We start from the raw sequence: 576,716 nt of genomic DNA, 5'->3' as shown, positions 1-576,716 counted from the left end.
ATCTTCCTTAGGCACTTGGAAAAACAGGCCTAGTGCTTCAGCGTGGCCATCTTTCCTAAATGAGGGCACATTTGCCTGTATCCGTCTTAGATACTGAGCTGTCAGAAGACAATGCTCATGACTTACCTTTCCTTCATGTTCGACCCAAACAGAGGGAAAAATCTAGGCTTTTTTTGGATATCTTTTTCAGAATATGCATTTTCAAGAAGACCATGCCTAGCGTACCTTGGGACTGGATTTACCATCACATGATTTATACTTGTTCCACTGCCACCCAGGGAGAGTGAGCCACCCTTGAGTACAGGAGATCTCTTGAGGAATACGGATCCAGCAGAACTCCGGGCAAGCCATTGCGTGATCCATGTTCATTATACCATCATAGATCTGGTGTCTGCAAACTTTTTATGGTATTTTGATTTAAGTTGGCCTCAGTGTAGGACTGGGTGACTGGCTGCTTGTACTTAAACAGTTTGTTAATCTCACACCACAGGGGAGGAGTTTTCTCACAATCCTCGGATTCTGTAAAGAAGTGTTTATTATCTGTAGTAGTCAAAATTAGATTCTTCCTCCAGAGCTTCTTATGCAGATACTTCATTTAATAATTCAACCTGGGTGAACATTTCCTATGGTTTAAGTTTACCTTCCTCAGTGCTATCCATATTTAATCGAATATGCCTTTCGTGCTAAGCATCTGTGAGTTTCCTGTCCTCAAGAATCTTCCACCTTGACGTAAGATGGTATACCCAGGCCATCTTCATCTTGGCAAAATCATGTGATACATCTAGTAATCACTCTTAGTCTGCTTGGACTGCTATAACAAAATAGCACAGACTGGATGGCTTAAACAACAGAAATTCATTCCTCTCGGTTCTGGAGGCAAGAAGTCCAGGGTGGAGGTGCTGACTGATTTGGTTCCTAGTAAGGACCCAATCCCTGGCTTGTAGATGGCCACGTTCTCAATGTCAGCTCACATGGCCTTTCCTTGGTACATGTGCATGGAGAAAGAGCTCTCTCTGTCTTCCTCTTGTAAGAGCACTCATCCCATCATGACGCCCCACCCTCGTGACCTCATCTAAACCTAGTCACCTCCCAAAGGCCTCACCTCCAGATACCATCATACTGGGGGTTAGGGCTTCACAAATGAATTTGGGAGACATACAAACATTCAGCCTACAATACCTGCCTTTATCAATTCAGTAGGTTTTACCCTACACAGAAACTTGTTTAGTGGAGCTGAGGGTCTTTTCCAGATTTCAGATGGAAGAAAGAAAAAGGTACAGATGGATCATTGTGACGGCACTTTTTTCTTGTTGTGATAACATTATAGCCTTTTATTTATTCATTCAGTCCTTAAACATTGATGACACAGTTATGTACCAGGCAGTGAGCTAGGTGCTAAGGATGCAGAGACTTTTCAGACATGGTCAATACCCTCAGATAGCTTGCAATTAAAAATAAAGTCAACCTTTACACAAATATGCCTGGCAAAGTACTGTGATAGGAGCTAGTGTAGGGCATGATGGGGACCCAACAAAAGAAGTGGTTCTTTCTGCCTGAAGATATAGGGATAGCGGAGGGGATCCTGTCAGAGGAGCTTGTGAGCAACGGTGGGTTGGTATTCGGAAGTCGGACATAGAGGACACGGGCATTCGACTGAGGGATCGGCGTTGCCAATTTATGTAGCTCTGAAATGACCTGGTGTGTGTGGAAAAGCACACAGTTCAGCATGGGTTTTAGGCGAGGACTTAGCTAGAGACGAAGCAGGTGCCCTATGCAGGAGGACCCCACCCCATGTAAGGATTTTATACCTTATTTTTTGGGTATTGGGGAACCATTGAAGGGTATCAAGCTTGGGAATGACATTGACTTCTGCATTTTAGAGAGATCACTGTGGCAGATTATAAAGAACAAATATAGAAAGTCATGTTATGTTTTACTTTATCAGTAAATTGGACCTTGAAAGTTGGGACATTTCTTTCCATGGGTGTTAACTATTATCAGACATCTTTTGAGGATCACTGTGACAGAGGTCTAGAAGTCCATTTATGAGAAAGTGTGGGAGAGACATGAATTCTGTTGCTCAGCAGCTCTGCCTTGAACTTTGACCTAAAGAAGATTGAGCTCATTCCATCCTGGGGCACTTACACCACCTAGAAAGGGTCATTGCCCTCAGATTCTACTGCTTTACCTCATACTGTCAAGCAACTTACCGTAGATGAGAAAATATGCTGGCCCAAGAGAGGTCGCCGGCTTTTTTTTTTTTTTTTTTAAGATAAGTTTCAGCAAAATGTTTAATCTTTCTGAGTCAGTTTCCTCATCTGTAAAATTGGAGTTCATACTATCTGGCCTGCAGAATATAATCAGTTCTGTTATAATTATTTTGAAAACGTTTATTTATTTTGAAACCATTAATTTGTTCTAATATGCCCAATAAGGGGAAAATTTCATCATAACATGGATTTTATATTTGCTTATTCAAGATTTTGTCTGCAAGAAACATTAGGTGAACAAAGAAAACTGTGGCCAGCTGACCCAGGTCACATAGGAGTACACAGATCACAAATCCACACCTCAGAAATCTACCAGCTGCCTCAGTTCTCTGCAAGGGTTGTAAGCCACAGCCATCCAATCTGGTATTACAACTGTCCCTCTGGTTTCAGTAACCCTCCTCCATCACAGTAACTCCTGAGCTGCCCATTTCCACAAACAAACTTTGGGCCTTTTTCAAGGTGAAGTTCCATAAAATTCCATACATAATTATTGTAGTATTTATGTATTTCTTAATCATTCAGTATGTATAAAACTATGCTACTCTTTTTATTAGGTTTCTCTGTGTCACTGACAAAATTTTGTGAGTGTTGTATCCCTAGCCTCAATTTTCCCCGTGAGCCCTGTGGTTTTTATTGTGCGATTTTGCGTAGCATAGTGATTTTTAAGAATGCCTGTGTTGAGTTCTAGCAGAACTGACTATTCTGTAAAGATTAAATGTTAGGATGCCTATGATAACATTCTTGGTACAATATTTACACGTTGTGGGCATCCACGCAGGCTGATTTTCCTCCATTCAGGAAGCCATTCGATCAAATAGGAAGTATCTTTCCAGTCAGCATTAATATGGGTCACACTTCATCATCAGGTGAGGGGACGGGATCATTGGTGGTGGGCTCCTGGGGGCTGCTCTGTCTATTCCATTTACCAGTGCACCCCGATGGGGTGTGTGCTGCTTAGTACCCAAGCTTTGTCTCCGACTCCCAACTCGCACTCTATACTCGACTTGGGGTTTGGACTGGGAGTCAGTCCTTGAAGCCAGCTCCCACTTAGATCCCGCCCACAGGGGCACTGGAGGGAGACTGGGAGGCTGGAAGAGGGGAGGAGGGGTTGCTCCTTCCTGTATGTTTGTTGTTCTGCTTTTCATCCTGGCAGTGGTCCTTTGGTTCAGCCTCCAGTTTGTTTGTTGTTTTGCCACAGCCAGCACCAGCTGGGCAGCCCCGACTCCTCAGAAGTCCGCACCCAGCTCACAGAGCCCCTTCTCTAAGCTTCTAGAGCTCTACCCTTTCTTCCCTAAGGGTGGTGGTTGCTTCCTTTGGTTTTTTAATTATTTTTATTTTTATTTATTTTTGGCTGTGTTGGGTCTTCGTTGCTGTGCGCGGGCTTCCTCTAGTTGCAGCGAGCGGGGGCTACTCTTCGTTGCCATGTGCGGGCTTCTCATTGTGGTGGCCTCTTTGTTGTGGAGCACGGGCTCTAGGTGCGTGGGCTTCAGTAGTTGTGGCACGCGGGCTCAGTACTTGTGGCTCGCGGGCTCTAGAGCGCAGGCACAGTAGTTGTGGCACACAGGCTTAGTTGCTCTGCGGCATGTGGGATCTTTCCGGACCAGGGCTCAAACCCGTGTGCCCTGCATTGGCAGGTGGATTCTTAACCACTGCGCCACCAGGGAAGCCGCTTCCTTTGGTTTTTATTTCTGCATTAACTCACTGTTCCCTGTTCACTTTTTCGATTCCACAATACCTATTTAACTAATTCCTTATATCAAAGTCTCGCTGGTAAGATACTTGGTATGGTTTCTGTTTTCCTCCCGGGATCCAGGATGGAAGATATGGTAATTACAGTGTCAGTAGAAGTGGTACAAGAGCAGAAGGTAGGATGACTGGTTGATAACCAGAATTTGAGAGGCTCAACTGAGAAGCAGTAGCTCAGAGATCCTCTGACTAGGATGCTGGATTAGTGCCATTGGGGTGAAGAACTTGGGCCCTGGAGCCTCAGCTCTGCCATTTAACTAGTTGTTTCTTCAACAGTTTATTTAATCCCTTTAAATATGAATTTCTGTATCTGAAGAAAGAGGGATAATAATATCAGTGAGTTATGGTCAGGACTAAATGAGATAATACTTACAACGTGTTTAGGGCAATGGCTGGCACATGAATAAGCTCTGAATTAAGGATTTTCCATTTCCATGCTGCTGCTGCTTGCGTAGTCACCCTGGGGAGTGCCTTTTGACGTCTGTGGCTGTAGTTACTCATGTTCTTTTGTTTTGAATGGCATCGAAGGAGGCATTTCATAGCCCACGTTTTCAGTATTGAAGTTATCTTTTTACCCACAGATAACTTGCTAACTGTGATAAAGAGTGACTCACCTTTTTGAAGCTCATTTTAAGCAGAAAGCTTTGTTCGATGAGCTGAATTTAGAATGGTTAGTTGCTTTGCAGGGGAATTGCCGCTCATCTGTTGAGGAAGCTGGTGACCCTGTCCCAGTGCTTTGTCATGCAGATTGGATGTTGGAATGTACTATGGGCTTGAAGGCGTGATGCAACAGTGCTGCAGATGCCATGATATCACTCTAATAAAACGATCTTAACTGTCTTAACACTCAAGAGAAAATCCCTGCGTAGAGTTAATATAGTATGGGTCCCACATTTAAGTGCTGGGTATGAATTTGATCTATTCTAATTGAATGCATGAATGTTACATTTCCTCCTTGCTCAAAATTCAAATTAGATCTGAGACTAAGCCCTTTCTTGCCAAAGTGGAGAGATGCCCAACACAAGTTATTGGGATGGGAATCTTCCTAAGGTTTCCCATGAGTTCCTGAGACCTTACACAGTTCTGATGTTCTGTGAAAGTATCCTTGTTCTTACCTGTATCGGTTGACACTGATTAATTTTTTAAGTCAACATGATCCGTTTTAAAGGCAAGCTGGGCACAGCAATCATTTGTCAGGGCACTAAGCTGCAGGATTTGGTTTACACTTTCCAGGTACCACATAGTCTTATTTAGAAGATGCACTCGGGCATCCTATTTGTCATCTCACTCGAAGGAAAGCTAACCCATCCCTCTTTCCTTGCCACCTGCTGCCCCTTTCAGCCCTCACATAAAGCCCCAGAACTCAGATCACAAAGACGTAGCTATGTTTTTATAACAGGGAAAATACTACTTAGGATTTTGCTTCTTAGAGTTGTGAGTAAAATTCAAACGATCACCTCAATAGATACTATGCCACAGTCCTGCTTGTCAGAAACCATGCTCAAAACTTTGCGTTCCGTACCCCTAAACCTTGATAATTCTGCACGGTATTGACCCTGTTTAACAAACGCGGAAGCTGAGGCTCCAAGAAAGTAAATGATATGCCCGAGGACATACAGCTGTTAAATGATAGAGCTTGGATTAGAGGGTTGAATTTTTAATATATGAGACTTTCATACATTTCTTTATGGATGATTTGATGATTGGCTCAAAATGAGAGAGAAAAGGCACTCGGCTAGCCATTTGAAAGAGAACGTTATACCTTAGAATGTATTTGTACTTTAGAGTATTCACAACTTAAGTGTTCTGCAGTTTGCCTTGAAAGAGAAAAACAAGGTGAACATCAATATAGATGAAATTGTGATTGTGGCTGAGTGGCTACTCTGGCATGATGGGTGGTCTTCTGCAGGAAGCCTGCTTGTTACACGAATGTCTCAAGGCATGCTTTTTTTTTTTTTTTTTTAAGCTTAAAATTTTTTTAAGTAATTTTTTTTTAACATCTTTATTGGAGTATAATTGCTTTACAGTGGTGTGTTAGTTTCTGCTTTATAACAAAGTGAATCAGTTATACATATACATATGTCCCCATATCTCTTCCCTCTTGCATCTCCCTCCCTCCCACCCTCCCTATCCCACCCCTCTAGGTGGTCACAAAGCACCGAACTGATCTCCCTGTGCTATACGGCTGCTTCCCACTAGCTATCTGTTTTACATCTGGTAGTGTATATATGTCCAAAGGCATGCTTTTGATTTCTGAGCCCTAGGCCATGTTTGTATGGGGACAGGTATTTTGGTACATTGGCATTTTTATGTTGTTGGCCTGGAGAGCTGTTAAATAAGAGTATCTATCGCTGGTTATGAGGCTGTGAGCTGCATTGCCACGGCCTCCTCCGTTCTCTTGTTCCTTCATGGTGGTTTTGTGACCTCTTCTTTTTTTTCCTCTTGATAGATAAACTGCAGTTAATCCTTGTTTTAAGAGCACCTGGCAGACACAAATATGGGCTCATGGTTAAGAAATGAATATACATTTTTTAAATGGAAGAATTTATCTTATCAAAAAAAAAATTTCCACCTTCATATATTTTAAGTGCTTGGGTCATGTCACTGAACAAAATTAAGATTTCTACTTAATTTTGTGGATTGCGGTGGATCATATAGTCTTCTGAGGGGAAATAGGCCACAAATATTATGCATAATGTATACATATATTTACATGGACATAGAAGAAATTAAGACAATTGTGGATAAAAAAGAAAGTAAGGGACATCAGGAGTCAAGCTGAGGAGTGTTGAATCATTAAATACAGTGGTCAAAAGGATTAGATATACATGAACTTATAATGGCTATTGCTAAAAGTTTGCAAAGAACTCAGCAAGGGTTTGCAAAAATGTATTTAGTGCTAGGTCTAGTTATTTGACCTGTCATTTCTGTGTGGGGTAGTGCAAGCTGATAATGGCAGTGCAGATTCATTGTTTCCAGTCAAAGATAGAGCAGTCTTGGTTTCTTTCTGTCTGTGACAATGCATGAAAATTAACTGTCATGGTTGCTCCACAGATATGTTAGGTCTAGAAATACACATTAATTCTTATAATATATTGTGCTTTATGGAGCTTCTGATTTAATACATTTAATTACTTTGAAAGATTTGGAATAAATTTACAAATATGCTAGATAAAATGCTGTATAGCAATCTACAAATTAATTGGTCTTCATAAAATAATGGTTGTTTATTTTTATTATTTCTCAAATAGATTTCCTAAGGGCAATTTTTCAAGAGACTAACACACATTCTTTTCAATGGTAAGTGAGAAAAATCTATTAAATTCATATTTGGCCAAATATAAGTAAGCCAGCTGTTCGATTAAGTGTGCAAATTTAATTTGAAATCAGTTTCACTACTTTTCTCTCACCTGAATTGCTAAAGGGACCATTTTCAACAACCTTTGTAAAAATCTGGCAGTCAGTATTCAACTAGTGTTAGAATTTATTCATCACATATATTTGGAGCATTTTATCCATTTCACAGGAGTTATTATTTTTGCATTGGAAAATTTTATCATTCAACTTTTTGGCAGTCATCAACCCATATAAATCAAAGTCAAGTCCCATTAGAGCAATACCATTTCAAAGGATTCTGTTTAACAGGATTCTATTTAATAGGATTCTATTCTGTTAATTTTTTCTTAGTTTTTTCTTTAACGGAAATAGGAGGTTTTTGTCTTGACCACAAAGAAATCCTCTGTAGGAAATAGTACAGTCCAACAAGTGCCTTTGAAAGTTGCTTTCTAATTCTTCATTAGTGTGTAAATTTTTTTAAAAATTTTATTTATTTATTTATTTATTTATTTATTTTTGGCTGTGTTGGGTCTTCCTTTCTGTGCGAGGGCTTTTTCTAGTTGCGGTGAGCGGGGGCCACTCTTCATCGCGGTGTGCGGGCCTCTCACTGTCGCGGCCTCTCTTGTTGCGGAGCACAGGCTCCAGACGCGCAGGCTCAGTAGTTGTGGCTCACGGGCCCAGTTGTTCCGCGGCATGTGGGATCTTCCCAGACCAGGGCTCGAACCTGTGTCCCCTGCATTGGCAGGCAGATTCTCAACCACTGCGCCACCAGGGAAGCCCCGTAAATTTTAACCGTATGTGTGGAAACAAAGAAGAGAGCTAACTTTGCTCTTTACTTTGGTTCAAAAAGAATTCTTTAGCTTCCCTCAACTCTAGCATGTCTCCAATATAACACCCTCCTACAGAAGAGACGGCTGGGAACACAGACGTGCATGCTCCCAGCCACTCTGTGCCGTGAATCTGAGGGAGACAAAAAAGGGAGAGGAGCTGATTTCAACTAAGGGATTGCTTGGAGGCGGTGGACGCTGTGCTGGGGACAGTGATGAAAATGATTTCAGCTGATGCGGTGCTAACTCTGTCCATAGCTCTCTTTACAGCACGTCACATCATTGTCACGTGTAAACCACATTTAACCGTCGTGGCGGGTGGCTAATATTATCCCCGTTGTACAGATGAGGAAACTGAAGCCCAGGGAGTCTAAGTCTGCCTAAGAACATGAGTTTCAACTAGTTTAGCTGGGTTTCAAACAGTGCTTTTTCCCTCCAGGGTGAAGGGGGATGTGAAGGCCGGGTTGCAACAGTGTTTCTTGCTCCTTCCCATAACCAGGAAATGCTCTCTGTGACCTTAGAGAAAACTTGCTGAAGCAGCCTATTATCTAATCATGACTCATTTATTCTTCTGTCCTTTCTCTCATGTGGCACTTGGTACTGTCTGACGTTACAGTATACATTTATTTGTTGAGAATGGTTTTTTCAGTGGTGCCAGAAACTGTGTTTAACTTGCTGCTGTTCCCCAGCACGTAGAACAACTCCTGGCTTTGCAGTAGGCATTAAATAAATTTTTACTGGATGAACATATGAATCCACTCGACTACAGTACTTCACTCTTCTCAAGCCTGTGCCCTGCATTGCTGCAGATTCTCAGAATGAAAGGCTCAACCCCTGCCTGTCCGGAATAAAGCACTTTCTATCCGTCACCCATTGACTGCCCGCTTCGCAGAGCCAGGCCCAGTGGCTATGAAGCCCCTAAATATGATTTTTAGCCCTGAACAACTTTTGACCCCATGCAGTTCAGCTGGGGTATCCTTGTGTGGGGAAATTATTCTTACAGTCCCTGAAATGCTGAAGAAAGCCAGGTTAAAAAACCCTTATTTTGTCGATAAAACTAATCGGGAGACTCAGATCCTTCAGCCCTAATATCTCTGAGAGTAAGTCATCTTGAGAAGCAAAGAAAACTCAACCAGCAAATTTATTTCAATAAGGAAGACTGAGTGTAGATATTCAGTGCAAACGATTTGATAGTGCCACATGCCCCAGAAATCCTTAAAAAATATCAAAACGAGGTCCCTTTTTATTTCTCTTCCTTGGAAATATTGAACCCAATATTAAGTTTGCTTTGAGAAAAGAAGAGGAAGCATAAAAGGCATTTATATCCAAGGCTAGCTGGTAATCTTCTGCAGGCCCTTCTGGGTTAGAGTAGCATTTCAGGTGCCTAAGTTCTAGCGGGCCCTCTACTTTGTCGTACTTTCTGCTGCTGAGATGATCTCCAAACCCTTGCCTTAAAACTTTGATCACATGGTACGAACCATTGGTCTCTCAGCTGCATCTGGCACCAGGTCTATTTTGTTTGACCTGGATGTGTTTTATGTTTGTTGCCAACATTTCAAAGTTGGGGAAGTTTACATTAAAATTTATATTTCTACTTCTCTTGAAATATCAGAAGATTTGTCCATCCTGGACCTCCATGCTGTTATGACAAAACGTTGGGCTGAGGTTGAACAGTGGCTGCCCTTTCAGTAGAGCCTGAACTCTCCAGTTTGCCACAGTCCTCTCCACTCTCTAGTAGTGTCCATACTTGCTTCCCTCAATTACTTGTCTGGTTCCTGCAGAATTTAAGCACTAACTGATTCAAGGTGGGCTTAGAAAGACTACACTCTTGGTCATCATTTCATGCCTTTATGCTCTCCTCCTGAAAGTGCTGTGAATCTGTGCTTCCTGTAGAAATGCCTAAGTTTCACTAGGATGGCAAAGCCCTTGGGAAAGTCTCAAAGAACTGATTTGGAGACTGGCCTGTTTCTGTTTCCACTGAGATAGGAATATCCGATTCAAAGCCTGTGAGATTAGAGAAGATAGACTGTAGCCTTCTCCTCCTTCCTGAGCTTTTTCCCATCAGGAGGAGGCTCAGTGGAAACTCTCAGTAGACCTTGAACAAGCTGTGCTAATAACTGGAGTCAGCACCCACTACCCTGTGTGTGCAGCGGGCTAAGCACGTTGACAGTCTTTCTTCTGCCCTCCCACTCCTTTTGATTTTCAACACTCTTCTCCTTTTGCAGCCCATTTTAGTTGACTTTTATGTGACCCAGTGGATAGAAAGCTTAATGTCAGTGGCATTAAATCAGTACCTACAGAAATAATCTGGAAATGCTAAACTCTGGCAGGAAGTATGTTCTAATTAATATTAATAAAAGTACAGTGAGCTGAAAACAAAAGTGACTTCGGCAAGTACGAAAGACAAAGTACAGCTCCTCTGGCTTACTCGCAATATGCAAAGAGTCTCAAGAATTAATCTTCCTTGTTCAGTATTTCAATTATTTCTAAAAGAAAGTTTCCCTTGTTTTTTAATTTACTTCACTGGTTGAAGGGGATGTGAATGTTCCTTTGCAAGGATGGGGTTTTAGGATTCTGGGACTCTTATTAGTGTCTGTGTGGTTGTGTGCATGCACGCTGCCCAAGAGAGATGGGATTTTAATTGCTGTCTTTTCCTAGCCAAATTTCTTTGAGATGCCATAGAGTTAGTTTGTCCTGTATGTCAGCTGGGCCATCAGAGGAATCACTGGGGCCTGTGTTAGGAAAAATCATGCCAACTTCCCATGATCTTCAGAGAGATAATTTGATTGGCTGTGCTCAGATCAGATCTGAATCTCACAGGGTTATATTAGACTTGGAAAAGTTTTATGTACTAGAAATGTGTTCTGTTGTTATCTATGAAAAAACTGTTAACTTTAAAATGCTGTTTTCCTTTTACCCAAGTAATTCCTGCTTATCCTTTAAAACTCTTTATCCAAGAAGACTGTAGAGCTCCCACCCCCTCCCCATCTGAGCTAGGTATGCCTTTCCATTGCTCCCAGAGCATCATCTGTAATCTTCTAACATACAATCTTATGATCAGTGTTTTGTCTCTGCCGGATTCCAGGCAGTGTCTCCTTGAAAGAGTGTCTTTTTCTTTCATCTTTTTACACTCAGTGCCTATCACATAATAGGAGCTTAGTATATGATGACTGAATAAATGAATGAGTGAATGAATACTAACTGGATGAGTGGACAGATGAATAAATGCATTTTTTGCTGAGTTAGCATTGTTTCTAGATTTTATATATGATTGGACTAAAATACATTTTCCAGTGTATCTTCACTTGTCATTTTGCTTTCATTTTATGGGTTTGCATATCCTGATTTTAGGTTCTAACATATGACATGTTTAACATAAACATGAAGCATTGTTTTTTCAAATTGTTAATCAGAATGTTCTATGAAAAATGTGCAACGCTGAAAAAAGGACTTGGTCCTAGAGGAAGCGAGGGTAAAAAGGAAACGTTTACTGAAATATTGACAGGTTTGGCTTCAACAGTTCAGAGGAGGCTGATAGAAGTTGTTTTTACCTCTAGGCCCCTTTTCCTGCAGGGAGAAGATGCAAGGAGATTTGCCACCTTCTTCCCTGATGAGGAATGTCTCTGCAGGAAGGGACAAAAGCATCTCAGACTCTGAATCCTTGGGTTTAGCCCATCTCATGGACATCTCTTTAATTGCATTACAAAAAGAAAAATCAAATTCTAATGCTTTTAGAGGAGGTACGAACCCTCCTTCCCGAGCCAGTCTTATGGTAGCTGTCCAAATGCTGAAGACATTTACTCCATCTACTCCTGCTTTCTCTCTGTCCTAGGTTTTACTCTCACTATTTCTGCCATAGAGGTTTAAGGACTTGCCCAAGGTTGCAGAGTTCAAGCCTCCTGCCTTTCATTTCGCTACAACCCCATTGTTTCGTAGGCACCTTGGTGATTCCCTTCTCAACCAATGACAATAAAGATTTTTTAAAAAAACGTGATTTAAAATGAGAGCTTTTGAGTGAAAAAGTCTCAGAAAGCAAAGACCTTTTCTGTACGGCAAACCTTTATTGAACTGAAACTTTAAAGAAAGCATGTTGCTTTTGTTGACGGCCTCATGCATCAGAGCTTTGTTTTCTGTGTTACTCTAAAAGCCAGGCAGCTTAAACCTAAGACTTAAATGTGTTCAATGCAGGAGTCCTAGCTCTGGGGGCTCTATAGATAAAATAGTTTCAAAAACACACCACACCTCTAAAAATACTCCAGAAAGTAAAACCAGGTTAGAAGTTTGCCTTGAGCTTTTAGCACAGAGGGGACACAGAAAGCCTAAGGTAGCTGTAAATCTTTCTTTAAACTTGTGCTATCAATGTGGAATTTTAACTCAACAGAATTGACATTATTAGATAAAATATAGATGCTAAAAGCATAATAATGTGCAGAATTATTTCTATTTAAAAATATTAATAAATATTTAATATAAATATTTATATTTAATATAAATATTTAAATAAATATTTAATATTTAAAATATTAAATATTATGGTATAGTGTGTATAGATGAAACAGCTGCTAAAGCTCATGGAAAACTACAAGATATATGTCAAATTATGGGTTTGAAAGGACTATTAAGACGTCATTCATTCATTCATTCATTCACAAAACATGTAGTTCTTCCTCATGCTATTCAGTAATCCTTAATTATCCCAGACAGATGAGGAATATTGGAGGTTGTGACTTGCAGAGAAGTTGTTTCTGTTTTGTCTTCAGTAACTCATTCAAAAAAACCAACCAACCAAAAACACAACCAACCAAAAACTTCCTATATCTTAAAATTTTAGGAAAGACGGCAGCCAAACTTACTATCTTCCATTGCATAAAAGCCCTTCACCTACTTGGAAGACACGTCATAAAAATTTTCCTCACTGCTGCTTCTGAATGCTGAGTAAAATAAAAATTTTTTTTTACCTTATAGGTTAATTTTTTCACTACACCCTACCTCTGACATACATGTTTAATGAAAATTAGAACAGACTATGAACTTTTATAAGAAAATTACTCCATCCAGTCTCCATTGAACTCTATTCTGTTGTGACTCAGTGAGCTCTCTAGATTAGTCATTTTGAAAATCAATCCTCTGAAGCAAATTTCTGACCTCTCCTCTGTAATATGTCACTTTGATAGATTATGTTTTCAGAACCATGTTGGGAAAGGGCTTTAAAGATCCATCTAGTCCAAGGGTTTTTGTTTCTGTTTTTTTTAACTTGGTATCCATTTATGAATGTCAAGGGAAACATGAAATCTTGGACATTATTAATTAAAGGGCTTGGGTGTTTTTCTGTACAGAGGGTCTAAAACTTCTTTCAGATTCTCTAGAGGGTTGGGGACTCCTAAAAAAATTAAGAATAATTAAATCATACATCTCTCTTTCCCCACCATTTTAACTTGAGCACTTTTACAGCTTGCCTGAGGTCCATTGTTAACAGTCTTTGGATTTCCTGTCTCGTAGGTGTAGCTCATAGTTGGCCAAAGTGAATTCCTACCAGTAACGGATGAGTAGGGGGCCTGGCGTCATCTTTCCACATAGCACTGTCAGTACAACTGTCTTCGACATCGTGACTAAATAGACAGAAGTGGGTCTGGAATGTCCAAAATCCATTTGGATATCATTTTAATGTCCATAAGAGTATTGGGGCAGAGGTAGGAAATACAGGAAAAGAATGTGTATTCTGCTGTTAAGACATAGGTCTTCAGACTTAAAAGTGGAGATATGGATATCCGAAGAAATATGTAATTCAGTCAAAGTGGTATAACCATCTGAGTGGCAGTTACAGACTCTAATCTGATTTAAAATTTAGAAATGATGTGACTAAAATCTTAGGAACCAGGTATGTGACCACCAACTTTAGTTTGAAGTCCCTCATGTAGAGTATAAATAGGACTCAGGATGTCCTATGAGTTTTACCAACAAGAATCCAATGAGTGTCCTGGTCAAAATCAATAGTTGTGTTTATTAGCTGGAAAAGTTGTAATCTTTTTTTAGCCAGAAAGGTTTTAAATTAAATATAGAAATATTTAAGAGAATCAAAACTTACCACAAGGAGCTTTTGTGTTAAAAAAGGAATCTGTGTGTGTTTGGTATTTAAAGTTTTTATAATATTTAAGAGAATTTGATCTGGTAGAGTAACAGATCAGTTTCGTAATTCCAATTTAAAAGGTATAATTGAGTAATTGATTTAGACTTGTGGTTTTAGGTTGAAATATTACTAAATTAATCTACACTGTTGGAATATTTAGAAGAACTTGATTCACTATGTTTATAAGTTTATTTGATTTCAGAGGTTTATTTAATTACTCAGGAAAGTTTTAAGTCAGACAATTGAAATACTTAAAGGAAATCAAATACATTAAATTTATAAATGAATTTTTAAATGTTTGAAGAGCTTTAATTAGCTGTTTATAAATGAAGCTAAATGTTCCTCTAGGTCCTCTTAAAAGCAATTGCTAAAATTTACTAGATTATAAATAGAATTAAATTTCTAAGCTGAAATGAGAAGCTTAAGGAAAAACTAGGCTTTTAAATTTGTAACTTGAATAAATCCAACGTTAATATTTAAAACCAAAGCACCATCAGACTAATCTTTTCTGAGCACAGAGGTCACCCTCAAGGACTTTAGAAACCTCACGTTTAATGCACACTTTTTGTTTTAAACAAGGATTGTTCTTCACTTCCATGGAGAAGCATGCATTCCTTTTTTCCCTAGAATTATGAAGTACTTTTGGTAGTTTTCCTTTTTCCATTTTTGATAGTCCCATTTTTGCTGGGAAAGGAAAAATCAGTGCAAATGTGATGTGTGGGGAACAATTAAGAGTGGTAGGGATTGTGACAATCTAAATAATGCATACTAGTTGGCTAATTATTGCTTGGTGATTATCCCAGTGGATGCTAACATCTTTTGTTTTGTGTTCCATGAGAAGTTGGAAATTTAATGTGAAATCCCTTATATGAAAAATGTTGGTACCAAGTTTTAAAAATAGCTGGAAGTTGCGGGTAGGGTGGGAGCAAAAATCTACATCTGAGACTAAATTAGCTTGCAGGTCACTTATTTTAGGACTTTGGTATATAAGAAAGTGCTCTGAACAGTGATGTAACCTGATGTCAGCTGTCCCCTTGTCATTCTGTGCCCCAGAGAGATTAGAACTCTGTGACTTTCTGAGCGTACCTAGAATCAACTCAGACCAAAGCATTGGTAAATAATGTAGTTTCTACTGAAGATTTTGAAGAATAGGAGAGGGAGTTTAATGTATGGCCATACACTCATGTCACATTAAAACACAAGAAAAACTGTATTACAGATCCCCCATTACATATTTCTTTCCTCCAGTCTTTTCTGCACAGCTGCTGTGCTTGGGGTGGGGAGAAGAATGATTTTTTTCTCCTCCTCAAGCTTCACACAATACCCAGTAACTTAGGCTTCTGTTTCCTTCCCTGATTCTCTTAGGGGTCTTCAAATTCCACCCCCTTTTATTAAGCAGAGCAATCCAGTTTTGTCCCACACTTAAGCATCCTGGGCACTCAGCCGTACTGCTGCTGCTGCTGAAATGGATAGAAGTCCAGTGACCATTCTGGTTGTGGTTGAAACCAACAGATATCAGTATCTGAATGTTGATCACTCATAGCTCGCCCTGTGGTCCACCTCCAGGTGCTGGCACTTGTCTGCTTTCTGACTCTTGTTCTTGTAGCAGCAGCTGTAACTGCTGCCCTTCCTACATCCCCTCGGCCTGTGCCATTTCCGTGGACACTGCACCTGACTTTCAGTGTTAGCGCCGGCTTCTCTTCTCTGCGCTTTCTCTGCCCTCCCACTGCAGCCGTGCAGGCTGGAGGTGCCTGGCAAGTAAGGCCCTCCCTCGGCCCCCAGCAGCAGGCGTGATGGCAGTTGGTGTTTGAAAACACCAGCACCTCCTTCCTCAGGTGGGGGAAATATGAGGCTGCTTCTCAGAATTCCTCAGTGGTGGGTGAGCTCCAGTTGCCCCTGCTGGTAACCAATTGATGATGATGGCCCCTTGATTAACTTTCTTCCTTTTCCCTGTCTCATGTTTTTACTGATGTTTCCCCGAATCACTTGCCGGTTACATTCTTATCTCCACCTCTAGATCTACTTCTGGGGGAACCTAAACTATAAAATAACCTGAAACCAAATGCCACTTTAATGAAATAAGTTAGGCATGGAATTTAGTTAGCCCTGAGCAATCTCAAGGGAAGGCATATGCATTTCCTACAGAACTCTACAGAGTTTGGCACTTAGGCCCAGCACTTCTCTTACTCACTAGAAAGAAAAACGTGCTCTGATAGTAGCCTGGCCTTAATAATGGGGCCTGGGTATTAGAAAAGGACGTTCTTCTCTCTGGAAATTTTGATTCAACAATTTGAATTTTAATAAATGGTGCCAACCCCTGTTTTCTAGACAAAATGAATTCCCAGGAATCCCATCCCAACTTGAGGTAGAAGATAATGATGGTCTGGGCGAGGAGAGGGTTTCCTCTTTAAGCCCTTCCACAGTTGTCTTCACACAGCTTCAGAATGGGGCTGCACTAATGGTTTTCTGCTCAACTCTATTTGGGGGCCAAGTATACTCATGGGCCTAAAGGATGCTTACGAAGTAGTTCATTATTCCTCCGATAAAGGTTTTCTGTCTGCCTCTAAACCACCTTGTTGGTGACTCAACCGCCCCCGGGAAGTTTGCTTCAGGGAAGACATTTAAAATTTCTAACCACTGACCAGGGAGTGGCTTACTCACGCAAAGGATGCAGTCTATTCATGTTGACTAGGCTCTAATGCACAGATTGTAAAGTATTCATAAGCTTCCCCTTTGCCTCAAAACAGAACCCATTTCTCCATTTGGATAAGGTATGAGAGCTTTAAATGCCTCCACAATGAATCTGCTCACTTCTGGGTTCCAATTGTTTCTCTCTCCTCCTTGGAGGGTGACTCTGGTATGCTCTGCTTTTCTTAGCCATCTGTCCTTTTGCATTTGCTCTCGCCTCATCTCCCTGTCTCACTTTTCCCTTCAGCCTTGTTTACAGTTCTTTTTCTGGAGGGGTGGTTGCGGAGTTGACTTCCCAGGAAAAAAAATTAAATATTCATGAGAAAGATAGTGTGGGCTTATGGGATCTGGAAGAAGGCAAACTGAATATATAGTAAATGAAAAAATTTAAGCATGTTAATTTTAATACTTGAACAGGCACTGGTATGTCTGTAGCCCCTCACGAGATGCAGTCTTCTGGATAGCCTGTGTTGTAGTTATTTTAGTCATGCATGATTTTTTTCCCCCTCTGTCATTAAATTAGAAAAAGATTACCTCTTACAGCCAAAATAGCTCCCTTGGGTGCTAAGTAATATAATTTATATCATAAATAGAATCAAAACACCTTTATTAGATGGTAGTGACTGGGGAAAAACAGCATTTTATTAACATTTTAGTATTGACTCTATTTTATTACATTTAAGCAGAGTGGGATTTTGACAGCTACTGAGAGATGTACTCTCAACTTTTAATCCGTGCTTCAGCTACCTTGCTTGAAAGATACTTGTTTTTTCTTTTAATGTAGAAACCAAACTGTTGGTGACAGATTCTTTTCAAAACCACAAGGGCTACATGTTGAGTTTGTCTGAGATCTGGGTTCCTAGGGCTTTCTTCCTCTTGGTAGGTTCAAGTGAACAGGGCCACAGAGCGTAATGTGCAGAGCCCAGGGTAGAGGACCCATGAAGATACTTTTCTTCCTCCTTCCCTTCTTTCCTTTCTTTTCTATTTTCCACAAATGTCTATTTAACACCTGAGGATCCAGCAGTCAACAAAAGAAATCCCTTCCCTTGTGGGTCTGGAATATAGGAGGAGATAGACAATAAAAAATAAAGACACATGGGCTATGCCATAGGGCGAGTCCCTCATTCAGCACAGGTGTTCTGGGCACGTGCTGTGTTAGGTGCCACCTACAGCCTTTACCGCGTGGTGGCTGGCAGTCATACTTAGACGCTCTGTCATGTTTTGCCCAGGAGGTGACAAAAATAGGATATCAACTCACTTCTAGTTGATAGAGGGCATAAAAAGAATACTGGAGACATTAAAGGTCTTTTTTTTTTTCTTTTAAGTGCCACTTACGAGAAAGGTGATCTTGGTCAAGTTATCGGACTTCCGCATCTCAGTTTGTTCTACTGTAAAATGATAACGGCACCTGACCCTACGGATTGTTGTAAGGGTTAAATGAGGTATTTTTGGTGTACCTCCAGTAGTGCTGCTGGCATGCAGTAAGTGACATACACATGTTAGCTTTTTGGTCTGCTCTCCTGCCTGAGGCTTGAGCTTTTCGTCTCTGTTGGGTTGGTTGGCTGGCTAGCTTCTGCTAAACAACTCCACTGATGGAAGTCGGAACCTTCTGAACTTTGCCTGCCACTTTGCCTGTTAGTGCCCTTTCTTGTGTAGAGCTGACATCTCTCTTTCTCTCATGTGGCTTCTACCCCCGTGGTCTTTCCCCTTGGGGATCAGTTCAGAGGAATTCCAGTTCTTCTTCCACATGATGCCCTCCTGATATTTGAAAAGAGTATGCACCATTTGAGAGTACTTTTCACTGGGCTAAATATCCCACGTCCTATAATTTTCTCTCAAAAGACCTGGTTTCCGAGTTAGTTCTAGTCTCATCCCAGGCTACTAGAAGGACACACACCAGTTCTTCCTTCATATCCTGTGGCTCGGGGTGCCCTAATTATCCTAGGTGCTCTCCTCTGATCTATTTTCTCCTCGTCTATTATCTGTTATAGGATGGGATGTCCAGGTGTGTATGAATAGCCTACTGACTACTAGCTCTGCAATATATACAAGTAATGAGATGGAAGAGCCCCTGTGCTCATAGAACTACATTCTAGTGATGGAGACAGATGATGCTGTTTCATATTGGATGGGCAGGGAGGGCCTCTTTGAGGAGGAGATCTCAAGTGGAGAAGGAACCAGCTGTGTGACTATCTAGGAAGGAGTGTTTCAGGCAAAGGGAAGAGCATGTGCAGTTACCCTGAGGTGGGAACGAGCTTGGCCATCAGATCAAGCAGCAGAAAGAAAGGCCATGTTGCTGGAGCGGAGTGGATGGGCAGAAGGAGGAGAATACGCTAGATGACGGTCTAGGTCTCTGTTCATCATATGGGATCCTGGCCACAACTCTCCTCTTGCATCTGGAAAGTTTAAAGATTCTCAGGGTTGGAAGGGACATTTCCCAAATGCCCCAGTCTCTCTTCTCCACAGTACTCATACTCAGCCTTCACTCAAGCTGTACTTAGGTTCTTACGGCGCCCTCTGTAGCGGCACTATAAACACTGGAAGTGCTTAAAAAAATATGCAGGTGCCCATATGTAACTCTTGCAAAAAAAATTTTAATGAATTGCCTTCCTAGAATGCTAGTGGTTCCCTCACACTTCTGTTCCTTTACACATACTGTTTTCTGCACCTGAAACTCCTTCATCCAACTTGTGAGCTCCTGTGCATATTCTATAAAACCCAACTAGAAGGCACTGCCACCTCTGAGAGGCCTTTCCCACCCTTTGTATAACCCAGCCACACTCCAGTAGTTAGAGGAGCACTCTGTTCTTTCAGCACCTGTTCACATTTCTAGATTAGCCATGTATGACTCTCTTGAAACTGGTTACTTATTTCCTTATCTCCCTCTGCTAGTCTCAAGCCTCTTGCAAGAGAAAGCTTCATCTTGTGCAGTTAACCCTAGAGTGCCTGAAACTTAACTTGCTCAACCAAATGATTGATTATTGAACATTAACTGAAACATGCCCTCCAGGATTTGTCTAGCCTGCTGTTTCTCAGTGGGAGCATGATTTGCGTGTTGGGTAGTAGAGTTACTTGCTGTGTGGAGACATCCCTTGCCTTGCATCCCACCACCTTCACTAAGTGCCTCAGTGAATTTCCAGACACCCCTAGGGGGCAGTCGTGGCCCCAGTGGAGAACCATTGCTGGCCCATTAACTTATTTATTCATCCAAGCTCTGTGACCAGTGTACATGTTTTAAGTAACACTGAGGCAGGAATTCATTGCTTCTCATTCTGCCCATCTTCAGTCATCTCTGTAGGACTCTTCTTCCTCATTATATCAAAATGTGCCTCTCCTTATTACAGAACCAGACTTGGGTCTGCTTGCCCACGCAGTCAAGCCAATCTCCTGACACCGGGTTGTGGTGAAGGAAAGTGCAGCGTTTATTGTAAGGCGCCATACAAGGAGTCCGTGACAGGTAGTACTCAAAAAGCCCAAACTTCCTGATGGGTTTCAGCAAAGCATCTTTAAAGGCAAGGTAAGAGAGGGGCATTCCAGGGTATGTGATCTGCTAGTGCGCAGTTCTCTGATTGGGTGATGGTGAGGTAACAGGACGGTGTCACAGGGGTTAACATTGTCAGTCGTTAGATGCCGGTAGGTCTTGGGGGTTCATGGTCATCAAGTAGTTAATTCCTTTCATTTGGTAGGGATTTTAGCACCTGTGAAACAACTCACGAAATGTGCATCAGATACTATTACCTAGGTACTTCAGAGAGGAGCTACAGCAGAGGATATGGGGAAAGGGTCTGTTCCGGGAAGCCCCACAGGGTCCAGCTTAGTTATATCCTAACATCTAAACGTTGATTCTGGTATGACTGTCTAGTGTAATACAGAACATATTCAATCTTCTCCTTTTGTGATAGCCTTTCAACTATTTGAAGACATTTTTACTGCCCTCTGTGCATCTACAATTTTTCCTTTCTCTAAGTGAAAAAATACTGATTTTTTTTTTTTGACCATTCCCTATGACATGAATTTGAGTGATCTCAGCTCTTTGTGTCAGTATGCATCCACTTTGACTGTCAGGCTATACTCTTTTTACTCTACTTTCACGGTTGGCATTTTCTCCATTGTTTACAACTCAAGCAGTGATAGACCTGCAAGGTGTTTGTGTGGGCAGTATTTTTAAATGCATCAGGTCACATAGATGTAGCCATAGCCAGCTCTTCTTTGTGAAACGATTGCCTCTTTCTAGGCTTCTAGCACGTGGCAAAATGTTTAGCACCTACTGTGTATGCAGTGCTATGTTGAACAACACAGAGGACAAAGAGAAATGTGAAACACCACTATTGTCAAAGAGCTAATGAACTCATTAGAGCAGTTTACAAACGTGAAGAAGTTAAAAGCAGTGGTATGCCAGTGAACATTTAACAATGGCTCTGTGGGTTGGGAGTGGAGGGAGAGCCCGGATTTGTGTTTGCTGATTTTGGTGGTGTAAACTCTCCTGTCATGACTGATTGCAAGCTGCCAACGTGATGTCACAGCATGTGACGTTGGAAAGAGAGGATGGTAACCCTCCATTTTATACTATTTCCTCCATACACATATAACAGACAAAAAAAACCTAAAGGGCATCAGTCATAGTAAAATATAATACAAATAGCTAGGAAGTGTTATATTTTGAGTGTTTGCTGCCTTTGCTTTTAATATAATTTATTTAATTATAATTTTATGTAATTTAAATTTTAATAATGGCTGTTTAATAACCACCTCTCAAAATTCCTGAAAATTTAACAGTTGGCTCTCACAAGCTGTTGTGAGCTGACTCCAGCTCACTACTGGAAATTCAATTTATGACACAATATGATGGGGCATTAGACACATGTACAGACTAAAGGGCTTGGAAATTCAGATAAGAAAATAGTCACTACATTTTGCGTTGAAGTAATCAGGAAGATTTTCCTGGAGGAGGTGGTAAGACTTGAAGAACACACAGGATTTGGATTAAGGAGGAGAAGGGAGAAACATTATGGCTTTGCAGTATAGATGAAGACGGATAGCATCTTAGTAACACAACAGCTAATATTTCTTGAGGGCCTACTCTGTGCCAGGCATCGTACTACACACAAAAGTGTATAGTTTAACATAACTGTCTTAATTAGCCTCCTTTTAAAATGAGGAAACTGAGACTTATGTCAAGAAACTTGGCTGAAGTCACATAGCTAGTAAGAGTTCTTTTGCTTCTCATGTTCGTCTTGTCTGAGATGAATTTCAGGTACATTTAGTAGAGGCGGCCACGCCTGTGAGCATCCTCTGGCTTGCCAGATCATCTGTTCATACATCAGCGTTCATGATTATAGACGTCAACTGGTGGTTGCAAATACTCTTAGCACTTAAACATTCCCATCCACGTTTTCCTGATGGACAAAGCACCAAACAGTGCTTTCCCGTGGATATCACTGGGTCTTTTGGTGGGGGGTAGATGGCACGTGACCAAAAACCCAGATGAAATTAACTTAATAAAAAGTGACACTTATTGGCCACAAAGCTGAAAGTACAGAGATAGGTCTAAGGTCATGCACGTCTGGACTCAGGGATTCACACACTATTATTGCTCCATCTCTCCTCTGTGTTTGGCACCGTCGTAGGCAGGCTTTCCCTTGGTGAGGCCAGATGTCTGCCCTCAGTTCATGCTTACATTCTCACCACTCTAAGTCAGGCAGAAAAGGGAAAGCAGCTCTTTCTTCACAGTCTGAAGAAACTGGGACTCTTAGGCCATATTCTCCTTGGCCCTGGTTAGGCTGTACCTTCATCGGTGAACCAGCCGTTCCGACCAGGAGGATATTCTCTTCCCTCTTCCGGCCAAGAGTGAGTCACATGCCCTCTTTCACCTCACAATACACGATGAGAGTCAGGGAAGGATATTCCTCAGAGGGAAATGAAGATGCTGTTAGCTGAAGCCCATAATACCTATGTAAGGAAGAGAGATAGGGGACAGAGGAATAGAGAGTCATAGAGGAGATGATGACACAGTGAACACAGAAATCAGAGAGAAACCGTACTATGAAGACTAATGTAGAACATGTATCATCCAAATCCTTTTGGATTATAACACATACAGAACACTATATAGACACGTGTAGAACACATATAACACTTACAGAACAATAGCTCCAGTATGGGGAGAGGAACTGTGCCCATAAGAGGTCATTTCTTCAACATTTTTGGAGCACCTACTGTCTGCTAGGCACTGTGACAGTTCACATTCACATTCTCTTTTTGTCTTTATACTTAATTGAAGAATTGAATAAGCTGCACGTATTTAAAGTGTACAATTTAGATTCGACATATGTATAGACCCGTGAAAACTTCACCACATCGAGAAAACAAACATTTCCATCACCCCTAAAAGTTTTCTAGTGCCCATTTGTAATGGTGCCCAGTGCTCTCCCTTCCCTCCCTCCTCAGGCAACCTTTCTGATCCGCTTTCTGCCACTATAGATAGTGATTTGCATTTTCTAGAATTTTATGTAAATAGGAGAATATAGTATGCACTCTTTTTTAATATAAGTTTTTTCACACAGTGTAATGATTTTGAGATTCACCCATGTTGCATCTATCAATAATGTATTCTTTTATGTGGCTGAGTAGCATTCCAATTGTATGGATGTACTTTATAATTTGTTTATCCATTCACTTGTTGATGGATGTTTGGGTCATTTCTTGTTTTTTGCAGTTACGGATAAAGCTGCAGTGAACATTCATGCACATGTCTGTGTGTGAACATATGTTTTGACTTCTCTTTAGTAAATACCTAGGAGTGGAATCCCTGGGTCAAATAGCAGGTATTGTTTAACTTTGTCAGAAATTGACAAATTGTTTTCCAAAGTGGTTGTACATTTTACATCCCCACTAGCAGTGCATGGGAGTTCCAGTGCCTCCACTTCTTGGCCCATTGTATGGTCAGTTTTTTTTAACTTTATTCATTCTAATGTGCCGGTTTTAATTTACATTTTCCTGATGACTAATGACACAATCCCATTCTGACATTATTTCTTACCTAGAGCTGATGGTTTTTGGTTTTTTTTTTTAGGTAAAATTTGTCTGTAGCTATAGACTAAACTCTTTTGAACTCCCTGGGCACAAAAGATGTTATTTCTGTGTCGAATAATGACATTTCACTCATACAGCATCTCCCTTGACTTCTTATATCCATGAAACTTTTCTAGGGAAATTAGTTGCAAAGAATCCTCTCAAAGTTTTGACTCTTGAAACCATTGCTTGAAATCAGAGTAGTTTAAAATAATGAGATTTTCGCAGACTGTAGCTGGCCCTCCTTTTTCTTTATGTGACTCAAAATTTGCATATAGAAATTTATTAGGAAGTCTGTCTTTAGAAATAGTCAAGGCAAAAGTCTCTCTTGAGTCTCTTCTCTCTGGAAAATTCTGGACTCACAGCTGGAGATAAAGTGACATAGTAAGGGAGAGGAAATTTACATTACTGTGAAGTGGTGCAATTATCTTTCTTTCTGGAGTTGCTCACATCCACACATCCGCAATATCGAGCATTGTCATGAGGTTGGACTTTTTAGAAATAACCACTTGATTACTGTGCCTACCTCCGTTCTGATGCTGTATTTTACTTTGTCTAATCTTAATCGGATGCCTCTGATTAAGTCAGTATTTTCTGGTGCACATGCACGCACACAAAACTTTAATTTGAAGGAGGAAATCGGATTATTTATCTTTGTTTTCGGGTTTCCAACTTTGTGGCATTCATGTCAGAGGCCTTCCTTTGAATGGGGTTCCTGGGTTTCCGAGGCAATCATCAACCAGTATTCTGTCCAGCAGTCTGTCTGCTCACCTCCAGAATTAGTGGTGGTTCTGTTGTGTTTGCTCTAGTCGTGGAAGGAAGGAGGAAGAGAAACGATGAGTGGCCTAAGGGTTTTCTTTAAAGAAAGACTTCAGGGCTATGCTGGCAGCACATTTTAAAGAACTCCGTCTAAGTTACAGTAATCACTTGTAACACTTATTAAGCATTTGGTGTGTGGCAAATGCTGTGCTAAGTTATTTACTGGCATCCTGTGTTTCAGTGAGGGGAAGCAGTGTTGTTATCCTCTGATTTGTGGATGTGGTTCAAAGAATGTAATCTGCTGAAGGTCATTGTGTATGTCTTGGCAGAGTCTGGGTTTGAATCTGGGCCTGTGTGTTCTAGAGCACATTTTAATCACGACGTTGTGTTGACTTGACTGGGGCGGACACTTACTGGCTTATCAGAAAATATGGGAGAAGATCCATTTTTATAGCCTTGGAAATTTTTGCCATTCCTGTCTCTAAAAAGCTTGTTTTCTGCTGGATGAATGAGGAGAATTTAACTACAAATAATGTGCTAAGCACTTACACTATACCTGCATGCTCCACTGAGGGTCAATAGACTGGCTCCACTGAAATATTCCTAGAAAGGAACGTCAGCTGAAAGCGAGATGAGACAGACATGAGCCTTGACAAATTGCTCCACTTCCTTTTCTTCTTTTTCAAGTTCTGGTTGCCTATATGCCCTCCTGATGAAACACCCTTAGAATCTAGTTTTGGAAATGCCTTTAAATGTCATTGAGACCCTTGCGTTGGTTAATTTTATGTGTCAGCTTGACTTGGTGATAGGGAGTAGTGCCCAGATCATTGTCAAACATTATTCTGGGTGCGTCTGTGAGCGTGCTCCTGGATGCCATTAATATTTAAATAGGTAGACTGCCGGCCTTTGGAGTGAAACTGTACTCACCCTGCAGATACTGGAACTTGTCAGCCTCCATAATAGTGTGAGCCAATTCTTGATAATAACTCTTTACATTATACACACTCACACTCTGTTGATTCTGTTTCTCTGGAGAACCCTGGTTAATAAAGACCCTTAATGCAGTTTCCTCTACATAACTCCATGCCAAGAGATCATTCAGTCTGTGTGTAATCAGAAAGCATTTCCCACTCTCCTGGCTCAGGGGGAAGTGGGGTTGGTCCCGTTCAGCTCTGCCAGAGTCTGATGGTTTGACCTTCCCTTTCCAGCCTCTACCCTTTCATCTCTGGGGCTGAAAGCATCTAGGACACTGTAAGCCTGTAGTGGGAGTGAGTTTTCTCATGGGCTGTGTCTTCGAGGCTGAGCAGAGACTCTGGGCGTGAGTGGGCTCTACTACTGGGCATCTCTGTGCTTGCGGTGCTGGTGCTGCGGGTCCCCGAAGTGGGCAGCAGGCAGCACCCTGAGGCATAGGCAGTGTGTGCACCTTGTTCCAGGGGAACTTGTGCCATCTGTAAAGGTGGCCTTGGTTCTTACCTGTAGGGTCTCTCCAGGGGAGGGGCTGTCATCCTGGACTGCACAAACTCAGCATTCACGAATCTCTGTCTCCAACTTCTGCCCAGGACATGGTTTTATTTTCTAATGTGAGTTTTGCTGTCGTTGTTTAGGCTTTTGGAATGCAAATGCAAGAAAGGGCTCCGTTTTTCTCCGCTCTCTGTTCCTTCCTTCCGTGAGGCAGTGAGCACCGGCCACCTGGCTCAGAAGGGTACAGAGAAGGAAGGGTTAAGAAGGAAAGGAAAACTCTTGGTGGTGGGCTGAGGAAGTCAATTAACATTTCAAAAATATGATCTTTACATCTGCTTCAGGGCAAAAATGTCACCAACTCCTTTTCCTCCTTCCAATCCAGGGAAGACCCCTTCAATTTTTGGAATGTGGTGTTAGCATGAACTCGGTTTCCTCCAGGTTTAACATCTCCAGTTCCTTCCTTCATTCATTCTTCAACTGTTCATTCCCATGTGACATCCATTTAAGCCTCTCTCTTGTCCTGCCCGATCACTTTCTTTGAATGTGCTTCATGTCTTTTTTAAGATTTGTGACTGAGACTGGGCACCACCTGTGGTCTGACCAGGCCACGTGCATAATTTCAGATGGTTTCTGTTTCAGTGATAAAAACCACCCAACCCCTGCAGTGCCAGTGTGCTTGCGTGTGTGTTCGTGCGCACACACACACACCCCCCCTCCTGCTGTAAGAGCAAAAGCAAACGCAGGATATCTTCCCGCAGCTTCACTTGATCCCCAGAGTCTCTAATGGGTTGGCGGGCAGGGGGCATGCAGCTACCAGGAGCATTGTCCGCTTAAAGTCAGGTCCTGCAGGATCCAAGAAGCTTAATTTTGTGCTGGGCTAGACTTTATATCGTGTCTTTCATCCCCATTTAGAAAGAATGTACATATTCACTAAAAATCTCTGTATAATTCTTCTATTTAAGGGGATATTTGCAAACTTTAAGCTTGCTGGTTGCTGAGCCAAACTCAGGTCGTCGGAGGGTTCCATCCTCACCTGGGGAAAAAAGCAGTCAGTGTGCAGATTTCTGGGCTGTGTCTCTCTGCCCTCCACTCTCCAGCATCCCGGAAAGCCCATTCATTCACAACACCGTGGAGCACGTTATTGCACTGTAGCAGTGGCTTCACCTGGCTGGAGAGAGGTTTGCGTTATACAGTGTGCCCTGGTAGACCTGGCTTTGCCAAACAGCACAGAATTTAAAGCTGTTTTCTTGTATTTTTCCCACTCCGCATCCCTTAATGCCCAGGGTTTAAGAACATAAGAATTCTGATTAGGGCTTCCCTGGTGGCGCAGTGGTTGAGAATCTGCCTGCCAACGCAGGGGACACGGGTTCGAGCCCTGGTCTGGGAAGATCCCACATGCCGCGGAGCAACTAGGCCCGTGAGCCACAACTACTGCGCCTGCGCGTCTGGAGCCTGTGCTCCGCAACAAGAGAGGCCGCGATGAAGAATAGCCCCCGCTTGCCGCAACTAGAGAAAGCCTGCACGCAGCGACAAAGACCCAACACAGCCAAAAATAAATAAATAAAATAATAAATTTATTTAAAAAAAAAGAAGAAAAGGGTAGTTTTGGCACACGGGCTCAGTAGTTGTGGCTCACAGGCTCAGTAGTTGTGGCTCACAGGCTCAGTAGTTGTGGCTCGCGGGCTCTAGCGTGCAGGCTCAGTAGTTGTGGCACACGGGCTTAGTTGCTCCACGGTATGTAGGATCTTCCCGGATCAGGGCTCGAACCCGTGTCCCCTGCATTGGCAGGTGGATTCTTAACCACTGCGCCACCAGGGAAGCCCCCCTTTTTTGATTATAAAGATCTCTCACTGCCTTCCTGTCTGAGTCTCTGCGTAATGCAGGTGGTGGTGTGTGACTCCTTACTATACCGAGCCTGTGTTGGTTCTCATTTGGGCGGTCTTTATTTATGTACATTTCATTATTTAATCCTCACTACAGCCCTGTGAATAGAATATTACTACTGTCTCCGTTGTTCTGATGAGGCATCAGAGAGGGGGTAAGAGGGGGTAAGTTATCTGCACAAGATCAAACCACTACTAAATGATGGATCAGGATTTGAATCTAGGTTTGTAAGCCTCCTAAGCACATATATTTAAACTGGTACCTCTTGCTGTTACTCTGTGAGCACTAAGGAGCCATGTGTTGGTATATGGTGTCGGATTCATAGGAGCTGAGATTTGGTAGAAGATCTTGTGGTTTTTTAAAATATATGTCTACTTTAGGTTCTTCAGGCCAGAGATGGGTAGCTGATCACCAGCCTGGTACTCCCCTCATGATGTAGACTTGTGAAGTGCCATTCAGCTGGGACTGCATTTCCCAAGGTTCTTGTGTCTAGCTGAGGGCATGTGGCTATTTCTGGCTAATGGTATGTGAGCCTAAGTGATGCGTGTTCCTTTGGAAGAGGTGGTTAAGTTTCTGATCGGCCATGTCCACCCTCTCTTATCCTTCCATGGAAATTGTGTAGGGTCATGTCACAGGTGCAAGCAACAAAAGTTGGAAAGGAAACTGAATTGCTGAGTTTGTACTTAAAGCAGATCCACCCAGGAGAGCTACCAGACCAGGGATATCCCCACTGGACTGGGCATAAATGTGAAATAAATGTTTTTTCTCTTAAGTCATTGAAGTTTGGGGGTTCTTTCAGCAGCCAGCCTATCCTAATATACTTCTCCTTAAAAATACTGTTAGGCAGAGAGTTAGGCCCTCAGATTACTTTCTAGAAACAATTAGATTTCATTTGGATCAGTAAAATGTCCATGCTGGTGCTTCCGTAAGAGCATTTGTAGACTTTTTAGCTTGTAGAGCTTGAAGTGAACAGTAGACTGGTGCACTAGGACTTGACATTGAATACAATTGATTGCAGCCACACCGGGAGCAAGACAGACAAGGTAAATAAATTATGAATTCTGGGGGAAAAGAGCTAGCAGTAGCTGCTGTTTCATTTCCCTCTTAACCCCCTGTGACTATAAACATGCTTATAGATCTATTTTATTAATCATTGTTTTGATGTATTTGGATTTTGCAAGTGGCTATTGTAGCTAAGGGATTTCTGTACACCCCTGTAGCTAATCAGATTAAGGACATGAATGCTGTGGTGACAAACTAGTGTATGTATGAAAAGACAAATGGAGAAGCTCTCCCTTACCAGCACTTGTAACTAGCTGTTTGTTTAAAATAACAGCTTTAGATCTCTTTCCAACTGTGCTGTCCTCACTTCTGGCTACAAATGATGGACTTTAGATTGAAAATTGCATGAGAGATACTTAACAAATGGATATCTTTCAAGGGACATCAGAATAAAGCACTTCAAAATTTACTTTATGCTACTTGAAGAAAGATAGCATTGGTACGATATATTGAAAGAGCCATAGCCACCAGAACCTTAAAAGACCTGTTCACTTTATAAAGAAGGAAAGGTAGAACATCTGTATCATTAATGGCACAGCAGGCTTTGCATGTACAGGGGACAAGATAGGCTTTGCATAAACTCAGTGTACCCACACAAGTTCGTGTGTGTGTGTGTGTGTGTGTGTGTGTGTGTGTATTTCTGGTTTATTTCTGTCCTGTACTTCATAGGGTACAGATAGTGGTAACTACTAGTCTCAAACTTTGGTTCTTTTCAAAAAACCACACAGATCGCAGGAAGCTTGATGAGATCACTTTTCATTCTGATATAGTCCTTCCTAGACAGTCATCTTGTGGTAGTGCCTTTTGCTATGGAAATATCTTTTTTATTTTCCTATTCTTTTTGCTGTGCCTTCTTTACCACTTGTCTGTTTTGTTCACTGTTACATCTCCAGCACCCAGCACCCTGCCTACCACAGAGAATACATTCAGTATTTGTGGAATATATACAAGCGTGAGCAAGGTGACTGGAGATGACAGGGGTTGGGGAAGTCTTAACATTTAAACAGAAGATGGGACTTGGGATAAAATGTCAAGGTTGGATAGATGTGAGTACGTAAAGAGGAGCAGAAGTATTGCAGGTGGGGAATGGAACACACCCCGGGCTTAAATCTAGGCGTCAGGAATGATTTCAGGATGTTTTCAGAACAGTAAGGAGAAGCTGGGGAAATAGGGTGGCAACGTGGAAGATGTGTTTCATGGCCGAGTACTGCTTTCGGATGCCAAGCATGAATATAAGTATGGAAAATTCACTTAAAGTTGTAGGATATCCTTGTTTTAACTCAAAAGTCATTGTAAAATGTTTTTTGTGGGTTAGTTTTACTGGTTATGACCACACATTTTCATTCCTGTTAGCCTGTATGGTTCATCTGCATTAAATTCTCATTAATACTACACATGTAAAACCAGACTATAAGAGCATTTATTGGTTTCGTGTTCCCAAAGAAAAGAACAGAAATTCATTTGTCACTCAGCCATTGTACTTTCCCATTCCTAGCCCCAGGACAGAAGATTCTTAGGAGTCAAGAAGTATTTCCTGGGACAGATGTGGTTATGTCAGACACAATTTTCGTGCTTCTGCATGGACCAGCGTTCAATCACTTGGGTTCTGGGATGTCCAGTCCTGGGGAGAGCTGGAGGAGCAGGGCTGCGTCTAAGACATCATTCTGATGGATGTAAAGCCAGCTGCAATGGCCCCAATATGTGTGGGGACCCAGATGTTTTATGGTCCCATCTCCCTGCTGCCCACCAACTCCTTATGTTCAGAGAAAAAGAAGCTTTTCATCGGTCACTCTCCCATAAAGCACTTACTTGTCAAGTCAGGGGTCTTATCTCTCTGCCTTATTTCCTTCTTACCCAGAAGCAAAGGAGTAGGTAGTCTATCTGCCTCAGCTCAGCTATCTTGGCTCGCTTAGGGAGACTAATTTAATAAATCAGAACATTCTTCCACCTCAGACCTGTTTTCCAGCAATTAATAACAATAATTACTAATGTGTATTTAGTCATGACTAAATGCTTAGAAGCACACTAAATACTTTACCTGAGTTATTTAATTTATTCTCCAAGAACCAGGTATTTTTATGATCCTTAGATCAAGAGACTGTGCCCTGAGAGTTAGGGAACGTGCCCAGTCTTACAGAGCCAGTGAGTGACAGGGTTATCTGTGGATTCATGGTATGTTTTGATCCAAACTACAGTCACTATCTAATGCTAGCCTTTGCCTCCATTTTTGAAGGGAATGATTCTCATATTTAGGCTAAAATCTTCTTCATGGTTTTCTGTTGGGCCTCCAAGTTCAGACAGTCACAGACCTAACTTTAAGAGAGATCTTTGGCAGGGATTATTCAGATAGAACTAGGAACACTACAAGAATGTGGTGATCTCAATACCCACTTACCTGATGGCCTGGGCTCAAATCCCATTGTACCTTTACTAGCTCTGTGACTTACACCTGATTTCTCATCTGTAAAAATTGGGATAATACTTACTTCTCAAGGGATGTGAGGCTTAATTAAGGTACTATGTGTAAAGTACATAGTACTGCAGCTGGCACACGTAAGAGCTCTGTAGATTCTATTAATAATTTCCTCCAACGTGTACACAGTTTGAATTGACAAAGATGGAACCATTTTCCTAGTTCGAGGGTGTGCACTGCCTCACCTTGTTTTCTTTCTCTGAAAGCATATGTTGGAGTGCTTGGTGGTCTAGATAATAAAGGAATGAAGCAGAGTGGACAGGTGCTTCTGACCTGGAGAAGAGACTGCAGGACTGACTGAATAAATGTATTGTCATATATTTGTGGGAGGAAATTTTAAAATGAAGTATATTTGGAAACTGAAGTTAAAAGAGGGGTCATAAAGTGCCGAAAGGACTTCTTTGTGAACCCTGACCTTCTCTGGCAATGCTCTTCTACTTTTAGAGTCACAGAGCAATTGGTAGTTGCAGGACAGACAGGAGCATCTACCCTCCCAGTGCACATACACACACAGTTGTGCATACAGTTTTGGGGTTCACAGAAACATCCTCTAAAGCCCATTCATGTGTTTGCTCTCAGGCTATTATAAAGGCCTGTGGGACACTGATGATTCTTTTCCCTCAGGAGCCTTCCTCAGTGATGATGAGGGAATTGGAGGTTGAAGATTGAGGAGGAGTTTTGTAGTTAAAAAATAGGTGTTCCGGGCCCAGGATGGAACTGCTCTTGCCTGAGTGCTACTTCAGCAAACTGGAACTTAGATAACTTTCACGTCCCTGTAAGTGCTCTCCTTGACCAGAAACGCAGTATATCCAGCCAGCCAACCCCCAAACACCAAGCCAGCTCTGGGCTCTATACTTACTTCCTTGTTCCTTATTCTTTATCCTGTGAAAGCTTCCTGCCTTCTGTCCCATTTTGCAATTCTCTGGACCCTTGGAGATGGAGACTGCCCACTTCATGAAGTGTCAAAGTTTGTTTCTATCACCTAAGTTGTCATCTTTAGTCATTTTTAACAGAAGGGAGGACATAGCAGTAAAGGAGATTTCATGGATGAACTTAAGAAGGAGTGAAAGTGAATGGCGGGGTGTCCTAGGGAATAGAAAATAGGCTGAGACTAGATGAAGAATGTTTTTGATACCGTGTGAAGGAATTTTGTCTCATCCTTCTGTCTGGCCATCCTCAGAGGATTACAGGCCTGGGATGGGGCAAATCAGGGGTTGGGGAGGTCATCTCGATGTCCCTACCAGAGCTGTAACTGGAGTAGCTACATGTTATGATTTATATATAAGGTTTGGTGTGGATTAAGGATTTTATAGTTTTAATGTATTGGAACAAAATCTGTTATAGGCAGAAGAGACCCAAGAAAATTTTAAGACAAGGAATTGATGTGAGGCAGTATTTGAAAAGATAATGCTGGCAACAAGACTCAACCAGGACACCAGTCAGGAAGCCAGGATGAGTCTTGTCTCTGGATCCACACTGTCCTGTTGTGCGGTGGTGGAAATGCCTCATAACTGTGCTGTCCAGGAAAGAAGCCACTAGCCACATGTGGCTGTTGAACCCTTGAAATGTGGCTGGAGTTATGGAGAAAGTGGGTTTGTAATATTACTTTTAATTAGTGTAAATTTGAATAGCTATGTCAGGCTGATGCCTACCATATTGGACAGTCCAACTCTAGATGGATGGTCTACGTCCCGAAAGGATGCAGCCCTCCCTACACCTTGATTTTAGCCCACTGAGACCTGTGTCAGACTTTAGACCTGGGGAACTGTAAGCTAATACATTTCTATTGTTTTAAGCCACTAAGTTCATGATAATTTGTTATGGCAGCAATAGAGAAGTATTAGTTATAACCCTCGAATGGCATCATTAAAAGGGCTTTCGGACAGACATTATTTCAGTCTGCAAGCTGCCAACTGAGACAGTTTTTTCCTTTTCGTAATTATGTTTCTTTTCTGGTGATCTAAGTAGTCTATGGTCATTACAGAAAATTTGGAGAAAACACAGGACATTATAAGGAGGAAGAAAGCAAGTAACTATGCCTTCCTTTCTGGAGGTTGATACTAATAATAATTGGATATATTCCCTCTTAGTTTTGTATTCATATTTTTATGATGGTGGAGATAATAATGAGCTTAGAGTTGTTGAATGACTCTTATGTGCCAGGCCCTGTTCTAAACATTTTTCTTATACTAAGTCAGTTAATCGTCATTGCAATCTGTGAGATAGGCAGTTTTCCCACTACACAGATAAACCAACTGAGGCAAGAAGATACATATACATGTATGATACATTGTATATCTGTATAGGACATTGCAGAGCAGCGCATCTGTCTCAGGCACTAAATTTCAGGGCACAGCTTAATCCTGTGCTATACTGCCTATATTCTGAATATAACATTTTTAATCTTGATTTTTTTCACTTAACCCTTTAAAGATGTTCTCATGTTCTTTACAACTTCTCTGTGCAAACATGGATAGCACAAGTGTTACCCTTTTGTGGCCACATTTATGCCAAAATAATTACAGTGACCTTTATTATCATTGAAAAGAAGCGTATTGGAAATAGAAATCCTTCTGCTTAAAGGTGAAATTAGCAGGATGCTACCTTATGATTGGAGGTGAGGGATGGGGGCAAGTGTCAATTTGTAGAGTTATTTACTTGGAACTTGAAGTTAGTTTTCCTTTAGAATAATGTGATCCATTATTGGATTTTCACCAGCACCCCCTTCCCACATGCCTGTTTTTCATATAATGGAACTGCTAAATGTTGTCAGTCCATCGAGATTTATCCCAAGAACTTGTGTGTGAGGGAAAGAAAATGTTCCCCAGCTGCAAAATTAGTGTAAAATTGATCAGGACAGAGATATGCAAAGTTATCTTTAAAAAATCAATGTAGAATCTGGGCCTCTAAGATGTCATCCAGAAAAGGAAGACATAAGTCAGAAACTTCTTTGTCAGCCCTGGGAGAACTGAGAAAGGGGCGCCTGGGAGATCCACCGGCAGGACCCAGGGAAGCACTGCACGTGGTAGAGGGAGCTTTATTTAGCTGATGACCTCTGAAGGGACTGGCCTCTTTGCAAGACAGATGCATCAGGTTATTTTAGGCGATGCAGTTAACATCAGCTCACTGTCTTATTTGCATTTCCACCCAACAATTTCTGGTTAAAATTTGGCTTCTTAAATAGGTCTACCTACAGGGAGAGATTTCTCTGGCCATGCTGCCACAAGTATTATTGTCCTGTCACAGTTATGTTTATCATTGTAAAGTAAAAGATAAGGGTGGCAGTTCTATAAATGTTTCCTAAGTTCAGTTAAATCAAATATACCTCTCAGGTATGGGTCCATTCTGACAGTCAATCCCTGAACCGGGGGCTCACCAGGTAGCCTGGGTCTTCACCTCGCTTCATCCCCTTTGACTTTTCATTGGTCAAGCTTAGGCTCCAGTGTTATTTAAGCAATTGCAGTGTAGATTTGTAATAAAACAATAGGAAAAATATGGTCGTGGTCTTAGTAATTACTGCAAAAGGATGGTAAGGTGCAATAAGAACAGTTTAATTAGAGAAGGATGTAGACGCTGCTGCTCATAATGACGAATAACATTAATCGGGGACTTAAAAATGGGTCAGGCGTTGTATTATTCACTTTGAATGAATTATTTCATTTACTCCTAACAACTCCCTGAAGAAGGTACATTAGTATATACAATTTACCACTGGGAAAATTGAGGATCTATAAGTCTAATGACTCATCCGAGGCTAGACATTCAGTAAGTGTAGAGCCAAGTTTACGAGTCCTGGCAGCATGAGTCTTTGCTCAAACTCTTAGGCATAATGCTCCATGAAGGGGCTGAAAGGAGGCTGTGGAAGAGAAGCTAAGGGGAACTTGCATTTCAGCTTCAGGAGTTGATGTTACTGGTTTCTGTTTAAGCTTTCTTCTTTGTGACCCAGGTATAGGCAGACCTCGGAGATACTGCTGGTTGAGTTCCAGACCACAGCAATAAAGGGAATATCGTAATAACGTGAGTCACAAGAGTTTTTTGGTTTCCCAGTCCATCTAAAAGTTATGTTTACACTATCCTATAGTCTATTAAGTGTAGCATTATGTCTTAAGAAAACAATGTACATACCTTAATTAAAAAACACTTTATTGCTAAGAAATGCTGACCATCATCTGAGCCTTCAGTAGGTTGTCATCTTTTTTACAGTTATAACATCAAAGTTCACTGATCACAAATCACCATAACAAACATAAGAATAATGAAAATGTTTGAAATATTTTGAGAATTACCAGAATGTGACACAGAGACAGGACGTGAGCCAATGCTGTTGGAAAAATGGTGTCGATAGCCTTGCTCAACGCAGGGTTGTCACAAACCTTCAGTTTGTAAAAAGTACAATATCTGTGAAGTGCAATAAAGCGAGGTAAGCCTGTATATCATTAATTTTTCCTACCGACCAATCAGGGTTCGATTCCATTCTTGGCTCACCACTTAGAGAGGAGAGGATCTTCTAAGAGAACTAGATAAGAATTGAAAGGGACTGGGGCATAGTGATGAAGAAGGGGTCAGAGAAGATACATGTGTACAGAAAAGATTGCCAGATAAAAAGTTAAACAAGCAGTGGGCATGGAGGAACAAGGGAAAGGCAGGTTTAATGGCCAATCATAACCTTTTTGAGGAAGAAAAAAAGAGTGGATCAGACGTCAGTTACTTGAAAAATCTTTGTTTCTGTTTGGCCGGGCGGTGAGGGGTAAGAGAAGCATGTTCAGCTGCCCATCAGTCTGTATGTTCCCTGGTTTGTAACTGCAAGTCATTGCTATTGCCTTTGAGCTCTGGAACTGTTTTATTGCTTTTATAAACTACTAGCTATCTTCTTTTAGGGGGAAATAACAGATGGTCATGTTGGAACTGAGCTTTTTATCTGAATCTTCAAAACCTTTTTGTACACAATTTATGAGGTTCACTTCTTTGCAAATTCAGTGCTTTCTTGTAGCTTTTCCTTTTGAGATGAACCACAAGAGCCTCATTTTTGTTGGGCATTGCCTATTAGTGGCAAAACTCCTTTTGTATTTAATCAGCTTCTCCAAAGGAATAAGGCTGAGTCCAGATACGTTCTATTTATAAGGGTGAAAAGATTTTGGCGGTCTGACTAAAAATAACACGTGGAATCTGCCACCTGGGTCTCTCTTCCATATTCATCTTGTATTTTTATGCTTTTTGCTCATGGAGTTCAAGCTAACAGGTCAGCCCCTGTGCGCGTGGAAGAGATTTGACTGGGTCAAGTGTTTGCGGCTGAGGTATGGAGACCATGGCAGTGCTGCCGAGAGGCTGACCCCGACCTGGCCGAGTGGTTGGGAGGCAAGGCTGATGTAGCCCCAAATCTTGGTCATTTTGGGTTCAGAATGTACAGAAGATTGTTGCACACATTCTGTGTTGAGTGGAAAAATAGGAGTAAAATAGTATTCCCTGTGAAAAAACCCTAGGAAATGGTGTATTTGTTCATAATTACTAAACATCTACAAGATAGTTGGATATACACTAGGCTCAGAAAACAAACAACCAAACCAAATCAAAATCAACTTTGCAGAGTTAAGCCCATTCAGAGCTCATTTTGTTCTACCTGCTTATTTCCCAAATCACTTGGAATTAATACTGTTCTGATTTATTATTCAGATCCCTGAGTTGACCAGAGATACTCATAGCCAGCTTTTGTGCAATCTCTGAATGCTGCCTAGGCTTACGGATGGCAGGATAGTTTAGTGGCTAAGAACACAGACTCTGGAGTCAAGGTCTGGGTATCATCATCTGGGGTCTGTCACTTACAGGTGTCACAAGTCATACACATAAACATAAGCACATATACACCCACATAGACTTGACCCTTGGAGGCAGGGGGTGCCAACCCTCCAAGCAGTTGAAAATCTGCATATAACTTTACAGTCTGCCCTCTATATGTGATTCTGTGCCCACAGATTCAACCAACCTCAGATCAGATAGTACTGTTATTCGCATTTAGTGAAAAAAATCTTTGTATAAGTGGACCCAGGCAGTTCAAACTTGTGTTGTTCAAGGATCAACTGTATATGTATATACATATATATTGCATAACATATATGTGTGTGTATAAAGTGCTTGCATATAGAGTACATGCACAGTAAACCACAGCTGTGTTGTTGTTCAGTTGCAGACTTTGCTCCTGTGTTGTCTTTGTGAAGGAAGACATACTCTTCTCAGTGCTGGGTACTGCTTGTTTTAATTATTTTGGCTTAAGAGAGAGGGCTAAGTCTATGGTAAAAAACCCAAAAATCTTTTCTAGAAACTATCCTTCTATTTTGGAGGATCGTGAAGGCTCTGAGAAGTCCTGCATTAAAGAAACCTATTTAAATTCTTATATGTGGAATATTCCCAAACTGATTTGATCACTAAAACCATTTTTTTCCAGTTATACCTATTAACATCCTGTGGATCCACTGCTCTGCAAACCCAGCAAACACACTTTAGGAAATTCTGATCAGTTGATATAGCCATGGTCTTGAACATAGAAATGTGTATCTGAATCCTTGTTCTATACTTTCTGGCTCTGTGTCTCTGGTATAGCACTGAACTTGACTCTCTCCTATCAATTAAAACTCAGCTTGGATATTATCAGCGCCAGGACCATCAGCCCCCAGATAACTGTAAGAAACACTTCCTAATCAGTGCCGTGAAGAGCCATATTAGAACCTGAGGCAAAAGGAAAAATCAGTTAACCTGATACTGTCTTCATTTAAAATGAAGTTCCTCACTTGTCTCACCCTCTTCCTGGCCCTGCTCATAATGCCATGAACATGCATCTCTCATACTATAATAATTTATTTATATATGTCTCCACAAATAGAAAGCTCCTGGTGGGTCAAGACCATGCCTTATTAATCTTTATATCTATGACACTTAGCTCAGCACTGGCACAAAGTCAGTTTTCAAAAATGTGTTTCAGACTAGAATGCTCTTCCCCTAGAGATCCACTCCCTCACTTCCTTCATGTTTCTGCTTAAATATCATCATCAGAGAGGCCTTTCCTGTAAAGTGGTATCACCCTCACTACCACCTCAGTATGTATCCCTTATGTCATTTAATTTTTCTTCATAGCACTTACCATGATCTGACATCTTTTTGTTTATTTTTTGATTGTGTATCTCTCTTGACTTAAACCTTGGTCTAGCAGCGTCTTGGTCTGTTTTTTCATTTCTGCATCTCCAGTGCCTAGAAAAATAGTACCAGGTACATAACAGATAATAAATATTGGATGAGTAAATAAATTACTGAATCAATAAAGGAATGGATAAATGAATATCTTTTTCCTTCATTGCCTCTTCTGGCAAATGGGAATAATGCAACCTATCTCATCTGCTAATAGGATTAAATAAGAATGTGCGTGAGGTGGCACTTAATGTAGTGCTTTGTGCTGGTGGTATTTAATAAATGTTTGCTAGATAAATCTGAATCTAGCTGAAGGTGAATGGAAAATGATAATTCATGTGAGGGTTTTAGGGGACTAACGATAACTTCTGTGCCAGAGTTTTCTAATACCACAAAGAGAATGCTAGATACCATGGTGTCATTTATTGAGTGGTAATTTTATAAACAGAATATTAATGAAACAAGAGTCACATTCCTTCTTTAAAATAGAGTGTATGTTTAATCAGAGACTGAGATAATGGTTTTTCATCTTACGGTTTGTCCTGTTATAGGACAGTCTCATGGGACGACCTTAGGTATTTGGGTCCCAGCGTCTGAGCCTGAATTCTGGCTCTGCCCTTTAGTGAGGGTGGGTAATTGCAGATAAGTCATTTACCCTCTTGTTGAACCTTAGCTTCTTCATTTGTAGGAGAACATCATTATAAATAGCTATAGCTCAGATTTGATGTAAGAATCACGTGTGCTCATTTTATAAAACAGTGAGTGTTCGTTGCTGCTGCTCTTTTTACTAGTATTACTACAAGTACCACCACTGCTGCTACCAGTACCACCACTACTTCTACCAAGCAACATCCTCTGGAAATTTCCAAGCCAAGCTATAAGGAAAAAATGCTATCCACTGTTTATTTCTCTCATAAACTTTTAGCAGATCTCAAAGTCTAAAGGGAAGCTGGAACCAGGACCAATTGCAGTAACTGATTATATACACTGACAGAACCTGGAAGCCGCTCTTGCCACCAGTAAGTCATCCTTCGGGTCCTGTAACTCTGATCTCCACATCCCCTTAGGATTCTCCTGCTCCCTGAGGGAGGTTCCAGCACAGTCTGACACATCTTTAGGACTGCGTCCATTAGCAAACAAGGTTGTTGACTTGGACGTGTAGAACTGCAGATGTTGCACGTTGCTGGTTTATTAACGCTCTGTTTCTGTTTCCCATGTGTGTGTTTTTCAGAAGGTAAGCAAGCAACTTTGCATAAATCAGTCTTTCCTATTGAGCCAAGACCATTTCAAGAAAAAGTCTGGAGGAGTGACCTCCGCACCCCTTGGAAGGGGGGGAGTCAGTAAGACAGTGCGACGCTGACCACAAAGCAGAGTCCAAGGAGCCATTCTTGAAAGTGAATCATGAATTTTTATTCCACAGCTAAAGAGGTGTATTTGTTTAAGCTCTGTTATCCTGAGGACTTGAAAAGAGCTAACAGCTTCTCTTGGGTGCTCTTTCTTACCCACCTCTGTTCTCTTTCTTTTGCTATTCCTTCATTTCTTTTTGGAGAGATCACAGCAAACTGTGTGTGTGTGTGTGTGTGTGTTCTCAGCAAGCACTAGAAAGAAAAGGTAGCCCCCTTAAAATAGAATTACTGGGAACACGTCTCCTTAAAAGAAGCTGAGATAACAGATTTCATTAAAACTGTGCTTTAATGGAATTGAAGGGAACTCTATCATTAAGATGTGTTTGCAGAAGGTAAGTAGAAAGTGATTTTAATTATTGAGTGTTTCTAAATATATCCACCCACTCCTCCCCAGCCAAGTCATGCAGATCTGTAGTTCCAGGAGAAACTATATCATATTGTTGAAGGGTGACTAGAGATATTCAAACTGACCATGATTTGGTAAGGTCTCTGCTTAATTAACCAGAACAGAGACAAAACTAGAATTTTCGACCTGTATAGTAGAATAGTATTTTGAAATATGCTTAGTAGTTTTGCCATAACCTATATGCAGAAGTGTAGAATAGGCAATGCTCAGATTTCGGGTTTTGTAATTGAATTCTGTGAGGCACAGATATACCTCCAAACAGTTTTGGAGATTTTGTTTTCGGAGTATCCTGCTTTCCAGGAAGTCAGGCCCTGGGGTGTGGCTTGCAGTGGTGCAGATGTGACCCAAGAGCTCAGAGCTGGAACAGGAAGATGATGGTAAGCACCAGATGGGAACCTGCATGTCTCAGCAGATGGGTGGCCTGATAGCAGGGTCTTGGCTTATGAAACCTCCCTTTAAAAAAGAGGTCCTCATCACATGAATGTGTGACAGTTGTAAGCACTCTTTGGGAAATAATGGGTGATGATTGGGTAAGTTGATTTAGGTAAGTTAATACAGTAGAACCTGGAATGCTTGGTGTGAGATTTTGACTGGATACATTTGGCAACTAGGAACGATTGCAGTTTTTCAGGAAGGGGATTGACAAGGCAAAAAAATGCTTACATTGGAAGAATGCAAAAAATATTAGGAGGAACAAAAAGACATTTAGACTTTTAAGGTTAAGGACTGGGTCTTATTCATTTTGAAGCCCCTGGCGCCTACTCGCACAAAGTCTGGCACACAATTAGTACTCAATAGATGTTTGTTGAATGAGAAAAAGAACAATTGTATCTCATGGATGTCCAAATGGATTCCTGAAGTTTAGGGTGATATGAGGAAGGTTTTTTTCTGGTGAGAAATTATTACCCATAAAATAGAAACTGAGGGAAAATGTGCAGCATCTTGAGAGGTCTCTATGGGTTAGACTTGTTCTGGCCTAAATGCCAGAGGTAATTTTGCTGACTTTTCAACTCCAAGATGTATGTGACATACTTAACTCTATTACATAGATGAAAAGTGCTGAAAAAACCCAACAACTAGCCATGAACAGACACGGAGGAACGTTAAATGCCTATTGCTAAGTGTGAGGAGCCAGTCTAATTATACTGTATAGTTCCAACTACATGACATTATGGAAAAGGCAAATCTATAGCGATAGTAAAAAAAAAAAAAAAAAAAAAAAAATCAAGGGTTGGGCGGGGAGGGCAGGAAGGTAAAATACGTGGAGCACAGAGGATTTTTAGGGCATTGAAATTATTCTGTATGATACTGCAATGGTAGATTCATGGTAGTATACATTTGTCAAAACCCAGACAACTGTACAAACACAAAGAGTGAACTAATGTAAGCTACGGACTTCATTTAATAATAGTACATTGTTTCATCAGGTGTAAGAAATGTGTTGCACTAATGCAGGGTAATAATAGGGGAAGCTGGGTGGGGTGGATAGGAGAACTGTCTGTACTTTCTGCTCAGTTTTTACATAAACCTAAAACTGCTCTAAACACTATTCCATCAGTTATTTTTTAAAAACTGAATCATCACGACATAGAGGAATGAGGCATCTCTTAACTTGGGGGGACATTTTTTCTTTGTAAACTGTTAGAATTGGTATACCTCTCTTTCTTTACTAATTAGAAAGGAACTAGGAGGAATTGAGAAGAGAACCATTATTCTCCTCTATCAGACAGAAATAAAAGTGAACTGTAGCCATCAGTTCCTTTCTGCACACTCCAAGCTGGGAGATACAGGAGAAAAATGATCCTTCTTTGACTTTTCTCCTGGGTAATTGATGGCTTATGTTCTTGGCACTTAAAAGCAACAGACATGTGAGTGGGCATATGGAAATCAAAGGGCAGAATGTAGTTGAGTCCAGGCCTCATTCAACATTTTACAAAAGCAGGGTCCGGTATTCAGAAGGAAATGGCAAATCCCATTCCCGGTTTTGATCGTGCCTCCTTCTCCATCATTTCCCTGGGGTTTGTCCCAGGTTTCCCTCATTTGGGGGCACACATTGCCTCTTCTGGTATTACCCCAGCCTGCATTATGTCGCCAAATGGTATTTCCAGTTTGTATTTCATTCTTATCCAGCTATTAGAGCGGACCTGGCCTTCTGTTGAATTTTTTTTTTAAACTTTGTCGTAAATTGAGCAGATGGGTTTGAATTCCTAATTTTCTTCAAAAATGTGCCAAGTACGTGTTCCTTTGTTCCTCATTTTCCCCTTGACCAATTCCTTGTGACTTTGCATTTTTCTTCTTTAAAAGCATCTCACTGATGAGTCTTGTGTCTCTGTGTTCTGGGCATCTCATTGGTAGCTAAGTTTTCTAGAATCCACTCCCCTTTGGTTTTGATATGCTATCCTGGTTTCATACACCTAGGATATGTGGGTGTACACATAAATATTACCACTGAAATAGTTGAAAGTCATATTAGAATGCTAAAATATAATTTATACTTCTTGAGATTGCTTAAGAAAAAAAGACATATTTGTCTAGTGTTTTATTGAATACTATGACCAGTTAATTTGCAAAGTGTTTCAGATAAATTATGTCAATTTAACCTCATTGAATCCCCTCTGATAGCTCCATTTTACAGAATAAGGTAGTGAGACCATAGGAATGGACTTGCCCAAGGTCAGTTACCCAGTAAGCAGTAGAGCCAGGAGGCAAATTCAAATTTATTTTATGCTATAGTCTACTTTTCTTTTAATTAAAAGAGCATTGGCTTTGTAATATGAAGGGTTTCTGTTTGAGTTTTTCCTTTTGGGGAGCGGGGATATTCTTTAAGTTGCTTAAACCTTAGTGTTTCTGTCTGTTAAATGGGGATGATGTTCATTTACTTTCAGTATTGCTGTGAGAATTAAAAGAGATAATGAAGGTAAGTTCCTTGCACGGGGCCTGATATGCAGTAATTTGTGGAGTGTCCATTTTTTTTTATATTCAAGCTATTGTTTTCATTGATGATGCTATAATTCGTCTTGGGACAGAAAGGTAAACTGTACTATGTTAAGACAGAAAAATTACCATATGTTACTAGATCTGTGTCCTTTACTAAACCCTGTGACTGAAACCACCTCTTACATTGTTGTCTGTGAGTCCTCTCCTGACACCTGCCATCCCACTGCCCAGCCCTGTGGCAGAAAGTTCTTTGGAGACCTGATTGTTTTGCTCCCTTTTCTTGGAGGCCATGTTTTTCTGGCCAGGAGCAACCTAATTGTGCCAGCCTTTCTTCTTCCATCAGCACAACTGTCTGAAACCTTCCTACCAAACTGATCTATTTTCCATCCTTAGTGAGACTCTTTCTGGATTAAAGGTCAACGGTCCACACCTCAGCCGCCTGTGCAGATAGCACTGTTACACTGACTTGTCCTGCCATCTCCCTCTTGCCTCTCCTGCTACCAGTCCGATATTAAAGCCTTACCTTGGCTGGGTGCTTACTTGCCTCTGCCACCAGTTTTAGGAGTTGAAATGCAGACCCAAGATTATCAAAATAAAACAAACAAAAGTAGTAATGAACAACGCAAACAAGCAGCCAGTGACCTTTCACTCTGTAACATATGGCATATATGGTGTTTTAAATTGAACACATGTTAAAATTCCTTTTCTTTTTTTTGCTGTAGTGTAAAGGTGCTTTTCTTTTTGTTTTCTTTAAAAAATCTGTTTTCAGTCTTGGAAAGTCTTCCTTGTTTCCAGGACACAGAATCCAGATCAATCTATAACAACTTAATAGTGTGTATGTGGAGGGGGGTTTGTTGCTGGTAGTTTCCTATACCTTGGAACTTTATTTGTGTCAAGTTAATGTACATGGAACAAATATGATGTGTCAAGTGAAACTTGTGTGGCACTGGGCATGAATTAGCCAAACAGAAAAGCCCCAGGGAGCTGTGCGTGGATAGGCATGAAAAAGGAAACATAAGGATGCAACACTTCAGCCCAATGGGAGGCCAACTTCTAGTCCTGAGACAAGCAGGAAGCTCTAGTTCCCACTAAAGAGCTAGCAAGTGAAGACCACCCTGCCCCCAGCAACCTCTGTGGCCCAAAGAATACAAGGTAGCCTGGTAGAGAATGCTTAGAGAGGGGGATGAGACAGAAAGGCATCTTGCAAATGGTATTGATGGAGAGTAGTCTCCTTAGTGGTATTATTGACTTGAGTTGTTGATTTAAAACCGGAACTTTGATCACTTGCAGACAGAGACATAGTTTCACGGTTACAAATCTGAACTCTGATACAATGAAGCAATGTCCTAATGTGCCCGGTGATGGGATGAGAAGAGAGGGAGTGGAAAAGACCATCAGGCATCCAAACTGGACCAGCCACGTATCCTTCTCAGGTACAGTGGGCTAAGGGTTCAGCAACTTCTTACTAAGAAGGAGTTGGAAGTTGATACCAGAATCTCACTGCATGGAAATTGAATTTTGTTCTATATTAGCTATGTTTAAGCTAACTATCATGAACAAGAAATAAATCTCACAAAACTCCTTTGGGTTTCGTGATAGTTGGCTGTTCGGGGGAATGGCTGCTCCAGCCTGACCATGGCAGTCAAGGGCCCACAGACACTGATGCCAGATACGCGCAGCTGTTTACAGAATGTGGTATATCCAAGCGGGCTTCTGTTTCCTGTACCACCTGGCACAATAGCATTGTGAAGAATATGAAAGACCAAATCCCTTCCATGGAAGAGCTTACAGTCTAGGGGAAAGGCAGGATACATTAAAATGTATCAGATATACAAAATTATTTTATTTCTATTTTATTATCAAAGTAATGCATGTGCATGGTAAAAGCAAGACAAACACTAAAATAACAGAGCAGACTCTAACGTAAAATATAGTCCCCTGACCTGCCACTCCCCACTTCCAGTCTCACTACCAGAGTCAACCTCACTACCAGATGTCAGCTGCTTCTGTTTTTAGATCTTCTGGTAGTTAGGATCACAGCATTAAAAACTATGTATAAACTGTTGATAAACATCATATATCATCTATTCCTCCCCATGGTATAGGATTTAGCACACCTCCTCCTTTCATCTTTTCCAAATTCATAATTGTATTACTGTGTTTATCTTTTCTGCTGATTACTTTCATAACTAATTACAGCTCTATTTTCCTATTCCATCAACTTTTGATTGCATCGTCTTTCTTTCATTCTCTCTTTCAAGCCCCCTTCGTCTGTTGCCCAGCTCCATTGTCAGAACCTCAACTTTTACAGGGTAAAGCCTGATAAATTTAACTTTGCGTTCTGTAAGGAGACTTGTCTCCCCCACGCTTTGTACATTAAGGTATTTAAATAACAAGATAAAGTTCTTTACAGTGACTTGCAATTGCAAAGTTTCTGTTATTCTAGTTCCTTGACCAGTTCTGAGGCCTGAGAAATCAGTCAAGGTAAAATAAATGTAGAATGGTTCATGGAGGCATTCGGAAATATTCTGAGTCTCGAAAGATGTGGAAGACTTAGAGGGCAGAGAGGTCGACGGTGTGAAGAGGAAAGAAAACAGGATCTGTACCATGACTCTGGTGTAGTCAGGTGATAGACAAGTGACAAGGCTCTCTGAAGAAAATTATTTCTTGGAAAACAATGGTGGATAAAGTTGGAAAGGTACTTTAGAACCAGGTGGTTGGCTGAGCCTCAGGCTGTCTGCTTCCTCAAAGTTGTAGCCTATACTTTCCTTGCCTCCACTTCCTGCTCTCGCTCTCTCTCACTCTCTGCAACCTCTTTCAATCTGGTGCAAGCCCACACAGCTCTGTTCAAATTGCTCTCAGAGACCACCACAAGCTTAGATAATAGTGAAGTCCTAACCCACATCCTCCTTTATGTCTTTGTTGGATTTGATACAATTGGCCATCATCTGCTTCTTGTTCCTTCTCACCCCCTTTATCCTGTGGCATTGTATTCTTCATATTCTTTTCCTGCCCCTCTTCCTGTTACTCCGTGGTCTCTTTCATTGTGTTTTCTTTGAGGGTCTATTGGGTTTCTGCACTTGACCCTGTCTCCCCCCATTGGCTGTTCTGTTCACTTCTGTCTGCCACGTGCTTTGATTTCCTTCCCGTGTTCCAGATCTACTTCACGTCACCAGTAGTTTGCTGAACTTCTCAATCTGAATGATCAATCAGAACTTTCACTCAGCACGTGCAAGACTTACCCTGTTCCCTTCCACACCAGTGCCTCTTCCTGTTTTTTTTTTCTTTTTGTCTTCATTACTTCTGTCATTATCCTTTAAGTCAGCTGGATTCAAACCCTCGTAAGAGCTCTAGATTTCAACCCCCGACTAGCTTTTGTACAATATCTAGTCAGTTCCTGGGTTCTGTCAGTGTTCTACTTCTGCCGTTTTCCTCGCTTTTCACGCTACCTTTACGTTCCCAGTGTTGCAACCCTGGCAGGGCCCCCTCTTGGTCTTAATCTGTATTGAGTCAAAAGTCTCCTAAACATTTTCTAATCTCTCCCCATTTCAATCAGCACTTCACGATAAACCAGGCTAGGATAGGTCAGATCATTTTATCCCTTGCTCAGAACCTTCCGTGGTTGCACATCATTGGCAGAATAAAGGCCTCTTGCGTTTATCTAGCTTGGCCATTTCAGATCATCCATATCAACCTTTCCAGCACTGTCTTCCAGTCTTTCCTCTCATGCAACCAACCTATAGTTGAGTGATATTAGATTCCTCAGTTTTCCCTCAACCTGCCATTCTTTGCTCCTCTGCCTGATTCCTGATTTAAACTCTTGACATCTCTCACACAAAACTCAGTTCAATTGCTACCTGTGTCATAAAGCCTTTCCTGTGTATCACCATTCCCCTCCCTACAACCCCACTTCCTGTCCATTGGGATAAGATGATTGTTTCTATTTCCTCCATAGCAGATACAGCATTTTGCTTTTTTACTACTCAAGTCTTATTCAGGACAAGACAGTGTCTTAATTTAATATCACCTCTCCCCTTTATATCTGGTAGGAGTTTGTTATCTAAGATAATTAGAAAGTGGGTAGCTTAGTGAGAAAGACATGCCTTTTGAGGTCAGAGTACCTAGTCAGAGCATGGTTCATATTAACCATTATATCTTAAGCGAGTCACTGAACCTCTTGTGCTTCTGTAAAATGGAGATAATATTTGTATCTCCAATTCCTTGAGAACCAAGGAGTTAATATCTATGGAAACTGTATGGTTCTATGTTTCTCTTCCTTTTAAAAGAGTTAATAGTTTTATTTTTTTTCTGAAACATTTTCCACCAGCCTGTGTTACTGTATGATGGACATTACTCACTAATTCTGTTTTACAGACAGGAAGACTATGAGAAAAGGACAAACTGAGACTTACATTTATCTAAATAGATACCTCTCTCTTGAAAGGATTAATATCCCCAAAGAAGGATTTGCCCTGAAAATTCTTGTCAAGCACACTGTAGTACTTAGAGCCACTGAACCAGGCCCAGACATTCTCCAACTGCCTCAGGGTCCCTTTCAAACCCAGGCGGACTCCTGGCTTTTTTAACCAGGAAGCTGGGACAGGGCTTTTCAGGGTCTGTAGGGAGAAGGATCTAGGGAAAACCTTCAGGCGAGGCGTGCCCCTGGCCACCAGAGGGTGCTCTACAGAGGCGGTGAACCGAAGCAATGGAGAGACGAGGGGGAGACTTCGGAGCCCTAGGTTTGAATCTCTACTCAATTTTGACTTTAGCCTAGTTGCCCATCATTTTAGAACATGAGACATTAATAATAGCTGCTTTGCATAATTGTTAGGCTGAAATGAGGTCAGTGAGTGAGAGCGCCAAGCTCTAGGACTGCCATAGTGTTGGTTCTCCATGGGGTCCCTCTTTCTCTTTCTTTCCCCTTCCCCCCCACACTGAGTTTACTCTCTTGGCTTGGGTCAAGAGAGCCTTCCTACAAGGTGACTGTTGGTCAGAGCAGGACCATATCCCTTGCCCTGTTTCAGGGTCCCCCGAATCTCAAGGGGTTGTCACTCTAAATATAGCTTTTGGATGAACACGGAAATTCAGCCAGTCAGCAGCTCCTGGTGGCTTCACAAAAGCAGTTACTGGCAGGGAGCCCGCAGTTGGAGAGCGTGGAGACAGGAATAGTACTCAAGGCTAGTTCAGGACTCTTTCCTCCAATTTCTGCTGCCACTGCACATGTGGGCACAGTTGGGGATTAACTCTTCCCTTCTTTCTGGAGCATAGCCACAGTCTCCAAACAGGAGCTGAATTTCAGGTCCTTCTAGAAAAGCCATTTTCCTTCGCTTAATAAAGTGGCACATTAAACCCATCTTATGTACAAAACCTTTGTTTACTGTTCTTGAATTAGAAGTATTGACTGCAGGCTTTTCAAGTTGATTACCAGGTTGACCTTGTGTATCCACTCAAGTGGGTTTGGTTTATATCACCCCCAAACTGAGACTTAGACATCTTGAAAAAGCACGAATTCTATTTTAGCAGACACTTGCTCAGTTATTCCTCTGGTTACTTTTAGGCATGGTTACTGCCTTTTTATGCTTTCCCCAGCCACTTAGCTCTGTTGTAGGTGATATCAGATTTCATTGCGTCTGTTTCAGTTCCTAATTCCTTAGTCTGCCCTTGACAGAAAAGGGGAAGTCTCTGTTCCCTCACCCCGCTGGCTAGTGGCAGTTGATATAGGTCATTGGCTTTCTGTGTCCATGTGATGCTCCAAACAGCCTTGTGAGGCAGGCATTATAACCCTATATCACAGATGAGGAAGTTGAAGTTTAGAGAGACTAAGTTATTGTACTTGACCAAGGTCAAACAGCAATAAATTCAAGGCTCCTTTAAAGTCACAGTATAAATCATTTTACAAGTTAAAAATACAAGAAAGTATATTTTACTTAATTGTCACTTCTTAGAAGTAGAATCAGTCAGTCAATCATGTTGATTCAGCACCCACTACTCAAAAGGGTGCCCTAGTCCCTGACCAGGCTCAGTTCTGGATTTACCTCAAGAAAGGCTTCTATTACCCCCTTAAGGCTAGTCTGCTGGCACCTCCCTCCACCCCCCACCATCTCCTCCACATCACCGTGTATTTTTGCATCTCCACACTGTGCTGTAATTGCCTGTTGGTCAGGCAGCCCCTTTAGATTGTGAGCAGCCTAATGGTGGGGTAGGGATGGGTCCTGTTCATCTGTCTGTCCTAACACGGGACACAAGACCTGTAATATAGTAGCTGATCAGCAAATGTTTGTTGGATGGAAACAAAGTGCTCAGAGAGCCAGCCAGCTAAGTTTTAGGATGAATGAATTCCAGATTATTTAAGTACAGACGGGCCAACAGGAATTTAACACAAAGTATTAGGAAACAGAAATCTCTCCTTTTTTGAAACTATAATGGACCCACAGATGCCCATACGGAAAAGATTGTTGAATTTTTTTTTTAATGGAGTTTTATGGATATATGTGAACGCAAAGTTCACATTGTGTCATTCTTTATCCGATGCCTTCTCTAAGGGAATGCTGGTATGTAGCACCAATCAGTAATCATTGTATGCTAGACAATTTCTGGGAGATACCAGGAAGTATAGGGGGTTGCTTGCCCTCCTCAAGATTTGTGCTAGGACGTTGTCTTAGTCTGTTCAGGCTGCTGTACAAAATACCGTAGACCAGATGGTTTATAAACAACAGAAAGTTATTGCTTACAGTTCTGGAGGCTGGAAGTCCAAGATCAGGATGCCAGCATGGTCGGTTTCTGGTGCGGACCCACTTCTGGATTGCAGATCCCAGCTTCTCCTTATACCCTCACATGGTGGAAGGGGCAAGGGATCTCTCTGGGCCTCTTTTATAAGAGCACTAATCCCATTCATGAGGGCATCACCCCTTATGACCTGATCACTTCCCAAAGGCCCCACCTCCTATACGATCACCTTGGGGGTTAGGATTTCAACATATGAATTTGGGAAGGCCACAGTCGATGTATTTTTCAAAGCACTGTCTCAAAATGACGAAAATTGTTCGCATCAGTCAGAAAGGGACCTGAATAAAAGATGTCCTTCTCTGGGTTTATACAACTGCTCTGGGATTGGGTTTTAAGTATCAACATAAACCTGGCCAGATTCTGAAGAGGGACTCATGCCAAGTTGTATTAGTTCAGCAGTTTGTCATTGGAGTGTCTGCATCCTGTCTGTCACCTTGGTTTAAGAAATAGACATGGAAGCCTCAGGAAACTGAATATCAAGAAATCATTTATGGTGCTAGAGTGTGATTTCATTCTCCTTATCATTTTTGCCAGGTACCTGCTACACTGCTGTGGAAATGGAAGTAAACACTGTCCCTCTGCTTGGCACAGGATCTTGACATATATCTATTTGCAGAGGATTGATTGGGTCTAGAGTGTTTCATTATCACCAAGGGTTTCAGGGTTTGAAGTGTATGTCCTGTTAGGATAAAGTTTTTAGGACCAAGATCAACTGCTTGCTAAGAGGCCACAGGAAGAGCCTCTCATTTTTAATAATGGCCTTAAAGTAGAGTCTACTAGGGTCTGTGTATAGAAAACATGCACCATGTGGAATAAAGAACCGTCAGTATTTATTGTTGGCAGAGTCATGTTCTGTCTCTTTGTTCTCTTTACAAACACAGATTGTTTAGAGAAGAAGACTGACTTATGGAGGAGTCTGACCATCTCATGCACTTCTACCTTTTGGCTTCATAGCTGGGGCTAAAGACATCTGTCCTCCTGCTATTCCAGGCATTTATACCCTTGACCAGCTGTACTGTGAGTTCCATAAAGGTGGCAACTTATCTTTGATTGCTTATAGAGTTCTCCACCTATTATAACATTCTGAATACAGAGAGGTGTTCAGTAAATATGGTGGCCAAATGACCAAGATATTTGGAAACACATTTTCAGTGGAGACACAATGTCAATATGACCTTTATTCTATAGTGAGGAACAGACAGTAACTGAACTATTGTTTCCCTAGGTGTTCTGGTTTACACTAGTTTTTTGCCCTGCCCTCGGTTCCCATCCCTTTCTGTTCTTTCCCTTCCCCTTCCTTTCCCTTCCCTGTCTTTCCTTGCCCTCCCTCCTTCCTATCCTCTCTTTTCCTTTTCAAGAAAATATATTTGAATTGATCCAGAAAGATTTCTTAAGGAGATGAGCGTTGAGAGTTTAGAAGAGCAAGATGCAGGAAAAAGACACAGGTTCTGCGTTGTTTGCCTCACAATCTTTGAGTTTTAGTTTTGGTACTTGTAAAATAGGGATATGATACCTATCTTGTGAAGTTGGTTGCAAGAGTTAGAGATCTGAAAAGTGCCTGACATTATTAATAATTGGCATCAAAGGAACTCAATAAATGGTATAAATTACATTGTTGATGAAAAACTTGGAATGGAAATTTACAACCCATTTTTTTTTTTTTACTAAACTGAATACTATGTTAGTCATTTTACCAAACTCTTTAAAAAGGCAGTAGAGTACCACAGAATGGCCCCGATTCCCCTCCCAAGAATGTCTTCCATACACTTTTGCAGCTGACAGGAACAGACCCCCGCAAGGAGCACACTGCGCTTTGTGGTGTGCGAGTAACTCAAACTGTAATCATCTATCTTCTCACAACATTATTCATTAAGTGTTTTACATTTTTGAGTGTGATAAACCGAATTCTTCTTGCTTCTAAATGAGTGTTTGGAAACCAAATACTTAAATCCCCAATATTTGACTGTATATGGGTGAACGACAAATCCCCAATATTTGACTGTATATGGGTGAACGACAAATCCCCAATATTTGACTGTATATGGGTGAACGACAAATCCCCAATATTTGACTGTATATGGGTGAACGACAAATCCCCAATATTTGACTGTATATGGGTGAACGACAAATGTGAAAGTTGCTGTGAAATATTAGCTGGCTCCTCAACCTACAGTTAGTAACAAACAATTGATGGAGAGCAAAGGCCTTACCTATTTGACATTCTTTAGCCTTTGAAGGGTAAATATGACAATGAAAGCGCTGAGCATGATTATTCAGAATAAGAAAAACAAATTTCTCAAGCCTCATTTTCTTAATTACCAGTTTTCAGATGATGTGACTTTGACACAGGATATTTCTACTCAGTGTACGTCTCAGAATATCTCGTACTAATATAGCCTTTCATTCAAACTTTTAAAAGATTTGATTCATCAGAAGGGAGTTTGTTGTAAGAGAAGGATATGGAATTCAGTGATGGGCAGACCTGAGTTTGAAATACGGCTACACCATTACTAACAGTGTGATCTTGTGGTGTAATAAAAAATAAATATGTGGTCTTTGTCCACTGTTCCTAAGGCAGAGCTACTAAAACCCTTGGAATTTACTGTCTTTTGTATGCTACTGAGATGACTTGTGGGAGAGGGGAAGCCCTAGATAGTCATTAGAGGGTTAAAACTTTCATCCCTAACCCCTCAACTTCCTGGGAGGGAAAGGGGCTAGAGATTGGGTTCAGTTACCAATGGCCAGTCATTTAGTTGATCAGTTTTACAAGAGGTAATGAAACCTCCACAAAAACCCCTAAGCAATCAGGTTCAGGGAGCTTCTAGGTTGGTGATACATTGATGTACTAGGAAGGTGGCAAGCTGCAGAGGGCGTGGAAGTTCTGCAACACCTTTCCCCTCTCTCCGTACCTTGTCCTACGCATCTCTTCCATTTGGCTGTCCCCGAGTGGTGTCCTTTAAGTACAGCATTTTCCCGAGTTCTGTGAGTCCTTCTAGGGAATTATCAAACTTGACAAGGAGGTAATGGGGACCCCTGAATTTGTCATTGGCCGGGCAGAAGTGTGGGTAACCTAAGTACCCCATTTATAGGTGGCATCTGAAGTGGGGGGAGTCTTGTAGGACTAAGCCCTTAACCTGTGGGGTCTGCAATAACTCTGGTAGTTTGTGTCGGAATTGAATTGATTGTTGGACACCTAGCTGGTGTTGGAAAATTGGTGTGGAAAAATGACATGTGTTTGGTATCAGAAAAAGAAACACAGATCTTAAGGAAGTTTTTTTGTTTTTTTTGTTTTTTAACTACAATGAACTTTGTTTTATAATCTCTCTAAGAAAACGGGGGGCATTATAAAACCTCAAAGTGTAGTACCATGTTTGTTATTTAGTAACTGTACATAAATGTTAACTCACCTGCTTCATTTTTCCACCTGATTTTTAAGGAAGTGTCAGACATCTGTACTGTACTGTTTAGAATGTGGTGGAGAACATGGCAAATAAATGACTTATGGCTCTAAATTACCTAGTGGAGATATGGAAAGGAAAGCTACAGAAACTTGACATGAAATAGAAAAACGTAGAGTTATCTTTCAAAGTACATTAACAGTTTAACAACAGATTGACCCAAATAATAACTTGATAACTTGAAGGGAAAGTTCTCATTGCATGTTATCCCAATCTTGTTGAACTTTTTTTTTCTTTTTCTAATGACTTGGATGCAATTATGAAGGGCTTGCCTGGCAGATATATTAGGAGAGAGAACATGTGTGTTTGGTCAGTGAGGATATGAAATAATTCTTCTTAGGCCCAGAGCTATGGACCAAAATCAAAAGGGCAGAATTTCTCTGCAAAACTTTTAATGTGTGTCTTGACACTAAGGCTTGTTGTAGATTCCTACTCTGGTGTGGTCAGAGCCCATCCAAAGTATTGTCTCATAGCAGGGGCTGAACACTAGGACAGAGTGCCCAGAGAAGAGCAGCTAGGTTGAAGAAGGGGTGGAGGAGGGGGCGCTGTGGAAGCTACACCAGTTAAGGAAGAGTCCTAGGCCCTGAATTCTTTTACTAAGAGAACAGGTATCTTGTTGATTTATTTAAATGGCTGTCATGTGCAAGGAGAGACAAGCTAATTGTGGTCACTCTAGAAAACAGTATTAAAACAAATAGGTTTATAATATTGAGAGATAAACCCAGTTCTAATTAGGAAAAAGACTTTTCTGATAATTGGAGGAATTCAAAAGTTGAATAGGCCACCTCAGAGTAGAAAGCTCCTCATTGCTGAAAATTTCCTACAGAGGCTGCATGATACAATTGAAAAGGAGGCTGAACAGGGTCTCCTCCAATTCCCACTCTACGAATCCTCTGAATTATTTTTAATATGTTGAACCACATTAAGAACAAACAAAGACAGACATTTATAATTCAGCTAACTTCGGCAAATCCAACTTGTTTAAGTTTTATCCTATATTAGATTCCCTTCCAAAGAGAGGATATCCTGACATACAATGGGTTAAGTGCACCACTCAAGGCATGTACATTCTCGTTTCTTGATTGACTTCTCCCTTGAGCTATTCACTACCACTAATTCACCAAATCACTGTCATTGAAAGCACCTGTCAATGAGTGATCATCCCTAAAGAACCTTGCAGTGAAATATGTTCTTTTATTGATTATCTTACACTGTTTTCAATGTATGTATATTTAGACTTTTAAAAAATGGGGAGGAATATTTGTTGAGGCGGACAATGCTAGTTGCCCATCCAGTATTCATTTCTTCCTTCTTCCTTGCTAACAGAATCCAGATATTTTTCCCAGCTCCAGAAAAGAGAATCACTTTCCCAGGCTTCCTTGCAACTGGGGGTAGTCAGGTGATACTGATAATGAGATTTAACTGAAAGTCAGCTGGGGACTTTTCAAGGCCCATTCTTGCCTTGAGCATGGGTTCATGACTGGAGCTAATACAGCTATCTTGAGACCATAAGGGGAAGGCTAAGAGAATTTTAGAGACATCAACCCTGACATGGCTGGGCCATTGAACAAACTTCAACAACTGCCTTGCTCTGGACTTCTTGCTATATAAAGACAATAAACACCGATTTATTTGTTTAAATCACCACTTTTGTGTTTTCTGCTACTTGTAATTGATCGTTTTCATAATTGATCATTTGACCATAGCCTTTATTCAACTAAAAGAGCTTTGGCCAAGTGCTATATGAAGTGTCAGTCACTGGATACAAAGGTGAATGACACATGGGCCCTTGCGAGATCTCAGCCTCAGTCTCAAGGTCTAAAAGAACCTTGGGCAGCAGCCTAATGTGGAAAGTTAAACGCTGTGTGTCTTCTTTCCATTTCTTTTCCTGTGGGCTAGAACTGTGAGATGGATCCACTAGAGGGATTAGAGAACAGCTGGGTCAGGAAGAGTGGCCTGGGATAACTTAACACCTGAACTCTGCTCTCATCCTGTGTTGCTCTGAGGGTGTGGTGCTGAGATTTTGGTGGCATTGGTACTTGGTGCTTTAGCTGTTGAGAGAGAAGAGATGTAGGTAGTGTTTACATCGATTTGATGAGATAAATATCATTAATTTTCTGAGTACTTTATTTAGCTTTATTTATTTAAAAGGTACTTTACCATTGTAAAATGTGAATAAGATATTTAAAGATTTCTGTTTAAAAACCATACTTTTTGTAAGATGCGTTTTTGAAGCGACAGTTTATTCCCAAATACCTCTATGATTGTATGTCAATTTCTTCAGGGAAGATGATAAATAGATTCTTTTCAAAAATTATATATAAACCATATGCTTAAATACCCTCTAAAAATAACAATTTTAAGAGAAATCCTAAAATGGAAATACACCAAGTTATCATCTAATGCCATTGAACGTTGAAATTTTGTGTGATCAAGATCTTCTTTCTACTTTTCTGACTTCATTCTGATTTTATTGTAATTAGGAAGTGTTATTTTTGTACTCTAAAAAGCATGAGTGTAAGGAATTATGTACCAAGTCATGACAAATGGATTGACATAGAAACAGCAGAACCATTTTTAATGTATTTATATAAACAGATCTGTATAATTATCATTAAGCATCATAAGCAGATACTGCAAAAAAGAACAGTTCTGTTTACTCAAATTGAAGTTGAATTTTATTACAATATACAACATAGTAAGTTAGATCACATTCTAAAGAGAATGAGATAATGGTGACATGAAAGCCGTTACATTTAGTTTATCTGTATATTATGTATCTGTGCATTAATACCTACCTATTTATTAAGCAGATGGTGCTACATATCCAAAGCTTTGGTATCAGTAACCTACAGATGCTGACACCTTGTTTCTGGGACCTTGAAAACGGAGAGGAGACTATATTCTCACTTACCCTTTTTATGTAATAAATTCCAGAATCTTCTATTGAGTGAGTCTTTCCCTGAATTTGATTCCTGAATTGAATTCTTTTTTTTTTTTAATTAATTAATTTATTAATTTATTTTTGGCTGCGTTGGTTCTTTGTTTCTGTGCGAGGGCTTTCTCCAGTTGTGGCGAGCGGGGGCCACTCTTCATCGCGATGCGCGGGCCTCTCACTGTCGCGGCCTCTCTTTGCAGAGCACAGGCTCCAGACGCGCAGGCTCAGTAGTTGTGGCGCACGGGCTTAGTTGCTCCGCGGCATGTGGGATCTTCCCGGACCAGGGCTCGAACCCGTGTCCCCTGCATCGGCAGGCAGACTCTCAACCACTGCACCACCAGGGAAGCCCCTGAATTGAATTCTTGATCCTTGACTCCATAAAGCCACTCTAAGATCATCATGAAATCATGTATTTTAGAGTTTGAAGTCCAAACTTTTAATTTGAAAAGATAAAAAAAAAATAGAGGCTTAGTGATAAAAAACATCTTATTCAATTATTTTTTAAACACTGATTTCACTCTTGCCTGAGGTACGAAGATGATTGAGTGATGGGTCCTGCATTACCAGAATTTAGTACTGGGGAGTGGTTCCAGTGGAGGAGAAACAGGTAAACTTGGTTCATGGGAAACCAAAGGAGGAAAGGGTCCCATGTTAAGACTAAAAATATCCATTGATGGCAAACGTGGCAGGAAGGAGTCACTGGTGACCTTCACTTGAGTAGATTTGTCAGAAGGGTGGAAGCAGAAATCAACTTGTGGAGGAGCAGAGAGGGGAGGAAGTGCCAGCACTGAATTTGGGAATCTTCTCCTTCAAGGGTGAATGGGGTGCTGGGACCAGAATTCAAGTCTTCTGACTCCCAGGTTGTTACTCATTCTACTAAAGCATGTTGAAAGTTTATTGAATGCAGAATTCCATCCAGGTTAGAATTTATGATTTTATATTCCCCAGGAGGAGCAGCATGTTCGATCTTTATAACCCCTTGACGGAGTTCATGGACCCCATTTCCTAACCACGCGCCAGGCCCCACAGCAGCCGGCATGGAGGGCTCAGCACAAACAGGGACTCTAGTTTTATGTACGATTTACGGGTTTATGTGCAGGGTCATCTTCCAACCCCAAGTAGTGTTTTATTTTCTCTAAGAGTGAACCACAGACCTCTTTTCTGCCCCTGCAAGTGCATATACTTCCAATGCATGGCAGTTCCCACTCTCTCTCTCTTGAACTTTGGAAAGTTTAGCTTATTGGCCAAAGTTAAGCCAGTTAAGCTAGTCACTTCCAACAAGCCATGCCCTTCCATTCCTGTCAAATTGTCTATCCTCTCTAAAGCCCAAATTCCCTGATTACTCCACCATTCCTTACCTCTGGTTCCTCCAAATAGTAAAGCTCCTCTGGATTTTTTCCATTGTGCACTCAGAAACGTTTCCTTGCTTTGTTAACAATTACTTACACCCCCAACCTTTTATCAAAATGCTATTCAGCAAGAATTTAAGATCTTCATCTTCCTCAGGATAGTTTCTGCCAAATTGTTCTGCCATGAAGGTTGGTCTTCCCATCAACCCCCAATTTCTTGGACCAGGAAGGAGGGTGGCCACTCTCCCGAATTTCCAAAGAATTTCTAGGCCACTCCAGTCTCCCTCATTTAAAACGTCTCCTGCTTTGAGGATCGAGTTTCCCAGTTCTATACCCTCGACCATGTTCCTTCAGTGGTGTCCACCGGTGTGCCTCTCTTCCACTGAAACTTTGAGATATGGGTGTAGAGTTTTTTCCTTTCGTGCAAGCTCTCTGAGTATCACTCTGTCCCCAGCTGCTGAAGAAGCCTGCAGTGCGAAAGCCGATGCTTCCGTTGGCCACACAGGCATTTCTGTTCCCAGAAATGGGAACGGAAATTTTGAGCCGGACTGTGAGGGGGAAGCCAGTTCTGGGCAAGCCCTGTATGCTTTCAACAGCACGCTGTATGCCAAGTGGCAGATCCTAGGTCACTTTCTCTCTGAAACAGCCCTGGGGCTCCAAGGAAACAGGAGACTTTTCACATAACTCCAGCTCTGTTCAGGTGGGCTCTTCAACTCTCCTGGACCACAATGAGAAAAAGAAGCTGTTTGTTTCAGGCTGCCCCCAGGGCTCAGATGGAGCACTATAGTATGACAGCAGGTTTTGAAAAGAGCAAGAATATTCCAGCTAATCAGGGAATAGTTGATTAGCAAGTTGAAAACAAATCTTTCAGTAATAATATTATTAATAAAGAAAAGCCAGCAAGTTCCAGGAGGCTCTGATAACAAAGCACGAATATGTTACAGTTTTTGGTGAAAGGAACTCAAAATAGTTTTCTCTGTAGTGTCAACTGCTTGTGAGTCTGCCTTTTCTCTCGCAGCTCAGCATTATCTGTGTTGTGTCAGTTAGATTTGACCTGTGAGGGAAGATCTTTGCTTTTCATTTCTGCCAGCTGCAGGAGTTTCTTGCTGGGCAGTGCTTTTGCTTCATCCCTTTTAATGGTTGACCAGAAAGATAAGTGTTGGAGGTGAAAGAAAGAATCATCTTATTCAGAAACCAGAATAATTCTGAGAGTCCATTGAATGGAGAGGCCAGAAAAAGGGTCTGCCTTGGACCTTCCCTATCTTGTTGGCTTTTATTATCCAACAGCTGGACTGGGGCCGGGGGAAAAGCAAGGAAGAGACAGTTTTCTCTCCTGAATTTTAAATTTATCTCTCAGGCACATACAGCAATTCCAAAGAGAAAACAGCTCTTTAAAATGTCCTAAGCAGACAACTAAAAAGCTTAAACTCTAAGTTCTAATTTTAGCTTTGATTTAATTCATACATGTTATAACCAGAAAGAGACTTAGGGGTACTCATACAACTGAACCTGTCCATCTTTTTTTTTTTTAGAACATCTTTATTGGAGTATAATTGCTTTACAATGGTGTGTTAGTTTCTGCTGTATAACAAAGTGAATCAGCTATATGTATACGTATATTTCCATATCCCCTCCCTCTTGCATCTCCCTCCCACCCTCCCTATCCCACCCCTCTAGGTAGACACAAAGCACTGAGTTGATCTCCCTGTGCTATGCAGCTGCTTCCCACTAGCTATCTATTTTACATTTGGTCGTGTATACATGTCCATGCCACCACTCTCTCACTTCATCCCAGCTTACCCTTCCCCCTCCCCGTGTCCTCAAGTCCATTCTCTACGTCTGCGTCTTTATTCCTGTCCTGCTGCTAGGTTCTTCAGACCATTTTTTTTTTTTTTTAGATTCCATATATATGTGTTAGCATATGGTATTTGTTTTTCTCTTTCTGACTTACTTCACTCTGTATGACAGTCTCTAGGTCCATCCACCTCACTACAGATAACTCAATTTCGTTTCTTTTTATGGCTGAGTAATATGCCGTTGTATATATGTGCCACATCTTCTTTATCCATTCATCTGTCGAAGGGCACTTAGGTTGCTTCCATGTCCTGGCTATTGTAAATAGAGCTGCAATGAACACTGTGGTACATGACTGTTTATGAATTATGGTTTTCTCAGGGTATATGCCCAGTAGTGGGATTGCTGGGTCATATGGTAGTTCTGTTTCTAGTTTTTTAAGGAATGTCCATACTGTTCTCCATAGTGGCTGTATCAATTTACATACCTACCAACAGTGCAAGAGGGTTCCCTTTTCTCCACACCCTCTCCAGCATTTATTGTTTGTAGATTTTTGATGATGGCCATTCTGACCGGTGTCAGGTGATACCTCATTGTAGTTTTGATTTGCATTTCTCTAATGATTAGTGATGTTGAGCATCCTTTCATGTGTTTATTGGCAATCTGTATATCTTCTTTGGAGAAATGTCTATTTAGGTCTTCTGCCCATTTTTGGATTGGGTTGTTTGTTTTCTGGATATTGAGCTGCATGAGCTGCTTGTATATTTTGGAGATTAATCCTTCGTCAATTGCTTCATTTGCAAATATTTTCTCCCATGCTGAGGGTTGTCTTTTCATCTTATTTATGGTTTCCTTTGCTGTGCAAAAGCTTTTAAGTTTCATTAGGTCCCATTTGTTTATTTTTGTTTTTATTTCCATTTCTCTAGGAGGTGGGTCAAAAAGGATCTTGCCGTGGTTTATGTCGTAGAGTGTTCTACCTATGTTTTCCTCTAAGAGTTTTATAGTGTCTGGCCTTACATTTAGGTCTTTAATCCATTTTGAGTTTATTTTTGTGTATGGTGCTAGGAAGTGTTCTAATTTCATTCTTTTACATGTAGTTGTCCAGTTTTCCCAGCACCACTTATTGAAGAGGCTGTCTTTTCTCCATTGTATATTCTTGCCTCCTTTATCAAAGATAAGGTGGCCATATGTGCATGGGTTTATATCTGGGCTTTCTATCCTGTTCCATTGATCTATATTCCTGTTTTTTGTGCCAGTACCATATTGTCTTGATTATTGTAGCTTTGTAGTATAGTCTGAAGTCAGGGAGCCTGATTCCTCCAGCTCCATTTTTCTTTCTCAAGATTGCTTTGGCTATTCGGGGTCTTTTGTGTTTCCATACAAATTGTGAAATTTTTTGTTCTAGTTCTGTGAAAAATGCCATTGGTAGTTTGATAGGGATTGCATTGAATCTGCAGATTGCTTTGGGTAGTATAGTCATTTTCACAATATTGATTCTTCCAGTCCAAGAACATGGTATATCTTTCCATTTGTTTGTATCATCTTTAATCTCTTTCATCAGGGTCTTATAGTTTTCTGCATACAGGTCTTTTGTCTCTTTAGGTAGGTTTATTCCTAGGTATTTTATTCTTTTTTTGCAGTGGTAAATGGGAGTGTTTCCTTAATTCCTCTTTCAGATTTTTCGTTAGTGTATAGGAATGCAAGAGATTTCTGTGCATTAATTTTGTATCCTGCTACTTTACCAAATTCATTGATTAGCTCTAGTAGTTTTCTGGTAGTATCTTTAGGATTCTCTAAGTATGGTATCATGTCATCTGCAAACAGTGACAGCTTTACTTCTTCTTTTCCAATTTGGATTCCTTTTATTTTTTTGTCTCTGATTGCTGTGGCTAAAACTTCCAAAACTATGTTGAATAATAGTGGTGAGAGTGGGCAACCTTGTCTTGTTCCTGATCTTAGTGGAAATGGTTTCAGTTTTTCACATCAAGAATGATGTTGGCTGTGTGTTTGTCATATATGGCCTTTATTATGTTGAGATAAGTTCCCTCTATGCCTACTTTCTGGAGAGTTTTTAATCATAAATGGGTGTTGAATTTTGTCGAAAGCTTTTTCTGCATCTATTCAGATGATCATATGGTTTTTCTCTTTCTGTTTGTTAATATGGTGTATCACATTGATTGATTTGCATATATTGAAGAATCCTTGTATTCCTGGGATAAACCCCTCTGGATCATGGTGTGTGATCCTTTTAATATGCTGTTGGATTCTGTTGGCTAGTATTTTGTTGAGGATTTTTGCATCTATGTTCATCAGTGATTTTGGCCTGTTGTTTTCTTTTTTTGTGACATCTTTGTCTGGCTTTGGTATCAGGGTGATGGTGGCCTCGTAGAATGAGTTTGGGAGTGTTCCTCCCTCTGCTATATTTTGGAAGAGTTTGAGAAGGATAGGTGTTAGCTCTTCTCTAAATGTTTGATAGAATTTGCCTGTGGAGCCATCTGATCCTGGGCTTTTGTTTGTTGGAAGATTTTTTTTTTTCTTTTAGGAGGGTTTTTTCCTTTTATTGAGGTAAAATATCTATAACACAAAATTTACCATTTTTTTAAACATCTTTATTGGAGTATAATTGCTTTACAGTGGTGTGTTAGTTTCTGCTTTATAACAAAATGAATCAGTTATACGTATACATATGTTCCCATATCTCTTCCCTCTTGCATCTCCCTCCCTCCCACCCTCCCTATCCCACCTCTCTAGGTGGTCACAAAGCACAGAGCTTATCTCCCTGTCCTATGCGGTTGCTTCCCACTAGCTATCTATTTTACGTTTGGTAGTGTATATATGTCCATGCCACTCTCTCACTTTGTCACATCTTACCCTTCCCCCTCCCCATATTGGAAGATTTTTAATCACAGTTTCGATTTCCGTGCTTGTGATTGGTCTGTGTATGTTTTCTGTTTGTTCCTGGTTCAGTCTGGGAAGGTTGTGCTTTTCTAAGAATTTGTCCATTTCTTCCAGGTTGTCCATTTTATTGGCATATAGTTGCTTGTAGTAATCTTTCATGATCCTTTGTATTTCTGTGGTGTCAGTTGTTACTTCTCCTTTTTCATTTCTAATTCTGTTGATTTGAATCTTCTCCCTTTTTTTCTTGATGAGTCTGGGTAATGGTTTATCAATTTTGTTTATCTTCTGAAATAACCAGCTTTTAATTTTATTGATCTTTGCTATTGTTTCCTTCATTTCTTTTTCATTTATTTCTGATCTGATCTTTATGATTTCTTTCCTTCTGTTAACTTTGGGAACCCCTCCATCTTACAGATGAGCAAATTGAGACACCAAGAGAATATAGCGACTTGCTCAAGGCAATGCAGCTATGCTCTTTTCTCATCAGTATCATCTTTGTAGCATTTTCCTTCCAAAAGCAAACTCAAATTCTCTAAGATTCATCCCACTTAAATGGTAAAATTCTTTTATCTGTATTAAAACTCTACAATTTTTATAGACTAATTTTTCTGAGAAGTCAGGACACCTTATAGTCCTTGTCTCTCATTCACAACATATTAAGTCAGGGACATGGGCTCCTGGGGACAGTTAATACTCAGAAGGTGTGGTATGACTTGTTCAAGACAAAAAGGAATTGAGAACATGAGCTGGAAGTAACTTAGAAACCAAATCTATATTTAATAGAAGTGACTTTTCGGAGGAGACCCAGCAAAGAAAAGGCTTTAGATGTGGGAAATCACTATTAAAATCACACTATATGTAGGTTATCAGGGAGGAGGACCTATTTGACTCTGTGAAACTTAGACCCAGTTTATTTTCTTACCCTAATCTTTCTGCTTCCATGTCTAATCAAGGCTAAACCATGCCACATATATCTTTGCTTTTAAATGATTTCCTCACTGTTTGTACTTAATACTTCTATTTGCCATCTTGTGTTACATAAACCAACCAAACCAACAAACAAATCGATAAATGAAAGGCCAATCTCTAATTCTCATCTCTTTTGCTATGATGTACATACTTTCTTCTGTCTTCAGTTGAACAGGAAACAGGGTCTCCATAAACCATCTGGTCTTTCCCTGGACTTGGCCAAGCGGACAGAATGCAGGGTCTCTTCTCAGAGGCAGAGCATTTGTTCTTTCGTACTTTCTTGACTGTTCCTTGATGAACTATATTTGTTAAATCTTTCTATTTTATTCCATATCTTTGTATTTGACCCTAAAAACCAGTATTCTGCTGTCTTTGTTTTATGTTTCCTGTTAACAATTTCCCCTTGGTCTGAATGGAGAGTGTCATGGAATTAAAAACAATATGGGGATTGGGACAAAACATCAGTTGTAGGAACTGGAAGATTTATAATCTTAGGTAGAAAGTAATAGGAAAACCTTGCTGCAGAAAAAACAAACAAACAAACCCCGAAATAATCCCAGAAAAGTCATACAGTGATTTGAGATTTGTGAAACTGTAGCAATGTGAGTGGACATTACACTTGAAGATAAGGTTACTGACCAGAGGATATGAGTGATGGATAATCCTTCATTTTTAACTTCAATTCTAGTTTCCTCTGGCATACATGTCAGAGTAGTAATACGCTCGTGGTGGTTTGTGTTTAGGGAGCAGTTTTGGCTTCTCCCTACTTTATTTTTATATGAAAAGGTCATTTCCTACCAGTAGAGATGAGAATATGTCGATGGTGTTTTCTCTTTTATTTTCAGCAGTGTATCTATGATCTTTCCAAATGATTCATGTATATAAAACATTAACATTATGGGGTGGGGGAATGTTCTTTCTTTCCTTTTTTTAAAGAGTTTTAAGTAGCAGTGGCTCCCAATTCTATAGTGTGACTTTGGGTGGATAATTGCTATAGACTACTGTAGACCTTTGGTTTTTTCCCCCTGTAGGGGATTGACTTTAACCGTTCTCCTCTGCCAAACCTTTGTTCCATGCATGACATTTCAACCCCACCACTTCCTGCGTTCTATTCTGCCAAAGAAAATTGCATTTTCTATTTCTGGATAAAGCATGGTTGTTTGTGTCAGTCAATTTAACACAATACACCAGTTCTTATCTGTGCAGAGGAAGCACTAATAAGATTCCAGCAGGAGATGTGTCCTGAGCCCATGACCAAGCCTCCCATTGGGCCCGGAAGACGGAAGCCACAGTAATCCATTACCGACAAGGCTACTTAGTGTTGATGTAGCACCTTTTTGTCTTGGAGACCTCCAGGTAGTAAGAAGTCCCATTTCCTGCCCTATACACTCATCCCGCAAATGATACATGGCTGTGAAAGAAATCGGTTGTGGCAGAGTGGAAAGGGCAAGTATTTTGGAGAGTCTGACCTTGCTTTTGATCCCTGCTCTGCCATTTACCAGCTCTGAACCCTTAGTCATATTACATACCCTTTCTGAGCCTCTGGTTCCTCATGGAAAATGAGGATAAAGATATAGTTTCTGACTTGCAGAGTTAGTAGGAAAATGAAATGAGATAATGAACATGAGACTCTTAGCACAGGGCACGCTCCACTGCAGGCACTCTAGAAGTAACTATTGTCATGAAAGCGCTCCTATTGGTAAGAATATATTGCATTTTGATGAAGTAAGCAGTTCTTACTGTGAGATGTCTTTTGGTTAAAATGGAGGTATGGACTTCCCACCTTTTTGTTCCATTGAGTAGATCAGCTGTGGGAAAAGTTTGATTTTCAAAGAAATCAAAGAAATATTTGATTTCACTGCTACTTATACCTGAATTCATTAAATTGTTTAATGAAGGCCTACTGGATACTATGCACTGTTCTGGATGCCTGAATCTAGAAGAAAAAAAAGCAAAGAGGCAATGTGATGGAGAGGAAAGAACACGGGTTCTGGCATGGGCGAACGTAGCGTCCCATTCTGGCTCTGCTATTTACTAGTACTCTGTGATTTGGGCATGTTATTTAACATCTCTGAGACTAGTTTGTGGATTTCTAAAATGTGGATAATAGTACATGCCTCACAAGGCTGTGATAACAGATATAAGGCAGTTGTAATCTGGGATGATATTCAAAATATTTACTAACCAGTATGGGAAGGACATTGACTAATCAGAAAGAACCAGCTGTAGAAAACCAGTAAACTAGTACGTATCAGTGTATCAGTGGAATACAAGCCCTTCTAGACGCGCTGCTAGAAGCCCAGGGCCTAGCATCTAGTAGGGAAGAGCCCAGGTTTTAGCTTGGGGGTTGGGAGTTGTACTGTTTATATTTTTAATTTTCTATATATTATGATATTTTGACATCTTAAAAACCCTTCTGGCTGGAGAGAGACTAGCCCTTCAGGGACTAGCCAATTCTTAGAGATAGCAAAGGGCTCAGCCGGGAACATGCCTTTGATAAAGCAGACTAACCAATCCAGAGCCATACCTCCTCCATCTGACCTGGACACCCCAGGATGCAATATTCTCCTACCCTAATCATCCCAGAGCCCCCTACCAGACAACTAGGGACTGCCGTATAGCTTAAAGCCTGAAGATACTGTTCAAACTAGCCAATCCTAAAATGTTTGCCCTGCCTTGCCTTTCCTGAGGAAACCCCCAGTTAAGACTCTGTTCTAGACTGTTTCTTCCTCCTGTCTTCTGCCTCCTGACCGACACCCAGTGCTCCCCCCTGAGACCCTATGCAGCACATGGTGCCTCCTGTTTCTGGGTCTTGTAAGTATAATCACCTTAGTTTTCCTGAGCCTCTCCTGACTGACCATCACATAAAGAACAAAGAACAGGAGTGGATGTATAAACGATTGCCATACAGTCTGAAACATGCTATAATGAAAGTGCATAAACGGACAAAGTGAGCACAGTGCAGGGAGCCACTAACCTAACTGGGGGAATCCAGAAATGATAAAGAAGAGAAAAGCTGAGCATTGAAGGATGAGGAGGAGGGTGTGTCAGGACTGAGATAACCATGCAGAGAGAAAAGCATGCCCCGCAGCATGAAAGTACACACACATACGACGTGTCTCAGGAGGAATAGGGTATGGTGGGCTGGGAGGGGGTTTGGGGCTGGGCAAAGGATAAAACTGGAGATGTAGGTAGGGGCTTGATCTTGAAGGACCTTTGAAGTGACGCTGTGGCAGTGTGAGAAGCCATCGCAGAGAGGGAGATGTAGGATGGAGGAAGACCAGTGGGGGAGGTGGCTGGGTCGGTCGGCGGTGAGACACGAGGCACTGAACTGTGGAGGGCATCCCATAGGCAAGCAGGGCACAGACACCTGAGCTGGAGGGCAGTCATGGACTAGATGGAACCAAGTCAGTGACTGGATGTAGTGGGGAGGGAAGGAAGCAGCTGAAGACAACTCCTGGGTCTGGCTTATGTGACGGCTGCATGTCGGGATTCCAGAAGAGAGAACAGTGTCGGGGTAAAGCGCTTCTCTCCTGTTTGTGTAACTGCATCATTCCCCTGCCTACCAGGTCAAGGGATGCTTTTTTTTTTTTTTTTTTTTTTTTCATCTCACAGCTGTAAATATTTCATGCCAGTGGCCATGTTTCTGTTTTATTTTGGGAATGGCACTTCAACTGGTTTTTCAGTTTAAACGACCCAGGAACTGAAGGGCCGTTTTTGTCTTCAGGGGAATGTTTGGTGCTGAAGATGGTAGACAGTTGGGTGTGGGTGAGGACAGATAGCGCCTGAGGTCTTGCAGCTTAGAAGTAACATCTAGTCCTTTGAGGATAACACTGCCAAAGGTGTGTGGATGTATCTTTGAAGAAACAAAACAAAACAAAAAGCATGACCAGCAATCTGATCTATGCTAGGTGTCTATAAAAATCATTCTTTTATTTATTGCCTTACCTCTTATGGAACTGCCTTACTGGCCTCAGAAATGACCCCTTTGTTAAAGTAAACTTCCCCGTTGCTCTCAGGGGGTGGTTGGTCAACTTGTCAGTTGATGGGGTTTTGGGGGAGGGGTTTGGGGTCCCTGTCCTGTTACACCGATTCATTTAAAAATTGGCTTTTTGTTTCCTCTCTTCCCCATCCTTGGTGGCAGCCAGTAATCGCGCCCTCCCGGGGCTGAGGAGCGTGCAGAAAGCCCCTGGTTTGTGTGATCTGGCAGGATCATTTCCGAACAGAGAGGCTGCCCACAGGCCAGGCCCTGCTCTCCCCTTCCTGCTCTGAATGCTGAAACAATTTCAATGAGAAGATGGATTTATGAGGGTTCCTTTCTTATCATAATGGGAGCCTATCCAACTTTTTGATTCTAAAGAGGTTTGCAGTGGTATCTGGGGAATTTTCTTGACGGCACAATTTTCAGTTGTTTGAAGTTTCCATTTTTTAAAAAACCTACTCAGAGCCAGGCTTCTCCTGGCTGTATGTCATTCACTCCTCCTGCGGTGACTCCTGTGAGCTACATTTATTGAGCTCTCCCGTGCGTCAGGCCTGCGCTAAGCACTTCACGTAGGTCGTCGGAATTCACCTTCACAGTAGCTCTGTGAGGTAGCGCTGTGATCACGTCCAATCCTCCGATGAGGAGCCCGGAGCGTAGAGAGGTAAAGACACTTTGTTCAGGGTCACTTGGCTCTAAGAGGTCGGCTCAGGAGTCCAACCCAGATACTCTTAACTGCAGAGTGTGCACCCTTAGCCTTGCCGGGTAGATAATACACATGTTATCAGTTCTAAAGAAGATGAACCTGAGACTTAGAAAGGCTTAGAATCCAAAACCCAGGTCTCTCTGACTTTATGTTGTTGTCCCAGGTCACCAGTTGTCTCTGCTTATACCCTGTGAACAAACCAAAGCTTTATATGAACTGTTTTATCACAAACTGGCCCTGAATCCTGGGATCTTCAGAGGGAGCTGATGATAGTGGTATTGGTTTATGATGTGGTGATGCTTCTGGTCTTACATCTGATTGCACCATTCTTTCTCATCCTTGCTGATAGAAAGAACATAAAGTGAGAATATTCGCATCACAAATTATTAACTATTAAATCTCAAAGTCAGTTTGGGCCACATTACTGATCACTGCATATCAAGTGCTGTGTCATTAAGGCCAGTATATGGGAAGATTGCTACCTCTTTCTTTGGGGTTTACAACCTTCAGAGAAACACAGGACAGCTATTTATTTTTGTATTTATGCAAATTACATATACATACAGAGTGTTAAAACAGAAAAACAACATATGGTTGAAAAGAATTTCTGTAAGTGCTCCAGGCACCTCCAGATACAGACGTAGCATGGCTGCTAATAACACGGGTTCCTCAGCAAACGGAGATCACAGCCTCAGCCACTCCCAGAATCTGTGAGATGAGGGGCTCTTTTAGGGAAGGGTACCATTCCATATTTACACTCTAGCTTTCCAGCTTCATTCATGCTGGCAAATTTCCATTTTTAAAGAAGGTTGATCTGGTGGATAAGGGGAGACACTGGAGGTGACAGGACAGGACAGAGCAAACCTCGCTTGGAGGATCCAGCCTGTCCTTTGGAGTTGGAACTAGCCTAAAACACTGACCTGTATCGTAAAGAAAATTTGACACACTTAGCAGAACTTGAGGCTCAAGCTTTCAAATCAGAAATGTTTAGAGGACTGCATAGAATCAGCTCCTAATGAGCCTAATCATCTCTCTTGCTCATCAGGCAGAACAGATTAAAAAAAATTAAAGAAAACCAAAGAGGGAAGGTAAGAAGGAAGAATGAACTGAGAGCTATCAGATTCCATCTAGTGCCAGGGTTGTGGTTTCATACCATATTGGTAACAACCAGGGGGGGAAGAGAGACTATTCTTAATTTCTTGTCATAGATGAGGAAACTGAAGTTTTAGGGTTTAAGGGATTTGCCCAGGGTCATGCAGCCGGGAAGTGGTACTCAGAATCTGTATCCAGCTCTTTATGACACAAGGAGAAGCCTGTTCTTTTCCTACCGTAAGTGGAAAGCTTTCCTGAAAGACCACAGCACTGCCAAATGGCCTTTGCAGTCTCTGGGTACATCTTGCACTAATACTTGGCAGAAACCGTGGAAACCAAAGGTGAGCAGTGTGGCCAGAGCCCGGCTGGGGACTTCGGTTCTCCCTCTTTGTGGGCCGCTAGGCGAGAAGGACAAACATCAGACTTCGTTTGTTCTTTGCAGCACAATGCAGCCCCAGTGCCTATAGTGCAGAAGGCAATTAATTTTCCCAATATTCTCTAATTTTTGGCATGGGCTGAATGCAGCCAGAGAGACTAAGCCAGGATTGTATCAAGGACTTCTGCCTGTGTCTGTGCAGAGGGATGTGCAGTTGCCATAGCAGCAATCAATCTGCTAAATAACTGGTAGCATAAACTGATTCAAAGGCAAAAAGACTGATTTGGGTCAGGGAATCGCACTCTATAAAAAATGTCTCTGTGACTTCTGAGGGTTTTTTAGCCTTTATGGTTGGCCCTAGAAATGCACAGTGAGTGAATGCTCAGAGGCAACAGGGGTGTGTGTGCCTCAAGAGGTGAGCGCTATGCTGTTTCTGGGTAGTTAGAACAGGGAATTCTGTGGAACATGCTGTAAAATTGCTCTTCTTTTGCATAGCAATTCCCAGAGGCTTAGGACCAGTGACTAGCAAAAAGATCATGGTATCCAGTTATTGGGTCCTCCCCATGTTCTGGGATGCTTCTCAGTGCATTACAGGCATTTGGTCAACAGTCTTGCAAAGTGGGCTTTATTACCACCCATCCACACTTGTGGACACTGTTATTACTATGCCCAGACTTGGGGAAGCAGCCAGGGGTGGTGGGTACAGGATTCAATCTGAGATCTGCTTGATGCAGCTACTAGGCCCTCTCCACCCTGCCACACAGCTTCTCTTCCTTGGACTTTCTCAAAAGGAAAGGACATTTCTTCTTGGCCACTCACATAGCAAGATTGCAGTGTTCTGATTATGCTTTGTATATTGTGAAATGTTTGCTAATAATTTTGAATCCCACGTGAAAACTAAGTCTTAGGGCCAGAGGACTTGGTATTCCCAGAGCTAGCGCTGCCCAGTTTGGGTGATTCAGGTTGTCATGCTGAAAGGAAAAAAAAAAAAGCGATTTTTTCTTTTACTCTGGTTTTTAGAACAGTACCAGGTATCCTACTATCTCCATTTTGGTCTAGCCTGGCTCTTGGGTAAACCTGGGCTAGGAGAAAGCATTTCTGAACCATAGTAAGAGGTGGCATGTTATAAAGCAGAAAGCAGTGGCTTGACGTCTGTGTTGAGTTACGGGCTCTTCCACTTTCTAGCTGTGTGATCTTGGGCATTGTACTTCTATTCTTTCGGCCTAATCTCCACTCTGTAAAACGGGCATGATGGTGATGATGATGGTGGTGGTGGTGATGGTGATGGTGATACCACCTAACTCTCAGTTGCCTAGAATGCTCTTTGGAGTGAGACAAAGGTAACAATTGCCACACAACCTTTAGGAGTAAAGATGCCTGCGGATTCCTTTGCATCAAGGAGTCTATTCCCTCATCCATGAATCCCAGTTTTTAATTTTTCTTCTTTTGCTTAGTGGCTCTGAATTAAATGTTTGTAGAATGAATAAAGTCTAGGAAAGCACTTCAGAGAGTGCCTGTCACATGGTTATGGTTTAATAAATATTAGTTTCTTATTTAAACAAAGCTTAAAAATTATTCCATCATCCTTCATCTTTAGATCTAGTTGGTAGGTGCTAGTTAGACTTGGTACTCCAGAGGAATTTGAGCCCTGGGAGCCCAGAGGAAGGAGATTAAGCCTTGCCTTTGTGTTTTCTGTTCCCTGTTTCTGACTCCGTGACTGAAAGTCCGGAGGTGAGGCGAGCACTGTGAACTGAATTCCCGTCTGAAAGTCTCACCTTTCCAGGGTCCGCTGCCACAGAGCTGGCTCAGGAACTCTGGAAATGAACTTTATGCAGTGTGCAATTTGACTGTGCCGTGCCAGCTGGAATACACCTTTAGGAGCTGAGTAGGTGAGTTCATTTGGGGGATCCTACTGTTTTTCAGCCTCTCAGCTGAACGATGATTTCTGGTAAAAATATAGTCTTCGAGCCAGCTCTTTTCACATGGACTGTCAGTGGTTTATAAACATCATACAGGCAGGGCTGGGCTGCATTTTGAGCTTGTGACCTGGAGGTGAAAGTTCTGCCCATTCCTTCTAATCATTCTTCTTCATGAGGTGGTAGTTTTGCACTGACTTACAGCCCCTCTGGTTTTCTGTGCAGGGCCCTGCTGCAATTTGTGGCTTCAGAATAAGTGCTCAGTTTTTTTCCTGTGTGTGGACATTGATTTTTTTTTTTTTTAAACCTGGAATACAAACGGAACCTGTGCCCGCTATCCGAATATCTCTAATTACAAGACTTGCGCAAATCTACCAATTGACTTGCATAGATTGAACCCAAGTCTGCCACTGCATTGGAGGGCAAATGAGATTTCCTTGCCTCCCAAGTTATCTTCAGCATTTTGTCTGAATGCAGACACATTTCCCAAATTCGAGATACAACGGTAGGTAGGGAAGAGTTGCTGAGAGCCCGGGGGCAGGATGCAATCATCACACAGGTAAATTATCTGTGCTGTGAGAAAATGGAGCAGTAAATGAACCGTGAGTCTCCTTCACTGGGAGGTCATGTATGTTCCGGTGCCACACCAACCTGCTTCTCTAATTATGGTTAGAGTCAAGGCTGCCATTCATGCCTTCCCTTTTTTTTTTTGTTCCTTTTCTCTTTATATTTTTCTACTGAGCTTTGTTTTACTTCAGCTTCTCTGTATTCTACCAATTAAGCCCCAAATTGGCAGCTAAGACAAAATACAAATGAAAGGAAGGGGGCAGTGAGAAAATGGACAAAGGCAAATGAGAATAACGATGAAAATTACTCCTATCTTCCCACGCCGTTCCCCTCCTGGCGGCTGCGTTGAGCAAAGGAGAGACTGAGCGTTGCATGGCAAGGAACCAGTAACTTACCAGGGTTGAATCCCTGGGCCATCTTGACTAAAACTGTGTGGGGGGCAACGTCCATTATTTGAGCACGTTTTCTCCCCATCTCCTCTCCGCTGCTCCAGAGTACACCTGGGCTCCCCCACGTGTAACAGTATTGAGCAACATTGATCAAGGCTTACTCTAGCCCAGCTTAAGAAGCATGTTTCCTAGGGAGACCAGGTTTCAGACTTAGCTTGAAAGGATGATTATGGATTTTGGAGGCAGATAAAAGGGGAAGAGCAGGCCTCAAGACGGGAGATTATGCATAAAGGCGTACAGCTGGGGCTTGTTCCGTATACCCATGCGATGCAGGATGGTTCTAACAGAGGATAGATGGCGGTTGAAGATGAAGTTAAGGAGGTAGGCAGGAATGACGCCATGGAGAGTGAGGTGCCAATAGTAGAGGTCTGGGACTTTATTCTGTAGACACTGATACACGAAGGACATTATCAGTGTCCAGTGAAACCATTTAGGACATCTGCAGCTAACCCACTCATGGCCTATAAAATCATAGTCTACTCTGGAGGACCCTGTTTCCTTTCTCCCCCTGGTGGGTATCACTTAAGGTTGGTCCACTGCTGTAAAAGCACACCAAAGCTCAGTCACTTCGTGCATTTGCTCCCTCCCATTTAGTCTCGTGCGGGTCAGAGCAGATGTGTGTGCAGGGCTGGGATGACCGTGCTCCTTGAAGTCATTCCTGGTCCCAGACGCCCCTAGGAATGCCGTTCACATTGATTATTGGCCAGAACCCAGTTTCAGTTCCGCACGTGATCAGCTGCAGGGCGGGGGCTGGGAATGTGAGAAGGGAAGGTGGTGCCAGGAAAAAAGGAAGTGAGATTTGGTGAACACCTAGCTACAGTGTACATGCATATGACTATAGTTAACAAAGGCTTTCACTTTTTAAGGGAGGCATCACCCAACCACAAGTTGGGCTTTCTGGTTTGGGGACATCCCATTGTCACAACTATTTATTCCTTTATGAAATTCAACTAATTGAGTTTGGGTTTATCGTCTGGCTTATTCACCTAGATTTTCTATGTCGGCTCCTTATAGAGAATTTGTTTTTTCATCTTTGTCCCTTCCCTACTTGGTAAAGCTCTTACAGAGTAAAAGTGTTTCTACCTTCTACTTTCATTCTATTGTGGAAGTTACGATTGTGAAGCAACCTTCAAATTGCAAATGCAGAATGAATAGTCTATCGAAATAGTTTTCTCTGTTAATTTAGTGGAATCTTAAATAGAAGGTAAATCAGAAGCCTGTGAAAGGCTGAAAAACAGGAAGACAGTGTGTTCAGATCACATTTGTAATAGAAGAAGCTGCAAAAATTATTTCAGTTTGATTGTATTTATCTTTTAAAACGTGTGACTTTATTGGGCCTTTTATCCTAATCTGCATATGTAACATTTGCTGTTTTCACCCTGTGCCCAACAAACTGATCAGTCTGTCAAGTAAGTCATATATTTCGTTTTGTTCTGTCACCTCCACACGTTTATTTAATTCTGTGCAATCAGGAATGTGTTATGGAGAACATAATTAGCACTGCCAATGGACCAGGAGTGAGAGTGGTGCATCTCTGTGTGTGTGTGTGTGTGTGTGTGTGTGTGTGTGTGTAAAAAAAAAGAGATGCTGCTGGGTAAGGAAATAGATTTTAGTTTCAAATTACACAGGGACTGTTGTAAACCCAAAGGTTAGGAGTTGTTAAAATACAAAATATATTTGGTAATATCATTTGACAATAGGGTTTTATAGTTTCTCTCTTCATCCCTTCCATCCTCCTTCTCCCCTCTTTCCTGGCAGCCCATCAGTTTAGGAGAGTCACAGTGAGAGATGAGGCACTAGGCAGCCCCTTTGCCACAGGATAACTTTCCCTAAAGAAAAGCAGGTGTTAACTCGTATTCATCCTTCAGATCTCAACTCAAGTGACACTGCCTTGGGGAAGGCTTCCCTGACCAATCAGGCTAGGCGTGGAGCTCCTGCAGCCCACTTCCTAAGCATCCATGTTCCCCATCCAATACAGAACATGCTTCATTGTCTCATAGCAGTCTTTTTTTTAATATTTTTTTAAATTAATTTTTATTGGAGTATAGTTGATTTACAATGTTGCGTAGTTTCTGCTGTACAGCAAAGTGAATCAGCTATACCTATACACATATCCACTCTTTTTTAGATTCTCATATAGGTCATTACAGAGTATTGAGTAGAGGTCCCTGCACTATGAAGAAGGTTCTTTTTTTTTTTTTAATTTTTTAAAAAATTTACATTGGAGTATAGTTGATTAACAATGTTGTGTTAGTTTCAAGTGTACAGCAGAGTAATTCAGTTATACATATACATATATCTATTCTTTTTCAAATTCTTTTCCCATTTAGGTTATTACAGAACATTGAACAGAGTTCCTTACTGTATAGCACAGGGAACTCTGCTCATAGTACTCTTAAAGTTGTCTTCCCGTGAATGATCCATTGTCATCCTGGTACCTAGCACAATTCTTGGCACGTGGTTGACACGCAACATATATGTTTGAATGAATGAATGAATGTGTAGTGTAAACAGGAGAGACTTTAGAAACAGGCACATCTGGGGTTCTCCTTTGACTCTGCTGGTTCTTAGCTTTAGGTTGGTAGGTAATTTATTTAATCTTTACATGACCCAATCACCAGAGCTGCAAAATAAAGATGGTAGGTCCTAATTGCATGGTGGTTCTGAGGATTAAGTGAGACAATGGGCATGCAGCCCCTGTGAGAATTTCTATCACAGGCATGCAAATTAAATATCAGTTCTGTAGTCCGTGGAGGGTTTGGAGCAGGAAAGTGACAGCATGAAAGTGGTGCTTTCTAAAAGATGGATCTGGTGGCCTGGTGCAGAAGAGCCAAGCAAGGGTGTGAAGAAACTGCTGCAGTGTTCTTAGTGTGAGGAGAGGAGGCCTGAACTTGTTTATAGTTACAGTCTGAGATGCCATCTCTGGGTGGGGCAGGTCACTTTGTTGAGCTATTTAAGTGGCACATGAACGTGACAACCACTCAGTGAGCCACCTTACTGAGCTGTTGGCCATTTTGCCAACAGGTGCTGGCTTGAGTTAGTCAGGCTCATAACCAAATGGGGAACAGGGATTCATTTAGACCCTCTTAAAAAAATGAGTTTATTTTAAGGATATCCTGCAGATGAAACAGGAAGACTTTGAGGATCCAAGACAGTTACTCTCTCCCTCTGGACTCTCCCCACTTCACTGTCATGGTGGGCTGGCTTCACTCTGTATATTTACTCTTTTATTTCTTGCTAATGACTTTCCAAACTCCTCTAGTCCAAATCCCACAGGGCAGCTGTTTGTCTTAGTTACCATTACCCTATTTAGAGTGTGTTTTGTGCTAGACCAGCTCATGGGTCTTCAGCCTGGCTGGGAATGAACATCCTTTGGGCTTTTTATTCTCCTTTACAAAGAAAGCCACTGGGATAAACTAGAAAGGGACATTGGGGATGGAAGATAGCATGACCGCCATGCTTAGGACAGAGCAGTTGAGGGGGCACCGCAACGTCCCTAGTGTTATTGGAAAAACTGGTCCTATCTGTTGGCATAAACATAGGCCTGCTGTGATGGCAGGGGCCCAGCGACATAAGCAAGAAAAGGAATGTGGCTTCAGGAACATCTCACAGAAAAGGTAAACAGGAGATCATCAGATAGGGTATCCTGTGAAAGATGCATTTAGTACTTAAAGAAATAATTATTGGTGCCTTCTTTGTGCCAAGTACTGTGCTAGGTACTGAAGACACAGTGGTGGACAAGACAGAGCACCTGCCCTCGTGCAGCTTACATCCTAATCCTGGAAGGCAATGAAAAGGTAAGTAAATAAATATGTGATATAATATCAGGTAGAGATAAGGCTAGGAAGACAAATATGGTAGCATAAGAGGTCACTGGATAAGGCTGATCCCCAATCCCATTTACTCTTCCACATGGACACAAAGATAGACTATATTTCCCAACTTTCCTTGCAGTTCAGCTGTGACCATTTGACTGAATTCTGGCTGTTGAAATGTGGCAAGAAGTGATGTGTGCCACTTCCAGACCTGGCCCATAAAAGCTTCCTACTTGCAGACCTCTGGGCTCTTTTCCATTTTGGCTGACTTGGATGGAGACGACTCCCAGGACAACCTTGGGCATCCTTTGTTAAAAATAGTGGAGCCACAGGACGGGATCACTGCATGGAGGAAAGCTGCCCTACTAGGCATGCCTGCATTGTATAGTTACGTGGGTGAGAAATAAACTTTAATTTTGTTAAACCTGTGCTTCTCAGAGTAGGGTCCTTTGACCAATAGCATCAGCATCAGTTGGGATCGTGATATAAATGCAAATTCTTGGGCTCTGCCCTGAACATACTGAATCAGAAACTTGGAGGGGTGGGCCCTGCTATCTGGGTTTTAACAAGCCCTCCGGATGATTCTGACACACACAGTTTAGGACTGTTCTAAACCCTGGAGGTTCTGGGTTTTATCTGTTACATCAGTTGGTATTATTTTTAACTAATACAGAGAGTAATTTGAGTGGTGGGGGTAGGGTTAGCAATTTGAAAGGGAGTGGTCAGGGAAAGCAATTGCAATGAACTTGAGGGAACAAGTCTGGTGTATTTGCATAAAAAAGGAGATCAGTATGGTCAGAGTAGAATGATTATGGGGAAAGGGCTGGAGGGAAATAAGATCAGAGTGGAGAGCTGAGGCCTGATCACATAGGGTCCAAGAGGCCAGGGGTGGGGCTTTAGATCTCTTTTAAGTGCAGTGTGATTTATTTATTGAACAAACTTTTTGTGATTTTTTTTTTTATTGTGGTAAAGTATACATAACATAAACTTACCATTTTAGCCATTTTTAAATGTACAGTTTCATGACATGAAGTACAATCGTGATGTTGTGCAACCATCACCACTATGCATTTCCAGAACTTTTTCGTCATCCCAAATAGAAATTCTGTATTCATTAAACAATAACTCCCCATTCCCCTCTTCCTCCCAGCCCCTGGTAACCTCTATTATACTTTCTCTCTCTCTGAGTTTGCCTATTCTAGGTAATTCATAGAAGTAGAATCATAATATTTGCTCTTTTGTGTCTGGCTTATTTCACTTAGCATTAATGTTTTTAAGGTTCATCCATGTTAGAGCATATGTCAGAATTTTCTCCTTCTTTAAGGCTGAATAATGTTCCATTACATGTTCTGTTTATTCACTCATCTGTTGATGGAAATTGGGTCATTTCCCCCTTTTGGCTATTGTGAATAATGCTGTTATGAACATAGGTGCACAAGTAGGTCTGTGAGTCTGTGCTTTTAATTCTTCTGGGCCAGCAGACTTTGTAAGTGCTCTGGTGCTGTGTCCTGAGACTGAGGAGGTGTGTAGGATGTGACCTGGTCGAGGCACTCACTACAGTGAGGGAGGAGACAAGTAAAGATCAATCGTGATCTCTTCGAGTGATAGGGTATGCTCACGTAAAGTGCCTGGGAGGATCACCAGGTGGTGTCAGGGAAAGCTTCCTTCCTGGAGGAGGCTGTGCTGAGCTCAGTCTCAAAGAAAAAATAGAAATTAGTCAGGTGAAGAAGAGAGGGAGGGGCATTCTAGGGAAATGGTGGGGCACTGAAGCAAAGAGGGGTGCATGTGTAATTCTCTGCAGAAGCCCACGCTGGCCTCAGATGGATGAAGCGCTGAGGGTGAGATGGGAGAGCGGGGTAAGAGATGAGGCTAAAGAGGTAAGTGAGGGCCTGGCTGCACAGAACCTGGCAAGGGATGTTAAGGAGCTTGACACGAATCCCTTAGGGCAGCGGTGCTTCATCTTGACTGCATTTGAGAATCCCTCAACAGCTTTCAAAAAAAAAACACCTCCAATGCGGAGCCTGAATTCCACCCTCATAGATTCTGGCTTAATTGGTCTGGGTTGGGGCCAGGACATAGGCATTTCTGCAATTTCCTGGTATTTCCAATGTGTAGCCAGGGTTGAGAAGTACTGCCTCAGGCCATGGGAAAGCTTTTAGAAGGTTTTAAGCAAGAGAGTAACAAGACGAGATTCTTTCTTCACCACTTGTACATATTTCAATGTAAAGTGAAGTTTATGGCTGATGAGGCCTTTGGGGAAAGAGGCCCCTTCCTGTTCTCTGAGCCTCAGTTCGTTCCACTATAAAATGAAGATGCTACTTCCATCCCTCAAGGGCTGTCGTAAGGAGCAGGTGGAGAGTAGAAGATGACAGTAAGGAACCCCAGGCAGGAGCCTTTTTATACAAACACAGCTTTCCATTTGCGTGGCAGAATCAATGACTGAATCCGGGGCCGAATCGCCAGGGCCCTGCACTGTCTGGGGGGTCCAGAGCTTCTCTGGACTTGGCGCTCTGCAGGCATCAGTCAGACTTTCCTTAATGGAAGACTTCCTGATGAGCAGGATGCAGTTATAGTTGGTTTGACCGGAATGAGAAGTACAAGCCGATGCAGCTGTGCGTGACGGCGATGCGGGAGAGCGAGGCGGCACCTGCCTGCTGACTTCATTGCGGGCTCCATGCTGTGGTAGCAGTTGTGTGGTGTTTGCTTATTTCCATCTCGATCTGGAGGAAAAATTCTAGCGCAGAGCCCTTCACCTGCTCCCTTCCCACCCCACCCCAGGAGGAAGATGGGTGACTGGGTTCAAGCAGCAGAGTGAGAAGCCAGATTCTGGTTTGTATCTTAGGGCATGGCACGGCAGCCCTTAATCTTCTGGGAAGGGAGTGATCTTTTTTCTTTATCTTTACCTCTCCTGGAGGGCCTGAACCATGCCTTTGGTCATTTTGTGCTTTGAGCACCCCTTAGGTGGACAGGAAAATGTGTGTTCAATTGACCAAGGATTGGTTAGCATTGATTGTGCTGGGAAGAGGAGTGGGGGTGGGGGTGGGGTGGTGGTGAAGATGACTTGAGTGACCTTGAGACCTACAGAGAAATGGGTTAGGGTGGGGTCTCTGTGTCTCTCTCTCCTGCTCATGCAAGTTAGTAATATAACGAACCAGCCCTGTCCTATGTTTGTGATCGTTGTGTGGTAAAGTTGCATCCAGAGTAGTGAAATTCCAAGCCTCCCCTACCCACTGACAGTAGAGCAAGCTTGATGTGAGAGTATCTGGGGTGGGGCACCCAGAAACACCAGCGGGGTCAGACGGATACATCTAAATCTTGCATACCCTTGAGGCTCTTTGCATTCTGAGGTCATGTGTAAAATCTAAATCGTTGCATACCTCTGCTGTCTTCCATTCATCTAGATAATTGAGTAGTTGAGAGTAATTTGCCGGGGGATTCTAGATCCAATGGCCTAAATGTTAAAGAGGGCAGCGTTTCTGTTCTCTCCAGATCAGAAACTTCATCTTGTTAGCTGGATTTATTTTGAGGTTTTGTACTGTCCTTTCCCAATAAACCGGTTCTCCATTATTTTAAAATAGCATCATGGGATTAATAGTGCATTCAGGGCAAGGATTGCAGCCTGTGGCTGTCTGTGGGTCTGTCCTGGAGGCTTGACCCGGCAGGGGGCCCTGTGATTCCTAACCTCAGTAACAGGGCCTGGCCATGCATGCATGCTCAGATGACGGGCCATCTGTGCCCTGCCTGGCGCCAACTCACAAAGCACCTCACTTGACAAATTAAAGGTGAGGAAGCCTCAGGCTTCCTTGCTTCTCATGAATGTGGGAATCAGTCCCTTTTAAGTCAGGCCAGCATGAGGAAATAGGAGAAAGAACTCTACTGCAAATATACCAGATATGTTTTGTATGTTACTTCATGGCATCCTCACTGACCTTGTGAGGCAGGTATTTTTATCCTTGTTTTACAGATGGAGAAATCAAAATTCCAAATAACTGAGCAACCTACCCCATCTTGCACAGCTGGACTGGTGGCACCCCGGATCCGAAGCCAGGCATGATGTGCTGGGCTCCATGCCTGGGTTTTTCAAAATGTCAACCATTGACATTTGGGGATGATAATTCTTTATCGTTGGGGGCTTCCCTGTGCTTATTGGATGTCTAGTAGTGTCCCTGTTTGTTACTCTAGACGATAATAGTACCCCACCCCAAAACCCCACATGAGACAACCAAAAATGTCCCCCTGGTGGACGAAATCACTCCAATCCCAGCTGAGAACCACTTCCTAGAATAATACATATGTTTTCTCAATTCTCACAACAACCCCATATACTAGGTACCATTATCATTCCCCTTTTGCAGATAGATGTACAGAACCTAGAGAAACTGTGAGTTGACCCAGGTCATACAGCTTTGGGAATACATAGCATCTCTGAGTGTCTTGTTTTCTTTTTCCCCAGGTTTAAAGTGGCGGATCCTGTCTTAAGACTAGGTAAGGGCAACACTAAAGTCCTTTTTCTTTGCCACTTTACCAGGAATTTGAAAAGCGTAGTGTTTGTGAGAATAACCTGGGGGAGCTTGTTAGAATTCATATTCCTGATAGATTCAAGTCCAGTAGACCTGTGTGGGTGTGGGAATGGGTATGATAAAGCACACCCACAGTGACTGGGGGTGCCATGGTTCAGGGAACCTTCTTTGAGAAACACTGAAGTACTTTGCTGTGTTTGAAGTGACCCCAAGATAAAAATTCAGGAGAAAGAATGGAGATGACAAGTGGAAATGGAAGGGGTGTGGGATGAGACCTGACATGCCACTACTTGTAGAGTTCTGTTTAATAACCAAAGAGGGTGCCAAACATGTATTGTACCGAGTGACCTGCAGTGCCAGGATGAAGGGTCTCCTGTAGACCTTGGGATGATAAGTCCGATGCATTTGAATCACTATCCATCCCCAGCTAAGGTTCTCTGGGCTGCCTAGTTTGGAAGCTTAGTGCATCCTGAAATTCTAAAAATGGTTACATTTAAACAAAAACAGCTGTGTCATTTCCCAATTTCCGCTCTATTCAGATTCACACTCTGCCTTCTCGCTTCTCTTAGAGGCGCTGGGAGGGACACAAGGGTGCGCACACACACACACACACACACACACACACACACAGAGCCGCCTCTCTTTCACTCTCACTCACTTGAGTTCATTTCTCCGTGGAGAGGGAGTGTTTCTAGTTTTCCAAAAAGGAATCACAAACAAGAGAAGCCAGGCGAGCCCAGACTACAATAAAATGCTACAATATGCTTTCAAGCTGGAGCGACTCAAAAGCTGGGAAGAGAAAGTGGCAGTATAATGCCTATTTTTATCTTCAACTATAATCTACCCACTTGTAGTTTCATAGCTGTCAGGAGGCAGAAAAGGACGCGTAATCAGCCCACCGCTCTCTGCTCTCATTCTCCACCCGTGTGACACGGATGTTGCGGGGTGTGCACACACACGTACTTTAAAACAGTTGTCAGAGGGTTCGATTGAACTCACACCTGAAGCCAGCTTCTTCTTCGTTTTAGAACCCATCCTTTTGTCTGTTATTTCTTGACAGCCAGACAGAAGGTGAGATGTAGGTGATGAAAACGCATTTTCTGGATGCCTAGGAATAATGGTTACCATTGAATGATTGGAAGCAACCGCTGTGCACCTATTAGTCTTCTCTAGCCTTGGCCAGACTGTGCTACGGGTGTGTCCTAACCTCCTGGACACTGTTCACTCCTCTGGTGACTGCCTATCCTTTAGAGAAGGCAGTCATGGGCCGGTGGAGATAGCACAGCCTTGGGGTCAAGAGGCCTGAGCATCTAGCCTCATTTTGCTGTGCACAAGCTCTGTGACCTCTCTAGACCTCAGAATCCTCATCTGTAGAAAGAGGATAGAAATACCTCCATGATGGATTATTGAGAGAATTCAACAATGAATGTAAACACTAAGCTTTATCACATGGCAGGGGCTAAGGACATGCTACCTGTTAGTAGGAGTGTTTCTGTCATTGCTGTTTTATTTGTATTAGTATTTTAGTGATGGTAGCAGCAGCAGCAGTAGTAGTGGTAGAAGAAGTCATTTGGGGTTTGATTTCTACAACTGTTGTATACTTTGTTTTCGGTGGTTACTCGCCCGTACTGGTAGCGTAGGGTATTACGTGAGTCTTCCTCACGCGTTGTTCCTACAGCATCCGTACAGGCAAGTCAGAGGAGTGACTTCCTTTATGGTGTGATGGTAAGAATTTGAAAAAGTCTGTGATGCCCTAGCGTTTTCCCTTAACTTGCTGGCGGATAAGGGACTTAAAATCTTAACAGAAAAGCTGGGTCCCTTGAACGCTCCTGCTCCCAGAGGCTTCCTTTTAGCTGTTGCAGTGACATCTCAATGAATGGAGGGGCTGAGAGTAAGTTTGGTGATGATTCTTCAGAAAGTCATGACATTGGAGTCACACAGAGCTTGCTTTAAGCACTGCCCTGCCTTTTATTAGCCACGTGAACTTGTATATGTTGTTGAACCATTCAAGGACTCAATTTCCTCATCTGTAAAATAATACCTTCATAGGGTTATGGTAAGGTTCGAAGTGTAAAAATGCTCTATCAACTCTCCGTGCCAGATAACCGTGAGCTAGCTTTCATGATTATTCAAGACGGCAGAGGCACGATCCAGCCTTTTTGAGGTCGAAGTCTCGGGAAACATATTAGCTCATTTGGACCCCAAACCAATCTTTGGAAATGAGGGACTAGGGTTTTCGAGTGTAGCTTTCGCTCTGCGCTCCGCCCCTGGCCTGCACGCAGACCCCAAGCCACCGACCGCACAGTCAGCTCTTTGTCTGCAAGCTCATTAATGCAGCCACAGCTTCCACAGAGGAGCAGCTGTTTGCTGGGGTCTGGCTCGCCGAGAGGGACACACAGGTACTGCTGCCGCTCTGGAGTGTTCGCAGGATGCCAGATTGCCGCGATGGAGTGTCCATGTGCTTCTCTATTGTGATGCCTCAGGTGGAGAAAAAAAAGCCTGGACCCACCGAAAAGCTTTCACAGATTGCAAAGTGCACAGTTCGGGGGTGTTTAGCACTTCAGCACATGCTCTGTGACTGTGCATTCAAGGCAACGTGTCAGGAGAAATTAGTCTGCAGCGGCCACATATGTCAGCCAGCCGGTGGGAGCGTTTGCCTGACACCCAGGCTAGGGACACAGAAGAAAAGGCTGCTTACCTTCAAATCCCCTCAAGGTTAGCGCATTGGTGAGGTTGTCCAGTCTTTCGTGCTCCGCTCAGATATGGCCGAGGAGAAGCGTGAGTGTGGATGAGGAGGAATTAACTAGGCAGTGTGAAGAGAAGGTGGGATCTAGTGTGATTCGCTCTTGTCAGGCAGACAGAGATGTGCATTGCACACACTGCCACGCTTCCTACCACAGCCCTGCCAAGTGGGCAGTATTAGTATCTGAATTTACAGATGGGACGTTCAAAGCTCAGAGAGGTCTTGTGGCTTCAAAGTCATCAAAATCAGAGAACTCCCCCAAAGATCTCTCAGAATCTAAAGTGTACCAACGCTCCTTCCCTTCCATGGAGCCTGTGCTTCTAAGGTGTTACGGTTGATTTTCTTTTCTCAACAAACGTATCAGCACTTAAATATTGGATTGTCATCTTCAAAGAAGAAGCTCTGGCAGGCCCTATTCCGCAGGCAGTGTTCACGCCCACACCTTACTGGATTCCTGTTTGGAGTTTCCTTCATTCTTGTGAAGAGAGTCAGTAACAGTGAGTTACTGCCTCTTGCAGGTGGGTTTGACGAGTGGTCAAGAGGATGGTTAGGATTCTGTTGTCAAAGTCAGAGATGAGCTAAGGTCAAGGGAGCCGTGGTGGAGGCAAGAGCAGACGTGAGAGAGAATTGAAAGCACACAGTGGCCGATTCGATGAGAGAGGTGAGGGGAGAAGCGTTTCCAGCTTGGGAAATTGTGTTGACAGCAGTACAGCAGCTTCCCAACTGGAAGTGGGAGGAAGAGGCACGATTTTCTTAAGGGAGTGGGGAGGTGGGAGTGGGCAGGATGTGCTCCCTTTGATACCTAAGGCACGCTGCTCCAGCATTTGAAGTTAGGAGGGCGTTCGGAGCAGCTGTTAAAGAGTTGGGAGTTGGTGGTAAATGAGTGATCAGAGGAGCTGTGTGTGATGGTTAATTTTATGTGTCAACCTGACTGGGCTAAGGGATAGCCAGGCAGCTGGCAAAGCATGATTTCTGGGTTCATCTGTGAAGGAGATTAGCATTTGAACTGGTGGACTGCATAAAGAAGATCTGCCCTCACCAATGTGCGTGGGCATCATCCAATCCATTGGGTAGATGTAGCACAAAAAGGTGGAGGAAGGGCAAATTCTCTCTCTCTCTCTCGTTGAGCTGGGGCATCCCTCTTCTCCTACCCTCAGACATCAGAGCTCCTGGTATGTTGGCCTTCGGACTCCGTGACTTACACCAGCTGCTCGTCCCCTCTCCTCCCGGCCCACCGTTCAGGTTCTCACGCCTTTGGCCTCAGACTGGGCATTACGTCATCAGCAACCCTGCTTCTCAAGCCTTCAGACTTGGACTGAATTAGTCCGCTGTCTCTCCTAGGTCTTCACCTTGCAGACAGCAGAACCTGGGACTTCTTGGCCTCCATAATCACGTGAGCCAATTCCTAACAGTAAATCTCTCTCTTCTGTATACATGTGTATGTATGTGTGTGTGGAGAGAGACAGAGAGAAATATAAATACATATGGGTATTTATGTATTTATATATATCTTGTATCGGTTCTCTATAAGTACAGAGAGAGAAATACACATATATATGTGTGTATATATGTGTGTTTGTTTATATATTTCTATATATCTCCTACTGGTTCTGTTTCTCTGGAATGTCCTGACTAATACACCATGAGAGGAGAGACAGTGGATGGGAGAGTGAAAAATGAAGAGGAAGGAACATTGAAGCTTAGTGATGTTTAAAGGGCATGTGAGGAAGGGGAGGGATGTTAGTAAGCCTTGAGTTGCATCCCCTCTGTTTCAAGCGTGTCCTTGAAGACAGCCAGATGTAAGGTGACTAAACCTCTGTGAGAAGAGGGAGGAGAGCAGGATCACGTTACTTAGGCCAGTCATCTCATCCAGGCATGGCCGTATTAAAGCCATCAAAGAAGACCGGCTGATGCTAAGTGGAAATCAGATGCTAAGTGGAAATCAGATGCTAGCAGGCCTGTGTGCACGCACAAATACACACACACGCACACACACACACACACGCACGCACACACACACACGCACACACGTGCACACAGGGCACCCCTCAGCCACACAGATGATTTGGGCCAGGTAGGCTGGACTCTGCTTTGAAGGGTAAATTTGGGAGAGAAGAATTCAGCAAATATTCATTTCTGCTTTGCCTACTGATGGTATCTCTGTTCTCTGGGATTCCGTGCTGTCAGCAAGTTCCGGAATAGCCTCAGAGCATGGAAGGAAGTAGCAGCATGGTGCAGAGCAAGGGAATAAAAGCTCACCTTGCATCAGCCCCCTGTTAGGTTCAGTGGCACCGACATGGCAGGTCAAGGAGGTCTCCCTTATGCTTGCGTGTCTCTCTCTTCCTTGGCTGGCTGTGTCCTATGCCAGGCTGCGTGGACTGAGTGTGTTAATCAGGGGCCAGGGCTGAGGCCTGAAGGAGCTGGGACAGGGGAAGTCAAAGGCAGAGCTAGACCTGGACTCCTAAACACCATGCACACTTAGCCAGGTGACTTCAGTTCTCTGGGCCTTAGTTTCCTCCATATAAATGAAGGACTTGGTGTGACTCCACATTTGTCCCCACTGAGAGAGACATCAGAGAATATCTGTAAGGCTTCATAGCATGTGTTCACATAGGCACTCAGAGCAGTGAACATACAGGTCTATTCAGACATATGTTTCACAAATAACCCATTCTCAGTAATCTGAGAGTCCCTATACAAGGTCAGAGTAAGGCCTTAATTCCTTTAATAGCTGAATCACAGAGGCTATTACCTGTAGCTGTTTTCTTCCCCAAATTTCCCTGTGGTCCCTCAGGGTTGCCACCCTTGTACAGAGGACTTCTCCTACTTGCTTATTTGCTGCCTCTTTCCAGGAGGATAAAAAGCTGCTGCAGCCTTCAGGGCTGCTTGCCATAAATGTGGACATGTGATCGAGTAATGAGATTCATGCTGAAACCCTGGAAGACCCAGAGAGATGGAGGTTGACCAGACCTCAAAGTCCTACCTTCCCAGGGACTTGCTTGATTCCCCTGAGACCTAAGTATGAGCTTCCACAGCTCCTCTCTGTGGATCTGGCCCTACTAATCATCCAGCATCATTTTCTATCTCTGTCCCCTCTGTGCACCCTACCTCAGCCACCCTGGCGCCTTGCTGTTCCTTGACCGTACCAAGCATACTCCCACCACAGGGCCTTTGCACTTCCTATTTATTCTGCATGGAGCAATATTGACTCTTGTCTGGTATCACATAGTCTTTTCCTCATTTCTTTTAGGTCTCTGGTTTAAGTGTCACTTCCTTAAAGAAGTCTTTGCTGAACACCCCATATGAAATACCAACTTAAACATCTTTTTTTCATACCCAGTTTTATTTTTCTTCATGGTATACGTGACACTGTCATATTTATTTACTGGCTATCTCTGCATACTAGAATGTCAGCTCCAGGAGGACAAGGGTTATATTCATTGCTTTACTCCCAGCACCTAGAATGGTGCCTGGCACAGGGCAGATTTTTTTCAAATGAATGAAAGAATAAATGAACAAATAGTTGAGGAGGCATGTGTGGCTCCAAGAGTTCTCTCTTTTGTTGGTACATACTTTCAACTCATTTATGTCATCACTGAGAAAGATAAGATCCTCATTTCCATGGAGTTTACGTTCTAGTGGTAGAGGCAGATAGTACGTACATACTTTAATTTCAGATGGTGGTAAGTGCTCTGAAGAAAATAAAGGCGAGAGATGGGAAAGAGAGTGGCTGGCTAGGGTGATGGAAATTCTTTTACATGGGGTGTTAGGAAAGGTCTCTGTTTCAGAAGATCTGGGCAAGTGAAGAACACCTGCTATAGGTGTTAAGCCTCTGAGGCTGGAATAAGTTCAGTGCATTTGAGCAACACTGAGAAATCCAGTGTGGCTGGAGCTTAGAGAATAGGAAGGGATGTGCTAGGAGCCTGGCTTGGTGGGTCTAATCACCTAGGATCTTGCCAGCCATGGTAAGGAGTTTAGATTTTATTCTAAGACTAGACATCTTCCATGGAACCAGGCTGGCAGGATCACAGGTGGTTCAGGTTTCAGTGTCCACTGCATATACTTTGCCTGTAACTCCACTGAACTTGACCCTCCTGTTGGGTCTGGGTCACACAGTCCAGAGTCTGTCCTCTGGAGAGTTTCCTTTCTGAGGGCACATGATGTCCTTTTCATCATCTGGTTTTGGTTATAGCAAGACAGTCCATCACACAAGTTTTAAAATAAATATATTTGACATTGGGAAGAGTCAAGGTCCCATTCCCATGTTTTCCAGAGGGCTTCCTTACCCCTGTGTGTGTTTTCAGATTCTTAGGAGAGGGCTCTACTTCATTTCTCCCTTAAAACCAATAATTAAATCAAGGAAGCTGATGAAAGTTCAAAGTCTAAACTCCAGGCCACAGCCTTGAACTGCATGCTTGTGTACATATTCTTTATCTCTCTCTCCCTCTCTCAGCTCTCAATATCTATGCTTTTTCTGCTTTTCTGGTAGAAGACCCTTTTTTACTTTCCTCATTGTGTTTCTAGTGTAGGGTTGGTGACATTTGTCTACTTAGTTCAGCACATTTCCATGATTTTGAGCCACTTATAAGAACTTTTTGGCATGGGACTTCTAGAGATGCACAGTTCATGGAATCTTAGACTTGGAAAAATCCTTAAAGATCCCCACCTTTAAATGTTGTTTCTAGTAGGAACAGTTTATTGGGGTAATTGGGTGGCAAGTTTTTACCATTTCTTTGCATTTAAAACTTTTTTTTAGGCCAGCACTTTAATATTCTTTCAGGTGGTTGATACAAATCCATTGCATTGTAATAAACTGCCCAGTGGAACACTGGGCTGGAGTGGTCTGGGGTTAGTCCAGAATAGCGGGAATCCTTTCAAAATTTGCAGAAGGATAAAAACCTGCCATTTTTAAGAAGATCGTTTTCTCCAAAATTTCTCCCAAAATTCATTCTTAAACTTTGATGCCTGCTACCACTTTTCTGGTAGCAAGCACTAGCAGACAACCAAAGAAATGAACGAGCAGCAAATGAATATTAATGGAAAAATTCTGAAACAGTTGACCATGCTTGGTTTGACAGCTTGTTTCTTTGTGGACATGTGGGTCCGCAGTCTACATATAGAATTTTTCTCCTAGTAAAATTACTGGTACTTCATCTGATGGAGTTCACTGTGGTGATATTTTAAGGGGTTTGGCAGAGCATGGCATTTTGCAAAGAGCATCATTTCTTCCAGGTTCTTCTTTTTCATAATTTGGGACCCATTGAGTTTTAGGGATCAGCTGAGGTCCCTCTCTTGGAAAGTCTGCAAATAAGTTTCTGTCTCTCAGCCACCAGAACCTTAGAATGTGTCTGACTAGTTTTTAAAAGGCTGTGTGAAGATGTGACCACTTCAGAGTATTCAGGGGTGGAAGTTCAAGTTCATGTGCTCATTTATTCAGCAAGTATGACCTACTGTGTTGTGCTGAGTTATCTCTGTTTTCAGCTCAAAATCACTTCCGTCTGTATCTAAGGTCTTACAGAGGAGAAGCTGGGAACCGTATTTCCCAGGCTCCCCTTCCCTAAGCAGTTCCTAGTTAGAATCTGCCAGTGAGAGTCACTCACGTGAGATTTAGAAAGTGGATAGAAGAAAAGGCCATTATACTCCAGAGGCAGTTTAGGCAGATGTGTGGACAGATGGCAGACTCAAGGCTTGCAGGGTCTTCTGGCAAACCTGTGAATTACTTGCTTTGTGCTCTAGGCGGTGGAGATTATCGGTGTGGCTGTTTCTGAGTCCTTGATTCAGCGTTGCGGCCTATGAAGGCAGCGGGAGCTTCTTGGAGGTTCTTGACATTTGCAGCAGCTTCTTGGGAACCACCTGTTTCACTGCAGCAGGCAGAAATCTTCAGTGCTGGCCTATGTGTACTTTGCTGCCCCAGCCCTGAAGCCGAATCCGGCCTCTGTACCCCGACACCAAATTAAATCTTGGGGACAGAATTTTGGGTGAAGTAGAATAGCTTTATTGCTTTGCCAGGCAAAGGGGGCCACAGTGGGCTAATGCCCTCAAAACTGTGTGTCCTAACCTGGAGGGGGTAGTGAGAAGTTTTATCGTAATGGTTCAAAGAGGGCGTGGTCAGCTCATGGACATTCTTCTGATTGGTTGGTGGGGAGGTCATCGGGAGTCAGCATCATTGACCTTCTGGCTCCGACCGGTCTGGGGTCTGTGTGCTTGTGGGCAGCATACCGTTCATTTCTCCCACCTGGTGGGGTTTCACTATCTGCAAAACAGCTCAGAGATACTGTTATGTGTATCCCTTGAGGGGGAGCCAGGACTCTGCCCCAAGGCTGCACTATTGTTTCTCTTGACTGTTCCTCCCTCATCTCCGCATCCTCTGCCTTCCCTAATTAGCAACTGTTTGAACCTGCTCATTGAAACTCAGGCTAGGTCTTGGAGGCTGAATGAAGCCTATTTCCTGTAATCAAGAAGTGGGGGACACAGAAAGGCTTTTGTGTCCAGGAGCCCCTCAGGGTCCTGCTCGGTCAGCCCTTTCATTGATGGTGCAAGCCTCCCAATCCCTGTATTCAAACCCTTCATGTTTGGAACACTTAGACGTTGGAGGTTTAGACACGGGTGTGGGGTTGGTCCGATTAGGCATTTTGACTACAGCTAACTTCTGTAGTCCCACAGGGTGTCATCAGACGGGTCAGATTCATCCTTCAGGACGTTGCCTGAGTGTCTAGTGGTTAGGGTTTGGCGCTCTCAACCTTCAACCAGCCTGGTAATCCCCTTTGACAACACCATCTTTCTGAAAGACAGAATCTCTCTATCACATAAATCTCAAAGGACTTGAGAAGACACTAATCTGCTCAAATTTGACATCCCTGGACTCATCAAACCCTCCTTGAACCTGGGAACATTTTCAACGTTACCAATACTTGGGAAATAATTCCACTTGTCTTTTTTTTTAATATTTATTTATTTATTTATTTATGGCTGTGTTGGGTCTTCGTTTCTGTGCGAGGGCTTTGTCCAGTTGCGGCAAGCGGGGGCCACTCTTCATCGCGATGCGCGGGCCTCTCACTATCGCGGCCTCTCTTGTTGCGGAGCACAGGCTCCAGACGCGCAGGCTCAGTAGTTGTGGCTCATGGGCTTAGTTGCTCCGCGGCATGTGGGATCTTCCCAGACCAGGGCTCGAACCCGTGTCCCCTGCATTGGCAGGCAGATTCTTAACTACTGCGCCACCAGGGAAGCCCTCCACTTGTCTTTTTAAATTTTTCTTTATAACTCAAATTTAATGTAAAACTTGACTGGTATCACTCCAACGGTTCTTTCAAGACTTACCAAGTTAAACATACCGAGGCATGGTGAAATCAAGCTTTTCCTAGGAATATACTCCTGCCCAGTATCTGTGTCAGTTATGGGACTTAAACCTGATCAGGGAAGGGTGCTGAAAGCAGTGATGGTACAGACTTCTACTACTTCCTCTACGTTAGCTCAACATGCACTTGACCGTCTAAAAATGGTTTCCTCTTCACTGTTTCACAGAGCAAAAGCAGCGCAGGAGTTCAAACAAAATAAATTTAAAAATAAATATGGAAATAGAATGAGGGGATTAGTTATGTAGCTCGAATGTTTAATGGAGGCAGGCCCAGAGAGCAAGCTGGGTCAGTCTCCACCACTGATTAGTCCTGCCGAGTGGACCAGAATCTCTTCTGGGTCATCATCGGGATGGATGTGGATGCTGGCATTTGCCTCTGTGACTAACCGCCTCCCTCTTCCGGTCAACACACTCTTCTTGAGTGTTGAAACATTCCATCAGGCTGTGTAGGCCAGTCACGTTATTGGGAGCACATCCAGGGCTGATGTTCCACTGCTGTACCACCTTCATGGCCCTACCAGTTTTTAAAATATTTGAAAACTTTCTTAGTAGTGGGTACAGTCACTGCCCTGAGTCCTCCCATTGCACCCACCGTCCTACCACATTTCCCCGCAGTTCAGCAGTCTGCAGGTTCATGATGTCTGGCACAGCAGGGGAGCTTCCAGGATCGGCTCATTCTCATTGGTTGATACCTGTTTCATACCTGCTATTGAATATTGTTAGTATCACCCCAGAGTGCATTTGTTGATTAAAGAGTTGAAATCTCAGACAGTGACCTTACCTCCATTTCACTGTCTCCTACTCCCACCAACCAACAGCCTATCAGTAACATATGTTCATGAAATCATATCTACTTCTAGTTTAAAACAACCAGAGGTAGACCCCACAAGAGGCCTTTAATAGCCTGGTTAGATACTCCCCGGATCAGGGAATAAAACCTCAGAGAAGATTCCCTTGAATTCTTTTGTGTTGCAGAGAGTGAAACTATAGGGATGGGCCTTCTCTGTGGTTCTATTACCAGACCCAGACATGGCACACAAAGCAGTCAGGGTGGGCCAGCGATAAAGAAGGCCCTTGAAACTTCAGTCCAGAGAGAGGGAAGGAAGGGGCATACGTGGTCCTAAAAGTATTCTGGGTGCACAGGTAACTTACCTCTGAGGTGGACTTCCAGTGTGTGGGGAGAGAACATTGGCTTTGCTGTGACAGACCTGATCTGAATACTGATCTGGCCGCTTCAGGCTCTGTGACTGTGGGCACTTTAATAATCCCACTGGGTCTTCATGTACTCATTTAAGAATGGGGATAATTCATAGGTTGGTTGTGGGGATCACATGAGGTAATTTGTGTATGCAAAGCACGTAACACTCGATAGCTGAAACGAAAAGCACAAAACAAGCAACTTGCTCTTCAAATTTCTTATTCTAGGCAGTGAGAAGAGAAGCCTGAGAAGATGCTTCTGGCCTGAGGCATTCTTTGTGTTGTGATATTTTCCTGTTTCTGTGATGGCCTCAGTGTATGAGCACATTGACTGAGGGCCTTCATATGTTAAAAAGGTCATGTCCCAGGAGAAAGGAAACGAGCCCCAATGCTTTGCCTTATCACTTCGAGGAAGAGATGGCCAGAGAGAATGAACCTCCTATTCCTATCCTGGGGCCTGCTAATCCTGAGAAACCACCTCCTTGGAAAGTGTTCTGGACTTCCTCAGTTTCTCCAATGCAAACGAATACTCACCAGTGCCACAGAGACACGTACTAAGGCAAGTGCAAGTTTACCAAGTTGCTACCTGAGCAAGCTCTTCCTTGCATGATGGCCCCTACCCTAGTCTCATAGGCTGTATCCTATGGATTGTGGAAACCAGCAATGGTAGACAATGCCCTTTTAATAGTAAAGGCTGTATCATGGGGTCTTCTCAGAACCTCTTGAGCAATGAAGCTCATTTCCTATGTTTTAATCTTCGGAATATATGATTATTACCTTTAAAGTGAAGGTGACAACTAGGAGCAACATCAAATACCAGTATAGATTACTTGATAGGGAGGCTGCTGGTATATTGTGCTTTATCAGGATTCTAAGGCTGCAATCAAGGCCTTGATTGATTAGCAATGTCTGTAATGGATATGGGAAGGGATGATGGCAGTGTGCCTATCATGCATTTGCCAATCCTATTTTACTGTCTTTTTGATTCTTGTGCAAACAGTAACCTATTTTTAAGGTACAAAATAGCAGACTGAATGGATTAGAGGAGCTTTTCTTAGAAAAATGATAAAACACAAACTAAAGAGATACTTGTCCCTAAGCAGGGTGTTTTACGACTTCAAATTGGAGGGTTCATTGTTATATGTGCAAGATGGATTTCCTGGTGCTTATGTCTCCATGCAATGAAAAGAAAAATGTGTGTTAAGTGTGCATAATCAATACGTCCTAGCTTCTACCTCTCTCTGCTAAAGTAGGGTACATAGGCTTCAAATTTTCAGTCAGTCTTTTTCTTTCCTTGGGGGTGTTTGCAGCAGTATTCTCTCCCACAATGGATGCATCCATCTCTCCCTTTTCTCTCCAGATCCTCATCTCCGTTGATGTCTGGAAGCCACTTGATGGTGTCTTGCTGCTCCAGGTACCCATGGAAAATGTTTGATGTCAGTGCCAAGGATGCCATCTACAGATGCTCCAAAAGCGTAAATCCTCAAGGGCCTGTGGCAGTTGCTATTCAGTGGGGAGATGATGGACACATTTTGTACCCTGGGCACTAAGACAGCACTACACGTAGTGAATCCACAACTCCTGCTTCTGCATTGCAGCCCCTGTCTGCAGAGGGCTCACACAGGGGACTGGGTGGGGTCCAGAGGCCACGCTAAGCTCCTATCCCATCTCCCACAGGTGTATCTATGGTACTTCTTGCAAACCTACTTGTGCAGATTGCCAGTTGGTGGGCCTGTCTCCTTGGGACGTTAGCACTTGGACACTTAGTGTTCTTGGATAGTTTGGGCCATGAGTATTTAGTGATTTCAGGTTTTCTTTCTAATTCCTCACAGCCATTTTACTTCCAAGTAAAATGTGGTTTTTACTGTGGCATACTGGAATACCTGGCGTAGTTGGGGTATGGAGGAAATGACTGACATTTAGTTTAGACACTCTTCTTTTGTATTTTATCATATTCCCTTTTGTTAATTTCTACCATTTGTTAATTTCTTTTATTCATTCATTTATTCAACATTTACTGCACTGCTTGTATGTACCAGGGAATAATACTGAACCCTGAACTGGTAAATATGAATACTATAAGCTCTCTCTTCACAGCTTTCACAATTTTAGGGAGAAGGGGAGATAAATATGAAACGGAAATTCTATTGATGAGTGCAAAATGAAACATTACATCATTTAAGTCTAGAGAATAGCCCCGGGGAGGAAAAGATTAATCCCAGGCAGATGAGGGGGAATAAATGGTATTTCTGACTTTATTTTTGGCACTCAACCCCAGACAGCAGTCTTCTGGGCTTATGTTGACTTTGTCCAGCTCACAGAGATACCATTAATGAGCACCGGGCTGCCAGTATGGTTTAAAAACTAAAACAAATTTAACATCCTAAGCTGGAGGAAATCTTAACTGAGAACTGCAAGGAAGAGCTGCCTTGGCATAAGCTATGTGGAATCTTAAAAGGGAGCATTGAGGCCAAGATTTGCGTTCAACAGCTAATACTTTAGAGACAAGAGTTATATATACAAAAGCTCCTGTTTGTCCCTTACGGATGCATATAAAAGTTGCATGTGTAACCCATGCTTTATTTATTTACTTTCTGAGACCCTGACAATATTATGAAAGGTGAGCATCAGGTCAAACCAAAGCACCAGGTCTGTCTGCTCACCCCATTGCAGGACTGAAATTAAAGGAAGAAGGAAGACTATGAAAGTCAGTTACCACATCTCCCCTAACTGTAGGGGTTGGTTTAGCTGTAAATGTCAATCAGCTCTAAAGAGGACCGTGGAGTAATTTGTTAAATAACTGAGTGAGCATGCCAGTCGGAAGCCCGCTGGATGAGAGCGCGGCATCAGTTGGAGACAAAGGAAATCGCTCGCTTTTCTCTGCATCGAGTGGGTCCTTGGAGTCTTAGAACTAGCTGGTCCAGAAAAAGCAGAGAAAGCAGAAGGAAGGAATGGGGGGAAGGAGGAGGCCACTGGGCCTCCTGGAAATGTGAGGGGCGATAAAGAAAGGGACCCCTCGCCCACACTGAGAAAACACACACGACCTGAGCGAGCGGAGGGTGGAAAGAAAGCCCCGGAGTCCCCAGAGAACTCGACAGAAAGCGTCTGACAGCCAGACCGACCGGCCGCACCATCTGCTTCCACGCGTCTCTCCCCAACAATGGGAACTTCTGCGGACCTTCTGCCCCGCCCCTCCCCCGCCTGGAGCACGCATTTAAATGAGGCCCGGTAACGGGGGCCGCCGCTGGCGCTGTGATCTCTCACACCCTGGGAGCCAGCCAGGCATCCCCAACAGGAGGCCCCGAGGGGAGAGGTTAAAGTCTCGGCTGACCGGAGAGGTGATTACGGAGCTGCTCCCAAATGAGGCTGCTTCACTGCTGGTACTTGGGCATGTGTTGGGATAATTGCGCTTGAATACTTAATGCTTGATTGACTTGGCTGTTTTGTGTTTGACCATATTTTGAAACGGGATCTCACTGTTGGGGTTAGGCAATTAGCATCAAGACCACGGGTAAAACGGGGTGAAACGCAGTTAACTTCTATGGTGATTTCTGCTGCTTTCCTGGATTCAGCACAGAAAACGGAGTGTTCTACTGGGACTCATTTGCCTATATTTGGATCATCTGGAATTTTGATCTTAAAGAGGAAGTCTCTTAATCCTGAACTTCATGTAGCTGCCAACTTTGATCTTTGCATCTTTGGTTACAGCTAAGTTTTACTTGCATTCCAAGTGACCTTTGTTCTCGTGCAGCCGTGGAAGAATAGAATAGGAGAGGAGAGGTCGGGGCTGAGAAAAGGAAAATTCATGCCAAGCACGAGAAAGGCTAGGGCAGAATGTGAGTGATAAGTTATGACACAGAATCCACAATTTCAAGATGACAGTTAGCTGACTGGCTTTGGTGCCCTGTCTGGTTCAGTTCCTTGCGAGTATGTCTTAATTATCTTTGTATCCCCAGCGCCTAGCACAAGGCCTGGATTTTAGTAGGTATTTAGTATTTATATTTCTGGAACATGTATATTAAAGCTAGCACAACTTCTAGGAAAATAGAGAAGGGCTATTAGCTAATTTTTAAAAACCTTTTTAATTTCATTTTTAAATGGCGAACTTAAGCATCACTCAGGCTGTGTCTCATATTATTGGGATAAAGTGTTCCAGTTAAGAATTACCAAAGGCAGGAGCTGGATCTCACTGATTCAAGATCACTTTGGGGATATTTGAAACTATTGACTCTCTATGATAAAGGATGGCCAGGTTTCTATTCATCCAATCTCATTCAAAGCACAAGCAGGTACTGATTTATTTAAAGAGAAGTTAAGAGGAAGATTAAGTCTGGAGTAGTCAGATGACTAATTGGGTATCACTAATTCCATAAATGAAGGCATCACAACCCATTTGGTAGGTTTTATAAGAAAAATAAGAACAAGCACTGAAGAAATAGATTATGAAACCTAGGTGATGGGTCTTACAAAACAATTCCAGGAGTACAGAAAAGTGTGGTAGAGGTCTAAGACCAAATGTTGATAACATGCGTGCAGTCTGTATTACCCTGAACCTGTAAGGACTCAATCTTAGCAAAGTGAAAGGGTTTGATGACTTTGGCTCAGCGGTGTGAAGTTCACATATCTGGGATATACAAACCCAATTTATTTGTAAATTGATCATTAAAGTCCCTCAATCAAGGCACAACTCCTATGTTGTTCTTGTTCTCAACTAAAAATGAAGAATGCTTCTTGGATTTGCATTTATTCTGTGTTCTTCACTTAGTAAAGACTTTTTCCTGTCCTGGATGTTTAATCAACTTGTCCAAAATTCGTTATTTATACTTCTTCTGTCTTTGTTTCCTCATCTGTAAAATGGGAATTTTAATAGTATCTACTTCATAGAATTGTTGTAAGGATTAAATTAAGTAATATATGTAAAATGCTTATAATTGTGCCTGGCACTTAGTGTTTGCATATATATTTACAGTGACAGTATTTGCAGTTATTATTTAATTTGATCATCTTCTTGTTTGTTGAGGATACAGTTTCATTCGTACTTCTTTTCCGTTTAAGTATGTGTGACTCTGCTTAAGAAGACTGTAGACTTCTCCAAAAGATAGTGCAGACAAATTTATTATAGTAAATACTTTTGTAAGGTCACATAATGAAGTATAATAATTCTCAGTCACTGCCCTAAATTTGAAATTCTAATTATGTAATTATCATAAATTTTTAGCATGTGGGGAGTCTGGGTTAAGTATTAACAAGGCTAAGTATTTTAGTGCATCACGTAAGGCAGAGTAGAGTAGTGAATAAGCGAGTGCATTTGAATCTTGGCTCTTTTGGTTATTAACCTCTTTGAGCCTTGAGAGTCTTTTCTTTTAATGTAGTAATAATACCTACCTCACAAAATTGAAGAAAAGATGAAATAATATATGTAAAGGACTTAGTACAATGCTTGGCCTATATAGAAAGGACACAATAAATGAATAAGTGGTAAGTATAATTATTATAGTAATTATTATTATAGCCATGATCATCATTTTCTATCACAAAAGTTGGAAGATGTGCCCTTTTTTACTCCTCATGGGGGAACAGCGTTCAGGAGAAGCTCATGGGGGACAATTTGGCATCTTAGAGAGTATGCTGTGGTCTACTGCAGAGAATCCAGAGGACATAGATTGAAATTCTTGAGATGAATGGCAGGCTTCCAGTCCCTGCTGGAAGACTCTAGAATGCTGAGATTGACTAGGATCACCTGCTCCTTCAGTGCTCTCTCTCTTCCCCCGTGATCACAGCTATCATCGTAATAGAGGTACTGTTTATTGACTTCCTTCCTTATATATGCAAGGACTTTATTTGCATTATTTTTAATCAGCATAGAAAATCTGATCTGCAAGCTAGATGTTATCCCAATTTACAGTTGTGTAAAAGTCACTTAGCTAGTGGGTAGCAGAACCAAGGATTCAACCTGGGTCTTTCTGACCACTAAGCCTGCGCTTTTCCCATTGTTCTCTGGCACGGTTTACCACCTTAGCACCGCCTCCGACTCTAATCTTAACAAGCGTCTCTAAAAACAGTTATAAGGAAACATTTTTGAGGATAGTTTTTTTCTCAACTTGAGTTGTGTTTTCCTTCCTGCTCTACAGAGTACAAAATTACCAGAATCCACACGTATAATACTTGTGAAACTAGTGCGAGTCACTACTCTTGAGTGATATTACATATAGTTTGGGTGCAAGAAAATTAAACTCTATATCAGGAAATAGTTCCCAAGACCAATAACTTTGGGGGCAGGGGGGAATGTATAAAAACAGATGCCAACAAAAGAGTGAAGCAAATTAGAAAAAAGTCTCCCAGCCACAGAGAGTAAATAAGTAAAATATTTAGTTAAATGTTCTAAATAGGCTGAGACATACTCAAGGTCGGTCACATAGTAAATTAGTAATGGAATCAAATCCAGCCTTTGGATATTCATTCCAGTACTTTTTCTTGACACCTGTGCAGCTTCTCAGGTACTGGGAGAGAACAACCTTTTAACAAAAATGAACGGTGGAGGAAAAAGTGTTTAAGACACTCCAGGAATAGTGTTAACTGGAGGGTTTCTAATTTTTGAGCCCTTTTGGAGGTTGCCCACATCCTTGAATCTATGTGTCATGTGCATACACAGCATTTTTTGCTCTAGGTGTCCTCTCAGCCATGAGCATACACTCCAATGGACATGTTGCAAGGATCATTGATTCCAGCTAAACACCTCTGCAGAGGCAACTTGAGATGCAGCAAAATGTGTCTCTGGCAGCGTCCCTCTTTCTCTCTCATGGTCCTCTCCTTTTGATATACCTACTAGCCCTCTGGCAGCCCCTAAAATCCTCTTTGTATGTTTTATTACCAAACATTTTGTTCTGATGTGTTAAGTAATTTTTATAAAATTCTACAAAAAATTATCCGCTAATAGTAATCACTTGTATTTGTATAGCTCATTACATTAAGTACCCACATATGCACTGTTTTAGTTTTCTTATTAACTCTGCCAAGTGGAGCAGACAGGTAGGTTATCCACATTTTACAAATAATAATAATACAGGGCTGGAAGTGTTAAAAGACTTGCCCAAAGTCACACTGGGCAGTGAGCAGTGGCATCTCACGGAGCTCATGTCTTCTGAGACCTTACAGGGCATTCATCACGGAGATGCATTTCCTCTTAGAGTAGTTTCACTTGGGGAGAAGACATACCTGAAGATAGAAAGGTGTTTAATGCACAAAGACTCTGACTGTGTAATTTCAGGCTTTATGGCAGCAATTAGGGAAAGGTATACCTTGGTGGCACCTCTTGATTTATACCATGGAAGCCAAAAACCTTAATGAAGGAAGGTCATCAGAAGCATTTCTCTCTCTAAAGTCTTATCCCCCAGTAAACATTTGACAAATACTTTTCTTCAGAAACAAGGAAGTACATTTTTATGTGTCAGAGGTAAACAAAAGTCAGTATCAAGCCAAAATACTCAGCATTTCTTTTATTTACCATGTTCTAGAGCATTTTAATTAGAGGTTTTTAAGTTTTGAGATAGATGTTAAGCAAATAAATACATGGCATGAAATTTACAGGAAATCGGTGAGCAGCTAATGTGACAATGAAATTAATTACTGGGCATATGTTGTGCATCTGTTAGTTCAAAAACTCAAGAACTTCCCAGGTGAAATCTGGGTGAAACTGGCCCCTGTACACAGAGGGCAAGAACAGACAGAAGAAAGAGGCAGATCACTCCAGAATGGTAGGTGGAGGTTTTAATAAGCAAGGGAACTTATACACAAGGCTTGTCCTGGGTGGCCACAAGACGGGGGGATCTCCTCATCCACCTGCCAGAATCTTAAAAGTTCATTTAACTACATTCAGTCTCGTATTCAGTCCAGATGGTCTTAACAACACCTTACTCTCTCCAGATTATGGCCTTGAAACAGCTCCTAGTGTGGGAATGGTGGGCAGAATGTACATTCCAAGGACGGGAGGGAATGAGGAGCCTCCGACTTCCTGTGTCCAGCTTGCGGGTCAACCGGTGGTGGCGTCCTCTAGCTGACCTTCAACAACGTCATGTTGGCTGTGGGTACTTTAGAAGATTCAGTTGCATAATAATGTCTTAGGTTCTTTGGAAAATGAGGGCCAGCACTATAAATATTCTCAGATGGATATAATATCCTTATTGTTAAGGAGCAAGCAACTTGTGTACCTCCAAGAAGAAAAGATGGCATAGCCATAGTTGCCAGTTATATAAACTTAGTAACATAAGAGACAATGTTGTTGATAATTATTTTTAGTTTTTCATTTGTCTCAATAGAATTTGTAATTGCTATGGAAGCATTTTTATGATGGTTGCTTTAAAATTCTCGTCAGATAATTCCAGTATCTGATTAATTTCAGTGTTGGTTGGTGGGGCTTGTCTTTACTCATTTATGTTGTGATTTTCCTGGTTCGTGGTATGATCAGTGATACTCGATCGTATCCTGGACATTTTGGATATTATTTTTTGAGAATTTGGATCCTATTTAATATTTTTTTTTAGTAGGTAGTCCTCCTGTTGAGGTGTAGCTTAAGTGAGGGCTGGATGGGTGTATACGTCCAGCTTCCTAAAGGGGCTCTGCCAATAGCAGAAGTAGAGAGCTGGCTCACATTGTTTCCGTGCAAGAGGATGCTCCCCACTTGGTCCTACTGATACCTTCCCGGTCAAGGCATCAACTTGTACCGCCTCATTGCCTCCAAGCAGTGTAAGATTATGCCTTGCTGACAACAGAGGGGGGGAGAGCAGAATGCTGGCTCACCTGCTTTGCTGCTACAGGGGAGAAAGGAAGCTCAGCAAGTCATCCTTGACAATGAGGGAGAGGAGGGGGGGGATGAGTGCCAACTAAGCCACCTCATACCTCCTCACTGATGCCAGGTAGGCATGGTGGTTCAGCTCTCCACCAGGCTCCAGTGACATGGATCGTAGGGAAAGTGAAGTGCCGACTAGATGTGACTCACTGTTTATTGAGTTTCATTGCTCCCCGGTAGGGATGGGGGGGCTATGCTTGCTGCTGGACCTCACTGATGCTATCCTGGTGGAGGAATCTGAGTGTTACCAATTGCTTCTGTGGAGGCGGGAGACGGATGGGGTAGAGTGGAAGATCGGCTTCCTACTCAGCCCCCCTAAAACCATGGGGTGGGAGAAATGCAGTTTTTCTTTTGGAGTTTGCCTGGAGTAAGGCAGTATTACCAAAAAGGTTTTCTGTTGATAGGTTACCCCTTTCCTAGTATTTTGGCTAGGGGGAATAGGCTCTTCTTCAAGTAAATTTTTTGTCTGTTCATGTTGGTGGTTTCTGGTTTGAGGCTTCTGCCATGTCTGGAACATACCGTTCTCGAATTCTTAGTTTTAAGAGAGAGGAACTCTGCCTAAGAGGTGGAAATGGGGCTACTCCATCTTGGAACTATAATAGAAATCCCTGCAACCATTTTTAAAGAATTCTTTGACATTCAATTTGGTCAGAATATGTCCGTGGACCTTGCCATAGGAGTAGTGTGTGTGTGTGTGTGTGTGTTTGTGTGTGTGTGTGTGCATACAAAGATAACAATGTTTTAAATTTTCCTTCCCCTAATACCTATTTATCATCTTTTGCCTTCCTTTCTTACACACACACACACACACACACACACACACACACACTTCTTTTGTGTTGTTGATCTACCCTGCAAGTTTACTTACACTTTTCTCCTACCCCCACTCCAAACTTACTCTAAATCTTGCCCAGTAATTCCTTGACTTAGGGTGGCTGGAAAAAAATCAAGAGCATTAACTTTTTTTTCTGCAAAATGCTTTATTATTTACATTTGGTTCACAGCTTGGGAGAAGGCCCCAGGGTGGTTAAAAAGCTGCCTAGTGGCTGCAGAAAGAGGCTTCAGGCAGAAGCCCTGACACCAGCGGGATGCCAGAGGGGCTCCTCAAGGGCCGCTGGTCTGAGGAGGTTCCTATTCGTGCTTGAGGGTGGGCCTATTGAGCAGATCCTCTCCCGGCCCAGCCTGGGGGCCACCAGCTGGCGGAGATTAGTCAGGTGGTCTCCATCTTCTTGATGAGTTTCACCTGCTCACCCCGGAAGCGGCTCTCCCGGAAGTCAGAAAGCTGGGAGTCTGCGCAGGCAGAACCCAGGGCGTGCAGACCCAAAAGGGCCTCGTTCAGGTTCTTCTCCATGACCGCCGTGGCTTCCAGAGCGTCTGCGGTTTTACCCCCCTCACGTTGGAACGGCTTCCGCACTGTACGTCCCGGAAGAGGGCACAGCTGCCGTGCTGGTTTTGTATCTTCAGGAGATGCTCGGAGTCCTCCCTTTTCTCCCCGGACAACTTGCTGAAGAAGTGGCCCACGTCTTCCCGAGCCGCATCGTTGTGGCCGAAATAGACGCCCAGAGAGAGGTAGGTGCAGGGGGCCTGCAGGTGCATGCTGACCGGGCAGCTCACTACGGCCTCCACCTCGGTGGAATAATTCTGAGGAGTCTGGGGAGGTCATGGTTGATCGACAATAGGGAGCTAAGCTCAAAAAACAGTGTTGACTGGTCCTGGAAGCTGAAGGTGGCTGAGTGGTTGGTTCCAAAGGTTGCGATTGGAAAGGAGGTTGGAGGGTGGTCGGAAGCTGGAAGCAGGGGCGTCCCTGGGTCTGTTCCGTCTAAACACTGTTGAAGCAAGAGACAGATATTCCGGGCCACCGGGCCGCACTGCCAAGAGTATTAACTTTTTAACTCGGGTCCCCTCATCAGGTAATCCCAAACATCTGTCCGTTATTTTGCATCAATTTGATCATTTCCTATGGTATTGACATTTTGTCCTAGTGGCCTTGCATGGAGAATTTCTTGAGCCAAGGACTCTGACTGTTCACCTTTGTATCTATAGCATCTGGGCTCAGTTCCTGGTACCTCCCAGATTCTCAGTGACTGTTGAATAAGGTGTCCATATAAGCACATTTTCCATTCACCCCTGCCTCTGATTGGAATCCTTTCTTTGCACATCCTCATATGCAGCTTAATTTATATGAGAGAGAAAGGTATGGCCTACCTGATGTTGGACTATCTCACTGTGCAATCTTGGTAGTTCAGTGTTTCATTTGTCCATTGCGGTGTAATAAGCTATGTCAAAACTTGGTGGCTTAAAACAACGATGATTTTGCAATTTGGATAGGGTTTGGTTGAGCTAATCTCTGCTCCATGTGCTACGAGCTGGGGTGTTTTAACTGGGGCTGGAGGATCTACTTCCCAAATGGCTCACTCACGTAACTGGCAAGTTGGTACTGGCTGTTGGCTGGGAGCTCAACTGACACTGTGAGCCAAAGGTCTTGATTATTTTCCACAAGAGCCTCTCTGCATGGCTGCTTGGGCTTTCTTACAATGTGATGGCTAGATTTCGAGATGTAGAAACAGCCCAGCCTTCTTAATACCTGGCTTAGAATACTCATAATATTTCTTTCTCTGCATTCTATTGGCCAATTTAGTCTTAGACTCAGCAGATACAAGGAGAAGGAATGTGGAATGTAAGTTGTACCTGTTTATGGGAGGAGCAGCTTGTACACATAGGGAGGGGCAGAATTATTGGGGGCCATCTTTGGAGAGTAACTTTAACTTTCTGCCGTAAAATTTCTTTATCTGTCAAATATGAAATTGAGAGAGGGCAAAAATAACACATACATCATAGAGTTGCTACAAGAAGTATAGGAGATGACATATATATTGCATTTAGAATGATTCCTGGCACATAATAAGTAGTTGATACATTTTAACTAATTAGGATAATTTTTGTTGCTATGAGAATGAAAAATTCCTGCACAACACTAAGTTGGAAAAGAACATACTTTTTCCTCCATGGAAGTTATGATATCTTCTCATAATTCCAGTTAGACGATTTTACTGGTTAGTATTTCCTTTGACAGCTTTAATTACCATATTCTCTTTGATTTGCTTCCTCTAGACTGACTGATTTTTTTTTTTTTTAAAGATCTCAAATCAGTAGCCCTCAAATGAAAGGAATAACCCACAGTTCTGTAGTATAATGACTTGGTGTCTCTGTTGGAATCCTTTTTCTTTTTATACTTACTTGCAGGTATTTTTCTTACACTTTGAGAAAGCAGTCCTCTGTAGAGATAGAATGAATGATACAGGAATGGCATGCCCTTGGAAACTGCTCCTGTTTCTGTCTTTGGAAACACATGTGTGCAGAGTTAGTCCTTTAGGAAATTTACAGATCAGCAGAGGTCATCAGCCAGATAAATCCAAAGAATAACCAGTGGGGCCAGATAAATTTCAAGTCAAGTAATCTCTGCATTAATGTAAGTAATTTCTTATTTCTACACCAGAGATGGGGATTGATGCTAAACAATATGAAACTACAATTATGTAAATTCACTATTTTTAGCCGTTGAAATGTTAGCCGAGTCAAACTTTTCATTCACCAGTGCATGGTGTCTTTGTAACTATCTTGATTTTATATATAAAAAAAGCAATCAGGTTTGTGCTGTATTCTCATAACACTGCTAATTTCCATTCTTTTCTTTTGATTCTATGTCCAGACCTGTAATTTTTCCAAGTGATTAAGACCACAGGTTATTCCTTCTACAGCTGACATTTCCTTTCTGTGATTATTCATCTCTTTGGTTCTTTTAACAGCCATGTTTTATTAATGATCATTTACCGTGCAGTAATAAACTCTGTGTCATTTAGTTCTTCCGGAATTTTCTGATCCTTGATTACAGTGTAACATATTGCCTGATTAATTGCTCATCATTGCTGTTTTTAGCTTCTGCATGCACTAGTTAAGATTATTTCTTCCCGTTTTGGCTTTTCTATCCCCTGAAGATTTTCATTTACAACAACCTTATTAGTTGTCTCCAACTTCTCCCACTTCCTTTTTGCATTCCCTGATAGCACAGAGCGTATACCGAATCCCTATGAACGGTTCCCATTTACTCTTGTTGCCATCTAGCACAGAAGTTCTCAGATTGTAGTGTAACTTAGAAGCACCTAGAGGGCTTTTTAAAACATAGATAGATTGCTGGGCCCCTCTTCCAGAGTAGGTCTGGGTGTGGACCGAGAATTCACATTTCTAACAAGTTCCCAGGGACGCTGATGTTGCCTCCCCAGGATCAAGCCTTGAGAACCGCTGGCATAGCGGATTAGCATAGCAGTTAAGAGACTAGGCTCTGGGTTTTGCTGATATGCGTTCAGATCACAGTTCTGCCACTTAACTTTCCAACTCACGTGACCTTGGGAAAGCTAAGGTCTCACAACTTAATCTTTGTAAACTGCAGTTTCCACATTTGTAAAATGGAAAGAGAACCAACCTTCTAAACTTGTAAGGATTAGGTGAATTGATCCATGGAAAGCACTGAGTACAGTGGCAAGATGTAAACACTCAATAAAATGTTAGCTATTGGTATTTTTAACCAGATGTGAGGAATTAATGTTCAAGCTCAATTACTAAAATTAAGAAAATGTGGCTCCTCTAGCAAATTGGTCATTTATCTCTGGATCTTGATGTTTTTTATACTGCTGAGGTACAAATGCTATTTTTTTTTTTTTTTTTTTAAGATTGGCCATGTGGACAGAAAGATTTGGTAGAAAGATCATGAGATTTGGAGTCAGGAAAATGCCTGGGTTCCAGTCTAGACTCTTGCTATTCCTAGCTTTGTGAGTCATAGCAATTTTCTTCATCTCTCTGATCCAAGTTTCCTCTAAATATCTTCTAAAGTGGTGATATAAATGGTAAGGACTGTGGATCAAATGAGCTAGATCGTTTGAAAGTTTTTTTATTTTAATATTCAGTACAAGTATAGTTATTGCTATTTTTATTGAGAATAAAAGGGTCTAGAGCAACTTTTTAAAAAATTTGTATTGGGGTATAGTTGATTTACAACGTTGGGTTAGTTTCAGGTGTACAGCTAGAGCAATTTTTTATTGTACTTACTCATAATCATCATGAAAATTTATGCTTCTGTAGAGTGACCGTTATGGAAAACCTTTTCCACTGTAATTATTTTGAGGTGGTGGTGACTCTAGCTGGGAACTGCGGAACACTTAGATACCTGGATATGTTCGTTTCTATTAGTGATCGAGCCAGATTCCTTTCTTATTGGCTGAAATGCTGGTTCATTTTTCAGACATCTGACCTGGAAGGAATTAACATCTGAATGACCATATTTCACAATGAGGCAAGAAGAAAGAAAAAAAATTATATTATATCTGATAATGATTGGACCAAAAGCATATTTAAGAAAACTTTGCCCCCATGGTGTGAGTTGCTGAGTTTTGATAATAGGTTTTGGATGAAAATCAGGGGCTTATTTTCAGCTTGGGACTATAAGATTGCTTTCAGAAGAGGAAGGAAACTTCATTTAATCAAAGTTTTAATAATGTAGCACTAAACACTCTGTTAGGTGCTGTGGGAGATATCAAAATGAGCCACACACACCTCATGCTTTGGATGCGTTTTCTCTTGCAGAAAGCAAAACGACATACAAAAATCACTACATGTGTCATAAGGAAGGTCAAGTCAGAGGGCTGAAAGCGTGTAAAGGAGGAAGAGATTATTTCTGGCTGGAGGATCAGCCCCCTCCCCCCTTTCAGGCCACACGCTGAGCCACATTAAGCCCATGTATCTGAGTATCATAAGGAACCTGGAAAGAACTTGGTGAGCACAATTTATTGACCTTCACAGAGGATTATATTTAAACCATCTCAGACAGATGAGACTCTATCCTCCACTGGGGGAAGAAATCCTTCCCTTGAAGGAGATTCTATAACCTTCTTTATTAACTCATTTCAGTATTTAACAGCCTTTGCTGGCTGCTGAGAAACCTGCTTTAACTCCCACACGGCCATTAGAATTTGTCCTCTCTGGACTTGCTGAACACAGACTCGTATCTTTATGTTAGGCAACCATCGTCCTATCTCCAGGGACCCTCATGTCATTGCCTCATTAGTTGATTAAACAATTAAATAAAAAGTCCGGGAGTCAGGATATAGCCCTGGTTAAGAGCATTGAGAGGCAGACAGTTTTGCACTAGTGTCCTGGCTCCTTCACTTTCTTGTCCTAGAACCTTGGGCAAGGTTACTTGAAACCTCTGAGCCTCAATTTTCCCACCCATAGAATGGGAATAATAACATATTTACCTCTTAGGGTTGTTGTGAAGATTAAATTTAAAAGATGTGTGTTTTGGGGCAAAGTACATGAAATCATCAATGTGTGACCATTTTGACCAATAAAAAATAGCAATCTTATGTGGTTCAGGCTAATCAATGGCTTAGCGAAGTACCTAGAATCTACCAAAGACTCAACATTAATAGCATTTTTTAGAAACAAAAGAAAGGATTTATTATTGTTGTTATTGTTTTTGTTACTACATTGTTCTCATTAATATTATCATGGTCTACAATATCCAGGCCCAGTGCTGGAGGATATTCCGCAGATGAACCATTATAAAACGGTGAGCACATTGATTATGGAGCTATGTTTGATACCATAAATGTGTGGACGGTAGAGCATCTGGGTTGGCCTGCAGAGGCTAGAGAAGGCTCCAGAGAGGTGGCAGCATTTGACACTGGGCCTTGTATAGTGAGTTGGAGATTTCTAGGTAGAAAACCGATGGTGGAATCCCACACAGAAGCAAGAGCCTGCACCCAAGGCACAGAGGTGGGAGAGGATGTGGGAGATTGAGGAACCTGTCTGGATTCCATATGGCAAGTGTAAAATAGGACTCTGGGGGTGGAAGGAATTGAGAGCAGAGAGAGGAGGAGGGGCACGGCTTGAAAGAAATGGAGATTTTATTGGAGAAGTGTCATGATGGGTTTTGCAAGTTTGAGAGGTTCTTCTGGAGATTTTGAAGAGAATGATTGGCCTGGAGAAAGTGTAGAAGCAGAGACATGTAAGAAGGCTAATGCAGCAGCCCAGCTGAGAGGTGGTGTAGGGCAGCAGCAGTGTGCTGGGAGATGAGTGAATGAAAATGATGTATTTCCAACCTATGTTGTAAAGGTCCTAGTGATGGGAAGGCTAAGGGAGGAGGGTGATGGGGAAGTTGACTGCTGGGTGTACAGTATAGAAAATAGGAGGAGCAGGACTAGGGCATGGGAAACGGGTGGGAGAGGGGTGAGAGGATAATGAGTGAGTCTGGGGGTATGTTGCATCCCCTGTATGTGAGAGCTTTCCATTTCCTCTGATGTCCCGGAGCCTGTTGTTTCTGTTCTGACTGCAGCACAAGGTGTTAACGCTCTCATGGGCACCACAGGGACTCATGAGACCCTTCCTTGTTGGGGCATTTTGACAGCACAGAGTATACTTTGCTTTTCTGAGTTCACCAGGGTCTTGCCTCCCCAAGGACATTGGTCATAAATCTGTGATGAGGCAATGGTTGATAAGTAAAAAAAAGTAGCTAACTTTAATGAAGAAATAGAGTGCTTACTGTTTTTAAAAAAATTTTTTTAATTGAAGTATAGTTGATTTACAATGTTAATTTCTGCTGTACAGCAAAGTGATTCAATTATACATACATATATATGTATATATATATATATATATACTACATTCTTCTTTATATTCTTTTCTGTTATGGTTTATCCCAGGATATTGAATATATTCCCTGTGCTATACAGTAGGGCCTTGTTTTTTATCCATTCTGTATATAATAGTTTGCATCTACTAACCCCAAATTCCTAGTCCATCCCTCCCCCATCCCCCATCCCTCATCCCCCATCCCCCTTGGCAACCACAAGTCTGTTCTCTATGTCTGTGAGTCTGTTTCTGTTTCATAGATAGGTTCATTTGTGCCATATTTTGGATTCCACAGTAAGTGATATCATATGGTATTTTTCTTTTTTTATTGACATGTAGTTGATTTAGAATCTTGTATTAATTTCTGCTGTACAGCAAAGTGATTCAGTTATACATATATACATTTTTTAATATTCTTTTCCATTATGGTTTATCATAGGATATTGAATATAGTTCTCTGTGCTATACAGTGGGACCTTGTTGTTTATCCATTCTGTATATAAAAGCTTACATCTGCTAACCCCAAACTCCCACTCCATCCCTCCCCCAACCCCTCCCCCTTTGCAACCACCAGTCTGTTCTCTGTCTGTGATTCTGCTTTTGTTTCATAGATAGGCTCATTTATGTCATATTTTAGATTCCACAAATAAGTGATATCATACGATATTTGTCTTCCTCCTTCTGACTTACTTCACTTAGCATGATAATCTGTAGGTGCATCCGTGTTGCTGCAAATGGCATCATTTCGTCCTTTTTGATGGCTGAGTAGTATTCCATTGTGTATAAGTACCACCTCTTCTTTCTCCATCAGTTGATGGACATTTAGGTTGTTTCCATCTCTTGGCTATTGTAAATAGTGCTGCTATGAACATAGGGGTGCGTGTATCTTTTTGAATTATAGTTTTGTCTGGATACATGCCCAAGAGTGGGATTGCTTTATCATATGGTAATTCTATTTTTATTCTCTGAGGGACCTCCATACTGTTTTCCACAGTGGCTACACCAAATTATATTCCCACCAACAGTGTAGGAGGGTTCCCTTTTCTCCACATCCTCTCTAGCATTTGTTATCTGTAGAGCTCTTAATGATGGCCATTCTGACCGGTGTGAGATGGTAACTCATTGTAGTTCTGACTTGCATTTCTCTAATAATTAGCGATGTTGAGCATCTTTTCATGTGCCTATTGGCCATCTGGATGTCTTCATTGGAGAAATGTCTATTTAGGTCTTCTACCCATTTTTGGATAGGGTTGTTTGTTTTTTGTTGTTGAGTTGTATGAGCTGTTCATATATTTTGGAAATTAAGCCCTTGTCAGTCACATCATTTGCAAATATTTTCTCCCATTCTGTAGGTTGCCTTTTCATTTTGTCAGTGGTTTCCTTTGCTGTGCAAAAGCTTGTAAGTTTGATTGGGTCCCATTTGTTTATTTCTGTTCTTATTTCTATTGCCTTGGGAGACTGACCTAACAAAATATTGGTACAATTTATGTCAGAGACTGTTTTGCCTATGTTCCCTTCTAGGAGTTTTATGCTGTCATGTCTTATGTGTAAGTCTTTAAGCCATTTTGAGTTTATTTTTGTATATGGTGAGAGGGTGTGTTCTAACTTCATTGATTTATATGTGTCTGTCCAACTTTCCCAACACCACTTGCTATAGAGGCTATCTTTTTCCCATTGTATATTCTTTTTTTTAAAAATTTTTATTGGAATATAGTTGATTTACAATGTTGTGTTAGTTTCAGGTGTACGGGAAAGAGCATCAGTTATACATATACATATATCCACTCTTTTTTAGATTCTTTTCCCATATAGGCCATTACAGAGTATTGAGTAGAGTTCCCTGTGCTGTACAGTAGGTTCTTATTAGTTATCTATTTTATATATAGTACTGTATATATGTCAATCCCAATCTCCCAATTTATCCGCCCCCCCCCTTACCCCTGGTAATCATAAGTTTGTTTTCTACATCTATAACTCTTTTTCTGTTTTGTAGATAAGTTCATTTGTACCCTTTTTTTAGATTCCACATATAAGTGATATCATATAATATTTGTCTTTCTCTGACTTACTTCACTCAGTATGACAATATCTAGGTCCATCCATGTTGCTACAAATGACATTATTTCGTTCTTTTTTATGGCTGAGTAATATTCCATTGTATATACGTACCACATCTTTATCCATTCCTCTGTTGATGGACATAAAGGTTGATTCCATGTTCTGGCTATTGTAAATACTGCTGCAGTGAACATTGGGGTGCATGTATCTTTTCAAATTATGGTTTTCTCCAGAAGTATACCCAGGAGTGGGATTGCTGGATCATATGGTAGCTCTATTTTTACTTTTTAAAGGAACCTCCATACTGTTCTCCATAGTGGCTATACCAACTTACATTCCCACCCACAGTTTCTATTGTTTGTAGATTTTTTGATGATGGCCATTTTGACCAGTGTGAGGTGATACCTCATTGTAGTTTTGATTTGCATTTCTCTAATGATTAGTGATGTTGAGCATCTTTTCATGGGCTTTTTAGCCATTGGTATGTCTTCTTTGGAGAAATGTCTGTTTAGATCTTCTGCCCATTTTTTTATTGGATTATTTTTTTGATATTGAGCTGCATGAGCTGTTTATTTCTGTTTTTATTTTCATTACTCTAGGAGGTGGATCGAAAAAGATCTTGCTACAATTTATGTCAAAGACTGTTCTGCCTATATTTTCCTCTGAGAGTTCTATAGGATCCTTCCTTATGTTTAGGTCTTTAATCCATTCTGAGTTTATTTTTGTGTATGGTATTAGGGAGTGTTCTAATTTCATTCATTTACACGTAGTTGTCCAGTTTTCCCAGCACCACTTATTGAAGAGGCTGTCTTTTCTCCACTGTATATTCTTGCCTCCTTTATCAAAGATAAGGTGACCATAAGTGCGTGGGTTCATCTCTGGACTTTCTATCCTGTCCCATTGAGCTATATTTCTGTTTTTGTGCCAGTTCCATACTGTTTTGGTTATTGTAGCTTTCCAGTATAGTCTGAAGTCAGGGAGCCTGATTCCTCCAGCTCCATTTTTCTTTCTCCAGATTGCTTTGGCTACTCATGGTCTTTTGTATTTCCATACAAATTGTAAATTTTTTTGTACTAATACTGTGAAAAATGCCATTGGTAATTTGATAGGGATTGCATTGCATCTGTAGATTGCTTTGGGTAGTATAGTCATTTTCACAATATTGATTCTTCCAAGAACATTGTAAAAATTTCCATCTGTTTGTGTCATCTTTTATTTCTTTCATCAGTATCTTATAGTTTTCTGAGTACAGCTCTTTTGCCTCCTTAGGTAGGTTTATTCCTAGGTGTTTTATTCTTTTGGATGCGATGGTAAATGGGATTGTTTTCTTGATTTCTATTTCTGATTTTTCATCATTAGTGTAGAGGAATGCAAGAGATTTCTGTGTATTAATTTTGTATCCTGCAACTTTACCAAATTCATTGACGAGCTCTAGTAGTTTTCTGGTGGAATCTTTAGAATTTTCTATGTATAGTATCATGTCATCCGGAAACAGTGACAGTTTTACTTCTTCTTTTCCAATTTGGATTCCTTTTATTTCTTTTTCTTCTCTGATTGCCATTTCTGGGACTTCCAAAACTATGTTGAATAGTGGTCAGAGTGGACATCCTTGTCTTATTCCTGATCTTAGAGGAAATGTTTTCATTTTTTCACCATTGAGAATGTTGTTTGCTGCGGGTTTGTCATATATGGCCTTTAATATGTATTATGTATTAAGTAGTTTCCTTCTTTGCCCACTTTCTGGAGAGTTTTTATCATAAATGGGTGTTGAATTTTGTCAGAAGCTTTTTTTGTATCTATTGATATGATCATATGGTTTTTATTCTTCAGTTTGTTGATGTGGTGTATGACACAGATTGATTTGTGGATACTGAAAAATCCTTGCATCCCTGGGATAAATCCCACTTGATCATGGTGTTTGATCCTTTTAATGTGTTGTTGGATTTGGTTTGCTATTATTTTGTTGAGGAATTTTGCGTCTGTGTTCATCAGTGATATTGGCCTGTAATTTTCTCTTTTTTTTGTGATATCTTTGTCTTGTTTTGGTATCAGGGTGATGGTGGCCTTGTAGAATGAGCTTGGTAGTGTTCCTTCCTCTTCAATTTTTTGGAAGAGTTTCATAGGGGTGGGTGTTAACTCTTCTCTAAATGTTTGATAGAATTTGCCTGTGAAGTCATCTGGTCCTGGACTTTTGTTTGTTGGAAGATTTTTAATCACAGTTTCAATTTCAGTACTTGTGATTGGTCTATTCATATTTTCTATTTCTTTCTGGTTCAGTCTTGGAACATTTTACCTTTCTAAGAATTTGTCCATTTCTTCTAGTTTGTCCATTTTATTGGTGAATAGTTGCTTGTAGTAGTTTCTTATGATCCTTTGTGTTTCTGTGGTGTCCACTGTAACTTCTCGTTTTTCATTTCTAATTTTATTAATTTGAGTCCTCTCTCTTTTTTTCTTGATGAGTCTGGATAAAGGTTTATCAATTTTGTTTATATTCTCAAAGAATCAGCTTTTAGTTTCATTGATCTTCTCTACTGTTTGTCTCTATTTCATTTATTTCTTTAAAAAAATATATTTTATTTATTTATTTATTTACTCATTTATTTATTGGCTATGTTGGGTCTTAGTTGTGGCACGCAGGATCTTCGATGAGGCATGCAGGATCTTTCGTTGCAGTGCACAGGCTTCTCTCTAGTTGTGGCGCTCGGACTTCTCTCTAGTTGTAGCGCTTGGACTTCTCTCTAGTTGTGGCGTGCAGATTTTCTGTCTCTAGTTGTGGCGCACAGGCTCCAGAGCGTGTGGCCTCTGTAGTTTGTGGCACGTGGGTTCTCTAGTTGAGGCGTGTGGGCTTAGTTGCCCTGCAGCATGTGGGATCTTAGTTCCCTGACCAGGGATTGAACTCGTGTCCCCCTAATTGTAAGGTGGATTTTTTACCACTGGACCACCAGGGAAGTCCCTCTATTTCATTTATTTCTGCTCTGATCTTTATTATTTCTTTCCTTCTACTAAGTTTGGGTTTCGTTTTTTCTTCTTTCTCTAGTTGCTTTAGGTGTAAGGTTAGGTTGTTTATTTGCGATTTTTCTTATTTCCTGAGGTAAGACTGTATTGCTATAAACTTTACTCTTAGAACTTCTTTTGCTGTGTCCCATAGGTTTTGGATTGTCATGCTTTCGTTGTCATTTGTCTCCAGGTATTTTTTGATTTCCTCTTTGATTTTTTCAGTGACCCATTGGTTGTTTAGTAGCATATGTTTAGCCTCCATGTGTTTGTGTGTTTTACAGGGTTTTTTCCTGTAGTTATTTCTAATCTCTTAGTATTGTGGTTGGAAAAGATGCTTGATATGATTTTGATTTTCTTAAATTTACCAAGGCTTGATTTGTGACCCAAGATGGAGAATGTTGTGTGTGCACTTGAGAAAAAAGTGTATTCTGCTGCTTTTGGATGAAATGTCATTTGTCTCAAGGTGTTTTTAAATTTCCTCTTTGATTTCATCGTTGACCCATTGGTTTTTTAGTAGCATGTTGTTTAGTTTCCAGGTAATCGTTTTTTTTCCTCATTTCTTTTTCTGTGGTTAATTTCTAGCTTCAAGCCATTGTGGTCAAAAAAGGTGCTTGAGATAATTTCTATACTCTTAACTTTGTTGAGGCTTGTTTTGTGCCCTAGTATGTGGTCAGTACTGGAGAATGTTCCATGTGCACTTGAATGTGTATTCTGGGTTTTTTTTGGATATTATGTCCTGAAAATATCAGTTAAGTCTGTCTGTTCTATTGTGTCATTTAGGATTTCTGTTGCCTTATTGATTCTCTGTCTGGAAGATCTGTCCATTGATGTGAGTGGGGTGTTAAAGTCTCCTACTACTATTGTATTCCTCTCAATTTCTACCTTTGTGTCTGTTAGTATTTGTTTTATGTATTTGGGTGCTCCAATGGTATGGTATTTTTCTGACTTACTTCACTTAGTATGATAATCTCTAGGTCCATTAATGTTGCTGCAAATGTCATTATTTCATTCTTTTTTTATGGCTGAGTAGTATTCCATTATATATATGTACCACATCTTCTTTATCCATTCATCTGTTGATGGACATTTAGGTTGTTTCCATGTGTTGGCTATTGTGAATAGTGCTGCTATGAACATAGGGGTGCATGTATCTTTTTGAATTATAGTTTTGTTTGGATATAAGCTCAGGAGTTGGATTGCTGGATCATACAGCAACTCTATTTTTAGTATTTTGAGGAACCTCCATACTGTTCTCCACAGTGGCTGCACCAACTTACATTCCCACCAACAGTGTAGGAGGATTCCCTTTTCTCTATACCCTCTCCAGCATTTATTGTTTGTAGACTTTTTAATGATGGCCATTCTGACCTGTGTGAAGTGGTACCTTATTTTAATTTTGTTTTGCATTTCTCCAAAAATTAGAGTGCTTACTGTTTTTAGGCACTGCTCCAAGTGCTTTCTGTCTAAACTTCGTTTAATTTTAGCAGCAACTCTATGAGGTGGGTAGTACTATTAACCCCTTTTTATAAGTGAGGACATGGAAGCTCAGGGAGGTTAACAGGTTCAAGGTCATGTAACTAATGAGTGGTGAAGCCAGGATGTAAATCGAGGGGGAGGGCTCCAGGGCCTGTGTTCCTAAACTTTATGCTGGGATATGTCATTTTGCCTAGGCTAGAGAATCCTAAGTGCCCTGTCCATCAGGGTGCTTTATAATGGGATTTTTTTGTTTGTTTTTTAAATCATTTGGTCCAAATTATTTTACATAGTGTTCTGAGGTTTGCAGATTCAAAAAGACTAATTTTTTTAAAAATTTATTTTATTGAAGTATAGTTTATTTACAATGTGGTGTTAATTTCTACTGTACAGCAAAGTGACTCAGTTATACATATATTCTTTTTCATAATCTTTTCCATTATCACAGGATATTGAATATAGTTCCCCATGCTATACAGTAGGACCTTGTTGTTTATCATTCTATATGTAATAGTTTGCATCTGCTAACCCCAAACTCCTAATATACCCTTCCCCCAACCTCCCCCCCAACTTGGAAACCACAGGTCTGTGAGTCTGCTTTTGTTTCGTATGTAAGTTCATTTACGTCTCAAAAAGACTAATTTAAAATTTTTAATTTATTTTTTGGCTGTGTTGGGTCTTCATTGCAGCACATGGGCTTTATCTAGCTGCGGTGAGCGGGGGCTACTCTTCATTGCAGTGCACAGGCTTCTCATTGCAGTGGCTTCTCTCTTTGCAGAGCATGGGCTCTAGGTGCGTGGGCTCAGTAGTTGTGGCACGTGGGCTGTAGAGCAAAGGCTCAGTAGTTGTGGTGCATGGGCTTAGTTGCTCCACAGCATGTGGGATCTTCCTGGACCAGGGATCGAACCCATGTCCCCTGCATTGACATGCGGATTCTTAACCACTGCGCCACCAGGGAAGTCCCAAAAAGACTAATTTTTAATTCATGGATTAAAAATTCTTTTGTTTAATCCATGTTCTCCAATGGGAATGATTCTGGATTTTGCTTCTAGATAATTGTATTTGGTCTGTTATTTGTTTCATTATAGATAATCTTATTGTATTTGGTCTGTTATTTTGTTTCACTTTTTAGTTTGGGACCCCTCCTTAGGAGGAGTCAGAAAGGAATTATAGTTACAGGTGATATTTTGTCTCTAAGGTAAAGTAAATAAATTGCTTATTTTTAAATTTACTGAAATAGAGTTTTCTGGGGTTTTTTTTGGCCAAGTCATCTATATGACGTGCTGATATTTTGCATTGTTATGATCCCTCCATTTCTCCTTGCTATGGATGCAGTCTTTGTGTGTCCCCAGAATTCATATGTTGAAGTCCAGTCCCTGATGTGATGGTATTTGGAGGTGGAGGCCTTTGGGAAATAATTAGGGTTAGATGAGGTCATCAGGGTGTAGCCCCATGATGGGATTAGTGTCCTTATCAGAAGAGGGACACCAGAGCTCTCTCTCTCTTTCTGTGCCATGTGAGGTCACAGCAAGAAGGCAGTGCCCTTTAAGCCACCCAGTCTTTGGTATTTTGTTATAACAGACTGAGGAGACTAGCACAGTCCACTTGGGGGTCTTCAGTAAGATGACTCATATCTCTGCTCTGGGCCGCTACAACGGTGTGACAGTCCTCACTGTAACGAAATCCCTTACCTTGGTAGCAGCCCAGTCACTGACTGATAGAAAAACCAAGCTAAAGTTTTATTTCTGTAGTTGTGCTTTTGTGAATTACTTAGCTGGGCTTTGTCCCTCCCTGTATTTAATTGCACTCACCGAGAAGAACTATGGAGTGTTGGCATTAAGAACCCTCTAAAAGACAAAGCAGTTGATTATTCTTATCATCAAAGTAGGCACTCACATCAGCACACTAAGAAACACTGCATAGATATAGCTTGTTGGCAGAATTGCGCTCTCAAGGGCGGATATCTTCAAGCCATCCTTGACTCTCTAGAGCAGAAAGGCAACTGCGCACAATGCTGTGGAGTGGGGAGAACGTTGAACAGAAGGCAGAAGGATCTCGTGAAATTGCGAGTGGCCTTCAATGATGGCTGTCAAAGAAAAGAGTCACAATGCTTTGCTTTCCTTCCCAATGATGGAGCTACTATCCTCAGGAAAGCCCAGTTTGCTTCTTGGCTCAGGTATTAACTGATGGTTTGAATGAACATAATCTTTTTACCTACTTGCCTTCACATGCACTGTTTCCTCTACGAGGAAAGCCTGCCCCCCTACCCCAACCCTGCCCGCACCCTCACTTCTGGAGAATTCCTACATGATCTTCCTTACCTAAATAATAACAATGATACTTGCAAGCTTTTATGTAGTACTTACTATGCATCTGGTAGTGTAGAGGGTGAAGGGTGGGGCGGTGGAAATACCTGCTTCAGATGCAGCCAATAAGGAGTTGCATTGTCTACAGAGAATTGAAAAACAATATTAAAATCAAAAAATGATTCTGCTTTTTCCCACCAACCTATGTTGGCAATTCTAAACATTGTCAGTAATAAAATACTCCTCCCCACTGGGGCAGACTTCCACTGAGCCCATCTTCATCCTTGGTACCCACTCTGCTTAGGAAGGTGCTGGGCACACATTTATATATATTAACTTCCATAATTTGTCCCCATTTTACAGCTGAGGGAACTGACGCACAGAGATCATGTGACTAATCTAAGTTTATACAGCTTAGTAATACTGCCTAACAGGTAAATGATGTGGCCAAGGTTTCAATCCAGCAGTACTAAACCATTTCACCTAACCACTAGACATCTGCCTGGTGGAATATCTAGCACACATATAAATATACCTCTGTGAAGACACCCCTGATCCACCAAAGATATAATAGCTCCCTACATGTATTCCTCAGCACCTGGTTATATTTCTCTTACAGCACTCACTGGGCTGCAGGGCAGGAGACAGAGAGCTCCCTGAGCCTAGCACTATGGCTGCCTTGTAATAGATGCCAAATGAATGACTGAATGAATGAGTGCAGTCTTTGGTCCCAGAGCTAGAGAGATTTACATATATTTATGTATATTATGTGTATATCATGGCAGATTGGTGGAAAGCTCTGGATTTGGGTTTGAATTCAAAAACAGCCTTTGGTTCTGACTCCTTTACTAATTATCTCTGAAACCCAGAATCAGTCATTTAATACATGTGGATATTTGTTTCCTAGTCTGTGAAAAGGGGATGGAATATTCTATCAGTGATTTTCAGTAGCGGGAACCTTTCTTCAAACTAAACTCAAGTGGATTTCTTTTATTCCATCCAATTGCTAAAAAGCATTTTTGTAGAAAAACACTTTTCATTTATGTATAACATACTACAAAAAGCACACAAATGAAAAGTATACAGCTTAATGATTTATCACAGGGTCAGCACATCTGTATGACACCACCCACATCAAGAAACAGAGTATTACCAGCTTCCTGGTACCTACCCTCCTAGTCAAATGTGAAACTCCCCTTACTTCCAACATCACAGACTAGCTTTCCCATAAATGGAAAAATTTAGTATATATTATTTTCTGAAGTTTTCTCTTACTCAGCGTATTTGTGGGCTTTATCCATGCTGTTGTGTGTAACTGCAGTTTATTCATTTTCCTTGCTGTATAGTATTTCACTGTGTAGACAGACTACAATTTACTTATCCATTCTACTATTTATGAATATTTTGAATTCTTTTAAGTATAGTTGATTTACAATGTTTCAGGTGTACAGCAAAGTGATATTATATATCCTTTCAGATTCTTTTCCATTATAGGTTATTATAAGATACTGAATATAGTTCTCTATGCTATATGCAGTAGGTCCTTTTTTTTTTAATTTTTATTTTATATTGGATATAGTTGACTAACAATGTTGTGTTAGTTTGAAGTGTATGGCAAAGTGATTCAGTTATACATATACGTATACCTATTCTTTTTCAAATTCTTTTCCCATTTAGGTTATTATGGAATATTTAGCAGAGTTCCCTGTGCTATACAGTAGGTCCTTGTTAGTTATCTATTTTAAATATAGTAGTGTGTATATGTCAATCCCAAACTCCCAATTTATCCCTCACGCCACCTTTCCTCTTTGATTACCATAAGTTTGTCTTCTAAATCTGTGAGTCTGTTTCTGTTTTGTAAATAAGTTCATTTGTATCATTTTTTTTGATTCTGCATATAAGTGATATATGATATTTGTCTGATTTAATTCACTTAGTATGAAAATTTCTAGGTCCATCCATGTTGTTGCAAATGGCATTATTTCATTCTTTTTAATGGCTGAGTAATATTCCATTGTATATATGTACTACATCTTTTATCCATTCCTCTGTTGATGGACATTTAGGTTGCTTCCATGTCTTGGCTATTGTAAACAGTGCTGCAGTAAACACTGGGGTGCATGTATCCTTTTGAACCATGTTTTTCTCCAGATATATGCAAAAGACACATTACAATGGTTTGTTAGTTTCTGCTGTACAATGAAGTGAATCAGCCAAATGTATACCTATATCCCCTCCCTCTTGGACCTCCCTCCCCCCTGCCCCCATCCCACCCATCTAGGTCATCACAGAGCACTGAGCTGAGCTCCCCGTGCTATACAGCAGGTTGCCACTAGCTATCCATTTTACACATGGTAGTGTACTTTATGTCAAACCTAATCTCCCAATTCGTCCCACCCTTCCCTTCCCCACCGTGTGCACATGTCCATTCTCTATGTCTGTGTCTCTATATCTGCCCTACAAATAGGTTCATCTGTACCATTTTTCTAGATTCCACATATATGCATTAATATACAATATTTGTTTTTCTCTTTCTGGCTTCACTCTGTATGACAGACTCTAGGTCCATCCCATCTCTACAAATGACCCAATTTCATTCCTTTTTATAGCTGAGTAATATTCCTTTGTATATATGTACCACATCTTCTTTATCCATTCATCTATCATTCGACATTTAGCTTATTTCCATGTCCTGGCTATTGTAAATAGTGCTGCAATGAACACTGGGATACATGTGTCCTTTTGAATTATGGTTTTCTCAGGGTATATGCCCAGTAGTGGGATTACTGGGTCATACGGTAGTTTTATTTTTAGTTTTTTAAGGAACCTCCATACTGTTCTCCATAGTGGCTGTACAAATTTACATTCCCACCAACAGTTCATGAGGGTTCCCTTTTCTCCACACCCTCTCCAGCATTTATTTTTTGTAGATTTTTTGATGATGGCCATTCTGACTGGTGTGAGGTGAAATCTCATTGTAGTTTTGATTTGCATTTCTGTAATAATTAGCAATGTTGCGCATCTTTTCATGTGCTTCTTGACCATCTGTATGTCTTCTTTGGAGAAATGTCTGTTTAGGTCTTCTGCCCAGTCTTTGATTGGGTTGTTTGTTTTTTGGATATTGTGCTGCATGAAGTGTGTTTGTAGATTTTGGAGGTTAATCCCTTGTCAGTTGCATCATTTGCAAATATTTTCTCCCATTCTGTAGGTTACCTTTTCATTTTGTCTGTGGTTTCCTTTGATGTGCAAAAGCTTTTGAGTTTAATTAGGTCCCATTTCTTTATTTTTGTTTTTATTTCTGTTACTCTAGGAGACGGCTCGGAAAATTGCTGTGATTTATGTCAAGGAGTGTTCTGCCTATGCTTTCCTCTAAGAGTTTTATAGAATCAGGTCTTACATTTAGGTCTTTAATCCATTTTGAGTTTATTTTTGTGTACGGTGTTAGGGAGTGTTCTAATTTCATTCCTTTACATGTAACTGTCCAGTTTTCCCAGCACCACTTATTGAAGTGACTGTCTTTTCTCCATTGTATATCCTTGCCTCCTTTGTTATAGATTACTTGACCATAGGTGCATAGGTTCATTTCTGGGCTTTCTGTCCTGTTCCATTAAACTATATTTCTGTTTTTGTGCCAGTACCATACTGTCTTGATTACTGTAGCTTTATAATATAGTCTGAAGTCAGGGAGCCTGATTCTTCCAGCTGTGTTTTCCTTTCTCAAGATTGCTTTGGCTATTCATAGTCTTTTGTGTTTCCATACAAATTTGAAAATTTTTTGTTCTAGTTCTCTGAAAAATGTCATTGGTAATTTGATAGGGATTGCATTGATTCTGTAGCTTGCCTTGGGTAGTATAGTCATTTTGACAATATTGATTCTTCCAATCCAAGAACATGGTATATCTTTCCATCTGTGTCATCTTTTATTTCTTTCATCAGTGTCTTATATTTTTTGGAGTACAGGTCTTTTGCCTCCTTAGGTAGATTTATTCCTATGTATTTTATTCTTTTTGATGCAATGATAAATGGGAATGTTTCTTTAATTATTCTTTATGATCTTTTGTTGTTAGTGTATAGGAATGCAAGAGATTTCTGTGTATTAATTTTGTGTCCTGCAACTTTACCAAATTGATTGATGAGCTCTAGTAATTTTCTGGTAGCATCTTTAGGATTTTCTATGTATAGTATCATGTCATCTACAAACAGTGACAGTTTTACTTCTTCTTTTCCAATTTGGATTCCTTTTATTTCTTTTTCTTCTCTAATTGCCATGGCTAGGACTTCCAAAACTATGTTGAATATTAGTGGTGAGAGTGGACACCCTTGTCTTGTTCCTGATCTTAGAGGAAATGCTTTCAGTTTTTCACCATTGAGAATGATGTTTGCTGTGGGTTTGTCATATATGGCCCTTATTATGTTGAGGGAGGTTCCCTCTATGCACACTTTTTGGAGAGTTTTTTTAAAAATCATAAATGGGGGTTGAATTTTGTCAAAAGCTTTTTCTGCATCTATTGAGATGATCATATGGTTTTTATTCTTCAATTTGTCAATGTGGTGTGTCACACTGATTGACTTGCAGACATTGAAAAATCCTTGCATCCCTGGGATAAATCCCACTTGATCATGGTGAATGATCCTTTTAATGTGTTCCTGGATTCGGTTTCCTAGTATTTTGTTGAGGATTTTTGCGTCTATGTTCATCAGTGAAATTGGCCTGTAATTTTCCTTTTTTGTGTGATATCTTTATTTTGTTTTGGTATCAGGGTGATGGTGGCCTCATAGAATGAGTTTGGGAGTGTTCCTTCCTCTGCAGTTTTTTGGAAGAGTTTCATAAGGGTAGGTGTTAACTCTTCTCTAAATGTTTGATAGAATTTGCCTGTGAAGCCATCTGGTCATGGACTTTTGTTCGTTGGGAGTTTTTTAATCACAGTTTCAACTTCAGTACTTGTAATTGGTCTGTTCATTTTTTCTATTTCTTCCTGGTTCAACCTTGAGAGATTGTACCTTTCTAAGAATTTGTCCATTTCTTCTAGCTTGTCCATTTTATGGGCATATAGTTGCATGCACTAGTCTCTTATGATCTTTTGTATTTCTGAGGTGTCCATTATAAGTTATCCTCTTTTATTTCTTATTTTATTGATTTGAGCCCTGTCCCTTTTTTCCCTGATGAGTCTAGCTAAAGGTTTATCAATTTTGTTTATCTTTTCATAGAACTAGATTTTCGTTTCATTGATCTTTTCTGTTATTTTCTTTGTCTCTATTTCATTTATTTCTGTTCTGATCTTTATGATTTCTTTCCTTCTACTAACTTTGAGTTTCGTTTGTTCTTCTTTCTCTAGTTGCTTTAGGTGTAAGATTAGGTTGTTTATTTGAAATTTTCTTGTTTCCTGAGGTAAGATTGTATTGCTATAAACTTTACTCTTAGAACTTCTTTTGCTGCGTTCCATAGGTTTTGGATTGTCATGCTTTCATTGTCATTTGTCTCCAGGTATTTTTTTATTTTCTCTTTGATTTCTTCAGTGATCCATTGGTTGTTTAGTAGCATATATATTTAACTTTCACATGTTTGTGTTTTTTACAGTTTTTTTCTTGTAATTGATTTCTAATCTCATAGTGTTGTGGTTGGAAAAGATGCTTGATATGATTTCAATTTTTTTAAATTTACCAAGGCTTGCTTTGTGGTTCAGCATGTGAACAATCCTGGAGAATGTTCCATGGGCACTTCAGAAGAATGTGTATTCTGCTGCTTTTGGATGGAATGCTCTATAAATGTCAAGTCCATGTGGTCTAAAATGTCATTTAAGGCCTGTGTTTCCTTATTGATTTTATGTCTGGATGATCTGTCCATTGATGAAAGTGGAGTGTTAATGTCCTCCACTATTATTTTGTTACTGTCAATTTTCCTTTTATGGCTATTAGTATTTGCCTTATATATTGAGGTGCTCCTATGTTGGGTGCATATATATTTACGATTGTTATATCTCCTTCTTGGATTGATCCCTTGATCTTTATGTAGTGTCCTTCCTTGTCTCTTGTAACAGTCTTTATTTTAAAGTCTATTTTGTCTGATATGAGTATTGCTACTCCAGCTTTCTTTTGATTTAGATTTGCATGAAATACCTTTTTTATCCCCTCACTTTAAATCTGTATGTGTTCCTAGATCTGAATTGGGTCTCTTGTAGACAGCATATATACCAGACTTGTTTTTGTAGCCATTCAGCCAGTCTATGTCTTTTTGTTGGAGCATTTAATCCGTATATGTTTAAGGTAATTATCTGTGTATGTTCTTATTGCCATTTTGTTAATGCTGGACCACAAAGCAAGCCTTGGTAAATTTAAGAAAATTGAAATCATATCAATTTTGTTAATTGTTTTGGATTTGTTTTTATAGGTCTTTTTTCTTCCCTTCCCCTTTTGTTCTCTTGTAATTTGATGACTAACTTTAGTGTTGTGTTTGGATTCTTTTTCATGTATCTATCTATTGCAGATTTTTGGTTTGTTGTTACCATGAGGTTTTGATATAGCTGTCTGTATAGAAACAAGATTGTTTTAAGTTGCTGGTCTTTTAATATCAAATGCATTTCCAGTATCCTGCATTCGTACTCTTCTCTTCTCACAATTGCTGGTGTTGATATCATATGTGTGTGTAGATGATTTCCTACTTTTACTGTATGTTTGCCTTTACCAGTGACCTTTTCTGTTTGTAATTTTTTTGGTCCTAGTTGTGGCTTTTTCTTTTCTGCCTAGAGAAGTTCCTTTAGCATTTGTTGCAAGGCTGGTCTGGTAGTGCTGAATTCCTCTAACTTTTCCTTGTCTGTAAAGGTTTTGATTTCTCCACTGAATCTGAATGAGAGCCTTGCTGGGTAGAGTGTTCTTGGTTGTAGGTTCTCCCCTTTCATTACTTTAAATATATCATGCCACACCTTCTGGACTGCAGAGTTTCTGCTGAGAAATCAGCTGTTAACCTTATGGGAGTTCCCTTGTATATTATTTGTTGCTTTTGGTTTCCATTCCACAGGCTGCAGGATTGTAATTCTTCTTGCTTCTGCTGTCTGCCCCCAATTGTTGAGGCTAGCTAAGAGGCTTGTGCAGGCTTCCTGATGGGAGGACTGGTACCTGCCCACTGGTGGGTGGAGCTGGGTCTTGTCCCCCTGGCGGGCAGGACTGTGTTTAGCAAGCAGCTGTGTGCTGATGGGTGGGGCTGTGTTCCTACCCTATTGGTTGTTTGACCTGAGGCGTCCCAGCACTGGAGCCTACAGGTTCTTGGTGGGGGCCAGGTCTTGGTAAGAAAATGGCAGCCTCTAGGAGGGCTCACGCCAGTGAGTACTCCCCAGAAATGCTGTTGCCAGTGTCTTTGTCCCTGCAGTGAGCCACAGCCACCCCCCCACCTTCACAGGAGACCCTCTAATACCAGCAGGTAGGTCTGGTCCAGGTTCTTATGAGGTCACTGCTTTTTCCCTGGTTCCTGGTGTGCATGAGACCTTGTGCACACCAGGAGTAGAGTTTCTGTTTCCCCCAGTCCTGTGGAATTCCTGCAGTCAAACCCCACTGGCCTTCAAAGCCAGATTCTCTGGGGGCTCCTCCTTCTGTTGCCAGACCCCCAGGCTGGGGAGACGGCCGTGGGACTCAGAACTTTCACTCCTGTGGGAGAATTTTGTGATATAATTATTTTCCAGTTTGTGGGTCACCCGCTCAGCAGGTATGGGATTTGCTTTATCACAATTGCACCCCTCCTACCATCTCACTGTGGCTTTGTCTTTGGATGTAGGATATCTTTTTTTGGTAGGTTCCAGCATTTTTTTTGTTGATGGCTGTTCAGCAGTTAGTTGTGATTTTGTAAGAAGAGCTGAGGTCACATCCTTCTAATCCTCCATCTTGTCTCCAAAACCTTGTTTATCTATTTTATTTATAGTAGTCTGTATCTTTTAATCCCAAATTTATTCCCCCCACCCCTTTCCCCTTTGGTAACCATAACTTTTTTTCTATGTTGGTGAGTCGGCGGTTTCTCTTTTGTAAATAAGTTCATTTTGTAACATTTTTTTAGATTCCACATATAAGTGATACCATAATATTCGTCTTTCTCTGTCTTACTTTACTTAGTATGATAATCTCTACATTAAATTTATGAATATTTTGGACACATACAAAGAAAACCATACCTAGTGAATTATAATAAAACTGCCAAAGAGATCAAAGACAAACATATCTGTTAAAAATTATTCATTTAAGAATGCTAATTCCCCTCTCCCTTTCTGGAAATGATTCCTTTTTCCTTACTCCAGCTGATATCTTCTAACACATCCTGTGTCTCCTTCTCACAACCATCATTGATTGGCCAGGACTGGATACCTGCATAATCCAAGCCAGTCATAGTTGCTGTGTTCATGCTTGCAATCTCTAAGTCCAGGACTAATTACAATCAGAGCACTCTTTTAAGATTCTGGACCTTGGAATCAGAGGGTGAGTCATCCTATGAGACTTTGCATCTGACTGGGACCATGTTCCTTTTGAGGAAGAAGTCAGTCACTGTGCAAGAGGAGAAAGTACAGCTACCACATGGCTAGGAGCAGTGTGGAGAGAATGCCTTGGTGGAGAGAATGACTGGCTTTGTTTATGCCAGAGGCCCTGTCACATCTTACTCTTCCTATTATTAGTTATTTGGTCCATTAAATCCCTCCTTGGCTTAAGTTAGTTCAGGTTGGTACTCTGTTATAATCAAAACAAATCTTATTAGTATAGACATGTGACATAGATCAAAATATATAAAATTGATAAGTGTGGAGTTACAGTGCTTCATTGCCTCACCTCACAGCAGCCCCTTTAAAAAAACAAAACAAAACAAAACACTGAATTGAGTGTTATTTAAGATCCAGAAGCAATTTTTGAGGAATGTTGAGGGTAGTGAGTTTTGTCAGTATAAATTAAGAAAAAGTGTTAGAATCTGGAATAGTACTTTATGAGAGGCACAGTACTCTGGACACCTGCCCAGCACTTTCTTCAATAATATCCTCACTTCCACTCTACATCATCCTCTCCCTTGACTCTCTGCATCCCTGAGCCTGGGTCACAGGGCCTTACTAGTGAAAGGTGTTAACCCTGTATTCTGGCTTCAAGTGCATGTGCCTGCCACGTAGAAGGAACTCAGCAAATATTTGTTTTGTGATTGGTACCAAAATTCAGCACTCAATACTTAGCTGCAAGCTCTTTCCTCATTTGTAGATGATGACTTAACACATGTCTACCAACAGCTACTCCAAAATCTTTAATTCTCCTGAAATCTACATAACTCCCTACCATATTTTAATGAGCAACTTCAGAGGTTCCCTTCATTCTAACAATTTCAACCTTCATGTTTATCCCACTTCTCTCCAGCACACAGAGTCTGTGTCCTTATTTTTCTCTCAAGCCAGATCCCATCTGAGCAATAGTGCTGTTATATTTATTCCCTCCCTCTCTGGCATCTTCAAACTCTCCCTCTTCACAGACTTCCAACACAACCTGCATATTTCTCCTTCACCTTGAAAGAAAATCTTAGTATGATTTTGGTGTTTGCTCTAGATAGCATCTGATTACTTTTCCTTTACTGACACAGTTCTTGAATAAGAAGCTCAAGGATATATTGATCATCTATGTTGAAACCTTGAAATACCCTCTACCCATTTCCAAGGTAAGTCATTCTACCTCCTTACTTGATCTCTGTCTCCACCCCTGACTTTTCCTCTCTCTCTGTCCTCTAACTCTGAGCATTTCTGAAAATTCAGCCTGATTGCTGGGCTCTTTCTCCTGCTACAAATGTTCTGTCAGCTTCCTGGATAATGTCTCTGCAAATGACACCCAAATCATTCCTTCACCCTTCTTCTCTCACCTGAGTTCAGCTGTATTGTTTTAAATTACGGCCGAACATTGCCACGCAGCTATTCGATTTTCTTCCTTCAAATCAACACTTGCCAAACTGAGCTCATCCTTCTTCCAGCCACACTGGGCTCAGCATGCTGAATTCCTTTCCTTCATCAGTAACACCAACATTTCCCCTCTTAGGCAGGCTTGAAAACTCCATCATTATTGACATTCCCTATCTTTCATTACACATAGTAATCAGTCACTATGACTCGCAGAGATTGTTCTTTGAAAAGACTCTGGCAGCCATGCCTTTTTCTTTTTCCTACTCCCACGCCAATCCGTGATTTCTATTAGCTGACGCCATTACAAAACTCATAGAAAAATGTGGCATCTTCCTTTCCCCATGTTTTCCCTTCTTGATGATGGACCTGCAAGTTCATCTCTGTCTGAAGGATATTTTTAGCTCTCAGTTATTTCCAGAACCAGGATAACTGATCAATATGAATTCCAGGAATGAGCAAGTCCTTCTGTGGCTAACTGTCCCAGATTGGCTCACGTCCTATTTGCTCTTTATAACTTCTCACTTAGAAGATTCTCCCAAAGGGGTGGAGTATTCTAAAATCAGAATTTTAGAAAATCAAAATACCTTAAACACATTTAATAATAGCCATCATTCTCATCCTTGTTTGGTAGTCAGAAAAGTTGACTGCTTACTTTTCTATATGGTCAGGAGTGCAGGGACTGTTTACTATTCTGTCAACACTGCAGTATATGGTTCAGAGTCTTGTAAGAATTTTAAACTTTCCGGTGAATGGATGGATGAGAGAGCTTTTAACTAACTACCTCAGTAATACATATTATTTGTAAAAATTTCATTGTTAAAAATTTTTACGACCCTAAGAGTCAACCTTTGGGAGTTGATAGAACACATTACTTTTGCAATTTTCTGCTGAGGAATCCGACGTAAAGAGAGGTTATGGATTGCCCAAATTCATACACGTATTTGGCAACATGACTAAGCCCAGAAACTGATCTGTTTTCTGCAAACCAGTATCTGAGCACGAATTTGTGCTTTCTTGGCAGGTTGGTAAGCCAGGTTTTAAAATGAATAATATTTAGAATTGAAATCTCTAAATGTGAATTTTCTCTTTTAGAATATTCAGTAGGTTCATGAATATCAGTAAAACATATTTTGTATTTTAAAGTCAGTTATTTCCTTATGAAATTTGATTGTTCCTCAACTTATAACAGGAAAACAACTTACCTAAATTCAGATATTTTAGTTGCTGAAATTTTATAATATTACATTTGGAATATTGGAAATTATAGACCTAGAAGAAATGTCTAGAAGAATCTCTCATTTTAGGACTCATTTCTCTAAGGGGGAGATATGGAAAGGGCTTGAGTGAGTACAATGTACCATTTCTTCAGGGGGACTTAAAAGGTGAGTCACTTGAATGAAATGAGTTGAGATATACTAGGCAAGTCTCTACTTCCTTAGCTGGTATTCTCTCTACACTGCACTTTATTTTACCTGTTACTTTTGTCTAGCATTTCATCTAGCATTTCATATTTCCTCACTGTGGATAGTATCACCTGGGAATTACCTGAATTTATATTTTAGGAAAATTTGTACTTATCTCTCTGGTAATACAGTCCTTTCTGTTTCCTTTCTTCTAGACATTGTTCAAAATTCCTGGTCCATGGATGTCACATAGTTATCTTGTATATTTATTTGTTGTTTATTTTATTTTAGTCTCCTGGTCTCCCCACCTTGACCAGAATGTAAGCTGCCTGAGATCAGGAACCTTGCTTAACCTATTCACCATAGTAGCACCTAGAGCATAGAAGGAGGACAATAGTCATTTGTCAGATGAATGAAGGATTAATTCTTACAAAAATTTTTTCTGTCACCTCAAGTGATTGATTGATTTTGGATATTGGGAGGTAAACTTGTGTAATCAATCAGTCTATCAAGTTGATTCAATTTCTTCTCTGCTTTATAAGTAGGATTTTGAACTCTCAACAAACTGAACATAGAGAGAATGTACCTTAACATAATAAAGGCCATATATGCAAACCCTCAGCTAACATCATAATGATGAAAAGCTTCTCTAAGATCAGGAACAAGGATGCCCACTTTCACCACTTTTATATAACATAGTAATGGAAATTCTAGTCAGAGCAATTAGGCCAGAAAAAGAAATAAAAAGCATCCAAATTGGAAAAGAAGTAAAACTGTCTCTATTTGCAGATGATACCATGTTTTTTATATATAGAAAACCTTAAAAACTCCACCCCAAAACTGTTAGATCTAATAAATGAATTCAGTGAAATTGTAGGTTACAAAATCAATATTTTAAAAATCAGTTATATTTCTGTATAGTAACAATGAACTATCAGAGAGAGAAAATAAAACAATCCCAAATGCAATAGCATCAAGAAAAATAAAATTAGGAATAAATTTAACCAAGGAGGTAAAATATCTGTACACAGAAAACTATAAGACATTGATGAAAGAAATTGAAGACACAGATAAATGGAAAGATAATCTGTGCTCATGGATTGGAAGAATTAATATTGTTAAAATGTCCATACTAGCCAAAGTGATGGCACTTTTCACAGAATTAGCAAAAGAAACCATCAACAAAATGAAAAGGCAGCCAATGAAAATGGAGAAAATATTTGCAAATCATGTGTCTGATAAGGGGTTAATATCCAAAATTTATAAAGAACTCATACAACTCAACAGCAAATAAACACACAATCGGATTAAAAAATGGGCAGAGAATATGGATAGACATTTTTCCAAAGAAGATATACAAATGGCCAATAGGTACATGAAAAGATGCTCGATATCACTAATCATCAGGGAAATGCAAATCAAAACCACAATGAGGTATCACCTCACACCAGTCAGAATGGCCATCACTAAAAAGTCTACAAATAACAAATGCTGAAGAGGGTGTGGAGAAAAGGGAACTCTCCTACACCATTGGTGGGAATATAAATTGGTGCAGCCACTATGGAGAACAATATGGAGGTTTCTTAAAGAACTAAAAATAGAGTTGCCATATGATCCAGCAATCCCACTCCTGGGCATATATCTGGAAAAGATGAAAACTCTAATTTGAAAAGATACGTGCACCCCAGTGTTCACAGCAGCACTATTTACAATAGCCAAGACATGGAAGCAACCTAAATGTCCATCAACAGAGGAATGGATAAAGAAGATGTGGTGTGTACACACACACACACACACACACAATAGAATACTACTCAGCATAAAAAAGAATGAAATAATGCCATTTGCAGAAACATGTATGGACTTAGAGATTATAATACAAAGTGAAGTAAGTCAGAAAGGGAAAGACAGATACCATAGAATATCACTTATATGTGGAATCTAAAGTATGACACAAACTTATTTACAAAACATAAACAGACTCACAGACGTAGAAAACAAACTTATGGTTACCAAAGGGGAAAGGGGTGGGGGAGGGATAAATTAGGAGTTTGAGAGTAAGCATATACAAACTACTATATATATAAAATAGATAAACAACAAGGTCCTACTGTATAGCACAGGGAACTATTGATATATTCAAAATCCTATAATAAACCCTAATGGAAAAGAATATGAAAAAGAATATATCTGAATCACTGCTGTACACCAGAAACTAACACAACATTGTAAATCAACTATACTTCAATAAAAAAATCTTTTTTAAAGACGAGAGATAACAAGTATTGGTGAGGCTGTGGAGAAAATGGAACCCTTTTGCACTGTTAGTGTGAATGTAAATTGGTGCAGCCACTATGGAAAACAGTATGGACGGTCCTCAGGAAATTAAAACTAGAACTACCATATTATCCATCAATCCCTCTTCTGGGTATCTATCCAAAGGAAATGAAAAACAGGATTTTGAAGAGTTATTAGCACCCCTATGTTTATTGCAGTATTATTAACAATAGCTAAAATACGGAAACAAGCTAAGTGTCTGCCAGTGGATGAATGGATAAAGAAGATGTGGCATATACATACAATGGAATATTATTCAGTCATGAGAAAGAAGGACATTATGCCATTTGTGACAACATGGATAGACCTTATGGGCATTATGCTAAGTGAAGTAAGTCAGAGAGAGAAAGACAAGTACTGTTTGATATCACTTATATGTAGAAGCTGAAAAGGCCAAAGTTACAGAAACAGAGACTAGAACGGTGGTTACCAGTGGCTGGCAGTGGGGGCAAAGGGTCTCGAGCTGTTGGTCGAAGGGTACACGTTTCCAGTTATAAAATGAATAAGTTCTGGGATCTAATGTACAGCATTGTGATTGTAGTATACCTGAAAGTTGGTAGGAGAGTAGATCTTAAATATTCTCACTACCAAAAAATGGAATGACAATTAGGTGATGTGATGCAGGTGTTAGCTAATGCAGTGGTGGTAATTATTTTGCAATATAGAAGTTTATCAAATCAATACATTGTACACCTGAAACTTACACAGTGTTATATATGTCAGTTATGTCTCAATAAAGCTGGAAAAATATGTAGAACCTTGGTAATATTGGTAGTCACTTTGACATATTAATAGATGTTACAGAGAACACTGTTGTTCCAAATAAATGGTACAGAGCATCTGAATGTACCTGAAACTTTTGCTAATATCTAATGGAGTATGCTATGTAAAAAGATGCCTAAAGCCCGGAGGAATAAAAGACACACAGTTCTGGAAAGGAAGTACCATCTCACTTGCATAATATCTTCTCATTCCTTCTGAAAAGTGCCCCTGCTCTCCAGTCATTGGATGTGGGATATTATGGTAGTGGGGGCCGCTATTGGGAGGATATCATGAGAGTGTTCCAAGTATGAGAAGGGTTTGCTTTTTTTTTTTGGTCTTTAAATGCCTATGTCCAAATACCCTCCTCTGGGCTGAGCTTTGGCCTTTGTCTCGCCAGATTCTGTGATCCTGGCAGGCACTGTGATGCCCCTATATTTTCCTAAAGCTTCATGAGCCCGCCAGGTCTCTGTCCTTACCTCTGTTACCTTAGTCCCCAGGGAGGCCAAGGCAGTATTTTGTTTTGTTTTTTGGTAGTGGAATGGAGGAGGTTCTTATAACATCTAATCTTCACAACAACCCTGACCCAGTAGGTATTTTTAAGACATTAAGGGAACAGACTCGGGTTACACAACTTAGCCAAGGTCTTGCCACGAATAGGGGGCAGAACCAGCATTTGAACCTCAATTTTCAGATACCAAAGCTTAGATACGCTGTTACGTAGCAGCATTCAGCAGCATTCCTTATTGCAGAGATGAGGAGTCCACTATTTCTAATCTATTATTAATTAGCTTAAATTGTTGGAAAGCTATTTCAGATACTGAACCAAAATCTGTTTATGTCTATATAAAATTGCCCTGTGGGAGCAGCACAGAATGTCCAGCTTTCCTTTTCCCGACAATCACTTTCAAATACCTGAGTAAAACTATCCACTGTGATAGTTAGGGATGGATTCATAAATAGGTGGCACCTTGGTGCAAACGAGAGAAACAGACATTATAGGTAATCAAATGTGATGATAATAGAATGATTTGCTGAGCGCCTGTTGTGTCCAGCACTGTGCTAGTCACTTTCTTTGCATCATCTCACGCATCAAGTAATTCTCATGACTGTGCAGTGGGGGAAATGATGTTCTCATTTTCTAGATGTAAAAAAAAAAAAAACAACCCACAAGAGATGTGAAGTGAACCAGTTCACCCAGGCATTGACAGAGATTTGAAACCAGACTTCCGTGATTCCAAAGCATATGTTTTCTGCACTAGCCTAGGCTTCATCTTGGCTGCATAAATTATAACAGTATAAACTGTTGATCAGTCTGAATTCAATGGAGTACAAACCAAAAGGCCATATTGTTTTTCAGTCACTATCTTAAATATGCAGTGCCAATTTACTCTATTTTTGTCCTCTATTAACATTTTAAGAAGATTCCATTGCTTTTTAGGCCTTTTTAGGTAAGACAGAGCCCAGCTAGTTTAAGTCTAAAAGCTCAGTCTCATTTCTTCCTCTCTCTCCATTTCAGACCCAAGAACCTAAGCCCACGTGACCTGTAGTGAAGAAGAGCATGTTCTACTTACTTAATCTTTTTTCCCTTTTCCCTTTTTTCTTTTTCACAGGCATTTAAAGTAGCGAACAGGGAAGGAGTGAAGGTCAAGTGACTCTTAACGGATGCTGTTATAATCCTTTCCTGACTGTTGCTAGTTCTTCAGGTAACTCTGATCCACTACTGATGCTGTCTGTAAAGCTGGCATCTACCATTGGGCTAGATTTAGGAAAATGAAGGAAAAAGGGGAGGCAAGTTAAGGTGTGGATGCCAGGAAAGATGACATTTATGGAATTGGGAAAACTGGAAGAAAGGGAGCTTGTTCAGGGTAGGCATAATCCAACAGGCCTGACAGAAGCTCTTACATGATGATTTAAAATGGAAAGACAGCTTTTGCTTTGTGGAACTGGTGTGTTCCAGCTATTGGTTCTAAAATGAACTCAGTTTTCCTTCTTAAATGCTATTATAGAATCAAGGATGTATCCCCACAAGGAAAAAAGAAAATCCTCAAAAGACTCAATTAAAAACTTTTGGTGACGATACAGTTGAAAGGGTGGCCAGCTTCCTAGGTCCTGTGGGATTGTTGTCCTACTTACTGGTTCACTTCTCCTTTGCTGTGGTTTTTTGACTCCTTGGTCTCCCCTAGGCTGTCAGGCCCACTCTTGCTCCCTTTGGGATAGAATGTTCGTGCATGTCTGTTATTGGAGAAATGAATGCACAGTCCTAAAACACTGGGAGTTTTCTGGCTGTCTATGGAAGATGTCACATATTTGCATTCAGGTTTTACACACTTACTCCACTGCCATTTCTTACCTTTGGAACATTTCTATAAATAAGGCAACCAACTCAGAGCGTCCATGAGGGATAACTGTGACCTGTATATCTTTATCTTTACAAGAACAAAAATCCTCCAAAAAATTGTCTATAGACATGGCATCTTATATTTTATCAGACTCTTAGTTGCCCTATAGATTTGGCATTCTCTGTGTCTATATAAAATCTATCGGTCTGTCTGTTAAGAGGAAGTTCTCTTTGGAACCAGTTATCAGAAAACTCAATTGGGCAAATGTTATGTCCCTAACTCTGTCCCCTGGGTGATTGGATCTTGGGCACCATGGGAAGTTACTGAGGTTTGGAAGGAGAGCATGCACAGAAGAAACCAGGAGACTGAAGAACTTAGGGACACCATGGGAAAGAGAAGAGGCATAAGGAGGGAGGAGAGGGATACTGGCAAAGATGAAATATTCTTGCACTGGTTTCTGTGTAGGAAACCTATAATACCAATCCCGTTGAAAAGACTGGGTCAATAGAGTCACCTCTTGAACTCTCAATTTATAGTACCAACACTTTCTCTAACTTTGTTACAGCTGAAGGAAGAAGTCATGTTGATACAAAACACTGTTACAGCTCTTTTTGAAAAGAAGAAAGAGATTTTCTCAAATGCTTCCCTTCTCATTCACTGTCACTACCATTTTCCCCCAGACTACTCTCATTCTCGGCCCACGTAAGAAATCAGAAGATAATTTAAAATTAAATGACGATGGCTCAGAGCTTAATGCATTTAGAAAAAGAGAGGAAAGAAAATCATCACATCTTGACAGGACTGAGAGTGATTGTGGGAAGCTCGCCAAGGAGGCCCAGAAAAGCTGTTGGCAAGTGGGCCCATGGTACTTCGTGTGACCCCAGAGGACCCCCAAGGCATTATCCTTCCTCAGGCCGTGGGATAGTGACTGAGGTCATGGAAACCTAGGGGAGAGAGTTGAGAAAGAATGGAAAGAAGGTTCAGAGAGAGATTTTTATGAGTTATAAAAATTAGGTTGAATCCTTGATTGACTAATTACTATTTTGTAATATAATCCTTCTAAGAATTTCTTTCTGTACCCATAAAAATATCTTCATACAATGTCTGTGAGAAATAAATTATTTATATGTATATACACATATATGTGTGTGTATATATGTATCTATATACACATACACATGTATAATTTCTAATCAGCACAGGAGTCAACATATAAAAAGTTCCTTATAAATAGTGATGGTATTAAACTATTCTTATTATAGGGTATAAAGCCAGCTCTTTAGTTTATCTTTACTTCCACTTGCCCCTATGTGATGATGTACAAATCACTGAAAAGGGCCTTCTATTTTCTTTCAAGATTCTCTGTTAGAAGTAAAAAGAACATAGGTGTCAGAATCTCACAAATCAGAATTAAAATTTGTGCCCTGCCACTTATGAGCCGTAGAACCTGGGACAAGTTACCTTGCTGGTCTCAGAGTTCACATCTGGATAATGGCATTATTTATTATTTCACAGTGTGGCTGGGAAATTTAATGAAGGGAAAAATATGTAACAGTGCTGAGCATATTGCCTGGTAGATAACATATACTAAATCAGAGGTTGGTAAAATTTTTCTCTCAAGGGCCAGATCATAAATATTTTAGGCTTTGCTGGCCTAACTACTCAAGTTACTCATCATAGCGTGAAAGCAGCCAGACGCAATGTGTAAGGGAATAAGCATAGCTGTGTAACAATAAAACTTTATTTAAAAAGACAAGTGGGCTAGTTTTGGCCTGTGATCTGCAGTTTGCAAATCCCAGCATTTAACCAATATTAGTTTCTACCCCTTTCCCCAATCTATCTTCTCTGAAATTTAGGTTTTTCATGTATATAATGTTGAAAATAGCACCTACCTAAAGTTTAATTTATTTATTGAGCATCTGTTGTGTACAAAGGACTGAGTCAAGTGGAATGAACAACAGAGTGAATAAAATTTCCTTCTACCCTTGAGGGGCTTAAAGGGTAACAGAAGGTGATTAACTCACCTTCTTAGCCAGAAATTGGTTTAAGAGTATTTACTTCTTTGAGTTGTTGGAGGATGAAATAAAGCATCATATTTAAGTGTAGATGCAGTACCAAACATTATGGAGAAATGGTATTGGACTTAACTTTTCTTTTCTATGAAGAACTGTAAAACTGGGCAAAATGTATGAAGAAACTGTTTTTAGACGTTGGACAACAGAAAGCACAGGTCTGTGATGCCTGAGGTAAGGAAAATACCATATTTCATTCCAGTTTTCTGCCTGCGACCACTATCCAAACTTCATCCCAGAGAAGTGGAGCCCAATTTTTAAAAAGTTGAGCCCAGTTTTTTAAAAAGCATTTTTGTTTCTTTTTAAAGCAGTGGTTTCACTGGGTAGAGACAAGAGAGGTTAGAGTTTGGGGCTGCTGATGTAGCTGGAAGTTACAGATCAGGTAACTGAATAAAAGACAGATGCACAGATAAGATGGCCTCAGAAATCTGCATAGGAGTCCCCTTGAGTTTTGGGGTGAATAGAAAGCTGTGTATGCACAGATCAAGATTCAGTGAGTGTAGGTAGTGGATACTTATTGGGTAACTGTGAACTGAACAGAATCTTGGAGGTTGCACAGGACAATGGAGTTATATCCATCTAAAGTAGAGGGACCTCAGAAACACCCAGGATATTCAAATGAGACCCTAGAAAAGTTACAATTTAAGAGTAGGGCTGGGGGCGGGGGGGGTCAAGACAGCTGAGTAGGAGGATGTGGAGCTCACCTCCCCTCACAAACACATCAAAAATACATCTACAGGGTGGGAGGGAGGGAGACGCAAGAGGGAAGAGATATGGGGATATATGTATATGTATAGCTGATTCACTAAGTTACAAAGCAGAAACTAACACACCACTGTAAAGCAATTATACTCCAATAAAGATGTTAAAAAAAAAAAATCTACATATGGAACAATTCTCACAGAAAACCAAGTGGAAACTGGCAGAAGATGACCAGAGCTGCAAAAAAGATCTCCACGTAACCGGTTAGGAGGGGGAAAAAAAAAAAGCATCAGGACGGGACTGGTGCCCCTGGGAGGGGTCTTTAAGGGAGAGAAGGTCCCCATGGGCATACCCTCGACCTGGGGAGCCTCCTTCTCTGCTGGGGACAGATAGAGGGGCTAGAGAAGCCTAGAATCTACTTGTGAGGAGTGCACACGTGCTGGCTTGCTAACAGGGCAGAGAGACGCCTGCACTGGCAGCTGCCAACTCACCACATTTCCCAGTCTGAAGGGGCGAACACCTCAGCCCCACTTCCTCCACACCACAGCCTGGGGCAAGAGCAGGGCAGAGGTTCAGTAGAGCTGCACAGAGACAGACCGGGGCACCCGAAGTGTGGTCCGGGCCAAACTGCAGAAACCATTGTCAGCACGTGCACAGGGGCAGCAGCTGGAAACTGGGCTGACATCGTCAGTGCGCGCATGCACTGGGGAGAGCTAGGCTGATGTTGTCAGTGTGTGCACCAGGTGGTGCCACAAATACGTGCAGAGGCTAAGTGCTGAATCTCGGGCAGACAGGCCCTGGGAGAGGACTCAATCTAGCTGCACAGAAATAGCCTGGAGGGCCTGGGGTGTGATCAGGGGGAGCTCACTGTCAGTGCACACAGGGCAGGGGGAGGGTCTGGCTACGGCAGACATTGATGGTATGCACACCAGGCAGTGCCACGGAGATGCACAGTGGCTGGGCACTGAATCACAGGTGGACAGGCCCTGGGCAGGAGTATTTGGGGTTTGTTTTCCAGCAGGAACGCTCTGGCTCTGCCCACTCCGCACTGCAGCTTGTAGCTTTATCTGGGCAGGACGGGCCCTGGGAGGGTTCCGCCACAGAGGCAAGAGGCAACCCAGGTGGTAGCACAGCCACCTCACTTCCTATAGCCACAGTGCCCCGGCCACCACCCGCAGCCTACTCCATGCCACAGCCTAGCACTAGGTCTGGGATGAACACAATGGAGAAAGTGATCAAAAATGTATCTGAAGAAATTATGGCTGAAAACTTCTCAAACCTAAAGAAGGAAAAATATGTCCAGTACAGGAAGCATAGAGGGTCCCGAACAAGATCAACCCAAATAGACCCACACCAAGATATATCATAATTAAAATGGCAAAAGTTAAACAGAGGATTCTACAGGCAGCAAGAGAAAAACAAAGAGTCAGTTACAAGGGGACCCCCCCCCCCATAAGGCTACCAGCTGATTTCTCTGTAGAAACTTTGCAGGCCAGAAGGAAGTGTCATGATATGTTCAAAGTCGTGAAAGGGGAAAACCTGCAACCTAGGATACTCTACCCAGTAAGATTATTATTTAGAAAAGAAAGAGCAATAAAGAATTTCTCAGATAAACAAAAACTAAAAGAATTTAGAAATTCTAAACCTGCCCTGAAAGAAATATTGAAAGGTCTTCTCTAAAAAGAAAAGAAGCAAGAATCTATAGGAAAGGGGGAAATTACAATAGAAAAGGCAAATATATAAAAGGATTGAAGTTCACTTAAATAAGCCAGTACATAGATTAAAAAACAATTTAAAAGTTCTTATAAAAGTAATTATAATTCAATTAACAAAAGGACAAACATGAAGATGTAAAATAGGACATCAAAATCACAAAATGTGGGGGAGGGGAGTATAAAAATGTAGATCTTTTAGAATGTGTTTGAACTTGTATGACCTTCAATTTAAAGCAAGTAGATATAGTTATGGGTCAACATACTTGAAAACCAGGGTAACCACAAATCAAAAACATACAATAGATTCACAAGAACCAAAAAGAAAGGAATTCAAGCATACAAAAGAAAATCAAATCACACACACACAAAAAAAGAAGAAATGAACAAAGAAGAACTACAAAAGCAACTGGGAAATGAAGTTCAAAATGGCAATGAGTACATTCCTACTAATTATTACTTTAAATGTCAATGGACTAGATGCTCCAATCAAAAGACACAGAGCAGCAGGTTGGATATATAAACAAGAAATACAACGTGCTGCCTACAAGAGGCTCACTTTAGGGCAAAAGACCCACACACTGAAGGTGAGAGGTTGGAAAAAGATATTTCATGCAAATGGAAAAAACAAAAAAGTGGGGGTAGCAATCAGACAAAATAGACTTTAAAACAAAGTCTATAATGAAAGACAAGGGCATTATATAATGATAAAGGGATCAACACAAGAAGAGGATATTATATTCATTAATATATATACACCCAATATAGGAGCACCTAAATGTATAAAACAAATACTGAGACATAAAGGGAGAAATGGACAGGAACACAATAATAATAGGAGATTTTAACACTGCACTGACATCAATGAACAGATCTTCCACACAGAAAATCAATAAGGCAAGAGCGGTCCTAAGTGACACAACAGACCAGTTGAACTTAATTGATACCTACAGCAGGACACTATATTAAAAAAAGAAGAAGAAGAAGAACCAGAATATACATTATTTTCAAGCACTCATGGAACATTCTCTAGGATAGACCACATACAAGGTCACAAAACAAGCCTCAACAAATTGGATAGAAATTATTTCAAGCATCTTTTCTGACAACAAAGGCATGAAACTAGAAATCAATCAGAGAAAGAAAAACAGGAAAAGAACGAACACATGGAGACTAAACAACATGCTACTGAAAAACCAGTGGGTCAATGATGAAATCAAAGAAGAAATCAGAAAAGATCTCGAGACAAATGAAAATGAAAACACAACCTTATAAAATCTATGGGATGCAGCAATAGACATTCTAAGAGGGAAGTTCATAGTGATACAGGCCTTCCTCAAGAAACAAAAAAAAAGCTCAAATAAACAACTTAACCTACCACTTAAAGAATTCGAAAAAGAAGAATGAAAAAAACCCAAAGTCAGCAGAAGGAAGGAAATAATAAATATCAGAGAGGAAATAAATAATATAGAGATAACAAAACAATAGAACAGATCAATAAAACCAAGAGCTGGTTCTTTGAAAAGATAAACAAAAGACAAACCTCTAGCCAGGCTCACCAGGAAGAAAAGAGAAAGGATCCAAACAAACAAAATAAGAAACTAAAGAAGAGAAATAACAACCAATATCACAGAAATACTAAAAAAATCATAAGAATACTGTGAAAAGACACCAACAAATTGGACAACCTAGAAGAAATGGACAAGTTTTTAGAAACATACAGCCTGCCAAAACTGAGTTAAGAAGAAACAGGTAATTTGAACAGACTAATCACTAGAAGTGAAATAGAGTCTGTAATTAAAAAAAAAAAAAAAAACCCCAAAAACAAAAACAAACAAACAAAAAAACTCCCTGCAAACAAAAGTCCAGGACTGGATGACGTCACTGGGGAATTCTACCAAACATACAAAGAAGAACGTATACCTATCCTCAAACTCCTCCAAAAGACTGAAGAGGAGGGAACACTCCCAAATTCATTCTATGAAGCCACCATCACCCTAATACACAAACCAGGTAGACACTACAGAAGAAGAAAATTACAGGCCAATATCTTTGATGAATATAGACGCAAAAATCCTCAACAGAATATGAGCAAAGTGAATCCAGCAATACATAAAAAGGATCATACACCATGATCAAGGTGGATTCATTCCGGGGTCACAAGGATGGTTCAACATATACAAATCAATCAATGTGATATACCACATTAACAAAAGGAAAGACAACAACCACATGATCATTACAAGAGATGCAGAAAAAGCACTTGACAAAATTCAACATCTCTTTATAAAAACTCTTACCAAAATGGGTATAGAGGTACCATATCTCAACATAATAAAAGCCATTTATGACAAACCCACAGCCAACAAAATACTCAATGGTGAAAAGCTAAAAGCCTTCCCACTAAATTCAGGGACAAGACAAGGATGCCCACTATCACCACTTCTATTCAACATAGTATTGGAAGTCCTAGCCACAGCAATCAACATGAAAAAGAAATTAAAGTTATCCAAATTGAAAAGGAAGAGGAAAACTGTCACTATTTGCAGATGACATGATATTCTATATAGAGAACACTAAAGTCTCCATGCGAAAACGATTAGAAGTAATAAATGAATTCAGCAAGGTAGTAGGCTACAAGATTAATATACAGAAATCTATTGCATACAATGAAATATCAGAAAGAGAAAGTAAAAAAGCAATCTTATTTAAAATTGCATCAAAAAAATAAAATATATAGGAATAAACTTAACCAAGGAGGTGAAAGACCTACACACTGAAAACTGTAAAACACTGATAAAGGAAATTGAAGATGATTCAAAGAAATTGAAAGACAGCCTATGCTCTTGGATTGGAAGAATTAATATTGTTAAAATGGCCATACTATCCAAAACAATATATAGATTTAATGCAATCCCTATCAAAATACCAGTGACATTTTTCACAGAACTAGAACAAATAATCCTGAAATTTATATGGAACCACAAAAGACCCAGAATTGCTAAATCAACACTAAGGAAAAAGAACAAAGCTGGAAGCATAACGCTTCCAGACTTCAGACTATACTACAAAGATACAGTAGTCAAAATTGTCTGGTATTGGCACAAAAACAGAAATATAGATCAATGGAACAGAATAGAGAGCCCAGAAACAAACCCACACACCTAAGGTCAGTTAATCTATGACAAAGGAGGCAAGAATGTACAATGGAGAAGACAGTTTCTTCAACAAGTAGTGTTGGGAAAGCTGGACAGCTACATGTAAATCAGTGAAATTAGAACACTACCTCACACCATATACAAAAATAAACTCAAAATTGTTTAAAGACCTAAATATAATATATGACACAGTAAAACTCCTAGAAGAAAATATAGGCAAAACATTCTCAGATAGTAGATTGTAGCAATATTTTCTGAGATCAGTCTCTCAAGGCAAAAGAAATAAAACCAAAAATAAACAAATGGGACCTAATCAAAATGAAAAGCTTTTGCACAGCAAAGGAAACCATCAGCAAAACAAAAGACAACCTATGAAATGGGAGAAAATATTTGCAAATGATGTGACCGACGGGTTAATATCTAAAATATACAAACAGCTCATACAACCCAATATCGAAAAAACAAACAACCCAATCAAAAAATGGGCAGAAGACCTAAATAGACATTTCTCCAAAGAAGACATACAGACGGCCACAGGAACATGAAAAGATGCTCAACATCACTAATTATTAGAGAAGCAGAAATCAAAATCACAATGAGGTATATCACCTCACACCTGTTAGAATGTCCATCATCAAAGAGTCTACAAATAATAAATGCTGAAGAGGGTGTGAAGAAAAGGGAACCCTCCTACACTATTAGTGGGAATGTAAATTTGTACAGCCACTATGGAGAACAGTATGGAGGTTCCTAAAAAAACTAAAAATAGAGCTCCATGTGATCTTGCACTCCTACTCCTGGGTATATATCTAGAAAAGATGAAAACGCAAATTCAAAAAGACACATGCACCCTAATGTTCATAGCAGTACTATTTATAACAGCCAAGAAATGGAAGCAACCCAAGTGGCTTAAGAAGATGTGGTCAATGTATACAATAGAATATTACTCAGCCATAAGAAAGAATGAAGTATTGCCATTTGCAGCAACATGGATGGACCTAGAGAGTATTATACCTAGTGAAGTGAGACAGAGAAAGACAAATATTATATGATATCACTTATATGTGGAATCAAAAAATAATACAAATGAATCTATATACAAAACAGAAACAGACTCTTAGACATAGAAAACAAACTTATGGTTGCCAAAGGGGAAAGCAGCGTGGATAAATTAGGAATTTGGGATTAACAGATACACACTACTATACATAGAATAGACAAACAACAAGGATTTACTGTATAACACAGGGAACCATATTTAATATCTTGTAATAACCTATAATAGAAAATAATCTGAAAAAAAATATATATATACTATATAACTGAATCTCTTTGAAGTACACCTGAAACTAACACAATATTGTAAATCAACTCTACTTCATTTTAAAAAAAAGGAATAGAGAAAATAATAGAATATTAATGTGATAAGAATGAGGGATAAAAATAGTGTAGCAACTGCAAAGGCCTAACACAGTCCCTGCTTTTTATGTTTACAGAGTGAGGAAACTGGTTTATTGAGTTGAAATGTAAAGGCGAGGAAGTGATAGGGAAGGAAGTCTGAGAGGTTGGAGTAAACCTTGTGAGACCTCCAATCTCATGACAAGAATTCTGCTTTTACCTGGTGTAAGATGGGAAGCCAGCAGGGTTCTGAGCGGGGGATAGATGCATTTGACTTGTTTTATCAGCCTCCCTATCACTGCTGTGCTGAGAGTATTTTGAAGAGAGATAAAAGTGGAAGCTGGAGCACCAAGTAGGAAGCAATTGCAAGAATTCAGTGAGAGATGACGGCTTAGAGAGCCATGCTAGCATTAGAGGTTATCACAAATTACACCAGTGCCCCGCCCATATACCCTGGATCTTATATTTCAGTCCATGCCATCCAACTTCTGCCAACATCTACATGTTTTTGTTAGAGGGCTGTCTGGGGTTGGAGCTACCTTTTCCCACCCATGCAGAAGCCCGGAACTACCCAGTTTGTCCTCCTGGATAAACCCTTCCCCAATGATAGGAAGAGTTGGTTTCTAAATACCATAGCTTTCTCAGCAGAGTCAGATGAATCTGAGGCATGTGTTTTTACAGAGGATCCCGAGTTCCCCAATGTGATTTAGAACCAGTTGCCTGCTGTGGAAACTGGCTTGATAATGCACCTTTTACCAGCTGTCTTACCTTTCTTGTCTCATTTCCCCACTCACTACTGGAGTTTCCTGGAATTGCATCCAAAATAAGCTACTAGCACTCAAATTGTTGTCTCAGGATCTTATTGTGGAAGAAATCCAAACTAAGATAGACTTTGTCCTGGGAAGCAGAACTTCGGGATGGAATTCTAGAATTTGACAACTCTCTGGTTGGCAAAAAGGATCCTGATGCTGGCGGTAGGTGGGGTGGTGATAAACCCTGGATTGTTATAGGATACGGGTTACTGAGACCCTCACTTGCAGTGAATTGGGAAGGAAAGTGAAAGTGGATGCACTTGCTTTTACAAATAACGCCAGCATTTCAGATGTGGGGTCAATGGTAATTACAAGGTCTAGGTGGTTGATTGATTATTAAGTGAATCAAAGGGCTAAAAGAAGAACAGCGGGCTCATGTCAGTTGCCTATTAATTCAGGCACCATATGTAAGCCAGAAGACCTTTTTAAAAGCAATGAAGTGACTTTCATCTCCCATAGCTGATGGTAGACTGCTGAAAATCAGAAGCAAGGCCTGATTACAAGAGTAGTATAATTACAAGAGTAGTATAATTACAAAGTAGGCTGAAATCACAACACTAGCAAGTCTCTGTACTGGCAGCAGGATCCTGATAGGGGAGAATTTGTACTCTGATGATAGGAATGGGAACACCTGAGAGGATGCATTTATGAACCTAGAAAACTCAGCTTCCCATGAATCCCCAGGACTAGTAGAAATGGCCTACAACCTACTTCTTGCTAGAGGATAATAGCCTCCACTTCTCTGAAGCCATGTAAAATCCTCACCTAAAGCAGACGCTAAACAAGATGATGCTTACCTTAAGATCTTTCATACCTTCTCTCATTTCTTCTAGATCTAGACCAATAAATAAATATTGGTTTATTTATAGACCAATAAATATAAGCTAAGTTGCATCATGGACCAATTTTGGAAGTCCTATCTCTGCTATGGGAGGAAAGAGACTATTACCAAAAAAGCTGCAGGATATGGATAATGTATTTGACACGAACTGGGAGAACATGCTAGGGATTGTATCTTGAAGGTGCTGGACCAGTGGAGACAGGCTATCAGGCAGGATAGGGAACATTTACTGACAGGAAGTCACTCTTCTACGACTCGGGAATTAATGACTTGTCAAGAACACTTTGGAGCCAGTCCTAATAGGCAGGTGGGACAGTTCCTTTAAACTTGATAAAAAATGACCAATAGTTACTGGCACAAAAACAGAAACATAGATCAATGGAACAGGATAGAAAGCCCAGAGATAAACCCACACACATATGGTCACCTTATCTTTGATAAAGGAGGCAAGCATATACAGTGGAGAAAAGACAGCCTCTTCAATAAGTGGTGCTGGGAAAACTGGACAGGTACATGTAAAAGTATGAAATTAGAACACTCCCTGACACCATACACAAAAATAAACTCAACATGGATTAAAGACCTAAGTGTAAGGCCAGACACTATCAAACTCTTAGAGGAAAACATAGGCAGAACACTCTATGACATAAATCACAGCAAGATTCTTTTTGACCCAGCTCCTAGTGAAATGGAAATAAAAACAACAATAAACAAATGGGACCTAATGAAACTTAAAAGCTTTTGCACAGCAAAGGAAACCATAAACAAGACCAAAAGACAACCCTCAGAATGGGAGAAAATATTTGCAAATGAAGCAACTGACAAAGGATTAATCTCCAAGATTTACAAGCAGCTCATGCAGCTCTATAACAAAAAAACAAACAACCCAATCCAAAAATGGGCAGAAGACCTAAATAGACATTTCTCCAAAGAAAATATACAGATTGCCATCAACATCATTAATCATTAGAGAAATGCAAATCAAAACTACAATGAGATATCATCTCACACCGGTCAGAATGGCCATCATCAAAAAATCTAGAAACAATAAATGCTGGAGAGGGTGTGGAGAAAAGGGAACACTCTTGCACTGTTGGTGGGAATGTAAATTGACACAGCCACTATGGAGAACAGTATGGAGGTTCCTTAAAAAACTAAAAATAGAACTACCATACGACCCAGCAATCCCACTACTGGGCATATACCCTGAGAAAACCATAATTCAAAAAGAGTCATGTACCAAAATGTTCATTGCAGCTCTATTTACAATAGCCAGGACATGGAAGCAACCTAAGTGTCCATCATCGGATGAATGGATAAAGAAGATGTGGCACATATATACAATGGAATATTACTCAGCCATAAAAAGAAATGAAATGGAGGTATTTGTAGTGAGGTGGATGGAGTTAGAGACTGTCATACAGAGTGAAGTAAGTCAGAAAGAGAAAAACAAATACAGTATGCTAACACATATATATGGAATCTAAGGGAAAAAAAAAAAAAAAGGTCATGAAGAACCTAGTGGCAAGACGGGAATAAAGACACAGACCTACTAGAGAAGGGACTTGAGGATATGGGGAGGGGGAGGGGTAAGATGTGACAGGGTGAGAGAGTGGCATGGACATATATACACTACCAAATGTAAAATAGATAGCTAGTGGGAAGCAGCCGCATAGCACAGGGAGATCAGCTTGGTGCTCTGTGACCACCTAGAGGGGTGGGATAGGGAGGGTGGGAGGGAGGGAGACACAAGAGGGAAGAGATATGGGAACATATGTATATGTATAACTGATTCACTTTGTTATAAAGCAGAAACTAACACACCATTGTAAAGCAATTATACTCCAATAAAGATGTTTAAAAAAAAAAAAAAGACCAATAGTTAATAAAGTGGAGAGGCTAAAACTGCCTTGGCAGAACATGGAGAAAAAAATAATAGAGGCTCAAAGATCAGGCATGCTAGAATGTCTGTATTATATAGGGATATAGAAAACATCAGGTGACTGTATTAACTAGAAAGGCTCAGAAGATATTCTCTTTACTACAGTGAGCAATGTGAGGGGGCCACCGGCATCACTGAGAAGCTCAATAGTGGCTCTTCCCTGTGGGCCAAGGTTGAAACCTAAGGGAAACTTTTATGGAAATAGGCTTTCTAGTGTCAGTGACTATGATAGGATTACAGAATAATAGAGGTCAGGAGATAACACTTAACTGTCAGAGGCCAGGTGGGTGCAATTACATATGAGCTTGAAAAAAAAAAGTCCTAAACGGCAACTAGGAAGTTCTGACCCATAGGGATGTGTGGTGATGGCTGAGACCATGGAGTTCCCAAGGGTGAGATGGCTGGGTAGCCAGTGAGGGCGTTGTTAATATACATAACAGATAAAGATCAAAAGTGGGTGAGCAGAAAGCAGATGATGTCAGTCAGAGCAGCAATAGAGAATCATGATCTGTTGCTCAATTTTCAGTCTTGAGCCTGTTCCAGATCCAAAGTCCACCAATTAAAAGGGAGGGTAGGACCTCCTGAGGAAAGATTTTGCAATGCCACTGCAAGTAGATATAGTAATGATTGTCCCAATTCTTTCCCAAAGGACTATGGCCATTTATCAGAGTAACTGTACACTGTAGAGAAAAGAATATCCAAATCATTTAGGGGATGTGGGATATAGTGTATGAACAAACACTGGTACCAAAGAAACTCAAATCACCCACCCTTCTTAGAATGGGGGTGTGCAGAAGACAACTGGAAAATGAAGTCCTGGTCCAGATTTATCTCACAATGTGACCAATGGATCCCTGAACTCACTTGTTATTTCCCCAGTCCATGAGTACACAGTCAAGATTGACGTACTTGGCAGCTCATATTCTGTGGTAGATTAGGTTATCATTCAAAGAGATTTACCACTTCCTTTTCTCACCTCCATAGCAAAGTATAGTTGCCTTTGCCATAAGACTTGCTTTGGCAAGTGGGATATTAGCCAGCATGATACAAGCAGAGACTTGAAATGTTATTATGCAGTTGGACTTGTTCTCTTTCGCTTCTGCCATCACCCTGAGAAGAGGTTTTTCTATGTTGCTTCTGCCACTTCAGCCAGAGCAAAAGAATGAACACATGTGGAACAGAACCAAACCCAAGCCCAGCCAGACACACAGAGCTTGATGCACAGCTGCCCAACTCAGCCCAGCCTAAATCAGCTGACCCCCAGCCAACTCACAGACAAATAAGCAAAAATAAACAATTGCTATTTTAAGGTACTGAATTTTGTGGTGTCTTGTTGGATAGTGATAGACATAAGATTCCTAAAAATAGATTCCTAATATTAGTTTTATAATGTGACAATGGGCAGTAAATAAACTGTGGGAAAAAATGCTGATTAAACTGTCATATGAGGCTCAAAAAATGGTAACCTATGTTATGTGGCAGCAACATTTAAAACTGTTGCCTACAAAATATGTGCACAATGAGTAAGTATAACTAGAAGGAGAAATCAATGGAAATTTTTTAAAGAACGGGTGGTTGCTACTAGCACATTTGATAAGGTACTATAAGAATGAGATATGCTTAGAAAAGAATTGGCTACTTTGCAAACTGTCTTAGGGAGGCTACTGAAACCCATAAACGGCAGCATTGAAAATTTTAACTATTTTCCAACAAATAAAGGCTTTGTTATAATATCCTTTATAACACAACTGCACCAAATCCAGGAGTTTCCAGACAGACATACTTTCAGAGTAGTACCCTTTGTTAAGACTTGTGATAGAATTAGATTGGAGCCTTGTTGATTCTCTCAGCTCGATGAAAGAATTTCTAGAATGATTTAGGCAAGATCTCACAAAATCATGACGTGTCTAATAAATACATAATTGACTCTAGGAGGAGAATTATGTCCCCAAACAGAATTGTATGAGTCAATGTAACTCAAATATATTGAAAAAGTACAAAATTCTTGAGAAATCTGTATTTATTAAAACACTGCCAACATGGACTAAATGTTATTGACTGTTTGAAATGTAAAAAGACCTTTCAGTCTACAACTTTCCGTAGTCAAGAAGGAGGTTGAGAAAGTTGCCTAGCCACAAAAAAGGCATATTCTACAATGCTTTCTTCAGAAATGATAGATGAGGACACTAGAAAATAGCTTTAGAAATCTGAGCTAATAAGAGCCATGGAGAATAAAAGGCTTGGAAGCCACTTCCAGGAAATAAAATCACAGACTAAACAAGCCACATCCTTATCCTAGGGAAAGGGTCCTGACAAGTTTTGTTCAGAGGGATATCAAAAATACTATGAACTAGTTAATTTGTGTTCCTATTTTTCCCTTTTCAAATGGGGATGTTTCTTGGGTCTTTCCTGCCCCTGTTTCACCCACTGTGTATTGAGTATATGTGGGTCACACAATTTTTTAGTTCATGATTCTCCAGATCAAGAGGAGCAACATCTGGATCATAAATTCCTGGTGACCCTGATGCCATGATTAACCAAGAGTTTGGGGAGTATTAAATGGGGGTAACTGTATTTAGCAGCTGGGAGGGGTACCAATACTTATGAACAAGAAAACAGATTGTGGTAGATTCATTTATTCTGCCCCTTGACTTGTGGCACAGCTATGGGATTAGCTTGGCCAATGGGATGTTATCAAACATGAAACTAGCAGAGGATGAAAATGTGCTTGCACAGCTGAGCTTTCCTTCTTGCACTCTGCCATTGCCATGAGAGGAAGACTCTGTAGGGAAGCTGCTACCCCTCAGCCTGCCCTAGGTTAAAAAAACACATGAAAGAGACCTCAGCCCAACCAGCAGTGAGGGGCTAGAAACCCTACCCAAGAGCTCACAGAGTGTCTGCTTTATTTTCATGAGCTCTCACATAATATTGCCTCTAATAAGCCACTCACTTTCTGGTGAAGGAAGTTCAACAATACAGTAATGAATACAGAGTCCACTGGTTCTTCCATTAGTTAAAAAAAACCCTCCCACCTGATTAAAATTTTTAATAATCTCATAGAGGTATGATTAAGGGATTAGATTGGGCCTAACAGCTTGTACAGTTCTTGTGCTATCCTTTAAGATGTATTATATGCTTTGAACAAAAAGTCATTATATCTTGAGCCATCCCTGAAAATTAAGAATCGAGGCATACAAGTAGAAATGCACCTCTCACCATCAGTCTCAGAGACCCAGTAGGAGAAATATGTTTCCATGCCCACAAATTTGGCTCTTCTAGATCAGAAGTCCTTCTTGCCAGCAAGAGATGTGAAGGGACTTTTATCAGGGAACAGAATAAGCATTCCACTGACCTTAAAGCTATGACTACCACATGATCATTGGGTAGACCCCCATGACAGGGAACTATATCCAATCTCCTGGGACAAACCATAATGGGAAATAATATAAAAAGAGAATGTATATATGTGTGTAAAACTGAGTCACTTTTCTGTACAGCAGAGATTGGCACAGCAATGTAAATCAACTCTACTTCAACTAAAAAATCAATTTAAAAACAGATCATATCATGTGCAAACAGTGACAGTGTTAAGTCTTCCTCTCTGATTTAGATGTCTTTTATTTCTTTTTCTTGCCTAATTGCTCTGGCTAGAACTTTCAGTACTATGTTGAATAGAAGTGACAAGAGTGGGCATCTTTGCCTTGTTAAAAGTCAAAGATTGTATGGTAGCTGGCCCTCAAGATGGCCTCCAGTAATTCTTGTTTCTGGTATTCACAACCCTTGAGTGTAGACTGATTTAGTGATTCACATCCCTCCCACTTGGAAAATGCACTTATCTACTCCCAAGGCTCTTAAAAGTCTTTAATCATCAGCTCAGAATCCTGAATCTTTTTATCTAAATTGGGTTCAGGTGCAGATAAGGTAGCCAAAGTATAGCTCCTCTGGGTATGTGGACCTGTGAAACTAAAAAGACAAATTATCTGCCCCACATACACCCAACATCCAATAGCAAGACAGGCATAGAATAACTGTTTATGTTAGCTTTCTATTGCTGTATAACACATTACCACAACTTAGCTACTTAAAATAACACACATTTATTATTTCAGCCTCTGCAGGTGAGGAGTCCAAGTATGGCTTAGTGGGACCCTCTTCAAGGCTGCTAACAAGGTATTGACCAGGGCTGAGTTCTCATCTGGTAGCTCAACTAGGGAGGGATCTGCTACCAAGCTCAGTCAGCTACTGGCAGAATTCATTTCCTTGCAGCTATATGACCTTAGGACTTACTTCTTGCTGGTTATCAGAAGGAGGTCACTCTCAGCTCCTAGAGACTGCCCACTGTTCCCTATTACATGGCCCTCTACATAGGCAGCTCAAAACAGGACAGGCTGCTTCTTCAGAGCCAGATGACGAGCAAGAGATAATCTACTAGCAATATAGAGTTTTAAAAATATAACTTAATCACAGGAGTGATATCCCATAAATTTTTCATATTCTGTTGATTGGCAGCTAGTCACAAGTTCTGCTCACACTGGAGTTTACAAAAAGATATAAATACCCAGGAGTTAGGGATCATGGGACCATCTTTGAGTCTGTTCACTACAACAGCTATAGACATTTCTATTCAAAAATGGGGGGAATGGTAGCTCAAAGCAGTCACTGGTTCATAGCAATTCCAAGTCCGCTAGGAAAATGTTGGTTAGGTCTCATGGCCTGGAAATAATTCTCCATGGCATTCAGCTCCGCCGTCTGAGCTCTTGGTTCTACACTATGAGTTATCCTTCCTTTTTAATGAAAGGTAGGACATGTTTGCAGCTGAGTAATTTTCTCTGCCTTCCTCCTACCAGTAGAGTTTCGAGATCCAGTGGCCTCTCTTTTATACTGTCTATTTTATACTGTCTCTGTCCCTGTTAGTCCAAGCTGGCAGCATTTATATAGATACATCATACAAGAGTTATGAGGGTTCACTGCATTACAAAAAGCCACGCCCCAAATCTCTAACTTTGAAATAATTTGTACATAAAGCTAAGTCCATAGACCTTATTTTCATTTTACACATGGGTCAGTGATCTAAACTAGCAGGATTATCAGATGTTAGATTACATGGATTTTTCCATGTGTTTAATCATGGTTCCGGACTACCTCAAAGGTAGAGAGAGTAACTAGCACTTCAAGGATTTGTCTATTAGTTAAAGGAATAAGAATAGGACAATGTCTCACATACTGGTATAGTGATAATTTGTTCATCTCAATTTGTGGAATCATCTATTCCTAATCTTAATCAAATGTGTTTATAATTAGAGCAAAGACCATCTTGGTCATAGGGGAAAGGAGAGAATTGCAGATAAACAGTTGACCTTTGAATACTGTGGGTTTGAATTGCACCGGTCCACTTATATGTGGATATTTTTCAACAGTAAATACTATGGTACTACATGGTCCATGTTCGCTGAATCCGCGGATGCAGAGGAACTGCAGATAGGGAGGGCCGAGTATAAGTTGTATGCAGATTAACCACAGCATTGTTCAAAGGTCAATTATAGTGTGATACAGGGTTAGGCTTGGGCTCAAGATGCTTTGCGTTTTCATCAAAGACCTTGATACCATAATCTGGTCATGAGGTTTGGATCAGGATTTGAAACTGTTCCATAGGAGGCTATAAGGAGAAGGCACAGAATGAAATTCATCAGGGTTGAGCATGAGGACAGAATAATACACTCGGGGTGGGGGGGGGGGTTTAAACCAATTGGGAATCAAAGTTAGCACTTCTGTTAGAAATGATTTAACATAATCCTACCTGAAGGCAGGAGCTTTTCTAATTCTTTGATACTAAGATCTAATGGGAAAGGGAAACTCTGAAAAAAAATTGGGGTTATAACTTGAAAGACTGTACATTTGGATTGATATAAAATTTTACCAATTCATTTCAAATGTACAAGTGTTTAAAATGTAGTATTAATAGGATTTGTGAGTATCTAAATTCTCAAATACCTGCAAATTAATTTTATAATACAACCGTTCATGTAAGTTAAAAATTTTTGAGGGATACAGGAAATTTTTGGAGGTGAGAGATATATTTATTACCTTCATTGTGGTGATAGTCCAAACTCAGCAAATTGTACACATTAAACATGTACAGTTTTTTGTGTATCAATTATACCTCAATAAATCTGTTAAAATTTTTCTAATGGACCCACACATAAAATTTTCCTCTACTCTTCTTGCATTTCCTTCTTCCTTCCTGAATGTCACAGACTTATCAGAGATCAAGGAAGTGGGGAAACCGTGGCATGCCAAACATGACCAGTGTTCAATGGTCTATTTAAAATTTTTGGATACATTTCATAAAGCACAGAAACATCTCTATTTTCTTATTTATTTTATCAGGAGGGCTTTGATCCAAGTAAGTTCAGTTTAGTCCAACTCACCAAGCATTAATCATCAGGCAGGCTCTGGTGAAGATCATAAGGATTGGAAGTTCCCTGTCCTCAGAAAGCTCAAAGTTCAGAAAAATGTTATTTTTTTAAAAAAACCTTATATTTCTTCTTTATTTGATGTCATAAGTCATTTCAGATGAATTATAAAATACCAACATAAAAGAGAAATTTAAAGTCACATTTAAAACCCCACCACTCAGAGGACTTCCCTGGTGGCACAGTGGTTAAGAATCTGCCTGCCAGTGCAGGGGACACGGGTTCGATCCCTGGTCCAGCAAGATCCCACATGCCGTGGAGTAACTAAGCCCGCGTGCCACAACTACTGAAGCCCGCACGCCTAGAGCCCGTGCTCCGCAACCAGAGAAGCCACTGCAGTGAGAAGCCCGCGCACCACAACGAAGAGTAGCCTCCGCTCGCCGCAACTAGAGAAAGCCCGCACGCAGCAACAAAGACCCAACGCAGCCAAAAATAAATAAATATAAATAAATTAATAAAAATAAAATAAAACCCCACCACTCAGAGAAACTACCATGATCAATTTATTATGTTTCTCATTTTTTCTATGCATGTATATATTTACAAAAAATCATTTTGTAGACACTATTTTATAACCTGCCTATGTCTATAAAATTTTGGAATCATTTTTCATATAAATAAACATCTTTTCTACATTGATGTGGCTGCATACTATTTCATGCTGTATATTATAATGAGACAATCTATTGAACTGTTATTTTTTAAATCTAGCTACAGTCAGCGTTTTACTATCATAAACAAGCATCCTTCATTAGCCCTACTTTTTAATAAAACTGAAATCCTGGTTTTTAAAAAATGTATCATGTTGTTAAAGCTTTTACTATATCTTCCCAAATGCACTATTTTTCTAGTAATATTTGTAAAATTATCCAATCCTAGTATACTCATCATAACAAAGAAAAATGCTCAGAGTAGTATTTTCTGTAGGATGTTGGACAATCTCATCTGCTCTCACTCGGTGCTGCCCAAGAAAAGACTTTGGTTCAAAGAAGTTTGGGAAACATGATATTATTTCCCACACTGATATTCACAGCCCATATTAGCATTTCAAAGACTCTGAGAAGTCCAGCACTAAAGAAACACGTTCAATTCTGTTTAAGTCAACATTATTAGCCAGGGCACACTGTTTGGTGTAAAATTCACTGGCATGCTTTGGAACATCCCTTGCTGCTTTAGAAAATAATTTGAAAGTGCCCAAGTTTAAGCAAACTGAAAACACACTCAGATTTTTACTCAAAACAAGCATAATTTATATGATTTATTTAGTGATTAGCATTTGAAAGACAATTCAAATGGCAACCTTGGATAACAGTATTATTGGAATGTCTTTGTCTAATATTGTTTCACATTTTATTGACCTTATTTTAGAACAGCATTTTATTTTTACTATGTCTGAATCCGTATGGTAGCAAGTTGTATTACAATGAGATCCTATAGTATATCTAAAAATTAGATTGGGATCAAGTCTGGTAGCATGAATACTTCAATGGCTAAGTATAGTTCTCATATATGATACTTAGAAGATGCTCTAAAATAAATCCTAAAGTAAAATTAATTTCATGACCATTATATATTAACCCCCCAAAAAAGAAACAAGACATTAAAGCATAATCAAATGCTTGCTTACCATCTTCCACTTTGCTTTTGGATAACAACTTTTAGATGGAAATATAAGGATATATTGATCTTTTTTATATGTCAATCAAATATCTAGTTAAACATGAGTAGAACATCACATCCATATGTAAAAAACTGCCTTGCCAATCAATGTCTTCTTATACACAGGTCTGACATCAGATTTAAATATAATAAGGTATAAGACTGACAACTAATTAGTCAAAAGCGAAAAATAAATTGTCCTTTGTTTTCCTTTTCTTTTCTCAATGAGATATTCTTAGTTTTTCATTCACTCACTGCTAGTCCAATTTGTAACATTTCACTTTTACTGCAGTGCCTATGCCATAATTCCCTTTAATTTTTCGTGCCACTTTTCTTTTATTGGCATGCAGGTATATGTGATCTACATTGATGACTATGGTAGGAAACAAGGGTAAAATATCAGTGGATATACAATTATATCAAGAGAATTTTTAAAAAGGAGAAAGGTAGTGCTTCACAGATTATGCTGAGGAATAACAACAATAACCAAAAAAGTGAACCCCAGAAGAATATACAAACTTCGAATTTTTTGACATTTACTACTAAGACCCATAGCAGTCCCATATGCCAACAAATGCCATTAAACTCCAGGATCTAGGACTTTCCTGGACCTAGCAGGATGGATCTAATCTACAGTGGAATTTAGTATTCTGTTATGGCTTAAAACTGTCCTAGCAGTAAGACCTAGCAAAGGGACACTGAGTAGTCACATCAGTTCAGCAGTTCTGTGACTGGGAGCCATTCGGTGACAGTTCTTTAGGTTTGCATAAATTGTGAGAAAAGTTCAGTAGTCTGGGAAGAGATCAAAACTGTCCCATCACCTTGGTCTTATCACACTCCCAGGGTTTAAAGGCAGCCATCAGGAGTTTTTCTGGAAACAGAAGCATTAAGTGATATGAACTCAATGTCATTGATATAGGACAGAGTCAGGGCAGTTTAATTCAAATAACAGTGTATTTAGTCCTTTCCTTGTGTAAGGCACAGCACTAACCGAAGAAGATACAAACAACAGTTGGCAGTTGACACAATGCCTGACTTCAAACTGTTTACTCTAGTAGGAGGTTGGGACAAGAGATGAAGGAATTATTTTTTTTTAAAAAAGCAAAACCTGGGCTTCCCTGGTGGCGCAGTGGTTCAGAATCTGCCTGCCAATGCAGGGAACACGGGTTCGAGCCCTGGTCTGGGAAGATCCCACATGCTGCGGAGCAGCTGGGCCTGTGTGCCACAATTACTGAGCCTGCGCGTCTGGAGCCTGTGCTCCGCAACAAGAGAGGCCGCGATAGTGAGAGGCCGGCGCATCGCGATGAAGGGTGGCCCCCGCTCGCCGCAACTAGAGAAAGCCCTTGCACAGAAACGAAGACCCAACACAGCCATAAAAATAAATAAATTAATTAATTAATTAAAAAAAAAAAAAAAAAGCAAAACCTTACATATGCCTTCAGAGAGGCACCACAGATATTGTGAGAGATTGAAGAAGGAAGAGTCCATATTTATGGCAGATCATGAAAATTTATTACTTGAGCTAGGCCTTGTAAGCAAGAGTATATATAATTTTGACTCAGAAAAAATGGGAAGACAGTATATAATGGTTTGGAAGTTCCAACGTACTGACTTAGGGGGAACAGGGAGAAGTTCAACTAGAGAGAAAAGGGGTTGAAAAATTGAAAGATAAGTTGTTCTACCCTTGTGAAGGGACTGAATGAAAGCTGACTGAAGGCTGACGGCTGCCCAGTTCAATAGGTGTTCAGTAATAAAGTAAAAGGGTTTTTCCTATTGATTTTAGTTTGTTTTGCTTTGGGCAAAGACAATAAGACTATCTGGGAGGCTACTGCATCATTCTCAGCAAATAGTAATGAAAATATAAATCAGAACAGCCGAAAGAAGTCAAGGAGAGAACAGAGATGAGAGGTATTTCAGATACATTATACTAGATTCAGCAAATAATTGGATGTGAGAAATGGGAGAGGGAGACACCAAAGATTGTCTTTACCTATTGTAGTGAATAATAGAAAATGGATGTTGAACGGAGAGCTGGAGAAGGAATGTAAGTTAAGACTAGGAGAAGATGGAGAATTCAAAAATAAGTTAGAGAAGGTGATTGTGCAGGTGATGAAAGAGAAGCTTAGAAAGGTTAAGAGACAAACAGACTGGAGACAGAAAAGTTGGAAGGAAAGAAAGCAAAATACCATACATGATTGAACATATGACATACGATGGACACAGAAACGGAATAAAAATAAAACCCTTCACAATCCACTAGCATTTTTTGCACCTCTTGCTAAGGCACCACAGGCCTTAATCTAGAGGTAAATGGCTGCCTGCAGATAGAGGTGCCTCCCAGCTCCATCAAAGGGTATCATACCCCACCATCCACTTCCTTTTTCCCCTTCCTTTTAAAGTTCCGAATGCAAACCCACAGTGTGTGAACGGCAGAACCAATCCCTCAATTCAGCCATATTCATTTTCCTCTGGCAAGATTTTAAAGCTGAAAATAGAAGTTTTCAATGGAATCATGGAATAAAAAGCTAATCTCTATGGCACCTTGTGAGCATGACACCCAGACTGTATTACGGTCATGAAAGACCTTTTCATACTGAAAAAAGATGTGTTTTCTCAGCCACACTTATTGTGACGTCCTGAGACTGCATGCCACAAGAATATTTTTTGGTAGAGCCTAATCATTTTCTAACAGCTGTGTGCTCTAAACACGTTTTGAAGGTTAGTACCTAAAAGAAAAGTTTTCACTTAAGTCTGGTAAATGTTACATTTTAGCAAAAATATCTTTAAATGTACATAATCATTTATTCTGGTTTACCCTGTATTAACCTTTCCTCAAACTAGGTGGCATTCCTTAAAGTAAAGAACTAAATTATATTTATTAGATATTAGATAAACGCATGACATGGTCACGTAGGGTTATTCTGGCAATATAAATATGGAGAAAGAGAGAGAACTGAAAACTGGCAGAAAGCAATTCTGACATGTGAGCTTATCAAGTTTATAAGTGTCATCAATGCCATTTACATGTTCTGTGGAAGAGATGGGTCTGTTATTTTAGGAGGCTGATTCTATTTATTAATTGAAAAAGCTTTTGATGGACTAGTAGAAAAGAGAACTTATAGAAATAGGAAAGGAACACACACAGAGGTATTTCAACAGAGCTACAAATTGAACCTTGAAATCCAAGTGCTTAATTGCCATTTAGTCTACTTGAATACATACTGAGGGCATGCAATCACCGAATATAATTCTAGCTTCAAGAAACTGTATATCCAAATGTTAAACACATACTCCCACTTACTTCTTTATATTTTTTACACTAATATTTTTGTTTGAATCAAATAATTTGAGTAGAAAGATTAAAATTATTTCTCCTGTTTGATCAAAAGTAACAATCTTGCTTTTCCTACATTACTATACACACTAAGTAATATTACATTCAGGTTAAAAGAAGCCATTTGTCCAAGGCTTTTTTACAAAATACATTTTGCATATGGGAACATGAAGTTAACTCAATATTTGCATTTACTCAAAAATGCTATTATTGCATGGAATTTTATAATTCTGGTAAAAAGTACCCCAAATTCCACTCACTATTTCGTATCATTTTCCACCTGAAGGCACTTCAATGTTACAAATCTACATTGGTCAGATAAATACTTTGAGTTGCTGAGCTGAAGATCTTCTGCTGAGGTCCATCAAACAACAGTACATCTGTTTTGTTTGCATGGAATAAAAAATTTTAATATGCATATATCTACCAAAGGTATTTGTATATTAATATATTATATAATAGGATATATATGAAAGGGTCTGGTTCCAGATTTATACAAGTATTCACAGAATATTTATCTGCCAGACCCTCTTCCAGGCAACGGGAACACATTTGTGAAAAAAATAATCTAAAATTCCTGTCTGCGTTGAAGATGATCAAGAGTCGACGTGGAGGCGGGGACTAGAAAAGACTTAGGGATGGGACATGCTGGGGGTGGGGCTTGGAGAGTTCTATTTTAAAGATGGGTCAGGACCATCTTGGGAAGGTTATTACTGGACACAGACTTGAGGATGGTGAGAGAGATAGGGGAAACAGCCAGTGTAAAATTCCTATGATAGGAACATGTCTGGCATATTCAGCAGACAGTAATGAGTGGTTAAAGGAAAATGAGAAGGGGAGGGAGAAGTGGGAGAACACAAAGAGAGAATGGGGTGCCAGATCCTGTAGACTCTTTTAGGCCACTGTATTCTAAATAAAATGGGTGGGGGGCATGGCAGAGTGTTAGAAGAGGGGTGACATGATTTGACTTACATTTTTAAAGTTTCACTCTGGCTGCTATTTGACGAATTGTGTGGGGAAAAGCTAGTTTGCAGACAATTACTCGAGTGTGGATAAAAGATGATGGGAGCTTAGAAGAAGGTAGAATCAATGGAGAGTTGATAAGGGTGGGTTTGTGGATCTATTTGGTATGGTAGAACTTGCTGAAGGATTGGGTGGGAGGTGTTGGGGAAAGAGAAGATTTAAGGATAATATTAAGGCTTTTGTCCTTGGACCTTGGAAGGATGTAGTTGCCATTTACTTTCTTCAGGAAGATCTGCTTTCAGCATGTACATGACAAAACAAGTTTAATACATAAGAAAATGATACTTCGTTGAGGCTATTTATTGAAAATATATTAATTCAGCCTCAACTGATTCAGAATTTATGATAACCCATCAGTATTAGACTGGCCAGAGACTTCCTTTTTATCCTCTATAAAGGAAAGATTTGCAGAGAATGTTAATACTGCCTATAAAATTTTAGGAAAGGAAGAGGGAAACATTAAATTAACTTGGAAACTTTTTTAGAAGTACCCATTTATATAGGAAGATTTTTGTCTGAATGGAAATCCTTCAAGAAAGGCTCTGTGAAACCTGAGCTTGGAAGCACATATTTTTGTGTAGCTGTGAACAGCTGCTTTGCCTGAGTCAGCCATGGAGCTAATCTGCCTCCCCTAAAATCTAATACATACATAGGAAGACTAAATTAATAAAAAAAAATGTTCAGCCTCTCTAGTAATCAAAGCCATGTGAATTTAATCAATAATGCGATTCCATTTGACATCCATCAAATTAGTAAAAGTCTGACTTGTTCAAAAGAACATCTGATTATCAGGTTCAGGATTAATTGAGTGCATGCATTTGTCCATCCTCTCAGCCAAAATCCCACTGAAATTAGAGTTGAGATGTAAACACAGATATAGAATGGCAATACCAAGGGTAGTGAGGGCCATAAGCAGATAAGAGATTTGACAAACTTCTAGAGGATGAATTTCAGATGGGATCATTTTTAAAGATATCCCATAATATAGAAAGCAGAAGTTCAGAATGTGCACATGAGAAGACATGAAGGTGAAAGACACCGTTTCCGTCAATGCCCTGGAGAGGTACCAACCTTGTAGTTGGCAGATTTATAGAGCAGCCATGAGCTGCGGAGCTGAAAGCAGTGTAATTAGTAATGAGGCTGTCTGCAGAACAGCTGGAAGAGCCCTGTCCACAATACCACCCTCTGTACAGAATGCTAGCCTGATGACATTTGGCCTCTGAGCAGAAACTAGAGAACTCTTCTCCAAAGAAATGTGACAATACTGGGAGATAGTGAGGAAGAGGGAGTATGAATAAATTTAAAATAAAGTCCTATTATTTATTGAAAAATGGCACCCATGAGAGGGTATTTTATCAAACAGTGTATACTCATCTCAGAAATACCTAACCTAGTGGTTATCAAACTTAATACTCATAGAAAACATTAGGGGATTGAAGATTCTCAAACTTAAGGTGTTCATAAGATTACTGAAGGATCAAATTAAAAAGTTAACTACAAGCTCCAGAAAGTCTAATTCAGTAGGTTGGCAGCGGGACCTAGGAATATGCATTTTATTTTATTTATCTTTTAAAATTTATTTTATTTATTTTTGGCTGCGTTGGGTCTTCGTTGCTGCTCGCGGGCTTTCTCTAGTTGCAGCGAGCGGGGGCTACTCTTCATTGCAGTGCATGGGCTTCTCATTGCAGTGGCTTCTCTTGTTGCAGAGCACAGGCTCTAGGCGTGCGGGCTTCAGTAGTTGTGGCTCGCGGGCTCTAGAGCGCAGGCTCAGTAGTTGTGGTGCACGGGCTTAGTTGCTCCACGGCATGTGGGATCTTCTCGGACCAGGGCTCGAACCTGTGTTCCCTGCATCGTCAGGCAGATTCTTAACCACTGCGCCACCAGGGAAGCCCTGGAAGGAAGGTGCATTTCAAATAAATACTCCTAGTTGACTATGATGTAGATAGTGGAGAAAGAATACAAGGGAAACAAATAGCAGGCATATTTTGCATGCTTTTTGTATGAGCATCTGCGTCCTCATCATTCTCTCTTTGTAGAAGGCATTCCCTGTTACTCTGTATTTATTCATCTCCTACCCATACATCAAAAGTCTTCACTTGCCTCCATTGAAAATCTCTCTCCTCTGAGTGCCTATACTGTTTTCTTTTCTTTCCACCCAGACAGCAACTATGCACTTTTTAAACATGACCTGTATTATATCATTGAAATGTTGATACACTCCCATGTTTATTAGTATAGTCCCATGTTTCTCTTTTGCTCACTATATAGTGTAACTTAGCCAAGTGCTTTGAATATATTAGCAGTACCAATATTTATTCATAAATGATTAACTTATTGTCTTTATAGTCTAAATTAAGTTGCTACTTCACCCTTCCCATGCTATACTTTCCATCATATCACTTCACACCAAAAAAAAAAAAAAACAGAAAAAAAGGAAAAACAAATTCTGGAACCATGTTAAAATTTTAAAATATATCATTTTTAACATCTCCATTTATCATCTTTTAATGAATTTTAAATTAAGCAGCAAAGATGTTGAAAGATAAATCCTTGGAACCCATGAACCATAGTGATCCACATGTTTTTCCAAAGTACCTACTACGTATAGATATACAGAATACAACAAATTACCTATGCCCTCCCCAAACTTATAATCTAATATGAGAAAAAAACAAACATCAAAAGATAAAATCCAACATTTAGCTCACTAATGAGAATTTAGAAACCTAAAGAAAAGCATTGGTGTATTTTTAATACAAATCTCATCTTATGAAGCCTGCTTTATTAGATTTTTAGATCATTTATAGCCATAATGATCTTGAATTTGAAAATGTTTTATTTTGGTTTTTAAAAAGTTGATTGTTTAAATTGCAAAAGCAAAACATACTCACGTTACAGAGCAGAGACCTTGAAGTCTAATAAGTAAAAGTGTTCCTCAAATTCCTCATCCTCTTCTACTCATTACACCCCTCTTCCCAGGGCAAACTACTATTAATAGTTCATGTAAATTATCCCAAAGTAGGTTTCTATACAGTCACAAAATAATGGTGATGACATTTATGGAGTGTTTGCTTTGTGCAGAACACCTGGCTATGTGTGTTTCCTTGAAGTATCTCATTGACTCTCATAACTAGCCTGTGAAATAGAGACCATTAATATCTCCAATTTGCCAGTAAAGAAACTGAGACTTGGAGAAACTAAATAACTTGTCCATAAGCATGAAGCTAATAACCAGTGAAACCAAAATTAAAATCAAAATAGAATGGTTCCAACCTCTGACATCTCCACACCATTATGTAACTGCCAACATATATATCAGATCACATATAGGAAATAGATTAATGAAATATGCTTAAATGTATATAACTTTTGTTACACACATGAGATCATGTTATATGTATTTTGCTATGGTTTGTGAGGATTAAATGGATGGGCTAAGTAAGTGCCAGGCATGGTACATGGCGTATAGTCTCAAATGGTCTCCCTTCTAACTTCTAAATACAAGGCATTTGACCTGAAGTTATTTCTGTTTGCTACAGCACCTGTCACTTACTAAGTGCTCAATAAATATTTCTTTCAGCTTTGCTTCACTGTTAAGACAGTCTTCAATTTAGGTTTTAAGGAAAACATTTTTCCTTCTCACTTCTATGACAGTTATTGATTTTGTTTGTGTACATTTACTTTTAGAAAATAAGTTAATCTAGGATCTCATGTTCTGAGTGTTAGCCTTGAAGCCAATTTACCACACACACACACACACACACACACAGATATGGCAAGGAACTTAATGATAACATCAAGAAATGAGAACTGATGGCACCATGGTAATATATTTTTGATATACACATTTTAGCAAAAAATATATATATATATATTCCAATATATATATTGGAATGAAAGCAGGAAGTTAAATGCCCATATGTTCTTCCAGGCTTTATTTTTTAGAGAGAAGGGGTAGATGAAGAAAAATTACAAAAATTGGAAATGGGTCAAAGTATTAAGTGAGATACAGGAATGGTTTCTATTTGTAGTACACAAAGAATTTGTAATTTTGAACAAAATAAAATAAATATTGGTGACCATGCTATTATATTACATCTTTTCAAACAAGTTTTGGCTAAGAACATTTTTTATATAAATTAAGATAAAACTGATCTGATCAAAGCTACAGTAAATGGTTGGTGGGAAGATGGGTGATAGGACCCTGCCCCTTTCGGTACATCTCTAATGGAAGCTAAAGAGGTTTCTGGAAGACCACACTTCTATCCCATTTTCAGGAGATCATTTTTAATAATAGTCACTGCTATAACTGAGGAACAATCTGGTATTTAATAAAGGATGATTTTTCTTCAGTAAGATCCAGTGATCTTAAATTTACTCACATGTATTATAGGGAATTTAGCCTGTCTCAAAGCGTGGTTCATGCACAACCTACAGCAGGATCACCTGCAGTGGTTGTTAAAAAGTGTCATTTCCTGGGCAGATGCAGAATATCTCAAGTGTGATCTAGAAACTTGCATTTTTAATAAGCATTCCATTTGAAGCTTATGTTCCTGAAATTTTCAGAAGCATTGACTCAGATTTTACAGTAGGATTCTGTTGCTAGAAGCCTCAAAATGCATTGAAAAAATGTTTAAATTAGGTCACATTTTTCTAATTTTTAATGCAAAAATAATAGAAATATGACTTTTGCCAGGAATCTTCCTTTTGAATGAATGACTTCATTGAAATGCCTTTGTGTATGGATATAAAAGGGCGTTAATATACATTTTGATGCAACATGTCACAACTCCTCATGTCTGGATAATTTTGCCAGCAAAAGCAAGTATAGCCTTCCTTGAAGAAATTAAATGTTAGATTTTTCACACTTTGTTTTGGTTTCCATAACAGGCATCTTCTCTGCGCAGGGCAAATTATCAAGTCTTCACTGGTTTGTGTTTTCCTCTATGATAAGAAATTGCAGTTTTTGCCTCTCTTACTTTAGAATGTGTTAAATCAAGTCCAAATTTTTTGAGGAAACAGTATACAGAATGAATTTGAACTGAGTCTACCAGCAGAGAGGAAGCCCAAATTGAAGCAGAACTGAAATTATACTTTGATTTAGTTATCTCACTCTCCCCAGAAAAAGTGTTCCACAAATGGTGAGAAACAATGTGTCTAACTTAATTTTATTTCCTATTTAAGTTTCAGTTTGGTGGCATATGGGTTCACTGAAGGTTTGAACTACATTAAATATCCATATTAATTGCACACACACAGACACTGTACTGATGATGTTCAGGAGGTAAGGCATGATCTCTACTCTCTAGGGGTCAACAGTCCATAACTGGCGGAAAAGCAGGACACAACATAGATAGTGAGAAAGCTTATAAAGCAGGCATGGGTAGAATGAGAGGGCATTTTATACAAAAGCAAGATTATTTCTTGAATGCAAAAGGATTATCAAAGTCTTCAAGTAAAGTTGACATTTGAAATTTATTTTGAACAATTAGAAAATGGAATGAGAATCCAAAGTGTAAGGCTTTAGCAACTCTGCCTCCCCTGTAACATTTTTGGTTGTGCCATAGTCTCCCTGGTGGAAGAAAAGAGCCAAGCAAATAGAAAATTGCCACAATATTTTGCAACTCAAGGCAGTTACAAAAATTCTTAGACTAGGAGAATAAATTATACTATTGCCCACTCATGGGGCCTCTTCCCATGTATCAATAGGCAGTAAGTAGAAAAGGTAAGGTAATATGGATAAAGCAGCATCTAGATGTTTACACTATCAGTGGGAGACACCGTAAGGTCTACAGAAAATCTATAAGCTCATAGGGAATCACTATTACAGATGCTCTCCTGTAAGTTCATCCTTTGCCTAATACAGGCCTCTCCTGAAGTCCTCCCAGACCTTTACGGAAGAAGGGCTTTTTAGATCATGTGTTTCTCCTCCCTGATTACTGTTTACTTTATATACATATGGTTTAGGTCATTATAAAAAACAATGACAAAAAAAGTAACCTGGAAAGGGGTTCTATCACCAGACAATGCTGGTGTAACTCAGTTTAAGCTGGTCAAACTCCAACTAAGATCTTGGCCTATCAAGCTCTCTTGGTAATATGACTGTAAACATTTTTCAGACTCCCCCTCCAGGTCTTGTCTTTTCTCCTACAGTATCTTTCTGACCTTACATTATCTCCTTAACTCACTAATTTGACATAATAATGCTAAATAACAACAACCAACTATAAAACCTTAGTAGCATAGGACAATATTCATTTATTTTGCTTATTCATCTGTGAGTCACATAGGTGTTCTACGATCTAGGCTGGGCTCAGCTGAGTAGCTGCTTTTAGCTAAACTTGCTTACACATCTCTCATCCCCCTCCTGGAACCAACAGGCCTAACTAGGGCACGTATTACTCACGGAATGGCAGAGGTACATGAGAGCAGGAGCAGGTAGAAACATGCAAGGCTCCTTAAGTCTGAGACTTGAAACTGGCATTCTGGCACTTCTAACTCATTCTCTTATTGAAAATAAACCACAAGTCTCATTCTGTTATCCAAAGCAAATCGCAAGGCCAAACCCAAATCCAAGAGTCAAAGAAATATGCACTGTCCCTTTAGTAAGAGGAACTGTAAAGTCAGATGGCAAAATGTACAGATATACCCCACACATGAATGAGGTTTTCCACTTATACTGCCTTAACACACCATGCTTACTGGTAACCCATCGTATAGTTTGCTTCCTCCCAAAGAGAATGATCTTCTTCAGGGCCAAGTACTCTGCCATATTCGTCATCACAGTACCTCTAGAACCTCAAATAAAATCTGACATGTAGACACTAACATTTCCTGATAGACAGATGGCAGGCAGGGAGGAAGGAAGCTAGATTATCCCAAGCACAAGATATAATTGCCATTAAACAACTACCCTAAAGGTATAACATGATTCTATTTGCCAAGGTTTTTTTCGGTCTGGTACCACTTATTTTTTTGTTTTTACTTCCCCCAAAATATCTGAAAACAAGTTCTTAATAATACCTGAGATGATTAGAGATGAACAGACTGTACCAATAAAAATTTTCCCCTTAATTTCCTCCATGAAAACTTGGATTAAAATACTCCCTCACTCCGTAAGTCTTTTCCAGATCTTGGAAAGAGTAATTTCGATAGTCATTGCCAATGTCATTGGATATGAGGTATGGCAAGGAAAGGCACTCACTTTATCACTTGGCAGTGGTAAGAAATTATATATTTTTAAAGGCCACTAATGTAACTAGGTTTGGTGTATTCAAAGGTCAGGATTTGTTAAGAGAGTAGGACGTTTAGGATTAAGAAATACGGATTTCTTTACAGGTCTATTTGAGTAAGCTTCTTAAAATTAAACCTCCTTAAGGCTCCTCCAAGCTTCGGTTGATTCCATATGTACAGATTTTATAACTAACGATGGTCAGTTCTTTGTATTTGTAGGGTAATTTTTTTAACCCAAAGAGTTCCAAGTACTTAAAATTAGTAGTAATTACCAGATAATCAATACTACTACTGCCCAAGTTTAGAGTGTTGATGGTGTACCTGGCAAAGTGCTAGGGGATTTATATATATTATTTTTTTAATCCTTAAAGTAACGTATTGAAGAAACATCTTTTATCCATCTTTATAGAAAAGGAAACTGAGACTTAGAGAACTTGTGACATGCTCAAAGTAACAGAAAGAAATACTAGAGCCAGAATTTAGACACATCAATATGATTTTAAAGTTTGTAGGTTTCCTTTATAATACCTGGTTATATCTACATTTTAAAGCATTATTAATTATTTTAAAAATAAATGCCTTTTTTAAACCTATAGAATAAATCCTTGAAGTTGCAGGTAATGCTGAAGTTTCTAACTTGCTTCCTGTCTGACAACCTGTGGGTGCTAAGCTCACACATATTTGTTGGTATTCAAACAAAATGATAACTGCTTCAAAGTATCTGGGGTGAGACATACTGGAAAGGCAAAGCACACTCACAATACAAAATCCCCTGAACTCTATATATTAGACCACATGTACTTTAGACACAATCTCAGGATTTCAGGTCACATGTTTTTCATGCCTTTATTTTTAAAGTTCTATTTATGTTTATTAGGAAAATAAGGGAAGGTATAACAGAATGAAACAGATCTGGAGAATATGATTTTATTTTAAATGGCAGATTAAGAAATCAAATGAATCATGACTCATCAATTCCCAGAATTCCCAGATGTCAAAAAAATTCTTTCTTTTTCTATTACTCTCTGTCCCCTTCCTTCCTTCTGTCCTTTTACTTTTTCTTTTAAGAGAGGAAGGGAGAGCAATCATTTGATTTTTTAAGTTCATTTATTTTAACAACATGGAGTTTTAAATAAATGCTGAAAATCATCACACACAATCCCTTCTTTTTCTCTCCCAACCCCTATTAAAGGTGAGGTGAAAATGAGATGACACAGGTAGACTGGAATAAACACCAAATAATTATCCCTATAATGAATTGTTAAAGTGCACAGAAAGGACCGTGCAAGTCAATGAATATGTCTTATCAACACAGTAAAAAGGCATTTAAAATTGAACTGTGATCTTTAGCCACTCTTGCTTCAGAATTGCAAATAGCAAAATCAAAAACACAGGGCAGGGAATGGCATTAAATTGGAATAAAGAGACAGATTGGCACTAACTATGTTCTTGTTTGTTTGTTTTTACTTGCATCAGGGCTGCCCTAGTAAGTATTTAATTTGTGTAAATACACACATTGGATTCAAAATAGGATTAATTAACGTGTAATCAATGGTGTTACAAGTGCCTGAGCCCACACATCAAATCAGGAATCTACACATAAAATGCAAACTGGAAAAGACCCAGATGGGAAATCTGAGTGGCAGAGCAGTCAGTGACTAGACAAAGGTTGCTTTGCTACACAGTGATGGAACCATCATCACATACCATCAAGATGGAGAAAAAGTCCAAGCAGCAAATAAGCACACATTTTTTTCCTATGTGTTACTTTAATCCTAAATACAACTCCCAATGACACATATTACTAAGCAAAAAAAAAAAAAAAAAATTTTATTTCTCCAAAGAGACAGTGAGTATGCAGCAAAGATAGGATTCCAGCTATGTCTGTCTGACTTAGACTGCCATACCTCTCCAACATCATAATTCTTTTGGAAATTTATTCTCATCTTCCATTGTATTAGCAACCCCTTTTAAGTGGTGACTTTCTGCCAGCTTGATGGCTGATGTCTTAATTCCTTTATCTAGGATCCTATCGTGGATGTTGCATATGGAGAATTTCTGACCTGAATACTTAGTATCATCGTTCCTGGTTGCCTGATTTGCTTCCTATAATTGCTACTTTTATGCTGCCTATAAAAATTGAGTGTAATCAGCATTATACTTCTTGAATATGAGACTAGAAAACAGACTGGAACCTGAAATACAAAAAAACCAGATTCTTAAATGGGTGGTTATAGAAGTAATGATGAAAACAATAGGAGATGAAGAAGAAGTATGCTACTTGAATGCATGACATGAGCTATGTAGGTATCACTTGCCTGAAATTCAAAGGGTAACTTTTCCCTTTACAAGTAGAAAAATAAAAAACACCGTGTCAGGAATTTTCAAGATACAAAAATTCTCTGCTAGCAGATTCAGCTGTCCCCCATACCTCTGTAGAAGGTGATATTATCCCATTAACAGGTGAGGAAAATGAGGATGAGAGAGCTTAGTTAAATTGCCAAGGCTATGGGGCTAATAAGATAGAGAATGAGGATTCCTGAAACAAAAATGTGTGCTCTAAACACCACGAACTGCCTCTCAACCAGTCACTACTGTTGCCCAGTTTCAGGTTTCTTTTGGTCATGTATGCTACATTCAGATATGAAAATTAAATATAGCCACACCAAAATGAGAAAATAGCTTCTTACACCCAAATAAGAATCACAGAAACAAAAAGTTGGAAAGTTGGGATAATCATATCCTTTGTGATGCCCTTCTTTAATCTCCAAATTGTAGTTAAGTACCCTTCCTCTATTTATTCCTTCCTTACAGCATTCACCACTTTACACTCAGATTATCTGGATTTTGCCTTTCTCATTTTACCAAACTGTAGGAAGCCAGAGACCAGTGAATTTAGGGTCTTATTCACCTAAAATTGTTTCTAGTAAATGAGCATCACTGCATAAATGCTCACTGACTGAACTAGTTGAATCACTCCCATTGGGATCTGTCTCTCTCTTCCATGGTTATCCTCTCATAAAAAAAAAAGGCAAGGAAGTTAGGAAATTGTCATGCATACTAAGGTCCCCTTGACCAGAACAAAAGGGTATTTCTGCACGGCTTGGACAATGGGGCATGGGTACCCTGGGCCTGCCATCATCAAATATAACCTCTGCACATCTCACATAATCTCTGCAAAGTCTCTTCGAAAACCACAGAAGATACAGAGCCTCAAGGCTCACCGTCACATCACAGACAGATGTGAAATTTAACTACCAGCCCCCTGAAATAAGTTCATCAGCTCAGAAAAGAACAAACGAGACTTGACAACATTCTTGTCAAGAGAATTGATAGGAAAGGCCAGGGCTTTGCCACATGAGTACACACTGATTGCTGCTCGGGGCTTAGAGAACGATGAGCAAGTGCAGGCTCTTTGCTGGGAATGTTAGCATCGAACATTCAGAGAAAGAAAAGGGTGATTAGAGGAGAAAAGTTGTGCCCTCTTGGATGCCATTGTACCTGAAAACAAACCAACTTTTCTGATTATTTTCTGATGATCATCTAAAATGAAAAAGAAAAAACCTGCACATTTTTTTCCATTTGTGATAATATTTCAATGCCAAAGAGAAAATGTGATGAAAATGCCAAAGAAAAGAACTGTGGAATCTATAGCATTCATTGTGTTTATATAGAGATTATGCTTCTGGTTGTTAACAGTCTCCAGAAGGTAAGCAAGTACTGTATCCACGCATTTAAAATAGAGGAGAGCAGGCGCCGTTCCCATTTTTCGTAGGGCAGAATGATTTGGGGGTTGAATATAATTTCCTTTTCCATACAATAAAAACTTTACAAGAAGTTACTCTCTGAGTTCCTTTAATTTTTGTCTCTCTCCTTTCTAAAAAGCCTTCATTACAAAAAGCCACAGCCAAGTAATTTTGGTATTTCACTGCAAGATTTCAACCTGAAACTGTGATGCAATTAGAATCTTGGAAAGGATTAGCACAAATATATTCTTGCTCTTGTCTGTCTGCTCTGATTATGGCCACAAGTTACTCCCAACCTCTCCAACCCTCACCACACACACGTGCGCATATTGGAACATACACACACATCCATTATTTCAGGCTTGAGTATGAGTTTATGCTTGATGCACTCAGAGCAAAACATAATGTGTTCCATTTCTCAGGGCTGCAAATAAATCAAGTTGAGAAACACAGAGTAAATGCAGATATGAATAAATTATTTCAAGTAACTCCATTTACAATATCCCCAATATTATTGCATCAGGAATGCACCAGCTGTACTGGTTAAATGAATTATGGCATGGTCATGCAATGGGCTACTATTGAGGCCGTTAATAATGGTGTCTTAGAAGAATATATAATAACTTTCAAAGATGTCCATGATATATTGTTGGATGAATAAAGCAGACTACAAAACACCACCTGAAGTTTATTCCCAATTTTGAAACTACAAAATATGATTATTTTACTACTAGTCTCATTGGCAACTAATAGCAAAGAAAAAACATAGTCTAACCTGAAGCTCTAGAAAGTATGTACTTTGACAAAGGTTTGAAACACAAAAATACGTGTTTTTTTTCTTTGGGTGGTAGAATTCTCTTCTTTTTGCTTATCTAGTAAGCTAAAAATGACAAATGACAAACAGATGACAAACAGTAAGACTGCCTTTTTCCAAAATCAGTGAGTTTGAAGATTTTTTAAAATAACCTGACAACAAATAAGCTATATTGCGTTTTTTTAATTGAGCTATCTTTCAGTTACTCAAGAGAAATTTCTTATTGATCTCATCTGCCTTAAATAGTAAAGTGATAAAATATGTAACCTAGCCAAAGTCCTATTAAGCACCATCAATATGATTGTTAAAACAGACAACAAAATGCAGAATTTTCTATAATTTGGAGTGTTGAGAAGTAGGAAAGGAAATATGAGGAAAATGGAAATCAGTAAAAAATTTATCCCCCGACAACCTATTTTCCAAGTTTCAACTTCTCTGTGGATATTTTATTTTTTTGTAATTTTTTTTAACATCTTTATTGGAGTATAATTGCTTTATAATGGTGTTTAGTTTCTGCTTTATAATAAAGTGAATCAGCTATACATAAACACATATCCCCATATCTCTTCCCTCTTGCGTCTCCCTCCCTCCCACCCTCCCTATCCCACCCCTCTAGGTGGTCACAAAGCACAGAGCTGATCTCCCTGTGCTATGCGGCTGCTTCCCACTAGCTATCTATTTTATGTTTGGTAGTGTATATATGCCCATGCCACTCTCTCACTTTGTCCCAGCTTACCCTCCCCCACTCCCTGTATCCTCAAGTCCATTCTCTAGTAGGTCTGCGTCTTTATTCCCGTCTTGCCCCTAGGTTCTTCATGACCATTTTTTTTGTTTGTTTTTTAGATTCCATATATATGTGTTAGCATAAGGTATCTGTTCTTCTCTTTCTGACTTACTTGTGGCACATATATACAATGGAATATTACTCAGCCATAAAAAGAAATGAAATTGAGTTATTTGTAGTGAGGTGGATGGACCTAGAGTCTGTCTGTGGAAATTTTAAAATGAAATTATTTCAAAAATTACATGAAAGACAACATGTAAAGATAAATCATTTATGGTTCATAATGTTTCTACTTTCATCTTTTGTGAGCAGGCTGAATTCTCATCTACTATGCTTTTCCATTGTCCACTTCATAATATCTAAAAATGACTAATACAGCTAGAGGGGAGTACTATCTGACACTAAATTCTCTAATTTTTTTTTTCCTTCAGTAAATCTGAGTCTGGGTTTAAGTTAGTGCTCATGCTTATCTCGTATTCAATGGGCACTAAAAGCCAACCAAATAATGATGATAAATCATCAAAGCAACAAGAATAATCAAAGCTGCCATGACTTTACTCTGGGCTAGGCACATATATGTGTGTATGTGTGTATAGGTATGTATATGCATATATATGTATATGCATACATATGTATAATCTTTATAATACTGCTGAGATATTTTTATACCTAGTAAAGATTAAAAAAAAAACCAAAAAAAAAAAAACTTGAGGCTGAGACTCATTCCAATTTACCCAAGGTCAACTAGCAACCCAGAAGTGGGACCTGAATCAAGTGGAAGTTTGTCTAATTCAGAATCTGTGCACCACACATTGATTTTCTACCTCACTTCAGGCTAGCTCTTTGAAAACAGAGACCTGGTCAATCACTAATTCTCCAAAGTGTCCTGTAAGTTTAATTAATGATTCTCCCTTAATGTGAAAATGAAGTTACACAGAAGATGTGATTGGATGTACATTCAAATTATAATAAACAGCTAAACTTGAGGAGGTCACAGTGATCATCAATCTAATTTTGCTGGTCCTAATCCATCATAACTTGGTTCAAAATAAGACCAATAGTCCTGTCCTGGAAATAGAATACATGCTGCAAGTGGATACTGAATGAAGCCATTCTAATTAGCAATTTAAATTGTGCATCTCTGTGAACACTTGCATTTAAGGTGGTTGAAATATAAATACCGCTGTTTATGCTTTGGGAAGAAGAAAAGTAGAAAAAAGAAGATGAGGTAGGAAAAGAAAAGAAAACGGAGATTCATTTTTATTGTTTCCCTCTGCTTACAGCATCCAATTCATTAAAGTTTCTGAGACATAATCAGTTTTTAAAAAAATTCAGATTGTCAAAAGTGCAAAATAAATCAATGCTGATGTAACAAAACAAGTCAGAAAATGAGAAAAAAATGACAACTTTCAAGATCAACTGTTCCACAGAGTACAGAACAAGCTGGCAGTCTGCTGAACATCATACATTAACTAGCATAAGCACTCAAAAAATATCTGACAGTCAATGCATATCAGAGTTAGGAGGCAAAAGAATCAGTCCTCCCTGGGGACTGATGTGTTGTGATAGCTCTGACGGTAGGAATTTCTTAGCCACATCGAAGGTCTTATTTTACTGTATCTACCATAGTGCACATTTTGTGTGTCTCTCCCAGAACAGTATCCACAGCCATGACCAGAAAAAAAAAAAGAAAAAAAGAAAAAAAAATCACATAGAAGACTATGAATAAGAGTTCAAGATATCCAGAAAACCTGAAAATGCAAATCACTTTTGTCCATTTATGGATACTTTCCAGAATAATTCAACAGCGGGTATTATGGGCAGGGAAAAAAATTCTTAGAAACTAGATTAAACTTCAAGAAATGATCACTTTACATAATGTTTATTCAAAAAGCCATCATTTATTTCTTTCCTACTATAAATCTATTATTTGCATTAATTCATTCTTTTCGGTTGTTTTTTCAATAAATCTGTATCAATCATCTATTAAATGTTAAACACTTTGATAGGCTTTAAAGCACTAGTGATGCAGTGATAAACGAGATTTTAACTATAAGGGACTCAGCCAAGTAAGATTTTTGATACAAAACGTTGATTAATGTTGTAAGAAAAATGGTATCTTAGAAATTTGGGGTCAATAGCTACTGAATGAGAGTCAAGAAGAAAGAGCAAAGAATGAAATGGAATGTCCTCCTTGGGGACAGGAGGGAAGGAAAGAAAAGAATAAGGAATGGGAAATAGGACTATACAGAGGAATAGGAAGGGCCTAGCTCAGATAGCACTGATTAAGAGAAAAATCACATGTTGGAAACTAAAACAAGGGACACAAGAACAGATGTCAGTGAGAGATAAAGGAAAGATATAAGAATGAGAAAACAAAAGAGGCAAGAGAGGGGACATGAAAGACACTTAAGGGAATAAAAGAGGCATGGTAAATATGGTAGAAGAAATTAAGAAGAAAGAAGAGTGTGAGATAAAGGAAAAGTTGAAGAAAAGGGACTGTTGATTGGGAATGAGACATTATGAGACAAAAAACATCCTGCAAAGATGTTGAACTAACAACATTACTGGCTCCTGTTCCCAAGGTTAACTGCAGAGAAATATAGAGAGAAATCCAGTTTAGGAGGAAAAGTTGTATTAACTGGTTTTCTGAAGCTGTGACTCTCCGTTGGAGTAAAGGCAGCCCAGCATGGATATGGGAGGGTAATACAGGAGTTGTTGGCATTCTTTCTTTCTTTTCCTCCACCATTGCCTTGGGATAACTAGTAATTGTTTCCACAATAGAATTTCAGACCTATAGTGCAAATGTCAGCAAGAGAAAAATCAGGGAGAAGAAGAACCCTATATTTACTAACAAGTTCAAGGAATCAAGGGACAGAATGGCCTAGGGCAGTTGCTTCCCCATTTAGTACTCTTCAAATCTCCGGAGATGAGAATTCCCATTTAAGAATTTCCTTCTAATAGTGCTTCTGCCTGATGGGGCTGGGGATAAAGTACTGACCTGAGGAGTAGTTCTGTGGGAAGAGGAGTGATTGAAAGTGTTTTCCAAGGCCAGGTCTCTCTTAGGATCTCTCTTTCCAAGGTCCTAGGTCTCTCTTAAGGCACATTTGACACCTCCCCCTGCCCAGCTCATCTGGTTGAAAAATGAGCCCCCAATTTCTGTCCCCCGCACACACACATTGCCTGCCACAGGGGACAATGACCTCAGGAGAAGATGGGCTCACAGATCTAAAAGCTAAGACATTTGAGGGAACAACAGTTTTGAAAGAAAAACCATAAACTGGATTAGAGATTAGAGATATCAAAGTCTAAAATTAGAACAGGTGCATAAGAATTTAAAATAAGCTTAATAAGCATGCTAAAAATGATAAAAGATGATATTAAAGTTATGAAGAAAAATATATTTTAACAGAACCAGATAGAAATATTTGCTCTGGAAAAAGTATTGTTGATATAAGAAATACAACAGATAGCATTTTACTACTTATCCTACAAATGAGGAACAAATTAGAAATTTGGAGATAAAATTATAAAACTCTCCAAGAAGGAAAATGTGAAAGAAAAAGAAATAGAAGATATAAAAATAAGGTTAAGAGATAGGAAGATAGAACAAAAGTGCTAGGATCCAGAAGACAAGAGATTCAGAAAAAAATAATATAAAAGCAGAGAGAAAGAAATATTTGAAAAAATAAGAGAGTAAATTTCTCATAATTAAAAAAAGATAAAAAGACAGATTTGATGAGCCCATAGAGTGCCAGAGCATAAATCAAAGTTTTCTTTTTTAAACTCACTTGTAAAGTATAGAACACTTAAAACTATGACAAAATTTAGAATTATCTTAATAATTTCAAGAATGAAAAAACAGAGCACATACAAAGGAATCAAAACACTGGAGGCAATAAGACAATGGGGTAATGTTTTCAAAATACTGAGAATAAAGAATTTGAATCAAGAATTTTATATTTGGCCAAACTGTCATTCAAACAGAAGGCAATGATAAAAAAAAAAATTCTCAGCCATACAAGACTTCAAAATTTTGCCACATAAACACCCACTTGTAAAATAGTCTTGGATAAAGTACTTAAGAAGGAGGAAAAATAAATACAAATGATGCAGGAGATACATGAAGCAAAAGTGAATAAACATCTAGGTAATGTTTGTTGTGGTCTTTTAAAAGTAGCTAAGACCAAGTGACAGAAAAAAAATAGAAAATATAGTCATAAAAATTCCAAATCAAAACATAATTATCGGGCTTCCCTGGTGGTACAGTGGTTGAGAGTTTGCCTGCCAGTGCGGCGGACACAGGTTCGAGCCCTGGTCTGGGAAGATCCCACATGCCGCGGAGCAACTGGGCCCGTGAGCCACAACTGCTGAGCCTGCGCGTCTGGAGCCTGTGCTCCCAACAAGAGAGGCCACGATAGTGAGAGGCCCGCGCACCGCGATGAAGAGTGGCCCCCGCTCACCACAACTAGAGAAAGCCCTCGCACAGAAACGAAGACCCAACACAGCCAAAAATAAATAAATAAATAAGTAAATTTAAAAAAAAAACAAAAAAAACAAAAAAAACATAATTATCAATGGGATGGGAAAGAAGACCAAGAAATGTGAGAGCTTTCTAAAATTCTTGTCTTATTATTGAGAGGCTATAGATTTTAATTATTTTTAATGCATGTGTGTGTGTGGAGATTTAAAAGAAATAAAGTGGGTCACTTCCTCTAAAAATTGACTGGGTGAGGTGAAGTGATGTCTCATTGAGAACCACCAAAGAATTTGGTCAAAATATATTTTAAATCTGTTAAAAGATACGGCAGAGTTTAAAAGGTAATTAGGAATTAGAGGATGAAGATCTGGGAAAAGAAAGAAACACAGAAAGATGAAGTAGGCATTTGGCACCATTTTTACCCCTGGAAATATCTGCCTACTTGAGAAGAGAGATCTGAAGGCTGAGAAGCACAGCAGAGCTTTCAGTAAATTTGGGCCCAACAGACCAAAGACTACAGAGTTCAGTGCCCACCAAGGAAGGTAAGGTAAAACCCATGCTTTGAGTTGGGAACTAAAAGAACTTGAGTTTAAGAGTGAATTGAAATAGACTGGACCACAGAGGGACAAAAGCCCTCAAATAATTTTCAATACCTACTTGAAATGAGGTAATCCATGCTTAGAATAACATAATCCCAACCGAAAAAAAGAGCTAATTTCTAGTCCTATTTGCCTTTGGTCAAAAGTAAACAAATTTCTCTGATGAAAGATAAAATGAACGTAGGATTTAAATTGTCTCTACATGTTTTATATGCAATATCCAGCACACAATATAAATAATCAAATGTGAAATTAGAGCTCAACAAGATCATAAAACAAGAGGAGCACAGACAATAGAAAATCACCCAGAGGGGATCCAGACCATTATAAGACACATGATGATTAAAAGGATAGATTTAAAAGAATGCTGTCTGTAGAAGACCATAATAATAATAAATAATAATGTGTGTGATTAAAACATAAATAAAATGGAATAGACTAGAACAGAGTTATAGTGTTTTCAAGTCCTTATGTTTTCTAGGGAAATGTAAAAGTATAATTTATATTGAAGTAAGTATGCAGGCTGTGATATAATTATTGAAACAATTAAAGAGTACTAATTATAAAGATGATAAAGGACAATTGGAATAATAAAAATAATCAACCCTAAAGGAAATATGAAAAGAGAAAAAGTAACAAAAAGGAAGTGAAACAAATAGGTAGGTAATAATGAGATGATAGGTATAAACCCATCATATCACTACTCACATTGATAATGGTGATTACATTATATGTAAATGAACTAAATGCTCCAAACAAAAGGAAGGAATTGTCTGATGGTTTGTTTTTTTTTTTTTAAAAGAGTGTAACAACTTCTAATTATAGGAAAACATTAAATCTAAAGTTTAGAAACTTTTAAAGGAAAACTTTACATACCATGCAATCATTAGCCAAAAGAAAAATGGTATAATTGTGTTAATATTATAATAGTGTTTAAAGTAAAAATTATTACTACAGATAAAGTGGAAAACGTGACTGAATACAATTCTAAACTTATTTGTACTTAATTATGTAGGCTTGAAATATATTAAGCAAAAGTTATAAAGTTAAAAGGGAAAATAGGTAAATATACAATGTGTAAATTTGAAATCAAATCAGAGATACATGAAATGAGAAATGTGTAAATACACAATCCCAATGGGAGACTTTAAAACACATTTGTCAGTAACTGCAGTTATAAGCAGACAAAAAATCAGTATGGATACAAAAGATTTGAATAATATAATTAACAAAATTGACCTAATCAACTTAAGTAAAACACTGCACCCAACAACTACAGAATTTATGTTTCTTTTCAAGCATAAGTATACCATTTACCAAAATTAACCACCTATTGGTCCATAAAGCCTCAATGATATTAAAAAATGAAATCATGCACATTATGTTCTCTTCACAATAGATCAAAACTAGAAATCAGTATCAAAAAGATCATTAGAAAATCCCCAAATATTTAGAATACATTTTTAAATAACCAACCAAAGAAGAAGTCACAGTGGAAATCAGAAAAAAATTTTAACTGAATTAAAATGAAAATGTGACACATCAAATTTTTGAGATGGAATTATAGGAATAGAAGAAAATATAAAGCTTTAGACATATATAAATATATATAAGTTTCTGGAAAATATCCGTAATCAACTTAATTAAGTTTGCTTCTATTAGTTTGCTAAGAGATTTTTAATGGAAGCATTGCTGAATGTCAAAAAATTTCAGCATCATCAGACACATAATTGTATTTTCTCACCATTCTGTTGATTATATTCACAGGTTACTTAATGCTGACCATTACTTGTATTCCTAGGATAAACACTAAATGTAATCATTTTTAATATACTATTGTATTTGAGTTTTCAATATTTTATTTAAAATTTCTCATAAGTGAGACTAGCCTGCAATATTATTTCCTCTTTGTGTATTCTCTTTTATTTATTTTAAATTGTCCTTTCACCAGTTTGTGATTAAGATGACAATGTTCTCTTAGAATGACTTAGGGAAGCTTCTCATTTTTCTTTATGTTCTGGAATAACTCTGGAGCATTTCAATATCTTCTTTCAAGGACTATGATACCTTTCACATTTGGCTGCCTTTGGTGACAGTGAGAGGTGTCATATATTCAAATGTCATTATGTATCTATGTCTGTTTCTGGATCCTATATTGTTCTATTTGCCTATCTGTATACTCCTGTGTAACTATTGGGTTCACCAAAAAGTTCGTTCAGGTTTTTCTGTTACATCTTTTAGAAAAACCCCCGAATGGAATGAACTTTTTGGTCAACCCAATATTTTTATTGTCTTAAGGCACCTAACTGGAATGCAGTCTTCTAATCCATGAACATAGTGTGAACACAGCATCTTCCCGTTTATTTAGACTTCTTTGTTTTGCCTAGTAATGCGGAGTCTCATACATCTTTCATTAATTCCTAGATATTGGCTATTTTTAATAATATTTTAAATGCCATTATTATCTACTATTTCATTTCTGATCCTATGTTCCTGGTATATAGAGAAATAATTGTTTGTCTATATTGGCCTTATATATAGCAATCTAAATTTACTTAATTCTAACATTTTATTGGATTTTCTATGTACCTTTTTTGCAAATAAAAATTTTGATTCTCTCATGGCAATACCTTTCGTTCCTTCTCTCTCTCCCTCTCTCCCTCTTTATCTCTGTCTTTCTTAACGCACTTCCTCAGATCTTCAGTATAATATTGAATAAAAGGGACCATAATGGACAGCCTTACCTTGTTAGTGACCTCAGAGGGAAAAGTGCTCGATATTTTACTGTGATGTTAGATATCAGGGTTTCTTTTTTAATAGACATGCTTTATTAGATCATTCCTTTCTATCCTAGTTTACTGAGAGTTTTACCATGAATGGATACTGAATTTTATCAGATGCCTTTTGACCTCTATTGAGATGACATTTTTTCTCTTTATTCTGTTAATGCAGTGAATTACATTGGTTAATTTTTGCATGTTAAACCAAACTTGCATTCCTGGATAAACCCCAGTTGTCATGATGTCTCCTTTACATGCATCTCTGGACTTAATTTTGTAATATTTGATTTACAGTGCTTCTATACTCATGGAAGATATTGGTTTAAATTTTTTCTTATAATGTTTGGAAGAATTAAATCAGTAGTCATCTGGATCTGATGATTTCCTTGAGCAGAGGTTTTAAGTTACAAATATTATGTTTTTCTTTAATCAGATATAATGCAATTCAGAATCTCCTCTTGTCAGTTTTGATACTTTTTTTCAAGAAAATTTACTTACGTCACCTAAGTTGTGAAGTTTATTTTTATTTATGTGATCTGAATTGGTGCCACTCTTTCATGTAATTTGTGTATTTTTGTCAGCAGTCTTGCTAAGGGTTTACCAATTTTATTAATCTCTGTAATGAACCAAATTGAGGGAATTTAAAGTTTTATTTAAGTTGTATATGCTTTCTATTTAGTTGAGTCCCGATTTTATTTTTACAATTTCCTTTCCTTACAGACTCTTACAGTGTCTTTGGTTTTGATTTGCTTCTTAAAAAATAAGCTAGATAGTTAATTCTCAACTTTTCTTCTTTTTAATATAGCCATTGAAAGCTATATATTTTTCTGTAAATGCGGATATAGGTACATCTACAAATATTGATCTGAAATATTTTATCACTTGTTCAAAATAGTATTTAAATTTTCATTGTGATTTCTTCTTTGAGCCATGATTTGTTTAGGGAATATATTTCTTAACTTCCAAACATTTGAGAATTTTCAGTTATCTTTTAGTTGTTATTTCCAGCTCAATTCTGTGAGCAAAGATGATATTTTGTAATTCCAAGCCTTGGAAATTAAGACTTGTTTCATTGCCACATATATGATCTATTAAAAAAAATATGTTCCAATTGTGCTATAAAAAACCATATGTTCTATAATTGAGCAGTATTTTATATATACAACTGTGTATACTTTACTACTTATCATTTCTATAGTTTATGCTTACTGATTTTTGTGTGATTATTCATTCAGTCACTGCGCATGTGTGTGTATATGTATACACACACGTATGTATGTTACAATATACATATAAACAATAAAATCGACTTTAACATGTTTTTCAAATCTTATCCATCCTTCCTAAGTTTTGTCTGTGTATTCTATTAGTTAGTGTGTGCAAAGATAAATCTCTGACTATGACTGTGGATTTATCTATTTTTCTTTATGTCCTGTCAAGTTTTGTTTTATATATTTTAATACTATATTAATAGTTGCATATATATTAATGTTTTGTTTCATCTTTGGTAGACACTGTTATCATTATGATACATCCCTCTTTATTTCTACTTGCCTCATATTTGAAATACACTCTATTCTGATAACAGAAATACTTTCTTTTGTTTGATGTTTTCATGGTATGTCTTTATTACATTTATTGATTCTTACACTTGAAATAGGTCTCATAAGCAGCAAGTGAGATTTTTCTTTTTTTAATTTGGGCTGACAAATTTTGGGTTTTAAATTAAACATTCTTTTACATTTAATGTAATTATTAATATATTTATGTTTAAATTTACCATCTTACTATTTGTCCCATTAGCTTAGTTGTCTTTCCCATTTTTTTTCTTATATCTTGGTATTAATCAAGTATTCTTCTAATGATAACTTTTGCCCTCCCCAATCAATTAGGAGTACCTTAGAGATTACAACATGAATGCCTGATTTATTTGTGTCAAACATAAACATACAAAAATAACAATTTGTTTTTCTTCTCTGGAAATGTTGAAATTCATCTATGGTGTTTTTATAGTTCTGAATATCTTGGCATTTTGTTTTGGTTTGATTTTCTTTCACAGTAACCATTGGGCCCTTTTAATAGTTCCTAAAGATTTCCCTTTCAATATCACAACCAAAGATTTATATCTGGAGATTTAAATAATCTGCTTAAAAAATATTAGAAATACTGAAAATTTATATAGCATATCCACAGAATGGAATATTATACAGCTATTAAAATTAGGAATCCTAATTAACATAGGAAAAGTTTTATAATGTAAAATTAAAGAATGTGTATGTGTATATGTGTGTGTATTTGTCTGTATATGCATAGATAGATGTATGTAATAAAGTGAAAAATTGGAAGTAGATACCAAAAGCATGAACATGATTATGTCTGCAAAGTATATATTTTCTTGTTAAAACTTTTCTGTATTTTTTATTCTGGGAATAGTCCATTATTTTATATATACATATATATTATATATATTTATACATATACAGAGAGGGAGAGAGAGAGAGAGAGAGAGAGAGAAAGAAGGAGCAAATGAGAAACAGAATGAGAACTCAAAGAATTATTTTCCAGTCCCTAGCACTGAATCCACCAAATTTTTCTAAATTCGCAACGCTATCTGTTTTAAACTTTGCCCTTTTACCCACACATATGGAGTTAGGTGTTTGGAGAAGAGCTCTAATTCACTCTTATACACACTTAGAACACTTGCTAAGACATCTTTGTGTGGCCATCACAGTCCAGCCTAATTTCCTTTCATAAGATCAAAAGCTTCCTCCCAGAAAGAAATGAAGCATTTACTGCAAAGCCCTTTTCCTCAGTAGCACTGAGAATGAGATCTATGTAAGAGCACCTATTCAGCAGCCCCAGCAAGTAGGAGCAATCCTGGAACTACAGCAGGCAGAGCTGAGATTTACACAAGAGACTTAATCACATTCCAAGTTCATTAAAGAATCTGAGGCAAGTACAGGGTTACAAGAAGAAACACTGTGCAAAAGAAAGTATCAATCTTTCCATTCTATGGAAGAATCAAGGAATAAATAACTTTGGTTCATAACATCTAAAATGTGAAACAAATAATCATTTCCATTTAATAATTCAAGCTATATAGATGTCCAAGTACATATTCTGACTCTTGGAAGTAAAGCCATATCTAAAGGGTTATTTGTTGTTGTTTTATTTATACCTTTCTTGAAATAAATCTCAGAAATATCTACAAAACCCCAAATCGACATCATAAACTTTAGTTCTCTTACAGCCTCTGCATATAGCTTGACAGTCCTTCAACTTCTAAATTTGCAGAACCAGCACTTCAAAATGATGGGTAAATAGAGCCACCAGTGACCCTCTGTGACAAGCCCATCCTTCACCCAAAGCATAGCTAAGGGAAGTATCATTGTGCCCCAAGTTTATGTATGCCAGTTGAGACATACATCAGAAACAAACGTCTTTCTCACATACTAGTTTTAGAAGAACAAGTATCTATGTAAAAGAAAAGAAAAAGCAAGAAATGAAGCAACCATCCAACTAATCTCAGTAAAAAAGCTATGTGGGATAATTTTTTAAGTTTAGGCTTGCATTTCCTTTAGCCTGGGTTTTCCAGATGACCATCTCATTCATTCACCTATTTGTAACGATAGTGCTAGATTAAAACCGTATTAAGAAAGGACCCACTAATACAGGATAAACAGACACACCAATGGATGATAATAATGAAAATATGGAAATGTATAAAATACAAGTGGCAAGAATCAGTTTAGAAAAGACATATTATTCACACAATGGGGAAAAGACAATTGGATAATTATTTGGAAAACAAACTTGAATTCCTGTATTATAAAATATTTTAAAAGGAATTCTAGCTGGATAAAAAATCTAATTATGAAATACATAAAGTATTAAAAGAAAATGTAGGTTATTAGTCTTGTAATTGTGACATAAAGGAGGACTATCTAACTATGACACCAAACATTTAGTGATAATATTGATAGGTTTGACTCTACAAAAATATACAATATTCTCTAGGACAAAATCCCCTTCATAAATAAACAAGTCATTTAGTAAGTTAGCTAACTATTCAGTTAGATATATCTTTCTACCAAGTGACATTTGAGGTGACTCAAAAATATATAAACATCTATGAATATTTCACTGTTTTAAAAATACACACATGAAAAATTATAGAAATAAAAAAAATGAGGCTGGAAAATAAGATGATTTAACAAAGTCACAAAACACACCAAAGATACTAATTCCTTATGGGCTAGGTACACTGCGCTGTCCTAAGCTGTCCATTTCCTGAACAACATCTACTCCCATATATTTCAAATGATCCCAAATCTCTATTTGACTTAAAAGAACTCACACTTAAAAGAGGTCCAAGATGACACATAGTTAAAACACTGATGTCTACATCCTTACAATGCATTCTGTTTTGGCTAAGATAGTAACATGGTTTTGAAACATATTTCATGTAGGTTTAAATCTATATAGGGTTCTTCTAAAACTAATATCCGCTGGGGAAAAAGTGAGTGTTTTTATCATTTGTTTTGAGAAAAATTATTGCAATATTTTCAACCATATGAGATAGAGTAAGAAAAATTGCTATAATAGATGAGAATAGCTTTCAATGCATATTTCAATTGTCTGCAGATAACTCGATGGTCCAAAGATACTTTAGAATACCCCAAAGTTCTGAGTATTTTGTTTTTCTTTGTCAATGTATTTGCATTATAAAATAATGCAAACACATTATATAAAAATGGGGAAAATAAAGGGAATTACATATAATTCCACGACATAAACACAACCAATTTCACTTCTTCTCTTCCAATATTTTTTCCCCTTTTTATCTGCTTGGATTTAAGAATTCCAGCACTTTACAAGCTTGTTTATAGTTACCTTTATGAGAGAAAGGATTTTCTGAATTAGCACCAGCTCTGTTAGAATGACCACCAATTCTAAATTAGAAAAAGTCCAAGGTAGTAAGGTTTTACAGCATCATTGAGAAAATCTTTGGCCCCCCAATGTATAATACTTTTGTACAGAAAACAGCTTATAGGATATGCTGAACTTACAACATAGAGGTTAAAATAGTTAACAAGAAATGTAATTAAGGTTTCCTGTCACATGACTTTTCCCCTCACTTCTTCTGCATGTTAGTGCTATCTGGACTAATTTTTAAAGAAACTTATTTTTTTATCAGGCAGCATGACAGATTAGTCACTTATCCAGGGCTAATCCAAAAAAATAATTTTTATGTTTTAAGTTCAGTTTCTTTTTCCTGTTTGCCTAGTTTGGGTGATATGATATGTGAAGAAAGCGAATCTTTTAAAAATGTGTATAGGCAGGAAAATCCAAGATACTACACTACAAAGCTTCTGAAACTTTTGGGCACTTAAACAGAATTCAGTCATCTGTGTGTGAGATCTGCATATAACTAGTAGTGACATTTTACAAATGCAACATGGTCCAAATGTTATAAAAACTGATTGTAAGACTGTGTTAGTAAAATATTCAACTTGGTGTGAGTGAAATAACATGTTTTTTTCCCACAGAAGACAGTTATATTTTTTCCAATACATGAGGAACTGTATGCAATTTCTGACTTTGAATAGAAAAATATATATTTCTTATAAAATTGTTACTATCTTTTACCTTTCCAACATAATTTCACATGCACAGACACATGGGAATTGGGTAAACTGCATTACATTGTATGGGTATTTCCTAGAAATTTGACTCCCCCCAATTTTACAAGATAAGTTTCCTAGTGTTACCAACAAATTAGCTGAAATTTTTGTTTTTCTATTAAGAATTAACAATTCTAAAACATAGCCAATATTTTGTAACTATAAATGGAATATAAAGTGAATCACTATATTGTACACCTGTAACTTATATAATATTGTACATCAACTATACCTCAATATTAAAAAGAACAGTTCATTCGAACCGTCCTGTCATATCTTAGACATCAACCCTAATTGATTTGAAAACTCAATCAACTGAAAACCCAAAGACTGAGTTAGAACACCAAACCATGCATAAGTATGCAAATGCAAATATGTCTTACTGACATCTTCTCACAATTCCTTATTCATAATCACTGGGAACCTGGCATCAGAGGGTACAGAGAAGCCCTGGCAAGAGCTGGTATGCACACTTCACATGGAGTTGCTGGGAAAAAGACATCAGTCCACTGTGGCAATGGCATCACAGGAGTTAGTACCCCTGGTTCCACCAGTGACTATCTGTAAATCTGATCTTGGACTAGTTCTTTCACTTTCTGAGCTGTGAGTCTATGAAAAAGTGTTAATGCAACACAGACTCAGGAACTATTCAAGCAAAAGAAAACAATAAAATATTAATGGCATCAAAAATTTTGAAAAATGAAAAGTCTTACCCCAAAATGCTTTTGGGGTAAGCTCTTTCTCAAGTAATAATAGATAGAGCTTGCTATTTTGGGATCTGTGAGCAGCTCTTGAAATGAAATGGCTTGACAGTATCTTTCTGGGCTGGTGGGGGGGGGGGGCGGTGCGGGCGGGGGAGGAGTTAATTGTCTTCCAAGTCCAAGAAGGTGAAAATCTTTCCAGAAATTATTTCCATAGCTCTTCTTTATCTTGACTCAGGCTCTTTCTCCCATTTTCCCTTTCTTTCTTTCTCTTTTCAAAAATCACTTTTACTTCAACTTATTTTCCTCTAATTCTTCCTATTAAAACATCCGTTAAATCCCTATTCTTCTCTCAAGCCTGACCTTGCACCCCTGATCCCACCCCTGCCCCACATTTTCCTGCATGATGAGGGGGCTGAAGTTCTAATTCTGGCCCATCTGCAAAAGCAAAGGAGGTGGGAGAGCGGATGTGGGATAGAGAGAGTGAATCCTTCTATAATGATCCCTACCTTACGTACTCTCTGGATATTTTCCTGATATTTCTGTTATTCTACTTGACAAGCAACTATCCCCCCCCAAAAAAGAAAAAAAAAAAAGCTGTGTGAAGCAGTTAGTCAGAGTTTGAAGAATTATTAGTGACAGAAATGGAAAAGCCACCTACCCAGTTTTCTATTCTTCTTTCACTGAGATTCTGTGGGCAGTAGTGTTTCTCAGAACATACCTCAGAAAATCATGCAGGTAATTTCTTCACATTTAATACCATCAATTAGCTTCTATTTCAAAATGGATTTTCCTGCTTTCCAAAAAAGTCAATGCTCATTTACTTTGATCTCTTTATAGTTGTCCTTCCTCCTTAGCTAGAAAGTCTTTCCTTCTTGTGAAGTATCTGCCAACTTGGAAAGCTAAAGTACCCGAAACTGGCAGAGATACATTATTGTCATCCCTATGTTTCATTTTCCCAGAACTAGCATAGGGAAAAAAAACAACAACCCTATTTTCACATGCAACTGACACTAGCTCAGTTGCTGAGATTAGCTCATGAGGGTGGGGGAAACGCGTACCAGTTCCCTTTCATATATGTATCCTTTTTATCCTCTTCCATCTGCAACTCAATGGTTAGAAAATGTGATGGGTTAGAGAAATCTGTTCATTCTGGTAAACTGTTTGGAGGTGTCAAGGCTAAGAATAGTCATGGGCTGACATTAAATAGTAGGGACACATGCTGAACTGGCTCACCCAAAGCTGGTGTCTACAGCAGCACACCAAATTAGAATTTAGATGGGAGACCTTTTTTAGAATATTCTTGGATCTGATTGCTCCAAGACATTTTAATTTAGAGATGCAATGTGACCCTGGGGGCATGAATTCCCATGGACAAGACTGATTCAGGTGCTCCTAAAAACTGTCTTTAAGCCAGAACATAGAGGAGAAAACGATCACAATAACCTCCCCTCTATCAGGAGGACAATTTCCACTGAATACAGAGCTCATTTAACGACAAGCAGGTTAAGCGGCAAAGCCAATGCAGAAGAAATGATAATGCTTTCTAAAATTATGGAACAATCCTGTTCTTTGATGTTGTCTAACTTGCAGATCTGTCTGAGAGTTTAGCTGATTCACATCTTGGCAACATCCATATTCAGCCTAGGTTAAATATATGTCTTAATCTATGTCACTATGATTGTCACGATTATGGTAAAAATATCAATTTCCTTTGGAAGCCATGCTTCACTTCCAGTCATTGCTCCTTTAAATCACTTGCACATGTTTAAACTTAGATGGCCAAGTGGTTAAGCTGGTAGATTTAGAAAAGAACAGGTCACGCTCTAGATCACATTTGGGAAACTATTTGTCTGTGGATGTAACCGTTCTTCTACTCCGGAGATTTTCCTGACTTCTCTATTAAAAAATGAATCTTTCTCATGTGTTCAGATTTAACCAAACTGCTCTTTAAGTCTGTTTTCCTTCACAAACTATCAAACAAGTGTGTTCAAAGAGATGAGTTAATTCACAGACTCGCTGGGCAAGGAGCCTTAGGCTTGAGAGCTCATGTGGCATTCGAGTACATAACCCTGCCTCCAGGCAGGACCCTGCCAAAAACCTGTCAAGAGAACTGAAAGTGTAACCCACCTTCTAGAGCTGGAGGGAAGAAGTTTTCAGTGATTCTCACGTTTAGACACCCTGTGCTGCCTGCCTACATGCCTAAGAGGGATCCCCCATTTGTCATTTAAAACTATTTCTTCACATTTTGTTCACCACAGAGTTAGAACACATAAACTTCTGATAATAATGCTATTTCACACACATTAGGTCAAATAACCCCCACTGCTTTTCCCCTTTTCCTCATAGCTCCACAGATTAATATTTTAGTCAACAGCATTGCTTTGTGCCCTTACATTGCTATGGCAAGAATTAGAAAAAAGTACATTCCTCTAAGCAAATAAAGTACATTCTGGATTCATCTATTCATTCTACAAACATTGCTTGAAAGTTCCTATGAGTTGGAGTAGTTTTAGGGACTGATATTACAGAGGTAAACAAAGAGAGAATTCCTGCTCTCTTGAAATGTAGAGTCAATCTAGTGAAAGGAGATAGACAATCAACAAAGTATACAAGTGAAAGAAAATAAACATGGCTATAGATGATAGCTTTTCTTAACGAGAAGGGAAAGCCCACGGCAAGTACAGGTTTAGGAGACAAAATCAGGATTTGGGGTTTGGACATATTGTTTGAAATGCCTGTTAGATTTCCATTAGATTTGTCAAGTAAACAACTGGATACAGGAATCCAGAGTTGAAGGAAGATATCTAGGAGATACAATTTTGGAGTCAACTGTTGACTAAAATTTCACTTAGGATTAATTTACTTCTATCATTTATTTTGTAATAAGGAGCCTGTCATTTCCATTTCAACCAATCTCCCCATTCTGTACTTCATTTTTCAATCAGAACAACTAGTTAATTTCATTGTTTTATTCTAATTTTCTAATAAAATTTGACAAGCATCTACTGACTATATTTCATTTCTAAGCTTAATGAGAAATTTCACCTTCTGCCACATTATATTTTTACCAAAAGTTATTAAGTGTTGACTCTGTGTCTTGTATTTTATTATTTCCTATGTATCATGTCATTTAATTCTCCAAAACCTTTATAAAATAGGTATTACCACGATCTATGTTTTGTTATCAAAGAAACAGAGACATTAAGCAAGTTGCCTCGGGTGACACGGCCAGTGTCTTAAACACAATGTTATACCAGTTCTATAGTCTCCCAACAAGTGGATATGTTACCTGACACCAGATCATCCCACTCCTCAGAGATATGTATTTTAAGTCTACGAATATCCACTGAGGGCTCTTTCAATGTAATGCAGCATCTATAGAACTGAGCTCAAGATGAGCAGGCATCCAGAAAAGCACTTCATTAATGTCTACTGAAATGAAGAGGGGTAAAAAATTGTGCATTGCTAAGTGTCTTCACAGAATTATCTTATTTAGTCTTCACATTAAACTGGAAAGAGAGGTAATATGATCCCGAAGGCTCAAATCAAGTAATCAAACCAGCCCAATTCTTAGAAAATGTGAAAGCCTGGATTTGACTACCAGCATGTCCAACTCCACTGCCATATTCTTCCCACTGTGATAAGCTACTGAAATAACAGTTGGTCTTTTTAGTCTTCTACTGGAAGAATCTAAACACTGAGGCTGGTTGAGTGTGAAGATTAAAATGTTTTTCCCCACTACTATCATGAATTTATAATTAGCACCTGTGAGATAATAGAAAATATATATATTGGTCTCTGTCCCTGGTTCCTGGCACAGAGCTCCTACAATTCTTGAAGTGATTAGAGCATCTTTTGTTCTAGTATTTAGTCTATGACTCTGTCCCTGACACAGGGCTCTAAACCCTTATAAATTCCTAAGGGTTAAGAGAACTAGGAGCATCTTTTGTTCTACTGACGTGACTCTGGGTGGGTTCCTGGATGGCTCCTAGATGGGAGCTGCTCACCAGAAAGACCAAGCTGTGATTAGAAACTTGGAATTTTCAACCCCACTCCTCATTCTCCAGAAGGGGGAGAGGGGCTGGAAATGAAGTTAGTAATTGATCATGCCTGCATGAGGAAGTTTCCATAAAATCTCAACAGTATGGTAAGCTCCCAAGTGGGTGAACACATCTACATACCTGGAGGTGATGCATCCCAACTCCATGGGGGCAGAATCTCCTGCGCTCAGGACTCTCCCAGACCTCATCTTATTTATTTTTTCATCTGTATCCTTTAACATACCCTTTAATAAAGTACAAACATGTTTCCTTGAGTTCTATGAGCCCCTCTAGCAAATTAATCAGATCGGAGGAAAGAGTCATGGGAACCTTAGATTTACAGTCAGTCAGCCAGAAGCATAGGTGACAACCTGGACTTGTGATTGGCATCTGAAGTGGAGTGGAGCAGTATCGTGGGACTGAGCCCTTGACATGTGGGATCCAGTGCTATCACTAAGTGGACAGTGTCAGAATTGAGTTAAATTGTAAGACACCTAGCTGGTCACAGAATTGCTTGGTGTGGGAAAAAAATCCACACATTTGGTGACCAGACGTATTAGAAGTGAAGTTGTCTGTGAAAGTAAAGGAAGGGAAAAACTAAGGTTTTCCTACAAAGCACCATTTCTCTGTGGATGATGGAAAATAGCTACCACTTATTGAGGAGATAAGATATATATATTCAACTAGAAAGAAATCTCAAATGAAGAACAATTAAGTGATTCACCCAATGTTGCACATAAAATTAAGGGCAGGACTTGGAATAAACACAGGTGTTTTGCCTCCGATCTTGTTTTAAATGCTGCCATATATGTGTATAAAAGAGCCATTTAACTCAGGTTGTACAGTGAAACAGAAAACCATGAGAACTAAATTAACCTTATTCTCTCAAAACCAACATTAACCTCTCTGCTCCTTTCCTCAGTTAGGTCCTGAAAGAAGCCTAGAAAATCGGTTCATTTCTAAAATGGATTAATTTGTGAAATGTATACCATATAATAAAATTATTTGGAATGGAAAGTGACTGTTTCTTCTTCCCCCACTTCTTAAACTTTCTTTCTAAAATAAATACACATATTATGCAATTCCACTAAATTATGATAATGCTTAGAATTGCTCTATTGCTGGGCTTTCTACTGTGAGGACCACTTCCAGGGAGGTTTATTTATAATGGGGTCATTTTGAAATCTCAGTAGCTAATCCCCTTGGATGGGTTCCAAGAAACACCTGCCTTATGATGAATTTTTCTCTCTCATGAATAGAATCCCAAAATATGCCAAGGTTGGGTCTAATACATCACTATTTCAAGATATAGAAACAGATGAATCGAGACTGAACTTTCATATGATAACTAGGACCAAAATTTTTTCCCCAAGCTGTGAGGAAGCAAAAGGAAACTGATTGTGGGAACAAAGTCTCTTGTAGAGAAAAGAAGTTATGAAAGTAGTCTAGAATAATTTATAGCAATATATAACTGCAAGTGCTTTTATTACACATTCTAATATTTGGTTCTGACAATAACCTGGTGAGATAAGCAGGTGAGGTACCATTATGTTCAAACCACAAATGAGGAAACGGAAGCTAAAAGAGATTAAGTGGTTCACCAAGAAGACCCCAAGATAGGATTAGAATTTATAAGAGATTTGATGGCAGAGGACACAGCAGACGTGAGATGAGCCTTCAGACTGCAATGTAGGTCTATCACTTATGGAACGAGAATGAAGGAAGGAGGATTGGGTAGATAGACTCTTGAACTACAGCACAATTTCAAGAAAGTTTCAGCCAAAGACCTTCGATGGAAGAGCAAGCTCACTGTCTTGGGAGAATGGGTTGCCTTATCCTCTGTCTTTGGCTGAGAGCAACCCATAGAAAGCATGGCCACAAAGTGAAGACAGTGGTGGGTCCAGAGGGGCAGGAGCCGGAAATATTAATCAATTATGTTCCTCACAGCTGGAGATCTGACCAGCACACTTTCATGACTGCCACAATCCCCTATGCTCACCCAAACAGCGATTAGAAATGGTGGTCCCAGAAGTCTCCTGACATCTAGTAGAGTATTTTATAGTCTTTTTTTTTCAATTGAAGTATGATTGATTTACAATACTGTGTTAGTTTCAGGTGTATCACATAGTGATTTGATATTTTATACATTACAAAATGATCACCCAGTCTAGTTACCATACAGCGTTATTACAATATTATTGGCTATGTTCCCTATGCTGTACATTATACCCAAATGACATTATTTTAGAACTGGAAGTTTGTACCTCTTAATCTCCATCACCTATTAGACTCATCCCCTACCCCTTCCCCCCCCCCCACCATTGACCACCAGTTTGTTCTCTATATCTATGTTTGTTTTCTTATATTTGTTTGTTTTGTGTTTTTGGATCCTACATGTAAGTGAAATCATATGATTATTGTCCTGCTCTATCTGATTTACTTCACTTAGCATAATACCCTTAGGACCATTCATGCTGTCACAACTTTCAAGATTTCATTCTTTTTTATGGTGGAGTAATATTCCATTATATATACATGCCACATCTTTTATATCCATTCGTCTTTCATTGGACACTTAAGTTGCTTATATATGTTGGCTATTGAAAGTAATGCTGCAATGAACATAAAGGTGCATATATCTTTTCATTAGTGTTTTTGTTTCCTTCAGAAAAATACCAAGAAGTGAAATTTCTGGATCGTATAGTAGTTCTATTTATAACTTTCTGAGGAGCCTGAATATCATTTTCCATAGTAGCTGCACCAATATACATTCCCACCTACAGTGTATGAGGGCTCTCTTTTCTCCACATCCTTGCCAATGCTTGTTATTTGTTGTCTTTTTGATGATAGCCATTCTGACAGGTTTGAGGTGGTATCTCACTGTGGTTTTGATTTGCATTTCCCTGATGATTAGTGATGTTGAGCATCTTTTCATGTGTCTATTCACCATCTGTATATCTTCTTTAAAAAATAAAGTTTATTAAGGTTCTCTGCCCATTTTTAAATTGAGTCTTTTTTTTTTTTCTTGAGGTTGAGTTGTATGAGTTCTTTGTATAGTTTGGACATTAACCCTTATCAGATATATCGTTTACAAATATCTTCTCCCATTCAGTAGGCTACCTTTTCATTCTGTTGAATATTTCATTTGCTGTGCAAAACCTTTTCAGTTTGGTGTAGTCTGATTTGTTTATTTTTGCTTTTGTCACCCTTGCCTGAGGAGATAGCTAAAAAAATATTTTAAAAACTGATGTCAAAGACTGTACTCTGTATGTTTTGTTCCAGGAATTTTAGAGTTTCAGGTACTACATTTAAGTCTTTAATCCATTTTGAGTTTTTTTTTTTTTTAAGTATATGAGAAAATAGTCCAGTTTGATTCTTTTGCATGTAGCTGTCCAATTTTCCCAAGACCATTTATTGAAGGGACTGTCTTTTCCCCATTGTGTATTCTTCCCTCCTTTGTGGTATATTAATTTAATACAAGTGTGGATTCATATCTGGTCCCTCCACTGTGTTCCATTGATCTATGTGTCTGTTTTTGTGCCAGTACCATACAGTTTTGATTACTGTAGCTTTGTTGTATAGTATGAAATCAGGAAGCAAGATACCTCCAGCTTTGTCTCTATCAAGATTGTTTTGGCTACTCAGAGTCTTTTGTGTTTCCACAGAAATATCAAAATTATTTGTTCTAGTTCTGTGAAAAATGCCATTGGCGTTTTGATAGGGATTGCAATGAATCTGTAGATTGCCTTGGGTAGTATGGTCATTTTAATAATACTAATTCTTCCAATCCATAAGCATGGTATATCCTTCCAATTGTTTGTCATATTCAATTCTCTTTCATCAATGTTTTAGTTTTTACAGTAAAAACCTTTACTTCCAAGGTCAGATTTATTTCTTTTATACTTTTTGATACAGTTATAAATGGGATTATTTCCTTAATTTCTCTTATTGATAGTTTGCTGTTAGTGTATAGAAACACAGATTTTGTATATTAATTTTGTATTATGCAACTTAACTGAATTTATTAGTTCTAATAGTTTTTTGGTAGCATCTTTAGTATTATCTATATATAGTATCATATTTTTCCTTTCCAATTGGATTCATTTTATATCTTTTTCTTATCTGATTTCTGTGGCTAGGATTTCCAATACTATATTGAATAAAAGTGGTGAGAGTGGGCATCCTTGTCTTGTTCTTCATCTTAGAGTAAATACTTTCAAGGTTTTTTACCATTATATGATGTTGGTTGTATATTTATCATATTACTACACGGCTTTTTTATGTTGAGGTATGTTTCCTCTATACCCACTTTGGTGAGTTTTTATCATAAATGGATGTTGAATTTTTTCAAATGCTTTTTCTGCATCTATTGAGATGTTCATATGATTTTTATTTCTTCAATTTGTTAATATGGTGTATCACACTGATTTGCAGATATTGAATCATCTTTCATCCCTGGGATAAACCCCACTTGATCATGGTGTATGACCCTTTTAATGAGTCAGTTTGCTAATATTTTGTTGAATATTTTTGCATCTGTGTTCATCAGTGACATTGGCCTGTAATTTTTTTTTTGGTGGCATCTTTGTCTGGTTTTGGTATCAGGGCAATGCTGGCCTTGTAGAGTGAGTTCAAAAGTGTTTCTTCCTCTTCAGTATTTTAGAATAGTTTGAGAAGGATAAGTGTTAACTCTAAATTTTTGGTAGCATTCACCAGTGAAGCTGTCTGGCCTTGGGCTTTTGTTTGTTGGGAGTTTTTTGATTACTAATTCCATTTTATAACTAGTAATCAGTCTATTCAGATTTTCTGTTTTTTCCTGATTCAGTACTGGATGATTGTACATTTCTAGGTATTTATCCATTTCTCCTAGGTTGTCCATTTTATTGGCATATAATTCTTTGTAGTAATCTCTTATAATCCTTTGTATTAATATTTCTGTGGTGCCGGTTCTAACATCTCCTCTTTCATACATGATTTTATTTATTTGGGCCCTCTTCTTCCTTGGGTAAAGGTTTATCTTTTTTTTTTTAATCTTTTAAAAGAACTAGCTCAGTTTCATTGATCTTTTCTAAATTTTTTGTCTCTATTTCATTTATTTCTGCTCTGATATTATTTCTTTCTTCTACTAACTTTGGGTTTTGTTTGTTCTTCTTTTGCTAGTTTCTTTAGGTGTAAAGTTAGACCGATTTTTGTTTGTTTGTTTTCTGGGGTAGGCTTGTATTGCTATAAACCTTCCTCTTAGAACTGCAGTTGCTGTGTCACATAGATTTGTGGTTTTTTTTTTTTTTTGGCCACACTGCACAGCTTGTGGGATCTTAGTTCCCCAACCAGGGATGGAACCTGCGCCCCCAGCAGTGGAAGCACAGAGTCCTAACCACTGGACTGCCAGGGAATTCCCAGGATCCTTGTGTTTCTATTTTCATTCATCTCCAGGTATGTTTTTATTTCTTCTATGATTTCTTCAGTGACCCATTGTTTGTTTAATAGCATATCATTTAGCCTCCATGTATTTATGTTTTTTGCAGTTTTTTTCTAGTGGTTGATTTCTAGTCTCAACCAGTGTGGTTGGAAAAGAAGCTTGATATGATTTCAATCTTCTTAAATTTATTGAGACTTGTTTTGTAGCCTAACATGGGATCTATCTTGGAGAACATTTCATGTGCATTTGAAACTAATGTGTATTCTGCTTTCAGATTTAATGTTTTATATATACTTATTAAGTCCATTTGGTGTAATGTTTCCTTTAAGGCCAGTGTTTCCTTATTGATTTTCTGTCTGAATGATCTGTCCATTGACGTAATTTGTGTGTTAAAGTCTCCAGTTATTATTGTGTTACTGTCAATTTCTCCCTTTATGTTTGTTAATATTTTTAAAATGTATTTAGGGGCTTCTATGTTGGGGCCATAGATATTTACAAATGTTCTATCCTCTTGTTGGATTTTTCCCTTTATCATTATGTAATACCTTGCGCTTTGTCTCTTGTTAAAGGTTTGTTTCAAAGTCTATTTTGTCTTATGTAAGTATTGCTACCCAGCATTCTTTTTGCTTCCATTTGCATGGAATTCTTTTTCCATCTCCTCACTTTTACTCTCTGTGTTTTTAGATCTGAAGTGAAATCCTTGTAGGCAGCATATATATGGGTCTTCTTTTTGTATCCATTCAGCCACAATATATCTTTTGATTGGAGCATTTAGTCCATTTACATTTAAAGTAATTATTGATAGGTATGTACTTATTGCCATTTTGTTAATTGTTTTCTGGTTGTTTTTGTAGGTTTTTGTTGTTCCTTTTTTCTTCTCTTGCTCTCTTCCCTTGTGATTTGATAACTATCTTGAGTGTTATGTTTGGATTTCTTATCCTTTTCTGGTGTGTCTATTATAGATTTTTGAGTTTTGGTTACCATGAGGTTCATATATGATTATTTTAAGTTAATAATCTCTTAAGATCAAATGCATTCTAATATCCATGCAGTTTACTACTCCCCCCCCCACATATTTAATGTTTTCAATGTTATATTTCACATCCTTTTGTTTTGTGTATCCCTTAAATACTTGTTGTGAATATAGGTGATTTTACTACTTTTGTTTTTTAACCTTCCTACTAGCTCTGTAAAAATGATTGATCTACTACCTTCTCTGTAATTTTGCCTTTACCAATGAGATTCTTCCTTTCATAATTTTCATATTTCTAGTTGTGGTCTTTTCTTTTCCATTTAGATAAATCCTTTTAACATTTCTTGTAAAGCCAGTTTAGTGGTGCTGAACTCTTAGCTTTTGCTTGTCTGTAAGACTATCCCTCCTTCAAATAGCAATGGTAGTCTTGCTGAGGAGAGTTTCTTTGTTGTAGATTTTCTCCTTTCACTACTTTGAATGCAGTGTGCCACTCCCTTCTGGCCTGCAAAGTACTACTGAAAAGCCAGCTGATTGTCTTCTGGGAGTTCCCCTGTATGTAACTAGTTGCCTTTCTCTTTCTGCTTTAAATATTCTCTCTTTATTTTAAATTTTTGCCATTTTAATTATATGTCTTTGTATAGACCTCTTTGGATTCATCTTGTTTGGGAATCCTTGTGCTTCCTAGACTTGGATGTCTGCTTCCTTTCCCAGGTTAAGGAAGCTTTCAGCTATTCTTTCTTCAGATAAGTTCTCTGCCCCTTGATTTCTCTCTTCTCTTCCTGGGATACCTATAATATTAAAGTTAGTATGCTTGATGTTGTCCCAGAGGTCTCTTAAAGGATCCTTAAAAAAAATTTTTTTTTAATGTTCAGCTTGGATATTTTCCACTGCTTGGATATTTTCAGTCTTCCAGTTCATTGATCCATTTCTCTGTGTCATCTAATCTACTGTTGATTCCTTCTACTGTATTTTTTATTTCAGTTATTGTACTCTTCAGCTCTGTTTGGTTCTTTTATTTCTAAATCTTTGTTAAACTTCTCGCTATATTCATTCATTCTTCTCCTGGGTTTGTTGAGCATCTTTATGATCATTACCTTAAATTCTTTATCTGGTAGTTTGCATATCTCTACTTTGCTTAGTTCTTCTGAAGTTTTGTCTTGTTCCTTCATTTGGAACATATTCCTCCGTCTTCTCATTTTGCCTAATGCTGTTTTTATTTCTATGTATTAGGTAGGTCAGTTAATTTTCCAATCTAGGAGAAGTGTCCTTATGTAGATGTCCAGTGGGGCCCAGAAGCTCACTCTTCTCTGGTTACTACAGCTATATGCTTTAGTGGTGCCTCTATGTGGACTGTGTGGGCCCTTCTGTTGTGGTGGGCCCAAGTACTGTGGGCATCCTGGTAGGCAGGGCTGGCTTCTGGCCTAGTTGGTTGCCAGGTCCTGCCTCATGTGGTGGCTGACAGCCCTCTGGTGGGCAGTACTGTGTTCTGGCATGGTTGCCTGTGGGGCACTGAGTGTCCCAGGACTGTTGCAGACCCACTATTGGGCAGGGCCAGGTTCTTTTGTGGTAGTTGGCTGCTCAACCTGGAGAGTCCTGGGACTGGTGCCAGCCTGCTAGTAGGAAGGTATGCTCCCAGTGCTAATAGGCTAGAGGGAGGACTCCAAAATGGCACTCGTAAGCACCAGTGTCCTTCTGGTAAAAAGAGCTTCCAAAAATGGCTGCTGCCCGTGTTTCCATCCCCAGGGGGAGTCTCAGTTGCCTCCTACCTCTCCAGGAGGCTCTCCAAGATTAGCAAGTTGGTTGACCCAGGCTCTTATGAAACTACTGTCTTTGTGCTGGGACTCAGAGCATGTGAGATTTTGTGTGTGCCCTTTAAGAGCTGGATCTCTGTTTCCTATAGCTTCCTGGCTTTCCTGAACATAAGCTGTGCTGGTTTTCAAACACAGACATCTTGTATAGGTCCCCGGGGCTGGGGAGCCTGATGTGGGGCTCAGTTCCCTTGCTCCTTGGGGAGAACTTCTGAAATTGTGATTATCCTCCCACTTGTGACTTGCCTATCCAGGGTTGTGGATCTTGGCTATATTACGTCTCCACCCCTCCTGCTCATCTCATTGTGGTTCCTTCTTTAGGAAGGAAAATATTTTCTGCTAGGCTTGTGGAAAATATTTTCTGCTAGTTGTGGACAATATTTTCTGCTAGGCTTCAGGCCATTCTCATAGATAGTTTTTCTGTAAATAGTTGGAATTCTGGTGTATCCATGGGAGGATGTGAGCTCAGGGTCTTCCTACTCTACCATCTTGGCCACGCCTCTATCTCTAGAGTCTTTAATGTGAATGATACATGATACTAATAAATATTTTTGCTACTACAATCATGATTGTGAATACAGTCATGTAAGTTGTCAGATTCTGTTATTTTTTTAAAGCCAAGTCTATAATAGTTATGCATACATGCACCAAGTTGTAGAGTTGATCTACTGAAAAGTTTCAGATGTACAAAAACTATCTCAAATACAAGGGGAAAAAAATCATCTCCCATCATAGATTACTTTTGCCACCTCCCACTATAAATTGTGATTCAAATGTATTCTACTTGCTAGGTGAAAATTTTAATGGATACGTAACACTCTAGAGCCTATTTACTTTTGCTCATATATCTGTTTAAGTGAATTTATGTAACTGAGTTATTTAAAATGAAAGGTCATTCCTCATAAAAAATAAAAGGTATATTTATATTTACCAAGCACCACCTATTTTGGCATTGCAAGGAAACCCCTGTTTTGTCCTAAAAACAAGTCTGTAGACATATACAGCATTCCTTCAAAATACAAAGGAAGAAATCAAGGCTCAAAGACATTAACAACTTACTTAAGGTCTAACAGAGAATGCCAAAGTCTTAATTTGAATTTGATTTCACTGCCTGTCAAAAAGAGTGGCATTATAGCCAATAAAATACAGACTAAAATACTATAGCTTTAAACATATCCATTTGATTGCTTAATGTTCCTTGTTACCTGCCTGATACAGATTTTTTTTTAAGTGGACCATCAAGAGATGGAAATGGTTTAGAAGTGATACATTACCATGATTGTCTTTATAACATGGAAGAATCATTCTCCCTTCCCCACCTATCCCCACTTCTGACAAAAGGTCCTGATAGGAATTCTTCTTGGTATTATGGATCAAAAAGAATCCTACTGAATTATATTTTTGCTTGGACCTGGTTTTTGGAGATTCCAGAAGAAATCAGATAATTTTTTTAGTCTAATGGAATAAAAATTTTCTATAACCACAAACATTAGAAAGTTGGACAAAAGAAATCAAATATAATTTTCAGTTTTTCTCCCATGTCACAATATCCATGTCATTGGATGTGCTTGTTTTTGTGCCTATAATACCCTTTTCAATTTCTCTGACATTAAAATCAGTCTTTAAGATTCAGTTTAAATCTATCTTTTTCTTTCCTGTGAAGCCTCTGCACCATTCCTCAGTCCACCCTTCCTTATCACACCTGGAAGATGGCTGACTCTTTCTCTGTACAATACCCCAACTCTTCGTACAATACCTCAATTATAGCTGTCATCATACTTCTGTGCACTTACTTTTCTGCCTTAAGTGGCAGCCAAAGAATCCCATGGGGCCTGAAATTCACTTTTGTTCAGTTTTGTGTTTTTGGTGCCAAACATTGAACAAATATTTCTTCATTGAAGGCAAGACTACATGGTAGAAAGCAAACGACATGGAGAAATTCACTATAGATCTTAAGAATCTTAATAAAGTGATGCCCATTTATACCTAATCTTCTAATTTCCTTTTTACAAGTGTAATCATATGATTCTTTCAAGGAAAATTTGATGTTAAACTTTCATTCATTTTTATGTTATTATTATCAAAACATACCAGAGAGAATAAATCATAATTACATTATATTCTCAAGATAACATTCAATATAATACATAGATGATAGAATGATAGGTATCTAGATGGTAAAGTATTCCAAAAGTAAGGAAGTAAATATTTTAGTAATTTCTAATACCCCCAAAATAACCAAAATTTTGAAAAATATTGACTCATATTTCATGTAAATAGAAACAACAGAAATGGTACACTGAGCATGGCTTTAGTATTAAGGAAACTTTCCTCTTTGCACTAACCTTGAACTTGTGTTGTCTTAATGTTTCCAAATATAGTATTCCATTAAAATTTTGCCTATGGAATAAAATTGACTAAATGCATCATAAATCTTCCATAAATTATAATACAGTGGTTTTAATTTTGTAGGAGCTTCAATAGAACAATGTAAGTAACCATGTTTCATTCATCTTAGTATTATATAATTTATGCATCAGCATCTCTTCCTTAGAATTTAAACTTCTTGATTTCAGCCCTCCTTATAAATTTCCCAAAGGGTTTCCCAATATCTTGCACGTAACAGACACTAATATATGTTAACAAAACTCAATTACAGCAAAAATGAAAATTGAAAGAGAAAATAAATATCTTGAAAACAAATGAAAAAAAATCAATTTGTGGGTTCTCTTCTGCCAAATAAAAGCCACCATGTGTCTTAATATAGCCATAGAATGGTTTCATCACTTCTGCCCATCACTAAAAAGTCTGCATTAAGAGCATTAAGCCCATCTGAGTATTATCTTATAAATCTAGAGACATAGTTTAGAAAATTGCAGTGTCTTGCATTCTGATAACATCTTTGCAGAAGAACAAAACAAACTGGTCATTAGGAAAAATGAAATCATAAATCTTTCTGGGAATTAAAAGAAGGAAAATGTTTTATATTAATTCTTGAGAAAACATGACTCAGTGTAGTTATAAGTTTATGTATTCTAAATGTATTTGTATGGAAAACAGATTGTTATATGGTAAAAACAGATTGCTGTATAGTAGAAAAGCAACAGAGTTGGATAAGGCAAGTCTGTCCATCACTATTTACCTATGTGACCTCACACATGTCCCTTAATCTCTCAGGTCCAGTTTCCTTTTCCATGGGTCTCTACCTCACAGAGTTTTCATATGGAACAAATGAGATAATGCATGTTAAACTCATGTGAATGCTAAACTAGAATACTCAGACGTTATTATTATATCGTGTTTATAAATCCCACATAAAGACAAAGACACACAGTATTCATAGAGAATTAAAATATATCCACTGCATGAGCATATGTGCATTCCACAAGTAGCACCCTGTCCTAACAGATTGCTGTCACATTGCATTTGTATCTGTAAGCATTAGTGCCAATTTCACATACCTGTTAAGCAATCTTCTGTTATTACTTTGCAACACATCATCTATGTCTCTCTCTTTACTAACATAAGACCATTATCTTGCCATTCAGCAATGACAGATGATTCATCCATGATTCCAAATGACACATTCTTGATATACAGGGGGGAGAAAAAGAAACAACTTTGCTTCCTCTTTTTTTAAAAAACAGATATATTCTACCTGTGCCTTGGATTCAGTTCCTGAGAAAAAGTCACAAAACATATTCAGTGGCACAAACTACTTGGGATACATTATGTAGGATAGAGGACAGAAGAGATATTTTCTTCACCAATTACTTGTAAATTTTAACAATATACACTATTCCACATGGAGAATTCAAAATGGTACAAGTTTGCACAGGAGAGGAACTGGGGGAGAGGAGTGAAAAAATTTGTTAATTTAGTAGCACAAAATAAATCCATGGTCCATTTTTCCAGTTTGTCATCAGAGAAAAATTGGAATGCCAAAGAGGCAAAAGGGGTTTTCCTACAGTCTTTGACATGGTGGTCTTACTTTCTGTCCCAAGTCAGTATTTGCTAAGTGGGATTTTTTTGTTGATTTGTAAATTTATATATGAATATTTTATTATCAATTATAGCTAACTTGTATTGAATGCTTACTACGTACTAACCATAATATCACCTCTCATTAAAAAAAAACTTTACACAGCAAGTAAATACAAGTGAATAAGTCTTAGGTTACATAGAGAATTAGTGGAAGAGCATGGATTTGAATTGAAGCTTATTTGAATCCAAAACTGCTGCTCTTAACAACTACTTTATTTGGCCTATCAGGGAAAAATGGAAAGATTAAGTCATATAAAGCATGAAATTAATCAACACTTAAGGATACAATTAGCAAATGCCCTTCTTGAAGAGTTTCTTTAAAAAAGGGAGGGGTGCTTGTTATTGCCATTCCTTTGTAAATACTGACCTCATAAGGACTCTTAAACTTTGTGGGTACAAAGTCACCATCTATTAGCACATCTGTGTATGCAAGAAGAGACCCATGGGAACAAGAAAACAATACAATACATACAGCCCAATACATGGAATGAGGAAAACATGCTCAGGTTCCTATAGGAGCAAAGATGGCTGAACTGTCTGGTGGGGTTAAGGAAAAACTTCTCCAAGGAAGCCAATCCAGATCAGAATTTTGAAGGGAAAATTTTCTAGAGATGTGTAGTAGAAAGGGGAGGTTTGAGAAGGGAGAGAGCATTTACGGCAGAAGGAACGGAATGTAAAAGGAATGGAGGTATGAAAAAGCAAGGTGCATCTAAGTAAGATGCATGGCATGAAGCTCCCTCAAACGGGAGTGAATGGAGACAAGATTTAAAAGATGGGTGGAGTCAAATCATGGTCTTGTACGTCATGTAAAGAATTTGGATTATAGGTTTCAGGCAAGATGGAGTTATTGAAGAATTTTATATAGGGCAATGAATTGAACAGACTTGTATTTTAGATAGATTATTTAAGTCTTTAAGTAGATGTAATGGGATCAAAGCCGCAGACAGAGAGACAAGGTGGCCAAAGGTGCTCAAACCTGACTAGATTTTAAAAGTAAATAAGTTCTTAAACATCGAGAGACCTAAAAGTAAAGCTTTTTAAATAGTGTTTTGAGCATATGAAGGACAATCTTATAATCAATTACTGCCTTGGAACCCTGTTGTTGCATTCATATTCCTAATGCCAAAATGACAACAATGGTCTCAGGCACAATTGCATATTCATATTGTTCTTTTACCAGTTAATAAGATAAAATTCTCTTTCGCCATTATAATTCTCATCAGAAAGACATTTTTCATAGAATAAGGCTTTAGTTTCTTAAGTTATTTAATAAAATGAGACAGATTTGGTATCATGAGAATGATGTAATAGACAAATTATTTACATACTATTTTGATTGTCTAAGTCAAGTAATAAAAGAATGAAGACAGATTTTTAAATGATGAATTTTCAAATGAGAAAAAGTGACAAGAAAATTTGATTATCATGTAGCATATAGTATAAGTATAATAAACTCAAAAGAAGCAGTGCTGTAGCATCGGAAGTACAATTCCTAGTATCATACATACCAGTTAGAAGGTTATCAGTAAACACACAGTAAAAGAACTTTTCATTACATTTTGATAGTAATTAACTCTGTGATACACCATTTAGTTGGTAGACCCATTAAAATAATTTAGTCATTAAATTTGTAATTAAACTTCAAATCAAAACTAATGTAGAAATTAAATACAAACAAAACAGCAAAACAATAGCATTTGAGATAACATTTATTTAGTGTCACAGACCTTTTTTTCCTGCAGAAACCAAGGTGCCAAAGTTTACTATTGAAAATGTATTATCAAGTTCCATGTTTTATTTATTGTCACTTAGTTCTTTTGACTCTAAATTTAATAAACTCATTTATAACATAGTCACTCTCAAATGATCATGATGAGAGTGACTATGTTATAAATGAGTTTATTAAATTTAGAGTCAAAAGAACTAAGTGACAATAAATAAAACATGGAACTTGATAATACATTTTCAATAGTAAACTTTGGCACCTTGGTTTCTGCAGGAAAAAAAGGTCTGTGACACTAAATAAATGTTATCTCAAATGCTATTGTTTTGCTGTTTTGTTTGTATTTAATTTCTACATTAGTTTTGATTTGAAGTTTAATTACAAATTATAAGCACAAGGGGTTTATGCTTAGTGTTATGTGATAAAATTTTAAATAAACAGTTGGCGTTTGTTGAAATTTTTTCCTAAAAGGGGACACATATTACTGAAGTTTAAGAAACACTGCCCTGTATGAAAAAATGATGAGGGTTTACATTAAGATATTTAGGGAAAGTTTGGTAATGATACTATACCATTGCTTGGGAAATTGAACAGATAAATTCATTCTTTTACTTCCAGCAAAAAATATCTCTCTTTGGCCACCCACAGTATATCTGCCACTGTTTTCAATATCAAAGATACAGAAATAAAAGTCATAGTCCTGCCCTGGAAAAATATAGAAGTTCCATATGCTGAATGTTAGCAATATGAAGCTTAGCCCATGTTGCTCCAGGATTTTACCCCAAGGTTGCCTCAGAAATCACAGGTGATCAGAAACTCCAGAGAGTATTTTCATCATTTCTCTCTAAATCAGTGAAAAATTTTATCTGTTAGTCACTATTTCCTTTATAATATTAAAAATACAAAAGGCGACAGCCTAAAACAGCCTTCAGGCAAGTTGAAATATTTACTAAGCCCTAACACTTCCTGCAATCTTGAGTATTCCTAGGAGATACACAGGTAGCCACGTACAGAAAATCACAGCTCTCTTATCCAGCCAAGCAGAGCTGATGACGGTGCTCAGATAAATGGATATTTGTCTCAAAAACTGATTTACTTTATGCTCACGTGAAACTTATGTTTATGTTAAATAATATTTACAAATATATTCATTAAAGTATTTGAATAAGAACTATTTTCCCTTTCTATTTTAGTAAATATGGGCTTTGATAAACATTTTAAAGTATAACAAAGGAAGAAAGAGGAGAGGGAAGAAAGAAGAAAAAGGAGGAGGAGAGAGGTAGGGAGAAAAGCCAAGGAGAGAGAAGGAAGGGGAGAAAGAGAGGAAGAGCCAGAGAGAGAGAGAGGAAGAGTGACACATATCAGGAAGGGAAAGTTCTTATATCTAAATAGACATATCTTGAAAGTATAATCATATAAAATCCTCATCATCTTCATCTTTGGATTGGCAGAGCAAAGACGAGTACAGTTATTTGTTTTAAGTTGTCACTGGTGACATTTTCTTGGAGCTCATATCCAATCTTACCCGAGTTCTGGTACTTGTCACTTGCTCTTAACATCTCTGTTTTCAGTTTCCTGATCAGAAAAATGGGCATGAAAAGGAATCTAACTCATAGAAAAGGTGAGAGGATTAAGAGTTGATGCACGTAAAGCACTTCGACCACCGCCTGGCATGCATGTGGTGAGTGTTAAATTTGTGTTTATTATTATCATTATATTATTTATTGAATGGCCATTGTGAACAGAACACCATCCTGGTGGCTAAACTGAGCTACTAGAAAATTGGCAGTCAACCCTCCTGCCCTCCAGGGACAAGACACACTGCTTTGGAACCAACAGTGTGATGAAATGTTTTATAAGGTAGCTCTAGTTGAACTAATTACCACCTACACCCACCTGTGCCATTTGGTTCCTTGCCAAAAAAATTACATGTTGTTATGTAGATATGGGCATACTCTTTCATAGGTTTGATTTAAAATAGTTGTTCCAGGGCTTCCCTGGTGGCGCAGTGGTTGAGAGTCTGCCTGCCAGTGCAGGGGACACGGGTTCGGGCCCTGGTCTGGGAAGATCCCACATGCCGTGGAGCAACTGGGCCCGTGAGCCACAACTGCTGAGCCTGCGCGTCTGGAGCCTGTGCTCCGCAACGAGAGAGGCCGCGACAGTGAGAGGCCCGTGCACCGCGATGAGGAGTGGCCCCCACTCGCCACAACTAGAGAAAGCCCTCGCACAGAAATGAAGACCCAACACAGCCATAAATAAATAAATAAATTTATAAAATAGTTGTTCCAGAGGCTTATCTGACTAGGAACTGCATCAGAATCTCCTGGGGAACTTATGAAAAATGTAAATACCTAGGTCCCACCTCCAAAGAAGATAGATCTAGAATCGTTAAAGATTGTACAAAAATGCCATTTATGGGCATATTACTCATCCTCAGACACAGAGCATGCAGAAAAATGGAAAGCATTCAAATTTACATGCTGAAGAATACCCAGAACATACATTCACTTTACTTAAATGGAAAGGAAACGACTCCATATCATTTTATGACTCACAGGGCACTGCCTGGCCCAGGCATCAAGAGGCAGCGGCTTCTAGTGAAAGCTCTGCAGCCAGGCAGGCTGAGTTAAATCTCGCTTCTCCACTTAGCAGCTGTGTGAACTTGGCAAGTTCCTTAACCTCTCTGTGTCTCAGACTCCTCCTATGTAAGAGAGGTATTATAATCATAGAGCTTATCTCATTGGTTGTTGTGCAGATTAAGTACAATAAATGTAAAATACTTGAAACACTACTTGGCATACAGTATACCCTCAATAAATGTCAGTTATCATTATTAATATCAGGAATTATTATTATTAATCTAAGTCCATGACAGTCAGTGTGTGCTTGAGCAGTAAGGGGTTTTCCCCTCTTCTATTTATATTTTCAGTAATGTATTAAATTAGAAGCCTTTCTTTTGTAGCTGTTCCTGAAAGTAAGCTGTCAAAAAAAAAAAAAAAAAGAGTTAACATGGAAAAAAATATTTCAGTAGCTCAGGAATTAATCTTTCCAACACTACCTATATTCTTTTTAATCTGGTGTGTTTTAAAGCAACACAGGAGAGAGAAATGCTCAGCAAATACCAAGCATTTTTTATGCGCAATTTCAAAAAATCCAAAGAAAAACACAAAGAAATGTATCTAAAGGGGTGAAAGTAGAAGCAAAAATCAGTGGAATGGAAAAGAAATTAATCAATAAATCACCCTTTAGAATGAATTCCATTTTCTCTGTATAGATTTGTATAAAAGGGAAAACAATCTGTTTGCTAAAAGTACACATAAAGTCCTACTCATCCTTGCCTAATAGATTCCAAAGAATTCACATATACTCTTTGTTAATACAGAAAATTCCTAAATTAGTCTCTGCCTAAATTAACTAATGTGAATTGGAAATCTGGGAGTAGTGAGATTACATTCTGTATGAAATGCTCCTTCACAAACACCCTCCACACTTCAGGCCCATAAATTATTAATGTGTGTTATGGTTGTTAGGGGCAATGTATGGAAATGTATCCAGATTCCAAAATCCCAAATAAAAATAAATGGTTAAAAATGAAAGAGAGAGAAGGAAGGAGACCATTATATTGGTTTGGTGAGAGTTGACGCATCTCTACTACTCCATCAGCATTGATTTTAAAGATCTGAATGACATACAGATGGATGAATAATTCAGATTTCATTTATTAGTCCACTGACCCTACACATGGCTTCATAAAAATGAAAATTATGTTATTCTCCCTCTTCATCCTCTGTAGAATAGAATATGCATATGTAACTGGGTAGAATGTTTTTGATGTAGTTTGCTCCAGCACATTGTATACACATATATTTGCATGTAATACATTTGGAAGGAATGTTGAAACAAACAATTTCAATAACATGTGCTATCACCGTAAAGGAGACCATTTTGCCTCCTACTGGCAGATGATTTAGGTCTGCGAAAAAACAATGCTGATTATCATGTAACAACTGGTTACCTGGCAACTAGAAACTAGACAGTGTAGCAATACAGTTCTATGTCCTTAATCTAGGATTGACACAAAGGGAATTGTCACCAACGCATTTGCAGGGTTATATCCTAGAAGATTATGAGTTTTCTCCCATGGACTGTTCTAAGACTTTAAAGCCTTCACACTAAATTTTCTAGCTTGGGAAATAGAGTAGTTGGTGATGCTATTAACCAAAATAGAGATTCTAGGGAAAGGAACACAATTGTTCAGGGTAAGATAGATTGAGTAAGATCATTCTTTGAACAGGCTGAGTTTGAGATCTCTTTGGGGCATCAATGAGAAGACTATTAGGAAGTTGAAAACTTTTCTGTTATGGGGGCAAAAATATTAACTGTCTATATTGCTGAAACCATTCATTTGAAAGTCACTTTATATAAAGTAATATTAGGTAATCTGTTATATCCTTTTTCGGTGGGTACTGTCTCACTACCTTCTTTGGGTTAGCTCCACTTAGCCAATGTTCAGTAAGTATTTTCCAATAAATTATATAACAGTATTAAAATTGAAGTTTTGGCTATGACCCTCTGACAATAGATACTAGATATCAAAGACATTTGTAATACAGAGTGTCCTGTAAGAGTTTCAAAATAGATGTGTGAAAAATATATGAGACTCTTAGTATAAGAGAATTCTTACCTCCATTATAGTTGTATAAAAGGGCCGAAACAAAAATTGCCAAAGAATTGTGCATGATGCTCTTTTTTTTGATAGGGTGCTACTCTGGTCTCCACTGACCTCCAGTGGGTGGAGGTATTGCCTTACAACATGGGTGGAGAGTTTAATATGTGTCTCCTACAGACCAATGAACTACTAATTAGGAGGCTGAATTAATGAGCTAGTGATAGCAGACTAGAAGACCAAGACTTATAAATAACTACACTCCCAGAATTTTCTGAAACAAAAGATCTATGAGTATTTCCTGTGGGCCAGACATGGCCTTTCAACCCAGCAGAAAGAAAACTGGTGGTGGGCTTGTCACATCCTATCCACAGGACATTTAAAGGACAAAAATTGTTGTCAACAGAGGGGTGTTAAAGGTATCCCCAGATTCCCAGGGAATGAGGAAGGAATAAACAAGACACTGAAGATGATTTTATCACCCTCAAAAGAGCACTGCAAGTGAGAATTCTCTCAAGATAAACAATGTGCCTGTGGGGTACACCTCATCTAAAAAGTGTCAAAACTAGATCACCACAACTACACCAGGCAAATAACTATGTCCCAGCTCTCTTTACCTCATTACCCTCTCAGCTTTCACCCCAAAGAAGCCAGAAATCTTGATTCATAAGATGGGTAAGGAGAAGCAGAATGGTGAGCTAAAGGAAAGATATTGACATCTTTCCCCTGTAAAGGCTTCCCATTTGCAACAGGCCCAACATAGAAGACAAGAGGAAAAGCCTCAACCTTCTATCACATTTGGGGTTATACTTTAACATGGGAGAGAACACTGTAATTAGGGAATTGGGAATTCTTTTCTGCAATTTAAAATTACTGCACACCTTTGTATTTCCTTAAAGTGAAGAGAGAAATCTTACTGTCTGCCCAAATTTTCATTCAGGGTCAGGAGCAAAACTAGTCCCAGTGAGCAGACATAAAGGAACTATGGAAGACCAGATAAGCTGCAGTGCTTGTGCAATGTCCTTGTTACCATGACAATCTCCTAACATGATCAGAAGTCAGAGGACTCTTGAGTGATCTGGTCTACTGCCCACCCCATGCCATATCTTCTGCTCTAGCTTTCCTGATTTACCCGCCTCTGCCCACATACAAATGATACAAGATGAGTATTTTGCAAGCATGCCCTTTCCTTTTTTTTCCAGTTCCTATTAAAAAAAATCCTTTAGTGAATTTAAATCTACTTCCCTGAACCTTCTATCATGTTGCCCTTATTTTGCCTTTTCTAGTTACACACAATAAGTTAAGTGCCTCTTTCATCTGATTGCTCTTAAGGTTCTTGAAAATAGCCATCATTATACACTTTTTTTTTCCAGCCTACTATTCTCCACACTAAACAATTCTAGTTTCCCCTGCTCTTGCTCAGTTCTTTTCCCCACTTCCACAGACAAATGTTGACAGGTTAGGAAGCTTTCCACCTCTCCCCAAGAAAAATGAACAACACTTGTTCTGCATCTATGAGCTATAATGAACATTTTCATAACATACTGATATACTTTATAAATTTAAGATTTTTGATAAAATGGTAGATCTCTGGAGTTAATAGTCAAACATTTGACTTCTTTATGAGAACAAACTACCAGTCCTTCCATTCTCATATACTGTGTGGGACTTCCTAAAGTAATGCTCTTGGCCTCTTGCCCATCCCTTACTCATGCATCCCCAGAGGATGTGAGTTGCCAAGTTCACGAGTGATGACCATTGCTTCAGTTTTTATAACAATAATCTATTAATAGGTCATAAGCAGTGGGGATTAAGTCTCTTCCCTCTCTGCCCAATACCAAGAAAAAACAATGACTTGGAGAAAACAAAATTTTCCTAGGGATAAACTGTCCCAAGAAGTAGACTGACAATAAGGCAAGAATGAGGAATGGTTGGTGGGGAAGAAAGAGACTGGAAATAACATTTAATGGTCATTTTCTAAACCATATTCTCCAAACAGAATTAACTGTGATAGTTCCATCAAATTTTATTAAATATTGGTGAAGAACGAATGGGCATAATTTATTAGCCCCTAAAATCTCAGCCTTTGGTCCTCTGATTTGGTGTTTAGGAAAAAAAAGATCATGAATTGTATTTGGAGAGTGCTTAAGGACTTAGACTTCAGTAAACTTGGGCCACATGGGACTTTGACATTGATTGGCCATCATAGCTAATTGTGGCTAGTACTTGTTTGCTGAAGTTAGTTTTAATGGGTTGGGGTGCTTAGAAAATTCAAGATAATAAGGCATAATGTGTGATCCTCAGCAACTCACCTTGAAATATACAGGTACCGTTTTTATATAAGCAGCACAGCTGAGGCAGATTTAATTATATAGCAAAGAGAGTCTTTGTGTAGACAGGCTTTTTAAGAATTAGGAGAACAACTTTTTACTACATCTTTTTCTCAGTGTGATTTGCAGACGAGGAGGCCAGGACTGCAAAGCCAGTTGAGTTCTACTAATGCCACAGAGTACTAATAAGGCTCTAGGTTCACACTGCTAGTGCCAGGCCTAGGTAGAGAACACCATATCCACTGTCCCAAAATCCCTCCTACAGAGACAAAGTAAAATAATAAATTGGCAAGAATGAATTTTATAGCTTAATTTCTTTCATCTTTTAATGCAAAATCTCAAGACAATGTGATTTGGAATTTTAAAGTCTTGGACTCCAACTTCTAAGGGCTTAAACTTGCAACTTACTTTTTGAACTTTAATTTCGCTCTGGAAAATTTATAGTAAGAGTGAATTTATATTAAAATTTGGGGCCCCTCTATATAGAGGTTGTGTTGGCCTTAAATTATTAGTATAACTTAATGTTGTCAAAAACTCATTTTAAAACTTATGTTGACCTATTCTGGACTACATGCCTGGGAATTTTGCAATGATAACTAAAGGGCAAGTGAATTTTCATTCCTGAGTATAGTGAAGTCGTGATATGATTTAATCAATATGCTGTTCTAACCCATTTTTGAGATTTACAGAGGCAAAATTCACACCAATAACCAGAAGTTCAAGGAGAATCCTTAGAAGAACAACTGTTAGTATTAGGGGAGACACCTCATAGAAATGGAAGCAGAACTTACACTGGCTTAATATTCCAGACAAATGGTTTAAGAGAGCCAAGAGCTAAGAATGTGGAAAATAGCTCAGAAGAGGACCACTTATCCCCCCATTCCTCAGGTTTCCATGTGGAGTCAATTTACTGAAGCAACACTCCTGACCACTTTCCAATGTCTTTCTTATCCTGTTACACCAGAGGAGTAAGGTACCTGGCAGATGAAAGTTACCCATGGGCCCACTTTTCACAGTTCCTAGGATTTAATCTATGAAAAGACCCAAATATCAATGATTTGGTCTTTTTCATTCCCTCTCTGCCTGTGACCATGAGAACGTGATACTGGATAAATGTATCTTTTCTGGAGAATCAAAACTTCTCTCAGATGTGCTGTTTCTACAGCTAGAGGGAAAGTAGAAGGGAATAAAGGATTAATTATAATATCATCTGATCCTTTTGTCTAAGCCAAAATGAGGGCAAAATAAACAAATAAAAAAATGAGAAACACATCCTCACCAAACATGCAGTAAGAGAAATGATAAAGCGAGCTCTTCAGGCAGAAGAAAAATAACCCTCAGCAGGAAGCATGTAAATTCAGGAAGAAATAACAAGCAATGGAAATGGGATAAATCAAAATATATCAACTCAAAAAAAGTATCACAATATAATTAATAAGTATAATTAAAACACCTGACAACACAAATTGTGGGCAGCAGGTGGTAAATGAAAGTGAAATGTGTCAAGGTCCTAAAATTATCAAGGAAGTGGTCAAAGTAATCATTTTTATTAGACTGCATTAAAAGCTAGGATGAACATTGAAATCCCCAGGTTAGCCAGTAAAATATTAGGAAAAAAACAAAACCAAAAATATTGCTAACAAATTAGTCAAGGAGAAAAACAGACTGATAAAAATATTTAAATACTAAAGAAGAAGGCAAGAAAAGACAAAAAGGAACATAAACAGGTAGCCTAACTAGAGATAAGTACTAAGATTGTAGGAACAATAAACACACATGTAAGTAAATACTCAAGGACAAGTATATTATTATTAGACTGGATTAAAATGTCAAACTTTATGACATGCTAGTTATGAGAAAACCACCTTAAATATACAAATTACAAAAAATTGAAAATAAAAGGATATACATTAACCACTAATAAGCTTGTGTAGCTATAGTAAAATCAAAAACAGATTCGAGGCAATAAATGAGATAAAGGAAGACATTTCTCAATGATAAAGAAGAATGGTAGACCAGGAAGGTATCATTTTCAATTGCATCAAATAAATCATATACATAGGAATAGATCCAAAGATAGATTCAGAAGACCTCTTCAGTGAAAAATCTAAAATATTATTGGGAAGAAATTTTTTAATCTAAATAAATAAAGAAACATAGGTTGGTCATGGAGTAGAAGGCTCAATATTATAGACATATCAATTCTCCCCAGATTAATTTGTAGATCCAGTGCAATCCCAATCCCAATCCTGAAAGATTTTTTTGAAGACATTGACAAGTTGATTCTAAAACTTACATGGAAAATAAAAGGCCAAGAATAGCCAACATGGTGTTGAAAAAGAAAAAATCTGTAAGATTTATCCAAATATCAAGGCTTATTATAAAGTGATAGCAATTTAAATAGTATGCTGTTGCTAAATGCAGTTTAAAAAATACCAATGGAACAGAATAGAAAGATAAACAGACACATGAGCTAGAAGAGATAGTATAGACACATATCCACATAATATGGTACTCTTGTCTATAACATAGGTGATGCTACAGTGCAGTGGAGAGAAGATGGTTTTTTAGTAAATCATCTGGGTCAGTATATATTGAAAACTAAATTTACTCTCACACTATACACAACTATCAATTCCAGGCGGATCATAAACCTAACTGTGAAACATAAAACAATAAAGAGTTTAGAAAAATACTTTCAAGAACTTGCATATGCTAAAATTACTTAATAAGGACACAAAGCACTAACTGTGAAGAAAAATGATAAATTGGACTATATTAAAAATTTGAAGATTTAATAAGACACCTTTAAGAGAGTTAAAATCATGCTACAAAGTAGGAGAGAGTATTTGTAAGACATATACTAACAAAAGATTAATATAAAAATATATAGAGTTCCTATAAATCAGTTAAGGCAATGGCAGAAATGTGCAAAAGACTTCACAAAAGAATATCTCTAAATGGCAATAAGCATACAGAATAGTGCTAAGTATGATTATTTATAAAGGAAAATAAAAATAACCATGAAACACTCAAACATTCATAGCCAACTGATTTTTAACAAGTGTGCCAAGATGATTCACTGGGGAAAGAGTGGTCTGTTGAATAAATGGGCTGAAACAACTGGATATCCACAAGCAAAAGAATAAAGTTGGAACCCTACTTCACACTGTATACAAAAATTAGCTCAAAATGGATCAAAGATCTAAATGGAAGAGCTAAAACTATAAAATTCTTAGATTAAAAACACATGTGCAGCTGGGGACTGATCAAGATGATGGAGTAGGAGGACGTGGAATTCACCTCCCTCCACAAACACATCAAAAATACATCTACATATGGAACAGTTCTCACGGAAAACTATCTGGAAACTGAAAGAAAGACTCCTATACAACCAAGACTGTAAAAAAGATTGATATGGAATCAGATAGGAAGGGAAAAGAAGTGATCAGGTTGGGACCTGTGCTTCTGGGAGGGGACTGAGAGGAACAGGGAGATCTGCCCTGGGGAGTAAGCGGTGCAAGCCACACATTGGGCACCCCATTCCTGGCATCCAACACAGGGAAGGCAAGCCCCCTTGGTTGCTTGGAGGGCTGCCGGGACTAACAGGAGGGCTGTGGGAAGCCTGTGTGTGAAGAGTGCGTGAATGCTGCCTTGCTCCTGAGGCAGGGCAGAGAGGGTGGATTGAGGACTACTCCAGTGCCTGCCTGGTTTCCCATGACTGCCCTGGCACGTGCCCAGTCTAAACTGAGCAAATGCTCCAGCCCCGCTTACTTCACCTCACAGATCCGCACTGGAGTGAGAGCTTCCATGAATAGGGAGAGACCTTGGCCATGGGATGCAGGGGCGACTTGGACCCAGGGTGGCATCTGAGCACAGCAGGGGCAGCCATTGCTGGTGCTTACACAGGTGGCACTTCAGGGTTCGTCCCGATATCTGATGCTGGTTGGACCTCCAGAGCCGCCCTGATACATAGCAAGAGCCTATGCAGGCCTTGCCTGCCTGGCAGCACGAATCCACAACAGGACGGGGGTGGCAGTGGCTGGGGGAGTGACTGGTTGTGAGGGAAATGGAGACTCAGATGCAGGAGGGGCTGCCATTGCTGGTGCTTGCACAGGTGACACATTGGAAGCAACCCAGACCTCTGTCTGTGGCTGGCCTGATGCTGCCCACGTCCTCTCATGAGCTGAGAGCCTGAATGGCTCCCTCTTGCTCCAATACTGCTCCCCTCTGGGACAAGAGTGCTGGTGCTGGGAGAAGGGAGACCACACTTACAGGGAACAGACCCAGCTTGCCTGACCCTCAAAGCTACTGCTCCATCACCTTGGGATCTGCCCCTGCCCCTGATAGGGAAGTGATGGCCACTGAGCAGAAGGGGGGCCCCATCTCACAGCTGGCTCTGGCCCTAGTTCCTCCATCTCCAGCCCCACCTTATACTAAGGTGAAAGCTACCAGCACACCCTGAGGAAAGACATGACTTCTGTCCACATCAAATCCAAATCTCCCACCGAAAGCACTGGGTACACACAGACTGTATAGAGACACTCCCACATAAGGATACCCCTTCAAGGCTGAGTAGGTAACTGTTTCACCTCAATTCCTAGAGAGAAAGTTAAGCAACATGAAAAGACAGAGGGAACTGGTCTCAATTGAAAGAGGAAGAGAAAAATTCTAAAGAAATTAAAAATGAAACAGAAATAAACAATTCACCAGATAAAGAATTCAAAGCATTAGTAATAAGAATGCTAACTGAATTAGGAAAAAATAGATGAAAACAGTGCAAATTTAAACAAGGAAACAGAAAACATCAAAAAGAATCAGTCAGAACTGAAGAATATAATAACTGAGGTTAAAAAACACACTCGAAGGTATGAATAAAGAATGCATGCGTGATCTTGAACACAGAACAATGGAAATCACCCAATCAGAACAGCAAAAAGAAAAACAAAAAATGATAATAGTTTAAGAGACCTCTGGGATAATATCAAGAGTATCAACATTTGCATTATAGGTGTCTCAGATGTAGAAGACAGAGAGAAGAGGGTTGAAAATGTATTTGATGAAGTTATGGCTGAAAACTTCCCAAACCTGAAGAAGGTAACATATCCAGGTACAGGGAACACACAGGGTCCCAAACAAGATGAACCCAAACAGACCCATACCAAGACATATCATAATGAAAATGGCAAAAGTTAAAATGAGAATACTAAAGGCAGCAAGAGAAAAACAGAGTCATAGACAAAGGAACCCCCATAAGGCTACTAGCTGATTTCTCTGCAGAAATTTGCAGGTCAGAAGGGAGTGGCATGATATAGTCAAAGTGCTGAAAGGGAAAAACCTGCAACTTAGGATACTCTACCCAGCAAGATTATCATTTAGAATAAAAGGAGAGATAAAGAACCTCTCAGACAAGAAAAACTAAGAGAGTTCATCAATACTAAACCTAACCTAAAGAAATGCTAAGGGGTCTTCTCTAAGTGGAAAAGAAAAGGCTATAACAAGAAATAATAATCTATAGGATAGGAAAAAAAAACCACTAAGAAAGACAAATATATAGTAAGGGCTGAGGATCAATCACTTAAATAAGCTAGTATGAAGATTAAAAGACAAAAAATTTAAAAGCAACTATAACTACAATAAACAGTAAAGGAATAAACACAAAGATGTAAGATATGACATCAAAAACACAAAATATGGAGTGACGGGAGTAAAAAAAGTTAGCTATTTTAGAATGGATTTGAACTTAAATGACTATCAGTTTAAAACAAGTAGATATAGTTATACATCAATATATATGAATCACATGGTAGCTACAAATAAAAAATCTACAATAGACATACAAAAACTAAAAAGAAAGGAACACAAGCATACTACTAAAGAAAATCATCAAAGTACAAGGGAAGAAACAAAACGAAGACATGAACAGAAAAGAACTACAGAAACAACTGGAAAACAAGTAATAAAATGGCAATAAGTACATACTTATCAAAAATTACTTTAAATGTCAATGGACTGAATGCTCCAATCAAAAGATATAGGGTGGCTGATTGGATTAAAAAAACAAGACCCTTCTATATGCTATCTACAAGAAACTCACTTCAGATCAAAAGACACAGGCTGAAAGTAAGGGTATGGAAAAAGATGTTTCATGCAAACAAAAATGAAAAGAAAGTAGGGGTAACAATATTCATATCAGACAAAATAGACTTTAAAACAAAAGCTATAACAAAAGACAAAGAAAGGCATTATATAATGAAAAAGGGATCAATACAAGAAGAGTATATTACACTCATTAATTTGCAACTAATACAGAAACTGCTAAATATATAAAGCCAATACTAACAGACATAAAGAGAGAAATTGACAATAATACAACGATAGTAAGGAACATTAACACCCCACTTACATCAATGAACAGATCATCCAGACAGTAAATCATTAAGGTAAAAGTGGTCTTAAATGACACAATAAACCAGTTAGACTTAACAGTTATCTATAGGACATTCCATCCAAAAGCAGCAGAATATACCTTCTTTTCAAGTGCACATGGAACATTCTCCAGGTTAGATCACATGATAGGCTGCAAAACAAGTCTCAACAAATTTAAGAGAATATAAATTATATCAAACATTTTTCCTATCACAGTGGTATGAAATTTGAAATCAATTACAGAAACAAAAATAAGTAAAGCACAAACACATGGCAATTAAACAACATGCTACTAAAAGACCAGTGGGTCAATGAAGAAACCAGAAAATACCTTGAGACAAATAAAAATGGAAACACAACTTTCCGAAAACTATGGGATGCAGCAAAAATTGTTCTAAGATGGAAGTTTATAGTGATAGAGGCCTATGTCAGGAAACAATAAAAATAGCAAATAAACTACCTAACCTACCACCTAAAAGAATTAGAAAAAGAAGAGCAAACTAAACCCAAAGTCAGCAGAAAGAAGGAAATAATAAAGATCAGAGAATAAATAAAATAGAGACCAAAAAAACAATAGAAAATATCAATGAAAACAAGAGCTCTTTTTTTGAAAAGATAAACGAAATTGATAAACCGTTAGCCAGGCTCATCAAGACAAAAAGAGAGGGGACCCAAATCAACAGTAAGAAATGAAAAGTAGAAATAACAACCAATACCTCAGAAATACAAAAATCATAAGAGAATACTATGGCTAAGGAAAAACACTCTTGGATCTTAGCTTTCCCTGTCAGGATTGCGGGCACTCTGTAACATCTTTGGTCACGGTAATCCAGTTTTCCTAGTAACTTTGCTAACGTTACGTGCTAAGTGAAAGAAGCCAGACACAAACAGCCATAAAATGTATGATTCCATTTGCACAAAATGTCTAGTATAGGAAAGTCCACAAAGACAGAATGTAGACTAGTGTTTCCAGAGTCTGGGGGTAAAGAGAAATGGGAGTAGAGTTATAGGGTATTCTTTGGGGGTGATGAAAATGTCTGGAATCAGATAATAATGATTGTTGCACAACAATGTGAATATTCTAAGAATCACTGAATTGTACATTTTATAAGGGTAAATTTCATGGTATTTTAATTATATCTCAATTAAAAAAATATAAAATAAAACCACAATCAAGGCCACAACACACCCATCAGAGTAACTGAAATTAAAAGGACTGACTACTGAAGTTGCTCAAAATGTGTTAACAACTGAACCTCTCACACACTTCTGGTTGAAGTGTAAACGTTAACAATCATGTTGAAAACTCTTAAGCTGCATTAACTAAAGCTGAAAAAATGCACACCCTATGACCCTGCAATTCTGTCAGCATAAATGCTACAGAACTATGGAAGTATGTTCACACAACACACAATATATGTTGCAAGGATGTTCATATCAGCACTACTCATAATATCCCCAAACTGGAAAAAAGGCAAGTGTCTACCAGCAGCAGAATGGATTTAAAATATTTTGTGGCAATGTTCATGCACTGAAGCACTGTAGACAGCAATGAGGATGAGCAAACTACAGTTACATGCAACAACATGGATGAATGTCACAAACATACTGCTGAGCAAAATAAGCCATGCATCAAAGAATACTGACTCTATGATTCCATGAATATAAAGGTGAGAAATAGGCAAGACTTGCTTAAGGTGTTAGAAATCAGGATACCTCTTAGGGGCATGTGGTAACAAGAAAAGTGCAGCATGAGAGGCCTTCTGAAGTTATGGCAATGTTCTCTTTTTTGATCTGGGCGCTGGCTACAGGGATCGGTTAATTTTGTGAAAATTTTTCAGGTACATATTTATGTGTGGGGCACTCATCTTTATGTATATTATACTTCAGTTTACAAAGTTCAGGTTAAAAATAAAGAATGGAGCCAAGAGAGAAAAATCACATATACACGAATATTTAATATATATTAAAGTTGCATTTCCAATCACTTGATGACTTTTTTGGACCAGAGATGAGAACAGTAAGACTTTATGTATTGAAGACTTCCCTCCAAATTGAATAATAATTTAATAATACTCTTGTAATAGCTGACAATTTCAAATGTTTTTAAGGATATTGCTCATATTTTCCTATTTGATTCTTTTACTACTATCTATGACCATGATATTCAATATCACTGATCTTCTCCTGCTAAAAACTTAGCAAGTCTCCAAACTAGATATGTGAATAAGGAGGCTTGATTTTTGTTAGTGACTCTATGCTTGTCCCTGGGGATTACCACAGTCTATTCTAGATTTTCTCATACAGCTCAAAATATTAAGGAGACTGAGATCAGAATTATTTGCCTAAGGTTTTAAGAACCTATGTGAAAAATTGGAAAAGAATTTACTCATCTCCAGTCTTGAGGGTGTTTCCATGATTTCTCAAATAGTAATAATCAGTATGATTCCATGTTAATCTATATATGTACAGAAGAATTTAAAATTCCATTTAATCCCTGTCTTTATAATCAGCTACTACTTCTGATCATTCATGCTTAGAGTAAAGTAAATAATTTTGATATTTGTAATATTATAAGCTGTGCATCTCCTTACGGGGATAAAAAAATCTTTTTATTAGCTACTAAATTTTTTACACTGGTAAGAGTCCACAACGTTTTTCAAGGCTGAATTCAGTTCCAATTCCCTGCCTTCACATTAAAGCCTACATAAACTGCTCCATATGAATAGTTATTTAATATTTTATTAGAGTTTTAAATTTTACTATCCCCTCAGTAACTTACTCCCCTGCTTACTAACGATATGGTCAAGAAATTCTTCCCAAGAGCTAATATGAATTTTCCATTCTTTGTTTCCTACCATTCTAAAAAAGCTTGTTACTTCTTTCCTATGCCCCTGCCCATTCTTCTCTAACACCGTTCCTTTATGGTCTCCTTCCCATTTCTAACACCAACTGTTCCCATAAATTAGCTAGCAGAAGCTGCCCTAACCGAGCATAGCACATATGCTAAGGTCATCGGCGTAGAATCAGAAAACTGGGTTCAGCCTAACTCTTATTATGAGTGTAATTAAAATTTTTTTTTAATTTAATTTTATTTATTTTTGCCTGCATTGGGTCTTTGTTGCTGCATGTGGGTTTTCTCTAGTTGCAGCGAGCAGGGGCTACTCTTCATTGCGGTGCGCGGGCCTCTCACTGCGGTGGCTTCTCTTGTTGCAGAGCATGGGCTCTAGGCACACAGGCTTCAGTAATTGTGGGTTGTGGGCTCAGTAGTTGTGGCGCACGGGCTTAGTCGCTCTGCAGCATGTGGGATCTTCCCGGACCAGGGCTCAAACCCATGTCCCCTGCATTGGCAGGCAGATTCTTAACCACTGTGCCACCAGGGAAGCCCATGAGTGTAATTTTAAATTACTTAACTTCTGTCAGCCTTATAATAATCTTACAATAGAAATAATAATAGTATCTATTCTATAAGGTTATTGTGTAGATTATATGATACAGAGTATGAAGTAAACCAATGCTTGCTTGTACTAAAATCTCAATATAACACTATTGTTATAATAATTTTAACCCTATTATTGTAGTAGTTAAAATGTTTTTGGTTGCAAGTCAATAAAATAACTAGATTAATTCAAAAAGGGGAGAGCAGGGCAGAGTATTTGAAGGACACTTGGTGGAAGAATTCGAAAATCAATGCTTTAGATACACAGCAATTAGGGCCACCCAGGGGCCACAGCTGCAGGGGTCTAGTGTCATCAGCATTAATTGCACACAACCTCAAATGTGCTCTAGGTCTTCATTCCAAGATTCAGATTCAAGGAGATAGCATCTTATTGCTCCAACATGGTTCAGGATATTTAGTACTCCTGCATCCATGAGCCAAGAACAGGAATCCACAGACACCACCGCTAGAGATCCACTCCTATGTAGGAGGCTAGCACCAAGAAAAGGGGCATTGGGCAGCAGTGGAAGATTGCTGCTATCTTCCACTATTAAAACAGCCACTAACTACTACTCTTACAACTTCTACTACTGCTGATGGCTACGTCTCCTTTTATTATTATTGGCAAGCCACTCTCACACTTCATCTAGAGTCAGTTAAAAGCCAGATAGTAAGTACTACAAAAATCCTGGTCCCACAAATCATGCAGGGTTGGGAATTGTCATTGCTGCCCTTTGTGATACCCTAAAGAAAGACAAGAAAATCACATTAAAAGATGTATTTGGAAGAATTTAACTTTATCATTTTTAAAAAGACATAATTCTATTCACAGGCTTGAGTGCGGCTAACTCACCAAACCTGAAAAATATGCATAACAATGATAACTAGCTTTCAGAGACTTTGTTATGCCCTCTAATTTGCACATTATTTCTGACTTTACCTAGCACACTCTAAACAATGTTAGATTTATACTCATTTCTGCCTCTACCTGGCACAGTACTGCAACTATGTGTGTATAAAAGGATTCAATTAAAGTAGATTTAAATGATCCAATTTCGATTAAATTATTTAAATCATTATTTACTTAAACAAGTAAATTGCCATGGCTATTGATGGCATTTCTTTGAGTAAATACTGCCAAGCACATTCAGGCAATATTTATCTGAATAAATATTGATAAACAAACATTTACCTGAATATATAACTATAAGGTATAATTATAATTAGGAAACTATAATTAGGAAATAGGAAATTAACATGATTGATCTAGTATTGTCTTTACTATTTCTCCTAATTGAAGGGCACCTTGCTCGTGCACTAAGGAAAAATCCTCTTTTGATGGATTAATCCTATTAAGAGCAGCAGCTAAAATACAGGGGAAGAAGAATTAGCAGATGAATAAGAAATTATTCACAATAGAGTATATAGATCTTCCTTGATTTGTGATGGAGTTACATCTCCAAAAACCCAGTGTAGGTTGAAAATAGCCTAAGTTGAAAAAGTTTTTAATACACCAATTACCGAATATCATAGCTTAGCCTAGCCTACCTTAATTTTGCTCAGAACACTTGCATTAGCCTAGAGTTAGGCAAAATCATCTAACACAAAGCCTATTTTGTAATAAAGTGTTGACTATCTCATGTAATTTATTGAATACTGTACTGAAAGTGAAAAACAGATGGTTGTAGAGGTACAGAATGGTTGTTAAATGAATCAGTTGTTTACCCTCATGATCGTGTGGCCAGCTGGGAGCTGTGGCCCACTGCCTCTGCCCAGCAACAAGGGAGAATATCATACTGCGTACCCACTAGGCCAGAAAAGATCAAAATTCCAAATTCCAAGAACAGTTTTTTACTGAATGCATATTGCTTTCACACCACCATAAAGCTGAAAAATCCTAAGCCAAACCATTGTTAAGTCATGGACTGTCTGTATACATGTTGGTAATGGAAAAAGCATAGACTTTGCAGTCCAGCAACCCTGGGGTTCAGTCCTACTTCTGCCATTCACTTGATGTGAATTCATGAATCAATTCCAAAATGTGAGCCCCAGTTTCTTCATCTGGAGAATAGACACAATAGAACCTACTTCCAGTTATTACTCTGAGAGGACAATGCCTAAACAGTGATCAGGGTCTAGCATGGAGCATGGCACACACATTGATAGGTCACTTTTTTCTCCAAAGGAAAGTGGAAACCAACTTATTTCGCAATTGACAGAAGGTAAAATAATATGTACAATTTAACCCTTTCAGCAGCACAAAACAAGTTATGTTAAAATAACATTCAAGTTTTTTATTCAAAAATGTCAGGCATGGCATCTTGTTTGATTCCATAATGAGAATGCAAAGGTAAAGACGAATTTAAAGATGCAGATTAGTCAAGAGATTTGCTCAAGTCCAAATGGAAGTCTGGGGTCAAGTTAGAAACAAAAGCCCAAGTCTCCTGACTTCAGCTGTGTGCTAGGATGTACTCTTTGCCTTAGCTCCAGGTGGCATCTATTCCAGGGTTTTGGGTGCTTGCCATACATTAGCCCTCCTATCTGTACTTGAATATCAGAGCAGCAGCAAACACAAATAGGTAGAAAATCAAAGATATGCACTGTGTTCAGAGCAGACAATGTGTTTCTTGTGTAAAAAACAAAGTTAAAACTGTGTAAGCAAAAAGAACAAACAACATACTGAATAAAGGAATCTCAGTTTCTGGAGGAGAAAAAGAAAGATTGTGTATATGGAGGGAAAAAAAACGCCCTAGTGTAGTTTACCTTGCCAGTACAGCATGGGCCAATCCCCTCTCTATTCTGATGTCTTTTTAATCACCCTATCCCATCCTGTCTCAATAGAATAGCTTAGTTACAACTAAAGAAGCCAATAGACTCTGGCTATGTTCTAGTTGAAAACATACAAAATGGGGAAATGAAGGAAAAAAACTAGGCTATTTTCCCCAAAATATTTATGGAAATCATGCTGCACAGCTCCTCAAGAAAAAATAAAAGAGGATTATTCTTAGGTGAAAGGAATCGGGATGAGGATGAAAGAAAAATAAGCGTAGAAAAGAAAGGCCTTTCACAGGATTTGTACTGCACATGTGCACTTATTTTATTCAGAAGGGTGTTGCTACAGAACCCAGCAGGGGTAAACCATTATTTATCTCTGGTTATTAGCCAAGCCTAAATTGTGTAACAAAAATAACAAAAGATTTTCTTTACATCTAATTAGACATAAAGGCTAGAACAATGTTCTTGTGAAAGGATGCTTTTAAGATGCTTTTTTGGAATTGAAATAGTAACAACATTTGTTTTGTGTGGTAAACAGAGCCTTTTGGCAGTGCAGTTGCTTTCATTTTGAAACTGCCAAGAATTATTTGCTTATCTATGGAATTTCAACTACTTTCCCTGCCTGTGAGTCATATGGATACTAATCTAGAATAATGGGGCTGCATTGGAGAACACTGGGGTTTACTGTGGCCATCAGGCAACTCCCCCTACACACACACACACACACACACACACACACACACACACACACACACACACACACACACGTCAGGTACTCACATTACCCGACTGGGAGCAGAGGGTAGAAGACAAAAGAGAATGTAAAAGAAGAGAAAGAAGAAAGACACAGAAGTATCACCAAAGGGGAAAAAAAAAATGCAGGAGAGAAAAGGAAGGAAGAGCAATGTCAGAGGCAATGACAGAATTCCTAGATGCAAAATTGAGGTAGAAGGGAAAAGTGTCAAAAATTAATAAAAAGGAAGAAGGAAGAGGGACAAATGGGAGAGGGTGGTAGACCAAGGAGGAACATAGAAAGTGAAGGGAATAACAGGAAATAAGTGGGAAAAGGCTTGGAAAGATGTTATGAGGCAAGAATAACCTCATAGAACTTGGAAGGAACTGCAAAGTTATCTAAATGATAATGGTATTTGACAGTATGATATGTTATTTGTAGCTGTTTCCAGCTCTCTCTGAACACTATATAGGATTATCCAGATTTTCTGGGGTTTATCACCACAGGCATGTAGGATTAATAGCCTGATGAAGTAAAGAATTATTCTCCAATCCAGTCCTTAGGCTTGTATAGCACTCTTCCCTGAGTAGGGTACATAAAATGCAATAACCAAGGGAAAGGAAAAGGTGTATAGGTGTGTATAGACATTCCCCAACTTACAGTGGTTCAACTTAGGGTTTTTTGACTTTACGATGGTACAAATTTGATATGCATTCAGTAGAAATCATACCTTAAATTATGAATTTTGATCTTTTCCCAGGCTAGTGATATGCGGTGATACCCTCTGGGCGGCTCCCAATCAGCCACTTGATCATGGATGTCAACAATTGATACACTTGCAACCATTCTGTACCCATACAACCATTCTGTTTTTCATTTTCAGTAGAGTATTCAATAAATCACATGAAATATTCAACACTATTATAAATCACATTTTGTATTAGACAGTTTTGTCCAACTATTGGCTACTATAAGTGTTTTGAGCATGTTTAAGGTAGGCTAGGCTAAGCTCTGATGTTCAGTAGGTTAGGTGCATATTTTCAACTTAGGATGGGTTTATTGGACATAATCCCATCTTAAGTTGAGGAAGATCTGTGTATACATTTATCTATCAATATCTAAAATTCTTTAAACTAGGCTTGAAATAGAAAAAAGTACTAGGTTCAGAGAAATTCATTAACAAGTATTATTTAGCACCTACTATGTGTCAAACTCTGGGAATTCAGTGGAAAAAAGTGTAGACACAGCCTCTGTCTCCCAGAGCTGAGAGTCCAGAGTGTGGAGTGTGGTAAATGGTAAGTCACAGGAAGTACAGAGCTACAGGGATCAGGTAACCAGAGACCCAACTCAGTTCAAGTGGAAAGTAATAAAACTGAGTCGAAAACTTAAAGATGATTGAGAACTAATCAGGCAGAAACAAAAAGAAGGGAGGGGTGTTATGAAGAAACAAAGGGAATGAATGTTCAAGACAGAAGGAGTAACAGAATGAAGGAGTGGTCTTTTTGCTTTACAAGAAGTCTCTCTCTATGCCAATTAGCACAACGTATGATGCAAGTGTTGAGTTACGATGTTGTAGGGAAAGCAGAGCCATGTTGTGAAGGGACTTACTTGTTTGCTGTGGATTTAGGGCTTTATAATCAGGACAATACAAAGCCACTGAAACATTGTTCAGTGGGAATTAACATTACCAAATTTTTACTTTCTAAATACCACTCTTTGGAAAGTAGATGAGGAGTAGGCAAGACTAGTGTCAAGAAGTTCAGTTAATAAGCTCTTACAAGAACCCATATAATAGGAGAGGGTGGTCTGGACCAAGGCAGGAGCAATGAGGTGAGAGACAAGGATTTGGATTCTCAAGATACTAATTTGCAGAATCAATGAAATTTGGTAATTGACTAGAAGTGGAGAGATCGAGGTGATGCCCAGAGTCAGTGTGAACAGCTCGCGAGATGGTGTTGCTTTTCACTAATCTAGGAGTAAGGGATCAAAAAGAGAATTGTAAGTAAAGAAGTCAGAGGAATGTCAAACTTGACACCAAGAGGCATTAATCCTTAGTGATAGTTTTGTAAAATGAACTGAATAGTCCTGTGCGAGTTTCTCCCTTTATAGTCACATATTCATTAAACACATTCAATAAAGGTTTATTGAATGAATGATTGAATTCCAGAATGGATGTGAGGGAATAAACAAATGAATAAGTACATGAGTAAATGAAGTAGTAAATGGATGAGAGAAAATTCATGGAGGGAGGAAGGCAATGGGCATGAAAAGATTTTTTTCCTCATCAGCAGGGTGGTAAATCTTACACTCAAAATGGAGTCAGTCTTGCAATTTCAGGAAGTCTAATACTCAAGATGCTCAGTGCAGAGCAAAGATAAAATCCACAAGAGAAACAGTACTGAGGCCTGATGAAGCTCCATTTAAGAATGCAAACAGAGGTTTGCATACTTTATAGGTATTCATTTTTCCCAAGGAGATGAACAGTTATAAATAATGGTATCCTTGTTAATGCTTTCAAAGAAGCCCAGTTTAGACTTCAGATTCTGTCATAATGAGTGTTGACTTCTATCTTACTACATCCTTGGATGTGTACATGCTTATTTAATGATCCTTTTAGTATGATTTGTAAAAGACAAATAAGGTAGCAAAATGGTTTCATTTCACCCCTGGAATCAGAACTCTCTGGGAGTTTTAAGATCAAAACTGAAAACAAACAGCAAGATCTAATAAAAATTAATTATTGACTTGCTGCATTTTAGCACCTCTCTGGCCACACACATATGCACACACATATAAGTGAGCATGGAGAAGGGGCGCCAGCTAGTGTATGCTAACTTACCAGATCATCACCTAAATGAGCTCTTCCACCCTTACACGGTGCTTTCAATGCAACTCAGACGAACTCATTTCTCACTCAGTTGTAAGCATATTTAATAATTCAGAAGGGAGACAGCTCTAGTACTAAAGGATAGGATGCTTTAGCTGATAGCAATATCAATATGTAAGGTAAGAACTTCTTAACCTGTCAGAATAGTGCATAATCTTAGGAGCTCATGACAGAACGTGTGGCTATGAGTCAAAGTAGAACAAACCTGCTTATCCTTAGGCTTAAATTATCCTGTTAATTTCTATATAAGATGGAATTTTTATTAATATGGCTAAAATTCCATTCTTGGTTATTTAAAACTCCCAGAAATAAAAATTTTAGTTCTTAAATTATTAACTATTAGAGAAAACATTCAAAACAGAAGAACCTAGAAAGGATTTACCCTTATTTCATCATGATACATTATTTAACCTTTACAGAACTTTTCCTCTTCATTTTAAAATCTTCTTATCTTGGGGAACTATTGGAATTGTTAAATGCTTTAGCACATGTAAACATTTAACAAACATGATACTGACCCATATAAAGTGTGCAATAAAGGCTAACATAACTGATTTTTAATCAGGCTGAACTCTATGGAAAACAAGCCAGGAACACTTTTTCCCCCAACTAGTTCCTTCAAACATGCTGGAGTAGACCTCTTTTCTGGTCCTAGACCACACCTTGAGTGATTCCTTCAGCTTTCTGGTCACTTTCATTTACAAGAAAAAAAAAATCACACTTTGGCAACTCAGAATTCACTTTCAGATGTTACATAGCCTAGTCTAGTCTAAACCAAAACTGCAATTTCATACCCAATTCAGTCTCTCCTCACATCACCCAGGCTTAGAAACCTCTACGGGAAGACAGGCTTTTACGCTTCCTTGTTCTTGGACTTCTTCTTTCCTACTTCTTTTATTTGCCCCTCCTTTTCCTCTGGGGTGCTATTTGGTCCTCTTCCTCCTGCACTATATTAGGACTCAGGAGGGGTTATGGGGGTGGGAAATAAGCATGAAGTGCTGTTGTAATGTGACCGTTTGTTCCCTCAGTGTGGCAGATGCCCAAACACCTGTTTTCTTGCAGAGCATATTCCCAGCTCTTTCATAGGCCCTGCAGTGACCTTCCTACCATCCAATTTCCTCAAGCAAGCAAAACAATAACCACCTGACCTCTTGCAACACCCCACTGTTCATCTCCTGCTTCCAGCAGATACTCTAGAGCTTCAGACTGCTGGAAATTCCTTGCCCAAGCAGGCTGTCCTCACGGGCACAGTTCCATCAAACTATCTTGAGTCCAGATACCTTTTAAGGTATAAAACTCATGTCTTCTTGTCAAACCAAAACCTGAAGATTCCATCTGCTTCTCACTGCCCTCCTCCCATGGCCTGCTGTCACAGACCACTCCACTCACGCTCCCAACTTGAGAATTCTCCAGGCAGGAGCCAAGAACCAGTCTCTTTATTCACGTACACTCTCAAACTCTCAGAATGCATGTCAAGCACTTCTAAGAACTGCCTTCCTCACTCTACTCCTGTCTTAGATAAAGCAAGTAGATTAGTCTCTGTAGCTCGGCAAACACCCAGCTCGGGTGTGAGATGTCATTTTTCCCAGCTTGCAACCTCCTCCAAAAACCGTAAGAGATTTTCTTGGCGCCTCCTTCACTTGATTTGAAGGTAAAGGAGAAGAGAAAAACAAAAATACTTCACCCCTAAAGCTATTACTCCCGACTCTTACAAATTTTTTCTTCATTTTCTCTGTTTTGACTATATAGGTTGAACAGTGAGTGAGAGAAGAATTTAAATGATCTTCTTAAATCCTAGAGGTGGTTTCTCATCCATAGCATTATTAACACTCTGGATAAGATCTTTTTTTTTTTTGTTTGAGGAGGCAGAGCTGTACAGTGTAGGATATTTAACAGTGCCCCTGCTCCCTACTCACTAGATGCCAGAAGCTTCCCTTCCCCTTGAGTTATGACAATCAAATATGTCTCTAAACATTGCCAAATAGTCTTTGGGGGCAAAATCACCCCAGCTGAGATACATTGTCCTAGAGGTATGGTAACCAGTTGCAGCTGGGTGTTCTCTTTAGCATGTGGAGATATTTTTGTTTGCTTTGGGGTTTGACCTGAAATTTTGAGACAACAGAAAAAATCCATATAGTTATACTAGTTCCCCAACCTCTACCTCCATTAATTTAGTGAACATTCACTCTTTATTCACTAAATAAATCTTCATGTTCTGCTAGGTACCAGACAGTGTCACAGGCATTAAATGAGACAAGACTCTACATCTGGGACCTTACAGGTTGGTGATACTAGAAGCATCACAGAACATTCAGCAGATGGACAATATGAGCGAAGTGGTGACCAAAGGAGACTACCTGGGCATCATTGTGTATGATGAAAACAGAGGGAAATTTGAAGCCTGGAAAGCCAGTTAGGAGGCAGTTGCCATAATAAAACAAACAAACAAAAGAATTTTAAAGGGAGTAATGATCTGGGTATGACTCCAGGTAATGAAGAGCAAAGAATAAAACAGAATGAAGTTGAAAAAAACATTGATGGAATTTTGTAAGTGGTTGGATAGATGGAAGTAAGAGAAGAAAGAGATAAATATCTTCTTTGGTTTCTTTCATGGAGATTGTCACAGTTTTCCTGGCAGATATGGGATTGTTGGGATAAAAAAAGCAAAAAATGTTAGGCAGATGATTGTGGGGAAAAACAAGAGTTTTCACTGGGTTTTTGGATATTCATATGTAGTAATTTTGAGTTGAGGTTGGATTATTCAAGGCTATTCTGTATACAGAAATTCAAGGTGAGGATCTCCCTAGAAGAGATGCATTGGTCTTCACCTCATTTTTCTCTGAAAACCTTAAGATAAACATAAGTGAACTGGTTGATCTTTCAACGATGTTTTGAGAAAAATAGCTCATTACCAACTCAGATTCACAAACTAGCATCCAGACCATCCAACAATAAAAGCCAATCTTTAAACCACCTCTGATGACTTTACCTAAGCAGAGTCAGCCTATCCTTCACAGATAGGAGACATAACTCTTCATAGGCCTGTAAGATGACAGATATTTTAGAAACAAAGACTAATTAGAAATGTAAGAAGTTTTTCTTTTAAATAATATGGCAAATGGACAGCACTTGTTAAAACAACAAGGTTCCAAATATAGTGTAAAAATGTAACTCAAGTAGCCATAGGATTGCTTAGCTAAAAAATATTTAAAAATTAAAAATTTAATGGAAATAGAATTTAACCTATTTCTTCTTCCTGCCATTTCTCCCTTTGTTCAATTGCATTTTCTCAAATTTTAGATAAGGAAGGTTAAATTGAAGACATTTTTGCTCTTTGCTTTTGCTCTTTGGAGATGAACCTATTACCTCATTATCCCCTCACCCTTCTGCCAGTCATTCTACAGCTCCCATGATGGTTCCTTCATTTTTTATCTCTCTCTTGCTTCTGTAGAGAAGTCTAAGAACATTTTTAGGAGTTCTATAGTCTTGGGTTCAAATCTCAAATACACCTTTATAAAGTTATTCTACAAACTCAGGCAAGTCCTTCTCTAAGATTTCATTTCTTTAAAGTCAAGAGAACATTTTCCTTACATGGTTTTATGTTAATTAAATGAATTAAAGATACACATCACAAGTATAGAATTCACTGTAGTTGTTTTTTCCCCTCCCCTTCCCCTTCTGCTAAATGATTTAGTAACAGGAGATACGAAAGGCATGATATGCCTATTTTGTATTTGCTATTATATATGTTAAAACAATAGTAAAAAATATATTTTTGGGTACTACAATCTGGACAATGTCAAACCTATAAAACAAAAAATACATAAATACGTATAGAAAAGAAATGCAAGAATACATACAATTATTAACCGTGATTATTTTGGATGATAAAAAATAGATATTTATCCTTTTCACTGTTCTGTTTCCCTATCTTTGTATAATTGATATTTAATTTCCTAATGAAAAACATAAACTTCATGGAAAAAGAAAAGGAACTTTCTATAGTAAAAGAAATTCCAGTGTTCTCATTAATGAAAACAAAGTTTACTGCATTAACTAGTAACTCAGAGAAATACTCCTCACACTAAATAAGATAATGTTCTTTCATAGTCCTCTACACTATGAGTGGACCAAGCCCCAGTGGTACCGATGGAATACACATCCTCAGTCTCTGTCTATGGCACTGACTTCGGGCTTTTTTTAAAAAAATTAAAATATTTTCCAAATCATAATAATAGCATTAATCTAATCAGATTTTAGTAAATCAATTATCCTTATACAGATGAACACTAAATAGTATGATCATTACTGTGGCTTAGACATGTCTTGTTTTCTAGCACAAGTACAGAACAAATCTCAATAGTCAGGAATATATATTCACCATGTTCCAGCTCAGTTTTGTCTTTATTCTGACTTCTGAAGAGTTACTCAGAGTCTAAGTACTGCGGCAATGGAAGTCTAATCCACATACCACTTTACAGTTTTAATTCAGAATCACATGGACCCTACTTAAACTATTGCCTCTCTCCTCTGCTACCCCAGTAGTGACCTTCAAAGGGAAAATGAAGACTTCAAGAACTTTCTTACTATATTGCAATCAGTCATTTGCTCATCTATTTTCTTATCATAATGCATTCTCCTTTAAGACAGGGGAGGTGTTTCAGACAAGGGAGATGTTTCAAACTCACCCATCAGCAGACAGGCTGCCTGAAGTCGTACTAAGCCCACAGACACCCCAAAACACACTACCTGATGCGGCCCTGCCCATCGGAGGGAAAAGATCCAGCTCCACCCACCAGAACACAGGCACCAGTCCCTCCCACCAGGAAGCCTACACAAGCCACTGGACCAACTTCACCCACTGGGGGCAGATACCAGAAGCAAGAGGAACTATGACCCTGCAGCCTGCAGAAAGGAGACTTCTAATACAGTAAGTTAGACAAAATGGGAAGACAGAGAAATATTGGGTGGGCCAAAAGGTTCTTTCAGTTTTTTCCATAAGATGGCTCTAGTAGCACTTAGTTGTCGTTAACTTCATTTGAAACAATTTTGTTAGATTGTATGCGACAGCTGTCATATCAGCGTGCATTTAAAAAAAGACTTATCAAAATTGGGGAATTTTTGTGCAGCTATTTTAATATTGAAGATGGAAAAAAAGCAACATTTTCAGCATATTATGCTTTATTATTTCAAGAAAGGTAAAAACTCAACTGAAATGCACAAAAAGATTTGTGCTGCATATGGAGAAGGTGCTGTGACTGATTGAACGTGTCAAAAGTGGTTTGCAAAGTTTCGTGCTGGAGATTTCTCAATGGATGATGCTCCATGGTTGGGAAGACCAGTTGAAGTTGATAGCGATCAAATCGAAACAATAATTGAGAACAATCAACTTTATACCACACAGGAGATAGCCGGCATACTCAAAATATCCAACCAGGCATTGAATATCATTTCCACCAGCCTGGTTATGTGAATTGCTTTGATGTTTGGGTTCCACATAAGTCAAGGGAAAAAAACCCTCTTGACCATATTTCTGCATGAGATTCTCTACTAAAACATAATGAAAACGTCCCGTTTTAAAAACAAATTGTGATGGGCAAAGAAAAGTGGATACTGTACAACAATGTGGAATGGAAGAGATCCTGGGGCAAGAGAAATGAACCACCACCAACCACACTAAAGGCCTGTCTTCATCCAAAGAAGGTGATGTTGTGTATATGGTGGGATTGGAAAGGAGTCCTTTGTTATGAGCTCCTTCCAGAAAACTGAATGATTAATTCCAACAAGTTGTCCTCCCAGTTAGACCAAATGAAAGTGGCACTCGACGAAAAGTGCCCAGAATTAGCATAATCTTCCATCAGGATAATGCAAGACCTCATGTTTCTTTGATGACCAGGTAAAAGCTGTTACAGCTTGGATGAGAAGTTCTGATTCGTCTGCCATATTCACCAGACATTGCACTTTCGGATTTCCATTTATTTTGGTCTTTACAAAATTCTCTTAATGGAAGAAATTTCAATTCCCTGGAAGAATGTAAAAGGCACTTGGAACAGTTCTTTGCTCAAAAAGATAAAAAGTTTTGGGAAGATGGAATTATGAAGTTGCCTGAAAAATGGTAGAAGACAGTGGAACAAAAGGGTGAATACGTTGTTCAGTAAAGTTCTTGGTGAAGATGAAAAATGTGTCTCTATTTTTATTTAAAAAACCAAAGGTGCTTTTTGGCCCACCTAATATATTGCAGTTGAAGTAGCAAGGTAAAAACCCACAGGACCAAATAAATGAAGAGGAATTAGGCAATCTATCTGAAAAATAATTCAGAGTAATGATAGTAAAGATGATCCAAAATCTCAGAAATAGAATGGAGAAAATACAAGAAACCTTTAACAAGAACCTAGAAGAACAAAAGAAGAGGGACTTCCCTGGTGGTCCAGTGGTTAAGACTTCGCCTTCCAATGCAGGGGTCCGTGTTTGATCCCTGGTCAGGGAGCTAAAATCCCACATGCCTTGTGGCCAAAAAACCAAAACATAAAACAGAAGCAGTATTGTCACAAATTCAATAAAGACTTTAAAAATCGTCCACATCCAAAAAAATAATAAAGAACAAATAAACAGTGATGAACAACACAATAACTGAAATTAAAAATGCACTAGAAAGAATCAATAGCAGAATAACTGAGGCAGAAGAATGGATACGTGAGCTGGAAGATAAAATGGTGGAAATAACTGCCAGGGAGCAGAATAAAGAAAAAAGAATGAAGGGGCTTCCCTGGTGGTGCAGTGGTTGAGAGTCTGCCTGCCAATGCAGGGGACACGGGTTCGAGCCCTGGTCTGGGAAGATCCCACATGCCGCGGAGCGGCTGGGCCCGTGAGCCACAATTACTGAGCCTACGTGTCTGGAGCCTGTGCTCCGCAACAAAGAGAGACCGCGAGAGTGAGAGGCCCGCACACCGCGATGAAGAGCGGCCCCCACTTGCCACAGCTAGAGAGAGCCCTTGCACAGAAACGAAGACCCAACACAGCCATAAATAAATAAATAAATAAAATTAAAAAAAAAAAAAAAAGAAAAAAGAATGAAAAGAATTGAGGACAGTCTCAGAGACCTCTGGACAACATTAAATGCACCAACATTCGAATTATAGGGGTCCCAGAAGAAGAAGAGAAAGAGAAAGGGTCTGAAAATATTTGAAGTGATTATAGTAGAAAACTTCCCTAAAATGGGAAAGGAAATAGTCAATCAAGTCCAGGAAGCACAGAGAATCCCATACAGGATAAACCCAGGGGAAATATGACGAGGCACATATTAATCAAACTATCAAAAATTAAACTGAAAAATATTAAAAGCAGCAAGGGAAAAGCAACACATAACATAAAAGGGAATCCCCATAATGTTATCAGCTGATCTTTCAGCAGAAACTCTATAGGCCAGAAGGGAGGGGCAGGATATACTTAAAGTGATGATAGGGAAAAACCTACAACCAAGATTACTCTACCCAGCAAGGATCTCATTCAGATTTGATGGAGAAATCAAAAGCTTTACAGTCAAGCAAAAGCTAAGAGAATTTGGCACCACCAGACCAGCGTTGCAAAAAATGCTAAAGGAACTTCTCTAGGCAGGAACCACAAGAGAAGAAAAAGATCTACAAAAACAAACCCAAAACAATTAAGAAAATGGTTATAGGAACATACATGTTGATAATTACCTTAAATGTAAATGGATTAAATGCTCCAACCAAAAGAGACAGACTGGATGAATGGACACAAAAATGAGACCTGTATATACGTTGTCTACAAGAGATCCACTTCAGACCTAGGGACACATACAGACTGAAAGTGAGGGGAGGGAAAAAGATATTACATGTGAATGAAAATCAAAAGAAAGCTGGAGTAGCAATACTCATATTAGACAAAATAGACTTTAAAATAAAAACTGTCACAAGAGACAAGAAAGGAAACTACATAAAGAGGCAGAATACACTTTCTTCTCAAGAGCACACGAAACATTCTCCAGGATAGATCACATCTTGGGTCACAAATCAAGCTTCAGTAAATTTAAGAAAATTGAAATCATATCAAGCATCTTTTCTGACCACAACACTATGAGATTAGAAATCAATTACAGGAAAAAAACTGTAAAAAAACCCCACAAACACATGGAGGCTAAACAATATGCTACTAAATAACAAAGAGATCACTGAAGAAATCAAAGAGGAAATAAAAAGTACCTAGAAACAAATGACAACAAAAACATGATGCCCCAAAACCTATGGGATGCAGCAAAAGCAGTTCTAATAGGGAAGTTTATAGCAATACAATCCCACCTCAAGAAAAAAGAAAAATCTCAAATAAACAACCTAACCTTAAACCTAAAGCAACCAAAGAAAGAAGAACAAACAAAATCCATAATTTGCAGAAGGAAAGAATTCATAAATATCAGCACAGAAATAAATGAAATAGAAATGAAAAAAAAAGTAACAAAGATCAATAAAACTAAAAGCTGGTTCTTTGAGAAGATAAACAAAATTGATAAACCTTTAGCCAGACTCATCAAGAAAAAAAGGGAGAGGACTCAAATCAATAAAATTAGAAATGAAAAAGGGGAAATTACAACTGACACTGCAGAAATACACAGGATCATAAGAGACAATACAAGCAACTCTATGCCAATAAAATGGGCAATCTGGAAGAAATGGACAAATTCTTAGAAAGGTATAACCTTCCAAGACTGAACCAGGAAGAAATAGAAAATATGAACAGACCAATCACAAGTACTGAAATTGAAACTGTGATTAAAAATCTTCCAACAAACAAAAGTCCAGGACCAGGTGGCTTCACAGGTGAATTTCATCAAACATTTAGAGAAGAGCTAACACCTATCATCCTCAAACTCCTCCAAAAATTTGCAGAGGGAGGAATACTCACAAACTCATTCTACGAGGCCACCATCACCCTAATACCAAAACCAGACAAAGATATCACAAAAAAAGAAAATTACAGGTCAATATCACTGATGAACATGGATGGAAAAATCATCAACAAAATACTAGCAAACAGAATCCAGGAACACATAAAAAGGATCATTCACCATGATCAAGTGGGATTTATCCCAGGGATGCAAGGATTCTTCAATATACACAAATCAACAATGTGATACACCATATTAAAAAACTGAAGAATAAAAACCATATGATCTTATCAATAGATGCGGAAAAAGCTTTTGACAAAATTCAACACTGATTTATGATAAAAACTCTCCAGAAAGTGGGCATGGGGGAAATTACCTCAACATAATAAAGGCCATATATGAGAAACCCACAGCAAACATTATTCTCAGTGGTGAAAAACTGAAAGCATTTCCTCTAAAATCAGGAACAAGGCAAGGGTGCCCACTATCACTACTATTATTCAACATAGTTTTGGAAGTCCTAGCCACGGCAATCAGAGAAGAAAAAGAAGTAAAAGGAATCCAAATTGGAAAAGAAGTAAAACTGTCACTGTTTGCAGATGACATGATACTATACATAGAAAATCCTAAAGATTCCACCAGAAAACTACTAGAGCTCATCAATGAATTTAGTAAAGTCGCAGGATACAAAATTAATACACAGAAATCTCTTGCATTCCTATACACTAACAATGAAAGATCAGAAAGGGAAATTAAGAAAACACTCCCATTTACCATTGCAACAAAAAGAATAAAATACCTAGGAATAAACCTACCTAAGGAGACAAAAGACCTGTATGCAGAAAACTATAATACCCTGATGAAAGAAATTAAAGATGATACAAACAGATGGAGAGATATACCATGTTCTTAGACTGGAAGAATCAGCATTGTGAAAATGACTCTACTACCCAAAGCAATCTACAGATTCAATGCAATCCCTATCAAACTGCCACTGGCATTTTTCACAGAACTAGAACAAAAAATTTAACAATTTGTATGGAAACACAAAAGACCCCGAATAGCCAAAGCAATCTTGAGAAAGAAAAATGGAGCTGGAAGAATCAGGCTCCCTGACTTCAGACTATACTACAAAGCTACAGTAATCAAGACAGTATGGTACTGGCACAAAAACAGAACTATAGATCAATGGAACAAGATAGAAAGCCCAGAGATAAACCCACGCACATATGGTCACCTTATCTTTGATAAAGGAGGCAAGCATATACAATGGAAAAAAGACAGCCACTTCAATAAGTGGTGCTGGGAAAACTGGACAGCTACATGCAAAAGAATGAAATTAGAACACTCCCTAACACCATACACAAAAATACACTCAAAATGGATTAAAGACCTAAATGTAAGGCCAGACACTATCAAACTCTTAGAGGAAAACATAGGCAGAATACTCTATGACATAAATCACAGCAAGATCCTTTTTGACCCACCTCCTAGAGAAATGGAAATAAAAACAAAGATAAACAAATGGGACCTAATGAAACTTCAAAGCTTTTGCACAGCAAAGGAAACCACAGACAAGATGAAAAGACAACCCTCAGAATGGGAGAAAATATTTGCAAATGAAGCAACTGACAAAGGATTAATCTCCTAAACTTACAAGCAGCTCATGCAGCTCAATATTAAAAGAACAAACAACCCAATCCAAAAATGGGCAGAAGACCTAAATAGACATTTCTCCAAAGAAGATATACAGATTGCCAACAGACACATGAAAGAATGCTCAACATCATTAATCATTAGAGAAATGCAAATCAAAACTACAATGAGATATCATCTCACACCAGTCAGAATGGCTATCATCAAAAAATCTACAAACAATAAATGCTGGAGAGGGTGTGGAGAAAAGGGAACCCTCCTGCACTGTTGGTGGGAATGTAAATTGATCCAGCCACTGTGGAGAACAATATGGACGTTCCTTAAAAAACTAAAAACAGAACTACCATATGACCCAGCAATCCCACTACTGGGCATATACCCTTAGAAAACCATAATTCAAAAAGAGTCATGTACCAAAATGTTCATTGCAACTCTATTTACAATAGCCAGGACATGGAAGGTACCTAAGTGTCCATCAACAGATGAATGGATAAAGAAGATGTGGCACATATATACAATGGAATATTACTCAGCCATAAAAAGGAACGAAACTGAGTTATTTGTAGTGAGGTGGATGGACCTAGAGTCTGTCATACAGAGTGAAGTAAGTCAGAAAGAGAAAAGCAAATACTGTATGCTAACACATATATATGGAATCTAAAAAAAAAAAAAAGAAAGAAAAAATAGAAAAAAAAATGGTCATGAAGAACCTAGGGGCAAGATGGGAATAAAGATGCAGACCTACTAGAGAATGGACTTGAGGATATGGGGAGGGGGAAGGGTAAGCTGGGACAAAGTGAGAGAGTGGCATGGACATATATACACTACCAAACGTAAAATAGATAGCTAGTGGGAAGCAGCCACATAGCACAGGGAGATCAGCTCGGTGCTTTGTGACCACCTAGAGGGGTGGGATAGGGAGGGTGGGAGGGAGGGAGATGCAAAAGGGAAGAGATATGGGGACATATGTATATGTATAACTGATTCACTTTGTTATAAAGCAGAAACTAACACACCATTGTAAAGCAGTTATACTCCAATAAAGATGTTAAAAAAAAAAAAAAGTGCAAACAAACCAACCAAGCAAAAAAAAAGAAGTGAAAAAAAAAAAAAAACCTTAGGGAAGCAAGGATTGTTTATCCCTTTTAGAAAAAGTCTTTCTAAATTAAAAAAAACCCCAAAAAATGAAATGTAAAAAATTTATATGAGGGGCTTCCCTGGTGGCGCAGTGGTTGGGAATCTGCCTGCCAATGCAGGGGACGCGGGTTCGAGCCCTGGTCCGGGAAGATCCCAGAGGCCGTGGAGCAACTAAGCCCATGCACCACAACTACTGAGCCTGTGCTCTGGAGCCCGCGTGCCACATCTGCTGAAGCCCACGCGCCTAGAGCCCGTGCTCTGCAGCAGGTGAAGCCACCGCAATGAGAAGCCCGTGCACTGCGGTGAAGAGCGGCCCCTGCTCGCCGCAGCTAGAAAAAAAAAAAAGCCCACGCGCAGCAACGAAGACCCAGCGCATCCAAAAATAAATAAATTAATTAATTAATTAAAAAAAAATTTATATGAGTTCCCTAGAAATGCAGTATACCTACCTGAGTATGATTAGAAATCGAGATATTATTTCAAAATTAAGATATGTGTTGAAAAGTAAATTAAGTATATTTACCTTCCATGACTAAAATTGTAGAAAATAAAAGAATTTACTTACTCAAATAGGAAAAAAAAAAAAAGAAATTAAAACAAGATTTGTTTTTTTAATCCGAGCAGACATCAGTGGCCACACACCATCACAAACTATAGGGGAAGAGCATGACCACGGCATTAGTACAGGCAAGTCACTAAATAAAAACCAAACACACAGCAATAACAACAATCCTGGGAGGACTCAGATGCAAAGTTGCTAGAAAATACTACCTAAAATGTCCAGCTTTCAGACAAAAAGCTGTTAAGACATGCAGAGAAATAGGGAATGTGACCATACTCAGGGGAAAAAGCAGGCAATAGAAACTGTCTCTGAGAGAGTACAGATGTTGAAGTAAGAAAACAGAGACGTCAGAGGAGCTACGACTAAATATGGTCCAGATACTAAAGGAAGCCACATGTAAAGAATTAAAGGAAAGTATGACAACCGTGATATAATAAATAGAGAATATCAATAGAGATATAAATTATTAAAAAGACTCAAGGTACACAGTATGTTTTACATTGATTTAGATCTTCCTCAATTTCTTTTATTAGTGTCTTATAGTTTTCCACATACAGACCCTGTACATATTTTGTTAGACTTATACTTAACTTCTTTATTTTTGCAAATTATTATAAAGGTTATTTTTTAAAGTCTCAAATTCCACATGGTAATTGATGGTATATGTAGGGTCACAGTTGACTTTCGTGCACTGACCTTGTAACCTGTGACCTTGCTAAACTCATTAGTTTCAGAAGTTTTTGATAGATTCTTTGGGATTTCCTATCTAAACATTTTCACTTTCATCTTTATAGTTTTGCTGAATATAGAATTCTTGGTTTACTTTTTCTTTCTTTCAGCACTGACTACATTTTGAACTTCATTTCTGGTGAGAAGTTAGCTGTTAATCATATTGTTCTGTATGAGTTGTTTTTCTCTTGTTGTTTTCAAGATGTTCTTTGTTGTCTTTGGTTTTAAACAGTATGACTATGACATTTCTAAGTGTGTCTATCCTACCTCAAGTTTGTTGACCTTCTTGGAAGTCTAAGTTGATGTTTTCTTCAAATTTGGGAAGTTTTAAGCTAATATTTTCTTTAAATAATTTTTTCCCATTTTCTCTTTATCCTCTCCTGGGAGTCCTTTATGCATATATTCACAGTTTCTCACAGGTCTCTGAAGCTCTTTTTCTTTTATTTTTTTCCCTTCTGTTCAATTTTGTTTTTCTTCAGGTTTGCTTTTTTCTTCTACCATCTCAAATCTGCTGTTGAGCCCCCTAGTAAATTTTTTATTTCAGTTTTATTTTTTATCTACAAAATTTCCACTTGGTTCTTTTGAATAATTTATCTCTATTGATAATTAATTTACTACATTAAAAGAATGACAAAAATATATAAAACATTTCAATAGATATACAAACAATATTTGAAAAAATTCAATTATCTATGCTAGATAAAAACTCTAAACAAACCAGGAATATAAAGGATTTTCCTCAAACTGTTAAAGCATCTGTTAAAAATCTATAGTTAATATTATATTTAATGTGAAAGACGGAATGTTTTCTTCTAAAATTGTAAACAAGTTCACTTTCATCATTCTATTCAACATTATACTGGAGGTCCTAGCCAATGTAATAAGGCAATATAAATAAATTTAATAAATGCATATTAGAAAAGAAAATCCCCTTTACTTGTAAGCAATATGACCTTGTATGTAGAAAATACTAAGGGAAAAAAAACCACATTAGAGTACAAGAGTTCAGCAAGATCAAAGGAGACAAGATAAATACAGAAACATCAGTTGACTGTTTATGTATCAGCAATGAAGCACCAACATATTTAGAATAGGATAACAACATGTATACCAAAGACTACAAGACATTGCTGAGAGAAATGAAAGGAGATATAAATAAACATTCCATGTTCATGTTCAATATTGGTAAGATGGCAATTCTCCTCAAATTGATCTATAGACTCAAAGTAATTTCTATTGAAACACCATCAGGCTTCTTTTCAGAAATTGACAATCTGTATTTAGAACTTATGTTGAAATGCAAAGGACTGAAAATAGCCAAAACCATTTTGAAAAACAACAGCAAAGTTGGAGGACTTATACTTCCAATTTCAAAAGTTACTATAATCATACAGTAATCAAAATAGTGTGGCACTGGCAAAAGAAAAGATTTAATAAATCAAAGGAAAACATTTGGGAATCCAGAAGTAATTTCTTACATTTATGGTTAGTTGATCTTTAACAAATGTGCCAAGGCAAATTCAATGGGGGAAAAATAGTCTTTTTAATAAATAGTGCTGAAACAACTGAATATCCACATATAAAAAGATGAATTTAGACCCTTACCTCATACCAAACACAAAATTAACTTAAAATGGATATTATACCTAAATGTAAAAGCTGAAATTTTACATTTTTAAAAGAATGTGTAGGAAAGATATCCTCATGACCTTGGGTTAGACAAAGAGTTCTGAGATCCAAGACGCAGAGCATGATATATAAAGGAAAAAAATGATAAACTGGACATGATAAAATTAAAGCTTTTGTGCTATTAAGAAAATGAAAAAATTAGCCACAGACTGGGATAAAATATTTGCAAATAATACATTTTATAAACACCTTGTGTCTGTGATGCATAAAAATTACAACTCAATAATAAAACAATAAACCCAGTGAAAAAATGAGAAAAAATGTTGACTAGACATTATACCAAAAAATATATGAATAACTAATAAACTCTTACCACTTTTATAACCCCTTTTTGAACACCACACCCCTCAAGGATCTCTTCCTCTTCAAACTCTTCTTGTATATTTGTTTGCCGTATCTTTCATTAGCACTTACTATCTATCATGTATTGTTAGCTGTTCTTACATATGCATGCCCTGACTACCAGTCTGGTACACAGATTTGGAATGGTCACTAAACAGTATGTTATAAATCTTTGAGGGAGCCAAGTCTGGTACAGTACATTGCAGAGGGTAGCTATTAAATACTGATGGTTAGGGAATCAGAAGACTGCAGAAGACCTTTAAAACAGATTCTTCCATGGAAGATCAAATGTGAAAACTTAACTCATACCTACTTTTTTCTTTTCCTATCTACGAAGAGGAAGTTTTCAGAGCTTCCTTTGCCAGTTCTTCTTAGTGTTAACAACTCTCACTATCGATCAGTATTATACACAGTTGGTCTAGTACTTTTAAGTTTTATTCCAGTTGATGTATGTTCCTTTTTTAAAATAGCAGTTTAATTTGGTCACTCGACCAAGGTTAATAATCAACTTCAAATTCTATTCTACCATGCTGAACCAGCTGAGACTACCTTCATTAAATTCACATAGAGCCTTGAGAAATACTAGACAAGAGCTAGATATTCTTTAAGTCCAATATCTCAAAGATAATATGACATCCTAGGAATGCTATTGGTATGCCTAGGTGTGTGGTCTATCAAATTAATAATTATTTTTTAATCAAACAGTAAAAGACACTGCCTCCCTGAACTGAGTACAAATATAAAATAAATCACTAATCATTAATTATGTTTTGCATTATATACCAATTATTTGTGAAGAAGCCTGAGAGTGTTATAAATATAATCCCATTAGTTTTCTCAAATTTTCTGTAAGCTTGAGAGGTAGTCATTATTATCTCTATATTTAACACATTGCTATACTAATAAAATCTAGGCTCTTTTACATTTTACAAAACACATTTACATTTATCATTCTACTTGTCCTTTTGTGAAATAGATACTATTATCATCTTCTCTTTTCAAATGAGAAAACTGAGGTGTAATCACTTCCCAAGATCTTTGTAATCATTAATATTGACAAAAGCTAATCTTTACTTCTGAGGAAGTGTCCCTGATACAAAGGATCATCCTAATATAAAAAAGAGTTGAAGTACCTGGTTTGGTATTAAGAAATGGGAGAGTAAGGGGCAGAAAGGGAAACTTTAGGGACCAAGGCTAAGTGCTTTTATCAACTGCAATTCAGTCAAGGTCCAAAACTTGTTTTGCTATTGCTGTCTTTGCTCCTGGGCCTTCCCATCAAAATTTGAACCTATATGCTTAATTCTTGACAGAACATTCTAGAATAAAGTATGAGCAAAATAGCTATGTTGCCTGAAATAGTCACTGACTATAGGGCCCATATAGCAAGGTTTACAGCCTTCAAGCTTCCTAAAACTGTCTTCCTCTAAGTAGCTAGAACAGTCTTCATATTTGCCACTCGAAAGTCAAAAGGTTTCTGTCATATACGCTCTACCTCCTAGCCGAGATGAACAGATGCTACAGAATGCTATTGGAGCAAGCAACTAGGGTGAACTTGCTACTAGTAACTAGTGAATCTGTCAGTATGAGTTAGCTCCCTCTTCATGTTGCTGACTTTTACTCTAAGAACCCTGGCATTGCTGTTGCGTTATAACACAGTGCTACTTTGGGGGTTTTAATATTTATAGTGGAGTCTTAGTAGTTTAGGCAAATGTTTATTATTATATCTTGAACAAAAAGCAAAAAATTGAAGAAAACAATCTGATAGCATGATATCGTTTGGCCAAAATAGCCTCTGGTTGTGCAATTCCACAGGAACCATTGTCCAAGGAAGAAACAGGAAGACAGTAGAGAACAGTATGTAAACAGCTCTGCTACTACATAACTTGTGAGGTTGGTCAAGCCACAGTTTATTAATCTGTACAACAGGAATACTATTGTTATCTATTGATAAAATATCCAATAAAATATTTTATATATATAAGCTCACCAGAAAATTGATTGCAGTGATTAGAGGCAAAGGTCTGTGGTTAAGCTTCAGCTGTGCCACTTACTCATCATACCGTGGGCTTTATGAATCTCAATTTTCTCAGATGAAAAGTGAAGCTAGTCATGTCTACATGCCTCAGTTATCTGATTATGTTTTTATTTAGAGAAGCAACTGAGACAATGCTGCCAAAAGAACTATACTGATAATAATAAAAATTTTATCTATGGAATTATAAGAATTTGTTCATCTCTTGGTATCTGATGGAATCTCTCACACCCAACCAAAACATTTACTCCCTGCTCTGCCACCATCCTCTCAGTGCCATTCCTGTTACCATCCTTCTAGAGAGGAGGTGTTCTGTTCCCTTTAAATCAAGGACAGAAGTCCTAAGAAGTCCACCTATATTACAAAATCAGCATGGAGGAGCAGGGAAGCAGTGATAGCACGTATATTAGAGGATTTACTTTGAATTAATTATTTCCACACACTGTACTGCATCCTTAACAATTCATCAGGTGACCACCATGCCTTTATCTATACTCTTAGGTACTTTTGGCATTTACCACATATACCAGATGTTGAAGCATAATAGATTTGTAAATGGGTGAATATATTTTATGGGATTTTGTTAAGTACTGTCCAAATACATGCTAGCATTACTATCTATAATAACTTCATCAAAATGTTTATAACATGTTTTTCAGGTCACATTTACAATCAAGGTCGGGGGACTTTCATTTGTTCTTTCATTCACTAAAAATTATTTTTAAAGTGCCTATTGTGTTATGTATTTAGTTAATCTCTAAATACTCATTGATAAATAAAACAAACATGGTTCCTGTTCTTCTAAATTTAATAGTCTAGTGGGATAAAGATAATGAAGAAATGAAGCAAGTTAGTGTATGCATTGGTCAGGAAGGGTCAGATTATGCTATGTTAATGAGCAACTCCCAAATCTCAATGACTTGACACCAGCAAAGCTTTTTCCCTTGTTCATGCAGTTTTCTCTGCGCAAGTCTATAGGAAGGGTCTGCACACCTTTGTCACTCAGGGACTCAGGCTGACAGAGGCTTTATCTTATCATGTGCTTCCTACAATCTCCACAGCAGTGGGAAATGAGTGTGGCAAATCCCACAGTGGTCTTAAAGTTTCTGTTCATGTGTGGCTCACATCTCTCCTGCTTATGTTTCATTTTGCAAAGCAAGTCGCATACACATACTTAAATTGAAAGAGTAAAGTAGTGCAACCCCACAATATGCTCAGATGGAAGAAAGTAAAAAATATTCAGTGAATAGCTGTTATGATTTCCACAATATAAAATTTCAAATGAAGAGGGTCTAGAGACAGAGACTACAGCAGTAGGATAGGAAGAAAAACCCCTTATACATGGGCCATCTGAATATTCTTCTGAGACTTGAATAGATAAGAATTCAGCCCAATAATGAGCAGAAGAAAGAATTCATGTAAGAATTAACCTGGGTAAAAATTCTGAGGTTGGCAAGAGCTAGACAATTATAAGGAACAGAAAAAGGTTTGGCACAACTGACACATGATGGGTGAGGAAGGGACTAGAAAAAGGGACTGGGATGATATCTTTTGTGGCCTCATATGCCACAGTTACGAGTGTCAAATCAAGGAGGGCTTTAAGCCAGGGAGCAGCAGCATCTGGTTTATGACTGCCATGTGGAATGTAATGCTGCAGGTCAAGAGTAGAAATTATAATGGTACAGCATTATTAAAAGTGGGAGGAGCCCACAGTAATTATGGCCCACCCACACTAGGTGACCATATATAGCTCCCACAGGGGATTACCCCTGGAGCACCTGGTTCCGGTGATCAGGGGGAATTGCAACACTGGGTCTCACAGGACACCTTCTACATAAGGCCATTTCTTCATGAACAGGAGACGTAGCTGATATACCTAGTACATAGAAAAAAACCAGACAGCCAAAATGAAGAGACAAAGGAATACCTTCCAAATGAAAGAAACAAGACAAAACCTCAGATAAAGAGAGATATGGATGATTTACTGCATATCTAAAATGATAGTTAAGTGATACACAAAATTTAAAAATGTAAAATATGATGTCAAAAACATAAAATATGGAGTGGGTGATATAAAAATGCAGTTGTTTTTAGAACTCATACATAAGTGACCATCCACTTAAAAGAGACTGCTATATACATAGGTTGTTATATATTAACCTTTGGGTAACGACAAACCAAAAACCTACGATGGATACATAAAAAATGAAGAGAAAAGAATACAAATGTACCACTAAAGAAAGTTTTCAAATCACAAGAGAACAAGAGAAGAAAGGAACGAGAAGAAATATAAGAAAAACCAGAAAACAATTCACAAAATGGCAATAAATACATGCCTAACAAAAATTACTTTAAATGTGAATGGACTAAATGTGTCTATCAAAAGACATTGTGGCTGAATGGATAAAAAAGGCAAGATCCACATATATGCTACTTATGAGAGACCCACTTTAGTTTTAAAGACACACACAGACTGAAAATGAAGCAGTGAAAAGATATTCCATATTAATGGAAACAAAAAGAAAGCTGGGGTAGCAGTACTTCTATCAGACTAAATAGACTAAAACAAAGACTGTAACAAGAAACAAAGAAGGCCATTGCATAATGATAAACGGGGATCAATGCAACAAGAGGATACAACACTTATAAATATCTATGCACCCAACAAAGGAACACCTAAATGCATAAAGTAAATACTAACAGGTATAAAAGGAGAAATTGACACTAACACAATAATAGTAGGGGACTTTAACACCCACTTGCACCAACAGATAGCTCATCCAGCAAAAATCAATAAGGAAACATTGGCCTTAAAAGACACATTACAATGTTGTGTTAGTTTCTGCTGTACAATGAAATGAATCAGCTATATGTATACCTATATCCCCTCCCTCTTGAACCTCCCTCCCCCCCCATACCACCCATCTAGGTCGTCACAGAGCACTGAGCTGAGCTCCCTGTGCTACACAGCAGGTTCCCATTAGCTATCCATTTTACACATGGTAGTGTATTTATGTCAAACCTAATCTCCCAGTTCGTCCCACCCTTCCCTTTCCCCCTGTGTCCACATGTCCATTCTCTATGTCTATGTCTCTATATCTGCCCTACAAATAGGTTCCTCTGTACCATTTTTCTAGATTCCACATATATGCATTAATATACAATATTTGTTTTTCTCTTTTTGGCTTACTTCACTCTGTATGACAGACTCTAGGTCCATCCCATCTTTACAAATGACCCAGTTTCGTTCCTTTTTATAGCTGAGTAATATTCCATTGTATATATGTACCACATCTTCTTTATCCATTCACCTATCGTTCGACATTTAGGTTATTTCCATGTCCTGGCTATTGTAAATAATGTTGCAATGAACACTGGGGTACATGTGTCCTTCTGAATTATGGTTTTCTAAGGGTATATGCCTAGTAGTGGGATTGCTGGGTCATATGGTAGTTTTATTTTTAGTTTTTTAAAGAACAACCATACTGTTCTCCACAGTGGCTGTATCAATTTACATTCCCACCAACAGTGCAAGAGGGTTCCCTTTTCTCCACACCCTCTCCAGCATTTGTTGTTTGTAGATTTTCTGATGATGCCCATTCTAACCGGTGTGAGGTGATACCTCATTGCAGTTTTGATTTGCATTTTTCTAATAATTAGTGATGTTGAACATCTTGTCATGCGTCTCTTGGCCATCTGTATGTTTTTTTTTTGGTGAAATGTCTATTTGGGTCTTCTGCCCATTTTTGGATTGGGGTGTTTGTTTTTTTAATATTGAGCTCCATGAGCTGTTTGTATATTTTGGAGATTAATGCTTTGTCCGTTGCATCATTTGCAAATATTTTCTCCCATTCTGAGGGTTGTCTTTTTGTCTTGTTTATGGTTTCCTTTGCTGTGCAAAAGCTTTTAAGTTTAATTAGGTCCCATTTATTTATTTTTATTTTCATTACTCTAGGAGGTGGGTCAAAAATGATCTTGCTGTGGTTTATGTCAAAGAGTGTTCTTCCTATGTTTTCCTCTAAACGTTTTATAGTGTCAGGTCTTACATTTAGGTCTTTAATCCATGTGGAGCTTATTTTTGTGTATGGTGTTAGGGAGTGTTCTAATTTCATTCTTTTACATGTAGCTGTCCAGTTTTCCCAGCACCACTTATTGAAGAGGCTGTCTTTTCTCCATTGTATGTTCTTGCCTCCTTTGTCATAAATTAGGTGACCGTATGTGCGTGGGTTTATCTCTGGGCTTTCTATCCTGTACCGTTGATCTATATGCAAAAATCCTCAACAAAATACTAGCAAACAGAATCAACAACACATTAAAAGGATCATACATAAAGTGGGATTTATCCCAGGAATGCAAGGATTCTTCAATATATGCAAATCAATCAATGTGATACACTGTATTAACAAATTAAGTAATAAAAACCATATGATCGTCTCAATAGATGTAGAAAAAGCTTTTGACAAAATTCAACACTGATTTATGATAAAAACTCTCCAGAAAATGGGCATAGAGTGAACCTACCTCAATATAATAAAGGCCATATATGACAAACCCACAGCAAACATCATACTCAATGGTGAAAAACTGAAAGCATTTCCACAAGATCAGGAACAAGACAAGGATGTCCACTCTCACCACTCTTATTCAACATAGTTTTGGAAGTCCTAGCTATGACAATCAGAGAAGAAGAAGGAATAAAAGGAATCCAAATTGGAAAAGAAGTAAAACCGTCACTATTTGCAGATGACATGATACTATATATAGAAAATCCTAAAGATGACATCAGAAAACTACTAGAACTAATCAATGAATTTGGTAAGGTTGCAGGATACAAAATTAATGCACAGAAATCTCTGGCATTCCTATACACTAACAATGAAAAATCAGAAAAAGAAATTAAGGAATAAAGCCCATTTACCATTGCAACAAAAAGATAAAATATCTAGGAATAAACCTACCTAAGGAGGCAAAAGACTTGTACTCAGAAAACTATAAAACACTGATGAAATAAATCAAAGATGACATAAACAGATGGAGAGATATACCATGTTCTTTGATTGGAATAATCAATATTGTGAAAATGGCTATACTACTCAAAGCAATCTACAGATTCAATGCAATCCCTATCAAACTACCAATGGCATTCTTCACAGAATTAGAACAAAAAATTTTACCATTTGTATGGAAACAGTAAAGACCCTGAATAGCCAAAGCAATCTTGAGAAAGAAAAATGGAACTGGAGGAATCAGGTTACCCAACTTCAAACTATACTACAAAGCTACAGTAATCAAGACAGTATGGTATTGGTACATACTCTTTTTAATTGCACTTGGAATATTCTCCAGGACAGGTCACATGCTGGACTACAAATAAGTCTCAATAAATTTAAGAAGATTTAAATCATATCAAGTATCTTTTCTGAACTAAATGGAATAAAATGACAAAATTCAACATTCACGTATGATAAAATTTCTCAGAATGTGTATGGAGGTAACGTACCTCAACATAATAAAGGCCATCTATGACAAACCCAGTGAAAAGCTGAAAGCTTTTCCTCTAAGATGAGGAACAAGACAAGGATGGCTACTCTCACCACTTTTATTCAACATAGTATTGCGAGTCCTAGCCACAGCAATCAGACAAGAACAAAATAGAAATAAAATAAAAGGCATCCAATTTGGAAAGAAGTAAAGCTGTCACTGTTTTCAGATAACATGATACTATATATAGAAAATCCTAATATGTCATCAAAAAACTACTAGAATTAAGAAATGAATTCAGTAAAGTTGCAGAATACAAAATCAATACATAGAAATATGTTGCATCTCTATACACTAATATCAAATTGTCATAAAGAGAAATTACGAAAATAATCCCATTCACAATTGCATCAAAAAGAATAAAACACTTAGGAATAAATTTAACCAAGGTGGTGAATGACTTGTACTCTGAAAACTATAAGGCACTGATGAAAGAAACTGAACATGATGCTGTTGGAGGACGGAGGAAATGAAAAGTGCCCACTGAACTTAGTCACCTTGACACTAAAAAACAGTTAACCTAGAGGATGGCGGTAGGTACTTTGAAATAGTATGTGCATTCCTAAGTCAAGATTTATGAATGGATAACTACTCTTGTGGGCACCAGGAACACATCAGTGAAGGTCTTAATCATTGTATGGGGACTAACAGAGCATAGAGGCCGCCTGGTCCTAATGATTATGAAACAATATCTATTAACTACAAAGCCCTTGATGACAGAGTGGTAATTTACTGCACAGTACAGTCCTGGGTAGGGTCAGCAGAAGGACAGGAGAAACTGTAAGGACCCAAGATGGTGTCCATTATGCTAACAGCCATACATAACACAAATAAATGCAAAGTTATATGGTGCTCATGGATTGGAAGGATTGATATTGTTACAGTTTCCATAAGCAATCTACATATTCCATGCAATCTGTATCAAAACACGAATGACATTTTTCACAAAACTGGGACAAAAAATCCTAAAATTTGTATGGAACCACTAAAGACCCCAAATAGCCAAAGCAATCTTGAGAAAGAACAAAGCTGGATGTATCATATTTCCTGATTTCAAACTATACTACAAAGCTATAGTATCAAAACTGTATGGTACTCACACAAAAATAGACATATAGATCAGTAGAACAGAATAGAGAGCCCAGAAATAAACTCATGTTTACAGGATCAATTGCTTTACAACAAAGGAGCCAAGAATATACAGTGGGGAAAAGCTGGTCTCTTCAATAAATGGTGTTGGGAAAAGTGAACAGCTACATGCAAAATAATGAAACTGGACTACTTTCTTACACCATACACAAAACAAAGCTCTAAGTGGATTGAAGAGTGAAATGTAAGACCTGAAACCATAAAACTCCTAGAAGAAAACACAGGCAGTATGCTCTTTGCCATCAGTCTTAATAATATTCTTTTGGACATGTCTCCTCAGGCAAGGGCAACAAAAGCAAAAATAAACAAATGGGACTACATCAAACTAGAAATCTTTTGCACAGTGAAGGAAACCATCAACAAAATGAAAAGGTAACCTACTCAATGGGAGAAGATATTTGCAAATAATATATATGATAAGGGGTTAATATCCAAAATATATAAAGAACTCACACAACTCAATATCCAAAAACAAATCAGATTAAAAAATGCGCAGAGGACCTGAATAGACATTTTTCCAAGGAAGACATACAGATGGCCAACAGACACATGAAAAGATGCTTAACATCACTAATCATGAGGGGAATGAAAACCAAAACCACATTGAGATATCACTTCACACCCATCAGAATGGGTATTATAAAAAAGACAACAGATAACAAGTGTTGGAAAGGTGGTGGGGAAAAGGAAATCCTTGTGCACTGTGGGTGGGAATGTAAATTGGTGCTGCCACTATGGAAACCTTCCTCAAAAAATTAAAAATAGAATTACTATACAAATTAGCAATTCTAATTCTGAGTATTAAAAAAAAGAAAATACTAATTTGAAAAGATATGTGCACCCTTATGTTCACTGCAGCATTGTTCATAATAGCCAAGGTATGGAAGCAACCTAAGTGTCCATCTATGAATAAATGGATAAAGAAAGTGTGATACACACACACAACCATACACACACACACAATGGAATATTACCAGCCATAAAAAGAATGAAATCTTGCCATTTGCAACAACATGGATGGATCTAGAGGGTATTATGCTAAGTGAAATAAGATAGAGAAAGACAAACACCATACAATTTTATTCATGTGGAATCTCAAAAACAAAAAAACCAAAACAAAACAGAAAGAGACTCAGATACAGAAAACAAAGTGGTGGTTTGCCAGAGGGAATAAGGGTGGGGAGTTGGGCATAATAGGTGTAGGGAATTAAGAAGCACAAACTTCCAGTTATAAAATAAATAAGTCATGGGGATATAATGTACAGCACGGGTAATAGAGTCAATACTATTTTAATAACTTTTTATGGTGACAGATGGTTACTAGACTTACCATGATGATCAATTCATAATGTATATAAACGTCAAATCGGTATGTTGTACAGGTGAAACTAATATAATGTTGTATATAAACCATACCTTAATTTTAAAAATGTTTTTAGTTAAAAAGAATAAAAGTGGAAGGAAATCCACCAGCAGTAGAGAAAGAAAAGATAAAATTTCCAGATAATTTTTGGTGGTAGAAACAATAGGACATTCAGATCGAGTAGCTATGTGAGTTAAGGAAAGGATGTCTCGAGAATGACTCCTAAGTTCCTCATCTGAGTTATTGTGTGGGAGGTGGTCTCATTTACAAAGCCGGGACAGGGAAAGGAGGGTTTTGTTTGATTACTGTTTTGTTTGCTCATTTTTCATTCACTGGTTGGTTAGTGAAGGTGGCTGCATGACAGTTTAAGAGTTTGATTTAAAAATTAATTTTAAGAAAGCTGTGAGACATTCAAATGCAGATCAAGCAGAAAGTTGCATATTCAAGTCTGGAGTCCAAGGGAGACATCCTGGCTGGTTGTATATATTTGGGAGTTGTCAGCATCTATGGGGTAATTAAGGCCAAGGAAACAGATATCTCACAAAGAGAGTGAATTTAAGAAAGAGAGAGGGCTCAGAGCAGAGTCCAGGAGAGCTCAAATATTTAGAGGTCAGTAGAGGAAGCACAGGCAGAAGAGTCTGAGGAGACAAAACAATGTCCTATCGTAGAATCCAAGGGCAGTGTGTGCTTCGTTATGGAAGGGATGATAAATTATTTCAAGAGCTCTGGGAAAGTCAAATCAGATGAGGACAGAAACAGTAGCATTGGGTTTATTCATTCATTTGTCTATTCAGTTGAGGACAATATTTCTAGTTTTGTCTCATTACTTCATTTGATCAATATTTATTTTGTGCCTACTGTAGACCAAAAACGGTTCTACTTTCTCAGAATATGATGGCAAGTAAGACAGCCGTGGTTTCTGCCTCCAAGAAGCTCACATTCTGTTAGCACATACAAACAATAAACAAGGTGAATAAATTAGATAATTAACTAGATAGTAAACTAGCAAGTGCAATGAAGAAAGACAAATATTACAAAGTATTATCAGGCCAGCTGATTTAGGTCAAGGAATAGACAAGGAACATCAAAATGTATTGTGCCATGTAATTATAAACAAAGTTTGTTTCTCCTTGAGTTGGCTGATAGTAAATGTGATTTGGTTCAAAACTCCAAAAACAATGGGAGAAGAGACAATAGTAGGAGATTCATTTATTAACTGGAAGTAACTCTTTTAATGATCTTAGCATTGGTGCTAGCTCTGTGAGGAAAAGAAAGCAGGGTGTTAGAACGCAGTTCAAAGCATATATTTCATATCCATAAGATATTTCCACTATCTCAAAAGAACTCTGAGATTTCAGATTGATGTTAACATGTTTTCTATCAAATATTTCCGAAGAGAAGCAAATATATATTCTGTGTCATCTACGGTTGTGCTCCATATATCGATAATTAAGACGTGTGACAACTGTCTATATGTATGTGTTCCAAGAAGGCAGTCTGCCAGACAATGCAAGGAAGAAAACGTCATTTGTTCTATACTCTGACCATACCCCTCCTCCCAAATTGGCTATTTCCCTCCCTGTTCCAGAGAAGACCATTCAGTTCACTGAAGAACCTGGAGATCCAGGGGGAGGGAGATGTGACAGTGAAGTCGCCTGCACTTTCTCCTTTGGTAGAGCAAGTTTGCAAAACTCTTCCCATGACCACCAGGTGTGAGCAAGTTTTCTAGGAATCTCAAGTTATACAAGGGCTTTTCTTCCAGGACAAATCTAGTCTTCCCGGATCCATCTGAACTATAGCAGAGTGTAGGGCAGCAGAGTTATTTTAGAAACTCTATCCTAGACCACTACCTGAAAGCAGCTGGGGTTTGAATTCAAATCTGTACCAATTAAAATTATTTTCCCAATTTTGTTCAAAATTGGGCAATATAAACTTCTCTGCCATTTAGTCTCAAGAAATGTCAGGTCTTTAATTTTCTTCACCTACTAAACAGCACTAACTCATAATAAACTTTACTCCCTATCACTTTAGATGATATTTACCTTCCTAGAGTAGATAAGCCATTTTAGCGTTCATCTGATCTGTTAGCATTGCCTATAAGGTAAAATACAAACTATACAGTTACTGCCAAGATACTAAGAAATACCTATTCCTTATGGGCAAGAATTGAACATTAGAAGGTGCCTCGAGCTCATAAGGAGAACATGAATAGGGACTTGCTAGGATAAATATGTTCAAATGAAAGTCAAAGTCATTGACTCCTCTTGTCTCTTGTAAATATTTTCCTTCATACCACACCCTCTCAAGTAACCACATTGCCTGGAGGCTGAAATATTTATGTAAGACTAATTTAAGAAGTGATTTCTATGACCTATACATGTTTTCTATCCAACAGACATAGTTTTCAAATACTCTTATGTTATCCAGTTGCCTGTTTCCCATGAGGTGTGTTGGCTTCACAAATACAGTAGATTTTCTCAAGTTCCTGAAAACCAAATTGGTCTTTTTCTTTATTAAGTTACCCCAGAAATTCAAAGGAATGTGAACAATGAATTGAAATCCTAAGTACTAGACATCAAATTTTTTCCATTTCACCTAAGCCCACATCTGCATGTCCCTGTGGGGGAAATATGATAGGAGTGAAGTCTGCCATCACGCTTCCTTTTTTCCTCTGGCTTTCAACCAGTTCCTTTGAATATATGCTGTCATTCTATCACAGCTCTGAGAAAACCATAGCCTAGAATTATTTTATAATCTCATTCCTGTAAAATCTAAGTCACCAAGTGGTGAATGCCATCAATTCACCACGTACCAGTAGAAGAGGGAGAGAAAACCACTACTAAAAATTAGAGCTTATTTCTAATTGTTTTATAACCCACTAGTGACCTATAGTGTGAACTTCAAGCAGGGTGAGAAGGGTACCATACCAAGCAAGGCAGAACACTTAGGAGTACCTTAGAATCTAAACAAGTCATCTACCTTGCCCCGTGCATGACTGTCTCTGAGATGGGAACCAGACCAACAAGCTAAATGCTTCTTATTAAATCTTCATCTATGTCATCTCAAAATTATCTATTTGTATTGATCAATATTCTACAGGGCAGTAATGATGAAATTATAAACAATTTGATCAATATTTGCAGTTATCTAACCTCGTGTTTAAGTACATATGATAAACAAGGAGTGAGAGGACCCCACTGCCCTAAAATCTCTTCTCCGCACTGCCTAACTATGTCTCATTCCCGCTTCTCAGGCATGAAATTCTACCAAATCAAGATTCATTTTGGTTAACAAGCCCATTTTGAAAGGTAAATAACTCTAACAGAATTAGTTTAACAATTAAGTCCTTTATGGAGAGTGCACTTGCTGCCTTAAATTACTTCCCTCCTAAACTCCAGTTGAGATATCCCCAGAGTAATGAGTACTTTAATAGCAAGAGGCTTAGAAAACAGAAGAGCAGTTTTGGAATATGAGGAGAAAGGCTTTAGGTAAAGACATGCTTAGGTTGAACTTCAAAATCAAGGGTTAGAGCAGCCAGAGGCATGAGGAAGTAAGGACAGGAGTAAAGAAAAAGAAGTAGGAAGGCCCTCAAAACAAAGGATAAATACTTCAAAAATGTGCCCTGGACTCGACATACTCCCAGTTTTCAGTGTAATATTGCCTCTTGACTATTCAGATATGAGACAATAACAGTATAACGGTCTATACCAAATGATAAAAGTTAAAATCAGCCTTCATCTCCTCACATGCCATAGAAACAGATAGATCGTCTCAAAATTCATCAATTATGTGATTTAAAAAATTGCCATATAACTTTATATTCTAAATTTTGATAACAGCCAAGAGGAATAAAAACTTTGATATTTTCCTATAGCCTTACTGATTTAAAAGAAAAAGAAAACCAAAAGGCCTATCAGTTTACGCAGTTGGGTTGTCAGATGTGAGAGTCATACATGGGGCATTGCCTTAATTCGCTGTCTCATGCTTACATTTCTCAGACCATTATGCTAGTAAGCCAAGGCCAGAAATGACCATATTTTCACTCAAACACAAACCATCTTTCCTTGAATATTCTAGAGGCTAACAGGCCTCCAGAGAAGCTGTACACCGAGTACAGGGGAGGCTTAAGAAAACCGGTTTTTACCAGACTCAAGAGTCAAATGAAGGCATTTTATCTCTATTACTTATTCTGCAGCTCAAATACATTTTGCCAAGAGATTATTTATAGTTGTGGACACGAAATAGATGATCTGTGAACTGCCTGTGGCGAGAGTCACTTTAAGAATCACAGACCTCGCTGGAGGGAGCCGCGCGGGACTCTGTGGGCTGAGAGAGGCCTCCAGGGATTTCCGTTTTCATACCAGCTCTGCCCTCACAGCCACAGTGGCCCTGGGCAGTCTGTTACCCTGTTGCAGCTGTACTTTCCTCTGTAGTCTGCGAGTTAATCAGCAGCCCTTGGGAGGAAAAAATAATTTAAATGATTTGAAAAGAAAAGGTCTTCCAGAGTACGGTTGATACTATATAGCCAGGCTTTAAGCCCTTGATTGCACAAGTAAATCAGTTCCCAACCCCTTATCCTACTCTATCAGCAGCCATCATCTGGCAGTTTTTACAAAATGCTCACATCTGCCGTCAGACCAAGTTTTCCCAGCCCTATACAGTTGTAAAATCTGAGGATTTAAAAATTACCACCTGAGTCCATATCACAAGCCCATTAAAGAGGTAAAGTCTAGAATTAACAGCTTTTTTAGGGCCTACTGACAGTGGCCACTTTGTAGCTTCCTTGAACAATAGACCCAGAGCCAACAAGAGCCAGACCCAGTGGTTGACTGGGAATCCCTACTCACACCAAGTGAGATCCGGAAATAGTTGTAAAGCTGATGTTTCAAGGCTGAGGCATGAATATACCTGTTCATGTCCTAGGAGAGCCCTGGAAACATCTTTGAAAGCCGATATATCCTTTATCATATCTGCCCAATATAGCCGACTCAACCTTCAACCCACTACCTTGACCTACATTCTTAACTATGCCAGTCATTCCATCTACCTTCACAAGGTCCTCAACTTTGGTGCTGGGACAACTGCTATTTCTGCTATCTCTCTGTTTTCAAAGTGTATCACTGAGAAAGGAGCACGCTGAGTAAAAACCACGTTAGCTATTAGCACCCCCCTAGTTTATCCCACTGAGATCTAGATCCTTGATTTCAGTCATCAGTCAAGTTTGCTCAATTCAAATACCCACCTGTATCAATACCAGAGGTGACTGTTGTTTTTGTGTGTGTGTGCTGTTACTGTCTGTAACTAAGACTTCATGAAAATGATGAAGGAATTTGTTAAAAATATTACTTACATCGGATGAACACTATATGCAATTTATTGCCTAGCTAACTTGAGCATACTCATGCAATTATTACGGTGGGAGGTCTGGAATATACATTCAGCTCCTGTCTAATAAAGGTTCATGAAAACCCTTTGACAGAGTGTTAAAAAGTAATCTTAGTTCTAATCCAGCATGGTTTCCTCTCCTTGCAACATTCAGGCTCTGCTAAACCTCTTTTGTGGGCCCCATGCTGTGCTCATTCTTACTGGTTTGGGCTGAAAAAACATTTTATCATGATACTTATTCATAGTCTCTTTATGATGCCTGCTTACAGTTAAATTTAAGTACTAGCTTTAATAATTGTATCTCTAGGAAGCCCTTACTTCCCTCAACATTCTCTGAAGAATTATCTGCCACTAATTTGTCCTCATATTGTTTCCTTGATGCTGTAGTTCATCTCCTGCATCTGAGTGCCCCATGTGGTTGGTGTTTGGCATGAGTTCTGCATGTTGCTGGATGGGAACCATGACCATTTCTGATCCCTTTCATGGACAAGATAGATTCTGAAAAGGGGTTACAAACAAAAGATATACTCACCCACTTTGTGTAAATAAAGCATGATGATTTCATCTCTATACCACCGTTAATGTCCATTCTGATTCTCCTTCTGGCTCGCTCCAACAATAAAAGCAATTCTCCAGCTTCTCTCTGGAAGGAGCTTGGCCACCCATCTAGCACCCCAGCTTTTGTGGCTTACATCCAAAGGATAGGCCCTCGAGTCACCTAGCTGTGATAGCCAACAGGGCTCAGCATTCTCAAGTCCCATAGGACATTATTAAACAAAAATGTAGTTTTCAAATGGGGGCACACAGCACCTCATGCAGCTATCTCCCCTTGGCTCAGTACAGAGGGATATCCACACTAGGTGACATCACTTGTAAATTTTCTGTGAACTTCAGACTTGGGTTTATTAGACTATTGGTCTAGCATGATTAGACTATTGGTCTAGGATGTATTAGACTGTTGAACTAGGATGTTTAGCCTTTGACTTTCCAGTTCCTGCCCAAGTTTGTTTTTTCCTTGAGGTAGTTAATGCATAAGCTATTAGAAATTAAGGACTTTTAGAAAGAGTCTAGATTGTTCACAATTTAAAGCAGCTTTACCAAATCTTCACAGATGCTATCCTATTTAAGGTTTCTGTAAGTATGTCTTTCTTTCTGACCCATGCTCTTATACCATCTCCTCCTCTTCCTTTAACCCCTGAGCTTCCCGTTTGCTCTTCAACAAAAAAAGACTTTTCCCCTACATCTATCTCTTTGGCTTCAGGTCAAAATCACTGACATCACAGCTGCCTACCAACATAAGCCCGTGTTACCCTCAGCTCTAAGCAATTCTAGCATCCCTGATGCTTGCCCCTAGAGACTTAGTTCATTATTCTTGCTTCAGGTAAAAATTTCTCCAGTTATAACTTCCTTATATTCCTCAAGCTTAACTTAGCTCCAGCCTTAGGGATCTCCTACCTCTACCCTCTCTCTAGTTTGTACTAAACTCATTAAAAATCTTAGACTTCCTATCTTTCCTTCTAACATTTGCCTGAACTAGAAAGGAAAATAGTCTGTACAGTGCCCAGAAAGAGAACACAAAGGGGAACATTTATGAACATGTCCTTCACTTCATTCATGGGTGAGCATACCCTTAAGAACCAGCAAGCCTAGTTGGTGTTTTCTGTCCATTTGTGAACCGGAAGATATCATGACTTTAAGACTCCAGATATTTGCATTATACCACTTATTCTGGTTGCTCCTATCACCAAGTCTTCTGATTATAGGTTGCCTTCCTACATAGCTTTTTGACACTGAGCACATCAGCTGACACAAGGATACCAATTTGCTTGAAAGCTAAATTTCTCATTATAAATTTATGCATTAATCTGGTTTGCTCATCACTCTTGTGTGAGTCTGGTTAGTGTAGCTCCTCTAGAAGAGATCACTTCCGAAAAATATAAATATTCGAGTTTCTGGATATGAATTGTTTTGGTCCCAATCTCAGACTTTTAAGGACTTAAAGGTATATAGTAATCAGGGTTAAATGCTCAGTTCAGCTATATTCTTGGGAGTTCCTTAACTCACAACTGGGCACTTAGGTGGTCTTATTCTCAACTTCAATTACCACAAAATTACACACACACACGATTTTTCTATAATTTCTTAGGCTCTTGTGAATGAAATTGTCTTTGAGTTTATCCATTTTTAATTCTTTGTCTATGACTAGTATTGGCATCCTTAAAATTAAGTCCTAAATCATTTTACTTTGCCAGTAGTTTGGTAAATTTGCAAAAGTCTTGGTTTCTTCACAAAGTTTAACATGTCTCCCAAATTTTAAGCCAAGAACTCTTCTGAGGAGCCCATTACCATTTTTATTAAGAAGAAATCAATGCAATGTTTCCTGCTAGGAAGCACAATATATATATATTTTTTAGAATAAGAGAAAAATTACTTTTATTATTTTATTTTCCTATTACAATAGCAAAGCATGCATATCATAGAAACACTACAAAATGATATGAACCAGTAAAAGGAAATAAAGCCCATCCAGAAATAACTACTATTAATGTCTTAGTGACCATCCTCTCAAAGTTCTCCTCCATCCCTGACACATATACACACACATACACGTATCAAAAAAGGAAATGACCTGTTCACTTAGTACTCTACTGCGATGGGGCCGTCTTGTTCTCATTGTACTTGCCGTGCCTCACACAGAGTAACACTCTGTAAGTGCCCAATAAATATGGGATGAACGAATGACCAATCCTAAGGTCTCTTCTAGCTCTGAACCCATTTGATCTTTGTCATTCTTTTACTCTGTGAATCTTCCATGCGTCCTCAATTTACCCTGTACTGGTTTTTTAAAAATTAGGAGACTTCAGTTTTTAGAACAGTTTTTGATTTACACAAAAATTGGGCAGATAGTACAGAGATCCCCAAATGCAGTCCCTCCCCACCAGCACAGTTTCCCTATTATTAACATCTTGCATTAGTGTGGAACATTTGGTACTGTCAGTTTTTGTTTTTTTAACCATTCTAATAGATGTGTAGTAGTAGCTCACTGTTGTTTTAATTCACAATTCCCTAACGATATATGATGTCAGCTTTTCACGTACTTATTTAAAGTCTGTATTTTTATTTAGTGAGGGGTGTGTTCAGATATTTTGCCTATTTTTTAACTGGGTTGTTCATTTCTTATTGCTGAGTTTTACGTGTTCTTTGTATATCCAGTGATAATTTCACTGGATACAGAATTCTAGGTTGATGTCTTCAATACTTTAAATATTTCACTCCATTTTCTTCTTGCTTGCATGTATTCTGAAGAGAAGTCCAATGTAATTTTTATCTTTGATCTTCTACAGATCAGGATTCTTTAAAAAATTTTTTCTCTTTGTCTTTGTCTTTCTGTAGTTTGAAATAGATTTTTTGGGTATTTATTCTCCTTGGTATTCTCTGAGCTTCTCTGGATCTGTGGTTTGGTGTCTGTCATTAATTTTGAGAATTTCTCAGCCATTATTACTTCAAATATATCTTCTGTTCCTTTTTCTCTTTCTTCTTCTTCTAGTATTTCCACTTCACATTTGTTCTACCTTTTGTATTCGTTCCACAGTTCTTTGATATTCTGTTCCATTTAAAAAAATCATTCTCTTTGCACTTCTTTTTGGAGATGACATATCTTCAAGCTCACTGATTCCTTTTAGAGTCTCCATTGCTCTGTTTACATTACCTATCCGTTCTTGCATGTTGTTTCATTTTCCTTGAGAGCACTTAATGTATTAATCATAGTTGTTTTAAACTCCCTATCTGATAATTCCAAAAGCTATGTTATGCCTGAGTCTCTTATGCTTCCTTTGTCTCTTCAGACTATGTTTTTCCTTGCTTTCTAGCATGTCATTTCCTTTTTTGCTGAAAGCTGGACATGATATATTGGGTAAAGAAACTGAGATAATTAGGCTTTTAGCATGAGCTGTGCTATGTTTAATATCTTCTGCAGCTGTAGGTGCCAGAGGCTTCATTTCTTCTGGTTTCCTTATTTTTTTCCTTCTCATGTTGTTTTTATGTCTCCCTAAACACTTCTTAAACAGAATCTGTGTCTTGCAGCTCTCGGTTGTATGCCACTGTAATTGTAGTGGAGCCCTGCTGGTCTAGTGATTGGATGTGGGTGGGGGGAGGTGTTTTATAATTTTATGATTAAATGTCAGTTTTTTAGTGGGCCTGAGTCCCTGGGCTGTGGCCTTCAGAAATGTTCCTCAGCCTTCTCCCTCCCCTTATATGAGACAAGAAGACTAGAGGGGGTTAGAGTTGGCTGATTTCCCTTTTCTTAGGTCAATTTCTTTTAATTAATTAATTAATTTAACATCTTTATTGGAGTATAATTGCTTTACAATGCTGTTAGTTTCTGCTGTATAACAAAGTGAAACAGCTATACATATACATATATCCCCATATCTCCTCCCTCTTGCGTCTCCCTCCCACCCTCCCTATCCCACCCCTCTAGGTGGTCACAAAGCACTGAGCTGATCTCCCTGTGCTATGTGGCTGCTTCCCACTGGCTATCTATTTTACATTTCGTAGTGTATATATGTCCATGCCACTCTCTCACTTCGTCCCAGCTTACCCTTTCCCCTCCCCGTGTCCTCAAGTCCATTCTCTATGTCTGCCTCTTTATTCCCATCCTCCCCCTAGGTTCTTCAGAACCTTTTTTTTTTTTTTTTTAGATTCCATATATATGTGTTAGCATATGGTATTTGTTTTTCCCTTTCTGACTTACTTCACTCTGTATGACAGGCTCTAGGTCCATCCACCTCACTACAAATAACTCAATTTCGTTTCTCTTTATGGCTGAGTAATATTACATTGTATATATGTGCCACATCTTCTTTATCCATTCATCTGTCAATGGACACTTAGGTTGGGAAGCATAATATAGTTCCAGTTATCTCTTCTTTTTAAAAAAATCTCCTGTCTTTCCTGATGATTGTTTAAAAACTATCTTTCTTCAAGGCATCACCAATTAAGTTAGATTGACCTACCTCAGCAAGCATCCTTACACTGGGCTTTTCTTTCTTAGCTGTGGATTTTTCTCTGATCCTACTTCATTTATTGATCTCTTTGTACATAGAGTCTTTTGGTAACCTTTCATCCATCAACATTCTATCTACCCCTTTGCTGTCTTTGAGAAATGGTCAAAATTGGGCATCGTTGTGCTTGTGTAACTCATGTTTTACTATCCCAGCCTTGGCTTTAAATACTTCCTTTTCCTACTTCCTCTGTGTTCTCATCACACTAGTTTACCCTATGTAGTAGGAGGCAGATGTAAGGTCTGAATTATGAACTTACATTTAGAGAGAAATAGCTACAGATATTGCACTATGCTGGATGCATTTTCTCTGTGGACACATATACCCCTCCCTCCACAAAACACACACACAATGAAAGGTGAAAAGTGTTAGAGGAGTCCTGAAGGTAGCCCCACCCACATTCAGCTTTTAAGAAGACTTTTTTTTTTTTAACCTCATTTATGTAAGCTACATTAAAGTTTTCTCAAGTTGCCCCTCAATAAACTTCTAACACATTCTCCATAATGCAGCCAGAGTGATCTTGGCTAAAACACGACATTGCAATATGATGATGATTCAAATCCTTTTTGACTCCCCTTTCCATACAAAGTGAAACTCTGAGACAAGCAGACAGCTGTTCCACATCTGGCCTTTTTCTGGGCCCCTTCTTTTCACTGAAGCTGCTTCTCCCAGAGCCTGCTTGCTCCATATATTCAATGTGAAACAAGCTGCTAGTGTTTCCAAATGGCCCTGCATCCTTACGAATGTTGTTCCCTCCGAGGACAGTTCCCTTTTCCCCTATATCACCCTGAAAGCTTATTGATTTTCACAGTATATTTTGTGTTCTTTCCTCTGCCTAATACTGTCCTGAATCTACAGCCACAGTAGTCCTTTCTTTGTGCCCCCAATCTACTTTATAGAGACTTATCAGGACCCCTATAACTCTTTATTATGTTCATTTGCTTAAATTATATGTCTCTCTTTATAAGTCTCTATCCAAGTTCCTTGAAGGCTCCATAGATGCATGTAAATCATATTTTACCCAGAATGTATGACAGAATATCATCAGATATAGACATATTGCTCCAGGAAATTATATTTGATAATATTGTCCTATAAGGCAACTATCATTCCACCAGTCCACACGCATGAACTCAGAACTTGTTTTTGAGCAATGTAGAATTTTCCCATCCTTTAACCATCTTTGTTCAATTCCCTCAGTGATCAAAAACCTTGATTAGTAAGGTAATTAGTAAGGATTATAATGTGGTCAAGGAGCAAAGAGCTTCCAAGTGGTACAGGTGACACACAATCCAATAATCAACCCTGTGTTCTCACCAGTGAAGCAGGGTGATGCAGCACAGTCAACACACTAAGAGGTATCACTCATGCACACGCACGGGTGCACACACACATGCACACTCTCTCTTTCTAAGCACTGGGTGCAGATTTGTCAATAAGCTGACATCAAAGTGCAAAGGGTTTAGTGCAAAGTGAAAAGGCATAATATTTATCAAAGTTGGATTCCTAAATTTAGCTAAAACTATCTCAACTAACAAAGGGTTATTTGCCTGGCAAACCCCAAGTGAAAAAAAAATTTTTTTTTTTTTTAACAGTCTGACCCCCTGACCATCTAGATATAAAGAGGGTACAGGATAATGTATTGTTTTTTCTAATTTCCTTCAAGTATTCAGAAGTCATGGAAATTTTTCCCCAAATTATTTTTTGCACTACCCAACTTTCAGTTAAATTCAAGCTTGACTATAACCTTTTTAAAACCTGTTCTTATTTTCTTTGTAATTAAAGGAATAATATGATCTTGAGGAGTAAAGACAGTGTTGTTTCTACCTTTGACTTCCACAGAATTGGTAGTGTCCTTGTATATTATATCACATTCAATATATATATACATAAGACATCTCATTACCACTTTCTGTTCCATAGACATAGATGAGAAGTTGCATAGATATGCATGCCTCTAAGTGTAATATATACACTCTGATAAAAATTCAACTGGGACAGAACTCGAAAAAAGGACAAAATAAGCTAAATTACAACACATTTTCTTCTTTACTATCCCAAATGTCTTTTTAAATATCAATTCAATGAGTACTAGTCTAGTTTATTCCATATAGATCATATCCCTTAGGGATTTATTATTTAGGTTTTCTTTGTATTCATGGCATTTTATCCCAAAGTGGAGTTCTGTCAGAATATTTTCTTCTTTTCTTACTAAAAATTATCTCAGGCTCAAATTAATAACTAGATTGCAAAAATTATTTTCCTAACTATTTAAATTATTTGAAGACCTTCAGTATAAATTAACTGAGTAAATAAAATGAGCTATTACCATATAATAAAGATAATTTTTGTCAATCCCCAAATGGAATATGCATGACCACTAGAAACTGATACCTGTGAAAGAATTCCCTGATCCAGTTAAATGTAAGTATGTAAATAAATTTTATCATGAAAAAGAGTCAGTTGTAAAAACAGGGGAATTTCTCCAGGCATTTCAAAGAAGGAACTTAATACAGGGAGTTAGTGCTTACAGACCTGATAGAAAGGCTGCGGGGAAAAGACAAAGGAAAAGACTGCTGGGTTTTAGGAAATTAGGATACTGTAGACGGTTAAGGAAATTGCCACTAATGAACTCAGCTGACTGTCGCACTGAAGCAGAGATCTGCCATGTGCCCACTGTTGCCTGCTAATAAAAGTGACCTCTTTCCCCACTTCCAAATATCATGCAAATGTCTCATTGGCAGAATCTAACCTAGAGCCCTATTAGCCAGGGCTTATTGCTATTAATAGCCAAAGGGCCAGAAACAAACGCATAAGCTTTCTCCTGAGCAAGTCTGGAAAGTGTTACTTGATAAAAATACCATTTTTTGTTTGTTTTTTAATGTACAGATGTGGTGGCCATTTTTTTTTAATGGATGCAACTTCTTTGACACCTCTCCCATCTAGAGGTGTATTCTACGTCTTCTCCCTCCCCTAGAATCGTGGGGTCCTTAGGGCTGCTCTGAAGATAAAGTACGGGAGAAGTGAATTCATGAGACTTGTGGGGTTGGGCTATAAGACCAGAGAACTTCTGCTTGGCTCTCTTGGAATGCTTGGTCTCAACACTATCCAACTCAGAACACAGCCACAATGCTGAGAGGGGCTCTAGAGACAGTCCCAGATGAGCCCAGCTTTGAGTCACCCCAGCCCAGACATCGGATATGTGAGGAACAGAGCCTCCAGATATTTGTCCCACACTATTCCACTCACCCCCAGCAATGTGAAGCTTGATATATATCATAGAACATCGACAAGCCATCCCTACAGTGTCTTGTCTGAATGTCTGACCCACCGAATTTATAAGCATTACAAAACAGTGGTTTTACACTACTAAGTTTGGGATGGTTTATTACTCAGCAATAATTCCTTGAACAACTCGTGAAAACATGTGAGAGAAGAAAAAATAATGAAGTGGATGGAGACTCTGAGACTGCAGAACTCATCTCGAGTATGCAAATTTGAAAGTTGTTAACAGGTAGCCTAACAGGTAAGGTTTATGCACAAAGCTATACAATTAGGCTTACAATCATCTGTTATAAATCTGTAGCATTTGTCTTCCTCCATTTTATTTCTTCTCCAGTTAGATAATCTTAAGTCTGGGCCCTGAAATCTCAGAGGGAACAGATCTGGTAGGTCTGGGTCTTCTTTACCCATTCCCATATCATCACCCAAATTACACAGATATAGTGTAATTTGGGTCTTTATTAACAAGTTACAATTTTCAAAGATACTGCACAATCTTGCCACATTAATGAACTCTCATCCACACAGTCCCAGAGGAAAAGAAGGAACAAAAATTCCAATTACCGAATCCATTTGCTAAGAAAACCGAGTTCCCTGTAAGTGGTGCCTATCATATTTTTCTAAACCTTTCCCTTGAGTTTGGCAATTCAGTTATACAACATTCTTATTGCTAAGTTTCTCTTCTGTTGCTTCCTCTCACTTTTGGTCCAGATGTTCTCTTTGATTTTTATTTCTTTGTTCCTTTTGCTGTGCTATTTAGAGTGGTGGTTTTTATAAACTTTTATGTGACATTGTATGTTATCAAGCACCTCAGGGATTGGATCTATTCATTTCTCCATTCTGTACTCATTACCACCTCTTTCTCTACATGTTTGAGTGTTACGTGTGTATGAAACTGTAGCTCGGTCCTATGGCAAGTGAAAGTACTGACAACATAGGTCCTTGTACAAGGTACTTCCTCTCTGATGGAGATAGAAATAGAATATACAAATAGCATGAAAAAATGTGTACGTGAGAAACACAAGTAAAGGAAAACAAATCTGCTGTACTTATGACACAGTAAGAATAGTTTTATAGTTTGACCAGGCTCAGCTACAGGACATAGTGGGAACTCTGCGGCTTCAATGATTGGCCCAAAAAGTACTGAGCTTGAGTTCCCTCTACTTTCTCTCCACTTGACTGAGCAACTAATGCATGCCAGGTAGTATGCTAGTCAGTCTGCATTTTTATTTACCTGACTCAGTGCTTAGCTTGCCACTTACAATATTGGCTAATTAACTAAAAGCTCAAGCCAAGACAACAAATTTGAGGGTTTGTCCAAGGCAAGGGAAGACAGTTGGCTCAAAGGCGACAAACTGTGGAGTGGCAGTGCTACAGTTGTAAGTGATTGGTCCATTAAAAGCAGAATCCTGGTCAAGTCTTTCATATGCTGGCTACCTACTCTGTAATCAAACTATGCTAAGTCTCTGCCTACAAAGAGTATAGGTATCACAGGAGAAGTATATATAAGATTCAGTGGAGGTACAAAGAACAGAAAACTCTAACCCCAGAGGGAAGGTGAATAAGTAAGGCAGGGATACAAGGTATCCAATGACCCAAGCAGCTGGATTATAGTTTAGAATAGAGCTACTTTCCTCAAAAGTAAACTAGCCAATCTAAAACCCAAACAGATACTGATACAAAACACCATGGATGAATAGCAAAAACATTATGTTTAATAAAATAAGAAAGACGTAAATGAGTATATGTCCTAGGACTCCATTAGAAGAAGTTCAAGAACAGGCAAAACTAATCTATGGTGAAAGAAATCATAACAGTAGTTGCTTCTGCAGAGTACTGGCTGGAAAGAAGCACAAAGGAATTTTCTAGGGTGAAATATTCTATATCTTGTTTGAGTGTTAGTTACAAGACAGGATACATTTGTCAAAATTCATTAAATTGTGAACTCAAGATCGTCTCAGTCTCTTAGTCTGCTTTATGCTTGGCTTCTCAGCCTCTCAGCCTTGGGCACTTATACATCAAACTCCTTGAAGATAAGGACAACAGCAAATATTTGGTTCATTTCAATGTATTTCCCTTCGCTCCAGTAACCAGGGCCCTCAAGTCCTGAAGGACGTGAAAGCTCAGCAATACCAGTAAACAGTTCATTTTGTATATTATTTTTTTTAACATCTTTATTGGAGTGTAATTGCTTTACAATGGTTTGTTAATTCCTGCTGTATAACAAAGTGAATCAGCTATACATATACCTATATCCCCATATCTCCTTCCTCTTGCGTCTCCATATATTATTATTATCATTTTTATTCTACTGTTTTTGTCTTATCGAGACACAAGCCAGTCTATTCCATCCAGAAGTAAAGGTCTAAAATAGATTTTAATAAAACAGTGTTGTGCCGACTGAGGAGCCATATGGAAAAAGATAAAACTGAGTCTGTTCTTCACACTGTACACCTGTATGAATATTAAATGGATCAGAATAAGAAACTACATAGGAGGAAAAAACATGAATGCATTCCTTTATAAGGCAAGGGTAGATAAAATTTTCCTCTGATTCAAAATCTAGAAGCAACAGAGGAACGACCTGACAAATTTAACTACATCAAAATTAAAAACTAAAAAATTTGCATAATGAAACACTATATACAGAGTGAAAAAGTCGATGAGCTTTCTCTCCATGATGATAGTGCCCCAACCAACATGGTAAATGTTCCTAAAACTCGCTGGACTTTCTGTAAGACATATGGCAAGCACCAACCCCACAAAGTGGCACCGTACACAAAAAGGTAAGGATTTTCTATATGCCCAGGGAAGGAGGATTTATGACAGGAAGCCGAATTATTATGGTAGGCAGACTAAGCCAGTTTTCCAGAAAAAGGCTACAACTATAAAGAATATTGTGCTCAGGCTTGAATGTGTTGAGCCCAACTGCAGATCTAAGAGAGATGTAAGCATTTTGAACTGGGAGGAGATAAGAAAATAGAGGGCCAAGTGATCCGATTCTAAGTTTCACCTCTTGTTTTACTATGAAGACAATAAAATCTTGAGGTTATGTTCACTTCAAAAAAAAAAAGAAAGATTAATGATAAACTTAGAAAAATGTTTGCAACTTAGAGTTTTGATATCCTTATTATTTCAAGCACTCCTCATAATTGAGAAGAAAATGATCAAGTTCTTAATACAAAAATTGACATGAGATATGAAGAGAACACAGAAAAGGAAATTAAGATGCATCTGTGTGTGTGTGTGTGTGTGTGTGTGTGTGTGTGTGTGTGTGTGTGTGAAACTAATGCTAACTTCTCATTCCTAACTAGGGAAATGGAGATTTTAAACTATATTCTGTAGACTTAATTTTAGTACTACTATTAGTTTTTCTATTTTTAAACCATTATAGGTACTTGGATAAGTTGAGTAAGTAATTGTTTTAATGTTGGTGAGAATAAGGATTTTCAGTTTGAGAGACAAAAGTCCTAGAAATAAAAACCCTACATCTCAAAATTGAATTAGAAATATTAATGTAAAATTAGTTCATCTCTTTTGTTTTAAAAAAGACCTGGAAGCAGTGGAAAGTGAGGTGCAATGAGCAACCCTAGAACACAGACTGTGATCTCTAATTCCCATTCCCCACACAAAGGAAGGAGGAAGTTCTTTGGGAAAAGATTGAAACCAAGTCCACCATAGCTCATACCCTCTTGACCAAGTAGATGAGTGGCAATTTTTCTATATAGAATACTTATAGCTAACAAACACATGAGGAATGTTAGAATTAGAAACTCGCCATTTTGCAAGGTCTAATGAAAAAACATTTTCAAACAATTGTCATGAATGCACAGTAAAACTATTAAGAGAAAAGTTGAAGTGACCAAGAAGCATTCAGCATTACCAAACATTAGAATACTGGACATTTTATGTGTCTCTAGCTGTGAATTTGAGGTACAAAGTACCATTTATGAGGTTTAGGGAAAAAATTTAATGTGATCCAGTCATGCCTTTATATCTAAGTTCATTCTGCCATAATGTGGATCATGCAAGAGCAAGTAAAATTGTGCCACTGTAAGTAAATCCAGTCGTAAAAGACAACTGGTCCAATTTTTTCAACAAGTCAATGGCATGTGAGAAAAAAGGGAAAAAGAGACTATTCTAGACTAATAGTTAAGGAGATGCTTAAGAGCCATAACAACCATATGCAATGAGTAAATCTTTGAGAAAAAATAACTAAAAACATATTTTTTATACCACTGAAGAAATTTTAACATGGACTAGGCATTCTAAGTTATTAGGGAATTATTGGGGTTTTTTTAGGTGTAATAATAGTATTATGATTATGTGACAAAATATCTGTTTTAAGAATATATACATACAGAAGTGGATTAAAATGACAAAATGCATTTACTGTCGTTGTTAAATACTATATATATTTCCCTACATCATTTGTAGAAATTAAGTTTTTTACATGTTTTAAATTATGTGTTAATGACCAATGTAAGTACAAGTCTTTTTATAACATTTATTTAGGCTGCCTCAATTCCTAGCTAATCTTGAGGTGGGGTAGTTCATATTTCCGAATAATTCACAGGAGGCAGAAAAGAGATTTATAACTAACTCTTGTTAGAGTGTGAGGCATTATCATTTTTTATATCATATTCCCATTAAATAATTCATCTCTAGTAACTCTGACTTTTATCCATGAGTCACTGTATAATAGAAAAACCTTTTTCCATCTAAGAAAAGGGGCAGTGAAGTATGCTATTTTTAAAACAAGAAAAAATTGACAGTTTTCAGTGGATGGAATCAGAACTCAGGATTAATGGAACAGTCCCCAAGGATGGTCAAATGTGATTCTCTGCAGATGGCTGCACAGGATGACACTTCATAAAACATCATTTCTCTGCTAAGCTGCACAGCATCTCTGGTGCTTCAAACATATTGTTTATCTCATCAAGAGGAGCAGGTTCTAAAGGTAAGAACTGAACAAGTGCCATTGTGCAGGAAATGGAGCAGATGGCCCATCTATGATGGTCTGCCTTTACTTGATGAGAGGCTCATCCAATCCCAAACAGACCAGTTGCCAATTAAAAGAAGTCTTGGCTGAGGGAATCTGTACTTTCCCGTGACAGATAATCGGCTTATCCATTTTCTCAGACTCTGCCCACTATCCATTTCCATCACTGCCCTCTCCAGAAATGAAGAAGCCCCTTATGACCAGTTCTGTGAAATATTTCATTGATACTTACTAATGAATGTCTGGATTTTACCCAAACTTCTTACCCCAGTTCTAGGCTACATTTTGTTTTCACACCACTTCTAGCCTGATCACTAACAAAGACACGTGTCTGTGTTTTGTAAAAGAACTTCAAAGACATGGATTAAACATGAGATTTGTTTTGACTTCCTTCTACCACAGAAATGGGCTTTATTAACTGTTCTTTCTAAACACATTTTAGGATTGTAACATTTTGGAAGAATAGAATTTATTTAAATTTTCACAAGAATGGGTGTAAAAAGATATTATGATTAGCAGGCATATTTTAACTTTCAAAGTTTAGAATCCTGAGCTCCAGTGTTATTTAAGGAAAACAATATGAGTCTGAAGACCATCAAGATTAAATGTCCAGTGCCAAGAACCAGGAGTCTACATTGAGGGAGGAGAAGGGAGTTTTCTGTTTATAAGAGGATCCTTTGACCAGGTCAGTCAGCTCATGATAGTTAGTAGACAGCCTGAGTAACATGGATCAAGGTAAGAGCTACATAGCAAAGTAATGGGCCAAAAACTTGCCACGTCTGAAGAAAACCTGAAAGAAACAGTAAACCAGAAGAAGAGGGCAGTGGTTTGGATACAAAAGAGTAGGGAACAAAAAATGTATGCATGCAGAATTAGATCAGCTCTGGAAAGAATTTGGCTCTGTGTTTTTTTTAAACTTTGGTATGCTTTTTTCCTCAAAGTTGGGGCATTTTCCTACCACACCCCATATCTGTTAGATAATAAACCCTCTGGAAGCAGACTCCATATCTATGTGGTTCACCACTCTTTCTCTAATGCCTACCACAGTGCTTGATATCTAGCAGGTGCTCAATAAATTCCAATTCCTTCAATAAAGGAATACCTAGCACAGTGTAGAAACTGAGTAATTCATCTCTAAAATAATAAGTGAATGTTGACTAATACCCTGGGCATGACTAATCTGGAACACTATTTTTTGTTCTTTTTTGTGTTGAATTCAGGAGAAATAGGAGGGCTACCTCTCTAGTATTCAGAACATGGAGCCTCGGATTAATTCTTCTGTAACCCAGGCATTGAAACCATTTCAACTTATAGCTGAGTGCTTGAATTGTTAGAAATTTCAGGGGAATCAAAAGTTTTTTCTTATAAAGAAACTTAAAATATTCTGATCCTGCATATAAATTTTTTTTTTTTTTTACTTTTTTGACTTATTAAGAAATAGGTCCTTAACTTCTTTTTCCTGTATTTCATAACAGCTTTCAAAAAGATCTCCCTGCCTCCATGCTTCCCTGCACTTCATCTTCCACATGCCTCCAGCATAACCTTGATAAAACTCAGATTTTATCAGGTCACTAACTCTTATGTTCCAAAATCCCTCCATGGTTCATAATTCATGCCTTAGTGTGGCAGCAAATGCCCTTCATCTTCTATTTTCAGCCCCATCCAGGTCAGGCCTCTTTACCCACAGATCCCATCCATGTGCAACGCTCCTGCCACACCACACGTTTCATCAACCTTGAACTCTTCCATAACTTTTCCCTTGTTCTTTCTTCTTTCTTATATGATTCTTTCTTCATTTTCATCCTGGCAGTATCCAACTCCTCTGTCAAAATCTAGTTTAAATGCCACCTTCTCTGTGAAGCTTTTCTTGACTCATCCAGATAGAATTAATCACACTTTCTGTGTTCCCATACCTTAATGTAGAGTGAACAGATGGAAGCAAAAGCTTGGGAGCCAGAAAGATCTCATTTCCAATCCTGGTTCCTCTGCTCACTCTGACCTTGGACAAAACACTTAAGGACTCTGAACCTCCTATTTCTCTTTTATAAAGTGGGTATAATCATATCAACATGTCAGAGTTGCTGTAAAGATTGACTGTGATCATGGATACAAAACTCTTAGCATAGGTCTTGGCTACATAGTTAAAACTCAAAGGAGGGTACTTACATTGCTTTTATCACCTTATTAGTATTTCCTCATTCATCACAATCTGATTGGTATTATAGATAACTGCATACCTGCCTAATCATTGATACAATAATTTCCTGGGCTTGGCTGGGAAAATGTACCACTATATCAGAACTGTTGATTCATGTGTATGAAATCATTTGTGTTAAATTAACAGCATAAATATATATGCTGTTATAAATTGTCCTCTCCATAGCTTTGCACATAATAGTCCCCGAAAAGGCAGCAGGACAGGAACTACCCCTTTTTGCTTCCTTTTCACCCCAAAGTATGAAATTAACATGACTTTGTAAAGGTTTTAGAAAGTAACATATAAATCTACCTCTAATCTATATTTCTAACAACATAGCCGCTATAGGTAACTTGGGCTGAAATTGCATTGAGACTCCTGAATGATTCAGCTGACTCAGTTCAATTGCTACTTAAGTATGTGCTATGTCCAGGTCATTGGGAAAGCAGTGCAGAACACAACACAAAAAGCTTTCTTTCTAGTTCAATTAAAGTAAACAGTGACATGTGCCCTGTTGAAATAACAATAGCATCAAATGCACCTAAGATATCTAAACGGGATACATCTGTGTCACGCAATTGTGTAAGTCTCACCGGATCATATCTGTGCCTCTGGTCCCCAGGAGAAGCACTCCTACTCTAACATCAGTGTAATCCTTCCAGCTGTGTCACTACCCAGCCAAAACTCTTCTGTGGTTTCATATTTCTGACCTGCAGCACATAGTCCAAACTTTCAGCATGGCACAAAAAGCCTTGGAGAAGTGTGACCACAGCTATTTTCCTTGCCTTGCCTCCCTTGCCTTAGTTATAACTCCTATGTTCCAGCCATGGGAAAACTGTCTCCTTGGACTTTCAGTTTCAACTCCAACAGAGCAAAGAGCTTAGAAGTTATCATTCCTGTCCTTATAACAATTAAAACCTGGAAAAACTGAAAATTACTTTTCTTGGGACCATCAGAGAGAACTGAGGTTGCAGGGGAAACTATAATACTGAAAGCTGGAGAAATAGGCTCATCCAGAGACACACAGCCAAGATCTTCTTACCTGGATCAGAAACCCACTGGAGCCATAAATTGGTAGTAATACTTAAGTGGTATTTTGATGAACTGCTGGAGGCTGTGGGTGGAATAGCTGGAGAGTGAGAAACTCCTGAAGGCTGCAGTCTTAGGGGTTAGAGGACACACTTTCATGGGCTTTACTACCTGGAAACTCACCAGGTTCTCATGGTGAAGATCTGAGAAAGATCCCATCATGGCTCTGGCAGGGGGAGGGAAAGAGTAATTACTGTGAAATATGGCTACAGATTTCTCCATAATAAAGATCTACACTCCAGGTGAAAAGCCTTCTAGAACACTTTTCCTGCTGGGAAAGCGCATGCCTCTCACTCCAGTCACTTCTAGCCTTCTGGTCTCACCTAAGAATATGAAAACATAGTGAACAGGGGACCAGGCCTCAAAAAAATAGATTGAGAATGCTGCAGCCAAGAAAAAAGAGTTGAAAGTGGGGTATTGGAGGAAAGCTACACCAACGGAAAAACACTTGTGAAAGTCACAGTCCCAAGACACAGGCTGTGCAAAACAGATTTAATCAAAAGATTATAGAATGCTCCCCCTTCCCCATAAAATACCACAAGACAAACAGGGCTCCAGTATAATAACAGTGGATTGCAGCTGAATGAGCAGCAAGACACAAACTCTGTAAGGTGGAGTACTTATGGAAGCCCAAAGTCAGATAGGGAGACAGAAATGCAGACACTAGAGGAATCTGAAGACTTTAGCACCTAAAGCTAGAGCAAATATTAAACACAACCGAACTCTTAACCAGCTTACATAAATTCTCAAACCAAATACCTATATACCTCAATTCCATTACCTATTATTTATGTTTTAACCTAAAACACATCTAACTTTCATCAGCAACAAAATAATTATAAGATATATGAGAGGAAAAACAGTTGTAAGAGGTAAAGCAATCATCAGAACAAGAACTAGATATAGCATGGATTTGGGGACTATCAGAAAGGGAATTTAAAATAACTATGATCCATATGTTAAGGATTTTAATGACAACACGCAAGAACACATGGGTAATGTAAGCAAAAAGATGTATAATCCAAGAAGGAATCAAAAGGAAATTCTAGAAATCACAAAAAGTAGAACAGAAATGAAGAAAGTATTTGATGGATTTATCGATAAACTTGGCACAGCTGAGGAATGAACTAGTGATTTTGCAGATAGGTCAAAAGAAATTATGAACTGAAGTGCAAAGAGAACAAAGAATTTAAAAAACAGAATGGAATATGTAGAAACTGTGAGACAATTTCAAAAGGTGAATGAACACATAATTGAATGCAACGGAATTTTCCAAGTACCTTCAAAACTGATGACAGATACCAAACCACAGGTCCAGGAAGCTCAACAAGCACAAAGTAAAATAATGATAAACCACCTACCCCCATACACATGCACACACACACACACACACACACACACACACACACACACCCCTAGGCATATCAAATTAAAACTGCAGAAGACCAAATACAATAAGAAAATCTTAAAGATGTCAGAGGGGAAAAAGTAATAACTTATGAATAGAGGGGCAAGTATAAGAATGACAGTGGACTTCTCACTGGAAATCATATACTAAAGAAGAGACTGGAGTGAAATATTTGAAGTATTGAAAGAGAAAACCTCCAACCTAGAATTCTACATTAAGTGAAATCATTCTTTATAAGGGAAGAAGAAATACGGAATTTCCCAGACAAGCAAAAACTGAGGGAATTCATCATCAGACTTGCCCTGAAATCCAAAAAAGAGATTTTCATGCAGAAAGTAGATGATACAGGTCAGAAACTTGGATCTCCCTAAAGACAAGAAGAGAGAGAAAAAATAATTTTGCTTTTCTTATTCTTAAAAAAAAAACTTATCTTTTAAATCAATTAACACCTATCCCTCTGAAACTATTCAAAAGATTTGCAGAGGAAGGAATACTCCCAAATTCATTCTACGAGGCCACTATCACCCTGATACCAAAACCGGACAAAGATACCATACACACAAAAAAGAAAATAACAGGCCAATATCACTGATGAACATAGGCATAAAAATCCTCAACAAAATATTAGCAATCTGAATCCAAAAATACATTAAAAGGATCATACACCATGATCATACACTTGATCTCACTATCCCAGGGATGCAAGGATTTTTCAATATCTGCAAATCAATCAGTGTGATACACCACATCAACAAATTGAATAGAAACCACATGATCATCTCAATAAAGGCAGAAAAAGTTTTTGACAAAATTCAACACCCATTTATGATAAAAACTCTCTAGAAAGTAGGCATAGAAGGAACATACCTCAACATAATAAAAGCCATATATGACAAACCTACAGCTAACATCATACTCAATGGTGAAAAGCTGAAAACATTTCCTCTAAGATCAGGAATAAGACAAGGATGTTCACTTTCGCAACTTTTGTTCAACATAGTTTTGGAAGCCCTAGCCACGGCAATCAGAGAAGAAGAAGAAATAAAAAGAATCCAAATTGGAAAAGAACTGTCACTGTTTGCACTATGATACTATACATAGAAAATCTTAAAAATGCTACCAGAAAACTACTAGAGCTCATCAATGAATTTGGCAAAATGACAAGATACATAATTAATACACAGAAATCTATTGCATTTCTATATACTAACAATGATAGATAAGAAAGAGAAATTAAAGAAACAATCCCATTTACCATCACATCAAAAAGAATAAAATACCTAGGTATAAACCTACTTAAGGAGACAAAAGACCTGTACTCTGAAAACTATAAGATGCTGATGAAAATATCGAAGACGACACAAAGATGGAAAGATATATCATGTTCTTGGATTGCAGGAGTAAATACTGTCAAAATGACTATCCTACCCAAGGCAATCTACTGATTCAGTGCAATCCCTATCAAATTATCAATGGCATTTTTTCACAGAACTAGAACAAAAAAATTTTAGAATTTGTATGGAGATACAAAAGACCCCAGATAGATAAAGCAATCCTGAGAAAAAAATGGAGCCAGAGGAATCAGGATCCCTGACTTCAGACTATATTACAAATCTACAGTAATCAAAACAATATGATACTGGCACAAAAACAGAAATATAGATCAATGGAACAGGATAGAAAGCCCAGAGATAAACCCATGCACCTGTGGTCAATGAATCTACAACAAAGGAGGCAAGACTATACAATGAAGGAAAGACAGTCTCTTCAATAAGTGGTGCTGGGAAAACTGGACAGCTACATGTAAAAGAATGAAATTAGAACACTCCTTAAAACCATACACAAAAATAAACTCCAAATGGATTAAAGACCTAACTGTAAGACTGGACACTCTAAAACTCTTAGAGGAAAACATAGGCAGAACACTCTCTGACATAAATCACAGCAATACATTTTTTGATCCATCTCCCAGAGTAATGGAAATAAAAACAAAAATAAACAAATATGACCTAATTAAACTCAAAAGCTTTTTCACAGCAAAGGAAACCATAAACAAAACGAAAAGACAACCAACAGAATGGGAGAAAACATTTGCAAACGATGTGACTGACAAAGGATTAGTCTCCAAAATTTACAAACAGCTCATGCGGTTCAATACCATAAAAACAAGCAACCCAATCAAATATAGGCAGAAGACCTAAATAGACATTTCGCCAAAGACGACGTACATATGGTCAATAGGCACAGGAAAAGATGTTCAACATCACTAATTATTAGAGAATTGTGAATAAAAACTACAATGAGATTTCACCTCACACCAGTCAGAATGGTCATCAACAAAGTCTATAAACAGTAAATGCTGGAGAGGGTGGGGAGAAAAGGGAACTCTCCTACACTGTTGGTGGGAACGTAAATTGGTACAGCCGCTATGGAGAACAGTATGGCAGTTCCTTAAAAAACTAAAAATAGAGCTACCATATGATCCAGCAATCCCACTCTTAGGCATATGTCCAGAGAAAAACTTGGTTCAAATGTATACATGCACCCCAATGTTCATTGCAGTACTGTTTACAATAACCAAGACATGGAATCAACCTAAATGTCCATCAACAGATGAATGGATAAAGAAGATGTGGTACATGTATACAATGGAATATTACTCAGCCTTTAAAAAGAATGAAATAATGCCATTTGCAGCAACATGGATGGACCTAGAGATTATCATGCTAAGTGAAGTAAGTCAGACAGAGAAAGACAAATATCATATGATATTGCTTACATGCAGAATCTAAAAAAAATGATACAAATCAAATTATTTACAAAACAGAAACAGACTCACAGACTTAGAGAATAAGCTTGTGGTTACTGGGGAGAAGGTTGGGGTGGGGATTGATTGGGAGTTTGGGAATGATATGTACACATTGCTATATTTAAAATAGATAACCAACAAGGACCTACTGTATAGCACAGGGAACTCTGCTCAATATTCTGTAATAACTTTAATGGGAAAAGAATTTGAAAAAGAATAGATGCATGTAAATGTATAACTGAATCACTTTGCTGTACACCTGAAACTAACACAACATTGTTAATCAACTATACTCCAGTATAAAAAAATTTTTAAAAAGATAACAGTTTTAAGTCATAAGAGTAACAATTTATTGGATGATTGTACCATGTGGCTAAGTGAAATAAATAAAAACAATATCACAAAGGATATAAGGGAGGAAACGGCAATACTCTGTTATAAAATACCTATACAACTTGTGAATCAGCATAGTTTTGAAGGTGGAGTTAGATTGTTAAAAAGTGTATATATAAACTGTAGGTCAATAAACAATTTGAAAAGAAGTATAATTGTAATGCTGAGAGGAGATTACTGAACATTTTATATGATTCCATTTTAAGACTAGAGAAAACAGAAAAAAAGGAGGGAAAAACAAACAAGTGACAATAGACAAGAGATACAAACACAGTAGATGTTAACACAATTATATCAATAATTACTTTAAATGTGAATGGTCTAAATACACCTATTAAATACCTACATTGTCAAATTGGATAAACAACACAAGACCTAACCATATATTGTCTATTTGAAAACCACATTAAATATAAAGAGACACAAGTTAAAAGTAAAGAGATTGACAAAAACATACCATGCTAACACTAATCCAAGAAAGCAGAAGTAGCCATACTAATTTCTGACAAATCTACATTCAGAAAAAGGAAGATTATCAGGGATTAAGAAAGGCATTACATAATGATAAACTGATCAATTCTCTAAGAATACATAACAGTCCTAAACATGTACCTAACAAGAAAGCAGTAAAACATATGAGGCAAAAATTAATAGAACTAAAAGGAAAAATAGATAAATCTACTACTAGATTTATAGATTTCAACACACTTCTGTTAGTAATAGGTCAACTGGCAGAATAGGAGTAAGGATATAGCTGAGCTTAACATCACTGGGCCATAAAACACCTAACAAAAATAGAACAGAAACTATACAGACTATGTTTTCAAACCACAATGGAATTAAACTAGAAATTAGTAAGAGAAATATAGCTGGAAAATCCCAGTCATTTAAAAACAAGAGACTTCTAAATAACACATGGGTCAATGAATGCTCAAGAGAAATTTTTATATATTTGAACTAGATGAAAATTAAAACACAATTTATCAAAATGTGTGGGATATAGCAAAAGAGGTAATTAGAGAAAAAATTATAGTGTTAAAATCACATATTAGAAGATAACAAAGGTACAAAATCAATAACCTAATCTTCCTCCTTAGGAAACTAGAATAATTTAAGCATAAAACATGGAGAAAAAAATAATAAAAATTAGAGCATAAATCACTAAAATTTAAGACAGGCAAATGATAGACAAATATCAATAAAACCAAAAACTGGTTCTTTGAAAATTTCAATAAAATTGGTAACAAAGAATAAAGAAGACACAAATTAACAATATCAGAAAGAAAAGAGTGTTCATATCATGTATATTAAAAGGATAACAAAGGAATACTATGAACTCTGTGCCCACAAATTGAATAACTTAGATGAAATGGACCATTTCCTTGAAAGACATAAACTACTAAAATTCACACATGGAGAAGTAACTTGAAAAAACCCTATCTATTAAAGAAATTATATTAATAATTAATAAAAGGAGGGCCTCGGGAAGATGGCGGAAGAGTAAGACGCGGAGATCACCTTCCTTCCCACAGATACAGTAGAAATACATCTACACGTGGAACTGCTCCTACAGAACACCCACTGAACGCTGGCAGAAAACGTCCGACCTCCAAAAAGGCAAGAAACTCCCCCCGTACTTGGGTTGGGCAAAAGAAAAAAGAAATAACAGAGACAAAAGAATAGGGACGGCACCTGCACCAGTGGGAGGGAGCCGTGAAGGAGGAAAGATTTCCACGCACTAGGAAGCCCCTTCGCGGGCAGAGACTGCGGGTGGCAGAGGGGGGAAGCTTCGGAGCCACGGAGGAGAGCGCAGCCACAGGGGTGTGGAGGGCAAAGCGGAGAGGTTCCCGCACGGAGGAGCGGTGCCGACCAGCACTCACCAGCCCGAGAGGCTTGTCTGCTCACCCGCCGGGGCGGGCGGGGCTGGGAGCTGAGGCTTGGGCTTCGGTCGGATCGCAGGGAGAGGACTGGGGTTGGCGGCGTGAAAACAGCCTGAAGGGGTTAGTGCACCACAGCTGGCTGGGAGGGAGACCGGGGAAAAAGTCTGCAGCTGCCGAAGAGGCAAGAGACTTTTTCCTCCCTCTTTGTTTCCTGGTGCGCGAGGAGAGGGGATTCAGAGTGCCGCCTAAACGAACTTCAGAGACGGGCGCGAGCCGCAGCTACCAGCACGGATCCCACAGCAACAGGGGCGCAGAGGGAAAAACGGAGAGATTCCCGCACAGAGGCTCGGAGCCGAGCAGCACTCAGCAGCCCGAGAGGCTTGTCTGCTCCCCCGCCGGGGCGGGCGGGGCTGGGAGCTGAGGCTCGGGCTTCGGTCGGATCGCAGGGAGAGGACTGGGGCTGGCGGCGTGAACACAGCCTGAAGGGGTTAGCGCACCACAGCTGGCTGGGAGGGAGACCGGGAAAAAGTCTGCAGCTGCCGAAGAGGCAAGAGACTTTCTTGCCTCTTTGTTTCGCGGCGCGCAAGGAGAGGGGATTCAGAGCGCCGCCTAAACGAACTCCAGAGAAAGGCGTGAGCCTCGGCGATCAGCGCAGACCCCACAGTAACAGGGGCGCAGAGGGAAAAACGGAGAGATTCCCGCACAGAGGCTCGGCGCCGAGCAGCACTCACCAGCCCGAGAGGATTGTCTGCTCGGCGGGCGGGGCTGGGAGCTGAGGCTCGGGCTTCCAGCGGATCGCAGGGAGAGGACTGGGGCTGGCGGCGTGAACACAGCCTGAAGGGGTTAGCGCGCCACAGCTGGCTGGGAGGGAGACCGGGAAAAGGTCTGCAGCTGCCGAAGAGACAAGAGACTTTTTCTTGCCTCTTTGTTTCGCTGAGCGCAAGGAGAGGGGATTCAGAGTGCCGCCTAAACGAACTCCAGAGAAAGGCGCGAGCCGCGGCGATCAGCACGGACCCCAGAGACGGGCGTGAGACGCTGGGGCTGCTGCTGCCGCCTCCAAAAAGCCTGTGTGTGAGCACAGGTCACTCTCCACATCGCCCCTCCCGGGAGCCTGTGCAGCCCGCCACTGCCAGGGTCCCGTGATCCGGGGACAAGTTCCCCGGGAGAACGCACTGCCCGCCTCAAGCTGGTGCAACGTCACGCCGGCCTCGGCCGCCGCAGGCTCACCCCGCCTCCTCTGTACACCTCCCTCCCCGCGGCCTGAGTGAGCCAGAGCCCCCGAAGCAGCTGCGCCTTTAACCCCGTCCTGTCTGGGCGGGGAATAGACGCCCTCAGGAGACCTACACGCAGAGGCGGGTCCAAATCCAAAGCTGAACCCCAGGAGCTGTGCGAACAGGGAAGACAAGGGGAAATCTCTCCCAGCAGCCTTAGAAGCAGCGGATTAAAACTCCACAAACAACTTGATGTGCCTGCATCTGTTGAATACCTGAATAGACAACGAATCATCCCAAATTCAGGAGGTGGACTTTGGGAGCAGGATATATTAATTTTTCCCCTTTTCCTTTTATTTGTGAGTGTATATGTATATGCTTCTGGGTGCGATTTTGTCTGTATAGCTTTGCTTTACAATAGCTTTATTTTACTTCACTATATTATAGCCTCTTTCTTTCTTTCTTTCTTTCTATTTTTTCTCCCTTTTACTCTGAGCCGTGTGGACGAAAGGCTCTTGGTGCTCCAGCCAGGCATCAGGGCCGTGCCTCTGAGGTGGGAGAGCCAACTTCAGGACACTGGTCCACAAGAGACCTCCCAGCTCCACGTAATACCAAACGGCAAAAATCTCTCAGAGATCTCCATCTCAACATCAAGACCCAGCTTCACTCAACGACCAGCAAGCTACAGTGCTGGACACCCTATGCCAAACAACTAGCAAGACAGGAACACAGACCCATCCATTAGCAGAGAGGCTGCCTAAAATCATAATAAGGCCACAGACACCCCCAAAATACACCACCAGACGTGGACGTGCCCACCAGAAAGACAAGATCCAACCTCATCCACCAGAGCTCAGGCACTAGTTCCCTCCACCAGGAAGCCTACACAACCCACTGAACCAACCTTAGCCACTGGGGACAGATACCAAAAACAACAGGAACTACGAACCTGCAGCCTGTGAAAAGGAGACCCCAAACACAGTAAGATAAGCAAAATGAGACGACAGAAAAACACACAGCAGATGAAGGAGCAGGGTCAGAACATACCAGACTTAACAAATGAAGAGGAAATAGGTAGTCTACCTGAAAAAGAATTCAGAATAATGATAGTAAGGATGATCCAAAATCTTGGAAATAGAATGGACAAAATGCAAGAAACATTTAACAAGGACGTAGAAGAACTAAAGAGGAACCAAGCAATGATGAAAAACACAATAAATGAAATTAAAAATACTCTAGATGGGATCAATAGCAGAATAACTGAGGCAGAAGAAAGGATAAGTGACCTGGAAGATAAAATGGTGGAAATAACTACTGCAGAGCAGGATAAAGAAAAAAGAATGAAAAGAACTGAGGACAGTCTCAGAGACCTCTGGGACAACATTAAACGCACCAACATTCGAATTATAGGGGTCCCAGAAGAAGAAGAAAAAAAGAAAGGGACTGAGAAGATATTTGAAGAGATTATAGTTGAAAACTTCCCTAATATGGGAAAGGAAATAGTTAATCAAGTCCTGGAAGCACAGAGAGTCCCATACAGGATAAACCCAAGGAGAAACACACCAAGACACATATTAATCAAACTGTCAAAAATTAAATATAAGGAATACATATTAAAGGCAGCAAGGGAAAAAAAACAAATAACACACAAGGGAATCCCCATAAGGTTAACATCTGATCTTTCAGCAGAAACTCTGCAAGCCAGAAGGGAGTGGCAGGATATACTTAAAGTGATGAAGGAGAAAAACCTACAACCAAGATTACACTACCCAGCAAGGATCTCATTCAGATTCGATGGAGAAATTAAAACCTTTACAGACAAGCAAAAGCTGAGAGAGTTCAGCACCACCAAACCAGCTTTACAACAAATGCTAAAGGAACTTCTCTAGGCAAGAAACACAAGAGAAGGAAAACACCTACAATAACAAACCCAAAACATTTAAGAAAATGGGAATAGGAACATACATATCGATAATTACCTTGAATGTAAATGGATTAAATGCTCCCACCAAAAGACACAGGCTGGCTGAATGGATACAAAAACAAGACCCATATATATGCTGTCTACAAGAGACCCACTTCAGACCTAGAGACACATATAGACTGAAAGTGAGGGGATGGAAAAAGATATTCCATGCAAATGGAAATGAAAAGAAACCCTAAAGTAGCAATTCTCGTATCAGACAAAATAGACTTTAAAATAAAGACTATTACAAGAGACAAAGAAGGACACTATATAATGATCAAGGGATCGATCCAAGAGGAAGGTATAACAATTGTAAATATTTATGCACCCAACATAGGAGCACCTCAATACATAAGGCAAATACTAACAGCCATAAAAGGGGAAATCGACAGCAACACAATCATAGTAGGGGACTTTAACACCCCACTCTCACCAATGGACAGATCATCGAAAATGAAAATAAATAAGGAAACACAAGCTTTAAATGATACATTAAACAAGATGGACTTAATTGATATTTATAGGACATTCCACCCAAAAACAACAGAATACACATTTTTCTCAAGTGCTCATGGAACATTCTCCAGGATAGATCATATCTTGGGTCACAAATCAAGCCTTGGTAAATTTAAGAAAATTGAAATCGTATCAAGTATCTTTTCCGACCACAACGCTATGAGACTAGATATCAATTACAGGAAAAGATCTGTAAAAAATACAAACACATGGAGGCTACACAATACATTACTTAATAACGAAGTGATCACTGAAGAAATCAAAGGGGAAATCAAAAAATACCTAGAAACAAATGACAATGGAGATACGACGACCCAAAACCTATGGGACGCAGCAAAAGCAGTGCTAAGAGGGAAGTTTATAGCAATACAAGCCTACCTCAAGAAACAGGAAACATCTCGAATAAACAACCTAACCTTGCACCTAAAGCAATTAGAGAAAGAAGAACAAAAAAACCCCAAAGCCAGCAGAAGGAAAGAAATTATAAAGATCAGGTCAGAAATAAATGAAAAAGAAATGAAGGAAACAATAGCAAAAATCAATGAAACTAAAAGCTGGTTCTTTGAGAAGATAAACAAAATTGATAAACCATTAGCCAGACTCATCAAGAGAAAAAGGGAGAAGACTCAGATCAATAGAATTAGAAATGAAAAAGGAGAAGTAACCACTGACACTGCAGAAATACAAAAGATCATGAGAGATTACTACAAGCAACTCTATGCCAATAAAATGGACAACCTGGAAGAAATGGACAGATTCTTAGAAATGCACAAACTGCCGAGACTGAACCAGGAAGAAATAGAAAATATGAACAGACCAATCACAAGCACTGAAATTGAAACTGTGATTAAAAACCTTCCAACAAACAAAAGCCCAGGACCAGATGGCTTCACAGGTGAATTCTATCAAACATTTAGAGAAGAGCTAACACCTATCCTTCTCAAATTCTTCCAAAATATTGCAGAGGGAGGAACACTCCCAAACTCATTCTACGAGGCCAACATCACCCTGATACCAAAACCAGACAAAGATGTCACAAAGAAAGAAAACTACAGGCCAATATCACTGATGAACATAGATGCAAAAATCCTCAACAAAATACTAGCAAACAGAATCCAACACCACATTAAAAGGATCATACACCATGATCAAGTGGGGTTTATCCCAGGAATGCAAGGATTCTTCAATATACGCAAATCAATCAATGTGATACATCATATTAACAAACTGAAGGAGAAAAACCATATGATCATCTCAATAGATGCAGAGAAAGCTTTCGACAAAATTCAACACCCATTTATGATAAAAGCCCTGCAGAAAGTAGGCATAGAGGGAACTTTCCTCAACATAATAAAGGCCATATATGACAAACCCACAGCCAACATTGTCCTCAATGGTGAAAAACTGAAACCATTTCCACTAAGATCAGGAACAAGACAAGGTTGCCCACTCTCACCACTATTATTCAACATAGTTTTGGAAGTGTTAGCCACAGCAATCAGAGAAGACAAAGAAATAAAAGGAATCCAAATCGGAAAAGAAGAAGTAAAGCTGTCACTATTTGCAGATGACATGATACTATACATAGAGAATCCTAAAGATGCTACCAGAAAACTCCTAGAGCTAATCAATGAATTTGGTAAAGTAGCAGGATACAAAATTAATGCACAGAAATCTCTTGCATTTCTATACACTAATGACGAAAAATCTGAAAGTGAAATTAAGAAAACACTCCCATTTACCATTGCAACAAAAAGAATAAAATATCAAGGAATAAACCTACCTAAGGAGACAAAAGACCTGTATGCAGAAAATTATAAGACACTGATGAAAGAAATTAAAGATGATACAAATAGATGGAGAGATATACCATGTTCCTGGATTGGAAGAATCAACATTGTGAAAATGACTCTACTACCCAAAGCAATCTACAGATTCAATGCAATCCCTATCAAACTACCACTGGCATTTTTCACAGAACTAGAACAAAAAATTTCACAATTTGTATGGAAACACAAAAGACCCCGAATAGCCAAAGCAATCTTGAGAACGAAAAATGGAGCTGGGGGAATCAGGCTCCCTGACTTCAGACTATATTACAAAGCTTCAGTAATCAAGACAGTTTGGTACTGGCACAAAAACAGAAATATAGATCAATGGAACAGGATAGAAAGCCCAGAGATAAACCCACGCACATATGGTCACCTTATCTTTGATAAAGGAGGCAAGGATATACAGTGGAGAAAAGACAGCCTCTTCAATAAGTGGTGCTGGGAAAATTGGACAGGTACATGTAAAAGTATGAAATTAGAACACTCCCTGACACCATGCACAAAAATAAACTCAAAATGGATTAAAGACCTAAGTGTAAGGGCAGACACTATCAAACTCTTAGAGGAAAACATAGGCAGAACACTCTATGACATAAATCACAGCAAGATTCTTTTTGACCCAGCTCCTAGAGAAATGGAAATAAAAACACAAATAAACAAATGGGACCTAATGAAACTGTGCTTTTGCACAGCAAAGGAAACCATAAACAAGACCAAAAGACAACCATCAGAATGGGAGAAAATATTTGCAAATGAAACAACTGACAAAGGATTAATCTCCAAGATTTACAAGCAGCTCATGCAGCTCAATAACAAAAAAACGAACAACCCAATCCAAAAATGGGCAGAAGACCTAAATAGACATTTCTCCAAAGAAGATATACAGATGGCCAACAGACACATGAAAGAATGCTCAACATCATTAATCATTAGAGAAATGCAAATCAAAACTACAATGAGATATCATCTCACACCGGTCAGAATGGCCATCATCAAAAAATCTAGAAAGAATAAATGCTGGAGAGGGTGTGGAGGAAAGGGAACACTCTTGCACTGTTGGTGGGAATGTAAATTGATACAGCCACTGTGGAGAACAGTATGGAGGTTCCTTAAAAAACTACAAATAGAACTACCATACGACCCAGCAATCCCACTACTGGGCATATACCCTGAGAAAACCATAGTTCAAAAAGAATCATGTACCAAAATGTTCATTGCAGCTCTATTTACAATAGCCAGGACATGGAAGCAACCTAAGTGTCCATCATCGGATGAATGGATAAAGAAGATGTGGCACATATATACAATGGAATATTACTCAGCCATAAAAAGAAATGAAATGGAGGTATTTGTAATGAGGTGGATGGAGTTAGAGTCTGTCATACAGAGTGAAGTAAGTCAGAAAGAGAAAAACAAATACAGTATGCTAACACATATATACGGAATCTAAGGGAAAAAAAAAAAAAAAAAAAGGCCATGAAGAACCTAGTGGCAAGACAGGAATAAAGACACAGACCTACTAGAGAATGGACTTGAGGATATGGGGAGGGGGTGGGGTGAGATGTGACAGGGTAAGAGAGTGTCATGGACATATATACACTACCAAATGTAAAATAGATAACTAGTGGGAAGCAGCCGCATAGCACAGGGAGATCAGCTCGGTGCTTTGTGACCACCTAGAGGGGTGGGATGGGGAGGGTGGGAGGGAGGGAGATGCAAGAGGGAAGAGAAATGGGAACGTAATGTATATGTATAACTGATTCACTTTGTTATAAAGCAGAAGCTAACACACCATTGTAAGGCAATTATACTTCAATAAAGATGTTAAAAAAAAAAAAATTAATAAAATTCTGAAAAGAAAAGTACCAGGCCTAAATGGTTTTACTGGTGAATTCTACAAAACATTTAAGGAAGAAAGAACACTGACTCTCCATAATCTCTTTCAAACAATAAAAGCAGAGGGAAGACTTTCTAACTCATTTTATAAAGGCCAACATAGCCCTAACAACAAAACCAGATAAAAACATTACAAAAAAGAAAACTACAGATAATAACACATAAATTTACATGCAAAGTCATCAATAAAATATTAGCAAATTGAATCCAATAATGTTTAAAAAGAATTAAACATGACATCCAAGTAGAATTCATTTCAGGTATGCAAAGATGACTCAACATTCGAAAATCAATCAATGTACTCCATCTATAGCCAAAAGGCTAAAGAAAAAAAAAATCACATGATCATATCAATCTACACCAAAAAAGGATTTGGTAAAATCTAACATCCAATCATGTTTTTTTTTTTTTTTAAGTCAGAAAACTAGGAATAATAGAAGAGAACTTTCTCAGCTTGACAAAGAACAACTAGAAAAACCTACGTTCTGTGTCATACTTAATGATGAGAGGCTAGATGCTTCCTCCCTAAGATCAGGAACAAGGCACAGATGTCCTCTTTCACTGTTCTTATTCAATATCTTAATGGAAGTTCTAGCTAATGCAATATAACAAGAAAAACATATGAAAGTTATACATGTTAGAAAGGAAGAAGTGAAACTGTTGTTATTTGACATGACTGTCTATGTCAAAAATCCCAAAGAGTCTACAAGAGAATGTTAGAATGAGCCATGTTGTATGGATTAGTGTTTGGCACATCAGTATGAACTCATGCTCAGCTCAGTATTGATAAGATGGTTACATATACAAATATTTCTAAATATCTACACTGGTTAATTTATACATATTTTTTTTCTTTCTCTGTCAGCTGAGAAACCTAGCAGCAATGATATCACAGTAGCAACAAGCGTACCTAGCACCCAGATCCTAATTTCTAATACCATTCTCCAATAAAAGGAACCAGGCATCCTTGGAGAAATGGCTGATGCTAGGACACAAATAGGAAACGTACAAAATATACAAGATGAGCCTGGAGCATTAAGTAGTGTCAGAAAGAAAACATAATGAGAAGAGTAAACCAAAGAGATACAGGAGCCCACTGAAGGAACTCCCAGTGGCAAAGCTGGACCAATTTAAGCAACAAATAAAGGAGCATTGTATTATAATCCAAAGTATAAGATAAATTTCCATGGGTTCACACTGATTTTATATACATATATATGATTGATTAAGTGAGGATACCAGAAAAATCACCCATGCAAAATAGTTTCAAATTATGTAGCTACTTCACTCTCAAGGAGGTGGAGTATAATTCTTCACTCTTTTAGTAGGGCTGTGCATAGTGACTTTCTTCTTAGAAGTACAGTATGAAAAATGGAGAAAAGGAAACAATACCATAGTGGAGAAACATAACACAGACTAAGCTAGATGATCAAGATTAATATAAAAAATCACAGACATAATTATAATGTCTATCAAAGATAACATCAGACAAATCCCAAATGGGGGATATGCTACAAATTGCCTAGCAAGTACTCCTCAAAAACTTTTAAGGTCATCAAAAACAAGGAAACACACGGTCACAGCCAAAAGGAGACTAAAGAGACAAGATTAAATGTGATGTAGTATCCTGGATTGGATCCCAGAACAGAAAAAAGATGTTAGGCAAAAAATATGGAAATTAGAATAAAGTATTGACTTTAGTTAATGATTTGTCAATATTATTTCATTAATTGTGACAATTTTATCATACTAAGATATTAATAAGAAAATCTGGGTACAGGGTACACATGAGAACTCTGTGCTATGTTCACAATTTTTGTGTAAATCTAAAATAAAAAGCTTATTTTAAAATACTTTAAAAATTATCTTTATCCTAACATAACATGTCCTTTTCAGCTCTCCTTCTCATGATGTTTTCTTGGTCAGACATGAGCCTGCTTCTCCATTTGACAAAAATCTAAGACACTGCTTATTCTATAAAGTAATCTTCAACCTCTCCAGACAGTATTTGTTGTTTCTCCTTCTCTTGATACCATGGCAATTACCTCATTACAATGTAATCATGCTTATTCCTTCCCACACTAGGCTGGGTTGTCTGTGGTCTCCACCACGTCTTATTATTCTAACATTGTGCTAACAAAGTGCTGAATACAATGGAGGTTAATGTCTGTTGCCTAAATGAAAGACTGTGTTAATAATACTTTTGAATTTTTAAAGCAAGTTCACATACATTATGTTGTATGTTCATCCCAACCACCTTGTGTGTTGACAGGCCACGATTTTTGCCATTTCAAGTGAGTAAATTGAGACTCAGAGAGTGGAAAAGTCTTATCATAGTTTATTCAACATTTAAGTGCTGGAAAAGGCATTTATCTCAGTTCTTATGGTTCTACATCTACTTTTTCCTCCCATGTAGAGACAAGCCGAGGCTCTTCACCTGGCTTTAAATCGTGGTTCTGTCCACTTCTATCTCTTTGATCTTTGGCAAGTCATGAAATCTAGGTGAAATTAAAAACCTTTATATATTTTTAGTGGAACAAATGATAGTATTTACCTTATAGAGTTTTGTGAGCATTAATGATACATTGCTTGTAAAGTAACTTACTTGGTAAGAGCTCAATAAATTGCAACCACTTATACTATTACTAATATAAGTGAAAAAATAATAAAACTATTTTAGAATCAACGAATCAACCTTGCCAAAATATATATAAAAAAAATCAAGGCCACATTTTATTTGCTCTATTTGGGCCAACACATAGGCTCTTATTGTTTTAGTTAACCTCCTTCAAAACACAGGTTCAATGGCAAGGAACCAGAGTTCTATTTGAGATGGCAATTTGGACTGCATGACCTCTAAATTCTTTTGTGTACATATATTCTTCCATAGTCTTTATTTCCTTTGCAATCCCCCAAGTAATGCAGTATACAATATCAGAGGTTCAATAAAGGATGGCTGACTGAGGCTTTCAAACTCCCAACACAATCACTTTCGTGTTGCCAATTTTGATTCAGTTTGTGATTTATGGGCATATGGAGTGTTTTGCATTCCAGAGTTTCCTCTTTTTAGTCATGATTTGCAAATGGATATAATAACCCATAAACTGATATCAGCATCAAAACACCCATCCAACTCGAGTAATAAATGGCCTTTGGAGGGAAAAGATAAAGCCCATTAGGAAGGGCACAAACAACAAGCAAGGGAGTGTGAACAATAGCCTTCATAAAGTCAAGGTTTCTCAGTTCATTCCACACATTCTGTCCATTCTAAGACATTGTGTGTGATGAGTGCCTAATGCAATCGGACTCTTACTCCCCTTTGGCAAGGAAGGCCTGCAACAATAGACTAAACCTCAGCCCTGCCAACCCCAAACAGGCAAGCCAGTCTTCCTCATTCCAGATTTGTGGCTTGTCTCCACAAAGTAATAGTGATTTTCTTGTCTGTACCAATTGCAGGCTGCAGATGGGTAGCCTAATGCTGTAATGTCGGACTAAATTCTCCACAGATGAACTGGAAAATTTCCTTACTCATTCAGAAGTCTGCCAGCCAGCTGTCAGGTCTCCAGGACTCCCTTACTTGCCCAGATCACCAGCGAACAGACGGTGTTCACCACAATGATTAGACTGTGTTTTCAGTTTAAACCCTTTTCTCCTATCTAATGATTTAATCTATTCTTCTTTCTTCAAAGACTCTGGAAAATGATCATTGGAAATTTCCTAACCAGATGGATTCTTCAAGAAGGCAACTGAGAAAAGTAACAAAACTACCTTGGAGTAAGGGATTAAAAAGTGTATCTCTACGAGCTATTCACTGGCCATGACCTCACTCCATGTCCAATCATTCTTCCAAGGTGTCCAGTGAAGGACTCTCTTCTGTGCCAATAGAGATGGGGAATTGGGAAGCAGATGCCAGCTCACTAGCTACTTGACTGTCACCATCAATAAAGAACACAACATAATTTCAGGGGACTCCAAAAGCCAAGACGACATTTAAATAGAACAGGAAATAAGTGACAAATGGACTACAAAAGAGAAAGGAGGGAAGAATCTATTTCATTTCGCATTTATAAAATTTGAGAACACTGCTCAGTCTAAAAAATGTCTTTTTTTGCCTTCATATATTTGAATTAATAAAGAGAACTTAGAGATCATCTGTGTGTGGGCTTTTGGGGTGGTTTTTGTCGGTTTTGTTTTGTTGTAGAGTTTAGCATTCTTCCTTTAGCATTCGATCTGGGTACAATCAGTTCACAAACATCTAAGACTGCCTATTCACGGTGTCTTTCTCTATAGAGTGGGGATTTTGAAAAATACAGAAGTTCTTTCTGAATATGTTTCTCTCAGGGGTCTTCCTTGTCAATCATTAGTCTAAGTGATTCACTTACAGATAAGCTTCCCAATGAGCATGAGCTTTGGGGTTAAATAGGTGTAGGTTCAAAAGCTGACTCTGTCATTTACAGTGCACAAAACATTTAGAAATCTATTTAATTTTTCATAGCCTCAATTTCCTCATCTTCCAGAGTTATTGTGAATTCTCTATGCATGCTGTCAAGCCACCTGTCAAAAACTCCCCAATGACTCTGGCTATTTAGAGTTTATCATGCCTGCTAAACCTGGTCCTGCTTTCCTTTCATTTCCATCTCATGTTACTCTCCTAACACTGCATGCTCAGGGACTCTGACCTACTTTCAGTTCCTTACATCTACCAAGGAGTGTCCCCTATCAAGGCCTTCTCATGTCCTGTTTTCTCCACCTGAATCACCTTACTCCCTGCTCTTATAGCTGGTTCCTTCTCATTCTTCAGATTTCATCGCAAGTTTCACTTTCTCAAAGAGGTCTTCTCAGACCACTTTATCAAATAGGTCCTCCTATCATGGTGTTCATTGGTTTTCTTTATAGCTGTTTACAGTTTACATTCGTATGTTGAGTGGGCCAAAAAGTGCCTTCAGTTTTTTAAGTAAAAGACACATTTTTCATTTTCACCAAGAATTTTATTGAACAACATAGTCACCCTTTTGTTCCACTACCTTCTACCATTTTTCAGGCAACTTCATAATTCTATCTTCCCAAAACTTTTTATCTTTTTGAGCAAAGAACTCTTCCAAGTGTCTTTTACAGTCTTCCAGGGAATTGACAATTTTTCCATTAAGAGAATTTTGTAAAGACCGAAACAAATGGAAATCTGAAGGTGCAATATCTGATGAATATGGCAGATGAATCAGAACTTCTCATCCAAGCTGTAACAGTTTTTGCCTGGTCATCAAAGAAACATGTGGTCTTGCATTATCCTGATGGAAGATTATGCATTTTCTGTTGACTAATTCCAGATGCTTTTCATCGAGTGTCACTTTCAGTTGGTCTAACTGAGAGCAGTCCTTATTGGAATTAATCATTTGGTTTTCCAGAAGGAGCTCATAATAGAGTACTCCCTTCCAATCCCACCATATACACAACATCACCGTCTTCGGATGAAGACCGGCCTTTGGTTTGGTTGGTGGTGGTTCATTTCGCTTGCCCCACGATCTCTTCCATTCCACATTGTTGTACAGTATCCACCTTTCATCGCCCATCACAATTTGTTTCAAAGACGGAATGTTTTCATTACGTTTCAGTAGAGAATCACATGCGGAAATATGGTCAAGAGGTTTTTTTTCCTTAACTTACGTTGAACCCAAACATCAAAGTGATTAACATAACCAAGCTGGTGCAAATCATTTTCAATGCTTGATTTGGATATTTTGAGTATGTTGGTTCTCTCCTGCATGGTATAACGTTGACTGTTCTCAATTATTGTTTTGATTTGATTGCTATCAACTTCAACTGGTCTACCCGACCGTGAAGCATCATTCAGTGAGAAATCTCCAGCACGAAACTTCACAAACCACTTTTGACATGTCCAGTCAGTCACAGCACCTTCTCCATACACTGCACAAATCTTTTTGTGCATTTCAGTTGTGTTTTTACCTTTTTAGAAATAATAAAGCATAATATGCTGAAAATGTTGCTTTTTTTCCCCATCTTCAATATTAAAATGGCTACACAAAAATTCACCAATTTGGATAAGTCTTTTTTTAAATGCACACTGATATGACAGCTGTCACACACAATCTAACAAACTTGTTTCAAATGAAGTTAAAGACAACTAAGTGCTACTAGATCCATCTTATGGAAAAAAAAACAAACGAACATCTTGGCCCACCCAATATTTGTGTTTCTTATTACCTCTCTCCTTCATGGAGGTGGTGGGTATGACTGCCTGGAAGGTTCCCTTCCTCACAACTCCATTTCTTTGATGAATTAGCATCCATCCTTCCTTAGTGACACTACCCAGACTTCCTAGACTAGGTTAAATTCACTCTGTATATATTTCCTTAGTACCTTGTACTTTGCTTCTGGAACTCTCAAAACACTTCTAATTACTTGGCCATTGCCTCTCTTTCCTAATATACCTCAATGAGGACAGTGCCCAAGTTGTTTTCTTCTATGTCCATATTGCTCAAAATAGTGCCTGGTACCTAGAAGATGCTCAATAAATGTTAACTCTTACTTGTCCCCATGTAACTATTAATAATAAATCCCAGGACCATCTTAATTTTCCCCTACAAAAATTGGGGAAATCTTCATGTTGATGCCCCCTTTACATGGGGATGCACAGTCTCTGCATTTTCTCTTTCTTTTCTCCATTACACTCTTCCACTTCAGAACTCTTGTGGGAAAACCTAGAATTACTTATTCAGACATTTTCCCAGGGTATTTGATCCAAAGAATGTATAAAAACAGAACAAAGCATAACGTGTAGAATGTGAGGTGAAAATGTCCACCTGATTTTGCTTTGTTTGGTCTAGGGAGTAAACTATACACATATGCAATTATACTCATAAGCAATTATGGGGTAAATGAGACCCAAAGAGTTTGTGGGTAGCTTCTGATGATGTCTTTCCTAATTTTACAGTTCCATCTTGTCTTCCTTAGCATTTAGATTTTCCTCCTTTCTACCCCCCAAACTCTTCACACTAGCCTAGTTTTCACTTTCTGTATCTTCTAGCAGTGGGTACATTTCCCAAACCCCAGATCCAAGAAGGATACACTGGTTTACACTTCTCTACTCGAAGTGCTTTGCTCAGAAAAATCCTCACTGGTAAAACTCATAGCTAAGGGGATAGTTGTCACATGATCAATTCCAAAAATTGCTTCCAAAACTTTGTTTTTGAAGCTGGCATCTATGATGACATCTTTTCAGGGAATCCCCAAAGACTTTGAGGACTGGAAAGTTTCATGTTTATTTTTCAAAATGTTTTAAATTAGTACAAACATAACCTGGCCTATTTGGAAGGCCAGTTTTTAAACCTTCCGCTTGCATTGTTGCAATTGATCCAAAACCAGCTATCACATACATAAGACCACTAAGTGTTCTAGATGTGTCAAAAATAGATGAAGGGGTATGGACATTCACAGACTACTGATAAAATTTTCAATTATTCTTCTGGAGGGCTTCTCATGTTCACAGTCACCCTCATCCTAAAACTCTGAGCTTTGCAATTAATAAAGTTATATTCTTTTTGATCAATTTATTATAATAATTAATAGGAGTAAGTATTGCCTTTCACATCTACATCTAGAGTTTTCTCAAAGAAATAATTCCCCTATTTAGTTCCAAGCAAAATTAAATTAACCTAAAGTTTGGGAAACTGTATGACAATCAATCACAAATACTATCTAGGGAACAACAGCAATCTTATAATGGAAAAAAGTTAATTATCTAAACATTTGCAGAATTTTAAGATGTGAGGATAATAGACCAAATTTACTGAAATGCAGCTGAGCCTTGAAAAGTTTAAGCTCTCTCAGAAGCATAAAACATATTTAGATTTTGGAGCTTAATCAAGACTGTGGAGCAAGAGGACATGGAGCTCACCTCCCATGACAAATACATCAAAAATACATCTCTACGTGGAACAATTCTCACTGAAAATGAACTGGAAATTGGCAGAAGGACTCCTATACAACCAAGGCTGTAAGAAAGACATACATGTAATCAGGGAGGAAGGGAAGAAAAGCAGTTGGAGTCAGGGTCTGTGTCCCTGGGAGGGGACTGAGGAAGAGGGAGAATACAGAGGTGGACTCCCACCGTGGGAAGTGAGTGGTAAGAAGCACAGATTGGGCACCCCAGTCCTGGTGTCCTAAGATGAGCCCACTTGGCTGGTTGGACCACTGGGATTAACAGGAGGGCTGGGCAAAGCCTGGACTCCACCTGTGAGAAGCATGTGCATGTTGGCTTGCCCCCAAGGCAGGGAAGAGAGAGGGTCTGCTCTAGCAGCAATATCCCATCAGACAATATACACTTGAAAACAAAGGCTATAATGAAAATCAAAGAAGGGTATTATAAATGATACAGGGATCAATAAAAGAAGATGATATTATACTCGTTAACATATATGCACCCAATACAGGAGCACCTAAATATATAAAGCAAATGCTAACAGTCATAAAGGGAGAAATAACAATAAGTGTAAGGACCTTTAACACCCCTAAACATCAACAGACAAATCAGAAAATCAATAAGGCAACAGTGGTCTTAAATGATTCAATAAACCAGTTGGACTTAATAGATATCTACAGGACATTCCATCTAAAACCAGCAGAATATACATTCTTTTTAAGCGCACATGGAACATTCTCCAGGATAGATCACTTGATAGGCCACAAAACAAGTCTCAACAAATTTACACCAGAATGAAACAAGAAATCAATTGCAGAAAGAAAAATGGGAAAAGAATGAACATGTGGAGACTAAATAATATGCTACTAAAAAAACAATGGGTCAATGAAAAAATCAAAAAGGAAATCAGAAAATACCTTGAGACAAATGAAAATGAAAACACAACACTCCAAAATCTATGGAGTACAACAAAAGCATTTCTGAGAGGGAAGTTTAGAGTAAAACAGGGCTTCCTCAAGAAACAAGAAAAATCTGAACCTCGAGATTATCACACTAAGTGAACTAATTCAGAAAGAGGAAGATAAATACCATATGATATCACTTATGTGTGGAATCTAAAATATGACACAAACAAACTTATCTATGAAAAAGACTCACAGACATGGAGAACACACTTGTGGTTGCCAAGGGGAAGGGGGGTGGGAGAGGGATAGATTGAGAGTTTTGGATTAGCAGATGCAAACCATTATATATAGAATGGAAAACAATTGACACCACAGAGATACAAAATATCATAAGAGAATGATATGAACAACTATGCCAACAAATTGGACAACCTAGAAGAAATGGACAAATTTCTAGAAACATACATCCTGCCAAGACTGAATCAAGAAGAAAGAGACAATTTGAATAGATCCATCACTAGAAGTGAAACTGAATTGGTAATAAAAAGAAAACTCTCAGAGGAGCTTCAAGATGGTGGAAGAGTAAGACGTGGAGATCACCTTCCTCCTTACAAATACATCAGAAATACATCTACATGTGGAACAACTCCTGCAGAACACCTACTGAACGCTGGCAGAAGACCTCAGACCTCCCAAAAGGCAAGAAACTCCCTACGTACGTGGGTAGGGCAAAAGAAAAAAGAAAAAAACAGAGACAAAACAATAGGGACAGGACCTGCACCAGTGGGAGGGAGCTGTGAAGGAGGAACGGTTTCCACACACTAGGAAGCCCCTTCGTGGGCGGAGACTGCGGGTGGCGGAGGGGGGGAAGCTTCAAAGCCACGGAGGAGAGTGCAGCAACAGGGGTGTGGAGGGCAAAGTGGAGAGATTCCCGCACAGAGGATCGGTGCCGACCAGCACTCACCAGCCCGAGAGGTTTGTCTGCTCACCCGCCGGGGTGGGCAGGGGCTGGGAGCTGAGGCTCGGGCTTTGGTGGGATCCCAGGGAGAGGACTGGGGTTGGTGGCGTGAACACAGCCTGAAGGGGCTAGTGTGCCACAGCTAGCCGGGAGGGAGTCTGGGAAAAAGTATGGACCTGCCGAAGAGGCAAGAGACTTTTTCTGGCCTCTTTGTTTCCTGGTGCGTGAGGAGAGGGGGTTAAGAGTGCTGCTTAAAGGAGCTCCACAGACGGGCGTGAGCCGCAGCTATGAGCATGGACCCCAGAAATGGGCATGAGACCCTAAGGCTGCTGCTGTAGCCACCAAGAAGCCTGTGTGCAAGCACAGGTCACTATCCACACTGCCCCTCCTGGGAGCCTGTGCAGCCCGCCACTGCCAGGGTCCCGTGATCCAGGGACAACTTCCCTGGGAGAACACACGGTGCACCTCAGGCTGGTGCAAAGTCACGATAGCCTCTGCCGCCACAGGCTCGCCCCGCATCCGTACCCCTCCCTCCCCCAGGCCTGAGTGAGCCAGAGCCCCCGAATCAGCTGCTCCTTTAACCCCGTCCTGTCTGAGCCAAGAACAGATGCCCTTAGGTGACCTACACGCAGAGGCGGGTCAAAATCCAAAGCTGAACCCTGGTAGCTGTGTGAACAAAGAAGAGAAAGGTAAATTTCTCCCCGCAGCCTCAGAAGCAGTGGATTAAATCTCCACAATCAACTTGACGTACCCTGCATCTGTGGAATACCTGAATAGACTATGAATCATCCCAAATTGAGGAAGTGGACTTTGGGAGCAACGATATATATATATTTTTCCCTTTTTCTCTTTTTGTGAGTATGCATGTGTATGCTTCCGTGTGCGATTTTGTCTGTATAGCTTTGCTTTTACCATTTGTCCTAGGGTTCTGTCTGCCCATTTGTTTTTTTAAATTACTTAAAAATTTTTTTTCTTAATAATTGTTTTTTATTTTAATAACTTTATTTTATTTTACTTTATTTTATTTTATCATCTTCTTTCTTTCCTCCTTTCCTCCTTTCCTCCTTCCCTCCTTCCCTTCTTTCTTTCTTTTCTCCCTTTTATTCTGAGCCATGTGGATGACAGGCTCTTGGTGCTCAAGCCAGGCATCAGGCCTGTGCTTCTGAGGTGGGAGAGCCAAGTTCAGGACACTGGTCCACAAGGGACCTCCCAGCTCCACGTAATAGCAAACGGCGAAAATCTCCCAGAGATCTCCTTCTCAATGCTAAGACCCAGCTCCACTCAACGACCAGCAAACTACAGTGCTGGACACCCTATGCCAAACAACTAGCAAGACAGGAACACAACCCCATCCATTAGCAGAGAGGCTGCCTAAAATCATAATAAGGCCACAGACACCCCAAAACACACCACCAGACGTGGACCTGCCCACCAGAAAGACAAGATCCAGCCTCATCCACCAGAACACAGGCCCTAGTCTTCTCCACCAGGAGGCCTACACAACCCACTGAACCAACCTTAGCCACTGGGAACAGACACCAAAAACAACGGGAACTACGAACCTGCAGCCTGCGAAAAGGAGACCCCAAACACAGTAAGTTAAGCAAAATGAGAAGACAGAGAAACACACAGCAGATGAAGGAGCAAGGTAAAAACCCACCAGACCTAACAAATGAAGAGGAAATAGGCAGTCTACCTGAAAAAGAATTCAGAATAATGATGGTAAAGATGATCCAAAATCTTGGAAACAGAATGGAGAAAATACAAGAAACGTTTAACAAGGACCTAGAAGAACTAAAGAGCAAACAAACAATGATGAACAACACAATAAATGAAATTAAAAATTCTCTAGAAGGAATCAATAGCAGAATAACTGAGGCAGAAGAACGGATAAGTGATCTGGAAGATAAAATAGTGGAAATAACAACTTCAGAGCAGAATAAAGAAAAAAGAATGAAAAGAATTGAGGACAGTCTCAGAGACCTCTGGGACAACATTAAATGCACCAACATTCGAATTATAGTGGTCCCAGAAGAAGAAGAGAAAAAGAAAGGGACTGAGAAAATATTTGAAGAGATTACAGTTGAAAACTTCCCTAATATGGGAAAGGAAATAGTCAAGTCCAGGAAGCATAGAGAGTCCCATACAGGATAAATCCAAGGAGAAACACGCCAAGACACATATTAATCAAACCATCAAAAATTAAATACAAAGAAAAAATATTAAAAGCAGCAAGGGAAAAACAACAAATAACATACAAGGAATCCCCATAAGGTTAACAGCTGATCTTTCAGCAGAAACTCTGCAAGCCAGAAGCGAGTGGCAGGATATACTTAAAGTGATGAAGGAGAAAAACCTACAACCAAGACTAATCTACCCAGCAAGGATCTCATTCAGATTTGATGGAGAAATTAAAACCTTTACAGACAAGCAAAAGATGAGAGAGTTCAGCACCACCAAACCAGCTTTACAACAAATGCTAAAGGAACTTCTCTAGGCAAGAAACACAAGAGACGGAAAACACCTACAATAACAAACCCAAAACATTTAAGAAAATGGGAATAGGAACATACATATCGATAATTACCTTGAATGTAAAATGGATTAAATGCTCCCACCAAAAGACACAGACTGGCTGAATGGATACAAAAACAAGACCCATATATATGCTGTCTACAAGAGACCCACTTCAGACCTAGAGACACATACAGACTGAAAGTGAGGGGATGGAAAAAGATATTCCATGTAAATGGAAATCAAAAGAAAGCTGGAGTAGCAATTCTCATATCAGACAAAATAGACTTTAAAATAAAGACTATTACAAGAGACAAAGAAGGACACTATATAATGATCAAGGGATCGATCCAAGAGGAAGGTATAACAATTATAAATATTTATGCACCCAACATAGGAGCACCTCAATACATAAGGCAAATACTAACAGCCATAAAAGGGGAAATCGACAGCAACACAATCATAGTAGGGGACTTTAACACCCCACTTTCACCAATGGACAGATCATCCAAAATGAAAATAAACAAGGAAACACAAGCTTTAAATGATACATTAAACAAGATGGACTTAATTGATATTTATAGGACATTCCACCCAAAAACAACAGAATACACCTTTTTCTCAAGTGCTCATGGAACATTCTCCAGGATAGATCATATCTTGGGTCACAAATCAAGCCTTGGTAAATTTAGAAAAATTGAAATCATATCAAGTATCTTTTTGACCACAATGCTATGAGACTAGATATCAATTACAGGAAAAAATCTGTAAAAAACACAAGCACATGGAGGCTAAACAATACACTACTTAATTACCAAGAAATCACTGAAGAAATCAAAGAGGAAATCAAAAAATACCTAGAAACAAATGACAATGAAAACACGACGACCCAAAACCTATGGGATGCAGCAAAAGCAGTTCAAAGAGGGAAGTTTATAGCAATACAATCTTACCTTAAGAAACAAGAAACATCTCAAATAAACAACCTAGCCTTACACCTAAAGCAATTAGAGAAAGAAGAACAAAAAACCCCAAAGTTAGCAGAAGGAAAGAAATCATAAAGATCAGATCAGAAATAAATGAAAAAGAAATGAAGGAAATGATAGCAAAGGTCAATGAAACTAAAAGCTCGTTCTTTGAGAAGATAAACAAAATTGATAAACCATTAGCCAGACTCATCAAGAAAAAAAGGGAGAAGACTCAAATCAATAGAATTAGAAATGAAAAAGGAGAAGTAACAACTGACACTGCAGAAATACAAAAGATCATGAGAGATTACTACAAGCAACTATATGCCAATAAAATGGACAACCTGGAAGAAATGGCCAAACTCTTAGAAATGCACAACCTTACAAGACTGAACCAGGATGAAATCGAAAATATAAACAGACCAATCACAAGCACTGAAATTGAGACTGTGATTAAAAATCTTCCAACAAAAAAGCCCAGGACCAGATGGCTTCACAGGCGATTTCTATCAAACATTTAGAGAAGAGTTAACACCTATCCTTCGCAAACTCTTCCAAAATATAGCAGAGGGAAGAACACTCCCAAACTCATTCTATGAGGCCACCATCACCCTGATACCAAAACCAGACAAAAATGTCACACAGAAAGAAAAGTACAGGGCAATATCACTGATGAAAATGGATGCAAAAATCGTCAACAAAATACTAGCAATCAGAATCCAACATCACATTAAAAGAATCATACACCATGATCAAGTGGAATTTATCTCAGGAATGCAAGGATTCTTCAATATACACAAATCAATCAAAGTGTACACCATATTAACAAAGTTAAGGAGAAAAACCATATGATCATCTCAATAGATGCAGAAAAACCTTTCGACAAAATTCAACACCCATTTATGATAAAAACCCTCCAGAAAGTAGGCATAGAGGGAACTTACCTCAACATAATAAAGGCCATATATGACAAACCCACAGCCAACATTGTTCTCAATGGTGAAAAATGTAACCATTTCCACCAAGATCAGGAACAAGACAAGGTTGCCCAATCTCACCACTATTATTCAACATAGTTTTGGAAGTTTTTGCTACAGCAATTAAAGAAGAAAAAGAAATAAAAGGAATCCAAATTGGAAAAGAAGTAAAACTGTCACTATTTGCAGATGACATGATACTATACATAGAGAATCCTAAAGACACTACCAGAAAACTACTAGAGCTAATCAATGAATTTGGTAAAGCAGCAGGATACAAAATTAATGCACAGAAATCTCTAGCATTTCTATACACTAAAGATGAAAAATCTGAAAGAGAAATTAAGGAAACACTCCCATTTCCCACTGCAACAAAAAGAATAAAATACCTAAGAATAAACTTGTCTAAGGAAACAAAAGACCTGTATGCAGAAAACTATATGACACTAATTAAAGAAATTAAAGATGATACAAACGGTTGGAGAGATATACCATGTTCTTGGACTGGAAGAATCAACATTGTGAAAATGACTATACTCCAAAGCAATCTACAGATTCAATGCAATCCCTATCAAACTACCAATGGCATTTTTCATACAACTAGAACAAAAAATTTCACAATTTGTATGGAAACCCGAAGAGCCAAAGCAATCTTGAGAAAGAAAAACGGAGCTGGAGGAATCAGGCTCTCTGACTTCAGAGTATACTACAAAGCTACAGTAATCAAGACAGTATGGTACTGGCACAAAAACAGAAATATAGATCAATGGAACAGGAAAGACCAGAGATAAACCCATGCACATATGGTCAGCTTATTTTTGATAAAGGAGGCAAGAATATACAATGGAGAAAAGACAGCATCTTCAATAAGTGGTGCTGGGAAAACTGGACAGCTACATGTAAAAGAATGAAATTAGAACACTCCCTCACACCATACACAAAAATAAACTCCAGATGGATCAAAGTCCTAAATGTAAAGCCAGACACTATAAAACTCTTAGAGGAAAACATAGGCAGAACACTGTATAAGGTAAATCACAGCAAGATCCTTTTTGACCCACCTCCTAGAGAAATGGAAATAAAAACACAAATAAACAAATGGGACCTAATGAAACTTAAAAGCTTTTGCACAGCAAAGGAAACCATAAACAAGACAAAAAGACAACCCTCAGAATGGGAGAAAATATTTGCAAACGAAGCAACTGACAAAGGATTAATCTCCAAAATACACAGGCAGCTCATGCAGCTCAATATCCAGAAAACAAACAACCCAATCCAAAAATGGGCAGAAGACCTAAATAGACATTTCTCCAAAGAAGATATACAGATTGCCAAGAAACACATGAAAGGATGCTCAACATCACTAATCGTTAGAGAAATGCAAATCAAACCAACAATGTGGTATCAACTCACACTGGTCAGAATGGCCATCATCAAAAAATCTATAAGCAATAAATGCTGGAGAGGGTGTGGAGGAAAGGGAACACTCTTGCACTGCTGGTGGGAATGTAAATTGATACAACCACTATGGAGAACAGTATGGAGGTTCCTTAAAAAACTAAAAATGGAACTACCATATGACCCAGCAATCCCACTACTGGGCATATACCCTGAGAAAACCATTATTCAAAAAGAGGCATGTACCACAATGTTCATTGCAGCTCTATTTACAATAGCCCGGACATGGAAGCAACCTACGTGTCCATTGACAGATGAATGGATAAAGAAGATGTGGCACATATATACAATGGAATATTACTCAGCCATATAAAGAAACGAAATTGAGTTATTTGTAGTGAGGTGGATGGACCTAGAGTCTGTCATACAGAGTGAAGTAAGTCAGAAAGAGAACAACAAATACTGTATGCTAACACATATATATAGAATCTAAAATTAAAAAAAAATGTTCTGAAGAACCTAGTGGCAGGACAGGAATAAAGACACAGACGTAGGGAATGGACTTGAGGACATGAGGAGGGGGAAGGGTAAGCTGGGACGAAGTGAGAGAGTGGTGACATGGACATATATACACTACAAAATGTAAAATAGGTAGTTAGTGGGAAGCAGCCACATAGCACTGGGAGATCAGCTCGGTGCTTTGTGACCACCTAGAGGGGTGGGATAGGGAGGGTGGGAGGGAGATGCAAGAGGGAGGAGATATGAGGATATATGTATATGTATGGCTGATTTACTTTGTTATAAAGCAGAGACTAACACATCATTGTAAAGCAATTATACTCCAATAAAGATGTTTTTAAAAAAAAGCAAAGAAAAGGGTCATATGTGGGGTGATTCTAAAGGATGTAGGATTTCTTTATGAAGTGATGAAAATGTTCTAAAATTGACTGTAGGATGTTGCATATATCTGTGAATATTCTATAAACTATTGAATTGTATACTTTAAATGGGCTAATTGTATGGTATATGAATTATATCTCAGTAAAATTAAAAAAAAAAAAGAACCAGAAGGGAAGAAGTAAAACTGTCACTATTTGCAGATGACATGATATTTTATATAGAAAACCCTTAAGTCTCCACCAAAAAACTATTAGAATAGATGAACTCAACTAATTTGCAGGATTCAAGATTAATATACAGAAACCTGTTGCTTTTTTATACACTAGTAATGAACTATCAGAAAGAGAAAGTAAAAAGCCAACCCTGTTTAAAATCACATCAAAAAGAAGAAAATACCTTGGAATAAACTTGACCTAAGAGGTGAAAGACCTATACTCTGATAAGTATAAAACACTGATGAAGCAAATTGAAGATGATACAAAGAAACGGAAAGATATCTTGTGCTCTTTGATTGAAAGAATATTTGTTAAAATGCCCATACTACTCAAAGCAATCTATAGATTTAATACAATCAATCCCTATCAAAATACCAATGACATTTGTCACAGAACTAGAACAAATAATTCTGAAATTCTCATGGAACCATGGAACACCCTGAATAGCCAAAGCAATCTTGAGAAAAAAGAACAAAGCTGGAAGTATCACCCTCCCAGACTTCAAACTATACTACAGAGTTACGGTAAGAAAAACAGCATGGTACTGGCACAAAAACTGACACATAGATCAATGAAACAGAATAGAGAGCCCAGAACTAAACCCACACACTTATGTTGAATTAATCTATAACAAAGTTGGCAAGAATATACAATGGAGAGAAGACAGTCTCTTCAATAGGAAAACTTACTGGGAAAACTGGGCAGCTACATGTAAAACAATGAGATTAGAACCATTCACTCACATCGTATACAAAAATAAACTCAAAATGGATTAAAAACCTAAATGTAGACCTGAAACAATAAAACTCCTAGAAGAGAATATAGGCAGAACACTCTTTTAGAAAAATCATAGCAATTGTTTTTTGCTCTGTCTGTTAAGGCAAAAGAAATAAAAGCAAAAATAAACAAATGGGACTTATTTAAACTTAAAACCTTTTGCACAGCAAAGAAAACCATTAACAAAATGAAAAGAAAACTGACAGAATGGCAGAAAATATTTGCAAGTGATATGACCAACAAGGGGTTAATATCCAAAATATATAAACAGCTCATAAAACTCAGTATCAAAAAACCAAACAACCCAATCAAAAAACGGACAGAATACTTGCATAGACATTTTTCCAAAGAGGACATACAGGTGGTTAACAAGCCCATGAAAAGATGCCCAACATTGCTAACTGTTAGAGAAATGGAAATCAAAACAATGAGATTATCACATCACACCTGCCAGAGTGGATATCACCAAAAAAGTCTATTAATAACAAATATTGGCAAGGATGTGGAGAAAAGGAAACCTGTGTATACTGTTGGTGGCGATGCAAATTGGTACGGCTACTATGGAAAACAGTATGGAGGTTCCTCAAAAAATTTAAAAAAGAACTACCATATGACCCAGCATTTCCACTCCTGGGTATATAACCGGAAAAAAAATAAAAACACTAATTCAAAAAGATGCACACACCTCAGTGTTCATAGCAGCACTATTTATAATGGCCAAGGTATAGAAGCAACCCAAGTGTCCATTAACAGATGAATGGATAAAGAAGATATGGTATACACACACAATGGATTATCACTCAGCCATAAAAAAAAAAATGAAATTCTGCCATTTGCAGCAATGTGTCTAGATCTAGAGAATATTATGCTTCATGAAATAAGTCAGACAGAAAAAAACCAAATACTGTGTGATATCACTTGTATGTGTAATCTAAAAAATAAAACGAATGTATATGCAAAAGAGAAACAGACTTACAGATATAGAAAACAAACTAGTGGTTACCAGTGGGGAGAGGGAGGGGAGGAGGGGCAAGATAGAAATATGGAATTAAGTGATATAAACTACCGTGTATAAAATAGATAAGCAACAAGGATATACTGTACAGCACAGGGAATTATAGCCATTATTTTGTAATAATTTTAATGGAGTGTAATGTATAAAAATACTGGATCACTATGCTGTACATCTGAAACATATTATAAATCGACTATACTTCCATTAAAAAATTAACCATCAAAAAACTGAGGTTTTGGTAACCTTTTTATATCTCTAAAAATTAACAATGTAAAATAAACAAGTAACAACATTCCAAGTAAAGCATCTCAGAAATCAGCTGTAGGGAAATATGCAGACCCTGCTGATACGGGACAGTATAGGGTTTCATTGCTCATTACAGCAATGAGCAAATATAGTTCTTTGAAAAACAGGTATTATTTAAGTTACAAAGAATTAGACAATATGGCAAAGCTAATTTAACATTTGCTTGTTTAAGAGACATTTTCCTTCCCTTCGCTAGCTGTCTTCTGTATATCACACCCATATGACAAATAGCCCTTGCCCTTCAGGTCCAAGAGGCTGGATTTTAGTCCTAAAAATGTGATACTGTGCAAGGCACTTAAACTCTCTGAACCTTCACTCCTCCTCATCAAAATAGGGTTAATAACTCTTCATAAGGTTTGTGGATTAAACAAGGTAAGGTATGCAAAGTTCCTGCCATATAGCCTGGCATGAACGCTCAGTGCCCAGTAAGTATCTTTCCTCCACCTTCATTTTAAGAAAATACAAAATATGCATATCTTGTTACCTTATGACTTTAAATGTGCCCTCTTGGTCAATCCTCATAGCACTCCCTTCAACAGATAGAGCTCAAACAAATTTCAGTATACCAACTCCAAAATGTTTTGCAGTGAAATAAACAGCCACCATTTAAAAGAGGGGTGGTGGGAAATAACACGGATTAACTAAAGCACAAGTGCTCAGTGGTCACCTGAGCACTTAAGTTACAAAAATGCAGTACCAAAAATAAAATGCTGCCTCTTCTGGCCATCACTCACAACAATGCAATTGCAAAGACAATTGCAAATTTGGTCACACATCAAGTGGAAAGTTAAAAAACTGGCCATCCAAGCAGGCCAGGTTAAGTTAGTATTAATTTTTAAAGTCATTTTGAAAATTAAAACATGAAACTTACCAGTCCTCAAAACTCTTATGGATTCCCTGAAAAGATGTCATCATAGATACCAAAGTGTGAAAACAAAGTTTCATAGGAACAGCATTTTGTATTTTTCTAAAAAGCATATTCAAGTCTTCAGGGGCTAGAGCTGAAACTGAACTGTATCACATTTTACAATTAGCATCTTTATCCCTATTTAAAATGCATTTTAATGCAAGTAAATATCACTGCTTTGAAGAAAGCAGGGTAAAAGGAATGATGAAAACACAGCTCACTTTATACTTTATTCCTATTTCTGAATTTGTGTTTTGCTGTCTTTTTGCAATCACTGCTTGGGAATTTGGGTAATCCAGGATCATAATCAAACCTATGCAACTAAGCCAGGGATATGACAGAATGTATCCCCATGTATAAGGAAATAGAGAATGGTAGGAACTGTGGTGAACTAAAGAGGGGGCAACCTCCATCCAGTTCCCAGTTAGGATAACCACAGAAAACACATGAACCAGTGTTCCAAATCTTCTATTTTTTATTTTATGCGAAAACTAGAATTTCACATAAAACTTGATTTTCCAAAGATGCAACAATTTCAATTAAAAAAACAAAGCACTATGCAAACTAAAGAAAACATATCTGTGAGCCAAATTCACCTTCAGACCCAATTGTGACTACCAATATTTACGGACAATTGAGTTTGGGATGGAGACGCATAATGGAAGTTGAAGGAGATTACGAATAGTTTAACTCACCCCATTCTTTCCTACACCCCATCTCTCCTGAAAATATTTATTTAAGTGTATTCTTTATAGAACTTTCTTCTGTATTGACAGGGGTTTGATTTATTGTAATAATAAGATACACAATTCATGAAGATTATTTTATTTGATTGGCAGGTAGTACCCTTACCAATTTCCTTATTTCTGAATCGAGGAAACTAAAATTCTCAGAAGCTAAGCAGCTTTGTAAATGTTTTTTAAAAAAGATAATAGTTCGTTGGAAATAAGTCCCCCAAACTAGAGTTTTAGCCGAGGGCTTTTTTGATGGCATCACTGTGACATCTGATTTAACCAAACACCACTCCCATGGGCCCTCCACTGAGGGACTGTGACTTGACTTTATAAGTTGCCAATTGTTACACAAATTATCCTCCACCCCCAACACATTGCCATCATGGACATGAACTTTATTGCTGACAAATTTGGAATTTATACCTTAAGTGCATTTATCTTAGCTCAAGTCTATATATTTATATCCAGTTATCTGGCTAGACATCTCCACTTAGATGTCCAAAGAATTTGCAAACTCATTAATCTAATATTGTTTTGTGGTTTCCATCCCCCTGATATCCTCCAAATCCACAATCATCTGATTTTTGCATTTTGTCATTGTTTTAGTCCAGGCTTTTTTCATTTTCACCTGCCCTATTGGGAGGACCTCTTGCTACACTTCAATCAGTTCCTACCCCCTCTTAAGTTTTATCTAAGAGGTCAGCTGAATTTTGTCAGTCCCCTATTTAAAACCCCACAATTACCAATTGACCTCAGATAATAAAAGTCCAAACCTGTGACCCCAGCCTACAGGATCATTCATGGTCTGGCCTCAGCTCACTGCTCCAGCCTCATCACTCCCCAGTCTTCCCCATTAATCCTCTCTGCCTTGATCACTCTGAACACAAGTGTAGCTGGCCCGGGCATACCAGATTCCTGTGGGTCAGACTTACAGCGATGAGTCAACCTCATCTGAACTACATTGAGAGTGGAGTGAGGGTGATTTTTCAAACAAAAATAGGGGATGCTATTACCAGAAAAAGACAGTGATTTCTCTCCTACTTGAAATGTATTTGGACATACAGACTCCATCACTTAACAATACCGTGATGGTGAGGCTTATCTATGGAATTTATATACTAGGTATGCCTGTAGATCCAGATGTAAAGTTTTAACATCGATGGTATCTGCTTTAGAAAATTTGCTCCCCAGATATGTCAGTTCTCTGTTGTCTCTTTGCCATTTGTAATGCAGCTCTCTCTTCCTATAATATACTTCTTTCTCTTTGATGGTCCCCCTTGTCTTCAAGATTTGGCTCAAGTGTCACCTTCTCAAAGGAAGCTTCCCTTCCTCTGATCTTAGATGTTCCTCAAGTGAGCGTCCCTAGCGCTTTGTGCTTAACGATCAGGGCATTTATATGAAGACAAGAACTAACCCTTATCATAGAATTCTGGCACAGGGCTTAAGGGTTCAATAAACATTCAAAGAATGAAGGAACAATAAATGGCCAATTTATATTTAATAAAAGCTAGCCACCAATCCAGCTTATCCCATGTAATTCTGTATCATTCACCTTCTAACAAAGAATGACTACTCCCTGCCCCACCTCCACACACACACACAGACACACACACACACACACACACACACACGTGTACACACACATGCTCCCCGGCATACCCCATCTCCTCACCTTATCAGGGGTAAATAGAACCAAACTGCTGGGTGGCCCATAGAACCTACCTATCTCCACATGGGTTGGAAAATTGAAGTGTTTGCAATCCACAGTCCTAGCACAACAACATGAACGCACATGATCTCAGCAATGATATCTGGTGGTTTATTTTGACCGAGGCTTATTTACTCTAAATTGGATAAGGGTTGACATCTTACAGTTAAGTGGCTCAGTGATCACTGCCTGGAATGATCCTTATGTCTTGGTGTCTATCAACACATACAAACCAGCCATCAAGTCACTAACTGGTGCACTCCATAGAAGTCTCTAGAGAGCAGCTAAGAAACTAAGCACTCTCTAGCTTCAGTGTACTCTTGAAGCATGCTTTCCCTGGAGATCAGAGCTGTCAAAGGGTACTTTGATCAGGGGAGACCATCAAGGCTCCTCCTCACTTTCCGTATGTCAGGATTTTAACAGATACACAATATTGTACTAAATCCAATGTCATCACTTTGATACTTATGAGGAAGCAAAATAAAATGGGCAATTAAAAATCTATGAAGGTCAATTGATTTTCTCTACTAGCAATTATGCCTTATAATTGTTTGCTGAAAGAGGGATCGGCATTTTACAAAGCTAATGATTGGCTGGGATTCTGTGCTTACTGAACCTCTGTGGGTTCAGAGTTTGGGTCTGGATAAAAACCAAGAGGAGAGCAGCATTTGAGAAGCCTCTCCAAAGCCTTTCATCTAGAAGCTGGCTGGTTAGCTCACGAGGTTTCTGACATTTCCCCCCTTCCAACCAGGCTGGAACCCCACTGTAATCAAAATTCACAATGTTCCAGAACCTAGACTTTGGTCCTCATTAAAAACCCAACAGACAAAAAAGTCCAGGAGGACTGCTAGCCAAACCTTTTCACACGGCAGGGAAGGTGTGCATTCGGTTTTATTTTTAAGTTAGCAGACTAGGTCGGGACTCATTTTGAAGTCTGATGAAAGACTAAGAGCCCATGTTTCATCTTCTGATTAATCCAAAATTAAACAATTCAGAGATTTTGATCGCTTAGGCATTTTTTTTTTAAACAAATGTGACAGATAATAAATAGCCTTCTCTAGTACACATAGAAGGACACAGTGTGTTTGCCGGCAGGCTCTTGATGGACCATTCTTCAGCTTATTCTAAGATCAGATAGTAAATCACAATTTCCTTTTTAAACACTGTTACAATTTTCACCTCTTACTGAAACCAAAGTGTGTGTATTCTACTACTTAGACATTACTTACCTGCTGCTCATATTCCCAGTAATAACCTATCTTGACGTTTTAAAAACATTTTTGAAGAAGCGGGCACCTGATTTATGTAAGCCTTGTAGTACATGAAAGGGGAAAGGAATTAAGCATCTTTGGCAAGGCTCATTAGCTGCATTTGAGTTAAACAAACATCTTTGGAGAATAACAAGGTGTTTTGCATTTTCCAAGTTTTTTTCCCCTGAATCAAGACTTGAAAATTAAAAGATTTTTAAAATAATACATAATCAATCCCAAAGGAAATAAATGGGAACCTCAACACACCAAGCAAGACCATGGCTGTTTCAGGGAGAGAGAGGACTAGCCCTCTACATAAAGTGCCTGTCACCACCTGACTTTAATAGCCCCCCCTTCTGTGACCACCGTAGTCCTCTTCACCTCTGGTCCCACTGACCATCCACCTCCAAGCACAGTAAGGAACTCCGTCACTCAGGTCCCCACAGGAGTTTGTCTACATCCTCTTTATAACTCATCACAATGCATTGCGATTATTTGCTTCCTTGAACGTCTTCCCCACAGTCTGTGATCTCCCCAAGGACTAGGACTTAATTGTCTTCATTCCCAGCACATAGCAGAGCACCGAGCACATTTATTTGCATATGCATTTGTTTATTTACACCTTGACTCTCTGCCAAAGAATATTTTGAGGTGCTTTATAGAACAGAGGTATTTATAATTCGAAGGAATAAAAGATAAACCCATAAATAAAAGAGCAGAGTAAAAATAAAAGGCAGTTAGTCAGTGCCTGGCACAGCTGCAAGAGTCTATCAGTCAGGGTCTCAGCAGAAATCTGATGGGACATTCAAATGGAATCCATTAAGGAGAGTTTGGTAAAGGGAATGTTTGCAAAGGTGTTGAAAAGTTTTAAGAAATGGAAAAAGTGGGTAGTGGAGTGCCTCTGGGAAGATAACAGAATCAACTCCACCAGTTTTAACTACTCTAGACCTGAAGCGTAAGGACAGGAGTGGTTGGTTACTAGAACCCAGAGAAAGGAACTCTAAGGAAAGGCCACCTGATAGGAGCTGTGGACTTACCAAGGGAAGTAGCTAACCTGCAGTGTCCAAACCTGCAGAGTTCATGGAATAAGTACCTAGTCTCTCTCTCTCTTCCTAGTTTTAGATCTCTTTCTTGGTACCTCTCATGGGCCAAATCTAATGGAAGCCCAAGGACAGAGAGTCTCCTGAATACAGTCCATATGGGTCAGGTCCTAGAGTCCAAAGCTGTGTGCAGGAAAGAGGGGTAAGGAGAAGACATCTAACACATAGTACGGGCTTGCTAATTCGGTTACAGACATACTAACAACCAGCCAGGACAAAATGAGAAACATAATTAGTTCCAAAAATCAGAACATTTACCACTAATAATATGTCAGTTGTTTATGAAAAAACCTGAGATAAAAAGCTCCATGGGAACTGCTAAGAGTGACTTTCACAGTGTTCCTTCTTGTAGCCTATGCCTGGAGGCACACCGTGGGCCCAGTATACAGAGCAGTTAAGAAGTAATTTCACAAGGTCACCATAATGGGTTATAAACCTACCCGTTTCATAGCTTGATGATCTAGGAGTAAATGTTAAAGAACTTGGAGGAAACGTCAAACTGATTATCTTTAATGTAATTCTCCAAGAATACTGGTCACTTTGTTTTTAACAAAGATTTTGATAAAAGTTGAACACACAATTAACATACCCTGGCAAAACCAAGGGTTACATATGAAGGATAAATCTGCAGCCTTCAGTAATCAAATGAATGGAAGATAAGGCCAGTTCCTTTTGTGAAATGTAAGATGCCTAACCCAGATGTGCATCTGAATAGATGTCCAACACACACACACGCACGCACACACACACACACACACAGTCAAGCTGGCACAAGACTCTTTGAAAAGACTCCATAAACATTTGTTTTAAAAAGCAGATATTGAAACATGCAGAGAATGGGGCATACTTCCAGTTTGTGCTTTCTTCATCTTTGCTACCAAGTAGACCCCATTTTCTTCTCCTCAGTATATATCCTGACAGAAACTAGTTATTTCATTCCTTGTTACAGTACAAAGAAATAATGTCCTTCCTGATGTTCTAATCATCATCATAATCACTAAGTTTTAAATTGCTTACTAACTGCTGGACAGTCTACTAAGTACTTTACATGCATTAACTCTCACATAACTATTACCATCTGCATTTTACAGGTGAGGAAACTGAGGCACAGAGAGCTTCAGTGCCTTCCATGCATGGCCCTTGTCTATCTCTTCAGCTTTATCTAGCATTTCTCTTTTCCTCAATGTCTCCACTTGGAAGACATGGACCTTTTACAGTTCATCACACCTTCTGGTTTCATACCTAGGATACTGGCACAAGCTATTTGTTCTACCTGGAATATGTTTTTCTCTCTCCCTCTTCTACTTAGTAACCACTCAACCTTCAGATTTTATCTGAGCATCACTTCTTTAGAGATGTTTACTTCAATTCCCAGATGAGACAAAATGCCCCTATTTTAGAATCCTATGAAACTACATACCTATACTTTATAGCATTTGTCTGATTGCATTTTTCTATTTTTGGCATAATTGTTGGCTCAATATTTCCCTATTAGACTGAGAGCTACATGAGGGTGAGCAATGTCTTTTCTGTTTACTAGTGTATCAGTGGCACCTGGTACAGCACCTGTAACAATGTAGGTATTTCTGGAGCCAGCAGTGTGCTAGGTGTTGTAGATAGAACATTAAAAAAGATGGACTTCATCTCTTTGCTCATGTAGTGTTTAGCCTAAGAGGAAAGGTAATCAATAAGTAAGCGCAACGCCATGTGTGGTAGGGGTTAAAACAGGAGAGGTTCCAGGGAGAACCAAGATGCGGAGGGTTAAGGAAGGTTTCCCAGATACAAAAGCCCTAAATAATAGTGATCACTATGTAGGTGCTTTAGGTATAGTGATTCCCACTGATGTTAAGAGGGAGGTAAATAAGGAAACTGAGGAGCAAGGAAGGTATATGACTTGCCGAGTTTGCTCAGCTAATTAGAAGGGGAGCTGGATTCAAACCTAGACAGTCTGGGTCACACTTCGGCATTCTTAACTCCACCCTGCACCAAGCCTTTGAGTTGCCTAGGCAAAGGAGAGGCCAGAGACAGGCAGGGCTCCAAACAAAGGGTAGAGCAAAAGCAATGGCTCTGAGCAAAAAAGGACTTTAAACTTTTAAGAAACTGATCAGATTGCATTTTTAGAAAGAAGACGCAAAACCCCCCAAAACACTAGCTATAATGTGGAGACTAGAATGGAGCAAGGCAAGCCAAAAATAGGTTACCTTTTTCTCATAGCCACTCAAAATCCTTTGGGACCTGTGTTCCTTGGAAGACTGTAAGTGAATACTGCTCTACATAAACCAGAGATGGGATTAAGCCTTGACTTCTATGTGGGTCATCACTCCTTTTCAAGACCACAAACAGAAGACTACATTGGATTAAACATTTTACCAGATACATGCTTTGGTCACAAAAATGGCCCAAAAAGGGAATCTGACTTGGTTCAGAACAAACCCATTTCCAGAAGTTCACACAACCTCAGTGTTTCAGAAGTTGAAAGAAATTTGATCTTATCAAGTCTATGTGTAACAACAAGGAAAAAATAAAAGGACAGTTACTACTAACTACTTCCCCTAAAAAAAATTCAAAGAGGATATAGTTAAAAAAACAGTGAGCTGCTTTTTCATCCTCATATCTTTGAAGGACTGTGCAGGGGTGGAGGGCGGCAGTGCTAGATCAGGCATTTTTGCACACACTACCCACAGGGAAATCTAAATCTATAACCATCATCATAAAATAAAACAAGACGCAAATCAGAAAGGAATGAATGAAGGGCAAGTGATAGCCAAGGGGTTTACAATAATCAATTATTAAAATGCCTTAAAAGAGCAAAGAAAATGCTTATCAGATCAGCAAAGCACCTTTTAATAAATAATATGATTTGGGTTTAATTAATGGCCTAATTACAGTTTTACCCAATAGGCTTAAATGCTCCAAAGGAACAGTTTGAGTCTCTTTGGTAGATAATCTGTGTTTTAAAAAATGTTCTAATTACATATTTGCTTGAGTAAATAATGTGAATTTTACAAAACTGCCTAATGATATATTTATGTGACTGTATTTACCCAAATGGCCTCTCATTCTGTACTAATGGAGTTGGGATAACCGTTCCTAGGAGACATGGGAAAGTAGGATAGCTCCAGCTTTCACCCAAACACCCCTGTTATTCTCACACTGTTCTCATTTTCTCTTGCCCCAAAACACATCACTGAAAGCATGTGACCCACTTGTTCATCATCAATTTAAATAGGAAAAAGAAATTCTTCCTCAGCCTTTTGTGTAAACACATTTTGCAGAAAGGGTACAGACTTGAAAAATGAGTATTAATGCTGTATAATGCTCCATTAAAAGTGGATAATGAGACTGTGACTAAGACAGGACATTCAAGGTTTAAGTAGCTGCATAATTTACCCTGTTCTTTATATAGTATCTTACAATGCGTTACAAAAAAATCAGACTATGTGTTGGAATCAGATTGCTGTGACTTAAGGCCACATAATGGTCTGTATTAGGTAACAGAAGTCATAGAAAAACTGTTTGAATATCCCAGCTTTGTGGGGGCATGTATCCATTCAAGACTTTTAAGTTGTTTTCATGTTTTAGAGACATAAATCTAGAAAAAGTGGATGGCTATCTATTCATAAAATTGCATGAAGGAACTAAGAGTTTCATTTCATAGTTCTCATAAAATCTAACTCTCAGCAGACATTCACTGCTTAAAATTAGGTGATCCTGTTTTGATTCACAAAATAGCATGTCTCTGGGAAGGAAACACAGTATTTACATTTCCAATCATGCTACAGACAAGGTGAGAGAGTTTACCAAAACACGTATAAAAAAGGATAAAGTAAATGGTTGAGAGAACAAGGGAATAAGGAAAACTAGGTGAGAGAATAAAATGGAGGAATAAGATTAGCATCCTATCCCATGCATTCAGTGCCTGTAGGCATTCAGCTTCCAAGAGGCCAAAGCAAAGCAGGAAACAAGATGGTTTCACAAATCAATAGAGTCAGTCAGCAAGATCTAAAATTGGTTCACGAGATGAAACTGACAAGGTGTACACAGTACTTTCAGCAACATCCCAATAGAAGATACAAGAGTGAGTTTCATATGATTGTCAATTACCATTGTAGGACTGAGTTCCATACTTTTAAAAAGGTAATATATAATAAATGTAACACTGACTATGCCCATCACAGCAGTGTCCCTCTTGAGTGATTCAGAAGGCATTCCAGTAATAGTAAGGTCTCAGGGCCCTCCTTATAGGCACTAATTGTGTTTTACTATAATTGGGCAAAACTGCTACTTAATTGAGGGTTCAAGCTGATAGAGTGCCAGATTAACTAATTTTCACCTTAACAATTGTGTAATTATTTATTAAAATTTTGAATTCCTCTGCTGATGTCCTTCACGTTACTTCTTACCCTGGGCACTATCTCACAGAGCTCAGATGACCCCATTGCTCAGACCAGAAGACTTGTGATTCTGATTTGCGGAGTAAAGATGTCTATGGCGCGGACCCCCAAGCTCTATAATCCCAGCGTTTTTTTATTCTAGTTCAACAGCATCTGAGGCTGCTTGTCTGCAGGAGGGTAGTGGCAGCACCATCTGTTTACTCTGGCCTCATTTGCCAGGATCAAGGAGGAAATTGAAGGCACTAAGCTGACTTTTTCAGAAACTTTGCAGTAATTGAAAAGAGAGGGTGATAAATGGGAGGGGGGCTGTTTGGCAGCTTAATTATAGTGGTCGCTCCATGGGCTGCATAATAAAGCTAAGGCGCATTTTTGAAATAGTACCAAGCTAAGCGCAAACCATAACTCCAAGAGCCTTGAAGAGGAGCCCATCCACTCAAGTAGTCATTTATAATTAGGATGTGAAACTCAGCACTGTAGTCATTGATTATTGAAATTGCCTTAAGGAGATCTCCAAAACAACTTCATCTCTTGATTTATCTCCTCCTCCCCTTTCTAAAAGTAGCAAATGGAATCCATGAGATTAGCCTCTTATGAGCAAATAGGCAGAGATGAAATGCAGCCAGGAGCTAATGCTTGGCAGGACCCAGAAGGGAGGTGCCAGGAGGACATGGGTGGATCATCGGAGAATTGATGGGAAAGATTCTCTGCTCCCAGAAGAGAGCAGGCTTCAATGGTTTCTCTCAAGTTTTCTTGCACATTAGCAGAACATATGCTCTGCTCATGTGGGCAGCACCTGGGGGGAGCACATCAGCATCTGACTAAGTGGAGAGTTGGGAAGATTCTGTTTAGAACATGAGACGTAGTATGACTGCAGAAGCTACACATGTCCTCAGCTTCTACAGAATATATTTCTTTGTTTTTTTTCATTCTATGGCCACCAGAAGAAAAAAATACGACTTTACTCTGAAACACAAAGGAGAAAAGAATCTATTTTTTTAAAGAGGATGGTGGGTAGCTGGAGGGAGGGAAAAAAGGAGAGAAGAGAATGTTCTTTTCCAGACCTGAAATCAATACGTTTTATCAAACACAAATCAAATTGTATATGCCAGAGTCATTAGACCCAGAGTCTACTTGTTAGGAATAAATATTTTGCCATAGGATTAAATCCCATTATGTCACAGAGGCTGAGTTTCTTCAGCCAACCAGAAAAACTGTGACAGGTAAAACCTGATAGCATCTATACAGTGGGAGATGCAGGAATCACAGAATCCCCAAATTTAAATGAGAAACCGTGCAGTTTTCTGTGTCCCAGATCAGAACTATGCCTCTTTGGGCAGTCCTGGATTGTCGAACTCACATTTGGGATAAGTCCTATTTGCCTCTGATGCCCACCCTGGCCCCTGCCCCTCCTGCTGCATGTCTCCCCACTGCTTCTGTGGTACTGTCACCACTCTGCTCACAGCTCACTCATTCTGAAACCCATCCTCTCAAACTGCTCTTCCTGGCATTATCCCATTTCCCCTCTTTCCTAGCTCCTTTTTCACCATCAAACCTTGCTGTTTCATTTGCTATGTTCTCAGGAACTTGGTGACACATGAGTTTTATTAAATACGGAGATAAATCGTGAATGTGTTACACCCTCCAGAAAGCAGATTTATAGTCAACAGCAGCCTTAATGACATAACTCACAGAAGAGCATATTGGAAGCATGGCAGTATGGAAAGAAAACTATCTGTAGTGTCTTTCAGCCTACGCCAGCAAACAGCACTTTAGTAGTTAGGATGGCTTTGGCTGCAAGTAATAAAATCTGACTTGAATGGTCAAAATGATAGGGATGTTTTATTATCCCATATGAGGATCCTCAAGTACTGATTAGGTGCTCGGCTGCCCATCTCTTTGCTCTACCCAACTCAGCCTGTCTCCCAGCTCATCTCAGCTAAATTTTCTTATGTCGGCAAGATGCCCACCATAGAGGCATCCCACAATGACACAACCAAGTCCAGAAAAATAAAGCAGGTATCTCATCCTCCATATCTGTATTTATCAGAGAGAAAACATTTTACCGTTGCTCACCAGCAATATTCTCACATGTCATATGCTCCTTCCTAACTCAGTAATTGTCAAGGGCAACGTGTAAATTATGCCTGGCTTAGACAACTCACAGTAACATTTAGTCACTTGGGAGAGGGCAGGCTTCCCAAACAAAATCAAGATTCTTTACGTACTGAACCCAATAAACTTAAATGTCAATTTGGTCTTGCATCCTTAATGTATTTTGCTTTAAATTCAGTAACCATATCCTTCCTTCTGCAGAAGGTTTCGCCACACTCTGAGCTGTAGAAATTTCAGTGTAAGAAAAAGGAAGGGAAGGAAAAGAGGAATCAGAAGACAAGACAAACAGTTTTGTAGAGTCTAAATTTTGCAGAGTCTAGAAGATTTTATTACATGATTGCCAGTTTCCCATAACCATTGGCCGTTCCAATAACTCAAAACTCAGAAGCTAGTATGTATCTTAGACCACAAAAATCACATCAGGAGCAAGTGAGTACAGGTGTGGTCCACTGTGTTGATGAGTCAGGAATTGGGAATGATATTTTACAGTGCTGACAAGTCAAAGCACCAATCACAATGAAGATGATGTTTTTCTGGAAGTTGAAAAAACTATAAAAATATATCTTAAGCCTCTGTTTCATTGATCCAGAGTGAAAAAACCCAGCTGTGTCCACTCCTCCAAATGTCAAATTCACTTTTAAGTGGATTCCAATGATTAAAAAGTGAACTGAAACCTGAAGGTTTTTCCCCTGAAAAGTAAGTTCTATGAGCACAATTGGCTAGATGCAGGGGCTCTGGCCTGCATCTCTTCATCTGCTCATGAACCTCACAGCACTCTGACCTCCATCACATGACCTTCCACAAACAGGCTTGTACTATGAAATATCAGTATATTGCCTCAACTTATCTCAAATAGGGACAAGACCTTCCTCATCTTTATAGCACTCCCCAGTGCTTGGAATAGTGCTAATTAATAGCCATTAATCTAAATCTATTCAAAAACAATTGCTTGGTTTGAAAAACTGTATAAAACAACTGACTTGTTTATAGTGTGCTCTATTTAACAATATAGGGAAGGGATGTGTTGAGAGAGTTTCTTTGAAACACGTTAAAACAGAAAGTTTAAATCCTTAATGTTTAAACCTTTACTAATTGAAAAACTGAGACTGCCAGAATAAAGGTTGTGAAATAGTCATGTATTCCTTGTACTGAAAAATCAAGACACATTAGTGTATTAGCAATTCTGGATGAAAGGTTCACTTCTAGAAATCATGTTTCTTCTACAGATACATCTCAATAGACTAATATAAGTCAAGTGGGGTCTTCCCCAAGAGCCAACACTGGAGCTCTGGCTTGAAAGCTCTTCACAACAGACAAGAGACAAAAGAGTAAAGCGGACCTCCTGTGCTATTCTCATCGCATTGCTGTTTGTCCAGGTAATACCACATGATATAAAGTAACACCTGTGGCCAGGAGAACACAACATTTTACTCAGTGGATTTCTGAACAATTACATCCTACTGGCTGGGTAAGTATTCATCCTTTCCTACTCATTTTGACCAGCAATTTTGTCGCCTACAAAATTCAGGTGTAAGACTGACTTTTAAGGATATTGCTATGAGTAATCACCACCAAACCAGCTAAAACTTGACTTTAGCTTTCCTTGAGGAACTGTTTTACTTAACTGTTTGCCTTTCCTGTAAGCCATGTTTGGCTTCCACCTGAATTAAATAATCTGTGAGGCAAAAACACCTTCCTTTGATTCAGCCTGCCACAGCACCTGAAATTCTAACCATTAGTATCATTCAAATTATTCAATTAAACAACAATTGAGAACTCACTACACGAGGGAAATACATTGATTAGTTGTGAGAAAGTTAAAAAAAAAGAAGTAGACACAAATTCTGTTTTATAGAGTATATAACCCACAGAGGCAAAGGATGAATAAGCAAATAATTATATTATAATTCAGTATATATATATATGTATATACGTGTATGGATATATATATATATGCAAAAAATATGTTAGAGAGCATCAAAAAGCTAGAAGAGATATAATCCAGTTGGGAAAATCAGTTGGAAAAGCAATTGGGAAAATCTTTGTATACAAGAAAATATGTGCAAAGAATCTTAAAAGATAGATTTTTAACAGAACTAATAGTGATAGCATACAAATAAAAGAGGCATGTGAGCAAAAGCAGAGCGACCTCTCCTTGGTTTATATGTTTCTTTCAAAATGAGCAATCCAAAATTGATAAAACCTAACCCAAGGACACTGCAGTGAACAGCCGACAGACAACGAGATTCAGCGGAAAGAAGGTAATTGACAGGGAGGTTTCAATGGTCAAGGGAAGCCTTTGAAAGGTCCAGAACATGAGGTACAACGGGAAGATCCTAAAGTTTCTGGGGGCGGCAGGAGATCACTGGTCAATGACATGGCGATCCCAAAATGAGTTTTGCCTTCTTTACCATTTATTCTTGGGCAGTCTCTAACCTCAATATGCATTAATCTGCTTTGACAAAGCAAAAAGAAAATAAATCCAATGATGCACTTTGCTTGAGAATGTGGAATCTATATTGAGGCCAACCTTAGGGAAACGGGAAATCAGAGTGAAGGTTACAGCTCTGACAGCGACCTGGGCTGGCTGTGCTTTCATTCCTTTCTAGGTCACACTGACATGAGGCCCAGTGACAGCTTTGAAATCTGCCAAAGAAGTCAGCACATGCCAGGATGGAATGGGATTCCACACCCCTTTGCTTTTAGTAGCAAAGAACTCTCATCAGAAATAGTCTAGTGCTTTAAACAAAGTGCCACTTAGCTTAATCATTCTTATAATTCTAAAAGGCCTTTTGATAGCCATAAATGGGTAAGGAAACAATAAAATGACAACAGATAAATGTACTAAGGATATAAATACTAAATTAAAAGGAAAATTACAAGTAGACAACAAGTTCTACTCACTAATAATCAATAAAAAGCAAATTAGAACTGCATACCATTTTTCACTTATTAAATTAGCCATTTAAAAGTTATAATATTCTATCTGATAAAGAAAGCTCTTTGCCGTAGAGAAGGAACATGAGATACTGACATAAGGCTTTGATTCAGTAATTCAGTCTTCAGAAATTTATTCCAAGAAAGTATATTCTAACTATATTCTATTTGTAGATCATAATCACATTATTTCTAATAATGCAGAACCATAAACAACTTTAATATAAACCAAGGAGAATGATCAAATCTATTTAAAAGAGTGACATGAAAACTATGTGGAACATGGAAAATGCTTATGAAATATATCAAGATACAAAATCACAAGAGTATAGCATGCATACAGATAGTATCTAAAAGATACTATCTAAAGGATAGTATCTAAAACAATGCTTGTTTTACTTGACTGTAGGATTTACAAATAACTTTCTTTTGTCTTTTCCTACATTTTCTCTAGTATTGACATGTTGCTCTAGTAATTTTTAAAAGCTGTATATTTTTAAAACTCTTATTCATGAATTTCTAACTGCCATTGGATTAAGAAAATTATTTCGTCACAGTATTTAAAGTACCTGAAAGCATTCAATATATATTTGGTCACATTCAATATATATTTGCTCCCATTCAGTTTTGCCAAATAAAGAAGAAGCTACTGCCTAAGAAATAGCACTTGGGAGTGAGTCTTGTTTCGCAGCGCTAACTGGCAAGGATCCAGTAGGTACCCACCATGCCTATTCCTCTCTTCGCAACACACTTTCCAGTCCCAGACACTTTCCCTGCTTATTTTATTAACCTCACTGTGTTTCAACAAATAAAGTTTGTAAACCTTAGGCTTTGTAGAGCACGTATTCTTAACTAAATCAGGCACGGGTTTCTGTGTTGTCTCAGCTCTGCAATACTATAAACGTAATTGAGTCAATTCATTTCTGACCCATCACCTACAAAAAATATAAAAGATTATTTCATGTTAAGTGACACACGTAATGAGACAAAAAACTTGATTATAGTAATTTCTGACATCAGAATTCTTTGTTTTGTAAAAGGACTTCATTGTGATAGAAAATGAGACCTTGAATGTTAGAGATAGTTAAAGCGCTCTCCATAAGAAAATTAGAGGAGTTCGCAGTTTTGTTTTGAGCTTGCCAGTTACAAGGAAAGAGAAGGGAAAGGGAAAGGATAGGAGAAGAAAGGCGAAGCAGCAAGGTGGCAAAGGGCTCCAGTATTAAAGGAGGGGAGTGCTAGTGCGGTGAGGGCGGGAGGAAATCCCTGGTGATGGTGTGGCAACGAGGCATAGTTGTAAGACTTTAGCTGTGTGAGATATGACCGCTCCCTGTCACCGACGGACATTCAGAAGTTGTGCCCTCTGCAGCAGCCTTCTGTTTGTGACTGCTGTGAGTGGCTCTCATTTAGTTGGACATAAAAGGTTTAGCAAAGAAAACATACATCCTTCAGCAGTGGCAGAAAATTGAGGATAAGGTGACCATGAAAGCATAAGCTCCCAGGGAACCTGAAGAAATTCTGGGAAGGGCTTCAGACTTCCACAATTCTTGGAACAAGGTTTTAATTAATTTAGAATTCCACAGACTCCCAGCTGACTTCCCCAGTAGACAAGTTAATGGCAGAGAAAAACCTAGCATCCAGGGCTTTAGACCCTAGGTCAGTTTTTGTGCCACAATTTCATGCTGTCTCTTAATTCCATTTTCTATTCATATCTGTTCTAAGAGGCCATAAAAACATAACTGTCATGGAACAAGAGACACGGATAGTACAGAGAAAAGAGAAGGAAATGCTCTTTTAACTGAAATGTACTGAAGGATCCCTTCAAACACCCGCTATAGAATGAAATGTTAAATAGAAATGGAAATGGCAAAGATAAAAGATAAATTAGCCTTTTCTATTGCATTTGTTCCTCCGTCCTTTCTCTTTCTCTTTCTTCCTTTCTTTTCAGTATTTTTTCACTGCTGCTTGGAAGATGCTGGGTTTCCCAAGCCCCGAATCCATCATTAGAAGATAGGATCTAATATAATCCACTACTTTCTGATCCCTAAGCAAAATACCAGGACATACAAATAAGCATTTGGGAGAGTAAGAAGCTGGTGCAGCAGTTTGCACCATTCTTGTGTACATTTTCACTGGGAGTTCCACTCCAGCCCTGAGATTCTAAGATTCCCCAGGTTCTGCAATGGTCTGGACTGGGAAGGAGGAATTTGGGAGAAGAGAGGTCATCATCTCACCTACCTCTAATTCAGAGTTTTACGTTGAGGAAAAGCTTTGACAAAAGACTAGATCTCCAGGAATGACCAAAATGAAAGGAGATTTTTATATGTGGTCCTTCTTCTGACATAACAGCCAGCTAAATCAGTGAACCCGTATTGAGAAATGAAAAATAACACAGCATGCCAAAGGCAGTTACTCCTGATGGAGGGTATGACAGACAAATCTTCACTTTATTACTTTCCTGGTTTTTTTTTTTTCCCCCACAGTGTCATCAATCTCTCCTTCCCCTGTAAGCCAGCTCATCTTCAAGAGCAGCAGCAAGCATGACAACAGCTTTTTCTCCCCCTAGGGCTTGACACTGTTGTTGGGAAGAGTTTGTACCTTATTTTACCTGTCACAGAGGAGATTACCCTCAGCAGTCTCTTATGCCTTTTGGTAAAGTGTGGTCCGTGGACCAGCATCATGGCTACCACCTGGGAACTTGTTAGAAACGTGGAAACTTGAGCCTCACGTTGAATCAGAAACATTTTAATAAGAACCCCAAATGATTTTGACGCATATTAAATTTTTAGATGTGCTTTAGGAAAAACTGGAAGGTTGTACCTCTTATCAATTCCTAAATTACCTGTGAATGAATAGCACTTTGAGTGGCATCATGAAGAAAGCATGGGCTTTGCAGTAGGTGTTCCTAGAGTTGACACCTGTGCTCACCACTTAGCAGCTGTGTGTCATTGGGCAAATTACCTAACAACTCTGGTTCTCGGTTTTCTCATATGTTAAATAATAAAAATAAATAAGTCCTACGAAGTTGTGAGTATTAAATGAAACAATGTATCTAAAATATATAATCTATGACTGGCCATAGTAGATAGATATTTTAAATCATCGACACAAAGTATGAGCTTCAACCAATATCTGAAGCTGACGAATGTCATCTCATGAGCAGTCCTTAAGAGCTCACTTTCCTTTTGATAAAAGGACTGACTACTCAAAAACATTCCTCCTAGCAGACTTGCATTGATCTTGAGATTCATACCTTAGTGCTTTGTATTCTTACTGTGTTTTGTTTGTTCTGTTTTGCTCTGCTTGCTTTGCTTTCTGTTTTAGTAAGGGGTTCTCCAGAACAAAATTATGGTAGCACTAGAACAGGGATGTCCCAAACTAATAAACCATTCAGTGGTGATATGTACTCAAGACCCTATAAAAGGGAAAAATATGAGCTTAGTAGCCCTGAAACAGGGAAGAGATTAGCTCTTAATTCAGAAAACATGGACTAAGCACTGATTTGGTGGTATTATAAAAAATGGAAATAAAACAGTCTTTGCCTTCAAAAAACTCAGGCTGTAAGAAGGTAATTTAATAAATGCTATGGAAAAAGGAAACACATGGAATTTGGGGAGCTCATAGAAGGGGGCATGTAGACTACATTTCTAGGGTTAGGGATGGAGTGTTCTGGGAAGACCTCGCAGGTGAAGTGTCATTTAACGTGCAAAGTTATAAACAAATTGTTTACAAGTCTATCAGCTCACTCAGGAATAAGAAAAGGCTGGCTGGCTTTAAATCCTAACTCAGATGTTGAACAAATTATTAACTTTTCTATGTTTCTCTTCATATATCAGCATAATAGAAAAAACATTAGTGCATACATCCTAGATTAGTTGTAAGAATGAAATAAAAATATATCTATACCTGGTGCTTCAGAAATACTTGCTGTTTTAGTTTTCTTTTTGCATAAATTGTTTCAGAATAGCTATCCTATCTCTTACCAGAATTTCTATGTGAAGCAACTGGGTCAAGATTACGGTGGATTACTGTTAGAGCCCCCAAAGGGATAATATCTCATGTTAGTATATATGTATATATTTGTATATACGCACATTAATATATACATACATACACACACATACATACATTTACATGTATATGGAAAATATTTAAATTACATTAAGAAGAGGAAGAAATGAGGAGGTAGGTAGTGAGCAAAAGCCTCTGAGCAAAGGAGACCTCAAAGATGTCTCAAGGTCAACTCATCCGATATCAAACTATAAGTCCCCCCTGAAACTTGCTCTCCCATCATTTTCCACCTCGGTTTGTGACAACGTTCTCCAGCTAACTGTCAAGTCAGACACAGGAGTTGTCCTTGAGATCTCCTTCTCCCTCGTGCCCTTATCACACCACTGAGTCCTGATGCCTTGATCTCCTAAATATCTCAAAAACAACCACCCCCTCTTAAATTCCTCCTTCACAGTGAACGTGGACCTCAGGGCTGGACACAGCATTGGTATCCAGTACACTTATCAAACCTGCTTTAGAAAATCAGAGAAAAAGCCCTGTGTCTCTTTTTTAGAAGGTATATATTTATGTAAACAACATGCACTGTGACAGAAAATAATGTCTGATGTATTTTAAAAATGTGTGGGGACTTCCCTGGCGTTCCAGTCGTTGGGACTTGGCCTTCTAATGCAGGGGGTGGGTTTGATCCCTGGTCGGGGAGCTGGGATCCCACATGCCTTGCGGCCAAAAGGCCAGATCATGGAACAGAGGCAATGTTGTAGCAAATTCAGTGAAGACTTTAAAAATGGTCCATCAAAATAAAAAATCTTAAAAAAAAAGAAGACTTATGAAAAAGAGATTAGAAGGGAAGGGAGTCGAAGGACAGCATTTAGGTTAAGGCTTGTAGTGGGCTGAATGATGGGCCCAAAGATCACATCCTAATCCCTGGAGCCTATAAATGTTACCTTATTTGGAAAAAGAGGCTTTGAAGATGTGGATTAAATTAATGGTTTTGAGATGAGATTATCCTGAAAGATCTGGAGAGGCCCTAAATGCCGTCACAAGTATCTATATAAGAAACAGGTAGGAGGAGATTCCACACATACACACATAGGCGAATGTCCCGTGAAGACGGCGGCAGAGATTGGAGTGATGCCGTCATAAACCACAGAACACTGAAGACTGCCGGCAACCACCAGAGGCTGGAAGAGGCAAGTTACAGATTCCCCGCCAGCGCCTCCAGAGTGAGCTCAACCCTGATGCACCTTGACTTTGGAATTCTGGCCTCCAAAAGTTTGAGAGGCTAAATTTTATTTTTTGCTACCATGTTGTGGTAATTTCTTACAGAAGCCACAGGAAATTGATATGGGCACCCCCTCATTTTATTGCTCTTTACTTTTTTGTGCGTGGCAGACTTTTTTTTTTTTTTTTACAAATTGCGTGGCAACCATGCGTTGAGCAAGTCTATCAGCGCCATTTTTCCAACAGCATTTGCTCACTTTGTGTCTATCACATTGTTAGTTCTCACAGTTATTTCAAACTTCTCCATTATTATTTTGTTTTGGCCATCTGTGATCTTTGGTTTATAACTATTATAATTGTTTTGGGGCATCACAAACCATGCCCACGTAAGACAATAAACTTAGCTGATAAATGTTGTTTATGTTCTGACTGCTCCACCAACAGGCCATTCCCTGTTTCTCTCCCTCTCCTCGGGCCTCCCTATTCTCGGAGACATAACAATATTAAAATTAGGCCAATTAGTAACCCAGCACGGCATCTAAGTGTTCAAGCAAAAGGAAGAGTCACACGTCTCTCACTTTAATTCAAAAGCTAGAAATGATGAAGCTTAGTGAGGAAGGCACATCAAAAGTTGAAATAGGCTGACAGCTAGGCCTCTTGTGCCCAACAGATAGGCAAGTTGTGAAAGCAAAGTTCTTGAAGGAAATTAAATGTGCTACTCTATTGAACACATGAGCTATAAGAAAGTAAAACAGCCTTATTGCTGATATGGAGAAAGTTTTAGTGGTCTGGATAGAAGAACAAACCAGCCACAACATTCCCTTAAGCCAAAGCCTAATCCAGTGCAAGACCCTAACTCTCTTCAATTCTATGAAGGCTGAGAGAGGTGAGGAAGCCGTAGAAGAAAAGTCTGAAGCTAGCAGAGGTTGGTTTATTAGGTTTAAGGAAAGAAACCATCTCCAGAACAGGAAAGCGCAAGGAAGCAGCAAGTGCTGATGTAGAACCTGCAGCAAATTAACTGGAAGGTCTAGCTAAGATCATTAATGAAGGTGGCTACACTAAACACCAGGTTTTCAGTGTAGACAAAGCAGCCTTATAATGGAAGAAGATGCCATCTAGGACTTTCATAGCTAGAGAAGAGAAGTCAGTGCCTGGCTTCAAAGCTTAAAGGACAGGCTGACTGACTCTCCTGTTAGGGGCTAATGCAACTGGTGACTTGAAGTTGAAGCCAGTGCTCACTTACCATTCTCAGAATCCTAGGGCCTTTAAGAATTAAGCTAAATCTACTCTGCCTGTGTTCTACAAATGGAACAACAAAACCTGAATGATCACAATCTGTTTACAAAATGATTTACTGGTTATTTTAAGCCCACTGTTGACTGCTTAGAAAAAAAGATTCCATTCAAAGTATTTCTGCTCATTGACAATGTGCCTGGTCATCTAAGAGCTCTGATGGAGATGTACAATGTAATTAATGTTGTTTTCATGCCTGCTAACACAACATCCATTCTGTAGCCCATGCATCAAGGAGTAATTTCAACTCTCAAGTCTGATTTCTAAAATACATTTCTTAAGGCTATAGCTGCCATAGATAGTGATTCCTCTGGTGGATCTGGGCAAAGTCAACTGAAAAACTCCTGCAAAGGACTCACCATTCTAGATGCCATTAAGAACATTTGCGATTCATGGGGAGAGGTCTAAATATCAACATTGAAAGGAGTTTGGAAGAAGTTAATTCCAACCCTCATGGATGACTTTGAGGGGTTCAAGACTTCATTGCAGGAAGTAACTACAGATGTGGTGGAAATAGCAAGAGAATTAGAAGTAGAGCCTGAAGATGTGACTGAATTGCTGCAATCTCGCAATAAAACTTTGATGGATGTGTTGCTTCTTACAGATGAACAAAGAAAGTGGTTTCTTGAGGTGGAATCTACTCCTAGAGAAGATGCAGTGAAGACTGTGGCAATGACAACAAAAGACTTAGAATATTACAGAAACTTAGTTGATAAAGCAGAGGCAGGGTTTGAGAGGAGTGATTCCAATTTTGCAAAGTTCTACTGTGGGTAAAATGCTATCAAACAGCATTGCACGCTACAGAGAAATCACCTGTGAAAGGAAGAGTTCATCGAGGCAGGAAACTTCACTGTTGCCTTATTGTAAGAAATTGTCACAGTCACCCAACCTTCAACCGCCACCAGTCAGCAGCTGTCAGCATGGAGGCAAGACCTTTTGCCAGCAAAACGTTTATGACTCATTGAAGGCTTACATGATGGCTAGCATTGTTTAGTAACAAAGTATTCTAATTAAGGTATGTACATTGTTTTTTTTTAGACATAATGCTATTTCACATGTAATAGACTATAGTGTGAGCATAACTTTTATGTGTACCGGCAAACCAAAAAATTCACGTGACCTGCTTTATTGCAGATGTCTGGAACCGAACCCGCAATGTCTCTGAGGAGGTATGCCTTTACAGTCCTGCAGAAGTAAAATTGGGGCCATCTGTGCACATTCAAAGAAATTGGGGGTGAGATGTGACTTCATTACAATATATAAAGTCCCTGGAAGTTTGTATTTGGTCCCATGCGGTTTTGCCAAATAAAGGAGAAACGGTTGCATTAAAAAAAGTAGCACTTGGGAATGAGTCCCTTTCCCAGAGCTAGTTGAGCATCTCCAGTATTTATTCACCACGCTTCTTTAAATCTCAGCAACACACAACACACCTTCAAACCCCAGACACTTTCCTGTCTTAATTTTATCATAACCTGACTGTGCCCCACAAGCATGACTTGCGAATCTTTGGCTTTGCAGAGCGCCTATTACAAACCAAGGAAAGTACATGAAGGCAGAAAGGAATTCCTGTGTTAACTCTGCCACTGAACAATTCCATGAACTTAGGTAAGATTCCTAGTTTCTGGGTTAAGAAGGGAAGGGAAGGAGATTATTTCACTTAGGTGACACATGTAATGAGATTATAAAAAAAATTATGGTAATACCTGGCATCAGAATCCTTCTTTGTGAGGAAACAACCTTTGCTTGAGATAAAAAGTGAGACCCTAAAAGTATCAGACAGTTAACGTGCTCAACATAAGACCATGAGAAAAGTTTGGGTTTATTTTTGATCTGGTGAGTGAGAAGTAAGGAGAAGAAAGAGAGAAGAGTTGGAAAGGGGAGTAGGGGCTGGAGATGTGAGTGGCTGAAGGGAAAGGGTCTTCTGGCCAATGACATGAGTCCCTTCCTTCCTGAGAGCAACGACATCCAGCCTCAAACTGCCCTAGTGCAGGTCATCTGCTCAAGAAAACACAGCACCCCCAGGCTTACTCTTCTGGCCCTCTCCCATGATACTAAAAATATGACATTAGGATCGTTTCAGGGTTCATCTCTGCAGCGGCCATTGGGATTTAGGGGCCAAACTTAAAAGGTAAGAAGCATTAGTTGATAAAGCCAGGGCAGCTGGGCTCCGAGGCCATACTCCTCCTTTCACACTAGTGATGCCTGAAGTTCCTTGAGAAGGAGGAGCACATATTTTATATTAAACAATCCAAGTAGTGAAGGCTAGCAATGCAAATGAATTTCAAACCATAGCCCTTCAATAAATAAGTGCTGTTGTTTGATATGGAAGGAGACGCAAGGGGACATAACACACTCGGAAGAGAGGAAGGGTCTTGGCAGAGGAAGGTACCGCGTGTCAAGAGAGGAGTTTCTGGGTGTGGAAGGCAGACCCCAGTGGCTTCACAGTGTTCCTCAACATGCCCCTACCAACAATTAGGCAAGGCGGAAAGCAGATGCGAATTCGGAAAATACTTGCAGAATCTGACCACTTCTTACCACCTCTGCTACCACTGGTCCCCTGGAAGCCACCATCTCCTCTAGCCCGGACTCAGCTGTAGCCTCACACAGGCCTGAGGGCTTCTAGCCTTCCAGCCCTAGAACCCGTCCTCAACACCGCCACCAGAGGGACGTCCACCTCTGTCATGTAATGTTATTCCTCTCTTCAGAATCTTCCCAAGGCAGCTCGTCTCACTGCAAGCAAAGGTCAAGTCCTTATAGGTGGCTTCTGAGGCCCTACCCGCCCCACCCCCATTCTGACTCCATCTTCTACTACTTTTCCCCTCCGTTCTCTCAGCAGCAACCACAATGGCCTCCTTGCTGTTTTTCAAACCTCCCGCCTTGGCCCTAGCCCCAGCTACCTTCTCCTCCCAGAACACTCTGCACCCCACCATGGCCCCTGGAGAGGTGCACTCTTTTACCTCCTTCAAGTTCCATGATAGACTCTCACCTAGTCCCCGAGGCCGCCCCTCAGCACCTACATTAATGCTCTGCTGCCCTCTAACCCGTCCCCCGCACTTCCGGCTCCCGTCACCTACTCTTCATTTCACGCGTGTGTCACTGCCCAGACTGTTCCAGGATTTATTACCTTTGTTGACTGTCTCTCTCCACCCCAGCCCCTGGGAATATGAAGCTCTATGAGGTCAGGGATCTTTGTTTTATTCACTGATGCATACAATGCCTGGTATTTAGTAGGTGCTCAAAAAGTATCTAATACTGAAGAGTGAATGAAGGTAAATCAGGAAACTTTTCCATAATCAGCAACTTTAACACAGAAGATAATAAGGCAATGTTTGAAGGCATCACCATTCATCCTTGTGCTCTGAAACTAGCTTCAAGTAGAATTACTACTACTCATTCATGTATTTAATAAATATTTGATGAGGGCCTGCTTTATGCCAGGTGCTGTTCTCAGTTCTGAGGATATAACAGTTGGCAAAAAACAGCCTCAGGGAGGTTCAATTCTAGTGGGTAAGGCAGACAAGATAAACAGGCAAAATACTTCGACTGTTAGACGGTGGTAAGTGCTAAGGAGATCAAGCAGGCAAGGAGGCTGAAATGATTCATATACCTTCTGAGAACCAAAGGAGATAGTAGACAATAACAGAAGTGTTTAGAGAAGTATTAGGCAATGTTGAAAATCCTACACCATTTAAAAAGTTGCATTTCTCCTATGGTCTGGTTTTACTCGAAGCAAGTTTTAGATGTGTCACGCACGCACCTCTCACAAAGTCACTGTCTAAGTGGCTATTGGATTGGCTTCGTGTTCACTGGGGACTCTCACTTCCACCTCACAGAGAGTGCCGTCCTTCCTACGGGCAGATGGGATGTACTCACCGGGCAGGTTCAGTAAGCAGGACCGCGCAGCATTCAAGGATCCCTACCGTCTCCAGTAATCCCTCGATGGTGGCGAATACGAGAGGCACAGCCTAGTGGCCCCATGAGCCACCTTCCAGCACTCCAGCCACTCCTGTGGCATCTCACGCTCACAGAGTGAAGTTCCACATCAGTCTACCCCTGCAAGGGCATCATTTTGTTCCAGGACTCGTGCCTACTGATTGCAGTTTCCTTAGCCTACCTTGAAAGAAATGATAAATGCTATAAGCAGAAAATCAATTGTGGGAGCTCTGGGCTTATGTATCCCTTCCAGCCCACTCAATCGTCTTCCCAAGCTACTTGCTGGCTAAGTCCTCATCCCCTCACTTTCAGAATTCTCCAAGATTCCTGTTCAAAGACTCTCTTGGGCCAATGAAAGTGAACAGAAGTGACATGTATCAGTTCCCAGAGGAAATGTCTAAGAGCTGTTTTCACCTGTTCTCTTCCCCTACTGCAGTCAACCCTGGACATCGTGTCTTACGATGGAGGCGTCGTAAGATTATGAAGTCTCCCATCAGTCTAAGCCTCTAAGTAACTACAATAACTTATCTGTGGACAGGAATGTATGAGCAAAAATGACCTTGTGTTTTAAGCCACCAAGATTTCAGGGTTGTTACCCGAGAGTGACAATTCATCCTGAAAAAAGCCAAAGCCACCAGCAATCCTTTTGTGAGCACCTGGAAGTCTTTCCTCCCCGCTTAGGGAGGCTAGCACTAAGAAATTTCGTGTGTCTAAGGAGAGATTCTGACATTTTTAAAAGATGAGGGAATTTATACTGATATATGAAAGAGTCGAAGTGCCTCGTATCTATTCTGGGGCTCTGATTACTAGAGAAGGTTACTTTGAGGGGCAATATAGAAATATGCCTCTGAAATCTCCTCTGATACATCCCAAGAGAATTTATTTCAAGTTTCTCTAGGAAGTGGGAGGCTAACCTCAAAGTTTAATTTTAAAAATCCAGAAACCCTCTGAGTAATGGAGAAAATGAAAACAGAAAAATTTTACTGGAGCACTCTTTGTTGCTTCAGCAGTTCTTAAAATGACCATGGAAGCAAGAACAATGACTGGGGGAACAGGAGGTCCCAAAGCAACAGGAAGAGCGATGGCGCCCACATGCGTGGCAGCGACATCTTATGAAGTGAGCTGCAGAAAGGGTGTCAGCTGTTAACACCTTCTATGGCTGGAGCAGAGATTAACCCCAGAGCCTACAGTAGACCTATATTTGCTCCAACAAGAGCTGATGAGCTATGCCAGGATCCTGCTTAAGGGGAAGGAGGTGGGAGGGCCTTGCCAGATATTTCACCATCAAGGTTCAGACTCAAAATAGGATTTTATTGTCACAGTGACTGCTACCTAGATTCTTGACAGTCTTCCCCTAGACTGGACTGGGAAATTAAGAATTCATGTAAAAGAGGATAAATGTTTATAGAATCATCCGGAAGGATCTGGAATCTGCTGTAATAATCAGGCACAAAAGTTTAAATGAAACAAGGCATTCCCCGCATCTTAATGATCCTAGGGATACACTGCATCTTTAACTCATAGCCTTTAATAACAACTACTTGGAAGCCAAACCCAACACCCCCCAGATAGGAGATGTCAACAGCAGTAAAATGGCATAAAACTGGAAGCCATGGGATGCCACACCAAAACACACATTATAGTTTCAAGGACATCTTTATTTTCACAGTATTTTCTTTGAAGTTTATATAATAGTACATGGAAATTATCATCCAAATACCAAGCATACACTACAGACAGCTCTAGACTTCTCAACCCCCTCAGCCTGTAAGTTGCTTCGGGGTAGAAATGGGTGCAATGTCGAGAACAGTCATTCCAGGAATTGTCTGTGAGCTATGGCTCCCATCACCGCTCACAGGCAGCAGCCTGAATCTGCTTCACTTTAATCAGAAAAGATAGATGGAAGGGAGCCCACTTAGTTCATGGCTGCCAGCCCTCCGCATCTCCCTCCCACAGACACGCACACAGGAAACCTGGCAGCTCCCTTCTCCCTTCGTGTCTCTCTCACTAGGCTAAGGAGGAGACAGATGCAGGAGGGAGGGGAAAGCAAAGGCTGCCAGAGCACTTGCCACATTCAGACTTGCCAGTACCGCCCCACCCCCAGTGCCCAGTGTTCCTGCGGAGCTCTGGCCGGGCTCAAGACTGAGAAATGGGTCTGAGCACCCGAGCAAGGTGTCCCAAAGGACAGGCAGGCCCCAACAACAAGGGCTTTCTTTGAAGCAACAAATATAGGAGATGATTTTACCCTAATTAAATCCTCTTATCTCTGAAAGAGAGAATTGGGAGTTAGGCAACATTTTGCACTCAACACAGAAAATCTGCCCGAAAGAGTTCAGAGATAATCAATGAAGAGTTAGGCAAAGAGGGAGTGAAAGAAGCAAATGGGGAAAATAAATTTTAAACACTGATGAACTTTTCCAGTGTCCCCACTGGGAAGAATCCCATTGGGCAACCGTGACACATGCCCAGGCAGGCAATTTTAATTGGCAAGACAACAGACAAACCTGGGATCATGGTCTACTTCCCTTACTAATAAATGTCCCAAATGCTCCCAGCACAAACTGTCAAAACAAATCCAGCTTTACTGTGACTTTTGTTGATAGGTGTTAACACTCCACTCAACCACACAAATTATGAGGCTGCTATACCAACGTAACCTCCTCTCTCCCAACAATCAAAAATGGCAGGAAAAATCTAAAGCAGAATCCTCAACCTCAAACACACACTCTAAACGGAGTGAAGAATATAGCCCCTCAAGTTAAGGGACATGAGGCAAGCTAGATGAGCAGTTCAAAGTTCTCACCTAGAGCTAGAGAACTGCCTTCTTTAATTTATTTATTTGTATGTTTCTTACATGGATGGACTATGCTTGATGTAATGGCTAATAAGTTGCATATGCTTTGTGCACTTACAGTTTACAAAATGGCAGAAGAGACAATAGTTATACGACAGGGTGATATGTCCTCTGATAATTGGTTCCTAGGGAAGCCTAAAACCATAAAGTCATAGCAGAATTATTCAATAGAGACAAAAGTAGAAACAACCCAAACATCAATTGACAAATCAATAAACAAAGGATTCTATCCTTTGTAGATCCATTCTATCCTTTGTGGTCTATCCATGCAAAGGAATATTATGCAGCCGTAAAAAGGAGTGGAGCACTGATACATACTACAACATGGATGAACACTGAAAACATTATGCTAAAGAAGCCACATATTGTATTATTCAATTTATATATGATGTCCATAATAGGAAAATCCAGGGAGACCTAAAGATAATTAGTGGCTACCAGGGGCTGGAGGATGGGAGGGACTGCTAATGGGTATAAGGTTTCTCTTTGGGATAAAAATGTTCTCAAAGTAGATGATGAAGTGCTGCACAACCTTGCAAATATACTGAGAACCACTGACCTGTATATTTTAAAATGGTGAATTTTATGGTACGTAAATTCTATCTCCATTTAAAGAAACAGTTAAAGGAGAAAAATCTTAAAGCCTGTAGCCTTCTGTGAAGAAAGACCAGCCGGATCTGTACAAAATCAATGTTCCTTGTGAGGGTGTGTGTGAAGAGTAGGAGGAAGAGCTTTGGCTTCAAGATAAGGACCGTTATTTTGCTTCTCATGGCCATGGCTTCCTAACCTGAAAATCAGGGATCCTTGAATGGTGTTCTCAAGTTTAGAAACAACATGTACAAATCATCTGTAGTAAAGTTGATTTTCAACCAACAGTTGACTGAGAACATTACAAAATTTACGTTGAGAGATTCACAACTAAGATGAGATTTCTCTGCTCCTCGAGGCTACCAAAATAGTGTCCAGAGATGTGGTATCCAGTAGCATGATTACTATCAAACCAAAATAAAAAAGCAGAACTGTGATAGCAGGAATAAGTGCACAGATCCTATTAAAGAAGGACTACTACCTCCTCACCATCACATGACAGCAATAAAATATTTTTTTCCTAATTTATGAGTATCTGTGTGTCTTGGAAACTCCCTAACATTATACCATTGTGATTTAAAGTCTCCTATAAATCCTCCTACATTTTGGAGATTTTATGCTTTGGCAAATTAATTAACTGAAAAGCAGAACTACAAGAACACTCTAAAGATGCTTCATATTGGAAAGACACTGATCAACTTCAATCAAGACCCCAGATGTATCTCAATTGATTAATAGATAGATAATAGATTTTGCTTAAAAATATAGAACATGTAATTAGGAAAAAGATGTGTATACTTTACCAGTTATAGTTTCCTAATTTTTATGGTATACATAAAAACCCAAGCTGAGATGGTAACTTTGAGACCTCTTTGTAGCAAATATACTCATCACAGGGCAGAGTACAATTCTAGGTGCACAGTGGGAGCATGGTAAATACTTATCACCATGAAAATGCATTACATAACAGACTAGCTTCTGGCCGAGAAACTGAAATGCATGTTATATGGATTGTTCTTTCCTACTAAGGAAGAGTCATCCAAAGCCCTCTATCTTCTGGCTCTTGCCTCTCTCTTTGACGTCGTCTCTTCCACTTTACTGCAAACTAGTCTACAACCACACTAAACACTCTTCCCATCACACAGTCTGTAATCAAAGTAATATTTGGAGTGCTCTAAATATGCCATGTCGTTTCTTGCTTCTATGCCTCTAATGATGCTTTTTCCTTGCCTGCATCTCCCCTCGTCCCCATTTCTCTACCAGGTTAAATCTTACATGTCACCTAAGATTCAGCTCCAGTGTAATCTACTCCAGGAAGCCTCCTGATCTCCCCAGCCCCGCCCCTCAGTGAGGCTGAGGGGCCCCTCATACATCCTTATCTAGTAACCCGTCAGACTGTGTTATAGTTGTCAGCTTACTTATATGTCTCCCATCTTAGACTGTTAGTTCCTAGACTGTGGACCCATGGCTTTCATACTCTTAATACAGTATCAGGCATTGAATAAATGTTAACTGAGTTCATGAATAAATGAATGGATGAATAAATAAATCCATAGTTGAGTCTTAATTGTATTCAGCACTTCACTGCAACAATTTTTATTACCAACTTCTGAAATTTCCTCAATTTTAAAAGTAAAAGTCAAATAATTACATTTGATGAGAAACACCATTAGCTTCATTTAAATAAAACTCAGCACTATTATCACATGTAATTTATAGCAAAGTTAATCCAACTTATACTTAATGATATGAATAATTGTTATAGTGTCATAAGTTCACTGGGCATGAAGTCAGACAGTTAGCACAAACAAATATAAATAATGTTGCTTTTATTTAAGCCAAGTAAATAATTCTTCCAACCCACTGAGGGACAAGAGAAAAGAAACTGGGCGAAGAAGGAGGCTACTCTGCCTGATTCCTTAATCAGGAGCTGAAGTTGTTTCTGAAACAGGAGCATCCAATATCCTGCACTTTCAGGAGCTAAGGGCCACAAAAATGTCATTCTTAGCCATTTGCTGGTTCACCCATTAACCCTAACACTTGCCCAAAGGAAGAATGAGAAGACGTTGGTAATTGCTTTAAATGTCTCTCCCCAGTCAATCAATCTCCCCAATGGGCTTTCTTTTTGAAAGCTCAAAGCCCGAGAGTGCCTGGGTAGCATTCAGTGGTTCAAGAGGGGACGGTGGAGTCATTCTAGCACCAGAAATTGGCTGCTTTGATCTATGCAGAAGGAAATTAACCTCTCAACTAGAGAATTCGAATTCTCTAGAAAGCAGTTAAGCCATGGAAATCCTGTACTGAAAGAAGGCCTTAAACATCTGACTGCCCACGTAAGAAACCCAGGAATCATGAGAGAAAACAAAGGACCATTTTGCTCTGTCCTGATTGTCCCGCCTTCCGTCCCAGATAAAGACTGCGATCGTATATTGGCTTTAATTCCATGTGTCATTCGTTTACTACAATCTCAAAAGTTAGTTATTACTATGGAGAATCTGCAGTGCAGGATGTGCTCAAGGTTATACTCCTAGTACCAGCTGCCTCCCAAGGAAGGAGTAAAAAGCCTTACTGGATCCCAGAGATTCATCTGGATCAAAAGAGGTTAAGAGAATGGAAGTTGGGGGGTTTTGTATAGTCAAAGCACAAGAATGGCTCACTCAGTTCTTGAGGGGCAAAAGAGAGAACCTTAAAAGTTGAGAGAGAAGGAGAGAAAGGAGGGAGAAAGCAAGAAAAGAAACTGAACATTTCCCCTCTGCATTAGGTTTCACAAACAAAGGTGTCAACCCACAACTGTGTAGTTAGAACTCATCACTGGGGAAAAAAAAACTAGTGTCACCTTCAGAAATATGTTGGTCGTTAGAAAGGAACCAAACCAATACATTTACTCTCTGTCCAGTAATACCTATATTTCAAATTAGGTATAGATCACTATCATTTTTCATACTTCAAGTTGATTTCAACTTCAACAAGATTTCTTGTTGAAATATGAGTTTAATAATTATGATTTGATGTGAATGAAATTCTTTTCAACATATTCACTGTAATTTTTTTTGCATTCTTTTTATTAACATGAGACAGTCATTCTATTTAGCTTGTTTAAATTATTTTTAAATTGGCTTTATTGCAGACTTAGTATTTGGGGTATAATGTGGACTCCCACACATCTTAAATCATTCAGGATCCAATTAAATTATTTTGATATTCTAAAATTCTTAGCTCTCACTCACTCATTTCTTCTCATCCCAACAGCTAATCTCTTATTTATAACTACTTTGTCAGAGAGGAAGTCAGGCCAATTAAATAAGGCACTGGAAATGTAGTCAAATGAATCTGTTCTGTTCCCAACTGACGTTCCACTTTCTGTGAACTTGGACTCTTCACCAATCCATCTGTGTATTCGTGTCCTCATTTGATAAAAAAAGACTGGTTTCAGTGGTCTTATTATTCCCTTGGATCACTTGATACAAGTCTTATTAGACTGGAAACTCCTTGAGGGCCACAGTCATTCTTCAAAACTGCATGCTAGTTCTTTACCCTCTCCATGTATACCACCTGATCCAATACTCTAGAGGGCAGAATAGAGTTGACTAATTTGTTTGGTTTCCTTGGTTTGCTTTTTAAGACAAGTAAGTGTAGAGCTCTCTAGAGAGAGCTACTGATACAAGTTAGTCTTGCACAGTGCTTCTGACATAAATTGTGCTCAATTAGGCACAGATAACCATTACTGTTGTTTTACAAACAGCAACAACATGAGAAGTTGACTGAACAGTGGTGAAGACTGACACACTGGTTAAGAGATGCTCCTGGAATATATGCTAGATTCTACATTCTCCTGTTAGAGCTTCACTCTTCACATTGTATATTAAAGACTCCAAGAAAACTTGCATTTAAAAAGTCATGTTAAACTTTGTTTTACCACTAATTTTCTAAATTTATTGGACCACAAACGCTTTTTTACAAGGAATATAAGGAACATCCTGAGGAACAAACTTTGGGAAAACTTACCATAATGCAGATAGTTGAAGATTGACTATACCATTGACAATTTGTGCCTTTTCTGATAGCTTGGGAAGAGTAATGCACATTTGAAATGTTTTTTTTTTCCCTAAAAGAGCGAAATTTTATTTTATTTTGCAAAAGTAATAAAACTTTTAAAAATTGCAAATAAGGAAAAAAATTAAAAATCACCAAAAATCACACTTAAAAAAATCACACTTAGCATTTTGATCTATATCCTGTGAGTATATCTACATGTGTATGTGTGTATAAATTCCTTAATCTGACAAAGGATAGAGAATTTCCATCAGAAATCTACAGCAGATATCATATATAAGGGTAAATCACTGAAGCATTCTCTTTTAAAAACAGGCATAAAATACATTCCCCACTATTATAGATACTATTGGAAACTGAACTGTTAGAAAAAGATACATAACAAAGTTTGGAAGAGGAAGAGACAAAACTATCATTGCTGATGGATGATGATTGTCTATTTATAAATATCAATAAACCAACTGGTGAATTATTTTAAAAGTTAGATAATTAAGCAAAGAGGCAATATTAAGATCAATATATAAAAATCCAAGACCCTGATAATAATTGGAAAGTGTAGTAGAAAAAGGAACAGTAGAAACAAGAATTATGAAATATTTAGGAAAAATTAAGTAATATTCAAATAATCATGTAGAAAATGAAACTTTATTAAATAATATAAAATAAAACTTGACTATTGGAATATTTCATGTTTCTGGGTAGGAAGATCCAATACTGTAGAGCTGTCAAGTTTTCACAAATTAATCTTTAAATTCATGTAAATTATAGTCAATATCTCAATATGATTTTTCAGGTACAGTTGCATACATATTCTAAATTTAATATGAAAGATTAAATTTTTAAGAGTAGTCAAGAAATTTTTAAAAAAGAATCGAAAGTGTAATATTTTCTTGCCAAACAGCAAGACATAGTATGTAACTACTGTAATTAGAATATTGCTATTTGGGTTGTAAGTTAAAAATAACTAAGTAAAGAGAACAAAACCCAACCTATGAATATGTGGGAAAATATATTAAACATATATTCAAAAACCTTTAATATTATGCAATTTAACATTTCAAACCAGTGGAGAACAAATAAATATTCAATAAAATTATGGAAATAATTGGCTATCTATATAAGGGTAAAGCCAAGATTTTCAACTTACAGAATTCATAAAAGCTAGTTTCAAATAGATTACAAACATAAATGTGGAGAACACTACAAAATAAATAGTAAAGAATATCTTAATCCCTTCAGATGTGATAAGCCTTCTTAAACACGAAGAGAAAATCATGAAGGTAAAAGCTAACAAAATTGGCCATTTCAAAACTAAAATCTTCAAGAATGATGACACTACATATATACTAAAAACAAGTAATTTACCAGAAGAAATTTTTGCATCTTGTATAACAGGAAAAGGACTAGTACTAATACTAATACATAAATAACCTCTAATAAAAATAAAACGAACTAATAGACTTACAGAGCAAAGAAAAAAACAGGTAATTCACAGAAGATGACATGCAAATAGCCAATATAGATTAAAAAAAATAGATGCAACACAAAAATTAACTTGTTAGGACAAAATTCAGCACCCATTTAGGATAAAAACTCTCCAGAAAGTGGGCATAGAGGGAACCTACCTCAACATAATAAAGGCCATATATGACAAACCCACCACAAACATCATTCTCAATGGTGAAAAACTGAAAGCATGTCCTCCAGGATCAGGAACAAGAAAAGGATGTTCACTCTCACCACTATTATTCAACAGAGTTTTGTAAGTCCTAGCCACGGCAATCAGATAAGAAAAAGAAATAAAAGGAATCCAAACTGGAAAAGAAGTAAAACTGTCACTGTAGATGACACGATACTATACACAGAATATCCTAAAGATGTCACCAGGAAACTACTAGAGCTCATCAATGAATTCGGTAAAGTTGCAGGATACAAAATTAATACTCAGAAATCTGTTGCATTCCTATATACTAACAATGAAAAATCAGAAAGAGAAAAATCCCATTTACCATTGCAACAACAACAACAAAAAATACACCTAACTCAGGAGGCAAAAGACCCGTACTCAGAAAACTATAAGACACTGATGAAAGAAATCAAAGATGACACAAACAGATGGAGAGATATACAATATTCTTGGATCGGAAGAATCAATATTGTGAAAATGACTATACAACCCAAGGCAATCTACAGATTCAGTGCAATCCCTATCGTACTACCAATGGCATTTTTCACGGAATTAGAACAAAAAATTTTACAATTTGTATGGAAACACAAAAGACCCCAAATAGCCAAAGCAATCTTGAGGAAGAAAAACAGAGCTGGAGGAATCAGGCTCTCTGACTTCAGACTATACTAGAAAGCTACAATAATTAAAGCAGTATGGTACTGGCACAAGAACAGAAATATAGATCAATGGTACAGGATAGGAAGCCCAAGAGATAAATGCATGCATCTATGGTCACCTAATCTATGACAAAGGAGGCAAGAATATACAAGGGAGAAAAGACAGTCTCTTCAATAAGTGGTGCTTGGAAAACTGGACACCTACATGTAAACAAATGAAATTAGAACACTGCCTAACACCATACACAAAAATAAACTCCAAATGGATTAAAGACCTAAATATAAGGCCAGACACTGTAAAACTCTCAGAGGAAAACATAGGCAGAACACTCTTTGACATAAATTGCAGCAAGATCTTTTTTGATCCACGTCCTAGAATAATGAAAATAAAACAAAAATAAACAAATGGGACCTAATTAAATTTAAAAGCTTTTGCACAGCAAAGGAAACCATAAACAAAAAGACGACCTCAGAATGGGAGAAAATATTTGCAAACAAAGCACCCAACAGGGGATTAATCTCCAAAATACACAAACAGCTCATGCAGCTCAACATCAAAAACAAACAAACAAAAACCCAATAAAAATATGGGCAGAAGATCTAAATAGACATTTTTCCAAAGAAGACATACAGATGGCCAAAAAGCACATGAAAAGATGCTCAACATTGCTAATTATCAGAGAAATGCAAATCAAAACTACAATGAGATATCACCTCACACCAGTCAGAATGGCCATCATCAAAAAATCTACACACAATAAATGCTGGAGAGGGTGTGGAGAAAAGGCAACCCTCCTGCACTGTTGGTGGGAATGTAAATTGATACATCCACTATGGAGAACAGCATGGAGGTTCCTTAAAAAAATAAAAATAGAACTACCATATGAGCCAGCAATCCCACTCCTGGGCATATACCCAGAGAAAACCATAATTCGAAAAGATACATGCACCCCAATGTTCAATGCAGCACTATTTACAATAGCCAGGACATGGAAGCAACCTAAATGTCCATCAACAGAGGAATGGATAAAGAAGATGTGGGACATATATACAATGGAAAATTACTCAGTCATAAAAAAAGAACAAAATAATGCCATTTGCAGCAACATGGATGGACCTAGAGATTGTCATAGTGAGTGAAGTAAGTCAGACACAGAAAGACAAATATCATACGATATTGCTTATATGTGGAATCTTAAAAAAAAGTGTACAAATGAACTTATTTACCAAACAGAAGTAGAGTCATGGATGTAGAAAACAAACTTATGGCTACCAGGGGATAAGGTGGGGGGGGAGGAGGAATAAATTGGAAGATTGGGACTGACAATATACACAGTACTATATATAAAATAGATAACTAATAAGAACCTACTGTACAGCACAGGGAACTCTACTCAATACTCTGTAATGGCCTATATGGGAAATAAATCTAAAAATAAAAGAGTGGGTATATGTATATATATAACTGATTCACTTTGCTGTACACCTGAAATTAACACAACATTGTAAATCAACTATACCCTAACGAAAAAATTTTTTAAAGTTTTAAAAACATTAAGAAAATAGGAATTTGGCTATGGATTCAAAATTTTCCAGTCCAAACTCTGCCAGGTGAAAAACAACAGCTAACTCAGTTTATACTCCCCAGTATATCTGTTCAACTTCCACTGTAACTCAATTGTTCACCAGGAAAGGCCCAGCTGATGACTTGGGGTATCTCTGTATTATAGTGAAGTTGCAGCTTTATAAAGTGAGAACTGTCATTTAAGATTCTTACCAGGGAGAGTAAAAATAAAATAATCTTTTTCAATTAAAAAAATTAACTTGTTAGATAAAACACAGTAATATGGATTCCAGTCAATGTTGAAAAGGAATACTATGTGTTTCTAATATAATTCCTGTAAAATGTTACACAGGAATACTATGAAGAACTGTATTCCAAAAAATTAAGTAACTTAGATGAAATGGAAAAATTTCTAGAAAGAAACAAACTTCAGAAACTGAGTAAGCTTTTGCACAGCAAAGGAAAACCATAAACAAAATGAAAAGACAACCTATGGACTGAGAGAATATATTTGCCAATGACAATGGCTTAATTTCCAAAATATACAAACAGCTCATACAGCTCACTTTCAAAAAAGCAAAAAGCCCGATTGAAAAATGGGCAGAAGAGCTAAATAGACATTTCTGCAAAGAAGACATACAGATGGCCTATAGGTACAAGAAAGAGATGCTCAACATCACTAATTATTAGAGAAATGCAAATCAAAACTACAATGAGGTATCCCCCCCACACCAGTAAGAAAGGCCATCATCGAAAAGTTTACAAACAATAAATGCTGGAGAGGGTGTGGAGAAAAGGGAACCCCCTTACACTGTTGGTGGGGATGTAAATTGGTACAGCCACTATGGAGAACAGTAGAGGTTCCTTAGAAAACAGAGTTGCCATATGCCAGCAGTCCCGTTCTTGGGCATATATCTGGAAAAGACAAAAACTCTAATATGAAGATACATGCACCCCAATGTTCACAGTGGCACTATTTACAACAGCCAAGAAATGGAAGCAACCTAAGTGCTCATCAACAGATGAATGGATAAAGAAGATGTGGTACATATATACAATGGATTATTATTCACCATAAAAAAGAATGAAATAATGCCATTTGCAGCAACATGGATGGACCTAGAGATTACCATACTAAGTGAAGTAAATCAGAGAAAGACAAATATCATATGGTATCACTTATATGTGGAATCTAAAATATGACACAAATGAACTTATTTACAAAACAGAAATAGACTCACTGATGTAGAAAACAAACTTATGGTTACCAAAGGGGAAAGGCAGGGAGAGGAATGAACTAGGAGTTTGATATTAACAGATACACACTACTATATATAAAATAGATAAACAAGGACCTACTGTGTAGCACAGGGACTATATTCAATATCTTGTAATAATCTATAATGGAAAAGAATCTGAAAAAGAATATATATATAACTGAATCACTTTGCTATACACCTGAAACTAATACAACATTGTAAAACAACTATATTTCAACTTAAAAAAAAGAGCCATTGTTCTGATGATATCATGATCCTCTAGACTAAATTATGTCCAAAGCTAGTGTACTTCCAGGCTTTTCTGTTAGGTGAGGTAATGCATTTTCTTGATTAAAAAAAAAAAAAGAAATTAAAAAATTTGAGTATGCTTCTAACAAGTAAAGCCCAGGCCCAGATGGCTTCACTGGTGAATTCTATCAAATGTTGGAAGAATTAATGCCAATTCTTCATAAACATTTTTAAAACATAGAAAATGAGAGAATACATCTCAACCCACTCTATGAGGTCAGTATTACCCCAATTTCAAATCAGACAAAGACATCACAAGATAAGAGATATTGGTCTATAGTTTTCTTAGGAATTAGTTGCAAAAATCCTCAACAAAACACTAGCAAACTGAATCTAGCACTATATATATAAAGGATTATAAACCATGATCAAGTGGCACTAATCTCAGGAATGCAAGATAGCTTTAACATCCAAAAAAATCAATGTAATATAACATATCAAGATAATAAAGGACAGTACCCATATAATCATCTCAATATATGACAAAAAAATATTGGGCAAAACCCAAATCCTTTTCATAATAAAAACACTCAGAGTATAAGTAGAAGGGAATTTCCTCAATGTGATAAAGAGCATCTACAAAAAAAATTCCAGAAACAACATACTTAATAATGAATGACTGCATGCTTTTCCCCTAAGATCAAGAAAAAGACAAGGATGTTTGGTCTCACCACTTTCCTTCAAATATTTTAGTTAAGAATATTAGGCAAGGAAATGAAAAGGAAAAAAAAACCCATTCAGATTGGAAAGGAAGTAGCTAAGTTATCATTTGCAGATAATATGATTTGATATATAGAAATTCTAAGTCACTAAAAATCTTTCAGAACTAATGCATTCAGCAAGTTTTTTAAAAAGTCAATATACAAAAATCAGTTATATTTCTAGATACTTGCAATAAAAATCTGAAAATGAAATCGGGAAGACTATTCCATTTACAATAGGATCAAAAATAATAAAGTACTTAGGAATAAATTTAACAAAACAAGTGCAAAATTTATATTCTGAAAACTAAAAAAACGTTGTTGAAAGAAATTAAACAACTCTGAAATTAAAGAGTTTAATTACAGAAATTAAATTATCTCTGTATAGAGATTAAAGACATCCCAGTTTCATGGAACAGAAGACTTAATATTTTTAAGATGGCTCATTCCTCAGATCTTTTGATCTATAGAGTTAACACAATCCCTATCCCAATCCCAGCTGACTTCTTCACTGAAATTTGTAAATTGATCCTAAAATTCACATGGATAAATCATCCAAAACAATCTTGAAGAAAAAAAACAAAGCTGGGAATAAGAAAGGGAAGATGGCAGCGCAGGAGGATCCTGAACTTGCCTCCTCCCACGGACACACCAAATCTACAGCTACACATGGATCATTTTCCTCTGAAAAAGATCTGAAAACTAGATGAACTGCTCTCCATAAAGGATAAAAGGACCACATTGAAACGGGTAGGAGAGACACAGACTTGGGTGTCAATTTTTATGACTTTGGATTAGGTAATTGTTTCTTAGACATGCCACTAAATGCACAAGCAACTAAACATAGGTAAATGGCACTTAATCAAAATTAAAAACTTTATGGGTCAGAGAACGCTGTGAAGAAAGTGAAAAGACAACCTACCACCCACAGAATGGAAAAACATTTGCAAATCATGTATATGATAAGGGACTTGTATCTGGAATATATAAAGAACTCTTAAAACTCAATAGTAAGGAGACAAAGTTTAAAATGAGCAAAGGTCAGAATAGGCATTTCTCAAAAAGATATACACATGACCAATAAACAACTGAAAATATGGTTAACTTCATTAGTCACCATATTAATGCAAATAAAAACCACAATGAGATACTACTTCTTATCCACTAGGATGACTATAATCAAAATGACAGATAATAACTAGTGTTTGTGAGGATCCGAAAATTGCAGCCCTCATATACTGCTGGTAGGAATGTAACATGGTACAGCCTCTTTGGAAAACAGTCTGGCAGTTCCTAAAAAGTTTAAATGCAGTTACTGTATGACCTAGGGATTCCACTCTTAGGTACAAAGCCAAGAGAAATGGAGACATGTTCACATAAAAACTTGTACGTGAATGTTCATAATAACCAAAAGATGGAAACATCCCAAATGTCCATTAACAGATGAACGGATAAACAGAATGTGGTATATCCATGCAATGAAGTGTCATTTATCCATAAAACAGAATGAAGTATTGATTTATGTCACAACATGGAAGAATATGGAAAACATTATGCAAGTGAAAGAAGCCAGACATGAAAAGTCACATATTGTATGATTCCATTTACATGAAGTGTTCAGAATAGGCAAATCTATAGAAATGGAAAGTGAATTAATGATTACCTAAGGTTTTCAAAGTTGGGAATAGGGAGTACTGGGATTTCTCCTTGAGATAAAATAGTCTAAAGATGATTGCAGTGATGGTTTCACAACTCTGAGTATACCAAAAACCATTGGATTGTACACTTTAAAGGAGAAAATTGCATGGTATATAAATTGTAGCTCAATAAAGCTGTTTAAAAAAAGGATAAGACTGCACAATAAACATCTCCCACTACATGTATTTTCTTAGGTGCAACTAGCTATAAAGCAATTTTCTACTATACTTCCTTTATGATTTGTTGAACATATGTATTTTTTTGTTTATATAATCTGAGTTCTTTATACATTTGATTACAAAAAAAGAAAATTAGAATAAATAATATCTATTACTGGAAGATAATATTACTCTTCTGTTCCATAGCGATTACTCTGCGAAAAAATTGGTCAAGAACAAAAGAAATAGGCTGAAATTAGGATATGTTACTGCTTCCAAGGACAAAGAAGTCACCATCTGTAACACACAACTTTACTTAGCAATAAAGAACTTGTTCCTAAGAGGAAAATACCTCTTGAGCTAAACCAAATAGGCCCCTCCACTAGGAGAGGGGAATTTGGCCTCCCACTTGACTCGCCAGAAGTGGATTTCACAAGTCTACATGCAACCCAGAATTGAGCCACATTATCTACTCACAATAAAATTGTGGGCCTTAAGTACCCCATTTTATTCCTTCTTCTTGCCTGCCAGAGCTTCTATTGATGAACCATATAATAGAGGAAAATGTGGATGACCTATGGCTGCTTCCTTGTCAAAAGAAAAGAAAAGAAAGAAAAAAAGAAAGGGTCTCCAATTATATACATTAGCCTTAATTTTGGCCTTTGGATGATCAGATAATGTTTCTGCCCATGAAATGAATTCTTGTGGCAAGCCCATGCTTTTCAATGTCAAAAATAAAAGCTTCCAATTAACTGTCAAAAGCTTTTCCAGCATCTGGAGACAGGAGTAAATTGGAGTCTTTTATATTGGTAGCTTTTGACATTATATTAAACAATCTTCTAGGGTCGCCATAGTCCATTCTCCTTTGTATATATCCCCATTGGTTTGTGTTTATCAATTGTTTTATTAAGCAATCTAATCTTTTAGCTCAATTTCTACATTTCTTATGTTGGAGTGAAATCAAGGGACACTTCTGCTACTGTGTAATAATCTTCACATCCTGTTTTTCAGGAGAATAGGGCCTTGGATATCTCTTAGAGTGTATGAAGATTTTTGCCTCTTCTTCCCTTACAAAGTCACTCCTGCATGGGGTTAGGTACAGCTGTCTCAGCAGTGGAAACCATAGGGGTGCTGTGTAGACAACTAATCGGATATTGTAGGTTGCTGTAATCTGTTCCACAGGGAAAGGTAAATATCAGAGCTACTGATCTCTGCTTATGTACTTCTCTTCGAGTAAGATTTTCTCTTTAAAATAGAAAATGCTGCATGGAAACATTTTCCATTTCTCAGTATCTTCTCTACTCTCAACGATTTTCTTTGTTTTACATTTTGAAAAGGTAATCAAGTCACATAAATGAGCTAAGGATTTTTTATTTGCTCTTAACTCTAAAACTTTAAGAAAAGTTGGAAGCAGAGAAGCTTCTTTTTTATTCCTTCATATGTTAATATCTGGGGTTATTTTCTCATTTGATTTCTGGTTTTTGTTCCTCTTTCATAAGAATGTCTGCATTTACCAAATTTAACTTGTGTTCCTTTTGGATTCATAAAAGCATATTTTTCTTTAATCAAACTCTGTTCCTTCTGGGAAGCTAAATATCATTCTAGGCTGAGCATATTCTGAATTAAAAAATAGTGAAATCATTTGTATTTATTTTTCAAAATACTTAGCCCAGTTTAGAAAGTCTTTACTTTATTGGACTTGTTCATTTGAATTTTTTTTTATTATTAGGGTAATTCAAATATGCAGATGGCCAATCGTATAGACTGAGACAAGCTGGATCAATTGTACCTGGATGACAGAGGGGTGATTCATTTGGAGAAGATGAGCAAAGAAAAGCCGTGTGATGGCATAAATTTCTTGATGCCCTTCCTACCAGTCTCCAAGTACTTTTTGGCTGAGACAGATTTATAATTTTTTTTTAACCTGTCCTCAACCTTGTACAGCCAAAACAAACCCTTTAGGTGTATTTTTGTTATTTATTTATTTTAACATCTTTATTGGAGTATAATTGCTTTACAATGGTGTGTTAGTTTCTGCTGTAAAGCAAAGTGAATCAGCTATACGTATACATATATCCCCATATCTCCTCCCTCTTGCGTCTCCCTCCGACACTTCCTATCCCACCCCTCTAGGTGGTCACAAAGCACCAAGCTGATCGCCCTGTGCTATGTGGCTGCTTCCCACTATCTATTTTACATTTGGTAGTGTATATATGTCAGTGTCACTCTCTCACTTTGTCCCAGCTTACTCTTCCCCCTCCCCGTGTCCTCAAGTCCATTCTCTACGTCTGCGTCTTTATTCCTGTCCTGCCGCTAGGTTCTTCAGAATTTTTTTTTTTTAGATTCCATATATACGTGTTAGCATACGGTATTTGTTTTTCTCTTTCTGACTTACTTCACTCTGTATGATAGACTCTAGGTCCATCCACCTCACTACAAATAATTCAATTTCGTTTCTTTTTATGGCTGAGTAATATTCCATTGTATATATATGCCACACCTTCTTTATCCATTCATCTGTCAATGGACACTTAGGTTGCTTCCATGTCCTATTGTAAATAGGGCTGCAATGAACATTGTGGTACATGCCTCTTTTTGAATGATGGTTTTCTCAGGGTATATGCCCAGTAGTGGGATTGCTGGGTCATATGGTAGTTCTATTTTTAGTTTTTTAAGGAACCTCCATACTGTTCTCCATAGTGGCTGTATCAATTTACTTTCCCACCAACAGTGCAAGAGGGTTCCCTTTTCTCCCTTTAGGTGTATTAACCAGTTATTTACACCAAGTTACCAAGTCCTGTGGTGACCAGGGTAGACAAGGTCATGTGCAAACTGAGGTGCTTGTCTGTAGCAAAAGTAGTTATAGGTCCAAAGGCAGAGAAAAGTCCTAAGTACATATCAGAATAATGTATCTGAAACCTGAGAAGAATGGAAATTCTTCAGGAACTGAGTGCAAAACAGGTTAGAATTAGCAGATTAGACAAGAGGCCATGAAAAAGTTGAGGTGACACCTGCATTTGCACTGGGCTCTGGTTGCCACATTCTCAGCGGAAATGTGACGGTTTAAAGGGACTTGGCAGGATCAGCCTCCACCATGCCCTGGACTTCTCCTCAGTCCTAACAATCAGGGGAACCCTCTCAGGGGCAGCTTGGCTCCAAAGGGTGATGCAATGCCAGGTATTGTGGCTTACCCTCTGCCCCATCTTGCTTAAAAAAAAAAAAAGAAAGAAAGAAAGCATTTTCACGCACTTTCAGAGCCAATGTTCAAAGGTACTAACCCTTAACTCCAACTTCCACTCCTTAGTCATTTGCATGTTGATGTCCATGAGATATTGCTCCTAAATTCTGCATTTTAAATTCTTTGAGTTTAATTTTGTTCCCTTGCCCTGGAATTTTTCTTTACACTGACATTCTAATAGAGACTATGTCGCTGAAGGTCTATTCAGTCTTCTATAACCCTCTCTCCACCCTTTCCTCCTGCCCCAAGTCCATAGCCATCTGAGATTCAACCTCCTTTCTCCTCTAAAAGTAAAACGAAAGTGTTAATTATGGGGATGGGAAAAGTTGAAATGACTTAATATCTCTAATTATAGCTCCCCCTCAGGCCCCTTGGATGGAAATATGCAACATTTTTCTCTGGCATTTTAGGTTTTGTTTCAGAAGGCTAGTTCATTTCCTACCAGCCTGTATTCCTACATTATTCTTAACCCTAAAGTGCATGAAATCAGATGGGAACAAGAATCCCATCTTTCTACTTTTTATATAAGGCAGCCCTTTGGAAAAACCTTCATATTTACTAATTTTAGTTATGGCAGAATGCTCTAGAAGCTTTTACATTGGATGGGGTTGTTGAAAAAGAAGATGATTTAACAGCTAACATTTATTGAATACTTACTAAATGAGTCAAACACTGCTAAATTCTGTATTCCATGGACTATCTCATTTAAGCCCAACACCAACTAGTATCCTAATTTTATAAATGAGGAAACTAGGGTTCACAGAAATTAACCTTCCCAAGAGAATGAGGTAGCCAAAATTCAGGGACAAAAAACTGTGTAATGTATAATTAAGGGAATTAAAAAGGAATATTAAAAGTAATGTCCTTTCATAGGCATTGTTTCTACTACTGAGTAATAATGGTTAAGTTGCATAATGTGCTCAAGGTTCTCATGTTAGTAAACTGGTAGCCTGGAAGTCTCTCTGCATAGACATAGGGTATGCCCCTTGATTTAAGGATGTCACTATACTGGGTCAAGGTATTGGCAGGCTTCCTTCTGGATGCAGTAAATGAAAGAGATCTAGAGGGCTTCTGGAAACAGGAAGAAATTCAGAGAATAGAAATTCTTTTCTGCAAGACCCATTTCCATCCCTGAATGCTCCATGTTCTGGATGTGGATCATACACTAAGGAATTGTAGCTGCAGTCAGGAGCACTGACCTAGTTTAATGCTTTAAGATTGGAGGTCTTGCTGAAAGAGCGCATGTGACTGAGCTGCCATTACTTGGTCAATCAAGAGGCGAGTTCATGCATGGCCTTCAGCACAGGGTATAGCAGAGGAAGCCCACAATATTTGTTCTTAATACCACTATCATTAAGATCACCATGGAACAGTGGTTAAGAGTATAGACTCTGGAGCCAGACTGCCTGGGGTTTTAATCTAGTATGTACTACTTATTATAAAGTGTATTCTTGGGAAAATTATTTTACATTTCTCTGCCTCCATTTATCTGAAATATAGAGGTAACGACAGCACCAATTTTGTCAGATTGCTCTGAGAAGTAAACTAATACTTATGCTTGGCACGTGTAGGCACTCCATAAATATTAGCTAGTATCATTATGACAATCATCACTATCATCTCTGTCCCAGGATCTAGAGGTGACAGGAAGTCACTGGGTGGGGATCCACTGAGTTCCAGCAGCAAGGATGGATATCTATGTAAGCAAACCCAGCCAAAGCCCATGCTTAGACTATGGCACAAGGGGCTCAACACCTCATCTCCTTTTCCTTTGTTCCCATCCTACAGCAGACCCTCATTACTCCTTACCTGTGCTATTGCAAAATCCCCCAGACCGGTCTCCCCAAGTCCAAACTCTTCCTTCTCAAATCAGTCATTGATATTACTTAGAATAAAGCAGAAAGCTTGATCTGCTATCTTATATCCTCCCTAAAGCCTGACACCTGTTGTACTAGATCACACACTATGGAGATACTGAGTGAATGTTTCTTGAGATCACTGTGTGATTCCCCTTCACAGGATGGGAAATAGTGCCAGTAATTTAAAAAAAAAAAGGGGGGGATACTAGCAATAGTAATAGTGGTGGCATATTAGTAGCGGCAGATTCCACTGACACTTTGCTTGACTGGTTCCAAAGTACTTTCACATGCTCTAGAGGGTAGGCAACGCAGATGACAACCCCATTTTAAAGGGAAAGAAACTAAAGATTGATTACAGAGGTAACATGACTTGGCCAAGGTGAGACGTCATTACATAATGAATACTGGGTCCCAAAGCCCCTGGGCTAGTTTCCCATTGTCTCTTTTCAGTAACTAGAAAGTAGGGCCATCTTACATTTCCTAATGAATTATGCCCAGTGTGATTAGAATGTTAATGTTATCAGACATTGACTGAGTACTTTCTAAGTGTCAAGAACTGCGCTGAGCATTCTACATGGATTATATAATTCAATTCTCTCAACAGCCAGATTTGTTTCTTTTTCAAATAAAGAAACGTGAGATTTGCAGATATTAAGTCACCGGCCCCGGGTAACTCGGCTACAGCAAGTCAACAGAGAAAGCTGCCAGCACCTGTGCTCTCAATTACAGCCCCTCCTGCCTCCTCATTCCATGGTTTCTTTATGTTTCTGACTGAGCCTCAAGCTGGTAACCTGAGGTCACCCTAGAGGATGATTTGAGCTTTTCCCCACATCAGGTGTATCTGACACAATAATTATGTAACAACTTAGAAATGCATCTAAATTATGTTTTGTAGTTTTAAAATCGGCTTAACCAAATTCATCTTTTCCATACTCAGATATTCATTTCTATATTTTCAGCTGAGAATTCCTTAACTAAAAATATTAATTTCACTCCAAAAGGCATTTTGTAAGGAGTGTTTTTGTTTTGTAAAGCTTTTTGTAAAGCTCTTGATTCCTAATTCTTATTTGGGATTTGATATCAGAGTAATGACTTACTCTTCCTACAGGGGATGGGTGAGGGGGGCCATAAGGAAGTGAGGCTTCACCAAAGAGACCACATTTTAGCTGGACCATGGTATATGAACCATTCCTCAGGAGGAAAAGAAGGAAAAGCCATTCTAGGCCCAGGACAGAACATGTGTAAATGCTAAGACTGTAAAAAGGGTGTTGAGTTGAGAGGCCTGCAAGTATATAGGTGGATTGTAGGTGCTTCTGTGTAATGGCAGGAGGTGAATCTGGAAGTAGAAATAAGAGTCAGATTTGAAGGAACTTTTGTGTCATGTTGAGGAGCTTGAAACTCACCCTGTAAGTGAGGGGGAGCTACTGAAGGGTATTAAGCAGGAAAGTGACAATTCAGTTTGATTGTTGAATGATCATTCTATGCAATAAATACAAAGATTGGACTTGGGATGGCCTATAACTTAGGGCAAACAGGTCTACGAGGTTACTGCACACAGGTCCCCATTAAAGCAACTGTCACATAGATGTTTTGAGCTCTCATAAGTAAAATTATCATCCACTGTTTCCCTTTCTGCTTTGACTACCAAGAAGTTCAAAGCCACATTTAATCCTCATTCATAGTAACTGTATTAGCCCTTTGAATCAGCCTATTTTGGTGCACCTCCATTTCATGGTGTATTAGTTTTCTATTGCTGCTATAACAGATTACAACCTATTTAGCAGCTTAAAACAACATAAATTTATCTCACAGTCTCCATGTATCAGAAGTCTGACACAGTCTCAATGGGTTAAAATCAAGGTATTGCAGGGTTATGTTCCTCATTAGAGACTTGGGAAAAAGCTACTTCCAAACTCATTCAGGTTGTTGGCAGAATTCAGTTCCATGCAATCGTAGAACTGAGGTCCCAGGTTTTTTTTTTGCTAACTGTCAGCCAAGGGCTGTTCTCAACTTCTAGAACCTACCTGCATTCCTTGACTTGCGGTCGCCTTCCTCCGTCTTCAAAGCCATCAACGGCTTCTCCGACCTCCCCTTCTGCCGCTTCTCTCTAACTGATCTTTCTACCCTCCTCCTCTGGTTTTAAGGGCTCACATGATCACATTGGGCCCACCTGGACAACCCAGGATCATCTCCCTATTTAAAGGTCACCTGATTAGAAACCTTAACTCCAGCCTCAAAGTCCCCTCACAGCATACTTAATTAGTGTTTAATTAAATACCAGGTGATGGGAATCTTGGAGGGCACATCATTAGAATTTTGCCCACCAAACATGGTTTTAACTTTCAATTTCCATTTTAACAGTTTTAGTGACAGGCATCATGAATCCTTTTTAGAAAGGAATATATTTTTATTCTCCTTTATTATGTTTACTGTTTTGGACATAAAAGTAAATATTGTTACTGTAGAAAATTTGGAAAATGAAAATGGGAAAAAACAATTATAACCAGTTGTAATCCCATCACTCAAATACAGCCATGATTAGTATTTATATTTTTCTTTCAGTCATTTTCTCTGCATATATTCATAAAAGTTGAAGTTCAAACTGTATATGCATTATTATAATCTACTTCTTAAATTAATGTCAGCTTGAGAGCAATTTCTGGTGTTTAATATTTATATGATTGCCACACAATATTACAGTGCATGAATGTACTGTACTTTACCCTATTTAAAACTGCGTGGGATGTTGCAAATTTTTCATTATAAATTACATTGAATTACACATTTTTACATCATTGGCATTTTGGATTTCTTTCTGGATATATACCTAGGTGTTGAGTTGGGGTATTATGTCAGTTTAAAAAAAAAAAATATTTCTTATATTCTAAAATGTATTTGCAAACTAGTAAGTTTTTAAAATATGAAGTCAGAAGAAGCATCTGGTTATGACTACAAGTGTCTTTCATTTAGAACTCCGTTGCAAATATGCAAAAATATTTCTGCAGAGTTGTATTTTCCCAGAGTATGGTTCCCATTTCTGAATACATTGTAGCCTACTATAATAAACCTCAATATACAAAAATCAGTAAAGGGTGTGGTAGTCATTAGTGCTGCTCATCAAATATTTCCTGCTCTCTTTACAGGCATATCGTAAGAATGTACTTCTCTGCTTCCTTGGAGTTTGATGCAGCTGTGCTATTTGCTTTGGCCGAGGTAATGTAACTGAAAATGTGTGTGTTGCCAGTCATTGAAAGCACAGGGGCCAGTATGTGATTAGTCATGCATTCTCTCCCTCTGCCTTCGAGACTGGCAATGTTTCAGAGTGTGGTTACTCTACCAGCTTAGATTCTGGAGTTAAAATGAAGCAGAGCAGATCCCCCAGGATAGACACAGTGTGAACGAGAAATGAACCTTTCTTTTTTAAGTCACTTAAGATTTTAGGATTATTTGTTACATAGTGTAATCTCTCCCATTTTGCGTAGATTGGATACAGATCCTAACCAATGGAAATTAGTACAGAGAAGTTGGCTCCTACCATAACAAAAATGTAGCATTGATAAAGAAACTGTGGTGAGAATACTGTCCATGGCACTGGAAGAATGGTGACCCATGTTTTGGAGGAGCAGAATATTTGGTAAAATGTCATGTGTTATAACTCTGAAGGCATACTATACATCTAATAAACGTGGAGAACTAGGGGAGCAAGCTGGAAAACAAAGTGTTAGTAACATGTTTTGGCTGGTATTGGCTCTAGATGACAAAGTATTATAGTGTAGAGAAGCTGAAGAAAGAACTAATTGGTTTACGAGTCATAATAAAAAGGAAATAGAAAATTCTCAAATTCAGGGGCTTGTAGTGTTAGAAGAAATGATACTTTTCATACTTAAACAGTAAAATATGTAATTGAGAGATGGTTTTTGAGCAACAAAGGCTGACTAAAACTCAGCCTTGCAGCTAATACTAAATTAAGGTTATGGCAACGGTGTTAAAAGCTAGTGTTGAAAGCTCTGAACAGATTCAAGATGTGTATTGGTTTTCCTGTTGCTTCTGTAACAAATTACTACAAACTTGTTGGCTTTAAATAATGTATATTTACTCTTATAGTTCTGATAGTCTTAAATGGGTCTTTCTGGGCTAAAATTCAGGTGTTTCTGGAGGCTCTAGGGGGTAATCCATTTTCTTGCCTTTTCCAGCTTCTAAAGGCTGCCCACATTTCTTGGCTTGTGGCCTCCTTCCATTTCCAAAGCCAGGAATGGCCCAATCTTTCTAATATTGCATCACTCTAACTCTGACACTGACTACTTCTGCTTCTCACTTCTGCTTTTAAGGACTCTTGTGATTACCTTGGGCCCACCTGGATAATTTAGGATTCCCTCCCTGTTTTAAGGTCAGCTGATTCACAAACTTAATCCATCTGTAACGTTAATTCCCCTTTACAACATAATATAGCATATTTGCAAGTCTAGGGATTAGGATGTGGACATCTTTCGGGGAACATTATTATACACACAGTAAGACCTAGAAAATGCTTTAAAATCACAAAATTGTTTAGGGAAAACAGATGAAAAGTGTGGTTCTGGACATCTGATAGACACAAGATACCCATATTAAAATCAAGAGAGTAAGAGCAAGAGAGAAATAGAGGGAGGCATGGGAGTGAGGAGGCAAAGACACTCAACAAAGATGAGTAATTATCTAGAAAGGAACTGTCATGCATTTTTGGTACATGAAGCTGACTGAAATCAAAGAGTCAGAAATCCAGTGAAGTTTCTGAGTGAATTATATTGCCAAAAGAATCATCCTGAACTAAAAGAAAATGTGATAGTTCATGGCTTAAAATAATACTGAGGCTTCAACCATTATTGGATCAGATGTAAGGTAAGAATTGTGCCTAACCCCCAAGGGAGGTGTATTCCCTGACACCCACTTCAAATGTGGCCAAGAAAGATCATAGACATATGATCAAAGATCATAAACAGAAAGGGAGACTCTCCCAGAGGTCAGAGTCAAAGACCATGTAAGTAATGAGCCAGGGAGCCCTTCTTGCTCCAGGAGATGAGGCCTTGATAACATCCACCAGGTGAGGATTCTGACTTGCAATAAACCAGTGATGTGTATGCCTCCCAACTGTACACTTTCCAAATAAGAGTGTTTACTGAAATTATCTAGGCGCCATTTTACCACGGTCGGTGTCGGGAGGTTGGTGAGTAAGGAGGTTGATGACTTGCCTTTTTAACTTACATGTCTCTGGATCATCAGGAGACATATCTGGACCTGGTGCCAATGTCTTGCTTCATTCTTGATATAAGATTACCAGAGATTCTAGACTTGGTGCTTGATGTTATGACTGGATGGAATTTGGGTTGTCTCTCTTAGGGACCAGAGGGAAAGAGTGTATTTTACCTGGGGAAGAAGGAGAAAGATGCAAAATTTTGATAACCAAAAGGGCAGACTGTGATAGTCATTAGTGCTGCCCATTCTCCTTTCCTTCTACCCATACAGAAGACTATCTTAGCCCTTTTTTGTTGGGTAGGACAATGAGAGTAGGTCCGGACATTGGTCCAACATTTCCAAGTCAGAACACTTAAATGCTGGTGTGAGATGCTCCTGAGTTCTCTCCCCCCCGGCTGGAGTGATCCTAGAAGCATGTGTGAAGATGGAGCTTCCATCAGCTTTTCAGAGCTTCCTGACCAGCCCACTTTGGAAAAATAGTATGAGGAATAAATATGTTTGTTATGACTGCGGAGTTATTTGTTACTGCAGCATAAACCTGCCTGTGCTGACTGATACAGAACACAAGGACTTTTTTTTTTACTGTGTAAAGGTTTATCCTGAGCTTTCTTAAAATACCCCCTAAGATATTTTAATAAGAATGCATGTACAGGCCTTCTATTTACACCTGATTTCAGGAATACACCTATTGGAGAAAGTAAACTATATCTTCGTTGCCTTCTTCACTTATGTAAATTTCAATAAATTTAAATAAATATTTAACAGTGAGATAGAGATAAAGAATTTGTAAGAAAATCAGATTCATTATATCTGGGGTAACCCTGCCCTTCATTGTATCAGTTAGGCAAGGATTTAATGAACATTGATTATTGGCTCTATTTAATTGTGAAAAGGGGGTTTAATGCTTGGCTCTGTCAATTAAGCACTTCTGAAGGCTGGGGTAGGAGAGATGGAAAACCAACCCCATCAAGCAGTTCCAGGGTTGGGTCACAAGGGTCAGTACTTAATTATGTTACATACAGAGAGAAAATCACAAATTACCCTAAATCACAGAAACTTAAGTCTATTAACAGACCCAACATGGTGAGGTTAAAGTCAAAAACAGGGAGAGAAGTTATAAAACTTAAGTAATTGGACAATTGCAGCTAAAAAATATGGAGCAGGTGTAGCAAAAAGATGAGAAGGTACAAGATACTTGTCATGAACAGAGCTGGGGCAAGTGGCTTCTCTGTTATTAGGTGCTAAGCACCTGGTCCAGAAGTGGGATGGTTCAGGTAATATACAGTTTCAGACACACAGTATCCAAGCTTGGGATGTCATTAAAATAACTATGCTACTCTCTAGTAAAACAGATAAATTTCTACAGTGATTGCTTCAGATTGTCAACTCATATCCTGAAGACTTCTATGATTTCACTAGAAAAGACTGGTATTAATCTAAAATGAAAAATTAACCACAGAGAAACTGAAAGAAGTAGAGGATTGTCAAAAAGAGGAAGGGAAAAGGAGGAGGAAGAAGAAGAAGAGGAGGAGCAGGAGAAGAAAGGAGGAGAGATGGAAAAGGAAAAGAAATGAGTGTTAAAAAATACTAAATGAAAAGAAAAAGCTTCATTAGTTCTGGAGAGTCTAAGGACCACAACAGGCTACTGGGAGAGTCCAGGGAAAGGACCCAAATAGGACTGAGGCAACCAGAAACATAAGAGAGCTTGGGTTTGTTGGTAATGCAGGCAGTGAGATCTGGCCTGGATTGGAATAACCATATGTACTTGCATCAGTGTATCCAGAGCAGAGAAAGCTCAGTAAGAAATATCTCCCAGCTGAGCCAGTACCCAAATTGTCTTTTGGCTCCTATTTTTTCACAGCCAAGAAAATCTCTGGGTGCCGCCGAGCAGTCAAGCACCCCTTCCCATAGATGGGAGGAGGTTTATGACATTTGACACAAAAAGTAAACAAAGTGTTCTGAAGAAAACCTAAGAAAGTATGTTTAGTCCTTTCCAGAGGTGCCAAATCAATCTCCCCTTGAGAAAGCAAGGTAAAATTTTAAAAATAAAAACAATTCATCTCATGCTTACTTTGGGTAGGAATTTAAAAGAGTGCCTTGCTTTCCAAACAACATTTTGCCTCATCACTAAAGAGTACAGCAGTCTTAGGACAACACCTGAGGATTTATTTTAAAGCTGGCATAAAGCATTTCATTCCAAACCAATCCCATTTGAAATAAAATTCACTTGAATTCAAAAACTGAAGAGATGCAAACACAAAGTTGGCATTCCTTTAACATTTTCAAAGATAATAAAAGTACATAGCGACTGCTTTAACTTAAGTAAGACTGTCAAAATGTTGGTGATATTGCTTTCAGCTGTTTTCCAGGAGCATATCTCTTCTGAAATATTTTTCTCAGTTAATTTTTTCTGTTTAATAAAAGATTTTAGCATTAAAAGCTCTCCAGTCATGAAGACGTGTTCTTGGGAACATAAAGCTAATATTAAACCTCTCCTGATGACTTAAATCTTCAAAACAGCAGCCACGTTTTGTTGTAATTGCATTCTCACTTGCCCTATGTTCATTTTTACTTGATTCGGTTTGTGCAGTGAAAGAAGAACTGAAGTCAAAAGATGTGCCAAATATGCTCTCTGGCAACTAGATTTATCACTATGAGCCTCAGTGTGACAGAGAAGAACAAACCTGACTCCATATTGGATCTGTTCTTTTAGCTCTAACCCTTGTGCTCTGTTACCTGTGCTTAGTCATGCTGGCTCTGCACCTTTGTAAAAGAATGTTGCCTATAGCCTGAAATATACATGATAGCCCATTCTCAAGGCTCTGAGCTTTAAGTGTACAACACTTTTCTATCCATACAGAGATAAAAGTTGCAGAACAAAAAATACCAATTGTCTTGTTGGAGGTTTATAGGAACATTTTGACCAGACCTACCTACACAGCTGCAAGAACAAAGGATTCCTGCACCAAGAAGTTTGCAAAGACCAGCCACTCCCCCTCCCCTTTTGGTATAAAAGAAGCCTAAATTTTAACTTGGGTAAGATGGTTCTTTGGGACACTAGTCCATCTAGATCTGCTATTTCTTGCCCCATCACCTAAATTTGCTATTTCTTGCCCCAACAACTCGTCTCTCGATTTATTGGCCTGTCATGTGGAGAGCAGCACGATCTTGGACTTGGTAACATCAGTTCTTCATCAGCAAAATAGGTATAATAATACCAGTTCTAGCCCCTTCACTCAGTTGTTTAGGAAACACGATGAATATAGCAAATTCAAACGCTTCAAAAAGAGAAAAGTACAATGGAAATTTAAGGCATGTATTATAATTGGTGTTCTTATGATTTCTCTTTTAAGGTATAATTTGTGTGACTGAAACTCCAATGCAAGGGCTCATAAAAGATCTATTGCATGTTCAGGCAAGTTTGTGTGTATCTGGGAAGCCTATGAGGCAGGCATCACAGGGAGCTTAAGGCTGTCCAGAGAACTAAGACCTTTAAGACACTAAGAAACTCAATTATTCATAACCACTGAGGCAAGAGAGGGTGGCTGGTGATGAAAAAGCTAATTTGGTGGCTTTCACCAGGGAGAAAGTAGGAAAAATTACTCTAATCATCTATCAATGCTTCTCAGACTTCAATGTGCTACTTATCACCTGAGAATCACATTAAAATACATATTCTGATTTGGCAGGATTGAGGCAGAGCCCGAGAATCTGCATTTCTAGCAAGCTCTCAGATGATGCCTATACCACTGCTCCACGAACTACCTTTTGAGTGGTGAAGATCTATTCTAGACTATTCCTAAAGGAAATTTTCACCAGGATCCTAGGGAATCTAGAAGATTAAAATTTTCACTAGTCATTTTAAGGAACTGAGAACACAATTTATGGCTACACTTCTGCAACATGTTAGAGTGGGTGGGGCATTATCCGCCATAGCACAGGAACGGGATTCTGGAGGAGAAGAAATGGTTTACTTGCTAATTCCAGAAAGAGTTGACATTGCTTGATTCCTGATATCAAGCCAGGTGATGACAAGTGGGAATTGCTTATATTGTCAGGGCAAACTATTACTACTCTGTAACACTGAAGTAGGGGACTGTCATGGCCAGTTAAGAGCAAGTGAGACTTTCCAGTGATACCCTGAGGATGATCATGAAGACGCATCGACTGAGGTTCCAATGATACTGATGAAGGGCATTGAGTAAGAACGTTTCTTGGTATTATTGTGAGCCTGGTGGTCTCAGGCTGATGTCATTTGGGGGAAATGTGGGTTATGTGATCATCTACATTTTATTGTTGTTACAATCATCCTTAGAATCAACGTTCTTATTATAAGAGAATGATATCCCTGAGATGGTCATTGGAAATAAAGCATTCCCCAAGCCAGTCCACTTCTGTGGGCAGGTGCACTTTCTCCTGTTTCTTTAGTGTGGGTGAAGCCAGAGAATTAAGTGGGGCACAATTTTTAAATATAAAAATCTTGCCTAAGTAGGAAAAACAATGTCCAGCAAGTAGAATATTCAAACAGATGCGCATGATATAGAATTTCAGCATTCTCATAGCAAGAAACAGTTGAGAGAGGGTGAAGGAGAGAGAAGAGAGAGAGGGAAACAGTGTGAGGGAGGGAGGGAGGGGGAGAGAGAGAGAGAAAGAGAGAGAGACAGAGAGACACAGAGATAGAGAGAGGGAAAGAGGTGAAGAATTCAGATGACGAAGAAATCTAAAACAGTAAGCCATGAGAAGTTATCAACCTAGGTGCTTTCCTGTCACATACTTCACCTTCCCAAATGGAATATTCTGTCCTAAAGAACATGCTCTCCTTTCTGTTTCTTTGTAACCATACATTATATCCAAGTGGCTTTCTACCATGGTGTCTCAATACACCAAATTGCTAGATCAGTGAAAAAAAAAAGTGGAGTTATATCTTTTTCACAGGAAATTATGCATAAATCTATCTATCTATCTATCTAATCAGTTTGATAGTAAATTTTACTAATGAATGTGTCCTACACATGAGCATTATTTATTCCTTTAACCAATATTTATTGACTTCTATGTATCCAGCACTGCGCTAGGCACGGGAGTTGCAGGAGTGGACATTAAAGACATTTGCCTGACATCATGAAGATTACAATACAGCAGATATGGGGGGAAAAAAGAAAATGAATAATAACATCATATATGCTATTACGGAAAAAAAAAAAAGGACCTGAGATAGTAGCAGAAGGGTGGCTTTTAGACATGGTGGTCAGAAAAGTTCTCTCTGAGGAGGTAATGGTGACAGAGGACAGGCTAGAGAAGGAGAACAAGGAGACTTTTCTAAGAAAATGGAAGATATTTGTAGAAGCTTGAGGCGGGAGATTGGTATGTTCAAAAAAAACCAAAGCAAAGCCAATGTGGTTAGAGATACCCAGTAATATAAGCCAAGGGTATCACAATAAAGGATATGAGGGTTTATTCATTTGCTCCTTAATGCACTGAATACTTATTTACCACCTAGTCCGTCAAATACTCTGTTAGACAAACAAGCCCCTATGCAGCTTATGTGCAAGTAGGGGAGATAACCACTCATGATGTGTCATCATAAGTTGATATGGAAGAAGTACTAGAAGCCATTGGAATGTACAGGGAGTGGGGGAAGTGCTTTCCAAGATACTTCTTTTAACATACTATTATCCTCATAGTATACAATTATCTTGTGGAAAACCCAGTTATTTTAACTTAAAACAATATATACATTGAAACATTAGATATTTCAAATCATTTAAAAGGTTGAAATTATGCTCCTTACTTCCAATATTTCTACTCCAACTGGGAATATGTGTGAAAAGTTTAAAGGAAAGTTGAGATATACTGACCGATTCTTAAATTTTGCTCAGCATGAGACCTAGAAATGTCAGCCATTATTTTTAATTCCTCTGTCATTTCACGACTGACCCATTCATTGCACAGTTTACATTTTATGTGCAAATTATCCCACCTGCAACAACAGATTATAAGCCTATTGAGGGCAAGGATTCAGGATTCTCACCTTCCAAATGACTCAAGACAATATATTGAATAAATGAAGGTCCAGATAATTCGATTCATTCAGATTTATAAAATATTTCAAAATATCTCCAAGGTCCTGATAGATCATAATGTGTGATTAACTTGAAAGAACTTTCACTACTTTCTTTTCAAGTTAGGGATTCAGACCCCGGCTATGTTTCAGAGAGAAAGTGACTGCCTAACTACCCACCCTCTGCCTGAGCCTATGGAGGAATGAAAGCCAAACAGTGAAGCTTCCTCCACCAGAAAATCTAATACAAAATCACGCTTCTTTCCATCACCAATGACCTCAGTCATTTTATTCATGCTAATACAATAAAGTAGAGGCTCTTCAACACCACTTGGCACATAAATTGTATGATTCCTGTTACAAATCAAATCCATATATGGAGAATCTTTTTGGGCAAGCCTATTTTGAGGACACATTTTGATTGTTAATAATTTTATCAAACAATTTTACCCTTGTATCTGAAGATTTTTTAAGGAATCTAAGTCCAAGGATGATTTTTGTTTTCCTCTAAACTTTGGTCAGAGTAATTCATACATACATGAAGGCAGGAATATTCCTGTATTATTACAAGCTGCATGAACACTCAGTTTGGACTTTGACTGGTCTGAATAAGATAAATAATATCCTTCATCTTTCGAACTTATAGTTTTACTAAATATTGTAATTTTTTGCTCAAGCAATTGCATCTTAAAATTTCCACGTAGCCACAGGCAAACTCCTCAGCAAGGTTAAAACGTCTTACATTTTACAAGAAATTTATTTTGTAAAAGTAAGAAATGCGCATGCAAATTGGGGACACTATATATTGACTCTGCTTTTTAGGACATCAAGCAAAGCGAACAACTTTTGGCAAGTATTCTGGCATTTTGAATACTACTCATTTGAATTTTGCCATGTTTAACATAGGTCCTAACTTCCAAATTTGTGAGTACCATTTCTCAAGATAATATATATAAAATCCTCAAATCTTGACTTTTAAAGACTCCCACAATTCCATAATTGCTGCAGAAACCAAGACTATGGGAAATCAAAGGGCTGTATGATGATTGTCCTCCCCCCCCCCCCCCCACCAGCCATTTGAGTTTGCAAAGGCTATTCTTACGCTCAGGGCTAGCAAGTTTAATTTGTCAACTGAGGCAGTCTCAGGTCAGTAGTCATGCTCCAATTGGAGAAGCAATCACTCTGAAACCGTTCTAGCTGAGCAGCTAGCTCATGTTCCAAAATGAACTTCAATATTAACACCTTAGCTCCAGCCCTGGAGTCATCTGCACAAACTTCCTTGGTCCCCCTTCATTCACTCAATAATTATTTACTGAGCATCTATGATGTGCCAAAGAGTGTAAATAGAACACACAGATGAAAACTGATGACCCCTTCTCCCAAGAGGCATGTACTCCAATGGAAAATGATGGTCTATTAATTAATTATTTCATCAATTCAACAAATATTTATTAAGCACTTATTATTTACCAGGTTTGATTCTAGACTCTGAAAATACAGCAGTGAATAAGACTGTCAAAGCCTCTGTCTCAGGAAGTTTACTTGTTAATCAAGGTGGACATAGATGGTAAACATATAAATGAAGTACAAACTCAGATATAGAAAAGTGCCATGAGGAAAATAAGAAAGAATGATGTGACGGTGAATGTGGATGGCGTTGCCACTTTAGATTTTAAAAGGGAAGACATCTCTGAATCAGTGATAACTGAGCTGATACCTACTGAAAGTGAAGTCAATCTAAAATCCTAGGGTAGCGAGTGCTTGAAAGAAGGTGGACAAAAGAGGGCAGAGTGAAAGAGGAGAAGATATCAATGGGGGGAAACAACATATACAATGAAATAAATATGTAAAATAACAAGACATGTGCTGGGAACCACCAGTGGGTGTTGCAAGCCAACAATTAAAGGTTGAGCCTTGCATACCAGGCAAAGAGTTTAGATGGTAGGTGATGGGGAGCCCCTGACTCAAGGGATTTTATGATGGTCCTCTTTCATGCCTTGTCAGCCTGTTCCCTAGTTTTCTGAGATGGCTATAGGTAGGTTGACCATATACACATTTCAATTCCTCATGCTAATCCCCCATATGCTTTCTTCCCTACTATCATATCACACACATATTTTCAAATTAGCACTTTTGCACTAAATTGTTAACTATCTGCTTCTGTATTTATTTTCTTCATTTATTTCCTTGAGGATAGGGACAATGCCTATTTAATTCTGCATCCCCAATGTCTGGCACAGCATTAAGCACATAACATAAGCTCAGCAAATATTTAATGGGAGGTGGATAGAAGAATGGGTGGGTGGCTCAAAGTTCATAAAATCTTTCAATTAGTCTCCAGGGATGAAATCAAGATTTTAGCACTATAGCATGGGCAAATAGCATTAAGATGACTCTGATATTATACTGAGAGTTTCCAATGTTTTTTAAGTCCACAGATTTAGGATTAATTGCTCAGCCCCACCCAGCATTGTGATATTGCCCATGTTCAAAGCTTCCTCACTAGCTCTTTTTTTTTTTTTAAACATCTTTATTGGAGTATAATTGCTTTACAATGGTGTGTTAGTTTCTGCTTTATAACAAAGTGAATCAGCTACACATATACATACATCCCCATATCTCCTCCCTCTTGTGTCTCCCTCCCTCCTCATTAGCTTTTGACCAATCTCACTGTTGGTTTTCTCTTGCCTGACCATCAGCTCCCTCTAGAGGAAAGTCTGGAGTCAGTACTTAGCCCTACTCATCTTCCTCATGCCTGTTTTCATCTATTTACAAAGACTGAGCAAAGCATCTCTAGCAACCATTCAATGACTGGTTAGATTCCATGTACCATTCTTCAGGAGAAATTCTCAATCTATAACACATCAGTGTGTTACACACAGATTACTAGTCATTTCTCAGAGTGCCCCCTTCCGTAGATTACCCAGATATGAGACAGATGGGGAGAGGGGGAGGGAGAGGACAGAGACATACAAGGATGGAGGAAGGGAGGGAAGGATGGATATATGGATAGAGGGAAGAAAAAAGAACAAAGAGATCATGTTTTCTTATTCAGAAGACATATTTTTGTTCATATGGTCACATGTTCATATTTAGAAATCACTGCATATGACACAGTGTTATATAATCCGTATGCAGCAAGGTTCCCAGATCACAGGCCTCAGGAATAAACCCACAGCAAATTGTGGATATGCTATGTTGGCTACATCTGGACAGACCAGCAGGGCAGCAAAGACGGCACAATGAACTTCAGAGACGAAGCAATACTTGAAGAAGTGGACAACAGTCCCTGAAGTTCAGACTCCAAATTAGTATTGAGTAATGGCTATTTTTTATCTCTGGATGGAACTGGATAGAGGAGTTCTAGATAGGAAAGAAATATACTCTCAGAGAGAGATAATTGGGTACCAATCTATTTGTGGAATATTAGTTGGAGGTTGAAAGGAAGGAAAGATTTGGTGTGCGACCCTGAGCAGTATTTAACAAAACTGTCTTTCTGTGTAGCCTCCAGGGACTTGTGATGGGTTCCCAGGGAAATAAAAGAGTGAATGAGATGGAAAAACTTCACAATATGGGCAACTTAGAAATATGAGAGGTCACAGCCATTCTGCTTTTAGCTTAATAGCCTAGTTTAAAGTAAAAGAAAAGAAAAATGTCTGCTTATCAGGTAAAAAATGATATGAGGATAAGAGAGGCAGGTTAAGAGGTGTTCAAAAAAAGTTATTTTCCTTCCTCCCTCCGTCCTTGTCTCATTGCCATCTGGAGGCTACAGTAACCACACACACACACACACACACACACACACACACACACACACACACACACACACACACACACACACCTTCAGAAATAAGACCCTGAGGTGAACAACTACTGCATCTTTGGCCTCATAGAAGCAAACCTGACCAGTGGTAACCTCTCCTCAATTGCTTCTCTTAAATAAAGTTTATATTGACCAACTGAATATATGAATGAAAGAATGACTATAACAACAATTTAGTAAATGTCTATTTAAATCTGTACTTGATATTCTAAGATATCTTACTTATTTAATCCTTATCACACTTATAAAAAAGGAATTCTTATCTTCATTTAGAGAAGAGGAAACTGAAGCTTATAAAAGTAAGTGGCTTGCCTAAGATCCCAACAGAGGAACTACAGAGTTGAGATTTAAACCCAGACGATTTGATCTTAAGTCTGCTTCCTTTTCCTTTATAACAAAGTTTCAATGTATAGCTGTTTTCACTCGGCCACAGCATCAAGTTTAGTCATTAAACACAAAGTTAGTTGCAAGAGTTATCAGGCATTGTTGGATAGCTAATCTAAGATCCATTCCCAAACATGTCTCAGAATATTTGAAGCCAGGAGTGGCCATATGCCTGAATTCTAACCAGTGATTTGCAAGTGGAAGTTTGCTGGGGGAATCTGGAAAACTTTGCTTTATGATAAAAGAAGCTTACTTCTCCAGCAGTACATCTGCCCCTCTACATCCTGCATGAATATAGGCATGAGGCCTGGAGCAACAAGAACCATCTAATGACTATCAGGAAAAGGTAAAGAAAAATGCGGAGACGTTGCCCCTGACACTGAACTGCTCAAACAACAGAGTATCCACCTACATCCTGAGTCCCTGCTATGTGAGAAAAGCAAACGATTTGTTTAAGGCACTGTTAGTTGTTATCCTTGTAATTACAGGTTAAAAAAACAATGGATATAGAAGAATGTCTAAAACAATGTCTCTAAAGTATCCAGATTAGTGAGATGACAGAGAAAAACAACTTTAATCTTATTATAATAAACATCTATCCTTGCATAAAAAGCATATTTCCAAAGTCATAATTTCCTGCTCTTAAAAAGATCAAATATCATCCATGTTTAGTTGATCCTAAACTCTAATTAATGTGAGTGACAAAGAAAATTTTTATGAAAATTGAATTATTAAGATAAAGACATTTACCCTGATTTTTCTAAATAGCATCTAGCACATGGGTGATGCTCGATAAAGACTGAGAGCTAAAAGCTACATATCTTATTAGCAACATACCTCAGTACTATGATTTGGAAAAAGTTTTTTCTTTCACAAATCAATATGATGAAGAATCAGGCGGCAGGTGGAGGGTGTAAAAATGAATCATTTTTCAATAACTTCTTTTAGTGTGGAAGGTTTCACATGTCTAGACATATTTTGCTATTGAATACCACACTGATATTTAAGGGGTTGTTTTTCCCTATTGCACACAAAATTACCCTAATTACAGCAAAGCATTTTGCTCACATGCTGTCAATCCCAGGCAAAGAGTGAAGTCCATCTGTGTCCTTCTCTGTACTCCAGCCAGACATCCAGCATCCCACCTCAGTCACTAGGTATGGGTTGAGCAATACGATGTCTTCTCTCTGGTTTGAAGATGAACATCAAATTTCTTTTATTTTTCGAATTGAGTGGAAACATTACACATTTCCCACATGGCATTTTATTAAAAGTTTCACCTATTGCTTAGTAATAAAAATGTGAAGAATAACAAGTAACAAAACTTTGACTTAAAAATTAACATTTAGCGAGACAAGAATTAGAAAGCACTTTCATGTTCATGGTTTCTTTATCATTCTCAGGTAATTGGGTGTCAATGACTTGCAGACTTACATCCATGTCATGTTTGAGAAATTTTCAGAAAGATAAACCCAGCAGGATGAGAAAGCCCAGATACATAATCATATCGGGGATGCACCTGGAGCTGAGGAGACAAGGGAAGAAAGAACAAAGGACTAGAAGACGTACTTGGCTTGGATGACAAGAGTCACCTGGGTAGGACAATCGTAATTGCTCAGATCAAATGATTTCTGAAAATGAGTTCAAGTATGTTTGATACAGCTCATGAGATGTTCCCCAATACATAAGCTCACCATTCTGATGTATGTGAAAAGATAATCTTCATTAGCAAAAAGGAAGAAATCAGATTTCAAAGTTTCCAACAGGTCACAATATTGCTATTGAACACCCACTGTCATCACCTCACTTTTCTCCATCACACTTCATTAACCCTTGATCCATGTTTGCAATTACTTCAAGTAAGGATAGAACTCTATTCTGGGTTGTTTGTAGGTGAATAGGTTGCTTGTCTTTTCTCTCATGCCTAGTGGGATTAAGCAATTTGATATTTTGACTTGTCCAAGCAGTATTTGATGCTAGTCTGCTCTTTCCCTAACCAAATCACTGCTACCTCTCATTTGAGGCAATGTATTCCAACGACTCATTGCCTAAATGGTAGTAATTTCACTGGTGCAGCCCACTGACATGTAGGCTGGGCTGTGCTGGCTTTCCTGCAGAAAAGATTTTCTGGAATAATAGAAAGTGTTTGGGACTTGGTATTATCATATGCCTTGGGTTTAAACCCTAACTCTGCAACTTACCAGGTGTATGAATACAGGGGAAGTACTTCACCTCTTTGAACCTCCTTCTCCCATTTATAACTGGGATCTTGATCCCTAACTCACAGGACTATTAAAACGTTGAATGAGAGGGTTTGTTACAGAGACTTATAGTGGTTTTAAAATAAACTTTCACTGAATCTGAGCTGTTTCACTTTCCAGTAACACCGAAACAAACATCAGGAACCCAGTAACTTCCTAGCATCCAGAGACTTAAATGTACATGCATGAGAATACAGATTCTTTTATGTGTATATAGGCACTGTTACAAAAAACAAATGCCACATATCCACCTAATAGGACTGGAATGACTGACAGATAGCATCGACCTTCTCCCAGGAAATCACAGATTTTCAAAACAAGCACTTTTTAAAATTACATAAGTATACAGCATGAATCAGAAAAGCATGAGGCTGTGTTTGCTTGTTTTATCAATGCTTCATTTTCCACAGCTCCCATCTTCCTTTTATTGCTCGGCCAGCTACTTCCCTCCATAGAAGAGGAAGGCTACTGGGATGTTTGTTATAACTGTGTGCTTAAGGTTCTTTGGCAGATCACATGTTTTACTTAATTAAATAATGTTCCAATTAATTGATTTGTTTGTAGACATTCTTAATTTAGTAAACGCTGAGCAGAATGCTAAAAATACCATTATATTTCTGACAGAGGCACCACTAAAGTCTGATAATTGATAGCTTTGCTGTTTTCTCTGATGGCCTGAAAAGCTTTTAAAGCTAAATTCTGTAATCATGTTCATCTTTGGAAATTAGTTTTACGAAACCACACATTTAGTTCTTGCTGAGAAATCTCATTTTAGTCATTTTAACATAATTTATAATGCATAAACTAAATTAGCTTTTGTAGCTAAGCCAGCACATTTTTCTTTAATTTTTATCTCATCCTAATATATTTTTGACCTTGAAAACTGTAATGTCTGTTGGATATTGAAGCCTCTGAACAAAGAAAATCATTTCCATTCCATCACTATGGTTACACTTTCTTCGCTCTCCAGCACTGAACAGTGCTGAAAGTGTTGAATCTGGATTCCTCAGGAGGGCAAGGGGAACTTCATGTAATATCATTTAGTTCTGATTAAATAAACACATATACATAATGGAACCCAGGAAAGTAGCAAATTACTTCACTCTGTTTACATTGCATATGATATGACTGATGGTAAGGGGCAATATATCACCCAATGTTATTTTCTTCAGGTTCTGTTGTGTGTGGTTTTTCCCCAGGCAGTCACACATACATATTCGTCTCAGAAAACACAGCCAAAATGCCAGGCAGCTCCTAACACCTCCAGTACTCCTGAAGTCAAAGCGTTTTCAATCCTTTCTAAAAACAGAGAACTTCAAGTGTGAATCATATAGTTCCCTGTCCACGAGAGACGTGTTTCACATGGGCTTGTGACCTCTCCCACCATCCTCAAATGGCTCTGGCTGCCCTACAAAAGCAAGATAAGGAATTGGTCATTCAAATAAACGCTATACCTGCTGTCTCTGATAGAAAAAATATACTCTTTTTACACATGGCAACATTGGGTAAAATGTTGCTTGAATTTCTTTTATTACATAGCTGGTTCGCCATGTCAACTACAAAAGGTTTCCTGTATTTTCTTCTCCTTAGTAGTTCATGTGTCAAAAGTATCTTGAAGAAAACTGTTGGCAGTAGTCAATGTCTTCAAGTGGCCATAACATTTAAAAGAGTATATCCAACCAGTAGTGTGGCAAATTATATCCATATAAATGCAAATGGAATGTCTCATTTCTAAAATTCATACGCACACAGATTTCTAGCTACCTTGATTGGGTTGTGCAAAAGCAATGCAGAGCTATTAATTTCAGCAACAAATGATAAAAAAAAAAGTGAGGTGAGGGGAGGAAACACTTGACATTATGCAAAGGCTCAGTGTAGGAGAGAAATCTGCATCTTCAATAGCCTTCAGGTACAGGCACCACCATAATCATCTCTGTGGCCTACCATAGGGCTTGCCCATAGTGAATAGGCATTAAATATTTGTGGTATGGAAGGACAGGTGGATGATACAAAGGGCTGTTTTATAAGACTTAAAGAATCTTTGATGGTGGGATACAACACACTGACATGTGGATAGAGTAGATGAAAGGCAGAACCCTATATAACTTACGGCTCCAAATGAGAGAAGGCTGTCAGACAAGGTCATAGAGGGGGTTTCACCCAGTACAGGATAACAGCAAGCTGAAGCTAGAGCGGGCAGCTTGTGTATGGCAAATGCCATGTGGTTGGCTAGCTTTCCTGGACTCCCTGTGGATTGGCTAATTTAAATGATTCTGTGGACTCCAGGGCATAGGGGTTAATGGTCTGATACCTGGCCTCTGGGTAATTAGGGCTGGTGCATAGTGGCCTAGTGGCCCACAGTGTAAGAACCTGATAAGGAAAGCCGACTAATCAGCTGCTCAAGGAGGGGGACTGACTCACCTGTAGCCGGGATCTCAAAACTGGATCAAGATAGGATTTTTCTTTTTAAACTCTGTTATGTTCACCTGTCTGTAGAAGGAGAGACCCCAGTCGAAATTCAGGAAAGAATTCTGTGATATTTAAAAGCAACTAAAAGAAATCCAAATTGGAAAAGAAGAAGTAAAATTGTCCCTGTTTGCAGAGGACATGATACTATACACAGAAAATCCTAAAGATGCTACCAGAAAACTACTAGAACTCATCAATGAATTCAGTAAAGTTGCAGGATACAAAGTTAATACATAGAAATCTCTACAACTGTGCCTTTATTTCTGTTTTATTAATAAGTTCATTTGTAACATTTTTTTAAGATTCCACATATAAGTGATACCATATGATATTTATCTTTATGTGTCTGATTTACTTCACTCAGTATGACAATCTCTAGGTCCATCCATGTTCCTGCAAATAGCATTATTTCATTCTTTTTCATGGCTAAGTAATATTATATTATATATACACACCACATCTTCTTTAACCATTTGTCTGTCAATGGACATTTAAGTTGCTTCCATGTCTTGGCTATTGTAAACAGTGCTGCAGTGAACATTGGGGTACATGTATCTTTTCATATTATGGTTTTCTCTGGGTATATGCCCAGGAGTTGGATTGCTGGATCATATGGTACCTCTATTTTTAGTTTTTAAGGAATCTCCATACTGTTCTCCACAGAAATAGAGTCACAGATGTAGAAAAAAGTCTTATGGTTAACAGGGAGGAAAGGGGGAGGAGGGATAAGTTGGAAGATTGGGACTGACATATACACACTATTATATATAAAATAGATAACTAATAAGGACCTGCTATATAGCACAGGGAACTCTACTCAATACTTTAATGACCTATATGGGAAAAGAATCTAAAAAATAGTGGATATATGTATATGTATAACTAATTCACTTTGCTGTACAGCAGAAACTAACACAACATTGTAAATCAACTATACTCCAATAAAAATTAAAAAAAAGAAATCTCTTGTATTTCTATACGCTAACAATGAAAGATCAGAAAGAGAAATTAAGGAAACAATCCCATTTACCATCACATCAAAAAGAATAAAATACCTAGGAATAAACCTACTTAAGGAGACAAAAGACCTATACTCTGAAAATTATAAGATGCTGATGAAAGAAATCAAAGATTACACAAACAGATGGAAAGATATACCATGTTCTTGGATTGGAAGAATCAATATTGTCAAAATGACTATACTATCCAAGGAGATCTACAGATTCAATGCAATCCCTATAAAATTCCCAATGGCATTTTTCACAGAACTAGAATAAAAATTTTAAAATTTGTATTGCAATGCAAAAGACCACAAATAGCCAAAGCAATCCTGAGAAAGAAAAACAGAGCTGGAGGAATCAGGCTCCGTGACTTCATACTATACTACAAAGCTACAGTAATCAAAACCGTATAGTACTGGCACAAAAACAGAAATATAGATCAATGGAACAGGATAGAAAATCCATAGATAAACCCACACACCTACAGTCAATTAATCTACAATAAAGGAGGCAAGAATATAAAGCAGAGAAAATAAGTGGTGCTGGGAAAACTGGACAGCTACATGTAAAAGAATGAAGTTAGAACATTCTCTAACACCATATGCAAAAATACACTCAAAATGGATTAAAGGACAGCAACAGTCAGCTCTACCCACCACCAGAGCCTACCATCAAGCCTCTTAGATAGCCTCAACCACCAGAGGGCAGAGAGCAGAAGCAAGAAAAACTACAATCCTGCAGCCTGTGGACCAAAAACCACAGTTACAGAAAGATAGACAAGATGAAAAGGCAGAGGGCTATGTACCAGATGAAGGAACAAGAAAAAACCCCAGAAAAACGACTAAATAAAGTGGAGATAGGCAACCTTCCAGAGAAAGAATTCAGAATAATGATAGTGAAGATGATCCAGGACCTCGGAATAAGAATGGAGGCAAAGATTGAGAAGATGCAAGAAATGATTAACAAAGACCTAGAAGAATTAAAGAACAAACAAACAGAGATGACCAATACAATAACTGAAATGAAAACTACACTGGAAGGAATCAATAGCAGAATAACTGAGGCAGAAGAACGGATAAGTGACCTGGAAGACAGAATGGTGGAATTCACTGCTGCGGAACAGACTAAAGAAAAAAGAATGAAAAGAAATGAAGACAGCCTAAGAGACCTCTGGGACAACATTAAACGCAACAACATTCGCATTATAGGGGTCCCAGAAGGAGAAGAGAGAGAGAAAGGACCAGAGAAAATATTTGAAGAGATTATAGTCGAAAACTTCCCTAACATGGGGAAGGAAATAGCCACCCAAGTCCAGGAAGCGCAGAGAGTCCCATACAGGATAAACCCAAGGAGAAACACGCCGAGACACATAGTAATCAAAGTGGCAAAAATTAAAGACAAAGAAAAATTATTGAAAGCAGCAAGGGAAAAACGACAAATAACATACAAGGGGACTCCCATAAGGTTAACAGCTGATTTCTCAGCAGAAACTCTGCAAGCCAGAAGGGAGTGGCATGATATACTTAAAGTGATGAAAGGGAAGAACCTACAACCAAGATTACTCTACCCGGCAAGGATCTCATTTAGATTTGATGGAGAAATCAAAAGCTTTACAGACAAGCAAAAGCTAAGAGAATTCAGCACCACCAAACCAGCTCTACAACAAATGCTAAAGGAACTTCTCTAAGTGGGAAACACAAGAGAAGAAAAGGACCTACAAAAACAAACCCAAAACAATTAAGAAAATGGTCATAGGAACATACATATCGATAATTACCTTAAACGTGAATGGATTAAACGCCCCAACCAAAAGACATAGACTGGCTGAATGGATACAAAAACAGGACCCATATATATGCTGTCTACAAGAGACCCACTTTAGACCTAGGGACACATACAGACTGAAAGTTAGGGGATGGAAAAAGATATTCCATGCAAATGGAAATCAAAAGAAAGCTGGAGTAGCTATACTCATATCAGATAAAATAGACTTTAAAATAAAGAATGTTACAAGAGACAAGGAAGGACACTACATAATGATCCAGGGATCAATCCAAGAAGAAGATATAACAATTATAAATATATATGCACCCAACATAGGAGCACCTCAATACATAAGGCAACTGCTAACAACTATAAAAGAGGAAATCGACAGTAACACAATAATAGTGGGGGACTTTAACACTTCACTTACACCAATGGACAGATCATCCAAAATGAAAATAAATAAGGAAACAGAAGCTTTAAATGACACAATAGCCCAGATAGATTTAATTGATATATATAGGACATTCCATCCAAAAACAGCAGATTACACGTTCTTCTCAAGTGCGCACGGAACATTCTCCAGGATAGATCACATCTTGGGTCACAAATCAAGCCTCAGTAAATTTAAGAAAATTGAAATCATACCAAGCATCTTTTCTGACCACAACGCTATGAGATTAGAAATGAATTACAGGGAAAAAAACGTAAAAAAGACAAACACATGGAGGCTAAACAATACGTTACTAAATAACCAAGAGATCACTGAAGAAATCAAAGAGGAAATAAAAAAATACCTAGAGACAAATGACAATGAAAACACGACGACCCAAAACCTATGGGATGCAGCAAAAGCGGTTCTAAGAGGGAAGTTTATAGCTATACAAGCCTACCTAAAGAAACAAGAAAAATCTCAAGTAACCAATCTAACCTTACACCTAAAGAAACTAGAGAAAGAAGAACAAACAAAACCCAAAGTTAGCAGAAGGAAAGAAATCATAAAGATCAGAGCAGAAATAAATGAGATAGAAACAAAGAAAACAATAGCAAAGATCAATAAAACTAAAAGTTGGTTCTTTGAGAAGATAAACAAAATTGATAAGCCATTAGCCAGACTCATCAAGAAAAAGAGGGAGAGGACTCAAATCAATAAAATCAGAAATGAAAAAGGAGAAGTTACAACAGACACTGCAGAAATACAAAACATCCTAAGAGACTACTATAAGCAACTTTATGCCAATAAAATGGACAACCTGGAAGAAATGGACAAATTCTTAGAAAGGTATAACCTTCCAAGACTGAATCAGGAAGAAACAGAAAATATGAACAGACCAATCACAAGTAATGAAATTGAAACTGTGATTAAAAATCTTCCAACAAACAAAAGTCCAGGACCAGATGGCTTCACAGGTGAATTCTATCAAACATTTAGAGAAGAGCTAACACCCATCCTTCTCAAACTCTTCCAAAAAATTGCAGAGGAAGGAACACTCCCAAACTCATTCTATGAGGCCACCATCACCCTGATACCAAAACCAGACAAAGACACTACAAAAAAAGAAAATTACAGACCAATATCACTGATGAATATAGATGCAAAAATCCTCAACAAAATACTAGCAAACAGAATCCAACAACACATTAAAAGGATCATACACCACGATCAAGTGGGATTTATCCCAGGGATGCAAGGATTCTTCAATATACGCAAATCAATCAATGTGATACACCATATTAACAAACTGAAGAATAAAAACCATATGATCATCTCAATAGATGCAGAAAAAGCTTTTGACAAAATTCAACACCCATTTATGATAAAAACTCTCCAGAAAGTGGGCATAGAGGGAACCTACCTCAACATAATAAAGGCCATATATGACAAACCCACAGCAAACATCATTCTCAATGGTGAAAAACTGAAAGCATTTCCTCTAAGATCAGGAACGAGACAAGGATGTCCACTCTCACCACTATTATTCAACATAGTTCTGGAAGTCCTAGCCACGGCAATCAGAGAAGAAAAAGAAATAAAAGGAATACAAATTGGAAAAGAGGAAGTAAAACTGTCACTGTTTGCGGATGACATGATACTATACATAGAGAATCCTAAAACTGCCACCAGAAAACTGCTAGAGCTAATTAATGAATATGGTAAAGTTGCAGGATACAAAATTAATGCACAGAAATCTCTTGCATTCCTATACACTAATGATGAAAAATCTGAAAGAGAAATTATGGAAACACTCCCATTTACCATTGCAACAAAAAGAATAAAATACCTAGGAATAAACCTACCTAGGGAGACAAAAGACCTGTATGCAGAAAACTATAAGACACTGATGAAAGAAATTAAAGATGATACCAACAGATGGAGAGATATACCATGTTCTTGGATTGGAAGAATCAACATTGTGAAAATGAGTATACTACCCAAAGCAATCTACAGATTCAATGCAATCCCTATCAAATTACCAATGGCATTTTTTACAGAGCTAGAACAAATCATCTTAAAATTTGTATGGAGACACAAAAGACCCCGAATAGCCAAAGCAGTCTTGAGGCAAAAAAATGAAGCTGGAGGAATCAGACTCCCTGACTTCAGACTATACTACAAAGCTACAGTAATCAAGACAATATGGTACTGGCACAAAAACAGAAACATAGATCAATGGAACAAGATAGAAAGCCCAGAGATTAATCCACGCACCTATGGTCAACTAATCTATGACAAAGGAGGCAAAGATATACAATGGAGAAAAGACAGTCTCTTCAATAAGTGGTGCTGGGAAAACTGGACAGCTACATGTAAAAGAATGAAATTAGAGCACTCCCTAACACCATACACAAAAATAAACTCAAAATGGATTCGAGACCTAAATATAAGACTGGACACTATAAAACTCTTAGAGGAAAACATAGGAAGAACACTCTTTGACATCAATCACAGCAAGATCTTTTTTGATCCACCTCCTAGAGTAATGGAAATAAAAACAAAAATAAACAAATGGGACCTAATGAAACTTCAAAGCTTTTGCACAGCAAAGGAAACCATAAACAAGACGAAAAGACAACCCTCAGAATGGGAGAAAATATTTGCAAATGAATCAACGGACAAAGGATTAATCTCCAAAATATATAAACAGCTCATTCAGCTCAATATCAAAGAAACAAACACCCCAATCCAAAAATGGGCAGAAGATCTAAATAGACATTTCTCCAAAGAAGACATACAGACGGCCACAAAGCACATGAAAAGCTGCTCAACATCACTAATTATTAGAGAAATGCAAATCAAAACTACAATGAGGTATCACCTCACTCCTGTTAGAATGGGCATCATCAGAAAATCTACAAACAACAAATGCTGGAGAGGGTGTGGAGAAAAGGGAACCCTCTTGCACTGTTGGTGGGAATGTAAATTGATACAGCCACTATGGAGAACAATATGGAGGTTCCTTAAAAAACTAAAAATAGAATTACCATATGACCCAGCAATCCCACTACTGGGCATATACCCGGAGAAAACCGTAATTCAAAAAGACACATGCACCCGAATGTTCATTGCAGCACTATTTACAATAGCCAGGTCATGGAGGCAACCTAAATGCCCATCGACAGACGAATGGATAAAGAAGTTGTGGTACATATATACAATGGACTATTACTCAGCCATAAAAAGGAACGAAATTGAGTCATTTGTTGAGACGTGGATGGATCTAGAGACTGTCATACAGAGTGAAGTAAGTCAGAAAGAGAAAAACAAATATCATATATTAATGCATGTATGTGGAACCTAGAAAAATGGTACAGATGAGCCAGTTTGCAGGGCAGAAGTTGAGACACAGATGTAGAGAATGGACATATGGACACCAAGGGGGGAAAACTGCGGTGAGGTGGGGATGGTGGTGTGCTGAATTGGGCGATTGGGATTGACATGTATACACTGATATGTATAAAATTGATGCCTAATAAGAACCTGCAGTATAAAAAAAAAAAAAAAAAAAAAATGGATTAAAGACCTAAATATAAGACTGGGTACTATAAAACTCTTAGCCGAAAATGTAGGCAGAACACTTTTTGACATAAATTGCAGCAATATCTTTTTGGATCCACCTCCTAGAGTAACAAAAATAAAAACAAAAATAAACAAATTCAAACTAATTAAACTTAAAAGTTTTGCACAGCAAAGGAAACCATAAACAAAACAAAAAGACAACCTTCACAATGGGAGAAAATATTTGCAAAAGAAGCGACCAACAAGGACTTAATCTCCAAAACATACAAACAGCTCATGCAGCTCAATATTAAAAAAACAAACAACCCAATCAAAAAGTGGGTAGAAGACCTAAATACACATTTCTCCAAAGAAGACATACAGATGGCCAAGAGGCACATGCAAAGCTGCTCAGCATCACTAATTTTTAGAGAAATGCAAATCAAAACTACAATGAGGTACCACCTCACACCAGTCAGAATGGCCATCATCAAAAAGTCTACAAACAATAAATGCTGGAGAGGATGAGGAGAAAAGGGAACCCTCCTACACTGTTGGTGGGAATGTAAATTGGTACAACCACTATGGAGAACAATATGAAGGTTCCTTAAAATACTAAAAATAGAGCTACCACATGATCCAGCAATCCCACTCCTGGGCATATACCCAGAGAAAACCATAATTCGAAAAGATACATGCACTGCAATGTTCAATGCAGCACTGTTTACAATAGCCAAGACATGGAAGCAACCTAAATGTACATCAACAGAGGAATGGATAAAGAAGATGTGGTACATATATACAATGGAATATTACTCAGCCATATAAAAGAATGAAATAATGCCATTTGCAGCAACATGGACCTAGAGATTGTCAAACTGAGTGAAGTAAGTCAGACAGAGAAAGACAAATATCATATGATATCACTTATATGTGGAATCTAAAGAAAAAGGGTACAAATGAACTTATTTACAAAGCAGAAACAGACTCACAGACTTTGGAAGCAAACTTATGGTTACCAAAGGGGAAAGGTGGCAAGGAGGGATAAATTAGGTGTTTTGGATTAACATATACACACTACAACATGTAAAATAGGTAATCAACAAAGTAAGGATTGTTGGGATTAACATATACACACTACAACATGTAAAACAGGTAATCAACAAAGTAAGGATTGTTCCCTACTGTATAGCACAGGGAACTCTACTCAGTATTCTCTAATAACCTATATGGGAAAAGAATATGAAATAGAATAGATATATGTATATGTAAAACTGAATCACTTTGCTGTACACCTGAAACTAACACAACATTGTAAATCAACCATACTCTTATATAAAACAAAAATTAAATTAAAAAATAAAAATAAAAGCCACTAAAATGTCAATGAAGTGTGACAGGGCATATTTACCAAAAGGTAACCTGATCCTTACTCATGCTAACTATAAACATAATTCCAAAATAGTTTATTTGAAGTCTTTTGGCAGGATGATCAAGTTTTCATAACTTAGTTTTGGTGAGCAAAAGACCCAAAAAGGCAGCTCACAAATGCTTTCCATATTTTTTAATAGCCTCAAATGTTTTCCCATAATCTGTCGGGTCAATTCTGTACATGGGCTGGAACATGTATATATTTAAAGCAAATGTAGCTGGAAATGTCCAAGTTCAGGAGAGACTGCCATCATACAGCATGATGCACCAGAGGCAGAATTCAAAAGCCAGCTGTGGCAGGCAGAATAATAGTCCCCCAGATATGTCCCTGCTCAAATCCCCATGGCAAAGGGGAAATCAAGGTTGCAGCTAGAATTAAGGTTGACAATCAACTTAATTTAAAAATAGAGATGTTTATCCAGGTGGGCCCAATGTAATCACAAGGGTTCTTAAAAAGAAGAGGGAAGGAGAAGCGGAGGTCAAAGTGATGAGATGTGAGGGCTCAACCTCCATTGCTGGCTTTGAAGAAGGAGGGAGGGGGGCATGGCTTAAGGAATGTGTGCAGATTCTAGAGGCTGAAAAGGCAAGGGAATGGGTTTTCCCCTTGAGCTTCCAGAATGAAGCACTGCCCTGTAGACATCCTGATTTTAACCCAGTGAGACTCATGTTGGACTTCTGACCTACAGAACTATAAGATAATAAATTTGTGGTTTTAGAAGCCACTGCATTTGTGATAATTTGGTTACAGCAGCAAATAGGAAACTAATGACCATCCAAACTCCCAAAGCATAAAACCACCACTTCCTTTTTTCCAGATTTTCTTCACGCCAAATTTTGTTTACCAAAGAAGAAAAACCTCAATGATTCGTCCAGGGACAGCTGATTTTTGCTTCTGTTGAAATATTTGCGTGTTTCATATATCCAGCCGTCCCTCAGTATCCATGGGAAATTGGTTCTAGGACCACCTGAAAATACCAAAATTCACGTATGCTCAAGTCCCTTATATATAATGGCACAGTATTTGCATATAACCTATTCACATCCTCCCGTATACTTTAAATCATCTCTAGATTACTTACAATACCTAATACAATGTAAACACTATATAAATAGTTGCCAGCACGTGGAAAGTTCAAGTTTTGCTTTTTTGGAACTTTCTGGATTTTTTTTTTTTTTTGAGTATTTTTGATCCAAGTTTGGTTGAATCCCAGGTGTGAAATCTGCAGATACGGACACATAGGGCCAAATGTAATTCATGACAACCTTGTTCTGAAAGCATTTCTATTCATGTACCATCCTTTATTCTCAAATATTAACTCTCTTTCAATATTTATATTTAAAAATAAAACCTAATCTATTTTGATTTTTTAAAAGGTGACACTGGAGCAGAAGAAACTTGTTTCTCAGACCACAGTAGTTGACTTTGAGGACTTCAACTCTAATGCCATATAATACTCGAGGAAGAGAGCCATGTGTTCTGTATGTTAAAGTACAGGAATACCTCATTTTATTGTGCTTCACAAGTATTGCACATTTTTTTTCGCAAATTGAAGGTTTGTGGCAACCCTGCATTGAACAAATCTATTGCTGTCGCTTTTCCAACAGCATTTGCTCACTTCCTGTCTCTGTGTCACGTATTGGTAATTCTTGCAGTATTTCAAACCCTCCACTAGCCAAAAGATTACACCTACAGAAGGTTCAGTGATAGTTACCATTTTTCAGAAATAAAGTACTTTTAAATTAAGGTATATACATTTTTTAGAAATAAATGCTATTGCACACTTCATAGACTACAGTATAGTGGAAACATAACTTTTACATGCACTGGGAAACCAAAAACATTTCTGTGAGTCACTTTATTGCGATATTCACTTTATTGCAGTGGTCTGGAACTGACTGCAATAGCTTTGAGGTATGCCTGTAATAATTAATTATTTTACTTTCCTTCTTTGTATTCATCCTTGTACGCTCAAAAGAATACACCTAAAACTAAACCCCTCAAAAGTGGAGGATACCAGAATTTACAATGTGTTTTGAATGGAACACATTGAATAGTAAAGCAGAAGTGGTTTCAAGGTCAGGGTTAAAGAGTTAATGGGACATAGCAGTGGCTAGAAACATGCAAGGTGGCTATGTTGTCATAGCATGAATCCTTCATTGGCAGGCATTTCTCTAAACTGGTTACCAGGTTTATGGGTAAATATCAAGAAGTGCATAATCTAGAGAGCAGATCACTGAGCGGAGAGTGAGATCAAACTGCACGTCGATGCCAGCTTCACTCCTGAGTAACCATGGGCAGTTTTCAAGTAACTTCCCTCTGTTTCTGTGTGACCTTCCTCTGTTTCTACAGCTAAATCAAAATGCTTCTATACCTTGCAGGGATACTCTAGTTCCTTTACTTTCCACTTGTTTCCCATAATGGAGTTTTGATTCTTTGATCTGTCTCTTCTGCTTTTTTCCTTTCTAAGTTCAGAAAGCTTGAGTATCTGATTTCCCTCTCCTTTTTCTCTCTTATCCTTCTAATCTGATTTTTAAATGCCAGTTTCAGTCAAGGATATTTCCATTTTCATATTGGGCTTGTCTTCATTTTCTTTTTTCTTGAGAGGAAAGTTTCTTTAAAAATCTACTTTATTACTGTTGTTTACTTTTGTTGTTGTTTTTAATAACAAAACTTTGTATCTCAGAGGAAGTAGCAATAATAAAATCTCTAGAGGCATATTTAGTCCTTCTTTCAGCATCTTTTCACTGAATGCTTACTTCATGATAAACTTTAGGGAGGAAAGATTAAAAAGATGAATAAGGCAGTCCCTACCCACAAGAAATTCACCAACTAATAACTAAGGAAACAACTATATTGTAGAAAATGAATAAATGAATGTGATCATCAATTCCTGAAGGACATGATATGATATATGATATGATATGGGATGATGCTTTCCTTCTCCTTTCTTACCATCATTTTTGGACACCAAAGATAGTGCACCTCAGCACAAATTCCCTCAGTTGAAAGAGGTGGGTAAACAAGCAGGTACCAATCTCATCAGTGGCCCACAAATACACAAACTTCAAATACTTCATGAGAAACGAGAACAAGGAGTACTAAAGCATGATAAGTAATCTCCTCTCCAGACCGTTCTCAGGACTCTCACAATCTCAAAGCACCCTTCGAAGTTAATGAAAATTCTGCCCAGGAGAAAAAACACGAAGAGGTTGATATATGGAAAAAAGTGAATTCTGACTGCTGGAACCTTCAATCGATAGAGAAACTTTCTCCACTTCACAATGAAAGAAAATGTTTTTTAGATCCTAGAGAATCATCATCTATACCTTTATTCCCAACCCTAAGCCGTTCCTCTCTCCATGCATTTTTTTTCTTCAATTTTTCTCTTAGACAAGTAGGCTAATCATCTCAGGTCCATCTTCAGTTCCTCTCTTTATCTCACACTACTCTTTCAATTAGTCACTAACTGAAACTGATTCTACCTTAGCAATATTCAAATTTATCCCCTCCTTTTAACTGCTGAATACAGTTTCACTGTATGGATGTAACACAATTTATCCATTCTCTTGTTGGTGGTCATTTGAGTTGTTTCAGTTTTTGGTGATCATTAATATAGCTGCTATGAATAATTTTATACAAATTGTATAAAAGTCTTTTTGTGGACATACACTTTTATTTATTGTTGGTAAATACCTAGTAGTTATTTGATCATAACGTAAGTAGTATGTTTTGATTTATAAGAAACTTCCAGATTCCAAATTGGTAGTACCATTTTGCACTCTTATTAGCAATTCATGAGAATTCTATTTGCTTCACATCCTGGCCAACTTTTAGTGTTGTCAGGCTTTTAAAATTTAAGCCATTCTAGAAGTATAGTGATATTTTAATATTAATTGACATTTTCTTATGACCACTAATGTGCAGTTTTTCAAGTGCTTATTAGTAATTTGTATACCTTCCTTTTCAAAGTATCTAATTTACCTATTTGTTATTGAGATGTTGTCTTATTGTTGAAGGTGTTCTTTATATAGTCTGCATACAAGTCCTTTGTCACAATTTGTATTGTGAATATTTGTTCCCATGCTTACCTATTCATTTTCTCAATAAACACTTTCAATGAGCTGAAGTTTACAATTTTGAAGAGCAATGCATCAATTTTTTATTTTATGGTCGGTGTTTTCTAAGATCACTTTACCCAGTGGTCCCCAGCCTTTTTGGTACCAGGGAAAGGTTTCGTGGAAGACAATTTTTCCACGGACCGGGGCGGGGGTGTGGTGGTTTTGGGATAATTCAAGCGTGTTACATTTATCGGGCACTTTATTTCTATTATTATTACATTGTAATACATAATGAAATAATTATACAACTCACCATAATGCAGAATCAGTGGGAGCCCTGAGCTTGTTTTCCTGCAACTAGATGGTCCCATCTGGGGGTGATGGGAGACAGTGACACCCGAAGTGTATTGCTTATGTCCAGTCTACTCCGTAATCTTATTTCAGTTGCTGTCACTGCAGAAAACCCTGCTTCACAAAGATAGGATGTTGGAAATGGAAGCAGGCTTTTCAGTGCTTCTGTGGCAATCTCAGGATATTCTGCCTTGACTTTAATCCAGAACGTATGGAGATTTGAAGTTGTCTCAAACATATTTCTAAGGCCACCGTCATTTGCGATCTCAAGCAGATGATCCTCTTCTAGCACAAAGTCGATTCACCTGGCTTGTTCACAAATGGGTCGCAGATCCATTCCTTCCCAGCTCCGGGCTTTTTTGTGGTTGGGAAGTAATGCTCAAACTCTTCTGAAAGCTTAGATAGGTGATCGTGCACCAGCTGGGAGAAAGAAGGCCCTGGCTCAGTCTCTTTCAAAATCTCTGCTAATGTTTGAAACATGTCAAAAATCCCAATGTTCACTCGTCGCCCCCATAATTCCAGTTTGGCTTTGAATGCAGCCACTTTATCTGCCAACTTGAACACAGTTGTCGTTCTCCCCTGAAACGACAGATTGAGTTCACTGAGCAGGTTGAATATGTCACACAAGTAAGCAAGTTTTGCGACCCATTCTGTGTCACTGAAATGTGCTGCCAGTGGTGACTGTTTTCCTAAAAGAAATCTCTGGAGCAGCTCTCATAACTCAAAAACTCTGGCCAGTGATCTACCTTTAGAAAGCCATCTCACTTCTGTGTATAAGAGAAGACGTGTGTGCTCTATGTCCATCTCCTCACAGAGCTGCACGAACAGACGTGAGTTAAGGGCATGTACTTTAATGTGGTTGATGATTTTAATCACATCCTGAAAAACACTGTTAAGTTCAGGTGACATTTTTCGGCTAGCCAGCATTTCTCTGTGGATGACACAGTGCGTAGACTCACATTCAGAAGCGACCTCTTTGACCCGAGTAATGAAACCAGAAAGCCATCCAGTCATGGCAGCCGCTCCGTCCATGCATATACTGACACAAAATGACCAATTCAGTTTTCCTGATACGTAATCATTCAAAGACTTGAATAGTTCTGCAGCTGTGGTGTTGGTTGGCCACAAAAGTGCACATAACATATCCTCATGCACATCCTCCTGAAAAATATATCGCACAAAAACAAGCATTGTTGCCTTGTTGGACTCATCAACCTGGATTGCGTGCCACACTGACATTAATCCTCTCTAACAATTGTGCCTCAATATCCTCTGCTATTTCATCAATTCGTTTAGTTATGGTGCTAGCCAGAAGAGGAATATGTGCCACCTTTTGAACTGCAGCCTCTCCTAAAAGTTCACGATAAATGTCCTTAGCAGCAGGCAAGATCAACTCTTCACCAACAGTAAAGGGCTTCTTAGCTTTAGCAATGCAGTTAGCCACTAAGAATGATGCTCTCAGCGCAGACACATTTGATGAAGTGGTGGCCTTCAGTAATTGCTTCTGTTCTTCGTGTTCACATTTTTTTCTTTTGAAAAACTCCAAAGGCTTGTCTTTGAATGCAGGGTGTTTGGTCTCCATCTGGCAAAGCACTTTTGAAGGTTTCACGGCTTTGTTGGATAGCAGTTGCCACATATTATACAAAGCAGACTTCAAGAATGTGAATCACCTGTTGCAATGAACCCGTAATTTAAGTAGGACTCTTGGTATTTTCTTTTAAATGCAGCTTTCTTTTTGTTGGCAGTCTTAGAGTCTTCTGCTGTCTCATCATTGGGTCTTTCCCCCTTCTCAAAGAAGCTCTCCAGCAATGTTTGTTTTTTATTCATTTTGGCTAGGGTTAGCTTGTGGGCTTACCATAATTGTGACTGAGACAAGTGCACAGTGCAGGAAAGAGGCGCGAATGGAAGTGGTAAATAAAATAATGGGCAGGTCATGAGAGTACTAAAATAAGTGTCGGATTCTGACTTAAAGTCTGCCACCAGATGCAGCTGTACAATTGAAGAAGATCAACTCACTTCCCACTATAAAGCCTGCCACCAGATGCAGCTTGTCACTTACCACTCACTGATAGGGTTTTGATATGAGTCTGCAAGCAATTGATTTATTATGGTCTCTGTGCAGTCAAACCTCTCTGCTAATGATAATCTGTATTTGCAGCTGCTTCCCAGCGCTGGCATCACCGCCTCAGCTCTACCTCAGATCATCAGGCATTAGATTCTCATAAGGAGCGCGCAGCCTAGATCCCTCGCATGCGCAGTTCACAGTAGGGTTCGCGCTCCTATGAGAATCTAATGCTGCCGCTGATCTGCCAGGAGGCGGAGCTCAGGCGGTAATGCAAGTGATGGGGAGTGGCTGTAAATACAGATGAAGCTTTACTCACCTGCCCACCGCTCACCTCCTGCTGTGCGACCCGGTTCCTAACAGGCCACGGACCACTACTCATCTGTGGCCCAGGAGTTGGGGACCCCTGACTTTATCCATCCCAGGGTTAAGAAAACATTGCATTAAGCTTCTGAATCAGATTCACAAATGTGAATTTGCTCTAATGTTTACTGACTTTTATTTATTATTGTATATTTATTTCATTCTTATATTTCCCATTCTTTTCCTTATAACTTTGTTTTTCCCATTTTTCAAAATAACTCATGCTTGTTGTAAAAGGTGAGCAATGTAAAAATGCATAAAAAGTAATAATTGCTCTTTTTCCTACTTCACAAAGAAAATGGTTAACCACTTAGTATACATTTTTATTTGTATATTTAGTTTATATGCTTTACTTCTAGACACATAAAACACGTCCTGTTGATATTATTTTATGTATTCACATAGGTATGTGTACGCTGATGGACATAGAACTACTTATTTATTTATGAACACTTAATGTGGTATCTACCCTCTCACACATTTTGAAGTGCACAATACAGTATTGTTAACAATAGACACAATGTTGTACAGCAGATCTCTCGGACTGATTTATCTTGTATAACTGCTTTTAGTACTATATAATTTAAAAGTAACAACAAATATAACACTGAAGGATTGAAGGTCTCTTTTATACTATTATCATCAGACCTGGATGCCATTTTGAATTTTACAGATATTTTTATTTGTGTATGATTTTGTACATAAAATATTAAACTATGGTTATACTTCCATTCAGGGCTAACGCCTAAACAGTAGCCCATGTGTTGAAGGGCATCGTGATACCTATGAAAAAATAAGTTGTCCTGTAGTATTTGAAAGTTGACAATTATGAAAACGGTGAAGGATGAAGAGAGATAGCTGGTATAAAATGTAAAGAAATCTTAACATTTCTTATAACAAGTGTCTTTATGAGTGAGAAGAAAGAACTTATAAATAATATAGCCATGAGCAAGTCAACCCATCTTTCTTTCATAGCGATAAATGTCATAATAGATTGGCGCTCTGCCTCTATTTTTATATATTCAATGTATATTTTTTCCTCCTCTGTTCTTTGGGACTGAAATTACTTTAGAGGGTAGTTAGAGAAGATTGAGAGTGTTTTGGAATGTGTAGGAATAAAAAGTTCAGACTGCAGTGAAAACTTTAATAACTTGTGAATTATGTCATCTGTGAAATAACAATAGATGACAAACTCAGCTGTGAGGAGAATAAAAGCATCCTTTTCTTAAAAAAAGAAAAAAGCCAGTCTCCTCCTGCAACCACGATCAGCTTTAGATTTTCAACGTTCTTTGTGCAGTTTTAGTGCACCACGAAGTATATCTTAGGTATAATAAAGATAATATCTTTAATAGAGTCTGGGGTTCAAGTACCAGTTTCTAAAGTGTTAAATCTGTTTTGGTGATCTCATGTTAGGAAGGAATTTAGATTGTATAACCCTAGATTGTTTTACTAATTTACAAATTGATTATCTCTGCCGCATGTAGACTAGATTTTCTGATAAACAAAGAGGTTTCTTATCAGAAATTCATCAGGTATTACTGCTAATACTGCCCACTTGATATTTAATTATTTCCTCTCATATGACTAATAAACATCTCATACTTGACATCTCCAAAACATATCTCTTTACACCCCAAATCACCTTGGCAGAAGAATTCAGTGGCTCTTTTAATATTTCATTTTCAGAAATGTTTCCCTTTCTATCGAATATACAATTAAATTTTAAAAGTCATGTACATGGAATGTTCACTGCTAAGAGATTATCATCATTTTCTTTTAGATTTTAATTATCAGAAATTCTAACGGCTTACAAATACCTTTTCACTGGTTTATAGGTCTGCACTCAGTTTGGCAGTCAGATTGCACACAACAATTAGTGATACCCAGAGAATAAAACGTCTCAGTGAAATTTCAGGTTAGAAGCAATCTGATTGCATCATGTAATATAGTAAAAAAAAATTAACCTTATATGTTGCAGAATTCTATTTGTTAAACATTCATTTACAAACCCATGTGAGCTTGATATTTTTTGAAATCTCAATCCAAATAATCTGTTCTCTGTTTTGAGTCTTATTTATTTTCTCCTTGGGAAAAATGACCCCTTTTCTTCTTTCTTTCATGAAACATAATAGTTTATGTTATGCGATTTAAGTTATAGTTTCTACTCTACAATCTTATGAGTAATTTCCCAAATTCAGTATTTTCTCTTGCTTACCTTCAAGTAGCCATCCATAAGATCCTAAAGAACAGTCTAAAAAGAGGTATACTATTTAGAAAACAGAGAAATATTATCCATAATCTTAATCAAATTTATAGAACTACATTTTTGTATGTTCCCTTCTTGTCATTTTTTCATATGAATCTATTTACATATTGTCACATTTGTATCCTGAGTTTTCACTGGGTAATATTTAATAAGTGTTATAATCTTTATAATTATCATTTATAACTTCCTTTTGACTTAGCATTATCTAATGAGGCTAAACTTCACAATAATCACTTTAAACATTTTAATTTCTGTTTAATATTCCACATAGTAGATATTCTATAATTTAAGAAACAATTTTCCTGATGCTTGTTATTTAGATGCCTTCCAGTTTTCTCCATTATAAATTGTGCTCCAATGAATAGCTTTTAATATCTATGGAGACAGACAGACACAGTCAGAGAGAACGACAATGTGGTAAAATGTTAACATTTCGATAACTTGGGTGAAGGATACACAGGAATTCTTTGAACTATTCATGCAACTCTTCTGTAACTTGAAATTATCTTAAAATAATTTAAAGAGTACATTTGAATAAGTGGAATTATTGGACCAAATGTTATACATGTTTTGAAAGCTTTCTTTTTACATTGTCATTTTATACCAATAAGTGGTACAGCAGTATGTGAATATCTTTAATTGTAAAGATAATTTCCATGATATTTGTCTTGAGAAGAAGACTATAAATCTATAGTGATCACTGTGCTTGGGATCATGACTTGTAAAATATAAGCATGAGAAGAAGAGACAGAAATAGACTTTCATGGTAGCCAGGTGTTATGCATTTTATAGCCTTAAGTTTACCAGTTCAGTGCCAAAGAAATGCTCATTCATTCATTCATTCTTCACATTTTGCATTTTCCCTTCCATCTGATGCTAGAAATATGGCTCACTGTCTCCTGGCCCAAAATAGGAGGATATCCTCATTTGGGATCCTTCTGGTGGCTGAATGCTTAACCGAACCAGATTCAAACCTCTGCTTAATGCAACCAAATTTGTATTTATACATTTTCCACTGGGTGCTGGTTTTTCCTGGAGTCCCCAGTGTTTTGCTATTACAAACAAATGTGGCAACTGTCCTTTTCGTATTCACATACACAAGTAAATTCACAGAATAAATTCTTACAGGAAAGATTCTGACTTTAAAGGCTTGAATATTATTAGTTTGATTGATATTGTCAAGATGTCCTCCAAAGCGGTTGCACCAACTTACACACTGACCAAAAATATATGAAAGGGCCAGTTTCTGCACTCACTTGCTTGCCAATATTGTATATGTTAAAACCTTGTTCTTATAATTGAAAATATTTTTTAATATTGTTTTAATTTTTACTTCTACAATTCTAAGTAAGGATAAATGCCTTTCACTTGATATTTGAAGAGATCTAGAATTCATACTTCTGGATAGTTGGGCAGGTTCTGAAAAATGTAGTTTTTAGCTTATGAATTTGGAGCTGCATTTCTATTTACTTTAGCAAAAGAAACATTGTCAAATTAAATTAACAGAGTTATTCATGTTAAGAATACTTTGGGCACATCTCTTCTCTCTTTGACAAAAATCCTTATTTTGGATATGTGGATATTTCTTTGACTTTGGTTTCATAGAAGTGTGTGGGTGTTTTCCTTCCAAGAATAAGAATGAGTTCATTTAAAAATATTGAAAGAAAGATGGTGTCTTCCATACACAAAACCAATCTTTTAATTTTCTTGCTATCTTATGATGAATCAGTGCACCAAGGCTGTGGAACAATGTATTAAATTCATTCCACCTCCAGGGATTTCCTGGAGGTGATTATTTTCTGAGAGAATTGTATTCCACTTGGCACATATCTTATTTTGGAGGAGAGGAATTCTTTTGGCTTTCTGTGAGTTAGATAGTTGTCTTACTTTTGTGAAATTTGAAGCCTCATCTACAAGTAATGATATCTGTTTAATTCTACCATATGTTATTTTGGTGGCAGATGGCTAGTCACCTAGAGAGTAAGCTAAAATGTGCAGGATAAAGATGTCATGGTAGTTAAATTGTAAATCTCTTAACAAAACAACATTTACAATTTAATATAGTCCATCACAACATTCTTAAACATTTATATCTAAAATGTACTGATTAGATTTTATGTCATTATTTATGGATTTCATGAAGTAACATGAAAAATATATTATTCATTAACTTTGGGTGGCAACTGTACTATGAATGCTGCTTTTCAATAAAATTTAATGGGGTTCATATCAAAAATCAGTGACAGGAACTATTAAGATTAAAGGTAGCATTTTGATTGGCAGGTGGAAATCAAATTCAAGAACCACATGTGGCAAATAAAGTGGTCCACTCTGATATTTTGAGGTGTCATATGGATGGCGTAGCATTTTGTTGTAATATCAGTGATTGTAGAGGAAAACATATTTCTTCTGAACCAGGAGGTTTGGAGATTTGCCATTTGTGAATACATGTTTACCTAATTAATACTTTAATTTTTTCTTCTGGTCAATGCCCTGTTTTAATGTTCTTCTTCTTTTTTTTTTTCCTGATTAGCAGGAACTTTCAAACTCCACACATTAGCTAATTTTTTTTTCTTTGAAAAAAGAAACCTTGGAGAAAACATAACACTTATTGAGTGCATACAACATGCAATAGAAGGCACTGGACTTGGCACTTAACTCATTTTGTAGGTGAGATAACTAGGCCTCAGAAAGCAAAGGTAACTTGTCAATGATTCAGTATTTAAGTGGTGGATTCATGATTTGAACTCATGACTGTTAGATTTGAAAAGCCTATCTCTAAACGTTATACTATGTTACTTCAATCAGGTTAGCTAGTGGGGAAAGGTGGTCAATTGCCAGCTGTTTGAACAGATGAATGCAACTGTCTAAACTTACTGCATCTTGCAGTGCATTTCAGGAACCTACAGCTTTGTAATTGGGGCAGAGGATCACAGTGATTTTCTCTTTTATTAATCATCTGGGTGATGATGTCCCTGGAATCTTTTCACAAGGTGAAAGGAAATTTGCATTTGTTGAGGTTCTTCTACATAATGGTCATGCTATATACGTATGATCACATTTTAATCCTCATTTTAAATCTGTGAAGTAAAGATGGAGAAATTGAGGCTTATTAGCTTGCCCAAGGGTGATGAGTGGTCTAAGTGCAGCTGTAAATTCAGAGGTTCCCATCATGCCCATGGTCAATGTAAGGTTAACCAAAACATAACCGTGTTGTCTTATAGAGACAAACATTATAAAAAGGTTTAACTTTTTTTGTGCTTGACCCAAATCTAAAACATAATAAAGTTTTTAAGTACTTGCCTCAAATCTAAAAAACAATAAAGTTGTCACTATTTTCTATTTTTAAAACATTTTAACTTGAGTTCTCAAATGGGAAAAATGTGACATTTTTTCTGGTATCATAAGATTTTAGGAAATATAGAAGCAATGATCTTATGACTCTGCCTTTTCCCACCAGAGTGGACCTAGTTTTCAGAATCAAAATATCATTATTTTACCAGTGGGAGATTTGGGGAAATGTTTTAGGTAACAGAATAGCTTATTTTGACTCATGTCTCCATTATTCCACTTCAGATATGCCTCAGGTCAAACACATTCTTTTGAAACACTCTCTCTCAAATAAAATCCCTTTATAGAACACCCAAAGAAGAATCTGATGTCACATTTCCCTCAAACCAATACCAAGGAGACATTATATTCTTGTTAGAATATGTGTTCATGAATTGAAATGGGCTGAAACCATTTCAATGGGCTGAGCTTGAACACTAAGCATATTATTTTGAGAATTACCAAAAACTGCAAGCAAAGGAATTAAAAATTTTCAGGTGATTAGAATTTGAGCTTAATTTAGTTTTATGAATTTAAAAGAAAGAGATATTTGGAGATTTAAAAAATGACCTTGTCCTTCACATTAAAATATGAGTTAAACAATCCAGTTCAACGTGGTAAGCCTTGGAAATGGGAATCATGACCTTTCTGTCACTCAGTGCTGAAATATCCACAATAAATATAGCTTTTTTTCTGTACAGCCTCAGTCTATTTCCTTTGACAAGAATTAAGTGCTCTGTACTTGTTACGACATAATTTCTTTCGTGTTATGATTCCTGGTCATCTTGTGTGAAACTTATAGGATTTACGCTATGTTAAGTAGTTCAAAATGGAGTCACAGTAGCCAATATGAACCTCTGTATTAGTTGTTTTGAGACGTCCGCTGTAGTACTGTGACTGTTTTAGAGTGATAAACTAAGAGTATTACTTTAGGTAAGTTTGATGGGCCATGTAATGTCACTGGAACAGAAGGAGCAACTGATAGAGTCAAGATCCCCTCCCCTGGGGTAACACTTACTCATTTAGAAGGAGCTTCAAAGAGCTGCAGAAAAGGTTTTTTTAAAGGTAGAAAGTGGGAGGGACAAGGTAGTCATAAACAAAAAAAGAGGATTATTTCAGGTAAGATCATCTTCCTTTGGGGGAAGGCAAGGGTCTATCACATGGACTACCTCACTAGTGCTGCCAGGAAATTCCAGACTGACTGGTTAAGATTACCTTTCTAGGAGAGGCTGAAACTATAATTAGGTTAGGTATTAAGTCTTGTTTTACTGACCTGGGGCTTAGCACAAGTGACTCCATTTTGGCCTGCTGTTTCTTTTTTTTAACACATGTTTATCCATTTGCACAACATTAGAGTGCCCTGTATTATTTAACACAAAAGTAATGGTGTATAAATCTTTGTTCATTTCATATGTGATCACTTCAGATGAGATGAGAATTCCTTGAAGCTGAACTGTCTGAAGTATATTCTGTTATCATTCATTTTCATTTTAGCATTTTGTTTTCTGTTGACTTATACCTGATAATCCCCCAAATGGGAAACAGTCTACTCAGGTATCAGCTTCATCAAAATCAAACCAAAATTCAGAAGACAATGTTATACATGGGGATTATTCAGCATGAATCTATATCAGAAAGAAATATCTGTTGGTAAGTAAAGGGAATCCCACAAGGAAATGAAAACATTTCACACAAGTATTTCTCTCTTTCTATCCCTCCCTTTTACTCACTCCACTGACATCTTTTCCTCTTCCTCTCCCTCCAAAACTCTTTCTCTCCTTGATTCTTCTTTCTCCAGTGAATATGCTGTTTAAAAAAGTACAAATGCGGGCTTCCCTGGTGGCGCAGTGGTTGAGAGTCTGCCTGCCAATGCAGGGGACACGGGTTTGAGCCCTGGTCTGGGAAGATCCCACATGCCACGGAGCTACTGGGCCCGTGACCCACAACTACTGAGCCTGCGCGTCTGGAGCCTGTGCTCCACAACAAGAGAGGCTGCGATAGTGAGAGGCCCGCGCATCGCGATGAAGAGTGGCCCCCGCTCGCCGCGGGGGGAAAAAGAGAAAGCCCTCGCACAGAAACGAAGACCCAACAGAGCTATAAATTTAAAAAAAAAGTACAAATGCACAATAAAAATTATTTTCTAAAATCAATATAGTAAGAGCTTCATGTCAATGAAATACATCCTATGATGTGATAAAATGTATTTCTTATTTGTAAATTCATTTAACCATCCTTAGTGACTATGTCATTTTTCCTTTCTAAGACAAATATTCAATTTTCCAGAAAATTCAATATTTGGGGTTCTTATATAACTCCATGCTCATTTGTTAAGGAAGATGTAGAAAATATACAATCCATAACAGGAGGAAAATCTATCTTATTGAATTTCAAAAGAATTTGAAGTGATTTTTTTCTCTCACTTTTTAAATACCCCAATATCATATTGGGAAAAAACCCACAATTAATCCATGAAACATAAACTATAGTTTGAAATTAATGAACAAACCTGGTGTACTCATCTGTTACTATTATTTTTATTATATTCAAAGCCTCAGCTTTCTGCCATATATTACCAATATTATCAATTATCACATTCTAATGTTTTAATCAGTTAAATAAGAGTTTTAAAGGTTAATAATATCAGTTTTGGGAGGAAAGAAGGCCTCATCTGGTTCCAATTTCACCAACAGTGCATGAAGCTCTGGTGAAATTGGAACTGGATAAAACCTACTCTCAAATGAATCTGGCAATATTTACCAAATTTGAAATATATATAATAAAGTATACCAAGATATTAGTATACTATTTAGATTATAGCTCTCTTTGTAAGAACAAATATAGTTCCAGTAAGTCACTGTAAATAGGGGCTTGTTAAGTGCATTATGATATGTTCACATGACATAAACACTACTGAAATGCTGTAGATAAGTATATGTTGATTTGAATAAAAACCTTCAGGATGCATTAAGTGAAAAGTTTGGTGTAGAAAAGTGAGTCTAGTATAAGCATTCTTTATGTTTTAAAATTGAGATACGCAGCTATATGCACAGAAACTGTTTCTGGACTTACAGAAGTAGCTGTTAATAGTGGCTCCCTTTGAGAAGAGAGACTCAGGGGTATGGGGTTGTGGGACAGTTTAACCTCTCATTATATACTTCTCTGATCATTTATCATATCTAATTATGTGCATGCATAACTTCATTATTTTTTAACTATCAAAGAGGCTAGTGAAATTATAGGTCAAATAAACATAATTTGCAAAATATTAGCTTGTGGCTCACAGTAGTAAAACATTGCAGTATAAATCCAGGACTTAGTATGTATCCTCTATAAAAAGGAATCCTGATTTTACATTAGATACTTAGGAATTCTGGAGCAAGTTTTAGAATGACTGACTAGAATTGGATATGTGGAAGTCAGAAAAATTGTTCGGTGACGGGAAAGAATGGCCAATTACTAATGTCTTTGCTCAGGCCACAGCAGCCAGGGCAGTTCAATAGGATGCATGGGATCATGGAAAGAAGCAAACCTCCTGTTCTCCCTGCTATCACTGATGTAGACTCTGAGCCTCTGCCTCTGGGCCTCTTGGCAGGGCCCCATGGACTCTTGCCCAGGCACGGCAATCAGTGGTCACTTGGTCACATCGAAGTCTCCACTCTCCCTCTCTTGATACCCTCGAGCTCACTGTATGGATGTGTAGATCCCTTGTTACTGCAGTGTGGGCCCTGGTCCTGGCCAGGGTAGTGGCACAGCTGTCATCTCCTGCTAGCAACTATAACAGGGATGAGGTGGCTGGATTTCTCAATGTCCCTATTGAAATGGGCAGAAATGCACTTTTTTCATTTGTTTTGAGTTTTGCTGTTAGGTCCAGAACAGAGTTCACAAAACAATTCAGATGTCACCAGCTGTAAAGTACTCAAAATCTTTCTTCTCTTCTGACATCATCCCTTTTCTTCCCTCTACACTAAAAACTGAACTTGTATACCAAGATGTTCTTTTATTTTCAGTTTGAATTATATACTACCTAAGAGGTTAGAGGTGAACTTGAATTCTTGGCGTGTCAACTCTGGAAATGTGCCGTCAGCTTTAATACGTCTCTCATTAGATTTATTGCACTTTCCTAAAAATAAAATGGCAGATCTTTTTTCTACACAAACAGAATGGAGCGTATCAACAATAAATATGGCTTCGTGACTACCTGAAAACTGATATTCCCAAAAACTGTAACTGATTTTGAGGTTCAAAGCAGAAGGCTATTTATCTAGATAACAAGAAGACATCCCACTTTCAGCATAGGTTGATTTTTCCAAAATATTGTAGTTAAAAGTGAAAGACTCAGGAGTCATGAATCTGAATTCTGCCTTTTTCATTTGCTAGCTGCATAATCTAGTGAAAGTAAATCATTGAATATCTTTGGGTCTCACTTCTCTCACATCTAAGAGTTGGTGTGAAAAAAATATTATAATATTGTGAACTGTTCAGAACACACTACCTGGCACTTAGCAAGAGTTTTACAAACATGTAGAACTTGAATGGTTGGTTATTACTTTTTCTTAAACTCATGAATGGTAACACCTTACACAGGACACCATAGCTAGAAACACTTGAATATTCTCAAAATCCTTCCTTCCACCTTCTAAACTCAATCCATCTCAAAGGACTCTAGAGCCAGCTGTGCCTCTTTCTAGCTGTGTGAGTTTAGGCAAGGTAATTAAGTTCTTTGTTCTTTAATTTCTTCATCAATAAAGTGGAGATAATAACACCTAGCTCACAGAATGGTTGTATTAAATGAGATGATATATGTAAAATATCTGGTACAAAATAAACAGTATATAGGTAATAATAAACCTGTAACATAATACATGAAATTATACTTTTTATGTAATATTAATTATGTATAGTTAATTTATTAATTTATACCTTAAATTATTTTATGATTAACAAATAACTATTATAGAACTAATAATTATAACATAACCATATAATATAAAACAATAAATATTGCATGTCTTTTCTATAATAATATTACTATTATAGAAAATATTAACACTGGTTTTGTGGGAAGGTTTATTTTAATAACAGATTCAATTTCTTTCATTGATAGTGATATTCAGGCTTTGTGTATCATCTTGTGAAAAATAAGATAGCAAATTATAGAGGAAGAAGAAGTAGAAGGAAAACAAAGCATGAATGAGCAACAGTTGCAAAAATGCTGTATAGAGATGGGTCTTGGTGGGGGAAAGCAATTAACAGCCATATGGTCAGAGAGTTAGCTTTTTAGTTCACAGAGGTATAGTAATGGAAACTATTTCCAGATCATTCCAGATGCATGAATGGAAGAAAATGTAAGATTAAGTCAGAAGAATAAGAAGATATTGGAATATAGGAGAGTAATGGTATAAAATCTGAGAAAAAGAGAAAATGTAAAACTTTAGATGCCAGCCGAGAGGGAGTATATGAAGAGCAGTTCAAAGGAAATCTTTGAAGGACTAAGAAAAGTAATAAAAAAATAAAATAATGATCCTAGAAATAGAAATTGCGGAGCATTGACATGAGGAAAGCCTGTAGGGAAATCGATTATCCACGAAATGTTTGCATTTGTGGCTTAAAATAATGGTAAATAATAGGAAAATAGACAGGGATGGATTTATGTTTACTTTACAAAATATTATTACAAATATGAAATTTATGTGTGAAGATATATTATCATAAGTATGACTTGGGGAGGGGGTACAATGATTTTTATAATATTCTATCCCCAGAGTGCTTGCACCAAATTAATTAGCACCAATAAATGATGACTCTTTGATGTTATTTATAATACCAGGCCAAATTTTATGAAAATAAAACTAAAGAAATCAATACAAGGTCCTGCACATCAAAAGACCAAGTATAGACATTCAGAACAGTGGAAAAGGCTTAGGAGCAACTTACACGAAAAGAACATTAGTGTTGTAGTGAGTGGACTTTAGGAGCTATTGACATATTTATGGAATGGATCAGTTTTATAATCACTTCTATTTGTGATCCAAATTCAAATTAAGAGAAAGCAAGAAAGTTGAAAAAAAGTTATACCTCCCTGTATCACTGATTCTCAGGCTTTCCATTTATGTGGGCATTTATTTCCAATAATGGTTTAATTTAGATTTAGGCTGAGTCATGCTTTCTTAGTAACAACTGGAGTGGCATGGGTTTTTTTTTCTAATATCAGCCCAAATATTTCCTAAAAGTTCACATACATCATTGTATCGTAAGAGAATTCAGTATTAGCACCAACCAAATATATTGGCATAGCTACTAATTCAGTCCTTCGAATTGTCAGGAATGTTGATGGTGTTCAGCTGTGATGCGTTGTTGCTCTCTCCACGCAGAACAGAGCTGAGTTTGCTGGGATTGGTGCAGGTCCATCTCCATCACAAAAGTCAGATTCTCTCATTCCCTTTTGATTTTGCCTCTCATCCTTGTAATTAAGACTCTTTTGATTTTGTTTGGCAACTCACCATCCACAGAAAAGGAGGGCAAGCCCAGGAAACTGGCGCTTTCACAATTTCACAGGGTCCTTGATTAAACTCCGTTTAATTCTGAGAATCTTAATCAAGGTAATTATCTGACTGAGGGTGTCTGCATCTGCACTCGCTCCTCTGGTGGGTTCCTCCAACAGCTGGAAGGTGCTTTGGATGTGGCAGCTCTCCACAATGGGCCCACTGTGGAGGAGCAGTGTGTGTGTATCAGCAGCTCTCTTTAGCATAGTCCTGAGTGTATGGCTATATTGATTTGTTTTTAAAACCTTCCAAGTGTGTACAAAGCAGGCTGCTTATTTTGTGCCAAAAGACTAGATTAGCTAATTTGTGATAATGCTGAATTCAACCCTTTAATATATTTCTCCATAATTCTCCTAATTCTCACACCAGAGTGCATTAATTACTTATCTAGCACAGTCACTACCTTTCCCAAAATACAACAGGAAATTCAATCCAGAGAAAGGTCAGATGGCATCAGTCATTTTGTGCCATTTCAGGTTTACCAAATGCTACACATTTTAACTTTGTTGACTAGCCAACATTGCAGAAAATACAAATTAAAATAAATTGTAATATTAGAAATATTGTCAGGGAAATTTAAAGTTCTATTAGTCAAAATAGTTTTGAGAACTAGTGTTATGTGTAACTACTGAGTTTAACATTTTGTTTTTTTATAGTGTTTTGTCCAAGTAAGTTCATCTGGAGTTGGCAGTCCATAGATTTTCTTAAAAATAATCCAGTCTTTTCCCTTAGATTTATACCTCATGAGTGAATCTAACCAGAGCCATTATATATCTTCTCTTTTCCATTTCTTTCTGTCAAGGCCTTCAGTTCGTGGGTGGAGGAAAGCGGAGAATCCTTTAGTCATGACATTTCAGGAGAGGAAGGCCTTGGAGAGCCTCCGATTCAGCGTTTTTGTTTTTTGCCTTTTGATTTTGTTTTTTAACTTGTTAAACAGTTTGATAATAATAATTTGAGTGAACAACTGTGGAAATTTCTCATTAATTTCAAGCTTTTGGTATGGGTTATATAGATTATAAGCCAAATATTTAAAATCATATCAGTATAGTATCTAATAACATAAAGTTAATTAAATACCATATCCAACATATCCACAATGTGTAAAATTATATTGTCTCTTCCATTTGTTAATTCACATTAAATAAATATGTAAGAAAAAAACAGTTTTGATGAAAAAGAAATGTAAAAGGTTCTATTTTATATTTTGTGTGTTTAGACGAAACAAGATTTTATCAAAATAGTTAAAAACTGCTTTCATGTCTTCATGTTTGGAATTCTTAAGCAATTAAAAAAATATAACTTCCATATGTTATCTTAGATAACAAAATAATAGAGATCATGCTAGGTACTTTTTGCAAGCATTTCTCCTGTAAAAACATATTACCAATGTGAATCATTTTGAATTCTAATTTCTTATTTTATTTATAATGTATTTATTTCTCATAAATGAAAATTACAACAGAACAGAAATGCTGCTAAGTATTTTTTTAAACATTAAAGTTATCTTGATGTGCCATATAGGAATTTGCTAACATGAATTCAATTTATGGATCTGGCAAAGATTATCTTGACATGAATTTCTAGTAGAGTGTCTCTCCTACATTTTTGTCTAACTGGTTGCTTTTCAATATTTGAGTTCCTCGTGCTACCTTCTTTAAAATAGTTATCTATTTTTCAGTACAAAAATATGCAGCTAAAAACAAACATTTCAAAACTATGTAATACATTAAAAAATAAGGTGGAAAGATAGGAGACATGCATGAGAGTAGTAGCTTCTGCGAGAAGGAAGATAAAAGCGTCTGGAGCAAGGGGAACTCTTGATTATTTTTAATTTGAAATAAAATATTAACTTCAAACAGATGTTGCAAAACCTTAGCTATTATCAATTCAAAAAGACAAATACCATATGATTTCACTTATATATGGGATATAAAAAACAGACAATCCAAAACAAATGAACAAACAAAAACAAACACATGAATACAGAGACCATAATAATGGCTACCAGAGGGCAAGGGGCTGGGGGCAGTGCAAAATGTGTAAAGGGGATCAACCGTATGGAGACGGATGGAAACTAAATTTTTGGTGGTAAGCATGCTGTAGGGTCTTTGGAAATAGAAATATAATGTTGTACATTTGAAACTTATATAATGTTATAAACCAATGTTGCCTCAATTTAAAAAAAACCTCACAATATAGCCAATAAGCAGAAACAACCCAAATATCCATACCTGATAAAAGGATAAACAAAGTGTGACATATCCATACTATAGAAAACTACTCAGCAATAAAACAAAATGAAATACAAATACATGCTACAACATGGATGAACCCAAACCTACAGAGACAGAAAGTAGATTAGTGGTTGCCAGAGGCTTGGGGAAGGGAAGCATGGGGAATGACTTCTCATGGGTACACTTCTTTTAGGGGGATGAAGACATTCTAAAATCAGTAGTGAAGTTTGCACAATTTTCTGAATCTACTAAAAACCCTTGAACTGTACACATTAAATGGCCAAATTGCATTGGTATATGAATTGTCTGTCAATAAAGTTGCTTAAAAAACCAAAAATACAAAAAACTAAAAACGTGATTCAGTTTGTTTTGAAAATCTACCTGACAAGCTTTTTGTCACTCTTGGCTACAAGAAAATGGTCATGTTACTTTACATCTCTGTGTTTCACTGTATCACTCTACTTTACAGCATAATTGTAAAGATTAAAAGAGGTAATATTTGGAAAGGGACTATCACAGTACCTGGCCCAAGTAATAAATCAAAATATCAGTTCCTTGTCCTCCTCCTATTCTTATTCTTTCACTATTATGTTTACATAATTTTCTAAGTCTCTATGGCTTTTTTTCCTCCAATTCCTTCATATGGCTTTCAATATCTCCCTATTACTATTCCACAGTCCATTCCAGGTAGCTGCTAATTATCTTCCACCCATCACCTTGATAATCTCTTCTCTGTGAGCATTCCAACAGTCACTGCAAAACTCACTTTCTCTATACACAGTCCAGTGAATCAGAATACTTTGAAGACTAGTGTGTTTTATGTGCAATAATAAAAAAAGAAACTACAATTCAGAAGTTGATTTTTATGTGTTCCAAACCAACAATTTTTCAAGTGTCCAACCATTTAACTTGGCTTTTTTCCTTTTCCACAACAGAGAGTATTGGTAATGCTTGAGGAACTGAAACAGTAAAATATAAGAATGCTAATGGAATAAGGGAAGTTTTCATCAGAGAGTCAATGTAACACCAGGATGATTTTTTTCACCATTGAAAGGCATATTTTATGTAATTAGTTAAAAATAAACTGGTATACTCTATTCTGTATACATTTTTACTACAATTATATTTAATAATAATACACAAAACAAAGATCATTCACATTACAGATTACTAGAGAAGTACTCTTATGTTTCAGTAGTGGTCTCAGAGAGGATATTTCTCCTTGTGTCTCATTTGTGAATTTTCAATTTTTCTATAACTGAGCATGTGTTACTTTTGTACAAGAAAAATTATGTGAATATTTAGAATAAGAAAACGGGTAGTATTTTAGATGACTTGTATTTAAGCACATTTGTGCACACAAAAAATTGAGGTGTCACTCATGAAAAATAGTGGGGGGACTTAGTACAGTGAGTATAGTTGAACTTGGGTGCCAGTGTCAGCAGTTTTTGGTAGAGACTCCCCACAAATCTATGAGGCATATACTGACAATTCTTAGAACAAGCAATCAAGGTTATTTCAGCAAGCAGTTGTCTCACAAACACCTCCAGGATGCCTTTGAAGGTTGAAAGATGTTGATCAAAGCAAAGTCTCTTGTGAGACTTCAGAGACATTTCAGCAGGATATTAAAACAAAACGAGGGAACTGACATCAACTTAACTCCCCGCCCTGATGTGGTTTGTCCTATTGGTACCATGCCTCTAATATTATGCATGCACAAGGATTTAGATGACAACGCATTGCTGTCACCATAGCAAAAGTAGTATAATAGCTATTAGCATATACTCCACGGTCCATAAATGTTTAGGAAAGAAAGCACCACTTTTACTAGGATTAACTTCTCTTTTATGAGGCAAAATGGGTACCTTTGAAACGTTGCCTTTCCCCAAGGAAGGGCTAAGGAGAGGTCATCCAGTAGCACTACAGAATTAATTCTGCTCCATATCAGCTTTGCACACAGAGACAAACAGGAGACCCCCCATTGCCCGGCCCTATCTTGGCCTCCTGAAGAAAAAACTTCACTCTGTGTTAACTGGTAGGACTGAGCAAGGCAGAAAGACATTGATTTTAAAAGGCAAAATCTTAAAACGCCCTAATGAATAGATTTGCAAGGGTGAAAACCATTTTCCTACACACACTCCATTGGGCACATATGAAGTTTTAAGAAATTCTATGAACAGAGTCTAATGTAGATATACATTACAAAGTTCTATCAAAGCCATAGCATTCCGAAAAAGCCAAGAACAGGAAATATATTTGAAGAATGAACAATCAGACACTTCAATGAGTTACTTCAAGACACATATAATAAAATGTTTAGTTTTTAAATTCTAATTTCTGTTACCTCTTCTCTCTCCATGTTGTTGTTTCCTTCAACAAAAAGATTAACTCAAAGTCTTCACTAAAAGAGGAAAATACTGGTTATCCTATTATTATGGATATGCTTAGCTTACTTACATAATACAGGGGAAAGGGGAAACCATATATATCCACTTTCTCTCTCTCTCTTTCACACATACACACACAAACAGGAGTATTTATGTGTACCAGAGAACTCTTTGATATATCTAGCCCTCCTTCCTTTTTTTCCCTTTTTATTCTTCAACATATGAGAACAGAATCAGAAAGGTGTAAGAGCTTTATTTCAGTTCTTGTTCACATAATTATCAAGGGAAATTGGACATTGTCTCAACCACCAATTAGGTAACCTAAACTTTGAACCTAAGGGGAATACAAGAATATAGTTGTGGCTTGTTACACCTCATGACCTAGAATTACATGGGATTGTCCATGTAATTTAGTGAAATCCAGTCTACGTTAACTAGACAGAGAAAGAAAGATACACAAAATAGAAGAAATTCACAAAACCTGGTGGCCTTAATTAATAGACAGTGTACGCACTGATGTGAGAAGCTGGGTTAAAGGTGGAGTTTTCCTTAGTGTTCATGTCTGGAAGCCACCACACATTGACGTTTTCTAATTGTGATTGTAAAATCCAAGACACTTCTTCATTTGGCCACAACTCGTATTTCCAAGCATCACACTCAACTCCTCATGCTTTTCCTAGAGTGAACTCTATGCTGTCCCAAACTTGCCCTTGCATTTTCTTGCCTGAAGGACTTGGAGTAATTTCCATTGTCCCCAGTGAAAAGTGCAAAGTGTGGAATTATTTCAGTCTGTCTTGTTAATGCACCTTGATCATGCCATTATTATAGCACTTAGTGCATTCTGATTTCTCTTAAACTGAGTTCTGTATATCTCTAAACTATAAACTTCTTGAGGGCCAGAACCACTTATTACTAGAAGTGTTAAGAGAATGAATCCTGGCGTCACATAACCAGAGACAAACCTAGTCTTTGCAACCTAGAGGCTGTTTGGACTCGTGCAAAATTCTTAATCTTTCTGAGCTTGTTTCCTAGTTCATGCCTCAGCAATATATCTGATATGGTTGTAGTGAGGGTTAAACATGATGGTGAATTTAAAGCCCTTGTCACAGTGGCAAACAATAAATACTATTATTATTATCTATATCACCCCAGAGTGCCTAGCATAGGGTTAAGCTCATATTGAATCCTCAATAAAAATGTATGAATTATTGAATGAATGAATAAAAATGTCTTCTTTTTAAAATCACTGAAGTTCCTCACTGTTTTTTTTTTTTTAAATCTGTGGCAACTAAGAGGAAGCAACCAAAAAAGTTAGTTGTATGTGCAACAAATAAGTCTGTGGAAACATCCACAAACCAATGGGGAGCACTATAAGTGGTGAGCTGGATCAATTGTCTCCTGGAGGCACTTCCTTGGAAGAGCAAGGAAAAGCAAAGATATGCACAGAATATCATCCATCTGAGACAAGTTTATTAGTGTTCTCATTGACAGTACCAGGAAGCCCACCTGCTAAGTCTTTGTCTGGGAACCCTCAGGGACTCAAATGGCCTCAAATTCACAATAACAGCCAGTGTACACAGGAAACTAGGTCATCAGCCTGGAAATGGCCCTCATTCAGCCAGCCTGTCCTTGTTTGGACTGTAGTGCCACATATAAGAGAAAGGAAAATCTTGGCTTTATAGATGAAAGAAAATGATTTACTTATGCCTCATGGAAATATAGCTTTATGATAAAGCAAACACAGTCTAATGATTGAAAGTAAACTGGAATAGGAATTATCTATCCAAAGGAAATTGAGTTGTCCACAGATAAAGGAAAATCTTTGAAAGTATTTTTGTTTATTCATCTTACCTTAACTTTAAAAGTGTTCATGTAATTTCCTGTTATAACTAAAATAGGTATTCATGATATTTCTCAAGCTGGACATGGTGCTTCATTGTTAAAATTGGCTAATATAGTCCACCACCATCCTCAATTTATTGTGGAGAAAATGGAATAATTTTCCTAACTTAAAATGAAATGCTTTCAGCATAGTGGTGCAGCCACTATGGAAAACAGTATGGAAGTTCCTCAGAAAACTAAAAATAGAGATACCATATGATCCAGCAATACCACTCCTGTGCACATACCCAGACAAAACTATAATTCAAAAAGATGCAAGCCCCCCTATGTTCATAGCAGCACTATTCACAATAGCCAAGACATGGAAGCAACTTAAATGTCCATTGACAGATGAATGGATAAAGAAGATGTGGTACATATATACAACGGAACACTACTCAGCTAAGAAAAGGAATGGAATAATTCCATTTGCAGCAACATGGATGCAACTAGAGATTATCATATTAAGTGAAGTAAGTCAGAAAGAGAAAGATAAATACCATATGATATCACTTATATATGGAATCTAAAATATGGCACAAATGAACCTATCTACAAAACAGAAACAGCCTCACAGACATAGAGAACAGACTTGTGGTTGCCAAGGGGGATGGGGGGAGGGAGAGGGATGGACTGGGAGTTTGGGGTTAGTAGATGCAAACTATTACATCTAGAATGGATAAACAAGGTCCTACTGTATAGCACAGAGAACCATATAGAATCACCTGGGATAAACCATAATGGAAAATAAAAGAAGAATGTATATACGTGTATAACTGAGTCACTCTGCTGTACAGCAGAAATTAGCACAACATTATAAATCAACTATATTTCAATAAAAAATTTTTTAAAAAATGAAATGCAAGTGTGAGTTGGAACTCCCTTCCTCTTGAGATATACAAAAGATTATTTGAACTATCAATACAATTCCATAGCCTGATTCAAGATTTCTGAGACTACCTGGGATTATGAGCAGCTGATCACCTCTATTTCTGGGCTCTTGCTTTTTTTGTGGGGTTTGTTTTTTTTTTTGTCCCTGTGAAATCTCCATTCTGTACCACATTAACCCAGATGTAAAACTCTGCCCCTTTGCTGTTTTCTACAAGACTTTGTGATTTTAGATTTACTGTTGATTTGGGCATGAGGAGGAGGGACCATAATATGCACTGAAAGATAAAAGAATGTAACATTTCATATAAAACACTCCTATTCTTGTAATAGGGAAGAACATTTGTCCTGTTGGAGGTTTACAGGAACATCATGACCTGATCTACTTGGTCAGCTGCAAGAACAAAGGACTCTGACACCAGGAAATCTACAACAACCAACTATATCCCCTCCCCTTTTAGTATAAAAGAAGCCTGAATCCTAACTTGGGTAGAATGGCTCTCTGGGACACTAGTCCACCATCTTCTCAGTCTCCTGGCTTTCCACATAAAGTTGCTATTTCTTCCCTAAACTACTTGTCTCTCAATTTACTGGCCTGTTGTGCAGTGAGCAGTATGAGATTGTACTCAGTAACATTCTTAAAAAACATTTCAGTCATACCACCTCTGAAAGCAGAGCCTGGGCCTCATCATCCTCAGGCTTTTTGCCATTCCTCTGGTTCCTGTCTCTTCCTGCTTCATTTTTTCCCCCATTTCCCCTTTCTTTTATATAGAAAAAACAGACAAACAACAAACACCTACAAAATTTTTTATCAGATGAAGTCAGTATTGCATGCTGGTTGAGGCATGGACTGTGGGTTGAGGCTTGCTTGGTTCAAATCGTAGCATTGCCTACAGTGGCATGACCTTGGATAAGTCACTTAACCTCTATACCTCAGTCTCATCACCTGTAACATAGAGCAGAAAATAACTCATATCTCATAAATATAGTTACAGTAATTAAATGAGTTAACATGTATTAGCACTTAGAATAGTTCTTGGCACAGAGTAAGCAACAAAATGTTTAGTAAAAAAATCATCTCCTTTGCTATTGTTGCTCGGGCTCCCTCAGCACCTTATCTTCAGTCTCCAGTGATTTATCAAAATATTTTCTGGCAAGAGAGTGGCCAAGATGGTGGAGTAGAAAGAGCCAGAGCTCACCTCCTCTCATGGGCACACCAAAATCACAACTACCTGCAGAACAGCCATTGATGAAAAAGACTGGAAACTGCCAGAAAAAATCTTCTACAACTAAAGACATAAAGAAGAAATCACAATGAGATGGGTAGAAGGGGTGCACTTATGATATAATCAAATCCATACCTCCCTGGATGGGGCAACCCACAAACTGGAGAATAATTATATTGCAGAAGTTCTCTCACAGGAGTGAGAGTTCTGAGCCCCACGTAGGTGCCCTAGCCCAGGGGTATGGCACTGGGAAGATGAGCCCCCAGAGTATTTGGCTTTGAAGGCCAGTGGGGCTTAACCGAAGGCCCCACAGGACTGGGGGAAATAGAGACTTCACTCTTAAAAGGCAGACACAAAAGCTTACATGCATTGGGACCCAGGACAAAAGCAGTAGTTTGATAGGAGCTTGGGCCAGACCTACCTGCTGGTCTTGGGGAGTCTCCTGGAGAGGTGGGGGCGGGGAGAGCTGTGGCTCACCCCAGGGACATAGATACTTGTGGCAAACATATTTGGGAACATTCAGCCATGTGAATGCTGCTGCTGCTGCTGCTGGTGGCTGACACCTTGGCTCATTAGCGCCAAGACATGGCCCTATCCAACAACCTGTAGGCACCAGTGCTGGGATGCCTCAGGCCACACAACTAACTGGGTGGGGACATAACCCCACCCATCAGCAGACAGGCTGCCCAAAGGCTTCCTGAGCCCACAGTTGCCTCTAGACATGGCCCTCCCTACTGGAAAGCCAAGACCCAGCTCCACCCACCAGTGGACAGGAACCTGTCCCTCCTGCCAGGAAGCCTGCACAAGCCTCTAGATGAGCCTCACCTAACAGGGGTAGACACTAGATGCAAGAAAACTACAATCCCACAGCCTGTGGAATGGGTCTACTAACACAGGCCAGACACTATTCTGGGACCAACTGGGCCCTGGCCCTGTCTACTAGGAGGCCAACACAACCTTTGGGACACCCTGGACCCCATACACAATGGTATCAGGAACCGCTCCCCACACAACAGTCTGAAATGAGCTCTGGGATCCCTGGGCCCTGCAGCCAGACTCCAGGAACCAGCTTTGCCTGCCAGTAGTCTGGTACTAACTCTAGGACCTGGCTTCACCTGCCAGTGGGTGGGCAACAGCCCCAGAGCCTTTGGGACTCTGATTTCCTCCACCAGTGAGCCAGCACTATCCCCAGGGCCCCTTAGGGTTCCACCACCAGCCACCTCATAACGAGGCCCTGCTAAACAGCAGCCAGCAGCATCCACACAAGGCAGGGTCTGGCAACCAACTGGACTATGGGGTCAACCAAGCCTACCAGACTGTCCACACAGTCAGCCTGCCACAACAGAAGGACCCATGCAGCCCTGTTAGGGGGAACCCCTAGAGTACATAGCTTGGGTGATGAGAGGGGACTGCACTACTGGGATGCATAGGACATCTACATAGAGGGCCACTTTTCCAAGGTTGAGAAACTTAACTAACCTACCTCATACACAAAAATACGAATAGAAACATAGACAAAATTAGGCAGCAGAGGAATATGTTCTGATGAAGGAACAAGATAAAATCCCAGAAGAAGACCTAAGTGACATGGAGATAGGCAATCTACCAAAGAAATAGTTCAGAGTAATGATCATAAAGATGATCAAAGAACTCGAGAAAAGAATGGATGCACAGAATGCGAAGTTAAAAGTTTTTAATAAAGAGTTTTAGAAAATACAAAGAGCAACCAAACAGAGATGAAGAATACAATAACTGAAATGAAAAATACACTAAAAGGAATCAATAGTAGATTAATGATAGAGGAGAACTGATTAGTGAGTCAGAAGACATAGTAGTGGAAATCACTGCCAATGAACAGAAAAAAAAAGAATGAAAAGAAATGAGGACAGTTTAAGAGACTTCTAAGACAACATCAAATGCAGTAATATTCACATTATAGGGGTACCAGAAGAAGAAGAAGAGAGACAGAAAGGGCCTGAGAAAATATTTGAAGAGATAATAGCTGAAAACTTCCCTAACCTGGGAAAAATATAGTCATCCAAGGAAGCACAGAGAGTCCCATACAGGATTAACCCAAAGAGGAACACACAAAGACACAATGTAATCAAACTGACAAAATTTAAAATTAAAAATAAAGAGAGAATATTAAAAGCTGCAATGGAAAAGTAACAAATAACATACAAGGGAACTCCCATAAGGTTATCAGCTGATTTTTCAGCAGAGGCTCTGCAGGCCAGAAGGGAGTGACATGATATATTTAAAGTGATAAAAAGGAAAAACCTACAACTAAGAATACTCTACCCAGCAAGGCTGTTGTTCACATTTGATGATGAAATTGAAAGCTTTACAGACAAGCAAAAGCTAAAAGAATTCAGCATCACCAAACCAGCTTTTCAACAAATGTTAAAGGTATTTCTCTAGGCAAAAAAGAAAAAGCCACAACTAGAAACAAGAAAATTACAAAATGAAAAAGTTCATTGGTAAAGGCGAACATAGAGTAAAGGTAGGAAATCATCCACACACAAAGGTAGTAGGGACGTTAAAAGACAAAAGTAGTAAAATCACGTGTATCCACAATAAGCAGTTAACAGATATACAAAGAATTAGTTGTAAAATATGATATCAAGAAGAGTAATCATGAAGGGAGGAGAGTACAAATGCAGGGTTGTAAAATGCATTTGAAATTAAGAGACCAGCAACTTAAAACAATCACATATATATTCATAGACAGCTGTACAAAAATTTCATGGTAACTGCAAACCAAAAATACATAGTATACACAAAAATGAAAAAGGAATCCAAACATAACACTAAAGATAGTTATCAAATCACAAGAGAACAAAACAAGAAAGGGGGAGAAAAGACACTACAAAAATAAATCCAAAACAGTTAACAAAATGGCAATAAGAACATACATATTGATAATTACCTTAAATGTAAAGGGACTAAATGCTCCAGCCGAAACACATAGACTGGCTGAATGGATACAAAAACAAGACCTGTCACATATATGCTGCCTAAAAGAGACTCACTTCAGATCTGCAGACATGTACAGTCTGAAGTGAGGGCAGGGAAAATGTTATTCCATGCAAATGGAAATCAAAAGAAAGCCAAGTAGCAATGCTCATATCACACAAAATAGACTTCAAAATAAAGACTGTTATAAGAGACAAAGAAGGACACTACATAATGATCAAGGGATCAATCCAAGAAGATATAGCAACTGTAAATATATATGCACCCAACATAGGAGCACCTCAATATATAAGGCAAATATTAACAGACATAAAAGGAGAAATAAATAGTAACATGATAATAGTAGGGGATTTTACACCCCACTTATATAAATGGACAGATCATTCAGACAGAAAATCAAGAGGGAAACACAGGTCCTAAAATAACATATTAGATCATAACATACTTCACATGGAATGCTCTATTTATAGAGCATTCCATGTGAAAGCAGCAGAATACACATTCTTTTCATGTGCACATGAAACATTCTCCAGGACAGGTCACATGCTAAGCCACAAAATAAACATCGGTAAATTTAAGAAAACTGAAATCCTATCAAGCATCTTTTCCAACCACAACACTATGAGATTAGAAATCAACTACAAGAAAAAAACTGCAAAAAACACAAACACATGGAGGCTAAACAACCTGCTACTAAACAACCAATGGATCACTGAAGAAATCAAAGAGGAAATTAAAGATATCTAGAGACAAATGAAGATGAAAATGTGACAATCCAAACCTATGGGATACAGGAAAAGCAGTTCAAAGAGGGAAGTTTATAGCAATACAAGCTTACTTCATGAAACAAGAAAAATTTCAAATAAGCAACCTAACCTTACAACTAAATGAACTACAGAAAGAACAAACAAAACCCGAAGTTAATAGAAAGAAAGAAATCATAAAAATCAGAGCATAAATAAATGACATAGAGACTAAAAAAATAGAAGAGATCAATGAAATTAAAAGCTGGTTTTTTGAAAAGATAAACAAAATTGATAAACCTTTAGCCAGACTCCTCAAGAAAAAAAAAGGGCCGAAATCAATAAAATCAGAACTGAAAAAGCAGAAGTTACAACTGACACCACAGAAATACAAAGAATTATAATAGACTACTACTAGCAACTATACACCAATAAAATGGACAACTTAGAAGAAATGGACAAATTCTTAAAAAGGTAAAATCTCCCAAGATGAACCAGAAAGAAATAGAAAATATTAACAGACTAATTACCATTACTGAAATTGATCAGTAATTTAAAAACTCCCAACAAACAGAAGTCCAGGACCAGATGGCTTCACAGGTGAATTCTACCAAACATTTAGAGAAGAGTTAACACTTATCTTTCTGAAACTATTCCAAAAACATTGCAGAGGAAGGAATACTTCTGAACTCGTTATATGAGGCCATCATCACCCTGGTACCAAAACCAGACAAAGATATCACAAAAATGAAAATTACAGGCTAATATGACTGATGAACATAGATGAAAAAATTCTCAACAAAATACTACCAAACCAAATCCAACAATATATTAAAAGGATCATACACCATGATCAAGTGAGATTAATCCCAAGGATGCAAGTATTTTTCAACATCTGTAAACCAATGTGATACACCACATTACCCAAATGAAGAATAAAAACTATATGATCATCACAATAGATGTAGAAAAAGTTTTTGATAAAAATTCAATATCCATTTATGATAAAAAAACTCTCCACAAGGTGGGCATACAGTGAACATACCTCAACATAATGAAGGCCATATAAAGCAAAGCTACAGCTAACATCATACTCAACAGTGAAAAGCTGAAAACATTTCCTCTAAGATCGAGAACAAGACAAGGATGTTCACTCTTGCCACTCTTATTCAGCATAGTTTTGGAAGTCCTAGCCACAGCAATCAGACAAGAAAAACAAATAAAAGGAATCCAAATTGGAAAAGAAGAAGTAAAACTGTCACTGTTGGCAGATGACATGATACTATACACAGAAAATCCTAAAGATGTCACCAGAAAACTACTAGAGCTCATCAATTAATTCAGTAAAGTTGCAGGACACAAAATTAATATTACAGAAATCTGTTGCATTTCTATACACTAACAATGAAAGATCAGAAAGAGAAATCAAGAACAATCCCCTTTACCATTGCATCAAAAAAAAAAAAAAGAAAAAACAACTTAGGAATAAATCTACCTAAAAAGGCAAAAGACCAGTACTCTGAAAATTTTAAGATGCTGATGAAAGAAACTGAAGATGACACAAACAGATGGAAAGATATACTGGTTCTTGGATTGGAAGAATCAATACTGTTGAAATGACCATACTACCCAAGGCAATCTACATATGCAATGCAATACCTATCAAATTACAAATGACATTTTTCACAGAACTGGAACAAATAAATTTAATATTTATATGGGAACCCAAAAGGCCCTAAATAGCCAACAATCTTGAGAAAGAACAGACCTGGAGAAATCATGCTCCCTCACATCAGACTGTACCACAAAGCAACAGTACTCAAAATAGTATGGTACTGATACAAAAACAGACACATAGATCAGTGGAACAGGAAAGAAAGCCTAGAAATAAACCCATGTATTTATGTTGACTTAATCTACTACAATGGAGGTAAGATTATATGATGGAGAAAAGACAGTGTCTTTAATAAGTGGTGCTGAGAAAACTGGACAGCAACATGTAAAAGAATAAAATTTGAACATTCTCTAACATCATATACAAAAATAAACTCAAAATGGATTAAAGACCTAAATGTAAGATTGGATGCTATAAAACTCCTAGAAGAAACATAGGCAGAATACTCTTTGACATAAATCACAGCAATATTTTTTGGATTTGTGTCCTAGAGTAATGGAAATAAAAGCAAAAATAAGCAAATGGGACCTAATTAAACTTAAATGCTCTTACACAGGAAAGGAAACCGTAAACAAAATGAAAAGACAACCTATGGTTGGGAGACAATATTTGAGAATGATGAGACAGATAAGGAATTAATTTCCAAAATATACAAACAGCTCATACAGCTCAATATAAAAAAAAAATCCCTCAAAAAATGGGCAGAACACCTACATAGACATTTCTCCAAAGAAGACATACAGATGGCCTACAGGCATAGGAACATCACTAATCAACATCACTAATTATTAGAGAAATTTAAATCAAAACTACAATAAGGTATCACCTCACTTCAGTCAGAATGGCTATCATCAAAAAATCTACAAACAGTAAGTGCTGGAGAGGGTGTGGAGAAAATGGAACCCTTCTACACTGTTGGTGGGAATGTAAATTGGTACAGCCACTGTGGAGAACAGTATGGAGGTTCCTTAAAAAACTAAAAATGGAGCTGCCATATGATCCAGCAATCCTACTCCTGGACATATATCCAGAGAAAAACATGGTTCAAAAGGATGCATGCACCCCAATGTATATTGTAGCACTGTTTACAATAGCCAAGACATGGAAGCAACCTAAATGTCTATCGACAGATGTGGTATACATATACAATGGAATATTACTGAGCCATAAAGAATGGAATAATGCCATTTGCAGCAACATAGATAGACGTAGAGATTACCATACTAAGTGAAGTCAGAAAGAGAAAGACAAATGTCATATGATATCAGTTATATGTGGAATCAAAAAAAATGATACAAATGAACTTATTTACAAAACTGAAATAAACTCACAGACATAGAAAACACACTTATGGTTACCAGAGGGGAAAGGTGGGGAGGGATAAATTAGGAGTTTGGGATTCACAGATACACAGTACTATATATACACATATATGTATATACTTTATAGAAATCTTTTGTAACATATTGGTATCTGCTATTATTTTTTTCTGTCAGTGCTACTATACTACAATGAATCGATATTTACAGATAAACTGGTAATTAACCTAACACTTTATGAGTCTTAAATCTATGGAACATGATTCCATAGGAAGTATGATAATGAGAAAAGGGATACTGTATAATTTCTTTCTAAAAAGTTTACTCTAGGGAACAAAGCTTTTCAAGTTCAAAGGCAAAATCAGATAAATAATTTTACTTTGGACTGTGCCACATAAACACTATTACCCAAAGCAAAAAGATTTTCTTGAGATGCTGAAATGAAGCTGTTTATAATTCCAGCAATGTATGGGGCAATGACCAAGACCCATAGGTTATTTAAACTTGCCTCTATAGTAGAGTGTTTGCTTCAATAAAATGATAAGCAGAACTACTTAAGGTCATCTTCTGGGTAAAGGAATAGCATGTGAACAGTAGCTCCCAGGACATTTTAAAATAAAAACTGACACAAAAGCAGGCATTGTTAAAAGTAAGGGAGAGTGGTGGGAAGGGGGGAAACTGATTAGGGAAATACTAGTGCCAAATTATCTAAAGACCAAGACAAATTCAGCTGGGAATGCCAACCTCTAGCTGCTCCAATTGGCCATCAGCAACACCTGGGAGCTTGTTAGAAATGCAAATTCTGGAACCCCCTCCCAAGTGAACTCAATCATACATTTAGAATCTTTGTGGGAGGGATGTAGGAATCTGTGTTTTAAGAAGCTCTCCTGGTGATTCTTACATATGCTCAAGTTTGAGAAACAATGAGGAATATGCATTTTTGAGTTGCCCACATTCTCTAATATAATTTGAGTGAAAAATTCGAGAGAGAGCAAACTCAATTGTCATTTTATTTTATTTTATTTAAAATGTGCTGCTTAATCTTTTAATTAAACTGAGCATCTCCTGCAGTTTACCTACTTTGGAAGTAAATTGGTCACATGGAAGATAGTAATTTCATGTGGAATTCTAGGATTATTTGAATAAATAAATTTCTGTCAAATTTAACATTACATTGGCAGGAAGTCCTGAGAAACTAGATGTCAGTTTCTGTAGAAAGATGCTCCTCTTTATTTATCTGTGACATTTTTGGCAATCTATGTGGTATCAGGATGTATGAGAGGACTGAGAAGAGAGGGTCATTTTACCAAGGATTCTGTAGATGTTGGTCTTAATCCAGGTAGAGAGTAATGGGTGTTTTGTTAGTTCAATGATAGTCCATTAAGGGATGATATGGAAACTGCGTTTCCAACACCGAAAGAGATAGATTTTTATATATTGAATGACAAAACAGGAGTATACCAGAAGCAGGAGTTTCAAAATTTCTTCTTGGTAAAATCTAAGTTTGAATAAAATGGTATAGAAGTCATTATTTATTTAAAAAGGAAAATGTAGCCAAAATAAATGATTTTGAAGATGTGAATGCTTAGCATTTGTTAAGCACTAAACTAATGAATGTATAAATGATAAACATAATTAATTAAATTGTAATGAAATAGTATAGGTTATTGATTTCAAATTTAAAAGCTAACCAAACACTTTCATATACTAAAGCTTTCCATGTTTTCACAAATTTGGTTATACGTTCAATCTTTGCTGTACTGAAATAGTACTGTGTTTAAATCACAGTGGCTGTAGTGTATTAGATTTTTCTTTGGAATTGAGCTTTAACACATCTGTCAATCATCCTTAAGATAAAAAATGCAGAAAAGCACTCTCACATAATTTTTAAAATCAGTTTTAAAAATTCTAAAATGGCTCCATCTTTGGCCAGTGTGAATCTTTGAGTTGGCTCTTGAATACTTTTGACATGATCCCAGCAGTCTTTTTTTTTTTGGCCGCACCACAAGTGGGTTTAGTTCCCTGACCAGGGATCAAACTTGCACCCCCTGCATTGGAAGCACAGAGCCTTAACCACTGGACCACCAGGGAAGTCCTGATTCCAGTAGTCTCTGATAAGCTTGTTTCCTAGTGTGACAAGTTTTCCTGCCCTAGACCTGGAATCTGCCATTTTTTTCCCTCTCAGCAGACCCGATTCCTTTCAATAGTGAATAGTTTTTAGAGACTATAACTGTGGTTAGGGATTGCTATAAACAATTTTTGGGGTAAATATTTAAATGTTCAAAAAGGGAATTTTTTAATTCTTTAGAGTTGATGTCAATTTGGTCTTCCTCGCTCACCTCTGAACTGGTTATTGTCATTTTTAAAGATTCCAATTTTATAAGAAAACAATAAAGTATTTGTATTGTTTTATGAACATTTGTTAGCAAGATGGAATGTTTTGTTAGTGTTTATCAATTGTTTATATTCTTTTGTAAATTTCCTGTTCATGCTCTCAGTTCGTTTGCTGCATTCTTTCTCTGTATATCAAGAATAGAAATTTTGTCTTTCATAAATGTTTTTTAAAATGAAGTCTTATATGTTGGATCAGCATTCTGTCTTTCTAAGAATCAATTATTTATTAAACAAATATATTAAATAAATATTTACTGAATACCTATTCTGTGCCACACAACAAATATTTATTGAGCACCTACAAGGTCCTGGTGATACAGAGGTGAATAAAGCAGAAAATAATTCCTCTTCTTCTTGGGATTCAATTCTAATGGGAATATCAAAACGCTTATCATCTCAAAACTACTTGTGTAGGAAGGCCACTGTTATATACAGTTTTAAAAGTAAGTAAGAATAAAAATCTTTACTTTGGTTACTGTTTGTCTCTTTATTTCAAAATGGCTTATACCTAAATCCCAACATGATGTGATTTGGGATTCTTAATATTTTTAATGGCTTGCAACGTCCCTGAATTCAAGTATTAGAATTTCAATCCTTTGGCTGAACTATTACTTTCTGTTTTTAAAACACACACTAGATAGGTTTAGATCTTATTATACAAATATTATTACACAATTTTTATGGTGACATAATAATAATGAATAAAATATTACTATGCATTGCCATATACATACATATGCTGTTCTATTTTGTAAATAATATTTAATATATTATTTGAAACTGTTATATTAGTTAACACTAGCAGAACTATAACATATGATGAAGCAACATTTATTGTGAAAAAAACTGCTTACTCAATCTAAAAATTTAAGAAACAGAAATCAGAAATGCATTTGTAGGCTTTTATCAAGCAATGAATCATGCATCTTGAATTTTCTTGGATAGTCATGATTTTTAATAATCTATTCCACTGATTCTAAAATTATATTCAAAATTGTCAAAAATCCTGAATCTGATCTTTAGACATAAAATATTAGCATTATTTGGAACCATTGTGAGGCTACTTTGGAAATTATGAATGTTTTATGGAAACAGATGCTTTCATTAGAAAATGAAAATTGACTGGATACAGTTCAGGATTAAATAGTTTAATGGTAGAAATATTTTGTTTAAAAGAAAGCCACGTAATTGTTGTAAAGAGACATGGACTAGAAAGGAGAATGTTAAGAAATTTATAAAATGTTATTTGTTCAACCTCACTCTCACAAGCTGACCACCATGAATTACACTGAGATGTGTGTTACCGGGACATTTTCATTTCCAAATGAGTTTTAAGGTGTATAAATTAGCAGAGAATTGCTATCTGTGTATGACAGAAGCTAGTTGTACATCGAAAGCATATAAAATGATCCCATCATATAGGTATTAGCAGATCATTTTTTTTAGTTTTACTACCTAATAATATGCAAGTTGAATTTATGTTTGAGCCAAAAACATATTTAAATCCTCCGAGAATTGATGGAAAAAACTAAATATGACCCATTGTCATGAAGAATACACAATACTACAAACTGACAACATGGGATTATCTTAAATATTGAGCTTTTACTACTTTCTGTACGGTCATCAATTAAGATCTATTTTCATATGTGAGACTGCACAAATCCATTATTTATACTAAAAGATAAGTGATGCTTTCTTCTCCAAATCTTCAGGCTAACAAAATTGTATGTTTTAAAGGTGTTTTCTTAATGCTCTGCAATTGCTTCAGGAAATTTGCTGCTTTCAATACTATCCCCCACCCCCAACCCTCCCCCCATCAAAACACAAATTTGCTCTATTTAAAATAAAGATGCAAAAATGTCACTTATTTTTTGAAAGTTCCCTGAAAACTGTAAAGACCTATACCATCTAATACCTAGAAGAGACAACAAAGTCTCAAAGGAGAAGCAAATTTAAGTAAAGCAAATATTAACTATTTTTATAATGCCTCAGTAATGTTGGTTTTATCAAAAACATAAGAAGTGAAGACAGTAGCAGGCAGGATTTGAATTATCACTATCTAGTGCAGAGCTATGAGGAAAGGACTTGGAGATCTGTAATAGTAGAACGTTGCAATTGCCTAGGCAAATGATGATAAGGAGAAGAGAAACAGCAATTGTATTATCAACAGGGAGAGGGGAACAAGTTAGCACAAACAGTAGGCAGGAGATGGTATTACTGTTTATCAGTAGGGTCATACTCATTGTAGAAATACTGAAATCCTTCCATAGCCTTTGGTACATAGCTACCGGCCAAGCCCCTGACTTTTATACTCAGCCTACTCCCTGAAACCTCCAGATTTCCCTATGAACCAAACCAAAACAAAACAAAAAAAACTGAAGTTTTAAGAAACTTTAGTAAGGGCATCCTGAGTCCTGCTTTAGCACTAAGGCATATATCTCTCTGATGCAATGATGCTTGTGTCACTCAGATCGTTAAATATTTTTAGTACCCTCCTGTCTTTATGTGGACTTTTCTATTTATCCTGCACAGCATTTGATATGCACTTTCAATATGAGGATGTGTCTGTCTATTCAATTCAGGAAGGTTCTCAGCTAGTATCTCTTCAATGATTTTTTTCCCTCTCCCTTTCTTCTGTTTTCTTCTGTAATCTCTATTTAAATTCATGAATCTTCTTCTTCATGTCTCTTAGCATGATTTTCCTGTTTTTAATATAGCATTATTTTAAATCATTAACACTTTAATATGCATCTTTAAAAGTCATTTTTGATTATTCTGTGATTTTCATTTTTTCTAGGGAGAATCCATCTTCTGTTTGATTTCATTGCTTCACTTGCAATGAGTTTTACTCATGTTTTTTGAATTGCTCATCAACAAGGAAACCTACTTCTCTTCCTCTTCTTCTTCCTCCCTCTTTTCCCAAACTCTACAATGTCTAACAGTTTTGTAAAGCTTCTACCTATCTCCCTAGGGGTCCCGATCCAGATGCAGTCACACCTTTGTAGCTCAAAGATCTTGATGAGGTGATAATCTGGGACACTGCAGCCACTGAGAGTTACTAGCTTGTCTCAAGTCTTTATCTGCCAGGATATGTCTCACTACCTTCTTGCTTGAGTTTTCAGCTTCATGCAAACAGTCATAATTCAGGGTAAGGTTGAGAGGTTAGTCTTATATTTCCTTTAGTAGGTAGAGAAGGGAAAACTGTAGCCACACATTTCATGTAGGGAGCCTAGATCCAGCCCACTTTGCCCTCACGTGAAGAATTTTTAACTTTCATTATCCAAAGGAATAGATCTCCTTACTTGCAAGTTTGAGGTTCTACAGACCTGCTTTTCGGGACAGATTATTACTCTTTGTGTCCCTCTTTCACTATGAGACCATAGCAGTGCTTATCTTCCCTTTTGGACACCAATATTTCATTTAACTTTTATCATTTTATATTTTATTATTTCTGTGGGCTTAGAAGAAGGGAAGATGGTGCTTTTATCAGTTACTGTTCCAGCAAGAAACAGATGGTATGCTCAAATTAGGATAATTCAAGGCAAGTTTTAAAAAGGGACCACTGAAAAAGATGTTTTCAGGGTGTAGGGAATCAAAATTGCTACTGTCATATTCCAGAACACTGTCATATTTTAGTACGGAATAGGACCTTAAGACATGAGGAAAGGGAATGGTTAATGGAGGAAGAAGGAAAGAGGACAGCATTTTTCTTTCTATGGACAAGGAAAAAAATTCAACTATATCTCCTCTCCTTCACACGTACACACAAATTTACAGTACACTCATTTGGGTGATTTTTGCAATTTGCATCTTACCTTACTGTTGGGCTGCACCCCGCCGGCCTGCAAGCCTCGTAGTTGCCCAGCCTCCAGACCGAAGAGCCCAGAGACAGCGACGGAGACATCAGTGGTTTACTGGACGGGGATCTTACATGAAAGGTCCTGGAGCGACACCCACCGTGTGCAGCAGGCGGTAGGCAGGACATAGCAGCAGTCTTCGCTTGTTGAGGGAGAAGGAGGTTACCACTTATAGGGGGAATTGACGTCAGGTGGGCTCCTCAGTTACCAGGGACTAATTAAGCCCTATAATTAAGGGAATTGGGTAGTGATGTGAGTGAAGCAGGGACTGGTTGAGCAGGGAATGTACAGAGAGCAAGAGAACAGCCACTGTGAATGGCCTGACTGTACACTTACCTCTAACACCGGCTTATGAAGAGGTCACATGTATGGATTCTTTATGCAATGAAACGTGAGGGAGAGATAAACTGTGTAAGCTTATGCAACTTTATCACTGTGAAGACAGAACAACCTAAAAAGTCTGAAACAATAAATACACAATATGCATTTGAGAGAATGCATGCAGACTTTTAGTCAAGATGACGCTGTACATTTATATTTTGTACGTTGGGCCAGATAATTTTTGTTTGCCACTCCTATGGTAGAAAGCAGGGTAAAGAAGTGTGGAGAAGGGTTTGAGTGTTTTATAAATAAGCGTGTGTGTGTGTGTGTGTGTGTGTGTGTGTGTGTGTGTGTGTGTAGGAAACAGGTGCCGTTGGATTTTTTTTCCCCTGGCAGTAATGTGATAGCCATACCTGAATGACGACACAACGGAGGTTGCTTTTCACCCAAACATTTTTAATGTCAGCTTTCCTCCCTTCTTTCTCTGATTTCTTTTCTTCACCCTTCCTAAATAGAGACTTGACTAGGTTTTTTTTAGTAATAGAAAATCCAGGACATAATAGGCAGAGACAGACCATTGGGCTTGGAGTGAAAGATTTGCTGTTTGCCTTTGGCCATCCAATTTAAGGAATTAAACTCTCTGAATATCAGAATCTTCATCTTTACTGTGCGGGTGTTTATGTCCACCTTTTCTCAGGTTCAAAACCAAAAGACAAGAGCATAGGTGAAACTTCAGATTATCATTAAAATGGGTTTTATTTTTAGAGAGGATCAGAGGAAAAGAGAGTATACCATAGAGCCTAAGAGTAAGCCAGAAAGGGAAATGTAAGAGCTAGTACTCTGGCTAGGAAGAAGTAAAACACTTGGAAGGTAAAATGTCTCCAGCAAAATGTCTTCCTTATATTTACTCAACATGCCAGGCAACCTCTCACATTAGGTTCTTGGCACTGGCTTGTCCCTCTGCCTCAAATGCACTTCCCACAGATACTTGCTTGGTAAACTCCCTTATCTCTTTCAAGTCTTTGCTCAAAAATCATCATAATGAGGCTTCCACTAATGGCCTTATTTGATATTGCAGCTATAGCTCCCAACACTCCTAATCACTTTTCCCTGATTCCATTTTTTACCATAAAACTTATCACGTTATAATATACTCTATAATTTACATGTTTATTATGTCTATTATTTTTTCAACACCTCATCATCCCTAGAACACCTGTGCTAGAATGCAAGCTCTATGTTGGCAGGGATTTCTGTCTGTTTGTTCATGGTTGTATGCCAAGCACATAGGATAGTGCTTGGGACAGAGTGTGCTTCTTAACTGTTTGCTGAATGAATAAATGTGTCACTTTAATAGTCTGAAGCAACCATATCCAGATTCCCCTGGTCACCAGCTGAAGAATGGCATATATCATAATTGGAAGATTAGATGGAACCTGACCACAGGGACCAACCATAGGGCTTTGGAGTTTTCAATGACTGAGAACCAAGTTAGGGAAGTTCTGTACATTGCTTTACTATACCTGTCTTCTTTTAATCCACCATCAAGGTAATTATATCCACTGTCTGAATGTACAGTGAAGTTCTTACAAAGGACTGCCATTCTGATGGGCAATCAGATCATGTAACATGAGGAAGACAAACACACATAACTTTACATTCCAAAAGACAGTAACGGGGGACCGACCTTCAAGATGGTGGAGGAGTAAGACATGGAGATCACCTTTCTCCTCATAAATACATCAGAAATACATTTACATGTGGAACAACTCCTATAGAACACCTACTGAACGCTGGTAGAAGACCTCAGACCTCCCAAAAGGCAAGAAACTCCCCACGTACCTGGGTAGGGCAAAAGAAAACAGAAAAAACAGAGACAAAACAATAGGGATGGGACCTGCACCAGTGGGAGGGAGCTGTGAAGGAGGAAAGGTTTCCACACACTAGGAAGGCCCTTCACTGGTAGAGACTGCGGGTGGCGGAGGGGGAAAGCTTTGGAGCCGCAGATGAGAGCACAGCAACAGGGGTGCAGAGGGCAAAGAGGAGAGAATCCCGCACAGAGGATCGGTGCCAACCAGCTCTTAGCCCGAAAGGCTTGTCTGCTCAGCCACTGGGGCGGGCGGGGCTGGGAGCTGAGGCTCGGGCTTCGGAGGTCGGATCCCAGGGAGAAGACTGGGGTTGGCTGCATGAACACAGCCTGAAGGGGGCTAGTGCGCCACAGCTAGCCGGGAGGGAGTCCGGGAAAAAGTCTGGAGCTGCCGAAGAGGAAAGAGACCATTGTTTCATGGTGCACGAGGAGAGGGGATTCAGAGCGCCGCTTAAAGGAGCTCCAGAGACGGGCATGAGCCACGGCTATCAGCGCAGACCCCAGAGATGGGCATGGGATGCTAAGGCTGCTGCTGCAGCCACCAAGAAGTCTGTGTGCAAGCACTGGTCACTATCCACACCTCCCCTCCTGGAAGCCTGTGCAGCCCGCCACTGCCAGGGTCCCATGATCCAGGGACGACTTCCCTGTGAGAACACACAGTGCGCCTCAGGGTGTTGCAATGTCATGCTGGCCTCTGCAGCCGCAGGCTCGCCCCGAACTCCGTACCCCTCCCTCCCCATGGCCTGAGTGAGCCAGAGCCCATGAATCAGCTGCTCCTTTAACCCCGTCCTGTCTGAGCGAAGAACAGACGCCCTCAGGCGACCTATACGCAGAGGCAGGTCCAAATCCAAAGCTGAACCCTGGGAGCTGTGTGAACAAAGAAGAGAAAGGGAAATCTCTCCCAGCAGCCTCAGGAGCAGCGGATTAAATCTCCACAATCAACTTGATGTACCCTGCATCTGTGGAATACCTGAATAGACAACGAATCATCCTAAAATTCAGGTGGTGGACTTTGGGAGAAACTGTAGACTTGGGGTTTCCTTTCTGCATCTAATTTGTTCTTGGATTTATGTTTATCTTAGTTTAGTATTTAGAGTTTATTATAAATGGTAGATTTGTTAATTGATTTGGTTGCTCTCTTCCTCCTTTTCTTTTAATATATAGATACATATATATTTTTCTTTTCTCTTTTTATGAGTGTGTATGTGTATGTTTCTTTGTATGATTCTGTCTGTATATTGTTGCTTTTACCATTTGTCCTAGGGTTCTGTCAGGTTTTTTTTGTTTCTTTTTATTAGTACATTTTTTAGTGCTTGTTATCATTGGTGGATATGTTTTTTGGTTTAGTTGCTATCTTCTTTTTTTCTTTCTTGTTTATTACTTTTTAATTAAAAAATTTTTAAAAATCATTTTTTATTTTTAATTTTAATAACTATTTTTAAAATTTTATTTTAGTTTTCTTTTTTTCTCTATTTTCTTCTGAGCCGTGTGGCTGACAGGGTCTTGGTGCTCCGGCCGGGTGTCAGGCCTGTACCTCTGAGGTGGGAGAGCAGAGTTCAGGACATTGGTCCAGCAGAGATCTCACAGCTCCACATAATATCAAATGGCAAAAGCTCTCCCAGAGATCTCCAATTAAACGCTAAGACCCAGCTCCAGTCAATGACCAGCAAGCTACAGTGCTGGACACCCTATGCCAAACAACTGGCAAGACAGGAACACAATGCCACCCATTAGCACAGAGGCTGCCTAAAATCATAATAAGGTCACAGACACGCCAAAACACACCATGGGATGCGGTCCTGCCTCCAAGAAAGACAAGATCCAGCCTCATCCACCAGAACACAGGCACTAGTCCGCTCCACTAGGAAGCCTACACAACCCACTGAACCAACCTTAGCCACTGGGGACAGACACCAAAAAAAAAAAAAAGGAACTACGAACCTGCAGCCTGTGAAAAGGAGACCCCAAACACAGTAAGTTAAGCAAAAAGAGAAGACAGAGAAACACACAGCAGATGAAGGAGCAAGGTAAAAACTCACCAGACCAAACAAATGAAGAGGAAATAGGCAGTCTACCTGAAAAAGAATTCAGAATAATGATAGTAAAGATGATCCAAAATCTTGGAAATAGAATGGAGAAAATACAAGAAACGTTTAACAAGGACCTGGAAGAATAAAAGAGCAAACAAACAATGATGAACAACACAATAAATGAAATTAAAAATTCTCTAGAAGGAATCAATAGCAGAATAACTGAGGCAGAAGAATGAATAAGTGACCTGGAAGATAAAATAGTGGAAATAACTACTGCAGAGCAGAATAAAGAAAAAAAACTGCAAAGAATTGCAGACACTCTCAGAGATTTCAGGGACAACATTAAACACACCAACATTCGAATTACAGGGGTCCCAGAAGAAGAAGAAAAAAAGAAAGGGACTGAGAAAATATTTGAAGAGATTATAGTTGAAAACTTCCCTAATATGGGAAAGGAAATAGTCAATCAGGTCCAGGAAGTGCAGAGAGTCCCATACAGGATAAATCCAAGGAGAAACATGCCAAGACACACATTAATCAAACTATCAAAAATTAAATACAAAGAAAAAATATTAAGTGCAGCAAGGGAAAAACAACAAATAACGCACAATGGAATCCCCATAAGGTTAACAGCTGATCTTTCACCAGAAACTCTGCAAGCCAGAAGGAAGTGGCAGGACATATTTAAAGTAATGAAGAGGAAAAACCTACAACCAACATTACTCTACCCAGCAAGGATCTCATTCAGACTCGACGGAGAAATTAAAACCCTTACAGATAAGCAAAAGCTAAGAGAATTCAGCACCACCAAACCAGCTTTACAACAAATGCTAAAGGAACTTCTCCAGGCAGAAAACACAAGAGAAGGAAAAGACCTACTATAACAAACCCAAAAAATTAAGAAAATGGTAATAGGAACATACATATCGATAACTACCTTAAAGGTAAATGGATTAAATACTCCAAACAACTATTCAGCCACATAGACTGGCTAAATGGATACAAAAACAAGACCCATATATATGCTGTCTACAAGAGACCCACTTCAGACCTAGGGACACATACAGACTGAAAGTGAGGGGATGGAAAAAGATATTCCATGCAAATGGAAATGAAAAGAAACCCTAAAGTAGCAATTCTCGTATCAGACAAAATAGACTTTAAAATAAAGACTATTACAAGAGACAATGAAGGACACTACATAATGATCAAGGGAATAATCCAAGAAGAAGATATAACAGTTATAAATATTTATGCACCCAACATAGGAGCACCTCAATACATAAGGCAAATGGTAACAGCCATAAAAGGGGAAATCGACAGTAACATAATCACAGTAGGGGACTTAAACACCCCACTTTCACCAATGGACAGATCATACAAAATGAAAATAAATAAGGAAACACAAGCTTTAAATGATACATTAAACAAGATGGACGTCATTGATATTTATAGGACATTCCATGCAAAAACAACAGAATACACTTTCTTCTCAAGTGCTCATGGAACATTCTCCAGGATAGATCATATCTTGGGTCACAAATCAAGCCTTGGTAAATTTAAGAAAGTTGAAATCATATCGAGTATATTTTCCGACCGCAGCACTGTGAGACTAGATATCGATTACAGGAAAAAATCTGTAAAAAATACAAACACATGGAGGCTAAACAATACACTACTTAATAACCAAGAGATCATTGAAGAAATCATAGAGGAAATCAAAAAATACCTAGAAACAAGTGACAATGAAAACATGACGACCCAAAACTTCTGGGATGCAGCAAAAGCAGTTCTAAGAGGGAAGTTTATAGCAATACAATCCTACATTAAGAAACAAGAAACATCTCAAATAAACAACCTAACCTTACACCTAAACCAATTAGAGAAAGAAGAACAAAAAACCCCCAAAGTTAGCAGAAGGAAAGAAATCATAAATATCAGTTCAGAAATAAATGGAAAAGAAATGAAGGAAACAATAGCAAAGATCAATAAAACTAAAAGCTGGTTCTTTGAGAAGATAAACAAAATTGATAAACCATTAGCCAGACTCATCAAGAAAAAAAGGGAGAAGACTCAAATCAATAGAATTAGAAATGAAAAAGGAGAAGTAACAACTGACACTGCAGAAATACAAAGGATCATGAGAGATTGCTACCAGCAACTATATGCCAAAAAAAATGGACAACCTGGAAGAAATGGACAAAGTCTTAAAAAAGCACAACCTTCCGAGACTGAACCAGGAAGAAATAGAAAATATAAACAGACTAATCACAAGTACTGAAATTGAAACTGTGATTAAAAATCTTCCAATAAATAAAAGCCCAGGACCAGATGGCTTCACAGGCAAATTCTATCAAACATTTAGAGAAGAGCTAACACCTATCCTTCTCAAACTCTTCCAAAATATAGCAGAGGGGGGAACACTCCCAAACTCATTCTACAAGGCCACCATTACTCTGATAACAAAATTAGACAAAGAGGTAACAAAGAAAGAAAACTACAGGCCAATATCGCTGATGAACATAGATGCAAAAATCCTCAACAAAATACTCGCAAACAGAATCCAACAGCACATTAAAAAGATTATACACCCTGGGGGCTTCCCTGGTGGTGCAGTGATTGGGAATCTGCCTGCTAATGCAGGGGACACAGGTTCGAGCCCTGGTCTGGGAAGATGCCACATGCCGCGGAGCAACTGGGCCCATGAGCCACAACTACTGAGCCTGCATGACTGGAGCCTGTGCTCCGCAACAGGATAGGCCACGATAGTGAGAGGCCCGCGCATCGCAATGAAGAGTGGCCCCCACTTGCCACAACTAGAGAAAGCCCTCGCACAGAAACGAAGACCCAACACAGCTAAAAATAAATAAATAAATTAATTAATTAAAAGAAAAGATTATACACCCTGATCAAGTGGAGTTTATCCCAGGAATGCAAGGATTCTTCAATATATGCAAATCAATCAATGTGATACACCATATTAACAAATTGAAGGAGAAACACCATATGATCATCTCAATAGATGCAGAGAAAGCTTTTGACAAAATTCTACACCCATTTATGATAAAAACCCTCAAGAAAGTAGGCATAGAGGGAACTTACCTCAACATAATAAAGGTCATATATGACAAACCCACAGCCAACATTGTTCTGAATGGTGAAAAACTGAAACCATTTCCTCTAAGATCAGGAAAACGACAAGGTTGTCCACTCTCACCACTATTATTCAACATAGTTTTGGAAGTTTTAGCCACAGCAATCAGAGAAGAAAAAGAAATAAAAGGAATCCAAATCGGAAAAGAAGAAGTAAAACTGTCACTATTTGCAGATGACATGATACTATACATAGAGAATCCTAAAGATGCTACCAGAAAACTCCTAGAGCTAATCAATGAATTTGGTAAAGTAGCAGGATACAAAATTAATGCACAGAAATCTCTTGCATTCATATACACTAATGATGAAAAATCTGAAAGAGAAATTAAGGAAACACTCCCATTTACCATTGCAACAAAAATAATAAAATACCTAGGAATAAACCTACCTAAGGAGACAAAAGACCTGTATGCAGAAAACCATAGGACACTGATGAAAGAAATGAAACACGATACAAACAGAGAGATATACCATGTTCTTGGATTGGAAGAATCAACATTGTGAAAATGACTATATGACACACAGCAATCTACAGATTCAATGCAATCCCTATCAAACTACTAATGGCATTTTTCACAGAACTAGAACAAAAAATTTCACAATTGGTATGGAAACACAAAAGACCCCAAAGGGTCAAAGCAATCTTGAGAAAGAAAAACGGAGCTGGAGGAATCAGATTCCTGGACTTCACACTATACTACAAAGCTACAATAATCAAAACAGTATGGTACTGGCACAAAAACAGAAATATAGATCAATGGAACAGGATAGATAGCCCAGAGATAAACCCACGCACATACAGTCACCTTATTTTTGATTGGAGGCAAGAATATACAGTGGAGATAAGACAGCCTCTTCAATAAGTGGTGCTTGGAAAACTGGACAGCTACATGTAAAAGAATGAAATTAGAACCCTCCCTAACACCATACACAAAAATAAACTTCAGATGGATTAAAGGCCTAAATTAAGGCCAGACATTATAAATCTCCGAGAGGAAAACATAGGCAGAACACTCTATGAGATAAATCATAGCAAGATCCTTTTTGGCCCACCTCCTAGAGAAATGGAAATAAAAAGAAAAATAAACAAATGGGACCTAATGAAACTTAAAAGCTTTTGCACAGCAAAGGAAAACATAAACATAAACAAGATAAAAAGACAACCCTCAGAATGGGAGAAAATATTTGCAAATGAAGCAACTGGCAAAGGATTAACCTCCAAAATTTACAAGTAGCTCATGCAGCTCAATATCAAAAAAACAAAGAACCCAATCCAAAAATGGGCAGAAGACCTAAATAGACATTTCTCCAAAGAAGATATACAGATTTCCAATAAACACATGAAAAGATGCTCAACATCACTAATCATTAAAGAAATGCAAATCAAAACTCCAATGAGGTATCACCTCACACAGGTCAGAATGGCCACCATCAAAAAATCTACAAACAATAAATGCTGGAGAGGGTGTGGAGAAAAGGGAACCTTCTTGCACTTTTGGTGGGAATGTAAATTGATACAGCCACTATGGAGAACAGTATGGAGGTTCCTTAAAAAACTAAAAAGAGAACGAGCATACGACCCAGCAACCCCACTACTGGGCATATACACTGAGAAAACCATAATTCAAAAAGAGTCATGTACCACAATGTTCATTGCAGCTCTATTTACAATAGCCAGGACATGGAAGTGTCTTAAGTGTCCATCGACAGATGAATGGATAAAGAAGAGGTGGCACACATATACAATGGAATATTACTTAGCCATAAAAAGAAACAAAACTGAGTTATTTGTAGTGAGGAGGATGGACCTAGAGTCTGTCATACAGAGTGAAGTAAGTCAGAAAGAGAAAAACAAATACCATATGCTAACACATATATATGGAATCTAAAAAAAAAAAAAAAAATTCTGAAGAAGCTAGGGGCAAGACAGGAATAAAGACACAGACGTAGAGAATGGACTTGAGGACACAGGGAAGGGGAAGAGTAAGCTTGGACAAAGTGAGAGTGGCATTGACATATATACACTACCCAATGTAAAATAGATAGCTAGTGGGAAGTAGCCACCTAGCACAGGGAGATCAGTTCGCTGCTTTGTGACCATGTAGAGGGGTGGGATAGGGAGGGTGGGAGGGAGACACAAAAGGGAGGAGATATGGGGATATATGTAAATGTATAGCTGATTCACTATGTTATAAAGCAGAAAAGCACCACTGTAAAGCAATTATACTCCAATAAATGTGTTTAAAAAAACAAACAAAACCCAAAAAAAACCCCAAAAGACAGTAACAGTTTACTTATTGTTTCATCCTTTTTAGGTTGTTTTGTATCCTCACAGTGATAAAGTTGTATAAGTTCACACAGTTATCTCCCTCATGTTTCATCACATAGAGGAGCCATATATGTGATCTATTCATAAGTCACTCAGTGTTAGAGGATGTGAGCTAATCTTTAAGCATACTAAAATTAATAAAAATATGGAAACGCTAAACATGTTCAATGTAAGATGCTAATTGCAAAAAACTAGTGTGTGTGTGTGTGTGTGTGTATGTGTGTGTGTGTGTATGTGTGTGTGTGTGTATGTGTATGTGTGTGTGTGTGTGTGTGTGTGTGTGTGTGTGTGTGGTTTGGGGTTGGGGGAATAGAGATAGCCATTAAACCACTTGTGTATAAAACCTTAAATGAAGAAAACTAAGGCAAAGTCTTGAGACTACAGAAAAAAAATTCTCAAAATTTGAATAAGCTGCACTGGGCAACAGACACTTCAGGCTGCAGCCACAATATCGAGCCCATAGAAGAAGACCCCCTAAGCCTGAGAAAATCCCAATAGTGTCAGAAACATGGAAGGAGTTAGTGACTCCAAAACAGATGTGTTTGCCTTCAAACTCTCACTGTATTTGGACCAAACAAGAAATTGTTCTTCCAGTTTCACAAGACCCCCTTTTCTTCAAAGGAAGGACTAAATTTAGGTTTCCACTACAGAAACGTGGAAATTTGTAAATAGTGCTTCTATGTATGTCCATTCAAAGTTACTCTCCATCCTTCTAGATGTTACCATTCCCTTAAACTGGATGTGAAAACCTGTCCCTATGGTGCAATGGAATCTGTGTAGTGGTACAATGCAGCTACCTGGATCTTGGGTCCTTCTGATAAACCCTGATTTCAATCCTGGGTATTAAAATATATTTTCTTATGTCTACTTACTACCTCCACTAATTAATGGGAAATATGGCTTCTAAACTTTTTTTCCCCACCACTGAACTGCAGTGTTTATAATCATTGTTTAAATGATCACCTCTTCTTGGAAAGAGGAAAAACTATAGAGAACGAATTTTTATGAAGAATATAATATTTAAACGTTCTAAATGATCACCTCTTCTTTTAATTTAAAGTCACATGTTTTGTTTTTAAATATGTATTTCTGCCTTATCTCAGTCAATTCTTTTGTCTGCTACAATTGAGGTGGGCATGTGGGCCAGAGACCTGCAAGAAGCTGTCTATCATGGCCTACTTGGAAATTCACAATTGTGCCTTGAGTGACACAAGTGAGGAAGCTGGCTTCTTTCAAACCAATTATTTGGTTTCCAAATTTTAATGAACCATATAGAAAGAGCTGTAATCGACTAGTTTTCTACTTCTGGCTGAATTTTGAGTCATTTAGTGTCAGTTATACTGAGGCAAAGACAAAGACCCTGGAATGAATCATCCTCAGCACTAGATCTGTGTAGTGGCTCTGAGTATCAAGTGATCTAACATTCTAGAGAAGACACGTATTGTAGAAAGGGAATTTTTGTAAGGGTTGTGAAAAGCTATGCACTTGGATCCTTTTATTTGCTTTAAGAGACATGAGAAAAATGGGGATCACTTTTGAATGCTATATTGCTCCAGGCATTCAAATTTGTTATGAATTATATCACACTAAAATTAGATTAGTCATAGATCTTTTTAAATATTATATTCTTCATAAAAATTCTTCCTCTATAGTTTTTCCTCTTCCCAACTTACTTATGCTTTGATTTGTTATTAAATTCTATTTTCCTTAGGGCTTTTTCTCATGATTTATTTTTCTATAGTAAATAATTACATAATGCATTTAGCTTATTTTTTCTTTTTGTTTTCTAAAATCAAATCTTTATTTCTTTAAAAATATATAATATACACCTATATTTATATATAAATGTTTATATGCACATGTACAAAAATATATGTTTGTACATATGTATATTTGTGTGTATATATGTATATACACGTACATATGTATAGCCAAGGTTTATCATAAATAACTGGAGTCCTCTGGTCCTCTTTCCCACCTCTTCCCATCTCCACCCCACTCTGAAACCAATCTCATCACTTTTAGATATTTCTTCATGTATTTAATTGATCAATTCTATAAATATGATTAGACTGTAATACTTTGATTTTATAATATTAGGCATGACATAATTTATTGATACTCTATTATGGAAAATTAGGATTGACTCATTTATGACACCACCCTCTCTCTTTCTACACACACATACACAAACCCTTCTTCCTCCAAATCTCAAAATAATGATATCTAAAATTTTGGTTCAATCAGTATTTATCATAATAATATTAAACTATGTAAATATAATTCAGCATTAAACTATATAGTAAACTACAAATACATTTATTTCTTGCAAAACTTTATCTTCCTATAAGTTAAAAGTGATCTTTCTTTCTCCTGTGAAACTTTTCAACAGCTAGATCATAAAATATTCCTCAAGCTCTTTGACAGAAGAGACAAATTCTTTTCATTGGGGACAAACACATCAACAAACTAAAGGTTCCATATTCTTCTGTAAGATATCACTTCCAGAGGTGTCCATATTTCTGCTCCAGCTGGATTGATGGTTTGGCAGGACTTGTGCATTTATCCAATGATTTCTCTTCATTTTAGGAATTTCCTTTGCCCTTTTTTTTTTGTCACTGTTTTTTGCCCTGTTTTTGTGGATCCCATTTTTTTCTCTTTCTAGATTTACTCTTTCACTTTAGTGAGCACATGCCCACAGGATGGGTAAAAGGAAAGTTATATTTTTGATTCTTTTTTTTTCTTTGGCCACATCGCATGGCTTGTGGGATCTTAAGTTCCCCAACCAGGGATCGAACACGGGCCCTTGGCAGTGAAAGTGCAGAGTCCTAACCACTGGACCACCGGGGAATTCCCTTTGATTCTTTGCATGACTAAAAATATCTTTATTCTACCATGATTAAATGCTTGGTTATACACAGAATTCTATTCATCAGTCATCTCACCCAGTAACTTTGATATAGACCTTACAGTTATTTTATTTTGGACATTTCACTATAAATGAGCATTGCTAAAAAAATCAGGCATTCTACAAGTTTCTGTTGATTTTTTTATTTTTGGGTATGATTCAGGCAGGCACCTTGGTTATGCCTGCTTTAAAACTTCTCTAGACTAAAAGTATTATAAATATGTGTATGACATAAATACTTGGGCATCAATTACACATGTAAAATAATCAAATGTGTTTACTTAAGTAGGGATATAGACTGAAATTTTTATATATAGAATATATGGTTATATTTTCTTTATCTAGGCAACTAACTCTACTGGCAAATTATCATAGAAAGAATAACTGCTATTCTAAATCCAACACTACTTTGGGTGTATATTCAGGTTTACAGTCCCTGAGCATGTGGGATCTGTGTAGAACTGACAGGAAATAGGCCATAGGCTGGTATACAAGAGATTTCGGAAAGTTGAACTGAATTTGAGGGGAGTGGCTAGGAAGTTAGAGGCTGGGTTGGGTGCCCTCAATACCACCTTGATGATCTGCTAGAAGGATTCACAAAACCCAATGTATAGCTGTACTCATGGTTCAGTTTATTGCAATGAAAACAAAACCATCAAAGGGAAAATGTACACGGGGCAATTAGGTCTTTTTTATTGGCCTAATTCAAGTTACATTTCTGCCCCTACCGACCACAACGGCCCTGACCACTAGAAGGGTCTGCTATACCTAAAGATCATTCCTGGAGAGAAGAAAATTAACCTTGGAATTCAGACTCTCTAAGTGAAATAATAAGGAAGGTTATGCTAGGAATACATATTCATGAAGAGAACAGAGATAAATCAAGACTGTAGGATTAGGCCTACTCTGTCTAAAATATCTCGGGACAAATTTTCTTTTGTTTGGAATTCTGGATCAGGGACTTCATTGCAGGCCTGCCTGAACTTGTCCTCCCAGTATTGAGGAGAGGGTCAGGTCCCAGGCCAGCTGTTACCCCGAGGTGGGTAAGAAGCCCAGGCTTTCCTATGAGAAGTCTATATTCTTGGTAGAAGCTTCTGAGCATGTGCCTTAAAAGTCATAAGAATGCTTCTCAAACAGGATGAATGTCTACTATACTTTTGTTACCTTTATGATCTTTTAAGGTATTTATCTCTATAATAAATCTAAAACATGTTTTGTTGCCTGATGTAGGAATCTAACTACTAAGAGGCAAGAAATTTCTACAAACATACAGAAAAAAAGTATTCTGAATACTTTCTTTTAGAAGTATTTTTAAATACGATTTCATATAGTCTCTCCAGATGATCTGAAAGAGAATTCTGTACAACTCTTTTGTAAGTGATAGGAAGAAATTACCCCATTTTGTTTCCGTATCACACAGCAAGCAAGTGTGTCTACCTCTTGGAAACATATTGAGGATGATTATTTCCAAATAATACTTGTTTGTGCCAAAGTGAGTAGATATTTTTTGCTCTACTTTCTAACAAAAAGAGCTGATAAATGCAAATTGTGTTTAGGTAGACATCAATATTTTGCTGGGATAAATGCTGGCAGACTTAATTTCTCTTGGAAAATGGTAATCATATGACATTTCTAACTGATTAAATAGAAATTTGATTATTTGGAAGTAATAGCAAAAGTCCATCTTTAATTTAATGCATTTTAGTGAGGAGTCATGCAGTTGCCATGCCAGGTTGATGGGAGTTTTCTTACCTGAATGACAAATCTAAGAATGCACCTCATAATATAACCATAATCGTCGAGATAGCTTTCCATTCACAAACTCAGATATTTAGGTGGTTGAGCTGAACTCTCAAACTGCTTTCAGCAAGTAAATGTTACCATAACTAGTCGTTAATTTCGCTTTTACTTTTATTTTGTTATATGTCACTTTGTTATTCCCCAATTTCCTAACCCAAATTACCCTCCTTGCAATGAGATTACGTGCTTTAAGAGTTTATTTCCAAACCCCTTTGACCTCTGTGTCATCCTGGATGCCACTCTGTGGTTGTATCTTTTCCTAAGTAACTTGGAGAACTGTCCTCTTTCTCACTGATGTTCAGGAAAGCAATTTCTCCTCTAATGTGCTACTGCAAAGTAGCTGGAGCTGGTTGCTGTGGGATGTTTGTGTGTTTGCGTGGTGCACATTTTTCCCCTGACGACTGCTGTCACATCGACTCACTTTGATAGTCAAAATAAGTCTTTTAAAATGTTTCTCTATACTCTCCAGACTCATCCAGACCTAAAACAATCAAGCTGACTTCGTTTGCATCTTGTAGCACCAGCAACATCAAGAGAGCAGACAACACTTCCAGCTTCAGGAATGATTACCGTTGTTGGAGATGTGAGAGCCTGATAGAATGAAGCTTCACTTTCATAAGAGAAATTGTCTCTGGAGGGCTTAGAGTAGCTCAGAAGGAGCTTGCCTGGGGAATCAGGAAGACACTATCAATGGGATAGACTCGAGGTGCCATTTCACAAAGAGCTTCTTTTTTTCTTTTTTTTCCCCACTCTCTCCACCCTCGCCGATGTTGGCAGAAATTCTCGCAAAGTTGTAGAATGAAGGTGAATAGGACAAAATTAGTAGATTTCTGTGAGTCATGACAGTTTCAACACAACCCCGAGCTGTTCTTCACGTTAAATTATAGTGTGGGGTATTTTAGCACGTATGGGGATGATTAACCATGAGGGAGGCTCACCTCCAAAGGTGGTACTTTATGTCATTGTGCAACGTAAGTTGAGAGAAATAGAGACGGGGGAGGGAGCCAAATGATTTGAATTTATACCATTTTCATATCTTTATCTTAATGTATGGTACAGACAGCAGACTTACTAACTTCAAACCTACCTATTAACAAAAGAGATCAGTAAGGAGACCTGGGCTTCACAATGCCAGTGCTCAAATGACCCAAGAGACCTTTCTTAAAGACCTGATATTAACTATGGGGGTCCTGACATGACACTTAAAACAACAGGAAGTATCTTTCCAGAATGAAGCATCAAAATGATCTCCTATAATCAATGAAGTTTAAGAAGAAAGGATAATACCTTTACTACTTGAGATAGAGCTGCATTCAGATAGGAAGGAAGAATTTTTGTTTTTCTTGTATTAAGGTAGTGGAATAACTTTGCAATAGCAGTAGCTAACAATTATTGAGCTCTTACTGCATGCCAGATATTATCCTAATTGTTTGTACCAATACACGATAGACTCACATCCACTCTATGAGTTAAGCATGTACTTAGTATGTCCATTTTATAGACAGGGGAACTGAGGCTTAGAGAGATCAATTTCTTTGCCTAAGGCCACATTGTTAGTCAGCGGAGAGCCTTTGCAGGTTTTCCCTTCTCTTAGTGGGGAAAAACAAAAGTGAGAGCTGCCTGACTTTGGAAATGTAAGATCATTGACAAAATTGGGAGGCAAAACTCCACGGTTCATCTTGCTGCATTTAGTGTGCTAACTAAAATGGGGCCCTGGTTTTCTGAGGCAAGCTCACCATTATCAAGCACGTTTTTTGTTTGACTGCAGATTAGAAATATGAATGTATTTGTTTCTGTTTGCACCCTTTTCCAGCTGAAAACCTCTCTTTTTAGCTGTCAACAATGTCACTTCCACATTTTCATGTGATGGGTTTCTACTGCTGCTTATTTTGAAACAGAGGTGATAATTAATCTTCCCACATTCAAGCATTGCAAACATATTTCAATTTCAAATGAGATAAGACCCAAGCTGAAACGCCTACACTTGTGTTTTAGATAGCTTTGTACCATGCATTGTAACTGGCCTGGATTTTCTCTGTGGCAGTCACATCATCGATGATGAGTGCAGAAGTCTTATTTCTAACGGATAGCATCTGCAGAATAGGGAGCAGATATATTAGCAAAAGTTGGAAGGAAGAAAGGAAATGGGAATCAGTTTAATGTTAGTCATTCTGCTGACCCTATACATTTCTCTGATTCATCTACTTGTCTTTAAGTAGAAGCCTAATTTTGAAACGTACCTGTAGCATCCGGTAAATACATCTCTTCCTGTATTCAATGTCACTGATTTTGAAGTTGAGTCTGGTCAGTATAGAATCAGAACTGTAAGAGACTTGTCAGTCATATAGTTTATATTTACCTGTATGTGTTTGGATACTGATTTCTGGACTAGGATTTTAGTAAACATTGGTTACAGGGGACTTCATACCACTAGTTATTATACATTCATCTCAAGCCTTAAGAGAATAAAATTTTTAAAGGGTTACATTCTAATAACTTCTGTTTATGTATGTTATACACGGTTCAGTTTTTTCATGGAGTTTCTCTTGAAGAAATCACAAATCCCATCTAGAACCCTATATAACATGACTGTAATTATAGGTACATATTCCTAAAGAGGCCAGCGCAGGGTCTTACACGTATCACACACAGTTCTTAGCAGGCACACGTTCTGGGTTCTCGTATTTCACAGGCAACCATGAAAAGTCTATCCCTCTTTTTCTCACTTCCTTTTGTTTCCTCTGATCTTTTATGTGCTTCCTGGCTGGAAGTGGCTTCCAGGATATCTGCGGCCACTCATGAGTCATGCAGGCTGCTTTGATAATGGTTGGGGTCCCAGCAAGTTCATAGCACCTGTACCAGCAAGTGTACCATTTTCTCACTCTGAAAGTTATTATTACCAGAAATTCTTGAGATTTCCTGGTAAATACATTTTCTTCATTTTATAGATATGTACACATATGTTTGTAGATTTATAAATATTGATTTACAAAAACAAAGATGTTCATTCACTTTAGCAACCATAACTGAGTGAAACAAAACAGAAATATTAAGCAAAGGAAAAGGGAAAAAAAAAGGCGAAATAAAAGTTGTGTACTGCCTTTCCTTACTTGACCTATAACCCAGCATTTCATTTGTCACATCCTGCTTCTAGATCGAGTTTTAAGATATTCATTTTAGTATAAAACATTATTAATAATTACCTATTTAGGTATTAGGTTTTAAATTTTATTTAAAAATAAATGAGGCAATTCTGAAGAAAAAAAATCCCCATTTAGGATTGTTTTTCTTGGCGTATTCTGACTTAGACTTCTTTTCTCTGTATGTAGAGAACAGTATAAGAAAAGGAACGATATGATGGTCCAGGAAACAAGAAACGTGTAATTTGGAGAAGAATAAATAGTGAAGTTTGGTAATTACATGGTAATTTGAGGTACTGGTTTTGATCTAGGAAGACATTCTCAACATAAATTAGGAAATATGAAGATAAATATTAGAACAGAATTGAGAACTTGAAATGTTAATTTAAAAATCTGTAATCTACAAGAGGCGACATTTAAGGACTAATAATAATGGCTAACACACATTGAGCACATTTTGTATGCCAGGGATTGTCCTAAATGCTTTGCATAAATTAACTCATTTAATCCACACAACAACCCTGGAAGGTAGATATTATTATTGTGCTTATTTAACAGACAAGGGAAGGGAGGAACAAAAGGTTAAGTAAATTCCACAAAATCACTTAGCTGGGAAGTGTCAGAGTCAGGGTTTCAAACCCATGCAATCTAGTCACAAAGCTTGAATTTCAGCCAGTACAGAGGATGGTAGAGAAAGAAGAGAGGTGGCTCACAGAATATTATGAGATAATTTCCACTGATGGGCCAAATGAAGTCAGGGAATTGGTGAAGAAGAGAGCAAAAGAGAGCATGCCTTGGAGAGTCATTAGGAAAATATGAGTTGTGTAGTTTCTCAATATCCAAGATAGAAAAGCATTTCATAAAAGGTGAAATCTACAGTGATGGGGATATCAAGGAGAATGAAGACCTAGTGAGGTGTTCGTTAGTTCAGGTGATTAGGAGTACGGTCTCTACAGGAGAGCTACTTCTGGAGCACCTTGGACTGAAGAACGGTGGCCTCCTCTATGGTCACACTGTCAATGATACAAAGTCTGCATTAGTTTCATAGAATTGAAGATTCTAATGGTTGTAAGCAATCAAAAAATAGCCTGGTTTAGTGGGAAAGTGCTGAAAAAGGAATGAGGAGATAATTACACAGCCCACTTCTTCACTTCTTTCAGTTTTCACTTAAATGGTACTGAGGCCATCCCTGAAGACACTGAAGAAAATAACTTTCCCCTACCTCCTTATCTCCCTCTTCCCTATCTGCCACTTTATTTTTCTTCATTGCACTAATCATTCTCATATATACTATATATTTACTTGTGTATTTGTTTGTCGCTTTTCCCCACTCAAAGCAAGCCCAGTCGGAGAAAGATGTTGTTTTGTTTACTACTTTATCCCCAGAACCTAGAATAATGCCTGGCATAAAGCAGACACGTAATACATATTCACTAAATGAATGGACCATATAATGATTAGGCCCTGACTTAATGGTGTGGCTCATTGATTTGGGTTCTGTTTTTTCACAATCTATAAAATAAGGGGGATGCCTGAGATCATTTTTAAGTCTCTTCACTCAATATATTCACAATTCTAAAATTTCCACCCCCTTCTCCCCACCCCATTTTATTTCAGAAATGAGAGGCTGTATCCTGTTTCAGAAAAATTCGAGAGCCCGAAGGCTAAATATGGATCTCCTCAAGATGTCAAGATGCCTGGATGTGATCTCATGCACCTGTTGGTCCTGAGTCAGCTATGAAGAGTTCCGCACAATAGGAAGAGCCATCTTCTGCCGCTGTGTCTCAGGCGTATTGTTTCAGCATGGTTTAGTCAAGCTCAATTCTTTGAAGCTGGAGTTGTGATTCCTCTTCAGAAACTATTCATCACTATTGTTCAAAGTCATATTTGTAGAGTATAATTTTGTTTTTGAAGCAGAATTTTCATTATCGGGTGACAAATCCACTAACTCAAAGTAGTTGGGTACTTCTAAGCTCCCAAGTTTGACAACCTGAGTTGGCAAACTTCATAAAGTGCACAAGATTAAGGTGCTTTATTTTCTGGGACGTGTGCACTGGGTGCCAAAGAAGCCACTTTTTGTTCTTACGGTATTACAGGTAATTATATCATGAATGCTTTCCATCTTTCTTAAACAAATATACCCTCTGGGGGACTTCCCTGGTGGCGCAGTAGTTAAGAATACATCTGCCGATGCAGGGGACACGGGCTCGAGCCCTGGTCTGGGAAGATCCGACATGCTGCGGGGCAACTAAGCCCGTGCGCCACAACTACTGAGCCTGCGCTCTAGAGCCCGCGAGCCACAACTACTGAAGGCTGCGTGCCTAGAGCCCACGCTCCGCAACAACAGAAGCCACAGTAATGAGAAGCCGGCGCACTTCAATGAAGAGCAGGCCCTGCTCGCCGCAACTAGAAGCAAGCCCGCGCAGCTACAAAGACTGAACAGAGCCAAAAATAAATTAATTAATTAAATAAATTTAAAATATATATATATACCCTCTGAAGAAACCAAGTTTCTATTTCCAGGACTTTCTGGATACTGTCTGGATATCCTTTCTATTTATGTGAGTGAACTTTAAGCAGTTGATTTTGCTTTTCAGGAAAGGAGTAAAAAAAAAGAGGGAGGTACCAGGGAACTGTTTTCTGGAAAAGGTATGTAATGCACCTACAATTATTTTTCTGCATAGGAGAGGCAAAGAGGGACGATGAGTGTGGTATCGCCAGGTGCTTTTATGTTCCTGTGAAGAACAGAGGAAAGTGGGTTACAGTCTAGGTCTTCTGGGTCTGGAATAAGTGTATTCATCTTCCTCAGTCCATTGGCATGATGTTTCATGATTTCTGCAGGGTATTTTTAAAACATTTTATTGGTTACTTAAGGACAAAGTAGAAAAGTGTGGACTGGGAGTTGAGGCAATTAGGAGGCTCTGCGGCAAGCTAAAAAATTTCACCTCAAGAATGTTTTTTAATAAATTAAGTCACTCAAATTCAAAAGCAGGGTATAAACAAATGAAGAAAGGATTCATGTCATCCTGGAAGAGGCTTTCAGTACTGCATTCTTTAAACCATTTTTAAAAACTTTAGTTTTGTACTAAAGACTTAGAGAACTATATTGTAATTATCTCCCCCTCTAGATGGTCAGTTGTTCAATAGATGAGACTGTCCCTTCTTCACATTGAAATGCCTGGTACTAAATAAGAATGATTTTCACTAGATTCTACCCATGTGGACAGTCTGTAAAGAATGTGGAGCCCATCCTTCAACAGCAACCAGTTTTAAGAGGGACACCTGGCTACCGTCCATGACATTAGGAGCATCTTCATGGTCAATACACCTCTTCATAAACTCCCAGCAATTTCTGACATGTATATCTGTGTAAATATGAGAATATGAGGGAAATACAGCGAAGGAGAGAGATAAAGAAAAAGACTGGGCAATTCAATTTATGACTTCAATTCTTATGAGAATACTGGGGAAAATGACTATGTCTATTTGTAAAAGTCAGAAAAACAATATGATTCACTACCTTAACCTTTTTCACTAAAATAGAATGTTTTCTCCCTGTATTTGTGTTCAACTTCAACCAGAGAAAATTAATCTGAATGTCAAAATACAATTAAATGTCTTGTACTAAAATAAAATTGCTTATCAACAACATATCTTCAAAGGTGTGCTCTAAAAGGTGTTTTATTTCCACTTCGTACCCCTTAGAAACATTTTCTGGTGATCAGACAACTCATTTGGACCTTTTCTCTGCCTTTCTGTAAACAAAATTGGAAAATGAGAGAACAGAATGAGAAGGCAGACTGCTATGAGAACAAGGGGAAATAGCATTAGGCAAAGTAGAAGGGAACAGTGTAAATCAATTAGTGGAGGGATATAGATGATTTATACTTTCAGAATATACCTCCTTGATTTGCATGAGAGTCCCGTTTGAACTCTATTACAACCAGTAAATAATTTCTTGCCTTAGATGCTTGTGATATATGGCCAAAGCAGCTAGAAACTATGAATACATAGTTACTCATGTGCTATCACTTTCCCCAATAAAGTCCTCAGGGTAGCAACTGTAAGCTTCCAAAAATCACAGCCCTTCCTCAGAAAGAACCCACGAAGAATATAAATTACATTTTTAGACTTTTAAATGGAAATAAGTGAATAATTCAATTCACCTCTAGATGGCTGTGGATTTGAGCTACCTAAGATTTTCTGGGTAGATACAAGCAATATTGCTATATATCATGAGAAATAATAATATTTTTGGTAGTGTTAATTATAGAGCACACAGGACTTACAAAAATTATACCTGGAAAAAAAAGAGGCTGCTGCTTTTGCTTTTCTGGAGCTTTCCAACAATCAATTTTGGATCAATTCTGAAACCTTTTCAAAACGTTAAATACAGGAAAGAAAAAGACTGGTAAGATGGAAATGGATATCACAGTTTCCTTAATTTGAGGGTTCATATATTAATTTGCTACTAGATTTCCTAAAGATCATTCTGAAACTCTTATAGTATTTGTTTACAAATACATAGGAAAACAAAAAATGTCTCAAATACCATCTGCCTGTATCTTCCCTGAAGGGCTTTGCATATTTTCAGCAAGAAACAAGTCTAAGTATCTTGTAATTTTCACCAAAATGTTTCATAATTTCACAGCAGCCCTGCTAATGAAGTACAGTATGAGCCCTTATAATAAGCCAAAATGATTCCAAATTGCAGACAGTGCTTCCTAATATTGTGAAAACAGTGAGAACTGCTGGGGAGTAGGAGAGTTGTTTCCTGCTTTGGGCAGAGAAGAAGGCTGAAAGGAAATTTCATTTTGAAAGGGGAATGAGAAAGACTGATATGTGTATCCACCTTAGATGAAGTTCAAGGAACTCAGAAACTTGGAGTAATGAGTCTGAGAGGACTCAATATTAGCTTTGAGCACTGAGATCTAGCAACAATTTTGGGGATAGATACCAGATCATTTCCTCATATGTGGTATATGAACATCGATGTAGAAAATCAACATTTAGATACCTGAAGAAAGGAATATTGGAGATTGCAAAATTGAATCTGAAATTAATTTCCTGGTTTGCCACAGTCATAAATCCAGGCTTTCAACACAGAGGGAAGATAGGACAGCACATGGAAGCTTATTAAGTAAGGTTGGATTCATGGCATCAATATTAAAAAGTTACTCTGACCAAGTGGAAATGCAAACACAAGGACACTAATAGTTATAGCAGCTAGTGGCTCTAATTTACTGAGTACCTACTACGTGCCTAACACTGAGGTAGTCCCCTATACGGTGTCAAATTCTCATTACTCTCCTTCAGGGTAAGCATTACCATCTTCACTTTGCAGTGAAATCTGAAGTTCAGAGAATGTGAGTCATTTGCTCAATGACTTAAAGCTAGTATATGACAGAAGTAAGAGGAAGATCTCTGCCACATCTCATGTTCATTGTACACACCTGCCTCTGGGATCATCAAGCCACATGGGCATTTAGTGTTAATTACTCTGAGTGTGGAATGGAATATGTGTACTGAGAGTGAATGAGGAGGATATTTTTAGATGGCATTGGCTTCAAATTATATTATTTTTATAGTTATGTATTTATTTTAATGTGTATTATACAAATATCAATAGCATACTATAATTCATATCCAGGTATATCATTTTTTAGGACAAAGTAGAAAATAAGGTAGGGGCATTCTAATCCAGTTTACATAGAACACACGAATTACTGGTGTGGTACTGAGGGTGACCATAAATGTTCCAAGTGTTAATTAAATATGGTTTAGCTGAAAGTCTTCTGAGAAAGGTGATTTAGATCGATCGATTGATCGATCTATCTATCTATCTATCTATCTATCTATCTATCTATCTATCTATTTATCTATCTATCTATCTATCTACCCATTCATCCACCCACCAATCCATCTATCATTTATATATCTATGCATTGTCTGTCTAGTATGGGTTTTCACTTTCTGAATTTCCAAGCCCTTCACTGTGTCCTTTTCAGCAGTGCATTAAAATTGTCTTTAGTGCTAGTCAAATATAGCAAAATTCATGAAAGAGTGAGGGACCGATGTTTGAGCAAAACTAATCTAATCCAGTGTTATTCCAAACTCTGTTGATGTACCAATCAAGAAAATTAAATTATTATAAATCTATATAAATATATTATATGTAATGTAAGACATACAAAAATAGACAACATAATAAATGTAATAATAAAAAATAAATGTGACCAATGGAACCTCTTTTCACCCTCCTTCCACCAAAGGTATGCATATACTATTTTCAATGCCACTGGCTCTTATCTCTTCTATAATTGAGGATAGAAGATACTAATATGTCTTAGTAATTTGTATGTGTCAAGTAACACCATATACTTTATCATTTAAAAATATAAAAAAATTATGATCCAGTCTTTTTCTCTGTCACAAATAAAATCACAATTAAAGAAAAGTTTTCTAAGTACCTCATTAGTGTTGAATATTCTAGGTTCTCATAGGTGGTGGGTTACAGGTGATAATTATTCTCTAAATTGAACAAAGGAAGACATTACAGTTGAAGTTGGAAATAAACATACTGAGCATGAGATGCTATAGTTTGGATTACTAAAGAAGGAAGCATAAAGTAATTAGGGTAAGATATTTGGAATGTGCAAGAACTATATACATCCCTATAATGAAATCATGAAAATGGAACAGCTTGAAATAGCAAGTAGAGCATTTAAATTGAACTTCCAAAAGGTGAAACATCTGTCCAAATTGTGCCAAAACCTGCCAATTCCATATTGGTTGGATTAGTAATTTAATAACAAATAAAACAATCTTAGAAAAATATTACCATCATCTTCAAATAACTACTGATCATCATCTCTATATAAGGATGTACATGTGCTTTCAAAACTAGGAAAACTCAATTAGCAGTTTCAAACATGTGAACATGTGAACTAACTGATATTCCATATATATTGTTATCAAATCAGAATAACTTTAAAATTCAAAGTGATTTTGTAATGTGCAAAATTTTTCTTAGACTTTTAAATGCAAAATTCTCAGGGCTAAATGATTTACTTTTTCATGGGAAAAGTTAGTGAAATATTCTGCCTGAGTCTGTGGTAGAAATTTTGCCCATGCCATTCTGCAAAATCATTGCAAATTCTAATAAAAGATTAAGTACATGCCAGCTGCAGACTGAAGTGGTGAAAGAATCAAAAGCCCAAACAAAGAGAAAAGTTTTGGTTTGAAATGTATATACAAAACAATCACTACCATAAATAAAAAAGACAGTAGGCAGCACAAGGCAGAGTTCAATTGTAATTATGTTAAGGGAAATTAAATCTCTTCCATCTTTTACCAATGCAAACTTCACTTCCCACATTCTTGAACCTAGTTCACTATTAAATGATGGTGATGAAAAGAAGGTATTGTATGTTGGAAATGAAATTAAATGAATAATCGTGTCTAAAAGAATAAATCTTGTCCTACTGTTGATGAAAATGAACATAAAATATGGTCTAAGGAAGGATTTTTTAATCGTTCTGAAATAACACATGAACTCCTGGGTTCTGATTTGATTTGTACCTCCCTTTTCTCATACACCCTGTGCATATATCCCTTTATGTTCACAGTACTTATGGAATCAGTAGTATACGTTTATGTGTCCGTATCCTGCATCAGAACATGACTCCTTGAAGCTAGAGCTATTTTGTTATCTTTGTATCTGTAATACACAGCATAGAGACAAATACACAGGAGAGTGATAAATACTGCATCAGTGTTGGGGAAAAAAGTCAACAACCTTTTGCTGCCAAAGCTTCAACATATAATATATGTTCAATGCATTAGATGGATTTCCCCAAATATATTTCGAAGAACTGAGAACTTAAAGGAAGGGGCTGGTATCAATCCATCTGGAAACAACTTTTGTACCAATCACTTAAAGCCTATAAATACAATTTTTTAAATTTCGCTCTAGAGGAAAAGAGACTGACTTGAACATCTGTAATCAAACAAGGTGTCCTTGAACTAGACTAGTGTTTTTGGTGGTTTAATACAGTTAGGTTGCTTCTATTCGCCAAAGGCACTCACAGACAACTAAGAAGAGATAGACTAAACGAAGGTTTACAAAAGTCACTCAAAGTTCATGTCAAATAAGTCCGGTCCATCAAAGTAAGGGTATGAAAAAAATAAACAAGAAACAGAATTTCTTGTCTTAAATATGATCAAAACTCACAGTTTAGATGACAAGAAGCAGGTTGAAGTGTTTAAGTAGACTTGAGCTGCAATGTCTCAGACTGAGAAACCAGCCAAAGATCACAACTTCCTTCTGAATCAAGTACGATAGAGCTAAAGCCAGTTATAAAGGGTAAAAGTACTACCTATGAATTAGGTCTATTGTGGCAATACCAAAAAAAAAAAAAAGAAAACCCTAACTCTACTGAAACAAAACATAAGCTATCCTGAAAATGAAATCTAATTGTCAGACTCCAGTAAGTATAGAATTGTGACATGCTAAGTGCTATACGACAGCGGTCCCCAACTTTTTGGCACCAGGGACCAGTTTCACGGAAGACAATTTTTCCATGAACTAGGGTGGGGGATGGTTTCAGGATGATTCAAGTGTGTTACGTTTATTGTGCACTTTATTTCTATTATTATTACATTGTAATATATAATGAAATAATTATACAACTCACCATAATGCAGACTCACTGTGAGCCCTGAGCTTGTTTTCCTGAAACTAGATGGTCCCATCTAGTCTCACTAGATGGTCCCATCTGTCTCACATCTGGAGGTGATGTGAGACAGTGACACCCCAAATGTGTTGCTTATGTCCAGTCTACTCTGTAAGATGCAGCTTAATCGTCACTTGCCACTCACTGATAGGGTTTTGATATGAGTCTGCAAGCAATTGATTTATTATGGTGTCTGTGCAGTCAAACCTCTCTGCTAATGATAATCTGTATTTGCAGCCGCTCCCCAGTGCTAGCATCACCCCTCAGCTCCACCTCAGATCATCAGGCATTAGATTCTCATAAGGAGCACGCAGCCTAGATCCCTTGCATGCACAGTTCACAGTAGGGTTTGAGCTCCTATGAGACTATAATGCTGCCGCTGATCTGACAGGAGGAGGAGCTCAGGCAGTAATGCGAGTGATGGGGAGCAGCTGTAAATACAGATTCACTAGCTTCACTAGCTCGTCCCTTGCCCACTGCTCACCTCCTGCTGTGCGGCCTGGTTCCTAACAGGCCACAGACCAGTACAGGTCCATGGCCCGGGGATTGGGGATCCCTGCCATACCAAAAAAAAAAAAAAAAGTAAAGGGGCTTATTTAGATTTTAGATATTCACAATGGGCCTGGTTGCTATACCACAAGTCTTCTCAAAGTATTTTCAATGTACCAAATTAAAGGCTTTATATAACATATTATAGAAAAATTTTAATATAGTAATTATATAAAAATGGTTAATGTTAATTACCAATATTTCTGATTACAAAAGTAATGCATACTCTTTTTAGAAAAAAATGTTGAAATTTATAAAGAATAATATATACCCACTATGATTCTATTAACCATGGAAAATTCCATTAACATTTTGTTCACATTTATAATATCTTTCAGAAATAAATAAAAAGTAAGTACACATATATAATTATATAATATTATGTAATTTAAAAATCCTGCTGCATATTTTATGTCTGGCATTTTTTATTCAATATAAAATGGTTAACAATTTCTCATGTTATTAAAATGTTTAAAACATTATTTTTAATTACAGCAAAATATACTATCTGTATGATGATTTATCTATTCATTCTCTACTGGGGGAATTTACTTTTTTTTTTTCAAATTTTTGCAATAATAACAACACTGAAATAAATGTCCTGATACAGTAAGTCCCCTACATACGAACGAGTTCCATTCTGAGAGCACCTTCGTAGGTCTAATTTGTTTGTAAGTCCAACAAACTAAGCCTAGGTACCCAACTAACACAGTCAGCTATATAGTACTGTACTATAATAGGTTTATAATACTTTTTTACACAAATAATACATAAAAATCAAACACAAAAAATAAAACATTTTTAATCCTACAGTACAGTACCTTGAAAAGTACAGTAGTACAGTACAACAGCTGGCATACAGGGGCTGGCATCTAGTGAACAGGCAAGAAGAGTTACTAACTGGAGGAGGGAGAGGAGGTGGGAGATGGTAGAGCTGAAGGTTCGTCAGCAATAGGAAATGGAGGGCAAGCTGCAATTTCACTCATGCCTGACGTTGATGGCACAGGTTCTGGATCCTTGCTGGATTCAATTCTATCTATTCTCTTGAAAAAATGATCCAGTGATATCTGGGTAATAGCTCTTTTTTTTCGCATCATAGATGAGACGGCAGCACTGGATTGCATTCTGAATGGCTGCTGCAAACTTCGTGCACTGTTCTACATTTGGGTCTTGTACCTCAAAAACTAACAGTGCCTCCTCAAATGAAGAAAATCTCCATGCCATTTCCCGAGTCGTGAATCTCTTCGGTTCTTCAGCTACTTCTTCTTCTGGTCTCTTTTCATCCTTTCTCTGGGCCTCCAATTCCATCTTTTCGCCTCGCTCCACTCTCTCAATTATTTTCACTTCTGTTTCCAACATTATTGCTTGGTGCTTCTTAGCAGTACCAGCTATATCACTGCTGCTTTTATGCTTGCTTCCAGACATCCTGGGCTTGAAATAAAGATACTGTACTACTGAGAAGAGCGCGCGGTGGGCTGACGGCTGGGAGCCAGTCGGAAACATTCGCCTCTAGTCAATTAAAATGGAGAAATTAAATAATCCATAGGAGGGAGCTTCAAGATGGCGGAAGAGTAAGACGTGGAGATCACCTTTGTCTCCATAACTACATCAGAAATACATCTACATGTGGAATAACTCCTACAGAAAACCTACTGAACGCTGGCAGAAGACCTCAGACCTCCCAAAAGGCAAGAAACTCCCCACGTATCTGGGTAGGGCAAAAGAAAAAAGAAAAAACAGAGACAAAAGAATAGGGATGGGACCTGCACCAGTGGGAGGGAGCTGTGAAGGAGGAGAGGTTTCCACACACTAGGAAGCCCCTTCGCGGGCAGAGACTGTGGGTGGCGGAGGGGGAAGCTTCGGAGCCGCGGAGGAGAGCGCAGCCACAGGGGTGTGGAGGGCAAAGCGGAGAGATTCCCGCACGGAGGATCGGTGCCGAGCAGCACTCACCAGCCCGAGAGGCTTGTCTGCTCCCCCACCGGGACGGGTGGGGGCTGGGAGCTGAGGCTCCGGCTTCAGAGGTCAGATCCCAGGGAGAGGACTGGGGTTGGCTGCGTGAACACAGCCTGAAGGGGGCTAGTGCACCACAGCTAGCCGGGAGGGAGTCCGGGAAAAGGTCTGGAGCTGCCGAAGAGGCAAGAGACTTTTTCTTGCCTCTTTGTTTCCTGGTGCGCAAGGAAAGGGGATTAAGAGCTCCACTTAAAGGAGCTCCAGACACAGGCACAAGCCGCGGCTATCAGCATGGACCCCAGAGATGCGCATGAAAAGCTAAGGCCGCTGCTGCCACCACCAAGAAGCCTGTGTGCGAGCACAGGTCACTATCCACACCTCCCCTCCTGGGAGCCTGTGCAGCCTGCCACTGCCAGGAATCCATGATACAGGGACAACTTCCCTGGGAGAACACATGGCGCACCTCAGGCTGGTGCAACGTCACACCGGCCTCTGCCACCACAGGCTCGCCCCGCATTCTGTAACCCTACCCCCCGCCCCACGGCCTGAGAGAGCCAGAGCCCCCTAATCAGCTGCTCCTTTAACCCTGTCCTGTCTGAGCGAAGAACAGATGCCCTCAGACGACCTATACGCAGAGGTGGGTCCAAATCCAAAGCTGAACCCCGGGAGCTGTGCGAACAAAGAAGAAAAAGGGAAATCTCTCCCAGCAGCCTCAGGAGCAGCGGATTAAATCTCCACAATCAACTTGATGTATCCTGCATCTGTGGAATACCTGAACAGACAATGAATCATCCCAAATTGAGTAGGTGGACTTTGGCAGCAATGACATATACATTTTTTCCCTTTTTCTCTTTTTATGAGTGTGTATGTGTATGCTTCTGTGTGTGATTTTGTCTATACAGCTTTGCTTTTACCATTTGTCCTAGGGTTCTGTCTGTCCATTTTTTATGTTTTTTGTTTTTCTTTTTTCTTTTTTGGTATAGTTTTTAGCATTTGTTATCACTGGTTGATTTCTTTTTTGGTTTGGTTGCTCTCTTCTTTCTTTTTAAAATTTTTTTATTACTTAAAAAAATTTTTTTAATAATTATTTTTTTATTTTAATAACTTTATTTTATTTTATTTTATAGTCTTCTTTCTTTCTTTCTTTTCTTTTTCTCCCTTTAATTCTGAGCCATGTGGATGACAGGCTCTTGGTGCTCTAGCCAGGCATCAGGGCTATGCCTCTGAGGTGGGGGAGCCAAGTTCAGGACACTGGTCCACAGGAGACCTCCCAGCTCCATGTAATATCAAATGGCGAAAATCTCCCAGAGATCTCCATCTCAATGCCAAGACCCAGCTCCACTCAACTCAATACAGTGCTGGACACCTTACACCAAACAACTAATAAGACAGGAACACAACCCCATCCATTAGCAGAGAGGCTGCCTAAAATCATAATAAGGCCTCAGACACTCCAAAACACACCACCAGATGTGGAACTGCCCACCAGAAAGACAAGGTCCAGCCTCATCCACCAGAACACAGGCACTAGTCCCCTCCACTAGGAAACCTACACAACTCACTGAACCAACCTTAGCCACTAGGGACAGACACCAAAAACAACGGGAACTATGAACTGCAGCCTGCAAAAAGGAGACCCCAAACACAGTAAGTTAAGCAATATAAGAAGACAGAAAAACACACAGCAGTTGAAGGAGCAAGGTAAAAACCCACCAGACCAAACAAATGAAGAGGAAATAGGCAGTCTACCTAAAACAGAATTCAGAATAATGATAGTAAAGATGATCCAAAATCTTGGAAATAGAACGGAGAAAATACAAGACGCGTTTAACAAGGACCTAGAAGAACTAAAGAGCAAACAAACAATGATGAACAACACAATAAATGAAATTAAAAATACTCTAGAAGGGATCAATAGCAGAATAACTGAGGCAGAAGATAAGTGACCTGGAAGATAAAATAGTGGAAATAACTACTGCAGAGCAGAATAAAGAAAAAAGAATGTAAAGAATTGGGGACAGTCTCAGAGACCTTTGGGACAACATTAAACACACCAACATTCGAATTATAGAGGTCCCAGAAGAAAAAAAGAAAAAGAAAGGGACTGAGAAAATATTTGAAGAGATTATAGTTGAAAACTTCCCTTATATGGGAAAGGAAATAGTTAATCAAGTCCAGGAAGCATAGAGAGTCCCATACAGGATAAATCCAAGGAGAAACACGAAAAGACACACATTAATCAAACTATCAAAAATTAAATGCAAAGAAAAAATATTAAAAGCAGCAAGGGAAAAACAACAAATAACACACAAGAGAATCCCCATAAGGTTAACAGCTGATCTTTCACCAGAAACTCTGCAAGCCAGAAGGAAGTGGCAGGACATATTTAAAGTGATGAAAGAGAAAACCTACAACCAAGATTACTCTGCCGAGCAAGGATCTCATTCAGATTTGATGGAGAAATTAAAACCTTTACAGACAAGCAAAAGCTAAGAGAATTCAGCACCACCAAACCAGCTTTACAACAAATGCTAAAGGAACTTCTCTAGGCAGGAAACACAAGAGAAGGAAAAGACCTAAAGTAACAAACCCAAAACAATTAAGAAAATGGTAATAGAACATACATATCGATAATTACCTTAAATGTAAATGATTTAAATGCTCAAACCAAGACATAGACTGGCTGAATGGATACAAAAACAAGACCCATATACATGCTGTCTACAGGAGACCCACCTCAGACCTAGGGACACATACAGACTGAAAGTGAGGGGATGGAAAAATATATTCCATGTAAATGGAAATCAAAAGAAAGCTGGAGTAGCAATTCTCATATCAGACAAAATAGACTTTAAAACAAAGACTATTACAAGAGACAAAGAAGGACACTACATAATGATCAAGGGATCAATCCAAGAAGAAGATATAACAATTGTAAATATTTATGCACCCAACATAGGAGCAACCATAAAAGGGGAAATCAACAGTAACACAATCATAGTAGGGGAATTTAACACCCCACTTTCACCAATGGACAGATCATCCAAAATGAAAATAAATAAGGAAACACAAGCTTTAAATGATACATTAAACATGATGGATGTCATTGATATTTATAGGACATTCCATCCAAAAACAACAGACTACACTTTCTTCTCAAGTGCTCATGGAACATCCTCCAGGATAGATCATATCTTGGGTCACAAATCAAGCCTTGGTAAATTTAAGAAAATTACAATAGTATCAACTCTCTTTTCCGACCACAACGCTATGAGACTAGATCTCAATTACAGGAAAAAATCTGTAAAAAATACAAACACATGGAGGCTAAACAATACACTACTTAATAACCAACAGATCACTGAAGAAATCAAAGAGGAAATCAAAAAATACCTAGAAACAAATAACAATGAAAACACGATGACCCAAACCTATGGGATGCCGCGAAAGCAGTTCTAAGAGGGAAGTTTATAGCAATACAATCCTACCATAGGAAACAAGAAACATCTCAAATAAACAACCTAACCTTACACCTAAACCAATTAGAGAAAGAAGAACAAAAAACCCCCAAAATTAGCAGAAGGAAAGAAATTATAAAGATCAGATCAGAAATAAATGAAAAAGAAATTAAGGAAACGATAGCAAAGATCAAACTAAAAAACTAAAAGCTGCTTCTTTGAGAAGATAAACAAAATTGATAAACCATTAGCCAGACTCATCAGGAAAAAAAGCGAGAAGAGTCAAATCAATAGAATTAGAAATGAAAAAGGAGAAGTAACAACTGACACTGCAGAAATACAAAGGATCATGAGAGATTACTACAAGCAACTATATGCCAATAAAATGGACAACCTGGAAGAAATGGGCAAATTCTTAGACATACACAAACTTCAGAGACTGAACCAGGAAGAAATAGAAAATATGAACACAGCAATCACAAGCACTGAAATTGAAACTGTGATTAAAAATCTTCCAACAAAGAAAAGGCCAGGACCAGATGGCTTCACAGGTGAATTCTATCAAACATTTAGAGAAGAGCTAACACCTATCCTTCTCAAACTCTTCCAAAATATAGCAGAGGGAGGAACACTCCCAAACTCATTCTATGAGGTCACCATCACCCTGATACCAAAGACAGACAAAGATGTCACAAAGAAAGAAAACTACAGGCCAATATCACTGATGAACACAGATGCAAAATTCCTCAACAAAATACTAGCAAAGAGAATCCAACAGCACATTAAAAGGATCATACACCATGATCAAGTGGGGTTTATCTCAGGAATGCAAGGATTCTTCAATACGCAAATTAAGCAATGTGATACACCATATTAACAAAGTGAAGGATAAACCCATATGATCATCTCGATAGATGCAGAAAAAGCTTTCAACAAAATGCAACACCCATTTATGATAAAAACCCTCCAGAAAGTAGGCATAGAGGGAACTTACCTCAATATAATAAAGGCCATATATGACAAACCCACAGCCAACATCGTTCTCAGTGGTGAAAAACTGAAACCATTTCCACTAAGATCAGGAACAAGACAAGGTTTCCCACTCTCACCACTATTATTCAACATAGTTTTGGAAGTTTTAGCCACAGCAATTAGAGAAGAAAAAGAAATAAAAGGAATCCAAATCGGAAAAGAAGAAGTAAAAGCTGTCACTGTTTGCATATGACATGATACTATACGTAGAGAATCCTAAAGATGCTACCACAAAACTACTAGAGCTAATCAATGAATTTGGTAAAGTAACAGGATACAAAATTAACGCACAGAAATCTCTTGCATTCCTATACACTAATGATGAAAAATCTGAAAGTGAAATCAAGAAAACACTCCCATTTACCATTGTAACAAGAAGAATAAAATACCTAGGAATAAACCTACCTAAGGACACAAAAGACCTGTACGCAGAAAATTATAAGACACTGATGAAAGAAATTAAAGATGATACAAACAGATGGAGAGATATACCATGTTCTTGGATTGGAAGAATCAACATTGTGAAATTGACTATACGACCCAAAGCAATCTACAGATTCAATGCAATCCCTATCAAACTACCACTGGCATTTTTCACAGAACTAGAACAAAAAATTTCACAATTTGTATGGAAACACAAATGACCCCAAAGAGCCAAAGCAATCTTGAGAACGAAAAATGGAGCTGGGGGAATCAGGCTCCCTGACTTCAGACTATATTACAAAGCTACAGTAATCAAGACAGTATGGTACTGGCACAGAAACAGAAATATAGATCAATGGAACAGGATAGAAAGCCCAGAGATAAACCCACGCACATATGGCCACCTTATGTTTGATAAAGGAGGCAAGAATATACAATGGAGAAAAGACAGCCTCTTCAATAAGTGGTGCTGGGAAAACTGGACAGCTACCTGCAAAAGAATGAAATTAGAACACTCCCTAACAACATATGGAAAAATAAACTCAAAATGGATTAAAGACCTAAATGTAAGGCCAGACACTATCAAACTCTTAGAGGAAAACATAGGCAGAACACTCTATGACATAAATCACAGCAAGATCCTTTTGACCCACCTCCTAGAGAAATGGAAATAAAAATAAGCAAATGGGACCTAATGAAACTTAAAAGCTTTTGCACAGCAAAGGAAAACATAAAAAAGACGAGGAGACAACCCTCAGAATGGGAGAAAATATTTGCAAATGAATCAACTGACAAAGGATTAATCTCCAAAATTTACAAGCAGCTCATGCAGCTCAATACCAAAAAAACAAACAACCCAATTCAAAAATGGGCAGAAGACCTAAACAGACATTTCTCCAAAGAAGATATACAGATTGCCAAGAAACACATGAAAGAATGCTCAACATCATTAATCATTAGAGAAATGCAAATCAAAACTACAATGAGATATCATCTCACACTGGTCAGAATGGCCATCATCAAAAAATCTACAAACAATAAATGCTGGAGAGGGTGTGGAGAAAACGGAACCCTTTTGTACTTTTGGTGGGAATGTAAATTGATACAGCCACTATGGAGAACAGTATGGAGGTTCCTTAAAAAACTAAAAATAGAACTACCATACGACCCAGCAATTCCACTACTGGGCATATACCCTGAGAAAACCATATTTCAAAAAGAGTCATGCACCAAAATGTTCATTGCAGCTCTATTTACAATAGACCTGACACGGAAGGAACCTACGTGTCCATTGACAGATGAATGGATAAAGAAGATGTGGCACATATATACAATGGAATATTACTCAGCCATAAAAAGAAACAAAATTGAGTTATTTGTAGCGAGGTGGATGGACATAGAGACTGTCATGCAGAGTGAAGTAAGTCAGAAAGAGAAAAACAAATACCATATGCTAACACATATATATAGAATCTAAAAAAAGGAAAAAAATGGTTTTGAAGAACCTAGGGGTAGGAGAGGAATAAAGATGCAGATGTAGAGAATGGATTTGAGGACACAGGGAAGGGGGAGCGTAAGCTGGGACGAAGTGAGAGAGTGGCATGGACATGTATACACTACCAAATGTAAAATAGATAGCTAGTGGGAAGCAGCCACATAGCACAGGGAGATCAGCTCAGTGCTGTACAACCACCCAGAGGGGTGGGATAGGGAGGGTGTGAGGGAGACGCAAGAGGGAGGAGATATGAGGATATATGTATAAGTATAGCTGATTCACTTTGTAATACAGCAGAAACTACCACATCATTGTAAAGCAAGTATACTCCACTAAAGATGTTAAAAAAAAAAGAACTATAGATGTAACATGGAAGCTGCAGTGTAATAGAGATCTCCTAGCCTTCAACAACACCTAGAAGTAGGTGCTCAATGCATTTTTTCCAGTATAATACTCCTAAAATCAGATATTATATCCAGAGAGTAACACTAAATTCCTCAATATTTTATGGTAAACATGGTAAATTATAAATTCAGAATAATAATAAACAGATGTTATTCAATTTATATTTTTAAAACATCATATTACTGGCTTAAATAAAAGAAATGAAGAAATATTCCAACATAAAATAATCTACAATTCAAATGATTAGTGATAATCATTAGATTTCTATAAAACCAAGGTAAATGAGTGATTCAAAAAAAATTTATCCCTCTTTACAGTCTTTTCGTATTCTATTAAATAAGTATACTGTATTGAGTGTATCATCTTTTAAAATGATAAGTCAATAGGGACACAGTAACAGCCTAAGCAGACTTGCTTCTTAGACCCACTTGCTTCTTAGACCCACTCAGAATTTACAGAAAATGAAGAAAATATACATCAAGAATATGTAAGCGAATAATATTCCCGTATGAGGATACTGGAGTAGGTAGAGTAGAGTATCATGGAAAAAATGCCAATAAAATTTTATTACATTCATGGAGGGCAATTTTAGGATTACCCAGGGTTTTAATTCCTATTGTCTAGTTCTAGGAAGATATTCTTCTTAGGATGCAATTTAAAAAGTATGGACTTTGAAGTCAAATAGACATGATTTCAAATTTGACTCTGCTCAATCTACTAGTTATTTTATTTGTAGAAATTTGTTCAGTTATCCTGAGCCACATTTTCCCCATTGTATAAAATTTATTAATATATTTTGATTATTAGGTTCCTATTAGAATTAAAAGCACTAATGTATGTAAAGAGCCTAGTAGAATAACTGATTCTTAGTAAATCTTTATTGTTAGCTCCCTTCTCTTTGTTACTGAAGGCAAGAATTCTAGCAGAAGAAAAAACATACCACGTTCTACTCATTCCACCTAATTTATTTCATCCACGGAAGTAAAATGATTTCATGCTAAATATTACATGTTTTAAGATTACCTTTCAAAAGATCAGGCTAGCAGGATTTTATCAAGAAAGGTTGGATTTCCAAAGATAGAGGTAATTGTAATACATCAAATTCAATAAGCCTCAATATTCTATGCAAATAATCATAATTCTCCAAACTCCATGTAAGTCACACTATCCCCTTTAAGTCATGAGTTGCTAAAGATCAGGGCTCATATTATCTTTTGCTGTATCACTAAGTGGCACCTAGAATATATCCAAGATAATGGAACACAATATACAATATTATCCTCTTTTCTCTCTCATTATATATATATATATATATATATGTATCTAGATATACAAATCATTGATTACATTGAACTTTCCCCATATATTCCAGCAATGTGTCAATGCATTTTAATAATAACCTAAAAGAAAGAGAGAAAAACTACTTTACTTGTAGTTTTATAGTAACTAATTAGCAAATCAGACACCTGAACTCAGATTCATTGTGTCTGTACTATAACATGCTGGTAGAGCCTAGCCGCAGGGCTGGAAACTTTGCCTAAAAGAAAGTGTAGATAGTCCAGATTTGTTACTCCAGTCTTGGTGTCTTGCCAGGAAAACCTTTAAGCAGTTCAGATAGTTTAGGAAAAGGGCAGTCAGCTGAAACAATGCTGACAGAATAGGCCACTAAGTCCAAAATATTAAACACTGGGGTAAGGGTGAGTTAAAAGCCAGGCAAGTAGGTGAGGACAAATGTAGGCAAGAATCTGAATGGAGGACATTCATAGATACTAAACATCCAGTGAATGGCATGCGGAGTGCACGTTAAATAATGATTATGCAGATCCTGGTACAGAGGAAACATGTTATCTCAACCAGGAGGATTCCTGCTGGGACAGGAAAAAGTGTCTGGGCAAGCTGACAATTTCCTTCCATAGGAGGGGGCTTTGTGGTGTACGTATCTTGTTAGGGAAGCCAAATGTTCAGACACAACTGGGATGCTTTGAGGTGAGCATCTAGCATCAGGAACAAAGCAATTATGAAACCCACCTAAGTTCTCTTACCTTTATTTTCTGAGCCAGAAGTGCTTGGGGTGAAAAGATTGTCTGCAAGATTAGTTCCATTTCTAGGATCTTGAGGACTTACCTCGTTTCTTTATTTTCTTTGTTAAAGGTGGTTTACTTGACTGAAATCTCCTTGATGGCATAGACAAACTTCTCATTTTCACTTTTTATTGTAAGTGTCTTGTATGATGATGCCTAGTGTAGTCATTGCTGAAAACATATTATTAAACAGAATAATTATTTTTGACAAGGAAAATGTCCTCTTATCTCTCGTATTTTATGCATCTAAATACAGGTCTTTGATTGGCTTGAGGGAGTTCAAAATAGCTTTTTTGAGTATGTTTAGGTTATTATAAAATAAAAAAATCCCTGCATTCATTTTTTATGTAGCATAAGTGCAAATGCTTTTTGGCATATGAAAACTAAACACTGGTACTCTGATACATAGGAAGAGCCAGTTCATTTATATCCTACTTAGTAACAGTATAAATAATGAGATGCTAAATATTCACACACACAAAAGATAAAAACCTTAAAAGAGAAATTCAAAAAGAAGTCTTAAAGGATTTCTATTCTGCCTCTCTTAGAGAAAAGTGCTGTTTATTATGTTTGTAAATTGTTTTGGTGATGAAAATAGAGTTGGAAAAAGGATAGGGCAATGTACAACGTAGTGTCATCTCTTTCTGTGATTTATTTTCTTATAGGGGCAGGGGGGAAACAGGAGGGCAAATCATACGAATATTATAGTAATAATAAAAATATGATTTATTTCAATCTGTCTAAAATGCCACTCTGCTTCAATCAGAGAGTGAGATGGTCATGCAAACAAATTCGGAACTAGATGATACAACTTTTCAAAAAGAAATGCTTGCTACAGGCTAAATGAATGCACACATTCATAACACAAGTTGTCTTGTGTTTTCTCTAGCTATGCATATAGAAATTTATGATGAAATATTACAATATAATATTTATAAGGCCAGACACTCAAACAGAATTGCTGAAATCACAGGACACTGCAACCTGGACTGCTGCCTTGCATTTAGGCCAACATTTTGGGGCTTAAGATGGTTAATTTTATATGTCAACTTGGCTAAGCCATGGTTCCCAGATATGTGGTCACACATGAGTCTAGATGTTTCTGTGAAGGTATTTTTTAGATAAGCTTAACATTTATTCAGCCAACTTTGAGTAAAGCAGATTACCTTCCATAATGCTGGTGGGCCTCATTCGATCTGTTAAAGACCTTAAGAGAAGAAGACTGAGGTTCCCAGAGGAAGCAAAAATTCTGCCTACAGACTGCCTTTGGACTCCAGCTACAACAGGAATTCTTTCATTAGTCTCCAGTCTGCCTGACTGCTCTGCACGTTTGGGACTTGCCAGCACGTTTCAGAATGGAATGACACATTTGAAAGTCACTTACACATTTTTCTGTTAACATTGGTTCTTGGATATGAAACCTCTCATTCGTTAAATTGACTCATTATCATTCAGAACTCCTTTCCTTTAGTGCTTTTGGAAATTTTGACTGTGAGCTCATCTTCAGCAGGAGTTATTTTTTTTGGTGGGGATTCCTTACACCTTGTAATTTCAAATTCAAAGTACCCTTACAAGGCATTTTCCAAGTTTTCCCTTCAGAACCTAAGTGTTTTTACTGGTTCCAGACCAGTTTTTATATTAACCTTTATTCTGGGATGAATAGTATCAACTGAGGCTTCAAACTGAGGCATAGCCTTGGCATTTTGATGTTTCTCAGTTGACCCTATTTCCATCTCTGTATGTGTAGCATTTAGTCAATTTCTCTCACAAAACTTGCATTCAAAATGGTGCACAGATATTAAGGGGATACACAACTCTATATATTTCTTTTTGATAAGGGACATTTGAGAAGAATGAAGAAACCTACCACACAGACACCTGGGTTAGGAGCTCTAAGGCAGAGGGCACTACAAGTGCTTGGAGTGTTGGAGGAACAGCAAGGAGACAAATGTGGCTAGAACATAGTGAGAATGAGTGTGAGATGGGTGAGACGATGTCAGAAAGGCGGTAAGAGCCAGTTCACGTAAGGTCTTGTAGGCCATCCTTGTGTGCAAGGATGAGAGCAGAGAGAGAAGATGGTGGCTTGCAGGAGGGTGGTAACAGTAGAAATGGTGAGAAGTTTTCAGATACTGGATATAGTTTAAAGTTATAATTTGCTGTTGGGATGATTATGAGTTTTTAAAGAAAAGAGAGGATTTAATTTTAGGAGTTTTATAGCTATGTGACCTTGGGCTACTAACTTTAACTTTTGTAGGTATATTTTCTCATATATAAAATCCATTTTACAGTAGCTATTAGCTACATATAAATATGGCTATTTACATTAAAATTAAAACAAAATAAAATAAAAATTCAGTTCATGAGCAGTATTAGGCACATTTCAAGTGCTCAGTAGCCACATGCATAGAATGTTTCCATCATTGCACCAAACTTTATTGGAATGCACTGGACTAGAATATTTTTAAAGGCCTTTCTACTCAAAATTTAATAATTAAATAATCCTAGTGGAAACATAGCGGACTTATATTGTTGCTCTTTGTCAGTTAACTTATTTTGGCCAATAAGCAGTCTTGTTTAGGTTGTCAGTAAGTGCTTACTGAATTCAGTTGAGCCGAGACCAGTACAGAAAACCGTAAATGATACCTCTGACCTGAACAGAAGGCTAGCAGCTGCAATAGAAAAAAACCAAAAAAACCCAAAAAACGGGTGGGGGGATGTGAGACATCAAAAAGAAGAATGGTCAGCTCTTGAAAACTGATTAGTTAGGAAGTTGAGAAAGAAGTAGAGGACAACTGGACATTTAAAACTGCTGTGGAAAGGAGAAAACGGGTCAGAAGAAAGAGCAGTAGTGGGTCAGATGGGAAGTTGTAGCCCTTACAGGGCAGGCAGGTAGTCTGGTGTGCATAATAAGATACTTGGAGAAAGAGATTAATCTGGAAACAATTTTTGGTGTTTATGTATTTTTCTTCTTTACATTCCTGTGTATTCAGTTACTTCTCTACCCCTTAAAACACATAAGAAAATGTATACATTGTATAAATAATTGCTGAACTAAATTGAAAATGGATTGATTGATTAAATGCAACTATTTTTGCACTTTTTCCTCAAATGTACACAGAGTTATGTGTGGAAATATTTTAGTCCAGCAAACAAGGAAAAACCTTGGAATTCTTAAACTAGCTTATGCATATTAGCAATAAATTATGCATTTCCAGTTGGCATCTGTTTATTAATTCACTTAGTTTAAATTTTGTCTAAATATCTTTCCCCAATAATTTATAAAATCTCCTGTCAATGAAATGAAATAAACCAAATTCATTTTTTCTCCCTCCTTCCCTCCCTCTCTTCCTACTTCTCTCTCCTTTGCTTCTACTCACCTTTCTGCCCTCCAAGATGATAATAGGAGGGGTCTGAGATATACCAAACAGATGTTATTAATTTAGTCTGTTTTATATAACAGTGTCAGAATTGATAGAACATTTTAGATGACTGAAATACATGATTTATATGTTTAAGAGCCCTGGGAAGTTTTTAACAGAGCTCTAATTAAACAAAAAAAGGCTATTAACTCACCTTCCTTCCTTTTTCTGCCATCCGCTCCCCAGTTCCTTCTACTGATATTGCTGCAAAAATTGAGGAAAACACTTTCTCACTGAGATCAAGCAGGGCTCTCTTGTAGTCCACTTTTATTGTCTTGACAACACAATTCTAGAATATATCATGTGTTTTTGGTCTTCAGTTACTTTGAGGGGAGGCACACTTGGTGCATTCGCTGTCAAGTGGTTTTCAAAGGAGCCACTGCTTGTGCCTGATAGAGACAAGAGTGCAGAAACCCAAATGGTAAATATTTAACAATGGGGAATTCTTCTTCCCTTGCTTGTACTCTGGCACAGATTTGTAATACTAAAAATCAGCTTTAATTAATAGGTGGCTGTGCCTGAAGTCACAAGTCTCCCAACAACAAATTACATACACATCTTATTAAACCTTTTATTGCTGATGCCTCTTTTGCTGCAATAATGCACTCATCCTGCGATATGAACACCAAAAACATTGCCTGATCCATCATAGATGCTAAAAAAAATTGTTGATTGAACAAGTGTATAAATAAATGAAGGCTGAACCCTGCTATATCTTTCTGAGTGATTGTATTCCATTGTTTATGTAATGATAATATTGCCAGGTTTGATGAGGATGATATGATAATAACAAGCAAATCCCCTGCATTTTAGATTGTATTGCAATTTGCAAAATCTTTTCACATATATTGGGTCAACCAATTTTCATAGAGAAAGGAGAGTTGAATTCACTTATTTTTTACAGGTCATTAGTATTGGTAACTCCCATCTGGGTAAGTCCCTTTGTCATTGATTCTAGGACTTTTTTAATTATACTGAACTGTGACCATAATGATTTATCTTGAACTGAAAGGTACTGAGGAGCAAGGAGGTTTCATGACGTTAAACATGTAAGGTTTTATCTAAAGGAGGCATTAGGAGAAAAGAGAATATTGTCATCAAAATATTAACAGTCTACTTCTATGATGCTGTGTAAACACTATGCCAAAGAAATATATTCCTTAAACAACTTATATTCTACGACCAGGATCATACAACCGGGGGCAGACACAGAAGAATGAAAGAAAAGTTACTTGTGAAAGCAATTATTGTATACTTCAGTGTTCTATCTCTGACAGTTTAATATTTGGCTTGAGAGATAACTTGTTTGCTCTCAGAAGTTTAAAGCATCATTTGCTAAAGTGTATTATGCAGGATGGAAATCGGTGTAACTAAATGTGATCAACATGGAGATAGGCTCTCTTCAAGGAAGGACTTGTGTCTGGGCTACAGGAAGTTGTGGAGGGCAGACAGCGGTCACCAGACTCTCTCCAGTTCTCAGCGCCTTCAGGGCAGGCCTCAGCTGCAGAGAACTGCGTTCTTGGTCTCCCTCATCTGGTGACTGAGGTAGGACATTTCCCCTGGCACCCCGGAGCTCCATCTCAATGTCTACATCGGGGAGCACAATCCAGGACACCAGAAAGATGGCTCCCTACTAAACGTTTGGGAAATCATCCAGGTTTTTACTTCTGAATTCTTAGAGCCTATAAATGCCCTTATGCATCAAGAATCTCTGAGACCAGACTCTGCTTTACAGCATTTCCTAAACTTGATAGTCACTTTTTTCCCCCAGGAACATTTCACCAGACTATTGTTCTGCAGAAAATGGGTTAGAGAATTGGCATAGCAATTCTCCTGGTCCACTGTAGGTTGATTTCTCAGCCATGAACTCAGATAAATATTTTTGAACATATTACATTTTGCTGTACCACCTGTTGGGGAATAATGAGTTTTATTTCTGCCCGTTAAAAAAATTGTATCTGATTTTTTCCCTATATCTATCTTTTGTAAGTCACAAGGGGACCTTCTTCATCTTATACCTCTCCTATTTCCCCAGGATGAATTCCGATTCTCCTTAGGTGCTTCTTTGTACTTCAAGCACCCTCTAACTCCCTTCCTCACTCCTCGGTTGCAGCACTGCTGAACTATAGCTATATTTACATTGTCTTTACTACTATCATAACTTTAGTTTTTATTTGTAAGCTTTAATTTCAAACTTACAGAAAAGTTACAAGAATAGTATCAAAAAATCCATATACCCTTTTCCCAGATTCACCTATTGCTAATCTATTGCCCCATTTGCTCTCCACATGCCTACTCTCTCTTTCTCCATTATTAAATATGTATGTATATGTGTGTGTATATGTGTACATATATGTGTGTGTATAATTTTTTCTGAACCATTTGAGAGTAAATTGTTTACATTATGATACTGTACCTTATATATTTGAGTGTGTATTTCCTAAGAGTAAGCATTTTCTTACATACCCACAGTGTAGTTCTCAACTTCAGTAAATTTATCATTGATCTAGTAACTTTCTCTTATTTGCTATCTGTATTCCAATTTTGTCAGTTGATCCAGTAATGTCCCTTAGAGCATGTTTTCTCAGTGAGAAGGCCCTTCCTGAACATGGAAAAATGAGCAGAGACAGGGATAATAATTTCATTGTGTATTTTTTTTTTAATATTGGATCCGGAGTGAAATCAACACCAACTAATATTCCTTGAACAGTTGGCATGTACTAGGCACTTTTACATAGATAATCTTGTTTAATCCTCTCAATAAGGCTATAAAGTAGCGGTATCCCCATTCAGCAAATGCTAGAACTGGAACTCAGGGAGTTTAACTGACTAGGCTAGAAGAGCAAATAAGAGATGGATAATCCACTAAGCTAGCCCTCGGGGACTTTGTCTCTTCATCTTTGAATATGACACAGGCTCTACAGGCATAAAAAAATTCAATATTATTTTATTATTTGTTAAATCAACTGACTGAATGGACAGCTGGATGAAGAGACAGTACCAAGGTGAGACAATGGATTCTCGAAGTCCAAATTCAGCAATGACATGCAGTTAGAGGAGATCTGTATGCCATTTTCTGTGTGTGTTGCAGTATTCTGGGATATAATGATGACACTTTGCTGGGAAAAATTATGTTAATCCTTGAAAATTCTCTACCAAATTTTGTTTCTTGATATGCCTTATATTTTACGAAGAATTACATTTCCTGGTCACTGGATTAATTTAATGTAATTGTCATGTTCTTGTTAGGACATGCTCCAGCCCTGTGGATAATGAAAGCTCACTAAATAGAAAACAATAAAATAAAATAAATTGGAATAGGGTTTAAGAAGGAACAAATTAACGAGACTCTTACAAGGGGTATAACTCCTCGGAATGGAGAGCCTTTTATTTTTGTAAGGAGGCGTCATTAATTATTCTAATCATGTGTACTCAAAGAAGAATATTCAAGAGCCTTTTAAAGGAGGGTTCAAGCAAGTTTATATCTTATTTTTTTCCTAAAGAATCTAGAAATTCCACAAATCAGCAGCTGAAAAATGTGTGTGTGTGTGTGTGTGTGTGCGCGCTAAGGTAGTCTGCACAAAGCTTCATCATTATTGAGGAGGTGACGATGTTAGATTTGTCTCAACAGGGATTAGTTTATCAACTGGAGCTATCTGAATCTCCAGAAATTCCCCTTCTGCTCCTGGATCCAATCTGGCTGCATATTTCCTTAAATGAGTCAGAACCTTTGCATTCTTTTCTTCCTGTTCTAACCTAGAGCTCTGTATGAGAGTGGAACTACAGTCATTTCTCTTCAACTGTTCTGAATATCAGTAAATTGAATTCAAAAACCCCCACTGTTGTACATCTCTGTAGCTTTGCCCCTTAGAAACAGCACTCAGGAGCTCTTGTTTTTGAGACTGTTCTTCCAGCATTCAGATTTAGGTACAGCAGGGGATGGAAGAAGCAATTTTCAGACTCCATGGTGGGCTGGATTAAATTACTCCACAGGCCATATGTCTCACAGACCTACTAGAGTGGATTAAGTGTTTTGCTTCCTCTTTGCATTTGAATATTTTTTCATAAGAGAAAGAAAATGTTAATGCAGACCTAGTAGGGGAGAGACAGACAAACAAACAAACAAATTCAGTTAGCAAAGAAGCATCCTGGATATTTCCTGTTGGTGCAGGTCAGCCAGGACCAGATGGATTTGAAGATGAAAAGGTTGAAGCAGGCCATTCTGGTTGAAATTCATTAACAATTAATACATGTTCCATCAAGGACCAAGAGTAACCAGAAGGTTTGGGTTTCTTAAAAGATTTGTTTGTTTTAAATTCCTTTCTATAGTTTTATGACCTAGACTATTAGAACTTAAAAATAAAAAACCTAATATACCTATAATTGCATATGGAGGAAAAACATAGGCAGGTATATGGAGTTAAAAAGACTTGGGTTGTAATTCAACAACCATATGAACTCTGACACGGTATTTAATATTTTGAGTCTTTATTTTTCTATAGTAAATTGGAAATAAGAATAACTGTCATAATTAACCTCTGCAGATATTACTAATAGAAATTTTGAATCCTGTTTTTTTAACTGTTGAACACAGGTTCTCAACTACAATCCTATATTTCCGCTTCTGTAGAGAATGAAAATAAAGCCTTAGAATCTATGATGTTAGCTTCCTTCCTTTTTTTTTTTTTTAACATATTCACTGGGGTATAATTGCTTTACAATGGTGTGTTAGTTTCTGCTGTATAATAAAGTGAATCAGCTATACATATACACACATCCTCATATCTCCTCCCTCTTGCGTCTCCCTCCCACCTTCCCTATCCCACACCTCTAGGTGGACACAAAACACCAAGCTGATCTCCCTGTGCTATGTGGCTGCTTCCCACTGGCTATCTATTTTACATCTGGTAGCGTATATGTGTCCATACCACTCTCTCACTTCGTCCCAGCTTACCCCTCCCCCTCCCCGTGTCCTCAAGTCCATTCTCTATGTCTGTGTCTTTATTCCTGTCCTGCCCCTGGGTTCTTCAGAACCTTTTTTTTTTTTTTTTACATTCCATATATACGTGTTAGCATACGGTATTCGTTTTTCTCTTTCTGACTTACTTCACTCTGCATGACAGTCTCTAGGTCCATCCACCTCACTACAAATAACTCAATTTCGTTTCATTTTATGGCTCAGTAATATTCCGTTGTATATATGTTCAACATCTTCTTTATCCATTCATCTGTCGATGGACACTTAGGTTGCTTCCATGTCCTGGCTATTGTAAATAGGGCTGCAATGAACATTGTGGTACATGACTTTTTTTAAATTATGGTTTTCTCAGGGTATATGCCCAGTAGTGGGATTGCTGGGTGGTATGGTAGTTCTATTTTTAGTTTTTTAAGGAACCTCCATACTGTTCTCCATAGTGACTGTATCAATTTACATTCCCACCAGCAGTGCAAGAGGGTTCCCTTTTCTCCACACCCTCTCCAGCATTTATTGTCTGTAGATTTTTTGATGGTGGCCATTCTGACCGGTGGGAGGTGATACCTCATTGTAGCTTTGATTTGCATTTTTCTAATGATTAGTGATGTTGAGCATCCTTTCATGTGTTTCTTGGCAATCTGTATATCTTCTTTGAAGAAATGTCTATTTAGGTCTTCTGCCCATTTTTGGATTGGCTTGTTTGTTTTTTTGATATTAAGCTGCATGAGCAGCTTGTATATTTTGGAGATTAATCCTTTGTCAATTGCTTCGTTTGCAAACATTTTCTCCCATTCTGAGGGTTGTCTTTTCGTCTTGTTTATGGTTTCCTTTGCTGTGCAAAAGCTTTGAAGTTTCATTAGGTCCCATTTGTTTATTTTTCTTTTTATTTCCATTTCTCTAGGACGTGGTTCAAAAATGATATTGCTGTGATTTATGTCATAGAGTGTTCTGCCTATGTTTTCCTCTAAGAGTTTTATAGTGTCTGGCCTTACATGTAGGTCTTTAATCCTTTTTGAGTTTATTTCTGTGTATGGTGTTAGGGAGTGTTCTAATTTCATTCTTTTAGATGTAGCTGTCCAGTTTTCCCAGCACTACTTATTGAAGAGGCTGTCTTTTCTCCATTGTATATTCTTGCCTCCTTTATCAAAGATAGGGTGACCATATCTGTGTGGGTTTATCTCTGGGCTTTCTATCCTGCTCCATTGATCTATATTTCTGTTTCTGTGCCGGTACCATACTGTCTTGATTACTGTAGCATTGTAGTATAGTCTGAAGTCAGGAAGCCTGATTCCTCCAGCTCCATTTTTCTTTCTCAAGATTGCTTTGGCTATTCGGAATCTTCTGTGTTTTCATACAATTGTGAAATTTTTTGTTCTAGTTCTGTGAAAAATGCCAGTGGTAGTTTGATAGGGATTGCATTGAATCTGTAGATTGCTTTGGGTCGTATAGTTAATTTCACAATGTTGATTCTTACAATCCAAGAACATGGTATATCTCCCCATCTGTTTGTATCATCTTTAATTTCTTTCATCAGTGTCTTATAGTTTTCTGCATGCAAGTCTTTTGTCTCTTTAGGTAGGTTTATTCCTAGGTATTTTATTCTTTTTGTTGCAATGGTAAATGGGAGTGTTTCCTTAATTTCTCTTTCAGATTTTTCATCATTAGTGTATATGAATGCAAGAGATTTCTGTGAATTAATTTTGTATCCTGCTACTTTCCCAAAATCATTGATTAGCTCTAGTAGTTTTCTGGTAGCATCTTTAGGATTCTCTATGTATAGTATCGTGTCATCTGCAAACAGTGACAGCTTTACTTCTTCTTTCCGATTTGGATTCCTTTTATTTCTTTTTCTTCTCTGATTGCTGTGGCTAAAACTTCCAAAACTATGTTGAATAACAGTGGTGAGAGTGGGCAACCTTGTCTTTTTCCTGATCTTAGTGGAAATGGTTTCAGTTTTTCACCATTGAGAATGATGTTGGCTGTGGGTTTGTCATATATGGCCTTTATTATGTTGAGGTAATTTCTATGCCTTTTTCTGGAAGGTTTTTTATCATAAATGGGTGTTGAATTTTGTTGAAAGCTTTTTCTGCATCTATTGAGATGATCATATGTTTTTTCTCCATCTATTTGTTAATATGGTGTATCACATCGATTGCTTTGCATATATTGAAGAATCCTTGCATTCCTGGGATAAACCCCACTTGATTATGGTGTATCATTGTTTTAATGTACTATTGGATTCTGTTTACTAGTATTATGTTGAGGATTTTTGCATCTATGTTCATCACTGATATTGGCCTGTAGTTTTATTATTTTGTGGCATCATTGTCTGGTTTTGGTATCAGGGTGATGGTGGCCTCATAGACTAAGTTTGGGAGTGTTCCTCCCTCTGCTATATTTTGGAAGAGTTTGAGAAGGATAGGTGTTATCTCTTCTCTAAATGTTTGATAGAATTCACCTGTGAAGCCATCTGGTCCTGGGCTTTTGTTTGTTGGAAGATTTTTAATCACAGTTTCAATTTCAGTGCTTGTGATTTGTCTGGTTATATTTTCCATTTCTTCCTGGTTCAGACTCAGAAGGTTGTGCTTTTCTCAGAATTTGTCTAATTCTTCCAGGTTGTGCATTCTATTGGCATATAGTTGCTTGTAGTAATCTCTCATGATCCTTTGTATTTCTGCAGTGTCAGTTGTTACTTCTCCTTTTTCATTTCTAATTCTATTGATTTGAATCTTCTCCCTTTTTTTTCTTGATGTCTGGCTAATGCTTTAACAACTTTGTGTATCTTCTCAAAGAACCAGCTTAAGTTTTATTGATATTTGCTATCTCTTCCTTCATTTCTTTCTCATTCATTTCTGATCGGATCTTTATGATTTCTTTCCTTCTACTAATTTTGGGTTTTTTTTGTTCTTCTTTCTCTAATTGCTTTAGGTGTAAGGTTAGGTTGTTTATTTGAGATGTTTCTTGTTTCTTGAGGTAGGATTGTACTGCTATAAACTTCCCTCTTGGAACTGCTTTTGCTGCATCCCATAGGTTTTGGGTCATAATGTTTTCATTGTCATTTGTTTCCAGGCATTTTTTGATTTCCTCTTTGATTTCTTCAGTGATCTCTTGGTTATTTAGTAGTGTATTGTTTAGCCTCCACGTGTTTGTATTTTTTTACAGATTTTTTCCTGTAATTGATATCTAGTGTCATACCATTGTGTTCGGAAAAGATACTTGATATGATTTCAGTTTTCCTAAATTTACCAAGGCTTGATTTGTGACCCAAGATAGGATCTATCCTGGAAAATGTTCCATGAGCACTTGAGAAGAAAGTGTATTCTGTTGTTTTTGTATGGAATGTCCTATGAATATCAATTAAGTCCATGTTGTTTAATGTGTCACTTAAAGTTTGTGTTTCCTTATTTATTTTCATTTTGGATGATCTTTCCATTGGTGAAAGTGGGGTGTTAAAGTCCCCTACTATGATTGTGTTACTGTCGATTTCCCGTTTTACGGCTGTTAGCATTTGCCTTATGTATTGAGGTGCTCCTATGTTGGGTGCATAAATATTTACAATTGTTATATCTCCTTCTTGGATTGATCCCTTGATCGTTATGCACTGTCCTCCATTGTCTCTTGCAATAATCTTTATTTTAAAGTCTATTTTGTCTAATATGAGAATTGTTACTCCAGCTTTCTTTGGATTTCCATTTGCATGGAATACATTTTTCCATCCCCTTACTTTCAGTCTGTATGTGTCCCTAGGTCTGAAGTGGGTCTCTTGTAAACAGCATATGTATGGGTCTTGTTTTTGTATCCATTCAGCCAGTCTATGTCTTTTGGTTGGAGCATTTAACCCATTTACATTTAAGGTAATTATCAATATGTATGTTCCTTTTACCATTTTCTTAATTGTTTTGGGTTTGTTATAGTAGGTCTTTTCCTTCTCTTGTGTTTCCTGCCTAGAGAAGTTCCTTTAGCATTTGTTGCAGAGCTGGTTTGGTGGTGCTGAATTCTCTTAGCTTTTGCTTATCTGTAAACGTTTTAATTTCTCTGTTGAATCTGAATGAGCTCCTTGCCGGGTACAGTAATCTTGGTTGTAGGTTTTTCCCTTTCATCACTTTAAATATGTCCTGCCAATCCCTTCTGGCTTGCAAAGTTTCTGCTGAAAGATCAGCTGTTAACCTTATGGGGATTCCCTTGTATGTTATTTGTTGTTTTTCCCTTGCTGCACTTAATATTTTTTCTTTGTATTTAATTTTTGATAGTTCGATTAATATGTGTCTTGGCATGTTTCTCTTTGGATTTATCCTGTATGGGACTCTCCACGCTTCCTGGACCTGATTGACTATTTCCTTTCCCATATTAGGGAAGTTTTCAACTATAATCTCTTAAAATATTTTCTCAGTCCCTTTCTTTTTCTCTTCTCCTTCTGGGACCCCTATAATTTGAATGTTTGTGCATTTAATGTTTTCCCAGAGTCTCTGAGACTGTCCTAAATTCTTTTCGTTCTTTTTTCTTTTTTCTGGTCTGCAGCAGTTATTTCCACTCTTTGATCTTCCAGGTCACTTATCCGTTTTTCTGCCTCAGTTATTCTGCTATTGATTCCTTCTAGAGAATTTTTAACTTCATTTATTGTGTTGTTCATCATTGTTTGTTTGCTCTTTAGTTCTTCTAGGTCCTTGTTAAACGTTTCTTGTATTTTCTCCATTCTATTTCCAAGATTTTGGATCATCTTTACTATCATTACTCTGAATTCTTTTTCAGGTATTTTCTCTTCATTTGTTTGGTCTGGTGGGTTTTTTCCCTTGCTCCTTCATCTGCTGTGTATTTCTCTGTCTTCTCATTTTGCTTAACTTACTGTTTTTGGGGTCTCCATTTCGCAGGCTGCAGGTTCGTAGTTCCTGTAGTTTTTGGTGTCTGCTCCCAGTGGCTAAGCTTGGTTCAGTGGGTTGTACAGGCTTCCTGGTGGAGGGGACTGGTGTCTGTGTTCTGGTACATGAGGCTGGATCTTGTCTTTTTGGTGGACAGGACCACATCTAGTCGTGTGTTTTGGGGTGTCTGTGAACTTATTATGATTTTAGGCAGCCTCTCTGCTATCGGGTGGGTTTGTGTTCCTGCCTTGCTAGTCGTTTGGTCTAGGGTGTCCAGCACTGTAGCTTGCTTGTCGTTGAGTATAGGTGGGTCTTAGCGTTGAAATGGAGATATCTGGGAGATCTTTTGCCGTTTGATAGTACGTGGGGCCGGGAGTTCTCTGGTGGACCAATGTCCTGAACTCGGCTCTCCCACCTCAGAGGTTCAGGTGTGACTCCCAGTCAGAGCACCAAAACCCTGTCCAGCACACGGCTCAAACATGCGAGAGGCGCCCTTGCTTGGAAACGTGCAGCTGAGGAGCTTGGCAAGAAACTTTGCCATATACAAGCAGTGAGGCAGGGGCTCTCCCGAGGCACTGGATCTGTCCTTTCCCTGCGTGAGAGCCCAAGCACTGAGGTCTCGCCCACAGCTTCCTTTCTTTTATCAAATTTAAAATAGTAGGATGCTGTGGGAGTGGGAGAAGGAAAGAAAGTGAATAAAACTGAGGAAGATTTTGAAATTTCTGGATGCTTCCGTTATTCTTTTTCTTTTAAAACCCAAGAAAAGACAGTAAATGTGAGTTCATCATTACAAAGAAATAAATCTGAAATCACAACAAAGCATTTTCCCTGTGGCCCTCATGGCTTTCCAAGGTAACTGAGTCTAAAGAAGAAAACAGAAGCATATTATAAATAGAAACTAATAGACTAAATAGAAATAGAATTTGGATTTTTTAAAGAAAAACTCATATTGATGACATAATCGATTGTGTTAATGAGTGCTTATATACTTATAGAGAAAGTCAACCAACCCATTAAAGGACTGTCCAGTATTGGCTCCTCCAATATTAGCCCTCTGTTTAATACATCATGTTTCAAAAATAAACCTGATGATGTCATTTAGACATACCCTATCTGTGACGACCAGACATCCTTTGGTGGGGCACATATTAAGTCTACTTTTTGGGTCAAGAGAATGAGAGATCTTCCTAGGATTATATAAATAGAGAAGGATATTTGCATCTCCTGAATACTGTGTCTGGGGATTTACTTTTGTCCCCCATACTAGCTCTCAGAGAGCATTATGTCAAAAAAAGCAGTATTTCTCTTCTGGTTCATCTGAAGAGATTTGTAAGGTCAAATACACACACCTAATTAGTGGAAAGTGAAATAAACACTCTTCAAGGTCTCTTAGCCCTATGATGGGGTAAGCTGCCAGCCAGAGCAGTGTATGACTGACGACACAACTAAGCAGAGCGTTTAGACAACTGTGTGCACTAGGTTTTGCTTAGCAGCAAAGGAAGTACTAAATAAATTGAATTTTAAGTCATCTGCAAATTAGACCATTAGTCACAGAGGCAGCTAAGTGGGCAGAGACACGGACTGTGCATATATAATAATTTTTACTTTACTACCAAATATCCCAAATCTTCTTCCTTTGCTTTCAATTCTCACAACTGGGCTGAATCTAGAGGATTGCAAAATGCTATTTGGTTAACCCATTGCTTCCCAGTCTTTTTAATATTATAGCAAATACAGATATTGCTATTAAAAACAGCACATATGGGCTTTCCTGGCGGCACAGTGGTTAAGAATCCACCCGCCAATGCAGGGGACACGGGTTTGAGCCCTGGTCCGGGAAGATTCCACATGCTGTGGGGCAACTAAGCCCGTGCGCCACAAATACTGAGCCTGCGCTTTAGAGCCCGCGAGCCACAACTACTGAGCCTGCGTGCCACAACTACTGAAGCCCACGCACATAGAGCTCGTGCTCCACAACAAGAAAAGCCACCGCAATGAGAAGCCCGTGCACTGCAATGAAGAGTAGCCCCTGCTCGCCGCAACTAGAGAAAGCCCGCACACAGCAGCGAAGACCCAACGCAGCCAAAAATAAATAAACAAATAAATTTATTTTTTTAAAAAGCGCATATTGTTCCAGATATCACTCATGAAGCAAGTTTGAATGCCACTGAAAGGGGTCATCAGTTGCAAAATGAAGTGTTTATTTTAAATGTGAAGATTTGCGCTTGAAACAGTGCATGCTAAGAGCCCTGCCTGGCCTCTTACTGTCCCCTACACCTGAACCCAACCACGCATACCTCAGGTTGAGCACAGCGCTCCTTAGATTGGAACACAACTTCCTTTAGCAAAGTCTTGACTGCCTTGTTTGAGCGAAGATGGTTCACCTTCAGCATTGAGGTGCTGCAGTAGAGTCACGCTGTGTACACCCTTAAGGAACAGTGCGTGCTGAACCCAGCCTTACAATGCCTGCTGCCTGTGAGGACAGCAGGGTGCTGTTGGTCCACTATCCAAGAATTCCTTGATGAGTCTGTCTGTAACCAACCTAGGGTTTCTGCGGACCTCAGGCCATACCCAGAAGTTCCAAAGATGCACTGACTCAGTATCATGTACCATCCCTTTAAAGCATTTGCAGAGCACCAACAAGAACATGGATCCCTTTCAGGAAGCAACTGCTTTTCATCTTTCTAATTGCCACCTTAAAGACAGAGTAACAATGTCAAGAATTAGCAAGTAAAATCAGCTCTCCACTATCTGGTCTGTTCCATAAAGGATCTCTTGTACCAAACATTCTGTGTGGAACAAGAACAATGGCAGCTGAAAAGCCACAGAACTTGAAACTGGTTCAGGTGAAGGAATATTTTATGAATTGCTTCTATTATATTATAGTAGGCAGTATGTCACCAGAACCTGACAAGGTTAGGAATAATCTCATAATTTACACTCTAGGAGAACTCACAAAAGCATTTTGAGGTTAAGAATTCATTGGAACAGAGAAATAGTTTCACTTACAGTGATGTGAGTTAGAGGGCTATAAATCACCAGAGAAGTTAGCAGATTATTTTCCAGAGTATGTCAATTCACTTGGATGATATTTATTAACAATATTTTCCTAATTATAGGAAATTGTGTAAATAGAAATTAAAGTTAATTAGATATTACTCATAATTCAACCACCCAGAAGCAACTACCATAAATATATTGGAGCACATCTTTCTCCTCATTTTTCTATGAATATATAGATATGTATACAAAATATTAAGATATATTGTTTGTAAGTAAAAGTTCTAGCCACCAATTCCAGTGTGTGGGGGGAGGGTTTCCACAACACCAAGCAATTCTCTGACACCAGCTGGGAGTCCTACAGTTCAACTCAATTGAGTTGACAGTATCCACTGAGAGAAAGCATCAGATTCCACAAGGTTAAGGGTTCAGTCCCATAAGACTGCCCCCACCCCTGCTTCAGATGCCAGTCACAAGGTCAGGTAATCACCTCTGCTTCTAACTGACCAGCTGTAGATTGGAAATTCCAATGACCCCTTTCCTGGTTTCAATTAATGTGCTAGAGAGGTTTGCAGAACTCAGAGAAACATTTTACTTACTAGATTACTGGTTTATTATAAAAGGATACAACTCAGGAACAGTCATGGAAGAGATGCAGAGGGCAAGATATGGGGAAAGGGCACAGAGCTTCCATTGTGAAGGAGAGTGGGGCTTCTCTCCAGTTGCCCCACTCGCCTCAGATATCCATGTGTTTACCAACCTGGAAGCTCTCCGAACACCATCCTGTTGTTTTATTATGGCAGCTTCATCATATAGGCATGATTGATGAAATCATTGGCTATTGGCGATTGAACTCAATCTCTAGCCCCTCTTCCCTCTCCCAATGTTGAGGGGTGGGACTGAAAGTTCCAACCCTCCAATCACATGGTTGGTTCTCTGGCAACCAGCCCCCCATCCTTAGGTTACCTAGGAGCGTTATAAAAGTCATCTGATTAACATAACAAAAGAAGCCTTAGGAAATTCCAGAGGTTTTAAGAGCTCTGTGCCACAAACAGTGGACGAAGACCAAATATGTATTTCTTATTATAAATCACAATATCACAGTAAGCTGTTGCTTTTAACTAGTACATGTTGCAGATATCTCCCCTCCTCATTACTTTTATAATAGTGCTATGGACTGAAGTGTGTCCTCTCCGACAAATTCAACATGTTGAAACCATAACCCACAATGTGTCTGGAGCTAGATAGGTCTTTAGGAGGTAGTTAGCATTAAATTAAGTCATAAGACTGTGGCCTTGTAAGAAGAAGAAAAGAAGAACAACAGATTCTCTCTCTCTCTCTTTCTGCCATGTGAGGATGCAGTGAGGTGGCTGTCTGCAAGTCAGGAAGATAGCTCTTACCAGAACCAGACCATGCTGGCCCCATGATCCAGACTTGCAGCTTCCAGGGCTGTGAGAAAATACATTTCTGTTGTTTAAGCCACTCAGTTTATGGTATTTTGTTATGGCAGCCCAAGCAGAGTAAGACATAGACTTCATTTGTATATAGTTTCTAGTTATCTTTGGTCATCACTTTCCTTTTCTAGTTCCTTTCCTTCCCTTCATACCTGACTGTTGCACACTGTCGTGATACTCAGGAACTGCATATGTTCTTTTTTTCAAAGAAAGAACCTTCCCAAACAGCATGAGGTGTTGAAAGGGATATCTTGGAACTTCCTTGAAAATGAATTGTGAGTATCTTCTAGATGAGAGTTATGATATAACACCTAAAACATGAGAATGAGTCTCCGAAATCATAGATTGTTAGTGCTTTTCGCTTTTAGCAGCATACTTGACAGATAAAAGGAAGGTGTTTATATGTCAACTTTAAGCATATTTGTTAGCTGAAGTATGGAGAAATTACAAAAAATATTATGGAACATGTGAGAAAAGAAATGAGAGTGACTTCTGATGGGAAATCACACATTTGTAGGACACAAACTGTAGTTCCTTGTAAAACTTTCAATAGTGCTTGTGAATGGTGGGCTACAGAGCCAAGAGTAACCCTTAACTATTTTATTTATTTATGATTTGCTTATTAACAGACTATTTTCCTATTTATATTTCAAGTAGTAAAATGAATTTGCTTCCCTCAGTTTACATCAAATGGTGTTGAAGGGAAGCAATTTCCAGAATGTGCTGAGAGAATGGGCAAAGGAAAATCATGCCAAGATTTTAAAACACTCCAGAACAAGGTACAAAGTAAAATTTCTCCTTAGGATAGCAGATGCATTAGCAGTAGGCACATTAAATGTCTGTTCCTAGTGACAGGGTCTGTTTCTCAGGTATACATCATGAAAAATAGGGAAGAGAATGAACGTTGAAGGAAGTATGGAGAGAAGAACTAACTGTCTATAGGTCATAGCTTATGAGGAGTCCTTACTCTGGAACTGAGGCTCCTGAGGGAGATACCAGGCCATAGTCTGCAGTTCTCAAAAGTTAAAATGGGGGAAACAGAATCCCAGGTTGCTAAACAACTTTTCCAAGGTCACCCAACTAGCAACGAATCCAGAACCAGTATTAAACTCTTCAGATGCTTGAGTTTAGTTTTCTTTCCACTCCACACAATGACAACCATAATATTCCATATCTGCAAGTATGACCGTTTTCATTTGTAAGATTTCAAGTATACATTTACCGTATACACCTAATCCTTAAATCAAAATAGGAAGATAACCTAAAAATAAAGCTGACATTATTTCTTATTTCCAATCTCTCTTCCTTCTTTTGCTTTTTGGTCCCTAATTTTTATGCTAAAGACATTTATAGAGAATGTTACATTCTGGGGGAAAATATAATACCTCCAAATCCCTTAGTGAATATTCTTCATCAATTAATTTGGTTTCATAAGCACTCCAGAAGGAATACAAATAGCACCTGTATTTAGAACTGATTTTTTTCCTGCAGTGCCTTGGCAGGAGGGGGAAGTTGAAAGAGTGGGGTTATTTGGTAAAACTCTTTGCCCTTTTCTTTTTGTAAATGTTGTCTTTTTTGTAAATGTCAAGTCCAAATTATAGGTGAGTATTGGCAGAGTTGCACAGACTATCTGAGACCCATTACAGCCTCTGGCATTTGTGCTGCTAAATTTGTAATGAGTTGCAGGTGTTTGTGATTGAATTTTGTGTTGCCTTTGTGACTGGCTCACTGCTTCACAGTCCATTAAGGCTACGCTTTTTTTTTTTTTTTTCTTTTTGGTGATGTTAAAATTGTGGTGATACAAAAACTCCAGTTAAAAAATAAGGTAGATAGTAATAGTTTTAACAGACAGAAAGGTCTGTATGTTTTAAACCATGTCGATTTTCACAATAATCCATGGGGACAGTCACCAGTTCAAGAATATATCTCAAATATAATGATAATAGTTTGACATATTTCATTGAGGATTGAAGTGGGAAGATACCATTTAGGCCATCTTCTACTCGAGCAGTTCTCAGCGCTTCAATGTGGATAAGAATTACCGGGAAGAGATCCTTCTTTAAAAAAGAGTTCTGTTGCCTCCTTTTCTTTCTCTAAGATTTAGATGCAACAAATGTGGGCACAGAGGCCAGCAATCTGTATATTAAAAACCAAGATCTTAGGTCATTCCTAAGTACGTGTTTCATATATGACTCTTTCAGAAGCACTATATCTAGCTCACTTCCTTTGCTTTATAGGTGAGGGATGAAGACCAGAGATTATAGAAAAAAAGATCTGTTTGTGTTTCCTGAAGATTTCATGGAAGAGGCAAGTTTAGTCAGATAGCATCATTCCCACTTCAGAATTATTGTTGTTTTTCTATTAGTTTAGATTATCCACAGACTTCACTGGGGCTTGTAGAGCTTAGTAATTATCCTGGATTAGTACAGAAGTAGCATATACTATATTTGGTCTATCAAGGCCCTATATATAATCTGAAATATATATTTATATATTTTATAGGTATGGGTGTGTGTATAGTCGACAAGGCAAATAAGATGATAATATAGAGTAGTTCGTAGAATGTCTGATATAGAAAGGATGTCAAGTGTCATATGCTATTGCAAATATGGAGACTACAACTTTTAGATATGTGAACATCTTTCAGGATCTTACCCAGTTTCAGGATTATCACTAATAACACATTACTAGTAAGTATTTTATGAACACTTACCATGATCTTTTGATGAGCATTTAGTATGTTTTATTCCAGTTTACTATCACAATAGCCTTATGAAGCTGGTACAATTATTTATTTAACCTTCTTTCGACAGGTGAGAAAATTGAGATTTGGAAAGTTTAAGTAACTTATCCAAGGTCAAAGAGCTAGTAAGATGTGAAGCTTGGATTTGAACCTAAGAACTCTGATTCCAGAGTCAGAGCCCTTGAGAACCAATGCCCCAATGCCACCCTGCCTTAGATATGTAGAAACATCACTACAGTATGGACCTACAGATAGCTGATTACCAGGGAGTGCTGCTTGATGAAACAAAAACTAAATAAGCACTATTGTATTTGCCTCATCTGATTCAGTGCTGCATTTGTAGATCATGCCAGTGAATGCACAGCTGCAATATATATATATACACTCATACCTGCAGTTTGATAAGCTGCAGCTCTGAATAAGATCAAGTATAAATAAACCTATTTATGTATGTGGGTATATGTGTATACATCTATTTTCTATTTCCAGGATACGTGTATAAAATTAACAGAAACACACCAGAACACAAATCATTTGCTGCATGATTTTCTTAACTCGTATTTTAATTTGGTGGTGCTTTATTTTGAATTTTAATTTTGCCTAAAGCTTGCTATCTTATTTAATTAAAATATTTACATAAGACTCATGTATATATGTCAGATACAAGTAGTGTTGATTGGATGCTTAGTGCCTGATATACAGTAGGCACTCAATATTTGTTGAAATAAAGCATGTGTTAGTAAGCATAGAAAATGCTCATATACAATATCTGTGTTAGTCATGGTCCTGGCAGGAAACAAAGGCTCACCTAAGGGTTTAGCTAAAGCTACCCAAGAAAAGGACTATTTACAAAGGTTCGGGCAGTGAGGTATTCAGGCACTAAAAACAGCGGGAAGACATTACTACCTGTGAAAGGGCAAGAGGAAGAAATGGAGTTACCAGTGCCTGATAAAAGCTGGGCTAAGAAAAGAAGAGAGCTGCCAGGCAGAAGCTGTTACCATGGTCAGCTAGTGAAGAAACCATAGCCACACAGGGAAAAGGATGGGGGCCCAACAGGAAGAGGAAGTTCCTCTCATTGTTGAATCTCAAAGCTTAAGGGAAAATGAATCTAGGTGATACATATCATGGATGTCAGGCATGGCCAAGAGTAGAGTGGAGAGGGGTACAAAATAGATCTGGGGTATAAGCTTTATATCATTTCATGCCATCTTTTCAACAATAATGTATCTTAGCAATTATCTCCATCACAAATAAAATTTTTATTTATTTTATATTATCAATAATATGTATTATGCCACCCAATATCTAGATGTTGGGGGAAAATTCACTTAACAGGAAAGTCAGAAAGTCCATGCTCTTGCTGAGATTATCTTTTAGAAAATAAGAAGACAGAAAATAAGACAAATGATGGAAAAAAGTCATTTCAGATAGTGGTAAGTGCTGTAAAGACAATGCAGTATGGTTTTCCAATGATAGTTACTGGGAGAGGAGGAACTGGGAAAGAGATGACTTTAGACTGGGTGAGAAGGAAAGGACTTGCTGATGAGGTACTATTTAAGCAGAGACCTGTAGGATATGAAGAGTCTATGGAGAGGACAGCCTTTTAAAATCTGACAGAAAAGTGTTCCAAGAAAAGGGAACAGAAAGCACAAATGCATAAGACAGGAACAAGCTTGGTGGGTTATGTGAAGAACAGCCTAACAATGGCAGAGAGCAACGTGTTTGGTGAATATGGAGGAGAGTAACACAGGAGGTGGCAGACAAGATAACACAGGGCCTTGGGATGAGTTTGGATTGCATTTACAGGACAATATAATTCCCTTGGAGGATTCTGAGCAGGGAAAAGATGCTACCTGATTTACGTTTTTAAAAGATCCCTCAGGTTGCTGCACTGAGAATAGATTATTAAAAAAAAAGGCAAGAGAACAGGCATGGAGACCTACTAGGATCGTTAGCAGTGGATATGGTAAGGAGTCGATAGAAATGAGATGTATATATATATATTTTAGCGTCAACATTCTTATGTGAATAGTGAAGAAAAAGGGGGGTGGGGAGCAAAATAATCACTATGGCTTTGGTTTGAGTAACTGGGTGAATGACAGTGTCACTTACTGAGAGGGGGAGACTGAGATGGTCATGGGTGGGAAATTGAAAAGAATTGGTGCATTTTATGTTTGAGATGCTTATGAGATATCCATGTGGAGTTTAAAGCCATGGAGCTGGATTGGATTATCTAGAGAGCTGGACTGGATTATCTAGAGAGAGTGTAGACAGAAATGAGAAAGTTGAGCACACAACTGACTCAAAATTAAAGTACTTTTAATATATGGTATTCTTTTGGATACCTGAACTCAAATTGATGGCTAAGAAAGATTTTATTTTTCGCTAGAATGTATTCAGCCTATAAATCAGTGGTTTTCAAATTTATTTATTTTTTTAGCATCAGAAATACTTTGCAAGCCAAATCTTGTGAAGGAAAACACTACATAAACGTATTGAAATATTGAGTCTATTAAGCTGGGTATGTATGGGGGGTTATTATAGTGTCCTCACTACTCTTGAATGTGTTTAAAACTCTCCATAAAAAAAAAGAAGCATGAAAGAAACTGAGTGGAACTGTCCTATTTAAAGCAAGGGATGAGAATCTCAGGCCCGTTTCCTCATCTCCTTAGCTGCTCTTCTATGGAATCCTTATAATTCCTCAGAATAAACTTTAAAGTTCTTGCCATTGATGAATACTTTTGAAGTCTCTATGATAAATTAATTAATTATGAGTTGGAAATACTGCACAGTCAATTACTATGGAAAACACTTTACAATTGTTATCTTATTAATGTTTAAGACCATCTTATATAATGGGTACTATTAGCATCCCCCTTTTGCAAATGGAGCAACTGTGGCTTAGAGAGGTCATGTAATTGGCTCAAGTTCAAGTAGCTGGTAATTGGAGGAGCTGTGATCCAAGCTCATGCTGCCTGACTTCACATTAATAATTACATTAATTACAGCAGTTGACACTCAAATTAACTTCAACAAAAAAATAACAACCACAAATTCAATCAGTCCTTTATTTAGGATGAGAATTTTCCAGTTAAGAATAGTAAAGATGTTAAATCCTGTCTGTGCATTTCTTCATGAACTTTCTCTGCACTGTGTTTCTCAGAGCTGCAAGCTTTTACTCTTTTCTCTTTCTATTTACCAAATATTAAGCATGGAAAATGAATGTCAAATAAAGTAACAGTGACTGGCATTTACTCCTAACTTAGTGACAGCAGAATATGGAAGTTCAAAGAAATGATTAATTAACTCAGTAATGCACCAACCATGTACAGTAACGCCAATTCGAAGGCATTTTTACCAGGTTGCTTTTTCTTGACTAGACTATTATCACCTTATTTTAGCTGAGATTTATGTCCAAATCAGGGAAAACTTTGATCCTGATTTTTTTTGGAGATCAAAGTTTCACAAGTAACACTGAGCTTTACAAGGTCTCAATGCAATGCATACTGTTGTAAAGTATTAAACTAATATAAAAGAATAATTTGCATTGGTGCTGGGAAATGTACCTTAGATATATGCAGGTACTCCAGTGCTCTATTGTAAACAATAATCAAGTTGAAATATGGAAAGAAAAGTAAATCTTGTATGACAACACACCTCAATCCACTCTTTTTCTTTTTCTCTGAGCATTTTGCTCCTAGATTTTAAAAGACCAGTCTGCCTGTTTGTGTAAGTAAATTTGTTTGTGCATTTCATTGTTTTTTCTTAATATTTGTTGGGGAAAAGGGAACTGTAAAAGCTATTTTCTTGGTTTTTCTTGTTCTTTTGATTGCTGAATGATGCAGAATATATATTACTATTTTTTTTAACACAGGATCAATTCATGTGTAAGACATCCAAGCAAATGCTATAAACATTGTGTCACTTCCAACCTCATAGTTTCAGCCAGCAGAATGACTTTTTAAATCATGGTGATCACAGCAGAACTTTGATTCTTCAGTTGTGAAAGGAGGTAGAGAAGCCCTTCCCATCTAAAGTAATTATATTATAACTCTATCTGAACACTGATTTTGAAATAAAACTACATATGAAATGATACCTTTCTAATTAAAATGATTCTGTGACCCTGCCCTTCTCTCTCCCCCTCTTTCTCCCTCTCTCTTTCTCTCTCTCTCCCTCCCTCCGTTTTCTTCACTCTGTTCCTTTCTCTTCCATGTCCTCCTTCTATTTCTCTCACCCTATATCTTTCCATCTTTTCCCCTTTTTCTATCTTTCTTCTCTCTCCATTGTGGTATAAGGTACTGGAGAAGTTTTGACAATTACAATATTAAGTCTTTCATCAATGTGGTATATGTCTTCATTTATTTAGTTCTTTAATTTTATCAAATGCTTTGATAAGCATTTCTACATTTATATCTTATACTCTTCTGGTAGATTTATTCTCAGGTATTTGATAAATTTCATGCTATAGTAAAAAGTATCTGTTATAAAATTTTATTTGCTAACTGTTTGTTAGTGGTATATAAAATAAATTGTGTTGAGCAAACTTGTTAAGTTCAATAATTCATTTTAATATTGTGCTTGTGGATTTTTTTTAATTTTCTATACCCACTCATATCTTCTGCAAATAATGAGAGTTTTATTTTTTCCCTCTCTAATCCTTATACCATTTGTCAGTTTCCTTGCTTGTTTGTCTTTCTTTACAGCATTACTGGGACCTCAAGTTGAGTACTGAAAAGGATTGGTGGTCCTGGGCACCTTGTTTTTTTCCCCTAATTGAAAGAGAAAGTATTCAATATATCCAATTAAATATACGTTACAGATTTTTGGTGTAGATTTTATAATATGTGATACAAATTTTTTTGTAGATTTTTAACCCGTATCCAGGAAATTCCTTTCTACTCTTAATTTTGTATGCATTCTCATGTTCAGAAAAATATACCAAATTTTATCAAATGTTTTATCAAGCATCAGAATTGGACTCAGCCTGGAAATTTAAAACCTGATAGAAATTCCTATAGTAGCCATCTGTGCCTCAACTCTTTTTGTGTGTAAATATTCTAAATTAAAGAAACAATTTCTTTAATAGTTGTAAGATTATCCAGATTTACCATATCTTCTAATTTCAATTTTGTTTATTTTCACTCTTAGGAATGTTTTTAAAATTTGCATTTTAAAATTTATTACCATTAAGTTATGTATAATGTCATATTATGCTAGTTTTAGTAACTATAGTATTTTTAGTAATGTCCTTTAAAAATTCTCAATATCAGTCATTTGTATGTACCATTCTTTATTTTTCAATGATCAGTGTTCTTGGGAGCATATCCATTTTATTACTCTTTTTTTTTTTTTTTTTTTAATTAATTAATTTATTTATTTTTGGCTGTGTTGGGTCTTCGTTTCTGTGCGAGGGCTTTCTCTAGTTGCGGCAAGCGGGGACCACTCTTCATTGCGGTGCGCAGGCCTCTCACCGTCGCGGCCTCTTTTGTTGTGGAGCACAGGCTCCAGACGCGCAGGCTCAGCAATCGTGGCTCACGGGCCCAGTTGCTCCGCGGCATGTGGGATCTTCCCAGACCAGGGCTCCAACCCGTGTGCCCTGCATTGGCAGGCAGATTCTCAACCACTGCGCCACCAGGGAAGCCCCATTTTATTACTCTTTACAAATATCCAACATTTGTATTTGTTGATTTTTCATTATATACTTTTTTAAATCAGTATTTTTATCTCTATTTCCTTCTTTCTAATTTCTTTGTATTTGATTTGTTTTATAATTCTAACTTCTTGAGTTGGATGCTTAGCTATTTTTTTCTGCTCTTTCTCTTTTTTAATATATGGATTTAAGGCTATAATTTCCTTCTAAATGTAGATTTATATGCACCTTGATTATCATTTAATTAAAATATTTTCTAATTTTCATTTTAATTATCAATATTACAATTTAGAAATGTAGTTTTCAATTTCTGACATATGGGCATCTTCTGGTTATATGTTTACATTGATTTTAACTTAACATATTTGGGTCAAAGAAAGTTTTCTGCATGATTTCAATTCACTGGAATTTTTCACTGGAATCTTTGACAGCATATTTTAAATATTTGGAAATATTTCATATGTACTTGAAAATGATATGTATAACTAGATCAACATTGTTAATTGCAACGATCTAACAATCAAAATCCAAAAGAAGAAACTTGAAAGGTCTATGACCTTTACTTTTATCATTAGGAACATATGAAGATTTGGCCCTTGGTGTAATCCTGCTTGTAACACTAAGTCAAAGTTATAGGAGTATATTGGACCCAAGATAAATCCTACATACTAACTGAGCACCTCAAACTCATTTATTGAGTAATTTGTAATTGATAAGTAGGAAGTAGTTAATGTGAGATAGCTGACCCTGAGGAGTTTACATGAAATTAGTTTCTATTTTGCTAAAGTACATCCAATAGTAATTCTTTATGAAAGTCTCCATAAAGAATAAACCATCTCCCAGGGGCACTTCCTTACTTTTTAGGTAAAATTGCCCATACTTACAGGTAAATGCTTCTGCTGCCCACTCCTTGAGAGACCAAACCTCTAGGATGTTCTAAGCGCTATTTCTTACATCATCAACTTGTACATTTCCCCAGGGATTCTGATTATACCTATTATCTATTACTTCTGAGTTTAGAATATTTATGGAAAAGTTCCCACCTCTCCAGAGCTATTCTTGTATGTTTTTGGCTATAGGTATTTTCCTAAATCTGATCCATATCTTTCTATATGTTAAGAACTTCTAAAGTTCTAGGCCCACAAGCAGTATTCTCTATTTCTCAGCACTAAGCATTTATTAATTTTAAATAAGTATTCTTAATGTTAAGAACTTTGGATACAAGGGTAGGCCTGTGTACTCAGGCATCCATCTTGATTGATTCCTTAGCTTTTTTCTTCTTCTGAGTCTTTCCCAGTATCTCTTTTGATGAGAACTGAAGAATTTTCCATTTATAAAGACTAACTGTCCAAGGTGAAGTGCAGCATGGATGTGCTATCATAGTTATTCAAAGTGGTAAAGGGGATCATAATATGCCACCCCCCAAAATACCACTTTTCCTGTATTATTTTGAGCTTAAGGCCATTGAAAATCAACAGATGCAGAAAGAAGCCTTCTCAGGGCTTCCCTTATCTGACTGACAGCAGAAACCTCTGAGACATGAGGACTACCATAAATCCCCTCTCCCAGTGGAGTTTTATTGCTATGAAAAAAATGGAAATTCAGCACTGAGATGGGCCTTCACAAACAAACTTGACTAAATAACCCTTATCTTCCATTGGTTTCCCCCACATATTTGCTTTCCCACAATTTACTGACCCTAGAAGCTCAAAATCGTTTTCCTTTCTCTTGTCATTTCTCCATAGATTTATTGTCCTTTGTTAAAATGGTATATAAACCTCCAGGTCTGATTGGCTCTTTGGGGTTTTTCATTTCATTTCTGTTAGCCCCATATACATATGAAATAACCATGTTCCCCCTGTTAATCTGTATTTTGTCCATTCAATTTGCAGGGCCCCTGTTACTGAACCTAAGAGGATAGAGGAAAAAGTTTTTTTCCTCCCTGTCAGTGATGTATCTATAGTATGTGAAAAGACAGGTAGCCTCTGCTTTCTGAAAGTTCACTTTAAGCCACTTTGCTTTTAGGATACACCTATATTAGTACCTGTTTTCACTAATCAAAAGAAAACTGAGTAGGGTTTCTGCTTTTACAAAAATGTCAAAAAGCAAAAATTGTGTTCAGTGTTTGTTTTGCAGTGAGCCATTATAGAGGAAGCATGCCCTATGCAGTGAGAGTGGCATCACCAAGCTCCTTCCAGGGAACTACACTCAGCATCTCAGAATCAAGTCACCATTGCTTTGAACTGTGTTTGTGAGCATCTGTGCTTATCTTGATTTATTTTGTGTATCTGTTAGCAAGATGGGTCCTAAGGTAATTGCATCTTTGCTTTACACCATTTTGGCTTTCAGATAGTGGGGGAAAACTTTATAGGTATGCTAAGTACTTACAGCCTCACAGAGTAGATGGCATAGTTATATTTCCAAATAGGGGCATTGGGGCAAGAAATATGGATATTTTTAGGCAAGGAAAATGAGGGAGGCAATGGAAATAAGATAGGAAATTAAATGACATATATAAGAGGTAGTGGAACCCATGACGTTTCTCACAGAACTAGAACAAATAATCCTAAAATTCACATGGAACCACAAAAGACCCCAAATAGCCAAAGCAATCTTGAGAAAAAAGAACAAAGCTGAAGGTATAACCCTCTCAGACATTAGACTATGCTACAAAGCTACAGTAATCAAAACAGTATGGTATTGGCACAAAAAAAACAGACACATAGAAATAGAACATATTAGAGAGTCCAGAAATAAACGTATAGTCAACTAACCTACAACAAACGAGGCAAGAATATACAATGGAGAAAAGACAGTCTCTTCAACAAGTGGTGCTGGGAAAACTGGACAGCCACATGTAAAAAACTGAGATTAGAAGACTTCCTCACACCATATACAAAAATAAACTCAAAATGGTTTAAAGACCTAAATGTAAGACCTGAAACCATAACATTCCTAGAAGAGAACATAGACATAACACACTTTGACATAAATCATAGCAATATTTTCTTAGATCAGTCTCCTAGGGCAAAAGAAATAAAAGAAAAAACAAATAAATGAGACCTAATTAAACTTAAAAGCTCTTGCACAGCAAAGGAAACTATTGACAAAATGAAAAGACAATCTACTGAGTGGGAGAAAATATTTGCAAATGATGCAACTAACAGGGGGTTAATATCCAAAATATACAAACAGCTCATACAGCTCAATGTCAAAAAAACAAATAACCCAATCAAAAAATGGACAGAAGATATAAATAGCCACTTCTCCAAAGAAGACATACAGATGGCCAACAGGCACATGAAAAGATGCTCAACATCATTAATGTTTAGAGAAATGCAAATCAAAACAACGAGATATCACCTCACACCTATCAGAATGGCTACCATCAAAAAGGACACAAATAACAAATGTTGGCAAGGATTTGGAGAAAAGGGAACCCTGTATACTGTTGGTGAGAATGTAAATCGGTACACCCACTATGGAAAACTGTATGGAGGTTCCTCAAAAAAAGTAAAAATAGAACTACTATATGACTCAGCATTTTTACTCCTGGGTATATATCTGGAGAAAATGAAAACATTAATTAGAACATATGCATACACCCCGATATTCACAGCACTATTTACAATAGTCAAGACATGGAAGCAACCCAAATGCCCATCAGCAGATGACTGGATTAAGAAGATGTGGTATATGTATACAATGGAATATTACTCAGCTATAAAAATAATGAAATAATACCATTTGTAGCAACATGGATGGACCTAGAGAATATTATGCTTAGTGAAATAAGTCAGACAGAGAAAGACAAATACTATATGATATCACATTTATGTGGAATCTAAAAAATAATACAAATGAATGCAAAACAGAAACAGACTCACAGACATAGAAAACAAATTTGTGGGGGGAGGGACAAATTAGAGGTATGAGATTAACAGATACAAACTACTAGATATAAAATAGATAAGCAACAATGATATACTGTGTAGCACAGGGAATTATACCCATTATCTTGTAATAACCTATAATGAAATATTACCTGCAAAAATACTGAATCACTATGCTGTACACCTGAAACTAACATAATATTGTAAACCAACTATACTTCAATTAAAAGAAAAAGAGGTAGTGGGTAGGTCAGTTTGGCTAGAACCAAGATTCAAGGAATAAGGGAGTGGAAGATGAGGCTAGTAAATTGGGACCAAGCTGTGTAAATTGAACCATGTCACTCCCTTGCACAGCGTAAAACACTTCGCTTCATATAAGCAACAAAAGCCTTAACCTGTCCTTGCAATGATCTGAATAACCTGGTCTTTGCCAACTGCACAAAGCTGAACTCCCGATTTTCACTCTGTTTATTATATGGGCTCTAGCTCACAGGCCTTGTTTAGGTTCCTCAAACATGCTTTTCGTCAAAATATCTTCATGACTTTGTATATGCTGTTCCCATGACCAAACCTTACTTTTAACTTTTTTTTTTTTTAAATCAAAGCTAATTCTTCAGATCTCAGCTAAATTTTTCTTTCTAAAAAACAGTTTTTGATTCCTCCCTTCAATAACTTCAGGAAACCCTACTGCACTCTCTGATAATACTCTGTAACTCTATTTCATAGTACTTAACAAACAATAATCGAATAATTGCTTCTGTAATAGTTCTTTAAGTTGTTTCTCCCCTGACAGAGGAACAGAAGCTTTGCCAGGGCAGGAACTGTGGCTGTTATAGTCAGTGAATGGAGATTATAGAGAAGAATTTGAATTCCAATTGAAAGGAACTTTTGAAGCATCAAACTCAAACCAAAGACATACTGATGACTTAGATAATAAAAGTAAACATAAAGATTTGAAAAATCAATCTCCTATTTATATATTTATCTCCCATATAAAATTTTAAGTTAATTGATAGAGGTGATTCTTGTTTCATTTTCAATTATAAGCCTGAAAATCTTTATAATTTATTTTTACGAATATGCTGTAGATTTGTGTACTACAAGACACTGAATTAGAAATTAGAACATCTGTATTCTAATTCCTATCATTAGCTGGATGATTACATTACCTCTTTCATACACCTATATCATTGTCAGAGTGTGAGGTTTGAATAAAACCATGTATATAAGTTGTTTTGACATTTTAAAATATTTTATACTTTAGCTGTTATTGTTATCTCAACATTCTGAAGTATTTAAGAAATTGTAATCATTGTATTAAAAGTTGGAGTTTTGTTATCAGAAATTTCCTCAAACATTTGTGATTTGAACATACCCTCTGGAGGCTAATAAATTAATGGACTTTTATATTATTATTTTTAGTATATTCTTGATTCTTACTTAAAAGTGTCTTCTCCCACCTTGATACTTTCCAAAGAATGCTACCATGTTGCTATTTTTGATTGCTTGGGGTTATTTTTGGAGACTTCGGTATATATTTCTTGGTTGGATCAAGGCATACTCAGCTGTGAATGTAATGAGATCAATCCTAGGCATTCTCATATCAGGGTCCTCTTTTACAGCACCAGGTGTATTGGGATATCTACTCTACATCCAGACCATACTTCTGGTAACACACTGGTTTTTGATAAATGGATGTTGATAATGGTGAGTGTTGACCTGGGCCAACAATATTATTTTCAGCTAATTTTTTTCAGCTATTTGAACAAGATAAGGAGTGTGTTGCTACACATCAACAATAGCCAGAAGGAAAAAGATATGTTCTGTTTCTCACTAGAGTCCCTTCAATGAGATGTCAATCAAAGTATGTTAGTCTAGTTGTCAGTACCCACATTAATACTGAAAGAAGCATTAAGCTTTACAAGACAATAAAGACAAGCTGGAGAGGTACCAGCAAGTCATTGGTTTTAATCTTAGTCAGATTAAATATTCATTTTGACAAACTAAAAAAAAATACTTCAAAAAAAATAACAAAAAAGCTGTTGATTTTCAGGTCATTCCTCTAAAGGATCAAGGGAGGAGGGACTGGCAACTATTCTCCTTAAATGCTACCTTAGTGTTGGTAGTTTGCAAATATGGAGCATTTATTGTTTGATTTTTGTGCCTTCCTTACAACCTAAGTTTGGCAGAAACCCTACAGCATATTCTCAGGGAAAAAGAAAAAAAACTTAGACATTTCAACCATCTGCCAGATATACCTATCAAATTATTCATTTCTCAGGCTGCTTAAGGTTATTTAAATTCATAGCTTTTCAAACTACTGACAAGGTTTGCACACTGTGAAGAAAATGAATATTGTTAAGGGTTAAATGGACAGCTTCACACTTTAAATGCATTATATATTCACCCCAGGCACTCTCCTACTGATTTTTCTCTTTATTATTTTATTTTACGATCAGGGACTCTTCATAATTGTGGACCATGCTGACAATCTGCATGACAAAGGAAAGATTCAAACAAAACTAACCCAGGTATAGGACAACAGTTGCATTATACCTCCAAGGAAACAAGATTTCACATAAATTTTAGATATACAAACAGTGCTTTGAGAAAGAAAGGTACACAAAGTTGAATCCACATTCTGCCTTGCTGGGCATATATACCCTACTCTATGCAATTTGCATGACTTGACATGTAGACAGGCAAGATCACCTTTAGAAGTGGTCGTCATTAAAATGCAGGCTGTCTATCAAGAGAAATGGTCTCCCAGAAATCAATACCTTAAAAACCCTTGTGGCTAACTGTTCTGCCAGGCACTTTCAAATTTTTATAACACTGAAAATAGTGTAGAGTAAGTAGAGGTTTCATTTCTTTGATTTCTTTTTATCACATTCTGTCAGTCCTCGATCAAATTTCATAACTCAAAGACATACATTTACCACCAGGGGTAGTTCAAAGGGATGTTGACCTTTGATTTACAAAACCCCTTAGATTTACTCTGTGCTTTTCCTGAGAGGTTCTCCCTTTCCACATACCACCAGAATTTCTTATACAAATAAGAAAAGGCCTGCTGAGTTCAGGACATAGCTAATGTCTGAGCTGGACCTTACTCCCCCTGGTGACCAAGGGGTCATATTTCATGATCTTGCTTTTTGTTGATTGGTTTGCAAAATTGGTTTGGGGAGAGATTGCAAAGTATTGTAATAAACTTTGATGCAAAGGGGCAATCATGCTGTGAGTGTCTGACAAGTATTGCATGTTTGTAAATAATTACACTTGGACCACAAGATTTGGATTATGACGCCCGTATCATAAAACCTTGCTCGTTCCTGTTAGACACACTTGGCAAAAGACATTCTAATCCTGCTTCAGAACTAAATAAATCAGCTTAGGCCAGTTACTTAACTTTGCTGAGCCTTGATTTTTCTTACCTGTAAAATAGGGCTAATAATTCTCTCCAGGTCATAGAATTCCTGGGTACAATAAATGAGAAAATATATTACAAGGACTTGGATCCATGATTTTGTAGACTGTTGAAAATGAGAGTTGTGATATGATCGTTGATATGATGATATCATTTTTCAAAATAATTGCTATAATGATAACTGATAGTTGTAAGGATAGTTCTCACCAGTTGCATGTAAAATAGAGTTACATTCTTAATTTATGAATTATGAATATTGTTCATTTATTAGAAGCCCTCAAGTTCAGATATATAGAAAGTGGGAATTGTTTTTATTTTTCCTTCTGTCCATAGAAACAAGATCACAATTATGAAGAGCCAAGTCTAGGCAAGCTCACACAAGTCTGAAACTAAAACACTGTCCCTTTGCACTGAAAACAATATAAAACTGTGTGGTTATGATAGCACTCATTAAACCAAAATACTCAAATTTTATATAAAATATGCAGTGTTATATTAGATATTGTTGTTTCAGTAAAATTTGCATTACTTAGAGGATAATAAATAAACAAAAAAGAGATTTCTACAAAGATTGGGGACATTTGGTTGCTTGCATAGACCTTGAAGTTCAGAGGCAGTAGAGCATACATGGGTTCTGGTGTCAGATGTTCAGAGTTTGGATTCTGGCTCCATCACTTGAAGGTGATTATGACCAGGAAAAGATGCCTAAATATTTGTTTCCACATCTACAATAGGGGGATAACAATAGCTTCCATCTTATAAGGTTTTTTAGAGGATTATATAAATTCATATGTATAAGTGTATGAAAGATAACTGACAGCCAATAATAATAATACTAGTTAACCCTGTATGTTCTTCCTCCACATGCATTGCCTGATGGATGTTTGATGACATTTTTAAAACTAAAGAATGTATCAGTTGAATATTCTTAAAATGCTTAGGCCTGGGATTATGGTTACTGACTGATCATCTTCAAGATAATGAGGAAAGAACAAATAAATGTTCTCTTCCACACTTGAGCCTTAACAATAATCTTGATATAAAGCAATAAGGCTTCTGTTAGATACAAATAGGATTTTCTAAACCTGGAATACCTCGTACACTGAAATGGATTATTGAAGGAAATAGTAAAATGTATTACTTTGAAGAACTTAAAAAATGAGTTTGTTAAAGGTGAGAAGGATGCTTTAGAAGTTGATTATACCTGCAGCCCAGCAGATGAAAGATTAGACTATCTTACTTTGCTTTTTACAAGTCATCTTCAGCAACATGGAGCAGACTGAGAAGACTTAGACCCTAGACTATTCTCCCCCATATCCTAGGGCAGATACTGTGGACACAGACCTATGTGTAGATTCTGGAAACCAGCAGTCAGAGGAGAATGTATGGAGTGGGGAGCTTTCTCCCTGATGTAACTGGCATTACGTGATTGCAGGCTGGAACGGGAAGCAGTGTTTCTATAGTACTTATCCATTTTATCCCTCCTTTATCCTCTCCAAAACTATAAACAGCTTATAGAAATACACTCAATTCAGCAAGATAAAAGCAAACTAAAAATAATTATGTGAGCCTTTCTGGACTTTGGGGAGATGAAGTTGGTAGAGAGAGTCAGGGATGAGATTACTGCAAACAAATATTGGCTGTGTGGTCCTGCATAATTGATCGCAGTGGATGCTAAATTTTTCTAAAGGCTATCAAAAGGTAGAAAACACAGTCAGTTACATAATTCAGGTATCCAAAAAATACAAACAAACAAGCCGATAAACAAAAAATAATGAATTTCAAGTAAAATATAATGATTCCTCTTTCTAGGTTCAAACAGCAGCCTTCTATTGCTCACAGAAATGGATTTCACAGAGTTGGCTGATTCTTATAATGCCCTTCAGTGCTGGCTAATGGTGGACAAAACAAGTGCAACATAAGCTACCAGGCAAGGGTTGGTCTGTCAGTGAGTACCAGGGCTCCAGTATGTGGCTGGGATCCAGAAGCCACACTCTCTTCCCTGGTCAGGGGACTCTGATGAACAAAGTAAAGATGTAGACCTAATGGCATTAGGGAATTTCTCAGGTGAAAAAATAGGGACTAAGGTAGAGGAAAGAAGACAGAAATCCAGTTATCCAAACTGGGGCACAAAATGAAATGAAGATGCCGTCTGAGGAACAATGCCTAATTCCAGTTAGAGACCTGAGAGACAAGGTCAGAGTCAAATCAGAAGTGAGAGATTCAGGATGTGTAGTTCCCAAACAGTTGGTTGGGAAGGATTTATTAAGTCCATTCTGATTCAAGTGAGAGTAGTGCTAGAATAAACTTAGAGGTTGAGGTACAGCAACCCTAGCTGGAAGGCGTGACAGAGTATTATTGTAAGATATTATGAGAGTACTTGTTCTGCCTTTCTTTCAAAACAAATCTAAAATCTCAGCAGACTCAAATAGAGAATATTGTAAATGGACATGAACACATTAAAATTTTTCAGAAGGCAATTTGAAGTTATTCCTTTGTCATTAAGCTTGTTTTGACTACTTGTTTTGAGGCTCTAATAACTTTGATACAACTCCAAGATGTGCCACTCTTTTCAGAAACCCTATAACTTCCTCATATCTACACTTCTCTTATGATTTCAATTTGCCTTCTAAAGCCCTTTAGTCTTTCTTTTTGCTATTTCATTGCTTCCCTTCCCTACTACTTATTCTATAAAGTATTGCTTTTTTACACTTTGACCATATTATTCTTGCTTACAATATAGGACAATAAAATTTATTATTTAACCCAGGTGAAAATATTACTTCATCTGTTTTCTACCACATTCTATATAGTTTTCCTCAATATTTTAATTATCCTCCGGTGCTTTAGTGTATTGTGGCAGGCTGTGCAGAAATTAAGTAACACAACCCAATAGGTACAGCGATAAAGAAAAATAAGTTTATCTAATGTATTGAAAAAATATTTATCTCTTCTGAGGACTGATCTAACAAAAACAAAAAGGAAAACTCAAATATATATTTTTAAATTGCTGTCATCACATAGGTGGCACTGGTAGCAAGGGAAATCATTTTGTGCTTTAGAAAACAATGGTCTGCTGCTACTTTTTCTTTCTTGGGTAAGAAAATTCCCCTGAAGGTATACATATGAGGGTGAAGTTCAATAACATTTGGAGTTGCCTGACTTGGTGTCAGTTTGAAACTTCAGATTTCTAAATAAAATTGACAAAGTCATTTATAGAAACTTCACATTTTTATCCTTGGGACTAATAGCAGCAGGGAATAGAAGCATCTAACCAGCAAGATAGAAAGAAAGGTCCCATGATACTTTGTGATTTTTAAATGAAAATAATAGAAGATGAAAGCAAATCTTTGTCTTGTTTGTGATGCCTAATAATTATGCTTGAGGGGATAAAAATACTCATTGAAAAAAGAAACATTTAAAAACCTGATAGCCTAAGCTATGCCGATTCAGGCTTGACTACAATTCTTTGTTAATCCTTTTAGAAAAGGACCTTCTCTCAGACCTCTCCCTGAAAATGGCTTGAGGTTGAGTTATTTTTATTTTCTGGTAATTCATTTATTCAATATTGAGCAACATTTTACAATTACTATTACTATATTCAAGGAAAGCAGTGGAAGATACAAGAAAAAGATACGGTGTCTATTTTGTCCGTAAATGAGAAAATATATTCTTACCTTTGTAACCTAAGTACTTAGCATGTTACTTATAAAGTAGGCACCCAAATTTTGTTGAATTTTAATGAAGAATCTCAGTCTGGTAAGAGAAAGGAATAGGTGCAATATGCTAAGAAAAATCTGTAATAGTATGCATGAAACACAATGGATGCACAGAGAAAGAAGTTCACGCTCCTACTCAGAGAAGTCAGCCCAGGTAAGAGAATAGTTGAGCTGAGTTTTACAGGAGGTGTAGGTGTTTATCCATGAGTTAAGGGAAGGGGAGAACAGGCCATGATATGCAAGATGCTTGTATTGTAAATCCATCTTGTGTTGTTTATATCATTGACTTTTAAAATTTAGGTTATCTTCTAGAATAAAGTGAAAATAATGATAGCTTATCATATTTGGAAAAAGATGAAAGATGTTTAGAAAAAGTAAATGTGCTTAACAAGTAATACAATATTCAAGGCAGCAGGAAAAACACAAACCAAAACAAATGAGATGGCATTTGCAAGTACTGACAAGACTTTTAAAATCATAAATCCAAGATTGGTTGAAAAAATCAATAAAATGGAAAACATTTCTGGAAGACATTTTGTCAAGCTAACTCATGACACACCTTAAACATATTTGACCCAGCAATTCTACTTCTAGGGATTTATATAACCCAGGTATGTACCAATATTTATATAACAACAGCATCATTAAATATTTATTTATAAAAAAGTAAAAGCACACCAACTATCCAACAGTAACAATGGTCAAGAAACTTGAACACGTCATCTAAAGAAATACTACCCAGAACTTGAACATTATGTCTTTTAAAACATTTGATGTCAGAGAAGGTTGCTCAAAATATAACATTAAGTATATAAAAAGGATACACAACAGCATATATGTAATGACATCGATGTATTCAAGCAAATGTATCTATTGCAACATCCACTCTATTCAGCCAACAGCAATGGTCTTGATTTTGGATTCATGAGTAAAGATTCGGTTCCCCCAGCAGCAAGATTACCTTGCGTTACGAAAGGACATAAAACAGGCAACGCAATAAACCCTGTATACCTAGAGACCAACGATTCTCCCTTCATTCCACAAATTATTTCCCTCCCTCTATGTACATACCATTTCTCCAATCAAGAGGTGGAGATATATCCTTTCTCCTTGAATTGGGCTGAACCTTTAACTGCTTTCTGGTATTCTGGGATTTTGAGTCTAAGCATCATGAAAGCCTGGCAGTTTATGCTTCTTCCTTACTGTGACGTGACTGCTAAGAAGCTACATGGATAGTTTCATGTCATGAATCAAGGTGCCAAGATCATAGCCCCAGCTGAGTTTCTGGGGAATATTAGCATCAGCCATGTGAATGTCAATACTCCAGCCCCAGTTGAGCTGTCCAGGCTGATGCTAAAAGGAGCAAAGTTGGGCTTTCCTCCTGCCCTGTCCAGATAGCAAATAAATGGTGCTGATTTAAACCACTAAGTTTTGATACACAGCAGTAGAAAAACAAAACAAGAGACAACGCCATAGTGGAGTTGAGATCTAAATTCCCTTCCACGAGACTTTTGAATGTCCCATCCACTTCAGCCACTTTGCATTTGGGATCCACATGGATACAAAATTCTAGACTGTTTGGGTATCAACCACCTCATTTCAGGGATGCTAACAGACCTGTGGTGCCTTCAGCTTTTGTGCCTTATAGTTATGTAGTCTCTTGAGGAATACATGATTAACTTCCATTTACTAGTACAACCACATTTCATAAATATCATTACTCAATAAACAATCTGGGCAACAAGTTTCAGGTGATTGGAGATCCTGTGCATGCTACTTTGGACAGCTTCTCATTTTTCTGGGATCTTAGTATATTCCAAAAAGTTCCTTGAATTATCATTAAAGGGAGTATTCAATCAAAGGACAAATCCTCAAGTGTCACGAGGTAAAGGAGGTAACTGCCGTTTATCCTTTCTTTCCATCTATCTAACTGTATTTATATTAGGCTCCTTCAGGCTTTCACTGAGTGACCTCTCTATGACAGAAAGCCAGATTCATTTTTTCAGGAGGCAGTCACTTCTTTTTTTGACAACTTGTGTTTCTACACTGATTACCACGCAACAGTAAAACCCTCTTGGGTTGGTGCCCGGGCTATTCCTCCTACCTATAAATGGTGGATGGGTTACCAGATTGGTAGGTTAGGGAAACATGTCAGGGATGCTTCACACAGCCTTTCTGCCCCATTTCTCTAAAGAGCCAGGAGGACAGCAGGAAGCATTCTGCTCTGCTCCTCCTTGACGGCATTTGTCAGAATAAGCCATGCTACTTGGGAAGGCCTGTGGTGATACATTACTGCCTGTGACTGTATAGACATGTCTGTTTAACTATGGGGTTTCTTATTAGGAAGTCAAATATTGTCCCATATCTAGTCAACATTCTTCAATATAAAATTTATGGGGGTGACCATATATGTTGTTGTCTGTACTCAGAGACTTTTGAGAATGAGCGATGGTACCAAATAGAATAAACAAGTGTTATTGTTTAGGCAATACCAACTTTAGCACCAATAAAGCTGATAAATATATTCTGTCTGATTTGTTCTTGTGGTTTATTACTTAATTGAGTCAGGCCTTACGATGGGAAGAATAGTGCTATTTTTTGGATCCCTTAAAATCCTAAAATTGATAATTTCTTAAAATTTTCTAGCTTTCAGAGCAATGCCTTCCAAAAGTGAATTATTTAAACTAGTCAGTGTGAAAAAAAATCTGGAAAATTATACTGTCAATATTGCTTTTCTTCAAAGGGTAAGATTTTAGGCTAATTTCAATATGAATGAACTATATATATTGAAATTATATATATATAAATATGTATATATATGGAGAGAGATATTCTGTGTTTGAATTTTTACAAGTATTTCTTTGATAATCAGGAAAAAGAAATTAAAGAAAAAAGTCTCATGATAAGCAATGAGTATGCTTATTATGTAACAAGCCTTACATTATCTCACTTAATCCTATTAAGAACATATGAAGAAGATCTCATTTCCCTGTCTTATTAATAAGGACACTGAAGTTCAAAGATATTGTGCCCAGGTAACGATGAAACCAGAATTTGAATTTAGGCCTATTTGGGTCCACAGTCCACGTGGTTAATTGTGGTGTTTTGCTGCCTTACTCTTCAGCTCATGATGGCTGATAATTGAGTTGGGAATTGATAGCTCATTTCTCATTTCACTCTATGTTATATGGCTGGTTCCTGTGTGAAGATAAGTGCACCTGAGCTCAGGTCTCAGATCAGCAGTGAGCATTCATTTCTAATTACCAAGAATATCTAGTATCATATTTTCATAGTCATAGAACAATTCCTTCATATCTAACATCCACACTCCAATCTCAGTGGAAATTTTACTATGTCTTGCTTTCTATTTAGTCCTCATAGGATTGATTTACATGTCTTGGATATAGCATTTTACATATTTAGCTGTTTCTCAATTTTGTAATATTCAGCACATTGTCTGTTGGTTTTGTTTTGTTTCATAACTTACTGTAGAATCAACAAATGTGTGGATGCACATGAGTACAAGATTGATTAAGCACAACGTACTACATTCAATCATGTGTGCTGACAATTGGAATTAAATTTCACACCAAATCTTGTTTTCCATGTAATAGCTCACTTATCTTTTTAAGGGAAAATTTACTTATGCTGAAAGATCAGCTGTGAATTAATTAGATTTAGAGAGGCCAGAATGAAGGCCTACGGAAATGACTGTGTGATCTTTTACCTATATTACAGATGTTATTCATTCAACTCTAAACATATTCTTCTTAAAAATATATGAGTTTTATTGAAAAGAAAATGAACCTACACTAGGAAAATATGTATTGATTTTTAAATATTAGTGTTTTAATTGGCATTGGAATACTCTTTGCTTTGGACTCAAAATAGGAAACTGATCTTACTCTGAAGAGTTGCTGTGTAGTGATCAGCTCTGAAAGAAAGTGGTGAAAATCAAGAAAAGCTGCTAGGAGGAATGAGGTTGAATGAACGCAATATCAATAACATGAATGCTGCCCATTGGAAGGAGGGCATTTGGGGTGCCCTTCTAGTTTACCTACTGAAATTCTTACTTAGTCAATCTACACCTTGATTTTATCCATTATGAAGTAAAGATGATAATAAGGAATGCGTTCCGTAGGAAAACTTTAAAGAAAACAGAATTGTTTTGAAAGTTCTTATGATCATATATAGCACAAATCTTCATGAATATATTGATATTAATTTTTGAAACAGAAATAATACGATAATAGTCATCCAAAGATTAAGTCCCTTTAACTAATTTGTCCACTAAGTTTTAGTATGGCCAGTTGTTAGACATTTATAAAGTTCATATAAATTTCCACTAAAGATTATGACTTGCATACTTTGAAATATTATTTTTCTTTAAGTGACAACTTATTTCTCTATTTAGTAAACATATTCAATGCACTTAGTACAGATAAAGAGAGTTACTTCTTACCCATAGGAGTTCATTGTCTTGTTGGGGGGGTAAAAGCATCACCCTGTCAGGAAAAAAATGGATTCCTTATGAATGAAAATTGCTTAGGTTCTCTAGGTTGAAGCAAAATGAAACGCTTTTTTTCTAGAATGATTAGGCAACTTGTGAAAAACTGATAAAAGGTTTTTCTCTTGTGCAATTCCTATTTTTAAAAAACTCTAAGTTGCCTATGTTCAATACAAAACATCATATATTAAAGTAGTAAAAGTTCATCTGGTGCCAAACACTTTTTACAAATATTTTGGCACAAAGAGCTAGGGAGTAGATGGTTCACAGCAAGGGGTCAATGTTTTTTCCCCCTTGACTCAAATTGAGTTGATGTTTATTGTTTAATGTAGAATGTTTTTAAAAATATAATGAAAAAATGAAAGCATTCTCTTTTCCAGAGCATTTTACTTTAGTCTTAGATCTCAACTTTAAAAAAAACCTTGACATAAAAATTGTATTAATAATTCATGGACTATATTAATGGCTGAGTTAAAACTTTAACAAGTTGGTGTTACAAAACTGTCAAAAACGTAACAGCCCTGCCTTCTTTAATTTCAACTGCTTCTGATGAAGCGTAGGGAAATGCCTTATTGGTGTGCAGTGTTACCAATTATCTGACAGAGCCAGAGTGTATTTCCAGCTAATCAGAAATAAGAGTGCAGAATTAAATCTCCCGTGTGAAACTCATCATTTACATATTTATGATTCAGAAATGATAATAAGGCTAATGAGAAACTCACATACTGCCTTTAAAAGTCAAGTCAATCTACAGTTAATTTTCAACAGATAAAGCTCCTCATACATGGTTGCAGAAAGATGATGTCTGTTGATAACAATTTATTTTAATTAAACATTACAAGTTGTATAGACATATCCATACATTATATAAGGGGGTTTGTTTTTTAAACTGCCACCTTTGGGCTAAGACTGAGATACAAAGTTAATGGAAATGGGTGTAACACAAGGAGTTTATACAAATAAAATGCTTTGGGGAAAATGGTGATAAAATATGCCTGCATGCACACACCTAACCCCAGCACTGCTTTATATGTGTCTGCGAGGATCAGAGAGGAGGTGACCAGTTGTAGTTTGTGAGGGCTCTTTAAAGCTGTTGAGAGCTTGGAGTTGTGTGTTGCATACACATTTCTGAGTTGAGGCAATATGTCGTATGCTATGATTATGCTCATTAAGTGGCACTATCTTCAGAGCCAAGGCATTTGAATATGCTCACTGCTGCAACATCATTAACTAAAGAGATGACATGCTCCCACCCTTACATCCACTCTCACTAAGAAATTCCTTATACAAGTCATTAATTTGCTGATGTTGGCAGATGACCCTTTCTGTGTATAATATGGGTTTTAGTTCTCTGTGGGTGTTCTTATTTGTGCAAGTATTTGGGGCACTTTAGCAGATCTTATTTTCAAAGCATACGTTTTTCCTCTGAGGTGGCTTTAAATAAACTTGAATTGAAAAGTTTTAGTACCATAAAGTGTGCTTATTTCTATTTTACTTTCCTTTTAAGCTCATTTCCTAAGAATTTTTGCATTGAATAACATTGCCCTGTGAGAAAGAACAGAGACTTAGTGTTTTTCAGCTCTGTTACAGCGCTGTGTAACATCTACTGTTTTCAACATCATTATGATGATGATAACATAACAATAACAACAAAGAATAACAAAAGCAATAACAATAACTTATATAGTCATGGGAACAATAGAGGACAAATATAGCTCTAGAAAAGGAAAACGTCATCATATCCACATTGCTGTATTGGTTTTCTATTGCTGCATAAGAAATTACAACAAATAGTGGCTTAAACAATACACATTTATTATTTCAGTTTCTTTGGGTCAGAAGTCTGAGCACAGGCTAACTTGGTTCCTTGCTCAGGGTCTAACAGGCTGCAATCAAGGTGTCTACTGGACACCTCTGAGGCTCATTGTCTTTTCCAAGATAAAATAGTTATTGGCAGAATTAAGTTCCTTTTAGTTGTAGGACTGAGGCTGTAATCTCCTAGAGGTTATCTACAGTTCCCTTCTATGTGGTCCTGCTCCATAGATGGTTCACATCATATCAGCTTGCTTATTTGAAGTCAACAGAGGAGTCTACTGCTCCAGTCCACTAAGACAGTGTCTTATGTAATGCAACATCATCATAGGAGTGACATCCCATCATCTTTGCCATATTCTATTGGTTAGAAGCAAGTCATAAGTCTTGCTTTCACTCAAGAGGACAAGTTTGTGAATCACTGTGGGTGACCTTACAATGTGTCCACTTGTCCATCACAGTCACTGAAAGGCAGCACAGAACACTAGTTAAGAATATAGACCCTAGCTTACACATGCTCAAATATCAGCTCTATCATTTACTAGCTACGTGACATTTGCAAGGTACTTAACCATTGTGTGCCTCATTTTTTTCATGCTTAAAAGAAGGCTAATGATGAGATCTGCACCTAAACTTGTTGTGAGGATTAAGTGCATTAATTCATTTTAGACACTTAGAACACTGCCTGGTACATAGTAAGTTCTTGATAAATATTACTGTTGCTGACTATTATAGTGGAGTAAACTATTCTCATTTCCATATTCTTTAGGGAAGACATAACACTACACACACATATATATATATATATGTATGTGGAAACCTTCCAGTGAAATGACAAAAGTCATACTTTACCACTACATTTTTTCCCTTGTGCCTACCAAGATATCTATGATTTTAATCATTGAGTTTATTATTTGTGCTATGCCCTTGTATCTTGACTTTTGGAGGTTACCCCATGAATAAAGTTTATGCCCTGAAACCTCATTTGCTCCAAACATAGCAATGCTAGATAAAATTAAAAACAGACAAACAAACAAAAAACCAACAACAAAAAACAAAACCAAAAATGACCCAAGTGGAGTAAACAAAAAAAAATTCATGCCTAAGATAAAAGACCTGGAAAATGTTAAGCAGCTGTCAAGGAAGAAATGACTCTATAACTAGAAGCAGGAAGAGATACCTAGAGTATGGCTATATGGACCAAAGGTGACTGAAAACATTCTACATAAAACAGGGCTGAAGCTAGGCTAGGGTCTTGAAATTAGGGACTGAGTTTGGACTTCTCCTGCCAACCTCAACTATGATGGCAGGTGAGGAAAAACAAATCTATTTTTTATATGAGAAATGAGCTAAAACATACACAGACACACACACACAAGCTAGACAGGCAAAAGGAAATATGGAGAGACCCCTTCCATCAGAATCTAAAAAAAACTTGCTTGATGTCTCTGTGCTTGAATCTGCAACCTTCCCAATAACCCACAAGGCAGTAGAAAACTGGAATTATAAGGTCTGGTTATGGAAAGGGGGACTGGAAGAACTGTGGAAACAACTGCAGAATCACCTGGCCATTTGGAATAAGCACAGAGGGAAAGAGAGAGAAAAAATTATAAATAAAAACAAAGGCAAATAGCTTCCACCTAAAATGAATTTACAAACAAAAATGTTAAAATACACTTAGAAATATAATACCAAAAAAGATAAGTAGAACGTGAATTTACTGCAGCGAAAATTAATTTCACACAAACATTTTTTAAAAGTATAAAATAAGCATTTTATTGTGGCCAGTGAAATAAAAGTAAGACATGATTTCCATAAAGAATACAAAAATTTGAAAAAAAAATACAGATAGAAATTAGACTAGAAAAGATTAATAGAATATGAATTAATTTAAAATATTTGAAAATAAAATTATTTATTTAAATAAAAAATAAAAAGGATAAAATTTAGAGTTAACACAGTAACAAGAAATGAGTGAACTGGAAGGTATACTAAGGCTTTTTAAAGAAAAAATATAAAGAGATTTTAAAAAAAGCAAAGGAAGATTTTTTTTTTAATTACAAAAGAACATTTAAGAGACATGAAGGATAGACTGAGAAACACCAAAATTTGTCTAACAGGAGATTTGGAAATAATGAATGGCAGAAATAATGACAGCATATATTTGAAGAAATAATTATTGGGCTTCCCTGGTGGCAAAGTGGTTGAGAATCTGCCTGCCAATGCAGGGGACATGGGTTCAAGCCCTAGTTTGGGAAGATCCCACATGCTGCGGAGCAACTAGGCCCGTGAGTCACAATTACTGAGCCTGCGCACCTGGAGCCTGTGCTCTGCAACAAGAGAGGCCGTGATAGTGAGAGGCCCGCGCACCGCGATGAAGAGTGGCCCCCACTTGCCGCAACTAGAGAAAGCCCTCACACAGGAACGAGGACCCAACGCAACCAAAAATAAATAAATAAATAAGCCTACACCTTTAAAAAAAAAATTAAAAAAAAAAGAGTAAAAGTGACAGTAATAAAGGCAATAATAACCAGAATTTATTAAAAAAAATAAAAATAAATAATTACTGAGAGTTTTCTAGACTTAAAGGGAGACATGATTTTCCAGTTTAAAAGTTCATTTCAATTGCAGCTCTATTTACAATAGTCAGGACATGGAAGCAACCTAAGTGTCCATCAACAGATGAATGGATAAAGAAGATGTGGCACATATGTGCAATGGAATATGACTCAGCCATAAAAAGAAACGAAATTGAGTTATTTGTAGTGAGGTGGATGGACCTAGAGTCTGTCATACAGAGTGAAATAAGTCAGAAAGAGAAAAACAAATACTATAGGCTAACACATATATATGGAATCTAAAAAAAAAAGAAAAAAAAATGGTCATGAAGAACCTAGGGGCAAGACGAGAATAAAGACGCAGACCTACTAGAGAATGGACTTGAGGATATGGGGAGGGGGAAGGGTAAGCTGTGACAAAGTGAGAGAGTGGCATGGACATATATACACTACCAAACGTAAAATAGATAGCTAGTGGGAAGCAGCTGCATAGCACAGGGAGATCAGCTTGGTGCTTTGGGACCACCTAGAGCGGTGGGATAGGGAGGGTGGGAGGGAGGGAGATGCAAGAGGGAAGAGATATGGGGACATATGTATATGTATAACTGATTCACTTTGTTATAAAGCAGAAACTAACACACCATTGTAAAGCAATTATACTCCAAAAAAGATGTTAAAAAAAAAAAAGTTCATTTCAAGTACCAAGCTGCATGTTTTAAGGTAAAAGTAAGTCCATACCAAGGAACACTATAGTAAAATTATATAAAGTTGAAAACAAAAGAAACAATCTTGAAGCTGAATGGAAAGGAAAAAAATAAGAGATAACTGTGAACAAATGGGTATCATTAGCAACAGTAATTTCTAGAAGAAAATGATGTATTTGCTTTAAATAATCAGTTAACTATTTCTTTGGATTTAGTCTGTGTTCTAATTAATCTGTATATCTTTTGATATGGTTATTATTATCATTCCCATTTTACAAATGAGGAAATTGAGGCCCTGAGAAGTTAAGAGACTTTCCTAAACTTATATAGCAGTTAAAAGGTAAAAGATATTTATCTTATGTTTTTATAACCAGCTTAATTATTATTTGAGAGTAAGGACTATATCAATATTTTCCAAGATCATATAACAGAAAGAATTTAGCACCCTAAGTCACTAAAATAACTCTTGGAAATTGCACTTAATTAGGAAGATGAGTGAACCCAGAGAGAATGCACAGGATGTAAGTAGGAACAGAAGCATAGAGCTTGACAAATGATGTCAGTAAATTTACTTAACTGTAAATTTGATTTACAGTCAAATTTTACTGACTGTAAAAATAATAACTATTTTCTGAATTTAAAAAGGTAAAATAAAAACTCTGAAATATTAAGATGTGTTAATTGGGATGATAGTTATAATGGAGAGTTAAAGCATAGCAAGTTTTACTGCCACTTTGGAAGACAAAAATACTGAATAACAGTTGACTTTATTAGATAAATATGTCAAGAATATATATTAAAATTATATTCTAAAAAATATATATATTATAACTTACATATATTATGTATTATAAATTCCTGGTAGTATATGGATAAAAGAAGATTATGGGTTGTAGAAAACAGTACTAATAGTGGCAGAGAAGGAAAAAAAGAAGGGTAAACCCAAAATGAACAATAAAATGGTGGGAAAAGTTAAACAATATCATCACAATAAATGTAAATGGATTATATACACCTACTAAAGTATAAAAAGACTTTTTAATAGGAAAAAAACTTATCTAGCTATTACCTGCTTTAAAAAAATCACAACACAAATAAAACCACATTGAAATGTTCCTAACAAAAAAATGGCAAAGGATATATTGAACAAAAACTGTTCAGAAGAATGCTATTTGCCAATAAAATAATAGGCAAAATTAAAATTAAGGCAAAATATTAACATAGATTAAAAAGTATATGGCAGGGCTTCCCTGGTGGCGCAGTGGTTGAGAGTCTGCCTGCCAATGCAGGGGACACGGGTTCGAGCCCTGGTCTGGGAAGGTCCCACATGCCGCGGAGCAACTAGGCCCGTGAGCCACAATTACTGAGCCTGTGCGTCTGGAGCCTGTGCTCCGCAACGGGAGAGGCCGCGATAGTGAGAGGCCCGCGCACCGCGATGAAGAGTGGCCCCCACTTGCCGCACCTAGAGAAAGCCCTCGCACAGAAACGAAGACCCAACACAGCCAAAAATAAATAAATAAACAAATAAAATTAAAAAAAAAAAATTAAAAAAAAAAGTATATGGCATAATAATCAAAATAAAATTTACATAGAAGGCATAAAAATTATAAAATTTTACGTACATAACATAATTAAGAAATCAATAAAGTGAAAATTTTATCAGACACCAATAAACCAAGCAGTTAAAGAAAGAAATCCTTAAGCTCAACATATTTTTATACAAAACTGACTATAATTTTAAAGAAATGATTCTTCACAAAACACATTTTTAACTGTAAGGCAATTAAAATAGAAACCAACACTTAAAAGATGGATTTAAAAAATAAGTTATGCTTCAAAATTTTAAAAGCTTTCAGAAAGAATTTACAGTTTCTTTGAAACTTCACTTCCTTGAATGCTTTTTATAAATCTACATGTAGTATTTTATATTCTTTTTCTTTTTTCAGTTTCATCTTGTTAAACACTTGGTCCTTTTGTTTCAACCTGACAAAATCATCTTAGATATTAACTCACTCTATAACCAGTGTAAATTTTATTCCTCCATGATTGGTGTCAGTTTCTATATTAATAAAAATTTCTTCCATACACTCCTTTGAATCATTTATAAAAATGATATCAAAAATGAAAAATGTTAACAGGAAGGACAGAGACTTTAACGTACCTAATTAGTGATGGAATAATGCATTAACCCTTTCAGATTATAAACATTTGTATATTAATTATCTCTTTTTTATTCTCTGATACTGCATAAGATAGGAGTAATATAGCTTCCCTTTTAAGACTGTGCCCAATTATGGCCCTAAACTTTTTTTACTTATCCATAACATGACCAAGAAAACATTGATTAAAAAGGAAAAAGATTTTGCTAAAGGCTTAAGGGAGCAAAGAAGAAATAGACAATAATACATGCATCTTCTGACATGCAGATATAACTTGTTTTTTGAGGCATACAGATTTTTCTTTGTTGACTTAGGATATAACCAAAAAAAAAAAAAAAAAAAAAAAAGAGAGAGAGAGAGAGAGAAAACTTTCCAGAGTACTGACTTTCCAGTTCCTTATTTCCTTACTTGTAGGATAAATACTAATCATAAATTTCACCTCTAAGGAGTACCCTCAGACATCTAGATCCATTAGTAAAGGTCAAGAAAGAGGGCAATTTTATCCCCCTTACAATTTTGTGACTGATGTCTCTAACTTTGTATACCTCATCAAGATAGCTATATCTTAAGAGATCAAAGTAACAATAATATTCCAAAAGAGTTCCACTCATATGGTCATGGAGGAAATTATTCCAGAAATACAGTGCATTATTTAGGTGTTAAGGAGCTTAGGTACCAATCCTCACTGTAGTCAGGCACTGCAGTGTGAGTCAGAGCAAGAACAAGATTTTCCCCTCTCTGGGCCTAAGTTTTCTCATCTCCAGATCATGGGGTTGGGCTAATTTAGGTATAAGCCTTCTTCTTATTCTAATCTTTTGCTGGGCTATGATCTTCCCCACTGCACCCCATCTGTTCAAAGCTTGGCTCCCCATAAAACTCAGAAAAACATTCTCTCTCTATATCTCAGCTATCTAGAAAAATTTTTTCTTTCTTCTTCTTCTTCTTTTTGTAAATACCTCTTGGCAGGAACATCTCAATTTTTTCTGATTTAAGCTCATGGTCTTCTTCCTTTAGTGGCTTAGGTCTCCCTTTTCATGGGTGTCCCAATTGTGTATCTGGTTTCTCTGCAGCTATGTTTAGTCGGTTGGCTTTTTACTTTCTTGATAGAGAATTAATTCCTCTCTGGCCTTTCAGTCTTTGTGAGGCAAATAAAGATTTCCTTTTATTGCTTGAATTTTCATGTAGGATGGCTTCTGCTATTTCTCTAAGCCTCTTGAAGGTAGGTTTTTAGCCAAATGCAATTATTCCCCAGTGCAATCGGCTACATGACCTCAATCTTCTTCAAGCATATCCTTAGCCTACAGTGCTCTGCTGACCCTGCAAAGCTTTTATAATCCCTTCTCTTAAATATGCACTTCCAGAGGTAAGTCATTAACTTTCCACTCAAATTGCTGTATCAACAACTTTTGTTCACAGACATTAAAGGACACCAACTACCTGACATAAATGTTCAAGCCCTTGTTGCAGTAAGGTGATATCCTATGACATCTGTGGAATTTTACTGCCTGGTCATCTCCCTCTTCAGTATGCTATGAATTGGTGGGAAACATAACTAAATCTAAGAAAGTCAACTGTCATTTGGAAGATTTGTATAATAGATTCTAAGTTAATATATTAATAAGTAGCAGCTATTTTTTATTTGCTAGTGAAATACATACCTTGTCTTAGAGGGGTAGTGACATTTTAACTTGTTAATTAAGAGTAATTACACAGTAGAGGGAGAAAAGAATGACAGGATATAGTATGAAAGTAAGAATAAACATGCTGTGCTTAGAACATTTAGAGAAGTATTACATGATGAGGTTAAAATGATAGGCTGGTAAATATTATCAAAGATATAATCTTACAGAGTTATAGTGAAAGGCAAGCTTTTCCTTTGAGGAGAGTAACATAATCAGGTTTGTGTTCTAGTATGATCATGAAGAGGATAAACTGGAGGGAAAGAGACTGGAGGTGAGATAAAGTTAGGAAATGTGAACTGAGGTAGTAACAGAGGAGAGGAGAAAAAGATGCTTTAGGAGTTGATAATCACCAGATATGGAGATGACAAAGAGATACCTAGAGGAACTGAGAGGGTGAGACCATGTCTTATTGGCTTTTTGTTTTGTTTTTTTTGATTTGAGGTTTCTTTCTATTTTATTTTTTAATTGGGGTATAGTTGCTTTACAATGTTGTGTTAGTTTCTGCTGTACAGTGAAGTGAATCAGCTATATGTATACATGTATCCCCTCTTTTTTAGATTTCCTTCCCATTTAGGTCACCAGAGAGCATTGAGTAGAGTTCCTTGTGCTATACAGCACATTCTCATTAGTTATCTGTTTTATACGTAGTAGTGTATATATGTCAATCCCAATCTCCCAATTTAGCCCACCACCACCACCCCACCACCCCACTTTCCCCCCTTGGTGTCCATACATTTGTTCTCTACATCTGTGTCTCTATTTCTGCTTTGCAAATATGTTCATCTGTACCATTTTTCTAGATTCCACATATAGGCATTAACATATGATATTTGTTTATCTCTTTCTGACTTACTTCACTCCGTATGACAGCCTCGAGGTCCATTCACATCTCTACAAATGACCCAATTTCGTTCTTTTTAATGGCTGAGTAATATTCCATTGTATATATGTACCACAACTTCTTTATCCATTCATCTGTCGATGGACATTTAGGTTGGCACATGAAAAGATGCTCAGTATTACTAATTATTAGAGAAATGCAAATCAAAATTACAATGAGGTATCACCTCACACCGGTCAGAATGGCCATAATCAAAAAATCTACAAACAATAAAAGTTGGAGAGGGTGTGGAGAAAAATGAACCCTCTTGCACTGTTGGTGGAAATGTAAATTGATGTAGCCACTGTGGAGGTTCCTTAAAAAACTGAAAATAGAACTACCATATGACCCAGCAATCCCACTCCTGGGCATGTACCCTGAGAAAACCATAATTCAAAAAGACACATGCACCCCAATGTTCACTGCAGCACTATTTACATGTCTTATTGTTTAGTAAATGAGTAAATGGTGAAGTTGTTAGCATAATTAGAAACTTGAAAAGAGGTGCAAGCTTATGGGAACCAAGGGAAGACATGACTTCAACTTTAGCAGTGTTGAATTTAAAACTGCAAATAAAAATGTGAATATTAGGAGAAGGCTGAGATGTAGAGGTATGGAGTTTGAAAGGTGGTTGAAAAACAAAGACACTCCATGTTAATAATTGTGTTTATAAAATGAATGACAGTCTTTATGGATACAGAGTTTAGATGTCACTATTATTAGCAAAGTCACTTACATTTACTTCTTAAAATCAAAGACAACTAAGTCTGTAAATGCAGTAATTGTATGTTCATTTGACTTCAAGAATGTAAACTTTTTCTCTAAGATCTGTATTATTAAAGTGTCCTCAGCATGCTCCAATAACACATTTGCATGGTTACGTTTAAACACATTGCTTAAAATAAATTAATAAATATAGTGCGTGAGGACAAATTATACATTAAAACTATTAGACAACATATAAGACCAAGGTACTCTTAATTGCTTATTGTTTTTCAACCAAGAAATTCTGTCTTTAGAAATTTTGATTAAATTTGACTGAAATGTCTTAAGTGAAAAATGTAGTGTTTCTTCCAATATCTGATTTATTTATCTATTTTTAGAGTGGCAGGGAGTTTCTGTTTCTGCAGAGCACCTCAAATCCCTACACTCAGTCTTGATGATTTCTTTGAACCTGTGCCTATTCTATTTTTCCACATTTCTTCATTCTATTAGATCTCAATTTTTTGCCTTTTATAAGGAGTAGTAGCATAAGACTTAGTGTAAGGTAACTATCTACTGATTTTTTTGACATAACAGAAATAACATTACTAGACATGTAGCATATTAATATTACTAATATCATTAATTCACACTCTTAAAAATTCCTTTGCGATTCCTTTCCTCAGAAGATTTACAGCACTCATTCCTTCATATAGAATCCTGATACCACACACTTTTGGTTCATCTTCTATTATCCCAAGCTTGATAAACCATAACCACTCACCCAAAATCATATTCATAATATGTTCATATCAGCCAGAAAAGTATATATTTTTAGCTACCTTTTTTTGTTTCACCTGAGTCTTTCAAGATATACTCAGAGGGCCTCAAGTTCACACTAAATAAGCCCATTAAAATATGTCCAAAAAAGACAAATTTTCTCCTTGAGAAAAATTCTGGGAGTGACCTCTTAAAAATAACACTTTCTCTCCTAGTTCTAACATTACAAATTATTTATCAGTCTCATTGTGTGGCAAATTATAGTGAATAAAATTTTTCTCAATCTATGAAATTCTATTAGGTGTTTTTTCCCCTTAAATATGCTCCAAAACCAAAAAATAAAACATGGGTCGCTTAAATGATTCATTTTGTGGGAATGAGATATATTGCAAGAAACATTCTCTAAGCAATTGATAACAAAAATATAAAAGTGGCTATTTCCTTTCAAGAACAAATTCTATGTTTCTTAAAACTGTGATAAAAGATAAACTATTTTAGAGTTGTGACAGAGATGTTTATTTAGGGAATAACACAGAAACAGGAACTGTCTATTAGAAAGTGTAGAGTCCAGGAATAGAGCAGATGTGAGAAATGGTGAAGAAGAACGCACTGAAGAGGGAACAATCCTGACTAAAATCAGTGGTGCTATTGTACACCGAAAGTATTTTGACTTTGTGCTGTCCCAACCACTTGAAGTATTTTGTGGTAGAAGGAATCAGGATTATACCCTGGCATGAGTACTATTTCCTCTAGGAAAGATGGGGACATCATGGATGAGTTTTCTCAGTATAAGAGGGTTCTGCACCTTGGAGAATCTTGTCAATCTATCGAAGAAAAAATACTAAAGAAGACAAATTTAATGAAGACCAAAACCTCTACGGAGAAATATAATTCCCCAAATCCATAGGAACAATCTAAAAATAAGAGACAGTCCATTCTCAAAGAAATGATAGCAGCAAGGAATAACCCTGGAGCCTCAAAGATGAAAGCTCAGATAGAAATGGAGTGTCGAAAACCATTTTCTCACAAGGAGTTATCCATGGTACTGACCACCCCATGGCAAAATCCCTTAGGATTAGAGATCTTAACTTTTCCAGGAAAACTGTCTATTCTAATGCTCATTCTGCTTGGACTTGACTAACTCTAAAACCATCTAGTTTACTTAAAACTTATTTTAATAATATATTCATGTGTTGAGCTTCTATTTTATCCTAGGTATGTATGACTTATTTTTAATTGTCATAATCTTATAAAACTAAGATTATCAATAACAAAATTAAGATTTAGTTTATAAAACTTGACAAATATTATACAAATACTGACTGTATGCACTGAGATTTGAATCTTGGTCTATCTGGACTTAATCACGTAGTCTTTCTTATATGGTACAGCTTGCTTTGCCTTGAGAGAACAGAGAGCTGGGATATAAAGGGAAGGAAAAATGCATTAAGCTAGTCATAAATTTTAAGGTCAATTAAGACTTTCTGTTATGTAATATTTACATTTTCTGCCATATAAGAACTGGAGAATTCCTTCACTCTTAAGAGACTGAGACCATGGATAACTATCACAAAGTGAGATACTCTGGGCAGTGATTTATGCATATGTTTAGAGTCACACTGAGCTCTTGTTTTATCCAGCACTTAAGTCTAGAAGAGACAGTCCACTGAAAAGTGGAGAAATGGAGACACTTTGGGGAGTGAGGGGCAAGCTCAAATGTACATGAGAATGAAACCCTACAGATTCGATGATATCAGCAGTACCAGACACTTTTGAAGGGGAAAAGTAATGCTTTGCTTAGTTGTTTAAGACATGCTTGTTCTCATCTGAGGACATTTTTAATAGAACTTCAACTATTCCCAAAGTTGAAACCTACAGTGGCTAAAGTAACGATTAGTTGTCAAGGTCTCTCGAGTATACAAGATTTACCCAGAAATCTTCATATGTAATTCCAATGAGAACTTTTGCATTTTATGATTACAATACTCATCATGATCAAAATCAGTATAATCTGTAACATTTTATTAAATTAAATATCAAATTATGAAGAGCAAAGCTTGAGTTATATGTATTTTATTGCATTAATATTTCTTAAGATATATGAATGGTAACAACCTATGTGTTATCATAAATACTATATATAGCAGGATAGAAGAATTTGTAAAATTTTGAAAAATGTGTTTTTTAGCCAGTTGAGAGATACTCAAATCAATAAGTTCAAAGCATGTTTTTACTTTATAGTTTACATGCATATTCAATCACTCCACATCTAAATAATTCTTTAAAAATTATTTACAAAAAGATATATTTTCTTATCCTCAACCCTATAGATAGGTGGCCTATTCTTCCTAGTTTGGAAAGTGAAATCATTTTAGGCTATAATGTATATTTGTGAGGTTTGAATACTTGTTGAAAATAATGTATGTCTCAAATTCTTAAGATAAGGACATAAAGTTTGGTCTATATTAGAGGTTTTTATAATAATTTGATGCTGTATTTCAACACCTAGTACTGTGCTGATTAGCACTCTTTATAGATATTTAACATAATGGGGTTAAGTTAACTATTTTAGAATAACAATGATTCTTTCATCTTACTGCTATTCTTTTTTAAGTTCAATCTGTGTGCTGTGGTAAAGTGGAAAAGATATTTTCGCTCCTCTAGAAATAAGTACCATATTCCATGGTACCATGAGGCGAATTAGTTCAAAATATTATTTTTCTCTATAAGCTTTAATGCTATGCTAATAAGCAACCAAATGTCTCGAGTGAGCCGTTAAAGTTATTACCCGTTTTATTCATTCACCATGTATAGGCTAGGCAAAGAAAGAGATCCAGAAATCTGCATAGGTTTCGTTGAATCTTTGCCTGGATACAAGTCTGTACAGTGTTGTAAAACCCAACACTGTTGAGTAAGAATAACTTATGGGGAAATACTTAATAGGATTGCTGTATGGAAAACAATTCCCAGAGCAAACACAGAGCAGGTAATCATTTATGTTCCTCCCAAGCCAGAGTGGAGAAACATCACTGACTTTACAGAACAGAAGGCCACATGAAGAAGTGGGGATGAATTAGCCTAAGATGAAGACTAAATTTGATCTCCCCAAAACAAAACATTTCAAAATTTGTGAAACATAGCTAAAGAAGTATTTAGAAGGAAATCTATAGCATTTAAAGCTTAAATTATAAAAGGATCATCTTAAGATGGCTGATTTAAAATTTCACCTTAGGAAACTACTAAATAAAGGTATTTTAACTACAAAGAAATCAAAGAAATCGAAAACACAATTCAATAGGAAAAAAAAAAATCCATGACATCAAAAGTTGATTCCTAGAAAAGATCAATAAAACTGATAAATCTCCAGTCAAACTAATTTGGAGGGAATTTTTTTTAAATCCACAAATTTTAAAAATTAGAACTGGAGGAAGAGACATAGCTATAGACTCTGCAGACATTTAAAAAAAAGTAACGGAGGGAGGAATTAAAAAGGGGCATAAAGAAACTTTTGGAGATGATGCATATGTTCTTTTTAAAAAATTTTTACTGGAGTATAGTTGCTTTACAATGTTGTTTGTTTCTACTGTACAGCAAAGTGAATCAGCTATAAGTATACATATATCCCCACTTTTTCAGATTCCCTTCCCATTTAGATCACCACAGAACATTAAATAGAGTCCCCTGTGCTATACAGTAGGTTCTCATTAGTTATCTATTTTATACATAGTATCAATAGTGTATATATGTCAATCCCCATCTCCCAATTCATTCCACCCCTCCCGTTTCCCCTCTTGGTGTCCATATGTTTGTTATTCTGATAACACAGGTATATATGTGCTACAAAACATCAAATTGTAAACATAGGTATGTACCACTTATTGTATGTCAATTACTTCTCAATACAGATGTTAATAATTTGTTATTCCTATACATAAAAATATTACTGGACATATGTTGTGGTATGTGTGTATATGCATGCACATGTATATGTGAGTGTTGTGCATGTCAATAAATATACATTGCAGTTTTACTAAGAATTACTTGTAGCATTTACTTCTGAATGATCTTTCTCTATCATTACCAAGAATACATGCTATCTCCTTAATTATCTTTATCTTATATTACAAGGTAGTGACATAGCTTGGATTTCTAGTTTTCTGATCTGAAAATCATCAGCATAATACTGCAGCATATATATGATTAAAACATTACATTTTTCTTCAGTAAATAGAAATTTCATAACTACATATGGCTGCTCCAGGGAATAATTTATATTTATTTTGCACTGACACAAACAATGCTAATTTAATCAATGAAACACCCTTTGAGGTAGTTATTTTTATTATCTGATTTTACAATTAAGGATTCTGAGACTTAGAAAAGTGAAGTAATTGTATGAGCAATTACACATAGTTTATAAATGTTAGCAACTAAGTCTGGTTGACTGAGGGTCTGCATCTTTATTTATCTACCAGCCTATACTGCCGTTACTGCCATGGAGGATGCCTGTAGTTGGGTATTTTAGCTCAGGTTGCAACATGTGGAAAGAAATTAAAATCATGGAGTATTAATGGAAATTGATCACATTCAAGAAACATTTACAGAATGTCTGCTATATTCCATATATTGTGCTAGACCAGAGAACCTAGAAATACTTTTTCATCTGGTTAGGCACAGAATGAGTGATAAAATGTTCAATACACATATACACAAAATCTTTGTTATTATTTTATTTGTAAACAGAAATAGAAGTCGATGTTTGGACTCAGTATGAGGAAGTTTGACATAACTTTTCCTGGTTGCTGGATTTTTTATTGCCCATTTTCACTGCACGTTTTATTTAATTAGTTGATATAAATGTACTTGTATTAAAAATTGCTTCATTTCTTTTCTTTATTGTTATTCTCACCTCGTGGTACTTCTGAATTCCATATTAGTTGTGACTGTCATTTATTTATGAATGTAGTTTCTACAGAGTCCTCTGATTCCTGCTGGTTCTTGTCATTCATACAGAGAGCTCACCAAAATCAGAGGTAAAAGCATTCTTGAATATGTGAGTCAAAGGAAGCATATTTCAAAGTCAGTTTCTGAAGCACCTGTATTAAGGTCTCTTAGGGTGAACACTAAAATGCAGATTCCTGGCTAACCTCAAATTGACTGAATCAGAATCTCTGTTTGCAATGGCCAAGGAACCTGGATTTTATCAACCTCCCCAGGTAATACTATATAATCAGTGAGGTCCAGGTCAGAGAAGCTGGCCTCAGGAACCAAAACCTACTGACCTCAAAATACACTGTTATCAACAACTCCCTTATTTCTAAAAGCTACTTCTACGATGCTACCTTTTTAGATCTTGTTTCTAGAGACGTCTTCTCGCTTTCTCTTTTAATATTTATGTCATGTAGATGCAACCCACTAATGATTAACCCAGTCTAATGGCTTTTGTCACTTTTCAGAAATCAAAAGCATTGCCATTCAGTTATAGGTTATTTTTAAACGCCAGGAGAAAACAAACAGGTTAATTCTCTGAAATCAGGCACTCGAATATCCCTTCATCACTGATCCTCCCCTCTGAAAGGACTTTTCTTTGTGAAATTTCACAACCGTGACAGAGAGCCGTGAGATCTCAGATTTGCTTTGAACAAGAAACTTTTCCTACAGCCCCTAATTAAAAGGAAGTTTCAAACCTACAAATTAACAGTTTTAATATGCTGTTCCTGGTGATTAACTGCTTCATTTTAACAGGAATTCACTGTAAACACTGCAACTGTTTATTTTAACGGCTTGATTTTTAAATTCCAAGAGGAGTAAAACTAGTTCAAAATGATTCCTGTAATTTTTACCATTGGCCTAACAACCTTTATGTAGAAAATTTTCTTGAATAACATTAGTTTCCTTTCAGGAATTTTATCTCCTTTACCTAGAATAGAATAGACTTAGAAGCAATATCTCTTTTTTTTTCCTTTTCTTTTTTTGGACTATACTTTAAAACTACCTTTGCATGTTACTACGCCTCTGACAATGGGGTGAGGAGAAAAGTTTTAATGAAAATCTTCTTTTTAAATCAAACATTTACATATGTATTTTTTAGACAACATATTGCAGTTTTTAGAAATAAACTTTAAAAATTGAGCCACAATATAACCAATTTATAACAGTAGATATAAAAACATGTGATAAATCTCTCAAAAAATCTAAAATAAATACATAAGGCCAGCTTTATAGAAGCTGACTTCTGACTTACAGAGTTTTGCTTATTCAATTGTATCCTGAGAGGACATAGAGTTCCTAATTATCAAGGATGATATCAAATTCACAGATAATCCAAAAAATTCCTCGTAGTCTCTAGTTTTAAAGATTTCCTTAAAGAAACCCTTCTTCAAAGCTGCTAATCAGCAGCCAGAGTGACTGACTTAAAATGCATCTCAGATAATTATATCTTACAAATGCCATTTTCTACTATCCATTCTTTCCCATTTTAATGTCTCCATCATTTTTAACCTATTTCCACCCACATCCTACAGGAAACCAATCTCATTCATTTCTAGTTTATTCTTTCTGTTTGTTTCTGTTTACACTTTCTGTTCATTTCTTTATATAAAAATAAGCAAATATATATTTACATATTTTATACATATAGGTATTTGTAATATACATATATGTATGTTTATATAATTATATATATATATTTATGTATATATATATTTTCTAATTTCTTTCTTATAAAAAATGTAATGCCATAGATAGTCTTTTGCTGTTTTCCCCTAAGATTATGTATCCTGAAAACTTCATATTAAATAAACTTATGGTTACCAGGGGTTAAGAGGGGGGAGGGATAAATTGGAAGATTGGTATTGATACATACACACTACTATATATAAAATAGATAACTAATAAGGATCTACTGTATAGCATGGAGAACTCTACTCAATATTCTGTAATGGTCTATATGGGAAGAGATTCTAAAAAAGAGTGGATATATGTGTATGTATAACAGATTCACTTTGCTGTCCGCCTGAAACTAACACAACATTGTAAATCAACTATACCCCAATAAAAGTTTTAAAAAAATAAATAAAATGTATGTTGATATTAAAAAAAAACTCCTTCATATCAGTTCATAGACCTATACTGTATACTTTTATATAAATAGTTGCATTGTACTTTGTAATGTGTACTATAGTTGATTCAACCACTTTCCTATGTATGGCCATTCATTTTATTTTCAATCTTTTGCAATTACAAACAATGCTGTAATTAATAACCTTGTGAATATATATGTTTCCATATTGTTGGCAGTATATCTTCATGGTAAATTAAAAAGGTGGAAATGTAGGGTCAAAAAGGAAATGTATGAGAGAGTCCTTCCTACAACTACTCTAACAAAAAATTACTAATTTTTAGTGATTTTATCAGCAATTTACGTTTTAATTTTTGCCAATGTGATATCTTAGAAATATCTCATTATAGTTTTTATTTATAGATATCCAAGTATGACTGAGGTTAAACAACTTTTCATATGTTTATGAGATATATATATATATGTGTGTGTGTATATATATATATATATATATATATATATATATAGTAAATTGTTTGTTCATGCCTTTGCCCATTTTTTTTTCTGTTGGGTAGGTCTGTTTTTACCTCACTGTGTAAATGTTCTTCACATAGTAATGATATTAGCTCTTTATATCTGTTATATTGTGCTAAAAATTTCTCCTAGTCTTTCTACTTCCTTTTGCCTTTCTTGACTGTGTGTTTTGCTATGGACAGTTTTTTAAAAAAATATTTTATATAGTCAAATATGTCAATCTGTTCATTCATTGAATCTGGATTTTAAATCATAGTTAGAAAACTATCTTCTATATCTATGTCATCACATAATTCATCCATGCTTTCTTTTAGTACTTGCATAGTTTCCTTATTAATATTATACTACATTTAGATCCCTGATTTATTTAAAGTTTATTCTTGTGTATTATGTGAGGTATGGATCTAATTTCATCTTTTTTCAATGGCTAATCATTTGCCATGACTTTAGCTGTGTTTTTGTTTGTTTTTTAAGTCCATCTCTATATCAGTGGCATGAGATGTCAACATCATTATATATTAAATATCTATATGTACTTGAGTTTATTTATGGACTTTTTATTCAATTCCACTCTTTTCTTTGTCTATTCATGCACAAATAACATACTGTTTGGTTTTATTGCATGTTTTCAGGTTTAGGAGGCTAGCATACCATCACAGCTTTTTGTTTCTAGTGTTTACATGGTTATTCTTGAATGTTAGTTTTTCTATGTCAATTTTAGTATAAAATTCTCTAGTTTGAATCAAACTTGTTAGTATTTTTATTTGGAATGAATTCAACTTATAATTAACATAAGGATGACTTTGCATATGTTATCTCCATGTCTTCCAATCAAGTTTTTCATAAAATTTTTGCACTCTTACTGTTAAGTTTATATTGAATTATTTAATGGTTGTGTGCTGCTCTTATAAACTTATGATTTGCCTCTGAAGTGGAGGATGGTTTTGTGGGACTGAGCCCCTAACCTTTGGGGTCTGCACTAATTCCATATAATTATTGTCAGAATGAATTAAATTGCAGGGCACCCAGCTGGTGTTCACAAAGAAATGAAGAATTGTTTGGTGTGATAGTCCCACATATTTGGTGTCAGAAGTGTTGTGAGGATAGACAAACATAGATTTTCTTTTACTTATATACATGGAAAGTCTAGAGAGCTTTATAGTGCTTCATTTTTAAGTATGAATACAAAGCACAGACCAAAATTCACTTTTAAAAAGGCTCACATAAAAATGACAATAACATAAATAAATGGAGAAAAAACAATGGTAGGGATAGAAGAATATCATAAATAATTATAATTAATATCCTCATAGAGACAGGAAGATATTGTATCCATGCAATAAGAACAGAAGTTATTGCAAAGGAACAATCAGAGAGTAAAACATAGCCCTGGAAAATTAAAGTATGTAGGCAGAAATATAAAAATTTAATGAACAGTTCAAACTATATGGCTGAGAAATAATCCTAAAATGGAACCAGAAAGGCAAAGGCTGCAAAATAGGGCAGAAAAGTGAAAATCAAACAGTCAATGTAGGAAGCACAATATCTGATTAATTGAAGCTAGAAGAAGGAGAAAACAATGCACCTGTTAGGAGGTAAATTATCCGAGGAAGTAAATTTCCATACTTAAACACTCTGGGTTATGAGAATAGAGAAACACTATGATGAATGAAATTTTAGGACACCGGAGATAAAGGTATCTTTAAAAATTTCAGAGAGAGATTGGATTCATTGCTTTTGGTTGTTTTGTTTTGTTTGAGTAAAGGGAAATGATATTATCATGCAACTTTGGTGCTCTGATGACTGCTCTGTCTATATATGTTTCCAATTTCAGGTAGTTCTTACTGTTTGCAGTCCCATGAAGATCCATCTCCCAAATACCTAATATTGCTATGTCCTTTGTCACTTTTGCTCCTAGAATAAGAATTTGAGGCTGTGTGTGTGTCCTGAATAAAATTACCATGTACATATTATGCTTGCCAAACACAATAGCAAATGTATGGGGACATATGGCATTGTGATAGAGTGCAGGCTTAGATTTGAATCTCTGCCCCAATTCTTACTGAGCCAGTCAATTACTTCCATGAATCTCAGAATAATAATACGTTCCTTGCCTTAACTCACAAAGCTTTCAAATGAACTGATGACCATAAAAGCATTTTAAAAGAATTCTATATAAATATTCTGTTATTCAAATAATATAGCATATGTTAATTTATCTTAAAAATATTTTCACCTTAAAAGACCAATCCATAATAGATAAGACAGGGGACTGCCCTTCCCAAATCACCCTAATCCCAAATTAGACGTTTATATTTATACATATGTTGCTTTATCAGCCTGAGTTGTTAGGACATTGTTTTAGTCACCACACTGATTATTTTTTTCCTTTTTCCATTTCTTTCTGTTCTGTTAACCATTTTTGTAAAATTCGGCTAAGCTGGTACTTCCTTATTGATGCTATATATCCTACACTGAGAGGATTTTACCTCATTGTCCCTGACAAGCAGCTAATAGTATGCTATCTCTTCCTTTTCCCAAATTCTGATCCATTAAAAACAATGAAAAAAGGGCAACACTATAACATTTTGTTAAGATGAGTCAATTCTAATATTGGAAATGATTTTGTGTGAGATAACAGAAAAACTATATATTGGTTTCTGCCCGCTGGCACAAGCTCCTGGAACCCTTATAAATTCCTACGGGATAAGAGCGCCAGGAGCATCTCTTGTTCTATTAAGGTGACTCTGGATGGGCTCCCGCATGGCTCCTGCATGGGAGCAGCTCACCAGAAAGACCAAGCCATGATTAGAAGCCTGGAATCTTCTGCCCCACTCCCCTATCCTCCAGAGAGGGGAGAGGAGCTGGAAATGGAGTCAATAACTAATCATTCCTAGTTGAGGCAGCCTCCATAAAACCCAAAAAGCATGGGGTTCGGAGAGCTTCCAGGTTGGTGGATGCATTCACCCCAGCAAGATGATGCACCCCAACTCCATGGGGACAGAAGCTCCTGCACTCAGGACTCTCCCAGACCTTGCCCTATGCATCTCTTGCTCTAACTGTCCATCTATATCCTTTATCATATCCTTTAATAAACTGGTAAATGTAACTAAGTGTTTCACTGAATTATGTGAGCCTCTCTAACAAATTAATCGAACCCAAGGATGGGGTTGTTGGAACCTTGTTGGAAGTGCTGAACTATAGCTTCTTGGTCAGAAGTACAGACAATGACCTGGACTTCTGACTGGCATCTGAAGGGGTTGGTTGTGGACGAGGGAAGGTTGTGGTGGGGACACACTTGTGGGACGGAACCCTTAACCTGTGAAATCTAATGCCATCTCCAGGTAGACAGTGTCATAATTGACTTAAAGTCTCAAACACCCTACTGGTGTCACAGAGTTGTTAGTTTTGGGGAAAAACCTCCACACGTTTGGGGACCAGAAGTGTCAGAAATGAAGTGTTTTGCGTAAGTAGTAAAGGAGACACACAGAGAAGAAACACACAGTGGGGAAGAACTAGGTTTTTCCCTACATAGAAAGGAAAAAGACTGGGTTGTTTTTCTATTACATTTTGTTTGTAGTCTATCCAGAAGCCAAACATATCCTGACATTTTTATAAAAGATTCAGTATAATACAGCTTTAATTTCCAGAAGATCTCAACATTGTCACTGGTTTTTACATTGGTTTGTAAAGGAGACTTTGGCAGCTTGGGTGTTTGTTTTCTTTTCCTCCCTATGGAACAGTTTTCGAGATATTTCCGGATAGTTTCTGTTTTTGATGGTTACATTTACTTGGCCAATAATTATCAGTGTTATTCTTGAAAGTGACTGTCTCATATAATATATTGGCATTGTTTCTACATAGCAATGTTGACATATATCTGATCTAATAAAGTAGCATAAGCATATAGCAGGAATATTTGTCAATAAAATGAATTCATATTCTAATGTATGGACTGACATAATTTTTGTAGAAAATATCAGACATTATATATTTATTTTCAAAACATTAAGTCCCAATATCTCCTTTTCTTATAGCAAAATCTTGATTTATGTTAGAAATTGCCATTCAATGGGTGAGAAGGAAAGAGTCACAGGAAAATGAAAGGAATGGAACATGAATATCTTTATGATGAGTATGGTAATCTCATATTTTTGACCCAGTTAGGTACAGAAAATTATTACTCAAGTTAAGTTCAAATGATATTTGTTCTCCCTTCTATGAAAATTGAAGTCCATTCTTCCAGAATAAGTCCTCCAAAAGCTACTTAAATGATCAAAGCATCAAACATAAAGAAAATCTTTATGTTTTATGTTTAAATCTTTTTTATATAAACATAAAATCTTTTATGTTTATATATCAGCCCTATAAAAATATAAAAACATAATGAACATTAATATTATTACAGATTTACTATTAGATACAGGACAGCTGGGGCTAGATTAAAGGACATAATTTAAAGTTGACTCAGAACTCTCCTTTCTGAGGAAGTAGGTCAATATTCCTATCAGAAAGTAAGTACTCAAGAGCAGGGATTTTGGTCTATTTGATCCAGGGCCCAAAACATTACATAAAACATAGCAATCACTCAATTAACAATTATTGATTTACTAAATCACTAAATCAATGAAACACTGGTATGAATAAATAAAATTCATGGATTACAGGTCAAAACATTAGCAGAACTTACCAATTATCCTGTAATTTGGAGGATCAATACTGGAGTTCTGATTGAGTTAAGGTGAGGGCCTTTTCATTTGGACCCCCTTTTCAGAGGGGGTTAACAACACTTGGTGGGATCTGCACCTGTGGTTGAAAGCCAAGAATAACTCTATTGAGCCTAAAGTCCTTGAGTTGCAGAGTTTCCTTTCACATGAAGCTTTTCCACTCTGAATGGCCACATTTTGATTTTTCCCAATTGAGCATAGTCTTCTCTTAATGGAGCAGGCATTCTCCAGTTAAAGAGGCAACAGCATGAGGAAGAATGCCAGTTTCAGACATGGAGAGACCCAACATAGATCCCAGGTCACACTGACTCAGCAATTTAGAATATCATACAAATAATATGAATCACAAGTACATTTTAATAGCACCAGATTTTCACTATCAGGGAAATGGATGACAACATAGACAATAAGACCTGACAGATTAAATAATGAGCCAGTATACCAATACGAAAAGGGAGCTATTAGATTTACAGACATATATATTTGTATGAATTTTGTATGTATGTATGCAGAGTTCTTAAAATCCCTCTCCTTCTTCCTTATATTTGCAAATATCTGATTAAGTATTTTCCCCCCCCCAAACCTCAATGGTTTATTGATAAATTTCTGTACTGAAAATTGTTTAAAAACAAAGCTATAGCCTGTTCTTGGTATCTGGGAATCTGTGTCTGAGAGAAAGCAATTTAAAATTAAGAGTCTAGCAAATCACTTTTGGGAATTCACTAGAGAACATGACTTCATATGCCTGATAAAATATGATGAAACAAATAATTCTAAAGCATAACTATTGCATTGGCAAGGTAACATTGAGTCAGGTTCATAAATCTAACAGTAAATCAGGGATCCCTCATTTAAGTATGTGCCCTTCAAATTATGAGCCATTTAATATGTAAGCATATTAGTGCAAATGGGACTAAATGGCAAGGGGCTTTGGAAGTGTAAAATCTGTTGGAAAGAAATTTATTTTTTATGATGTAGGTGAACTATTGTTAATGTGACAAATTTGCCTGGCATGGAAATATGGCTTTTTCTGTGGACATGAATGTAAAATTGGAGGTGTTGCGAAGTTTACCAATAAGCATCTGTAACTATATTGCTGAAACTTTCCAAATATTTCCCATGTCAATTTTTATATTCTTTCCTTTATTGTCCAAATTCATCACTCTGACAAGAGTCAAATAACTTTCTTTATCACTGTCTTTCCAATCTCAAGCAATATATGCATCTGGAAAAGTCAGTCATTCTCACCGATCTATATTCTCTAAAAAAAATCTTTCACAATGAGGTTGACATTCCCAATACAGATTTTGTAACTACTGTGTAGTCTCTGTGACTTTTCACTGTGAATACCAAAAAATGTTCATTTATAAGCAATCTTTAAGATTAACAAACAAGAGTTGGATTAAATAAGTTACATAAATCTTTACGGGAAAGCAGTGGATTCTTCTGAGAGCTTGACCTGAAAGTGAAAGTAATTTAACTATGTGCATGCATTTCCTTCTACATGGCTGTATTTTTATATATGGCTACACATAGACATTCTCTTTTAAATATATTCTCAGAAATGACCAAGGCCTTCTATTTAAACAATTCAATACATCCATGACCATTCAGGAAATGATAGCCATTTGAGTATTATTTCTTTAAAAAGATTTTTAACTAAATGACCCTTAAGGAGTCTTGATAAACTGCAAAATAAATCAATAAGAAAATACGGGTAAAACTAATTGAAATTGTATAGGCACTAAAATACAAGATGGCTTATTCTATGAAGAAACTATGACGAGATTTTGTTTTGAGTTTTTTTTTTTTTTCTCTGTGACAACTGTCCAGCACTCTTGTGAAACAATACAAGTACTCTGTATTCAATGTCAAGAAAAAGGCTCAAGGAAGCTATAACCATGTAGGCCAGATTCAAGGTAACATCTACAATTAACTTTGAAGCATTGTAAAACTGATTCATAGTAAAAGAAGAGCAAGATAACTGGAGTTTGTATGATTCATTCACCAGTTTAATTCTTTTGTGAAAATTATTCCTTTCCATTATCACGCTTTATTTTAATTGTAAATACAAACCATTTAAAATTCAACAAGTATTTATTGTGTTTACCACTTATCAGGTACTATTCTTTGCACTGATGATACTTTAGTGAAACAAACAGATAAAAGATCTCAGCCCTTGTGAATTTTGTATTTTCACAAAAGGAGGCAAACAATAAAATACAATGAAGAACCTAGGGGCAGGACAGGAATAAAGATTCAGACTGGACTTGAGGACTGGACTTGAGGACATGGGGAGGGGGAAGGGTAAGCTGGGACGAAGTGAAAGAGTGGCATGGACTTATATATACTACCAAATGTAAAATAGATAGCTAGTGGGAAGCAGCTGCATAGCACAGGGAGATCAACTCAGTGCTTTGTGTCCACCTAGAGGGGTGGGATAGGCAGGGTGGGAGGGAGACGCAAGAGGGAGGAGATATGGGTATATATGTAAATGTACAGCTGATTCACTATGTTATAAAGCAGAAACGAACACACCATTGTAAAGCAAGTATACTCCAATAAAGATGTTAAAAAAAAAATACAATGAGTATGGTAAGTGAGATTAGAGTGCCAATGGCTTGGTCATGCATTGAATCCACTTTTAAACAGAGAGGTACAGGTAGGCTACTACTACATTGTTAAATTCACTTATTAGTTCTAGTAGAAAATATTTGTTGGATTTGTTAGGATTTTCTACATAAACAATGCTGTTATACGTGAATGAAGATAATTTTACTTCTTCCTCCTTAATATTCATAACTTCTATTTCATTTTCATGCTTATTGCACTGGCTAGAGCCTCCTTTATGATGCTGATTAGAAATGATGACAGTGGATATCCTTGTTTTGTTCCTGTAAGGGATAAAGATTCAATATTTCACCATTAAGTTGCTGACTCTATCTTTCCTGAAGAAGTTGCCTTCTATATTTGGAAAACAATCTTGTTATGCATCTATAATGTTAAATTTTAATGTTAAACTAACTGTTAAACTAACCTTGTATTCCTAGGGTAAATCTACTTGGTCATTATATTTTATATTTTTATGTGTTTCTGGGTTCCATTTGCTAATACACTGTTTAAATTTTTATACCCATGTACAAGAGGGATGCTGGTCTCTGATTTTCTTATCTTGTAATATTTTTGCCACATTTTAGTGTCATGTTTGTGTTGGATTCATAAAAACAGGTTGAAAAATACTTCCTTATTTTGTATTTTTGTAAGAGATTTTGTGAGATTGGCACTATTAGATGTTTGATAGAATTCATCAATGAAATCATATGGCTTTGTAATATTTTTTATCGAAAGTTTTTTATAATGAATTCAGTTTTTAAAAGATACAGGAACATATATATTTTTACTGCTTTTTATTTCTCTTCTCCTCTAGGGTTTAGCCTTTAGCTAAATTTCCAAAGTCCTCAGTTGCACTGTCTGAGAGAAAAGAGAAGGGAAAAGAAAGAAGAGAGAAATAGAAATCATTTTTTTGGTTAGGAGCACAATCTGTGGTAACCTTGACCTTGAATCTGTACTGCCCACCAGCAACTGGAAATAATTTCTTGGAGAACTAGTTCTAAAATCCAAGGACATGTGTTTAATCAGTCTAGCATGGCTCTACAAGTGGCATTCTAGACTTTCTTTATTCAAGACATAAAGAAGATTAGCTAATATGTTTGCCCTCTGCATAGAAGCTGCACAAGGGAGTTACCAGAGATAAGACAGACTCTTGCAGATATTTTAATGTTTGTGTAGGACTTATCTTTAAAAGAACTCAGCATACTTAAAATAATGAACCAAAGAAAACAAGCAACCTAAATGGAGATTTAGGTCACAATAGCTGAGGAACTTCATTGAAAATAATCAAACAAGGCTGATCCACATCATGTGCTTTGTGCCTGACTCTTGGGTCTTACTCAAAGCTGGCAGTGCAATTTTTCTCTTCCAAGCTTGACCCACTTGTGCATGGTGCTGATAACTATTTCAGTCTAAATTCTGTATTTTAAAAAGCCTCCCAAATTTTGCATAGTGCTGCATAAGACAATCATTAAAAGAGATACAAGTTTAAGTGTAAACTTTTTATGGGAAATCAAGTAACCTATATGATAAAATATCTGTGTTTGAAGTTTGTACTTAAGATGGTCTGGGGCATCCATCAGTTGAAGTGTATGGTCCTTTATTTTCTCAGATTAGCTACTAAGCCAGGAAAAAGTTATGTACCATATTGATTTTTCGTGTAAAACTAGCAAAAATTATTTCTTATAGAGGGTCATTTATTTTTAAATGGGGCATAACGGTTGTTGCAAAAGGCAAAAGTTGACTTTAAAAAACTAAGTGAAAGGAAAAGAAAACTTCCAAAAGCACAGAACTTAAACTACAATTGGGAAACTAAGTTTTCCCAGTTAGTAATTTAAAAGTTATCTACACAGCCCTATATAGTATTTTAAAATCAATATGCCCCGTAATTCAACAGATTAATAAGAATATTGGAGGTAGAGAAGATGGCGGTAGAGTAAGACGCGGAGATCACCTTCCTTCCCACAGATACATTAGAAATACATCTACACGTGGAACTTCTCCTACAGAACACCCACTGAACACTGGCAGAAAACGTCAGACCTCCCAAAAGGCAAGAAACTCCTCACGTACTTGGGTAGGGCAAAAGAAAAAAGAAATAACAGAGACAAAAGAATAGGGACGGACCTGCACTAGTGGGAGGGAGCCGTGAAGGAGGAAAGGTTTCCACGCACTAGGAAGCCCCTTCGCGGGCGGAGACTGTGGGTGGCAGAGGGGGGAAGCTTCGGAGCCATGGAGGAGAGCGCAGCCACAGGGGTGCGGAGGGCAAAGCGGAGAGATTCCCGCACAGAGGCTCGGCGCTGAGCAGCACTCACCAGTCCGAGAGGCTTGTCTGCTCACCTGCCGGGGCGGGCAGGGCTGGGAGCTGAGGCTCGGGCTTCGGTCGGATCGCAGGGAGAGGACTGGGGTTGGCGGCGTGAACACAGCCTGAAGGGGTTAGTGCATCACAGCTAGCCTGGAGGGAGTCCGGGAAAAAGTCTGGAGCTGCCGAAGAGGCAAGAGACTTTTTCTTCCCTCTTTGTTTCCTGGTGCGCGAGGAGAGGGGATTCAGAGTGCCGCCTAAACGAGCTCCAGAGATGGGCGCAAGCCGCAGCTATCAGCGCGGATCCCACAGAAACAGGGGCGCAGAGGAAAAAACGGAGAGATTCCCGCACAGAGGCTCGGCGCCGAGCAGCACTCAGCAGCCCTGACAGGCTTGTCTGCTCACCCACCGGGGCGGGAGGGGCTGGGAGCTGAGGCTCAGGCTACGGTCGGATCGCAGGGAGAGGACTGGGGTTGGCGGCGTGAACACAGCCTGAAGGGGTTAGCACACCACAGCTGGCTGGGAGGGAGTCCGGGAAAAAGTCTACAGCTGCCGAAGATGCAAGAGACTTTTTCTTGCCTCTTTGTTTCGCGTCACGCAAGGAGAGGGGATTCAGAGCGCCGCCTAAATGAACTCCAGAGACAGGCGCGAGCCGCGGCGATCAGCGTGGGCCCCAGAGACGGGCATGAGACGCTAAGGCTGCTGCTGCCGCCACCAAAAAGCCTGTGTGCAAGCACAGGTCACTCTCCACACTGCCCCTACCAGGAGCCTGTGCAGCCCACCACTGCCAGAGTCCCATGATCCGGGGACAACTTTCCCAGGAGAACGCACGGCGCGCCTCAGGCTGGTGCAACGTCACGCCGGCCTCTGCTCCCGCAGGCTCGCCCCGCCTCCTCCATACCCCTCCCTCCCCCCGGCCTGAATGAGCCAGAAACCCCGAAGCAGCTGCTCCTTTAACCCCGTTCTGTCTGGGCGGGGAACAGAGGACCTCAGGCGACCTACACGCAGAGGCGGGTCCAAATCCAAAGCTGAACCCCGGGAGCTGTGCGAACAAAGAAGAGAAAGGGACATCTCTCCCAGCAGCCTCAGAAGCAGCAGATTAAAACTCCACAAACAACTTGATGTGCCTGCATCTGTTGAATACCTGAATAGACAACGAATCATCCCAAATTCAGGAGGTGGACTTTGGGAGCAGGATATATTAATTTTCCCCCTTTTCCTTTTTTTGTGAGTGTATATGTATACGCTTCTGGGTGAGATTTTGTCTGTATAGCTTTGCTTTATAATAGCTTTATTTTACTTCACTATATTATATCCTCTTTCTTTCTTTCTTTCTATTTTTTATCCCTTTTACTCTGAGCTGTGTGGATGAAAGGCTCTTGGTGCTCCAGCCAGGCATCAGGGCTGTGCCTCTGAGGTGGGAGAGCCAACTTCAGGACACTGGTCCACAAGAGACCTCCCAGCTCCACGTAATACCAAACGGCAAAAATCTCTCAGAGATCTCCATCTCAACATCAAGACCCAGCTTCACTCAATGACCAGCAAGCTACAGTGCTGGACACCCTATGCCAAACAACTAGCAAGACAGGAACACAGCCCCATCCATTAGCACAGAGGCTGCCTAAAATCATAATAAGGCCTCAGACACCCCAAAATATACCACCAGACGTGGACGTGCCCACCAGAAAGACAAGATCCAGCCTCATCCACCAGAACACAGGCACTAGGTCCCTCCACCAGGAAGCCTACACAACCCACTGAACCAACCTTAGCCACTGGGGACAGATACCAAAAACAACGGGAACTACGAACCTGCAGCCTGTGAAAAGGAGACCCCAAACACAGTAAGATAAGCAAAATAAGATGACAGAAAAACACACAGCAGATGAAGGAGCAGGGTCAAAACATACCAGACCTAACAAATGAAGAGGAAATAGGTAGTCTACCTGAAAAAGAATTCAGAATAATGATAGTAAGGATGATCCAAAATCTTGGAAATAGAATAGACAAAATGCAAGAAACATTTAAAAAGGACGCAGAATAACTAAAGAGGAACCAAGCAACGATGAAAAACACAATAAATGAAATTAAAAATACTCTAGATGGGATCAATAGCAGAATAACTGAGGCAGAAGAAAGGATAAGTGACCTGGAAGATAAAATGGTGGAAATAACTACTGCAGAGCAGGATAAAGAAAAAAGAATGAAAAGAACTGAGGACAGTCTCAGAGACCTCTGGGACAACATTAAACGCACCAACATTCGAATTATAGGGGTCCCAGAAGAAGAAGAGAAAAAGAAAGGGACTGAGAAAATATTTGAAGAGATTATAGTTGAAAACTTCCCTAATATGGGAAAGGAAATAGTTAATCAAGTCCTGGAAGCACAGAGAGTCCCATACAGGATAAATCCAAGGAGAAACACGCCGAGACACATATTAATCAAACTGTCAAAAATTAAATATAAAGAAAACATATTAAAAGCAGCAAGGGAAAAACAACAAATAACACATAAGGGAATCCCCATAAGGTTAACAGCTGATCTTTCAGCAGAAACTCTGCAAGCCAGAAGCGAGTGGCAGGATATACTTAAAGTGATGAAGGAGAAAAACCTACAACCAAGACTAATCTACCCAGCAAGGATCTCATTCAGATTTGATGGAGAAATTAAAACCTTTACAGACAAGCAAAAGATGAGAGAGTTCAGCACCACCAAACCAGCTTTACAACAAATGCTAAAGGAACTTCTCTAGGCAAGAAGCACAAGAGACGGAAAACACCTACAATAACAAACCCAAAACATTTAAGAAAATGGGAATAGGAACATACATATCGATAATTACCTTGAATGTAAGTGGATTAAATGCTCCCACCAAAAGACACAGACTGGCTGAATGGATACAAAAACAAGACCCATATATATGCTATCTACAAGAGACCCACTTCAGACCTAGAGACACATACAGACTGAAAGTGAGGGGATGGAAAAAGATATTCCATGTAAATGGAAATCAAAAGAAAGCTGGAGTAGCAATTCTCATATCAGACAAAATAGACTTTAAAATAAAGACTATTACAAGAGACAAAGAAGGACACTATATAATGATCAAGGGATCGATCCAAGAGGAAGGTATAACAATTGTAAATATTTATGCACCCAACATAGGAGCACCTCAATACATAAGGCAAATACTAACAGCCATAAAAGGGGAAATGGACAGCAACACAATCATTGTAGGGGACTTTAACACCCCACTTTCACCAATGGACAGATCATCCAAAATGAAAATAAATAAGGAAACACAAGCTTTAAATGATACATTAAACAAGATGGACTTAATTGATATTTATAGGACATTCCACCTAAAAACAACAGAATACACATTTTTCTCAAGTGCTCATGGAACATTCTCCAGGATAGATCATATTTTGGGTCACAAATCAAGCCTTGGTAAATTTAAGAAAATTGAAATCGTATCAAGTACCTTTTCCGACCACAACGCTATGAGACTAGATATCAATTACAGGAAAAGATCTGTAAAAAATACAAACACATAGAGGCTACACAATACACTACTTAATAACGAAGTGATCACTGAAGAAATCAAAGGGGAAATCAAAAAATACCTAGAAACAAATGACAATGGAGACACGACGACCCAAAACCTATGGGACGCAGCAAAAGCAGTGCTAAGAGGGAAGTTTATAGCAATACAAGCCTACCTCAAGAAACAGGAAATATCTCGACTAAACAACCTAACCTTGCACCTGAAGCAATTAGAGAAAGAAGAACAAAAAAACCCCAAAGCTAGCAGAGGGAGGAACACTCCCAAACTCATTGTACGAGGCCACCATCACCCTGATACCAAAACCAGACAAAGATGTGACAAAGAAAGAAAACTACAGGCCAATTTCACTGATGAACATAGATGCAAAAATCCTCAACAAAATACTAGCAAACAGAATCCAACAGCACATTAAAAGGATCATACACCATGATCAAGTGGGGTTTATCCCAGGAATGCAAGGATTCTTCAATATACGCAAATCAATCAACGTGATACACCATATTAACAAATTGAAGGAGAAAAACCATATGATCTTCTCAATAGATGCAGAAAAAGCTTTTGACAAAATTCAACACCCATTTATGATAAAAGCCCTCCAGAAAGTAGGCATAGAGGGAACTTACCTCAATATAATAAAGGCCATATATGACAAACCCACAGCCAACATCGTTCTCAGTGGTGAAAAACTGAAACCATTTCCACTAAGATCAGGAACAAGACAAGGTTGCCCACTCTCACCACTATTATTCAACATAGTTTTGGAAGTGTTAGCCACAGCAATCAGAGAAGAAAAAGAAATAAAAGGAATCCAAATCGGAAAAGAAGAAGTAAAGCTGTCACTGTTTGCAGATGACATGATACTATACATAGAGAATCCTAAAGATGCTACCAGAAAACTACTAGAGCTAATCAATGAATTTGGTAGAGTAGCAGGATACAAAATTAATTCACAGAAATCTCTTGCATTTCTATACACTAATGACGAAAAATCTGAAAGTGAAATTAAGAAAACACTCCCGTTTACCATTGCAACAAAAAGAATAAAATATCTAGGAATAAACCTACGTAAGGAGACAAAAGACCTGTATGCAGAATATTATAAGACACTGATGAAAGAAATTAAAGATGATACAAATAGATGGAGAGATATACCATGTTCTTGGATTGGAAGAATCAACATTGTGAAAATGACTCTATTGACCAAAGCAATCTACAGATTCAATGCAATCCCTATCAAACTACCACTGGCATTTTTCACAGAACTAGAACAAAAAATTTCACAATTTGTATGGAAACACAAAAGACCCTGAATAGCCAAAGCAATCTTGAGAACGAAAAATGGAGCTGGGGGAATCAGGCTCCCTGACTTCAGACTATATTACAAAGCTACAGTAATCAAGACAGTTTGGTACTGGCACAAAAACAGAAATATAGATCAATGGAACGGGATAGAAAGCCCAGAGATAAACCCACGCACATATGGTCACCTTATCTTTGATAAAGGAGGCAAGCATATACAGTGGAGAAAAGACAGCCTCTTCAATAAGTGGTGCTGGGAAAATTGGACAGGTACATGTAAAAGTATGAAATTAGAACACTCCCTGACACCATGCACAAAAATAAACTCAAAATGGATTAAAGACCTAAGTGTAAGGCCAGACACTATCAAACTCTTAGAGGAAAACATAGGCAGAACACTCTATGACATAAATCACAGCAAGATTCTTTTTGACCCAGCTCCTAGAGAAATGGAAATAAAACCACAAATAAACAAATGGGACCTAATGAAACTGTGCTTTTGCACAGCAAAGGAAACCATAAACAAGACCAAAAGACAACCATCAGAATGGGAGAAAATATTTGCAAATGAAACAACTGACAAAGGATTAATCTCCAAGATTTACAAGCAGCTCATGCAGCTCAATAACAAAAAAACGAACAACCCAATCCAAAAATGGGCAGAAGACCTAAATAGACATTTCTCCAAAGAAGATATACAGATGGCCAACAGACACATGAAAGAATGCTCAACATCATTAATCATTAGAGAAATGCAAATCAAAACTACAATGAGATATCATCTCACACCGGTCAGAATGGCCATCATCAAAAAATCTAGAAAGAATAAATGCTGGAGAGGGTGTGGAGGAAAGGGAACACTCTTGCACTGTTGGTGGGAATGTAAATTGATACAGCCACTGTGGAGAACAGTATGGAGGTTCCTTAAAAAACTACAAATAGAACTACCATACGACCCAGCAATCCCACTACTGGGCATATACCCTGAGAAAACCATAGTTCAAAAAGAATCATGTACCAAAATGTTCATTGCAGCTCTATTTACAATAGCCAGGACATGGAAGCAACCTAAGTGTCCATCATCGGATGAATGGATAAAGAAGATGTGGCACATATATACAATGGAATATTACTCAGCCATAAAAAGAAATGAAATGGAGGTATTTGTAATGAGGTGGATGGAGTTAGAGTCTGTCATACAGAGTGAAGTAAGTCAGAAAGAGAAAAACAAATACAGTATGCTAACACATATATATGGAATCTAAGGAAAAAAAAAAAAAAGGCCCTGAAGAACCTAGTGGCAAGACGGGAATAAAGACACAGACCTACTAGAGAATGGACTTGAGGATATGGGGAGGGGGAGGGGTGAGATGTGACAGGGTGAGAGAGTGTCATGGACATATATACACTACCAAATGTAAAATAGATAGCTAGTGGGAAGCAGCCGCATAGCACAGGGAGATCAGCTCGGTGCTTTGTGACCACCTAGAGGGGTGGGATGGGGAGGGAGGGAGGGAGGGAGATGCAAGAGGGAAGAGATATGGGAACATATGTATATGTATAACTGATTCACTTTGTTATAAAGCAGAAACTAACACACCATTGTAAAGCAATTATACTTCAATAAAGATGTTTAAAAAAAAATTTTTTTTTAAATATTGAAAAAGGCTTATTTTAAGTTATTCAAAATTATTTTGTCTGTAACTCAGTAATTATAAACATTACACAAGAATATAGAGCTGTAGCAATAAAATACAGTGAGAAAAGACATGATAGCCATTAGTGAGGTAGCAACATAGTGAGTCATGTAATATATATTAAAACTGATCATTGGTTATTGGCCAAAAGTTCAACAGTTTCATTCATTTTATTTGTTTGTTGTTAAGAAAAACTATGCTAAATATTACAAAATATTCCAAATTACCGAAGGGTCATTAACTCAAAAGTTATCCACATGATGATTACTAAGAAAAAACTTACTTAATGAATACAGAGACATTTTAATTAAATTCTTTGAAAAATAGAAATGAGGGATATAAATAATTTAAAAGTAGGTAGATGAACTAAGATAAAGTCAGTGAAAGAAAAAAATGAAATTGGTTATTAAGAGTTGTGTCCTCAACTGACAGGAAGAGTCAGCACTAAAAGCTGATTAGTGTTCTTAAGATTAATAAAATATATTCCCTAGCAAAACTAAAAGGGAAATATGAATGCATGCTATATCGTTCATTATTCCATAAAGTTATTATTTTGGGAAAAAGTAAAAATTATGTATAAGTGTTTTATATATATATGAACATATGTAGATGCAGGATACATAAAATAAAAAATTGATTCTAATTTGATTAAGATATATACCAAGGAAAAATAAAAATCTCTACTAGCCTACAAAAGTTCTTTGAAATATTTTATAGGATAATAATATCTAATAAATTATTATTTAAATAATAGTTATAAAGTTTAATAATTTTAGAAGTGAAGGCCCTAAGACTTTCATGAAACCCATAATTCCTCTGACATACATATTATTCCAGACAGTAATAGATGAACATTTTCCTCAAATTAGTAAAATTGTGAAATTAAATATAGGTAAAATTGTACAAATTTGCTAATAAAGAATTACTATTCTCATGTTTTTCATTTTCTAAACATATCTTAATGTAAAAATAAGCTAAATAAAATCAGCAATAAATTAAATTTATAGTGAACCATGACCAAAGAAGTTTATTAAACTTTTGAAAAATAATTTTTATTAAGAAAGACAGTAATGTAATTTATATATCTACACTTCATGAGAGAAATAATGATCTTTATAGAGCCTGAACCAACTTCCTGATTAAAAAACAAAACAAAAACAAATTAAATAAATTGTATTGAACCAGGGATGGAAAGATCTTAAATAAAATGAAGAATATCCTCAAAAGATCCAACTTTGTACTTAATAATGAATGAAAAGATATCTTCCCACTGAAACCAGGATCTAGAAAACATTAAAACCCATATCATGATGACTGTGGAGGAAATAATAAAAAGAGAGATTTTGTATACAATAGGGAAAAAATACAGTATTATCAATACACAGATAATTGTTTACTTAGAAAACTCAAGAGGATCAACTGAAAACAAGCTTGAGATATGACAGAATTAAGTAAGATACATAATACAAAGAGGTGAAAATAGCAAAAAATAAAATGCTGAAAAAGAATATTTTATGTTTGGACATTCATTATTTTATATAGCCATAATAATTTAAGGAATAGATCATCAGTGTAAGGATAGAACTATAGATAATTGCAATAGAAAAGAATATCCTCCCCAAATGCCTAATATATTAAAAGGTAGTAAATATTAAAGATATTACTTCAAATAAGTGAATAAGTCTAGACTATATTTTCAATCAATGGTTGAGAAAATGAATTAATTATTAGGTAAAATAAAGTGATATTCTTATTCACAGCATATAATTAATTTTCTGGGTTTACTAATTTTTTTTTTAATGTAGACATATAAAAAATTAATCCACAAAATATGTAGAAGAAACATAGTTTTCATTCATTTACTATCAAAGTAGTTACAGACTTTCTGACATAAAAGGAAAGAAACTTTAAATAAAATATTTTATAGATTTGAAGACACACAATTTTAAAAATTGTGTCCAAAATACCAAAATCAATCAGATGGCAGTGAAAAGTGGGTATTTTTTTCACATGTTAATGGATAATGGCCTTAGAAAATAATGCTAAGGATATGTTTGCCAGTTTGCAAAATAAATTTAAAAAGAGCCAATTATTTGCTAAAAAAAGAAACATTAAAATATGTTGGCATTGTTCACCTATTAACCTGCAAAGGTAAAAAGCAATAAAAGCCAATGTTTTCAAGGTATGTGAAACCAGTACTCTCATATTCTTTTTTATCAAAGACTATGATGGTTAAATTATACATTTATCTTATATAATCCTCTCATAAAGCCTACCTCTAAAATAGTAATATCCTCATTTTAGGTGAAGGGAAGCAGTTTGGTAGAGTTTAAATGATCTACTCACAGTCATGCAGCAAGATGCAGAACACATTAGGACCCATACCTAACTCCAAAGTCCTTACTTTTCTATATGCTTTCCTCCGACCCGCATATTTGTTCTCTTAATTAAAGCACAGGGAGGCAACAATAAAGTGGTAGGGGTTTCTGATTTGAACTGCTAACTGTAAACCATTCTACTTCTTCTTTATTCTAAAATATTCTTTAGAACAATCAAAATAACAAATAAAATGAGGGAGCAAATTCATAACGTGGAAAAACCATGAAGAATGCCATAGCTGGTCAGAACCATGAGGAATTCCTGGAACCTATGACAGTTAATTAGATTTATTCAGAATCCTATGGAACTGAGGAGGCTCCAAGATGATAGAAATAAAATGGGAATTAAAATAAATACCGTAAAGTAAAATAGTGAGTACTCTCAGAAGAAAAACAGGATACCTTCAGGATTAAAGGTAGCAGGGCATGGGTGAGGAAACAGAGTCATCAGTTAAGGAATTAAAGGGCTATGCATCTAAAACAGATTTCTCCTATGTGCATCTAGATGTTAAAACATCAAGCACAGCCAGCTTTTCAAATGAAAGAGGAAATCCTGACCCTGATTACTTTCTGAGGATCTGCTGAGTAGAGAAATGTTAGGTCCAGAGTTAAATAGCAGCCAATACAAAAGACTGAGAATTTCTTCACTCCCCACACCAGCTAATTTGACACCCTCAAGACTTTCCCTTTGGCCACATATTATGCACTTGCCCCCCCAACTTTGCAACCACTAGAATGGGGACCAGGATATCTATTACAGATGTAGCCCTCACTAAGAATGAACCAGGGAATTTCATGTGAGCTTGGGGAAATATCCTCAAACTACCAATACTGATCAATACAGACCTTTACTTTTAAACATGGCACTACGACAAAGAATCACCAAGTTTTTGAGGAAATCAGCATCATGAAAAGGAGAGAGAACCAATCACAGAAAAGAGAAATATTAACATATGGAATGAGTGTATATTAAGGAAATAAAAGATATATGTATGCAATTCAAATCCATTGAGATTATTGAAAGGTTGTCATACTGACAAAATTAAAAGTTACAATTATACAAAAAAAAATTAGAACATTGAAAATTAAAAACATAATAGGTGAGATTTTAAAAGTAAATAGACAAAAAACAAAAAATTTGAAGAACATAACTGTAGAAAAAGTGAATAAAGGAAGTGGAGAAGACGGAATAAAAAATAAATAATTTTCCTGAGCTGAAAAAACCCTCAAGCATGGATGTTAGTGGTGGTGTTGAAGGAGATCTACAGACCTAGTGCAGGCATGTAAGAATTCCAAAGTTAAAAAGCTTCATAGTAGCTTCCTATGAAGAAAGCAGGCAAACAAAAGGTGACTATTGTCAAAGGGATTAGAATTAGACTAGCATCAGATTTTTGTTTTGTAACTCAGGATGTTTGAAATAAATGGAGAAATATTTTTAAATTCCAAAAGAAAATTGTAAATGTAAAACTTTATAGACTTCAAAAATATTCACTTTTGGGAGCAAGAAAATAACATTCCAACTTGGAGGTTTTAATTGAGGTCAAGAACTACTGAACTCATAAAACACAAAAACGCAGTGTTGAGCAAAGAAGCCAGAAAAAATTAGAGTTGAATATACATAATGGTTGAGATTGTGAGTGTAAACCTTAAGACAATCAATAAAATTTACATCTATAAAAGCAGAAGCATATTGAAAATATAATAAAGACCAGAAATTAAAACTCCAGAAGAATTCAACAAAATATGGGATATTGGAAGGAAATGGAGAAAGTGACAGCTTGCAAAAAGTATTTTTATTTGGAAGGAAATGTTATAGTTGCTGATTAGTTCACCATGTTGATAGAGAAATATGTTTAAATGTTAAACAAATGTTTAATATAAATGTTACATAAATAATGGTGGAGTCACCATATTAGCACTCGATTACCGACCTCAAGATTTTTTTAATATGAGAAAAAATAAGCTCTGTCTTTTAAAATTACTTATTCTTATATGCAGTGGAACCTCATTCTGACCAATATATTTTCTATTTGGGTGAAAAAAAAAAGCTTATCATGGGTTTTTTTTTTTTTAACATTTGAGATTTTAGCTTCAAAATTCTATTTATTTATTTATTATTTATTTATTTTTTTTACTTCTATTTATTTTTTGTGATTACCTTAAGATGTAATAGGAGGTCATTTTTTCCCCTACTCATTGTTTATTGTATTCCATTTTCCACTAGATATATATTTCTTGCTAAAATTCATCCTTTAGTAATATTTAAATATCCATTTTCTTTGCATTTCTGAAAAAGACCTGTATTTTCTCCCTCACTATTAATGATAGTTTAGTTACCATTATTTCTATAAATGTATAAAATTTTAAGTTAAATTTTTTTATGACAGTAATTTGAAGACAATGTCTTCTTAAATTCAATGTAACAAATAGGAAAGTTAAGGTCAATATGATTTCTGTTCTTTAAATAGTCTGTTACTTCTCATTAGGAAGCTTTCATAATTTTTCTCTTTTACTACAGGGTTCTAAAATTTTGCTATATGTATAAGAGTGGTTTTTGTTTATCTGGCTTAGGACTGGTTGCGCCCTTTCCAATTGAGGATTATGCCTTTTAAACAACACATTCTTTTTTTTTTTTTAATCTATCTTTTATTTTTGGTAAGGACAATTTAAGTTCTACTCTCTTAACAAATTTCAATTTTATAATACAGTGTTATCAATTATAACTGATAACTGTAAACAATATATTTGTATAAGATTTATGTTGGAAGAGGGATAACCAATAGGCTTAATTCTTCTTGAACTGGAAGCGCATCACCTATACTTTCAATAAGTGGATATGTGTGCTCAAATTCCATCTGAAAAATGCTACGGTTTGACTTTGTCCCCAAGTAACCTGAGCTGATGTGGCAAGCAGCCCAACTGTACAAACACAGAAATTCTGAATAATACAACAATTTTTAAAATAAATAACTTCCCTAAAATAAAGTGAAATTCCAAGTGCTGAAAACAAAGAGCAAAATCAAAACCAGTTCAGAAAGTGAGCAGGTAATGCCAATGGCCTTCAGGGGTTTTGGACTTAGCTATAGACCCTAGATCCCTAGAAAGCAAAACACCAGAAAGGAATCCCTAAGATAAAACTTGCAGCTCCAAAGAGCTGGAGCACCTGTGAATAGGAACTGGAAATCTTGTTCCCTTTCTTGGGAATCAACACAAATTCTTATATCTTTGAGCCACAAAAATCATCTCTGAGGAATCAAGTAGAACCTATTAATATGTAGAAGGAATTGTAAGGTTAAAAAGTAAAATGTAAGTGAAGTCGGGGTCACTGACTCCTTCAGAGTCAACAGCTGAAAGTTGCAGTAAATACAGCAAACAAAAAATTAGTATCCCAGGAATGGAATATCAGAATGTTCTGAAAAAAAATCTAAAAAATCAAAGTGACCTTGATGGCTAATGATCTAAAGCATCAGTGTTTTATATTGTTTAGTGTTCAATAATTATAGACCTTCTCCTGTGACAAAATTAAATTTTGTTTTCATCTATAAAAATAAAATAAATTTTTCACAATGATTACTTCTTAGAATAGTATAAAAATAATATTAAAATATTGTTAAAATGGCCATACTACCCAAAGAAATCTACAGATTTAATGCAATCCCTATCATATTACTGACATTTCTCACAGAACTAGAACAAATAATCCTGAAATTTATATAGAACCACAGAAGACAAAGAGCTTTCAAAGCAATCCTGAGGAAAAAGAAAAAAGCTGGAGGCATAACCCTCCCAGGCTGCAGACAATACCACAAAGCTACAGCAATAAAAACAGCATAGTACTGGCACAAAAACAGACATATAGATCAATGGAACAGAATAGAGAGCCCAGAAATAAACCCATACATCTATGATCAATTAATCTTCAACAAAGGAGGCAAGAATATACAATGGGGAAAAGAGAGGATCTTCAGCAAGTGGTATGGGGAAAGCTGGAGAGCCTCATGTAAATCAATGAAATTAGAACACTCCCTCACACCATATACAAAAATAAACTCAAAATGGTTTAAAGACCTAAATATAAAACATGACACGGTAAAACTCCTAAAAGAGAACATAGGCAGAGCACTCTTTAACATAAATTGTAGCAACATTTTCTTGGATCAGTCTCCTAAGTCAAAAGAAATAAAGGCAAAAATAAACAAATGGGACCTAATTAAACATAAAAGCTTTTGCACAGCAAAGGAAACCATAAACAAAACAAAAAGACAACCTACAGAATGAGAAAAAATATGTGCAAATGATGTGACCAACTGGGGCTTAATTTCCAAAATATATTGTATAGCTAATACAACTCAATATTGAAAAAACAAACAATCCAATCAAAAAATGGGCAGAAGACCTAAATAGGCATTTCTCCAAAGAAGACATACAGATGGCCAATAGGCACACAAAAAGATGCTTAACATCGCTAATTATTAAAGAAATGCAAAACTGCAATGAGGTATCAACTCACACCAGTAAGAACGGCCATCATCAAAGAGTCTAAAGATAATAAATGCTGGAGAGGGTGTGGAGAAAAGGGAACCCTCCTACACTCTTGGTAGGAATGTAAATTGTTGCAGCCACTATGGAGAACAGTAAGAAGGTTCCTTAAAAAAATAAAATTGGGTTACCATATGATGCAGCAACCCCACTCCTGGGCATATATCTGGGGAAGACAAAAACACTAATTCGAAAAGATACATGCACCTCAATGTTCATAGCAGCACTATTTACAATAGCCAAGACATGGAAGCAACCTAAGTGTCCATCAACAGATGAATGAGTAAAGAAGATGTGGTATACACACACACACACACACACACACACACACACACACACACAATGGATTATTACTCAGTCATATACAAGAATGAAATATTGCCATTTGTAGCAGCATGGATGGACCTAGAGAATATTATACTAAGTGAAGTAAGTTGGACAGAGAAAGACAAATACATATCACTCATATGTGGAATCTAAAAAATAATACAAATGAATTTATTTACAAAACAGACCCACAGGCACAGAAAACAAACTTATGGTTACCAAGGGGGAAGGGGGGCAGGAGGGATAAATTAGGAGTGTGGGATTAACAGATACATACTACTATATATAAAATAGATAAGCAACAAGGATTTATAATAACCTATAATAGAAAATAATCTGAAAAATAATATATATATATATAAATAACTATATCACTCTGCTCTACACCTGGAACTAATTCAATATTGTAAATCAACTATGCTTCAATAAAAAATTAAAATTAAAAATATATTTAAAAATCAATGTGAAGGTGTGGTTCAAGTATTTGTAACAAATCTTCTTAGGCTAAGTAAAATAGAAAATTACAGAAGATTATCTTCATGCTTTTTGTTCCAAGGAAGTGAAAACAATTTTTTTCCTGAAAAGCTTAACATAGTATTCCCCTTTACTAATATGTACAAGTAGCTAGATTAAATTATCTGACCATGAATAGTAAATAAAAGATAGCTTTTGAGTCTGACAATTGGTTATATTTTATGAAACTCCATCAGGTTTTTTACAAAGCAAGGATTTTTCTCAAAGATTTAATCACTTTCTGTTTTTCTATTTGGTATGTCGTATTTTTGTATATATATGTATAAGTATAAAATATTTAATGATAAAGCAAATTGACATATGAGCAGAGTGGCTTGTATAACATTAGAAGGTGTTTAATAAATGGGAAGTCAATCAGGTAATATATTCAAATCAAATTTTATTTTCTGCCAATAAATTAGTTAAAATATAGATTTCTAAACAAGGTATTTCTATATTTTTCATAAGATAAATGAGGCAAGAATGAATTTGGTTGATTGAAACAGCTAGAATATTCAAATCAGAATTGGTCATATTTGGAGGGTAGCAGATGGAGTGCCTCCTTTTTTCTAAAATCAAGATATACAGTAAAGGCATGTTTAATCATGATCCAGAACACACACCCACAAACACACGTACATGAACTGGAAACTAATTTTCATAACACTTTACCTATCCTTATATATATGATACCCTAAAAAATCTTTCTTCTATTCTATTTCATTTTATTATAAATCCTTGCATGCTGATTGTAACCACCTGATTGATTTTATGATCTACTAATAGGCCTTAAAAATCTTTTTTAAAAACCACTAATCTAAAGTAAGCTATTCATTTTACAGATAGAAGAGTAAAATCTTTGACAAATAAACTCACTGTTTTGAGAACTCATGCCAGAATTCAGTAAAATCCAGTTTTTATTGTCATTTCCTTTATCTTTCTCATAATGTATTATTCTGCTCTGTTTGAAAGCATAACTGTAATATATGTAAGTTAATTTGATCATTATGTGGAAAAATTTCATAATACATTTCTGAAATATAAGGGCTGACCTCTTGCAGATTAATAGTGTAAAACTGCATTTTGTGGAAAAGTTAAGTCTTTTGCATTTTGAACTATAGCCAGTCATTTCAGAACAGAGTTGAAGTCACTGAAAGTTACATTCCAGGAAGTCTACAACATCAGAGGTCAAGCCATTTGCTTTTTGCAGTTTAAGATTGTATGTCTTAAAGGATTAATCTCCAAAATATACAGGCAACTCATGCAGCTCAATATGAAAATAACAAACAACCCAGTCCAAAAAATGGGCAGAAGACCTAAATAGACATTTCTCCAAAGAAGATATACAGATTGCCAAGAAACACATGAAAGGATGCTCAACATCACCAATCATTAGAGAAATGCAAATCAAAACTACAGTGAGGTATCACCTCACACCAGTCAGAATGGCCATCATCAAAAAATCTACAAACAATAAATGCTGGAGAGGGTGGGGAGAAAAGGGAATCCTCTTGCACTGTTGGTGGGAATGTAAATTCATACAGCCACTAACGAGAACAGTATGGAGGTTCCTCAAAAAACTAAAAATAGAAATACCATATGACCCAGCAATCCCACTACTGGGCATATACCCTGACCATAATTCAAAGAGTCATGTACCACAATGTTCATTGCAGCTCTATTTGCAATAGCCAGGACATGGAAGTAACCTAAGTGTCCATCGACAGATGAATGGATAAAGAAGATGTGGCACATATATACAATGGAATATTACTCAGCCATAAAAAGAAACTAAATTGAGTTATTTGTAGCAAGGTGGATGGACCTAGAGAATGTCATGCAGAGTGAAGTAAGTCAGAAAGAAAATGCATCCAATATGCCTCAGGGCATGGACAATCCCCATTACTACTCCTGTTTCATAATGGTTTTTATACTTGATAATAACAAAGAAGGATGACAAAAGAATTTATAAGAAATAGATAAAATTAGCAATGGGGATATTATTGAAGATAAAATATTGAGCCTGTCAAATAATGAGTAAAATAAAATGACAAAATAAAACTTCAGTACACATAAGAATATCATATTACAGATACAGTAGGAAATCTAAATTGAGAAAGAAGATAAGATAATAAAAAATGACAGAAATAAACCTATAAATAGGTTGATATCACCTAAGACAAAGAACAATATAAAAAGAAATGAACAAGAAGAAAAAATGGAATGGGAAAAATTGTTAAAAAGTTATATAAGCAAACCTGCTAAATGAGCAAATTAAAAGAGAATGAAGGACAAGAGGGCAAATACAGAAGCATAGGAGGACCCTAGGTGTTTACAAAGTTATGGACCAATAGCCGTTGTGTAATTGTCTTCCAAACCTGATGACTCATGACAAGTTTTCTCTAAGGAGAATCTTACAAAGGAAAATCAGCTCATTTAATTCATTTAACTTTTTCCTTTCCTTTTTTAAGAATAAACTATTTCAAAGAGAAATAAAAGTTTGTTTTCCTTATAAATATAATGCATTCCAAATGTAAAAATGTTAAATAACAGTAAGCAAATTTTTTTCTACTGATATACCAAAAATTACTATCATCCATATTTGCTTCAGATCAGTATTTTAAAACGATATAAAACATTAGAGCTAAGGCTAGAGGTCTGCCTAAAAGATCTCATTTGCCTCCCTCAAACTTTAGAAATAACCAATATTTTACAGTGGTTATATATTTCATTACAACATTTGCTTTCAATTTTACTATAGTGACAGAGATATTAATAACATGTAATATAGGGATTTGTTGTGATAGCTTTTTGAAAACGTATATAAATGTAACTATATGCTATTCATTATTTTGTAACTTGAACATTGTTTTAAAATGTATCCATTGTTTACTTATTTATCTAGGACATTCACTTTAACTAGAGTCTTCTATCTTGATATCTGAACATGTTATTTTATTTACCAATTTCCCTAATTAAATCATTTACATTATGTATATAAGATACACACATATATACATATATATTCGTACGTATATACATATACATATATACCAAAAAATGCAATTAACCTTTTCTTTTTTGCATTTTCTCTTTCTCATTAACAAGAAATTCTTTTGATGAACAAATACATATGGAATTGCAGGTTCATAAAGAACTTGCCTCTTCCTTTTACTAGATATCACCAAATATTTATATAAAATTCTCACCAATTTACACACTCCTACTAACAGTTCCCAGAACTGAATGTTCCCAGTTCCTCACATCTTCATTGATATTTAATATTACCAGTGTTTTATATTTATGCCAATCTGCTAGATCTGGCAATGTAAATTATTTTTTTAACTTGAAATTTGCTAATTATTAGCAAGGTTGAGCATCTTTTCATATGTTTATGATCATTTAGAGTTCCTTCTCTGTGAATTGAATGTTCAAACGTTTTACCCATTTTAAAAATTGGGTTGCTTGCTTCTTCTTACTGATTTGAACACATTTCTTATATAGTCTAAATAGTAATCCGTTGTTAATGAAAGGCATTATACTTATATATCTTCTGCTAGTATGTGGCCAGTCTTTTACATTTTTGTAAATATATATATATTCTGATATACATGATCTTATAATTAAATACTTATAATATATTTAAAATATGTTATTGTTATAAATAATTCTATCATATTTTTATAATAGTTTTAAAGTTTCAGTTTTAATATTTATATCTTATTACATATGGAATTGATTTTTATGTAGGTGCAGACAAGAAATGTTATTTTACTGTGCTATTTTAATTTTTCTTGTGTCTGTAGGTTTGTTCATTTTTCTTTTCTTCCTAACTTATTGATTTGAATATTTAGATCACTTTCCCCAATATTTCTTATTTTCTGCTAAATGATAAGAAGAAGAAAAAGAATTATTTCTGTCTTACTTAAGCTACTGTATTTTGGAGTTTCTTTTTACAGCAGTATCTTATGAATGCTAGATAACAGCATTACTATTATTGGTAAACTTCCTTGTGTGTTCTAGCCTGATCATTTCCAATGTTTCTCAGTTGAGAGATGAACACTCAAGATAGTGTATCTTGACATTTTTCTTTATTATTTCCATGCTTTTAAACTGTAAACTATACTTTTTCTGTGTGTGAGCACCTGACAAATCTATGAAATCAAGTGAAAGAAGATATGTTAAATTCTTTATTATTTTATTATATTTATATGGGAAACTTCATTATCCCTTTGGTACTTTGAAAGGACAGAGTGTGTTGTCTATTTGACACATGACTGTCTCTCATTAGTCTGTGCCTGTGATTTCAGCCAGCCTATAATTACTGATGGAAATGACTGAACTATCATCATCTGCAGTCTAGGAGAAAAGTCAACTCTAATTGTAATTTGGTCATAAGTAAGGACTGTATTTATGTCACCATTATTAAATATATGTACTTTTATTATGACAGTGAAATTCACTTTTCCCTCACTTAGTGGTGGAGCAGCCCAAAATGCTAGGTACCTTGAATTTCCTAACTAACAACCTCTGATATCAATTCAGTTAGACTGCCATTCTAGGTATTAAGCTGGTGCAATCATAAGGCTTACTTTGCTTCTTTCTCTTTCCTTAAGGATCACAATACTGCACTGTTTAATTGCCAAATCCTGGAAATAATTTTTTTTGGATATTTTAGTTGTTTCATATGTTTTAGTTGTTTAGTTGCTTCATGTGTTCTGTTTAAGATGTGTCTTGTTTAAGAATCTTTTATTAAACAATAGTCATGAAGATCATCTCTTATGTTTCCTTTCAGGTGCTTCATTGTTTCATACTTTTCATTTGTATCTACAATTCACTGTGAATAAATTTTTGTGTATTGTGTGAGGTAATTTTTTTCCAAATAAATATCCAACTAATCTAACATCATTTATTGAAAAGATCATGTTTATCCACTGAATGGCAGTAACACCTTTGCCATAACCAGGTGACTGAATATATGATCCTGGGAGCACTGGTCCATTTGTCTATCCTTGCACCAGGAAGAGACTATTTTAAATATGTTAAGTATTTAATCTGATAATGTGAGTCCTCAAACTTTATTCTTCTTTCAAAAATTGTATTACCTATCCAAGATTTCTTAATTTACAAATTCATGTTAGAATCAGTTGGTCAAGTTATACACACATACCTGCAATGAATCTATAGGTAAATTTTCAGAGATTAACATTTTAACAATATTGATTCTATCAATACATAAATCTGGTCTACCTGTCTATTTATTTATTTCTTCTAATTTAGTTTACAGTATGTTTTTTAATTATTTGCTCCATCCCTTGCATTTTTGCAAACTGGTAGCTTTATCTAAAAGCTTGATTATCTTCAAGTTAAATTTCACTACCTTAATTTTAAGAACAATTTTTTAAATTTCTTATAAAAAATTGTGGAAGTAATATACATTTGCTCTGATCTATTGAGTATGAGGAAAATAAAAGGTTTTGCAGGAAACTCACTCCTGTTGCAGAAAAACAACATTTTTCCATTTATCATAACGTACAAATCTTTGGTGTCCTTTCTCATACAAATTTAGACTACTATATAGTCAATCTCTGTTGTGCTTTTTTATACGAATAGCATCATGTTAATCACGTTACTATTGAATTTGCTTTTGTTGCTGAAAAATAAAACATGAGTATTTCTGCAGTCAAGAGATTAGAGCTATGGCATTTTTTCTTGTATATCTGCAAAATTCTACTTCATAAGAAAGTTGTACAATATAATGAAACATTTTCCTACTATCACTTCTCAGCATTTTGGCTAAGATGAACTGAAACATTTTCCTGCTTATGAACGTTATGCTTGTTTACAATTCAAACATAATGTGCATGTCAGGATGATTCTTTCTACGTCATTATTTTGTGGTTGCTGTGACATCAAAGGCCTACAATTCCATACTGTTTACAGAGAGTTGATTTTCATAGTTTCTGTCTATATATGGTTACATATTTCTTTGATTTGAGTAAATGGAATCCTGAAACACCACTAAAAGTTCAACTATTTTATTTCACTGCTTGGTTGCATTTTGTATTTCTTTGTTTCTCTGAAGACATTTTAATATATTTCCATTTGGCTCTGAGACAGCTTAATGCCTCCATCCAGACCCTTACATCATTATTTTCTCTAATTTGAATAAACAAGAGTCTTCGCTCCACTGCACATGTCACTAAGGTTGTAGCTAAGTTTTTCATCAATCTCTTTATAATCTGATTGAATTCTGTATTTTCTCCATGTTCTTATTTCTTGTAAAATATGTATATATTCCAGCTGAATATGTTTTGTGAATTTAAGGTCACAAAAATAGTTTTACTTGGAGCCTACTCAAATGAAACATTTGCTACTTCACTCCCTGCAATGAGGAAGAAGTCTAGCCTCAATGGTTTGTCTTAATTACTCTGAAATCAACAAATCTAGAAAACATTTATTGTTCTCAAGATTTAAAATTCTTACTCATGAACAATTTAACAAATAACAGAAATAAAAAAGAAATATTATAATATTTGTGAACTAGAATGTTCAGCTTTTGAACGAGAAAAGGCATTTGCAAAGATGTAATGAAGTGTTTGTTATTTAATAAAACATATTGATATAACTCATCCAATTCTGTAATAAAATAAAAATTCGTGCTATAAGTTTGGCTTTATATAATAGTAAACTTTAGATTTTTCTTTTTGCTGCATAAGTAGTCATGATCATTAAAATAACTATTGTTTTCATACATACCTCCAAATAGTTTATTATATCTATTTATACTAGGCATACAATGGGTATTGAGCTATGTAAATCTGTTTTCAATGCAGATGAATCAAACAGAAAGTTCATGAAAATAATCAACTATAATATTCTCTTTAACTACTATTTTAAAATAGCTTTTGGGTTTCAAGTCGTGTTATATGTGTCTCACTTCGATTCCATTCTTTCAGTGGTATATGGAAGATAAAAATTTAGGGTATGGGGACATAAAGCTCTCTTAAAGTAAAAACTAGGGAATTAAACCTTGGATTCATAATTCTTAGCTGAAAAATATTATGCACCACCTCTTTGACTTCTATAATGATGGTAGATCTAAAATTGAGAATTTCTCAAGATTCTCCAGAAACTGATGGTGTCACAGAGACAGCTTTCCAAAAAACTTTGGATCAGTCAACAACTACTAGATATGTACCAAAATGACAGTGACATTCTTCCTTGTCTCTTTCTCTTCCTTTTTTGTGATTATATTTTCCTCACTCTATTGGTTTAAGGTTTGTATTGAAAACTTCTTTTGGGGAGCAGGAATCGGGGGCAATTGATATAGATTTATTTGGTACCTGTCATTTAATAAACTGGGATCATGTAAAGATGCAGATTCTGATTCAGTATGTCTGGGGTCATACCTGAGATTCTGTGTTTTAACAAGCTTCTAGGGTGTACAGATACTACTGGTTCATGATCACTTTGCAGAGCAAGAATCTAGAAAGAACATTGCGTTTGGTATTGTAAGTGTTAGTAGCAAAAACGGTGAAAGTTAGAGTTAGTACAGCTTGAAGTTCCTATATTAAATTTTACTCTCCTATGCTAATACTATTCAGGCAAAATATAGCAAATATAAAAAGGAAACTAAAAAGCTAGACATGGAAGTATTCCTTTAACTAACTAGAATTATATCATGATTCCACATAACAAGAGTTACTCTTACACCAGAGAATCTTGCCCTTGACATGTTCTTCCTAATTATTGTAGTAATCAAGAGTGACTAACTTCTTGCCAGAAAATATTGCTTCTTTATGAAACCCTCTTAAGGTAATTATCTTGCAATGCAGTAAACTCTGTCTTTCAATAGGCGATAGAATATTAATGATCAAAAAGGAAATAGCTCCAAAATTTAATTACGTTTCAGAATTCTGATGCTGATTCTGTTTAGGTTTGCAAAACAGATGCAAAATATCATTAAACAAATTGTACAAGAACCAAAAAAAAAAAAAAATCAGAGAATGAATTCAATACAAAGTCATGAAGTTAATTATAGTATTATGTGGCTAAGCATTACATCTTATGGAGCTATAGATATCTCTGATCTGTTTGATGATGTCCTAGAAAGTTAGCCATTCAACATATGCCATAATTGAGTCCACAAGACCAGCTAAAGAATGAAATAAGGAAAATAGTAGGCAAATTCATAAATTTTCTATTTATATTTCCAACCACAGACACATTCTTTGTTTAACTAACAGGTTGTGTATGTATAGGCCATTAGTGATCATTAATCTATGAAACAGTTCTTGAATTTTACGAGTTGCATTTCACATCAGGGAGTCAAGATTATTCACCACTTTCATATGCTAACACCTGTGATCAAGGCATGAAGGCTGATAAACTAGCATTTAGCTCTTTGTATAACCACGTAAGCAGAAGGATGTCACGAATTTGCCAATTGCTCTCCCCTACTGAGAATATTAGCTGATATTCATAACATATGCACATAAAGGCTTGAAAATTTTTGTATCCTCCCTCATCACAAAGCTTAGAGTATTAAAATGCTGGTGCCCATAATCAAATCCAAAAGAAGAAACTGGACTCAGTATTTAGGATAGCATCATTTCTTCACTGTTCTTTATTATGTATGGTAGAGTAGAGGCTCTGAGGAAACCAGGCATTGAAGTTTGGCAAGTTAATTCTATATTTTTTCTGAATTAAAGGAGACAACACTCACTTTTTTTTTTTCTAAAATTTTAAAATAGGTGAAATATGCATAAACATTGCAGGTATGGTGTCTGTTCCTCCATTTCATGGAAAATGTGGATTTGTTTGTTTTTACCAAAATTGGTATCTTTATATCTACATTGCTTGTTTCATGTTTTATATAAGACTCTAAGTAGAACAACATCACTGCTTTTACTAAGACACGATGGTGGAGTAGGAGGACCTTGGGCTCACCTCCTCTCACGGGCACACCAAAATCACAACTAACTCTGAACAACCATCGATGAAAAAGACTGGAATCTACCAAAAAAAGATATTCTACATCCAAACACATAAAGAAGAAACCAGGAGATAGTAGGAGGAGCACACTCCCGATATCATCAAATCCCATAACACCAGGGTGGGTGACCCACAAACTGGAGAATAATTATGTTGCAGAAGTTCTCCCACAGGAGTGAGAGCTCTAAGCCCCATGCCAGGCCTCCCAGCCTAGGGGTCCAGCATCAGGAGGAGGAGCCCCTAGAGCATTAGGTTTTCAAGGCCACTAGGGCTTAACTACAGGAGTTCCACAGGACTGGGGGAAACAGAGGCTCCAATCTTGGAGGGTGCAACCAAGGTCCTGTGCACACCAGGTCCCAGGGCAAAAGCAGTGACTCCATTGGGGCCTGGGCCAGACCTACCTGCTGGTCTTGGTGGGTCTCCTGGGGAGGCAGTGGGCAGCTGTGGCTCTCTGGGGTCATAAAATACGGTAGTGGACATTGCAGGGACCTACGTGAACTCTGGCTGGGGGCAGACATTTTAGGTCCTTGGCACTGAGACCTGGCCCCACCCAACAGCTTGTGAGCTCCAGTGCTGGGATGCCTCAGACCAAACAACTGACAGGGTGGGAACACAGGTGCACCCATCAGCATGCAGGCTACTTAAAGACATCTTGAGCCCAAAGTCACCTCTAGACACACCCCTTGACACAGCCCTGCCCACCACCACAGGGTCAAGGCCCAGCCCCACACACCAGTGGGCAGGCACCAGCCCCTCCCTCCAGGAAGCCTGCACAAACCTCTAGACCAGCTTCACCAGTCAGGGGGCAGACACCAGAAGCAAGGAGACTAAGATCCTGCAGCCTGCAGAACTGAGTCCAAAAACACAGGTCAGAACCTCCTCTGGGAGCAGGTGGTCCCTGGTCTTGGGGTTATGAGAGGGGAGTGTACTGCTGGGGCACATAGGATATCCCACACAGAGGGCCACTTCTCCAAGGTTGAGAAACATAACTAATCTACTACATGCATTAAAATACAAATAGCAACTTAGACAAAACGAGACAGCAAAGGAATGTGTTCCAGACTAAGGAATAAGATAAAACCCTGAAAGAACAATTAAGTGAAGTGGAGATAAAGAACAACCAAACGAAGTTGAAGAATACAATAACTGAAATTAAAAATACACTAGAAGGAGTCAATAGCAGAACAAATGAGGCAGAAGAACGAATCAGTGAGCTGGAAGACAGAGTGGTGTAAATCGTTGCTGCAGAAAAAAAAAAAGCAATGAAAAGAAATGAGGACAGTTTAAGACACGTCTGGGACAATGTCAAATGCACCAACATTCACATTCCAGAAGGTGAAAGGAGAGAGAAAGTGCCTAAGAAAATATTTAAGACATAATAGCTGAAAAATTCTCTAACATGGGAAAGCACAGAGAGTCCCATATAAGATAAACCCCAGGAGGAACATGCCGAGACACACAGTAATCAAACTGACAAAAATTAAAGACAAAGAGAAAATATTAAAAGGAATGATGGAAAAGCAACAAATAATGAACAAGGGAATCCCCATAGACTAGCAGCTGATTTTTCAGCAGAAACTCTAAAGGCCAGAAGGGAGTGGCACGTTATATTTAAAGTGATGAAAGGGAAAAACCTACAACCAAGAACACTCTACCCAGCAAGGCTCTCATTCAAATTTGATGGAGAAATCAAAAGCTTTACAGACAAGCAAAAGCTAAAAAAAATCGCACCACCAAAGCAGCTTTACAACAAATGGTAAAGGAACTTTCTAAGAGGAAAAGGAAAGTCCACAACTAGAAACAAAAAAATTATGAAATAAGAAAGCTCACTGGTACAGGCAAATATATAGTGAAGGTAGGAAATCATCCACACAAAATTATGATATCAAAACCAGTAATTGTAAGAGGAGGAGAGAACAAGTGCAGTATATTTGAAATGCATTTGATATTAAGAGATCAGTAACTTTAAACAATCATGTATTTGTATAGACTGCTATATCAAAAACTCACCGTAACCACAAATGAAAAATCTATAATAGATATACACACAAAAATGAAAACGGAATCCAAACACAACACTAAAGATAGTCATCAAATCACAAGAGAAGACAACAAAAGAGGAAAGGAAGAAAAAAGACCTACAAAAACAAATCCAAAACAACTAACAAAATGGCAATAAGAACATGCATATTGATAGTTATGTTAAATGTAAATGGATTAAGTGCTCCAACCAGAAGACATAGACTGGCTAAATGGATATAAAAACAAGACCCATATATATATTGTCTACAAGAGACCCACTTTAGATCTAGAGACAGATACAAACTGAAAGTGAGGGGATAGAAAAGCTATTCCATGCAAATGGAAATCAAAAGAAATCCAAGTAGCAATACTCATATCAAACAAAATAGACTTTAAAATAAAGACTGTTACAAGAGACAAAGAAGGACACTACATAATGATCAAAGGATTAATCCAAAAAGAAGATGCAACAATTGTAAATATATATGTCCCAAAACAGAAGCACCTCAATATATAAGGCAAATGTTAGCAGGCATAAAAGGAGAAATAGACAGTAACACAATAATAGTGGGGAACTTTAACACCCCACTTACATCAATGGAGAGATCATCCAGACAGAAAATCAATAAAGAAGCACAGGCCTTAAATGACACATTATGGACTTAATTGATATTTATAGAACATTCCATCCCAAAGCAGCAGTATACACTTTTTTTCCAAGTGCACACAGGACATTCTCAGGATAGAGCACATGCTGGGCCACAATGCAAGTCTCAAAAAACTGAAATTATATCACATATCTTTTCACCATGAGATTAGAAATCAACTAAAAGAAAAAAACTGGAAAAAACACAAACACATGGAGGCTAAACAATATGCTACTAAACAACCAATGGATCACTGAAGAAATCAAAGAAGAAATTAAAAAAATATCTAGAGGCAAATAAAAATGAAAACACAATGATCCAAAACATATGGGATGCAGCAAAAGCATTTCTAAGAGGGAAGACTATAGCCATACTAGCTTACCTTAGGAAACAAGAAAAATCTCAAATAAACAACCTAAACTTATTCAACTAGAGAAAGAAGAACAAACAAAACCCAAAGTTGGGAGAAGGAGATAAATCATAAAGATCAGAGCAGAAATAAATGAAATAGAGACAAAGAAAACAGTAGAAAAGGTCAATGAAATTAAAAGCTGGTTCTTTGCAAAGTTAAACAAAATTGATAAACCTTTAGCCAGACTCATCAAGAAAAAAGGGAGAGGGCTCAAATCAATACATTTAGAAAGGAAAAAGGAGAAGTCACAACCAACATCACAGAAATACAAAGGACCATAAGAAACTACTACAAGCAACTATATATATGCCAATAAAATGGATGACCTAGAAGAAATGGACACATTCTTAGAATGTTACAATCTCCCACAACTGAACCAGGAAGAAAGAGAAAATATGAACAGACCAGTTACAAGTACTTAAATTGAATCTGTGATTAAAAAACTTCCAACAAACAAAAGTCCAGGACCAGATGGCTTCACAGGCAAATTCTACCAAACATCTAGAGAAGAGTTAACACCTATACTTCTGAAACTATTCCATAAAATTGTAGAGGAAGAAACACTTCGTAACTCATTCTATGGGGCCACCACCACCCTGATACCAAAACCAGACAAAGATACCACAAAAAAGAAAATTACAGGCCAATATGACTGATGAACCTAGACGCAAAAATCGTCAACAAAATACTAGCAAACTGAATTCAACAATACATTAAAAGCATCATAAACCACGATCAAGTGGGATTTATCCCAGGGATGCAAGGATTCTTCAATATCTGCAAATAGTGTGATATACCACATTAACAAATTGAATATTAAAAACCATATGATCATCTCAATAGATGCAGAAAAAGCTTTTGATAAAATTTAATATCCATTTCTGATAAAAACTCTCCAGAAACTGGGCACAGAGGGAACATACCTCAACATAATAAAGGCCATATATGACAAACCCTCAGCTAACATCATAACATCATACAAGACATCATACAAGACAATGATGCCTACTCTCACCATTTTTATTCAGCCTAGTTTTGGAAGTCCTAGCCACAGCAATCAGAGAAGAAAAAGAAATAAAAGGAATCCAAATTGAAAAGAGGAAGTAAAACTGTCACTGTTTGCAGATGACATGACAGTATACACAGAAAATCTTAAAGACACTACCAGAAAACTACTAGAGCTCATCAATGATTTCAGTAAAGTTGCAGGATACAAAGTTAATATAAAGAAACCTGTTGCATTTCTATACACTAATAAAGGTCAGAAAGAGAAATTAAGGAAACAATTCTATTTTACCATCACATCAAAAAGAATAAAATACCTAGGGGCAAACCTACCTAAGGAGGCAAAAACCTGTACTCTGAAAACTGTAAGATGGTGATGAAAAAAATCAAAGGTGACACAAACAAAAAGAAAGATATACCATGTTCTTAGAATGGACAAATCAATATTGTTAAAATGATTAACTACCCAAGGCAATCTATAGATTCAATGTGATCCCTATCAAGTTACTAATGGCATTTTTCACAGAACTAGAAAAAATTTTTTAAAATTTGTATGGAAATACAAAAGACCCCAAATAGCAATCCTGAGCAGTCTTGAGAAAGAAAAGTGAAGCTGGAGGAATCAGGCTCCCTGACTTTAGACCATACTACAAAGCTACAGTCATTGAAACAGTATGGTACTGGCACAAACACAGAAATGTAGATCAGTGGAACAGGATAGAGAGCCCAGAAATAAACCCATGTGCCTATGGTCAATTAATCTATGACAAAGGAGGCAAGAATATACAATGGAGGAAAGACAGTCTCTTCAATAATTGCTGCTGGGGAAACTGGACAGCTACATGTAAAAGAATAAAATTAGAACATTCTCTAAAGCCATGCACAAAAATAAACTCGAAATGGATTAAAGGCCTAAATGTAAGACTGGACACTATAAAACTCCTAGAGGACAACATAGGAAGGACACTCTTTTACATAAATAGCAGCAATATCTTTTTGGATCTGTCACTTAGAGTAATAGAAATACGAACAAAAATAAACAAATGGGACCTAATTAAACTTAAAATCTTTTGCACAGCAAAGGAAATCACAAGCAAAACAAAAAGACAACCTATAGGATAGGAGAAAATATTTGCAAATCATGCAACTGACAAGGGATTAATCTACAAAATATACAAACAGCTCATGTAGCTCAATATCAAAAAAACAAAAAACCCAATCAAAAAGTGGGCAGAAGACCTAAATGTCTTCCAAAGAAGACATACAGATGGACAACAGGCACCTGAAAAGATGCTCCAAATGGCTAATTATTAGAGAAATGCAAATCAAAACTACAATGAGGTATATCACCTCATACCAGTCAGAATGGCTATCATTCAAAAGTCTACAAATAATAAATGCTGGAGAGGATTTGGAGAAAAAGGAACCCTCCTACACTGTTGGTGGGAATGTAAATTGGTGCAGTCACTATGGAGAACAGTATGGGGCTTTCTTAAAAAAACTAAAAATAGAGCTACCATATGATCCAGCAATCCCAATCCTGGACATATATCCAGAGAAAACCATAATTCAAAAAGATACATGCACCCCAATATTCGTTGCAGCACTATTTACAATAGCCAGGACGTGGAAACAACCTAAATGTCCATCAACAGATGAATGGATACGGAAGATGTGATTATATATACAGAGTAGAGTATTACTCAGTCATAAGACAGAATGAAATAATGCCATTTGCAGCAACATGGATGGACTCAGAGATTATCATCTAAGCGAAGTAAGCCAGACAGAAAAAGACAAGTATCATATGACGTCATTTATATGTGAAATCTAAAAAATGATACAAATGAACTTATTTACAAAACAGAAATATATTCACAGACATAAAAAACAAACTTACAGTTATCAAAAGGGAAAGAAGGGTGGGAATAAATTAGGAGTTTGGGATTAACATATGCATACCACTATATATAAAATAGATAACCAACAAGGACCTACTATATAGCACAGAGAACTACACTCAATATTTTGTAATAACCTATAAGGGAAAAGAAACTATCTATCTATCTATCATCTATCTATCTATCTATCTATCTATCTATCTATCTATCTATCTATCTATCTATCTATCTATCTAAAACTGAATCACTGTGCTGTATACCTGAAACTAACACGATATTGTAAATCAACTATACTTCAATAAATATAAATAAATAAAAAGAAAGAAAACAACAACATAGGATGCATCCTATTAATAAATGTGAGACTCTTCAATAATGGATGTAGAGTTATTCTGTGGAACAAATCAAGTAAAACCTATATTTGCTTGATTGCAAAATTTAAACTCTTTAGTTCTATAAATCCCTAGTTATTTATAAACAGAATAATTAAATCAATTTATAAATGGTACATTTAAAATTATATATTGCTTTTATTTTTACTTACATTTATTGCTTACATTATGTTATAATGCTTATATTACTGGGATGACTTCAATATATTTTATACAAATTTAACCAGTTATTTTGGTATACATTTCTATGAATCGAATAGTTACGACTGGATATCCATATGCAAAATAATTAAGTTGAACTCTTATCTTACAACATATACAAAAATTAACTCAAACTGGATTAAAGACTGAAAATAAGACTGAAACTATAAATTCCTAGAAGACAACATAGACGAAAAACTTCATGTTACTGGATTTGGCAATTATTCTTGGATATGACACTAATAGCACAGGCAACAAAAGCAAGAACAGACAAATGGGACTACATCATACTTAATTTCTGTACAACAAGGGAAACAACCAATAGAGTGAAAGGCAGCCTACAAAATGGGAGAAAAGATTTGCAAACCATATCTCTGACAGGGTGTTAAAATCTAGAATTTATAAAGAACTTCTACAACTCAACAACAAAAAAACAAATAATCCAATTTAAAAATGGGCAAAATACTTGAATAGACATTTCTCTAAAGAATATATGCAAATGGCTGACAAGTATATGAAAAGATGCTCAACATCACTAATCACCTGGGAAATGCAAATCAAAACCGGAAAGGGATATCACCTCACACTCATTATGATGGCCACTATCAAAAAAGGCAAAATATCAAGTGTTGGCATGAATGTGGACAAACTGGAACGCTTGTGCACTACTGGTGAGAATGCAAATTGTACAGCCATTATGGAAAACAATATGGAAGTTCCTCAAAGAATGAAAATTAGAATTATCACATGATCCAGCAATTCCATTTCTGGTTATATATTCATAAAAAAGGAAACAAGATCTTGAAGCAATATTTTTACACTCATGTTCATTGAAACATTTGCAATTAATACATTCACTGAGCAATTTAAATGTCCGCTGAGATGAACGGATAAAGAAAATGCAGGATATACATACAATTGAGTACTATTCATCCTTAAATGATGGATATACTGTGGTATGTTACAATTTGGATGAATCTTGAGGACATTATGCTAAGTAAAATAAGCCAGTCACAAAAAGAGAAAGAGTGCATGATTCCATTTATGTGAATTATCTAAAGTAGTCAAATTCTTAGAAACAGAAAGTAAAATGGTAGTTGCTAGTGGCTAAGGGAACGTGAAAAAGGGGAGTTGTTCAATGGGTATAGAGTTTCAGTTTTGCAAGATGAAAATGTTCTAGAGATCTACTGTAAAATAAGATGTATATATTGTAATTTACTGTACTGTACATTTAAAAATGGTAACGATGGTAAATTTCATGTTACAACTTTTTTTTTAATAAAAAAAGAAAATAGGAAAATTCTTTCACTGTAATCAGATGGATTTACTTGGGGAAACTGAAGGAAATAAACATTAACCTCTAAAAAGTAGACTATTGTTTCCAACAGAGAAAAGAGAGTGAACCTTCTACTGATACACCTATATTCTTTAATTAAGGAACTAATAATGGAAAATAACAAATGTTATATAAAACAATGAGCGAGGTAGGACTTCATAGAAATCCAAATGAAACATTATACAATTTAAAAATATTAAATATTGGACATATTAAACATCTGTGCATACTGAATAATTAAGGTGATACTGGAGTTTTATAACTCTGAAGAAATTTGAATACAATATTTTTTATGGTGCTCTAAATTCCTGTGTAAGCAAAGAGATTCGTGGCAGTTATTTAGAAAATACAAGTTTTTCCTCTTTGATGATTTTTCACTTAGTTTAGCTCAAAATGGATAAAGAAATTGAATTATTCATTTTCTCCTAAAATGCTGTGAGAATACAGAGAGACTTTAAATAAGTGATTTAAACAAAGAATATGGAAAAATTAATAGATTTAAATTTATAGCATACAATTATAGAATGGCATATGTGAATTTTAAGTAATAGGGTACACATTCATTAAAATTATTTGACTCCAGTAATATTCAGTTAATGGGTCTTTAATGCTCCATTTCATCAGGACTAGGAAGATAGGAAGAGATAGGAAATAAAGGATAAATTTTACTGTATTAATTCTTGTTTCATTTGACTTCTGTTTTTTCTCTGTCAAAATTTTATTCTTTTAATCAGTAGAAATCTGAGTTTATAATGACTGCCATTATAAATTAATATGTAAGGGTGTATACTTTTTCCTTGGAATAAAAACCAAAATTGCTTTGATATTAAAACATTTCAAAATTAATTTTTATGCATAGTGAAAGAGATGATTAAACACTATTATTTCCCCAAACTGCTAAATGCACTTAATTGGATATACTGTATAATAGTTGAATGTATCTATCTTTTGACATTAAGAAATCTTAATTTATGATAATTGTTTACCTTTTGCCTCTGCTTACATTTTCCTCTCTTACATGGAGAGAGAAGATTAAAGAAACTTACATTGTAGCTTAAGTCCTAATGTTTCTTTATAGAATTCAACGTTTTATGACTTTTTAAAAAGATTTACGCCACAGGTAAATGTGTCTGGGTCTTGTTTCTTATTTTAATGAAGGAACTGGGGAAGTGGGTCTACTTGCCACCCATGAAGTCATATTCTTTCTAAGGTAAACCTGCTTTTGTTACTTTCTGTGGTCTTGTCAGAAGGGATGGATATATAAAGAGGTCAGCCCCCTTCTTCACACTTTATCATTTTCCTATCGCTCTGTCCCAATTTCCTTCATTTAACGGAACAGGAGTTCGTATTTTGGGTGATATTTCCCCCTTTCTGGTGGGAATGACAAGTAGTTGAAGAATTCTTAGTCCCAGAGGTTAAGATCTAGGGTGTTTGTAAGATAAACATGATAGTAATGGTTATGATTAAATATTTCAGGGCTATCTGGTCAAATTAATGGTAATTACAGATGCTGGACTACTAACAAGGCCAGAGAGAAAACTATACATTTAACTTCATTAATAATTACTAAAACTTCTTAAATTTATATAATGTATTATTACAATAATAATTATGCACTCAACTATATGTATCACATAAACATTACATTTAAAAACTATCATAGTATATAAATTCTATAACCCTAGTGTCAATTTTTAGATTTTTTCAGCTCCTGTGGAATGGTTGTTATTTATTATTAGTGGTAGTATTAGAAGCAATATTGTTGTTATCATTATCACCTACTATTATTAGCACCCATCTCCACTCTGAGCTCTGGCTTTGTCATTATGTACGTCCTTAAATAGGTTCATTTAAATACTAGATTAAAATGCCTCTTGGACCATTTACCATGGTTCTTCTTTAGTGCTGGCATCTCACATTCTTTTTTTCACTTTTTTTCAGCATCTTCTGATATATCTGCAGGTAAATTCTTGACCATGTGACTGGTCTTTGTACCTGTCACTTTGTTTCTTGGTACAGGCATCCTTTGGTTCTTGTTTGTTTCACAGACTTTTTGACCTGCTGCATTAACCTAGCCTTGTTTTTGATATATTCCTTTATTCTGACTTCCCTACCTGCTTCTGATTCAAAGATTTTTTTTTTCAGAAATCAAATCTTCATTTCTTGGGGATTTCTCAATTCTTCTTTTCCCAGAAGCTTACCCTGCAGTCATCACTGATAAAACGAGCTACACTGATTAAGTGCCTACTGTGTGCCCAGTAGCGAGATAAATGATATATACATACAAATAAAAAATTTACAGTATTCTGCTGCCACCCTCAGCATGCAAGACTCCCTGATTCTAATGAGCTATGTGTTTGGTAATAGATTTCATCATTTCAATAGTTGCCAAGCGTCTTATGCTTCTACCTACCAACAAACCGTTTTTCTTTACTATATGCTAGCAATAATTGTCTTCAGTGTCAATCACTCTATCCTGAATCACTAACTACATGGTATTGTTATTACCATAATTATTGCTATTATTGCTATTGTATGTCATTTCTGAATGCAGAGGGGAATTCTGAAGAAGGAATATTTTGAAAAGAATGGTACTGACACTTTCACTAAAAGGAAATGAATTATGCTAAATGTGAGTCAGAAATTTTGAGTCAAAAAAGGAACAAATTGTTTGTGTGCCTTGTTAGAATTTTTCTTGCTAGTAATTATAGTATCATTCCTTTTCTGAGCTGCCTCAGAATTAATAAGATGAACCTGTTAGAACCCCGTGGCTATATAGTCCTCTCCCTGTTGCTGGCGGCCAGGTAAACTGAAGAGATCAGGTATATAGCAGTCTGCACAAACCAGACCCTAGACCCTTAAATTTCCAGAGTCCACTCAGAGCTAAAATAGCTAAGAAGAACTCATTTCAGGTTGTAATATTTTGCCATTTGACAAGATGCACACTCTCTAGGAACATGATTTTCAATTAAGACCTTCGTACTAGATGATATGAAGATGACAGCAAGAGTGAGAGAGGGAGAGAAAGCATATTAACTTCTAGGTGTTTTTAGGAACATTTATGGCTCACCCAGTACTAATTATAATATGATTTCAAATGTGTTAAGTTAACATTTCATGAAGTCCTTTTCATATGCCAGCCTTAGCAGGTCTTATTTTTGCTTCCTGCATATTTTCAGGCACCGAGATAAGTAGTTCATATTGCTTCTTTTCCTTTTATAACTTTTTAAATATGTGTGCACTCAAACATTATTTCTTAACTGGATCTGTATCACTCCCCTTCCCTCTTTAAGCTCAGATATTTTAATTGTACCATTTCCAATATATTCATAATACAAATAGCATATGAAATGTGTCAGTCTTCACATTGAATTTATAAATAAGTCTGGTCACAGTCAAATAATTTCACACATTGCCCAGCATAAACGTCAATTTAAAATATGAAGCTCATAAATAAAATGAAAACTGTTACCCCGTGGATCTAAAAACAGTTATTATGTCAGAGTTAATCTTTACATCAGCTTATGGTCTTCCTACACACTGCTTTAAATGTGAGCCCCTAAATACCAAGGGTCCTTCCTGCATAATAAATCTTACTATGTTAACTCATTTGCAAATTTAAATTGGGAAAACATCATCATTTACCTGAATGGAATTTAACCTGTGGAAAAGAAGATAATTGTATTTTTGTAAAGGATGAAAAAACAACATGAGATGATACATTTTCATTGAAAAATAAGCAAGGCTGTCTGTCATGAAGTCTTCTAGAGTGCTCCACAAAAATCATGGAAGCCTAACCACAGCCTGCTGACTCTTTTCAAGGATTGGGAAGCAGATCTGGTAGGTCCCAGACTTTGAACCAAACCACTGACACCTGACACTCACTGTAAAAAGTATGTAAAACACAATTGGAAAATAGAACTATACCAATAGATGTTCAATTTATAAAGGGATCTGCAGGGTAGGTACATATTTTCAAGGGAAAAGCACTATTCTACATTTTCCCAAGGAAAAGTAGAAATAAGTATTTTTTAATGCCACCATGGAGTTTGCATTCCCTATGCAGGAACAAATGGGGGAATTTTTAAATGTGCTGATGGGGAGTTGCCTATGTGGCAACCCTGAGTAGCCTCATATAATGAATGTCTATATAATTATTTTTACCAAAAAATCTTTTTTTAAGTCTCTTTTGTTTATTTCTATAATAAGAGCTACATTTTATAAATAATATCAACAGTGAATTTTTTACCTGGGGTTGCTCCAGTGATGTTTGCAGAAGGTCTATAGTTTTTAATTGTTTGGAAGCGCATGGATGTCTCTCTTAGCTTTTCAAATGATTATAGCTGGATTAGTTGTAACAATTTTTGTTATGCAAATTTCCAAAGCCACTCTGATTTTTAACAGCTATGAAAATGTTTTGTTGTTGTTGTTGTTTTAGTGGTGGTTGTATTTCTTTTCTCCTATTTAGATGCTTAAATAACTATTATTTTCATGAATTGTAGAATTTCACCAGATTTTCCGCTAAAGGTTATAAATTATTAATTTTGCCTAGAACATTATAATCCCCCTCCAAAATATCCCATTATGGTTCTTTTTCTAAATTCTGATTACTTCTGTGCCTCAATATCCTCATCTGAAAATGACATAGCACTTACTTCATGGTTTTTGTGTGTGTGTGTGTGAGTTAATATACGTAAAGAATTTAGAATGGTAAGTAATTTAACTGTTGTTTTAAAACTGTTTCTTCTGACTTCTCTTTTAGGAGTTTACTCTAAATGCACAGTTAATATTAATGTTCTCTCAGTGTTTGTCATCTTCTGTCATTTATTGAGATTTCTATGCACCAGATACTTAGGCAGTTTGCATAATTTTTTATCTGTATTTTCCCAATGGTCATATCAAGTAGGTATAATTTCCATTTACTGAGAAGGAAATTTTAAATCATGGAGACATTAAATAAGTTGCCTGAGGATAAACGGTTAGTAAGTGTCAGAGCTACAACTCAAACCAGGTTTGAGCTGATCTCAGAGCCTGGGTTCTAGATTCTAAGTGTGTATTTTATCATCACTTTGTCCTTCTTTAGTCAGTGTGTGTGTGTGTGTGTGTGTGTGTGTGTGTGTGTGTGTGTGTATTATCTGCTTCACTGACCTAGATTTCTTCAGGATTGGTTTTACTATACAGTGTTTCTACTGATGATCACATTTATTCCATAGGTGAAGAAAACGCTGTTTTTATCTGTTTGTATTTCATGGAAACAAGGATTTTCCCTTTCCTGGAGAATAGAAAATGACTATTTTCTAAAATCTTGCTTTCCACAATTACTAAAAAGATGTCACTCATTTTTCTACTGTCTTTGCATTTTTATATGGTTGAAATTGTTCATGATTGGTGCTAGATTTTGTTTCTTCTGCTCACTCAAGCTTCCTTGGAAAATAGGCTCTGAGGGACATGGCTCTACAATCTTGCTTATCATTTATATTTCATGACCGTACAAGCTCTCAGTGCTAAGGCTGGGTGAAAGGGTTAGGGCTACTGGAGGTATTTTTGAAAGTACAATATAAATTTAATTCTATTGTTGGTGGGAAAGGTTGGAGACAGGAGGAGAGTCACAGTGAATTTGCCTCCACATAATGACCTAAAGCTCAAATCCAGTCAACCAGTCAAGGATCATCAACAGCACTTTGCCTGGATTTGGGATCGAGGAGTATGACAAGTGATCCAGAGCATTTAGTGTCTTGGATTTCAGACACTTGATTTTCAAGAGGATTTTCTTCTAAGATTTCAGATGAGAGCTGAGTGGTCTTCTAGAATCACTGTGTTCGAATTCATATGGACTGTGTGAATAATACTTGATTGAGTCTATTGTATATCATCAATTCTAAAAATGGTAGGGATTCTTAAAGCAATAATTCTCAAATTCTTGACCATAAAGCCCTGGCCTTAGAATCATCTGAGGAGATACTTCTACTGAATCAGAATTTCTTGAGTTGAGCTAAAAAATCTTTTGAAGTTACCCCAAATAATTCTATGGCACACTGAAGTCTGAGAAAGAAAAATATTCTTTAAGAACATGGAGTATACTCAATTATTTTCTCCCTAAAGATATTATAAAGAAATTTCTTTCAAATGTTTAAGGGTTTTACAAAAAAATGATTACAGAAATTCTTACTCTTATATTTTCCAGGAAGTCTCAACAGGAAAATTTTTTAGTAAAATGTTGTGAATACGAGAAAATAGTGTTCAATACCTAAAATGGAATCTCCTCATTTGCCAACAATAATCACTTGTAGAAATAAACCAAATTCTTTGACCTTGCTCAAAGGAATTAATTTCTCTTAATGTTTTCTTCAGTCAGCCAGGTAGACAAGAGAAAATCAGGAGAGTTAAAAGAGTTATTAATCTTTTTACCATATTCGTTTATCGTTCAAACAATAAAAAGCAATTAAGATTTTCAGTCTAAAAACAATTGACCTATTAGAATCTTAAGAGCACTTCAAGTAGGTGCCTTTTTTATGTGGAAATGAAATTACATTGTGTCTTAAAACATCTTTGTTTTAAAATATCTTTCTCTGATAAATTATATGAATTCTATAAAACTCTATTATAGAATGTTTTCCACATTTTGTAAGGTAAGTATGTATTTCTGTAGCTATTGTGTTAACTAATAATTTATTAGAAACCAAAGGGCTTTTTTAAATACTCTTGATCTTAGTAAATATATATATACATGTATATATATACACATACATATATATACAGATATGTTACACATTATATAATAATATGAGAATAATTTATAATATTAACAGAATGATATAATATAGGACAATGAAAGCAAAGTTAAATATATTTTGTTTCTGAATTTAGGTTTTAATTAAAGGACAGAAATTTGACCTATTTGGTAATGATTCAAGGCTTTATGTAGTTTTTTATATGATTTTTAACACAAATTTTAAACGTGGCTGTTCAGTAAAAGATAGTGTACAGTTTTAGGATGACTTCTATGTTAGAAGTCAGAAAACATGGGTCCTTGTCTCACTCCATCACCCAGGCAAATAACTTCAGGCAAGTCACTTTAAATGTTCAAATTTAATGTTAACCAAAATTAAAGAACTTTTAATTAATGACTTCTAAGGCTCATGCCAGTTTAAAACTGAAGAGTCTTTCATTCTAATTCTGATTTCCAATTGTGAGAGACAGGGTGACAGTTTTAGCATAGTGAAGAAATACACGTTTTATGAGAACAAAGAATTGCTCAACACATAAGGAAAATAATGACAGATATCATACCCTATTAAGAGTATTCATTTAAATCTTTTAAAGCATTTTTGATGGTTCTTTTTACTACCACATGTTTATATATTTGTCTAATGCCTTAAACTAACAAACTAAATAAAGCAAAAATTTTCTTGCTGTGTTAGGTCTAGGTCATGGTGAACATTTATTTTTACATAATACAGAGTGCTTCAATTGTTTTTTTTATAACATCTTTCCCCAAAGTGTGCTATTAAAAATTTCAAATATTCACAAAGTAAGAGAAGTGTAAAATAAATATTTGTATACCTACTACCTAGATTCTATAATTAATTTTCACAATATTTATTTTATTCTATAGCTTTCCATTTATTCATCTCTCTAGGCATCTCTCTATCATTATTTGTCTTGCAGTTTTGATGGCTATGTCAAAGTAATATGCAGTCATCCATACACTGGTGGGGTTCAGGGCATGCTACCCCCAGTACAGCACCTTGGCATACTGAATATCTTAAGTTAAAAGAGTTTAAGAAAATGGCAGAAGCAGGAAGGTCACTTTGACCTTCCCCTTCCTCTCCCTTTTTCTCTGAAAGCAGGAGATAATTGTCGCACGTGAGCTGCACCCTCCCTGTATTAGGAGGAAAGAGATACCCTAATATCATCAGAGACAGGGAATTTAGGGCTGCAAAGGTTCTATAAACAAACCTTGTTACTTTTCCACTATATCCTACCCACAGCCCAAACCTCTTTGTCTTGAAAATTCTTTACATATTTTTTGTTTCTTTGTCTAAAAGGTATAAAGCTCTTGTTACTTCTTGGGGGTCTTCATTCTCCTGTGAATGTTCCATGTACATGTAAAAATTCACTAAACTTGTATGCTCTTCTCCTGTTAATCTGTCTTATGTCAGTTTAATTCTTAGGCCCAGCCAGAGTCCCAAAGAGGGTAGAGGAGAATTTTTCCTCCCCTATATCACCATCACTTTACCCTTAAACACTTCAGCATCCATAGCATTAACTAGATTTCAATATTTGTTTACTGATCATTTTTTTTCTTTAGAGATGGGGGAAAAATATATGTGTGTGTATTTTTGTGTGTATTTATTTCCCTGTTTGTATTTTAAAGTGCTGTCTTATTCAACATAACTCTTAACGTGTTCGCTTGTAAACAAAGCAGCTAATAATTACTTTTTTTTGCTTTTGTTTTAAAAAACTTGGGTGACTACTGGTTTTCGTCTCTCCTTCCTAGGACTTTACAGTAGAACTTTCCAATGCAAATTGCATCCAGACTATCCCAGGTTTGAAAACTGTGAAAATTCTATAGTGTAGATAGCTGAAATGAGGAAGAGAAAGAGGAGTATGGGAGGAAAACACTGAGCCACAGGCATTGTTGACATAAAGAGGGAGAAGGAAGATCATTTAGAAATGAATAAAAATTTGTACCCCTCGTTCATGAATAGGAAATCAGGAAGTTCTCTACACGGTTTGTGATACGTACAGTATGAGCCTTGTTTCATTCAGAGACCTTAGCTGCAACCACAAGACCCTCTCCAGCTTATAAAAACATAAAATGAACTTATTAGAGGGTTTTCAATGTTTCACAGCTTCTCTGGGAACGTGGCACCAGAGAATCGCCACCCAAGGTTATACAACAAAGAAGAGTACACAAATATTGCACTGCCTGACAACTTTCAGATACAACGGCACTGCTGCTGAATATTGGCACTGCAGCTTACATAGTGGACATTGAGCACAAAAAGCAAAATACGGCACAATTTACAGCACAATCTCTGCCGTTGCTGGTTTTGAAAGCTTAAGTTTATTGCCCATACTCTGCCTCCCATATAACGCAATGGATTTTTCACATTGATGCCTTTCAAACCAATGCTTACGTCGGGTGTATCTGACTGACAAAATCTAGGTCACATGCTATGCTCCAAGGGTAAGAATGGCTGCGACAAAGAGTTACCTAGCTTCTACATTGGTAAGGTAGAACTTATAATATGGGAAATTGCCACAATGTGAAAAGCCTCTTCAAAAAACATGGGTCAAATGTTCATTAGAATCATCATCATGATACCACTTTGTCCAGAAGTGTTTTCTTGAAGGAATTCCTATTTGTTTTCTGAAATCAATGTATGTTATGCTAGTGTCTTTCTGCTAACCTGTCAATTTGGTAATTCCTTTATAATGCTGCATGCCTCTGTCCTCTCACAAAATCCTGTGTTCCTCACCTCTTTTCTTTTGGAAGTTATATTTGAGATGTTTATTGAAATCAGATATAATTATACTTTCTCCTAAAATTCTCAATTCCCAGTTTATTTCACTAATTTATATAATTACAAGAAATAGAACAGATCAGTTTCTTACAGTGTTTCTGTAATTGTGTTTTCTTCCCTCCCTCCTTCCCTCCCTCCCTCTCTCCCTCCCTTCCTTTCTTCCTTCCTTCCTTGTCCTAATAGCTTTGGGGTTTATCATAATTATAATGTTAGGGGGATAAACCAAATATTTATGAATGTCACTAAACAAAAGAGGTGATACAGTCCTTGGAATTAGTCATATTTATTTTACCCCCATGAATAAATGTGGTAAAATGAGATAATTTGACATATCTGAACACTGAAACAAAGCTCTATGGTTATTATGAAATAATAGCTCAAAAATCTTGATGTTTTAATTTTATTCAGAGGTTATGAGCTGTAACAAACGACTGAAATGCTTCCAACTAGGGTGCAGGGGATTATCTTCATGGAGTATGGTAAGATGTCTCATTTTTATAAGAAGGAAGATCTAGTCACTGGATAAAAGAGGGGATTTATTTACATTTGTGAGGTTTTGAATAATGCACCATGTTTACAAAGGTTTGATATTTGAAACAAATCACAAATAACAGAAGTGCTACTATAAACATTTTATATTTTGGAAATATAAATAAGTACACTAGAGCCAAGAAGCAAAATATCAAAATTAATTGCTCAAAGGATTGGATGAAAAGGCACGTACTTTTTTTCATGGAGTTGCTGGATCGATGATTGGTCCATTTTCCTTTTGTTCACAGAATTTAAAAAGGAGAACAGATGATAGTTACTAATCTCACTGAAAGTGAGTAGTTCAAAGATTATGAAAGAGTAGAGGAGACATCAATTTTAAAAGAAGACTATTAAAGGTATTTGTCATGGAGTCAAACAAACTCAGATCATGTCACAAGATCTTAAAGATACTGATCAATGGATGTCACAAGATCTTAAAGATACTGATCAATGGAAAATCAAGCTGAAGTCTTCTTGATATGGGAAAAAAGTTAATGTTGAGAACTGAGACTTAAAAGATGGCTAGGGTTCTTGACTCTCAATAGATACCTGTTAAAGGAACACTATTATCTTGAAGCATAATTTTTATCTATTGAAATTATTTATTTTAGAACATAAGGGATGACACTACCTGTATCTTTTGTGTATATTTATTCCTTTTTCATAGTTCAATGATATGCTTATGATCAAAGGAGAAAGCTATTGATTTATGGAAAATGGGAAATATTAATTATATTTTCTTAAGTAATCAAAATTTTCTGTTTCCTACTCTATAAAATTATTAAAATTGTGCAATATATTTTAATAGCCACTAATTTTTTAAAATAATTCATTTCAGTAACAGCTAAGAAATCAATGTGAACATAGGGTATTAGACTTAACACTTGTGTGTACATTTCTTAGGAATTTACATATTTTGTTTGTGTTCATTAAAAGAAGTCTCTGCACATCAACCTCAAAATGCCTCTAATTTTTTTTTTTTACTAGAATGTCAACCATGTTAAAAGACTGATATGTCAACTTATGCTGATCTAGGATACACTGGAAAGTTATATCCTGCTTTAAGAAGCATTTACCTATTGGTCCTTCATGTAATTAAAGAGAGACACAGACTAATCTGGTGAGCAGTCACTTCAGATATCTGATCATCCTCAAGCTACCAACAAGTCACAGGGGAGACAGGTTTTATGGCAACTGAAGAAACACCATCCACTAACATCTCCTAATGTCATCCCATCATATTTATTATTTCTGTTAACTTAGAGAGTGGAAAGGAAATTAGCATGACCTTTATTGGTGCTGTTTTCCTTTTCTTTCCTTTCCTTCTTTTTTTGTGAGACGGTAATTCCCACATTGTCAGAAAGAAATGTTAAATAAATTAACATTTATAAATTAACATAATAAATTAACATTTCAAAATAAATTATTTTGATATTGCAATCATTGTCTGTTGTTTTGTAAAGGTTTCTCCATAGTACTTGATATTACAGACCTTTGGCTATTGGAATTTGACCAACACCCACCCATGTTGTACAAGGACCTTCTTTTCCTGGATCCTCTATGGAAAAAATGAAAAACATTCTAGGACATTGAAAGTGGAGGTTCAGACTGACTCTGTTGGTCAAATAAGGAGTCATTCAAAACATTAAAATAGTTTCATATAGACATAATACTGGAGCAGAAAAGACTTCAGACCCCAATTCTTCAGTGGGTAATTGTGATTACTTCTCTAATTTCCTCCAAGTCCTCAGAGGCATAGCTATGTTCTATCTGCTAATTCTTAGAAAATATAAAGTGAAACAAATTGACTATATATAGTAGCTGAAATCTAAATTATATTAGTTTTGAATGGGGTGTCCTGTTTATATCTCCACTAAAACTGTAATCATTAGGAATGAGGAATTTCCCATCCCTGGTCAGGGAGTCATGTGTTCTGGGTTCTGTTAATAATAAGCTTTTTTTTTTTTTTAAGTTTTTTTTTTTTTTGATGTGGACCATTTTTAAATTCTTTATTGAATTTGTTACAATATTGCTTCTGTTTTATGTTTTGGTTTTAAAACAAGCTTTAAGACATTGAACATTCTACTTGGGACTTCAAAATCTAATCTGTCAAAAAAGGATTAATTCGGACCCTTAGATCTCTAAGTTTCTTTCTTAATTAAACACTCTGTTTATTTGCTCCAACAGAACCATTAATTCATTGAATATTTACTGAGCATCTACTATACACCAAGTACTCTTCTAGAGTCTAGGGATACAACAGTGAATAAAAGAGATACTTCTATTTTAAAGAAGCATAAATTGTATTTGGGAAAAACTATCCTACTTAGTTTTTATAGTTATCAATGATATTCATTGTAAAAAACATTGCATTAAGCTCCATTTGTGTAAATGAAAGTTGTTTTCCATTTTTATTTGCCAAGTATCTACAATTTTTATCATCGTAACTATGATAATAAAAATTTGAGATACAGCAATATGTCTCAAAACCTCAGCATCGTCTGTATCCTCTTCTTCTCCCTGCCCTGCATATGAAATTGATACCGCCTTCTAAATTATGTCATCCTAACACTGAAGTGTTTCTTTATCCTGAAACCAGTTACAGCATTTCAGTCTTGTGCCATCACCGTTTATAACTTCAAACCTTCCTTTTCCTTCTTGCTATTTTTGACCTTTACAAATCTAACATCCCAGTTGGTCTCCTTGGCAGTTCATTGCACACACTATAACCTGAAGAACATTCTTAATGCTTAACCCTAATTATGTTGTTTTCTAATGTAGAAAGCATTAAGCTTTCTTAATTTCCTTCAAGATATAGTTCAAAATTCTTAGGCTGGTGAAGAAAATTCATCCTGCCTGGAAGTCACTGTGCTATTAGCATTTCACATTATCTCTGTTGGAAGGCTGGAGTTTGGCTTTATGAATAAAAGAAAGAACAAAATTATATATTTATTTGCTGAATCATATGTAGGAACTTGTGTAGAAGTGTTATTTCTTTTGGGAATATTCTAGGGACGTGGTTCTAAAATTTTTGTTGTCATAATGCCTTTAGATTTTTTAAAAGTTATTGAGAGCTTTGGATTATGTTGTTTATATCTATCTGTATTTAAAGTATTAGAAATTAAAACCTGGATATATTGAAAATATTGTTATTAATTCTCTTAAAAATAACAATAATAAATCCATTACATATTAATGTAAATAACATTTTTTAATGAAATTAACTATATTTTCCCAAACCAGAAAGTAAAAAGAAGAATGAAATTGTTTTACATTTTTTTTCAGAGCTCTAAAATGTTTGGCTTAATAAGCTAAATTGTCATGTCTGTTTCTACATTCAATCTGTTGTGATATGTTGTTTTGGTGGAAGATTATTAAGAAAATCTGGCCTCAATGGATATATAGTTGGAAAAGGTAGGAGTATTCTAAGCTTTTTCAGATAATCAAGAATATTCCTTTTTAATACCGCATTAAAACTCAATTATTAGTAGGTTCTTACAGGTTAATGATAATATGGAATCTGAAACCATACCAATAACCTTTTTGTGTAAAAGTGAGAGTTTCACAAAGAATATCAATATTACTATGAAAATAATTTTTACCTGATGAACTGCCTGAAAGAGCCTTGAGAACCACTATATAGGAAATACGAAATAAACTGATGTATCCGTCAGATTGACTGAGACTATAGTTTTCAATTTCAGAAAAAGTCCTAGTTCCTCCACTTATATGCTACATGACCTAGAGTGGCTTACGATGCCTCTCTAGGCAAGACTTCCGCCCCCTAAAATAGGGATGATAATAATGGTATTAATTTAAAAATATTTTATGATATTTAAATGATGAGGTCATGCATATAAAATGTGTGGCAAAGTTGTTGGTCAATTGTAAATTCTCAGTAAATGCAATCTATTATTGTTTTAAGAAATAAAAAAATCAGTACACTATTGAAAATTAAACAAGAATGTAAGTTAAACAATCTTATGTATTTGATCTATATTTTGGAAGAAGTTTTCAGCCTTCTTGGCTAAGAACTCTGAGCTCCAGGGCATCTTTGGAATAAATAAAGCTTCCAGAGCATCCATATGGCCCAGAGTAGGACTGAATTATCACAATAAAAAAGGCTCAGTGAAACAGAAGTCTTAGGATGCCTGCAAAGATTTTGCCTCAAGTAGTAACAAAACAAAGCAAAATATGTTTATGCAGTTATAAGAGGAACTAACCAAGAGAATGAAAAAAAAATTCAACCAAACCAATCACAATGGAACTGAGTTGGACAGTGTTTGCCTTGTTTGAGAAAAACATTTTTCCATCCTTTCATTACCACATGCAGTGTATAGTCCCATGTGATTAACAAAATCATCTTGAAACACTGGCATGCCTTGGCCACAGATGAAAAATTAAATGGCAAATTTAAATTCCCGCCTCTCATCTCATTTAAGAGAGAATGTTGTTGCACTTGGATTCGGGTCTGTCTAATCAGGCGGCACATTTCCTATCACGTCTAACACCTGGCTGACTCCCGTGTGCCAACTGTGCCCAGTGCAATGATATGTCTGGAAGTAATTATTTCTATCACCCATGTAAGGGCAGGGGATATGAGACTCATCACATGCTTACCTTTTACACAGAC

The 576,716-nt window shown here is 37.6% G+C and overlaps 3 long non-coding RNA genes and 1 pseudogene across 4 annotated transcripts; all 4 read left to right on the top strand.

Annotated features, from left to right (window-relative positions):
• The first annotated feature begins 59,948 nt into the window (after positions 1 to 59,948).
• Positions 59,949 to 76,877, top strand: LOC309664784. The gene is made up of 3 exons (XR_014266043.1): positions 59,949 to 71,863; positions 76,612 to 76,703; positions 76,861 to 76,877. It is a non-coding gene; the product is annotated as an uncharacterized lncRNA (long non-coding RNA).
• A 69,414-nt stretch (positions 76,878 to 146,291) lies between these two features.
• On the top strand, positions 146,292 to 471,133 carry LOC309664791. The gene is made up of 2 exons (XR_014266050.1): positions 146,292 to 147,187; positions 458,488 to 471,133. It is a non-coding gene; the product is annotated as an uncharacterized lncRNA (long non-coding RNA).
• Positions 206,575 to 430,068, top strand: LOC309664785. Its single transcript, XR_014266044.1, has 2 exons — positions 206,575 to 206,746; positions 429,950 to 430,068. It is a non-coding gene; the product is annotated as an uncharacterized lncRNA (long non-coding RNA).
• LOC309664768 (ribosomal protein eL42-like pseudogene) lies at positions 247,522 to 281,050 on the top strand (annotated as a pseudogene). Its single transcript has one exon. The product of its transcript is annotated as a ribosomal protein eL42-like pseudogene (transcript).
• Positions 471,134 to 576,716: the final 105,583 nt, after the last annotated feature.

This window comes from Balaenoptera physalus (genome assembly GCF_965194825.1).
Source record: "Balaenoptera physalus genome assembly, chromosome: 7".
Lineage (NCBI taxonomy): Eukaryota > Metazoa > Chordata > Mammalia > Artiodactyla > Balaenopteridae > Balaenoptera > Balaenoptera physalus.
Note: the sequence above shows the minus strand (reverse complement) of the source record. Positions and strands in the feature narration are given on the sequence as shown.